At 42.5% G+C, this 576,716-nt stretch overlaps 28 protein-coding genes and 2 long non-coding RNA genes across 114 annotated transcripts; 16 read left to right on the forward strand and 14 right to left on the reverse strand.

Moving 5' to 3' along the window:
* Positions 1 to 32,708: 32,708 nt before the first annotated feature.
* On the reverse strand, positions 32,709 to 176,330 carry LOC126867512 (dachshund homolog 2). Of its 4 annotated transcripts, none has more exons than XM_050622050.1 (12): positions 174,437 to 176,328; positions 120,479 to 120,627; positions 109,343 to 109,571; positions 107,269 to 107,331; positions 86,348 to 86,424; positions 85,080 to 85,250; positions 81,816 to 82,040; positions 67,299 to 67,382; positions 42,339 to 42,485; positions 41,320 to 41,574; positions 35,517 to 35,603; positions 32,709 to 34,226 (listed from the first exon to the last, which is right to left on the reverse strand). In XM_050622050.1, the coding sequence occupies exons 1-12, from the start codon at positions 175,216 to 175,218 to the stop codon at positions 34,174 to 34,176; spliced, it is 2,322 nt and encodes a 773-aa protein (XP_050478007.1). In that variant the 5' UTR covers positions 175,219 to 176,328; the 3' UTR covers positions 32,709 to 34,173. The 4 variants fall into 4 exon arrangements, with proteins under 4 accessions (XP_050478007.1, XP_050478010.1, XP_050478012.1 ...); XM_050622053.1 differs by having other exon boundaries at positions 120,479 to 120,621; positions 174,437 to 176,327; XM_050622055.1 differs by lacking the exon at positions 35,517 to 35,603 and having other exon boundaries at positions 174,437 to 176,330.
* A 7,821-nt stretch (positions 176,331 to 184,151) lies between these two features.
* Positions 184,152 to 186,440, forward strand: LOC126867529 (5'-AMP-activated protein kinase subunit beta-1). 4 transcript variants are annotated; one of them, XR_007690337.1, is made up of 6 exons: positions 184,152 to 184,308; positions 184,551 to 184,761; positions 184,853 to 185,131; positions 185,207 to 185,437; positions 185,517 to 185,730; positions 186,295 to 186,440. XR_007690337.1 is itself a non-coding variant. In XM_050622088.1 (6 exons), exons 3-6 carry the CDS (start codon positions 184,567 to 184,569, stop codon positions 185,661 to 185,663), a joined length of 852 nt encoding a protein of 283 aa, XP_050478045.1. In that variant the 5' UTR covers positions 184,183 to 184,308; positions 184,420 to 184,454; positions 184,551 to 184,566; the 3' UTR covers positions 185,664 to 185,851. The 4 variants fall into 4 exon arrangements, 3 of the variants coding, with proteins under 3 accessions (XP_050478044.1, XP_050478046.1, XP_050478045.1); XM_050622088.1 differs by lacking the exon at positions 186,295 to 186,440 and adding an exon at positions 184,420 to 184,454 and having other exon boundaries at positions 184,183 to 184,308; positions 185,517 to 185,851; XM_050622087.1 differs by lacking the exon at positions 186,295 to 186,440 and having other exon boundaries at positions 185,517 to 185,851.
* On the reverse strand, positions 185,731 to 187,754 carry LOC126867536 (pancreatic triacylglycerol lipase-like). The gene is made up of 5 exons (XM_050622103.1): positions 187,106 to 187,754; positions 186,877 to 187,025; positions 186,625 to 186,801; positions 186,272 to 186,547; positions 185,731 to 186,210 (listed from the first exon to the last, which is right to left on the reverse strand). The coding sequence occupies exons 1-5, from the start codon at positions 187,345 to 187,347 to the stop codon at positions 185,972 to 185,974; spliced, it is 1,083 nt and encodes a 360-aa protein (XP_050478060.1). The 5' UTR covers positions 187,348 to 187,754; the 3' UTR covers positions 185,731 to 185,971.
* A 135-nt stretch (positions 187,755 to 187,889) lies between these two features.
* Positions 187,890 to 190,475, reverse strand: LOC126867525 (F-box only protein 22-like). Of its 4 annotated transcripts, none has more exons than XM_050622081.1 (5): positions 190,334 to 190,475; positions 189,085 to 189,245; positions 188,674 to 188,980; positions 188,210 to 188,598; positions 187,890 to 188,132 (listed from the first exon to the last, which is right to left on the reverse strand). In XM_050622081.1, exons 2-5 carry the CDS (start codon positions 189,185 to 189,187, stop codon positions 188,047 to 188,049), a joined length of 885 nt encoding a protein of 294 aa, XP_050478038.1. In that variant the 5' UTR covers positions 189,188 to 189,245; positions 190,334 to 190,475; the 3' UTR covers positions 187,890 to 188,046. The 4 variants fall into 4 exon arrangements, with proteins under 4 accessions (XP_050478038.1, XP_050478037.1, XP_050478036.1 ...); XM_050622080.1 differs by lacking the exon at positions 190,334 to 190,475 and adding an exon at positions 189,407 to 189,763 and having other exon boundaries at positions 189,112 to 189,245; XM_050622079.1 differs by lacking the exon at positions 190,334 to 190,475 and adding an exon at positions 189,407 to 189,761 and having other exon boundaries at positions 188,210 to 188,595.
* Positions 189,964 to 192,889, forward strand: LOC126867511 (zinc finger protein 665-like). The gene is made up of 3 exons (XM_050622049.1): positions 189,964 to 190,232; positions 190,312 to 190,479; positions 190,554 to 192,889. The coding sequence occupies exons 1-3, from the start codon at positions 190,059 to 190,061 to the stop codon at positions 192,741 to 192,743; spliced, it is 2,532 nt and encodes an 843-aa protein (XP_050478006.1). The 5' UTR covers positions 189,964 to 190,058; the 3' UTR covers positions 192,744 to 192,889.
* On the forward strand, positions 192,854 to 195,631 carry LOC126867523 (sphingosine-1-phosphate phosphatase 1-like). Its single transcript, XM_050622076.1, has 4 exons — positions 192,854 to 194,151; positions 194,228 to 194,429; positions 194,514 to 194,738; positions 194,810 to 195,631. Exons 1-4 carry the CDS (start codon positions 193,689 to 193,691, stop codon positions 195,225 to 195,227), a joined length of 1,308 nt encoding a protein of 435 aa, XP_050478033.1. The 5' UTR covers positions 192,854 to 193,688; the 3' UTR covers positions 195,228 to 195,631.
* On the reverse strand, positions 195,542 to 197,079 carry LOC126867528 (PIH1 domain-containing protein 1-like). Its single transcript, XM_050622086.1, has 7 exons — positions 196,931 to 197,079; positions 196,788 to 196,851; positions 196,534 to 196,716; positions 196,297 to 196,469; positions 195,963 to 196,208; positions 195,758 to 195,901; positions 195,542 to 195,684 (listed from the first exon to the last, which is right to left on the reverse strand). The coding sequence occupies exons 1-7, from the start codon at positions 196,991 to 196,993 to the stop codon at positions 195,628 to 195,630; spliced, it is 930 nt and encodes a 309-aa protein (XP_050478043.1). The 5' UTR covers positions 196,994 to 197,079; the 3' UTR covers positions 195,542 to 195,627.
* Positions 197,080 to 197,242: 163 nt separating this feature from the next.
* LOC126867522 (inactive peptidyl-prolyl cis-trans isomerase FKBP6) lies at positions 197,243 to 199,208 on the forward strand. The gene is made up of 6 exons (XM_050622075.1): positions 197,243 to 197,391; positions 197,486 to 197,735; positions 197,813 to 198,273; positions 198,341 to 198,529; positions 198,611 to 198,722; positions 198,792 to 199,208. Exons 1-6 carry the CDS (start codon positions 197,351 to 197,353, stop codon positions 199,080 to 199,082), a joined length of 1,344 nt encoding a protein of 447 aa, XP_050478032.1. The 5' UTR covers positions 197,243 to 197,350; the 3' UTR covers positions 199,083 to 199,208.
* Positions 199,171 to 214,089, reverse strand: LOC126867508 (serine/threonine-protein phosphatase 6 regulatory ankyrin repeat subunit A). 8 transcript variants are annotated; one of them, XM_050622045.1, is made up of 15 exons: positions 212,671 to 213,849; positions 212,483 to 212,584; positions 211,406 to 211,507; positions 211,211 to 211,327; positions 210,414 to 210,614; positions 209,936 to 210,319; positions 209,520 to 209,840; positions 208,226 to 209,453; positions 207,830 to 208,005; positions 207,316 to 207,744; positions 206,016 to 207,039; positions 200,184 to 200,311; positions 199,957 to 200,105; positions 199,679 to 199,811; positions 199,171 to 199,617 (listed from the first exon to the last, which is right to left on the reverse strand). In XM_050622045.1, the coding sequence occupies exons 1-15, from the start codon at positions 212,998 to 213,000 to the stop codon at positions 199,405 to 199,407; spliced, it is 5,037 nt and encodes a 1,678-aa protein (XP_050478002.1). In that variant the 5' UTR covers positions 213,001 to 213,849; the 3' UTR covers positions 199,171 to 199,404. The 8 variants fall into 8 exon arrangements, with proteins under 8 accessions (XP_050478002.1, XP_050477996.1, XP_050477994.1 ...); XM_050622039.1 differs by lacking the exons at positions 199,171 to 199,617; positions 199,679 to 199,811; positions 199,957 to 200,105; positions 200,184 to 200,311 and adding exons at positions 201,107 to 201,748; positions 201,955 to 202,222; positions 205,462 to 205,578; positions 213,961 to 214,089 and having other exon boundaries at positions 212,671 to 213,872; XM_050622037.1 differs by lacking the exons at positions 199,171 to 199,617; positions 199,679 to 199,811; positions 199,957 to 200,105; positions 200,184 to 200,311 and adding exons at positions 201,107 to 201,748; positions 201,955 to 202,222; positions 205,462 to 205,578; positions 213,953 to 214,083 and having other exon boundaries at positions 212,671 to 213,872.
* Positions 210,217 to 211,217, forward strand: LOC126867537 (uncharacterized). The gene is made up of 3 exons (XR_007690338.1): positions 210,217 to 210,367; positions 210,431 to 210,601; positions 210,692 to 211,217. It is a non-coding gene; the product is annotated as an uncharacterized LOC126867537 (long non-coding RNA).
* A 208-nt stretch (positions 214,090 to 214,297) lies between the features above and the next one.
* LOC126867517 (medium-chain acyl-CoA ligase ACSF2, mitochondrial) lies at positions 214,298 to 218,273 on the forward strand. Of its 2 annotated transcripts, none has more exons than XM_050622062.1 (8): positions 214,298 to 214,446; positions 214,537 to 215,062; positions 216,091 to 216,274; positions 216,355 to 216,564; positions 216,664 to 216,798; positions 217,380 to 217,493; positions 217,578 to 217,814; positions 217,874 to 218,273. In XM_050622062.1, the coding sequence occupies exons 1-8, from the start codon at positions 214,347 to 214,349 to the stop codon at positions 218,201 to 218,203; spliced, it is 1,836 nt and encodes a 611-aa protein (XP_050478019.1). In that variant the 5' UTR covers positions 214,298 to 214,346; the 3' UTR covers positions 218,204 to 218,273. The 2 variants fall into 2 exon arrangements, with proteins under 2 accessions (XP_050478019.1, XP_050478020.1); XM_050622063.1 differs by having other exon boundaries at positions 214,540 to 215,062.
* A 304-nt stretch (positions 218,274 to 218,577) lies between these two features.
* LOC126867527 (uncharacterized) lies at positions 218,578 to 293,198 on the reverse strand. 7 transcript variants are annotated; one of them, XR_007690335.1, is made up of 3 exons: positions 293,051 to 293,191; positions 252,836 to 253,203; positions 218,578 to 219,259 (listed from the first exon to the last, which is right to left on the reverse strand). XR_007690335.1 is itself a non-coding variant. In XM_050622084.1 (3 exons), the coding sequence occupies exon 1, from the start codon at positions 273,385 to 273,387 to the stop codon at positions 272,413 to 272,415; it is 975 nt and encodes a 324-aa protein (XP_050478041.1). In that variant the 5' UTR covers positions 273,388 to 279,355; the 3' UTR covers positions 218,578 to 219,259; positions 252,836 to 253,203; positions 268,560 to 272,412. The 7 variants fall into 7 exon arrangements, 2 of the variants coding, with proteins under 2 accessions (XP_050478041.1, XP_050478042.1); XR_007690333.1 differs by lacking the exon at positions 293,051 to 293,191 and adding an exon at positions 292,802 to 292,928; XR_007690336.1 differs by lacking the exon at positions 293,051 to 293,191 and adding an exon at positions 279,223 to 279,361.
* LOC126867509 (hemicentin-1) lies at positions 253,258 to 290,534 on the forward strand. 2 transcript variants are annotated; one of them, XM_050622047.1, is made up of 7 exons: positions 253,258 to 257,114; positions 282,836 to 284,297; positions 285,041 to 286,281; positions 286,376 to 286,544; positions 286,633 to 286,811; positions 287,334 to 287,609; positions 288,415 to 290,534. In XM_050622047.1, the coding sequence occupies exons 1-7, from the start codon at positions 257,054 to 257,056 to the stop codon at positions 288,573 to 288,575; spliced, it is 3,549 nt and encodes a 1,182-aa protein (XP_050478004.1). In that variant the 5' UTR covers positions 253,258 to 257,053; the 3' UTR covers positions 288,576 to 290,534. The 2 variants fall into 2 exon arrangements, with proteins under 2 accessions (XP_050478004.1, XP_050478003.1); XM_050622046.1 differs by lacking the exon at positions 253,258 to 257,114 and adding an exon at positions 280,510 to 280,735.
* Positions 293,199 to 293,279: 81 nt separating the features above from the next.
* Positions 293,280 to 299,413, forward strand: LOC126867510 (formin-2-like). The gene is made up of 9 exons (XM_050622048.1): positions 293,280 to 293,778; positions 294,378 to 294,780; positions 295,829 to 295,998; positions 296,079 to 297,312; positions 297,389 to 297,519; positions 297,595 to 297,879; positions 297,963 to 298,500; positions 298,601 to 298,857; positions 298,921 to 299,413. Exons 1-9 carry the CDS (start codon positions 293,290 to 293,292, stop codon positions 299,065 to 299,067), a joined length of 3,654 nt encoding a protein of 1,217 aa, XP_050478005.1. The 5' UTR covers positions 293,280 to 293,289; the 3' UTR covers positions 299,068 to 299,413.
* A 1,040-nt stretch (positions 299,414 to 300,453) lies between these two features.
* LOC126867505 (microtubule-actin cross-linking factor 1, isoforms 1/2/3/4) lies at positions 300,454 to 351,634 on the reverse strand. 43 transcript variants are annotated; one of them, XM_050622013.1, is made up of 35 exons: positions 351,382 to 351,634; positions 348,996 to 349,952; positions 335,290 to 335,351; positions 332,284 to 332,301; positions 331,460 to 331,519; positions 330,647 to 330,736; positions 330,136 to 330,306; positions 329,203 to 329,217; positions 325,016 to 325,295; positions 324,229 to 324,679; positions 323,884 to 324,141; positions 323,235 to 323,808; positions 323,092 to 323,115; positions 322,473 to 322,943; positions 321,181 to 322,386; positions 321,006 to 321,089; positions 319,694 to 319,915; positions 315,360 to 318,130; positions 315,095 to 315,106; positions 312,174 to 314,301; positions 311,837 to 312,084; positions 310,971 to 311,045; positions 310,444 to 310,615; positions 310,248 to 310,365; positions 309,943 to 310,172; positions 309,752 to 309,869; positions 308,370 to 308,432; positions 306,720 to 306,871; positions 303,386 to 303,548; positions 303,152 to 303,289; positions 302,890 to 303,067; positions 302,349 to 302,411; positions 301,841 to 301,960; positions 301,342 to 301,401; positions 300,454 to 301,080 (listed from the first exon to the last, which is right to left on the reverse strand). In XM_050622013.1, exons 2-35 carry the CDS (start codon positions 349,096 to 349,098, stop codon positions 300,918 to 300,920), a joined length of 11,061 nt encoding a protein of 3,686 aa, XP_050477970.1. In that variant the 5' UTR covers positions 349,099 to 349,952; positions 351,382 to 351,634; the 3' UTR covers positions 300,454 to 300,917. The 43 variants fall into 43 exon arrangements, 42 of the variants coding, with proteins under 42 accessions (XP_050477970.1, XP_050477950.1, XP_050477949.1 ...); XM_050621993.1 differs by lacking the exons at positions 348,996 to 349,952; positions 351,382 to 351,634 and adding exons at positions 337,851 to 338,672; positions 344,259 to 344,392; XM_050621992.1 differs by lacking the exons at positions 348,996 to 349,952; positions 351,382 to 351,634 and adding exons at positions 337,851 to 338,672; positions 344,163 to 344,291.
* LOC126867538 (uncharacterized) lies at positions 344,611 to 351,282 on the forward strand. Of its 2 annotated transcripts, XR_007690340.1 has the most exons (3): positions 344,611 to 348,107; positions 350,275 to 350,452; positions 351,016 to 351,282. It is a non-coding gene; the product is annotated as an uncharacterized LOC126867538 (long non-coding RNA). The 2 variants fall into 2 exon arrangements; XR_007690339.1 differs by lacking the exon at positions 344,611 to 348,107 and having other exon boundaries at positions 349,964 to 350,452.
* Positions 351,635 to 352,070: 436 nt separating the features above from the next.
* On the reverse strand, positions 352,071 to 355,779 carry LOC126867515 (centrosomal protein of 89 kDa-like). Of its 3 annotated transcripts, XM_050622061.1 has the most exons (8): positions 355,261 to 355,779; positions 354,784 to 355,158; positions 354,397 to 354,676; positions 353,731 to 354,317; positions 353,142 to 353,629; positions 352,816 to 353,068; positions 352,452 to 352,750; positions 352,071 to 352,350 (listed from the first exon to the last, which is right to left on the reverse strand). In XM_050622061.1, the coding sequence occupies exons 2-7, from the start codon at positions 354,823 to 354,825 to the stop codon at positions 352,475 to 352,477; spliced, it is 1,926 nt and encodes a 641-aa protein (XP_050478018.1). In that variant the 5' UTR covers positions 354,826 to 355,158; positions 355,261 to 355,779; the 3' UTR covers positions 352,071 to 352,350; positions 352,452 to 352,474. The 3 variants fall into 3 exon arrangements, with proteins under 3 accessions (XP_050478018.1, XP_050478016.1, XP_050478017.1); XM_050622059.1 differs by having other exon boundaries at positions 352,071 to 352,750; XM_050622060.1 differs by having other exon boundaries at positions 352,071 to 352,750; positions 354,784 to 355,779.
* A 388-nt stretch (positions 355,780 to 356,167) lies between these two features.
* LOC126867524 (venom serine protease 34-like) lies at positions 356,168 to 358,634 on the forward strand. The gene is made up of 8 exons (XM_050622077.1): positions 356,168 to 356,355; positions 356,656 to 356,873; positions 356,951 to 357,172; positions 357,265 to 357,463; positions 357,532 to 357,732; positions 357,808 to 357,956; positions 358,056 to 358,209; positions 358,282 to 358,634. The coding sequence occupies exons 1-8, from the start codon at positions 356,310 to 356,312 to the stop codon at positions 358,305 to 358,307; spliced, it is 1,215 nt and encodes a 404-aa protein (XP_050478034.1). The 5' UTR covers positions 356,168 to 356,309; the 3' UTR covers positions 358,308 to 358,634.
* A 1,838-nt stretch (positions 358,635 to 360,472) lies between these two features.
* LOC126867514 (sodium- and chloride-dependent transporter XTRP3) lies at positions 360,473 to 370,658 on the forward strand. 3 transcript variants are annotated; one of them, XR_007690331.1, is made up of 13 exons: positions 360,473 to 363,115; positions 364,936 to 365,168; positions 365,382 to 365,402; positions 365,603 to 365,824; positions 365,993 to 366,103; positions 366,188 to 366,429; positions 366,534 to 366,678; positions 366,762 to 366,963; positions 367,034 to 367,193; positions 367,280 to 367,442; positions 367,539 to 367,739; positions 368,278 to 368,345; positions 368,794 to 368,940. XR_007690331.1 is itself a non-coding variant. In XM_050622057.1 (12 exons), exons 1-12 carry the CDS (start codon positions 362,866 to 362,868, stop codon positions 368,944 to 368,946), a joined length of 2,103 nt encoding a protein of 700 aa, XP_050478014.1. In that variant the 5' UTR covers positions 360,480 to 362,865; the 3' UTR covers positions 368,947 to 370,658. The 3 variants fall into 3 exon arrangements, 2 of the variants coding, with proteins under 2 accessions (XP_050478015.1, XP_050478014.1); XM_050622057.1 differs by lacking the exon at positions 368,278 to 368,345 and having other exon boundaries at positions 360,480 to 363,115; positions 368,794 to 370,658; XM_050622058.1 differs by lacking the exons at positions 365,382 to 365,402; positions 368,278 to 368,345 and having other exon boundaries at positions 360,475 to 363,115; positions 368,794 to 370,658.
* A 140-nt stretch (positions 370,659 to 370,798) lies between these two features.
* Positions 370,799 to 373,917, forward strand: LOC126867526 (fatty acid 2-hydroxylase). The gene is made up of 5 exons (XM_050622082.1): positions 370,799 to 372,171; positions 372,334 to 372,559; positions 373,099 to 373,259; positions 373,378 to 373,714; positions 373,775 to 373,917. The coding sequence occupies exons 1-5, from the start codon at positions 371,881 to 371,883 to the stop codon at positions 373,858 to 373,860; spliced, it is 1,101 nt and encodes a 366-aa protein (XP_050478039.1). The 5' UTR covers positions 370,799 to 371,880; the 3' UTR covers positions 373,861 to 373,917.
* LOC126867532 (NF-kappa-B inhibitor-interacting Ras-like protein) lies at positions 371,954 to 375,163 on the reverse strand. 4 transcript variants are annotated; one of them, XM_050622099.1, is made up of 3 exons: positions 374,958 to 375,160; positions 374,434 to 374,805; positions 371,954 to 372,123 (listed from the first exon to the last, which is right to left on the reverse strand). In XM_050622099.1, exons 1-3 carry the CDS (start codon positions 375,054 to 375,056, stop codon positions 372,076 to 372,078), a joined length of 519 nt encoding a protein of 172 aa, XP_050478056.1. In that variant the 5' UTR covers positions 375,057 to 375,160; the 3' UTR covers positions 371,954 to 372,075. The 4 variants fall into 4 exon arrangements, with proteins under 4 accessions (XP_050478056.1, XP_050478054.1, XP_050478055.1 ...); XM_050622097.1 differs by lacking the exon at positions 371,954 to 372,123 and adding an exon at positions 372,481 to 372,626 and having other exon boundaries at positions 374,958 to 375,163; XM_050622098.1 differs by lacking the exon at positions 371,954 to 372,123 and adding an exon at positions 373,757 to 373,894 and having other exon boundaries at positions 374,958 to 375,162.
* A 113-nt stretch (positions 375,164 to 375,276) lies between these two features.
* On the reverse strand, positions 375,277 to 377,032 carry LOC126867533 (CCAAT/enhancer-binding protein gamma). 2 transcript variants are annotated; one of them, XM_050622100.1, is made up of 4 exons: positions 376,871 to 377,032; positions 376,415 to 376,525; positions 376,176 to 376,332; positions 375,277 to 376,094 (listed from the first exon to the last, which is right to left on the reverse strand). In XM_050622100.1, exons 2-4 carry the CDS (start codon positions 376,523 to 376,525, stop codon positions 375,991 to 375,993), a joined length of 372 nt encoding a protein of 123 aa, XP_050478057.1. In that variant the 5' UTR covers positions 376,871 to 377,032; the 3' UTR covers positions 375,277 to 375,990. The 2 variants fall into 2 exon arrangements, with proteins under 2 accessions (XP_050478057.1, XP_050478058.1); XM_050622101.1 differs by lacking the exon at positions 376,871 to 377,032 and adding an exon at positions 376,646 to 376,845.
* Positions 377,033 to 377,112: 80 nt separating this feature from the next.
* Positions 377,113 to 379,708, reverse strand: LOC126867518 (RNA polymerase II-associated factor 1 homolog). Its single transcript, XM_050622064.1, has 8 exons — positions 379,467 to 379,708; positions 379,301 to 379,393; positions 378,912 to 379,236; positions 378,687 to 378,830; positions 378,509 to 378,612; positions 378,192 to 378,408; positions 377,855 to 378,098; positions 377,113 to 377,773 (listed from the first exon to the last, which is right to left on the reverse strand). The coding sequence occupies exons 1-8, from the start codon at positions 379,538 to 379,540 to the stop codon at positions 377,286 to 377,288; spliced, it is 1,689 nt and encodes a 562-aa protein (XP_050478021.1). The 5' UTR covers positions 379,541 to 379,708; the 3' UTR covers positions 377,113 to 377,285.
* Positions 379,709 to 382,827: 3,119 nt separating this feature from the next.
* LOC126867519 (uncharacterized) lies at positions 382,828 to 386,328 on the forward strand. Of its 5 annotated transcripts, none has more exons than XM_050622066.1 (10): positions 382,828 to 382,884; positions 383,370 to 383,549; positions 383,829 to 384,082; positions 384,167 to 384,290; positions 384,371 to 384,496; positions 384,573 to 385,018; positions 385,096 to 385,345; positions 385,418 to 385,590; positions 385,675 to 385,840; positions 385,924 to 386,328. In XM_050622066.1, exons 3-10 carry the CDS (start codon positions 383,901 to 383,903, stop codon positions 386,125 to 386,127), a joined length of 1,671 nt encoding a protein of 556 aa, XP_050478023.1. In that variant the 5' UTR covers positions 382,828 to 382,884; positions 383,370 to 383,549; positions 383,829 to 383,900; the 3' UTR covers positions 386,128 to 386,328. The 5 variants fall into 5 exon arrangements, with proteins under 5 accessions (XP_050478023.1, XP_050478024.1, XP_050478025.1 ...); XM_050622067.1 differs by having other exon boundaries at positions 382,871 to 382,975; XM_050622068.1 differs by lacking the exon at positions 382,828 to 382,884 and adding an exon at positions 383,033 to 383,195.
* A 394-nt stretch (positions 386,329 to 386,722) lies between these two features.
* LOC126867513 (engulfment and cell motility protein 1) lies at positions 386,723 to 390,011 on the reverse strand. The gene is made up of 7 exons (XM_050622056.1): positions 389,805 to 390,011; positions 389,348 to 389,641; positions 388,849 to 389,277; positions 387,983 to 388,399; positions 387,477 to 387,914; positions 387,090 to 387,396; positions 386,723 to 387,017 (listed from the first exon to the last, which is right to left on the reverse strand). Exons 1-7 carry the CDS (start codon positions 389,934 to 389,936, stop codon positions 386,854 to 386,856), a joined length of 2,181 nt encoding a protein of 726 aa, XP_050478013.1. The 5' UTR covers positions 389,937 to 390,011; the 3' UTR covers positions 386,723 to 386,853.
* Positions 390,012 to 390,224: 213 nt separating this feature from the next.
* On the reverse strand, positions 390,225 to 393,044 carry LOC126867520 (T-cell activation inhibitor, mitochondrial-like). Of its 2 annotated transcripts, none has more exons than XM_050622072.1 (8): positions 392,886 to 393,044; positions 392,679 to 392,793; positions 392,008 to 392,399; positions 391,624 to 391,936; positions 391,448 to 391,548; positions 391,244 to 391,387; positions 390,948 to 391,079; positions 390,225 to 390,883 (listed from the first exon to the last, which is right to left on the reverse strand). In XM_050622072.1, exons 1-8 carry the CDS (start codon positions 392,906 to 392,908, stop codon positions 390,649 to 390,651), a joined length of 1,455 nt encoding a protein of 484 aa, XP_050478029.1. In that variant the 5' UTR covers positions 392,909 to 393,044; the 3' UTR covers positions 390,225 to 390,648. The 2 variants fall into 2 exon arrangements, with proteins under 2 accessions (XP_050478029.1, XP_050478028.1); XM_050622071.1 differs by having other exon boundaries at positions 391,244 to 391,405; positions 392,886 to 392,962.
* Positions 393,045 to 393,253: 209 nt separating this feature from the next.
* Positions 393,254 to 396,792, forward strand: LOC126867521 (equilibrative nucleoside transporter 3). Its single transcript, XM_050622073.1, has 10 exons — positions 393,254 to 393,888; positions 394,072 to 394,224; positions 394,342 to 394,602; positions 394,732 to 394,826; positions 394,906 to 394,956; positions 395,036 to 395,268; positions 395,424 to 395,661; positions 395,727 to 395,812; positions 395,883 to 396,082; positions 396,148 to 396,792. Exons 2-10 carry the CDS (start codon positions 394,079 to 394,081, stop codon positions 396,257 to 396,259), a joined length of 1,422 nt encoding a protein of 473 aa, XP_050478030.1. The 5' UTR covers positions 393,254 to 393,888; positions 394,072 to 394,078; the 3' UTR covers positions 396,260 to 396,792.
* A 289-nt stretch (positions 396,793 to 397,081) lies between these two features.
* LOC126867531 (protein-L-isoaspartate(D-aspartate) O-methyltransferase-like) lies at positions 397,082 to 399,198 on the reverse strand. Of its 5 annotated transcripts, none has more exons than XM_050622091.1 (6): positions 399,053 to 399,198; positions 398,459 to 398,554; positions 398,237 to 398,376; positions 397,601 to 397,826; positions 397,413 to 397,498; positions 397,082 to 397,339 (listed from the first exon to the last, which is right to left on the reverse strand). In XM_050622091.1, exons 1-6 carry the CDS (start codon positions 399,069 to 399,071, stop codon positions 397,166 to 397,168), a joined length of 741 nt encoding a protein of 246 aa, XP_050478048.1. In that variant the 5' UTR covers positions 399,072 to 399,198; the 3' UTR covers positions 397,082 to 397,165. The 5 variants fall into 5 exon arrangements, with proteins under 5 accessions (XP_050478048.1, XP_050478050.1, XP_050478047.1 ...); XM_050622093.1 differs by having other exon boundaries at positions 399,017 to 399,172; XM_050622090.1 differs by having other exon boundaries at positions 398,919 to 399,062.
* Positions 399,199 to 406,785: 7,587 nt separating this feature from the next.
* On the forward strand, positions 406,786 to 413,250 carry LOC126868116 (venom protease-like). The gene is made up of 7 exons (XM_050623334.1): positions 406,786 to 406,944; positions 408,748 to 408,853; positions 410,983 to 411,072; positions 411,555 to 411,857; positions 412,018 to 412,119; positions 412,191 to 412,342; positions 412,671 to 413,250. The coding sequence occupies exons 1-7, from the start codon at positions 406,786 to 406,788 to the stop codon at positions 412,833 to 412,835; spliced, it is 1,077 nt and encodes a 358-aa protein (XP_050479291.1). The 3' UTR covers positions 412,836 to 413,250.
* Positions 413,251 to 414,025: 775 nt separating this feature from the next.
* Positions 414,026 to 418,904, forward strand: LOC126867535 (venom serine protease Bi-VSP-like). Its single transcript, XM_050622102.1, has 8 exons — positions 414,026 to 414,612; positions 414,807 to 414,954; positions 415,548 to 415,633; positions 416,398 to 416,688; positions 416,809 to 417,111; positions 417,277 to 417,378; positions 417,450 to 417,601; positions 418,456 to 418,904. The coding sequence occupies exons 2-8, from the start codon at positions 414,947 to 414,949 to the stop codon at positions 418,612 to 418,614; spliced, it is 1,101 nt and encodes a 366-aa protein (XP_050478059.1). The 5' UTR covers positions 414,026 to 414,612; positions 414,807 to 414,946; the 3' UTR covers positions 418,615 to 418,904.
* The last annotated feature ends 157,812 nt before the right edge of the window (positions 418,905 to 576,716 follow it).

Raw genomic sequence — 576,716 nt, forward strand, 5'->3', positions numbered from 1 at the left:
CCTTCCTCGTCGAATTTATGATCGTTTTATCCATTATTAGGGGCGGAGGCGAGCGAATCTCGTGAAAACCCATAACTTCGCCTTTACGGCTCCTCTTTCTCTCTCTCTCTCTCTCTCTTCCACCTTCCATTTTCTTCCCTCCGTTATCTCGCGCTTCTATACTTACCATTGATTTGCTCCTCTCTCGTGCTCGCGGTTCCTTCCACGGGAAATAGCCGATACGCTCGGAACGACGTCTACGCGACACGAAGGGATTCGTGAGACAGGATTTTCTCGAAATAACCGAACGAACGAGTTCGTCGTCAACTTGCAGAGGTTCGTGTGGATGAACGACGGAGCGTGCAGAGCGGTAGTTTCGGTTCGTAAATCGAGAGGGACGAGGTAGGTTCGAAGTTAGCCACGCGAGACAACTTTGGTCGTGTACGATCGAGTCCGTGGGCAAGAGTTACTCGCCGGGTTCGGCGAATGTTTCGAGTCGTCGACGAATCGCGCGCGGGTTTTATATTTCGATACGCCGTTAATACGTTATCCGATCGATAAACGATGTACAGGCAGAGCGTCATGGATGGCGGCAAGTCCGGTAGAAACTTATTACTATTACCAGTAAAACGTATCAGGTCCGCGCGATGTACCGCGGCTACGCTTTAAATTCATAAATATGCACATACGTAATTATGCAAATCAATTATTAAACCAGCGAAACTGGCGAGCATCTCGTTCGCAACCGGCATACGCAAGGTTTTGTTGCTCCTTGCGCCGTAACCAACGATCTCATCTCTCTCTCCCCTCCTGTCCACCCAATAAAACGTTCGCCCGAAGACTTTTCGGTGGGATCGCACGACGACGGGTCAAGCCGCGACGCGAGACGATACGCGAGACGAGGAGGAACGACGCGAGAACCGGGAGAACCGGAGACGATGCTGAAACCGCCTATCCTTCTCTCCGTATCCTTTCTCCGCTGCTCGGTCGGTTTCGAGTACGATGCTGATGCGTGGGACGTTAAGTCGAGCAAACGTGCCCCGGGGATATCGTGTGGTCAGAGATTCCTTCGTAGCTCCGTCATCGAGGATGGTTGAAACTTCACAGTCTGCAAGACGAGAATGTCTTTGAGTCCCGGAAGGCATTCTGTCCTCCCGGAGGGGTTCGCACGGAGTCCTCTAGCCCGCCGCGAGCAGCTACTACTCTCTTGTCCCTACCAACGACCCTTCAGCTCGAGTGCCGTGGGGTTATGCCCGAGAAAAATGCGTCTCTTACGAACTATGCCAGCTTGGGTATACCCTGGTATGCCAACACTCTCCCTCTTCTTCCCCCCTACGTCTTTCGTCGCATCGCCCACTACTCGACTCCCTGCTACTTCGCCATCAGAAGTTCGCATCTCCGAGATGCATCCTCTCTACCCGTTGTGCAATCCCATGATTTACAGAAACTAGAATCTCTACCGAGCATCGCCATCGCCAAAAATTCGAAGCTTACTCCCGTTTTTTTTTTAATTCTTCCCCGCGTCCGTCGTTTTGGCGCTTCACAGGAAACTGGAATGCCCACACCTCCCGTAGAACGAATCCCCTCCTCCTCCCCCCACCCTTTGTTCCTCAAGTCATTCCTTTGACAAGAGAAGAGCTGTGGAAGGGGGAGAGGGTCGAAATACGATCTGCTACCTTCGAGATATCGACTGGCAAGTTCGTTGCAAGGCTTTAGGGGTTGAGGGGGGGGCGGTAACGCGGGATGAGTTAGCAACAGCAGATTGACTAAGTTTCTCGGGTGGAGTTTCGACAGGTTGAAATCTGGTTGTAGATACCGTGGAGCTTCTTCCAACAGCTTCCGAACTATTTGTCCACGGCGAACGAAGGAAAAGCGGGTCTCCCCGGTAATCCCCCTCCCTCCTGCCACCCCATCAACTTGACTTTGGCAATTCGATCGGCCTTAAAACCCAACCCCTACTCGACGTCTTAATTTTAATCTCTCGGTTCTTCGATTTCTTCCTTCGTACTACCGGTATGATCGTTTAATCGAAACGGGTGGAAACGTTGGCAGCTGGCGAATTTAAGAGCGCGTAGACGCGCGACGAGAACGAAACGAACCGTTGACGCGTTTTGCGCGCGCGGATCCTTTCTGTTCTCGTGCTGGCGGAAGGGAACGATATTGTTGACAGGCGTCTCACGAAGTCATCCGGATTTTGGTACGGCCGATGACGCGCACTTTTTCCCCTGCGGTGATAAATGGCACGTACCTACCCTACCCCTTTCACGGCTCACACTGCCGCGTCCCTCGCTCAGCCTCTAGCAAGGCCGTATCCGAATCGGATGGGAGGGCGGTTGACAAGGAGCGTGAGAGTCCTGCTCGAGGGTTATCGGGGGATGTTTCCGGGGAGAAGAGCGTTGCGTGGGCAAGACACTGCTCTGATTGATACACATCCTCCCCTTCCTTCTCTTTCCTCGAGCCTCGTTCTCTCGTTTCTCTTTCGTCCGCTTACGTTGCTTTCTTTTCACTTTGTCGTTTTTTCTTTCACCGCACGAAGTAATTAAGAGCTCAAGGAGTCGAAGCTCGCAGAGTCTTGACGTCAAAATTGTTCGAGGAGGATAAGGCGGTCGAATCGCGAAAGGAGAATGGGAATAAGAAAGGCGAGGAATGCGGCGCGAAACGAAAGCGAGAGGCGAATTTATTCATTGGATGGAAGGCGGTGTATAAATGCGAAATTGCCAATACATACGAAATCTCCGGGGTTCGGGGTAAAAAGGGGTGAATACATTAGTCCTGGAATTAACCTCTTTGAACTCTGTCTGCATCGGAATAATTGCGATGCAGCGCGACGATTCGGCGCCGCGAGTGGGTGGACGGTCTCGACGATGCGTATATATATGTATATGTAACTATGGCCGAAGTTGGAATACGAGCGGAAATGGGAGCGACGGTTGGGTCGGGGAGAATGGAAAATTGTGACGAGTCGAAGGAAGAGGTCGAGGGTCGACGAAGGAAAGAGGAAGAGAAAGAGAGTACTACTCCGAGGCGAAGTACTCGTCCGTGTGCTCACTGCGGTCGACAAGTACCGTTGTACCGTTCGACAGAGTGCAATTTGCCGCGAAACTTATGCACCGGCATGCGGCAGACATCTCGAAACAAGAGATTTATTCTGGCACATGCGGTTGTCGCGAGAATCCAACATACTTTGTTTTAATCCAACGACCGCTTGGCATCCATGCACTCGCATATATGAACCGGAGCGAACAAAGAGAAACGAGATTTCAAAAACGAAAGTTAGAAGGAGACTATGATCGTTCTCGATCCCCAGGTAGCATCGGCGGTGCAGAGTACGAGAGGAAGTTTCGTGGCCCCGTTTTCGCGCTTTGCAATTTATACGTCAGCGTGCGAAACTCGATATCTCTGGATAATCGATATTAAGCGAAGAGGGCTGTGGGGTCACTCGGAAATTAGTGGTACCGAGGGTTCTTCGTCTTTGGCGATTGCGCGGATCCGAAAGGGTTCGCCAATCTGATACATCGTACGCGCCCGTATTCCGAGTGGCTCGACGATGATTAATGGCTCGTTCTATGGTTTTTTGTTAATTAGTTGATTGGGAACGCCTAGTATGATATGCAGATTCTTGGCGAGATACGTTGAACCATGGCTTTAATTTCGAACGTTGCCTCTCGATAGCGTTACCTTGATTTCACCGATTTCATTCCGTTCCCCTCGAATATCCCTCTAATTCTTTTATTACTTTCGATCTTATTGATTTTTCCTTTTTTCTTTCTTTGTCGACTTCTCTCCATTCTTTTTGGGAAAGAACTAATATATCAGGGAGAACAGATTGTTTCGTGTCACTGGTACAGGAAAGAGAGGAAACGATCGGCCGCGTCTCGAACGTAGCTTTCAACCTTCCTTCTTTTTACGTTGCACTCTCTGTTTTTTCGCTTAGGCTGGCCGTCATTCGTTGTGATTGATTTTTATACCGTGCTCGGACCCCAGGGAACGTAGCCGGCTGCACATGTTGTTCGGTTTGCACGAGGGTGCCCATCTTTCTCGTCGTATCCGTATCTGTCTTCGATTCCTTTTTTTTTTTCGTTCCTTTTTTTTTTAATATCTGTCCAATCCCTACGACTCCGAGTGGTCCATCGATCTATAATTGTTGCCTGTAACGCGTCAGGCCTTGGTATTTTTCCCTGCTCGGTATATACTTTGGACGATGAAAAAATAGGTCGATGGTCGGTCGTCGGCAAGGGTCGGTTCGTGCAGATTCTCGATTAATCGAGAGAACGAGTCGGCGATTCCGTAGAATCGCACAGCACATTTCCATTGTATTTTAATATCGTGAAACGGCCTCGATGGATTCTACTCCCGCTCTCGTTTAATTTTGAATATCTTTTTTCTAAGCAATCAAGAGCAGGGCCCGGTAAAATCGGCGCGCCTCGGGCTATTCTCTTCTCTTAACTCGGTATAGGTCGAGCCCGAGCTCTCCGGACCCTGTTACGACCATTCGGTTCTCGCGAATCCTTCACGACGACTGGCCAATTTTTGCCAATTACCGAAATTATCTAATACACCTCGCGGCTAATGATTTCTCATTACAAGGTATAAATCTTAACAGACGTTGTTCGCGTAGTTTGAACCAGACCTAGGGTCTGATTACTTTCGCGGACTTCACGGTATATAAATAAACGTTGTCGGAACGAATCCATCGCACGCCGTCCACGCGTAATCGTCACGCTACGCAATAATTGACACGCGTATCGATGGTACTACTTCCAGAAATGTCGTGATTCGCGTCGTGAGTTGCGCAAACCGCGTCAAAAATAAGCCGAGTACAAGAGAGTAAGACTCCTCGCGGTGCTTTTTAAACGAGTCTTCGTCTCTGATTCTCGCCCGTTTCCCTGCTCGGATAATTACATTTGCTTCAGTTATTACCAGGACAAAGGCGTGCACCGTGATAACGCCGCAGGGTTACTATCGATTATTCGCTACTTTGGCGATAATTAAAAACTGTCGCTACTGCGCCGAGAGCGAAGGGGTTTCCGTGTTTCTTAAATCCTAACGGGAGGGATACAAAGGATCTGTCCTTTTTTCTTCCTTCCTTTTTTTTTTTTTTGGTCCTCGTAGACCTCGCTGTTTTGTTTCGCGAAAAAACTCTCGTTCGCTGAGATTGAAAGAGCCGCTGACATCACATATACGATGAAGATTATTTTCCAAGCACGTCAAACATGGCTTGAAATTAAATACCGGGTATCTCTATGACTCTTCGCGTCTGTAACGCGAATATATGGACACGAGGCCGTGAGCTACACGGGCATTTTTGTCAATTACGCCGAGTATCGTATCCGCTCCCTGGAAGTTTTTTTTCATTATTTCATTAAAATCGGTAACAGTGAAAACAATGTCCGCGAATTTCGACAGATTTACAATCATCGTTACGCAAAACGCTTGAACGTCGCTTAATCCGGCGAAATTCCTAAACGTCGACGGGGTCGGTCGTGGCAGAAACATCGCGGTTATCCGTCGAGGTATCGTCGAGGTATATCGTCCGAGTATCGTCGAGGGTCTTGGAGGAGCGGCCGCGCGTCGAGGGTGAATTTCGCGTCTGGTTTTCAATTTAATTCGAGAATTTTTATGGTCACACGGACAAAAAGAGAGCAGAGTGGTGCTAGGCCCTGGACTGCGCCAACAAACTACCCATAATTACAAACTCCCATAGAAAATTGCGTCCATTCGAATCCCTTAAATGGACGCGCGTCCATTGTCTACAAGCCGGCCGGGACCGCGCAACTCTTAAAGGAACCAAAAGCACTGGCGAGAGAGAGCAGCGAGCTTTGATTTATGAGTTTTCGGTTTCGTAGTAAAAAATACGAATTAGTTTTCGGGATGATGATCGCACGGAGATAATGGTCCCGATTAAGAATCCGTGCTGGCTCGAACGAAACGAAGAGAAAGGGCGGGTGGAGGAAAAAAGAAGAGAAAAGAGAACGAATCGTGGCCGATCTCTTGAAGGACAAAGAGAGGAGACGCGACGAGCAAAAGGTAAAAAGCGAGAGAGAGAGAGAGAGAGAGAGGGAGAGAGGGGAGAGAGAGAAGGAGAGAATGGTTTGATAGTGGGTCCCCCCTGCCGGTGGGAGATCGAGAGAAGGTAAAAGAATCTGCCTCGAGGGCGAAGAGGGTTGACTCCCTTTCGTCTTTGTTTTACAAAACTCGCTTTCTGCTCGAGCTGCACCCTTTCGCATCGCGGATTCGAGCGTGTCGAGACTCTCGAGCATCTCCTTGCACGTTCGTCAGTTCGGCCGATTCGATCTAGCCGCGATGAATTTCGAGCCGATTGCTCGGTATCCGTGTACCGAGTAGCCATATCAACAGAGAGGAACTTTGCTCGTAAAATACGAGCAGCTAATTACGAGCAGTTGTTGCTGTACTTTAGCCCGAGGATGATTTATCGATACCAGCTACCGAGGGATTCGATCCACTTTCCGTGGATCGGTGGAGCACAGCGCTGGCTAGCCGTGGAAGTGCCGCGTACGAATACTACAAATAGATACGTCAAATTTCCGCGCAATAGCTGGCTATTAAAGTTGCGACGCCATTTTACCAGGGTTCGAGGCTCGGCCATTTTGAATTCATTTCCACCAATCAAGCTCGCTACTTTTTCCACTTATTTTTTTCCTTCTCTTCTTCCTCCTGTTCCTCCTCCTCCTCCTCCTCCTCCTCCTCCTCCTCCTTCTCATCCTCCTTCTTCAGCACCACCTCCTCGTATTCGTGTTGTGCCGCAGCTATTGCTCTTCCTCTGCTTCTCCACATCCTCCTCTTCTTTCTGCCGGCATTCTCGCGTCTCTTTCTCCTTCCTTTCGCGGTTTTGCTTTTTTTCCGCGCCCTTCCTCTCCTTGTCCGGTGGCGAACGACGTCGTTGCCGATATATAGATACCAATGGCCGGACGCGTATACGTGCAAATCCGTGAACCAAACTGTACGCGCACGCTGCCGTGTGTACACGCCGCGTGGCTACCGAGTGTAGAAAATCGAAAGAGCGAAGATAGACGACAACCACTACGACGACGACGATGACAACGACGACGATCACGACAACGACGACGAATGCGCGAGAACGAAGAAGAACGTAGGAAAGAGAGTGATGAATCGGGGCAAGGGATAAAAAAGAGAGAGAAAAGGCGAGCGTAAAGGGTGGAGAGGGGGGCAACAGGGATCGGGGGCAAGGTGGTATCGCTACGAGGTGGTAGCGGCGTTGGTTGTGTGGTGGTAGTCTTCTTAAGGGGCCGAGAGGTATAGGTGAGCGAGTGCACGTTGTCCATCGTAATGCCGTAACATTTATTTTGCCCTTTCCCGCGCCATCCGACGCTGGAATATTTTAAACGTGCCCCCGCGCGCAAGCACAAACGTGTAATTTGGCCGCGTTTAAAACTGTAACCTAACACGACTACCTGCAACGATCCGCGTGTATAACGCGTAACGTTGTACGACTACTATCGATCCAAGATGGCAGCCATATAAATTGGACGACGCGGCTGGTAATGCCTGCGAGACGTTGCGCCTTCGATGAAAGAGCATCGCCGATCTTGCTGCGCGAACGTTGAACGCGCGATCGGTCCACCTCCCCCAATTCGATCCTCTCACTTATTTGCCTGCCCTTTTCATATTTCATCCGACTAATCGACCATCGTCTCCTTCTTCGTCTTCTTCGTCCTTTCGTTTGAATTCTGTACGTAATTTCGAAATAATCGTTCTTTGATCATTGTTCGATCACGTTATCCGATCGGTACAAGTTGCTGACCAACGGCTCTCGAATCGTTGAGCTGGAGATTCTTAGCAAGTGTAGCCAGATATAGCTTAGGTTCGTCTAAAAGGCACGTAAGACGCTCGGAACCGTGAATCCAGGGATGAAGGAGGGTGGGTAGGTGGCGAGTGACGGTACGAGCCGACAGTACGGAACGGAGCGTAGAGAACGTTGCAGAGCAAGTGCATGGAGGAGGCAATAATCTGGTTATAACTTGAGAGATTAGGTCCGGATTCGATTACCGGCGAGGTATCAAACCGTTAAACAGTCTCCGTGCTAATCAAAACCGAACCTTATTATCAACGAGCTCGAGCTCAGAATTTGTCTAATCCTCAACCGTCCCTGTTCTCGTTCTCCATTCGCGTTTTGTGGCAACACCGGCAAAAATCTACGATTCATCCCCATTGTCTTTTTCAACGAGAGACACGAGAAAAAGAAGCGAGGAAAAGAAGATCGTATTTGACATAGAATCGATCATAGTGCATCGACACGTCAGAAATTCGTTTTTACTCTCACAGACACGCGGTTAGTTAGCTTCGCCATGAAACGAGGGAGCGATTAATCGGGCCAGAGTATTTTCGTGGATTAACAAGCCTGCAAAAATATGCCTCTTCTCGTCACGGGCGTGCGCGTAGATGCGCGCATCGTGTCGCTCGTGTAGCTCGACAAGGGGCAGGGTCCGGTTATTCGGTGGCGGGACGATTTTCTAATTATTGCCCCGTCGTCCAAGCCCGGAAGGCTCGTTGGCGACGAGCGAAACCCGTTGCCTCTGCGTACACACTGAAATCCGTGATCCACGGCTGGATTCGATCCGACGGTTCGATCCCATAGATCACTAGGAAACTGGCGTTGTGGTCGATCTATCTATCCTGTGCTATCTGATGCTTTCACAAAGATCGACAACGAGCCAACAGGATGAATCGTTCGTTATTGCGACGAGCAGGGCTGCGGAAACCCGAGAGGTGTCGCCAGCGGAAATTTGCGAAACCGGTTACGAGAAAACCTTCCTCGACGTTCGACGAACACGGATTTCCGTTTGCTCCGATTCGCAAGAACTCATCGTCACGCTATCGTCGCTGGTTAATTCGATATTCGTCCAGGTATCGATTGGAATTAGCACGAGACCGAAGGATTAGCAGCGCGCTTGCTTGCACATCGTCTGCGCCTGCCTATCTTTCCTCCCTTTCTCTCTTCGCCGACAAGCCCGCCGCGTTATCTCGCCCGGCGATAAGTGCATTAACAACTCGTATCTTCTCTAATAGTTTTCAGACACGCCGGGAAAGTCTTGTCGCGGTCGAATCTCGCCGTGCGCACGAGCAACGATGCCCGATGCTATCGAGGGCTCACGGACTCACTCCTACGTCAGCTACGCGCGATAAAGGGGGTGAGACGCGTTTGTCTTCGCATGCACGTCTGCACGGAGAGAATCGTGGCGACTCTCACGATTTCGATCTATTCGTCCGTTGAATTTCGTTTCGCGCGGTCGTCCGCTATCTCGTCGTTTCATTCCTTTCCTGTTCTTTTTTCCGGGCGAACGAATTACCTGATCGGTCGGTTCGAACGTTCTTGCCGGTTGTCGCCGAGCTACGACAATTTCTTTTAATTACGGGCTCCGTGTAGTATAACGCGTCTTTCCCTTCGTAAAGATTGCAATCTATGAAAATGCGGGTAGTTGAACGAAAGGTTGCGCGCGCGTGCTACGGGAGGGAGGGTGTAAGGCGAGAGGTGCGAGAAATTGGTTGGCGAACGCGGTGGCAGAGCGCGGGGAAATTAAGTGCGAGAACTCGCACGGCAAAACGATCCGATGGCATGTCGGGGGCAAATGCGATTACATCCGAAATCAGATCCTGTAGTTAGCCAATTAGGAAGAAGCGGCTGGTGTCGATTCGTTGCGTTCGGTGGTGTGTGCCGTTTCCGTGTTCCGACGAAAAGTCGCCTTCCCTTCCAGTAATCCCCTGTGTGATTCTCGAAGGAACCCGATACCTCTGATTTATTATAGTATGGGGTTAGCTTATGACGTTAGTTTCTCGGTGAGAAAGTGACGTTCGTTGGTCGATTTTTCATTTTGGCAGCCTATCTTATGCGAAATGCTAGGAATCGATTTACGAGCTACTAATCGATTTTATCGATTTATATTCTCCATCTATCGATGTTCGTACGTAACAGAAAGTATGTAAGAGGACGTGTTACCCCTTGTGGCACGCGGCAGAGTACCTCCTAAAAGATGGAGGCGCGTAGAAAACGTAGGCTGGTCGATAAACTCTTTCTCTTTGGCTCGCTTTCGTCGCGGTCTTTTTCTTGTTTCGCGTCTCCCTGCCCATAGACGGTCGAGTTAAGGCAGTCGTTTGGCGGACGATCGTTGCGAAGCGATAATAAACTATCCGAGGGTATGGATTTCAACGCAAATTTGGCGGCTCTTGAAATTTCCTGAGGTGGAGAGGTTCGCAGAGAATAGCGCTGAAAACCTATAAATTCGAGCGAAGTCGCCCGAGGTATATACGCGTACGCGCTCTCTCTTTGTCCCTTCTACTCTCTCTTACACCGGGAGAGCCGATCGACACCGTAAAAATTAGGCGGAGGGCATATGGCAACCGTGGAGGTAGCGAAACCCCATTACACGTAACTCTCCTCCTCCGATCAAAGCCGGAATAATCGAAAGCCTTTGGCACCTGCCACTTTGCCCGGACACAAGCGATCAGCTCTTTCGCTGGCCTATCTCCGTCGCGGATCGAACCGAAATTACGATTATTTTATGAAGAGTTCATTCGCAGGCGCGAACAAGCATATCCATTAAATTACAGAATTATCGTTATTTCTTGAAAACTGGGATTTGATTCGCCCGAATAGCCGAACACGAATTGAAGTCAAGACAAAACAGCTTATTACGCGCTTCGATTCGGTCGTACCCCCTGAATTGCCGATTTGGCACGATTTCGGTGATAACGTTGCAGTTTTGGTGCGCGACCTATGTAAAAATTAAGTCGAAGGAACCGTTTCCTTTTCTTTTTTCATCCCTTTCCTGCTCGCTCGTTTTCTCGCTCCCTCTTACGATCAGCGAGGCCTAATGAGCCGCATCGACGATACCACCTCGGTTACCGGTTTTTCAACGACCTCTTCGTGATTATCGCCACACGGTAATTGCCACGTGTCCGCAGTATATGACGCGGTATAATACGTGCTGAAAACTCGCTTTCAAAACGGAAACGATACCGCGCCGGAAGGTGTCCGGCTACAAGGAAAGCCTTTCCTTCGAGCCCGGCCGGCAGGGGGTTGCACGAGTCTCAAGCACCTCGCCAGAACTCGAACCGGTGGGCTCTACTTTGCAAACACCTACGAGCAGAAAATAACTGAGTCTACCGTTACGTGACCAGTCTGGGCCGGCTACGTTCCTCTCGTTCCTTGGTTTTTCTGCGTTTCGGAAACTACGATTAATCGATTCCCCTCTAAACGATCGATATTTCGAAGGGTGTTATTGCGAATTAATTTCATCTGCATACTTAGAACGAATATTTACAAGCCCGTGCAGTACTTTTCTGATCGCAAAGATACGACCAGCAGACCCGAGATTCTGATTCGATCACCGGTCGATCGGACGAATCTTTGGCGGAAAACACCACCTCGGAATAACGGAAACCCTCGAGGTTCCTAACGGTGGCAGAGCGTGGCAGAAATAACGTTGTAGCACGCACCGCGAGCTGATGAGCGGTGGACACGCGAAACCGATCCCTTCTGGGAAGTAATTTCCACCCGCGTCGCTCGTTCAACCGGTAGCCGGTGTACGCAAAAAGCGATCGTCGTCGTTGCGTCGTGCCTGCCACTTTCGTACTCCTCGCAACGCACCGACCCGAACTACGGAAGGCATCGAATGTTCGAGTTCCGAACAACCCTCCGGTTAATTAATTAATGCCTGATAATTAACGATTATCCCGTTTGCACCCGCGTTATCGTGACTTTCCTCGATTCTCGCGAACCTCCCGGTAATCGTGCTCCGTTATCGCGCCAATCACGTAATAGATTCGTTCGCACGGCGACCTATCTTTCTGCTTTTTTCTTCCATCGTACTTGGCGATCGAGAGACGACTTTGCGTTCTTTCTGCTCCACAGCGGGAGAAAACACGGTGATTTTTCTGCTCGATTATCGGTAGAATAGACGGTTGTCCGGTGCGAGGGTGCGCGCCAGGAATACGATACGCGGTCGCCTATATAATATCTAATTTCTAGCGACAACGCATCGCGGTAATGACGAGGCTGTAGTCGGAAGGTAGGCTCGCGTAACGGGAAGATAAGTGTTGGTGTGCGTTGGCGGTTGGCCGTCGAGTTTGGATCGGTAGAGCGGCGCAGCAGAGGAGGATGGTTCGCATCGGATGGCATTGTCGTTGGCGTTGTCAGCGTGCTCGTTGTTGTCGTTTCTCGAGCGTCCATTGCCCGAGCGTGGTGGGCTAGAGAGAGCGAAAGAGAACGAATGAGGGAGGAGGGAGGGAAGGGTAGAGAGAAAGGGAAAGGGTAAAAGGCGGAGGAGAAAGTGGGATAGAGTCGTGGTCGAGGGTGTCCCCGGCTAGGAGAAGAGGGACACGGGGTGGTAGAGCTGTTGGATGGCGGTGAAGCCATCGAGGCAGAGCGGTAACAGAGGCAGAGAGCGACGCGAAGGCTGCTGTTGCGGAGGTAGGCTAGCAGCGGCGGCGGGTTGCGCGTGCACAACGCATAACGTCAACAACAATAGATTATGCTGCAACATAGAGCAGGCTCGCTCTCGAGAATCACGTACGTATTGCGCGCTCACACTCGCGGTAAGCGCGCGTTACATTACCGCCCTCCGTTAGAGCCAAACATAACCTGGACACCCTCCCGCCCGCCGTCTCCTCCCTATCGTCGCTTCCCCGCAGCCATCTCGTTGCGAACCCGCTTGAACGATCGAGTCCAATGAGATTCCATTGTCTGGAGTAATTAATATTGATTACAATAGGTTATACCTGCTCGGCCGCGTCCCGCTCCCCATACCCCCACTATCCCCCGGCCCCCTTGACTCACCCGGTCCTCCGCCCCCCCAGTCGCCTCTTCCTCTCGACCCGTCACCCCGCGACCGCTTCGCCGTCACCCCTGCCTCGCTGATTTGCTCTCCCTTCTCCGTCGTTCTCCGTCAGAACTAGTGGCTTACGGCTTACCTAGCCGCGCTTATATTCGATGCATTTCCGTGCCGTTATATTAGGATTTCACCGATCGGCTCCGATCGCAATTATCGTTGCCTCGTCATCCTCGCCGTTCCCTCTGTCCCCGCTCTTCGACGTCGTCGCCATCGCCACCGTGCCATACCACCCACCCTCTATCCCTCTGTTCTTCGCTCGATACCCTCTCTTTCTCTCTCGCTCCCACTCTCGCTCTGTTGTCTCTTTTGTTGCTCCGATTACATCGTGGACCGCGTTGATTAAGTTAGTAACGAGAATATCGTTTTTTTCGTTGCTCGTGGTTCGTTACCCCTCGTCGTTGTCAGCCTCTCGCGCCACCGACCAACTAGTTCTCCCGTTTCTTCGATTCTCTCTCGGTCGCGCGCTCGGTCCTGGCTGCGGGCAAAGGTAAGCGCGCTCCGCTTCATCGTTCACCACACGGAGACCTCGCCTCGGTATTTTTTGCGGCTGTTGCGTTGCTCTCGGTCCGGCGGCGGGGTCGAGCCGATTACTTTGGTGCGATGTTTAACGTAAACCGATCTAAAAGCGGTTAATTCGAGCGGCTCCCATACGGTGCACGCACGTGCGCTATTGGGTTACGTTGGTGCGTGCCACCGCGATTTCGCGTTTACCAATCTCCATCGTTCTCAGCGTTCGTGGCTTTAGTCCGCTAAAGAGGATCTCCGACTCGGCCGATATCGCGTTACACGCGATACTGTGCCACCAGCACGCGTTTACGTTTCCGCTTAAACTCTCGCATACGATCCCTCGCGAACGCGTTCCTCGTCTCTCGGAACCAGCTAAGGAACGGGAATTGCTCGCCTGTATGGGAGAATAAAGGAAAAAAAAAAACTAGAAGAAAGGGTCGGGGATGCGTATCAGAGGATATAAAAAGATCGGATTCTCGGCGCAGGTGCGATGCCTTCGAAGATTCTCCGTTGAATTATTCGCAACGAAGACGACGCGACGTTTGGCTCGCGAACTCGCCGGTGCTTTAATCGCGATTCGTTCGATCGTACTTCCCTATCGAAATAAGAAATTATTGGTTGCCGCAACCGTGTAATCACGTTTAACGGAGGAGTACTCTCTCGTTTCTTTCCTTCGCGACGAGCCCGACTCGTCAGGGACAAACGTTCTGCCGAAGAAATCCGTTCTAGAAAGGAAAGAAGGGGGCATAAGAAAATCTCGATTTCGTCGCAGGATGATTTATCGATCGAACAATGCGATACACGATACTACCCTTATGGGGAGTAACGATCGCGGGGGACCGTCCCCGAACGTTATTGCTCCCGTGGTGGATCTCTTTGTTGCGTAAGCATCTACCTCCCGGGTTGTGCTGGCAGTGCCACCTGTGCTGCCCGCATCGTGAAACAAAAGACCGTGGTGGTGTGTCGTAGCGTGGCGTGGCTCTTCGTTTCGACGGAATATTGAGTGACGCCAAATGGAATTTAGTTTCCTTGCCTGCTGACACTCGAGGCAACCTTCGCGTTCTCGCATGCACACCGCCGCACGAACCACTCGGCATAGATATCCATTCCGATCAGACGAGTTTCCCGTGTTGCGTTTTATTTGAATTAATGTTATTTTCTAGATCGTTGCATTGAGCTGACGAGTTGCAAAGAAACGAGTCCGAGGATCGAGCTATAGGTCCGATGAAAATCGTTCGAGGGATACGTCAATGCGTGTCTTGTACGAGAGATGGTAAACATGTACACAAAATACAAGAGTTTATCACAACGGTTACAAGCATCTGTCCGCCAAAACGATCATCGCGTCGATTCAGTTTTTTAATAAAAATGGATCGACCGCTTGATCTACGAGTATATCCCAATCGTGAGTCGCATATTATATCAAGACGGGATAATCGAAAACACGGTGCGATACAATGCGAATCACGTGGCTCGAGTATCGCGTCACTTCGTAGCTAGAGGGTAGTTCGCGATCTTAATTTCGTGCGGGGCGTGCTCGATGTCCAGACAGACGGAAGCAGCAGTCGTTGCGAGAGAAGAGGTGCCCATTCTCGACGAAACGAAATTCGAGGGATTAATTAATTCGGCGAGTAGCCAGTTGCCGGTTCGGTGGAACGATGGCCGATGCCCGGTGGCCGGTGCTCGGGAGAGCAGATAAGCGATTCGATGTTTCGCATGACGGAGGCGGCGACCGTGCCATAACTCGCTCGAGACTCGCTCGCGATATCGCACACGCGGCCACCGCGTTTAGCATATAGAGTGCAACAATTAACTGGAGAGTTCCCGCGGCGATATGCAGAGGCGCGAGCGAGCAAACGACCGGCCGACCGCGCGGTCCTCGCGTTTAATTCGGCTTTACTCTTATTGTCGTCGCCTTAATAATCAGCACACAGGGTAGATTAATGCTCGCGGTAATTGCGGGCCACCGTTCCTTCTTCTTGTGACTAATGGCGACTCGGTTTGTCGTCGGTGCCCTCCAGATGTCGGCCAGGGAACGCTTCCACGCGAGACACAACCGGCCCTCGGGCGCAATCTTATGCGATGTGGAAACTTCTCCGTCCTGTCCGTCCATCCGTACGTCTGTGCGTGTAACGCGCGATGTTATGCACGCTCTACGACGAATAAATCGAACCGGTTATACGCACCGAGGGGATTTTCACCTACGAATCGATATCCCCGATAAAAAAAGACGGGTTCGAGGTGGAACACGCCTTGGTATTTCCGTCTGTGCCGACACTCGACGTTCCATTACCACCTTTCCAGGCTGGGTGAAATTATCGTGGGAAAACATGGTGGAACAGTCGAGTGTCGCCGGCTAAAAATATTGTTCCCGACGGAGAGTGCCGGTTTCGGTGCAATTTTTTACGCTGCAACCGTGGACGGTAAATACCGAGTTCGCTAACCATAACCTAAGGTTATGATTTACCGTACTCCGCCAGATAGGGTTATCGGCTATATCGCTGCTTAACCTCTCGCAACTGGCTCGCGTTATCGCGAATCCCGCGTATTTACTTAGGCGCTAATCACCACCGGCCTATCCGAACTCCGTGCGCGTACCCTTTTCTCGTCTTCCTGATTTTCCAGGGGCCACGAGTTTTACAGCACCGTGATCTCATCGTCGCCGTAACGTTCCTTCGTCAGAAAACACGCTGGTGGAATTTCCATGGAACTTATCGCCGCGTGCAAACGTTCTGTTTTCGAATATCGCTCCGATTGTTGGGCTAGGTTAGGAAAGTCCATCTGCCGTGCGGTCTGCATCTCGACGGTTCTCTTTTGTTTCTTTGATCGACTAGTTCGCGGTAATCACCGACGTGGCCGGTGCTCTCTTTGGAGCAGGTATATCTTTCGGTAATGACTCGACAAATAAGATCGCCGACCATACGGATGGGGAGTGTCTGCGAAAATGACGTTTCGTATCGGCGGAGCACAAAGGTGTCGATAATGGAAACGAAGGAAACAATGGGCCTCACCACCGACGAAATATCAATTAAAACTGAGACGAAGAGGAGTCGAAGGAGGAGGTCGATCGTTCTTATTGTTTGTCCCGTATAACTGGAAGATGAATACGAGGAGCAGAGGCAGCAGGGCAAGAGGAAAGGGAGAAAAGGCGAGATGGAACAAACGGAAGAAAGAACGAAACGGGGCTATCACCTTACGCCTTAATAGCGTGTGGCGCCACCGAAGTGAATTCCGCCGGTTCGTTTTCGAAAACGGTAGCCGACCGAGGAGAGATCATCTCCCTCGTGCGTCTGTGATTCAAACGGAGCCTGAACGATCCGTATCACGGTGAAACATCACCGTGGCTGATACCCAATTTCGTGGCCTGAATAGAAGTCGTAGGACGCGTACGAGACGAAAGCTACGACGGAAGCGACTCGTTTCGCGCAGTAGAGCCGGAAAAGCGAGCTCGAAGACGGGTAACGATATTAGTTGCGACTAACTGGATAAAGCGTAAAGTAGATACCTTCTAGAGCGAAGTGGAGAGCCCTAAGCCGAGTATTGTCGAGAAGGAAATGCCGTTAACGGGGAACCGCGTGGTTCTTGGCGAGACGTCGACGCCACGGTAGCGACACGACGATGCCATCGTTCGCGCCGTCATCGTCGGTGCCGCGGAAGGGAAAAAAGATACGTACAAGGGTTGCCCTTTCCTCCCGCGATCCTCTAATGGCCCGGCGGGTCTTAAGGGCGATTTAAAAGGCTCTTAATGACATCCACTGGGCTGGCTGGGTTGGCTGGCTGTCTGTTCGCCTGGCTGGTCTGTCTTGCCTCCTTGCCGCGGCTCTAATTTCATCCGAGTGGAAACTGAAGAAACAAGTGAATTAAGCAACCCGCTAATGACAGATCGGGTTCGCGCCGAGCTGCCTCCGCCGAGCTCTCCTCCTACCTAACGACATTCTCCCAATTTGCGTTTTTCCGTGTCCCGCTAATCCACTTTGCGGACTACTCGACTCGACTCGCGTTATCAATTAAAAGAAGCAAACGTTCACCACCCGACTCGTCCAACCAACCAGTCGTCACTATCCTCCTTCGTCGCGCATATCGTGTCAGATCAATTTCCACGTTGGAAACGTAGGTACGTACCGACCTCGTAACTCGCGATTACCTACTTACCGGTACCTCGTACAGCTTTTGAAGAAAGAGGGAACTTACGAGCTGGAGGAGCGCTCGAAATCGGTCGGTGAAGAGAGGAAGGAGAAGGAGGTCGAGGCGGATCCAGAACGAAGAGTTTGAGAAGCAGAAGGAGAAGGAGGAGAAGAAGAAGAAGAAGAAGAAGGAGGAGGAGGAGGAGACGAAGGGTAATCTACATAGGCCGAGTCACCGGTCGAACCTTGCGCCCGACAAAGGCCAGTTCCCCCTCATTTTTGTCTCATTTGAATATCTTCATTAATATCCGCACAGCCCCACCCGCTGCACCGCCGCGGACGCCAGACCGCATGCATTACTCGACTTCTTGCCACCATTTAATCGATCTCTCCCCGTAAATTACGGAGCCACGGACGATTTGTCGCCTCGCGGCTTGTCATTCGGTCATGGATGGAATCGGGCGGGTCATCGAATCGCGTCGTTCACCCCTCGGCGACTCGATCAGACCGAGAGGGAAAAGCGTTGGACGCATCGCGCCGGAACAGCTCGTCGCGTCCCTAGGCCATACGTTCAGAGTCCTACCCTAGGCTCGATGCTTTGCATCTCTCCTCCTCTCGTCAACCGCGGTTCGTGTGTACGCCTAGCGATCCGGCGATTTCTCTGTCGACTTGATCGATGCCAGTCGAGCGGACGCGTAAACCCGCAGGACGCTTTTGCTCGCGAGCAATTACGATCCTACGCGTGTACGCCATTAGAGGCGGTTCGCACGATCGCGCTCTCCGGAATCTCCTTCGCGGAGAGCGTTTCTCGCCTTACGCTTCGCCCGTGGGTCATCCCGGCCACGATCGAACGATCTATCAAGTCAGGAACGATACGAGTAATTATTCGACTCTTAATGACTCTTACGCGGTATAACGAGTTTGAAACGCGGTCTCATAAGCGCGCCGGCACGTTCCATCGAGCGAGTGCCGCTCTCGAAACCCTTATTAAATTCGCCGTCTTTCGATTCGTGGTGCTTGGTCGGTTGTTCGCTTCGGAATCGTTTGGAAAGCGTCTCGCGAACCATCGCATCGACGACCCGATCGTCGTAAGCTGCACGAAGAAAGAAACTCGGCAAAGAAGAGGGCCGCTTTCGGAAAGTATATCGATCTCTCGGTGCAAGAATGCAAGCCGCGGTATTTGGACCACCCATCCTCCAGACTAATCATAATGGCGTTTTGTTTTGGGGCTTTTTGTCCGAAGGATCACTCCGAGCCCCCGTCAGGGCGGCGGCGTACCTATGCAGGAGCGTCTGTGTCCTGTGTATGTACACGCACACTGACACTCGGAATGCCGCGAAAGCGAAGAAGACTCGAAGCCGGAGCGGGAGAGCAAGAAAAAGAACGATGGAGGGAGAGACCGAGTACCCGGGGCCGAAGAAGCAGTTGGTCGGACTCTGGCCGCGTAATAATCGCCCAGCACCATTAAACTAAACCGGGAATAATATTATATTAAGCTGTAGTCGGGAGGGAACCCGAGAGGGTGGAATAGTGGATCGAGAGCCGCGGGAGAGAAAGAGCGAGAAACCGATCGAAAGACGGAGAGGGGAGAAGAGATCGAACCTGGAGGATGGCCGAGGTACCATGGCTTCTCAGAACTAAGTAGATTCGAATTTCGATACGGATGATCGGGCTGAATACAAATTACTCATATATGCCCCTCGTCCTGGGTAATCACACGGTGGCTGCTCCACGGTCCAAAGAAAAATGCTTCGCCGACGCTCCTTTATTTCCTTTTGCTCTCTCTCGCCCGCGCTCCCTCTCTTCCCGGACTCTTTCTTCCTGTCCTTTCTTTTTTCCTTCGTAGAGTTCCCGCGAGCTCGAACGTGTCGCGAATTTTCGAAAACTTTCCTACGAGGATTCGGCGACGAGCACGGCAACTTGCGTTTCTCCTTATGTCTTGGCAAAGATCGCGCTACCAGAGGTTGCTTCAAAGGTCCGCTCGAGACTTTCCATCTGTACTCTGCCATCGATTCTCCTGCCAGTGAAAACGGAACTATCCTGGAACTTTCGATGGAATCGTGTGCCTCGATCGTTCGGTATTAGACGGGGAAAGGACGCAAAGATGGCCAGAACGAGCAAAGACTCGAAGGTTCGATTGAGCGAAGGGCAAGCGGAGTTCTGCGAGGAAAGGGAGGCAGTAGAGAAGGGAAGAAAGAGGGAAAAAAGCAACGAGTCCTGCCCCCAGAACCACGGGGAATCCAATCATAATTATTATTCCCGGCGAATCGATTGTGGCTCTCGATAGGATTGGCTCGGTTTGGTCGGTCCCGGATCGGTACCAGGTATATAACGATATATAGGCGATGGTAGCAGAGCGGCATGGTGCACCGGGTCCCTTGGACGGTGCAACGTGCAGGTTCGTCGTACCGGGGTTGGTAGCGGCGCAACACTCGCAGCATAAATAATTAATAGTAGCCAGAGAGCCGCGAAGTGAGTCGACGGCTGTTTTGTGGTTCGCAGGCTCCGCCCAGCTCGACTCCGGAGCTCCTCCCTGTGCCCGTGCAACTTGCCAAAGAGACCCGACTTACCGTCAAACCAAACCGAGAAGACGACTCCGCGAACGAGAATTCATTCTGCGTTCGTCGGTGTCGCGCTGCCAAGATTTACGATTATCACGACCGTAGAGATACACCTCGTTAAGCCCACCTTTCCTTTCCTTTCCTTTCCTTTCCTTTCCTTTCCATTCCTTTCCTCTTCGTTCCTTTTCCTTTCTCTTCTCGCGTGTACGTACACCGCCTTTTCACAGACAACCGCTCGCTTACTCGCGCGCGAGACCCGCTTACCACCGCGCGGTTTATTTGGCTGTGTAATTTACGCGGAATTACCACGTTCTTGTAATTAACTATTATCGTGATTATCGGCCGACGACGCGCCGCGACCGATGCACCGATGCGTCGTTCGGCCTCGCGAAATTTCAATTTCCACCGGCCGATCTCTCGGCCGCTTATTACCCTCGATAATGACTGTGTTACCGGTATAAATTACGGCCGCTCGCTCCTTGACTTTTCTGCGCACCGCACCGTGCCCGCGCTCGGTCCACCGAAACGCCAAAGAATCTTTCGTACTTAATATCGCCAACACCTCGATCCGTACCTTTCTTCTACTTCTTAACGCATCGTCTCACGCGTTCGCACACGAGTTTTTCTCTGCTCCTTCCTTTTTTCCTTCTTCTTCTTTTTCTCCTTCCACTACTACTCTACCGCTTCTTCTTCCTCTTCTTTGATTGGCTTAAAATAAATTCCATATTCGGTCGCGATTTCGTCTTATCCCCCTGGCATCTTTAGGAGGCCAGCCGATCCGTGGAGACGTTTATGTAGAGCACGGTCCCGATAATCGCACCACGTGGAATAAGCCTCGAACCAAAGGAAAATCCTACGACGACCGTCCTCTGGTCGTCCCTCGAGAAAGAACCGCCTACGCTTCACGGACGAGGGCTGATCCGGCGATAAGAAGTCGTAAAAAATAATGACCGGAAAATTAATCGAATTCGACGTCAACCTGTCGCCTCGGATTTCATCGCCTCGTGAACTGTGCCCCACTGCACCGATTTCATTGTGGAATATATCGTAGCGGCGAGCCGGAATAAAATTCGCCTGCTTGTCCTCGTAAAAGTTTGATCGAACGTCGAGTCACCGGTACACAAAGTACAGAGCTTGATTGATATGGAGCGTCGAACGAAATAAATCGGCGACAAGAAAATATTCTTGGCGTGAAAGCTCGTGTTTTCGACGAGTAACGATATTGCTCGGACAGAATCGCGAAGTTGAGGAGCTTTTGCTCGACGCGGAGGGTCGATCGGACGCGAAACGGTGAAGCTTTATTCACCCCGGTAGTCGAAGCGGACGGGTATTATCATTATCGGACGAAGGGACTGTGAAACGGTGGTGCAAGAAAGGGTTGAGTTTACACAAGAGTTACCAACGATTCGACGCTAGGCGAGTGCTTACCGAATCACTTAAATGATTAAGGAAAAGGGTTGTTTGGACAGCGCCTCGAATCCCGGGCCATTTCATTCTTCGACGCCCGTTCTCCTTCTTCTTTACGAGTTGTTCCTCGACGTCGTCGTCTTAGGGTAATCCGTTTTGTCAACGGCTCCCGGACTGCTTCTTACCTCATTAGCCTCTCTCTTTCTTTTATTTCACTCTCATCGTTTATTAAAAATTCGCGAATGTTATTGGGGCACGCGAGCGTTTCAACCACAAGAACGTTTACCACAGCAAGTTGTTGATCGCGCGAAATTTGTCGAGAATCCACTTGCGTTTGCGGACGACTAACGGGGCAAAAGGATGTCAGGAGTATGAAGCTGAAAGTGCGCGTACGCGTGAGTGGTTAGAGGGATCGAGAGTCAGGCCCTGGGCCTACAACGACGGGCATTAAACCTATTAAGACGGCATAGCTCCGGCGTCAAGAGATGACAGTGATAAACTCGACCCTCTGACACGGCGGTCCCTCTTTCTCTCTTGTTCCCGCACGCGGCCTACCTCTAGGAAGAATTAGCGTCTCTTCTCTCCGTGCCTCCTTCCTTCTGGCCTCTTGCTTTCGCGCCAGTGTCCATGCCTCGTCCCCTCTTTCTCCCTTTCCCCTCGTCTTTGCCTCTCTTCTTTCTTTCTCCTTTTCCTTTTTTTCCCGTTCTTTTTCCTTCATCGACCTTTCCTGCGCGCAACGTTCGTCTTCCCTGGCGACGGGGTTCGCATCAAGAGAGCAGAGAAGAAGCACACCGGAGAACGTCCAGGCGGAGTCAAGGGGATCGAACGAGCAGCCAGAAGGGCAACAAGGCAACCATCGTATCGTTACAGTTTATTATAATATAATTATGTATCCTGGAAGGGATGTATCGATGGTGGAACGGATAGAGCTCGGGCTGGAAATGGCTGAGCAAATACGAAGTCACGAAGTCGTCCGGGATCATCTGATCGAGTGGGGATCACGGGTTCACCAATTCCTTCGTCTCAGAGTCACGTTCCTTCCATGAGCTCGACCGTCCTCGCCAAGCTGCCCGTATATGCCCCCCATAGACCACGACGACAACGACGTCGTTCCAGGAGAGGAGGAAGGTGCCTCGTGACAAAAACCTTCGGCGTATTCTCGATGCATCGTTCGATGCGATCTCACCCAATTAACGATCGCTCTTACAACGCCGCTAGTTCAAAACGTTCGCAAACCTCTTTTCGAACCTTAGCTTTCCACGCGAGAAATCGTTTCCGCCAGTTTCGCCGGTGGAATCGTGCAGACCGGTCGCGTCGCTGATGCAGCAGAATCGAACTCTTGGTATTAGCATACTGGATCGAGGGCAGAACGCGTCGCGTTTTCGGGGTTGCCCGCGGAGACTTTCTAACGCGAGGACGCGGACAGCTCGCTCTACCCTTAATGCTAACTATTTCGCGCAGCCCTGAAATGTATGCAGCAGTGAGAATATGGCTTCGCTACTATGAAATATATGGTATAATAATTCTCGATATCAGATGCCTTTAATCACCTTAAATCCACAGTCCAGACACACCCCGTGTTCACTTAACTTCAGGGTTATCTTAATCTGTCGACAGCTGCCCAGCGCCTCGTTGATCGTTCCTCTTCTCCTTCACCCTCGGATTCGATCGATTTCTACTCCTCCTTTCCTCCTTCATTTCCTTTCTGCGCTCGATTTCTCCAGTCTCCAGCTTTCTCCCTTTGCCTCGTAGTTCATCGTGTACCGCGGAACGTACTTGGCCATGAATACCGAACGACGAAATCGAGTCGGTAGCCTGGTGAATCCAAAAGAGGAATCGCTGGGTCCATTCGCGCAGCATGGTACGACGCGAGTCGTCGTAAGGCTGTTGTTTCACCTCGAAACTGCAGCAACTGCTGCTTCCTCGGGTGCGCCTCTCTCTCTCTCTTTCTCTTTCTATCGTTTTCTCTCGTATATACACCGCGAAGGTTGTAAATTTTTCCGTGTCCGCGGGTTACGACCGGCTCGCCGGGTCTTCGATGCCAAGCAGACAGAGAGAAGGCGCTAACGACGCCAGTGGGAAAGATGCCAGATAAAAGTTTTTCTCGTCAGGTAACTAGCTGGCAGTCGAGAGTCGAGATCGCTCCTATCCACCGAACATTCCAATTGCCACGACGACCTCCGATTTATTCGAATTGTCGTCCGGTAGCGTTGAACCACGATCGAAGAGGCTGCCGGTGCGTATCGACGATCGATCGGTGTGTTTCCTGTTGTTCGTGGATCGTTGATCGTTGGCTGTGGCGACGGCGATCTTTCGCGGCACGAAGAAATCGGCCTTGAAAACGTGCTGCTCAAAGGAGGAGACCTAATTGTCGGTCATACAGTACACGCATTACACCGCCTAAGTATGCACTTAAGATACGCAATGGCGGACGTTGAATGTATCGCGTACCTTATTACGCGACGGTGGATCCTTTCTGCGGGTAGATGCAGAGGAAACGATAGTGATTCCAGCTTGTTAGCTCCTCCTTTAATTGCCTTCGGGTTTTCATCGTTCGTGCATATACACGCCGCGATATATCGTCTTGACGCGCGTGTAGACTCGCTGATGTTGCTGACGTATCGCTCGTCATCGGGTTAGCGTCGCGAAGGGGACAATTTTTCATCGAGTCGCTTCCCTTCTTTCGTCTCCTTTTCCTACTACATTTTTCTCCTTTCGTATCTTTTCGATGTCAGAAATTCGACGGAAATCGATAGGTTCGTGTTTTCGTGGACGTTGGAACGTTGGGCGACCGGCACGAACCACTAGTTCGCGTATACACGTAGGTGTTTGTCGAGCAGAGCGTTTCCAAATGGAAACGAACGACGTTGGATAAACTACGAGTCACGCGCTCGGCTCTGGAGTTTTCTTAAGCCGTGGCTGACCCGCACGCCATATACACCGGTGCATTATTTTCCAATATTACGTGAACTACAGGCAAGACGGAAGGGAGAGACGGGAGGTTGAGAGAAAGGGAGAAAGGGAGAAAGGCAGAAAGGTACTCCATCGGATCACGCACGGTTGAATTTCCGAGTTGGGGGAAATGGGTCCGGGAGGTGGAGTCTAAACGGTCCCGAGGGACACGTCGTCTCGGGCTTCGAAATTCCCTAATCGATCGTGCACTCTCGACTCGAATCGAGATTGAAAGGTTCGCGTGCATTGCTGCAGAAATAAAGAAGCAATTTAAAACGTTTGTCCGCGACCGAAGGATAATCTTTTAATTCGCTTCGAGGAACTATTGGTCGAAAGCCGGGCCGATGTTCGTGCCGATGAATTCTTCGTGGCTGGCGAGATGGAAAGTAATTTTCGCGTTAGTTCGGACCGAAATCCGGTCCTGGCCTGAATCCGATTCCCCTGCACGGTGAATAAAAAAGGGTAGAGGCAAGAAAAAATATGGAAAAAGGAAGAGAAAAAGGGGAAAAATATGCGCGGAAAGAAGCAAAGGAAAAGAGAACGGGAAACGATAAAACGCGATCGCCGATGGAAAATTGCGTTTATATAGCGCGAGTACGCGCGCGTGTACATCCGCTCCGCAATAAGTTGGACCGTGTTCTCGATTCTCGTTAAAGTTTCATCGTGCTCGCGAGCGCGCGAATCTGTCGATAGGAACGCGGGGAAACGCGCGTAATATTCGTTGCGTGTGATGCACACGCGAGAACCGGAGGCGTTGAAGTAGAGGGAAAAGTAGTAAAATCGCAGAAGCGAACGCCATGGAACGGCACGCCGATGGAAAACAACGATTCAGCCCAAATAACAATCGGGCTGGAAAAGCGGGCGGTTGGAAAAACGCGTTTATATTTCACCGGCTGCGAGAGTGAATTCCCTTTGTGACTGTAGGATGACAATTTCACGGCATTTAGCCGCGACAGGGCTCGTGTACGCGCGAAACAATGCCGTGCTCGCGGACCAACGGGTTACCGCTCGTTTTTCTCTCTCTTTCCTTCTCGCCAGCCACCCCACGAACCTCACGCCACTCGCCACCCATTCTCTCTCTCTGAATTTCACTCGTGCGTCTCTATACGCGATAGTCCGCATTCTCATCGGCTCGTAGCTCGCGCCGTTTTTTAATCGGAAACAAAAGCGTTATTGCGGAAATTAAATGACACATGGTGCGCACCCCGCCAAGAAGGGGTTTGAATTGTCGGCTTAAAAATGTAACGGTAGGAAACACTGGTCGACAGGAGAACGTCATTTTTACCGGTTATACGTCACGTCGCGCGACGCACGATCGTTTCATGGGTAGATCGATGCAATCGATACCGTCTGCTTTGGCCATTTCCGATACTCCTCCTCGTGTCCTCTCTCGCGTTTCTATTCTCGTCCGTGAAAGTAACGCGAAAAGAAGGAAAAAGAAGGAAGAGAAGAAGACACGGTTCGACGATTTCGCGAAAATTATTAATTCCCGGGAAGTCTTCTACGAGTCTACCTCGTATCGTCGTGCTTTGAGATTTTAATTGCGCATGCAAATCTCGGCGGACGGCCGAGATCGACGTGGTCTACGGACGACGTAGAAAATCCGGACGGCAGGGCCAATTCTATTGTCCGATCTAGGATCCACTTAGGCCAAGTAATTGATAGATCCCTCGATGGCGGAGGAGGGATCGAGGAATGACAGGTTACGGGCCAGGATACGGGCTGTTCGCACGACCCTACTTCGCTGCCGTGTTATTAGTTAATTCTTACAATTACTCGTCGTCCCTGTGGTTATTCCATTACCGTATAACTCTCGTAGATCACCTGGACTTCCCTCCTCCCCCCCGTAGCTCGGCCATCCGTTCAGAAGACTGACCAAGCGGTCAACAAACGACATCCTTCATCGATTTGACCTGTATGTACTTTTCCCTTTATCAATGTTCTCTCGCGGTTCGTCCTATAGAGTCGGCCGTACGGCCTGATCGACCCGACCCATTGGTCGCGCGTCGTCGTATCTTTACTCGCCGGTCGATCGACGAACTTCGCGGGTCTGGCACGCGTGCTCCTCGCAAAGTTCAGGATGAGAGAGAAGTTTTCTTCTCGTATCGAGGCGTGTTCGCGATCCTTGCGACGGTTTTGCTCTTTGAAAGCGGTTAACGAAGACGGGAAAGAAGGCCCCGCGAATAGTTAATTAGACTCAACTGCCAGCAACACGGTAATAAATGTAACATTAATGAGTCGTAGTAACCTTGATGCTTCGGCGAAAGAAGCCAGCGTGATTTCCAGTTTTATTGAAAAACAGGAAAAGATCAAGCGCACCGAGCCGTGTCGCAATTGCGGCCGCACAGCCCGCGGCCGTATATACCCGTCTATTATTATTTCAACGCTTTTTTGAATATTCCTCGCTAAATGGAATTAATTCCTGAAAAAAAAATAATTAAGTACAGAGAGAAACGTAACCGGGTGCGCACGTAAATGTACCGTGGCGATCTAATCTAGCCTACAAAGTCAGTGCCGGATCGTGAGACTCGTCTGACGTCTTAATTGTAGTGTAATGCTCGTTGCGTTAATGGTGTGAATGAACTGTGTTTTCAATTACGGAGAGATCAAAGGAAGCAACGAACTACCTACCGTCGTGTTCCGATCTTCCGCAGCGCGACGCCATTTGTCTTCATTCGTTCGATCTCTCGATCTATTTTCCCTCCTGTTCGCCGGATCGCGACTTCTTCCACCTTTTCTTTTTCCCGCGTTTCGACACGCGGTTTTCTCATTCAGAACCCATTTCGTCGAAATTCGCAAGTATGGATTTCCCAAAAGATAAAGCGGCGCGCCACGATCGTGGAAAGCACGAGGTAACTAACGATTATAGTTTCCTCGTTTACCAATAACGCGTGTACTCTCATGGATAAGAGCGTCCGGTACGCTCTGTCTCGTCTTCTTTTCCTCCTCTTCTTTCTCCTGTAGCCGCGATCGAGGACTTAAACGTCGGCCAACTATTCGCCGAGGTGTCGATCGTTTTTTCCAGTTGTGGCGCCCTGAAGGCCTTGACAAGGCGCGCGTACTTTCTTGTGCTTCTTCTTCTACTTGCTCGGCTCGTGTTTCGAGAGAGTTACACGCAAGAATACCGCGTGATCAGCAACGAGAGCCAGACCGGCGCGTTACATCTCGCTTCGTAACGATCGCCGGATGTGGTCAGCCAGTGTTTAATCGGTACAGACGGAAAAATCTCTTCCGTGAGAATCTACCTTCTCCTAGCTCCTCCTCGAACGTACATACGATTCGGCTTTCTTCGTCTTTCCACTTGGTCGACTCGAAACGAATTCTTCCCTCGTGCGATGCAGCTATATCTTTCGATTCGGTCGTTGTCTGGCGCCAAACGGTCAATTTCCCTGAAAGCAGGAACCTCAAACGTGGAAACGAAGTGGAGTTTCCAACTGTTGCATCGGAGGTATTGGTCCCCGGTATGCTGCGCATCCTTTATTCGGTCACGATCTTCTCCCTCCGGTGATGGTCTCTCTCGTCTTTTTTCCATCCCTTCGTACTACTCGGATTACCGACGATAAGTATCGGCGCGCACTGCCGTCCGCCGAAATTACGCTCGGCGCAGCTCCCGGCCAAGCGTTTTGATATTCCGCGGCGATAACGCGACCGCGCGCTCCAAGCGAGTCGAGTCGTCGCTTCGTTATTAAATTTTCCCTTACGGAACCGCGGGGTCCGGCCCGGCCCTGCTTCTGTTCACCCAAGAAGAAATTCATTCGGCGCAACGAAATCTTGATGCGCAGTCGGAACGAATTTTCGAAGTTTCGAGTACCTCGCGGTCATCCACCGGATCCTTCTTTTCTTCGCCGTTCTGGACCGCGTTTACGAGTCACGTAATGACCCGCGTGAAAGAGCATCGAGAGCGAGAGTAACGACTGGGCGAGTTAGTCGCGACATTTTGCTCGCTCGTCGCGAGAGGGGAAATAGAAGGAATCAACCATTCGGCGATTAGCGAAAATTAATTCCCAGCTAACCGAGTCGCTGGGTGAAAAGTAGCCGAAGAGCGCGAGGGAAATTTGAAGAGCCTCACTGGACGAAGACTCGCGTTCGACAGCTGAAAACGGAGAGAGAACTCCCCCTGGAGCGTAGGATGGAACGACGACGCTTGAGACTCGGAGGAAGCTTCGTCGTTCTGTACATTTCATTAAGTAGACGAAGGGACGTTGTTCGTTCGGTGTCGGATGCATTGATTTTCGTTTACCCACCCCTTCGGCAGCGCAGCTTCCCACTTTCAGCGGCCTCCTTTCGTCCCCCGTCCACCCTCGAGGGATGTTTCGTTATTTAAACAGATTAGCGATACGGCAGCCCCGGGGGAACCGTCTTATGTGTTTCCAATGCGTAGAACGCCGAGAAAATTAATCCTTCTTGCAGGCTCGCCTTTCAGAGCACCACGCGTCTCCTAATCGCGTTCTCCTTGCGAGTATCGCCTCGATTTTCGAACAAACGGATCGCGATTAAAGGCGCCCTTTCGAAAACGGGGCAGCGATCTCGGAATTCTTTGGCCAAGGTCTCTCTGGCCAATTGGCCGTGCAGAGCCCCGATCGAAAACGACGGTGGAACGGGGAAACTCTCTTTCTGGAGTGAAACGAGAGGAGGAGGAGATCGTTTTTGGCGAACGACGAGTCGACTCGACTCCTGGAACCGATTCTCTAATACAAATTCATGAACGGGCCAGCCGTTTACCCTCTATTAGAGGGAAGCGCAATCAAAACGGTGCCGTGGACCCGATAGACGAACACTCGGGATCCGAGCAGCTGTAAATCAAACTACGAAATTCCTCGTGTCTGGTCCTCGCGGTGTCTGCGGACCACGACGACGGGGCGCTCTGGAAAGTGTTGAGCTTCGCCTCTCTCCTCCGACTTCTCTTCGCCGACTCTCCATGCGCAAGGGTGTAATTATGCGTCCCCGGGGCCCCGAACCGACCGCGGGCCTCCTTCTCTCGTTTTCCGTTCCTCTCCCTCTTTCGTTCCATTCTCCAAACCCTCTCTCTCTCTCTCTCTCTCACTCTCTCTCTCCCTCCCGTTTCCTTCCTCGGTGGTTTCTTCCTTCCTCGTCCGTCCTTCTCTCTCGCCGTGCGTATCGAGTCGAACCGTGACCGAAATAGGGAAAAACGAACGATTCCCTTCCGCTCGTTTGCACTCGAATTCAGAGATAACGAGGTAGTTGCTAAACGACCTTCCATCGCGACTTTTCATTTTGAAAACGATTCGAATACTCCACTTTCCTCGCCGTTAAGCTTCCGAGAATCTTTCATGTATTTGTAATTATTTCTCTTTAGCACGCGAGTTTGAAGATCTAAGAACGTAGAGAAAACGGGCCGCGGAATAGCGGCGTTGATTTTCTAACCACGCCGCCTTTCCCTCGGCGAGTTTGTTAGATTTTTTGTCGGCGTTTCTAGTCCGCGCGGAGAATTCGGTCGTTAAATCGCGCGGAATTTGCGCGAGCAAAAGTGGCGTCGGCGGTCGTTCGAACTGGCGCGTGTTGGAAAAAGGCGCAGGCGCGGTTACCGAGGCCGCGCGTCAATTATAATTGCAAATTTTTCGCGGCTGTTACTCGACGTGGCGTTTCTTCGTTGCGACGAAAGTTTCCATTGCGGGATTCTGTGGCCGCTTTTGTGGCGTGTCTCCGTTGGCTCGCGGGAACAGTCCCGTCTGTGCCGCAGTTCGGAGTAAAATCGTTTAGCATAATTCGAGAGGCGATGGGGACCCTTTCTTCCCGTTAAAAATCGCTTGTTTTGCTCGGCTCGACTGTTCTCGTTAACCGCGGTGACATGTCGACGAAAGGGCAGGTCCTCGAGCAAACGCCCTTAGGGATCCTTCCATTCTCCTTGTTTTGGAAAATCTCTGCCGATGTACGAAGACGAAGCTACGAAGTTCGTTAGACTTCATCGATCGTTACGTAACAGCGACAGACAATTTAGCATCGGTAAGAATATGTTTGGTCCGAATGAGGAGAGAAGCTAGGGGATTAATACGAAGCGAGGAAAAGGGAATTTTCTTGGCTAATTTCGAGAGAAGTCGTTTCTTTCGTGAGAAGGAGATCGAAGGACGGAACGCGGATCGTAAAGAGAGCGGCATGAACGGCGGTCGTTGCGATTCTAATTAGGAGGAATTTGGTCGTTCCGGGGCCGAATTAAGCTAATCGGCCGCGACGAACGAGGGTCTCGTCTCGGCTGGGAACGCGCGTGCGGCGAGACGCGGAAACGGAGATCGAGCGGAGAGGAAGCGTTCTGACGAACGTCAACGAGAAAAGAAAAGAGAAAAATCGAGACGAAGACGGAGGAGCGGCAGGGGTGTGGGGCGAGTGGCAAACGACCCTCGCAGCCGAGGAAAAAGTCGAGAGCATGAAATTAGTCGTACTCGCGGCCCAGAGTATTAGAAGTGCCTCGAGGGCTCCGCGTTCGTGCTTCTTCTCTCTCGTTTTATTCGATAATTATGCAAATGCCGGAATGATTGTCGGGCAATATGTCCTTGGAATAAAAGTCGAGTCAGAGCAATTCGGTTATCTTTATGATTCTGAAACGCGAAACGGACCGAGCGTGGGGTGAAAAGCCGGAGGGGGATGACAGGAAAAAGAAAGGGCACCCGAAACGCGGCACGCAGCAGGTCCTCGCCTTCCGAACGCAACGCTCACAAAAAGAGAGACGCTTAATTTGCATGGAAACGCGTGATTCCTTCTTTTCCTGCTTAATAGTGGAGTCTTTGTTTCTCGTTTCGTCGCTGCATCGATGAAACAGCGTCTGTCGCTGAAATTTTTGATCGCGATCCAGAAGAAAAGAGCCGTCCGACTGGAGGCGCGTGATCGAGCTTCGATCGAGCTACGGGTTACGTGACTACGCGTTAGGCCAGGCGCGTGCATAGATCGAGCCGAATCGTGGCCACTGCCTATTAAGACGTTCGCGCGGCGATTTAATTAAGTGACTACGACTCGACCCTGGCAGACCACGGAATCGCAAGCAGGATCGTCGTTATTTATTATTAAAATATATTCCCTGTCGAAAGGGTGGAGCATGGTTCGACCAATGGGCACCCGTCGCGTGCCTCGAGTCGTTAGGGTGCTTGAAAATTGATAAGAATACATCGTCGCACGCTGCGACCTCCAGGTGCAGCCTTTAATCTGAAGGCGGCGAGACCACGCGTTCCTTCGCCGACACCCAACGAATCTATCGCCTGGAATCCGGTAATTGTAGCGCGAACGCCTTGCCTCCTTCCCTCCGTCCACTACCCTTCTCCACTTTTCCATCGCGCGAACGATCACTTACCGTGGGCTCGTTCGGTGCTGCTTCGCTCTTCCTTCTTTTCTGCCTCCTTTTCGTCCTTTTTCCTCTCACCGTGTTTCTCAGCGCGGTCAAGGGGATCAGGACGGCGACAGGAATTGGTTAACGAGATATACACACAAAGACTTTACAATAACAACTATTTATTTATAGGTAATAATGCTGAATTACAATGAATACACTTTTTTGCCTCGATACTAGATTGTATAAGTCCGATCGCGAAATCGTCACCGCTCGTCGTCATCGTTAATCAGTAGTGTGGCGATACTGGTTTTCCCCACCCGACCCCCCCGACCCACGAGTTTCTTTCCCCTGTACGCAACCCGCCCCGTTTACCCACCCCGTTTCCTGCGGAATTTTTTTTCTTCAATCGCGTTAACGCGAATTTACCCGACTCGCCGATCGAGAATCGCCGGTACCCGTTTCCTTTTCCCACCATAATCGATTATTCGCCTCTGTCAGTAGAATCCAAGTTCGATTCGTTCTTCATAGTCGCGAACCGATCGATCGGAGCTCGTCCTCGCGAATCGTACGCCGAATTCGCGATTGCACTCGAGTCGAGTCAGTCGACTGCTCTCTGTCTCGTGCCGGCGATTCTCGATCGCGAGATTGACCCCGTTCGATTGGTAGTGGCGATGGCAAATACAGATGAGCTATCGGTGGTTAAATTCTCGTTTCACTACGTGTAGCATCGTCTTAACGGGCTTTAGCCGGTACGTACGATCTAGACACTATGATTATGTGAACTTTACAACACAAGAACCTTACGGGCAAAAGACTTTGTACATGGATCTTAAATACGGGGATCGGCCTCGGGGAAATATTCGTCGCGGTTCGGCTCGGGCGCCCTCTATCTCCCTCTTGGTCGCGTCCAACGTGTTTCACCGGAAATATTTCGCCGAGCTGCGGCCGATCAACGCAAACGAAGGACACACGCAATATGCATTAGCCTTACTTGTCGACGGTAGTAACTAAGTTTATTTATATAAATAAGGTGTTACGATTTAAAACGCATGGGAGAATTTATCCGTTGTTTCTCCCCTTTCTTTTTATTTCGCTCTCTCTCTCTCTCTCTCTCTCTCTCTCTCTCGCACTTAGTACTCTCCTCACTCTGCTAATCTCGATCGAAGCGTATTCTATCGTTCTAGCGCTAATTCAGTTTCGTTCTCGTCACCATCTTAAATTCTCGTCGATCTGTGTATCACGTTCTCTCACAGTCTCCGTCCACTTAACTGTCTATCGATATCACACTCACATTCGCACAGCTTCTCACGCTCTATATGATACAGAGTAATCGAGTCGCGGCTCGTCGCGAAGCTTCTCGGCTTTTGTGTCCGGTATTACGGTACCACGCGCGAACTGTGCTTTGTTGCACGATATTATGCTGTTCGAAAGAAGATCGGAAATGCAGTTGGCCGTACAAGAATTTCCGATCGATGGCTAAGCGACGAGCCGACGAATCTCGAGACGCGCGTGCTTTTCTTTTTCTTCCCACGCCCGTCAACGATCGGGCTTCTCATGGTACACCGTCGTCGGGGAAATAATATTAATAATAATGATAATAATACTCGAAACCGAGGCGGTGCGCCCGATCGTTCGTACAGCTTAACACGATTAACTAATTGAAGTTGATCTGTAATTAGGAGATAGGTACCTCTAGGAACGCATGCACGCGCGCACGCACTCTCAAGCAGTCTTTAGAAATATCTTCCGTCTCTTTATTTTTCTCTCGATAAATTTCCTTGCAAGTTCGTGCTTGTCTCATCATCATTTCGCTTACTTTCGGCCGTGTTCTCCGCGAAATACGAAAGTCACGCGCGGTTTCGATTGTCCCTGGGTAAATCGGTATATCCTTGGACGTGGTATACATTCGCGTGTCGTTTCTCGCCGGAAACCACCGCGTGATTCGATTAAAATGGCTGCGTTTTCGCGTTCCAGAAACGTTGGAAAACGAATAACCATTACTGTCGTTTCATTGATATGTGTTTCCATCCTTGCTCGTCGTCGATTGCGACTGTCGCTACATCCGAAAGCAGTCCCTGCCCCGAGGGGGCGACCGACAACAAGCATTCATCGTGGATTCGATCGACGTTTCGGGTTTAACGTTCTTTGTCATCTGTGCCACGCTCGATCGACGAGCGAGTAAGCTTGGTTCGCACGAGCGTTAAACTCGCGCAGTTGGACGCGCACTCTCTTCTCCGTGTGTTCGAAGCTACGTGATCTCGTCCATTGGCGATCGATATCACTTTGCATGGTCGGCCGATTCAGTCGCCTCAGCCGCGCGAATCACACGAAACTACGACGAAGAGTCTGTGCACGAGTTCGATGGCTCGGTACGCGCCACTTTCGACGCCGTTTCCCTCGTTTCTCTTGCTCCTTGTCTCGATCGATCGCGATCACTCGTTTTGGCTGCTCGCTGGTACACGCTCCGCCCCTCTTCTGCTTTCCTCCAGCCTCTTCTAGGTCGCACTCGTGAACAAAACCGAGTTCTTGTAGTAACCCGTTCGGGATTCTGAAACAGAAGCGGCGGTCAAGAGTTCGGTGTCCTGGTGTGTGTCGCTTGAGAGAAGAATCGCGTAGCCTGATAACGCAAACGTGCTTCTTGTCCCCCGTGCTCCTATCGTCGATCGAGTACACGCGGTTCGGCGGATGAAGCGATCGACCGATTTGAGAATAAGAGAGAAGACCGAGCGAATGATTCGATGATCGTTCAGTTGGAAGCGGCGCCGCTCACTAATTATCCTTGCCTCTTGAGACGTAGATGAACGCGAAAGGGACGAGACGCGGATATTCGGGAGAAAGAGAGACCGAGGATGGGTCCTATCGGGCGCGTTCGTAAATACGAGACGGGTCGACTCATCGGCCCTTAGGGCGCCTTTGTGATCGAGCCGCCGCTCGACTTTTTATCGAACTGTCGCTTATGATTGAAAATCACCACGCGCTTTAATAGTCCACCGGACTCGATTTACTTCGTTTCTCCACCCGTGTGTTATCTTCCTCCTACGCTATCCCTAACATCGCTGCGTTACACTCGAGAAAGAGGATACGCAAATTGCACGGACGGACCTTGTCACGGTTTCGGCGCTCCACGATCCCCGAAAACATTCGGCGGTGCGGTTAATTTCGAAAAGAGAGAAAAGCGTAAACGGAGAACGATCATTCCGCCGATGAAGAGTTGACTTTACGAAGCCGCGGCCAATTAAGCGGACCACTCGTTAAGCGGCTGCCAAGCCGTGGTGGACTTTGGTTCGCGGGCAGAAAAACGATTATTTACGTGCAGCGTCACGTTGGGGGTCTTCGAAACCGAGAGAAACAGAGACGAAAAGAGAGAGAAAGAGAGAGAGAGAGAGAGAGAGAGAGAGAAAGGCACGAAGAAAGAGCGTCGAAATCGCGCGCCATCGGTTAGACGGTTTTTGTCGCGGAGCCTGGAACTTTCGACAAGTTTCCGCGAAGCAAGAGGCGACGGCAAGTTTCGAATCCGGCAGTGGCGTGTGCCGGTGACGCCGCAGCAAGAAACAACCCCGTCGAAACGCGACTGCCATCCCCGAGACTTTCTAATTAAAGATCCGGAACTTTGTTTCTTGTCGCAAGAAATTCCTGCTCGCTGATCCGGCCACGAATCAAGTTACGTTCCGGTCGAACGTCGAATTTTCTTCGCCTCCCTCCGTATCCGAAGGCGGCTAGTCGCGATGGCTCCGCGTAACTTTTACCGGTCGATCTTGACGCCGACGTCTCTTGTACTAAGTCACCGGTGCCCGTGTTTGCTCGAGATTCAATGGCGTGGAAGCGTCGTTGAACCCACCTTGAAGAGGAGACTTCACTTGGTCTCTCTCGGCCGCCTGATGCTGCCGCGATTTTCTCTCCAGCTCGAGTTCCTGCACCAGAGACTCTGCGACAGGGAAGAAAACACAAAAAATTCGTTGGTTATCTCTGTCATGTCGCGGATCTTGGGAACAATTCGGTTGAGCGATTACATATTTGATAAAGCGTCGAGGAAGGGCCAGAGGGACGACACGGTTGCGACCAAATGCATGTCTTGGCGTCGATTTCGTCGAGGCGTAAACCGAAACGCGGCGCGAAGGATGAAACGGAGCGGTAATTAGTGGAAAACCAGCGAGCGCGAACTGCGAGAAAGGGGAAAGGAAAAGGGACGGGACAGGGATAACGGACGAAGGCAGGCGTGAAAGGGCCGCAGGTTTGCTCACTGAATTCCGCAAGGATTAGGGTGAAAACTGGAAAATGTCCCTTTAATGATATCGCGCCGAATTAACCGCCGGCGGACTCTTCGTTTCGGTCTACTTCGTTAAGCGTCCACGGGACGACGCAACGTCCCTTCGACCAGCCTCACGATCGTATCCCTGCCCGTGGATCGGAAGAAGGAGAGCGTGCTACGACTCGTGTCCCTCTCTTGCTGAAAATTGAAAATCCTGCGTGCCGGTGAAATCGTGAATTCGAAAGAAAGCTCGACGACAAATGCAAACAAAAGTAGAGCATTCCGATGAGATTTCTAACGTAGGTCGACAAACAGCCCCGAGCGAGAGATTTATCCGTCGATAGAAAGGATTAATCGCGAGAGAAGGAAGGGGACGCGAATATAATCGGCAAGCGTGAAATGGTGCCTCCTTGGGCAATGGTAAAATCGAATTGGGAGGCTATTAAATCCGAGTTAACAGGCGCGGCCTGGCACACGGACGAAGAGTGGAGAGAAGTCGGAGCCGTGGCGATGTACCGCGTAGCACGAGTCGCGCGACCGCGCGGGCTAGAGACGTCGGGGCCGAGATTCCATTATGCTTTGTGCAACAATAGCTGAGGGCTGTTTCGTGGTAGGTGGGTGTGAATTCGTGCGTTCGTCAGAGCCGTTATATTCGACGGGACTGCGGAGCCGAGCGCGAGTGTTTGCGTTCCACTGAGCCAAATTACCTCTGGCGCCCTTATCCGCGCGCGGGGTGTTTCTCGTCCCTTTGATATCCAAATGACAATTTAACTGCTCAAGATACGGCCGGGTTGGCTGTGATTGCGAAGGGTGTCGCGTTTTGTCGTTTGCGCGCCTCTCTCGTCCTGAACGTCGCAGGACGATACCGTAGGCCGGGGATAAGTTCGTTGTTCGACAGAGTTTTTCTTGCCCCGAGGAGAAGAGAGACGGTCGTCGAGGAACGGGTCGATTCGATCGAGACAGATCGTAGCCGCGAAACGCATCGGTGCACTTGGAGCCTCACGTACATCCGTGGATATCAGGCGACTAATAGTTTTGCTACCGTATTACACACCCTGACAAATCGCGGGAACAATGAAAACAATTTCAAGCCGTACCGAACGAGTCTGCTACCCCTCTTTCTCACCTCTAAACGGTTGGTATTGTACCCTCGTCCCGGCCGCCGATTTTTTCGGCTGTCGACTGCGGCGGAGAGGGCCTCCGAGCGAGATCGGTGAAAGAAGAACCTCTCGAACTGTATCCGGTATGACTCTGCGTTTATCCGCACGTAATTAACTGGCGCACAATGCATCGCAGGAGAAGGCCAACTCGTCTCTGGAGAGAGGAGACGAAGAAAAGAAGTGGAAGGCGGCGGTAGCGATGCGGTGGCTCGGGAAGGGAGGAAAAAAGGAATACACGGTATATATATATGCTCGACCGTTCCTCGAAAAATCGAGGTATCGTGCCGGACGACGTGGCAACGTCATTGGAAACGCCGGTGCTTGGATCGATCAGTCTTTTAGTCGGCGAACGCTCGAATTCCACGTCCACGCGTCTTTCGTTTCGAGGTTCCTTCTTTTGATCGTGGTTCGCCCCTCGGAATCGACCAACCGTCAAACTCCTCTCTCGCTCTCTCTCTCTCTCTCTCTCTTTCTGGATAATTTTGGTTTTACATGGGGCGAACGTTACGGGCCCGCATGAAGAAAAGTTTAATCGCGCAACATACAGATGGAATGTCTCGATCGGGAGCGGGCAAACGTATCCGTAGAGGCATCGAAGAATCCCAGGTTATTACACCGGCGTGTAATAAGTAATTTCCGAGGCGGCGAACGCTTCGTGACCTCGTGCGCTGAAAAACAAACGTCGTAGCGGGTTCGACGATCTTCTCGCGCGAGCATCCAACGGAGCGACTCCGCCGGAGGATCGTGTCCCGGCCGCGGTAATTGCTCGAATGCTGTCGATCTCTCTTTCTCTCTCTCTCTTTCTCTCTCTCTCTCTCTCTCTCTTCCTCTCTTTTTCTCTTTCTCTTTCTCGTGCAGAAGACTCGAGTCGAGAGTTAGCAAAGTCGAGGAGAAAAAGACCGCCGATATACGAGAAGAGGAGTAGGAGTAGGAAGAGAAGGAGGAGGTGGGAAAAGGGGAGGCACGATGCAAGAAGGACTCGAAGGAAAGAACGAAAAGGCGAAGGCGGCGGCGGGACGGCCACGGGGTTGATTTCGTGTAGCGCCGCGTTTTTAATGCTCTGATCTTTATGTAAAACAGAAGACGGACGGTGAACGAGGGAGGAACAGGGGCGCTGGCACGGGGGCCGAGGGAAGGCGGTGGGTGAGGGCGAGGAGAGCTCGGAGACGGAGGATGCGTGGAGATAGGCGCTCGAGTACCAAGCCGACCGTGAAATTGTATGAATCAAGGAGGTGCATGGAGAAGCGCGGAGACACAAAAAGCGGCGATACGAGCGGAACAAAAAGCGAAGATGGCGAGAACGAAGAGGAATGCTCGAGCCACGATGCTCGCGTCCGCCTCGATTTCCAATAGAAACACCACCACTATCCTGACGCTTTTCCGAACGAACTGCGACCTCCTGTTCACCTCCTGTCTCCACGAATCTCTCGCTCGGCTGCGCGACAGAAGCGAATTTAATCCACCGTTCGCGATTTCCGACGAGAGTCGCGCTCCTTCCGTCCTTTCGAGAGGGTGTGCGACCGTTTCTCGGCGATAAATTCAAGCGTATAGTTGAACGAGGTCGAGAAGGAGCGAGCAAGATGGGAAAAAAGTCGCTCGAACTGAATCGCGTCTCGTAATCGTCACGTGGAAAGGAAGAGGAGAGACCGACGATATTCTCGACAGCATCCGCTAACATCTAGTTACCCTCGCGCAAACTAGCGCCAAGCATACACAGGAGCGATGCTTCGTTCCCCTTCCAGTTTACCCTCCCGATTTCTCTAGTCCTGGCTTGTTCGCCGGAAAACCACGTCGTGTCTTGTGGATATATTCGCGGCGAGGGACGCTTTCAAGCCCCCTACCATTTTCAGGCTTCCCGTGTCGACGCGTTAGCTTCCTTTCGCTTCTATATTGCTCGTATACACGCGTCACGGTTTATCACTCTCGCGGGGTTATTGTCTTTCGTCTAATGGTACACGCACGTGTGCGCCGCGTACAGGTGTGTACATAGGATCGTCGACCAGCACCCGGATCGAGCGAGGAACACCATGGCAGAATATCTCATCACGGCGTTTTCCGGCTGGAACCAGGCCGCGTGTCGTGTACTATTTTCTCGCCTCCCGCACATGCGACGTCAAGAAACAAGATTTCCCGTCCAGATGCGTCGACCAACTTACAACCTACGACCAATCGCGGTATATTGTATCGTTGCTTGGTTCGTTCCGGCTTTACGGTTCGGAGTTTCCGCGCTGTAACAGATTCACCGCGGATACTCGTGCACGCATATTTCTCGGTGGACCGGCGCGACGCGAACGGGCACGCTTCCAACTCGAGCGTTTAACCAGGACATCTATTTCCCAATCTGTCGATTACGAACGATTACGACGTACGGTTGATCATAGGACGACGCAGCATTGTCGCGGTTGAGTAGGTGGATTCGGAGATCGGAAAAAGGACGGACGGACGGTGTAGACAGGAGAGGAAATAAACGACAGAGGAGGAAGGTGGAGAGGAACGCGAAGACGAGGTGCGGCATGTACGGTCTGTCGCCAGACAGCGGCCGACACGCGGAGTAGGGGAGACGTTATGGTTGCTGCGAAATTATTGCATATAGTCTGAATATTAAAGCGTGGCAGAGTGCTCGGTCGTACTCGTCGGGTGGTGGATGCTGGATGATGGACGCGAAGGAATCGTCGTGTGCGCTTGTGCGCGTACACGTATATACGTACTCGAGGGGGGAAACGGGACGCGAGAGAGGAGAAAGGAGCGGGAGTACAAGGGACAAAGCGAGCGAAAGGGAGAAGTAGACACACAGAACGGAAGGGGATGAGAGAGAAAGGTAGAGGGTTTAAGGGAAACGAAGGGAGAGCGAGCGAAGGAAGAAAGGAGAGGGAAGACAGGTAACGCCACCGAGAGCCACGGTGGCCGCCGGGGAAATTACGGCTCCTTCCTTACTTGCCAGAGATGTGCATAAACTCTGCATTACACTCAGTGGCACTCATACGTGTATTCCGCTACCGTGAGCGCGACCATCGTCCACGGATGCTTACCGCACAGGCAAAAGTGGGTCGTTGCGAGCTTATTAAACGCTACTGCGATTCGCTTCAACTGCGACCGGCTTTTCTCTGCTTCTCGTTCGATCCGCGCCTCCATACTTTCAAGCTCGTTCTCGCACTATCTGTCCTTTTGAAAGTATTGGCAAGGAAGGAGTAGCATCGACAGTTTAAAACGATCGATGCACCGATATTGCTAATTACCATTCCTTTCTACTTGTTCGAAACTCGATATGTCTATAGCCGTTTGTCGTTCGTCGGGCGATTCCTCGACGCGTTTCCCGCGCTCCGAGGAGAATGAGAGGCGCTGTTCGTATAGAATGCATGACTCGAAGACAAGGCGGCCCCGAAGTCCCCTCAGTGGCGTAAGTATCCACCTCAGACGACAACGTTACGTCGACCTATGTTCCTCCTTGTTGCTCGACCCGGCGGTCCCTCTCCCCCGCCGCCCCATCTAAATCTCCGTTGTTTATTGCAAATGGATTCCGCATCATGATGCCCGGGTGGCTGTGGGACCCTATTCAAATACCTCGTGTTTCCTCGTCGGAACCGACTCTGGCCCCCCGTCGCCCGCCCCCGACTCGTCTACCCTCATCCCGTGTACGGGGTTGTTATTGCCCCCGGCGTGATTGTTCTCTATCTCTGTCGTTCTCTCTTTCTCTCTCTCTCTCTCTCTCCCTCCCTCTCCCCAGATCTTTCGAATAATTTACTTTGCGCGATACCGGCGCGACGCGCGTCTCTTTGCCCTCCGTTGTTTCCTTCTTCTCTCCTTTCTTTCCATTCGCTACGATATCCGCAGCCTCTTCCCCCTCCCACCGAAAAACCGAGGCTTCCTCTTTTTTGTTTGGGTAATCGAGAATCGAAGTCACCCGGCCGGAAGATCAGAAAAATTGAGTGGATCCTAATACGGGAATGCGATTATCCGAATTAGCGGCTTGCCACGGGTCCTCGCCCTCTTTTCATCGCAGTCGCGCCGCTCCCTCTTCTCGTAGCTATGAAACGGATGCCCGCGAGGCTCGCCGCTTTTCTTAAATTTCGCTCGATCGCCATTGTTAGTCCGCCAGCTTATTTTCTGTCGTCCGTGTGCGCAGATTGACTCGGTACAAAGAGGCAGAAAGTTATCGTATCACTCAGCGTCTCGACGTTGTTGTACTTCTCGAGAGTTAGATGGTTAGTCACAGGATGGTGCAGCAAACTGACCTTGGTAGTTTTGCCAGAAGGCGGAGGCTTGGCTGCCGATCAGGTCCAAACCGTATCCCCATGCCGGTTTCTCGGGGGTAGAGGGTTGTTGGGAGGGACGCGGTACCTGGGCCTCCCTGTACTGTTGGGCCTGTTGCTGTTGCTGAAGGGGTTGCTGGGATGACTGTTGCTGCGAAGGTTGCTGCTGTGACTGCGAGTGCACCGGACTAGCTTCCGGCGGCTCTGAACTCGTACGAGCCTCCACCGTCACGTTTTCTAAACCACACAAAAAAAAGGAACAAAATCAAATTGGTCGAACGTTTTGCTCCGTCACGGTGTTCGTAATAGTTTGTCCTGCTACGGGAGCAGGTAACGATCCCTCCAACAGCCGTCTCGAAGCGGCGAATTCGCGTGCTCTGTTTCATTCGAAATTAGTATCGCTACTCTCTGCTTTTGACAGGGTTAATCAGTGGCGGCAGCGGGAGTAGCAACGTTGTTGCGACGCGAACGGGATTCCTGACCCGCGTTGTATATCGGAATAAGAGATTTCACTTAAAGGGTTTCAAGCTCGTGCTCGAGTTTTGCTAGTGACAGGAAGAAGGGTGCCGCCGCGGTGTGCCTCTCGCTGCCTCCGAACCCCTACCACCGAAGAATCGTGCCGTTTATCGTTTAACAGTTTAACCGGAGAATCGAGAAAGAGGCGAGCATCGGGACTGCCGTGTTTGAAACGGGAAGGGGGCAAGGATCTTCCCGCCGGCAGGGGATAAGTAAGGAATCGTATTCTGTCGGGTGTCAGGCTGTTTGCTTTGCCTCGGCGAATTAATTAATTTATTCCGAGATCACCGGTAGCCCGAAGGCTCTGCGAGAGAAATCGTCCGGGAAACAGTTAACAGAACTCGATGGAAACTCTCCCGTTTCTACTACGTCTTCGTGCTCTTCTCTTTCTTTCTTTCTTTCTCTGGTATCACGATAATCCTTGAGCAAGCGCGCGCGAACTCGCCTCTTTTCCCGCTCCATTTTCACTCGAAACTGATACTTACCGGTAATCGCTCTGACTTGCTCGGAAGAAGCCCCCGTTGCTTTCAACGCCTCCTCGAGCTGCGTGCGCCTCTTGATCTCCAGTTCCAGTTGTTCCTGTAGGCGTTTCCTTGCCCTTCGTTCTTTCTTTAGCCGCTTCTGGTACATCACTGAAAGCAGAAACAGCGAAGGCCTTTAGCATAATTTCTACCGGGGATGTCGCGTGCGACTCTTCCGAACGACTTCGACGGACACCTGTCAAAACGACTTAACGGTAGGCGGTGTTCACGGTTCCCCAGGTGGTGGAACCCCGGCGCGGTCAAAGTCCAACGAAATTATCTCGGCGTATCATTGTACCGCGGGGGGTTTCACGGCCAGCACAGGGGGCTTCGGACCTCGAACACGCGTCTAAGCGGGGGTCTGATCGTCCCGTCGGCTACCGTGCGCGCCTGTCAACGATGTCTAACCGAGGATCGACGTCGATCGATCGTTCGATCTAGTTATCGATCGATCTACGAATTGGGTGCCCGGTTAAACCGGTTCCCCTTCTCGACGCCTCTCACCATTTGCAAACGGGAACAATTTTTTTTCGCGACTGCCTCGCAGCTGTCAGCTCGGCCGTGTTTCTTGATTACTTTATCTCGATAGAACGTGGCCCTCCGGTTGCTCGACTGTATCGCGTACTACGCTTTGCAGCGACTCGCTACACCGATTAGGCTGGCGATCGCTTTCTCTCGTGTATTTTCGCTATCTTCGAAACTATCCCGAGCCGATAAGAAATTCGTTCGATTCTCGGATTGTAGAATTCTGGCGAAAGCGGAGGCGCGCAGGAAGAACATTCGACATGGTCAGACGCGTTCTTGCAGACAAGCCGATCGAGCGATCGGCCGAGGCTCTCGGGTCGGCGCGTTTGAACCGTCCCTCCTCCTCTTGTCCGCTTTAATTATTTTCCATTATTGCGAACCGCCGCGTCCGGCCATTGTGTCTTGCTCGGGATCACCCGCTCCCGGCACTTTCGGGCCCCGATCTCTCGCGAACCTGGGCTTTGTTGTCGACGCCTCGATCGCGCGATCATCGTTCAGATCGACATCGACGGCGTTGCCGCTTCTACGGTGGCCGGATTTCGCGGAACGCAGGGAAACAACGCGAGAGCTCCCTTTCCTGGGACTACCCTGTGTTTAACGTGGAAGTCGGCAGTTAGCGTCCAATTAATCTCGTCACCGAGGAAACGAGTGCGAATCGGCCACGGACGCGCAAGTGCATCGTCATTTTTGTCCGACCCACGCCGAAGGGTGCTATTAAACGAGGAGGCGTCGTGGAAATTGTAAAAGATAGTTTACACACCGTCGGAGTATCGTTTCGTTCGCTCGCCGCTTCCTGTATAACCAGGATGACGCGCGTAAAATTAGAAAGCTCCGAACTAAGGTTAACGGAGCAGCCGAAACGGGAAGACGGTCTCGACAATTACGATCGGACCCGATTCACCGATATTTTCCACGCGATCGGCAGGTGGACACCGGTTGAGCGTCACTGATACATGATTGATTCCCAGCAGACAAGGCGCAGACAACCCCTTTGCCCCCTCTACCTGATCACGATGCCGGTATACCTGTGTCCCCTTTCCCCGCGCGCACACCTTTGTCTTTCTCCGTTACGATCTTGCTCTCGCCGACTTTCGAGGAACGACGCGGTTTCGAGACGTTGCGGCGTTCCTCTCTCTTTTTTCCTTTCTCGTCCCTCCTCGATACTCTCTCTCGCGTGCTCCGTTTCTTCGTCTCGCCAAGTTCCCGTCCAGATGCTGTCTTCTCCTCGCTGTCGAATAGGTGTGCAACGATAGCAGGGTAAGGAGAAAGCTCGCGTGAGGGTGCGGAGAGGAGGAGGAGGAGGAGGAGGAGGAGGAGGAGGAGGTGGAGAAGGAAAAGGAGGAGGCCGAGAAGGGAGGCGGAGGAGAGGGTTGGCGAGGGCGAGGAGGGACACGAAGCAAAGTACGCCGGTGGCGGGTGGGTGGGGTGGGACAAGGTGGGAAGGGGACAGACTTCTCTCCGGTGGTAGGAGCGGCCTGTGGGGTACGAGGGAGAAGCGGGGGGCGCAGCATTATGATGCAAAGATGGCGCGGCTGCGGCACCCTAGAATTAGCTCGAGCACTCGCCATTGGCCGCTCGGCAAACCACTCCTTCGGTAACAACCGACTGCATACGTTGCATACTAAGGATACACGCGAGCCCGGCAAAGAATTGCCCCGAACCAGGGCTGCCCTGGCCCGACTTCCACCTACGATTCCGAAAGCCGCCCGAGTTTCTCGCGTCGCGACTTTTCCTCCGCGCGCGTCCCACTCCGCGATCGAGAACCGCTTCGACGATCGTGAGCGAGGCACAAGCAGGAAGGTGTTCGTTGGTTCTGGTCTTGCGAGAAGTGGTTCGTCCACGATCGTCCAGCAATTTTGACGTCCACGCTGTACGTTGCACACGGTACCGATCGTTGCGAGTCAATAGTTGTTCGGTGACGGCGGTGGATGGCCTTCCCGCGAACTGTCTCTCCTACGGTCTTCGTTGCGACTTTGTTCCGCCTCGGTTCCAGCGCAACAGCCGTGTAACAGCTTAGCGCGAAGCGAAGAATCGCTACGCGAGCATTCCTTCTTCGTTGTTCCTGTTCGCGGCATTTTGCGTTTTGGAAGGGTAGGAGAGACTGACTATCGTCTCTACGACCCTTATTTCTCCTTCGATCGATATCGATAGGTCACGCTGCGTTTCTACGCGACACAGCTGCAAATTGCGCGAAGGTCGATCTCTCCGGTATTGCCTGTTACAGCGATTGGCAAGCGACGCCGTCGATCGCGCGTCCGAGAAAAAGAAATCCGCGGTCATGGTTATGAAATCAGAGCCGGGAGTAGAGCACGGCTATTCGACCGAACGGATATCGCCTGGATACGCCGAACACCGATGAGTCGCCCGTCGATCGGGAAGCCCGCGCAGGGAATTATCTCCAGATTCGTTCACAGGGCACAGGGGTTGCGCGATCGAGGTATCGGGTCGAGGGATACCGCGAGTGGGGGGAGAATGCTCCATTAGATAATGCACCGGAGAAGAAAAGTAGGGAGAGAAAAAAGGAACGAGAAACGGGAAGAGGGAGAAGGGAAAGCGGGCTTTCTCTCTCTCTCTCTCTCTCTCTTTAGATACGTCAAAATGCATCAGCTACCGCTGTGCGTTCGATCAGAAATTTTCTGGCCGCTGTCCGCGCGGACTACCCACGTCGAAGACTCGCGAACTCTCTCGTCGCGTCCGCCTACGTTTAACGCTGGACCGAGATCTCGTGGGCCGATATCGATCTGGCTGCTGTCACGACCGGAATCGTGCAGATCTCGATGAGAGAGAACGCGGGTGAAACGTACGCGCGAGAAACTGGACGGAAAACGACAAAGAACGGCCACGTTGTGTCGGCAACGTCGAGAGATTTTGAGCTAGGTATCGCTTCGGGCTGTTTCGAAGTCGTCGCCTATCTCCGGGAATTAGCGGCCGGCCGCGTAAACAATCAGGGGAAACGCGACGGGGCAAATCCAATAGGGAAACCCGCAGAAACTAATATACAGGCCCGGTCGTCTTACCCGGCTCGCGTTTAATACACGTTTTCCTGCCGGAACGAGAGAACAGTCCCTCCGGGAATAGCAATATGATTTACATTTTGAGGTTATATTGACCATTCCCGGCACCTGCAGCGCTCGCTCCTTCCTAGCCCGCGGCCTTCTTCGTCGATGACCGGGATCTGCTTAGGAAAAATTAATAATACCCTGCCCAAACGATCTCTGCTTTCCCTCTGTATCGCTCTTTGGTCGATTCGCGATTCCGCTGTATCTTTCCCTATACATTTTGATTCGCCTCGTGCCAGTCTCTCCGCGAAATCCAATCGTCTGGTATTCGAGAAGCTGCAACGACTCCTAAGGTGGAACGTTGAACGAGATCTATCCTCGGAAAGGGATAACGAGGAGCCAAGATTAGGGTCGTGGAAGCTGGCCGCGTACACTTAATGCGTAATTACGATTCATGAAGGCGGATGAACTGCGGCGTGTGGATGAGCGCGCGTAATCTTGCCCGAATACGTCCTCGAGGGCCGAGGAGCGGTCGAAACAGCCGTTACCCGGTGTTTAAAGGGGTTCTTACGCACCTACTCGAGACGCAGCAGCAGTTCGATCTCCTCCGACGGACAGCATCTGTGCTCTACGGCTCTCTCGATATCCATACAAAAGCCGTCCGTTGAATAACATTACGCTCGAGCCACGCCGCTCGCCGCGGACGATTATAGTCCAACGAACGTCGATAGTAGTTAGACCGTGTATCCTGTGCGAATGCTAATTTCGGACGGCTGGAACCGATGCTCGACCGAGTCCGTCCTTCGGGCTAATCGACGAAACCGCGAACCGATGTCTTCCGGTTCTCTGCTCCTCTCTCAACGCTCGTTTCTTTTCTCCACGCATGCACGTACGCTCACGTTTCACGAGGGGAGAGGCCGTTTTTTGTCGCCTCACGAAGCGCGGAGGATCGATTCTTCGGGACGACTGCCAGAGATTCACCGTGACAATCGTGCCTTCTCACCCTTCTCTCTTACGCGCCAGCTAGGGTCGCTTCTCGTTCAAATATCAATTTTGCGGCGACAACTTTTCGCCACCCTCCTCTCTACTCCATGACCCATATGGAAATGGAGATCGGTCATCGGAATCCAGTTTGCCAGTGGTAACATCCCCGAGAGGGTCAAACGCGTTCGGCTCCCTTGCCTGCGAAGGGTAGCTACCCTTGGACTGGTTTCCATGCCACGGAACGTCGTAAAGTCGAAAGCTTTTCGCTTTTACGTATTATTCTTTTATCCGATATCGGGATAGCCGGTATCCGGCGGCGAGGTATACCAGGGAAAATCCTCTTTCGTGCTCGTCCCTTCGGTTTTCCGGGCCACGAAATATTCTCGCGACCATTCGCTCGAGTAGCGTCTGTTTCGTCTCGCCGCTTGTTTTCATAGGACAAACTAATTTATCCTATTAACATCCGTTGTATACGTTATCGTCGGGCTCGGCGATTCTGTTTATCGGACAGACGAGCTTTAGATTCGCGTTGAAGGAAAGAAATCGAGAGGCTAGACTAGCGTAACGCGAACGAAAACGAAACACGCCTCGCGAAACTGCCTGCCGGGGCAACGATCGTGTTTCGAACGAGATTCAGGCCAACAGGCGGAAGAAACTCCAACGACCGCAGAAACAAATACGGAACTTCCTCCTAGCTTCGCTTCTTCAACGTTTTCGTCCACGTTTCGTCTAAGCGTTCAGGTGTGGTCGGACATGGTGGAAGCGTACCGGAAGAGACGAAACTTGCGACCAGTGCGGCGCTTGAATTACGCTACCAATATGAAAATGTTTACTTCGCGGGTGAGCGTGGGTCATTCGAAACCGACCGATCTGGTTACTCGGTCCAGCGCGCGGAAACGTAATAGCCGTAGTAGCGTTTTGCTCGACTTCTTTACCTTCGACTCGAACCCTTTGGCGAGATCGAAGAGAGAGATCGAAAAAACCGAGCGTACGCTCGATGTGTTCGTCCCTGACGAATCGATCGACGCGAAAACGAAGAAAAAGACGCGAATCTGGAGAAGAAGGAGGAGTCGATCCAGTTCGGTGGATTCGAAAGGGGAGGATCGCGTCGCGTCGTTGGTAACACGTCTATTCCCGGATAATTGTTTTAAAGGTAGCAATCGCTGTCGGGTTACGACCGGCATACATTAATTTAGCCCGATTTATATTATATTATCGGTAAGTATGATCGTCGATGGAGCGGGATGATAGGGCTGCGCCGTGATAACGCATTTCGCGCGCACGTTCGTCGGTTAACGGGAGCCGATTGACCTCGAAGCTCGTTACGTCCAAGGACTGGCAATTACGCGCCAATCAGGCTGCTATAGTGCAAGAAAGACAGAAAGGAATCCACCAAAGAAAGGCAAAAAAATAATACGATCGACAGAAGTTTCTCGAGTCGAATGGGACGCCGGGGGATCCGTATCTGCGAGTCGTTGCTTTATCGGTAGCGAGCAGCGGCAGTTTTCGGGGGCTTCGGCGCTATGGGACGCGTGTTTTATTGCCCGAAAACCGACAGATATCAGGATTATGTGTTCCATCGACGTCGACGCTCGTGTGCGCCACCCATTCGACGCGATACGCCGTCTACGGATCTCTAACGACGAATCGAGGGAACGAAAGAAGCGCAGACATTCTCTTCTGCTCGAACGGACGTTGACGCGAATTCGCGGCGTCCGTTTTCGCGTGGAAACTCGAACTCGGGGAAACTGTCTCGGCTTCGTTGGTCGGAAAATAAAAGTCGAATAAGAAGAGAAAGAGAAAAGGTAGGATAGAGGATCTACGAAACGGAACGAATCGCGTTAAATATAATGCGAACGAGTGCCGATGGCAAAGGCGGTGGTGGCGATGCAGAGTCCGAAAAACGTTAGCTAGATGGTTATCGTGGTAATCGCGGGCCGAACCGATAAAATAAGATCAGAGCCTTTCTAATGCCGGGTTATTTTTTTAAATGGTTCGCTCGATCGGCCGGTATTCTTCATCCGTGTGCGCCTGCTCGCTCTTTGCCGGACGGCTCTCTCGGGGTGAAACTATTTTGACCTTTTTCGCGCGTAGACCTCGCATCGAACCGGATAATTTGGATTTGCAGTCGCGTAAGCGCCACCCTTGCCCTGCCCGATATTATTACCCCCTATAAACCTCGTATCTCGCAGAGAAGAAACCGGTGTTTCAAACTCGGTACCATCTGGACCTCGATGTAGAAGAATTTCGTTAAATATTCATACGGCGAAGAAAGCGCGCGATGTTTTCTCTACTAAAAGCAGAGCATTGTTCCGCTTTTTTCTGCCGGCAGCTCATAGCGTCCCCCGCGAACGAACCCCCGCTGTTTTTTCGCCTCCCCTATCGATACGCGATCCACGCGTCCACAGATTGCTCGATGACGTTTCATTTTTCCCCGAATATCCAAAACACCGATCAGGGGACTGGCATCGAGTTCCCGCAGCGTACTACAGCGAGAAATGTTTTAGCTTATCGCGTTTAATGCCATCCCTTTGCGTCACGAAGAGTCGAGGAAGCATCCCCTGGGAAACATACGGCAGCTTAATGGTGATTTTTTGTCGTTATACGACCGTTTTCACCTCGTTTTCGTTTGCCACGCGGACCATGCCGGACGTGTCAGCACGTCTTACCCAGGTTGCTCCGTAACGACACGGATTTTCTGATAGATTTCTCCTCGATGGCGACATCGTCGTCACGAAGGCGACAATGCGTATATCTTCCCTTCTCGGTGGAACGTACCGAGGATAAAGAAACGGAGAAACTTTTCTAACTCCCACGAAAGCGGAACAAGTAAAAAAAAAAAAAAAAAAAGCGACCATCTCCACGCGGCAGTGTACGAATTAAATTCTTAAAGTTCCCTCCCGTACATGTCGCATTCCGCGAGTCCCCGAGACATCTAGAATCGAGTTACCTCTAGGCTGCTTCCGTCTCCGTACCGCTCGGGGGAACCGATATTAATTCCCATAAATTTCCTTTCAAACGTGCATGAATCCTCCCGCCGCCACCCCCAGTCTCGCCCCTTCAAACGCAAAGGACTGTTTGCCTTTTAATCCCAGTATGCAAAGAACGTTATTCTTCTTTTCCGTCGACAAAACGGCATACAGAAGAAAGGGACGGTGGATGGGTGCGGCGGAGTCGAGGCACCAGCAGCTTACGACGAGCTCTTGCAATATTTAACGACGCGATGAAAGCTGGCGAAATCCGAAAGGAACGCACCGTTACGCCTGGCGTCTTTAAAAACGAACTCGTTTGGCCTATCGGAACGGCTGCTTTACTCGCGAAGTGGCGCCTTAAACTGCTCCGGCGAAAGAGCCGAGGAATTGACGGTAATAGTCGGATTGCGAATGCACAAAACGGAGTAGGTTATATTACGATGGTATCTCGAAGCTGCATAACAGACTCCTAAGGATTCGACTGGAAGTTCCCGCGCAATTTGATCGTAATTACGATCTAGTCGAGAGTAGAGTTTGTTTCAGTGGTGCGACCAGAATAAGAGCTGCAGGTCGAGAGACGCCTTAGACAGAGTGGCAGGGATAACCCGTTGGTAACTGGAGGCAAGTGAAACGTCGCGGCGCAGCACGGCGGAGCGGTCACCGCGATCCTCCTCCGATCGAAGACGTTGTTTTTCCGCGCGACAGCGGCTAACCGCGGGGGAGGCTGATTCCGAGCCGTATCGTAGAATGTCGGGACGCACGGCACGCGGAAAACGAGATCCATTCGAGTTGTTCTTTGAGGCGGCACCCGCAAAGGGAATGTTTGCGGCGTTCTCGCCGGCTGGAATGGAAAAAGGAGAAAAGCAGGGAACAGATTGAGTGGCGCGCGCAGAGAAAAGAGAGGGCAAGGAACGACACAGAAGTACCGGAAGGGTGGATGCGTTTCAATCGGAGACCACAGCCGCGGTCGCTTTTCTTTTCCTTTCGTTTCAGTTCCGTTCAAGTGGCTCTTCTCTCCGCCGCAAAACTCTACCGACCGACTCTCGGCCGTGTTTATACAATGTAATGGCTTGTGCCAGCATTGTGCTGGGCGGTCCAGCCACTCACCGTGCACGCCGCCGTTTCGCGATTCCCTTTCGGCATTCGTTTGGCACTTTATCACGCCCCTAGATTGCCGCATTAAACATCCAGCAAAGGGAATTTCGACCCTAGCCGTGTCCCCCGCCGCTCTTCACTAGCGTCACGCGTCCCCTGCGCGACCGTTTTCATCGAGATTGCCGTCCGAGTTCGCCGCGATTACCTTTTTCTCCGATTCGCTACTTCGTTTCTTTCTCCAAACGAAGAAATTTCCGTCTCTCTCTTTCTCTCTCGACACCTTTGACGTACCCCTTTTCTCTTTCGCTTTAATCAGCCGTCTCTTTTTGAACCAGGTACCTTCATCGCGCTCACGTCACTCCGTCTCTGGCGTCTTTGTCGATCGATGACGCGTTTAGTAATTCAAGAGGGCAAAAGGGAAAAGGGACGAGAAGTAGGAGACTCTATGGAATTATGGCAGGTGGAAGACAGCCGACCTCCCTGGACGGCGATCGTCGTCTCCAATCTACCAGCAGATATACGGTGTCGCGTTACACGCGTGGCTAACGCTATCGACCGAGAGAAGGCCCGGCTTCGCGTGTACACGCCCGTACTCGCGTTGGAACGGTCGCGTTCCATCGTCCTGGATATAAGATTGCTACATTCAACAGCCGGGCACATTGTTTACGCGTACAGGTTCTACCACTGAAGGACTAATCCGTCTTTCGCGGAGGCCTGCGAGAGGTTTCTCAGATTCCTAGATCCGCGACGTCTTCTCGACTCAACCAAGTCGACCAATCCGATCCTCTGGAAGGGAGCGTAGCTACGGTTCGGAGCAGCGTATTCGTAGAAAGCCGGAGAAAACGTTGACGAAACGATCGGTCACGTAATACGTGCGAAGCACCGCGAACACTCCGAGCCGGATATGACTAGGACCGAACGATTATGCGCGGACTAACGTAATCGTGAACGGTATGGGAACGATCGTCGATGAATAAGTCCGGGCCGCGTTTCTCGAAGGATATCGAGAACAAGGGCTTCTTATGGCGCGCACCTTCGGGGCTTCCTTTCGCAACGAATTCCCTGAAACTTTTTCGAGAAACTTGACCGTCCGCAACCCCCTTTCACCTTCAGTCAGGTATCCGGACTGATTTTTCTGCGATCCATTTTCGATCGAGACTACCTCGCTAGACTTCTCTATATATAAGTTCGTGTAAAATCACCCAAGAGTTATCTTACGTTCCTTAAGTCGTTCTGATTACGTAGGTGCAAGGAAGTTTGGCCTTTTACCGCGAAATTACGAGGAACAAGCTCGCGACGCGTTGCCGTGACGGCGCGGATAGAAGAACGGAGATGCGGTAATTGCGTCAAAGCCAGTCGACGAATTTCAATCACGCCCGGCTCCTCCCTCGTCGTCGGAAAATCATCCAGGCATTATGTATTTGCTCTCGAGTATAACCGGTTCGGTGGGTTCACCCTCGCGAAGTCGCCGCCCGAAGCTTGGCTCGGCTTTCTCTCCGTCTGCCTCTTGTTCTGCCTCGCTCGCTCTCTCGTTGAATTCGCGCGAGCTGTCGCCCCCGTCGCGGTTATTAATATTTGCCGACAATTACCGAACCGGCGACCCCTTTAATTCCGCTTCTCCACGACCAAGACACGTTCGAGAGATCGATTCGAAACGACCTTGTTCCTTCCTCGTTCTTCCACCTCGATGAACCTGCCTTTTTTCTCAACTCTTTCTCATTACGGACACCGTTTCGACACGAGATCGCTGTATTTGCGGCCGCGTCAAGAATGGTAAGAAGGCGCTGGCCATTACTTTATTACGTTCGACAGCCGAGGGGTTGCTCGATCGCGACCGAACGATCCATGGCATCGGGCCACGTATCAATACCGAAAATGCCTACGAGAAACACGCACAGAGGGCAGGGACTCCAGGCGGTTCGACGAAAACCGGTCGCTTTATTCCGTGATATATGTGTGCATTAGTTGGCAGAGCTTCGAGGAAGCGGCAGTTGCTCTTCTAAATCCTTGTTAGACTAACTGCCTGCCGTTTCCTATTCGCGTCCACCAATATCGTTGCACATAGTCTTCTAACGATTATATCGTTCGGCGAATTTCCCAAGCGCTTTGATCGGTCGGAGCAGTTCTTGCCCAACGCGATTCCTCGTATTCGCGAATCTTAGTAAAGCGAGTCGGAGTTTGTGTTTGCAAGGCATCCGTTCGTCTCCCTCTTGTCCGGTTTCTCGAAGAGCTGCTTTGCCCTCGTGGAAACTAGATCCATAGTTTCGAGTCGAAGCTGGCCGTCGGAACGTGCCAGCTTCTACTTTGGGGATTGGAAAACCCATCAACGCCCGCGCAGTGGAGAGGAAAGGGAGAGAAAGATAGTTTGGCGTCAGGCTCGTCCCAACCCTCTCCGACTACCTTTCTCGCTGGACGGTCCAGAGAACCCCTTGGTTCTCTCGCAAAGCTCTGTTAGGATCCCGGAGCCGTGCAGGAGCCCCGGAAGAGACCGTCCGTGAGAGGGGGAGACCGAGTAAGCTCCGCTTACTAAGTACGTTTTGCATCTAAGACGCTCACCGAGTTTAATTACGGGGCTTTGCGGTACCGGCGACACAGACGCGCCGGGACAACGAGGTGTTCTCGCCCGTATGGTCAGCTCCACCTCCAGTTGGATTCTTTGATCGGGAAGACACGAGGAAGCTATCGAGGGAATTTCCATCGAGACGTCTTGTTTCGCGATAAACGCCGTTCGTTGGTCCGGCCAGTAGCTTCTTACCGGGTAAGGGACTGGTAGTCGAAGGAAAATTGAATAATAGAATTCGATGGGTAAGGAGAGGAATTTGTTGAAAGGAAAAGCACGAAGGAATGGCGAAAACGAGGATCCATGGAGCGTGGTCAGGCTTGGCTAGGAGCGAGCGCATAAAAGCCCGTAGAATGACGTTTTACAAAGGGTCTATCAAGCGTGGAGCAATGTTGATGGGCAACAGATAAGCGGAGGGCCGGTGCAATTTCGCTCGGCGTGCAGCGGCGCAGTCAGCGTCGCCGGCGTTACGATTTTTACGACGCTCCCTTTACAACCGACAAAATGTAATTTTCTGCGATATGTGTGCGGACACCGTGGGGGTCGAAGCCACGACGGAAAGCCGGAGGAGACGGAACGACGCGACGCGAGCGGCAGAGTCGAGAATGGCAGGGGGAAGAATCGCGGAAGATGTAGGAGAGAGAAAGAGAGAGAGAGTGAGTGAGAGAGAGAGAGAGAGAGAAGAGACGATGGTCGCGGAAATAGCCGGTCGCTTTGGTCGAAAGGTTCTGCGGCGACCCTCGGTCAAGAGAGCGCGCTCCTCCGCTCGCGAGTATCCCTCGGGAAGGAATCGAAGGTTATTATAACGAAGGAGGATCGTATCGTTCGATTTACCGTAGCTATAAAATTTGAGGAATTTTCAAATACGTTTTCAAATACGACGTTTATAATAGCGGGGCGGAGGCATTCTCGGTCGCGTTCACCTTGGTTGGCAAATAATTTTAAGCGGCTACGCGGGACGTCGTGGCGTCGCGGCGATCGAATTATTGCGAAGGATCCGCGACTCGGTGTCGACCGTAAATTTCGCCGGACAATAAAGAACCGCGCCGGATGGGAATTCTTCGTCCAAAAGGGAGGACCGCCGAAAAAAAAGCAGAGCCAGCGACGAGCGCTTTCTCCTCTTGGTCGACTCGGTGCCGCGACCACCGAACGGGAGACCATCCACGCCATTCATTTTTTCCACATTCGAACACCGTATGACGCCAGTGGAGAGCCGTGTTTCTGCGCGACAACGACCTCGTCTTCGGTGGCGCAAGCCGAAAAAGCCTCGGTTCGTTCGGCAACGGAATTGATTTTTGGAATTTATCGTGGCGAGCTTCCGTTCGCCGCGGCTCGCTTCGCAATCGGCGCGTAAACAAGTCGAGTTTACGACAGGGTTGCACCCGAAAGCACCTTCGACCGGTTAATTGGAAGGCCGGTCTAATCGCGCCGCGGGCCACCGCCACGAAAGAGGCTTTGTTCTTTGTTCCGGGCGAACGCCTTCGCTCTTTCTCTCTCCTTTCCCATCCCTTACCACACTCATTCCATCCTTTCGCGTCAACCTTTCCTCTTTTATACTCTTTGTAGTTTAACTTCCGGTACAAAAGAGTCATCCGCTCGCTTGGCTCTTCGTCGTTCCCGGACCACTGCCTTCTCTTCTCCAAACTCTAGCTGGCCTTCGTGGCTCGAGTGAACGGGAGAAAATATTAACGAAACATTTCCCTTCGGTGTAATCTGATTTTGGAACAGGAAGAAGAACGAGAAAACGCGGGGATTTCGTCGGACTGGTTGAACGAACGATATGTGTATCGGCGAGCCATGTGGCGCACGATTTCGCCGGCAACGCAATGCGGCAGTCGCAGTTGGGCCGAGATAATTAGGTTTGAGTGCACTCTGGCCGCCGCAGTCGGTAACTCAGTTATCAGTGGACACCCCGCGTACAATGGCTATCACAACGGCATCAAACATAACGCATCAATTAACGTGAACAATAACCGAGCCGCGCCAGGGGTGACGGGAAGGGTAGATGGCGCGAGTTCCAACGTTCAGGGCCCTTTCTGCACCTCCGCAGCGACTACGCTCGCAACCGATGGCCGCTCTACTCGCTACCGATCGCCAACCACGTTCGACCCGTGTTCTACACGATCTGTAGAAACTTCTCCGCGCACGGTCTAATCGTTAGCTTTTTTTCCCTAGAAGCCTCCGAGCCTTTCAGCGTTCGACCCGAGGCGTCTGCGAGTCGACCGAAGAACACAGACATTCCGTGCGTTCGTTAGCCGCGCGGGCTGATAACGAATTCGGCGAAGCGACGAAAAAGCAATATCCAGAAGACCGAATGTACGCGTGAATCTGCTCGCGTATGCGTGCCGGTACGCCTCTTCATCCATACATGCATATCCATAAGTGCGTGCTATCGCGAGGGAAAGGGAAACAAAGAGGTAGGGTGAATGTATAGAGGGATCGAGAGAGATAGAGAGGCGGCAAGGGATGAACGTTCGTATGCATCGTGCACGATCAGGGCCCTCTGGCGTATTCAAAGCGCGCAGCGTCGCTCCATCTCGAGGAATGCGGCAATCGATTATCACGGTCCTGCATATCGATACTACCGTCGGACACAGAGCCGCGCGGCGCAGAACCGCGCGCGTCGAGCCGGAGACAGCAGCGAAGAGAGAGAGAGAGAGAGAGAGAGAGAGAGGAGGAGGAGGAGGAGGAGGAGGAGGAGAAAGAGAAAGCATTGGGGGACGCCACACGCTAGACAGGGTGCAAGGGTGTCCGCTTAGCGCCGCTCTCCGCTACCCTGGCCACACACGCACACGCGGCCGACTAATGACATCGGCTCCTCTATAATACTCGTGCCTCGAATATCATCGGCCCGATATTGCCACCGCGAGAGATTAATGTTTCGTCCTAACCCATCCCCTCCTCCCTCCCGCTCTGCATCGCTCTTTGCTGCTCCGTTCTTTTCTGCGTGTATCCCTTTCTCCTGATGGCTGTCGACAGTTCTTTAACGACACTTGCCTATGTTGGGCGCGTGTCCTACTCAGACTTCTCGTAATCGTCGCGAACCCTATCGTCAAATCGTTCGCTACGATCGTGATGTTCGTGCAAACTAGTCGAGGGTAATCGAAATCGTAGAGTCGCTCTTTCCTTTTCCATAAAGCAATTCGTTTCGTGCCAAAAGGAAAATGTTGGCATCGACGCGTCTGTCGTCGTCTGATCCGATAAACGTCAAAGCTAGACCCTGCCACTCTGGAAACTTGGAGACGAGTGGAGTTTCGGGGCACGGTGAGATGGTAGTTCGTCCGCGACAAGCGGCTAGAACGATAATGGCGGCTATTAACGAGCCGTATCGGGCGTGAAGACACCTGAGCCCAAAATATCACCGCGATTAATGCAATTACAGCTTACAAGTCCCTTCGGCTCTAAGACCTCCAGTATTACTAATTCATCGAGCGCGTAGATGTGTTTCCGGCGAGGCTTCGGCCTTCGTCCCGCCGCTCGATCGCCTTCCAACCTTCTCTCCCGTATTAGTACTCTCTTCCTTCCCTTCCTGCTTTCCCTCGACCTTCGTCGAGACCGATTTGTGCCGTAGAATGAGAGAACCACGAGATCTCGAGGTTGCGCCGCTCATCGCCGAATAGGTAACGCGCGTATCCAGCAGCCGGAAGCTGGTCGTTCCTTCACAAGGGTGGATGAAGAGGTAGGTTGGCAACGGATTACGGCATTTTCCGAGTCCCTGGCAGAGCGGTATCGGCTTTTGGCGGTTGCGGTTAACGTAATTACGCCGAAGGACCTATGCGGCCCCTCGCGCGAAACCGCGAACGTCTTAGCTCCGCGTCTCGGCCTCCGTCCTCGGCCGCTTTCACCCATCGTCTTCAGCCCCTCGTCGACCTTCCAACGTTCCGCAGAAAACGAGATGCCGGAGCGCCAGTGTCTGCTAATCGGCGGATCTGCACCGCAACGCGTTCCAAATCAACAACGTTTCCCTCGCTCCCATCGTCTTGCATCAAACGCTGATCGAATTTTCCGGATTAAACGCTTCGCCCCTGAGACCTTTTCGAATTGTTCGTTCCAACGCTACGTTCGTACGTAACGCTTTAACTCGCATTCACCGGTCGTTTCACCGAGTAGGAGTCATCGGATACTAAAACGTGTTTTTGCGTTAAACGAATGATCGTCGCGCAATTTGGAGTAATCGCGCGTAGCGCCATTCGATGACTGGAAAAGTTACAGGGCACGGCGATCGAGCAATTACGGGCGAGCGCCATCGCTAACGTGATCGTCATCGTCATCGATGTCCGGACGGTACACCGGACCAGGCCATCACGCTTTATTAGCGCGACGATCGGAACAATCGGTCCAATGATTACAGCCGAAACATAATCGTTAACGCGTACGACCCATTAATGACTATGGACCATTCTCGATGCCAAATTGGTGGCGGCGAATGGGCTCGCGAGAGAGCAGATCGCGCGCACTCCATATACGCCTGCATACGCGCGGTATGCGTGTAACCGCGTAAACGCGGACGCTTCACGCGGTCGATGATGAACGTATTTGCGCCGCCCGTTAATCCCCGTTACGACGAATCAAAATGTAAACGCCAACATGCCCCGCGTTACCGCCTGACGACTCAACCCCGCACTTCCATTTTCTCTCTCTTTCTCCTCCACCGATCTTTCCGCTGGCGTTACGCGCGGGAACTTTTGCGTACTCCGCTGTGGAGGAAACGCGTGTCTTGCCGGGAGCTACTGGCTTTCTCTGTCTCTACCCTCCTCTGCGTTTCTCCCTGTCCCGCCAAATCGCTTCGTTCCTCCATAATTTATGAGATTCTCCGTCTGTCCGTGAGGCCTTTCCTCGCGACGTTATAATTAGAAATATGCTTACGGCCGTAATTCCGGACGAAGCGGAACAGAACGGGTGCAGTGGGTTGGGGTGGTTCGAAAGGAGGGTGAGCACGTTTACTGCCAATAAGGGACGCATGCATAATAGAAAGCCGTAGATGGTAGCCGACCGGCCGACAGAAGGACTTACACGGGAATGCTACTTTACGACGACTCGTATTACGAGGGTTGCGGATTCGTCGTCTTTCATACGAGCGGCCCGCACCGCTACGATATCGAATCCGCATCCTCCGGACCAACCAGAGCTAACAGCCAGCCGTCCTCTTTCCGTTCTCTCCTTCTTTCATATAACAGGAAACGGGGAATTATTGCGTCGCTCGAATCCCAAATTTGCCGCACCACACGCGAAATACCTAGCGATATACGAATTTCTTGCGTACACCGAGGAGGATGGCGCTAACCGGCGACTGTAGCCGGTTGAATATTTTCATCGGAGAGACGAAGGAGATTCGCGAATGCCGCAACATCGACCGCACCGTCGTGCACAAAAATGGTCACGCCGCGGAATTCGGTTTAGCGAACCTCCGCATTGACGTCACGCTGGTTTACCATACACCGCGATACGAATGAGAGAAGCTTGGCAGAGTTAGGGGGAGACGAGCCGTGACCAACGGGGAGGGGAAAGAGACAGAGGTGCTCGGGGTGTCGGGTTTGCCCGGAGTAGGGTGACACCGGCCCTAATAACGGGTTACCAGTTACGTATGGACATTTATTTATTTACGCCTTCCGCGAGGAATTTCGCGTGATTCGAGGTTTAAATACAGAGCGGTTAACCGAGGAAAACTCGTTTCTGTTCCAGATTATGTTACGTTTCAGCGAGGGCAGTCGCATCGATCCTGAATCGACTGCAAATACAAATTACGCGCAAAGAGATATAAGAAAATTTGGAATTTTCGAATGGAAAGAATCAGGGATTCTTTTCGCTCTTATCGAACGATCCAGCACGATGGTTTACCTTAAAGGATCGGCAGCTCACGAGGTACAAAGCTGCACGCGTTCCACGACGGTCTGCTCGCGAGGATGGCTATGCTTCGGTACGCGCAGAATTTTCGCAAGCGCTTCTCCGCGCGTAACGGAAACGATCCGAGTTTGCGTTCGCGCGGACTGGCGAAGGAAGAAGAGGGAGAGGAAGAGGAACAGGAAGAGAAAGACGAGGAAGCCGACCACGTATGCACACACGCGCGCGCCGAGCGCTCAAGTAATTCGCGCAATTTCATCTAAATTCCGCAGCAACAAAATTTCTCGCGTCGTCGTCTCTGTGCCTGCACGACTCGTACACAAACCAGCCGAAGGGTTAAGCATGTACGCGTGCTCTCCTAGGTAGAGCGGAACACCAGCCTCCCTAATGGTATTTCTTACGCTCCTTATTTATCACGGGGTAGGCCGACGCGCGAGCGAGCGTACGCGAACATACCCGCTCTCGGCGTTATTACGAAATACGATTAGGTCGGTACACCACGGTACTCTCTTTCGTTTCTCGTCTCCACCCTCCTTCCGGTTGCCGAGCCTTCGGCTATTTCGAATATTCGCGCGTTCGAACGATGCCGATGCTCGAAATACCGTTTCGTGCATCGAACGACTCTGTTTCGCGCCTTTCGTTCACCGCGATAATGGCCGGTCTTTTTACGTTACGGCCTCTCCAACTGGCATCTCAACGAAACCGTCTTTTTAGAACACTCAGCAGATACAAAGTTTCGCGCGATTGCTTAAACGTTACACGCGAACTCTCTACTCGAGAATTCGCTCTCCTCCTCTTTTTTTTTTTCACGCGGTTTTTAGAATACACGATCGCGTCAGCGTGTTCTTTGAGCAAGCAACGTTTACGATAATCGTGCGAATTTCTCCGGTAATAAATCGTGGAAAGACGTGCTTACGCTCCGCCCTGACAGCAAGATGTAACTAGACAGCGGAGCAGAACCACCGCCTATTTCCCGGTGGAATCGCTCGTGCCTGCTCGGCTGCGTAAATAAGCTGTCGCGTTTTATTTCTTTCCTCTCCCTTTCTCTCGCCGTCTCGTGGAATATTCCACCCGCTTGCCGAGAATATTGCGAGCAACCGGTTGCACGCTTGGCCAGGTAGCCGAGAAATTCACCCCTCTGGCTATGCCGGGCTTTCATCGACGCTAACTTTTCTTCGAGCCGCGTGTCCGTATTTAATCCTCCGCTATTGTCCTCGACTCTCGTTCCTTCTCTTTTCGCGACTCACCCGCCGCCAAAGTGCTATCGCATAATGGCGATTACGCAATTTCCTCTTGTCCGCTGATTCGTGGATCAATCTCCTCGTACCGATTATTCTTACCCCGTACTTCTCCGAGATTTCGAATTTAATACTTGGGAGGAATCGATCTTTTCGCGGCCGTATCTCGCGAATCTCTGCTGGTTCCTCGGCTGAAAGCGGCCACTTGCGTTAAGGTAACAGCCGATCTATTTTTACGTAAGGGGTTGGCCGGCATGGACGCGGCGCGTATCGGCGCGTACGACGCGTAAACGCCGCAGCCCGAGGCGTTTATCAGCGCATTAACAATTATATTACGGAAGCTCACTGTTACGCGCGAGCGAATTCATACGCGTGCCTTCGGGGCTCCGTGGGGTGAAAGCAACCGTCGAGGGAAAAAATACTCCGGTAAAGGAGATCCGGAGAGCAGTGGCCAGCAAGTTGAGCTGGTCCATTGGGATCTACGATCTGTAGAAGCTCTGGGCGATTCTATTTACTTGGAATCTACGAACGATTCTCGTGACAAAGTTGCCGCGTTTGTGTCGAGGGACTCCGTGGCATCGATCGTTCGCGGAAAATGTCGCCGCCGAAAGGAAACGAGTCTGGGACCTATTTGAAGAGGAGAAGGGGCTGGTGGTTTTCTCTGGCCCTTCGGTCAGCTTTGTTCTCGCGCTTGGTAGAAAGGGTTGAAGGAGCGAGCGTAGACCCTCGACAGCTTCGGTTACCCTTTGGTCGCGTCGTAACAGTGGCTGTGATTTAATTTTTTCTCGCTGTCCGACAGAGAAAGCGACCGGGAGGGGAGGGGTAGGCAGAGTGTCATATTCACGACACGGGCCGATGGATGGCGCAAAAGCAAGAGAGACAGCTGGCCCTCGGCCATTGAAGGGCCACACCGGCAGAGCGAAATCAAGCGGGGGTTCGTGCCGGTGCCAGCCGGAGAGCCAGAGAAACGGACAGGGACGAAGCGAGAAGGACAAAGGGTGCAACGAAGACGGAGAGGAAGAGAGAGAGAGAGAGAGAGAGAGAGAGAGTGAGAACGGGGGCGAGGACGAGTAGTCTCGGCGAGACTTAATTAAACAGCGGGCAAAGCCAGGTTAGTTCACAAAGTGACCGCGGCACCTACCCCCTTGTAGCCACCAGCATCGGCTCTTCGCCGATATAGCTACCTTCTGGGGATATACTAGCCCACGTATCGGCTTCCAACGGCGAACGACCGCCGCCGCCAACGTCCACGTCGCTTTACCTCCGATCGACCCATCGAACCAGGTTTTATCGCGCGTACCCCGACTTTTCCAAGATTTTTAATCCCCTTTCTATCGACTCTTTCCCTTCCGAGCACACGATATTCTTGGCACTACCCAGCTCCGCTCCAAAGAACGTTCGAATCTCAGCCCCGCGACGGCGACTTTGCTCTGCTCTACTCTCGGCTCTTTTCCCCGAAGCACAAAGCAGAGACCGGCAAAAAATTCGCGGAAAAATCGAAGCCGTGCACGATGCCCTGGTACGGGGACGGTCCAGAGGCCAAAAAGGGCTGCTGTTCGGTGGCGACACCTTTGTCGTGGCGCTCTCGCATCCCCGCCACGAAGGGGAAAGAAGAGTTTATTTTCGCGGGGCGGTGGCGAAAGCGTGACAGAGTAGTCGCCGGTGTCAGCGTCGCCAACCGACGTTCTTTTTATCTCAAAGCCGTATCCCTTTTGCGCCTCTTCTGTATTCCTCAATTTCCAATGAGTCGGAATACGACATGAAACGCTAAACTGCCACAAAGGGGGTAAGCCGCTCTCACCGGTCGAACCCTTTGCCCGATCTGCTCTCTCCTCGCAGCGCTGATCGAGGTGGAACCTCGTCCCCCTCGCTCTACCTCTCTTCCCGCCCTTTCTCCCGTTCGATTCTTTGTCACACCGCATTAGATTCGCTTCTGTTCCTGTCATTATTCGGAACGAATTCGCCAGCCATTACTGGGCGAAGACTCGCGGAGATCGTTAAGTCGATGACGGTCTCCTTCCTTCGCGTCGATCGTTCTAGTCGACGATTTTCCTCGGCCGTGATGAGTCATCGACAAAGTTGGTACCAGAGAAGAAGGAGGAATCCGGACTCGATCTCGACGGTTCGTTCGGACGAACTAGTTCGTCTCGAGTAAAAACTTCCAAATTCGTGTGCTCGTGTAAACCGTTTGCATAGCCGATCTTCTTTTTACTTATGTTTAAATTAGACCGAGTTGTTGTATATACGTTCTCTAAACCGACATGGTGACGTAACCCTATATTAACACATGTCTTTCGTTTACTTCCAACACGCATCCGATTTCCATCATAAACCGTAGAAACGCTAACTACGCGACTACGAATATTTCCGGGCAGAAGATATTCGCCCCATCGTCTCTGTCATAGCGAGTCTCCTAATGTTTGTCCACCGCGGTGACTTTGTTCTGGCGCAACGATCACGCCGGGTTTCCGGTTGCGGGATTCAATGAATCAGAATGGTCGAGCAAAGGATTCGTAGGCCAGGCGAAGCCAGAGGAAGGGTGGTAATCGACACGTTTCCACGCAGTAGCATCGTCGTCGAGGAGCAGAAGGACGTCGACTGCGTGGATGGTCAGACGGAGACACAAGGGAGGACAACGTTGTTGCACGCATTCCCCCGTCCACCGGTTGCCTCGAGAGCAGTAACAATGCCGGGGAGGGTTCCGGCGTTCGGTGTGTGTAAACGTTCACTTCAAAGCAAATCAGCTATCGTTACGCACGGGAGCACCGACGTCATCGATGTCCATACCCGTTGCCGGTGTTGTTGTTGTTGTTGTTATTGTCCTCCTCGTCGTCATCGACGTCGTTGTCGTGGTTGCAAGCTCTTTTGAGAATTAGCTCTTCGAAGCTCGTTCGAAGATGACACAGCAGCGGGTTGCTTTGCGTCGCGACAGATACTTGGGTGGATATGTTAGTCACGGACTATTGATCCAGGAGATGAATCTAATACGAGTAATTATAGGATGCCGGTGTATCGTTGACGAGCATCGCGTCAGAAATCTTTGAGGGGATCGTCAACCGTGAACGTGCAACTAATGAACGGTTATCATTCCTCCGTCGATCCGAGCTATTCGATTTAGGCTTATTTCAGCTTCAACTTTGACATATACCAACGGGACTTGTTCGAGTTTGAATCGCCGCGGCGTCGTTCGAGTTTTAAAATCCGTATTACCCGCGATGGTAAATATATAGCTGCGTAAACTCGAGGATAGCGTGACGCTGGTCGAACTGGGGTTGAAACGCGGCAAAGTCCCTTGGGTCCCAATTACACCGACACCCGATCCAGGCATTACAGGCCGGCTAATTCAAGGGACGAGGAGTGTCGCGCGTATAAATCTCGTCCGGTTGATTGTACAGTTTCAATTCTGTTTGTCGCCACCGTGCCGTGTCGAAACGAGGCGTCGTTGCATCGGGGTAGCTGCGAAACGATTATTCTCTTTCACCCGGTTGTCATTCCTCTTCCCGTCGATCATCTTTTTTTTTTTTTTTTTGGTTCTTTTCCTTTCGCTGTCTCGGGGAAGAACGACGATGGTGTACGAACGATGCGAGAGACTCGCGCTAAACGAACGAAACCGAAAGGACGCGGAAGAGGAAGAAGAGCGCAGGCCGCGCGAAAGGGCTGTTTCTCTTCGGCGACAAAAGGTTCGGTTAATTACAGGAAGGCCGCAAGTTCTCGTAAAGCCGTGGCAAAGGCAGCTGTCGGCTCCCAAGGCGACCCACGGGTTTACGGAGGTTTACGCGCGTCGAGGGCTTTTTGCTCCGGAGAAAACGCGCGTAGGTCGTCGTTCTGTTGGTTGACGCGTGACGTCGGCCAGAATTTCCGGCCGCGGATCCAATCCAGAACAGCGTCGCTCTTGTTCCGCGTTCTATTTGTTATCCTAGCCGCCGTCCACCAATCGCAGCCTTTGGCTCGATCTTGCTCTTCTATTCCCTCGATGACGGCGTAGCATCGTCGTCGTGGTCGTCGAAAAACCGCGAGCGCGATTAACGACTTTTGAAATCCGGTTCACGTAAATTCTGAAGACAACGTGGGAAACGTTGTTCGCGTTCCTTCCGCGGGAAAAAACCTCCTTTTCCTCGTGCACACGCGGCGTGGACAAACAAACGTCGCTTTTTCAACCTTTTCCAAACAAAGCGTGCGTTTCGAAGAGAACTCGAACGAGGAAGTAACCACGTAAAGATTCTTTCTCGTTTGTAGGGAAGACGTGGCAGCGGCGGATTGTTCGGTGTATCGGCCCGTGCAAAGGTCATCTCATTGTTCGACGAGAGCAACGCGTGTCCCATTACAAATCCCTCGACCGGCGCGGAAGAACAACGAGAAGGTACCGTCTCCTTGCAACCCCTGCTAAGATAATACGGCCTGTCGGTCCGCGGGGGGTCGGAGATTTCAACCTTTACCGAAATGCCAAGCGGGGCTTTAAACGGGCTAATAACGCCGCGCCCCCTTCCATCCCCTGTCTACCCTCCGATTCCCTCCTTATTGCGCAAATTGCCTTTGCAGGCACGAATAACACGATACGCCATCAAATTGATAAAGACATCAGGCTTGCCACCGACTTCCGGGTAACGTGACGAACCAACCTATCCGTGACGTGGAGAAACGTGAGTATCTTTCCTTCGGAGAAGCAAGCCAATGTCAATGTTTCTTCTGTTTCGTTGGTCGTCGATACGGGATCGTTTGTATGATTATACTCCCTATGAAGGGTAATAGGCTGGGGTATTATAGGAAGAAAGCAGTTCGCGATGCTTTTCATTTGCGCGCCGGTCATTAGCCGAATGAAAGACGATGGTCTTAGCGAACGGTTGCGTCAATATTCTCCGATGATCGATCATCCGACCGGAACCACAGGAGGCCTCGCGCAAATTAAGTATCGTCTTACGCTGGCCGCCGCCTTTAAGAATTCTCGAAAATACGAGAGAGGCGAACGAAAGCGGCGAACGAACGAGAAACACGGAATTCGTAACAGCATCGATCATCGCGTCGATGGGTGAGAGGAACCAAAGGAGGGAGACGAGAGAGGGGCGGAGAGGCGAAAGCAAAAGTTTTGCACAGAAAGATAAAGGTTTCTATACTGGTTTGGGGAGGGGGGGGGGACGGTGGACTATTTCCTATATTTGCGATATCATAGAACTTGCTTGACATTATGGGTGGCGTCGGGGTTGAGCCAAGGGATAGATGGGCTATTCCGTGAGACCGGCTGTCATATTCATGTATTGACACTGAGCTGGTTGACTAATGGACTGCTGTTGTCAGAGGCTCGTGTTACCGCGAGGGCCCGGCCCCTGCAACTCGTTTTTCCTGCGAATCGACCGAAACGCGTCCACGGCTATACCACGACGACGACGTCGACGTCGGCGTCGACGGCCGCCTCTGATGCCAGCCGAATCGACGTACCAAAAGAAACGAAAGGGAAAAAATAAAATATCGGCTCGATCGAGCGAGTGGATGATCGACGCGAACGAAAACGCGCGCGCCGCTTCTCCCTGCCCCCGGAGAGCCACTCTTTTTGGTACGAAGCGCAATATAGCGATCGTGCGCGCGTCCGCCCCGAAGCACGCGGATATTCCTGTCGGTCTTCTCGACTTTTACATATTTATCGCGTCTCGCATTGTGCTCGCGTCAGCCGGGACGCCGACATCTTTTGCCAGGAAAATCCGCGATATTGAATTTACCTGCCACCCTTCTGCCGCTAACGTTCCACCATCTCCCTCTTTCCTTCGTCCAGCAGCGAATCGATTCGCTGGCATCGAAACGCTTTCACTCGTGAACGATGCTTTCCTGCAGTCTCGTTACGTGTGTCTTACTTCTCAAATAGACGATCGAGTCACGCGGCCGACGTTTGCAAGCAAAAAGAATTTGTCGAGTGATTCATCGACCACGCGGCGACTCGCGACTCAGTCGCTCCGCGTAACAGAAGTCTCGAATCTCTCGGGCGAGATCTCGATCCGGCAGGCGCGACACAATGCACAGATCGCTCCTGGTGCTCGCTTTTTCCACGCGAGTCGAAGAAAGGAGAGAGGAAGAAGGCACGGACGGACAAAGGGGAGAGTGGGTGTCGGTGCAGGATCGAGTAGGTGGTCAAAGAGAAGCGGAGCCCGTAAACGCGAGACGACTATTCTATTACCGACTGACATTCGATACAAACTTGGTCGAGCTATCACGGCCTTTGCCGCGGTCCTTCCACGTTTCCTTCCTTCCTACCTCCGACCCTGTTTCCACCCTTCGTTCCATTAAAGTCGCGAAACAGCCGGGACGAAGGCTGGTCCGAAGGAGGAGAAGCACGGCCAAGAGTAGTCGTGAGTCTGCAGCAGGCTGGAGCGAGAGTCCTTCGAGACTGGAATAATAGGATACGCTGGGACCTACGAGCGTAGCGAACACTTTATAGCGGCGTGTCTCTGCGTGGCTGCTTTGATTTATCGCGGAGTTAAACGACTCGACGCGGGAACGCCCTCTGAAACCTCCTCTTCTCGCGGATGATCGTACGTCGCGGGCGTACTATGCACGAAAAGCTCGTTTACGTGGCCGCTAGATTCGTCGTAAAGAGTATCCGTTTAGTCGGGGACAGGCATCCGTAGACGCGGTCGATGGAATTTTGCGTGACGATATGGCCAGTAAACTGACACGATGTCTAGTCATCGTTCGAAGCAAACGTTAGGAGATTGGATACTCACCTCGAACCTTTTGCTCGTCCTGGAGCTGTCGCTCGAGACTGTCTTTAACCTCCCTTTCTCGAAGAACGTCCATCTTCAGTTCGGCTGTAATCAGAAAAAGAGAAAATATTTCATTTCGGTCGTCGTTCGACTTTCGGGATCGAAATGATTTTGTATTTGGAATTATTCTGGAAGTTAAAGATCGAGTCGAGTTATTCGCCGACGACCTTCTTCGTCGTTGCTTTAGCCAAAAGATAGCGCGACAGAATATCGTACGGTCTGGCGGGTTCGTGATTAAATCCAACAGACGACGACCGGACCAGAGCTCGCGTAGTTACCTTTAATAGAATTACATCGAGACGATACCGACCGCGTTCATCCTAGCTTGTCTCTAAGACGCTCGCCCTTTCTCCGTCTTTGCGAACAACCCCCGTCACCCTTGGGACTCGCCACGCTAAATTAGCCATTTCGAATCTCGGCAAGAGGGTGGTAGGATCGTCGTCGTACGGAAATTCGCATTTCTGACTGCGAGTCCCCTTGATTCTTGATTCGGTTTACGAAACGCTGCGAAGTGGTTGAAGAAACGTGCCTGACGTTGGATTATCGACATTCTGGAAGCGAGTAGATCGGGCTCGAAGCCCCTGGGAGAGCGAGTCAGGTATCGATGAAAAGGAAAGAAGTCGGTTTTTAGCCGGTGAAACGTTCCCAGGGTCTAAATCAAGCGGGCTAATTCGGTTTAACGGAAGAAAAGAAAGCAGGAGAGGGGAAAAAACGAGCCACCCTCTTTCTGGTTGTCTGCTTCTCGAATTACGTTGGTAGCCAATGAGCCGCGCAGTTCGTAACGCGTCTCGCGGCTCATCGACCGATAAGCCGCTCGTTAGATCGCTACCAATTTGCGGACATTTCGCAGGGTCGTTTTTCTCGCGATTCTTCGAACGCAATAAAACCTGCTCGATATGGTAACGACTGGGTGAAACGACCTAATCCGCTCGGGGGAAGCTAATCTACGTTCCATCCCTCGTGAAATATACCCGATTATTCCAACTTCAATATCGTTGTAATTCCTCTTCTCCTTTGTACCGTCCTATACGAAGCGAAGCGAATACCGGAAAAGATATCGCGTTGGAATATGTAACATATAAATACTGTAAGGAGGATTTTGTTGGAAACATAACTTGCGAAAAGCGAATCGGTTCGGCAACGGCATCGAAAAGGGCAGAATCGCGCGATATCCGCGGAGATGCACGGGGGCAGGGTGACGAGCCACGCGGAGAATCAAGCCGGTAGATTAGGTAGGGGCGCGCGTCTCAGCAGTCTGCCGGCAATTTGAGAGCGTTTGCGAGGTCCATTAACGGCGGTAACTCTTCACGACCGGCCGCCACGAAGATTCAATTTGAATGCTAACCAGAATAGGAAGTTCGCGCCGGAGCCCCGCCGCTATGTGTATACGTTACGCGGCTGCCCCTTCCTGCCGTGCTCCCGCCTGTCCACCACCCCTCGCCTCACCCCTTTCCACCCTGTTATTGCCAATTTCGGCGCGTTTCTGCAGCCCACTTTGCGATCGTTTAGATTATCATCTCTCCCGGTTTCTCTTTCTCTCGTCCCGACGTTAGGGTCTCGTTCGACTCTCTTCTCTTTCCTCCCCCCCCCCCTTACACCCCCGAACCTCTATGCTCCTCTCTGCCTCGTCTACCTTTTCCTCAGTACCTAACGTTTCCGGAGATAATTGAACTTTATTAGAGATCGTAGCTGATGCGAACGTCAACCCTGCCGCCTAGGCCCGATTCGAATCGACTCGGTTTAACGATCACCCTGTTTCTACTCTCGTTGCCTCTCTGCCCCTTTCACCATCCCTTTTTAAGTATAATTTTTCGATCCTATGTATATGTCGGGTTATCATTAGGATTTAAGGCGCGTAATGATTCTTCGTTTGAATTAGCCATTGTTTTACGAAACAGAGAATATATTTACGCGAATAAACAAGATTTTACAAAATATTATGAATAATGAGTTTAATAAATGATAAGATTAACAAACGATAAGTTTAACTAATAATTAGATTAAAGAATAATAAGTTTAACGAACAATAAGAGGAACGAATAATATGTCTTACGAATAATAAATTTAACGAATAATGAGATTAACGATTGATAGGTTTTACGAATAATGAATTTAATTAACGCTATTAACAATGTTCCGGGGTTCAAACGAATCCACGGTCAACGGGATAACTCTTTACTATGCGTAGAATAATTTTAAACACAAAAATACGATTGCTGACACACTCGGTAAATTGCTCGATGTATCACTTTCCAAGGCGATCACACGAATGAATATCTGATGAAAATCTTTTTCGCTATACGACTGCATTTGTTTGTCATATGCTCGCTGGAGGCATCGAGAAGGTTCCAATCGTTGTTGCTAGGCAATTTCTGTCAAAAGTTTGTTGTATACTCTTTGGAAACATCGAGAAAGATCCAAACGCCGTTGCTAGGCAGTTTCTGTCTGGAGATTGATTCCTAATACAACGTGTGTCCCATTATATCGACATCTCTAAAGTACAATTCTATGTGATTTCTAGGGAGAATAATACAACCGATCCACACCTTCGTCAGGCAAAACGTTTATCCCGTGACCGCGGCTACGTTCGGCGACCAGTTGTCACCTCGAACCCACTTTCGCTTTCACAAATATCAAACAATTACAAATGACAATTGCTTAATTACAGTTATGATAAAATCTAGGCTAAAGCATTAGAAGGCTTCCTCAAAATTGCAAAGGGAAGGCTCCGGTTTTCCTTTCATCTCCGACATATCTATATGTATACATTTTAGAGAGAATCGCGATCAAGTCGGAAGTCAGGAAAATCAATTCCTCGAAGGCGGCGCGGAGGGTACGCGGCATGGGGTTCGAGCTTATTGAAATTCGACCGCGAACTCGTGGCCATTAAAATTTCAGGGATTAACGTTGGCCGCGATGAACAACTGCCACGTAAGAAAAGTCGCCCTTTGCAAGAGGGGTGCGCTTCTCAGTCGTCGTTCCCGCGTCAATTAGACGTTCCCTAATCGCGAGTCGCTCCATAAACTGTGAATTACGCGCTGCTTGTTACTCGGACGGACGAATCTATCGAATGCGGTCTTGCTTGCCTTCGTCGTACCTCGCCGATCGAAACTCTGCCTTCGCCAAACCGTTCACCTTCTCTCCTTCCATATCGGTTTTCCTTCTCGCTATCTGCGATCGTTCAGGGTGTCTCGAAGAGGCTCGAATGAGTTTCGTTATCGCGGATCGTTTCAGATTCGAGTCGGCGATGTTTCGAGCCGCGAGTCGGCGCAGCTGTCGCGCGACTCGCCTCGTTAAGACTCGGACGAATCGTCGGAGGGGCGAGTATCACCGCGGACTATCGCTTCGCGAAAGCGAGTTTAGACGAAGGATCATCGGCGATAATAATATTCACGGTAGCTCGAGCACTCTGGCTCGGCAACAATAACGGTGCAACGGAACGTGCATGCCACTGTTCCCGGAGCGATTCATGGTTATTGATTAGTATATGGTTGGCGGGAAGACGGGAGGCGGCGGTGGCGGTGGCGGTGGCGGTGGTGGTGTAGCGTTCACATCCCCCGAGGGCTTGTACGACGACGTGTACGCACGGTATAGCTTCTGCACGACGCTAAGATATTCGCAGGGCCTCAGGCCACCCTCAGAAACAACAATGTCAACTTAGCCGTGCGCCGTGCCCTGCAATCGTTTGAATAGTATAATGTAGCTTTCGTGTTACGCCCTGCCGCCCTCCGACACGCGTCCATCGATATATCGCGGCCTTCGACCTACGCCTACGCCCACGCAACGTACTTGATCGTCTCGCGGATTCGCCTAACCACCGCTCATCTTCGTCTTCTTCTGCTATCGCCAGTGCGAGATTGACAGGCGTTTACGAATTTCATTTCGACGGATCACGGGCCTGGTGATAATAAGCCGCCATTGGGAATCGTAGATTAGACCTGTAGATTGTTTTGCTAATTTGCAAATCCGAGGATCGGAAGCTCGACTCTGGTATTCTCTTATTCCCTTTCTGCCCAATTTTCCGAAAATTTCGCGAACGCGGCTTGTTCTTTCTTCGGAGAAGATAGCTTTCTCGATTATTACACGGAGAAATCGGATTTTCGTCGTTTCCGAATTTCACAAATTTCTTAACTCGAATGTCGATTAATCCCGCGATTTGCTTTATTTGCACGCGCAATGGTCTCCCCTCCTGGAAAGAAGGCCCTGCCGAAACACCGATATTATTGTTTCCACCCTTGCATATTATAAACGCGTAACGATCGTTCTGCCGTATATATTCGCAAGTTTGTCCTTTCCCGCGGGCATAACGTCTCCGCGCGGCACTTCAATTGTCTGTGACGTTCACGAGCGGAAACACGTTCTTCTCCGAGACTCCCACCGCGACGATGAAGTTAAAAAGTTACCCGTTATTATCGAATCGCGGAACCACGATCCTTGGATCGATCAAGATAGAATAGGAGGGTAACGCGAGGCGTTTCGCGACTTTGCTAGATCGTAAGACGACGAGAGGCCAATAGTTATCCTGCACGGATTACGATCCTCGGCTAAGGGCTACAAGGGTTTCCCTCCTACAGGATTTAAGACGGACTTAGGCCTTGTTCCGGCCGCTGACCACTTTGCCTCCCATTAACCATTAACGGATCTAACGAAAATAGGATTAAATCGCAGCTAGTCGTGCTCGCGCACTAAAACTACTGCCGTTTGCGCCGGGAGTCGGGTTTCTTCGCCGAAAAGCCGTGTTCAACGGATTATCCAACTTCTTCTCCATCGTTGATCGGCGCTCTCGACATTCTCAAATTCCGACAATCTTTTCTTTTTTACGTTTGTAATCTATTCGAACTTCGAAAGTGTTCTACAAAGATTCGCCAAATATGCAACTTGTAACTGCTGCTACGTAGTAGCAGGATCATCTAGTTACAGTGGAAGCGTGTTTCGACAAACTCGATACGTCAAGGCAATCAAATACGTATCTCTAGATTCTTATATGCATTTCGATCTTCGGATGTTCCGTTAAAACGCCACTTCGTGCGAATACGTATCCATTCTAGCCGTAACTTAAGTGAAGAAATAACAACGGGAGTAACGCGTAATTGTATCGGCGAGTTTACAGATGTGACAGTATTCGTGGCGCCATAGGTACAGTTTGCGCGATCGATCGAAATGACTTATCTTCCAGTCATAGCAAATATTGTTGCATGTGTTCTTCCCGATGCTTTCCCATTCCAAGGCAACTCCCCTTTCTGTTGGTATAATTATGGTATCAAACATTCGCGAGCATCGTCGTTTTAGAGTACACAATGACCCACGTAAACATACGATCGTGTTCCTATTATCGATCCGAAGCAAAAGCGAACTCTCCTCGTTTCCTTAACTAATACTTTTCGCGCCAACAACGAGCCAGTCAATTCCGAAGGAATCTCTAATCTAGCCACGTTCCCTGTCCTTTTCTCAGCCTGATAACCACCGAGACAATCGAACGAGGATACCAGGGCAGAAGGAACGCGGTCCTAAGTCGCGGTCGATCGTAGGTGAATAGTTTCGATATCTTGGTCGGCAATCGAGGACGCGGGACTACGGTGGCCGTGTTCGTCGCACGAACTCGGCCGGAGATACGGCGAAGAGCGTTTTCGCGTTTCAAGATAATCCTTCCTTCCTTCGGGAACAGACTCTCCGGTATATCTTGCCGAGTTATTGCACAGCCGTCGCTTAGAAACCGCCGCTGCTACGATATCGCGGCCTTCGACTTTTTCCATCTTCGTCGGTCTTTACTTTTCCCCCGTGAACGGATTTCAATTTCGAAGAACACAGGAAATCAAATCGCACGTATGTTTCAAAAGTGTCACGAATCGAAGTAATTCGGTTCTTCGTTGGAAGATAAAAATGAAATGGAAATTTCATCGACTAAGAACGAATAATTACAAAAATCATATGCGATCGCTGTCTCTTCGGTTCCATTCTGTTCGCCAAGATTATGTGTTTGGTACATAACTGCCTTGAACAGCTTGTTTCACTCGTGTCATTGTTGAAATAGATGTGCGAAATCAATCTCTTCGTAATCGAAAGAGGCGAAAAGGTCTTTCAAACAAAATCGTCAACGAATCTAAGGATGAATCATGTAACATCGCGAAAGGTTTTTGCTTCGATATCCAACGGTCGCCAAATTTTGCCGGTCACGAGCGCGAATCGATCTCGCTCAGTCGTTGAACCGAACTGCATACGTAATCCACCGCGGACCCCCCTTTCTCCCCTCGTTCTAGCGAGACTGACGCGACGTGCCGCTGGATCTTTATCGTTATTACGAGTGTCTGTCCGACTGTACGTGCGTGCATGCTAGACCGCCCGTGCACAGCACGAGACATTAATGGTTGCCGATCGTAAAACGTTCACCGGCCGAGAATCCCGCGGCATTTATCGAATAACCTCTGCCGACCTGTGGCTAGCTTCTTAACGGTCGATCCTTCTTCTTCCGTTTCTTATCCCTCTGCTCGGTACCATCGTTCTCTGTGTCGATCCCACAGGTAGAAGAATTGGTATCCGCTGTCTCGCGATTCCTAGAGGCTTGTCGACTCGCGACACTGTACCCGGTGCTCCATAGCCGGCAATTTATGCGAAGGCAAAGCGTATCGCGTGCACCGGAAACAGCACGAGTTGTAAAATCGCGCTACCGAGCCAGCTGCCTCTCTTTCTCCGTCCTGTATGTCACTCGAGACAACCGTAATTAAGAATCGCTCTAACGAATGCGACGTAACTCGGTATCTTCATCTTGTCGTACGTTCACCATCCCGTCGTTATCGCGTTGCGCTAATAACCGCCTGCCGATTTTATGTCTTCAACTACCGCCGTCGCATCGCGCAGACAAATCCCGATATCGATAAATGTTCATCGTTTTCTTTGAAACTTTTACTCGCTATATATGTAGCCGTAAATAAAACGCGAATAAGCAAGTACTGGACATCATCGATTACGTATTATCGACGTTATCTTCTCGATCGTGACAATCGCTGAACACGACGTACGTATATATATGCAAGTGGAATTGCGTTGTCGCCTCAGGGTTTAGGAGTACGGTGGAAGACACCTGGAACACCTGCCCACCGCGATGTTCGCGTCTCGCGGCGATTCTTGGAGAACGAAAGAAACGACAACTCTTGTCGTCACGCTTTCCTTATTTACCCAACGCGCAGGTTCGCGCCTCCTCTACGGTCTAATCGGGCGGTTACGTCACGCGAGAAAATTAGCCAGACTCGTCTCGCGGGTCGAGAGGATGGAGTCGCAGGCGCATAATGCGCGCGATTATATGCATTAAGCCGCGAGGGGCGTGCTTTAAGGGCCAATTATCGCGGTGCTTTTACGCCGTTGGCGAGAATCTCTCGCCGGGGCACGATGACACTTTCGGAACGGGATTCTGTCGCGTACCGACTCGTTCGTTCCTCCTTTTCCTCTTTATCGCGGATGGGCCCGGTCATGAGTCAAGGGGAGTCGCGAGGAGAGGGAAAAGGAGAGAAGGCTCCGCGAGAGAGCCACGAAGCCGCGTGCCGTCGTCGATTCCACGTTGGCGGACCAGAGAGACGCAACAAAATATTCGTTGCTCGCGGCAGTAAACGGCGTCGTTAACGACGCGACTTCTCCCTCTTTCGTTCATGCGCGTCGCGACCAACTCTCTCGCGTGGCCGTTACCACTGCTCTTTTATTGCCGGTAAATTACACGCTTTATTCGACCCGTGCGACGACCCAACCGAAAGCAAACTGTATAATTGAACGGTAGTTAAAACTGCGGTAGGTCAAGTTTCTTTCCACCTTTCTTTCGAGTGAGGCCGTTTCTCTCCTTTGTCTCTGTCGCTTCGTTCGCCTCGCTCTGACGCGTTCGATGAGAAATCCGATCAAAATTGAATTCGACTTTCAATTCCAATCATCAACCGTCAAATTAACAGTTATTTATAAGGTTTCATTTTCAAACATCTTCTAATTCAAAATTACCGCTTGGGTCTTCCTCTAACCGTAAAAATATCGTGTTTAACATCGAGTGAAGCGTACAATCCGGTACTGCAGGTACGCGTAAAGAAGACGGACGAACGATCGAGCCGGCGATCGGTAATCGGCCGAAGGTCGCGAGAGGAAAGACCTCGGCAACAAAGTCTCACGGGAGACACTTAAAACGGCGGCGACGATAAAATCTGCGACGCAACAAAGTCCCGGACAGAGTCTGTGAGAAGAGATAGGGACGGAAAAGAATCCGCGAGATCTCCTCCCGTGGGCTTCGAGAGGCTCGTAAATTTCCGCTTTTATAATCGTGCTGGATGCGAGTGTCTCACCTCCTCTCCAGCCGGGAAATCGCGCGCGGGATCGTTAGTCGCCAATGTCCGTTTTGTCGCTTAATTCCAAAGCGACAACGATCGGTGACGATCGAGCGGCAGGATCGATGCCCAGGGATCGTTAAATCCAAGATTTAAGCGACGTGCGCACCACGGTTTATCGTCGCGTACCGTAGTTTTCCTCCTACTCTTGTCGAGGCTTTTTCTAGGAAATGATACATACGCCTTCGGATATCTCTCTGTCGATTCATCCTCGTTCGTTTGCGTTTGAACAACGTCGTCCATTACAATCGGTATAGCGTATGTTCTTTAGAAAGTTCTAGATTTTGTAATTTGTGAAAGTCCTCCAGATCGATACCAAATATCGAATCAGTCCGAATCAACGTTCGACGTATTCCACGAGGCCAGCGAGCTGGACTCTATCTCAAGTTCGTGACTCCTTTTATTGTTAAATATATAATCAACCAGTTGTCGCCGCGTTAAGGATAATTTATTAGCTTCCTTAACACCAGCGGACCCTCTCTCTTAAATTCTTTCCCCCTTGTTTCGCTCGCACGCTGCCTGCCTACTCTCCACCGTTCACCAGCATCCTTTTTTCTTCCGATTCTCCGTATCTTATTGTCTCTTTTTATCGATGCACCGATGCCTTGCCCCCGAAAGGAGAAGAAAGTCGAGGAAAGAAACGCGCTCACGATGCGTGCGTCTATAGCCCACCTTATCCTAGCCCCTTTTGGCCGGTGGCTTATGCTAAAACCGAGCCCTTGTGGTTTCTCTAATTGACAATCGGCCGCGTTCTCCAGACCAGGCGAACCTCCGGAGCTCGAGGTGGGAACCGACAACGACCACGCTGCTGCGACATCGTATTGTTTCGCGTTTTTATTCCTACTTTTCTGCCCGGTTTGGTAGGGAACCACGGTGAAGGGAGAAGGACAAAAGGGTGGAGCTCTTCGTCGGTTCCTCGGCACGAAGCGCATACCTCGGGATCACGCTCGTTTGCGCTTTCCACGGATTCGCGCGAGAATAGCCGGACCTGGCCACCGGATCGCTGGTGTGCGTGCTCTCTCGGTCGCGGCTCGAATTAACGAGTAACAACGGGGCCACCCTGACCCGGGCGCCAACGTGTCCCATTAAAGGCGCCCTTTTTCTTCCAGCCGGCTTGCTGCTGTTGCTGCTGCTGCTGCTCGTTATGAAAATTCCTCGAGTTCGATACCGGGACACATTATCGAGACCGCTGCTGCGATTTGGTACTTCCACGACAAAGAGGCATGTACGCTATTTCGCCTTTGTTTCTCAGAGGCGAGCGAAGAAAAATTATTACGATATGCATATCCTGAAGTTTATCCAACCATTTTTTGTGGCAACTACAGTACTTTTAGTCGTTTGTTTCTATACGACGCGAAATATGCATTCAATTTACCTTGTACATTTTCCTTCACAGTCACATTGATTTCGCGATAAATCAGCATGGCACACGCAAGCAACGTGCAGTCGTACCTTTCGTTGCAAACATTCGAGACCTTCGACCAGTTGCTTCTCGTTTGAACGCAGTCTGATTGATTTACGTTTAGCCCTGGCAGCGAACGACCCTCCGCCCCCTTGGGTCGCGCGCGCGAGCCAAAGCAACGCTATCTCTCTATCGGCTGGCGGAGCGGCCATTATCGCGCAAACTATGTACGCACACGTGTATCGATGGCACGCTCGTTTTTTTCCCACTCGTTTCTGTGTATACGTCGTTCGCGAAGCAATCGGCTGCCCACCCCTCGCTTTTCTGCCCCCAAGAGCACGGATATTTCCGTGGCCGTGTAGGCATCGCCGCAGATCGATACCAGCAACGGTTTTCTGCCTTTTCCCATCTCGTTCGCCTGCCAGGCTTCAAATTAGACACCGATACTAGCAGGAAAAGCGTATTGGAAACCTACGTGAAACAAGAGTGGTTAAACTTGTCAACTAGCTCTTTTTACGATTCGTTGATTCTCCCTATTCCAGGATGTCGTTCGAGACCTCGGGCCAACGTTCGAACTTTATCGCGTCGGATGTTTGCTTTAATTAGCTCGTTCGCGTGGTCTCGGATTTAATTAAGAATGGAACAGCTTTATTGCCTTGGAAACGTCCTCCCCCGGCGACTGGTCGCGCGGTCCAGACACCGACCAACAGACAACGGCCGATCGGTTTTATTTTCAGTGGCCGAAGAAGTTCCTCGACGAATCGATCTGAACGGTACACGGGGATCGAGAAGCTTCTTCGACCGTTTCCTCCCCCCATCTCCCGTCGCTTCTCACGATACCCGCTATTAGCCAGCTGTAATTTATTACTTTCCACCTTAATAAGCATAATAATCGACGCGGCCGGTTGTTCGCGCGCTCGCAGTCCCGCGACCTTCGACCCTGAAACGATCTTTAAGGTAGCCTGCAAGTGGTTGCGGACGTTTAATGATCCTCGGGACTGCGCCGATTCGGCTCTCGCGAATGGGAGCAACGAATCGAACGGGGAACGGGACGATAGAACAAGAGCTAAGGAAACCAACGGAATCGTAATTCCTTCCAGCTCTTCTTCGTTTTGCTGTTCCCTGTTCGCGTTCCCTTCTCTCTTTCCCTATTTATAGTAGGTAAAGGAACGGGACCAGTGGTACCGGACTCGATAGCTCGCAGTCCTACACGTTTTTCGGGTATCCCGTGCTCGGGTCCAGTTCACCCTCCTGCGGCATTACATCTGTGTTTAGATCGTGACCACGCTGGAAGATATAGTACAAATTGTCGATCTCGATCTCGACCAGCGTATTCGAATTTAGGGTAGCAGCGAACTAACCTGACCACTTCTAAGTGTACGATCTATCGTAACGTACGTATTATTATTCGTAACGTCAACGTAACGCCAGAAGCAGCATTAAAACACATCCTTTATTACAAGAATGTAGCTCGGTACACAGATTCTTTGCATCCTGGTCCGCTTGCACCAGGCTCGTGCACAGAGGTCATGAGAGGGAAGAGAAGCAAAAGCAAAATAAGAAGACGATAGACAGAGAGAGAGTCGTTGCGCTGTCGCGCGGCGTGGCTCGCGGTAATAGGATTTCACGTAAGCAGCCTCCCAGGCGGCGGCCAAAAATCGAAGGAGCTTACGGTAGGTAGGATGCGCCGCCGGCCGGTGCAGCCAGCGTGCTGGCTCGAACGAAACGGCCAAGGAAAAAGGAAGATGAAAAGGCGGCCGGGGGCGAGGGGAGGCGACGCGACACTGGAGAACAGGGAGGCAGTGAGCAGAGAAGACGGTGGCACGGGGAGAGACACAAAGGAGGAGAGAACAGGGGAGAGAGGATGGAAAGGCCGCGAACGCGAGGCAGAAAGGAGAGGCAGCGAGAAAGAAAGACGTCCGGCCCGTACAATTTTAATTAACCCGGTACCGGGTAGCCGATCGCGATCGAATCGGGTGCACGATCTACAAGGAATCTACATAAGATCCTCCACTCGCGGCTACAACTCAATCCCCTCTTTCTATTCCGCTCTCTCGGCGGGCCTTAAGCAACCGGCCCGCCACGGACTCTCTCTCCTTTCTTTATCCACGTGCACGTCCACGTATACCTTTGTGTGTGCGGACCCGTGCGGTGGACACGAAGAAGAGGCGCGCACAATCTTTGCGCTCCCGCCGTGGCTTCCCCTCGTACCCTTATCTCGGTGAGCATCGAAGATAGCGAGCACCTACGTTGCTCGCCAGCATCCGGCGAGCTCATATTGTTCTCCCGTGCATCGTGTAACTTACCGACCGAACGAGACCGTGAGTTCTCTCTTTCTATCTTTCAGCCACTTTTACATTAATCTTTCCTTTTTCATCGAGGGAACCTACTCGTGCGTTCGTGGTGGACTTAACGAAGTTTAGGATACCACCCCGCGTTCCTTCTCGAAAATCCGCTCGGTTTCCCTGGTCGTTCCGTGCTCGTTCTCCAAAGAAACGCAAGATCGAGTCCGGTTCTCCAAAGGAGAGCGTCGATCACTGCGCCGCTCCGAGGATTTCGCTCGTGTTTGCGCGTCCGCGCGTATTAGGGGACCCGGTCGAAGCGGCCAATGCAGCCATACGGAGAAGCTCGGTAACACGATAGCGGCCGTATGTAAAACCATCTGGTGTAAAACGAGCTGCTGGTTCGTTCGAGTATTAAATCGGCCCTCTTACACCCTCTTCTCGGCCCTCGTCCTCCAGGCTACGCATTTTCGTCGATCTGCTCTCAATTCATGCCCTCCTCTCTTCCTCCTACGATCTCGTCTTCATTCTCTTGACGCGTATCCGCGTCTCGAGTCGGTCCTTTTATCCAGCGATCTTCTTCTTTCTCTCCTCGATTCTTTATCGACTTGATCGACTCGCAAACGAAAGCTCCTCTACGTTCGCCCCTTCGTTTGGTGCTCGTCTCTCGGCGAACATTCGTGGACACGAGGAATCCGCGCTAAGCCGACTTGGACGTCGCGCGGCATGGAAGATGAACTCGTCGCTGGACACGCGTCGGCTTCGAGACGCGGAACGTCCTCTCGCGTTAAACTCCCGGCTTAATCGGCCGCTGGACCGGTCGCGAAACAAAGGACGGTCTCCTCGTGGCGATCGCCGCTGAGAGATACCGCGCTCAGGGAACCTACCGTGCCCGAAAGAATGCCACTTTTCTTCTTCGCTGCGAGGAAAAACGTAGGGTACGAGAGCGCGGTCCGGGACTCGCCGCGTCCGGCTTCGACGTCGTTAAGCGCTGTGAACACGCGTTACTCGACGACCGTGGAAACGACACTTTATACCGCCGTTAATGGGCAATTAAAGGCCGGCTTTACGTTTCGGCTGGAATATATTAAGAGTCGCGTGTCCTTGCTTCGGCGAGGAAGAGGTCGACGCAGAGTGAATGCGAGCGAACACGTGGTCCTCGAGAACTGGGCCAAGAAAGGATTATACTACGCGTTCGACATCACCGTGTATTTCTATTAGAATTTTCTTACGCTACGTACTCGTAGTATATAAAATACTCGCGTACAAAGAACTCGTTCGACAGGATGTTCCACTTTCCTTCTTATTCTATGGCGATCGTACAACGATTACGCGTCTTTGATTGCGATTAGCAAATGGCGAGCATCGACGCCGGGACGTCGAAACACGAATCCTCTTAGGCACGCGATTATGCCGCCTGGAGAAGAAAGTCCGATCGATCGATCGATCGATCTTTAACAAAGTGCCGGACGATCTTCACAGAAACGCTAGGGTCGTCGTCGACGAGTGACTTAAACACTTCGTCGTCTTCATCCGATCGTGTGATCTCTCTCTTCTCTTTACACCTCTTCCTCGGATGTTTCCAGGTCTCAAGACGCTGCATGTCGGACGCTAATAATAATAACACGAGTCGATCTATCACGCGCTTAATGAGAACGAAGGCGAGGTACACGACGCGAGTCCACGGTTCGCAGGGCCTTGTTAATCGCGTTACCTCGGTTCGGCCGTTATCTACTTAAGACACGCGTCGCTTATCCGCCATGGATACAACGACGATATCTCAACGAGTAAACGTTTCTTTACGCGGACTGATTTTTGCGAGTCAGCCTTATTTCGCGTTCGAGATAGATCGTCTCTGCGAAGATTGGAGATTTTTTCCACGAGATATACAAACGCTAAACGGCGACTAAATTCTCGGCGAGGTTTTCAATAAAAATTGCGATAAGCAGGTATTCGGATTACCTTAAAATAACACGTTCCATCGGAAATGGTACGAGAACCAAACGGTAACGACATACTCGAGACAGAGCTAGGCGAAATTACAGCACTCGAACGGCGCCTAAATTGCTACTCTTTCCGTGGATCCTTAAACCTTAATGGCTGGCGAGAGTAACGCGTTATTACCCTGAAATTAGTCGTCGACACCGCGAAGCTGGTGTTCGGATCCATCTCGTGGAGTTTCAGCGCCGGATGTCACGGGCGATGCTGTGCCGTGACAGTCGAACGCCGAACAAATTACAGAAGTAGAGGAGTCAACAGAAGTAGAAGGAGTGAGCGATGGGCAAAGAAGGGAAGAAAGGAGGGGAGGAAGAAAGAAAGGAAAATGGGCTGGAAGGGTCGGTGAAGAGACTAATGTCTCTTAATGCGGCTTCGCGAGAGCTGGCAGATAATGAAATTGCGGCCTCGGCTAGAGACGCGTTAAGAAAGCCATGCCACTGACCTTTCTCGTAGTTGATTTGCCTCTCCTGCTGCCTCGCGTTGTCGGCCGCGACCTTGAGCAGGCCCTGGATATTCCTGAGCAGGGTCTCCGTACTCGAGACCGAGGGATCCTGGCCTCCCTGTGAAACGGCCACCGCCGCGGAGGCGATCTGGGAATAATTCAGAGCCTGAGGACTCTCGGATCCCGGCGCGGGAAGCGGCAGGTTCTCCGGCACGTCCGACAGATCTGAAAAAATTACCCACATACGTGTAAGATTCTTCGATTCGATCAACATTGTGCCGATTCGCATAGGATTTTCTTACCAAGCACTTGCATCGCGCTTTCAAAGCAATTAAATCGCCCTCGATCGTTTACGAGCCGATCCGCTGCGAAGAACGTAGAAAACGCGATCAGTGTAGAGGAAATGCGCATATAATAATCGGACACGCGAACGAGCGGCAACGAGAACTCGCCTATTAGGCCGTCTCTTCGCGACTTTTTGTTCGGCGTGAGCGCGCGTATACGAGACGCGTCGCCGATAAATTTCGCCGAAGGATCGTGGAACAACGTTCGAGGGAGGTCTCGCGCCGGCCGCTCTCTCGAGGAGACTTACAACGCGTGCGTGTTCCAAAGCCGTAATCCCGCGACGACTACTTGTTACCCTTCGCCACGTCTCTGATTTAACGTCATCGCGGACGAATTAAATTCGCGAATTAAAACGGCACTTGGCCGACCGATTAGCCGATCCGATGTGTACGGCACCGTGGGGGAACCAGGACGAACACACCGAATTGTCGTTCGTTTCCAGCCGCGCGATTTATCCTCCGGTATCGCGCCGCGGGTAAGGGAATTTCGATGGAAAACTCTCGAGATTCCACGAAGGACGCGCGGTCCCTGGAATAAAGTTCCTGCTCGAACGCACTTCTTTCTTTCTGCTACTCTTTTTCTGCTTTCTACTCGAGATCGCGACTCGTCGTTCTCCGGCTAAGAGGCGGGAGTAGCCTCGTTATTCTCTCTCTATCGACGATTAGCCTGGAAGCATGGTTTTCGTCGTTGGAACGAAAGGAACCGTGGCTCTGGACACCGTGGAAGGATCCGGGGCTCGGGGATCGCCGGAATAAAGGATGCCTTATGGTTATTGCCGAAGAGGTCCGGAGAGTGGCGAGACAAGACGTCTGCGTGGGTTCTTCCGAGCTTAAGTGACCGGTCCGCGCGCTCCAACGGCCCACACCGTGGGCTTTAGCCCCGGCTGCTTTATGGCCAATGATACGTGCTTTATTGTATCGTCTTTTAATTATCAGCGCGCACCTACAACGCCACGGCATTCGGTTACTTATTGCCATTGGCCGATTTAATGCTCGCGCGGCTGCCTTCGGTGCCGATCCGCCGGCACCTTTTGATAGCACAAACCTTCCACTCCTTCGTCGCACTCCTCCACCCCCTCCTTCTTTCTTCCTTCACCCTTTTTCCTCTCGATTTCTTCTCGATGGTCGCTCCATCGCCGCGCTCCGGTCTCCTTCTCTCGAAACCCATTACAATTATCTGCGTCGAAGGCCAAGGGCCAACGTCTTCCCCATCGAATTGCCCGACGCGACGCGAGGAGGACGAGAAATTTCGCGAGACTCGCGGCACTCGCGAGCTCTTCTCGCTTAGCGAGAATCTCGCCGGGAAGAAGGGGTTAAAAGGAATCGGACGAAATCTCCAGGAAGTCGGCCAAGAAACGAACGAATCGCGGTAGATCGGATTCCAGGAACGAGAGCGAGATAGCGGCGCGTCTCATTAAATCAGAACTGCATTCCACGGGCGTGTACACTCCCACGGACGTTCGATGGGGTTCTACTTCGATCACCGCGAGCACCATAGGTAGGATGTAGCCGATGTATACGACACGCTGCGAGACACGGATTCCTGCCCCCTCCGGTACACGACCACCAGAATTTATACGTCTAACTCGTGTCTTTCCTGAAATTTAGGGGCCCGCTAATTCCACCCTGTAGCCTTTCCCCTCTAATCCACCCGCCTAACCGAACATTTACTGTTTCTCGTCTCTGGGTCCGGGTCCTTGGCCTCGCTTTTAATCGCGTCCCGCTAGTTTTATATTCTTTTGGAATTTGACATATGTATATCCTGTCGGAGTGGATGGGGGCGGAAGATTCCACGATTCCCTTTTTTATTACCAGTTTTTCTCAGTAGTATTTTTATTGGTGGTACGACGAGAGATTGGAAGGAAGAAAGACGTTCTTTGCCGTTTGTGTCAACCGAGGTGAAGACTCGCGAGCTCTAATTGGAATATCCAATTAACGCGTGGCGTGCAGACAATCGGCAAATCGATTAGAAATCATCGCGATTATGACGCTTCGGTGCATCGAAGCGCCGGGACAGTCGAGATAGCACCGCGAGCTACGGACCGAGATTTTTATCTGGACCCATCTTTCATTATTAAAATGAAACTAAATACCGAAGATGCGAGTCTAACGACCAACGGGCCCCTCCACCAGTGGTGCTTCTTTCATGCTGTTCCAGTGTGAATCTCGTTTATATCAGTTTTTCGGAGAGCTTCGAATCGTAAAGGAACCGTACAATTTTTTCTTAAAACTTTTTCAAATTTCTTTCCCGTAATATCGAGATCCGATGAGTTTTCAAACCATAGAACGAAGATAATATTCAATCCAGAAGGCTTAATTATTCGCCATTGATCACGCTCGTAAATGACTTGCGAGAAATATAACTATCGACTAAAAGAAAAATTGCGCGAGATGCATCTCTCTAGTGCGATCTGATTCGACGTGAACGCATGACAAGCAGAAAGGGCAAAGGAAACAGACGGAGGAAAAAAGGTGGCAGTCGAGACACGTGCAGCGCGTAAAATTCCAAACGCCTCTCGGTGAAAATTTCATCGTGCACGGCTGACAAGTTTTGACAACCGCTGAGGAGAGACCTCGGTTCGTTCGGAACGCCGGATGAAAGACGAATCCCAGAGAACGTCGTTCCGCGGCGGGCCCGAGATGATCGATGAGAGGGTCTGACCTACCAGTCGTCCCAGGGAACTCATCTTTAAACGCGGTCTGTCCGGTCCATTCGATATAATTATTTTACGTATGCGTGCCGCGCGGAACGGGCAACATCGTTTCGACTTTCGGCACACGTCAAATTCACCGTCACGCTCTACCTGGCTTTAATTGATCGACCGATCGGCTTGGTCGACGTATCGATCGACGCTTAGGAGATCGGTTGGTCGCGCGGCATTTTCCACGAGACGAATCCGACCACGCCACGCTCTCTCACCTTCGTCCTTCTCGTTGTCGTCGTCCAGGTCCTCGGACAGATTGTCGTCCTCCTCCTCGTCGTCTTGCGAACGGTGCGACGCCTCTGCCTCGCTTCCGGAGTGCTCGCCCACGCTTCCGCTTCCCGCCGTCTTCGACAGGTTCAGCACGGGACTGTGACCATTCGAGGAACCTGTTAACACGATCGTTCCGTGAATCTATCGTCTGTCTACGCGTTGGATAACGATCTCGTACGCGCTTATACGATTCTTCGAAGAATAGAATGCTTCGATCGACAATGATTGATGGATATTATTTGCCTCCGCTTATACGAGAAGAAACAGACCGTCCAATTTCCACGGTTGACCCGCTCCCCTTGTATTTGATATCCCGGCATTTTAATCCTGACGTGGATAGATACTGTTTGGCCAGCGACGCCAAGCTGAATGACGCATCGCTCGGGGCCAGCTCGTGGTTCGACCGTGGCCGCATCGTGGAACAACCGTGTGGTTCGTCGACGAGCGAATAAGTCTCGATTCGAGGCGAGGATCGCGGCCAGCGGTAGGCCGCGCTCGATTAAGCACGATCGACGTCCGCGTCGAAATCCCCGAAGAAACGAGGCCCGCAGGTTCCGTGGGGTCCGCGGGTTGAACACGATCGGATTCGAACTCGAAACGTCCAGTTTGTCGCTGGCCGGGCCTAGGGCCGCGCACACTCGCCATCAGGATAAAAGGTCCGATCGAACGGATTAAAATATTACGGAGAATCAGAAGAAAGGCGGAGCCGAGAGGTGCCCCGTAACCCGATATCGGACTTAATCTCTCCAGGCCGCCTAAACGCTCGACCGGGCCAGCGATGAGAAATAAAGAAATCGAAAAAGGGACTGGTCCTCCGCGATCCGGACACGCTCGGTTAACTCGTGTCCTGGCCTCGAGCGATGGCCAGTACCCCCGTTGCGGAGGGATGTTCCGTTTCGAGGCTCTCTGCCATTAGAAGAATCTCGTACGCGTCATAGTCAAAGTGGAAATCGCGCGAACGTTTCGTTCCACGAGAGAAACGTTCGATTCGAAGCTGTTTATCGAAGAGGAAAGTACAAAAGCATCCTCCTCCACTGGACGGAACGGCGAAGGAACGACGGCCTCGAATCACGAGGATCGCCGGTCGCCAGGAGAAGGAGGATTCATCGTCCGCGTAATGGTGCTCGGCCCATAATACGACTCGGCGTTATTCGCCGTATTATCGGCCGATTACTATAATTACGGTAAACGAGCGTGCGCGTATTTATCTTACCATTGTGCGAGCTCAGATCCCTGGGTTTTTGGTCCAACGCGAGTGCTCTCTCGGCGTCTCCTCTTTCCTCGCGGAGCCTGCAAACAACAAAACAGACAGGGAAAAGTTTTAGTATCGATTCCGGCGGATGACGACGAATCGGCTAAAGCGGAGGTGGACTCTCGGCCTGTGCGCTGGCCATTAATTAAATAATTATTCTAGTCTTGGTTCGAGTCGACCGCGTAGGAAGATAAGTGCCGGTCTCTCTGTCGGCCGCGCGTTCCATCCGATTATCGCTGTTAATCGATTCGCTTCTTTTTTTTCTATGCGGAGCTGTCGCACATCGCCTCGAGGGATCGCACGCTCTCGCGTAAAACCGGCTTCCCTCCGACCTTTTATTTCCATCAGAGCCCGAGTGGCAGGTAGTAACGGAGAACGAACCGCGCGTATCCTCTTTCCACGTTTCGTTTGGACGCCGTGACCGATGAGTCGAGAGTTTCTCGTATTACGTCGTCGATTCAAAAGCGAATCGTCTTGTCGAATCTATGGCGAAACGATCGCGTCACTAACGCGGGCGATGATGTTACTTCTGCCTCGCGAAACTTCCGTGCCAAGTGTCCCTCGTTTATTTTCTTTTTTTCAGTTTCCTCGAATGTTTTTTTCGTCTTTACGAGCGCCAGGCTCGTTAAGCTACATCAGCCGGTCTTTACGCCTCGGTACCGCGAATCTTTTAATCTTGGTTCTATATTGTTCGACCCTCTTGGATCGAGCCGCGCGGTATGTAGGGAGAGAATCGTTAAGATTCGCGGCCGGATGCCGTGACTGACATTAACCGGCCATACGCTCTTTAACACTCCGCGCGCACATTTTCAAACGAAATTTTCTTTCGTCCCCGAACCTCGAGACGGAGGCGAGTCCTCGGAGACAGCGACGACAGAAGGGAGAGGAGTAACGGGTCGCCGAAAGAAATTATTTCCAAGGGTGTAGATCGAGGGTGTATTTACGAATTTATTTTCCAAGAGCCACGCGAAGTAGTCGAAAATTGGTGTTTTCCGGACGATTAGATCCTCCTGCCGCACCTCTTCGTTACCCCTCCTCCGAATCCCGACGTTCCTTTCCTCGTCTTGCAAATTATTCTCCCGGGTATAGTTCTTTTTATGGGTCGGGGTAGGCCGCGCGGTCCGAGGGCGTCTCTTCGCACCTCGAATCGAACCGCGGACCATTAAGTAAGAAGTTAATATCATTAAACATAATATTGGGCGCATCTGGGAGCCGCAGAGCACTTACCGACCCACCACCGACCGTCCCCCGCCGCAAACCGCCCTCTTCACTGGCGGCTGCCGCTCCGCGCGCGAACCCGCGAGACCTCCATCCACCCCCGACATCCTCCCGCTCAGTTCCCCGACCGCCGCCTCCCTCCTCGACCCCTCGAACCTTAATTTTTTAATGAGAAAATGCTTTCAAAGAGCCGGAGAGAAATACCGTGCGTCTACGAGCGATAAGTTACGGCCGCGTTAAGCGGAATGGAGGAGAGGATCCCCACCTTCTCTCCTCGTTCTCCCTCCATATCCTTCTTTTTTCTCCCTTCTCTTTTCTTCTTCTTCCGTCGACGAGCCATCGTTTCCCTTTCCACGGGAGATGCTTTCGAGAAGACGACTACGAAATACGCGGCGGTACCTCGTCGCTCGACGGCGCGCTCGCCGCGGTTCGTTCGACGACCAATTTTGCGAGACTTCGAAATTTTGCGGAGAAGTCGATTTCCCGACGAGATACGAGTTGCGAAGCACGCAAGAACCAGCCATCATCCCTTCGCTATCATCGCCGACAGTAACGTCAGAATTATAGACGGACCGCGCTCGCGCGCCTTCGATATCGTAACGACTTAATTTCGGGGATAATTAAATTTTAATTGGTAATACGAGTCGATTAAGACGACCGATGGATATCTCGGTCCGCCTCCGTTTGGACCTGGCCCCCGTTTACTCGTCGGTCCGGCAAATTCAGATGGGAACAAGAATAGCGGAGCCTCGTTCGAGCGACTACGGTCGAGAGAAAAGGGTCGAGGGAAAGGAACGAGTTGGCGAAGAAAAGAAAAAACATTGAAATTAAGGGTGGGAGGGGAGAGAGAGAGAGAGAGAGAGAGTGGGAGAGAGGGTGAAGTTGATTTGCCGGGACGTCGTCGTAAGCTGCAACAGCCGAGCAGCGGGGTTATTAAATTTCTAATTAGTCGAATATTGCAGGTACATCGTCAGTCGCCTCGGCGTCTTCACGGTTCCGGCCATGGAGCGTTTGTATGCGCGTTTACGCACGCAAATGTGCGTTTAGCCGCGCGTTTATCTAGCTTCGCATGAGTAGACACCTAGACGCTCTCACAGCCACCTTAATAGATCATGGATTTCATTAGGCGTGCCTACGGCTTTCGGAGTGCGGCCAATCTCTGCTTCTAGTCGCGAATAATTAGCGAACGCTGTCTTCCTTTCCTCGGGACCAGTAGCTTCAGCCCTATTGAATTTCGTGTTCCGCGAACTTCGCAGAAAGCGAAGAGTTGCGCCGCGTCTTTGTACCTCGCGAGATGATCCGAGATGTTTTTGTTGGCGTTGCAACCGTGTCAGTTAGAACGAGTACGAGTGTGAATTTTAACGAGATCCCACGAGATTCACAGACAATGAGACTTTGTGGCAGAAGATTGTAAATCTTATTGAAACACGGAACGGATAAATCGATCGAAACCTCTTCGGTCTATAATAGAGAAGACGAGCTACAAAGGCGATACGAGCTCTCCCCTCGCTTCGGAAGCAGCTATTTTAGACGCATCCATATCCTCTACCGATGATTGAACCGTATCAATCCCCGTCGTATCCATTAGCGTGGTACAGTACGTATGCGACTAATAAGCTGAACGAACGATACCCTTCTCCAGATCTTTGCCTTTAATTTTGATTCGGTAATGACGAACTCCGCGGGGATTCCTGCCCCGATGCCGAGGAACGGGCTGCCTGCCCAGCTGGAGTTCATTAAGAGGCGTATTTCGAACGCGAAGAAAGCGACCTGCGATTCGGGATCGTTATGTTGGAATCGAGCTGGTTCGCGATTTCGACGTACCATTTTCGCGACACCGGTGCTCGTACACATTGCCGCGATTGAAAACGGTGTTCCATGCATTCCGGTGGCGTTTTTAATCAACGCTTTTTCGGCTCGTTCGGCGGGAATCGTTGAACGCGCGGTCGGGCTGTTTGTCCGCGTTTTGTTACTTTGGCGAAAAATCAAAAGCATCGTGTACGCGTGACGCGCGTTCCGATAATGACAGGGAACAGTTGTAATTTTAAGAGGACAAAGAGCCAGGCTAATTGGCGAAAGTATGCTGGCGACCCTGCCGCCACGGCTTTTTCGATAAACGATGCACGCGAACGTCGATATTCGCCCGTCCTCTCGTTCCTTTCCGTCAGCGGCTCGCTTTTCGTCGTTGCGAGTGGAACGCGCGACGATTGACCCATGCCGTCGTAATTTTAATTACGTCTCTGGAATCCGAGGCGCGATTGTGTTACAGCCTCGTCGATCGTAGCCCGAAAGGGGATGAGCCATGCTGGCGGTTGCCTCGGGCTCCTCTACTTCAACGTTCGTCGTTTGTCGCGAAACTCGTCTCTGAAAATTCCACGAGTCGAAATAATAAACAAGGAAGAAGAGAGGATTTTGGTAACGAGATCCAAAGTACGCGATCTCGAAAACGCCACCCTCGCTGGCGTGACATCCGAGGCGAAAGGGGTTCGTTCTCGTAACGAGTGTTGCGAAGGCGAGCCTTCATCCTTCGAGGATATTCCTTATTTCATCTCGGTTCTCTACGTCCTTTCCTCCTTCCTCGTGTTAGCTCGGTAATTACCAAGGAACCAGGTCGCTGGCCGATCGTGTTACCGAAAAGATATCGCGAATTTCGCCTCACAATCAATGGCACTTCCTTTGGCGAAGGAAGAAAGAATCGTTCCAGGAACGCGTTTTTTCTTGTATTTTCACGTGGCTACAGGCCCCGGAGATAGTGGAAGGAGAAAATATGAGAAATATAATTCAAGATAGAGGTCGGTGACGAGGGACGAAGGCAGAGATTGGCTCGAAGATGGAGAGAAGGCATCGGTCGAGTTGTGGGACGAGTGTCAGAACGTTGCTTCTCCGGACGAACGGTATAAAGGGCCGGGAAGGAATCGAATTACACTCGATCCAGTCGCCCCTGCCTTTCGATTTCTACCGGATCTGCTCGCAAATATTATCCGACGTATCGGCAGACGGACAGCATTTATCAAACCGCGCGCGACCACTCGGATTCGGGGGGCCTTCAGACTGATTCAATCATCGAATTCCTAAGATTCCAGCTTTTCTTCTGCTCGTCGATCAAATCGCTGGCGGCGAATAAGGCGTCCGGCTCGCGGCGAGTCACAAAATCGCGCCCTTGCGACACTCGTTAACGTTTGAAAATTGAAATTCTCGTTTGTTTCGAATTGAAGTGAAAGATTGTATCGTGCTAAAGATAAACCTCCGAAACATGAAAGTCTTTTTTTTCCGCTCATCCGATATCTCTATCTGTATTCGTCGACTCGAGCGAATTAACATGTTCGACACAGCTACGATTAAAAACGAGCCTGGATCCGCTCCTTGGAAACTCGTTAAACGGCAAGTCTCATACTTATGCAGATTTGATCTGCGCCCTTCGAAAGTGAATGAAGTCGGGCGGGACACGTTGCGTCGACAAAAAGGGAGCTTTCCCAGTCGGTAGCGCGTTAATTGCGACGTTTACGCGAGTTCATTGTCATCGGGACAAGATCTTTCCGGGTACATACTTATGACAACGATACCGTGCGCGAATCCTCGCCGCGACAAAGCCCACCCATGGCGCCCCCACTAAATCGACCTTACGCTCCAGCCTCTTTTATCTCCGTTTCCAATTCCCCTTCGCCTCCCTTCCCTTTCTATTTCGCTCTTCCTTCTCTCTACACGTTTCTCTCGCTTTCTCTCCGTGTCTGTTCGAGTCGGATGCTCAGGGGGGCGCACGCTGCTCCGCTTCCAGCCAGCAGGTTTCTTCTTCCATTTTCCGTTTCGCCACTCGGCCCCGCTTGACTAATAGATCTCAGCGGCAGTCACGACACAATCGGGCGCAGACTACCGTTGCTAACTTCATATCAATCCGTGGATTCCGGCCGCTCGTTCCCGGTAACGAGTCGTGATAAATGACGGGGCCGAGGCCCAGCGACGATTGAGATTAATTTCTCGTTGTACGTCTTCTTGTAGCTGGCTTTAATACTCTCGCGGTCGAGTTCATCCTAAGCCAAACTGGCCTAACTGACGAAGCAAAGGGAGAGCAAGAGAGAGAGAGAGGTGCTGTCAGCCCGGGGAATTACGGGAGGGAAGAAAACGAACCGAACCGTGTCGACGCCTGGATTTACGCGCGCTCTCCTTGAAAAATAATTTCAATTTCGAGGGACGTCCGGTGAAAATTCGATAAACAATGCGCGAGACGCTCGACGATCGCCAACCATCCCCTCCTTCGCCTTTGCCGCCCTCTGGTTTTTGCTTCCGTTTTACGATAATTTCCGAGAGCAATCGATAAGCGACACGAGCAACGGCGTGTTCGGGCAGGAGGAAAAGGCGAGCGCTCTTCGACGAAAGGTCTTCTTACATTTCCCCGTCTTGTCGGCGTTCCGACGAACGGGCGAACCAGCTAATTATGTATCCCCTGCGGGACCCCCGCAGACAGGAAATGAGACTACCCGAGTTTCTATTCGTTTCATATACTCACCCGTGTCCGCGTAAATACGTACACGCGAGTCCATGGCTGCGTGTGTATTGGACGGCCGCTTAAAACGCTCCGGCTGGAAATACAGTCGGATTAAGCCGGGGCCGGGGATCAGATACCGCGCGCCGGTGATAACCTCCGACTTTATATCCGCGCAGGACAGCGGTTTAATTAGACGACGACGCCTGAGATTCCGGCTAGAAACGTTGATCGAGCTAAATTGTTTCCTCAGCCTCTCGCTTCTGCTCGATCGTGCTCTGGTCCGCACCGCGCAGCGATCACTCGCTTCGAAACCCCGTCTTTCTCTCTCTCTCTCCCTCTCTCTCTCTCTCTCTCCTACTCTATTTCGCTTCCGAATGGCTTCCGGGGCTGCCGAGGGAAGACAATGCCGATCGACCGGCTAGATAACCGACCGTTTAGACGAACGACTGCCCCGACTCGATCCTTGGAGCGCCTCGCAAACGCGAGCCTGACGAGCGATTCACTACCACGTTACGAAAAAGGAACCACGTGGTTTAGTGTGAAAATCGAAAAGCGAGAAGAAAGTAAACCGCATGATGGACAGAGAAGCTGTCAGTCGCCTGGAGGAACTCACAATCTCGATGACTTCACGCTCGATGCCTGTTGGAGTTTGTCCGACAGACTCGTGAGTCGGGGAACGAGGTGCGAACGACTGGCTGCGACGAATAATTGTTTGTTTATACGGCTCTAAGCGCTTTTTATTCTCGTTCCACGCCACTTGGACCGACTGGTCGGGCTGGTCGGATGGCTGACTGCGAATGGGAATGATCTCCTTCTTGCGACTCTTTTTCTACCACCACTCGCCTCGGCCCCTCCGCTCGTTAGCTCAAGGTTAGACGCGTAGCGTGTGGCGTAACATGTGGCCACGATTTTAGAAGGGACTCGAATAGAAATAGCGCGAGTGGTCCGCTTTTGATGCTTGTTTAACCCTTAATCCTTGCTCGCTCTTCTAAAACACGTTTCTCTCGGTGTTTCTTAATCTACGTTTCAATTTCGATCGAGCTACAGTAAAATATGATACGGAATTTAATTGTACCAGAGGTCTGCTTTCCGAAAGTTACAAACGAGGTCAATGTCGCGAAATCCCGAGATAAATCCGTCGCAGTTGGGGGAGCGTGGAGAAACAGACGAGTGTTAGCGAGAGGAATCATTTATTCCGGAAAGATAGGCGGCTGTGTGGTTCGCGTTCGTGGACGATACGTCATCCCCGTCGTCGGCTGACATTCGCCCCTTCGGCTGTGTACTCGGAGGCGAGAAAGCCTCGAAAGCATTTTTCAATTCCGCGAAACTTTACGATAGATATCTTCCCCACGAGAAAGAGAGAGAGAGAGAGGAAGAAGGAAGCGACCGCTCGGCCGCTTCGCCAGAAACATTTGTACATAAATCTGAAAATTATGAGCCGGTCCCCCGGTCGCTTGCCGCCTCTGCGCCCCCTGCAGCCGACCAGCCATATGCCTGCCAACGCGTAACGGAGAGATAACGCGTAGGGTAACCCCTCGTGAAGGCAACCGCACGGCGGCGTATGCGCGTGAAACTGCAGTCTTCGATCTCTCTTTCTCTCCCTTTTCAGCCAGCCCACTCTTCCGTTGTGTCGCACAGGGTCGAGGCGAAAAGCCTTCCCGTATAAATCAAGATTCGTGGAAAATAAAAATCACTTTGGCGGCGGATCGCTCGATTAAGGGCCATCGATGGTCGCTCTGGGAGCTCAGCCCACGAATCTCCGCCCCTACAACGAGAAAGGAGGAAGTGGAGAAAGAACGCGACATGGCTTATCGCGGTTTCGAATGGACCGATTTCCACCGGGGGTAGCGGCACCGAATCGTTCGCGTGTTTTTATCCCAAATCCATCCCCTCGTCTATTTTATATACTCTCGTTTTCTTTCTCTTTTTATTTTCTAAAGCGAAATTATATTAACTTGGACGGTGTTTCCGAACGTAATGTCGCAAATTCTAAGTGTTAGAGTTACGCTCTACCGTCTCTCGTTTGATATCTGATAGCGTGTGATATCTAATGAACGTTTCACTCGAACGGAGAAACTCTGGTCGATCTTCGCAGAGAAGAGAAGGTTCGAGGGATGGAGATTTAACGCAAGGTTCAGTGGCGATAAGCGTAGCGTTCGAGTTCTTCGCTCCGTGAACGGCTCGATGCTCAGCCGCCAGGCAATACGCAAATAAACTGACGAATCCCCTTTCGTACACCCTCGACCCATCGTCCCCTTTGCCGCCCTGAGCCAGCCTGCGGAGTAGATCGAAGAAAAATATGCCGAACGAGAAAAATAAAGAACGATCGGGGGTGTACACACGGAAGGATACGTAGGATCGCTTCGAAGCCTTAAGCCAAAGAGCACAGATATGCCAGAATATTCTGGCGAATGGGAGTTACTTCGGGAGAGAAGGATGAAAAACGATGGAAGAAGAAGAAAATAACGGGGCACGCGGGGCGATCGTTTATCGACAAAAAGAGACCGATATCTGTCGCGTGGAAATCTGCTTGTCCGCGATAGAACGAAACGCGCACCCCTATTTCTGGCCGCGCGACGCGTGTGCGAAAATACACGCGTAAAAGGCCGCTTATCTGGTTTGCGCAAGAATTGGATTCGACGACGCTTCCGAAAACCATAACCGAAACGGTAACTGCCACCCTCTGACTGATCGAACTTATTCCTTTCTTTCGTTCAGCCAGCCATCGCCTCCTTCTGTCGCTACCTCGCGTCGATAATGCCTGGATCGGGGGATGAGGCTGAAGAAGAACACGCGAGGGAAACGACGCACTATTTTTCTGGAAAATTGAATAGACAAAATCGAATATTTGCCTACTCAGCCACCGCATCCCTCTATGCCCCCTATCTCTGCTTACTGCTTCGTTCTTTCCATCGCGATTAGATAAATCTTCGTGGTTACGATCGGTCGGTTCGAGATGTACATGAGATCGATCACTGTAATAAATCGGCCAACGTAAATACTACTTACGTCTAAATCGCCTGTCGAGACGGTAATGAGAAAAGTGAAGCACGATACCGGAACGAATCGGACCGGAACCGAAGCAAATAGCTGCTCGAGACGCTACGGGAAACAATTACGCGTTGGCGTAAAAATAAAGGTTGTCGCGCTTAATTACGCGGCAGATTCGTGGCGACGAGAAGTGCGTCGCGGCAAAAGGTGGTGAGACGCGTATTCACCTTTACGCTTTCTCATCAAGCTCCGCTTAATTTCTAACCCCTTCGTCCCAGTGTGTCTGAAAGGGTGGCCAGGAACGCGGGAGAGTATATTAAACGACACTCGGAATTACAAATAACAAATTGCAATTTGATTCCCGCACGGTCGGTCGGCACTCGTGCGGACGGGCTGTTTCGTCGGGGCCGGGGGCGCAATTTATCATTACCGACGACAATTTCGCTGACGGCCCTCCGATTCCGATTCCGCTCGGGGCTGCTGATCCTTCGCTCGCGGGAACCAGAGGCGAGAAGTCAGAGGCTACACGTATCAACCCACGTGTCTCCCGACGATGGTTCGTTTCGAATCGAAACCGGAGTTCGTTTGACGATTCGAAACAAACGTGATACAGGGGCTGTGGAGGGGGGGGGCGAGAGTCGCGAGAACAGGATGGAAGGGACCGCAAGGGGCGAACGTACCGCGGAGAAAAGAGGGCTGGGCTAGGGTTGTGGGGGCGAGCGGAGCGGTTTATATGGCTAAAGGCGCATCCCCCGAGCCGTATCGATCGTTGACTTTAAAATTCAAAGAGACCGACAATAGCTTCCCTTTCCGCCGAGCCTCTGTACTACAATATCATATTCCGTTCCTTTCGTTTCATTGTCTGGTAAAGCCTGCGCTAATAATAAAAGATTGCTACCCTGGAAGCTACGCCTAGAGAGGGAAAGCGACCGCTGGGAAAGGGGAAAAAAGATGGAACGAGAGACAACGGGCGGAGGAAGAGAAAAACGGATGGAGAAGAAGGGAGGAAAGACGCGCGTGCGAGCGAAGAAACGACGAAAACGAGCATGGGGAAGGTGGAACGGCAGAAGAGTCGGGGTTTCACTCGGTCGAGTCTTCCCAAGTTCGGTGCTACATCATCCAGATAGCCGACCCATAATGCTTCGTTGAAAAGTTGCTCGAATTCTGCGCGAATTTAATATTCCGCGCGCGTCGTCCTTTGTCCTCTCTCTCTCTCTCTCTCTCCCTCCCTCTCTCGGCCCCTCTCTCTCTCTCCCTCCCTCTCCCTCTCTCTCTATCTATCTTTCTACCTATCTATCGTTTCGTCTCGCGTTTGCGTTTCCGTGTCGCCGATATTCCAGGTGAACCTGCACGTTTGTTCCCCCGCGGGTAGGAGAAGCTCGGCTCTCGGAAGCGTCGCCGAAGCCGCGATTCCAGAAAATTGGGATTCTTTTCTCCCCCGCGTGTCGTTCGGTTCTTTGCCGCCATCCAGACTCTCGATTTCCCGAGATAGGGTGCTTGTTGCGGATCCCAATAGCACGAAGGAAACGACAAAAGAGAAAAGCGGGTAAAGAGGTCGGCGTTCGAATTACACACGTAACGGGAACCGAGAGAAAGAGATATTTGTCGAGGGCGAGGGGAAACGAGCGGGCGGAATCAAAGGGGACCCAACAATGGACGATCATATTAAATCATAAATGTAAACGAAGATGGGTAACGGGGAGGGTGAAAGCTGGCGAACAGTCCGATAATGAAAGTTTCCGATCCTCGAGCTGAGGCACAAAGCTATACCTAAGCGATATAACCGATGGCACGGTTTTACGCCTGCGATTTATCGAACATCTCTCGGTTATGGAATGATTTTCCAGCTGACTGCCGGCGCCCACATTTTTCCGCGCGCGAACCTTTCCGGAAAAACAGAAAGAACAAAAGTTCCAAGAAATCAAACGAGAGATTTGAACGCTGCACGAAGGGGACGAGGATCGATCCGATCGCTCGAAGCATCGCTAGAGAAGATAGTAGAGAGAAGAGAGAGAGAGAGAGAGAGAGAGAGAAAGCTCGCGCATCCGCCGGATGGTTGTCATCGACGGCGCACAAACGCGCGTGCAACGCGATCGCGAACGTGCGCGCACCTGACCCGAGATTAAACGTTTCGAGGGATACGAAATGAAATATTTAGCGATCCTGGGGGTTCAAACGGGGCCCACCACCCCCTCGAAACGCCTGTTTCCCTTTGTCGGCGACCTGTTAGCCATCGAATCGAGTTGGAATGCGCTAACCCCTTGTCGCCGCGCGACACGCGTCTCCTCGTGCCTTTCCTCGTCCTTCCTCTTCCTCTCGACGACGACGATCGTGTATACACACGCATCACCTGGTCGATCGAGTTTTCCCTGGTTACAATTTCGATCGATAGCATGTGGCAAGACGACGGCAGGAAGCGGAGACGGAGCGTGAGAGGAAGGAAAAGAAACAGCGAGCAGAAAAGTACGAGTCACCGAGGGGGGGTGAAAGCATGCGGATTAAGTCGTGTGAAAATTCACGATAGACGGCGGTAGTTAGATCGATCGGGTGAGTGTTTCAGCCGGGAAACGGCTGGAGGACGTTGAATGGACCGGATTGAAACGTCGACGCGGTGAATAGCGGTTTCAAAGAAATACATTAGCGCAATGTGAAGGGTTACTTGAAAAATAAACTGGAGGAACGAAGCAACCGGGACCGCTTATCCCGAGCACCGGGTGCTCGATCATTCTTTCAGTGCGCGAACGTCGTTCCTATCGAGAAAACGAAATTTCTCGTTTCAAACTCGTCGAAAAGGCATAGAAAATCACTCGTTTGCCTGGGAACCTGATAATTCGATGGTAGAAACGATGATGATCGAACGATCAACTTTTTCCAATTAAATTCATGGACGAGTTGGAAATACGGTTCGTACGAACTGTAAATCACAGGAGAAAATCGCGGGAAAAGGTTGCACCGAAACAGGCGGAGAGCTGGCTCGGTCAAGTAATGGTCAAAGCAGGTGTATTATTCGAGCGAATGGTTTACGAGAATTTTATTGTAGGCCCCCGGTGTTCAGCGGTCGTATTTAAGGTTTTATCCCGCCGCCTCCGTTTCGTCTCTCGCGCGCCCCCTATTTCTCGCTCGGTGAACGCCGGGAAAGGGTTAGGATTTTATTTTTCAACCGCGTAAAAGGGCTGAAGGAGAAGGGGCCCACGTTTCATAAAAGTCGTCTGGCACATTCGTTGCCGTAGATTATTGCCGAGACCGCGAGCCGACATCGACGCCCCGGACGTATTATTTTATTTATTATTTCACTTTAAGACGCGTCTTCCTTCGTCCAAGGATTAAAGCGGGCTCGCATAAAGAACCGGGAAGCCTCGTTTCGCGTCACCTCCGTGCGCCACCATACAACCGGTCAGTATAGTATCGGTTTATTTCCCTTCGAGCCGCGCCGCTCCCACACGCTCGCTTTTAATTAAACTTTCAGCGGAACGCGGCTTGTCTAACCGTCTAGCAGCACAGCCGACTGTTTGCATCCTCTCAAAGTTCAACCGATGTTCCAAATTGAAAAGAAATATTTTTCAATCTACGCTGAACATCGTTGCATCTTAACTCGCGCGAGATCGGTGACGCAGCCTGGAATATTCCACAATCGTCGGGACCATCGACTTCTCGAAATAGAAATTACGATCGCAGAAATTACTCGGTCACTGAGAATTGTTTTCTCAAAGTATATACGCGTGTCGAATATATTAAGGTCAAACATGAAACAAGTGGAAGAAGATTGGAATTTACAGATTGGCCGCGTAGAGTTTGGAATAAATCGCGCTCTCGGGGAAAAGAAGCGGCCGTGTGACGGGTGTCAGGAAAATTAAGGTCGGGAATCGCGTAACATCTCCGGGGTGGAAAAAGCAAGGGATACAAGGGTGGGGGTAGCAGCTGCGACATCGCGAAATTACGAGGTGGCGTTGGAAGTAGTCGCTCCTTAGAGGAACCGTTGACAAATGACGGAGGCAACTTTTATTATTTTAGATGTCGGCCCATCAGAGACGCCCGCGCTTCGTGTTACGACTCCGCAAGCCGACCGAGATGTGTTTTACATACATTTCGCAACAGCCTCCGGGAACCGACTACAACACCCCTTGACAAATGGGCCGGGGTTTTATTAGACCAACTTTTTAAGCTACTCCCCTGGCGAAGACGCGGAGCTCGCCGAAATAAAGATAAACTTTGCCCGCGTAGCCGTAGCTCGTTACTTGCCATTCCGGCGTCGATCTCCTACGTGCTTGCTTATTTACTCGGTTTCGCGTTAAACGATACTAGAGATTCTGGTACAATGCCAGCGAACTATCGCGCGGGTTCATTTGGTTGCGGAAGCTTGCGAAAATATACACGCCATTGGAACATTCTACTTCAGCCAATGAAGCAAAGATCGGAATAGTCGGATAGTTGTTGCGACACGAGTCTATAAATCCTTGCACGATCAAAGAAACGTATGGAAACGCGAGCGATTCCGGTCGCCTTTCGATGGAAAAAGGTAGGAGGCGTTCAGGAAATGGATGGTCGCGTCGCGATCGACCATCATCGTTTGGCGTGGACTCGAATTTCCGTGAGCGGAGCGTAACACCGTGGGCGAGAGAAAAAAGTCGAACGCACGTTTCGCTCGAGAACATATTTACGCGGCCGATGACAAATGGTTTTTAGCGGCGCGGTGGGTGGATAGGAGAAGTTCGGGACACCCGCTGCACTCCCGGAGGGGTCGTCGGAGCGCGAGGGAAAACGAGCGGGCGGAGGAGTCAGTGGCGGCGGCGGTGGAGGTGGCGGCGGGGGGAGGGAAGGAAAGTGGTTCGCAGATGCGCCGTGACTGATGGTCCCTACTTCCAGATGTACTATATACCGCGGTACTTTTATCGGCGCTTGTTTGTTCAGCGAGTTTCGAAATACCAGTGGCAGCGGCGTGCCGTCGCCCTGGATCACGGATAGCGGCGAGAGAACGCGCCACCAGAGAAACCTATATAGAAACCGGCTGGAGAAAAAGAGAAAGAGAACCGTAGACGGTATGGAAAGAGGCGAAGGTGGAAGGAAAACGAAGCGAGCGACTGCGATTATCGTCGACGGCCAGAAGAAAAAAATGATCGTTGTATCAACGGCGATACACACGTGTATTTACGTGTCGCGTCCGCGACGTTAAGGCTTTCGTCGTGCGCGATGATGGACGTCTATCACGTGAGACAACGTTTCCCCGCCGCCGCATCGTTCGTCACGGTTCCCCTTTTAGTCTTGCTGCTGTTTTTGTCCACCCATGAAATTCCTCGTGGCCGTACGACCAAATAGCAGTCGTGTTTCTCTTCCTCTTTGTCTAGCCGGGAGAAAATCGGAAAACCACGAAACTGGTCGGTGGAAGAAGGGTGAACGGAAGGGTTTTTCACGGAGGGGTAGAAAGTGGATCGGCGGATTTCGGGCGATCAATTAATAAGAGGAGGATCGGCCACTTTTCATCCGGGGGAACAGCGCGCCCACGCGTTCCTATGTAAATTGAAGAGGTTACACGGTTTTACATATTTCAACAGATTCGCGGCGGCGCGGAGGCAGGCGGCCGACGCGGCAGGGAAGACGCGGGAAAAGTGGAGAGGGAGGTGATGGAGAAGGGGCCCGGTAGCCACTCGAAAACCGCGGGCGAAGCGTTTTGTCGAGTGTTTTATGGAAAGCTTTAGAATTGTAGATTTTCTCTCTCTCCGCTGGCAGCGCAACCGCTGGATTTATGATAGCCGCCGCGAAAACCTACGACCCTGCTCGCTGCTACTTTCAGCGCATCCTCGATAATATAAAAGGATATTATTTAAATTCTTGAAAATTCCACGAGTGTTCGCGCCACCGACGATCACGGACCGAGCGGCTGACTCGCGATTGTTTTCGCCAGCCCACACTTTTTCCACCTACTTCCGCATAATTCGCGTCAGAAACAGTTTAGACCGATGATCAATGGACGCACACAGCAATGGACGTTCGGTCCTTCTCGAGGGACGAGGGCCACCGCCTGTATGTCGTTTGCTATTGGATTTCAATTGGGAAACGATTACCCTCCTCGAGTGACCGTTTTCGGCTCGTTTGTCACCGACGTTTCCGCGCCTCTTTTCCTCGTCGTTCCTCGTCCGAGTATTATCGAATTTGGTAGCCGATTCGTCGATGCGTCCAACGACCGTTACGAATAATCGTCCGCAGCGTAGAAGCTTCCTTGCCGCGACATGATTGAATTTTCGATCGTTCCCTAACCTTTAAAACCCCGCTGGTACATGGCTATCACCGCGAGGGTCGCGTATTTGTCCAAGGCTAACCTTGCCAGGGCAAGCGCACCCTTCGACGCGCGCACCGCGCGCTACTGCGCGTCTGGACAAGGCAAAAGGTAAGCCACTAGCCGCGTATACGCGTGGAAACCGCCGTCCGAACGCACACTGCAAATATTAGTTCATTACCAAAAGTGGCGGCGAAACCGTGCCTGCGAACGGTAGTGCCGCGGAACCGCAGGAACGTTCGTCCGCGGTTTATTTAATGACACCCTTCCACTGCTTTTCAATTAACCTCCCCACCGCCTCTTCTCCTCGCTTCCCCCACCCATCGAGCAACTCTTTCCCTGTGGTTCGCTTACTTCTTCCCAACTTCCAACTTTCAAGGGCCACTAGCCCTTTCGCCTCGGGGTTTTCGATTTTCCGATCTCTCTCTCTCTCTCTCTCTCTCTCTCTCTCTCTCCCTCTCTCTGTCTCTCTCTCGCGACGAATTTTGAGCGGAAGTTGGTGGCAAACTCGCATGCCAGTCGACCGTAAATAAGAGAGCAGTTCCACACGCGGAAGGCTAAGCACTGCGTGCGGGCTGTCTGTTGTGCGTGCGTGTGTGAAGGCAACGGAGAAGCCCCGCGACGTAATATACTAGCGTGCGCGCACAGCCGAAGGGAGACCATTTAATAACAATATATCTTGGTCGTCGCGAAGGTACACGAGAATCGCGCGGAAATAAGGACAAAGAAGGGAGCGAACATGGGAGGAAAGATATTTTATCATTAGAATCGGTATTCCCCCGAATCAGCGCTGCCTTTCGCTCTGCGCTTTCGGCCTGCTCTTTGTCTACGACGAGCCATGTCGTGTTCATCGTAATGCGCGAAAAAATATACGAAAAAAGGACGTCGAAGCGGACGTAACGAGGCGACTCGGTCTCCGATCGATGAGACAAATTAGACGAAGAGACTCGCGAGCAGCTCGTTAGTCACGACGTTCGATACTTCCACGAAGATCGCGCGCGTTCCCGAACGAAGACCCGAGAAAATGAGCGAACGGGCCCGCCTTTAACGAGATCGCCGGGGCCAGAAAAAGATCGGACGACGACGACCGAACGAAGCGAAAAGCAGGAAAGGGAAACAAGATGGTTGACAATTTCACGGTACATTGGCGGGCTGTGGGTGGATCCCGGTCGTCGCGACTAATTATGTTTTTAATTAATCATCGCGTTTCGTCGCAGCCAAAGTTTACTCGGCTACGCTCGTTACCGCACGGCGGCCTAATATGTAACGCGTCGCTTCTAGGAGTCATCGCGACGAAGTTCACGCCCCCTGCAAGTCGATATGGTCGACCGCCTTCTTCCTCGTTATCTTCCGTCGACTCGACGACGGCTATCGAAATAATCCTGGCAAAGGGGGTGGTTCGCGGAGTAAATGACCCGGAAACGGTCGGGGAGCGACGTCGTTCCTAAAAATACGGCAGCGAAAATTTCGAGGCGAGCATAAAGAGCGCGACGTCGTTAATGGCGCGGCATTAATTATCGTTCAAACGATAATTATCGCGGCTTCTGATGAAATTGCGCCCGGTGGAGCCGCGCCGCCGGCCGTAAGTAATTCGTTGTCGAGTTAATAAAATGAATGTCTCAAAGACGCTCGTTCACGAGGTGACGACTCTTTTCTGCGATCTGCAGACGGCACCCTGTCGCGAGTCGACGAGTCGCGTTCTCGCCCGTGCGAGCTTTATGAGTCGAGAGACTTTACGAGGTCTCCTCGCCCGTTGTCGTCCTTCTTTCGATCCACCTCGACGTCCCCTTCCGTCGCGGGAGACAGAGGAGAACAGATATACCCGAGAGAATGATTCATCCGGATCGGCGCGCGACAGGCAAGGACCAATTTATTCGGTGGTCGGACACCGGACCAGAGCCAAGAGCCGACCGCCGAGATCGTGGCCGTATCGTTTCGTAAGAGGGTCGTTAGAAGGGTCCATTTTCGGGTCAGGATGTTTGGCACGAGCGGCCGATTCGAGGAACGAATCGACGCGCTTGTCGAGCCGGCTGTCGCGTTCCACATACGATTATCCGCCTAGACTGTAGACGATCGTCCTCTTTTACCTCGCGGGACTATCACGCGAACGTGAAAGAGATCCGACATTCCTCGAACACGCGAACGAGTAACCGATTCGATTTGTTGGATCCCCACCCACGCTAAACTGGATCTGTAAATCACGTGGGTGCTATTATTGGACTGCCTGCGGAGACGAGCCGTGGAAACATTCGCGAACACGGAGAAGATAGGTTTAACGATCGCGTTGATACCAGTGGAGATGAAAGACAAAAGAAACGCCGTAACTAATACTCGGAGCGATCGACGGCTAACCCGTTATTATTAATTTCGTCGTAGCATTCGGTCGAATCGAAAGCTACGTAGCCAAAAAAGGAGGATCTCGAGAGGGAACGAAGGAAGGTGAACGTTCGGACGAGAGAGAGAGAGCGTAATTAGCCTATCCCCTGATTGCAAGCCGCTGACAAGCCGACGCCTAGAGCCGCTTGTGACGGTATTAATCATAATGCGCGTATTTGCACGCGGGACGCCGCTCAGATGCGCGCGCGTGCGTGTCGACGCGCTGACAGTTCGTTTGAACGCAATTAACGCGCCGCTTGATAGTTGTCGGCTCCGAGCTCGCTATCGCGGCGAACGATCGTCGAATCGAATTAACCGTTTCGTCGCGCCGCTCCGCTCTCGCGAAACGGTCCACTGCGCCACGGTTCGGGAGGGAAGCCTGGCACTCGAGAGTTCTTCACGCTTCTTTTTAATCCTCTCTTGCCCCCTTTGCGTCGTCGCAATTCGCGAACGAGGGGTGCATCACGGGAAGGACGGCAAAGGGAACGCGATCCTCTTCGACTTAAAGCGGAGATGTCGACGCGTTTTCGCGCAAAGTTTCTCTTTACCCTGAGATTAGACATATTAGGTCGTCCGAAACGTTTCTCTCGTTTTATAAGAAAATAATGGATGCACAACATATTCCGTTTTATATTATTTTATAGAATTACGTATGATCCACTTTGTTCTATCAAAATAAAGATCACAACGTTCGACAGATTAGGTTTCATGTTTGTATAAAGATGCGTCGTTGTAAAAGACGTGCCTGTAAAAGATAGACACTTTTCGGACAATCTAATATTACAATGGAAAGAAATTGCTACCTTATTCGTTATTAGACTGCGGATACTTATGCAAATTCAGATTCCTACGAATACAACTAAAGGAATTTGTTTCATGCTCCAAATACTTTGAATATTTGTACGTTCTTGCGTATTATGTGCGTTCTATACATTCTTGCATAATTAAAGATCTCACAAGTGCACAAACATCCGCAGTCTAGTCATTAATAACGTCTCTCAGTATGTAGAACATTCGTGTTTTCCTCTCGAATCGTTCTTCGCTACATTTTTTCTCAATCATGGAGAGGTAGGAATAATCGAATAGGATTCCAAGTTTCTCGTGATAGGAGGTAGGAGTGAAATACGCGCGAAGATGGATCGAAAACGACGCTCGTAACGACGGGGCTCAACTTTATGAATATTATTTTCCAGCAGATGTCCCCGACGATAGAAGCTCGTCGACGTTGTCGTCGTTGTCGTCGTCGTAATTAATGACATCTCCGAGGGTGTCGTTGGCGAATTCGCCGAAAGAGGAGAAAGACCGAAGGAGGCAGAGAATATCAGAGGTAAGTTTGGCCGGGCGGGTCGACGATAAGGAAGCGGGCAAAACCGGCGTAGCTGGATGGCGAACGACAATACGCGAGAATTATCCCGGAATGACGAGGTAGTTTTAAAGGCAGGAAGCCGACATTAGCGCATTGATACCGCGCCTTCTGCCATCGGCCGGACCATTAATATTACTTAGTTTACGGACAGAGTTCGCAGCGGGGTGAATGGATCCGTCGTTTCGCTCGTTTCCGCGATTCCATTTGGTTCCGTTCTCACCCTCTCCAAGTTTTAACGTTTCGAAGGCACGAAACATCGTCCGTAACGGAGACTGGAAAAACCAGCGGATCTGCGAGAGCTATCCGACTTTTCCGAGGGCTGCGATTTCTGGCTTATGAGATTTAATTGCTCGAACTGGCGGAAAGACAAACGAGCCGGCCAACTTCAGTGGCGGAATTCGGGTTTCCGATGTCACGGGCCTCGGCCGGATTAGCGACAACAAATCATCGAGATTAAAATGGAAACAGGGTGCGGTGGAAAAGAAGACGGAAAGAGAGAAACTACGGTAACTTGGAAACAAAGGCAAAAGAGAGATGGAGAAGACGAGAGGGAATCCGACAGGGAGAACCAGATTTCGGTAGGCGTGAGCTCCGTGTGCTTGTAAAATCAAAAGGACAAACAATTAATAACCCCGGTACCGACGATTAATCAGAATTTAACTCTCAGTTAAATACTCGGTTGGCATCGGGGGTGGAGGCGAGACGAGGCGATCGGAGTGCGTAGCCAGCCATGCTCGGAAGGGATACGGCCGAGGGTATGGTGCACGCAGGATAAACAAAGGTTTACATCAGTGTCAGTCGCAACAAGTCCGAATTCGTCTAGGGTTCTCGGCATGAATATTCACGGTGCTCGCTCGTCCGTCCCTTCCAGTCTCCGTACCCGCCAATTCGACCCCCTATTTCCCGTCCTCTGCGCCACCCTCTTCTACCTCATCCTCCTTCTCCTCCTCCTCCTCCCTCCGTACCGTTCTGTATCGCTCCGCACGGGTCCGCGACCATTTGCCACCCCCTACGATATCCATCGAACGGCTAGCAGTCAAAGGCTGAAATCACAATACGCGTTTGTCCGGTTGACGAAGTCGACTGGACCGGGAGCCGCTAAAGCAAATAGAACGAGACGGCTGGCTGGATAGAGAAACAGCAAAAGAGGGAAAAGCGAGAGGGGTTTGATCGCGGAGGTGACGCGTGCGAGGGGCCGAGGGGTGCAAAGGGAGCCGCGGAGAGAAGCGAGCCAATGGTCATTGCCTTTGAATTGGAAATTACGTTTTGGCCGGTCAAGTGTCGATTTTCACCCCCGTATTAACAGTTCGACCCTGGAGTTCGCACCTTCCTTCTCCTGCCTTCCTTTCTCTCCGCCTGGATCAGCCGACGACATAGTAGACCAGCAAACAGACAAAGGAACTTGAGTGTCTCGCGAAGGCAGCCAACCACCACACGCAGGGGATGAAAGTTTCAGTTTGTAACCCGCGGAACGGGAGAGAGCCGCTTTCACGCGGCTAAAGCTCCCTCGGTGGTGTAAAAGGAACGAGGCTGTTGGGCGACGCGGGACGCGCAAGTATTTCGCACAGCCAGTCGAATGATTTAATCCCCGAATGATGGACGGGCACGTCGCGACGATGATCTGCGTGCCGTGAAGTGACAAGTGGTTAGGATCACGGGGAAACCTCGGTGGCGGATGACGGTGGCTGATGGCGCGCGATGGTCGATGCGCGCGGTGCGGTGTGGCGGATACCGAGGGTGGTCGCCGGTGGTCGACGTTGGTGTCGTATCGGTGACGGGACCGGGCTGCCGGCGGATGGATTTGAGGACGGTGGGAAGGAGGGTGCGGACGCTCGCACCGTACAAATCATGCGGGCATTACAGCGTCACGCCTGGACTCAACCTGTCGCGCGACCGGAAACTCGATGCCGACGGTAATGCTGATTTATCGGACGCGAAACGGTCGCGTGTTGCACCGGCCTACGTTTCCCGCGTCTCGCGGCTCATTTTTCTCGACTCGTTGCGAAACCGACGCAGGGTATCGAGACACGGATGACTGGCCGAATTACCCATGGCGCGAAACGTAATCGAGTCTTCCATACATTGTCCACGTTTTTTATCCTCTTTCTTTCATTCTTTACTTTTCTGTTTCTTTTTTTCTCTCTTTTTTTTTAGGTGCGGATTCAAAATTCTCCTACCTTTCGAGATGTTTGACAATATCTTCGTAGGCAGCTCGGCAGTTTTCCCAAACCGTTCCGGACCTGTGGATCACAAAAAAAAGCGACACTTGAGATACGACGGTGGAACGCAAAACAGGAGAAAGACCGAAGCGTCGCGAGAAAGAAAAATAACGTGGAAACGCGCGTCACCGGCGTTTCACGAACGATGGGGAAACGAAGGGGCGCGAGTTGATAAACGAATCGGTTAATTATAAGCCTGCCACGGGATATCCTCGAGGAAAGTGGATCCGCGGAGTTGATTAAGAGTCCTCCTTGTGCCGTCTCGTCTTTCGTTTGTCCTTTGATTCGATCGTGCCTGTCCTACGCTCGAAACGAAGACGCTTTGAAGTCGTTGATTAAAAAAGACGTCGCATCGTCCCTAGAACTCGGTCCCGAGATTCTCCTAATTTACCCCGTGTATCGACCACTGAAAATACTTTCAAGGATCGTCGAGAATCCCGGCGGAACTGAGCGAAGAAAAAGAGAAGGAAATCGAAGAACGAACCGGTGGCAAAGTAAGATCGAACTGTTGAAGGAAAGACGTGGAAACCGTGGCGCGGTCGTCTGGGTCGGAAGTAAGTTGCCGTCGCAGAAGGCGGCCTAGGGCTCGCGTAAACCGGTCGAGTAGGTCGTCGTGGCGAGCAGGAAGGGCTCGGGGCTGAATTAGAGGGTGGCGATAGAGGGCAACGGTGCGCTGACGGCGCGGTACGCCAGGATGGGGTTGCGTTGAATTAATCATATTCCGGTGTTTGTCGTGCCGCCCCCAGACGTAATCCGTCTTACCTCCCGATCTCTCTCGCTCCTCTGCCACGATAGATTTGCATTTTAATTAAAAGCAAAGCGCTGAAATCATAATGCGAAACGTGCGGCGCCGCCTTCGTCGCGTCATTATACACGTAGGCGCGTAGCGTCGGAAGGACACGCTTTACTCTAGCCGACACTGGCCGCCCCTCCACTCAAGACGAATCCACGCGATTCCTTTCCTTCCACGCTTCGAACCTTTTCGTTCTATCGGGCCGAAAGTACATCTCGAATCACCGTGAATCTAACCAAGGAACCCGGATGAAAGACGAAGAAGCAGACTGAACCGACCGACTAATGGCGAATAGGACGAAGCTAATTACGGCTGGCGGGTGTAATCGAAAATTAAGGCGAGTCTCCGTATCCTCAAAACTGGCTGGGACGGGGTTTCGTGAGAAGACCAGAGAACAGGGAACACCACCAGCCGCATCTATTAGAAACACGTTAACAAATGCTTAGATTAGCTCAGAGACTACGCTCCCTCTGCAAGGAAGATCTTCCTTCGATAGACTGCGTCTCAACGCGCCTTCGTTTCTCCCTATTCGTGGCTCCCGCGCGAGAACGACTAAACGGGCACGCGTAATCCGTGATATACGTCTCGAGACTGCAACGCCTCGAGGATTTACCGGTTCCCTCTCCTCGATCAGGGCAACCGGTCGACCTCGTGCTCCTGAACGAAATACGACGCAACGAACGAGTTTATGGAATTCCACATGAACTGGCGAAATTTTGGCCACAACCGTTGGTCATCGACGGGTACGACGAGGTCGAGTTAGGTCAGGCGGGAATGATAGAAGGGTGACTCGGTTGAGGTCGCGAGCGTAACGCGAGCCGAGTAAACGACCTAGAAGGAACGCGACGCACCCAAGGAAACGGACTTCGCCACCGAGAGACGGAGGAGGTGAAAGAGGGAAGGAAAGATCAAGCAGTGTCGAGACCCCTCGGATTTCCACGGCTTCGCCGTCTCTTCAAATCCTCTTAAAGTTGTATTCTTTTGGCCTCGCTGGCCCTTCGTTACAACTACACCGAGACAAGATGAACGCGCCGATCCGTACGAACGCTTGTCGAACCTCCGAAAAAGTAGCCTATCGCTTCGTACGAGATCCCAGCTATGTACTTCGTTTTCGATCATTTTTCTAACTTGGTACCATCGTCTCTGTATCTTCGTTCCCAGACGCGTTGAACCGTTCGACCGTATGGTTCCACAATTTGGACCCCACGGATTTTAAGGATACGTCTTGTAAAGGCTTACCTCGCGAGCGCCTCCATGTTCGACATGTTGGGGTTGACTTTGAGGCCCTGCTCGGCGCGCGCTTGAGCCTGTGCCTGCAGGTGATGCGGCAGACTAGCCGGCGACAGAATGGCGGTGTGTCCTGCACCTGGATGTCCACCCAGTTGCATGAATTGCATGTGACTGAGATGCGTGGGTGGGTGATTGTAGCCGTTCGCTAGCAGCGGCGACTTTTCCATCCTCGGCACGTCTGGAAGAAGAAGCGAGCAAACCCCGTTAGTCAGAGGACTATAGGTGGCAGGAGAGGAGCATACGAAACAAGGGACGGGTGATGTTCGCCGATATTCCCGCAAATACCGTGTGTATATTTGCCAAAGGATCTAGGGGATGCGTTTCAGGATTTCCAAACGGACCGTATATCTTCGTCAACCGGCACGCGTCACGATCTCGCTTAGGGGACGATCGCGTCAACCACATCGTAACGTATCGTGAGCAAATTTCTGCCGTTGATAGAGCCGGTCGATTCACGGGGCGTGAAGCAACGGCGACTTTGTACGAACATTCGAGACCCGACGATTATCGAGAGGCCCACTTTTGGGATTCCAGTCGTGCAAAGATGACGTCGAAGATGATGCTATTGCGAGACCGAGATCGTGATGGCCGGTGGAGAAGGGGGAGGCGGAAGGAGGGCACAACAGCGAGGTATACGGTGCAACGGAAGGCGAAACCGAGAGGGAAAGAAGGAGACGGAGCGGCGGCCAGGCAGAAAGGGGAGAAGGAGGTGACCTCGGTGGAAGGGGTAGAAAATGAGCGGTGCCTATTCATTACAAATTATCTAAATGGCAGTGATTTCGGCGGACCGGCTGGCCGTTTGACGAGTAAGTGGCGGATTCGCTAGACAGTGACTGTCGATCCCGCGAACGGCCGGCCGGTTCGCGACTGCCAGCGAAACAACGCCACGGATCGTTTGACAACCACTGTGGGACCCGGCCCATGACCGGCCCTAAAATTGGACTTATTACAACTTATAGAGCGCGATTTGAACGCTCCGCTCAATAACATACATTATCCCCAATCCATATGATTTAATGAAATCCCTCTAAACTCTCCACTTAGCCTCAGTACCTTCTCGCGCAGTACCCTTCTTTTTATTTTCCCTCCTCCGTGTGTACGCGCTCTCTCGTAGATTGCTACGTGTGTACCAATAGAGAGCGAAAGAAACCGAGCGACGTCACGGGATAAGAAAGACGGAGAGGTAGCTGCGTGGATATGAGCGGGCAGAAAGCGAGAGAACGATCGAAAGGGAGAACGAGAGGGAGGAGAGAGAAAAAGGGTCGGGGGCTGGCTGGCGAGGGGATGCGCGCGGCAGAGAGGGGCTGAAGGGTCGTGAACGAAAGGAACGGTTGGAGGGAGTAAGAACGCCGTGGCACGTTCCGATCACCGAAGATACTTAAAACGCACGTTCCCCGATTTTATAACCCCGACAACGGCTATTTGTCGGTCGCGGTACGTTCGGCGTTGTAACGCGACGACCGATGAAGACGTTTCGTCCGACCTTACCGAAACCTGGCGTATCCTTTCGACGAAGGATACTCAGGATACCAGCGTTCCTCCGCGTGGTCGAAGAGCAAACGAATTTCCGAAAATCTTCCCTTTCCTTGGCAGCGAAGAAGAAAAAAGGAATCGGCCAACTTGATCGCGATCGTCGCGACGACCGGCCGAAGCGAAACGCGAGGGACGATAAAACACAATTTGAGCTAAAGACCGCGCTCCTCTAACTTCCCACCCCTGGGTCCGCGCGCGGACGTATACCGGCACCTCTTTGCCCCTCTCGTGGCTGATGAGGTGACAACCCATAATTATACAGACCGCTTTCTGTCTGGCCTGACTGCAGTGGCATGCGGAGGAGAGGCCTCCATCATCCTCCACCTTTTCGTCTCCCTTTCTTCGCCGTCCTCCCTGTGTCTTCCTCTTCGTTCAACTTCTCCCTGGTACTCCCTTGGCCTTTCTGACCGTGCGCATTCTCTCCCTCTTGTCCTTCCTTCGCTTTCTTCCTTTCTTTCTCCTTCGGCCGTATTCTCCTCCGTATCTGCGGATCTCGCTTTTTCTCTCATTACCCTTTATCCTCCCTCTTTGCTCCTTTCATCCACACACGGCGTTTCTCATCCACGAGCCGAGAGATCCACCGAGAGAGCGGACTTTGACTTCCACGCCGCTTAATAACGATACGCGTGTTTTCTTTGCATGTGTAACGCTCTCGGCGCGGAGGCGGAGGCGAAGATGCGAAATCAGCAGTCGGACTCGGCGTGGCGGCCAGAGAAAGAAGGAGGCGAAGGCAAAGGGAGGACTGCGGGAGGTGGTAGTCACCACCACCCTCGTGCCGCGCGTCTCGTGCCCGTAAGAGAAGGACGACTGCGCTACTTCTTTTCTGGTGTTAATTACAAAACGCGAGAATAAATTGCCGAGCTAAACGAGTGCCTGGTATCCCTCTCCACCGCGACCTCGTCACGTCTGTTCCTTCTTCCAGCGCGGCCCTCCGCGATGGACAGATGAATGGAAGGCGAGCCGTCTGCACAGGTGGAATTTGTTATGCGTCGCGATCACGGCCAGTCTTTCCTCCCATCGCTATCGTCTCGATCTTCTGCTAGACTTAACGAAAATTTACCGAGTACGCCGATGTTTTCGACCGCGAACCTACTACAATCAAAGAAACGTTCGACGCCATCGATACACCCTATGACCATCTCTGTCTTCCAGTGCATAGTTTCAACTTTCATTTTCCTTTGTAATTTTCCTTTCTTCGGCCAACAGTAGTCGTACGGGCCAAAAAACCGTCCGCTCTCCCTCTGCTCGAATGACCACCGAGACGAGGCATCGTGAAATTATTCGGAAAATTTGCCCTTTGTCCGCGGATCCTCTGCTTACCGCCATTGTTCCTACCAAACGGCGAAGAAATCCACCGACTCCCTTTCTCCCTGTCTTCATATCTCGATGCTCGGCCACGAACTCCGACAACGCGCGTTATTTGCGCTTAGGTATGTATATGTTTACCCTCGACACCGACTCCCTCAAAACCCTTGGATTTAACCCTCGAACACCGACCCTCCGGCTACGGCCGATGACATCGTGGCCCTTTAAGTACTTTCCACACCATCCCTCCTTCGCTTCTTCCTCGCATCTTCTCCGCGTCTTCTTCGCCTCTTCTTCGCTGTGCCGCGCATCTTTTGTTCCTTGAACAGCGTGCCACGAGACCGTCACCCATTCCTCGGGCATTCTCCGACAGTGTCATCGATTCGTGATCCCGATCGGGAGCTGGATTCTCGCGTACGCGCTTACCCCGTTAGCCGGCTGCATGCACGTGCATCCCATCCAACATTGTTCCATCGACGTGTATTGCTACATAAACACGAGACGGGAAACACAGTTTCGCGCAGGAGGAATCCGGTTTTTCAAGTAATCGAGAGACTCGAAGCCGGGCTAGCAGGCAAGCGGGCAGGCAAGCAGCCAGCCAGCCAGGCGAACAGGCGAGCAGGCGAGCACAGGCAGGCAGACAGGCAGGCAGGCGGGCAGCCATCGAGGTAGCTCCCTGCGTCCAGTCTGGAAACAACCGAGGAGAGAGTGGATGCCATGACTATGTATACCTCCTCCTCGCTCCTCCTTCCTTCCCTGCTCTTCTTTCCTCGCTTTCCTCTTTCACCACACCCATTCTTCTTAATCGCTTGCCCGTATTGAGACGTAGCTCGCTGCCTCGCACGAGACAGCCGCGAACACCGTTCCGCTGATATTTCGTTCCTTCGCGGGACGTTTTCACGATGTCATCGGGACGCATCGATCGCCTTTCCGTTGATCGGTAGCAAAGTAGAGGGGTTGATATTGAAACGAAAACACTGGACGACCGGGAAGATAGGACGGAAGGTATTTTGCGATATTGAGACGTAAGCTACCTTACGAGTAACGAAAGAAGAATGAAGAGGCATAAGATACGGTTGATCATTCTCGCGAAGCGTCCTAACGACGATAAGATCCGGCTAGTCGGACGTCCAGCTTCCTTCCCGACCCTAACCCTATCTCTCGTCCCTTTCGTTCCTGGGCCTTTTTCGACTGGCTGCCTACCACGCGTCTCCTCGCGAAAGAGCAGTCCAGTATTTGTTCTTCCAGGGTCTCCTCGGATACGAGCATCATCCGAGGGCAGTAAACCTTTTGATATATAGTCGAAGGTTTTTAGAGTTCTGTCAGCCACGCCCACAATCAGCCTTAGTATTATTTACACTCCTCGTGGTTTGTAGTCGGTTGTCTCGCATCTTCGTTCCCGCTGCTCCTCCACCACCTCCACCACCCGCCTTTTTTACTCCTTTCGCGCGCTCTTCTTGCTTCGTCGCCCGTCGTTGCCTCTTCGGCAACGTCATCGTGATCCGCTTCGACGCTGTCGCAAACGCCATCTCCGTTTTTCATTTCCTGCCAGCTATTCTTCGACAGGTTCGGTTCAGCGCTAGATTCTCTATATTCCGCGTTGTCTTCACCAACCAGTCGAGGTACCGCGAATTTATAAAATTAGATACGATCGCGCGGGCTGCATCGTTCGCGAAATTATCTATTCCGAGCAGGCATACGCGATCGTATAGCCGCCGGCGCGGATTTTGGATTTCTCCGCGCGACCACGGCTTCGGCACGCAACTCCACCCGAAGAAAGAGGGACGCATATTTTATTTCGGAAATGATGATGATACGCACGAAACCTTTGGTTTTATCGCGCCCGATTCGCCGCCGGTGGACTCCTTTTTCAGACCTTTTTGGGAATCCCTTTCGTCCCGGTCACGAACAGTGGCGCCGATATTCTCTAAAATCTTCCACGTTGCGACTTTGTTGCGAAACGCTGTTCCATATCCATATGATTCCCGTAACGTTTACATCTTTTGCCGCAGTTGCTCAAAGTTCTTGCGAAATCGATCAACTTCATTTACCAGTCGCTGAACTCTGCGATAAACTGTAATTCCAACGAACGCATTCGAATCGATCAACGCAGTTGTTATTTCTGAAGCGAACGAAATGGATCGTGGACGCGTCAAAAAGGAGAGCGAGAAGCGAACCGTTTACGTTTGGCAATCGGGTCTTCGAAAAATCGATGCCGGAGCTAATCTGGAAGGTAAATCTTTCCCGCGGGGTAATCAAAACCAAGGATCGAGCCCGGGACCCGTGCGTTCTCGGAGGCACATCTGCCCGTTGGCTCGGCCCGTGAACTTGGACAGCGTTGCAATAGTCCGCTCGGACCAACGGCCCCGTATCTCTCTCGCTGCTCGCCGGTCGATACTTTTTCACGTGCTCGTAACATCGGTTAATCCTCTGCATAAACATTGTATTGTATTTCGCCGGGGATGCTCCCATTATATCATATTTTGTTATTAATATCTTCCGACTGGCTGGGCCCAGAAGCTGGATCGGGGCACTTTTGTGCACTCGCTGAAGGTAAACCTGCCCAGTTGCCTGTAGTGCCGGGGATCCAGCGAATCGAGAGTTGTAGAGCGACGAAGAGAGGCGTTGAGGCAGAGAGAGAAAGAGAGGTTCGTGGAAAAAAGAGTGGGAAGAGAGCGAAAGAGACGGAGGCGGCGCTCGATACCGGTTTCCTTTATCGCGCAATGCCTACCGGGATTTGTATTATCCACGATCCCGAACTAGAAGCGCAACGTCGATTTCGTACGACCCTAAGCGTTTCCGCTTGAATCCAGATCGTTCTACTCCGAGTTTTGCCACAGTTCGGCATTACAAACCCTCTCTCTCTCTCTCTCTTTCTCCCTCTCTTTCTCTCTCTCTCTCTCTCTCTCTCTCTCTGTCTCTGTCTCTGTCGGTCCTCCTTCCTCGTACGCTTCGATTTCTCCACGCGGTTAAGCGTTTCGAAGTTCGTATCGTAAGCAGAGTTAGGTTTGTGCGTGTTGCATGAGCCTCACGAATATCGAGTGTTGAGCGATTTAAAGGCAGCCGTGTCCCGGTTGTAGTCGAACGAGTGGCGCTAACGCTCGTTACCAGCGCTTTCAGCCCGAACGAGAACGGAAATGAAAAGAAAATAAATAGCGCGGCAAAAAACCGCGGCTCGTTTGCGTGGGTACACGCGTAACCAGGACCTTTGACATGTGCCCGTGTAAACGAGCAACCGGCCCGGTCGACCGCCCTCGAAAGTAGACATTTACCCCGTGTCGAGGGGGAGGTTCCGCCGGCAGAAAACAAGCCACGATCCGTGGTGTCGGTTTTCATTTCCCCCGCGCTTTTTTTCGCGTTGTTCTCCCTCCGCTCGTTTGTAGATGCGCGCGCGTGTATATGCTCGCGCATACGTGTGCGTGGCTGTTTTTTTTTCTCCACCCCCCACAGTTGGCCTAGCCCGTTGTTTCACGCATTTCCGCTGGTTTGTTGGTCACGAGGGCCGCGCAAATTATAAAAATACACGAACGTGCGAGCTAGAGCGCGCGCTATGCTCGTTCGCTCGAGGACAAAGCGGCCCGCTCGTTGATTCGCGAGTTAATTGAGCGGCGCGGCACTCGCCGGCCGCTAACGAGTAAATTGTTGACTACCACCATCACCCCGGTGCCGGGCGAACACCGACGGCCAACCAGCCAACCTGCTGCCCCCCCTCCCCCGAATCGCCGTGCCGGAATGGCCGGCAAATTAGTACAGATTTTTGAAGCAATTAGCCTCGGTTTTAACCGCAGGAAATTGCCATCACTCTCCTAAAAAGCCCGCGTACGCTCGTAGGACAGTCGCAACCCGCGTGAATCCACCTTCTCCGGACTTTGTTCGTCCGTTGACTACCGTGGCACGCGAACTTATATACATACGTACCGAAACTCGTTCGATTCACGCTGAATCGGGCGACGCGCGGTCTCCGCGAGATGAAACGGCCGATTAAACGACGCGTGGAGCACGGTAATTAAGTCGTACTAAAACCGGCCACGTTGTCTCGCGAGCGATTTATGGCGCGACAGTGTAGGATGCGCGTCAGCTTGTTCGCAGCGAGGGTCGAATGCGACGATCTTTTACGCACGAACAACTGGCGGGTTATCGCAATTGCACGACCCATAACACAGTCGAATATAAAAGGGGGAGAGAATGGTACCGCTCGGTCGCACGACAATTTCGAGTTTTTCAAGTCGCAAAGACAGAACATGACCGGGTTCGTTCCACATTCCGAGCGTTAAAGCAAACACGGTTCATCCGGCGAACTCCCTGCAGCGAGGCCGTGCCTACTTTTTCTCCTGCGTCGCCGCTTAACGTCTTCATTTGGCTGGAGCATGCAAGTGTTTCGTTACGAGGCAAAAACCAGCGAAACGCGAAAATTCCTGGCCCGACTGATTTACGGCGTCGTGCCACGCAGAACGATGTTGCAGCAACGAACGGGTTTAATTCACCGGCGTTTTGTTACTCTGTCTCGCGCGGAACTCGCTTCTCCCACCATTTCGTCCTTGTCTCCGTCCCGAATCTCACCTCCGCTTCGCGCGAGAATAATCGTCCTCGATGGACGAGAAAATACACGGCATAAAATATCGCGGGGGCAGAAAATCATAACGGCCTGTGAAACGAAAATATCGTATCGCGTCTCCCCTCGTATCGTTGAAACTCGGACCGTGTAATAATCTCGCGGAGCGTTATTATCGCTTTAATCGCGAGGATTATTTCACTTTCGTGTCGAATCTCCGGACCGCTCGGTTTTGGCTTCGGTTTCGCGTCCCTCGTAGCCACGACCCTCTGCCCCGCGCGTAATTTCTAACCGCAGCCTGAAAATTCCACCTAAGCCAGTGGTTCTCGTCGCTGGTACGGCAACATCCACCCCCGACCATTTGTATCTTTAAAGCCGAATCGTTGCCCGGCGAGAACCTCTGATCAGGCGACGCTAGCCATCGTCCGCCTTTCCGCCAGAGATTCCCTTGCTCTGACTCGTTAATTACTTTGCGCCGATACGCGATCCGACTCGGTATTTCGACCGCAAATTCGTGGCTTTCCGAGACTAACCTTCGACTGGGCTCGATTTTCGGAGTGTGAAAATCGTCGCTGCGAAAGGAGACCTGCGAACGGAATGGAACGGAATAGAACGGTCGATGGCGCGATATCGAAGCGACGTCGACCCCCTATTAACCGGGTTTTATTGGTACACGAGCCAGCCGCGTTGGCTGACCTACGACCGGCAACAGTTAATCAATGCTTTTATGAGCATTCGCTCGCCAGTACAGCGTCGTTGCAGCCGCGACCGGCCGAACCAACCCCGCCACCCACTCGGCGTCGCCCCTCTCTTGTATCCGCCCGGACACCCACCGCTCTTCCTCTCTGTTCGCCCTTGCCTCCACCGATTCGCACCCATTCGCGACTCGTCTGCTCGCGGTGTTTCGCCACCGACTATCGACGATTCGCCGTTTCCAAGTGCCACCGATATATTCCCGCTCTGAAATCGGTCGATCCGCGCAACGCCGATCCGTGCCGGTCGTTCGCATACACGCGACCAGAATCACTCAGGGTCTCACGAGGTGGAAGAAGGGAAATTCACGTTCCCCGCGTAAACGCGGATGCTTGGATAATTTACTTAGTTTGCGCATTAATATACGATTCGCCGTGCATTAGGTCATATAATATAAATAGCGGCCGGCCAATTTGATTAATGCTATTTCGGTAATCGATGCATTAAATAATTACCGAGGGCAGAAACGCACACGAACGGCTCGACGTTAGCCGATAGTCATTAGTTTATTACGCAGCCTAGCCTAATAGTTCCAGCTCCGGGAATAGTTTCATCGAAAAACGATCGTGGCAAATGGAGAGAGCGAGCTACCGTAAGCCGCGAATCCGGCCAGAAGGCGCGAGCTACGCGGCTTCCCATCCATCCGAAGGGAGAAAGAGAGGCTCTCTCCTGCACACGCGGCGCGCACACGTCGTTAACCTAAGCCAAGCAACCCCCGCTCGCTTTACCGCTTTGCTCTCTTTCTCTTCCCATCTCTCTCTCTCTCCCTCCCTCTCTCTCTCTCTGCATCTCGAACTCCTCGCTTCCTACCCTGCTCTTCCCTTCCGGCTATTTATTTTTCTCATGGGTTTTAATTTTGTAGAGACAACATAGATGCGTATCGGCCGTCCTGGCTGTACCGAGCGTTGGGTGCACGTATACACGGCCATTGTGCCGGCCATTGTGCCCGCTACGTCCCGAATGGATGTTACGCCGCCGCTATCGGGATCGGATCTCGCTCGTTGAGTTTATTAATTGCGTTATGGCAAGTGGCGCTCGCCTACCGGTCCAAATTGAAAAAAATCCGCTGTACGCGAGCCACGCCGCTCTCCCGGTACGTGTTGCTTTCGCCTCGCACTCTCTCTTCCTGCGTTCTTCTCCATACTCTTTGCTTCCACCTTTTTTTACGCTCTCTCCTCTTCTCGTCTCTTTGTTTTTTCAGCTTTACTCGCGGCCTTCGTTCTTCCCGATGAGCCGAAGGAGCGCCGATACCGTAGAGCCCGTCACGCTGGATCCTCGCTCCTCTCGCGGTAAATTGATATCATAAGGGATGGTTCGCGGAAGATAATCCTCGGCTCAAAAGTCGCACGAACGCGTGCTTCTGGGTGTGCGATCGCGTCTCCGATAACTTTCCATTTGTTCGACGATTAAACGCGTACACTTTTGTAACTTTTACTATATCATGTAACTGTATCTACGTTCCTGGCGCTTTTTACCCGCGTTTCTACAAGGAAAAAAAACGAACCGTGGTTGATTGGAACATTCAGGAATGAAAGGATCGAAGTTCCTTGAACGGCAGAAAAACTACGTAACTTTTTACAACACGCGGAGATTAAAGACTCGCGACGAATACGCGGCACACGGATGTTTACGATTCCCATTTTACGAGGCTGCTGTGTAACAAGCGAATCGTCCGACGTTGTGTCGGTCCGAAGCGGGGGCCGCATCCTTGGTACGAGCGCGGCGACAAAGTTAAAAGGAAACGGGTCGCGGCAGCTGCGGCGATCAATCGTACCCAGAAAGGGGATCCAATCGTAAAACAATTATACAATTACCGCGGGCTCGTAATTAATTGCTCGCCGTTTCAACGTTTACCCCGGCTGCGATCGTACAGTTCTGCAACTGCGTTCGTGCTTGCGCTCGTCCGCGTGGCATTAATTCATTAACGTTGCACCGTCAAACGTATTTGCCCGTAAAATTGAACGGCCGGCGTATTCGCGATTATTTGCTTAACCAATTTCCGAACGGCGATCGTCGACGCGGCTCGACGCGATTTTACGATCCGACTTTGCCTAGAGTTTACCGCTTTCGAAGACCGAATAACCGCTCTTGCGAAACGTTACGATAATTTAAGAACGTTAATTAGCGTCATGCGCTACAACCTTTTGCCATTATCGTGGAAAAGGCTGAAGACAAGGATCGAGCGGAGAGGTGATGCATCTAAACAATAAGAAGATTTAGGAACGGCGAGGAGAAGCTGTTGGAGGTACGAGTCCATCGATGCAATATCGACATCGGCAACCGCCACCACAGGCCGCAACACGACGGTACAGTTGCAGTTAATTTGCTCACTCCAAGTGTGTTTGATTCCCCTAATTAATTGATCGGTAGGGTCACCGTGGCCCGGCGCGTATACGGATGGCAGTAATCAAGTGCGTGCCCCTGGTACCAGGGCTACGTATCTACGCGATTGTATCGCTTTACCTATTCCACGATTTCGTCCCTTTTCTCCGCGCTTTCGACGTTGATCGTTGCGACGATGTCATCTTCGATATGACTGTCGCACACTAATGTACTCGATTAATCCAAAAAATGCGCATTTTGCACGTTGTAAAAGTTTCCTCTTCAATCATTCGCGGCCTTTCAACGCGTCTCGTTGTTCACGGTCGTTGAACAACGTTCGAATGGACGACTAGCCAGCCGACAACATCGTGGCACAATGTTGTCGCTAAATCCGCGGCGTCTCCATAAAACGTGGCGTTATCGAGAGAAAGGACACGACACGCGGCGTGAAATACGAACGTCTCGAAGACCCGAGACACGGGACAGGCCTCGAATGGCTAAAAAGTCGTTCGCACGGTCGTAACCAGAATCGTAAGCAGCCGTCGAGCGGGCCTATCGATCGAGCGTCGGTGACGCTTACGAGCGGCTGTTTGAACAAAAGGAAGTGTAACGAGACTTACCCAAATGCCCGTTCTCGTAGTAATCGCCGTTGTCCATTCGGTGCTTCTTGAGAGAATGCTGGGGGTGGTGACCGGTCGCGGCGGCCAGGTGGCTGGCTGCGAGACTCAGACCGACGGAAGCTCTCTTCGGTGGTCTTCCTGGCCTGGAGCTGTACAGTGGTAGAGAGTTACTGTGGTTAGAGACACCTGTCATCGAGGTAATGTCTTACCCCGATCGTCGAGCTTACGACTCTCGTCGTAAGTTGTTCGATTACGTCACGAGAAAAGACGTTTCCAGTATAATATATCCGATACTGGATCATGGATATGACGAATATTAGTACGAAGAAATAACGCGAACGCTTTTCATGCGAACAAAATGAGCGTCTTTTCTCGCGAAACGATGACTCTTCGGCCGGTCCCCCGGCTCCGATCTCGAGATTCATCGATCTCGAAGGAAGAGAGGAAACGCTCGAATGAAACTCGATGACCAAGCTCTGGTCGCTACAAGTGTCGATTAGACTGTATCTAGAATGCTGCCACGTTTCGAGAACTGGTTCTCGGCCGACTGCAGCCGAATGAAGTTCACCTTCTCGCGATCTGTGCGGAGCCGCGCGTGGTCGCGAGCGAGCGTGGCTACGAGTCACGAGATACCAGCGGCTAATACGTAGTGACGTTGCCGCGATAAATCTAGCAGAGGGGAAGATAAAGGTGCGCGAGAGGCGATGGAACGGGCCAAACAGCCTGCATTTGCGTAACTTATCGTGTCTCGAAGACTCGATTATTCTCCTTGGACGCGGTTTCAAAGAGGGGTCGCGGGAATATTCCGCACCTATATACACCGATTCTCGCCAATGATCGGAAAATCGGCGACGGTCGGGAAGAATAGAAGCGACTAGCCGCAAGCAGCGTGTCGCGAATTGCGCGCAAAAGTATCTGACGCGGAACGATCTCACAGGATGGTTCGGAGTAGATACCGCGGCTGGCAGAAACGTTCATTTTTCATAGGCGGCAGGCGCCGGAGAGGCGCTTCCATATACACACCAGCCACGGACACATGCCGCGCAAAGTGTACATACGCGTACACGCGTGATTCGAGCTTTTGCTTTCGCCGGGTCTGAGACTGAGACTGCGACTCGTTGTTACCGTGGCAGGATCCTTTCCTCCGTTCCCGATATAGCGGCTATATTCTTCCAGTGGTACTCAACCGCGACTCCGACCGACTTTGTTCCTACGGACGACTCGCGTCAGTTTCATTTCGGAATCCGTTTCAAATTTAACCGATAAACTTGCTGGGCCGACGGCACCCTTTGTAGGATGCAGCCATTGGCAGCGGAGCGTAAACGATTTCGTTCGACGAGAGCGTCGCGTCGTTGACAAGTGGAGGGCGGGTAGCAACGTGGCGACGAAAATGAAGCAAAGAGAAGGAACGAAAATTGAAGCACGGCGGAGGAGGAAGAGGACCAGTCCTCTCGATATTTATACCCGGTGACAGAGACGCTACGAAAAGCCCGGCCGGGTTGAGAATCTCTGCTTGGTAAGCGAGCAATCTCATAGTAGTCAGGACAGATTTGTAAATCTAATTTTTCATCCCGTCTTTCTGCCTGCCCTCTCGCTTTACCTCTTCGCGTTGCCCACGGTCTTCCTCGTCCTCGTTCTGCGTTCGACTCTGCACCCCCTCCTCTATCGCTCCTACGGGGTGCTTTTTCCGCTCTCTTCCTCCAGAGGCACTCGATCTCTCGATCTTCGTTCTTCGCCTCCCTGGCGCCCTCCCACTCTCCGACTCGTCCTCTTTCGTTCTCCATTCTTCGTAGTTCGTTCTCGTTTATCGTGCTCTCTTCTTCTCGCCGTTTGGCCCCTCTCTGTCTCTCTGCCAGCTCTCACGCACGAGATCTCCAGACGATTCTCAGACGGCCGGTTTATACGGCGTTGATCTCTTAAACCGCTTAGCTTCGGGTTACACCGAAAACAAGAACGCACTCTCGAACGCTTAGACCCGTATAATGCGTACTTGTTTGCGTACGAATCTACCGGCGAAATAAGAAAAATGTCGCGTCGCAATGAACGGGCAATCGTGTTCCGTCCTTTCTTCGCGTAACGACTCTGATTTATCTGTAAAAGATTCGATATACGTGGCCCAAATTCGGCTGATTTAATAAACACGCAATTAATTAAATACGCCTTGATAAGAAGCCAGGTGTGATCGTACGATGAAAGTAGAGGACATCGAAGAAACGGTTCGTCTGAAACAATCGACCGGATATCGAGGAAAGGTGTTTGCGAAACCGATGTTGCATGATTTCGCGGGGATAAGGTGATCGTGACCTATCGTTGGCCAAGAGATCGAGGAAGAAAAGGGGATCGATAGTAATCGGCCTTATTGCGACAACCACGGAGCCCCGTAGCTACTAGATTTCGTTTCGGCTCGGCGGAATTAATTCCCCTATCGGGATACGAAGCGCAGGATACCTTAACGCATTGATCACGCCTCTTGGCGCCAACTTTTTCCTGCGTGCGGTTGAAAAATCTAGATAGAGATCGCTGACAGACTGCAAGCAAGCATTCAACTGCCTCACACGCGATAAAAACTACTGGAAACGTAGAAATTCCTCGAGATGCATAATCGTCGTAGCGATTGCGTCAAGAACCACTCTCCGGTTAATTTGAATTCGTGGAAATTCTAATCAACGGCCAGCAGAGTGGAACGGCTACTGTAAGATTATCGGTACTTGTCGGTAGATGAAATTGACGGAATCTATCTTTATCGTTGGGCGATTCGGCAGCTGAATAGGCACGTAAGCATCCTGAACAAGTAACGTGTCTGATTCTTAAGAGTTCTTATGCGTATACTTGCAATGCACTATATCGGTTACTGATCGAAATAAATACACCTACGACTTACTTCGGGATCCTCCTCGATCCTCCTCTGGAACCTGCCAGATAATCGATCCAGATCGATCGATTAGATAGAAGTTACGTTCGCGTTGCGCTCGATTCGCGTCCGGTCGTGTATCGCGTGTGGGATTCGCGATGATCGCGCCAGGTGCTATGCTTTGATCCGATCATTCCCCGCCTTAATGATCGCTGCACCGCAAAAGCGGCTCCTCGTCCGACCGTTCGGTGAGACGAGAAACGAGAACGCACAGAAAAGAATCCGACGAGGCTGAAAAAGCACGGAGATATACAAAGAAAGCCAATCCCAATCCGCGAGGAACAGTTGCAACCCATTCTTACGTGATGGGCCGTTTAAGGATCGAACGACCTGGTCCCTTGGATCACAGAGGCAAAGCTAGACTCTCGCCTTTCGTGTTTCTCGATCTCGCCGATAAACGTGTGTTCGAAATTCGTTTCGCATTCGTTACAAACTTATCCATCTGGCGTCTCGCAAGAGGAAAAGGAAAAAACGAGAGTAAATTGCCGCGACTCGTCGAATCATCGACACGACTCTCGATCACTCGTAATGGTTGAAATTCGAGAGTACGTCATCCCTGGCGGCTATCACGATCGATCTTCGCGAGAAAGGAAAATAAGATGTGCTAGAAACGAGAGAGAATTACAAACAAGGAAGGAGGAGGAGCAGCAGCAGCAGGAGCAGGAGGAGAGGCGAGGCCGGAATCGAGCGACTATAAATTGTCAATTTCGAAGTCAATTTGCTCGGGCTTACCAATCGGCTGCCGGTTAATTTCAAGGTGAATTGTGTCCAATATGGGTATATTATTAATGGCCCGGCGAGGGATAGGGTGCACTCTCGAGCGGAGGGTTGCAACCCCGTTTTCGCATACTGGCCAAATCTATCGCTCGGGGCCGACGATCTGCTCTCTCGTATTCGGCATTCCGGGATTAAACGGTCTCTGATGTTGCGCTGCAGCCAGCAGTTGTTGACGCGTGTATACACGCGGTCGCATGTGGGTTAAGCTCGCGAGGATCGAGCCTCGACCGCGACCGGAACACGATTCCAGGCCAAACGGCCACCGGCTCTCGCTCCCTCCTCCTCCCTTCCACCCTTTTCCCCTCTGTCCCTCCTACTCCCCCTCTACCCCCTTCCATTCCCGCCCCGGCTATTTCACTTCCGGATTTTCCTCGCGTTCGCTGTATCGTAGCGTGGAATTCGTAGGCCAGGTCGTTTCACCGATCTCAGCACCGCTCGACTCGACAAAGGAGCCACTGTTGCTTGTTAAACAACGCGCTATCTTTGAATTACGATGCTCGAGCGTTATCGCATCCTGCTACCGTTCTGCGCCGTTCAAACACTCTCCCCGAAAACGCGGGAACCTGAGGCCACAGCCGAGGAGAAACGAGAACGAACCGTGCTAGCGGCTCGTACCATACTTTAAACGCTGCATTCTTTGCCGTGAGATCTTTTTACATGGTTTCTGTGTTCCACAGTCAGCGCAGAGCGTGCGCGTTGTGTACAGCGTTACTCACGTTTCTCCTATTGTCTTTCTGCGAACCACTAAAGGATGTCCCTAGATGAGCTCTCGTTGCGCGGACGTGCGTTTAACTGATACCCGCAACATCTGCATCAATCGCCCCGCACGCTGCTTCGATATCAAGTACTTCCCCTACCGGACAATGCCTACTCGAAGAATTTTAAGCAACGCCGTTATAACGGGCTTAGGCCTGACACCGGATCGTGTGGGAAAGATTTCATGGTCGAAACAAAATATATTACGTCTACGACTGTAACGAGGCTTTTACGATTGCTCGCACGAGTAGCATCAACGGCGTCGTTACACGCGCTAATTTGATCCATGTGTCCGACTCGTCCGTAGCCGATTTATATATGTGAACGTCGCCAAGCCAGCGGAATAATCCAGATTTCTTGTATGGTCGCGAGAGATTCTACATACTTGTAACACGGAACACCCTTCGGCAATTAAAAAAACTATAAACCGCTTAACGCGGCGCGGCTTGCAGCGAACGCGAAGTCGTAAAACGATATAACGAATAATACGAGCGTTCGTGGCTCGGCTTCTAATTGTCAGTTTCGCCTTTACGCGTTTCCCTGGTTTTCTGGCCATTGGCGACCGTAATCGTCCGACCGTTCCTCCTCTTTCTCCTGCGTCTCTCTCCCTCACGACGCATGTACGCACACATACGCGGGTATACAAGCGCGGGCACACAAAGCGTGATTCTCATCCCCCGAATCTTTTTCGAAAAGTTGCGAGCGTCGACGGGTGCGTCCCTCTCGTAAAGCGTCGTCGCGGGCAATTCCCGTCATAACAACGACTTCAATTTTCGTCAAAAGTCTTTCGACGTTATCGTCGACGTCGTCGACGCCCCTTCCCTCGATTTTCTCTTTTTTTTTTTTTCTTTCTTCGTCTCTGCTTCGAGATCGACCGGGTTCCTTCGATTTCTCGCTTTATAAACTCGATTGCCTGGCTGAAATCCGAGAACGGCGAATGGTATTTTCCAAATTATAAATTTTTACGAGGGCTCGTACGGGCGTCGAGTCGACACAACCAGAGCCCGACGCGAGAGTTTCTCTCTTTCTCTCTATTATTTCCTTTCCGCCGGGCCGAACCCCGCGCTTCATTCTCCCTTCCTCCATAGATCGCGGCAATCCCGTCAGTCAGATTGGATTTGTCCGATTTCGCGCCCGGAGTGGAAAAGAACGTGCGAGGGTCTGGATGCGCGCGGCCGTTTCCCTCTCTCTTCACCGCACGTCCCCTCGCTCTCACACTCGCTCTCTGTATCTCACAACCACCCTAGATATTATTCCTTTTCACGCTCGTTCTCGTTCCTCGAGCGAGAAACAAAGCATCAGCCGGTTTAGTGCTTCCTTCCTCGGGCCGGGTCGAACGGGAGTAATACAGTCCATCGAGAAAGTTGCGTGAAATAGAGTAATAAGAATGTCAAAGCGCCGCCATGGATCATAACTTTGCACTGACGTTCGTTCCCCGGTATTCGTCGCGTTTTCCCGAGAAGGAAATAGTAGGAGGAAATCGTAGGAACGCGGTGGCATCGAACACCGGTCGAGAAAGCGTACGAACCCGTTTGAAAAATGTTAGCAATTTGTAGGAAAGTAAGGGAAGAGAAAGGTGCCGTAGACAAACACGCATCGCGGTTGTTTCCTCCGAATCGACTTTCATCGAACGAACAACGCGAAAAAATTTCAAAAAGTTTTTCTCGCTGTGGCGCCCGAGCAAATTTCCCGAGTAACAGCGCGTATCCCGCGATCTTTACGAGCGGCTATTAAGAGGAGGAGAGAGAGATAGGAGAAAGAAAAACTCCCCTCACGCGATGAGCCAGCATCGAGAGAGAGCATTTTCTAATAACCACGATGTAAAGTTGGGGTGCGTTACACACAAAAGAAATCTTTCTCTTCCGACCTGAGGGTGGGCTTCGGTAGACTTATCTTAGTAATATTGGATTAAAACTTATGCTTCTCTCGGTCGCAATACGTTATTTTTATTGCTCGCGGCTTTGCATAATATTCGTCTCGGGGGCGGACCTCTCTGTTTCTCCCCCTTGTTCGCGATCATTCTCCTCGTTCCTCCTTCCGGTTCCTCCTTCACGCCCTGCCGACCCATCTTCCAGGCTAATTTTAATTTCGATGCCACGCCGCGTTGGGGAACATTACGATTTCAGCTTGGCTCGTTTATTTATGTTGCGAGGCTAGGTAGGCCGCTTATTAGCTTGCTAGTTCGTCGGAGGCGTCGCACCGGGGGTGCTAAGAAAATTACCGAAATCGTCACGACACCTGACTCGCGCCAAGAGACTCAGACTTCCGGCAACCTTGTCCGACTGCTCGATGATTATCGTCTCATCGGATCGACGAACGGAAAGACAAAGGCGAGGAGAACTCGACCGTGCAGATGCGCGATTAATCCGAATACGAAGCGTGTAAGCGCGTGAGGCAGATGTCTCGAGGGCTTGTCCAAGATGGGCAATATTTTTTCCGAAGCTGTTCGCGCTTGGCTCGTGCGCCAGTTTCAATTTCGGGACCCTCGTAAAGGTACCGAGCGAGTTTATTACCGGTGGCGTTCTGCTCTAGCTCGAGCACGCGATACCAATCAAATACCAACTCGCGATCTTCTCGTTTTAGGAGTTAGATAAATACGAATGAACGGCAGGCACGAGCTTTAACGGGTTTCACCTGGGACGGATCTCGGTGGCGCCGAACGAAAGACGGTTCTCAGATGGCGTGACAAAGATCCTGCCGAGACGGCGCGACATTCCTTCACGCACGCGATACGTACTCGCTGTAATACCCGATAATACCTGTATTTGCGCGTGGCAGGCGAAACGCAGAGCACGCTCGACGTGCGTTACAGCCGCGTAATCCCGGCAATCTCGAGGACGTGGCCCAGTCTTCGCAACGAGTAATCCTGCCAATTTGGACCGCGGATTATCCAACAAGAAGAGGGAGAGAGGATTGTAACATTCTGAACGCGCTCGATCGCGAAACTTCAAGTCGACGACGTTCTCGCGAATTTCTTCCAACCAAAGACGGACGTTTCGGCGTTGACGCGTTCGTCACTATCTCCTGTCTATCGTTTCTATCTCCTTTGGCAAAAGCTAGCAAAAGACAAGGAATCTTAACCGCCGCTTGGTTCGAATAAAATACGTCAACTCGTAAAGCGTCGGCGGTGGTCAATTTTTTGTCGATGAAGGCGAACAACAGGGCTCCGACTGTGTCCGAGAAAACGCCGAAAGCAGTGTCTCTCATTTTAATATTTCTACGATAAATCCGCACCCGGGCCCGTTTACGACTTACGACGGAATAAATAACAAAGCAGCCGTGCGTATCTCTCGCGAACGGTTTCTTTTACTCTCGGCTGTTCGGAGCGGCTAGTGCGGCTTTTACGAGCGCGCTGCAGTCCTAACGCGTCCGAACGAAACCATGTCCAGATCGAAATAATAAGCAGGACAGCAGCTCGCTCGGGATATCCCCGCGCGCGATACATAAACTCACGCCGACATACGACTCGGGGCTTCTCCCGTGAGAGTTTTGTCACGGACACTCGTCTCGGGAATCACTTTGTTCGCGATCGTCTTGTCGGGCGGTTAAAAAAAGGAAAGGAAAAAGGAGTTTGCCGCATGCGCCGGATGTCCTCATGAACGATCGACAAAGTCGATTGTCGTGTCTTCTTATTTCTTCGTATCGAAATCGGGTCGAGAGACAAGCCTCGACGAAGAACGAGGAAACTTTGGACACACCGTTGTCGTTCCGCGACAAGGACTAATTAATAACGTAATTAAGCCGAGGCCGTAACTCAACGCGAACGCTGCGCGGTGGCCCAGCCGCGGCAAGAATAATTAGGGAATTATTTTGTTTCCAAGAGGATCTGGAGATCCCATCGAACCGACGCTGCGACGAGGGTTATTCGCCGAGGACAGACCCCGTCGCACCGCGCCGCACGGTTAAATTATAATTAAATATCAAACGTTTGCAATTACTGGGTTGCACCTGCCGCGCCCGTTTCCGCCCTGAACGCCGTGCTGGTCAACGAATTTCGGCCTACGTAAACCGGTTCAGCCCCGTTCCTATAGATCCGTGTTCACAACTCGCCACCGAAACCGAATTACCAAGCTATGCACGTGCCTCGTCTTACTCGGGTATCCTTTGATTCGCGAGATTCCCTAATTATCGAGTAGTACAGTAGGGTACTCGGGTCAGACAGCCGCGAGCAGCGGCAAGTAAGTACGCGCGTGCATCGGGCGCATCGTGTCGAGGGCATCGTGTGCGTGAGGGTGTGCGGCCTCGGGCCTCTATCGAAGGAGCCGCAGAACGCGGACGACCAAGAGAGAGGACTGAGAGAGCGCGTGGACGTTGTCGGTTTGCGGTTGACCCGTGCCATGCCGCACTCCGATACCTCTGCGGTCGCGGCCACGCCGGCACACCCGGGCTACCACATCGCCAATAACGATGTCGACGCGACCTCTAAGAATCCGGCGTTTTCTTATTCCCTTCCTCCTCCAATCCTCTACGAACTGATCGGACAAGGATCCCTAGAATTCACGGTAAAGTCGGACGGTTTCTGAAAAGATCGCAACGATCGAGCAGTCTCGCCGCGATGCGGCAACGAAACACAGGTCGAGATCGGGTTCAGTCGCGAGGACGCAGAGGCGTTCGATCAACGAAAGAATCGGACAGGTCGTTGCGCGCGAGATTCGTTCGCGGTTGATCGCGCGAGGAGCAGCGTTGCGTCCGGCGCAGACCAAGCGGAAGGGATGGTCGTTCAAAACGCGATCGCACGGAGGATTTTCGCGCCCTCTTATGGCACGCGATCGAACAGGATTAGCCGAACACTTCGTCATCGTTCGAGACGAGTCGTCGACACGATCGCCGTTCCACACGACGAAACACCGACTTGTACGCTTGTTCTTTTTCTTCGATCGCTCGGCAAGATTTCGCGCTATCTTCCATGTTCTCCCTTTGTTGATACCCTCGATCCATCTTTATTCCCTCGTCGTCGACGAAACCCCGCCTGACGGTCCTTGGAGCGTTTGTTTGTTTCCTTTCGTCGAGTGCTAGAGCAACGAGTCGGGTCGCGTTTATCTTTGGCTCGTATCGAAACGCGCGTGTATCGCGAAACGGCACTCTCTCTAGTCCCGATGGGGTTAAGCGGTAACGTGGTTATTGCAGCCATCGATATCGCGTTTCAAGTTTCGGATTCATCCCTCGTATTATTTCGAGTTCCGAAAGTGATCGTCGGTATAGAAACGGAGAGTAAATCGGGGGAGCCGGAATGAATCGGCGGAGGCAGAGGGACAGCGATGGGGCGGCAGTGAGCAAAAGAGACTCGCTTTATCTTAATACCAAAATCAAATCGGCTCTTGCATGGAATTAGAGATGGCATTACGAGCTATCAGCGCATATGCACCCTGCATCACTGCAACCCCGACTCGGTCTGTTCCACGAACTACGCTACCGTCGTGGCACAATACCGGGTCGAGGGGCGAGAACAATGTACGTCGGGGGAAACAGGAGAACCCCGTGTACACCCGATGATATTACCAGGACCCTCTTTCCTGCCAAGAATCTCGTGGAATGCGTCGACGAGCTACCGATAGCATTGCGCCTTGTTTTCTTCCGATACACACCCTATCTCGTCCTGTAAACCCTGTTGTTTTAACCGTCGTTCCTCAATTAGCACGGGGACTGTGTACAGATACGACGGCGAATGAATAGAAATATCCATCGCTCTCCATCCAGTTTTTTCCCGACGCGACGAAACAGACGCCGATGGACATTACTCTCCTACCACCGTTCCGACCAACTAGCGCGATGAACGATTATACTCGGTCGCGTTATAAACGCTGGAAAAAACGGAAATTCGAATAGCCGAGAGGACCGGAGTGGCGCCCGGGGGAATCCTCTCGCGAGGACCTCGACGACGGCATCCCCGTCGACCTCCCGTCCGTTCCCTCTGTCTGCCCGCCTTCCTCTTTCCCTCCGCTCTGCCCCCACCCCTCTCTACCTCTCTATCCCTCTTTCTCTTTGACCGTATATTTTTTACCCCCGTCTCGCCGCTCGCTTCCTTATAAACTAATTTCGTGTCGAGCGCCTCCCTGCTGTCGGCGCGTTCAGTGTCGAACAATTGAATTCTCTCTTTCCATTTACCTATCCGTTTGTATCAACATTTACATTTATATTTGAATAATGGAGAAAATAAAGAGGCTCGGCGTCGTCGTTTTCGCGTCCGACGATTCTGGGGCTCCTCGCTATTACATTTTTAAGCGTTCGTTTTCGAGCCCGCGGCACCAACCATCCCCTGGCCAACGACAAACGAACAACCATGGGGTGAAGAGGGCTGAGAGAGAGAGAAAGCGAGGAACAGTCAACGACGCGGCCCTATTCTCTCGCGACACTCTGGGAATTCCGTGCGTGACGCTCGACGTTACGAACGCCTCGTATTAACATTTAGATAAAGCTTATGTTAATATTATTTCCCGCTTCCTCCTCCGGGTATCGGTCGAACTTGGTACCCCTTCCCACGTTCGTCGAGTAGCTCGCGACACACCCTTTTCCTGCTTCTTTCCACATTTTACGAGCCCCCGCGTTCCACCTCCGGCCACGTATCAGCTATCTAGACGCGAGCAAACTCGAACGCTGCAGGCCGTTCCTCCGGCACAGCGTCTCCAGCGTGCAATTTCGCTTAACGTCGTCGCGCGAGAGGACTTTCTTGACTTTCTCGAGAGAGAACCAAAGTTTCTTTCGCGATACGATATACAAATATGTCACGTTACGAGCCTACTCTCGTTTCGCTCCTTGACTTCTTAACCCTTAGCGATCGAATTCTTTGAAAGATCCTTTTAAAAACACACCCTTTGAGAACGTATTTCTTTAACCGCTTCCATCGATCAGAGGAAGCGAAATGAACGTCTGAATCGTTGTAAAAATGGATTCTCGCGAAGCTGGTCATCGCGAGGCGTTAGCAGGCTGTTGGTCCAGGTCGTGGGTCGCCCTTTATGGACGAGGCGTGTCACTGGTTCTCGCGGCGGCATTACGCGCGAGCGTTAACCGATGATTTAACGGCGCGTGGTGTACGCGCGGATCCCAGCGTCGCGTCGTTGCCCCGCCGCTACGACTTAACGCGCTTAAACGCGCACACGTTACGTTGGAAAATTGACAAGCGAGGTTGAAGCTCCGTGTTGACCAGCAGTTCGTCCATTTCGGATTGGCGTCGCGTGGGTCGACGATAAAGGGCGTCTCACATAGTTACGAGAATTATAGTCTCGATATTCTTGATGCAAAATGTTTCCCCCATCCGTTAAATCGACTTAAGCAATGTTCGCGGAAAATTAAAACAAAGTTACCCTAACACGATCCATGCACGTTGATTGCATTTAATTTTAAGAAACTATAGGAATATCAACGGTCAGTTAACGAAGCAAAATCGGCGTTCGCTTAGCATAGCACTCTTGTATCGAGCAGAAGGTATTCGCTAGTTAAGGGACCGGCATTCTTTCGTGGCACGAGCTTCTTCGTCCATCGGTCTGATTGCTGTCGAGACAAAAGGCAACCCTGTCCAGTGTCCGGTGACAACGACATTCGCCGCACGAAAGATCGATAGCTATTACGCAACGATTTCGAGACTGCTTCGAACAAATTTATTACGGAGCCGGAGGGAGAAAAGTGTGGTATTCTCCGGGGAACGTGTCCATCGATCGACGTAGCGCACAGGCTACGAAACTAATCGAGACAACGCTCTGTGTATACATGTATACGGACGACGATTTTTCCTGGAGGAAGCACTCGTGCCACGATAGGACAACCATAGGATCCATTTCGTCGAAATCGCGTGGAACGTTGGCACGCAGGGACACGGGGAAACACCGAAGAGAAGAAAGACACCGCGTGCTAGCAACGCGGCCACGACGCAGGGTCGTTCGTTTACGAGGTAGCATATTTCTGGTAGTGTTCTGTTGTCGGTGGGCCACCCACCACGATCGGAGCAGTCAAAATAGCAACCGAAATCACAACGGACGATTGTCCGTGCTCGGCTCGAGTTATGAAGCAGTAAACTCCGTCTCCTTCCGTTCCACTCTACTTGTCTTCGATTCTCTACCGTTTGTCCCTCGTACACGAGCAATCTGAGACCCGGCTTTCATCTTATGAAATAATTTCGATGATTGGATGCGAGGGACGCGCTTTACTTTCGCGTCCAATCGATCGTTCCTAGCCAATCTATCTATTTCTCCCGCCGGACGTTCTCCCGTTTCTCTGTTCGTTGTGTATCGTTTCAACTTTTCGAACTCGCGATGCACTCAACGATATCGAGTCTGCCCTCTTGTTCGATTCGATGTTCGTTACAAAATCAAACGATCGTGCGGAAGCATCGAAACGTGGAATTCGAGAAAACCACTTGCCGTGCAATCGCGTGACTGACAAACGTTTGCCGGTCTCCGTGTGGTGGAGGAGGACGAGAACCATGCGTTCTCGAAACGTCGCCTTCCGACTGAGAACACCGTCGAATCCAATCCGATACATACCTGCAACAGAAAAACGAGAACGATGGTTAAACGTGTGACGTAAGATAGTTTATGAAGCGATATTATAGTTATCAGTCGTCCGTAAGACTTACGATCGGAAATGGAATGGAAAAGAAGGCCCGACCGGTCGTCGTCGTCGTCGTCGTGGTCGAGCGCAAAAGGGAGCAGCACGCGCGAGGATAGCTCGGAAGAAAAGAAACAATGGGACGAGGGAAGAAGAAAGGGCGTTGATTTGTGGAACAGGTTCTTCTAATTCCAACTCTTCCTCGCCTCTCAGCTCGAGAAGCGCGCGATGGTAGCGTGGTTGGATCGATAAATCAGGATAGCATTAGGCGCCACTTCGTATTGGACCCGCGATCTCTTTTCTGCCGCCTCCCCCTGGGCCCTTCTTCTTCACCAAGGTGAAGCGAGTACGTGTGTGTATGTGTGTACGTCCTGCGAGTCTCGGGGATTTATACGGGCAATATCGAGTCGGGATTAGCACGATCGGACGGACTCAAGTCATGCTCGCGGTCGATACCACGTGGCTATTAGTGTCAAAATAAAAATGTGGCCGCAATATATGGCGAGAACCGTAAGCCCTCTCTTATTGCCACGGCTGCGATGATAGAGAGACTCAGCCGCGTATTCCGTGCTCGCACACGAACCAGCATGTAGGAAAAAACGTGGAAAAACGAAGCGAGGGGAAGAGGCGAAAAACTGGTCCCCCCGCTTCTTTCGTTTCGCTCTGTCGTTTTTCATCGAACGAAAGATCGATCGTTCGCGTATATCTTTCTAAAACTTTTATGCATCTGGTAATCGAGATTTCTTGCGGATCGCCATCGTGACGTCGATTTCGTCGATCGTTGAATCGTGATAGCCAGAGAGCAACGGACACGCGTGTGAAGAAAAACGACAAAAAAAAAGGGGGGGGGAAAAGCCTAGCCAAGTCACCCCATCGTTTTCCTCCTAAATAAAGTGACCATGGATCAGGGGTGGCCGGTGCCTGGACCGAAAGACCCCTAGCGGCAATAAAACGCCCTTCGTCTCGTCGAGCTGTCGGAGAGGCCGCGAGAACCAGGGTCATAAAACTTAGAAACAATTGTCTTTTATCGTTTTGTTGTTATTTAATTTTCTCCCGGATTGGGCAGCGTGGACCAATCGAGGCGACGAGCGTCGACACCTTGGCCCGAGCTACTAAATAATTTACGATCCTATCTCGCCTTCTCTTTTCCTCCCCCATGTCCAGCTTCGTCTACGCCGCGTCATCGTTTCGTGCCATTTCCACGAATTCGAAGAAATCCACTCGCGCGTCTACTGCCTTTCCACGATTAACCGTGATCGTAACACGGTTGATCAACGTTAGCGCGATGAATTCCTCGAGATCGACGCTGATCTCGAAGACAAAAGCGTACCAGCGCTCGGCAAAACAAATCGTTTGAAGTGTCTGCCCTGTTACAGAATGTCCGAGCGGTACGAGCTCTATTTTTATATCCGTTCGTACAGGAAGTTGGCCCCGTAGGATGGGGGAGTCCCGTGTACACGAGGCCCCCAATGAAAATAATTATTAGCGTTAAGTGGACGTCGTTAACAGAGAGGAGACGGTTAGCCGTCGGTGACAGACGTTAGAGTGGTTAGGTCGAATCACGCTAGCAACCAGCTTCGATGCGTGAATCTGCGCTCTGCTCCGGCAGAGGATGCGGATCCATTGGCTGGACAACTAGATTTCATTGCGTAATGCTACCTAGCGAACCCGCGCGCGCCTCGTTCCCAATCACCTCGACGTCCTCGTTCGAGTTGCTCGTCCCGAGGACAATGCTTAGTCCGATCGATCAGTTCCTCTCCTGTCCATCGCGCAAATTGTCGTTCCTCGTGATGTACCTGACCGTCTTTCGCCTTTCGTGCGTACTGTAAAATTTCTAATTTTAGCGGACATAGAAGGCCAACAGCAAAGTATTTCGGCGACGTTGAACGACCCGTACCGTGTTGATCACATTTGAGATCGCTCGAGCCCATCGCTACCGAACAGCCGTAATAAATAAATTCCGTAGGGTGGCGAACGAACGAACGAACATTATGTAGAACATATAAATAAACGGTTTATACTCGGGGTCTGGGCGATCCTTCCTCTCCTCGATTCCGCTCTTCGCTCGCCTAGCTATATTTGAGTTATGAATCGTAAAAGCTAGATCGGCAATCGAGCCGGACTCACTTCAGGGAAGGTTAAAAGCCACGGTGTTAACTCGCTCTCCGGAGGATAGTATTGACACTGTGCTCTCTGCCTGCTACTCGTATGTATATACCTCGGATCCGACCACTCGAGTCGAGCAGGGGAATCGTGGCTTCTCGAGAACTACCGCTTCCTCGAGGAACAGCGGTCGCAAGGACGAGCATAGAAGAGGATGTTCTTCTTCCATTTTTTTCCCGTGCGTTTCCAGAATCCAGGTCCTTCACTCAATTTCCAGAATTACGCGAGCTCCTCTTCACGTGAACACCCCACCGTCGGTTATCTATATTTTTTCTTTTTCTTTTTTTTTCGATGGCGTTCCTGGTGGTCCATTATGGTCCTCTTACGCTCCGCGGTTACTTCCACAATTACCTACGATTTAATCAACGAACAAGTTTCATAACACGCGAATATCTCGATCGTCGGAATCGAACGATTCCCTTATCGTGTCTTTCTGGAGAACCAGCCTTTTATCTGTTTCGCGAAGAAGTTTCGAGGAAACGGACGCACCTGCCCCACCTACCTGTGCTAGCTGACATTCGTTCTCGAAAAGAATGGCACAAATCTGGTCCGGAAACACGGCAGGGTTGACACCTGCGCCTTGAGAACCAACTCGAGCCACGCGGAGGTCTATTTGAACGGAAACACAGTCGGGATATCGCACGGTGCTCCCACCATTGTGAGATGGCTTTGTAGTCTGGCACACTCACACGCGGTTAAATCGCACGCATACACTCAACAAGGATCCTCTCTTTCCCTCCGCTTTTGCCTCTGCCTGCCTTTATTTCTCTCTTTATTTTTATCCTGCTTCGCTTGTTATTTATTATTCGAGGCGATGGCTATGCAAACGAGTAGCAAGCAGAGACGCGCGGCGGGCCCCGTTGCTCCGTCTACCGGAAAAGCCATCGTGCCGCTTTTAAAAATGGAATATCGCTCGCCTTCTCACAGGCTCCCGATTCCAAATCGCGTTTCAGCTCGTACCGATCGATCTCGAGTGGCGGCCACGCCGTTTCAAAATAAGACGGCGTCTAGACTTTCGATGAATTAGAAAGAAAAGAAGGGAGAAGTAAAAGTTATTTTCTATCTATGCCGCCTCGCAGTCGTAGAACCATTCCGAAACCGACCGCCGGTTCCCTTGGTATCTGCTTTTCGTCCTCGAAAGACAGCGCAACGAGAGGACTTCTGGTCGAAAGAGGTCGGCGCCACTCGAGCCTCCAGTCTGGAGATTCGAGGCTGTCACTCGTTCGAAAATGATGCAGGCCCTTCGCGATAAGAATATCCTTTATAGAGGGGCCAGACTTTTCGGGGCCAGGGACGTGTTCACGCAGAACTTGCGTTTGAATAACCTAGCTAGCGAGAGACAGAAGCTTCAAAGCGGAAAGCTATCAAGCCCCGCTCTCTTTGTTCCTCTCTCCGGCTACCGCGTATGAGAACGATTTCACGCGATACAGAAGCGCGAACTCTTTGTACGAAAAAAAAACAAGATGCCATGGCTCAGCATTTTTCCACGGTAACAAATTCATCGCGGTGGTTATCTGGCCGGTGGGATCGGGGCGCCGCGCAATTCCGTATCATTCTTTCGACCGATGTAATTATCCTCGACACGCGGTACCGTACGTTGCATTCGTTATGCGCGTGCGTTCGCATATACGCGTCTACGAGGCTCGGCCAGCGGAACGCGTCGTTGCGCTCGGCCGCAGTGTATCGTAGCTCGAGCTGCGGCCTAACTCGACGAACCTACAACACACACACACTATCAACGAAGAAAGAGACAGCTCCCTGTCGCAAATATTTCCAAGTTTGTCCATCGTCCCCGTCCTATCTATCTCGTCACGGTCGGCAAAGCCGCCGCGACATGAGAACCGAATACGGAAAAGCCTGGACGAGAGTCCTCTTGGCAGCGCGTCGTTGTTACGCACAGGCCGGTACACGCGACAATGTACTCCGTTGTTTCCGCGTTGTAGCCTACCTACTCCGAAGAGTCTCCCTCTCGACAGAAGCTCGAGTGTTTCTGGCGTGTAGCCTGGCCCCGGGAGACTCGTACACCATCGTCACTCGCTCGCCGAGAGAATCGTCGAGGGACTTGCGGCCGGACTAAGCAAGATTTCGAAAGCACGCTCTCTCATCGCTAGCTTGTTCACGGATCGATACCGACTAGACGGCTATACGCCTGACTCGACTCGTCGCTCGTCCACCGGCAACAAGCGTAGGAAATGGTGTGCGGGCGCGAGATACAGGAGATAAGAGAAAGAAGAGTAGGTGTATTAACGCGATCGAGCTCGTAACGCTGGAATTACAGACAGGCAATCGAAGCGACGTAAAGCCGCGATGGACGTTCGCACGGCGATACGCGCGAGACTCGACAACCGTTCCTATATACCCATGCCACTCGTGTCCCGGGAGTATTACGCGAAATGAAGCCGGGAAGATGGTCCGCCGCTAGCCTCGCTACGATACGATCCTCATCTCGACGGAGGAAAGAGCTTCGAAGATCCTCGCGGAAGGACTTAATCAACGGTCCGAGTGTTTATGATTTTTGTTATTGGTGTCGTATCTCGGGGTAGCTTTGCCGGATTTCGCGCACCCTTCGTCTTCACTCACCCTACCATGGGTGTCTGCTCGTTTCTCCCTTTCTCAATCTCCTCGCATCCTTTTTCCACCGTCACGCTATACCTATGTTCGTACCGTTTCCGCCATCGAATCACCGACCACTTGGCGTAACTGCCCGACTTGGATAAAGCTTGAAATTTAGGGCGAGCCGGAATTTACTCCGAGAAACGAAACTGTGTACGCGAAGCTTCGATCGTTCGAAGGACGGCCGAGGACCGCGTAAAACCATTCGCTCGTGTACACTAGAGCGATTCCGAGGTTTTGACCGCAAAACCGCTGTCGTTGATCGAGTCTCTTCTTCGTTGAACTGCACGAATTCCATTCGCGAGAAGCTTCCTCGAACGTTGCACCGCGGCCAGGTCGGATAGGAACAAGAGACGAGGAAGGGAAATCGAGAGGAAAGAATGGAACGAATCGAGCCAGCGCGAGGAGAAGGCAGAGAGTCGATCGAAGCTCGTCGAGCGTGCAATCACGCGGATGGCTCGGCAAACATCTCCACGTCCCTTCTCGGCCGCGTTTTATTTTCTCTCCATCGAGAGAAAGGGGGAGGGCGAGAGAGGGTGAGAGAGGGAGAGAGAAGCCCCTGTGGCGATCGGTCAGCCGCGCACACGGCTGTTACATATGTTGTCCATTTCGTGTTCAAACAGTGTGGAAACCGGCGGGAACGAGGAAACGTTTACCGCAGAAACGGCCTCGACGATTCCGGTTCGCAACGCCGGACTTTCTTCCTTCGTCGTCCTCGCTCTTAGTCGCGCGCTCCGTGTATCAATCAAACGTTAAGTATACGTGACTAAGATTCTGATTGGAACGATGTCTAAAATAGACGAAAAGCAGAAACTGCAACTATTCCCGATCGACTCGTTCTTTTCCACTAAACCACGGAAACCTTGGAACCAAGTTTAACCTGCGAGCAACCGCGTGACTGGAGCATAGCTACGGCTGGACGTCGGCGAGGTGAGAGAGTAAAGGAGAACGCGGTACGGCGCGAAGTCAGATAGCCGCGAGGCGAGTAGAATCGCGCGGGCTCAGGTGCGTGCATGCGTGCGTGCCTGCCGTCAGCGGTGCCTCTTGAACTCGTGTCAAGCCACTCCAATCGGAGAATATCGTAATCTCCGGACTGTACACGTTCGCGGGCCCCCTTACGTAATTCACATGTCTGGCGAGAGCGTGTTCGCGTGTACGAGAACCAAGGCTCGACTATAAGAGTTACACGGGGGCAAGCTGAGGATCGGCCGACTCACACGGAGGGGAAAGGGAACCGAAACTGCCCTTCGACCTCGCGGACGTCGCCGCATATACAAGGGTAATTCCTACGAAAGTATGATTAATCGACCGTGCTTGCCTCTCGTTTTCACGGACTTCTCTACCCCTCTTCTCTTCTAGTACACCAGACTCGTCACTCTCTTCGTTCAGACGAATAAATTGGCCCTTCGATATCTGTCCGATGTATTTCGAGATAATTTGTCGGAATTGACGCGTTCGATATATCAATGAAATTATATCTTCGCGATGAGTAACGAGCTGTTTTGGAAATCTTCTGGCGCATGTTCCTCCGATTGTAACGTTGTTTATTCACCGAGATTTCGATTAGCCTTACAGGCGAGCAGAAAGCGAATAAATTCGAGGGATTCGTTGGAAAGCACAACGGAGCGTGTTCGAGCGGTTTCCTGTCCACGCGGAGCGCGGCTGGCGCACGGGGTTGTTTCGGGGGCAAGAGAGGGCAAGAGGGTCGTGCAGTTGCCACGCAGTCTGACTGACAAGCTGACTTATGCAAATACAGCCTCGCTTCGCTCGGTAATCTGATCGTACGTACATACGTACCTACGTACGTGGCGAGCCTTTATTTCTCGATGGGATTTAAATTACCTGTAAGCCGAGTCGTTTTACGCTAATAATAATATAACGCCGACGACTTTATTGCCACGCTGTACCGCGGCGTCGATCGATCGAATCGTCAGTGTCAAGTACCATAACGCGAAACTATCTTCGAGATTTCGTTGAAAGGACAAAGAAAATGTGGCTGATCGCGGAAAATCGCGCGCGCAATTAGTCCTATAAACGACGACACCGGGCGTCCGCGATAAAGTCCCGGGTCCTTGCAAAGTTTCCTCGGCGTGGAATAGCCAGCAGCGTTGGCTGCTTCGTTTACGACGAGCGATATACCCCTTGGAATTGCGGACTGCGAATACTCCGGCTACTTGGTAATAAAAGCGAAAGTGTGCGCGCAGTCTCGCGTCCAACGGGAAGGACGAGAGCGAGGGGGAAAAAGACGTAAAAGCGTGGAGCGAAAAAGAGAGATAAAGGGTGCGGAAGGTGGGGTAGAATGGGGTTGGGAGGAGGACGGGCAGGAGGAACGCTGTATCTATCCGATCTGCGGTCGTGTTCGCGCTCGTGCCGAACGCCGGGCCACGATAATAATTACGCCTGGGTACTTGAGGGAACGCGCGACGCGGAAAGCCGCAACAAAAAGCCAGCGCATCCATTAGTTTCATTTTTTATGATTTCCGACGGGACTCGTTCCGAACGAAGCCGGCTGCTGGGTGTCGGCGGAACGCCGGTAATTGCGAAAATTCGCGGTTGCCACGATCGAAATTGGCGTAATTAACGCATCGTCCCGTTCTATCTTTTCCCGCCACTTTCCTTCGTCGCTTATTTTAGTAATATCGTTTGTACAACGCAACGTTATTGTATTTTCTTATATAAACTAAGACGCTATGTAGACCCGGAACAAGCGGTAGATGTACGTTGCTCGTCTACGTTGAAATTCTGAGAAACGTGCACGAAGAAGCTCCGTGATTCTCGACTCGGCGGCAGTTTCGCGTTGCCGCTTTCGTTGAGAGCGTGAATCGTTATCGATCGACCCGAGTATCGGTCGGGACATGGCCGCAAGCCTTGGTAACAACGTTACAGCGTAACGCTATGTAATCGCGTCCCTTCTCCGAATTCCGCTTAACTATCGGGTTCTTCGCGCGGGGCTCTCGATGAATCTCGAGTTAACTAACGCGACGACAGGTAATTAATCGAAAGAGCCCTCCTCTTGGATAGTGTCCGCGTTACCGTACAACAGAGAACGGACGCGGCGCTGCTCGTTTCCGTTGGTCACCTCTGGCTAATCATAGACCACGAATCCCGGTTCCCTTGGCACTCGACTCCTCTTTCCTCTCGCGCGTTGCTATCCACCCGCGCCAAGCCCGCGCGCTGCTTCGACCCCGTACAAGGGTGTCTGATTGTAATTACTTTACTCAAGTGCGGTAATTAAACTTCTCCGGTAGCTCGTGTGTCTGACGACCCCCCGTCCCTGTGTCTCCTCTGACCGTTAGCCCGATAATCCTAGGCTCGATTGCTTTTCTTTCTCCACCATGGGAAAAGTGGAAGCTCGTTACATGGGTAGCTACGTTAGACCGGCTCCGTCCTATTTACAGGATATTCGAGAACCGTGGCGTCGCTTCGAGATCACGTACATATTAGGTGGCGCGGCGCGGCGCGGCGCGGCGCGGCGTCGCATTCACGTGTATTCGCACCGAAGATCTTGGAGTTTGAGGGCTCGATGAAAAATTGCCTTGCCGCGTGTCGCACCTGACAGCCGTGTTCTCGTCGAACTCGCGCTTATTATTCCCTCTACCGCTGACGTGTCACCCAATAAAAGTGCGTCAAAACGAATCCAGATGAAAATAAAACAAAAAAAAGCGACGAACAAGCAATGAGCAGCGTGGTGGGGACGAACGAAGAGGAAAGGAGAAAGCACGAGTCCCGAGACAGCGAATGCGAGGGAGAAAGAGTCGAGGGTAGAATCGAGAGAGGGAATCGGCGGAGCGTTTTCTCGCTGGCAGAGAGTTTTCATCGGGTGTGCAACACTCTGACAGCTTATTCCACCGGTCTGCCCACCTCCTGAACTGCCAACTGCCAAATGCCACTGCGCATTGAATCCGAACAATCAGTGTGTCGGGATTGGAAAAGGCTCCGCGTCCGCGGCCGCGCGAGTCCTGTCAGAATACCGGATTAACGCGCCCTCGTAATACTCTGGCGGCGCGCGATGAAAATAGACCGATCGAATGTATTTCCTGGGTTGTTAAGTGACGAAATTACTCGCGGTTCGATCGTTCCTATGGCGCCCTCGTCAAATGCCGAAGGTGTTCCTTAAATAAAATCTACACGCTCGAATGTCGACTTAACTTATACCAAACCAGTGATGCATTGCAAAATGAAATGTCTATTCGAGTTAACCAGTCGACGAAACAAGCTTGCGTAGAACGAGACCGTTGCTCTCGAGACAAAGAAAGAAATAAGTAGTCCTCGTTCCGCAGGACCGCAGGGAGTTCGAAATATCAATCTCTGTATAATGTATTTTAATTGAAACGCGTGTCTCTTATAAATTAACAAGTTCCGCCGAGTATCGAAGTTAGCGAGTTATCGATTTCCCGACCTCGCTCTCCTCGTGAACGTCTCGTCCTCCGAGCGTCCTTCCGGCCCTGCTTTGTAGCAGCGTTGACCTTGCACGGTGAGGCCGAGCGAGGAGGAGGAACGCCGCGTGGCATCGAGCACGCTTGAAACCGAAGAAAAGCGGGTAAGGCAGGTGCGATTACGCGAAAGCGTGCGCATGCAACGAGCGGCGAAATGTCATTCCCGGTGCGCGCGAGTTCGGTGCGAACGGAGAAGCAGGAGTCAACCAGCCTTAACGGCCAGACACGCACGTACGCACTCGCGCGCATAGTCGGGACGCGTGCACGACGAACGAGCGCATGTAGACACTTTTAAATAGACGACTACTAGAACCCGCGCGTCCTTAAGTCCCATTCTCGTCTTTGATTCACATCGTTTCGCTCCGCAAGGACTTCGAATCGAGTTCGCTCCTTCTTTCTATGACTAAACGATCAAAATGATCGATCGATGATGCTAGGAAAGAACAGATGACGAAAACGATGAATTCACACACACACAATACGAAATAACATTGGTGTTGAGGCGAGAATAATACTAAGCCTCGTTACGAACATCGACATATAGGTATAATTTAAGAGCATATACCTACATAAGTTTATACTATATTCGATGAGTTTTTCTTATTACAGCAGAGAATCCAAGAATAAGTTTACTTGATCCGTTACTTATTCGCGTGCTAGATATTCTGGCAAACGTATCAGTGTGACCGCATCTTGACTTAAAACCAGGCAAATAAAGTAAGGGCACGTGTCTGATAGAGTCGGATGTTAAAGTTGACCAGCCTAATGAACGTCGGCTATTGATTTTGTTATTTATAATATTGTGATAATAGTCCATCGCTGCTCTAAAGGTTTTGTACTAAAAGTAGTCATAATTGAGAGATAAGACATGATCTATGACGATCATTTGCAACAGGACAGCCAGTATCGTAGGCAAGGGTTCTCAAGGAACGATGTTGGACTCTCTCTAAAAGATTACAAAATTTGTTAACTACCTTACTACTACCAGATAATCGTGACATATTCCAGGCAGGGCAACACCAATGAGACGCGTAAAGCTTTAGGAGAGCGTAAGGATTCTTCGACAGTTTACTAAATCTAAGGACAAAGCCTAAAACCTTATTCGCTGTTGCAACAACATGCAAATAGCGATCGTTAAAGGAAAAGTGGACGGTAATTGTGCTACGCATCAAGGTCACAGGTAGTCCCGAAAGAGCACAAAAGCGTGTTATTTGTTCGATGCCAAACATGTATATGGATTATGAAATGATGCAGGAGATGGAAAACAGGAGATAGAGAGTTCCATTTATTAGGAAGAATTTTTTTAGAAGAGCCAAATATCAAAACTCTAGCAACTATCAACGAACAGCGACGATAAATTATCTGAAAGTGTTTTGAAAGACATACGTGTACCTCGAAGTAATGCAGAAAATAGGAGAGAAAAACTTGAATGGAATTCATCAAGTATTTTCTACTCCTCTGTTCATTTGCAAAGTTTTTTAAAGAATTATTAAGTACTAGCTCACGCGATTCTCCCATTACACGATAGAACTTTGAAATTCTATAGATTACCTCATTCACTCGGATACAGTTTTTAGATAGATTCGACCAAACAAATTTCCTACCCTCCTCCATTTCCAACTCATTCGCCCAAGCGACGTACCATTTTCAATAAATAATAGGGGCATTACAACGGGCAATTTTGCCGGCAATCGCGAGCCTGTGGCGTTCAGCGAAATTAATAATGAGCTAGATATAAGCGGCAAACGCAATATTGTCACTGTTGCAAGAACGCTGTTTCGAGCAATCGGCGAAAAAAGTCAATGCGAACGTCCAGGTGTGAACAACGGACCTGGTAGAACGGGTAACGAGGGGGCTCCTTATCGTCGGTTATTATTCGACTGAAATCAATCGACGTGGCTCGACCAGGACGAATGCAAACACTTGAAAGCGTGTTTTATCGGTCGCTAATCGACCGAGTTTGAAACCGGCGAACACGAGAAACGAGTCAGAATATATTTACGACAAGATATATAGCTTTTGCTCGCAGTTGCATCGCAATACAGCCCCTATCACCTGTTGTCGATCTTCCGCGACACCTGTAACCAGCCACAACTATGCACGGGATATATCGCGTTAACAAATCTGCAGATAAGTCGAATTATCGCCGATGTAATGACCATCGGTAATGCAATGTGCCACTGGCCGAATCGCTCGATCGATAAAGCGTTCACTTTACCGCGCTTCTATTTCCGCACGCGACCATTTCATCTTTGTGAATCGAAGCGTTCAAATCCGTCGAGCCCGTAGGATCTCTGGGTACAAACCGATCGTGAATCGTCAGCGACACGGTAGGCGGATCGATCGATCGGAAATAGCCACGAGGATCGTATCCTAGCCGAAGGTCGCGAGTTGGGTAAAGCCCTAAATCCAGGAAGGGTCGGAGACATAGATCGCACGGCGCAACGCTGCACCGGTTCGATAGTTCCCGAAGGCTATCGGTACGTTTCACCGACGCCTGCTGCCGGCACATTTATTATTTTACGCGGGAACCACGAGTAGAATAGGCAGTCGGTAGGTGTTAAATGAATACCGAGTGTTAAACGCGTCGTGTGAATCGGTCAGGTGGTCGGAAACCGTGTCGTTCCGAATTACGAACAGCCAATCGGCAACCTCGCCTTTCCTAACCGGCTCCCGATCGTCTCGAGCCCTTAATGAATTTCGTGATTAGGCGGTTTCATTGGGAACGACACGGACGCGCACTGATGGGACTGGTAGATCGATCGATTCCAAAGTCGTGGCGTTCGTCGTCGTATTTCTTTTCCACGTGTTTGTCGCGTAAACGTTTCTATGATATGTTCGCGGCAAGTTTAGAATCGATCGGCAGAAGGAACGACGGTTTCAGCGACAAAGAGCTCCAGGAGAAGAAATCGATCTTTCGCACGAGCAAGCCACGCGGTGTGGTATACATTATTAATCGCTGTTACGAAGCTGTTCGGCGCATCGAGCAGCGTTGATTAATCGGCGGCACGCTCGAGATTTTAATTAATCCTCGAGAGAAAAAGAGAGGGAAAGAGAGGGAAAGAGGCGGAGGGGGAAGGCAAGTATCCCGCTCAGCAATCCGGACTTTCTCGTCGAAGAAATTACTTTGCCCTCGATATGGAGAAGCCGCGAAGCAGCGAGGCAATCGGCAAACGAATCGGGAACCCCCTCGATTCCCGAAGGAACTCGAGACATCCTGGCTGCCGCTGCTGCTTTCGCTCCTCGTGCACGCTTCAGCGAGTACCCGGCATTCCTCGACTTCTACGTGGATCTCTCGCGATCCGAAAACCAAGGGTTGCCTCCGTGATTAAGTTCCATCGCGGAACCGCGATCGAACGCGAGACGAATCTGCAGCAGCAGTAGACCATCTTCGACGATCGGGTGATGGAAGTTCGTTTCCCGGTCGTCGAAGGGAAATATTCCTGGAAACGAAGGATCGATTTTCGAAGCGGCGTGGCGCGCGGCAGTTTCTCGGAAGCATCGCGAACCCTCGAGGCTCGCCGATGGCTAAAATAAGCGGCAAGAAGTGGAGGAGGCGGAAAAGTATTCCCGGCAAATATTTCCGTTTTTTCGCTGGTAGCGCGGCAGCTATGGCGGCCAACGAGGGGGCGAGAATAGACTCGGAGATGGGGTGGGAGTTCTGATTTCATTAGGCCCGGTGTTATGCGATTAATTAAGTCGCGAGCTCCGGGAAAAATAAGAGTAAAAGCGAATCGATCCTTCTCTCTCTCTCTCTCTCTCTCGACCTGTGTCTCACCCTCCCGCCGTTACCACGCTCTCTCCTACGTCTCCCTGCCTGCTCGTTCTTCGCTCGCTCTCTCTATCCTCTATAACTTGGATATGAACGAAAAAAAAAGGAAGCCGTATTCCAGCGAGCCAAGAAAAAAATCACCTCGAGACGTATCTGCTCGAGGGATGCCGGAGACCGGAGCAACTTGTTCTCAGCGTGCGATTTCCACGGAGCCTCCGCGACGTTCCATCTACGCTACCGCCCTGGCGGTCGGAAGGAACCGAATGCGTTGGCACGCGATGTTTCTCTTAATGACTTTTCCGCTCCCTGTCCCGGTCGTCGATGACGGAAATTCCGTCGTAACGATATCACACTGGTTCAGAACGGCGCGATATTAACGACGCGACCGTATTCGCTTTGTGAAGCGAACTATAACTGAATTTGGCCCCGTCATTTTATGCATCAGACTCGCCATGCCGGTATAACTGAATTCGATGGGTAACGCAATTACGCATCTTTGCCCGTGCAGATATACGTCGCGTTCTCTCTCTCGATGCCGGCATATGCCGCTCCCACACCTACGCGAGAGCACCATTAATTATTATATACGTTCGTATAGCGTGTGTCAATGATACTCTCCCCCTCCATGAATTTCGCCACTACGATTGCCCCCCCTTCCACGCTGGCGGATTTCACGACCAAAAAATATCGCAAAACCACGATTTCCGCGCCGTCGAGAAAAATTCGGCTATCCCCAAGCCGAACGGTTTCCCTTTCCGTGGTGAATCCAGCCGCAAAAGCTCGGCCACCTACGCTTCCGCTTTATTTCATTTACGATCGATCGCAGTACGCCAGACTAGCCACGAAAAGCGCTCACGGAATCGTATCGCGCGACGATTCCTGTCAAAAGAGAGAACGAATGCTTTCTCGTTGCAGAGAGTACACAGTCCGTTTCGACGGTGGCGCGCAAATGGTATCGCTCGTACGCCCCCATGGACGAGATGGAGCATGTGCGAGCCCATACCGACGCGCGTAACGCTGTGGCGGCACTCAATCAGAAGTCATAATACATTTACCACGGCCTAACGAAGACCCGATGAAAGGCTACCGCCGAGACCACGCCAGTGTCTCTCAACTGCCACTGATCTATCTATTCGTCGAAAGGTCTATTAGTTAAACACGATGGTTTTGGTTCTCAGCGAAACGCATACCCTTGTCCGTTCTTGTCAAACGTGATGCACGGACTGTTCCGAAAGAAAGAAATTTGGCGGAGAGATGAGAAGTCAGTGGGAAGGGAGCGTAGGAGTATTGAGAGGCAGAAAAGTCGAGTCGCAAATAGACTAGGAAGAAAGGACGAGAACCATCCAGTGGACACACGGCTGGAATCGCCGCTGCTTCTCTATCCTCCACGGTAATCCTCGGAAATTAAAAATGCCCGCGGTTTTGAAAGGTTCCGTGGCGTTTCAAAGTCGACGAGGGGAAGAAGGGTCGGAGAGGGTGAGTCGGGACTTCAGCTCACCCTTGGGTTTCGCGAACCGATCTCGTCGCCGCTCCATTTACAGAAACTCCATCAAAGGGATCTCGCGTGGCGTTGCGCTCTTCAAAGTTCACCAGCTGGAACTCCGCTGGAGGCGCCGCGACTCTGCCGCGGCCAAGGGTGAAGTGGCGACGAAAGCTAATGACGCTGTGGCGACGACGGGCAAGAGGGTGGCCGTCTCTCTTTCCGGGTTGTACGCACCAGTCGCACGAGGAACATAGCCGGAAAGCTGGAAAAAGGGGACGACCGCGCCACTGTGCTTCGCTCTCGCGGACATTTACCCGTGCCGCTACGGTAAATGAGTATTTGCCTTTGTGAATAAATAAAATGCATTACAAAGTTGCCGAGCCTCGAAGAGAGAGACGCTCGACCGGGAAGGAGCATCCAGACGGTGGCTACGCTTGCAAGCGCATCAGCCCCGAGAGCACTCGAAACAGAGGAGAAAAAGAGCCGGGAAAGGCAAAGTTTCCGCGATCTCATGCAAGGGTGGAATTCTATTCTGCTAAGAGAGGAGACCGAGCGCGTGTCCCGCGAATACGATCGTCGTAATCGAATCGTCGACAATGGTCGGAGGATGTTTGAATAGCGGCGATTTCGTTACGATTCGTTGGAATAAAATCTCGCCCTAGTAGTATAATATGTCGCTTGTAAAATAGGCAATCGAGCTGGAAGCAAGCACAGGGAAGGAATTAATACCGCTGACGTGGTAATGTTTCGAAGCTTCGTTTCCGAGATCGAAACTAAACTCGTCCAACTATGACGATGGACGAGAAACGTGGCTGTAACGGGACGTAAAGCGAAGCTGGAACAGCGATATGGAAGGGGAGTTCCCGGGGGTGGAGATAGTAGAGCGAAGGTTAGAGAGCAGGGAGCAACATCTAAGACAATGAGATACGGGCCTTTGGAGTAATCCTCCGGTCTTCCTTGGCGTATCGACATTAATTCCCTTGCCCCCTGCTTTTAACCGGAACAGACGCACCCTATAATAGGCAAGTTGGAATCCAATCTGCAAGTTTGCAAATTCGATTCAGCCGTCTTGCGAGAAGAGCGCCGCTACCTTCCGCTGTTCACGAGCGTCGACCGAAGTACGCGAATCTTTGCTAGTTTTCGCGATACTGAATTCCCTCTGACGTTTCCTTGTACGCAGAATATTCGATTCTCGATTGGAAATCGCGGTGCTTCAAAGTGTGTGCATAGCTTGGAATACGCGATATTCGATGAAAATCAATTGTAAAATATTTTCTATTTAACCCATACGAAATTGGTATTAGAAAGATTATCGAAGAAATAAGATCGCATATTGCAGAGAACATGGTACGATTCACAAAGCCAAAATGGTATTGTTCGCGGTATTAAACGCAATTCACAAACACCCCCGTCCATTCCCTTAATCAAGTTTCGTGAAAACGATGTCTTCGACCGAAATACCTCGCACGACATTCGAGATACAAGCATGCACATCCCGAAAGAGGAGGAGAAAGGTGGGATACGAGGGAGAGAAAGAGCTTAGGAAGGTGCGTTAGGTTCGTATCGCGCTGGTATAGTCGTACATCGCTCAAATTAGATTCCTTAGCTCGAGGGACGTCGTAAGGCTTGACGTAAAGCCCGAATAATTCTCGACGAAAGGATGGTATGCCGTGGGTGCGCGAGACGCAGCCGAGGGCAGGCTGATTCCACGAACGAGGAACGCACGTACGCGTACGTATATATCAACGGTGAGCCACAGTTTGTCAAGTGGAAAGTTTATTCGAGCAAATATACGTGACGCGGTAAAGGTAACGTTGTTTAACGTTCATCCGCTCCGCGAGACAGCGTACACACGGCGTTCGCCTTGTACCGGTAACCACCGCTCGGTGTTCGAGCGTTAAAACGCGACCACGCTTTGAGAGAACAGCGCCAGCGGGGAACGCGTTTTTCCTTTGCTATTTGCCCGTATGTGAACGAACCCGTTCGATATACGATTCGACGAGAAACCACGAGTAAGACGATAAGCGGAGTCGAAAAAGAGAACGTCGAGGAAATGCAGAAAGTTCGTCAGAGTTATTCTCGACGGGCTTCTTCGATGAGTTCTTTACAAGGGGAAGGGGAAACGAGTTGAGAATACGAGGGCGGGCCTCCCTATCCCGTTCGCATAAACGTAATAATTCGCAGTGCTCGAAAGGGTTGCGCGAGCGTGGCATGCGCGTAAATGTAGTTATAAATAAATCTAGGAGCTCTTAATGCTTGCTGGTGGCTCGCGGAAGCGAGGTTGGGCGAACAGCGAGACGAGTCAGAGCGAAGAAGAAGGAGAGAGAGCGCGCGCGAGCGACCGAGAGAGGGAGGGAGAGAGAAAGAGAGAGAAAGAGAGAAAGGGGTAAAAGCGGAGCGAAGAAAGCCACGGAAGTGTGGAGGAGCAACGGGAGAAACCCGACAGAAGGAGAGTAGGGTTCCCGAAGGGGCCGAGGGCAGAACGCGTGGCAGGCTTTCCTTCGTTTGCCTGGCAATTTGGACCAGTTTCGCAAAGACGTTCCCACGCCGCCGAGAAAACGGTCGCTCATTGAAAGAAACGCCCCGAAACTTTTCTACGAATGCAGACGATTTACTACGGTGTTAACGAGACTAGTTTTAAGGAGTGGCGTTCTCCGTCGTATTCCGCGAGAAAAGAGATACGAATGCGTGCACACTCGCAAACGAGGACGATTGTGCGTCGGATGTTTCTTTTAATTCCCATTTCCCCCGCTCTCGTGGCCGACGATCTCGTTTGGATAAGAGTCTGCTGCATTACGGTGCATTCGCACGGTAGGCAAAGAACTCGTTACTTCGCACGCTCTCGGAAACGGTATTACAATTAATCGCCGTGAATCCCGCGGGTGCGAACCTGCGAATCTTCACCGGTGGATACATATACATTCTTCGTAGACGAGTGGAGGAAACGAGGCACGGTTTTTTCAGGCTGCTCCCATCGATTATCGAGAAACTCGCGAATTTGCTACCGAATGCTTCGCCGTGATACTCGTCGAGCCGTGTAAATCGCGATACCGCGATAAAGAAACTTTCTCGCTGGGTGGAACAAAGACCTTTGTTTCCCGACTCGTATGCAACCAGAAGAGTACAATCGTACTTGTAATTAAGAGGAATCTGACGCTTTTATTCAAAGGATCGACGAAAATATGACGGGAGAATGCGTTTCCTTCTCTTACCTTGAATCTTCGACGGCTGCACGAATAGAATATCGTCGACAGCCGTCTACGCCTATCGAGAACGCGGTCGTGCGTCGCAGATACTAGCACCGATGTCCGTGGTAACATGGATTTGAAAGAATACACGGTCGCAATACTGGTGGAAAGGAACTGGCCAACGAAACGAAACAAAACAAAGCGAAGCGTCGACGCGACGCGACGTAGCCTCGAAACGCGGCGTGTCAAGCGTGGAACACGACTGACTTCTGTCTGGCGAGCAACAAATTAAAGCCTTTCCTCTCGCCACTCCAGACCCAGGCCAGATCGTAAATCAAATTAATAGTCGCATCGTTTCTTATTAATCACCCGAACGTTCGACGCGTTCTGCGTCGCGTGGTTCCCGAGAATTCAGATTTCGTGTACGTAAATACGAAAACACAGGATAGAACACAACTTCTTCCTACTCGAGATCGACCTTCGTTCGGCGCAGCTGGCTCGACGAAGAGAAGTTTTCGCGCGAGTAACTTCGACGATACGGAGGATATCCGTGGAACGTCGAAGGGTGCACCGGGTGAAATGAGTCGAGAAATTGTTCCGAAGGAATTTATCAATTTTCTTTGAGGGATTCTAATTGTACTAATTTGTCGAGAGCCACCAGCGATCTCGCGAAAACGTCGCTGGAAGGGAGCCACGGAATTCTATCGTTTAATCTCTGACGGAGCTGTTCCTTTTCGATCCAAAGGGAGTGGAACGTACGTAGAGAGACGGGCAGAGAAGGAGAAAGAGAGTCGATCGCGAAGTCGCAAGGTAACCGCGATAGGAAGCAGCCTACCGTGAGAAACGAACCTTTCTTCGGTCGTTTGATCTCTTCCAACTCCCCTAATTTTCTTGAAAATTTGGTCGCTCCAGGGCAAATCAAATTCGCCGCCGAATCGATCGATCGATCGTCCGATGAAATATGAAAAATGGAGTGCGCGATATCGATCACCGATCCTTGTCTCGCACAAATGGGTTCGATAAACTCGTTCTGGCGAGTATCGAGTGTCTCGAGAGATTGACCTTCATCGACTCGCTTCCCGTCGGTGGAAGAAAAACGAAAGTATACGCGAATCGAAGGTAAATGCGACTAAGACTATTTACGATAGACAGTCTTTTTAAATCGAACCACGGTCCGTACTCCTTCCGCGGCAGTCCCGAAGCCGGCCCGCCCACATCGCGGATACTTGCACGGTTACGTTACGAATTTATCATGGTTTATTATCTATACGAACTCGGCGAGAACTCGAGTTAACTAACTGCTTCTCCCTTTCCATTTCGTTGCGCTTCTTTCTTGCGAATTTCCGCCGCGACACCTCTGTTCCGTTATTATCGCTATCTGCTCGCTGCTCGCTGTTCGTTTCTCCCGCCTTCTCGGTCGTGTGATCGAATCGGAGGAAAAAAAATCGCTGACAAACCGAGGGCGCGAACAAGGCCAGGGTGAAATTTCGAAAACGTCCCAACGTCGCGTCGATTGAAAGAGTATCGCGGGGACTAGAGTAGGTGAGAACGCGAAAGAGGAACGGGAACGAAGTCTAGCTGTCGGATATCGGCTCTCTTAGCTGTCGGCTGTCGACAATCGAACGAAGGAAGGAGGGAGAGGCGTCGGGGAGAAAGAAGGAGAGCACGAGCGTCGGGAAAGGAATCGAGAGCTCCGGGCTGATATCAAAGCAAGGCAAACAATACGGCTAGATGCTGATGCGATTGTATTATGGCTAGTGGACCGGTGATCCATTGTCTCGTCACGTTCTACCCACTCGGTTCTTTTATCTCGATCCCCGCAATACTCGTATCTCGTCGTATCGAGTGAGCATCCATCGAAAGTAGCACGCTCGCGCGATCCCAGAGGGGTTCGACGAACGTAACTCGGAATCTTGCGAATCCAACGAAATGCTCTCTGGCCCTCCTCCCTCTTTCCTACCTTTGAGACGTCAGCCTCGGTCCGCGCACACGTCTGGCGTACGCGGCCAGCACATGGAGATGACTCGCGCTGCAGAGAAAGACAGAAAAGGGGAAAGAAGAAGAAAAAGAAGAGAGGAAGAATCGCGTTAACGACCTCCGCCGCGAGGATCGGAACGTCGTTTCGTTTCCGGCTCGTGGCCGCTATCGAAGTCCGCTAGCTCAGCTCGCGGAGATATGGGTTAGCGCGCTTGTACGCGGCAATTAAGACGGAGGAAATCTTGGTGGAAAAAGAAGACGCGTGACGGCCGGGATAAAATAAATGAAACCAGCGCGAAAGCGAAATTGGATACACGGACGGGCAGAGAACGAGTCGCTGGCGAAATTTATTTGGTTTTCATTCAAATCGCCTCATCTCGCATTTATGTATTCCGTGATATTGCACTTTTTAAACTCGCCTGCTTTCATCGTACGCCCGTTGGATATTAAGACCCCCGAGTCCCGTGTATTAGTCGTATAAATTTACCCGGCAACGACGTTAGATTCGTTCTCGCCACGCCACGCCACGGACACAACACCGTTTCCGAACCCTCTTTCCTTCGTCGCGTCGTTGCTCTTCTTCGTCGCTGGTGCGTTTTCTTCGCGGTTCCACGGACACGCAGACGGTATGCCAATGATTAGTATTAATTACGCTCACCTCCAGAACTATCCTATAGCCTGAAATTAATGGGCAACGTTCCATCGAAATCGTGTTCTGTCGTATATATTACAAACGTGTCCTTCCAGTCTACGTATACTAGTAAACTTCGACTATTGGGCTGGAAAATCGCGGCAGCAGCACCGTGTCGATCGCAACGACCCGACACGATCGCAATGAAACGAAGGCAAAGCGCGGAGAAACGAGGGAAACGTTAGGCAGGATTTTGGTCGATCGACCACTCGACTACAAACCGGGATTGAAAATATTTTCCAACCGGGGATCCAGCATCGGGGAACGCGCATCGTTGCGGAACCATTTGAACGAAAGGTGGAAACGCGAAAAAAATGAAGAAGCCGAGGAAAGAGTGGGGCGCACGGAGGAAGTACACGTGGCGGCACGAGCGAGAAAGAACTTCCCTCCCGTTTCATTGTAGGCGTTGCTCGCGTTTTTAATCGACCCCCCGGCGTATACCCTGGAATTCCTTCGGTTAATTACGCGGATTTCCAATGCGTCCAGACCTCGTGGAATTTTTACGATTGCCTGACTGCCAGCCCTTCCGCCGTTGCCAGCCCAGGGATTTGTACGACTGAAATATTCGAGGGATTTAATTTTATAAATGACCAAGCTGTCCCTGCCACGAGCCCTCGGACCCGCCACTCCATCGATCTTGCCCCTTGTACTTTCGCGCGGCTCTCGCTTTCGCAGATGGATCGAAACGAATACACGCCGAATCCCGGATGTACGATCAACCTCGAGATCCTTCCCGAAAGTCGGCCGGAACCCGGTCGTTTCGCAGTTGCGAAGCGTCTCACCGCGAACACCGCCGCATCACCGGACAAATTAGTCGACGTACCTGCAGCGAATAAAGCGAAGGAAACTGCGACGATAAATCGAAGTCGCGGACAGAACCACGAGGAAAAGCGACGAAAGAATTTCATTTCCATAAATAATTCAAGTCCCGTCCGACGGCGAACCTGGCGCGATCTCCTTCCATCGCGTTCTCCTCCTTGCTCCTTTTGGTTAGTCGACCTTCTTCTTTCCTTCTTTTTCTTGCCCACCATTCTCCGACTCTCCTCCCAACCCTCTCCGACGGTTCGTTTCTTCGTCAAGCGGTCAAAGGGAAGGTCTAAGAACCTAATCTTTTCGTAAAAGGGTTTCCGGGAGCACCTGAGAACCCAGCGGAAAAGTCTTCTCCGACACCCCCTAAATACTTAATTCCATTTTCGCCTAATTGGACAGTTTTATTAAGGGATGCATATTTCAGATGGCGTTTTTATTATGTCTATTGGGAGCGAAGCTACTCCCTCCTTCGTCGACTCATCTTCCCTGCTGGTGCGGAACGGGGTAAGACGAGACGGCGCATCAAGCAGGAGGAAAACGAACGTGAACCGCGGCCGAGAATTTTGTCGGGGGTTGAAAAAAATTAGATTTCAACCCTTCGAAAAATATTAGCACGCCCGGGAAGAGTGGCGGGAGAGAAAGAAGAGAACGACGGATGAGGCGGACCTCGGGGGTCGAAGCGAACTTGCAACCCTTTGCCAAGGGAAAAGCTTGCTCTCTCTCTTTCTTGTCGCCCGTCTGGCTATTGTCTCAAGGATTAAAGGGCGAACGCCTCTCGTTTCGAGAACAAACCGCGGTCTTGTACTTCCCCCTCGCAATCTTTTTTCTCTTGCCGTGTAATATCCACGGAGACAGTGGATTAACAATCAAAATGTTTCTTGAAGGTAAAGCTCGGATTCTCCGATGTTACGGTTGATTTCGTACGCTCGTACAGCCTAACAAGCGAAATGAAAACGTTTAACGGTGCTATCGTAAAAGGAAAAAAAAATCTCGCGTTGTTCCGTACCGGCGAGAAAGGGTAGAAAAGGACGAAGAGAAAGGGGAATGAGATAAGGTGGCAGAAAGAGGCTGAGGGCTCGTATAAATTTTAATAAGCCTCATTCGCCGACCCTTTGAGCCCGGCGAAATGAACAAATTAAAAGTTTCTCTCGTTTTAGTGGTCTCGCGGTTGACATTTCGGCTCGCGCGACGATCTCGCGAAATTACGCAACTTTCGTCGTTCCGAAAAACGCGCAGCGGGCCGGAGCAACCCCAAGCAGAATAATATTAGCCGGGAGCATCGTGAATTACGTATGTACGCGCCTGCGTACACCTATCCGAGATTCATCGTACGTCGATTCTTAGCGCCGCCCGAGGGATTCCTCTCGACACCGCGACAATAAGATTTGTCCCCTTTCTTTGATTTCCATTAACGGACGAAATGGGATGTTTCGTAAGTTCACGGATATTTCAGCTAAAGAAGTACCGCGAAGAACCCCGAGACACGTGTAACGTTCCCTCGTTAACCCCTTGGTGTACCGCGAATACGAGCAACATGCGTCCTTCCCTTCTTATCCCCGACGCGAATCGTCGAGGCGAGTCGAGGTAGCGAGTAAGATTTCAATTAAAACAACCCCCCGGCACGACGGGGGATTAGCGATACCAATCCGTTCCGTGGCGAGCGGCGAAGCCCCAGTTATGACACGGCATAAATATCAATGTAAATTACCTCCACGCGCTAGATGCCAGCAGCGAAGGAGACCGAGAAAACGTTCGCCTCTGCCTACGCGCCCCGACCTTTATGAATGCAATCATCGCGCGATTTTGCATTTATGAGGTTTAAATTGCTACCACCTACCGTCTTATTGGTATCACCTCGCGTCGGGCAGACTTTGTGCCTCGCGTTCCACCCTTCGGAGTACGAGAATCGGTTCTTTCGACGAGAATGACGGAAGGGGCGGTTCATTTCGTTACGAAGAACGTAGACGATGGAACGTTCGACCATAGAAGGTCCATAGACGCGATCACGTTCGAGATCGGCCGTCCCTGATCTCCATGGCAGCGTGAAACGAGAATTTCGCGGAACAGACGTGAAACTCGTAGGAACGCGAGTTCGAGCTGCGAGGGAAAATCGTCCTACGAAATCATAATTAACGGAATTATGTTGGGAGTAACTCGATACCTTTCCGAGTAGGCGGGTAGAAAGGGTGACGCAGAACGAGTACGGCGGTGAAGAGAAAGGGGAGACGATGGGGATTTCGAGGGGGCTTACGTCTAACGTAAGACCGAAGGGTTGTGAGAAACGTATCCCCAACTCACGGCTACGTACATATACGCAGCCTCGTCCATCTTTAATGAACGTAACATTACACGATATGCGCGAACGCGTGCTTTTTTGCTATCTCGAAAAGGATCGCTCGAACGTTGCGCCAATTGCGTTAGTGGCTGCGCTTCGAAGTGTCGAAAAACTTGTAGCGGGATCGATCGAAACGACCAAAATGAAAAAGAGAGGAAAAGAATAGCGTCCGGAGGTTAGTCGGTGTTAAAACGGTCCATCGCCCGCGGAAAATGAGGCTCTTCGTTGCGTGAAACGCGACGAAACAGTCGAGAAACTTGGAACCGCGATCCGTTGATCTTTGACCGAAGTAACGGAAGCGCAAAGATAATTGACACTTCTCCTCCAAAGGTCTGGTCTCGGAGGCTCCGGACAAATCCGAAAAGCCGAAAAAGAAAGGGGAGATCCGTTTCAGTGTCGGATTCGGATCGCTGACTGAAGACGGTGCGAGAGGTTTCTCCAATGCCGCGGAAGCAGATCGGCCGAGTGGTCGCGCGCGAGAGAAAAAAAGCAACGGGAGCAGGAGAAGAAAGGAAAGAAAAGGCGAAAGAAGAGAAGCAAGAGGGCGTTAACTGAACTTTAATGGAGATCGTAGATAAATCGCTCCGACGGACGTTGAAAGAACTCTTTGACGGATTACGCCCAAATCGTATCTATCCGCTCCTTACGTCTCTTTAGAGCAGCGTCTACCTGAAGCTAGCCTGAAATATCTCTGGTTACTGTTACAAAGTACTTGTATGTCCGGAGCCAGCGACGAGGAGGATATTTTCCCTGCCATGACACTGAGTCGGAGCTGTGACTTTCGTGGAATTAGCAGGCGAACCGAGGGACGCGAATAAAACGGAGACAGAACGGGGAAAAGCAGGAAATGAAGCGAGATAAAGGGAAAAAGAGAGCAGGAAGGCGTTCAACAAGTCGAATAAAAAAGCTCATAAATAAAGAGGAGGAATTCTCTCGCCCTGCTCTCGAACCACCCTTTGGCCTTCACCCTCTACGCCGTTCCACCGTCTCTCGCACCCTCTGCGTTTCTGCGAATGTCCCCGCGGACACCTGTTGCTGCGTTGCGCCCTCTGCAACCACGTCAAAGAGAGAAACAGAGAAACGAATGGGGACAAAAGAACGGAGAGGAAATTGGAGGCATTCGCTCGATTGCTTTCGCTGACGATCGTCGCGCGCCCGACTAGCGTCGTCCGAATTCGTCGGACGATTTACTCCCGTTTGATTTCAGCCAGCGTCGAGCAGAGAGGTCTGGGCGACATATTTTCCACGACCTCAAAACCGAAAAGTTGACGCGAAACTATCTTAGAGGAACGAGGGGAATATTAAAACGGGTATGAAAACGGAACGCGTCATCCTGTCCCGTGGTCTCCAACTTGGAAGCGTAAATACCAACGGGAGATGCGGAGCAGAGGTTACCACGCAGAGGCCGAACCACGAGTTTGCAGAGGCAGCTGCTGATTTGTGATAAATGGAATCCAGAGAACGCGACCAGAGTGGGGATATTACGCTCTGGGGCTACCCGCTAATTACAGGGTGGCCTCGAATAAATTACAACCCGACGAAAACGCCAGCTCGTTGGTGTAACGTCGCATTATAACGTAACGACGTCCTTACTAGGCCGAGGAACGTGTCGATCCGGGGAGCGAACCGGGCCACGTTCGATCACGCGTTCCCCACGTATTTCGAACCTATCGTTCCAATTGTCGACACGATGAAACGCGGCAAACGTTTCGAGTATTTCACGCCTGTCTCTCCTATATAGCCTCTAATTCGAGCGCGTTAAATAATCGGCGGACCCGATTCGACTCGACCAGTTTCATGTGCGAGCGTATACTGGAATTCGAAACGTGTTACGTAACGCGGAAGAAATCGGGAAACTAGGAAACGAAACGAGCGTCGCTCCACGGTGCTTAACTCGCTTTAAATTCCATCTTTTTTAAGCGAGCGAAGCGTTTCTCGGGTTCGAGTAATGAGAATTCGCGATGGAAAGCGACGACGACTTAGTACGTTCCCCGTTTCACCGTGAAACGGATATCGTTTCGTCGGCCTGCGACCCGGCTCGATTACAACTTTTTATTGCATTTCCATTTCGTTTCCCGAAGCGAACAAAGAAAAGAACGGTATGCGGACTCTCGCGAGAAAGCTCGAGAGCCTGAAAATTGTGAGCACCGTGATTATTAGAATCGGTAGAGAGACGGGGCGAGGCATGGCGGGGTGACGCGTAAAAGGGGGTTCGTATCGTTTTCGCGACGAGCTCTCCTCGGGAAACAGGGAAACAAGGGGAGAAGGCCAACGACGCTCGACGCGTCTCTTTTAGTCGTGCAAACGTGTCTGAAATAATTCGGGGATGCGTGAAATCCAGGCTGGCTCTATTTGCCACGATAATCGGGGCGTAAGCGATTTCACAGGGCGAGAGACCTTAGGGGTGGAGAGCGAGGAAAAGAAGAGCGGGGAGAGAATGAGAGACGCTCATGGGACATTTAGGGTGCATTTTGTCCACCATTTGCCGGTGGCGGTAACGTTTGTTGCGAAGCAAAGAATCTACCACCCGTCGCGCGATCGACGGGGGCGAGAAATTGGGCACCTCTCGTTCAAGAGGGATGCGGAACGGCACCCGCGGCGCGATTATGCGACGCGATCTTTCAGGTACGCTGGAGCGTGGTATGAGCCGTAAAAAAAAAAAAAAGAGAAGTTCCGTGTGCCGGGGACACAAGAGCGGAACAACTATCGGATTAAAGCGGGCGTACGCGAGCCGCTTCGGGAATATCGAACACAGGCGTCCGCACGGAAAGACGATGGAAAATTGGTCGACGCGTAAGCTGGCAGACGAGCTGGCGATATAGACAACGACCGGTAAAAGGCGGGGCAGAAATAAAGAGAGAGAGAGAGAGAGAGAGAGAGAGAGGAGAAGGAAGAGGAGAAGGCAGAGGACGCTCATACATAATGTATGCGAAGCGTGGTGTATCCGTGACACGCGGTTCCGGCCTTCTCCGCGGACGCATCCTTCTACGACACGGTGACAAACAGGTTTCCAGCATGCGATTCGTTACGCATGACTCCTTGCGCGTTCCGTCTTGCGGCTTGAGCGGAAAATCTTCGACCGTGCCGTACTCGGCCTAACCGAGACAAAGTGTACGGGAGCGGGACAGCGTAATCGCTAATTACCGGGTAACGATTATCTCGCGGGCTGAAAAACACGCGGAACGAATTGTACGTGTACGAAGGCGCGAGGGAAACAGAGAAATAACAGGATCGGAGTCTCGATCGGGAGCACACCATGCGTAACGGTCCTCAGCGACACTATTCTGCCGTGAGATCCGAACACGACGTCCATTGTTTAATTTGTTTGCCGTTCCTTCTCCGTTTTACGATCGTTTCAGTTTGTTCTCGTGCCATGACAATCGAAGCAATCGAGATAGATATCGAGGAAAAACGGCGCCTTACCAATTCCAACATCGATCACATCGGGGAAATACAAGACAGGTTAACGCGGGGGAAAAGGTCGTTCTGTACTTATTTGCCGAATTACGGTGAGTCGAGGAGGAACGCGGACAAAACGCGAGTCACCATGACCTGGTTTAATTAAATAGTCGACGAAGCAATAGGCAATCTCCACTGATTGCCGACTATTTTAGCTGAAATGGCTAGGTATACCCACGCCGGAGTGACGTGTCCGTTAATTATGTGGCGCTTCAATTTCCTTCAACATTTCATTCGGCTCGTTACAAATCAGGAAATAAAAAGCCTAACAACGTGCAATCATAGTTCTGACGAGCGATCAACGATTACCCGGCATGCAAATTGCAAAAAAGTTCCAAGTATAAGAAAGAGGCTCGATTTTTCGGTAGACGGGAACAGACTCGAGTGTGTAACCGCGTACGCGTTAACGCGGTGTTAACGTATTCCCGGCTGGCGTTCTCGTATATTAATGAGCGCACGAGGCAACACGAAGCGAGACGCGCTACTACGTTCCCCTTTAGCCGAGGAAGCTAATTAAGAACACCGCGAGATTTCTCTGTTCGACCATCCAGCTGATAGCGCGTGATTTTTCTCGTCCGGTATCGTCCCCACTCATCCCATTCGATCCCTTTCGACGCTGCCTTCTCGTGTCGCATTTTTCTGACGCGCACGTGCCAGACTGCCCTCCTGATCTTTCGCAACGTTCCTGATCTTCTAAACGTTACGAAAGGAATTTTCGAAAAGACACGACCGACCCTACTTGCCAACGTAATAAATAGCCTGGAAAATTTCTAATGTACGAATATTAACGTTTCACCAAGTTCTCTGTGCCATCGAAGAAAGAAACTAGGCAAACAACAAAAGGTAAAAAGAAAGAAAGAAAAAAGGAGCAAGTGGTAATTGCAGGAATCGCACGATTCAGAGAGGTAGAGGTAAGACGAGAGGCAAAGCGAAGCAAGAAGGTAGAGCGCGAAAAATAGGAGTAGATGTTAGATAGATCCGAGTTGCTCGACATGGAGCCAACAACCCGAGGAATCGTAGTCGCGTAGTTATCTGGTGTCTGCCGCCTGCTACTGTTACTACCGCACTGATGGTTAGTATCATTAAAACGTAATCACTGCCGTTCGCTAACCCCGGCAATGCTAATTTCCTCGTTAATTAATGCCGAGTCTCATTGTGCTCGCGTATACCTGCAAAAGCGATTATTCGCCGACTACCGCCAACGTGTTAGACGCTAACGCGCTTCGATCCTCCATCTGGCTTCCTGTTTTCCTTTCCGTCACGGGAGGAACCATCCTCTACCGAGTACAAGAGAGGATCAAAGGGAAAAGAAAGAGCCGTAGAGGCCGTGAGAGAAGAAACGAAAAGAAGTACGCGATCTCTCTCTCTCTCTCTCTCTCTCTCTCTCTCTCGAGTGCCGATAAATTCTTCGCTTTTGATCCGTGCTCGCGACCACGTAATTGCGACGCGTTACAATGATCAAACGCATTGTCCATGGATAGAAGGGGACCGGTGCGTTTCTTCTCGACTGGTCCTCGGTTCGATTCTCCGACTCGAGTGCCCTCGAACCTGCACTCGAGAAGAGTGCTCGGTGTGCACAGCGCGGACGTGCTCGATCTTCCTGTCCGAGCCGAGATACGCTTCATTATCGAGCGCTAAACGGCCGTTTCTCCGGACCCACAATACCTCCCTTTGGCAAAGACCTCTTTGGCGAAATTAGTTTTGTTGCCCGTTACGGCGACAATGAGGCCCGTCTTTGGTCATCGGCTGCTCGTCGAAGGAAAAACGCAGCCACGATTCCTCGCTCATTGTCGATCAAGAGCGAAGGAACGCGCGGCGCAGAACGAAGCAGCCAGAAGAATCTGCTTTTCGTTGGGGAGATCCATGGGGAGAGGCAGATGTTTAAGATGGAACAGAAACAAAAAAGCTGTTGCCACGACGCAATGTTGAATGGAAGAACGAAATCGGCAGAGGCCTATACGCGCCCATACGCCGTCCAAGAAGTCCAGCGTATCGAGGCGACGCGACCGGCAGAGAATCGCACGGAATCGATTCTAGGAACGCAGAGATCCTCCCGTGATCGGGACCCTTCGATCGACGATGTCGATCAGCTGGCCCCGCCTATTGTATACTCGCCTGACGATGCAACTTCGACCCCAACGCCGACCAGTTTTTTAGCGAATTTAATATTTATACCGAATGACTGATGACCGTAATAGAGAAACGGGGTTGCATTGTTCGAAACGCTCGTGTCATTGATCGATACGATGCCGCTTTCCCGCTTTAGCCTTCCAGTGGGAAAACCCCGCCGTATCTAAAACCGACCACGTTCGTTCGATGTCACGCGTTAAATATCGACCTTCTTCCCTTTCCACGTTCCTTTTTTTCTGACTGATTGTGTTCAGAGATTCGAACGGAGCCACGATCGAGCAAACGTGGAAATCACCGCACGATGAATCGGCTACCTGTCGATTTCCTTTCTAAATCGCTCCCGCTGTTCCACTGTTTCAACGAATCGTTTACCAGTCTCGCGTGAAATCTCGTTCGTTCCATCGAAACGCGTTACACCGATATGGGCTGAACGAATAAAAAGAACGTTCCCATACCAAGGAGAAACCGAACTTCCATCCGAGACCAGCAAACCCGAGGAATCATTAACGAATCATTATCGTGCTCTTCTCGGAGAGCCTAGGCCCATGAAACAAAACCATTAATGATTTCTATTTGTATTCGTTTGTTGGTTCGTTTAACGCGAAGACGGAGGGTATACCAGGCCCCAGAGCCAAGTCCCCAGTGAGTTATGTGAGAAGTTCGCTTATTTTCGTTAAGTCGAACTCCCGCGGCGCGAACAAATCGTCCGTCGCTGCCGCCGAGAGACCGAGCTTTGTTTCTTCTTTCTCTTCTCCGCTTTCCGATTCCCCTCGCTCTCCGCTGTTTGTTTCAACCACCGACCATGGACGCGGCCTTTTCTCGAAGAATCATCGAAGCGCCAGGTTTTCCAATTCGATTCCCCGTTTCAATTTCGATTTAAAAGAAAAGAAGCACGACCGGGAAATTCGAGAAACTAGGATTCCATCGGTGCGTTCTATGTTTTCTCAAGCAACTACAAGAGAATAGCCAGCCCGTCAGACTGACCTCCCTCCATGTCACTCCCTCCTTTGCCATCTATTCTTCGCTCGTTTCACGTTAAGTTGCCAAAGCTACCGAGTTCCTCACCGTCTGGACGATGCGAACGGAATGAACGCGTATCTAGAACACGGCGTTATTTATCGGTTATGATCCGAGGAACGAAACGGTTAAGCCAATATCGTTAGTGGCGCCTGGGATGTTGGTGCAAGTCGATCGGGCACTGGTCGGTTCCCGTCATGGCGAAAGTATGGCCGCGATTACGAGTGGTCCGGGAGAAGCTGTGGGTCCCCGTCACGCGACGCGCCGCTTCATCTGTCAAAACATCGTTTTCGATCGTCCTGCCTGATATTTATCGCGATTTCAAACACGTGGGAGAGCCGCGCATCGAGGTTTGCCGGCGCCGTGAACGACGGAGACGCTCGACGGCGTACCGCCGCTGCTTGTCGCCAGACGTTTGCGTTTCGTGTTCCAATTTAAACGGGCGGAACGTCCGAGAAGAACGAAAGAGGGAACGTGTGCGCTCCGGGTCCCTGAACGAGTCACGGGAGCAGAAGGTATGCACGGCCGAGTGGAACGTACGAGAAGAGTTTCTATACCTGAATATACCCTCGGAGGCACTGACAGAAAGCGTCCCGCCCACAAAAGTAATCTCGACCCCGCGCTCCACGTTGAAGGTAAAAGAGAGACGGAGAAGGCGAGCGCCACACCTGATTCATCAGCGTGGAATAAATCGAAAGACGGACCAAAAACAAAACGAGCCACCGCGCCGCGCGTACATTTCGTTTCTTCTTCGCGTCTCACCCTCTCGCGTCTCTGTTCTCAATCCCTTCCATCCTCGGGTCTTTCCTCCGTGGAAAGGTTCATCGTTCGTTTCGTCCCTTCCGTCGTCCACACGGTGGTAATCCCGTGCACGATGTTCCGATGCATCCTGGGACCCGTTTCCACACGTTCTTCGTGTCCAATTCCTCGGTAGAAAACAAGTCAGCGCGTGTAGGTGTACGCAGCCGTCTCTCTGTCTCTCGTCTCGCCACATTCTCTCTCGCGCTCTCAGTCCTCGGACTCGGCCAGGTACGCCCCGACCCTCGCCGTATATAAATTACCTTTTTAATTTCCCGCCAAGACAAATGATTTAATTTATTCTATCAATTATTAGCGAGAAACGAATAGACGCGAGCCAAGGGAGGAGGGGACTTGTTTGGTTTTCATTTCGATTCGTCGATGTATTCGATCCTCTTGTTGTATCTCTTCCCCATCCCCAGCTCTCCGTTTCTACTCCTCCTCTTATGCCCACAATTCTCCCATCTTTCATCGCTGGATCGCGACTTTCATCCCCGGTCCATCGATTCCAATTCCGATGACACAACGAAGCAACTAATTGAGAGATAGACGTCGACACGTTGATCGAGAACGTGAAATATTCGAACACGACGACGATGGAAACGGAAACGAGGGTGTAGGAGCCGTAAATGGTTCTCTCTTGGCCGATAAAATTGGGAAGAAGCGGCGCAAAATGAATGGGTAAAAGAGGAAAGAAGGTTGCCGGGACATATGTTTCTACTGGTAGACAGAGCTGAGACTCTTGTTGAAACCGGTTCGACGTGTGTCTGGTCCAGGCTAGGTCAGTTATTCAAAAACTGAAATATCGCCTCATTAACGGCAGCTCGTTTGCGAACTCTCTAAGGAAGCAAGAATACGCGTGCCCCCGTCGTCGTCTTAGCCCTCGACGTGGTTTCCGTCGTTTCGTTGCCGCCGCTTGTTTTCATGTTCCGTTGTTCGGTTTCTCCTAGTATAGCCGACGATTAACCGAAACGAGGGTTTTTCGACGCGACAGTGGACGAAAATGCGAAAGAACGTCGAGAAACGAGAGAGCGAGTATCTCGAGACGAAGGAAGGCGTCGTTCTCGTTCGGTCTGGTTACGAGCTTTTTTCCACGAGGTAGTTTCACAACGGACGACCGGAGAAGAATCGTCGGCGCGAATACGAATAAAGCCAAGGACGCCGATGAAACCGCTCGAGGACTGCTTTTTCCTTCTCGCGTAACATCGTAAGTATCGAAGGTTCGGTTTGCCGGCCGCGTCTAAAGGTAGAAATTTTCAGGAATTATCGTGGTAGAAAACGATCGACCGAGACGGCACTGCCTTGCCCCTTTGTCCACAGCCTGGTGGAAATCGTTCGAGCAAACGGAGAACAGAGAATGGACCGAGACTCGGAGACTGTATAGAGAGCATACGAGTCGCGCGCCTTGGTATTTTACTTGATCGCTCTCTCCTGCGGATAGTTCACGGCGATTTAATGCACGATTACGAACAGGCGTTCGCGCTCGTTTCCAACGACTCGCATCGACCCGGTTATCTCGCGAAGATTCGGCCAAGTCGTCGCGAGAATCGGATAAGGAGAGTTCGTGCCTAGAGTCTCGTGGCCGGTTCCGCGCCAATTAATCATCGTCCCGCGCGGTTAAGAGGCCAATTAAGTTCCGCTTTTGCAAGTCTGATTGTCCGTACGTGCGATCCGTGGGCTTACATACGCGGTTCACCTAGCCCGTTCGTGCTTTATCTATCGCACTGCGCTCGAATTAAAATGTACTTTATGGCTCGTGTCAGCCGATAGCGATCGCCGTAAGGATCTCTCTCATTCCATCGCTCTCTTTCTTCTTCTCACCTGTCCCCGAGTTGTTATATACTTGCGGTCGAAACAACGATATTCTTTACGTACCAAACGCCGTTCATCCATAATTCAAGGATCGCGGTACGCACCTACGTGTACGCGTACATCACCGAGATTTCGCTCGAAACGTCGATCGTACGAAACTTTTATGAAGACGAATTCCAGGCTCGGGAACGGAGCACCGTGAAATTTCGAATTGGACGTGATATTTCGCGATGCGAAATTCGGCCGGCCTCGAACGTAGATCGGCCGCAATTTCTTTCGGTTAAACGGAAGAGAGCTCGGGGACGCGGTAATGAGCGACGTTGATAAATAGCGGACCGCATCGAGAACTCGAACCCTTCGTAATTACACGTCTATGCCCACTGCCGATCGCACCTCTCGTAACAGACGCCTGGCGATCGGTAAATAATCCAATAACTGCAACCATCGAACTTTTATTTTTTATTAAATGCGCTATTCTTTAGCTTGAATGCCGAACGAATATTTTGTACAAGGTTTTTGTCATTACAGATCGATGTTATACTGTTTTACTGAAGTTTCGCATAGTCGGACGATTCTCTCAGACTCATTTTCCTCTCGGCTCGAGTAAGAAAAGAAGGACGTTGCCGTCGATACGAGACGTATCCCGTGCCGTTGCGAACCGGCACTAGATGTATCAACGTCGGCACTTAATAACACCTCGTAGTCTCGTTCTTCGGGGGTCCGCAACCGTAACGACGACCGTGAACGCCGCCGGGTAATTTGGCACAATGATATAATTACACATCACTGGCGATTATCTCGATTGCTCGTATCATAGAATAGCCGTGTCGGGATCTCCGTTCCGCGCGAGCTTCGTAACCTCTTGCGAAAAAGTAGATTGCTCGAAATTCGTGCGATTCGCAGTGATTCAACGTCGATCGATATCTTACGCGTTCGAATATCGAAATCGTGATCGACTTGTGCGACGATAAACCGAGCAGACATAGATGGAACGAAGTTAGATTTGCGCGAAGAAAGCATCGAGAATAGAGAAGAAGAGGAGGCGGAACGAGAAACGAAGGCGTGCGTGCAACACGCGAGCTGACCGCACGCGTGTAAAGATGGTTCCTCCAGACGGTGTCTGACGAGCCGGCAAACGCCGACTTCGACTCTAACTACGACTCCGACTTCGAGTTCGACTTGCACTCGCAGACTGTGTGTCGACTCGAAACGAGGCTTCCCTTCAAAAGCTGTACGTATGTCGGGGCCTATCACGACGGGCGTCCATGTACGGAAGATCGGGCCGACGTCGAGTACAGGGATCGTTACTCGTGGGAGTCCGTGAGAGGGCTAGCGTTGATTGACGCGCGACGTTACGCCAAACTCGACGGCACGCGAGCCAAGCAAACGGCCTCGATTGGTAGCGATTTCGCCTCGGTAACTGGCAAACAAACCCGCCGACTACGAGTGGAGATAGAGACCCGAAGGGGCAGGGACTGATCCGCACGGACATGATCCTTCCATCCGCGAGTCGCGAATCCCAGCGTGCGGTACGTACTACGCGAAACCGTGCCGATTATAGGGCCGACTATCCTCTGCCTGCTACCAGATTACTAGATTACAGTTGTCCGTCGAGATGTTACCGGCTCGAACGTTGCTCCGAATGAGTAGCTTCGAGCTAGACGGCCGAGAAACCGCCGTGCGCTATGGAAATTCCGATTGCTTCTCGACAATTTCTCGACCCTTCGATTCCAGTCTCGAAGGCATCTCTGCTCGTATACGCGGATTCACTCCTGTTTTTCGATTGGAAATGGAATTTCTGTCTCACGATGAACGAGGATCCTGGTTCGTTGGTTGATCGGATATCGGTCGTAGTATCGCGCGAATCCCTCTATACGAGAATATATTTCATGGTCGACGATAACGGGGAATTCTTGTATGGTTCGTTGTAACAGTAGCTTAAAATACCGAACGAACGTCTACCAGGGAGGTCTCGTGCGTCGTTTAATTACCGTGTGTAACAAGTTCGAGTGGCCTGCCGTGCGCACGAAACCCCTCTCGAGAAAGGGGTGCGATATGCTCGCTGACGTCGTCCACGAATCACTCGAAATTACCGAGTACCGTTGCGACTCACACCCATTCCCTCTTTCTATACCACCCCTTGGCAGCCTTCCTCCTGTCTCGGCCAGCAACGCCACCCCTCGCTCCGCCTTATCCAACCGGCCACCTTTTCTACTCGTACGCAGCACCGTTTCAATCCGCCAGATAATCGGTGCAATTACAAAACCGAGCAAAGGGGAGGTATCCCCCGTACAAATGTACGCAGTAGCAGTCGCAGGCCACGTTGTTGCCTGGATTATTTTTTCTCCGCTCCGAAGAGTCGTAGCGTACGAAGGTAGAAGGTTTCAAGCTAGATAAATCTTGGCACTGAAGAAGCAGAGGGTCGAGTGTTAAGTACGACAAAAATGTCGAGAGGAACGTCGCGACAGTGGAAGGTTGTCTTTTAGGAAAGGGTCGACTAGAAGGGTAGGCCTCGTTGATACGACGAGGGTGGAGGACCAGGGGAAACAGCGAGATACCCAAGGGTCTGCCTGTAGTCAGCTGTTTTAATGTGGGTCACCAGTTCCTACAAAACGATCGATTTCCGTCTAACTGCGAATTCTACGTTCTTCGTCTCTTCTTCCACTCGCCGAAACTTCGAGACATTACCGACAAGCTGCCGTAACGTTCCAGGCCAGCTGGTTCGGCGAACATCGTCCTTTGCGATCGAGGCGTCCGCAGGATCGCACCCTCGATCGATCACCCGTACGTTCGTCCACTTTTCGTCGAGCTACCACCGATACGATCTACGTAATCGCGATAACATCGGGAAACGTTGATAGAAGCCGGCGATCTGGCGCTAAATATTCCATCGGCCCGTGTTGCGCTATGATTTATGCTGGCGCGAACAATGTGGAAAAGTAACGGGTCGCGCGAAACAGATGGTCGGTGTCGATGTTGCGATTTGGACGATACTCGAACCCCCTTTATGCCCCGGTTGGAGAGAAGATGGTGGAGCGAAAAGTCGCGGGGCCAAAGGTTTGCCTAGTTTCACCGAGAAAAAGACGCCTCGTGGTTGTTTACTCGAACTGAACAACCCTACTGTGCACACACTGCTGCAAGATATAAGCTCGGCTACGCGCACATGGCAAATACATATTTATGTAGGAGGCGTAACTCGCATCGCTCTAAGAACACCAAGTTCCAACAAACTCACTGACCCGATAAAAAAGTCGAGAGTAGAACAGGAGTTATACCTTCCATTTATGGAATTCTCGTGTCCACGGTTTAAAGCGAACGATTTAATCCAACGGAAGGGAGACGAAATGGCTCTTTCAGTCGTTTTATGCAATTAATTTGCTACGTCTTTCCGGCATCCGTGTAATTATAAACATCGCTTTCACAAACGTATAGACGCATACTCGTGTCGCTCCTGAAATTCCTCTATATTTACCACTAGAGTCCGTTGAAGACAATTTAATTCTCATCGTATTACCAAACATCGAACTTACTGCTATCGCCTCGATTCGACACCAGCCGATACGCGATTCCTCGTTCGCTTCCTTCGAACTAGTTCCACTGATTCTTTCGCTCTCGCCCTCCCGCCATTCATTTTTCTTTTCTCTTCCCATTAAACCTATTTTTAATTAAGCTATTTTAAGTTAAATGAAACATTTCTTTCGTTACTTGCCTTCGTAACAGCAATTAATACCGCGTCACGCCCATTTACCATCTCTTTGATTTCTCTTCTATGGTCGCTATTTTATTGTATGTATAAACGACTCCGTTCTATATATAGTGCCACAAAGTCGATACGTAATAATATTTCACATGACGCGTATATTGCATTTAGATGCGACGAAAGAATTCGTATTGTTTCGCTTGAAGCGATGTTACACGCGCATTTGTAACGAGCGGAATTTCCAGATCGTACGCGCATATTTCAGATAAGGAATCGTTCAGCGTCATCAATGGCGTTCCAAAAAGCAAGTCGGCCAAGATCCCGTGATCTTACAACTGGATGGATAAAAGTGTAGGAACCGATAAATGGAAATATCGTGGATAATCGGTGGCACGAACAGAAGAAAGACAAGGAGTCAGGGAACGGGAGCCTGGCGCCGTTACGATACAATGCCGACCCCGAGATGACTTGCATCCATATCGAGCTGCACGAGGAGAGGAATCGGCGATCCTAGCCACAGGCGCTTTCGTTCGACTTCCTCCTTACTTTTCCCTTCCCTCCCCTCTTGCCTGTCTTCTATGAATTCACGTAGTTCGCGAGCAACGATTTCATCGTCTACCGCGTTTATTATTAGATTCCGTACTCGGCGCTACCGAGTTCGCAGCTTGCGAGAATTTTTCCACGGGGAGAGGCGAAATCGAATACTTTTCACGGAGGATCGCTTTCTTGAGAAAAAATTAAGTAATTATTGGAAGATCAAGCAACTCTCGTAACAAGTGCAAACCAAGGGAGAAAACGAAGAAAGCAGAGAGAAAGAGAGAGAGAGAGAGAGAGAGAAACAGAAGAAGAAAAGTTGGATTAAAAGCGAGGGAAATTGTCGGAAAGACGGAAGAAGAAGACGATAATGAGGAATGGTAGAAAAATAAAGAAAGACGCAGAAGGTTCGGTTAATCCTTCTTGTTTGTCTTTACGTTAATTATCTAGAATTAAGAACGCTGCTTGTCGCGGCGCACCGGCCGGCGGATTACTGGCTCGATTATTACTTATTGCAGATTATTAATTACCGAGAATTACCGTCTCGGTGCTCGGCTGGGGTTCGACTTCGTGGAGGGTAGCGGAAGCGTTCGAAGGAAAGCTCGGTATGAGATTTATAGCAAAGGCATCGGATCGATTTCATTTCGAAGGAATGACGTGTTTTCGGTCCGACGTAAACCGATAGAGGAGGAGAATCGTGCGTCTTCGTTAACGGGAAACGCGAACGCGTGCACGAAATTCTAGTCGACAACAATGGAGTGATGCATGTGATAAAAACGTGCTGTAACCGGGTGCAGGATGCAACGTGAAAACAGAAAAACATCGGTAGAGAACGCTGATAGACGAAAGCCGTGATGAGCGCGGCCACGTCGTTGCAACAAAATGTACGCGTATCTGTGTCAAAAGCGGCCCCTGGACAATAATAGAAGCCCTTAAAAACGTAAAGCTGCCTAGCGGGCTGGTTGGGCGCGCGTGGGTTATGAAACCGAAAAAGAAAAAAGGAAAAAAACGCACAGCGGCCGAGCCAGCTGCCGTATTCGATACAATCGCCGAGCGGATAAGTTCTCTGCGGAAGATAAATGGAAGCATCGGGGTTCGATCGTCGCGAACAACCACGAGAACTTGGTACTCGAGCCAGGGAATAATTGCTCGCTGGGAAAACACGATTTCACGAACGATCTTTTCTCTGCTTCTGCTTGTTGTTCGCCTATCGTTGGTACTGCTGTGTCTACCTCCTTTCCATTCTGCTTCGATTTGGAAATCGTACTACTTTCCATACGAGGCGTTCCGCGAGCATAGCTCACGCATGTACGCGCGCTTAACTCGAAAGCGCGTACTCTTTTAATCGCGCAGCTAGACTCGAGACGCGATTGTGCATAAGCACACGGCAACAACGAAAGAGGAGTTGAGAGGAACGAGCCAAGGAAATAAATATTAATAACGATGCTTCCTCTCCCCGTGACCCTCCCCCTGTCCTCTCTTTCTCCTTCGCGCGCATATTCTTTCGATCTCTCCTCCTCTCAACCTCCCACTCGCGCATTTCTTCCCCCGGTGCAACCAGACTCTCGTTCCTTTCCCTCCCAACCCCCGGCCGCCCTCCTGCCATGCCGCCTTCCGTCTTTCTTTCTCTCTCTCCGTTAGTCTCCGAGTGCGCGTCTGTGCATTGTTAGGGCCATTACGGGAGCCAATTAATCTATGCACAATTTTATAATTAAACGGCTAATAGCGCATAGAATTATAGTCCAGGGCCGCGCGCACTCCCACGTATCCTGCTGCGTTCGTGGGTTACGTATACGCGCCGAGAAAGACATTTAAGGGAAGGAAGAAGGAAAGGAAGAAGATAGAAACGAGGAAATCTCGTTCGTGTGCGCGGTTTCTTATCGCGATCTACCGCTTATTCGTTCACTCGCTCGCGCGCTTCTTCATTCTCTTTTCGTCTTCTGGCGTCTTTCGATGAAACGCTATCGGGACACGCGGACGTTTCGCGGCGATCCACACCGCTCGGTCAGAATCCAGCAAATTGACGAGGATAATTGCCTCGTCTCGTTAGCGAGCGTATATGGCATCAATTAGGCATATTCGAGAAGAAAAGAGTACTGAACTAGCCTCGATGCACGGAATCGAGGACACTGCGCGGCGACGATTCTCGCGTAGGCGATAGTCAAACCGTACTTTCGATCCCTGATCCAAGGGACGATGAGCGCGGATTGGGTCCAGGGGAGAACGTGGTGGTTGGACACGAGGAAGCGAGCGTTGCAGCGCAGCCGGTGCCACGCTATAAACCGCAAGAAAAATCCCCCTGAATTATCGGTGCGGTTCTCGGTGCATGCTGTTGCATCGATGGCGATAGAAGCGCGCTGGCCACGGTCGGATGACCGTGTAACTGTGTGCGCGGACCAACGGTCCATGGATGGAACATCGGTGTGTAGTCGTTGCCGCTGTTACCACTGCCGTGCATTATCAGAATGTAACGACGTCAGCGGTACACGCGACGAGGCCGGACCGCACACACGAGAACCATACCGCGGTCTCTTAATCATCCGATTTTTCCTGGCGATACTCCCTCGCCGCTCCTGCCGCCCCTTTCACCCCCGCTCGATCCTGCCCCTCTCATTTTTCCAATCGATTTTTGGCTAGCACACTCTCGTATTCACCGAGATAACGAACCACGTTAATTCCGCGTTGTTCCATACATCGTAGATCAATTACACGCGATACCTTCGACATTCCATTCGAAGCACGAGGAGCAGGTTAAGCGTTCTCCGATAGAACAATCTACGAAACGTTTAGTCGCTATTTCGACGAGATCGTTGGTCCCTAGAGAGAAGAAGGAGCGCGTGAAGAAGAGCCCGCGCACGAGCCGACGGCTCGGCCAACTCTGTTCTGTGACTACGACTCGGATTATTTGGATCCCTATCCCTATAGCTTTCTCTTTCCTCCCGTTTTCTCTTTCTCTCCCTGGTCTCTTTTCCGTCTCTGTTCCCTCCGTTCGCTATCCCTCGGCCCTCTTTCTCCTTCGCCCTCTCTGTGTCGCGCTGAATCCGTTTCCGTTGCGACTGCCACTGCGCGCTGCTCGCCGCGATACTATTGTCCACCGACGCCACTGCCTCGCCACCGAATCCACTCTACTTGCGCTTAGCCCTTTCGGCGATTCTCGATTACGCAGCACGACGATTTGGCGAGATGAAGAAGCAACGACAGACCGAGTTAAAGGAGGAAATAGTTGGAACGTAGGACGCGTAGGGAGACTCTAAAGTCTGGGACAATATTTCCCCGATAACACCGGATCCCCTCGTTCCGTTTACCATTCCGTTTCGTCTGCCGTCTGACTCGTGGGTGGGGTAAGCTTGTACTACAGCCACTTCTCTCTGTCTCGTCGGTGGGGACGATTCATTCAGAGAAACTGCCGTGAAAGGGACACCTGTTGGCACGGAGGCCCGTTGACAATTCCAGATACAAGGGCACGTGCCTTTACCACAGCCTCCTTTTCCGTAGATACGGCTGGTGATGGAGAATATATCGAAACGAAATGTCAGAGTCGATCGTAAAAGTAGTGTAGTCGAAGAGTAGTCGGTCGAAGAGATGAAATTTGTTCCTCGTTTCGATTCGATGGATAGAGAATAGTCGGACTATGGACGATAAGAATTGGAGTCCTCTGTAAACACGGTTAGGAGGAAACGAAACGCGTGTCGAGAAGAAGGGAACGCGCGATTAAAATATTTTTTGGTCGACCGGTAGCTCGGTAAGGAACGTAGCTGGCCGAAGATAAAGTGCTGCCCAGAGGCGACACCGGGCGTTATTAATACACACGAGGATGGTAGCTTCCGTTCTCGGCAACAGAAGCTACAAAAAGCGCACAAACAACCGTAGGTGGCTCTATACCTACGATCGTTGTTATCGTCGCGAATCATCGGCAGATCAGGATAATTTCATACGAAGCCGTGTGCCAGCTTTAGAAAGGTTCGTTCGATCGTTAGCCCTTCTGTTTCACCCTTTTAACCTAGCCGAGGAGATAGTTGCTAGTCTAAATAGCACCGCGATCTATTTCCGTTTACCTGGCCGTGGTGCAGTCCCTGTAGAGTATGTCGAAGTCCTTGCAGCTAAGCAGCTTGCATCGATTGACGCCTGGCTGGATGGCTCCGAGTCCACGCAGAATCCTAACTTGTTCGACATTGCACACCAACGGCACTATATCGAGCCTCTTGAGTTTTGTGTAGACGGTGTGCAAGCCACCGACTAGGTGCTTAAGGAAGAGCTCGAACGCTTGCGGTAGGCAGAGCATCGTGTCCCCGGCTATGATGAACGCGGCCACCTTCTGGCCACGGTAATCGACCAGTTTGCACTCGTTCGCTGTGGGATCGCTGGTACTGATCGGTGGCGGGCTGTTGTACGATCTCGGAGGCAGAACAGCGTGATGGGCGGCCATCAGCTCGAGCGGCGAGCCATGATGACCGCTGAGCATGCCGCCGAGTTGTCCCAACAGGCCCAATCCCGGTGGCGGTAGGCCTGGCATACGGGGCACCATGCCTGGCGGTGCACCAGGTGCTCCTCCGGCGGAAAGAGGCGGCGGACTCAACGGAAGTCCCTGAGGTGGCGAACCTCTGGTTGGCGATCCCGGCGTGGGAACGCCGCGATGCTGTTGCTGTTGCGATTGTTGCTCGCGAATCTGGTCCCGCGGATGAGGTTGTTGATGCGACGGTGGCGGTTGATGCTGCGACCCGTGAAGCTGTTGCTGATTTTGTTGAGCCGACGGGCTGTGTGGATGTTTGGGACTGCCGGTTACGGGACTGGCGCGGCTGCTGTGATCCGAAGCGCTATCCATCGCTCCGTGATCCATCGACTCTCTAAAGGACACGTGTCTTTCTCTTGTTGACCACGTTCCTTAAGATTTATTCTTTTGCCTTCTCAATGGGAACTCCTTCTCGCCCGTTCCTCGGAGATGTCGTTTCTTCGCTCTCCCTCTCTCCTCGCCGCAGTTCTCGCCACGTGGACACCACGAGATACGAGGAACTCGGGATACCGGCACGAGTCAACGCATACTAGACCGATCTCTTCTTCTTTTCGTACCGATTCTAGCTCGTTCGGCTGCCAACACCAGCCGACGAGGAAGCTGCCGTCGATCCAGGGTCAGCCACGGGTATCTCAGCTCTTCGCAAGCGTCACTGTCACTCGGGTAAACTGTCGCGTCTCACGGAGTACGTTGGACCGTGTACGTAAGTAACAATTTCACTGTGCACAACCACTGGAACAATCGTGTCCATGACAATCAACCGTTGTCACTCGATACGGGCCTCGACGTCGACTTCGTTCTCGTTGCGGACAGGTCCGTGTTCCGCGTGACGCTGGTCGGCTTCGCTCGAGGAGCAGCCAAGCTGCCCCCCGTTCAACGATTCACCAACCACGAGTTTTCCTTCGCGACGCGTAGGTGCTTTTCTTCTCACTGAGGAAACTGGTTCACACGAGAGTAGACGACTAGATGACGCGATGTCGCGCGACAATATTTCTTGCCCTTGAAAAACGCGTGGACAACGAACCGTCGTTGTTGGGTCGAGGACGATCGGTAGGACAGGATTGACGCATAGACGAGGGACGCGCGACGCAAACGACAGCGACGTACACCGCGAACGCAAACGAGAACGACGAAGATACTGTCGCGCGTGATAGCAACCGCGAGAACGGCGATGATGACACGAACACAACGACGACGACGACGGCGACGATGACGATGACGACGACGACGATGACGATGATGACGACGACGACGACGACGACGACGACGACGGCGACAGCAGCGGCGGCGGCGGCGGCGGCGGCGGCGGCGACGGCGACGACGACGACGACGACGACGACGACGACGACGACGAAAGCGGCTGCGGCTGCGGCGGTAACTCGCAGGGACGCGCGTCGCTCGTTCTCAAAGTGGCAAACGCTCTCTCGGTCGAGTCGGGAGTATTTCCCTACCCAGTCACAGATGTAATAAATAAAAACATCAGTGGAAGCCCGAGGAACGGGGAGGATGGGCGTTCTGTGCGCGCAACCGACTATCCGGTTGGCGGAGCCACCGGGGTGGCAGTTCTCCCTATTGGACGGTAACCTCGTACCGTCGACGCCTTTCGAACCTTCCCTCGGCTGGTGGCGGGACGAGCGAGTATTCCCCACTACGAGGCAACCTCTGCCACCGACGACGCGCACCGACGATGCCGACCGGGACGATTCCGGGGGCGACTAACACACGGAGACATCCAGACGCAGACGCGAGTCTCGACAAGACAGTACGATTCGAACCTACCGCCGATCTACGCGCTACGAGTGGGGATTTCTTCTTTTTCCTCGCGACCTCTCCCTCCACACCACCCTTTGCTCTCTCGGCTCGCCTCTCCTCGCTGCCCCTCGTAGCCCACGTTACTCTTTACCTCGCCTCACCTAAACCTAACCTCCCCCTAACACCGACCCACCCCACCGCGCTTCTGTCGCGTTTCGGGTCTTCCCTCCTCCTCCTCCTCCACCTCCTTCTCCTCCTCCTTCTTTCTCCTTTCTTCTCTTCCCTTTTTTGCTTTCTTCCGCGCGGTACCCCTCGCCAGTTTCCTTTTCTCTTTCGTTCACGACTTTTCCGTTTACCAACCCCTTCGTCGCTTTTCTTCCACTCTTTTCGTTTGCTATCTGTGTCTCTCGCTCGCCTTCTTTCCCTCTGTTCCTTTCTCTTTTCTTCGCCACCCCGTGCGCCCAAACTCTCCTATTCGCTACCTTTCTTCTTTTGCTCTCTTCTTCACCTGTCTACCACCTCCCTCTTCCTCCCTACCTCTTGCTCGCTCGCTTTCCCTTTTTCTCTCTTCGCACGCACTCGCGCCCTCTTTATCTCGAACGAATGCACGACCTCTCTCCTACTCGCTCTGTCTGCCTCTTCGTAGATGCCTCCCACTTCTTCTTCCAGCTTCTCCTCCTACCTTGGCCTATGGCTTATACGTTATACGCTCTCTCGAACTCGCGCTCTCTCGCGCGACCAGCGGTAGCCTCCACCTCGTTTCTCCCTCTGTTCCGTCATACCCAACCGTCTCTGTCGGTTTCTCCCTGTTCCTCGGTTCTCTGTCCGTACGACGAAGAATGTCGCCGGCGTTCGAATCGATCGGTCGGTCTCCGCGCGCGCGGGGGGTCCCCCTTCCGTTACTTGCATCCTCTCCTGCCCCGCAGAAAGAGCCTATCCTCCCTGCCACCTTCTTCTTCGACGTTCCCTCGGATCTCCTCTACCATATTCGCCATCAGCATTACACGAGCGCACTTATTTCTTCTGTAGGTAACTTCGCTTCCTCGCGATCTCTCTCTGCTCCTCGACCACCCTCTTTCGCCCCTTCCTGCCCTTCCTTCGCCCGCCTGTCCGTCCCCTCCCCTCCCCTCCCCCGCCAAGCCAAGTATTGCTACCACCTTTTCTCTGCTCCTCCTCCCGCGGCATACGCGATATACCATACCCGACACTCTCCGCGGCTCTCTGTAAGCTCCGAGTATGAGTGCTTAATATCTTTGTACCATACCTAAAGCGTCCGTATTCGCCGATGCTTCTTACGTCCGAACTTTCCCTGGAGGCTCTCCGCGCGTAACATCTCTCGTCTGTCGCTAATTTCCGCCGCCGCCGCCGCCGCCGCCGCTCATTCTACTTCGTCGTACAAAAAACCTCTGGTTTCACTATCCGCGATTAGCGGTTGCTCCCGCTTCCATTCCTTTTTTCATCCTGCGTGTTTCTTCTGAAACGATGGAAACCAATTGGCTCGATGATCGATCTTAGTATCCAGCGAAGCGAAATAAAAAATTAAGATCGGAGCGAAGACGCACTGCGCTCGATTAACTTGTCATAGGCGAGAGTTCAAAGGCTGTGGAGACGGGTGAGAAAGAAGCAAGTGGGAAAAACCATCGTTTAGCCTTTTTCCAACGGTGAACCCCCGATCAGTTCTCATCAGTCCGGTGACCCAGATCCACGAGGAAAGACCCTCTGCGTTTGTTACGAGTATATAGTATATACACGTATATAGGTAATAGGCTTCGCACACGTATTCCTCCACCGCAGCTGATCCCTTGACCTCGTGCAACCCCAAATGAAACGAGACCCCCTGGGCCTAACGTTCATTGACCATCGCTAGTCGTTCGAGTGGGGTTCGATCATCCTGAATCTTTCTCCACGAAAGCTTCTCCAAATGTCTTTGCTTCGAGATCTCGTCTCTTAGATACCAAACATCCTTTGAAATCGCAGTAGTTCGTCGTCAGGTTTCTCACTCGGCCTACATTCAGTCAAATGGCATATTGTTAATATCGCTTATAAGAAAGAGACATGCGGTTCATCGCGAATAAAGGTAACATCCTCTAGATAGGGTATTCGTTTTCATCGACGATAAAGACATTGTTTGCAGCGAAAAGGCGATCGATCGCGAGATCCAAGTCCCTCGTCCGAGGAAGGTCGAGGATCGGTAGGGGACCGATGTTTGCCACGAACCAAACCACGTCCAATTAGTGGAATTAATACCGGTTGGCTTTGGGGGAGCTAATGCCTCTGTGTGCATACCTACGGGTATGCACGTCGATGACTGCACTTTCCTTCGTGCGTAATGAAGGACAATCCCGTCGGTTGGACCGAGCAGCCCGATGCATTCGCTCGTCCAAGCAACCGCTGCCTCCTCTTGTTTTGCGGTCACGAGAAAATATCTGGAACCCACGAGATTACGACTTTGAACGTGCCCTGGCTAACGGTGTTCGTGTCTTTCTGTCCGGCCACCAGAAAACAATTTCGTTCACGACGTTGTTTGCTCTCTGTAGACCAAGTTTCGTTGTGAAAAAGAGACAAAAGGTACTATTTACAGAAAATTGCTGCTTCAAGCACCCTATAAATTCCTCTATATCGTGTTAGTTTCCCTTTGAAGTTGGATTCAGACTTGTCTGATATTTCGTAGGCGGTAAAATCCGTTGGACAAGAGAAGGTGAACCGATCGACGACAGACGGATTTTCAGGCAAGTCGGCCGAGTATGATACGCATTGTTTGAGCGTTCACGGGACTGCGGTTCGCTAGCGGCGTTCCTGTTACTGCTCATTGGCCACCCTGCACGGGAGAATTGCGCGAAGCGCAAGCAGAGAACGCTGCCTCTCTCGTGCATAGCTGTTACGTAACCCTCGTCATTGTTTGCGCGTCGTCGTCACAGAACTGTAACAGAGCGTACGGCAAAAAGGAGGGTAACGTGTAACGTTGGATAAGAGAGGGAAAAAAGCGCGAATTTTTGTCGAAAGAGCATGCATAGAAGGAAGGTATTCCGCACCAACCAACCGGACACGCGTCAGAAGGACTCCACTGCACCGGAAGCGTCGCTCTTCTCCGTTTCTTTGTCCGACGTTCCGTTTACCGTACCCGCGACACGAATTTTTGTCCAGGTTTTTTGCCTCCGTTATCCTATCGCCATTAGTCGCGTTAACCTGTGCAAAAGAAAAAGAGGGAAAAGGGAAAGAAAGAAGAGAATACAGGGGGAAGAGTTAATAGAGTAGAGCGTTTATCAGACTGGCTGCTACTGCCGATCGTCTCCTTTGCAATTGCCACCTTGTCGTCTGTCGCTTCGATTCCCTTTGCTCGACGTGTTTCCGGTTCGATGCTCGCGATCGTCTTTCCATTCTCTTCAAATTTACCAGCAGGCTTTCTATGGCCGTCGATTCGTCGCCTGTATATCAAAGGCAAAAGAAAACATCGATCGAATTAACGTAATTACTTGTTCGTGCGAGATACGTGCGCGTCGCGGCAAAACAGGCGTCAAAGTCGATCGAGAGTCACGAAAGAGCGGGATTTTACAAAACGTTAATTGCGCGCGGTTTATATACAGCGCGGCTTGGTATAGAGGCCGGCACGAGAGAAAAATCAAGAGCTAAAATAATGGATTTTGAGGAGGGATGAAAAACGACGGTAATTTTTCTGGACACGTACGCCACCGTTCGGTTTTTCAGCGCGGCTTACGCGCAACTAATTACCCATATGCCACGTGTTATTATAAATAGCCAATCGTTACCGACACAGCCGCATCCGCGATTCGCCCATAATGGCGTGTTATCGGATAAATAAAACGGATAGCCACGGGAGGGTGCGCTCCGATTATGCATCGACGCCTCCCGTGAGCGTATGTACCTACTCTCTGACCACCCGTACTGTTTTCCCAACGAACGACCAGCTTTTATTTCTCGTCGACTTTAATCCGCACGCTGACGACAACGCCGATCACGTTTATTCGTTACGACGCTCTCGATTCCACTCCCTTTGAATCTGCTCGACGAAACGAGCATGTGTCTCACAGGGGAAAACTACTAAGAAAAGCAACAACGACGAAAATGCTGATATCTTTTAAATTATAATTTCGAATAACAGTTTTCTAATTTTCAAATAAACATCTTTCACTTTTGAATTTGAATTTGTAATTGAAAATCCCTCGAATTTCCTCTCACCCTATAAAATTAAACAGCCACTGTATATAATTAAAATCGATACCTAGATTCAACAAAATGACTAATACCTTTCCGAGGACAGGATGACGCGTTGGCCCGCCATGATATTCAAACTAAACGCATTAGAAAGCTCATTTAAATACGACACAATGCCGAGCACGAGCGGACCGCGGTTGCGCGATATCATTCGTCGGTTGAAATAATGCTGTCCAAAAATGCCGATCGAATGTTACGAAAATTCTTTGCGTTCTTCTACTCGCCAACAAACTGATTAGCAGATCACGAGATGACTAGCAATATTGCTAGTTTCGCTAACGCTAAATGGGAAACGTCATTCGATTCGCAAGCGGTATGGGTTGGTAATCGCGCGGCTTGGTTACTCTCTCCGTGTCAATACTTTTCCACGGTGAACGCGACACAAGACAATCACGTTGACACCCGGTGATGGATGTCCCGGCTGCTCAAAATACCCCCCTCAGTTTTCCCGCCAATAAAGCCCATTGTAAATGCGAACTATTCGAAATATTAGAGCGGCAACGGCGATTACCGGCCGTTCAGTCATCGCTTCTGACGCACCGTAATCCTTTCCATCTTCCTCCGCGTCCTTTTTTGTTCTCCCGTTGCCGCACCGCCTCTCCGGACTTTCGCCGACACGGCCTAAGTCCGCGTCATCCCCGAATATGCCTCTTCCCTCGGCGACAGGAACTCTCCATTCGATCGTCAACTTCCTTAGTCAGGTAAGAGGCAAGAGTTTGCGATCGAATGTCGAAACATCCTGCTGACAACATATCTATTATTATCCGGCAACGGGTGTCCCTCTATCTGCTGCTGATAATCTAACGTGCCTCGTGCTCAATGAACAGCGTAACAATACTATTTCAGCAACCGCGCGCAAGAAGACAACCGAAGAATAGATCGACTGCTCTGTTACCGACGTGCAACGGTAACGAACCACCTTCCTGTCACTTCTCGTTGCTCGTTATCAGCTCACGTTGCGAGCCCCTTTGCATCTAAAAAGAAAAAAAAGGACAACCAAAAAGGACAAGTATGTCGTAGGCGGTAGCCGTCCTTTTTCTTCTAGACGTACAACGAAAGATTCGTTATGGCGAATAACTCGTTGAAATAGTTCGTACTCTTTGCCTCTCTTTAACGTGGAATTATTCTGAACGAGTTCTACGAAAGAAGAAGTACAGGATCGGTCGCGTTCCTCCGGGGCTTTCGACTCCGCGAACGCCGCAAAGCTTAAAGAGATAGGATTACTTGCGATTCGAAATTTATTTACACCAGCCTTAATCCCTATTATAGCCGCACGCGTAGCCCGAGGAAATGGCCGAGCAATTTCGGATTTGGACTGCCGAGAGATGATGGATCGCCGTTTCGTAGGCCGCCACTGATGATACCTCGCAGATGTAACCTCCACACCCTTTTCGGACGAAACCACTTGCCAGTGATTATCGATTAAACGCATGCACGTTACCTCGATTCTCTGCTCGTCACGATTTTCCTCCTATTTTCTTTTCCTTCCTTTGTTTTCTCGGTTTCGTTACGGATCCGCTCGACATCTGGCTCGTGCCAAAACTCTCCTCCGCTTTGTTACCCCTCACCCGTCTCACGCGCCTAAAACAACCAACGGTTTCGGATTTAAAGGATAAAAGACGATTCGATTGATACGAGAGATCGAGTGACAAATTCTCGATCGTACGCAAGAAGCAAACGTTTTGCGACGACAGAGAGTTGAGATGCTTTGTACTCGGGCGATGATTGCTGGCTGAAACTTGGATATTGTCTCGCGCCCTGTAACGAGCAATCTCGATAGGATTAAAACGTTGTTTACCGGAACAGAAAGCCGGGACTTTGGGTTTACTTGGCGTAGTCGACACAGGCGCATCCTAGCGGCCTCGACTTCCTGGTGAATGCATACGTTTACAAGAACGCGTTGTTGTACTCCCGTTTAACTTCTCTCGTTACGCGAGTTACTCGAGCCGGCCGGTCTATCGAAGTTGCCGATAAAAATTAACATCCATATAGCAGGCCGCGTGCAAGCCACTTGAACTCCCGGAAATGTCCGACATATGTTGCCACTTCAGATAATCCAAAGCTTTTACAATAATCTAATCAGCATCACGGAACGAGAAATACATTTAACATGATCGATCAAATCTGCGGTTCCGTTAAATGAATTTCGACCCAAGCTTTCAAAGATAAAACGACTCTTCACTGGGATACATCTGTCCATTACGATATGTTGCGCATTCGAAGCGCGCAAATACGATTTCCAAACCTCTCAGAGTGACATCTAGCTTAAGACATTGCATGCACTCGTGAAATTGAAAACAGGATAAGAAAGACACGAGAGAGTAGACATTTTTTGGCGAAAAAACGATCAAGAATCATGAAACGAGTCGACTAAGGCTTCGTAAGAGTTTTGTTGCAAAGCTGAAAGTCAGACGGGCAAGTTAGAATACGCCCGAGGAGATACATGCTCCTTTAGCTTTATAAATAATAAATTCGCGTGAGAACACAGCAAGGGAGACAAAGATAGAGACAGGACGGAGAAAAGGAAGAAACATATACAAGAGAATAGTGTATGAAAGCGAGGGAGGGTGGAAAGAGATAGAGACAAGTGGTAATAAAGAGCAAGCAGTAAGAGCGTCGAAGTGACGTCCTGTGTCGCGGAGTCATAAACTGGGCCCCAAGATCTCAGGCTTACACTCTTATTAAAACGTCGTCCTGCATATTGACGGTTATTGATCACCTTTCGCACACCTCGGTGCTTTTACTATACAAGGTTCGTCTCACCTTGAAAACCGCGAATGCTTCAACGTTCGAAAAGGCTTGGACGATATCAATATAGAAATACACATTTGATCATGTTCGATAACGCCTGATCTATGAAAATGATGATTTCAAACGACAAGTACATATTTTATATTCATGTTAGATCAAAACAAAATATGCGCACACACATCTAGTTTTTATTTATTACCAATGTTATAAATATATAATGTTACCTTAATAGATATGTGTAATATTATAGATTTATAATGCGACAATAATAAATAAATAATAAATAAATAATAAAATAATAATGTGAAAAAGGACCACTCGAATCGAACATATAAAAATAATAAATTTCACTTCACTTGCTTAAAACAATTTTCGAAACCGTAACGTATGCAAACGCTCTTTTTACGAGCGCTCTTGTTAGCGCTGTAATATTGATAAATTGTACAATTTCTCTGTTATATTCGCTGTCGATATAATTTACAAATACAATTTGTAAGTCAGAATTTCCGGCAGTTGATAATATAGGTGCTTATTATAATCGTCAACTTATCGATAAGTAGATCTTCAATAAGTGAAGTAGCCATTTTTAGTCAAATCTAATGGAATCATTACTTTTATTGCACTTACTGTTCTTTGACGTTATGATTGTTTATCGTGTTTGATTTATAGATTAAAAGTAAGGTATGTACAAATTAATAGCTACCAGTGAAAATGAAATAATCTGTAACGCTATCAATCTAAAGTTTGGTTGTCATTTTATTTAAATGAAATAAAATTTCGTTGAATTCTTAGATTCTTGTAAACAAAACAAGTGATTTAAAAGAATGGTGAAGATATAACTATACTTTCCTTTATATCTTTTTACTGATTCATATCAAATTAATAAATACTTTGATCGTTACATTTAGTCTGTTTTGCAATAGAAATTGCAGCCTAATAATGGGTAACGCTGGCAGTAATCAACCAGTTGGCCATCATCACACTAGCAGCACAAATAGAGAACACCGCCATACTAAAGAATATCCTCCACCTTCACCAGGGAAGGAAGGCCAAGCTTTTGTTTTTGATAAGAAACCAAGTCAAAAATTAGTTTTCCAATCATCTCATGAGGAGGAAGAACCTTATTTTGCTAAGGTATTTTTCGTAATTCATTATGTTAAATACATTAATTGCAAATTCACAGAAAGATCTATTTAAAAAGTTTTGTCATCCTTTTTACCAACAGACTAATACACATCAAGATGGAGAAGACTTTAGTTCTCAACGTCCACGCTCTAATACAGTATCTGAAGGAACCAAAGTAGCAGATAGCAAAGTTTTACCAACGGTGTTTAAATGGGAAGGAGGTGGTAAACAGGTTTATATCAGTGGAACTTTTACTGGATGGAAAACATTACCAATGGTTAAGAGTCATGGTGATTTTGTAACAATTATTGATTTGCCTGAGGGAGAACATCAATATAAATTTTTTGTTGATGGTGAATGGAGACACGATCCAGATATAGTAAGAAATAATTTTAAACGATATTAAAATATCCATTCATTTGTACATGCTTTAATAAAAATATTTTATTGATAGAAAATTGTTGATAATGGAATGGGTTCCAAGAATAATTTGGTATCTGTAAGAAAATCTGATTTTGAAGTTTTTCAAGCACTTGCAAAAGATAGCGAGGGTGTTACTAGTAGTGCTCAGACTGAGTACGGGCAAGAAATTCCTCCTAATAAGCCCTGGGAGAAAGTAGCTGGTCCACCAATATTGCCACCTCATTTGCTTCAAGTTATTCTCAATAAAGATACTCCCTTATCTGTAAGTTTACAAAAATGTATTAACAAGCATTTTAATTTGTTACAAAATGTATTATTAGTTTTACCAATACTAATTTCAGTGTGAACCAACACTTCTGCCAGAACCAAATCATGTTATGTTAAATCATCTATATGCTTTAAGCATTAAGGATAGCGTAATGGTTCTATCGGCGACGCATCGTTATCGTAAAAAATATGTTACAACCTTATTATACAAACCAATTTAAGATCCTTCGGTCATTCCCTAAGATATTGGCAATTGTTAGTTACATCGAATCATGGTATATTTTGTAGGTAAGATGAAATATCGGTGTATAAAACAAATATTTGGAAATTGACAAACATAGAGTTTCTTGTATTTGAAATGTTAAATAATGTAATTATTATTTATTAAAATGAAATATTTTCCATTAGATATCTTGCATATAATAAGCCATTTTTACTAAATATACATTTTATTCTATGATTGATTCTGCTCGCTATCTATATAGATATATAGTATATACCTTCTTTTCTTAAATACCAAATATTTTATTTAAATCGTATTATCAGTTATTTCCATCTGATTAGAATAAGGAGGTTCAGATCTTGTTGTGAGAAAATAGGTTCCAGTCGCCATTTTATCAACATGTTCTCCTAGTAGTGTAGTTCTGGAATAATTACAACTTCCTTGCATAAATTGATCCCATGTATCACACTTACTCGCCACAAACCCGGTTTTAGAACCAATACTTTCGGTAAAATATACACGTGCTCGACCATGACTACATGCCTCTATAGAAAAAGAAACATAGATATATGTACCTATTGCTAAAGCATACAAATGATATATTACCCATTATTTCTGGAATACAACAGCAACCAGGCTGAACAGCTGTTCCTCCATTTGGGTAGAAATCTACGCTTCCTAAAGGTTGCAAATAGCCTAAGACTCCACCACAAGAATGAATAATATCGACAAACATCGCGTCTGTAGGATCTAATCGAGTTTTATCCGATGTAAGCAAATGAAATCCAGGCAAAGCGGGATCTAAGCCGGTTATTCTTCCTAAGCGTCCGGAAGTTATTAAACTTCCGGTGTTACCAGCTACATGCGCTCCAAGAGAATGCCCTTCGTAAAGTAATAATGAAAATATAGAAAACGTGGAATAATTACTACATCTTAAGTTCATTATATTAATAATATACCAATAAAATGAATATTTTCGGTTTTAAGTTCTGTTTCTGCCACTAAGAAGTCGATAAATTCAGCAGATGTTCTTCCCACCCTTTCTGTATTACGCATTGGTCCAAGGTAGAATGTACTTGCAGCCAGAGGTTGCCAATCAACCATAATGACGTTATAATTGTTATACTTTAAATACGCTACGTAATTATAATAAACGGTAAAATATACCGACTTTCTAGAATTACGTTCTCAAATCTTTAAAATGACAATACCTTCTTTCATATCAACGAGACCAGTATTCATTGCACTTGATTTCCATCCATGTGTTATAAATTTAGTTTGGCGAGACGGATCAAAATTAGAGTTGTGAAGTCCTTCAGTATCGTTCGTATATAATTGAGTACCATTTTCTGGACCAGATCTTGAAATATATTTATGTTTCAAAAGGATTATAAAACATGTTTTCGTAAATATTTAAATTTTATAAACTTCTGAATATACCGAGTATAAAGGACGTAAGAAACTTGTGAGTCAAAAATGCCTCGTTCATCATTTTCAGTGTGTCTCAGTACCGCAACTTGAGGCTGATCATTTCCATCAGGCATAAAAATCCAATCTACCCCATATCCATCGTACCTTTGTTGCAAACCACTGTTCCATGTTTGGCAAACCGTAAAATTAAATAAAATAACAGGCGCAACTAGAATATAGAATATAGTACTAGAGTATAGTAATACAGTCATCGTTTCGCTTTAAAGAAACACCGTATTTAATATGTTAAATAAATTATAAATAATCCTAAAATAATTATACGAGACTCCCACGCGGTGAAGAGTTCAATGTTCTAGTATTTATATATCCTTACTTGACTTAATTTGATGGAAAAAGTTTCAAAGTACAACCTTATAAACCCTGGCAATATCATACTAAACATAAATAAATTCTTTCACGGCCCAGTTTCCTTTATTTTATCTTTACCGTGGTATCGTACGAGCGGAAATACTGTCAAGTAGTTGTCTGGCATCTGGCAATGTTTTAAACATTATAATTATATTCAAAGAGGTGCAGGTTTTTGTCCAATTAACTGTCGGATATGCTAAGTGTTTCCATATCGCGTTGAAACAGTTACGCGTACATGATATTAAACAAAGTTGTTTTCCATACTGGTAATCATTTTTAAATTGCTTTGTTCCGGAAGCTAACCATTTTTTAATAAAAAAAAGTAAAAATTTTCGTGCTATAGACATTTTTATAAGGAAATAAATTAGGAAATAACATAAAAAAATCTGTATGAACATAAAATATATTAAGATACATTATTATGTAACATATATTTTTAAACCACCATTATTGATTTTTTATGTTACAATTAGTCACTTAACATTTACCAAATATAGTCTGATATTAATTTAATTGATAGTTCAGATTTCTTCATTATAGATTCAAGTCAACTTTTGGCCATATGTAATTATTAAAAATACAGTAGACCTTTCATGGTACCAGTAGTCTTCTCCCAAGCTAAAATTATCTGAAAAAATTTATAATAAAAGTGCATTGTTTTCCATTGTTGTAATAACGTCTGCGGTCATAATGAAAGATATTTACAATTTGGTACCGTATTTTCTCCAAATTCTCCGTCACCGAAACAGCCTACCAATGGTACCTCTGGAAACAGCTTTTTGAATATAGTAGATTCTACATCCGTTTCATCAAACATATTTGTTCCACGTTCACAACACGCAAACATGTAACCTATGGAATGTTTTCTTAATGAAACATGATTCTTAAATGATTCCAACTTCTGTTCAACTAGTTCTTTAGTGTTGCAATCTTCATCTATAACTATAGACCATGAATCTATTGCTCCAACTATAACAATTCCAACACAAAATGCATATGAAAAGCATCTCTCGTCATGATCAATATTTTTTGAATTACACACATATAAATCCTTGACTACTCCTCCCCATACAGAAGGTGTAACTCCTCCACTACTAAATGTAAAAACAGCATTATGTTATTATCATATAATATAATAAGATACCAGATTATGAAATTTAGAATTTTACCATATTCGTAATACCCTTGCAGTTCTCTGTGCTAGGGTACGACCTGCTTGATTACAAAATAGTAGAAGGCATTTAGATCTATCAGTTTTATCTTTGAAAAAAGCTAGTTTCATTTGTTGATAATACTGTGTATAATCATTTCGTGAAACAACTGTAATTACTTTCATTGTTACATCAGGTATTTCAGGTAGAAATGCATATACTCTTTTCTGAAGAGCTCTTTCCATTTCTGCATTTTCCATAAGTATACCAAATGTGGACAGTGTTACAATTTCACAACTTCGTGGAAGAACTCGACAAAGGCAATCTTGATAAAATGAAACATAATGATTAAAAGCAAAGTGATATATGTACTTTATGGAAACATTTAACTTAAAATTAAAAAAGCTGCAATATAATTCAAATAAATACCTTGCCTAATGCTTGATTTATGTATACCTTTAAAAACTAATCCTACTGCTGGTTTGTCCCGTAATTTTTCTATAGATGACATATATCTTCTACCAATGTTCATAAAAGTGGTAGGACCTCCCCTAGTTCGTTTCTCATCGTTTGCCACTTCTAACCATGACCTTGAATATAAAGCTCCACATGTTAATACATTTTACAAAAATTTAACACACAAATGTCTACTTTTGAAGTTTATTCAATTTTGATTAAATAAATTTTTGGCAATGCATTTTTTCTTCATTTAGGATACAAAAATTTAATGAAATGTCGAACATATTCACACCTGCAAACCATTGACGCATTCAAAAGATCTGCCCAATTCAAATATTTAAATACAAGTCGTAAATCATCATAGGTTAAGTACAAATCAGTATGATGTTTTTTTCTCTCTTTGACATTGGGTGTACTATCATCGTCTTCGTAACTTCTTTTTGCTGATAAACTTGCCATCACTTAATTGTATAATATAGTAAAATTACTCCGTCCTTTCGTATAATTTAACAAAACGCTACCTTATAATGCGTCAATATTTCAAATCACTATTTACGTATTTACTTTCTTATAATGTTTGCTTATGTCATGAACAAGTGAAATAAACAGATTATCGTTCGATTTGTATCCCCTCTCTTTTATTAATATTTTATTTATTTTTAAAGATGGATTTAGATAAATTATATATTATAATAAGTAATAATAACAACAATATTAAGAGATCATTGTTTTGAAAAGGTAATGTCTTAAGAAACCTTGAGTTTTCACAACTGTCATAGAAACTCTACCAGAAGCATTGATGAACTTTCGCAGAAAAAAGAAATAACGTACATGTGATAGCAAATGCACCACATCACATCTAAATTATGATCTTTTGTTGAATATTCTAAAGAATTTGAATGTGAATATATTTCTAGTTAAACATTTAGTTTAGCTACGGTCCAATGGAAATCGAAAATAAAACAACAATTTCATCAAATGATTGTGGTAATGTTTGCCGTGTTTGTCTTGCAACAAATCAAAATAATCAATGCATTTTCGATAGTAAACGAAGTGATTCAATTAATGAAAGTACAATTGATTTGTCTGAAAAACTTCGTTTGTGCAGTGGTGTGGAGGTTAGTTTAATTCTAATGGTTTCTTTTTTCTTCAATGTTTGTTCGCTATATTTTTTATAATGCGACTTTTACTGGATAGGTACTGGAAAATGATGGTTTACCTTCCACTATTTGCGCGAAATGTATATTAAAGATCAATGATGCCCATGAATTAAGAAGGCAATGCCAGCAATCCGATATCCAATTAAGAGAATTGTATGGTAAAGTGGAAAAAATATATAATATCAATTTATGTAAAACTACAAAAGTAAGTACTCTACATTTGTAAAAAAAGAATATAATTACAAAATTGTTATTATTTCGTCCTTTATTGCTCACCAGGATAAATATTCCCAGACTGATTATTCATTTACTTCTGATTTAATCAAAATTGAAGCTGATTCATTTTCTGCAATGGGTTATAATCCTTATCCAATGGTAATGCTTAATTCTAGTACTAAAGACATAAAAGATCATGAAGTAATTAATGAATCAAAGTATGCAGAAGATAAAGAATCCACTAGTAACTTAAATAAACAAAATACCTACATTAAATGTAAACAAACAGAATATGAGAGAAGTGTTACAGGAAGAGAAGTTTATCGAACAAGAAGAATGACCATGTTTAAAAGAGTAACATCTATAGAAAATTTAAAAAATCATAAAGAAAGACAGAGACAATATATAAAAAAGAATACAGCTGTTAAGTGGGATGATGATGCAGCAGATATTAAAAAGACAGATTCTCAATGTTCTTATAGTTGCCCAAAATGTACCAGGTGCTATTCCAGCAAAAGATCTTTGGATAGACATATATTAACTCATGATGAAAAGAAATTCACATGTGATAAATGTAACAAACATTTTTTTCAACTTGATAAATTGATACAACATAATAAACTACATATTGTTAAAGAAAAACCTAAACCAGTATTGTGTAAAATATGTAATAGGAATTTTAGGAAAACTGATACTATGGTAAGACATTTAAATGTTCATAAAAGAACTAATCCAAAGGAGGTCCTTTCTATTCTGAAAGAAATTAGAGATAAAAGAAAATTGGAAACCATAACTGAACCAGGAAAAAAAGAAGTTGAAAATAATAAAGATAAAAAAGAAACAGAGGAAGAATTTGCAACAAATGAAAATAATACTTTAAGTGTCCTAAAAAATAGGACTTTAGAATCTAAAGATAAAAAGTGTAATTCTGACTCATTATCTACTGAACTACTGATATCTACTGAAAATTTTGATTCTTTCGATCATGAGACACTTTATCGATGTAACTACTGTACCAAGCGTTATGCGAACGAAAAATCTCTTCAAAAACATTTACAGATTCATATTGAAAAAAGATTTGTTTGCAATGTATGTAATATGAAATTCTTTCGCCAAGATAGATTAAATAGTCATAAAAATCGATATGGACATAATGAAAATTCAGCATTAGAAGTGCAAAAACCAAGTGACGATAAGTCAGCCATTAAATTAATAAACAGTTGGATTCGAGAGGAGCTTGATTCAGATAACGAGGAAAAGGGTTTTCCTTGTAAAATTTGTGGAAAATCATACGATACAAAAAAATCCTTACTAAAGCATCAATTAAGTACGCATAATACAGAAGGAGAAAACTGCACAACGTGCGGTAAGATGTGTGCCTGTGACGAGAAGGAGAAGAATCAACATAAATCAAACGAAAGATTAAAACCATATCGATGCGGAGAATGTAATAAATCCTTTGAAAAGGAAGTTAAATTACAAAAACATATAAGAATCCACGAGCGCGCTAAGGAACAGCAAGATGTAAATTTTAAACGATTTTTATGTCACATATGTAGCAAAACCTTTAGACAAAATACAGGTCTCATGTTCCATATGAGGACGCATACGGGATATAAACCTCATGTTTGTAAATATTGTGGAAGAGGATTCACTTCAAATTCTAATTGCATCAATCATGAAAGAACTCATACTGGTGATAGACCATTCGTTTGTCATTTTTGTAGTGCTGCTTTTGCTAAATCATGTACGCTTAAAGCACACATTACAACACATACTGGAGAAGCAAATTATCATTGTAAAACTTGCGGTAAATCGTTTAGGCGACTAAAGTACTTAAAAGAACACAAATTTACGCATACGGGGGAAAAACCATATGCTTGTAAGATTTGTGGCACTGCATATAGCCATTCTGGTAGTTTATTCGTACATGAGAAAAAGTGTAAAGCGCAATATAACAGTTATCAATCCAATTCGACACAAAATATGCAAAGCTATTGCGAATCGGAAACGTCTTCACCAACCTCTATCATTACCGTTTTACCGCAAGTTTATTTGAATAATACTAATGCGATAAATACACAAAGTAGCAAAACCTACATGGACAATATTCAAAAAATAAATTCTCAGAATATTGCTAACATAAATGCTGTTAATACATCAGATTTACATATTCACTCGAATTCCGAAATTTCTGATGTTTCTCTAGCTGTTAAAAGCTTCGCTCTTATCGGACAAATGTTTCAATCGTAGATTAATGCAATGAATGACTGATGAAATTCAAATTGAAATGTTTCTGTGATAAATTTTTATTTTGCAAATATGTTTCAATTATTACTTGAAATATATTTTGCATGGATAAAAAGGAGTAATAAATGTACGAAATGTTTTTTATTGCATTTTTAAGTGGTATCACTCGTTGCATATTTCATACATTATAAAATATGGGAATGGGATTAATTTTATTTTATAAGTTTTCTTATCGTATATAGAGTTTTGCAATTAGGGTGAAGGATAGTTTATCAAATAAAAAGGCTAAAGTCAATCCCTTTTTCATTAGATCTTTTCTTATTGAAGTATATGTAACTCATATCTTCGTTTAAACAGTTAAAAATATTAATATACATATCTTTATATCGAAATTGATACATTTCTTAATCGAGATATAACTATCCATTTTATTGTAAAACAACCACAAAATATTAGGCGACTACGGTCATTGGTTTAATCCAGAGCTTGAAGTTGGCGAATCTAAGTTCACATAGTTGCAGCATCTCTTCCATAACTGTATATACTTTATGGAATATGTACTTATATATACGCACAATAATGTACTACAAGAGTGGTAAAAAATGTGTTTAAAGATGATACATACGAATATCATCGATTTTGCGGTTATCTAAACACGTTTGAACTATTCAATATCTTTCCTTTAATTTTTTACTTGTTGTAAATAAAAATTTAAAAGGAATTACACTTCTTGTAAATAGTTCGATGAATATTCGATAAATTAACATTTATGTGATAGATTTATATTGAATCACCTCCATTTTAACAATTTTTTTTATGTATTTAGTCTTGATTTATGCAATTTAATGAATTCATTATTGTCAGATTCATATATTCAATAGTAATTTACTAAATTGCTAAGTAAAATGTTATTCTTATGATGAAACTTGTACATTACACGTAAGAACTATGTGGTCAGAAATTTTAGAATATTTAAAAGATGCGTCTTTAGTGGCAAAAATACAAAATTGTTTTGGTGTCAAAATACATTATAATGAAACTTTGAAAGAACATTATAAAGAAAATCTCTGTCCTGAAATCCATGGTACTAATTGTCGAAATATTAAACGCAATGTGAATAGTTACCAATTAAAATTTGGAGAAGCGAAAGAAAATGGTTATATTACAACGGAAAAAAGATCTATTTGTGGTGTAAAAACAAATATATGTACGAGTGAGAAATACGAACCATCGATCGCCCTCAATTGGAATTATACTATAACAAACTATTTTTGGTATTATTTATTTTTTTTTGGAACAGAATTAGGGGATGAAATATTTTATTCTACATTTATACCTTTCTGGTTTTGGAATATCGATGGTGCAGTGGGTAGAAGGGTTGTTTTAGTATGGGCTATTATCATGACAACGGGTATGTTATTACTTAATAATATCTAATACATTTTATTTTTAAACAGTATCGTTGCATTATGAAAATTTACATGTAGGTCAAATATTAAAAGATGTTATATGTTGGGCAAGACCTGCATGTCCTCCAGCAGTTCGATTGCAAATAAAATGGTCAGAAGAATATGGAATGCCATCTACTCATGCTATGATTGGTATATCGATTCCATTCAGTGTAGTATTATTTACAATAAATAGGTATCTCTACCCCGTTTCTATTGGTTGGACAATTGCAACATTGTGGTAAGTGACATATTATTCTCTAACAATAGATTGATTAAAATTCACAAAAGAATTTAAATATAATTGTTATTATTTATTTAAAAGGTGTACACTTGTGTGTATGAGTAGATTATATCTGGGTATGCACACAGTATTAGACATTCTAGCAGGCTTAATGTTGGCCGTTGCATTAATGATTCCATTAGTACCTTTAGTGGACTACACAGATTATTATATTCTCTCAAACATTTGGGCTTTGGCAATTTTAATTGTTACTAGTATAGCTGTTATAGTTTACTACCCATGCAGCAAGAAATGGACACCAACCAGGTAATTTATATAATGATCTTATAGTTTATAAAGATACCAATTTGATTATGACGAACAGTCTTCTATTTTAGAGGTGATACAACTATGGTGGTATCTGTTACCACCGGGGTTCATTTAGGAGCATGGCTTAACTACAATACTGGAGCTATGATAGCTCCTACAAAATCACCACCATATGATATTATATGGCCAACTTACCCAATGTTTGGTTGCATGATACTTAGAACAATACTTGGATTTTCCGGTATTCTTGTAACAAGGGCTGTTTGCAAATCCTTTTGTTATAAAATAATGTGTGCCATATTAAGAATTAATTCTGAGGACCTCATGAAAAGTCAAAATTATTCAGAAGATAACAATAAGGTTCTTGTTGATCTAGTCCACAAATATGTGACTTGTTTTATGATAGGTGTAAATACAGTGTATCTCTTGCCAAATGTGTTTTCTATAATTGGAATCGAACGACCGACATTTTACACGGAAATATAAAACGCTTCCCTCAGTTATAAAAACGATGCATTTATCGGTTTTATCGGTATAAAGTAAACATAATATGAAATTATAATCATTGTACAAATCATTCCAATACTAATGTTTGTGATATTGTTTTTGTATACATATACTCATTGCTCGTATCCATTGTTGCTACAGGTCACAAATATGTGAGTCAGATGTCCTGTACTATTTTATATACCAAAAGCGCAATTTCAGGTTTCAAACTTGTTAACCTAGTTCCAATTATATTGTTCATATACATGCATTAAAATTATAGTTTCGTTGGTAAGAGAAATAGATTAAAACAGTTAGTAAGAAAGTTTATATTTTACCTTCCTAAGGTATAAATAAATGTTACAATGTTTTTCGTTACAATAAACTAATTGATTAAAAATTAACTTGTTTGAATATTTTCTAAAACTCTTTCCACAGGCATATCTAACCTTAATACCTGTGAAGGAGATAAATTATATGTCATTATAATATTATAAGGAAATGTAATTACAATAAACTGACATTCTTACCCTGAGATTATTATCTAAAATACATTTCACATATGGTATATTTATGATGTATGGAACTGATAAATCATATACGAGACCAGTTTTATCAATAGTAATTACAATACGATCTTGGTCAAGAAGTACATCTACCTCTTTTCTAGTAATCTGTATTAAAATACCAATATTTATACACTATCTACTGGAAATAAAATTTTGATTATCTTACCCCTTTAGGTATTTGGAATACGCCAATCAAATGTATAGATGTTCCTTTTAAATGTTTCAGTAATACATAATTTTGATTTAAACCAACTACAGTATCTGAAGAAATATTTTCTAATTTACTTTTATTTTCTTTTTCATGAATGTCTTTAGTAGGAATTTTAATTTCCTCAATTAATTGTTTCTGGATTTGTGTGTGAGTTCGTGGCTTACGATCTTCAATCCTGTGCTGTTGTAATTTTCCCATTACCTAAAAGATATACAATTTAAATCTGAGGTCTCTTCTATTTATGTAACATAATCTCATTGACATATGTTCAATTAGAAAATAAATATACTTTTCTATTTTTAAGAATCACATAATCTTCTGTATTTAATGTTCTGTTAAATTTGTTCGATACACCATCTATTATAACTGATATTGTGAATAATAAAAAGTTTTTGCTTTTTTGACATTTTTCAAAATATGTTGTATTAATAACGATATCATATGTCAAACAAGGAGATCCACCTATAATGTTACATGTAATATATTAATTTTAATGTTATATTATCTTGCTATACAATACAGTTACCTTTATCAGTTTCAAATCTTTCACATCCAATACTCATAAGTACTACAAATTCTGGACTTTCTTGTGACAATATTTCAAAAAGTTTTGCGTCCGATATATCATCAGGTGGTGGTATTTTATCAGATGTACATATGTTTAAGAATACTTTTTCTCCACCATCAGTTCTTGTTTTTATACATATACCTAGAATATATATACAGGGATTATATTTGATCAATGTTATTAATTTTGTTAATATTAATAACTGGAATTACCTGGTGTAGGTTGGATAATAAAGAAAGGTTTAGAATCAGATTGTTTTATCAGTGTATCATTATCCTACAGAAATAAAAGATTTATTTGTTTATATATATACTAATTCTAACATGAAAGTTACCTAATTACTATCGTTACTTACAGGTAATATTAGGTTTTTTGTTAATATTGTATCATCTATATCCAAGAATGTTGTGTTATTCATGATGAAAAAATATTTTTATTCATTTACAATATAATATTCGTTTAACAATTAGCAGTATCAGAATTAAAATATTTTCGTATAATAGTTATTTTATTTTTTTGAATACGACCGTTTGTTATGGATGTAATTTGGATATACGTATACGATAAGCAGTGGTGGGGAGTGAGGAGTGGGGAGAGATATCTTTCTTTTCATGTTTTAAAACCATAACAAAAGGTAGAAAGAATTTAACCTTTCCTCTTTGAATAATCTTGATAAAATTTTGTAATCATTACTCATCTCCACTGGGATTACACTGACAGGGAATAGTAAAAATTAAAGTTTTATCAGTTAGATAAATTGATATAAGTTACTAAAATGGAAAAGTGTATAAATGCTTCAGATGGATTTACCCTCAAGTATACAAATCCAAATTTTACAATACAAACCTATATTTTTAATCGAAACGTCGAATAATTTAGAACAAAATCTTTGATAAAACATATATTTCAGAGATTTGACATTAAAAGATGGAATGGTATTTGAAGTTTCTAATAACTGTGAGAACTTTGACGACGAAGATTTTGGTTATTCCACGGATATACCATTAACTAATGATGAAGTATTAGATCTTTTAAATATGGATGATTTTCAAGATGAAGATACTTGTGATGATGATAATATAAATAACCGAATTACAGTTTGTGGTATCAGTTTTAAAAAATTAAAAACTAAAATGACTAATCTTTTTGGAGATGGAAAAGTAAATTATATTTCTTGATGTTGTTAGTATATTGATGGTCTTTCATAGAATAATGTTTTTTTAAATACTATTTGTAGGTCATGAAATTAATAAAACAGGAAGGTGTTGGTACTGTTATACCATGTGATGCACAAGTTAGTATCAAATATATAGCACATTTTGAATTCAGTGATGAGCCATTCGATTCTAGTTTTGCTCACGGAGATACAGAAACCTTACATTTAGGTGAGGATTCATTATTACCTGGTTTAGAGATTGGTATTACATCAATGAAAAAGCATGAAATAGCAATGTTCCTTATACATCCGGATTTGGCATATGGAAAATATGGTTGTGCTCCTCGTATTCCACCAAATGAAGAAGTATTATTCATTGTACATTTAACTGATTATGTGGATAATGGATCTGCTAAGAAATTTCAAAGCTTGTCTTTAGAAGAAAGAAGACAATTTGCAACTGCTGTTAAGGGTGTTCAGGGTAAATTTAATACTGCCAAAGATTACTTTAGTAAAAAGAAAATTAAGCAGGCAACAAAAGAGTAAGTATTTTTTAAATGAAATATATATATATATCAACACATTATTATTATCGTTGTGTGTTTTCAGATATGGGAAAGCACTTCAATGGTTAGAAGAAACAGAACTAAAAAATCAGCAAGAGGAAGATGAAGTAAATAAATTACTTTCAAGAGGTTATAACAATCTTGCAATTTGCTACAATATGCAAAATATGCCACGTAATGCTTGTAATGCATGCAATAGAGTTCCTATACCTACATCTAAAACTCATTTCAAGTATGTTGGATTAAAATAAATTCTAAGAAATACCTACATGAACATGATTGTACATTTATACATTTTGTATTTATTTTGTAGTTATGGACGGGCGTTATTGAAAATGGGAGAGTTTTCTAGAGCAATGGAAAAGTTGCAGCTTGCTCTGAAGATGGAACCTAAAAATATGGAGATTGTCAAGGAAATTAAACTTGTGAGTTAATAAAATCAAAAAATATATATGTTGTTTCTGGAAACATTGTATCATACTCATTACTTCTAGGCAAATGAAAAACAAAGGAAGTACTTGGACATGGAGAAAAAGCTTTGGGAAAATTGCTTAAAAGTTAAAGAAAATAAAAAGAAAGAGCCTTCTGCTTTTGAAAAAGTTGCATACGAGATCTGTAAAAGCTTTTCTGAAGATAATCAGGCCTTGAGACAACCACTTCCTGAATGTTTGACCCCTGAGGAAGACAAATGTATACGTGAACAAGCCGCAGTTTTTGGCTTGATTGTTACTACGCACCAAAGATACGGTAGAGAAATAACATATCTTAGCAAAGCTAATTATTAAAATCTAAGCGCTACTTTAATTAAGATGATATAATATGAACATATAAATATATATATATATATATATATAAATAAATATTTTTGTACTCTTATATTATGAAAAAGAAATTATATTTCATAAAAATGCTTTACTTAACACTCATTTAAAACCTTTAGATAATTTTTACATTTTTTTACTAGTGATACAGAAATATTTTTCTTTATATTTAATGGTCAAGATAAAAGGGATATCAAATATGTAGAAGATACAAAGATCGTGTGTGAAAAAATGGCGAATCTACGGTGTATATGTGTAAGTATCAGGAAACTACACATAAAATCATTCAACGGTTCGTATTAGTCGTAGACGGCTTTTCTGGAAGAGGTTTTCCGATTTCGTTGCCAAATCGTATTCTATATTTTTGTCTTACGAAATCCCATTTGACGGCATTTTCAATTCTTATGGAATCTTTCAAAGATAATTGATTTTCCAATGGACTTGATTGAAGTAATGGAAAGTTAATGACGTCACGCTGCTGAGATAATACTCCATTGTCCTAAGCGAAAAGAGAAATTTGTTGCTATTTATTACTTATTTACTATCGACCTTTGACTTACCTGAATAAATGTATGTCCCGTAAATAGGTGCATTACACCAGTTTTACGTTCGCCGCTTCGATTTTTACACGCTCTTCCAATATATGAAATCCAGGAAGTAACGAGATTCAACGGCGAAGGTGCAGTACGTGTTCTTAAAAAGGATAGGTATTTCGATTTTCGTTACATTTACAGTAAAACATTTTGACGTATTAGTTGTAAATGTGCTTTTCGCTTTTCTTTACAATATGGAAGTTTGTTTTTGACATGTATAGGTATATTTTTTGCGAGTTACTTACTTTTGCATTTTACGAATAAGTTTGCTCAATCCATATTTCCATTCGATATCGCTTTGCGACTGAATACTTTGATATGTGTCGGACATCATCGCGATTAATAGATTGATTAGTACAATAACACTAACCAACATATATAGAGAGAAAGATATCTGTCAGAATATGAGAGCATTGAAGGTCAATCCTGGAGGTACGAATCGTGCAGGAGTAGTTGTGAATATTAGTCTGACCTTAAAGAAATATATTGTCCAATTTGGTTGCATTTTTCGTTTTAATGATATCGTGAAGTCATCCGTATCCTTTTGGCCAAAAATAGCGAAGAAAAGATTTTCCGTAATATCGATGGGATTCACTTTCACTGAAAGAATGTATTCAAGCATCTAAAATTGTCAAAGGTATTCCTAGAGGAACGCAAAGATCATTCTTACATTGCGTCTTCAATTACGTGATTCATTTTGCGTGAATTTGCACTTTAATCGTTGCGCCCCAATTGCTAAATTTAATGACATTGATTGAAAGAAAGGGATATATACAGCATGAAATGCGAAACATGCGATGGAGATGAAAAGATAATATAGGTAGGATAAGAGTAGTTATCACATTGGAAAAGGAGCATAATTTAAATGATCATTAATGAAATTGGAATATTTTAGACAACGTATGAATGAATATTCGCTCGTTAGATCGATTTCAAGACATCGTGATATCTCGTGCGAGTGATCCTAATCGATGAAGATCGATAATCGGTGTGTCATGATCATGTTATGATTTGATTGAGAACTAATCGAACGGCAGACGGTCGATGCACCAATTTCGCGATACGATCGAATTTTGGAAATACGCATTCGATTGTATTAGTCTGTAAGCATGGTGATATTCGGCTAATGAGCATGCACGCATGCACTCAGTAACATTTCATTAACGCAGTGGAATTAGTTTATCGATTTGTTAGTGTGACAATTAAAGAGCAAGGCAATACGAGTGACCATACATGTAGATGGACTAACCATTAAAGATACGTTAAGTTCCTATGCATTGTTGCTATACAGCATCATTCCTTTGGTAGTCTTCTCTAAAACATGATCGAGGCGGTAATCGTTGCATCGATGCGAGGGAGGGTAAAAGGTCCGCGAATAATAGTAGAATCACAGAATGATCCGATTAATTTGGATGTTTATTTTAATGAGAAAGTACGTATGAGACGAAACTGTACACATCTATTAAACGAAACGATATAACGTCGTTTTACTATAGTAATCCAAAACCAGGAGGACAAGTTCAATTAGGTTCAACTTTAACCAATATATCGATTGCAAATAATCAATCGATTCAAGGAATAGAAGTAAGTGTAGTTTGGCTTCCTGCCACGGGAACACCGGCCAACGAACTTTCCAGAACAGTCGGTAGGGATTCATGATCGGTAGATTCTTTCGATTCTTCGACATGTTTTTCAATATTTTCACCATAAAGATCACGATACTTGTGTCGGACCGCTTCCCAATCAACAACGTTATCGATTCTGACAACGTTACTGAATGATAATTGGCTACCAAGAGGACTCAGGTGAACAACCGATAAAGCAACGCTATCCTTGTGAGCCACCTGTGCTTTTTTCACTTTGGACAACCACTTGGCGCCCATTCTGGACCGCGCTGAAAGCGCATCGGTTCTTTGCAATCCCATCAAGCGGACAAGAGAAGGTCGTTGCTTTTTTGCAGCCCGCTTTTTGCAGAGTTTGTACAAATATGCCATCCAGGTGGTAAGGAGATTCAGTGGCGATGGCGCTGTGCTTGTCCTGCACATCGATAAACGTATCTAATCAATTAGAATTTCCGCGACCGTTCGAACGAACGTGTCTCGTTCAAATTGCGCGAGCATACAACGGCGTTTCTTATCGCATCGGAAATCGATATCGGTTCTATCTCGATTTCGATTGTCAAAGGGTACGCTACAGGAGAGCTCGACATTTCTTATCAATGAGCAACGATTATAATTCCTTACCTGTGCATATTTCTAACAAGCTTACTCAATCCGTATTTCCATTCGATGTCGGACTGAGCTTGTATCCGTTGGTAAGTGTCACTCATCATGGCAATTAGCAGATTAATCAGCACAACCACCGAAACCAGCATATAAATACCAAAGGTGAGCTTGAAGAGAACTTTGGTCCACTCGGGCTGCGTTTTTTCGACCTTGAATTGTTCGTGGGTCGTCTGACCGAAGATGGCGAAGAACAATAACTCAACGGCCAATACGGGACTCATCCTGACTGGAAATACGTGGGAACGATACGTCTCGTGAAAACTCTGTGTACCGCGATAGATTTTATGTTCTTCAATCTGTTTGTGAAGTACGTACGTATGTACATGTTGCGTATATCTGTATGCGTGTAAGTACGTGCATGTTTTTTTTTTTTTTTTTTTTTGTTGACCTCGACGTTTTTAGGATAGTGTCACTATAGCTAAACGCTAAGTCGTAGTAGAACGCGTTATTCTACTAACTTCTTAAACTAAGGGATGCGTTTATAAGGATGAATTCAGATCGCTCTAGACGAGCAATCATCTACAAATCCTACCATAGGAAGGAACCAAAGGTAGTTCTAGTGCACTCCAGAAGTAGGATAGCCATGCTGGGTTAAATGTTTACAGACGCACGATATCATAATCGTACTTCTCTATTTCGTGTTCGCGGGACTACTTACGTAAATTCCGAAACGATAGCATGTTGATTATATCTCGCGAATAGCCGGTCGACCTTCAAAAGGTGTTTTGAATCCAACTACGAGTTGTTACCTAGAATATTTTGATGTCGTAGCTATTTTCAATGCGGTATTAGCGCGACGAGAACTCGTATACGGCATTGCGTCCGGTAAAATCAAATTCGCAATCATCGAATCGAACTTGTGTATTTTTCCGAGGCGAAGAATCAGCTTCCTCTAGATAGGTGGCGTCATTGTTGTTGGTACCATGGAGGAGTTAGAAGCCGTCGGTACGTTTTCATCCTCTTTCTCGTCATCCTCGTTTTTGGTATCCTTGTCTGCTTCTTTTTCAGGCTCGTTCCCGGACAGAGCTAAATATTTCTTACGGATCGAATCCCAATCGACTACGCTTTCGAGTCTTGTAGCACTATTGAAAGACAATTGACTTCCAAGAGGACTCAAGTGCACCACGGACAAGGTTACACTGTCTTTTGGTCTGACTTGACCTTTCTTCACTTTGGCCAGCCACTTCGCGCCCATCTTCGATCTAGGTGAGAGACGAGCAGCTCGCTGAAGTCCCATCATGTGGACTAAAGAGGGACGTTTTCGTTTTGCAGCGTGTTGCCTGCACACTTTGATGAAATACACGATCCAAGTAGTGAGCAAGTTAAGAGGCGATGGGGCGGTGGTCGTTCTGCAACACGGAATCGTGTGTCCAGCCTATCCCACAGATTCGTTTCACGAAAAAGAACTACACGGTGACGGAACATGCGGCGCGGAGGCGGTTCAATGCGGGAAACTGACAGCGAAAACTAGCAGTGGAGTAGCAGACTTTTTTCGGGGAATACGTATTGCTTCCTTAGCACAAGAAACGGAAATAGGCGGGTATTTATGTTCTGAACGCGGGTCTGAGAAATCCAATTGGTCTTGTATACGAAACACGTTTGCCGGCTTACCTGTGCATATTTCGGATCAGTTTACTGAGTCCGTATTTCCACTCAATGTCCGATTGCGCCTGTATCCGCTGGTAGGTGTCGCTCATCATGGCGATCAGTAGATTAATTAATACAACTACTGAGACCAACATGTATACGCCAAAGGTCAACTTGAACAGGACCGAGGTCCACTGCGGCTGATTAGTCTCGACCTTCAGTTCACCGTGGGTCGTTTGGCCAAAGACGGCGAAGAACAGATACTCGAAGGCGAGTACAGGATTCATCTTTACTGGAATTCGAGGCACATACGTTTCTTGATTTGTCTTTTTTTTTTTTGTGTTTTCTCTCGTGACTGTTGCTTCGTGCCTTTAGGCGGCTACTGGTGGACTCGCTATGTATGGATGCGGGTGTGGTATATCATACGTACATTAGAACGAACGAACGATCGAACGAACAATGAATGTACGAACATGCTCATGCTAATACAGATTGGCCATGCTTGCGAATAACGTTGAATGCATGCCGGACGTTCCGTGAGCTTCGATCGATCCACGCTATGTAATTATTCGGTGTCGTTTAACTTTCAAGGTGGTATACCTGTTATTATTATTTCTATTCCGTTCGCATTTTTGTTTTCTTTTGTGTTAAGACGCAAGAATTTGCGATAGCAAATTCGTGGGATGTATCGAGGATCTACAAAGGCAAGTGTATTTTATCGATCATCAGAATGTGCGGGCTTTCCGCATGTTCTTCTTTCTACCGGGTTCTCGGAATTCACGAGGTTCACAACTGATTCGTTTGTTTTGGACGATGAGATGCAGCATGCAGACGGCGCGGCGAGCATTCTTTTTCTCTTTTTGTCTTGATCTTGCGGCGACGTAGCCGCACGAGCGAACACGTACGTAGAAAGAGAACTATTTACCGTGCGCATGCAAGGAAAAATCGGACGCTTCGTTGCTCCCCAAGATCGTGAGGAAGTACACGTAAAGCGGCCGCGACTTTAAACGAAGAGAGGGATTCGAAGGAGAAAAGGAGGACGTCTCGAGGACGAGAGGAGGGATAGGGAAGTCTAAAACGGATATTGAGTCGAGGCGGTTTCCGGCAGTTAGAGACAGTCACAGAAAAAAATGGAGAAGTGCGCGCATCGGGTGGCACATCGGGATCGAACGTCTGGATGTGGACCAACCCGACGCTTTTCGAGGTCGTAATTCGACTTGGTCGATTAGTGACATACAAAACACGCATTGCGCAAGACTCGAATAGCACGAAAAAGATAACATTACTTTTGTATGTTTAGAGAAATGCGTACGATGCACAATAGAGGCTGTGGAGAAACACGCGCTCGATTGGCGCCTCCGTGAAATAAGGAAGAAACCGGCGGTGGTCGCCAATCCACTCGGTGGGACGCTAAGATCTCGAGATCGGAACCGAGATCGAGCTGTAGACACCGAGTAGCTGCGATTCGGACTCGCGACCAGGCAATTAGGATTTGGGAAAAGCATCAACATCCTTTTGTCTTTCGTGTTGTACGTGAGTATGAACATGTTTCAGGAATTTATGGCATTGATCGTCATAGAGAAAAATAAAGGAAACTGGACATAGTGCGGAGTTGTCCCGGATATTCGTCACAAGCCCGAATCACAGCACAGGTTACAGCGGAGTGAGAAACATTTCTCGCAATGTTACAAATATTTATGTTAATTGGAATCAGGCAGCAGTCCCAGCAGGCAACACACATCGGGCAAACGCACAATGCAGACGGTACGACACCAAGAAGAATCGTGTCCTGCATTCCGTTGTGCACGTGTCATTGCCATTCAATTCACGTTCCGTTCTGGTTCTCGTTAACGTTCTCAATCGGCTTTTAAAACTTACTATTTCGGGAGCTATCGTCACAACACTCAGGTGGTTTTGTCTTGTAACGGAGGTGTCGACGAGGAGGCGCCGTCGATGGCGTCTCCATCATCCATTCCGTAACATTGGCCAACAAATCTATCATTGCAATTTATCCGATTATGCGTTTGTCTCGAGGCAACTAGGCTGTTCTATGGTATAGTCGGGACAACGATAGGTTTTAGTCTTCGTCTTCGAAATTATTAAATCATCGGAGGCCTGCGAGGCATCGCGATGGACAAGGAATGATTCGTCATTCACTGCCATTGATTAATTCGAACGATTTCGAATATCGAATACTACCTTTTCAGGGGATGAGAAGCATCGAGTACGCGTGTTTTTATTCGTGTATCCGCGTATCGCATGTTCGCGGTCCCATCGACCGCGCCGCCTAGCTTTTTTTTCATAGAGTGGCTGCGATCGTATATCCGAGGAATAAGACGGGGGTAAAAATTAGGAGGTAATTTCTCTCTCCCTTTCTCTCTCTCTGCTACATTCTAAAAAAGATCACGGCTAATCATGTGCGTCGAACTTACCGTCGTAGAAGGCGCCCTTTTTCTTTTTGTCCTCGCGCATGTCTTGAGTCGATTGATTCTTGAAGGCTTGGTTCAGCGCAACGAAGTGCATCGAGAAACCAAACACAAAGATGGCTAACACAGCAAGAAATCTGGCGAGATCCTTCATCAGGTTTCCGATGATGATCGCCCATGGTCCAAAGAGATGGTGAAACGAGAGGAAGTCGAGGATTTGCACACAAGCCAGCAAGAAGCTCAGAGCGAATAGTTGATTCCTGAGGTAGAGCAGGGTTGGCCAGTACTGTCGTTGAACTAGCACGAAGCCCATAAGATGGAACGCTACTCCACAGATGCCGAACAATAGCACCGCCAATTTGATCCAGCCTAGTCCGCTCTTGTCGCTAGGATTAGTCAGCTCGAAGAGCAAAAGTCCAGACAGCATCACGAGAAGACACCATTCGTACCAGTACGGTAATAGACTCGGTCTTACCACCGGATATATAGGAATTATACCGACCAGTAAAAGGAAGACCATCAGATATATGTGAGACGTGAGGTACGACATGAATTTTATGATGGGAACGTTATTGTACTTGTGACCGAGCGGAAGAGCGAACACCACCCATACTGGCGGACAGATGAGGAATGCGACGAATAGAAGAATCGTCCTGAAGGCGTTCCAATTCAAGCTGCCCTGCCACAGTTCTTGAAGATATCGTTGTACCACCGTATGCGCAATCACCTCCTTCTGCTCGTTCTCGATCAGAACGTCCAAGAATTCCACGTTTCTGCGATCCATCGAGGTAAGAATTCTTCCAGCCGAGTCGGCGCCTGCGGCTAGAGCTAACAATTCTGTGGCCATCGCTTCGCATTGTTTGCCGGCGGCTATCAAGTCTTTAGCTCTCTCCTTCTCTTTCTCCGACAATTTCATGTAGATATTGGAGAGCTTTGCTGCCGTGTCTACTGGTGCCGGCGATACCAGCACGAATTCCTCGATCGGTTTATTGTTGTGGCTCTTACTGCAGACCATCATATTATAGACGAACTGAAAAATCAACGAGTTCGAATCGATCAAGTGCATCACGAACGAAATCAACCATCAGGGGAGTAAAGTGAAAAGTTGGGAATCGCGTGCTTGTTATTTGACGTCGACACTCGCCAAAATTTATTGGTTCGACCGAGCAATGATCATTGTTCGCGTTAAAAGTTTCGAAACTCCGTGCTGTGCCAATTGCGTTGTCGAAGCTCGAGTTTCAAGAGAAAAGAAATTACACGAAAAAGAAAAAAGTCACGGAGAGAAGCAGTGGCGATTATAGCTTACCCTCTTATCCTCCATCAGAGCGTATGTATCGTGCTCCTTCTCCATGAGATACTTGAGCACGTCGTTGTGACCCTCTGAAGCGGCGAACCAAATCGGCGCGCTTCCGAGATTAGTTTCACTCTTCGGTGAGGCTCCGCTTTCGACTAGCAATTTAACAACATCAAGATAACCGGCGCGAGCGGCGCAATGCAACGGCGTCCAGCCATTTTTATCAGTCGCGTTTATTTCTGCTCCCTGACCGAGCAGAACTTCCACCATTTGGTAGTGACCGTGAGTCGCGGCGATGTGCAGACCAGTTTTACCGTATCGGTCTGAGCTATGTAACAATTCTGCCGATCTGCTCAACAGAAGGCCCACCACCGTAATGTGACCTCCGAAACAGGCCAAATGGAGGGGATTAAAGCCGTTTTCCGTGGTCGCTGCCTCCACCTTAGGCAATGATTTGGCATCAGCTCATCGCCATTAAAAAGTCCGTATACTGTTTCTTTTTTTTTTTTTTTTTTCGTTTGGATACCTGTACGCCAGCCGAGTTTAACAGCAGTCGTACGACGTTTTCGTTTCCGGAGTAAGCAGCCAAGTGTAAAGGTGTCATTCCGGATTCGCTTCCTAATTCTCCTACCAGAGAGCCACCAGTTGGGGGATCGGATTTCACCGTTCCAGGTACGTTGGTTAAGAGTTCCCGCACGGTATCTGAACGAAAAATACATTGTTTTACTGTCTTACAGGGTAAAGTCTAACACGGGAAAGCCTCCAAGCGACATCTCCGCTTTGTAATAAGCGTGGTTACTATCTCTGAAGCTCGACAAGCCTAGTGTTAGAATACATTGTTTATATTAATATCGTTGTTAAGAAACGAAGATTATGCTTGGGATGCTTCTCTCCTAAGATACAATCGGTGGAATAAGCTTACCGGCTTGACCGAAGTACGCGGCAACATGAAGGGCAGTAACCCCAAGCTTCTTACTGGATATACGAAGAGATTGAGAAGATCTCATCACTTCCAATACCTGACCATGTCCGTGTTGTGCGGCCAAATGGACCGCGGTGAATCCCGCTCGATTCTCATCGGCACAAGAAGCACCTGCTCTGACTAACGCTTTAACAACCTCGGCATGTCCTCCTTCGGCCGCCAGCTGAAGCGGAGTCGCTTCGGTTAACTTGTTTCTTGCAGAGATGACACCTTGCCGATCGAATTTCATCAGCTCTTCGATCACGCGCACGCTGCCCTGCATCGCCGCTATGTGGGCGCATGTGTTCCCATCTTTGGTACATGCCATCACTAAGCTGGGATGTCTTTGAAGGAATAGCTGGGCCACCTCCGCATAGTTGTTCATCGCTGCAGCATGAATCGGTTTCTGGCCTTGATCGTCGGTCGCGTCTATACTTGCCCCGAGTTCGAGTAGAAGCTTGCACACTTCCAATTGGCCAGCACCAGCTGCCAAATGAAGGGGTGTCTGTTTTCTCAGCGTAAGAACGTCTATCGCAGCCCCGTGGTCCTGCACAAGGAACTTGACGAGATGCGAGTAGCCGTTCATCGCTGCTAAGTGCAATGCTGTTCTACCGACTCTGGACTTGGAGTTTATGAATGCTTTGTTCGCCAACAACGCATCGCAGACTTGTAAGTAGCCATGCTCGGCAGCCAGGTGAAGCGCGGACCTACCCTCCAGGTCAAATACGTCTACTCTCGCGTGATTCGCCAGTAACGTGGTCACTAGCTCCATGTGACCGCGATGGGCAGCGATTAGCAACGGGGTCCAACCGACAGCGCTTTGACGATTTAACGCTTTCTGTACTTCCGTGGCTGACATACCGCTTATCATCTCTGTTAGAACTTCGTTGTTTCCAGCTAACGCGCAGTGATGGAACGCTGATTCTTGAGCTTGCTTTGTTTGGAGTGAAACGTCTGCTCCACCTTCCAGAAGAGCTCGAATAACTGCGCGGTCGTCACCAGGTATTTCAACTTCCGACGGTTCGATCTGAGCGGCGTAATGTAATGCACTCGCTCCTTCGTTTGTTAAACTGTTGACGTAGGCCGTCGCTGTTTCCGGACCCTTTCTTTCCTTCACAAACTCGATCAAGTGACGCACGACGTCGGCTTTGCATCCTCTACATGCCAAGTGAAGTGGCGTTTCTCCGTTCTATCGAAATGCGTTCCATCGTAACATAGAGAAAGGAAGTGACAGATAGAAGAGGAAAAATCATACCTTCGACTTGTACATAGGATCCCCGCCATCCTCCAGAAGAAGCAATAACGTCGTCAAATTGCCATGGCTCGCCGCTACGTGCACAGGTGTTTGACCGTCGTCGGTAGTCAAATTTGGCCCTGCACCAGATTTCAGTAACATCAGCGCACATCTGTCGCCGTCAGGCACTCTGGCTGCTATGTGAAGAGGCGTTTCCCGAAGCTTTCCTCCTCGAACGTGAACTTCGGCCCCGTAACCTAACAGAGTCTCTACTACCGCAGGTTTTGCATTTTCCACGGCTATATGCAGCGCAGTGTAATTGTCGTTCGTAGTTGCGTCCACCTATGCGACAAAGAATGTTCAAACAACTAATTTAAACGAGTTCTCTTCCGAGATTAATCGAACAAAACTATATTTGTGAGTTTCCATTCTAATACCTTTTCACCTCGTTGTAGGAGAGTGCTTATGATGCCAACATGACCGTACTTGGCTGCCGTGTGAATTGATCTGGCGCCACGTTTATTTGGCATGTGCAAGTAGACGCCCTTCTTGAAGAGCATCGTCGCGCATTCCGAGTGACCGTTCAATGACGCTATATGCATCAGTGTTGATCCGTCCTTTGTCCTCTCAAATATGCTGGCTTTGAATTTATCAGCCAGCAACTCAATAATAGAAGCATGCCCGTTTTCTGCTGCTAGATGCATCGGAGTACGATCCTGATGATCAGTGATGGAGGCTGACGCTCTGACACCGTAAAAGTACTTGACGAGGGTTTCGTCGCCCTCAGCGCTCGCTATATGTAATGCAGTTTGTCCATCACCCTGGAAGAATATTCGCATTCAAAGATATCCCAGGACGTTTCTTTAAAGGTATGCAACATTTCCGCAATTCCGAGATCCTAAGATTTTCTCATACGTTTTGCATATCCACAGTCGCCCCGTAGTCCACCAATATTCGCACCATATCGATGTCCCGTCTCCTAGCCGCCAGATGAAGGGCTGAGTCACCTGTAGTGGTAGTGGCACGGAGCTGATCCGGTGCCTGTTGAGCCAACAATTCTCTGCACATCGATTGATTTCCAGCTTCCACCGCCAAGAGCAAAGGTATCTTTCCTCTCTACAATACATTATGGTGATGCAAGGGCAGTGTTTTCGAAACAATTTCTTATAGACTACGGTCCATTTTTGCTTTAGTATCGGGAGACATTAGACGGCTGGTCAGATCGATTTTCGCGAGGAAAGAAAAACGAATCCGCTATACGATTTCCATAAATAGTCACATTCGTATGTAGACGTAAATATCGACGTTGGGGAGCAGTTTCTCTTAGAATCGCATAATCTCGCTCGTTTACGAGACAAAGAACGAAGGAACATTAAGAGGCTGGTAAGTGTGCGTGCGACAAAGAAGGGGAAATAGATGGAAATGTGCCGAAGGGTGGTAGAAGAAGAAAAAGTAGAAGAAACGAGCTAGAGGAGAATTATGACAGCTGTTCGGTACCAGGCCGCGATAGTCCTGGGCCATCATTCGTGTCACGCGAGAAACGTGAACGAGAATTGGGAGCGATGCGCGATAGAAATCGCGCAAAAACTGTTAATTCGATCAAGGAACGCCTGACACAAAGCTGCCACGTTTGATGCTTACAAGAGGTAGTTAAATTACTTAAGCGGTAAAAGAATCGAATTCTAATGATTTCTTCGACGCATACTACTTACCCCATCAACTTTCAATCTAATGTCCCGGCCGGCGGCGGCCAATAACGCTCGTAAAATTGAAGTCGCAGTACCTGTTTGTCTGGACGCGACCAAATGTACAGCTGTTTGTTGCCTCGGCTATACTCGAATAATAAAAGAGATATCACATATTTTGAACAGTTAATGAGCTGAAAAAGAGAAAAGAAAAGTTCATACTCCTCCAGTGGCATAAGGATCGACGCCCCGCTTTGACAGTAATAATTTGACGACATCCTCTCTCGAATACATAGCCGCGATGTGAAGAGCATTGTAATTGTCCTACGAAAGACGAAGACGAATTTTGTTAACGCAATTTTTAGGTTATGTATGATCGACGTGAAGATTTCATCTTCCTGCCATAGTTACTTCCGCTCGATTGAATCGAATAGCTCCAACTAGCTATGGTAGATGGAAATAAATCGTAAGACCCGGCGAGATTCGCCGGGTCAAGTGGCTAGTATGGAAACCGGGTTATAAATCGCATTTTGCCGCACCCAGAATAAAACGAATGGTTTATCGCCGATCGATTTGAAAATGACGTCGAACTGACGCGTTGGGTGGGGCTAGAAAACCCGATCTCTGCGATTAGCTATTACTTAAAGTTAATGAAGGGGCGCACCTAAGTTTTTTCGCAAAATTCTTGGAGATTCTAGGAACTTGCGTAATCGCGGAAATACCCACGGAAAGGGTCACGATTGAATAGTAGGTTTTTAATTTGCTAGGAGCTTTAGGATTGGTCAACCGTGGACGTAGCCGCATAAGCATGACTACCGCGAAGAAACGCGCCGATAAAATCTGGAAGGTGCCTAATCATCTCCTAGAATCGAGCTAGTTTTTCGCCCTACTCACTCGTCGGCCTACTTGCTTGCTTACTTTCTAGCCTCCGTAAACCCCTTGGCCTTGGCCCTCCTTCACGCGATCTTACCCTCCTTCACTCGACTTAACAGGGATTACAAGGAGATCGTTAATTATACACGTTCCATGGTCTCCACTGGCTATGATCATGCAGTCATTCAAATAGTACGTGTCGCAGCCACGCAACGCGACCGGGAACTTGTTCAAAAACCAGTATCGCCACAATTAAGACGATTAGATTTTAACGCGAAAACGCTTATCACCGTCCGTGAAATGTGGAGCGGTCTCAAAAGCAACTAAAAAATTCTGCAAATCTACCAGTTGTATTTTACTCGTTAAAGCACGCCAGGGAGAGCTATCAAATTTCTTGAAATACTTCGAATTTCTTGGAATACTTGCGCTGTTCCTGGCACCTACGTCCGCCCCCAATTCAATCATTCGGTCGAGCAGTCCCGTGCGATTGTCTTTTACTGCGTACATCAATGGTGTCATGCCCGTTGCCTGAAAATTAAAAATATATATCGAGCAGTGATTGAGATAGAGGCAACGAGCTATTTTGTTAGCGAGAATTTTCTTTTTTGACTAACCGGGTCCATGATACTAGCGAGAGGAAGGAGGGGACCATCCTCTCCGACGCTCTGTACCGCCTTCTCCAGAGATTTGAGCAGCTGGTCCACCGGTGCCCATTCTCCACGCGCGGCAAGCCCGAGGAGCTTTTGTGCGGCTTCCCTGCTGGTTGCTCCTGCCGATCCAGGTTTGCTTCCAGGTTGTGTCCCATCCGCGCTTGTTCCTCCACCGGTACTTCCCGTCGAGGCTGATCCTCCGGTCTCATCTTTGCTTACTGGGCTTTCCTCTTTGCTGGAGGGATTCTTTTTTTCGTCCTTCCCACCCGATGTCTTTTTACTGTTACTGCTCATGGTACTCCGTACGATCTCTCATCGTAGTCAACCGACATGTTTCACGCTTGAAGGACGACTTCGTTTGTCACTTAAAAATCTATATCTCCACTGTTTTTAGTTTTGTTGTATTTAACTCTTAACGTTTATAAACCATTATACTGATAAATTGTTACGTTGTTTCCGATATTTTCTAAGAGTCGATAGTGAAATAAAAAAAGAACCGATGGTAGAGTTGGATGTTGGACGAGCGATTTAGTTGGTCGGACGCGTGCTAACGCCGCGTTTATCCTGGCGGTTCTGAAGACATTACGTGGCTCGCGAAGGGTAGCCTTCCCTCGACCCTCTCGCTGCTCGGGCAGGATCGACCAATCACTGTCACGGTAGTGCGGGAATCCACAGGGTAACGGTACACACCAGCAAAGAACAACTCGATTCAACCGGGTTGCACGGACGCGTATAACGTTGCCTAACTGGCTCACCCGCTAGCTACCGTAGCCCTCGCCCCGTTGGATGCTTAGAAAATGCGGTAAACCGGTGGTGAACTCGGTGGTGGTAGCAGCGGCAGCAGTGGTGGTTCGGAGAGCCGAGAAACCTATCACGAGAGTGGGGAGCAGAAGGTGGAACGGTGGTGCCATGGTCGACGTCGACACGCGACTTCCGGCGCGGAGCCAGCAGGCACGCCATCCGTCTATGTGGAGTCCTTCGATCTTAGATTTTAACCACTGCTATCCTCCTTACTGCAACCGATTTACTTTTCTTACATACCTTTCATTTTTTCACTTGAACATATATTTTTTCTTTTGCGTTCATATCTCAACATTCCAACGGAGGAGCTTGATCGACGTTTCAAATAAACCATGTGTGTCCTTGTCGTATCTTTCATCATGTTCCTTACAAACATAAATTAAATTTAATATGACTTACAAAACATGCTATAGACCTTTAAATGAAGATACAGATATATGTATACATGTATACCGCATTATTGTAGAGTGAGGTAACTGCACTTGGTAATTCAATCGGGACTCGTTTATACATATGTATGTAGTATGTAACACAGTATGTACACAATTGTGTAATTGAATCATGCAAGATATCTTCGTCGCCGTATAGAAAAAAAGGTGATTAGTACAGTATCATAAGTCAAGTGCACAAAAGCGTCAAGATTAACGTTAATGGACTTTGGTATTTTGAATAGTTAACAGCGTGTATGCGGTTGAGGATAAAGCGATAAACATATAGAGATAAATATTACCTATACGTAGTTAAAATGTTCCAACGTAGTTTGTCTTGAAGGAAGGCTCTCAGTGTTATCTCAGCAGCCGTAAAGTGCGTATCGATTTGGAAAGCTATAAATTGAAGAAATGTTTCGTTTTTGTATTACAAGGAATTCGTTTTTCTTCCCAGCTACTAGTTATCGCGTATATTACAAAAATGTTGCTAATGTGAAACATTCATTGCTTGGTGAGTAACAAGATATTTATCAAAATTATATATAATTGACACGAAAGAAAAGCAAGTCATCTAAGCGTATTTATCAAACGTTTTATGTAGTAGATCCTCGAAGTTCTTGGAAATTACGTAACATGTCGAGTCAACGGTTATTTCAAGATAAACCGGCACACATGCTACAGCATGGGAGTGTACCATTGATCGACGAACCCATAGGAAAATTAATCGGAACGGCTGCAGAAAGGTGGCCTGATCGAGAGTGTGTGGTGTCTCTACATCAGAATATACGATTGACGTTTTCCGATGTCATTCAGCGTGCCGATCGTTTGGCTGCCGGTTTAATGAAATTGGGTATGAAGCGCGGCGATCGTCTCGGACTATGGGGTCCCAACGATGTCGAATGGTTAATTGCCTACATGTGTGCCAGCAGAGCGGGTTTCATTCTTGTTGCTATCAATCCTAACTATCAAATGGATGAGCTCACCCACTGTATACAAAAGGTCGGCGTAAAGGCTGTGATATCACCTGACAATTTTAAAACACAGGATTATCCACGCATGCTACTTCAAGCCCAGCAAATGTGTCCTACTTTGGAACACATAATTATCTATTCGAAGGATCACGTGACGTAAGGAAATGTTCGGTCAACGTCTAACATGGTTGTCTACACTTCCTAAGTTCTAATCTGAGATGAATATTCTTCTGAGGCGACGCGTGTGACTCTATCTCTTGCGAATGATATATTCGAGTTTCCTTTGAATTTCGTCTAATTTAAGCGAGGGAATGGACAATGTGCAATAACTCTTGATATCCGGCAACGACGGGTCGATAAAGAGACAAGTTGGACGCGACGAAGTATACGTAAATCCTTTGTTCTTAGGAAACGCGATCGGATCGAGTCGTTAGCGGCGGTCGACAAGCATCCCTCCGAGGTAAATTCGTCGCGGTTGGTCATTCCTGGTGATAAGTAGACGCGGGCGAGGTCGAACAGGGGTGCAATTTTAACGTATTCTCGCACTCGCTCTCGTGCGATCTGTTAATTCATGAATATCGCGTGTAGTAAAACGCGGCAACAATCGACGTACAGTCCCTATTCGATTTAGTTGTTGGAATAATCGCTAGGTCAAACTACGTATACCGTGGCGGTCGTATAAACAATTCGTATGTGCCACGCGACACGGTTATCCCTTTTGTTTTCATTTCGTTGATTCGAATCGCATCTCATGGGCGAGATATTCGATCAAACGTCTAACGAACCGCAAACCGATAATCATTCGGCCGAACGAGCGGAAACGAATTAACCCAAACGCTTGGTAATTTCCTAAATGCGCGACCTCGAGTCCCTCCTTCCGTGATTTCAAGCCACAATCAGGCCAGTCGTACCGATTGACAATCCGATTGATAGTTTTGCGTCGCCCTTGCACGGTCGATCTATTTTCAATTGTGTCTCGTAACTTTCAAAGTTTTGTCTGATCATCCAGTGGATTTGATTAATAATCTCTTTCCGTGAAAAGGAATCACTGACGAGCAATTAGGTTAATGGTCAGTCGCTGCTTTGTAGTCTATTACGCACACTTCGATTCCGTTTCTAACATGCATTACCACCTTGTCGCGATCGATCGATGGATCGGTTAACGCGTTTCTAAATTGTTGTAGTGGAACTCGCCGCTTTATCGATGTGGAGGAGCTCGCAACCAGAATCGAGACGCGATGGATCGCGGCAGAGCAGGACCAGATATCTTGTCATGATGGTAGTAATATACAATTTACTTCAGGAACCACTGGCAGACCAAAAGCCACCTTGATATCACATAGGTCTGTGATGAACAACTCGAAACAGGTATAATACTATCGCCAGCAATTATCTCAATGATGTCTGATCGAATCTTTATCGCAGTATCTTTCTTGGACTTCGTTTAGGCTGCCATAAAAACAGAGTTAACCGTCGACCACAAGGTTTGCCTAAACGTTCCATTCTTTCATGTGTTTGGCATTATTAAAGGATTGATGTGTATGCTTCACGCGGGTATCACGCTCGTGTTACCAGCTCGTTCATTTAATCCTGTGAAATCATTGGAGGCGATAGTACGTGAGAAGTGCAATGTCGTTTACGGAACTCCAACAATGTGGGTAAGGAAATGATTCGAAAGTTTCATATGATAAATGAATAAAATTTTCATTTGTTCGTTGTAAATAAATATTAGTGTTGTATATTGTTATTTGCGACAGATCAATCTATTGGACGTTCAACAACGACTTCAACCGCCACCAATAACTTTAGCCTGTGGCGTCACCGGTGGTGCTCCTGCGTCGCCGGAGCTTTTCAAAAAAATAAGAAAATGCTTCCATTTTGACAACATGAAGGTAGGGATCAGATGTGATGGGAAAAATATAGAGTCACGAGTGTAGAATCATGTTATCATAATATTAACATTTTGATCGTTACTTTTTTAACCGTTTGAACGAGCACTTGCGAGCGCGCTTTTATGTCAAAGTAATCATGTTTGCGACCGTATAGTTGAACAGTTCACTATGTCCGTCGTAAAAATCGAGCATGTACGTATAACGTACATGATCTTAATTGTAAAAAATAATCGTCAGTTGGATTTCCTTCGATAGATACAATTTTCAAAATTCATACGAACGTTGGTAGGATATAGGAATGGACGAAGGTCGTCGACACGACGACAGGGTTGTACTTAATTCGGCCCGACATAACGCGTCGCGTTTCCCGCGTTATCTATGCACATATCTTGCACGGGCAACTCCTCGGTTCGTATGCATAAATACGATTCTGCGAGGAGAAATATCGTTTCTTGGCCTCGATCAATAACGTTCTCTTTCGTGAAATCGGGTTCCGAGGTTCTTCGTACGTCGTGAATCGCTGATATTCGCCATATTCTCTCTTTCAAACTTACGAATTACTGATTCGCCATGTTTGACAGACGATATACGGGCTGACGGAGACAACGGCGGTCATCTTTCAGACGCTGCCCAACGAAAATAACGAATTGACAGAGAATACAGTAGGCCATTTGGCCGATCACGTTGAAGCTATGGTAACCAAAAAATCATACGAAATTCGGTATTTGTTATTTACGAAGTAAATCTTTTTTTAATTAAATTTTGTCTCTATTGAAAAGGTCGTCGATGAGAATGGGAACGCAGTGCCATTCGGTACTTCCGGAGAACTTTGGATTCGGGGTTACTGCACCATGATGAAATATTGGAACGACAAAGAGGCAACCGAGAAGACTCTTACCAAAGATGGATGGTTAATGACTGGCGATCGATTCGTCTTAAGATCGGATGGTTATGGACAGATAGTCGGGAGACTGAAAGACATGATAATTCGCGGAGGAGAGAACATTTTCCCAAAAGTATGTGTACATACCAGTCATTATGTTTAATTTTGTTTATTTGCCAAATCGTGTTCTAGGAGGTCGAGGATGTATTGATGACACACCCCCTGGTGGCTGAGGCACAAGTTATAGGCGCCTACGATAAAGTGTACGGAGAGGAGGTATGCGCCTGCGTGCGTCTTCAAGAGGGCGCGAGTCTTGGAAGAGAAGAATTGAGAGAATATTGTAAGGGTCGCATGGCGCCTTTTAAGATACCACGTTACATAGAATTCGTAATGGAATATTCGAAAACAGCTAGTGGGAAGATACAGAAATATAAACTGAAACAACAAATGGAAAGCAAAGGAGTAATTCCCACTAATTCGGACGAGAATATTACCGTCTCTATTGGTAAAAATGAAAAATAATTTATTAATTCCGTTTAATTTAAGTAATGTTTAATTTAATAATTTTTAATAAAATTTTTGTTTAATGATATTATTATCTTTTAAGAAAATGAAAAAGTAAACGCGATATAATTCGGTGAGATAGGTTCGTCGTGGTAGAGGACGCCACACGTTCATTTGCCAAGTTCGTTTGCCTACGAACTCGGTAATGTAGAAAACTATTCCAAGTGCGGTCATATAATATTTACCATCAATCCAGCGAAATACATATGTTAGTACATCAGTATACGTATTTTGTTCGAGTGAAGTTAGTATTGTTAGTATTCTTTTCTATGCAATGACTTTTATAGAAGCAATTTCAGGAAAGATGAGCGAGAAAAGAATACAAATGCGCATTGATCTTAGAAAATTAGCAACTTTATTTCGAAAGGTTAGCTTGCGGACCAGATAATCATCAAGCGGTAACATGATATCCAGGATCTCTTATTCGGATTCACATTTTCAACGACAGCACGTGTCAGGGCTGTTTTTACGCTTACGCAAAGCCTGGTGCTTGCCAACTGTCGCCGCGAAAAACGGGGATCGGTGATCGATGACATCGGCACTATACCAGGAAGCGAAGGATAATGACGCGTGGCGTCGAAAAAAGAAAGGAAGCCTTGGAACGTGGAGATACGAAGCAGAGAACCGGTAAAGAGGAGCGAAGTCGAGCAAGAAGAGGAATGAGAAAAAGAAGGAGATAAGGGTGGAGAAGAAAGAAGCCATCGAAATCCATGGATTCGAGAAGGGCACGTGTTTCAGGTGGCGTCTAATTGAGGATGGATGCCTCAGGCAACGAGTCTCGCTTCTCCAAGACTGGAAGACTTGGAAGAGGCGTGCATTACTGCGGCAGATGGTGGTCGTGATTGCAGCTGCTCCGCAACGAACACCTGCCGTTTTCTCCGTCTATCGAGATGGACGAAATCACTGTCCAGCCTCCTCCTACCCTCCTTTTTCTCCAACTTCGAGTTTGTCTTTCTCCAGTTTCCTCCGTTTTCTTCTTCTTCTATTGCTATCAGGTAAGAGAGTACATTTTGTCTGAAAAGAAACAAATGAAAATAGATATTAGATATCGATCGTTGTTTACTGGAACCTCTCGCGGCAATACGAATGTTTCCTCTTTCTCAGTGTAAAGTGTCTTATCTAGCTGGAGAGAAAGTGATTTTTGTCACGTAGAATTATTAAAGAGAAACGTTTTTTAAATATCACTGTCGTAAACGGGGCAGCAAAAACCGGTCGCAGATGGGTTGTAGTTGGATCGTCTAAGGAGTAGGAATTAATTCTGGCGAGTGGCCAGAATGTACGGACACAGGACACGAAACACGGTTGGCGAAAGGATAGAGGCGAAAGGATGATACTGGCATCGAAGTAAATTCAGCCGAGACAGATTCACGCGGAAAATTGTGCGCGAAAATTGGTGCACCGTGTACCGGCTCGACAGCCGGAATAGACGAGCGTGACCACGATTTCTCCTGTCGGGGAAAGGAGCTAACGAGCTGTCAAGTGTCACCCGAATCGAGTCCGTTCCGAGTCACCGATAAACGTCGATGCAGCGTCGCCATGGTGGTTCCTCTCCTTTGGCAGATGGTCCGCCTTTCCTTTATCGCCCGAGCTGTACTTCGTGAGACAGGTCGAAATTTCTTTCGAACTGGGGATATAATCGATTCGTCTTTCGTCGTGGCTCGATTTCCGCCAGAGGTTGACGACGCGTAGTGAACAATGAAAGACCGGTGACGGGATATGAAAATGAGGGGAATAGGGTGGAGAGACAAAGATCGAGAGATAAGGGTAAAGGACAGGTGGTGCGATCGGATGGAGAGGAATAAGAATGGAAGAAATTCCAGAGTAGTAGGCGGAGAATGGCGGTAAATTAAATACGGCAGCACCCCGGAGGGGGTTCGTTTAATCGCTTAATCGAGACTCCAGAAATGCTCGCAGTGAACGGAGGCTCGCGCGCTTTTCGTTTCGTCTCGATGAAAGCTCTCGAAAGGGTCGGCAATTACTTAAAAACGAAGTTGTGCACCATCATCGCCGCCGTTTTCTTTCTCGCTCATCGAGCTGCGTCTTCCACGTTCCCGCCTCCTTTTATCTCGTCCACTTCTACGGTTGCTTTTACACGGTTTTTCACCAAGCTATATCCACGAGAAAGCCGCCTGGAAAAAGGTGGTCGCGACGCAACTGCCAACCGGATGGACCGTCCTCTATTCGGATAACGACAGCAATATCCAAATAGTAAAACGAATGGTAGCCGACTCGAGGGCACGGCAAACACTCGAATAGTGGCTGGATCGATGAAAGGTACGCGAATCGCGGCAACCGGCGTAATAAAAGAGTCCGACCGCGTAAACGTAATCCACCTCCTTCCCCTCGAGCCCCCACCGGCTACTAACCAGTCTCGTTCGCTTCCCTGAATTCTTTGCGTTTCGAAAGCCACGCGAACACGAACGTTGTAGTTATTCAAAATTTCAAACTCTTCTGTGAATGACGTGGCGAAATACCGCTACGGACCGAAAATCGGTGGGTTTTTTTCACGTGTGACGTAACAGGCGACTCGGCATGGCACCTCGTAAGATGACACGTCACATGGAAGGAAACGCAGTTGCTCAGTGAACGAGCTAAGAGAATCAGTTGCGACGCTCGCGGTTGTCGTTGTTCATCCTTTCAGGTCGTCCTCGACTTCCGCCTGGAGAACGAGAGAATGGACCGGAGTGTCAGCAAGAACGGAGAAAGCTATGAGTAATAAGGAGGTCCCCGGCGAGACGGAAGAATATTTCGTCTCAGTCGCGACACGTAGACCATGGTAGACGCGTAGACACGTAGCGTTTGCGGGAATCGAGGTTACGCGGCTTCGAGCGAGTCGCCGATCGATATTCTTATTCCGACTACGATCTCGATGTTTGAACGCTACTCGACCGCGTCTACCCGTTTCGGCTGGTCCTCGGAAGATGATCGTACGGGTCGAAGAAGAACGAAGGAGGAGACGCGATGAGGCGAATTGCACGTCCAGAAAATAGGCAACAATGATTCCTTAGCCGACGTAAGAGCACGTTTTTGCGAAACGATCGTCGAGAAGGGGACGAAGAGATGATCGTGGAAAAGAGAATGAACGAAACATAGGCGGCCAGATGGAATCGCTGCCGCGCAGCGAATCTCGGTTCCGTGTCTTTTTACCTAGCAAAAAGTCCTGGAAGAAGCTTAATGGAGCGTCTCTCGAGCAGCGGGACGATCCGTAGACGAGAAGAGCTCACGAGTTTTTCTCGCCTTCCGAATCGCAAGGCTATACGCTGCTACGGAAATCCCGCGAGAAGGGTCCAAGATTATCGCATTCCCATAGAATGAACGAGAATTCCCTCAGCGAAGAGAAAGAAACGCACCGGAAACGGAGACAAAAGGAAAACGCTCGGCTTGTTTCAACGTGAACGAGGGAAACGTCCTTGAGGAATTCGTCAGATGGGAGAGACACGACTGGTGACGAATCCTTACTTCCGCTCCTTCACCTACGTCCAGAAACAGGTTTACGAAACGCGACGAAACCACGCGCTTAGGCACTTTTATCGCAACGAAAAATAAAATATCGATGAAAATATATCGATCAAATGGAATCAAAAGCATCTTTCGAACAGAGAGAGAGAGAGAGAGAGAGAGAGAGAGAGTAAGCGACATTCGGAAAGCATGAATACGATATCATCGTGGGTTTTTCTCCACCTTGATTCCAACGAAATCGAAATAATCCGACGATAGAATAACGATAACGATAAAACCGGGTTTTCACAGTGAACGAGAGGGAACGTCAATGAAAGGGGAAGAGGGGTATTCGAGACCGAAAACCATGGCGTTTTCCGTCCACGTAATCGATTTACTAGGAGTCATTCGTCCCCGGCGTTTTTCTCTGGCGAGGCAAACGTCGTCGAGGCACGAAAGCGAGGTGGAAGCGTGCCGCTCGAGTTTGGACCGAGGGACTGTGTCCCCCTACCTTAATCTCGCTCACCCTACTGCCACTCTTTCCATCTCCATTTCCCTTTGTCGCTGCGTTTTCTCGTGGTCGCTCCTCACCCTCCATCTCGCTTTCTCTCTCTTATTTCTGTCATCCACCCTATGAACGGTCGCCAGAGAATTCTCTTGTATCGATCGACCAAAGATGGGGAGGCCCGCGTCCCACGATTTAAGTCTATTTAATGGCGATACATTGTTTAGTATCGCGCGAGCGCGCCCGCCTAATATAATTCCACCGAATCGCCCCCCCCCTTGCCTACTGTTTGCCCTTTCTATGTAAAATCACTTCGCCTTTGCATCTCGTTTTCCGACAACCTTAAAACTTAGGTCAGCCACCTCTGCAATCGCGAAACAGTAGCGTGTGCTCGCGCGCGCTCGTTTGGACACACGTATTTTTTTCAACGCGGACTATTTCGCTACGTATTTGCAGAGACGTTGGCAGGAATTAATAAAGCCTTTGGTAGAGCCATACGGATTTTTTCTATCAATTTCTCGGCTACGTTCCATATTTGAGCGTATTGTGCTCCGCGAACAATAACTCATCTCGATATTGCTGGTCTGGCTCTCGTATCCGGCAAGGCCGGTCTCTCTATCTAACCTTCCTTTCTCTCCGTCTCGTTCCCGTGCCCGCTTCCAATTCGCTGTCTTCGTTCGCTTTTTCGCTTCTGTCTCCGTTCCCGCCTCTGCATCGATAAAGTCACCAGCAGTCGCGATTTTACGACTCGAAACGGAACTTTGCCTATTAAAGCGTGGCTCGTTAGCTTCGCGACGCGACGCTAGCGATCGAACACGCTCGCAGACGCGACTCGCTCGATTCGTTTCAACCTCGACGCTCCTGCCAATTCGCGTCGCGATCCGCTTCTATGGTCGTCTATATACCAAAAATTCATCGAATGCTATTTTTATGAAGTTACAAGGAGTTTGACTACTCGTCATCGACTATGTCCTATACGTAATCCTGCCACACTGCCAAGTACGAAGATCGCGATATCGAGAATTTTTGAGATGCGAGAGTTGGCTGCGGTCACGATCAGTCACGACTGACAATCGACGATTACGAAGCAGCAGCGAGGATAAACGAGTTCCGATTCGACGCGGTCAAATTCGCAGAGATTCGATACAGGTGCAAGCGTAATCGCCGCTGGGAGACACGTACGCAGCGACAGGTCGGCTTTAAAGGAGCCACGGATTCGTTGGTGCGTTTACGTTTGCGTGGCACGTGGGTGTACTCGAGGAAAACTCTCGGCGGAACAGTAAGCTGGAACGAGAAGCCAGGTAATGAAGGATAGAAGGGCCGGCTGGCCTGTGTTTGAGAAGCACTAGTCCGGTCTCCCGAGAGTGGTCGGTCTTCTCCTGGATATCTGACGGGAGGTACGACTCGAGAAACATGGACGGGGTACGGCTGGTCACTTCCCAAGGGAACTCGTTTCAGCTTCGTCTCTCCTACACATCGGCTTGTGTGTCCGCGTAAAAGCTTGCGTTCGCGAGAGTGAGAAACCAGGTTATATGCAGATACATACTCGTTCTTCTCGGCCTTTCTTCGACGATAGTCCGCCGCTGCTCTCTCTCTCTCTCTCTCTTTCTTTCTCTCTCTCTTTGTCTTTCTTCGTTCCCACTTAGCCAACCCCTTCGCACCCCCGTCACCCTCGTTTCTTTCCTCGCCTCTGAAACGCTCAACGATACCCTGAGGTACGAAATGGCAATCGCTCAGAGCTCTCGTTCTCTGTCTCTACCACTGTTCCGACACTTCGCCGTACTCCGCTTCTTCGTCCCTTTGTTCGTCAACGTCCTCCGCGTCTCGCAAATCAACGCAGCTTCTTACTTTCGCGCTTACTACCTTCGGCACAGACGGAGAGGAGTAGACGGCTCTTTCGCATTACATATTTGCATCAGCTATGCTCGTGTTCCCGTTTTCTTCGATGAAAGTTGGTTGAACATAGAGCGCGGAATGTTTCTCCTCGCCTAATCCGACGTTATTCCCGATCGAGCGTAAGTATCTTCATGACGGTGGATTCTACGTCCGAATTACGAGGCGCGGCAAAGGCGGATGTTAAGGGAAGATCAGAAGAGTCTCGTCGTATTTTTCCTCGGCTAAATCCTCCTCCGTTGGCCGTTCACCGTTCGCGAGAACTGGATTACCAGGGATCCGGTGAAACGTGCGTCCATGCGATGGGTTGGCTGGCTGGACGGTCGTTCTGCTTTAGCCGTTCTCCGGATCCACCTCTTTTCCTACCATTTTTTCCCCGCGAGGCTCATCGATCGATCGATGCGTTTCCAATGTGGTTTCCGGAAAATCGGACATGCTACGTCGTCGTTTTACCGAATGTTGCATAGTCGGTATCAGTAGTGGCCTGTAACCTCCCTCATTCTCTATCACTCTCGCGCGCTCGCGCGTGCATCCTCGCTCTGGCGAGGTAGATTTAATTAATGAACGTGCGGGAAACAGGAGGAGAGAAAGGAACAGGGAAATAGGAGGGGAGAAGGGAAAAAACAGGGACAGAAAGCCGGGAAAACGCGGTGGTTTCCCACAGAGTAAACGAACGAAATTCGACGTCCGACAGAGGCACGTTTCTTCCGACGCGTTACGCTTCCACGGCGTTACCACAAGAGAAAGATGTTTCCCTGTGGAGTGGTAGCGCTCTCTGGGGCGTCTCTTGTTCCTCGTTTTTCGTGGCCCAGTTGCGGCCAGGGAAAAACAAAAGATTCCGAATCCCGATTTGCGCGTGGTAAAATATAGTCGACGGTTCACGCCCATGCAACCGATAGCCCGCTCTTTCTCCCCGATTAAATACCTAAATACCGTCAGCCGCCGCTGCGCCGATACGTGGGCACGACGCGTTAAACGATTAATCGCACTGATTGGATTCCAATTAGCCTGCTAACGACACCGCGCGGCCAAAGCGGATTTTCCGCGCTCGTTTCGCGTCCTCTCTCAACAGCTCGCGCGAAAGCTTTTTTTCTGATCTCCTTTTTTTTCCTCAACCCATACACACACCCCTCTCTTTCGCTTTGTCCTTTTTTCCCTAGCCATGATAGCTCTCCCCAGGCCAGGCGTGATTCCGTTACGACATTGAAAATACGAGCAGCGTGAAAGCGCGTTTTCCTTTATTACCACCGTGAAACGATTTTATTGGTCGCGTCGCGAACCATTCCTTCTTTGGAGACGAAAGACGGTAGAAGGTATACGACGGCGCAAAGGAATCAGCAACCAAACATTTCCCGCGCTCGATTCCCGCCCTTGCTTCGTCTCGATTCAACGGTTCCGACGAAAATTCGCCCTTGCTCCCACGTTGAATTAGTAAAGAGTCAACCGTGTGTTAACGGCACCGAAGAAACCTCGACTCTCGGCCACTCCATCGAAAAGATTCTATGCAGCTTCCTTTCCTTGCCTCCGTCGCCCTCTGATTCGACCCATTTTACAATCTATCTGCCTCCTTTCTTTTCGTCTCGCGTGCACGCGGCCAGTGTAAGCACACCGTTCGAATAACCGACAAACAGCCGAGTCGTCGAAAGCTTCCCTAACCGAAGAAACGTATTGCAGCCGTATTTGCATTCAATTTCTTCGGGAGGGCTCTCCCTTCCCCCCCCCCCCCCCTCCGCGTTTCGTCCTTTCAACCTCGTTTCTCCCCTTTTCTCGCTCCCTTATCGCTTTCTTCTTCTCGCCCGCATATCCACCCTCGTCTTTCCCATTGCTTATTCGCTCTCCTTCTCGCTCGCCCTTTTCTTCGTTGCGAAATAGGGTCTCGAGGATGAAAGGAATGCACTTGCCAAACATTAGCATGCCCGTATGTCGTAGTCGATACAGAGACGCACGAAAGCCTCTCCTTGCGAAAGGGCTGACACATCGTTGCTCGCTACTTTTCTCGAGTCGCCGCTTTCGTAATCGTTCTCCTTCCATTTCTTCGTCATAGCGTCGATGCACGGACTTTTAAACAGCGATTCTTCGAAGCTTAACGTTTGGTCTATTCGAGACGCCTTTGTGTCTCTGGATCTGGTTCTCTCCGCCAGTTTTCTCGTAGTCCGGGAAGGGCGGTAGCTAGGATTAGGCGAAAACCTCCTGGACGAAGCCTGGCCACTGTCTGAAGTTTTGGAATAGTTGACGGGAAAGCACGGAACGGGCGAAGTTTTCTGAGAAACTTGAGCTCGAAGGGGCAAATTATGTGGCTTCGAGCTCTCACTTCTGTTCTCTGGCACTTTTCTTACGCGACTTCCTCTTCCTTTCTTTCGAGTTGTTCGTCACGCTGTCAGGACTCCGCAAGATGAGAGGACCACCGTCGAACGTTTCCTCGAAAAATGTCTTTCGCTTCGTAACTCGAGGACTATCGACGAACAACCTTTCTCTCTCTTTTTAAGGCCTTTACTGCCTTTTCCATCCGGCGCGGCACTGGGGAGGAGCTGCAATTCCATTTAGATCACGATCCGGAGAGATTCGAGTTCTTAGAGAGACAATTTGGTCACGATCATTGCGTTCGGTTCGTTCTCTTGATTAGAGTTCAATGAGCCTCCATTTGGGTCACGGCACTGTTGTGTTGAATTTATGTTATCGGTCGCGCAGGATTATGATGAACCGAGGACAAAACGCATCCTGGCACACCCGTGCACACCTGAATACCCATTCACGCGGGTACGTTGTGTTTCGTTCCGAATTTCTCACGTCTGTCACGTACCATCGTCGCTATATTAGGTTAGTTCATTCAGGATTATTCACCTTACGTACAAGTTTTATGTGACTTATTATTTTCGAGACAGGGAGTGTCTCGAACGAACTTATTATTTACATCGGCAGTTCAGAACGCGTTCTCTCGTCAAATAATTTTATCGACAGAATTAATAGGAGTTGAATTTTTTAGCTCGGTCTCGGAATATTTCGTGGGGTTTGGAGACTGCGGCGTTATCGCGCTGATCCCGATTGTCCCGCTAAATTTATTGTTCCTTCCCTTGGCGGTATCGCGTTTCTGGCGATATTTTTTGCTGATCGCGTACCCAGAGGTATTACATAAATTATGTATCAGTTTATGCACTGACTTCGATGCGTCCTCTGTCGTTCCCTCGACCGATTCCTCAGGGAACGATGTCACGCTCTTGAATTAATTCGCTTTGGCGAAACGTATCTCTCGTTGTGACTCTCGCGATTGTTCCATCGCGGCGGCGCCGTGTAGTTTCTTTCCTTTCTTTCCGTGATATTTATCTCGTCGAATACGAGCGAGTCGAGTCCGAAACGACGAACACAGTTCTTTCTTACAGTTTTCCATCGGAGAGAACGAACCAATTTTCGGCCACTCTAAACTCTCTCATCCACTGCGTAACGATTTCCTTTCGGACGTTCGATACGGTACGATTACGCGACGATCGGTGACCAGAGCTTTTCAAGGGTCTTTCATCCAATGATGCAAGGTAGCGAATTCACCACGACATTCACCGCGGCGAAGAAGCTGGTTTATTAAAATCACGAGGGTCGTTGCTTATTAGAAATCGAGCCCGCAGGCCATTAATATTCATCGGCTTGTTTCGTCGATAAAAGATTCCTTCTTCCGCGAGACAGCCAGGCACAAGTGGTGGAAAGGCGGCCTCTATCTTTCTATTAGGTCTCCGACGGATTATCTCGTTATTGAAATGATAAAAAGAATCCTTCGTCGGAGTCAAGTGATCGTCAGGGGGAGGACGAATGCTCGAAATTACGCGTCTCGAAGCTCGACTTGCAATCTCACGGTCTTTATACCGTCTCTGCATAGTTGGCCGTGTAGGTATACAATAGTTTGCGCATGTAGTGTCACGTTCTCACAACGATAACTTCGCAGCTCAACTCCATCTCATCTCGACCTGCTATTCTCAGATTTCTGGCACATGCCTCTTAGAATCCTAGGATATCCTATGAATTTAAAGATCGCTTTAGTTTGAGAATATCTTGAAATTTGTTCGCCGTGCTTCTGCGAAAACTTTGCTTTCTTTTGTACCTTGATGTTATTTTCTCTCCTTTTCATGATAATGTTTATACCTACTGCCTGGTATCGCGCTGCTCCTTTCTTGCTGAACCTTCATTTTCGATCTTTTTGTATTACTGAAATCCCTTTTTTGGTCTCCTTACGTTGTTTCTTTATCGTTGGTATTTGTATTTTATATCCTTACAACCTCTTTTTGTTGGTACAACTCTTTTTTGATGTCCTTGCACTGCTGGTTTTATCGTTGTCTATTTTTCATTCCTTAGAAGGTTGGATTCTCTCTCGTTGCTAGAATTTCGTTCCTGGAAACGCTCCACGTGGCAGAATTGCTTCGCCGAATGTAGAAATTTTTCAATGTCCAAATTTCATCACGGTAAGATGTATTCCGGAAATGTATCGTCAAAGGGAAATCCGGTGATAAATTACTTCCCATCACTAATCTTCATTTCGAACACTTAGCGACGCTCATGGTAGTCACATAGTCGCCAACCACGATTTTGGTGAAAGTGTCCGCTCGTGATAAATTAATAGATAAATCGTAGTAATTAATAAATCGTTACCAAAGTTTAGATGTTTCAGCGCTTCGACTAGCGAGATAAGAGTCCAAATGCTGAATTTCTGCCGCGTGAAATATATGTATCTTAGCCTAGGTTTGATCTCAATTGGTAAAGACAAAACATCGGCTACGATCCTCGATGTCGCAGCTTCGATTTGTGTCGCTACTTGGTGCTTTAATTTAGGACTTTGCTATATATCGTTGAAGCCACTATACCTGGCGCCGATTCGATCTCTCATAATCGATTGTCCTCGACGATGAAACGGTTATTACAGCGACAGAACAGGCAGCCTGGCGATTCAAGTTGTTCCGCGAGCGTTTATCGTTGTTCGCTGGTAGCGAATGATTCGCGGCTGGGAACAAATGCTCGAACAGGTCGCGATGACGTTTAATCGAATTCCACCGGATAAAATATTCGAATCCGGAGGGTTACGCACCGTCGAGTCGCCACCCGCTAACGGGCATCAATTAATTTGGATTTATTAGAACGAAGTCTCGTCGAACGCCGTGAAATCTCTCCTGTCCCTTTCCCACTCGTCGTCTCCTCCCTGTCGCCTCGCGTACCTCTCTACCAAGCGTTTCAACGAGTGTACCCGTTCATTCCAGGACGCGCAAACGCCGCACCGCTAGAAATTCACGTGTTTATCGATTATCCATCGTGTGACGCGTGCCGATCGTTTCCGTTTCGCGATTAATCAGTCCGGTCTGACCGTTCGTATTTCGTCCGTAACCACTTCGATTTCCTCACTATCTTCGCGGCTATCGTACATGTACACAATACAATTCTGCCGTTCTCGACGAGAAGCTGCAGAAGACGCGGTCCGGTTCTACCATACGTATCGTCTTTGACGTGTTCCATATTATTCGACATCGTTCGCGACGTTCGCGCATAACACAATCCACGCGTTGCCTCTTTTTAAATATTAACGAGACTCGACGCGACACCCTTCGGCGATAAATAATTTAGACTCAAAACTGTCCTACCTGTCGCTCGGCCTGTACGCTTCTATCTACTATCTTCTCAAAGGATATCCGACGAAGGTCTAGGGAAAACGTGGAACAATCGAGAAATAAGAGACGAGAGAAGCAACGAAACGGAAGGTACATAGACGTTGGCGAAGCGGAGCCGAGAGAAAGCGTATTAATTCGATTTTCCGGCGTCGATGCGGCACATCAAAGCGAACGGCCGAGAGAACGATCGAATCATATCTATTTATTCGTTCACGCTAAAACGCCAGCAAGAATTCCACTCTCCGGCCCAGAGGGGAAATTTATTTTTCCGCCATTAAAACGGGGTTAGCGCCGATACAGTCGGCGTAATCAGCAAATGAATTTGCCTCTCGACGCATCCTATCGATCGAATCGCTGTTTTCGTTGTACCGTCCGGCCCTAAGTGCTCTCTAGGGATCGTCCGAGTTAATTAATTCTAAAATTTGTGGACATTTCACCGACCCGTTAATTACTTTGAAACTAACCGAAGAATAGTAGGTAACTTTCGATTCGATTCGACGGTATTTCGTGGAGAAACGTATTAAGTTTGGAAGTATGGATTCATAAGCATCATCGTCTCATCTGCGAGAGGAGTTGCTCGTCTTCGTAGTTATGAATCTTGAGACTGCCGTTGAACTCTCTCTCTGCCTCTCTCTCTTTCTCTCTCAAGGAGTAACTGATATTTAGATTGATGGAGAAGACCAAATTACCGAAGAATACTCAAGGAGAAGAGAGAATAGCCTGATAAAATCTGAGAGTTCCATCCGGCAGCACTTTCCCGATTATATCGTGACGTGTTGAAAAGTTGGACAAATCGTTCAATAATTATTCACGAACGATCTCGTGATATTCATCTACGGAAGTTTTAATTGCACAATCAATTTTGTAGTTTAAAACGCAATTGCTAAATGTACCGTCGCGCTTCGCTCACAAAAGGCCAAGATTTATTCGTAACTCAACACCTTGGAAAATTTCCTTTTTTCTCGCTGCCGTAGGCGCCGAGTGCTCCAGCTAAAGTCCCGGTTTATTGCGTGGCGAAGTGATAAGTTCTAAGATTGTATGGCAGTACGCAAACTTAAATACGTCTCACCCTAGAGTAACTTTGACTTTGTCGGTCGATCACCTTCCAACCGTATTTACGTTTCAGTATCTTAAGGATCTCACCCCGAGAGAGTCGTGCTTTCTTTTCGGAATAAATATACAGCCACTCTAACGCACGAGCCGCATTTTGTCTTTTAAGAGGATAAAAACACTCGAGAGAAAAATTGTGTAGCTTATCGTTGCGATCTTGCGGAAACGCGTTCGACCGCTCGACGAGGAACGTTCGAAACAGGGATGGGAGAAAGAGTCGCACAGAGATGATTAAGGGATGCTCGTAAATTTCGATGCCACGAATCTCGAGCACCATCCTTTGGATAACACTCGATACTCTCTCGCTCGTTCTCCCTTTTGACCGAGTGTTTCGCTTATGGTGGATATGACCGCGACGATACCCCGGTCCAACGCTTGGAGGGGCTCCACCCTCCTCCGTTTCGTTTTGAATCGACGAACCTGTCGCTCGAAAGAACCTGCTCTGGCACAGAAAAGTAGCCAGGAGGAGAATGGTGGGGGGGGGTAAGGACCGTAGGGGTTTACTCGTTGATGGGAAGTTTGGGCGAAAGGCGGCCTCGTGTCGTACAATGGCTCTTGTTGGGCTTACGAGGTAATCTTTTATCTCGACGTGGCACGCGTCCTCGACCCATCTGGCAAAGTTTACGGGGGGTCGATCGGTCTCTATCGTGACGATATTACGCCGCCGGAATAACTGCAGACTAACGTTGGTATAACGATGCCGTAAGCTCGGTGAACGGGGATATGTTTGGCGATTTACGCACTCGTTATTTTGTTTCTACGCTCCCTCCCCCCTCCCATCGATTTACGGGATTACATCGAACCAGGCAGGCTTTTATTACATCATCGTCGAGTTCGTTTTCCGCGAATTAAAATCCATCGAATGGCAATGAGTCGACGTTCTCTCGGAGATCGATCGACGAGTCGAAGTCACGAAGCTACGAAAGCGCGCTCACGTTCGGTTGTCAACATAGTCCAGTTTCGTTCGATGATTTTTCTCGTCTTCAGTCATCCCGTTGGCTTCGTCGTGCACTTTGACTTCTGCGAAGGTTTCGTGGGATTCACGGCGCACTCTTGCCGAAACTTGTTCTCTCCTTTCTATCGAATCTCTCGACTCGAGACGTCTGGCACTGGCGGTCCCTGATTAACTCGAAAGATCGTCCCAGTCGCCTTGCGGCAAAGTTAGCTCTCCCCTCGCGCCGTCTCACCCTGTTTCGTCACGACTTCTACCCTTGCTGCCGCTACCTCCCTCTTGTCGACGTCGAAAGAAGAAAAGAACGTCGTTGCGACAGATAGAGAGCCGGAAAGAACCGTCAGAGAGAAACCGCCTCTGTTAAATGCAAATAATGACGAGACCGAGACGAATCGGATAAGAAGCTACCTCGTATTTTATTTTTTTGTGTCGAAAAATCGACGCGGGATCTACGAGCAAGAGACGAGAAAAATCTCTTGCGGAGTTCGATAGAATTCGATCGCTGGCTGGACCAAACGCGATCTCTGTTTAATGTTTACGGGAACTTTTAACACGGTTTAAACCACTTCCATCGTTCCCTGGAAGGGTGCATTATTTAAACGCCGGCGGGATTTAAGAGAATAAAAAGTTGGTACGCATTCCTGGCGTTTGTAACTAGGTCGTTCTCTAACGAGTAGCAAATACGTCGCTGCATAATAGGTCGAATTCGACCCGCTTTATTCGCGGACGGTGCACGGTTCTCAGAGAGTTGTCTTTCTCAGAGCGTGTCGTCGCCATGGCGCGACTTGGTTCGTTCTCGAGGGGAGGGTTCGAACAGAAATCCCCCGGGAAAGCCGAGGGGAGGCGGCGTAGGATAACGCGCCCGTACTCGAATCCCTGGGATCGTGAGAAAAGCCGAGTATCCAGGCGCAATGTGCCGTGAGACTTTGTCCCGTGTCTTTATGAAAGCGTAGCGCGAGAGAGGGTAAATTAGCCGAATCAGCGAGACGAGAACCGATCCCTTGGAATCGCAGTAACGAGTTGCACGCGCGACTAGTCCAATCCCAGCTGGCTCGGCCGCGCTTAAACAACTAGTTTAAATAAACTGGCTGCTTAGTGACGAGAAACGGGCTAAACGAACCGTGAGAGAGCACGCGAAGCAAGGAACCTCCGAGCCGGAGACGAGTCTGGCCGGACCACGCGGAAATGTGACAGTGAAACGTTTCACGGAGATCGCTCTGGTTTCCGCGGAAAAGAAATTTTCCCCCTTTGCGCTTCGCATCTTTTTTCTTGCGGTCTTGCGGCGCAGAGTCGCGCGTACCGCGCTCGCTGTTTCGACGAATTTCCACGCCTAGAGAAGTACCGCAATATACTATACCAGAATCTCTCGTGTCATAGACGTAACCGCGGCTTTCTCGTTATCCGGCCGTATCACAGTCGTCCGTTGCTTGTTTCTCATCTTGCGTCGCGTCTTCTTTCAGGAATGCATGGATGAAAATCGAACTTGCGAGTTCCCACAGACCAACCAAAGACTCGAGAACGTTAACGCGTTTCTATCTGGCTGGCGAGTGTCTTGGAATTTCGAGCAATTCGATTACGCCTATGACGACTTGGATAACGAAGCAAGACGGCGAGAAAAATGAGTTGAAGTTTCAGTGAAGAAAAGCTGGAGGAGGAGAGAACTTGCGGTAAACGCGAAGGAAAAGGAAAAACCGGTGGCAAAAGGAGAAGCGAAGGGTAGAGGATTTACGCGCGAGGAGAAGCAAGGGGAGAAGGAACAGGAGCAGAAGGAGGAGAGAATACGGCCGACGGTGGCACTGCTGGAAAATCAGACTAATTACTTTGTACGCGTGGCTTTCACCGAAATGGGCTCGCGATTATTTTCCCCGAGTATAATCTCGACCAGACGCATAGTCCGTGGTTAAGGGACTTTATAATCGTGTCGGGCTGCAGCCATGTCCGGGCAAAAGGACGGACAGTCCTCCCTTCCCTGACACGGAAATTTCTTGATTTCTTCTTTCCTCTCGCGGACTGGCAGAACCGGCCGTGGAAAACTTGTCATTCCACGAGGTAATCGCGGGAACAACGACAAAGCGACGCGAACAGTGGCTTTTTATCGCTGGAGACGAGACTCTGATCCATTCCGCGTCTCCTCTCAGCCGCAATTACAGCTACTGCCACGCAGAAACAGACGACCGCATATATTTACATATTACCGGAATACGAAAGTGGCGAACAGGTCGAGGGCCAGAAATTGATCGCAACCCATCGACCGACCCAGGGATTTCTAACGACTGTGTGCTTGAAATTTTAACGACATCGCTATAATCGCGTGTCTTTATTGTCAACATAATCGTGAAAACTATGGAATTCGGTAGGCGGAACGGCACTCGAAAAAAATATACGCTCGTAGCGTAGCGTGCCGTGTAATGCAGAGTTGACTGCAGAATAGACCGGAGTAGGACGATGGAGGGGTATAATTAGTAGAAATAATAGAATTTCTAAATAACATTCCGCGTGATATTACTGAAATTTTTAATGCGCTCGAAACCGCCGCTGATTTACCGTATCGCGAATTCGTAATAGCTTCGTTTTGCGAGGAACGATTCGCGAGAAATGCGAACAATCGTCGAGTTTAGAAAGATCAGAGGGCGAACCTTCGCCATCCCCTCGGTATTTGTACTTTCGTTTCCGCGGAGAACGACCAGGCAAAGGCGAGCAAACTTAAGTTCGACCCGAGTGGTTGCATATCCCTGGCGATGGTAGCCGTATCGCGTTCGAGCGGTTCGCGCAATTCCAGTTTAGTCGAGCTCAATAAATTCGCGCTACGATACGCTTCAGGTTGCCTTCGTTTACGCGGATCCGATCGTTTATCCGTTCGGTAGGGTGAACGTTTACGCGAAAGTCCGTGATCGTTTTGCGTTGTTTTCGCAGCGAACAGGAAGAAGAAGAAGGAATAGCAAAGGAATGGACGGGTAATCCTGGGTCGTGGGATTCGATCCACATCGATTTCTGTCTTCCATCGTGAGAGCGCATTCATCCATTATCCGCTGTGCAATTGCTCGCCATAGAAAAAGGTAAAGAGGAATTTGACTTGGTAAGAGCAAAGAGAGAAGAAAGCGCAGTTTGTTTGGAATCGACGAAGCACGCGCTCGCGCGTGTTTCGCTTCCGGAACGATTAGGAACGATATTTGGTCGGTAGAGTTTGGCGATGGTACGAGGCAAATGGAACGCTCGGTTGCGATTACTCGAGGGTACGGAAGATCCAATTGGCCTTGGATCGGGGTGACCGGCTTGGAAGGTATATCGGTGATGGCATATCGAACGGACTAGCGGCGTGCATCGACGAGAGATCGATACGAGGAACCGTTGCAATCCACCTTCGCTGTGCTCAATGTATATAAACCTGAAGAGGCGGTTTCGTATGCCGTCGTTCCGCGCCGTTCTGTGTATCGGGTCGCACGTTCGCGAATTATTACGAGTCACGTAGGCAGTAGTCGCGGAACGTAGAGTGCTATTATTACGATGTAATATGGTTGAAGCGAATTCTACCGCCGGAAGCTCGCGCAATGCTAAGGAAAGGGAGGAAAAGAAGTAGGAACGAGTGGAAACGAGAGGTAAGAAGTGGGAAGGATAGCCGGGAGACGGGCCGCGACGTGGAAACGGCAGAAAAAGGGACGGACGAAAGCGAGGAGTCAGTGGTCGGGTCACGAGGAAAAGAAGGGGAAAACGTGGAGAAAAGTAGTGACGGCGTTGCTGCCGTGAGGATAAGACGGTGAAACGCGGCGGGAATCGAGGGCAGACCGAGCTTTCCGTGCAAGGTGCCAGCTAGTTGTCATCAGGCCGAGAGAATAATGGAAATTATCCACGCTAGACCGATCCGGCTTGAGATCCCGTTCCCGAACACGTTCGGAGAATAGCGAGCTCTAGCTTACTCGTCACAGAATTCGACGCGACACACGCGCACATAGCCAACGAAACGGAGCTTCTCACTCGATCTACCGTTCACCAACGGAGCCTCGTCTGTTTGCATAAGGAGGAAATTGCTGCTCTTATTGGAGAGAGCATCGATCGAGCCTCGCGAAAGATTATTTTCATCGCTAGAGTCAGCTTTCTTCTCGATTTTTCTTTCTTTTCTTCTAACGAAACGACCTTTCGATCAACCGTATCTTGCACGAGATCTTGGGTCTGCCGTCGCGTCGTTGCAATCGGTGTTGATCGCCAAATCCTTCAACCTTACTGCCACTACACCTTGTGTTGTCTTCTTCCGCAATCGAAGCTATTATAATCATATAGGTCATCCGAGAAACGAAAAGGGGAAGGGAATTTCAACCTGACCCTTTCGCGAATTTCACATCCGTTTTGGCATCGTGAACTCGTCGACTAAGCCGGCCAACGATCGATAATGTATGCGAGAGCCGCGCCGCCTGCTTCTCGCCATCCCTGCCTCCTGTCCCCGTGCCCTTGTGTGGTGCGCGCGAAAAAAGATAAATAAAATATTCGTTATGTAACAAAGATTCCTCGTCGATGTTCTCCGGAATTCTGAGAATGAGAAGAACAGAGAGAACCTAGTAGAAAATAGATGGGTTAAACTCGCTCGCACACGGTCCACTCAGATAGGGCAACAACGCGATGCTTTTCGAATCTCTCGTAGCGACGATTAGAACCCCGATAGTCTCTGTGTGTGGTAAAGAAAAAAAAAAAAAAAACGAAAGCCCGTTAAATGGGTTTCAATGTGACACGTTCTTGTCTCGCTTAGAACTTTATTTGCGGCGTCCACAACAACCGGCACGATTTCGAGAGAATCGATCACGTCGTGGTTTCGAACGAATAGCATCGATCGTTCGGCTCGTCGTACAAAAGAAAGGGTGAAGAACGATGATTCCAAGCGGAGTCGCGATCGAGACGGCGGCAAAGTTCCATCCTTTGCTTTTTAACTCTTTGATCGGGATATTTTTAATCAACGGGTATACCGGACGGCAACGCATCCCCGTGGCCTGTCCACTCGACAGATCAAAGGAAGAGAACGGGGATCCACCGGCAATCTACGGTTTTTGCGTTTTCGAACTCCACACGGCGCGGCGGTCGTGTTTCTGCTACGGGGATGTAAATCGGGGAAGCTCTTCGCGAAACGATCTCTTTCTTCCTCTTTTTCTCTGCCGGCTCCACTCGAGATCGTATACAATTACTCGGCTATGGAAATCCGATGACATATCGGAGAACGCGGAATCGCTGTGAATGACAGTCACTTGGACGCTCGATTCGAACCAGAAGTTTATCGGCGACTGCTCTAATTCGCACGCACCTATCCGAGAAATTCGAGTTTGGTTTGTTCGAGTTTTGCTCTTTAGATGCTTAATGTTCCGTATCGATTGAACGAACAGGTTAAACGACTGACTCGATGCTCTGACCAGAGCACTCCTCCACGACATCGTCGTACCGATAGACTCCTCGCGGCGCACCGCGTCTACTAGACGAGGATATTCGATACCATGTCATCGGTGATTAGCGGCCACGATTTTCAATCGGGTCTTTTCAATCGCGCCGTTCAACGATGGATAATAATTCTTTCGAACTATGGGAGTTACGGACTCGCAGATAAATAGGCGGAATTGGAGGACGAACACCTCGACACAGATAGACGGAGGGAGAACAAAAACAATCGCGTTAGGAGAATTTTGGCATCGGGGAATTTCCCCGGATGAGAATCGAGAGGCAATAGAAAGGGAGCGATTCGGCCGGCGATGATCGTCCGCTGGTGTTCCCTCGAGTGGGTGGGACGCGTTCTCTCCCTGGTTGCCGCGCGTGTTGGGTTTGATTTACGTTCGTCTATGTGCCTTTCGGATTAGCGGTGCAGGGAAGACAGTCGGGGTGGCAGCCGTGGCTCGCAGCCTCTTCCGACGATTATCCCGAGGCTGGGGTTGGTCCCGAGGCTCGTCGAAATAAGTACGTCGATAAATATCCCCCGTATCTCTAGTCGGGGTCCAGGATGCCGGCTATAAAAACCGAATCGCGCTTCGTCCCTTCTTTCAGGTCGGCAGAGGCAATTGCACGGCCTCCCTTTCAAAGGCCGAGAAAGTGGAAAACAGTTTTCTTTTGAGATTGCCATCCATAGTCGTACCTTTATCGCGGTTAAACCGCGACCAACAACTACTATCTCGATACGGCTGTCCTTTGTTCGCCGGTTCGGTACGCGGAAACGAGTTTTCACGTATTCTGCGAATGACCGCGGCAAAGAGAGACTAGACGAGAAGATACTGCCTCTGGTTTTCGTGGACGTTAATCGCGGAAGCCCCGAACGAAAACTCGACCTCGAACGACAAGCCTAATCCACGAGAGGAAAGCCCGTCCGATACACGCTGTAACGGAGTTGCAGAGTTCGTTCGCGTCCTCCGTTAATCTGTCGTCCCGTGAGTAACCGCGGAAACAATAACGCGCCCGTATCGGCAGCTAGAGAAGCGATTTCGAGGGGTTTGGAGTAAATCCTGGCGGAATTGCCCAGTTTCAAGCTTGGTCGTTGCATGCACGCGTTCTTCGACGTTAGCCGGCATAGGGTGTAAGCTTTTTGTGGGCGACCTCAGGTGGTCGAAAGCGTGCTAGAAAGCTACGGTTTTTTAAAACCCTCGCTGCGTCGTGATATACATAGCTGACGCCAGAGTCCGCCTCTTAACGAATCTCCTCTCCTCGCTGCTGCATTTTCGGGGGAAGGAATTTTATGGGATTTCGGAGCTCCGTCCACGGCGAAAGGAAGAAAGATAGGTAAGGGGAAGGGTCCAGGTTTGGTTAGTGCTTCGTGTTAAAGAGAAGCCGTGAAAGATCTTTTTGTTCGTATTTGGGACGTGAAACGCAAAATCGGGCGCAGATCTTGGTGCAGCGAGGTTCGTTCGTGGTAGAACGCGTCGCTATTCGAGTGTTCGCAGCTTGGCCATTGGTACTGAACTGAATCAGCATTCCGTAAGCACTAAATACCGCTAATATCGCGCATGTACCTCGTACACCCTGATGGATGAGAATTCGCCTCTCAAACCGCCTCTCTCCGTTTCTCGTTCTCGATCGTTCCTTGGTCCTCTCGCTCCGCGTTTATCCCTTCCAACGGAGCGTCGCTTAGTCACCAGTGAGCGAGACTGTGCGTGGAAATTGCGTAAGCTTTTGCCAACGTATGAGCGAGCGAGCAAGCGCGACCGAACAGGCAAACTTCTACTCGCGGATCGCAATTCGGTGCACAACGGCGTAGCGCGGCTGTTGCAACGTGGCTACGCGTATAATTGATTTGCGACAGTAACGGGTCTGGTTTTATAATCCATTCGATCGAGTCCGTTAGCATTTTGTTCGTAGCGTAAGAGCACGAGTGCGCTCGCGCTCACAGACTCGTTGGGTGAACACGGCCGTCGGTCCGGAAAACCTACTCTTCCCGCGGTTGCTAATTAAGAAGTAGCTACCTACTTTAATAACGATAATAAATGTATTACGGGCTCGCGCGGCCAAGCCAACAGTTTTATGAAAATACGAGCGTGGCTGGTTGCGCGACGTTATCGGCGGTCTCCTCGTTTTTCACGGGAAAACGATGCGAAGTTTCGGCACGGACGCCGCATAACCTTCGCAACTTCGCGGCGTGAGCCAAGCTAAAGCCTCTACCACGGATACGAAGCTCGGATCGAGCTGGAATTCGCGGAGAAGAAGCCAGACATCAGGACCGCGCATCTCTCGTCCACAACAAGAGGGGTAATACAAGCGGCGGAAACGAGGGTCGCGCTCAAAACTACAAGGGTGCCGCGTGTTCTTTCTTCTTTCAGCCACACTTCTTCCTTTCCATCCAGTATACAGTCGCGCTTTATGCTTGCAGTTGCAATTCGCAGTCGTCGTCGCCGCGGCTCGTCATCACCGCCCTGTAGCGTAACGCGCTGTATGCACCGCCTACGAGACACGACCGGCATCGTTCGCATCGGCATCGCGATCGTCCCGTATCACCCTCCGTCACTTCAGACCCTCTTTCAGCCAGCCTACTCGTGATTCTTCGACACGGGGAACGGCCACGAGTCTAAAAATCCCTCGCGGCTACCGAGTTCTTTGTGTCGTTGGTTACCCGGGCAACCTTCGCGAGTTTACCGAGGATTAAATATGTAACTTTGAATTAGACGAGCACAACGTCGATGCCGCGGTCTCAAACGCCAAACGGGTCTTAGACGTGGCTAGTAACGTGGCTGCGGCGTTGGTGTTCCGCGTCAAAGGGACAAAGCTGTCCGGAAGTCAGGCTCGGTCCATCCTATCTACCAGCGGGTCGTGTTTGTCTCTACCGCCACGATATGACCGATGTTTCAGCGAATTTCCTTCCCTTTCTGTCGGCGAGATTGGAGAACTCGGTTGAAGATCGGTGAATCACAGCGCTCGATGTGGCGCCGCGTCGACGAGGAACTCGCGGAAGAAAGCATGGCTGGAAAGAAACGGAGTGCCCGAGAACAAAACGGTGGGCGTTTTGCTTGCTCGAACGGGAAGAAATATGACCGTCATTATCGCGGAGCCACGAAACTTTGGAGTCTCGGTTTTTTCTGCTACGAGGTAGCTCCACACAGCCTCGCTTTCTGCCCGCTACTCGATATTCCAAATTTCCGTGCTTATTACCGGTCCTTTTAGTATACTGATCGTGACACACGTTCCCGATCGTTGCGACGCGTTTTCGTTTCCACGTTCGGACCGAGGATAACGATCGGTAAAATTGAAATAAATCGCGGATTAACAGGGGCTATTATTAAACGTAGCAAGGATTAACGTGCGTGACCAGTGCCCGCTCTGTCGCGTCATCCGGTTCTCGTCTAACGCGCCCCAACGATCAACGACACCGCGTCCGACTTGTTGGAACTCGACGACACGTCGACATGTAGACGCGAAATCGCGCGCGTCACGCGCCTACTCGCACCGTGATTTTTTTTCGCCACCGTTTCCCGCCTACTCCTTACGTAGATTCTTATCGTTCCACCGGTGCTCTAGGCGATCGTTAAAGTTCATCATGGCCAGTCCGCCTTTCTGTATAGGGGTTGTTTTACGCGTTGACCGCGTTTTTCACGCGAGCGACGGCTGCACGTCGCACGGTAGAAACGAGAACTCGCGCGACGTTGGCGCCGACGACGTTCCGGTTGCCTCGCTTCGAGAAGATCTCGTTTCGCGGCTCACGGCCACTGCCAGGGACGCGTGGACTGTTGCAGGGTCTGAAAACAGGGAAAATAGAGAAGCCAAGGGGCGGAGCGGCAACCGGGAGCGGGTGGAACAGGAAAGACCGTCTAATCCGACGGTATCACCAACCAGCTATTCTGAGTCAGCTTCCGTGGCAAGTAATAACGTCGGTGTAACGGCATCGCTATCGTTGTTCCCGGTCTGAGTTATGGGACTATGGTGCGGTGTACCCCGTACGTGTCATCGAGCCATCCCCCTAATTATGTGAAACGAACCACGCCGTTGCGTCACACAGCACGCTAATGGGAAATGGTAATTTATGATGGGCTGTGAAGTTATATTTTCTTCTTCCGAGATTTGTAGCATGGAACGCTCGTCTTTCGCTCGGCCTTGTCGTTTGTTTTGGCGCGTTGAATCGAAGCGGAAGGAAGCGACGACGATGCTCGGTGTCAGTGCGTCGAAAAGCGGATTCGAGATGTCGCTCGTACGCCACTGCCTTTGGGATCTGTTTTCAATTACACGTTAACTTGCCAATAGAGCATTTCGCTCAGTGAACTAGAAACCTAGTTCATCGTTCCACACCGAAGGGATACATACACCTTAAAACGGAACAACGAAGTTCACGTGGTTGTTCATCGTCTTGGAAGGGGACGGTGTTTAACTGGTTCTTGGTCCGTTATAGCGTCGGTGTTGTAGCGGTTAACAAATTTTAATGATGAATCAAGCAGGATCCCGTAGCTCCGTTACACGGACCGCGCCATTATGAATCTTGTACGAAAAGACTATAGATGAGCTACTGCGGGAATATCTCACGCCTTGACACTTGCTAATATTCAGGGATATCCTGTTATTATGGCCAGATTACATGCTCTGAAATACTCAGTAATATCCCAATAAACGTGTCAGCGAGATTAATACGGAAGTTGGTTCCCTTTGGGCCGGGCTTGTTTGTCACCGGTATGTTTCGATCCGACGATCCTCCGACCAGAACATGCAACCCTAGGGAGACGAATTTTTGACGCGGACATCCTTATCAAGCTGTTCACGTCGCTTACACGCCCTACCTGCGCCGCGTCTCGTCCGAATCGTAATCATCGGATTCGGTTAGTAACACGACCGGCTTGAATCGACGCGTAATTGATAAGAGAGAATCTCGTGGTAGCGGAGATATGGTTTGTAGGAAATCGAGCAAATCGGAGTCTATCCTTGGGAATCGGACAGAACGGCGCGGCGGTAGTTGGTTTATTCGGGAGTACGATAGCGCTCTAGCATCGAGGTCTGCGCGTTCTAATTCCTTGGCGACCCGTTTCCATATCGATGAGCCCTGCGCGCGGGAGGGGGAACGGGGAGGAACCGTCGAAATTGCTTTCGGCCCGACGTATTCGAAACCGTCCTGCGATAGGTAAACGGCAACTCGACGGTTTCAACCCCGACCACGTATCATCTTTGTTCTCTGCATTTTTTTCCCTATATTTTTTTCCCACCATACTATCCCTTTGCTGTTTTTCAACTCTTTTTACTTTTACCCCCGTCGTCACTGTAACCGCCTAGCCCGTAACGAAAATTCGATCCGAACAATTGATCGCGATTCGGCCTTTCGCGGTGTCCACGGTTGCGTGATTCTCGACGATATACCGTCGGCCTTTCCGCGTCATTGGCGTCGTTGAAGCGACGATATTTTACGAGGATAAATTATAACGGCCGCATCGTGCCACCCTCACCGAATATCAGGGCAAACATCACGCTACCGAACTCTTCCTTTCGACGCGTGAACCCCCCTTTTCCGGAGAAGGTAGGTGTATATTCGTCCGCGAATTTCTTCCTCTTGCAGTCTGTAATTATCTTAGAGCTTGCGAAAATCGTCCTTACTTCGCTTCGTTTGTTCGTTGGTTCGTAGGAAGGTTCGAGTCAGAGGCAGCGGAGGACAATTAGGATCTCGACACGAGGAATTCGAGGAAAACGCGGTCCCGTGAAGAGAATCCGCGCCCCGATAAAGGTGCCCAACGGAGAACATAAATTCGACGATCGTGCCTTTGTGGGTAGTGGAGGAACTTTAGGGCCAATCTCGGTGGGTGGTGCTCGGGCATCGAGGACGAACGATCTCCAGGAGCTCTTTTCACGAGCCAGAGAACGCGCTATTCTCTTCTAAAGACTTCCCAGAGACTCCTTTCGCGGCACGTAACTTTTCTGTCGAGCACCGCCCACCGTTAGCGGACATCGGTATCGAGAGGACCGCGAATAAATCTGGTTACCTGTGACCGGCGACGTTCTCGAGGAAAGCGGGATGATTCGTGGTGGTGTCGCGACCCCGTCGAATCCACGTCTTTTTCTTCTTTCCTTCGTATTCCATGCATTAGACCGATGAACGGACCTGCGAACAAGGAGGACGCCCGACCATTATAGCGAGAGTAAAGGTGGGGAGAAGGGGTGGAAAAAGAGGAAGGTGAAAAGTGTGAAGCGAAGGGGAAATGGGACTGCGAGAATGGCCGGCATTTCGAGGCGTTCGTCGCGAGGGATGGATCGAAAGGTTGCTCCCCTGTAGTGACCGGCGGCGACGCGTTTCCAGAGCAAAGCTATCGATCGGTTCTATTTTCTGATCGCAAAAGTGTCACGGACAGAAACCGCGGTTTTTACCGTCCTTGGTCGTTACGACGCGAAAGAATCGCGACTTTGTTCTCGCCTGGGTTCTGCCTAACAAGCCAAGTCGTCGCGAAAACGGAAGAACGGCGGATAGATGAAAGCATCTGAACGGTGGAAGGCAATAGGAAGCGACGCGAACGGACCTCGTTTCGTTCAACGATTGATACCGGCACGGTCGGAACGTGAACGTCGACCAATTAATCTTATCGTTAATTAATTTGGACGTGGCCAGTGGACGGGGAAAGGGGTGAGGGATTGGGCAAGGAGCGTAGGAACGAAGGGGAATAGAGGAGGCAGAGAAGGGAAGGAAGGGATATCGGTGGGAATCGATTGAAATCGGCTGCGTTTTCGAGCAATCCGCTCGATCGAGCATGCGCCGTCGTTATCGGTTGCAAAGGTCGTCGTTGTTGTTCGTAAAATCAGTGGCGCAACGGGAGACACGGAATTACGGTGTAAGCCGTATAGGGTCGTCACGCGATAATACTCGGCACCGCATTAATGTCGGGGCTGCCGGTAATTCCCATTTAATAATCACAGGTCGTATGTTAACCCATCGTATCCGGTAGTCGGACCTAATTACGGCGCCGTCCGAGCGTGTCTCTGCCAATAAACGTTCACGACTCTCGCGGGATTCGCTCAAATATGCTCGCGGATAATATTTTCATTAACCATCTCGTCATCGAATTAATCGAGAGTATCGAGACAAGCGCCATGTTCGCCAAGTGGCTCGACGAATCTCATAGTCAGTCTCGCTTTTCTCCGGTTCTGTGCGGCTCCATCTTGAACAGAGGAATAAGATAGCCTTCCTTCGACTGCTTTTGTTTCGCGACTTTATGCGTCGTACGTATACACACACACACACACATAAACACACACGTATACACTAAGCAAAAAGAAATCGCAGAGCTCGACGTAGTCCAAGACGCCTTCAACGTCGCACGCTAGTTTCTCTATTCCGTCTTCTCTTTGCCGTTTCCTTCGTCTCTTCTGGTCGCGTCTCTCTATTTATATTTGTATCGCGTTTCTATTTGTTCCACGCTTTCCTTTTCCTTATTTCCCTTGCGGATCGTGGTCGCGAGCGAGCGAACGGGCGAACGAACGTGCGAGCGCGATCAGCGTACACCGCCACCGTTGCCTCGTTTTATGCCGTTCGTATCTTCGCGTCGAGTTCTTTGCGAAGGTTAAAGACCTCAGTGGTAGAGCGAGCAAGCATCTCGACGACAGGAAAGATGACTCTGCGACGGTGAGGCGGAACTTTTACACAGAGACTGTGGAGGACTGCCGAGCCAAAGAAAAAGGGCGAACGGTGAAATTGTAATTGTCGATTCGGTGATTCTTCTTTTCCACTGTTCCTAGCGCGATCGAGGAAACCAGGTCGAATTTTTATCGTTCGAACGGGAGAAACGGGCATTTTCGATGATCGTTTTTAGAAATAGACGAGATTAACTCGTTACTTTCGTCCCAGTGACACCTGCGGTCGATTAAATAGTAATTATAAATGATTTAGTAATCAGAACTTGAGTAAATCTGATCAAAAAGCATAATATGGGTGGTAAAATTTAGGTAGAGGCAATAATTGTCAAATTATGTATTCGGACGAACGGGGTCAAAATGTACAAACATAGACGTGAATGATTCCGATAGAAGAAAAGAGATAGATTTAGATTTTACCGATGCGTCACATTTATACGTACGATAAGTAAATAGTTTATACCACGCGATTCACGTAATTTCATCATCTTAAATTGCTTGCAAAACGTACGCTGCGCGAAAAATTATTTTAAACAACGGAATACTATTAATCGCGAACATTTTCGGCATTGCTATCACTTTTTGTAACGTTCGACAAAATGTTCGCTCCGAATATTGTTTCGTGTGGTGCAAACATTTTACTCTCTCAGAATTTTCGTCGCATGCGCCATAAACGAGGATCGATCTCACTTTTCATCATTACTAAATTTCATTGTTACGGATACTTGTCACGTTCACTGAGGATTGCAATCATACACAGCTATGTAAATAACTCCGATGGATTTTAGTTCGTGTCCCAATAAATTTTAGTATATCAAGTCGTGTTTATAAATATTTCGAGCGAGGAATTCAAAATTGATCCCACAAACGTTGCATGGATACCTCATTATTCTCTCTATTGTTCCTTTGATCCATTTACATTAGAAATAATCCAAAGAATATTTCAGCTTACGGGTCACATAATGCAAACCGGGCCGGGTAGATAGACCACGCTATATATGTCAATAAGTTGCAAATTTATCATTTTATCAGAGTCAGCAGATGCAGCAGATATCCAGATAAATATTGTTACTGATACATATTTTTAAATTTAAGTCAGTCGATAGTTTTAAAGATTGAAACGTCAATGATCATCGCCGCATATTTCCCAGTGACCCAAGATATGACTGCAATTTATAGCGACGAAACGGTAAAGATATTGGCTGGAGTTAAACGCGAGAAATTCGGTATCGCCAAGAGAGCGAGAGCGAGAGAGCAACAGAGAAAAGGAAAGAGAAAGAGAGATAGAGAGAGAGAGAGAGAGAGAGAGCAGAGCAGAGCAGAGCAGAGAAAACAGAGGGCCCATGCGAGAATATCGAGAAACGCCGGAAGCAGAGGCGCCTGCACAATCGCAATTGCCTTTGAATACAAATAGACGAACCCCTGGCGTTCCGTCCGCGATCAACGAAGTTATAATCCGCCGTAACGGCAGATCGGAACGCACGATTGTATTTTATTCGGTGCTGGGGGCGCGTGGTCGTCCGATTCTCTATAGCAAATGACACGGGGGTGACGTTAAACGGCCGCGGGAGGTGGGAGTGAAAATAGCGTCGGGGGCTGTGGAAGGGAACGAACGCGAGGGGAGACCGAGAAAGGCAATCTCGTTAGTAATTGTCCGTAAGCGGCGCAAAGATTGCGGCCAATTTCTGATCGTCCGTGCATGCGAAACGCCGCTCCTCTTCTGCTTTTCCTTTCTCCTTCCCCGTCGTCTTCGAGGGTGGTATTCCTGCCGCGTCTTGACCCTGTGCTTGCTTACCGATTGTCTCCGTTTCGACCGTCGTTGCTTTCAGGCCAAAAAGGGTCCCTCGCGATTTGAAACGTACCAAAGAGATCGCGGACACGTATACGAAGCCTGTTTCGCTCGAATGGATCCGTTTCCGTGCGTTTCAGGTAAGCACGTCGAAGAAAGAGCCTGGAGCGGGGCCAAGCCCGACAGAAAACCTGTCCGCGTACGAACTTGAAGGAGTAAAGTCGATCGAGAGGAAGGGAGAGTCGGGATCTCGATGTTGGAAAATTTCGAGCCCGAGGAAATAGGAAGGACCAGAAATAGAAGGGCGAAGCGTTGTGGTCAAAGTTTTTCGAGCGATAACCAACGACCCGTGTTCGATCGATCATCTCGCGGTTATTACGCGACGATTCGCAGTGAAGAAGTCGACGCGGCGTCAAGAATTCTTGGAAGCAAAGAAGATCTCATCCGATCGAAACGGATTTCGGAACATTCGCTCGCGACGGATCCCGTCTCTTTCAGCCGGCTTTACCGAAACTTTCGTGATTTTCCGGCTTTCTCATCTACCGACTTTTCGTTCCATCGGTCCTTCGTGGACAGAGCAGGTAACCAGGTGGGTGCAGGTAGCGTGAAGGTAGACGGACAAGAACGCAGGCGCGCGGTCGCGCCTACGAGACGCGGTTCACGGATCCAGCTATCGATTTGGCTGTCTTACAGGTCCTCTCGAGGCTCGATGAATAAAAATGACATGCTAACGAGTGTAGTTCAGCCGGCTGAAACTAACTCCGGTAACGCGCGCGAGAAACGCTAAGCGACGTTCTCCCCGACGCTCTCGCGTCCCTGCTCCGGACGGAGCGGCTTTGGAAACCAGTCGCGGAACAGAAGGGAATTTAGGAGAGAGTCCGCAAGGAGACGGGGCCGAGGGGAAACGGAGAAAAGGCCGAGACGACCGAAACAGGGAGTCTCCTTCGAGTCACCGATGCGATTAATATTCGAGCGATCGTTCGAGCGGAAACGGATTCGCCGCCGCTTCCACCGCCGTAGGAAACACCAGAGACACTTTGCACGCCAGAACGAATAGTTTGTCCTTTCTTCGCGGCGATGATATCTACGCGGTACACGGGTACCATGGAAATTCGAAAGCAGCTGCTCGACGCGATCCTACACATTGTCGTACACGTAGATATCGTGTGCGTTTCAACAGCAAATTAGAGCGCCACCGGAATATTAAGGCGAGTAGGAAGTAACACCTATCGTTATCGAATATTGATATACGAGTTGATTAGCTGCCTAGGTTCTAGTTAGTGTCGTACAGCAGTTAGAAAAACTCGAGGCGCGCGTTACGTGCAGTTGCGCAGTAAGCCGCGTGTGTAACTTGTACCTTTCTAGGTACTCATTACGCCTTTCTCGATAAATTGATGGAAATGACCGGGGAATTAAGGGGGCGAATGTGCCACGAGGCCATAAAAAATTGAAAACAAATTTATGGTTACGACCTTTGGCATTAAGGTAAAGGGAGCCTCTTTGCCAACCGACACTCGTGACTAACATTCGTTCTAGCATTTCTATTTCTTCTAACAATAAGCGTCGAATATACTTTTCTGTCCTTCATTCGTTAAGGACGAATTTTACGTTTACTTTTGTCTCCTTCGAAGATAAATGACCATGGAACCGACAGCACTCGAATGTCTTCTAAATGTTACCGCGTTGGCTAAAGTGGAAACTAGCAAAATCTGTCGAACATCTTGCTCGTGAACGACCACATTTGTGTCGAACGCATTTGTTCGTGGTGCAGGTCCGTGACGGCGCGGAAAGTCACGCGATGCGGGAACCTCTGACGAAAGATTAGAAACCCCGCGGTCTTCCGGTCGACTCGTCCATTCGCCTTACACGCAGAGAATACTGAATTTTTTATTTTCTCCGGTACTTTTCCAATTACCTCGGACAGAGCGGCGTTCGCGTCTCTCGTTTTCCTGTTCTCATTTCACCGGACGTCCTTTCGCGTTCCCGTCGTACGCGTCGCGAAATGAAAAAAGACCGTTGAAGAGTGCCGGCGGCGGATCGCGACGTCCGCCTCGGGTTTTGATTAAAACTAAACGGCGAATAAAAATTCCGCGGCTGGCTCGCGAACAAAGTCGTGCCGAGTACGAGGAAGAGGCTGGAACAGCCTCGTGATGCCGCGTTAGCTGCGAGCGACCGTACGCAAATGAATTCCTCGTAATCGATCTTTCGCAGCTCACGAAAAAATTATTCCTCGTCGCCCGAAAAAAAGCATCGGGTCTCCAACGATCTTCGGGCAAAATCTTTCGAAACGAGGTGTCAGGGAGAGGGAGAGAGAGAGGGAGAGAAAGAGAGAGAGAGAGAGAGAATAGTCGACGAGATCCGGAAAAAATAGCACGATCCTGTTAGTTCGAGACCGAAGAAAGTATAAAGTTCGTTTCGAATCGAAAATCGATGTATTGAGGACGCTTTCGTTAAGTGCTATTCTGGGTATCTTCGGGCTTCTTCCTTCGAGCATCGTCGAAGAATACCGGCGAGCAAAAAGTCCGCCAGCAAATTTTTACGCGGAGATAATTTCTAACAAGCGTCTCGCTTACCCACTCAGCTTTACGAACGGAACTCGGGTCATTTTTCTATCGAAGAAACGAGAGGTAAGGAAATGTAGGTTATCGTTTTGATCGGAATACTCCGTTTGTGCGAATTACATTCGAAACCCTTCGTTTTTCTCAGCGAAGGACACCTCTCTTGCGCGACAAATATCAAGGATGAAATAAGAAAGCGTATGACTTTGGAACGCGCGGTCGGCCAAGTTGCGGAAAAACCGTAAAGGAGCAGGAAGTCGCGCGAGAGGCGGTCAAAAAGTACAAGGTGATCCTCGCGAAGTCCAGTTTAAACAGTGGAAAGATCGTATTAATTTCGAAAAGCTAGCAGCGATAGAATAACGATTATCGTGGCGATATGTCCTGTAAAACGCCACGAAAAACGGTTCGAGTCGCCAAGTAGCGAAGGATCCTGACTGGGCATTAAGAAGACGGAATCGATTTATTCAAAGGGGAAGCCGATGTTTCTGCGCTATTTTCTACGATCCATGGATCCGATTCCACAGCCTTTGCCTTTGTCAGGATGATGGAAAGAGACGGAGGAAGTGGAAGAAGAAGGAAAACACAGGTCGGCCTCGTGCGGTAGAAGTTCAACGGACTCCGCGCGTCGGATCTAACGACGAGGTGGCTCGAAGCGGAGGAGATCGCGGCCCGCTACTCGACGAGAAGTTACTCGTTTTGCCGCCATCTTTTTCCGCCGCGACCCGTCTTTTTCTTTGCCCTTTCGAGCAGGGGAACGCGAACCGGTCGAGTATACTTACCACGCAGTGTCGCGGAACGACTACCGGACTCTCGACCAACGATTGCTGACCTCTTCTGGCCTCGCGTCTCTCCGCCCGCAAGACGAATTTTCTCTTCTCCGCGCGGCGGATCTCCGGAAAGACGAAGAGGAGAGGCAGAAAAAGCGCAGAAGTGGTGCGTGAGGCCATGGTCACGCTCGTTAATCGCCGCTAGTGGCAGCGGTGCTTGTTGAAGCCGTGCAGGGTTGCACGTGCGATTCATGGTGTTCGCAAGAAGAAGAGAAGCACGAGTGGCAGGCCTCGTAAATAACGTACCGGCTGGCTGTGCGCGTTTTCGATCCGACTGCTTTGGGAAGTTCTTGCAAGGGTTCCGCAGAGGAAGAGAGAGAGAATCGACTGCGTCGCGGGTCACGAAGATCGGGCAAGAAGCTTAGCCGCGTTTTGCTAGCCAGGTTTCTTCACTGTGAGCGAAACGAACGGAAGGACGGGCGTCCTCATTTCGCGAGCACCGCCGCCGCCGTCGCCGACTGTTTCCGGTCCCGCAGACGGTACACCTTCGCCGTGATCGTCGACTGGGGAACCGAGAACGGTTTTTATTCGGTCGGCTAACCGCGGCAAGTACCTCGACGACAAGCGGAAGCGTTTAGCGAGCCATTAAAGTCAGCTGGCCGTTACGATAATCGAGCAAATCGATTTATATCCGACCCCTGATGCGGAGAGCTCGGAACTTCGGCGATCCAATAAATCGATCAACCTCCCTCTTCTTTTTGCGAGAACCAGGCGAAAAGAACGAATCCGAGGAAGAAGAACGATTCACCCGCTAAAACCTATCGGCGTTAGGAAGCGCTGCAGAAACGATAAAGATCCGACGCCTCTGATCCCTTTCGCCGATGCATTTCAATAAACCGTGAAACTCACGGTCAAGTTTTCGCGCGTTATTCCATCGACGACTCCAACAACTTGGAGAAATCGAGTCGCTCGAAAGACGCGATAAAGCTCACCCATTTTCGGAGGTTTCGAACGATATCACCGTCGGTAGGGTCGAGATTCGGAAGCGACCCGGACCTCGAACGAACGAACGACTACTGGGAGCGTCGGTCGAGCTGATAAGCCGGTAGATAAACGATAGCGTGTCGCGATCGGACACGGCCTAGTCGCGCAAACACACCTGTCATCTGGCACGTGTTCGTCGACGACCGTTACTGTCGTAGAAAACGCGGCTACGAGTGCAACTCTGGAAAACCGTTGGCTCGATTAAATGCCCGGACAGAGAGTGGTTTCCTCCTTTCTGGCTACCGAGCGAAACGAAACGGAACGAACGGAAAGAGAAAGGACGTCGTCTTTATGCCGCGCCCTGCTCTTCCACGGAGATTTTAGCTGGACGTATGGCAATTTAAAGCAAGTATCTTAGGGAAGGGGGAGAGGAAGGGGTTACTTAGCAGGTGTAACCCATTACGTAGAACAAAAACAATACACGTACACCCGTTTTAGTTTCGAGGAACGGCGATGAAGCTGAAAATGGATTGCAAGAATCGTTAAGGAGTACGTTAAAAGTAATCAGTAGCCATGACTCTGAAAGTCTCCGGGCGCCAATTAAGAGGAACAGAAACTCTACGGGACTCTAAACCTGACCTCCGTAATTAGAACTCGCAATTCGACGAATAATTATCCCCGGCGCGTACACTCGGTCGCTTCATAGTTACCTTACTCGATCGTGTTTACCGAGAACGGTACCGTCGAAACGAGGTTTACCTCTTTGATACCCGATTCCGTCTTGTTTCGTCTCCGTACTTCGGAGCTCTCTCTGGATACTCTAGGGAGAGTAGAGACGTGCGTTCTTGTCGGTGTTCGTTGTACGGCGGGACGAAGACGCGACACTTGAAACGAGTCACTGGCAGCTGCGCCTCTTCCGTCGTTCAACCGATACTCGACTTCTCCCCGCGGCGTCCCCTAGGTTCGCGTACCTCGTCAACTCTGCCGTGGCAATCACCGTTTTGTCAAGATTTTCCTTGCCATTCCCAGAGGCGTCCCCCAACGTACTACGTACGGTTTCGATTCACCGCCTCCGGCGCTGCTACCGTCACCGCCACCGCCACAGATCGGTCCGAGATCGCTATCGGGCCCTGGCAATCGAGGCGTCCGGTAGCCTCCCACGCGACCCCGTCCCTTTCCCGATCCGACTGAAACGCGAGAGAAACGCTTTTATTGCGAGGTGCTCGTACAGGCCGTGCGAACGGAAGTCTTGGTCACGGCTCGTCGAGTCACCGTCGCTTCGCCTCTCGACCGTTGGGTCGATTCCTCGGCTCGCGTGCGGCCACCTGCGAGCGCAGACCTTAACCGAGCCCAAAGACCTAACCGTCTCGGGGCGATCGTTCTCCTTCGAAGCTCGTCTTCCGTTCCATCGATATCCTCGCGTGTATCCCCTCTATCGCGTATTACCGCAGTATTTTCGACAGAGATCCTCCGTCGGGATCGAGAGCAACGGTACGGTTCGTCGTTGATGGAACCGCAACGACGCAGTCTCGCGTGGGAATTCCGCGGCATCGATGGTAGGAAGGTGGCTGCGGTGGATCCGGATTAGTCGGTGTCTGAGCAGAGGGTCGTATACCGCGTCGGAGGGCAACAAATTTCCACGGCGTTTCGGGAGCTTATTAAGCCGACGAGCCGAATCTTGGTGCCGTAGCGAGCACTTAACCTGCGCGCGTAGTATCGGCCGCGACTTCAAAGAGCTTTCACGACTCGCCTCCTTCTTGCTTCTCGCTACCGTTAACGATACCCCTCCCAAACTTTGCACGCTTTAACGACTGCACGTCTACCTTCCGAGACAGGAATCCGAGCTTTATTTATTGCGATAAACGTTAACCACCGTTCTCTCGGCCATCTTACAAAAGGATTACGAGATCCCCTTACCACTCTGTCGGTCCCCTATCTCGCTTTCCTTCGTCGCCATCACCTCACCCAGTAGCTGGCCTTCGACTGATTTGTGTCTCTGCAGGCCGGGGGAAGGGAGATACCCAGAGTGGAGCCGTTGGCCGGCTCGCGACAAATTCGACACCCGATTTTATCAGCGACGATAAGCGACGCGGATGTCTCCCACGGGGGAATCTCCCTAGACGTGATCTCCTTTGCACGAGGATAGAAGTTCGATTCGCAGCGCAGCTGTTTTAACGTTGGACTGCGAAAAGAGAAGATAGGCTTCGCTCCAAAGCAATATCGTCGATCGGTCCGCCAGCGTCAGCTCTTTCTCAGTAATTTCCTTTGGCGGAAGAATTATCCACCTGTATTCAGGTCGAGTCGAAGATTTATTTATTTATTCAATTCAGTCGTGCGATGGAAAGAAAACGGAACAAGCGCGAGAGAACAGCGTTGGAAATTGGATCATAGGAAAGTGCGGCTAGCCGACAGCAGGCTTTAATGAGTTTTGCCGCGTAAAAAATCTATGAACCCAAGCTTTGCGAATAAAACGACTATGCTTCGAGAAAGCTTATCTCGCTTTCGCGTGGCATCGTCGAATAATCTTCGATTCACTTGGTGATTTTAGAGGAGAGATCACTGTCTGTTTACCCGACAAGCAATATCGAATATTGCGTGTCGCATACCGCTATAATATCTATCAGCCCCATTAAATGACAGAAAATCGAGGAAGATCGATGGAGAATAGGTTCCTTGGGGAAGAGAAATGTAGGAGGGTTCTCTAATTGCATCGAACGCAAGATCCAGCGTCGGATCAGCGACGGTTCGCTGTCTTTGATCAACCCCCTGAAGATTCTCGCTCCCGTATTTCTATAGAAATTCTCCGGAGGAAATCAAGCTCAAACTTTGGATACTTGGGATGCCCCGTTCGAGAGAGTCGGTTCATCGCTGGGAATTTTTACGTGACGTTGTCTGCGCTGGTAAAGAAAGCTTCCGCTTTTCCCGAACGGTTGGCCTCAGGGGCGGGTTTGCAGCGCAGCAGTAGCGCCGATCCAACGCGATCGAGTATGCAGGCGCCGTGAAAACTTTTCCAATCGAGCGGAAACTTTGTTCTCGTAATTAAAGCCGCGCGAATACTTAATGAATTCGCGCCGGCACATCGATCGTTTCGTGCCGCTCTCGTGACACACGTGCTGATTTCGACCTTAACCCGTTGGAAAGAGCGGCTTCCGCTTCACGAAGTCCGAATCACGAGTCATCTAGGAAAAGCTGAACCGAGATGAAAGTCGCAAAATTGTGGGCATCCCGCGGAAAGAGGCAAGTTTAGTTCTCGTATCACGCGAAAGGATAACGGTCTGGAGAAGTCTAACGAAGAGACGTCTAGGGAGCTATTTCACCTAATTTAACTGCGAGACCTACACGAGCGCCTGAGGAGAACCGAGTCTCTGGAGTCTTGAAATCGCGAGCGCGCGAGTCTACTTCGCGACCGCGACTTTGCTCCGGTACGAGCTTCTCATGAAATAATCTACCGCGTAGAGTGGCACCATATGAGGAAGGGCAAACTGTGATCAACGAACTTGATTGTAAAGTTATTAAAGCGATACTGAGATTTCAGACACCACGTTTGGTTCGGATTTTATTTCTTTCTTTAGCATGCGTCGATTTCACGCTGCCTTTCATTCAGTATGTCTTATAATAATTTTATTTGTTTATCTACATATATCGCGGGTTCATCGTTTAAATAAAATTTCATGAAAAACACCTCTCGATTTCTTAATTTCTTCAACGATTCGCCAAACTTGATCAGGCGCCATTATTCCATTACAGTGATACCCGGTACACTCGCGAAAATCACAAAACACTCAGGTTCAAACGTAACGGTGTCAAATATCAAAGTAGTACTGCTCTTTTCGCGTTGTTCAGAGTTGAAAGGCGGATGTTCCAGGCTCTCGGGTGATTTATCCAACAGGATATCGGCGCTCGTTCGATCGAGAGTGAGTTTCGCGATCCGGGTACTCGGAACTCGAGCTTTCGCGGCGGTCAAGGGTCGACTCTTTAATTAATGGATGGAAGTAATTAAGAAACGGGAATCTCCCGCGGGAAGTCTCGGGTGTAACGCGGCCGGCGTATTCTCTGGAGCGTGTACGTGCCTCTGGTTCGCAGCGTATTTGCCTTCTGCGAAACTTCTCCCTTCGGAGGAGCTTCCTTGAATTTCGCAAAATATTCAAAGTCGATTGGCGGGAAAACGAATCCAGTTAAGAAGGGGGGAATAGGGAAAGGAGAGAAGGACAGAGATATAAAATACGAACCGAAGTGGAATTTATTAAAGGCGTGTTCGTCGGAGGTTTTTGTCGCGGTCAGGGCACGATCGTCTAGGTGAGCGTTCGCGCGAGGCTGGACGAGGTACGAGGCGGAATCGTGAACGTTACACGAAGGAGGACGCGGCAGCCAGGGCTGCGGCAAACGGAATGCCGTAAATCTCATGTAAATTCGGCCCGCCGCTTGATTTGCAAGCACAATGCCAGACAATTGTACGGTCTACCATCGAGCGGCCGGATGCGGAGTCTGCGAGTTTCTCCGGTCTCCCTGGTTAACTTCTCTCGTAGACCCGTTCGTTCCACCCTCGTCCCTTCCTCGTCCCCTATTCGTCCCACGGTTTACCGATACTCCTCTTGCTCCACATCTTCGACTGCATCTCTTTGCCCCGGAACCGCGTCTCTAAACGTTTTAACGATCGTTTTCTCGTTCGTTCGCGCGTTTCATTTCAGCTCGTTTCATTTCGCGTTCGTTCCTCGTCTCTCGTCCTCTCGCGTATTTCTCTCTCTTTTTGCTTCGCCTCTCTCGTTTTTCGTCTCGTTTCGTCCTCACCGCCGGCAGAAATATGTTTCGCAGATAAAAGAGAATCCCGTGTACGGGGCGCGATTTACTGGTAGAATCGGCGCTCGTAAAACCGCGTCGCGTTAACGCAATGGGAAGCGGCTTCCACCGTGGGTATATCTGTCCGTGGTCAGTGACGTACTCGCGGCGAAAGCGGCCGCCGCGAACCACCCACCATTGGAATTCACACCAGTAATTCACGTTGTCCCGCAGCTGCACGGGATACCTGCTGCTTCGCGCCGATCCGTCCCCGTTAACGACCATTTGAAACCCAGAGACCATTCCCAGTCCACCGATTCACCTGGTACTCTTATTCGCCAACTTCGATCGTGTTTCTGTGACTCTTCGTGTGTCTACGTATCGATGACCAGTCACAGAGAAACCGAACGATTGTCTCCGCGGACAGTTTCCAATGGATCAATCGTCCGCCATTCGAAGGGAGGAAACAACGTTCGTCGTATTTACAGACGAAGAAAAGACGCGACCCGTTGCATTTCCTGTGAGACGACGACGATCAGACGATAAAGCCAGAGCGAAAAGAGGCGCGTACTTGTCGGGTGGAAGAGTGGCGCGAGAAATAAACGAACCAGCCCCGCGACTCGACTCGGCTTGACTCGACTCGAGGAAACTTTGGCCGGAGGCATGCGCGCATCGCGAGATCAGTCTCTCTTTGTCGCTCGGCCGTGTAACGGCGAGCGAGACACGAGAGTCGAGCGGACCGCGGTCGCACTTAACCGCCGACTATCAAGGTGCCAACGTAGCCTCCGCCGCGTTCTTCCGTTCCGTTCCATTCTGTTCCGCTTCGCTCCGCTCGTTCTCTCGCCGCGCGAGTTGGCCACCGGGCGAGCGCGCACGTCCTTCCGCCGTCGATACATAGCCCGCCAGTCGGGAAGCTCGATCCTTGCGAGTTACCACGGCCTCGCGCACCTCACGCCGATCGTGTCGCGATTCCCGCGCTTCTCTCATCTTTGTTCGACATGACGAGCAGAGGATCGAGGACGATCCAGGCCTCGACTGCAAGGTCCTCGGCCATTGAGCACGCGTACACCTGAATAACCTTGGAACTCTTCGACGAAGAAGCTTTGTCGTGTCTTTTGAAGAAGGTATAGTAGTGCGTGGTGTCGGAGGCGTTCTGTTTCGTCACGGGACGATTACCACAGTTACTCCACTATATGCAGAGTGATTTCCTTTTATTAAGGAATTTACGCAAAGCGGCTTGTGCCAGCTGTAATAATAACGGAGAAAGTGTCGATATCGAATATTGTGTCTCGTGTGTTTTGGTGGGCGTAGACCAGGGAAAGAACTAGGCGCCCTCGAGTGCTCGTAATTCCAGAGAGGATGAGATTCGTGGAGAGATCCGGACACCGTTGGACCTTTCTGGTGCTGCTGGCAACCGTAGGTGAGTGCATCGACGAGATTCTTTGATCTTTCGTGTCACTCGACGCGTTCGCTTTTCGGTTCGCTGACCTCGGGCCGATTCTTGCCGCGAGTTCGCCTAAACCACTCCTACACCTCGCCTACTCTTGCTTGTACGCCCGCGAAACTTACCCCGTCCTCGCGACTGATCACCGCGAATCCGCGCGAGCCTATCCGGCTCAACAGGTTTCCTCGTTTGACTCTCTTTTCCCGCGAGTTTCGTGCGACTCGCCGTAAAAAGGGAGCAGCTTGCAAATTGAATACGCGATGCTTCGACCGACCAACGCATACGCGCAGACTATCTACATAGAAAAAGCAAATAGATAGAATAGCGTAGCGAAGTCGCTCGGTAGAAATTCGATAACTCGGACGGAGCTTCGTTGCAAATGTTACGACATGGATGAAGGAGAAGAGACTTGGAAGGAGGAAAGAGACAGAAAAATAAGGACAGAAAAACGATATTCAGGGAGAAAGCGAAAAGCTGGCTGTTGGGACACGGCCAAACCACGAGGATATAGTCCGAGTTTACGAGTGAAAAGACGTCGCGGCGTATTATGGGAAAACCGTGCAGCTGGTCAGGAAGGGAAGCTGCGTCTTCTTCCGCGAACTCGTTTGCAGGAAGAGCGAGCTGATCCCAGGCTGTACGAAGAACACCGCGGCATGTCGCGGCAAATGCTGTCGCGTCAGGAATTCGCGTTCCAGGCAAAGCGGATTTACTCGCGAATCGTCTGCACGGCCCTCTCTGACCTCGTCGGGTTTCCTCGTAACCCAAATAACGCGATTTCTATGGCTACTTCGTTTCGTTTAAAGGTCGTCGATGAGTAGCAAAAGCTTTACCCCTCCGGTATCGAACGAGGATAGAATTTAAAAAAAGGTGAATCACGAATTTCATCAACGATTGCGCTATTTTCGTCGCTCCGATTTTGAGCGATTAAACTAAAAGACTAAAAAATTCGGTCGACTTTATATTCCTAATAGACAGATGTGAGAAACGAGCGCATCGTATTATTAAAAATGTAATCCTTCTGAAGCGCATAGCGTCACTGCTGCGAAATTGCAACGACGTCGCTTCCCCCTGTACTGGTCTTTAATGCGACGCTTGGTTTCACGACGATTTATATTTGTCACGATCCTCCGTGAATAAATTTTCGTTTTCGACGTTCGTTGTTCGTCGACCGACCGATATCGTCCTGAATTGTGGCCTCCCCGATCGAGAGAGCCACAACCTCCCTTTTCGTTATGCATATCATAACGAGGCTCAGCTCGCGAATTTCGATTCCCTTCTCCTTGTTGACGGTGATACGTTCTGTTCGTTTCGCGATCCTCGTTTGGCGCAGAAACGACGTTGACGGACGCGGCCGCATTTGATTTTCGCCGTGCACGGGCTACTCGATATCCGCGTGGGACGGGACGCGAAAGGGAAACGAGCCGCGGAATAACTCGACGCTACGCATTAGCCTGATTAAAAGCCAGCCAGGCTGGGATCGCTTGCGTTTAATGGCGCTTTCGGGGAGGGAGAGGCAGATTGGTGATAGTTGCAGCGGCGCGTTTGCGTCTCTCTTCCTTCCGCTGATTTTCCTCGATAAACAAGCTCAGGTTTCATGACTTCTTACGCGTCTCGAGCACAGGAGCTCTGGTAATTTGGTTTTCAGGTTACGTCAGGCACAAAACGTCGCGTCGTGAACACGGGGAAAAAGGTGCGAGGAAAATATGCGGGATAAACCGGCCGGAAACGTGACCTAGAACGGCTTGCAGGTTGATCGTGATTACGGCGAGCGCGTTTTCTTGAAATTAACGCTTTAATCGATGGAAAGTTGGTGTGAGCGATTCCCCGAGAAGCTACGAGATTCATAATGGAGGCTATTTCCATATCGCTTTCTCCTTTTTTCGGACTCGATACGCGGAATAGTTGCAACCGATGAGCCGGAACCAATCACCGTGCGAGGTCCGTTCATTCGCAATAATCTCGCGGACGACGAAAAAGCAGACTAGCCCATCGAGCCTCTCCATCGACGAAACGAATACTGAACAAACAGACCTGCGAGTTTAGAGGGTTTCGTTTTGCGAGCACGGTTAACCGTTAATCCAAGCCTCGGTGAAATCGACGCGGCCGGTCAGAAAGCGATATCGTCGAATGGAAAACAAAAAAAAAAAAAAAGGAATGAAAAAGCAAATGGAAAAAAGAAAAGGGAAAAGCGATTGCCTGGAAAAATCGGGCCGCCTCGCACATCGAGCGACGATTTCGTCGAGCGGAACGGGTCGAGAGGAACGCGTTCGAGGGTCACTGTATTTCAACGCGACAACCACGAGAATCGAGGCCGCCACGCTGCATGGAAAACGGCCCGCGTCCACGAAAATTCGCAGGCCGTTACTCCCTCCAAGTTGGCAAAGGCGTTAGGCGGTTAAACGGTTAGCTGTGCCCCGCGCAATACGGTAAGTGCTAAATTAAATTCAGCGGAACGAGCGAGCGACCGCGCGTATTACGGCGCGCTGAATCGGGACCGGGACGCCGCCGGTCGACGTAACTGAAAGGGGAGAAAAAATTATATATATATATATATATGTATATATATATATCAGATAAAGGATAGAGGCAAGCGGGGATCTCGGTCCTCGGCGGCTTTTCCGAGGACAAAAGGAGGAAAAAATACGCGGGAGCTCGGTGAGCGCGGATTTCGCCGCCGCGCAGAAATTAGTTTTCCCGTTAATTGGACCGAGGGTACGCGAAGTCTTCATCCCGCGTAATTGGATTCGTATACGCGTATCTCTCGTGTTCCTTTCGCGACTAAAGCCGGTCTCGTTGTCCGATTGCAGCCTCGTTTGCGCTCTCACGTGATTCGCCACCGCCTTTGTGCGAGTCATTGGCTTCAATCGAAGTAGCTTCGAACGTTTCGTGGTATAGTTTATACCCAGCCGAGCTATACGCCACGTGTAGAGACTATAGACATAATCGGAGGAGGCCGCGAAGGCGAGCACGACGGCAGATTCATTCTCCATCCACCGGTTATCCGTCAGGCTTCCGTTCTACGCCGTCGTACCGTTAGGGCTGCTCGAATCTACCGTGCCCAATCGAACCACGTACATTACCAGTGATTTAAGTAGACCGATCGGGAAGCGACGGGGTTACTCTGGACGCATACAGCTAGCAGCGGGGCCAGGACTACGAAAATATCTGCTGGCCCGCAGCCAACTCACAGCCTCCGCCACCCTTTCGCGAGACAGTCTCACCTAGAGCCGGCGTGTATCGCGATATAGCAGCCAGACTACACGTATCGACTATTTATGGGTGCCCGCTCGTAGATTTATCGATACGAGGCGTATTTACGCGACCTCCTGGCGGAACAATCCTTGCCATTCGCTCCGAGTTCGCCTTCGATCGTCCTAGGAAAACCAGCCAGGGCATCGTCATCGTCTTCTTGGACGATCGTACGAAACGATTCGCCAGCGGTGCACAAAAACTTCGACGTACATTTCGTTATTATCGCTAGCGGGAGATCGGCCATGCCGTGAAGCGCGATGCGATCGAAAACTGGAGAAGGTTGCTCGATGAATGGGAAGGTTTTGCCTGGCGTTAGTCGATGGTTTGGCTTGCGAGGCATCCGGCTCGTCCACGACCTCCGAGCACCGTCGATGATCGCGAACTGCTTGCTCGGCTACGACCCTCTCTGTACTCATTCCTCCTCCCATCGGGGGTTGCTTTCAGCGGCTGCGAAAGGGCCGAGCTTACGCGTTCTAGAGTTACGCCGCATCGCACCATGGTACGCTACCGCGACTCGAGCATCACGCGATTCCGCAATCATATGACGTGGGTAGGGTAACATGCACCCGTGGGCTTATCGGCGGCCGCAAAGTGAAATTATTCCTGGTCAACCCTTGTCGCCGATACGCGCTCGTGTCGCGAAGGGAGGTCAGCCCGCACGACACCCTGCGCCTTTTCGTCCGCCCGTTACTTTTCTTCCGTCGTGCTTTCGAATATTCGAATTTTACCCCGCCGAACCTCGAGAATCGAGCCACTCTCGACATTCTCGTACCTTTCACCCCCATTCTCCCTCTCCGTTCCCTATTTTCCTTCGTGACCGTATTCGCGGCAACTTGGAAGCTCTTTTCGACGAACTAGCGTACACAACCGCCGTCGCGCCGGTCACCGTGGAGGCAGGAGCGTGCAAACGCCAGCCGGAAGAAAGTTTTTCGCTGCTCGTTAGCGCGTATCGATTTTCCCCCGATGCTCCGTTAGAATTTTACCGGACACGCGTCCCGTGCATTAAACTAATGTGTGGTCACAGAGTTAAAGCGAGAAAGTAGGAGCGAAGCTGCTTGTGGATCCCTTTTGGTCGCGTGTTACGGAGCGAGCACTTCCATGATCGAGTTCGAGAAGGTAACGAAGGGATGGAACGGTGATCCGCGAGATAACACCAGCTGCCTGTAGACGGTAATTAAGTGTCTTTCGCGACGGGGCAGTTTTACGGATCTATTCGTCGAGTGGACGTAAATTACAGGGCTGAACGAGCGTGAGGAGAAAAGAATGAGACGTCGAAACGGATCGTATATCCGATATCGTGCAAAACCAAACTCGTGGAAGGTGGTGAGTCGGACACTGGAAGTCGGGAGACAGGGAGAGCGGTCCGACGTTTCAGATGAACGAAAACAGACGGCGAACTGCGTTATCTCGTCAGCTCGTTTCGTCGAAACTGTCTCACGCGAGCGACCAGCAGCTCGCTAATAATATCGTCGTAAAGAAGAAGTTGGCCGCAGGAGATGGATGCACTGATCTCGCGAAATTTGCTGATCTCCCCGGAGGAGAACAATCGAAGGCAAAAGAAATTACATAGCTCGCTCGAACGATCCTTTTTTGCGAGAGAATCACCGGAGTATCAGACGTGTGCACGAGATTCGAAAGGATCGGGATAATCTGGGACTGGAAAAACGTTCTTGGCTCGTTGTAGCGCGTTCTACGCCTTGTTCTCTCGGTGAAACGCGTTCGAGGGGAAGCGTATTCGCGATTGCGCGGCGCCCGGCAAATACCGTGGAACGATATTATTCGCGGCGGCGCTATTTTTTCAACGAACCACGTGAAAAAACGTTCGCGTAGCTCCGGGCTAATGCGATTACGAGGCGGGCTAGAAACGAGCGAATGGCCGAGTTAAATTTACCCGCGAAATTCCGGCGAAAGCCGAATAGATATCCGTCTACTCAACCGTCCTTGGATATTCCGCCGCGTTTCGTTACTACCTAACTCTCGTCTCGCGTCTCTCATTCGTTTGGCGAAGCGACTAGGTGAAACGACCGCAACGAACAAAAAAGAGAGGAAACGATCGACGCGTGGTCGTCGTCGTCGTCGTCGTCGGTTAAGAAGCGATAAGTTTCACGGCACCCCGGAGAATCGGTGTTTCTCGAAGGCTGCGTGGCGCAGCTCGCCATTAAGGATATTCCGATATTATGCAAATGCGCGTATAAGCGCAGCCAAGAGGTCGTCCGCCGCTCTTTCCCTACGGTCTTTCCGTTTCGAATATTTCGAAAGCTACGTGCGCCCTATCGTGGTTACGTCGCGAGTAGACGGCGTGCGTCTACTACGCGACAGCCGGCCGCGACGTTTCCAATCGGATTTCGATTTCGAGTCAGCTTCTTTCATGTCCACCGTTCGTTTCCTCGAACATGTTCCAGTCGCGTGGACACCGTCTGAAAGAAGATCGCACGTTCTTCGCTCGAGCTTCGTCCGTCGTTCGGCGCCTCTCAAAATTTTTAAATCGAGTCGGATCGTGTTAGAATCTACGGACGGAGTTCTTTCTGAGCCGCTAACGAACGGTAAAGGGACCCGCGCTCCAGTAGGGTAGTTGAATGTTCATTTTCAATTAAGACACAGAAACGGGGTCACAGGATGAAAAACGAAGGAGAGGAGCAGGTCACGGGTGATTCGATGGAACGGTTTTTCAAGGAAAACGGTCGGTTTCTCTGCCGTCAGTGACGAGGTGGGGTGGATCCGTGGCACGGTAGGAGCCCCTGTGCACTCGGGAAGAACGATTGGCGTTTGCACGCGGTTCAGTGACCCTGGTTCAATCTCCAGGCAAATTGAATTCTTTTTAAAGATCAAAGACTACGATATACCTATAAGCGACGCGGCTAAGCTCCGCCACAGGACGTAGCCTCCCTTCGCGTTATCGACTTATACACAGCCAGGAATTCGTTTTTCTTGCGAAACGGCCGCTCCATCCTCCCTCGGACGAGAATCCGACTCGCGCCGCTTCCAAGGAGCTTACTATTAAAAAATGCCAGAAAGGATCGTTTCCGCTTTTTTTTCTATTCGACTCGCTGAAAAATTCCATCGCTCGATCGCTTTTCACTCTTTTTCGAAATCTATTCAACGGCGTAAACAGTCTCTCGTCTTCGACGTTTGACTCGGTGACGCGTTAAAACACCGACGACAGGACGCGAAATACAGAGAGAAAAAAGAGGAAAGAGAAAAAAACGAACGACCCTCGACTTCGCGCGTTTCCTCCAGTGCCATTAACCCAAACGGGCCGTTCTCACGAGCTGCTCGTCGAGCGCGTCGATTACGTTGCATCGCGACGCGTGTACTCGATCCTCCTATCCGTCGAAACGGATGTAATCGTGGACAAGCCAGACGAACTAGCCTGGTGTTTCCACCGATCGCGCACACACGAGCTCCGCCGAGATTTACGAGATCCGAGGGATAACCGGCAGCTTCTTGGCTCGGTTCCCGGATATAAATTACACGGCCGTCGCTTTGCATTCGTGTTTTTTCGTCGCAGGGGCAGCTTCGGAAAAATCGGCGAGTACCGCGAGTTCGCGTTTGCCATTCCGATTTGCGTTCGCGGCTGATCGAGAGAAGCGTCGTGCGTGGCGAGCCAACGTTGGCGCGTTCGAAGCGTTTCGTGAGTTCGTTCAGCTTCGGTTGACCCGAATCCGTGCGGCGGTGCTCGCGGCCGGTCTTGCGATCCACGGTAGCAGTCTCGGTACCGTAACTTCCATCGAGGTCATCGTTCGTGTATCGTACATAGGGATGGCTTGGTGTCGCGACGCGATTCGCGAACATGTCGAGTGCGAAATAGTCGAGGAAACATCGAGGGGAGGGGGGGATGAAAGAGAAAGAGGGACAGAAAGAGCGAGAGTAGGGGAACGGAAGTAAGAGGACGAGGAGGAGGCGCGACGGAAGAAAGAGAGGGAGAGAAACGGTAGAGTTTTGTTTTTAGGAATTACGAGGTAGCGCGTTTGTAACGGCGCGGACCGGCTGACGGAGAATGGCCGGCACGTTTTCAATTAAGCCCATAATTACGAATTCGATGGGAATATGCCCGGTATATGTGCGGCGCGTGCACGCTCGTCGACGTAATTAGAGCCTCGATATTTATGCCCGAGCATTAACCGTTCCGTCCTTTCGCGATGCTTTCCGGTCCGCTTCGATGCACTCGCGGTATCGGGATAAGCGGCGCTTCGTATCATAGACGCGAGGGCTCGTTCGATTTAATACCAAATTGTACCCGTATGTCGGCCTTTTCTCTTCTTTTTTATCCGTTTCTTTCTATTTTCTCGTTTTATCGGGTTTCACGGTGACGTAAACGGCACGGGTCGAACGCAAATAGTCGTCCCTTGACGACGATGACTAGGACGACGAGCGAACGTGCGACGGCAAAACGCGCGGCTTGTACGCGCAACATCTGTCGAGCACGTGAAACGCGTTACCCAATGATATATGTTAGGAACCGAAAGCTAAAACGTTTTCGGGCCTCTTTCGGAGCGTAGAAACGCCGCGATACACAGAGAGCATCGGTAAAGACGTGTATACGCCAGGGATCGATCGTACTTTCAACTAGTGCGGATGTCTCCGAAAACTTGTTAAACCGACTCGAATTACGTAGACGGAGAACTTAGAATGCTACTGCCTGTATAAACCCATTAAGGATCGGAAACGCGTAACCGAGCGCTCGCGTCTTGTGCGCCCGTTTTCCTATCAGCCAAAACCTCCATTTCCCATTCCAGCCCGAAGGAACAAGCTTTCCTCTCCCTTCTCTTCCATCCGTCCTTCTTGACTCTCTCTCTCTCTCTCTCTCTCCCCTCCCTCTCTCTCTTTTTCCCTTTGCCTTGCAGCTCATCCGTGATCCGCGACGCGTACGCGCGCTGTCCTCGACGAGAAAAGCTGATGCTCATGACAGAACCTCGGGATTTCCAGAGGAGAGGTTCTCCGCTGTATCGTCGTCGTCGACAACGATCGCGATACACCGAGGAAATTCCATCCGCGTTGCGGCGCATAGTTCTCGGAAACCGCGTAAGGCGAAACCATCAGCCTTGGCTACGCTCGAAGGAGATCGCGTCGTGGTGTAACTTTAATTCCTCTATTATCCCGCATTGCCCCGTTAGACGATATTACCTATGCAGCGGCGCTCGCAGGTGCCCTCTGTACGCCATTCACCGATTCCTCGTTTCTGCAATCCGCGTGCGTCGTTTTCGTTTTCCACAAGAGGCACCGACTAATGGGCGAACGCGCGCCTTTGTTTCGTCTTAGAATCAAGCGGCAACAAATAGAATCGGTGTTGGTGGCTTATCTGGTATCGCGCACGAGGGACAAACGATTTCTGTCGCTTCTCCCGTCTACGCTCGGGCAACACGCGGAAGCAAGCCGTTCCCTGCGAATCTCCAGCGGAGAACGCGAATAGATAAACCGCGCGTAAACGTTGCAAGAAAATTTCTTAACAGAGGGAAACGAGATAGCGTCCCTCGGTCTCGCAGACGGTGGGGGCTTTACGAGGTGGCTTCGCGTAGCCGGCTAACTAGCCGTGCAATTATCCGTGACAATAGCCGTGCGTCGTGGCAAACCGTGGCATTGCAACCACTCTCCGGCTACCACTGTCGCCGCTGCCTCCGCTGCCACCGTCGAGCTCCCTGTTCCTTTTTCTCTTCCCGTAAACCGGTAATGGAACGGACGCGCAGCCGCAACGGTTAGCCTCTATCTTGCCGATTCCAGATTGAATTGCTTTTCTGGTTGCCATTTGCCCCTGCTTCCTGCCTCATGCCTCCTGCTCCCCTACGGGATCGTCTGTGCACGGTCTGTGACGCCCGAAACGAGCCGACCACCATCGAGCGAACTCTCTTTTATCTATTCTATTTCGCTCGTTTACCATCTCCACCACGATATCAGCCATGTACCACACGAACGTCTGTCATGCGTTCCTCTCGCGAGCGAAGGCCGCGATTCGTTAACTAGAAACAGCCTCCCGCTGATCCGCGATGCGATACACGCGAGCTGAAGGGACGCGGGAAACGGTTCCACAAGCTCGTCCGTAACGATACGAAATGCATATTAATGCCACGAGCAGCACCCGCGAATGCCGCCAGAAACAAGCTTTTACTCCGACCTCTCTCTCCCGTGCTGCTCGCTTTTTTCAAACTTTTTCCACCGGACCCACCGCTGGCTTCCTTTTTACGCTCCACCCTTTTCCCGTTCCACATCGGACAGGCCTTCCCACTTCTCCCGGGCGCTTCACCTCTAATTTCGTGCAACTTCCGCGGTGTTTCTCGTCGAGACCACGGCACGGCTCGCCGTTTTTCGGTGGTTTAGCCTCTGGACATCGTTAGCAGCGCGGAGAGTTGGGTGATCGCGGAAGATACGTCTCGTTTCGGGGCTTAGTCGAAAGTTCGACGAACAGTTTACGCGGGTCTGACAACAGCGCGCGAGCTTGCGAAAACGGATATACGATATACGGAGCTTAGAAAAAAGTCCAGGGAGAGGCCGTACGGTAAACACGGAAGACCCGCAGAAGACGGTGCGGGAAAATAAATGTCGAGGCAGCGAGAACGGTGACAGAGGATAGGTGGGTCGAGAATGGCGGGGTCGGAAAGTAGCTCGGTTCTTTTTGCCTTTATTCGCCAGTTCGTTTACGTTGCCACGATTAGAATTAACCTTTCTTTTTCTTTCTCTGCCAGGGAAAAAAGTTTCCGGGAACGCTCTCAAAGGACGTCGGCTGACGTCGACTCGAAGCGACCGGTTGCCTGAGAGATTTGGAGCGCGTACCTTATCGATCGGCCACCGATCGTTTAAATCCAGTTACCGCTATCTTTGTAACGGCTGCGAACTCTTTTTCGAGTCGGACTGAAAGACCGAATTGAGACGTGGGAAACGAGGTCGCCCTTTAAACGCCCGGCTAAACGTCTCCCAGGGATTTTTGCGAGGAAGCGTGGTTCCCTCCGATTATCCGGTAACGCGTGTCCTCGACGATCTCGGCTAAAAGGATCGACGTCTCTCTTTGAACGGGCAAGCCACCCTTTATGGAAACGATCGGTAATTTCCATAATTGTTTGCGTCCGACTGTTTTCGTAACGAGGGTTCGGTTTCTTTGAACAAAGTCGCGGGGGAGGAATCGTTAAATTAAGAGCATCGCTCGTAGAGGGAGAACACGAAAGGGGAGACTAGGATGCAAGGCGAAATAACAAAGTTTAGCTTAATCCCCGGTATAATCTGCCGACAAGTACGTTTACCGGAGCTGGTAATCTAACGAAGAGTCCATTGTCAGTTAGTTGACATAAACGTCTCTGCCGAGATATCGAATTATGCCTTCCCTCGATCCCGCGTCGCGCTAAATCTCCGCTGTGCGATGTTTGGACGTCAATCCGCGCGTGCACGTACGCCGAACCGGAAGTGGGTTTAAAGCTCGTTGGAAAACCCATACTTCCGACCCGCGGACTACGTGCGCGATAACGATATTATGTCGCGTGTTTCGTTGGACGACGTTTTAAAAAGATTACCGATTTTAACAGTAACGATTAGTTTCTGCATTAACGGAGGCGAATATCGTATTAATACACCCGATGGAACATTGAATTTCGGATCTTCAATCTGATTATTAATTTTGGAAGTTGCATATTACTAACATTACCATTATCTTCGTACACGCCGGGTCTGGTTATCGATTATTCGAAAAACATCGGATGATTGTTTTCGTGGAAGTATTGCTTCATCGTTCGTGTGTTAACCCACACAGTTGCAGCCAGACGGTGATTATTCGTTGATGCGAAAGTGGAATCCTGTCCCTTCGTTGGAACCGGATAATAACTCGTAATTTTATGCATATAATATCGGTGGTTCGCCTTATTGATTCGCGGCGAATACGTCTGGAGACCGAGGAAGGCTAGTACGTGTTCCATTTGTTCGTCTAACGTCGATCGTATGACCGAACACGACAGACGAAGACGGAATACCGTTCCGCTGTGGTAAGACGTTGGAATCGGGACGAGCAACGTCAAGTAAATGTCGGCCGTAGTCGATCGTGACGGGTGGATGGGTCGCCCGGAACGAGTCGATTAGGGTGAAACCGTGTTTCTTAAGCAGCACGGAAGACCGGTTCAACGGGGTAGAAGATCATGTTGGAATGGGACAAAAAGCGGCCCGGATAAGTTTGTTCTTGCTAGAGAAGTTTACCTTTCGTTAAGTCGGAGTGGCCGCCACAGTTTTAGGAGAGGGAGACACCGGAGTATCTAGTTAGCCGGCGATGAAGTCGTTCGCTCGAGTGACCCTCCTTCTTCACAGAAGCACGCGGAAGCTTCATCTCGGGACGATTAACGCGTTTTCCTCCGATATCCACGGCTGACTCCTCAATTTCCGTTTCCGTCTCTCTGTCCTCCGCGAATTACAGTTTCTACCTCGTTTCTACACCATATGGAGAACGAAAGAGCAAGAGAGAAAGAAAGAGAGAGAGAGAGAGAGAGAGAGAGAGAAATGGAAAACGTGCTCGAAGGGGAACATTCGAGGAAAGACAGGAAGGACGTCGGAGCTGACGGGCGAAAAAACGAGTGAAAAATATCGAGTCGGGCACAATGGCCCCGAATCTCGGATAAAATAGGATAAGATATCCCTGGCCTCATAGTCAAGGTGCGTCTTGGCGAATCGGTGGACGGTGAGATCGAGAGTAGCGGGGGCGAAGTTATACGGCAGGATTACGAGATTGCCACCAGGGGATTACGAGGATAGCTCCCGGAACGTCCAATCTCAAGGATAAACACTTTCCTACGTTCTTGCTCTCGCTCGTCGCCTCTGGAGGCCTTGGAGACACGAGCATTCGCGGAGGCTCCGCCCGATTCTCCGCTTCCTCTCTCCCTTTTCCTCGTCGAGTTTACGGAAGACGTAGGGAAGCGCCATGTCCTTCGCCTTATTGAGAGAACGACACGCACTCGGAACTTTTCTCGTGCTTCACCCGCCACTATCAACCTCCCTCTGCCTCACACTCGAACTCACACCCTCCGGCATAGGGACGCGCAAAGGCGTGAACCGTCTCTTGTTCGTATTCTTCTCGTCTATCGGAAAAGTTGACGGAACAAAGGTGAAGAAGCGAAGGAAGAAGTGAAAGTAGTAGAAGTAAAAGTAGAAGAAGAAGAAGTAAAAGAAGAAGAAGAAGTCTTAACGACTCAACCGGAGGAAGTCGAGAATGACGCGATCGGGCGGATTGGAGCTCAACGGAAAGTCGCGACCGCGAGACCGGCCGCGAATAGCTCGATAAACGAGAACAAAGGGTCCGAACGGCAGCTATATCCTCGAGCTATTCGACAGAACTAGTTTTATCGAGCTTACTCGGCTCGTTCGTATGTCGCGGTGTGCCGCTCCGAACGGTTCGCCGCGTCGATATTGCCCGCCCGGTTCGGGACGGTTGCCTCGTCGTCTTCCTACGCTGGCTGCGCTGGCTCCTCGCGTCCACGTTTTCTTTTTCCTCTCTTTTTCTCGTCGTATCCACGTCCCCGCGCGCTCCACCCTTCCACGCCCACGCCACTCTTTTAATCCGCGCTCGCGATCGTTTTTTCCTCCCGCTCGCAAGGAAAAGCCGGGATAAACTTCTTTGGCGGGTGGATGTGCTCGAGCATAACGATCCTTCGCTCGCCTCGGACGCGAAGCAACATTGCAGCTCATTTTTTCCCAGAGTTCGCGCGCAACAACACCCCGATGAGAAAAGCTCGTCGGAAAGTTTCCTAGCGCCCCACGATGGAGTAACGTGAGCTCCCGTTGAAATTTACGCGAAACCACCGTCCGCGGTACGTTGCTTTATAAAAACGAGCTGCCTCGACCGATGATATCGCGCGAGGCTACCCGCCAGACGCACGACTAGGAAAAGTTCAGGACCAGTGCCTGGACTTAGGAGACGGAGTTGTGGTGGTGTTAGACGGGTTTACAACGGAGCCGAGTAGTGACTGGCCTAGTAAGTTGTGCCGTTACTCGACCATAAACACCCGGATTGCGTAACTATGCGAATGCAATGCCCATAAATAAGGAGCTCACGGTGAAAGAACAAGCGTGAACGAACCAGGCGCGTCGAACACGATCTCTCTTACGTATCGAGCAAGCTCGCGATCCACTATATGTACTTTCGTTTCCTTCTTGGAAGCCGAAAACCGACGCAGGCCCACTTGGCGGCGAGCGATCGTGCTCGAACACAGTGGCTCGTGTTGTTCGTTCGATTCCTGGAATAGAATCGCGGTTGAAAAGAGAAGTTCCTCGCTCGCAGCCTCTAGAATTCTTCTCAAACCGCATTGGCAGAGATCACGGGGTGGCTCGATGATCGGGAAGCTTAGCGTTATTGGCCGCGACCCTATCGATCGAGCGGGTCAACGCTCGTAATAGCCGAGTGTCGATGGTGGTGCGCGGGGAACAATTAGTCGAGGTAGACTTTTCACGAGGACTCTGTTCGATAGTATTCCATAAGGCTGCAATTGGGGAGCTAAGAACCGGCCGTTTAACCGCTATTAGTGCTCCCGGTGTGCTGGCAAGCAAATACCGGTGTTCTCACTACCGTTGGATCGAAAAACTTTCGTTCGTCGAGGAAGACCGATATTCGTCGACGAGATATTTGCGTTCTCGTCCAACCTCGACGGACATCGATCTCACAGTTTTTCCGGTAGACCTCAAAGTTCTTCATCACCCATTCGCGATCCTCGCCCAAGTGCTGGCGATCGGATAGGAAATTACGGAACAGGAAAAGGTGGGATGAGGAATTCAGCGAAAGTAACGCGCATCGATTAGCCCGTTTAAAAGCCAAAACGAAAAGATCGGACGGAATTGAGTCACGCGTACCACCAACAACGAGAGGCACTGCTAGTGCGGGACCCGAGAGTAGTCGAGAGTGCTAAAGGTATATTTCGTCGGCTGGAAGGTCTCCGGAGGAACGGAGGTACAAGAGGGAAACGGCAAAAAGAGCGTAGAGGAGAAACAGAAGCGAAGAGGAAGAGGCATAGGTTAGGAACAAAACGGAGAGAAAGAGAAAGGCTAGAGACAGGAAGGGGGCGGATAAACGGAGAGGAAAGGAGAGGGAGGGAGACAGTAGATAACGGCGGGTAGGAGCGGCAACCGGCTCGACTGGAATCCAATGGCGCAAAGCCAAGAATTTTCAGTTTTCATCAGGAATTTTCCGTCTCGAGCCAGGCTTTGCCCTGTACGCTCGCAAAAACATCGGGGAACTGGTCTGGTGGAGGACCGGAGCCAGAGAAACGAACAACGGAGACGCGGACAAAAACTGCAACCTCGGAGAAGCCGGGGAAAAGTTGTCGTCCAAAGAGGAAGAAGAAGCAACAACGGGCCACGGACTTGCACTATATAGCGCGCATTTTCCTGCATGCGAAAAAGTGGTCCGTCAAAAAAATACGTCAGCGAGAAATCCATCCTCGTTCGTTTAAAAGCATGATGGAACGAGAGTGCTTGTATTTGGAGCAGGAATACACTGCTTCTCCACGCTTTTCCTCTGCCTTCTTAGTCGACCGAACCTGCGTTCTTTTCCGTTCGACGTGAGAAGCGATTCACTCGGAAAATTCAGGGCAACTCGTGACGCATTGTGCCCGGTGATCGTGCGATTCCTACCATGCTACCATGCAACGAGGGAACTCGAGGTGAACGACGCGCCGATTTCGAAGGTCGCTGGATTTAAGCATGATTCGAGATTTCTTGCCACGCTGGATGGAAAGATCTATGCAGGCAGAATCAAGATCGATCGCTTATAAGTTTGAAGGTATCGTTTCCTTTAATATCGTCGTGTGGAATCTTCGTCGTTTAGCAAACGTTTCCTTAAGCATTGTAAATAGAGGAGGACGATCGTCCCGGGCGACAAAGTTAAGCATAGTGATCTCGTATAATCTGGCAATTACCTCGTACGATTAAATTTACCTCCAACCTGGACGATTAATTACTCGTAGACGTTGCATTACTCCGACAGTTAACCAACAGTTGGCTTAATCCCGTTCGATTCCACGTAAACGGGCAAACAAAAAAGGGGCTTTCTCGGACTAATGATACGATACTATGACCTCGATCGGTGGATCGGTGTGCCTCTCGCCCGAAGCCCTTTAAATCGCTCCGTTTGCGAATCGCGTTCAGCGCTACTCGCTAGCAGGCAATTTAGTTCGGAAAACTCCGCTGCTACGCCAATGAGAGAGAAGTGGGACCGGTGTGACTGGTTCGCAGATGCGAGACCCTCGGTTCTCCACGCACCTCGTCGCACGTATACACGCACGCAACAGCCTGCGATCGTTCCACTCGCTCCTCGCCGCGTTTCCTCCACGTCAAGGAAATCCCGGATAACGGTCGATCTTGAGTGCCATCGATTTCGCGCGTACTTGCTTACGTCGTCCCAATATCGCGAATCCCCCCCTCCCTCCCCCTTTGCCTCTCCTTCGGTTCTTATTTCGCCACTCAATCGAGAGCCGATCTTAATATCCACTGAATTTCTATCTCGTGCCACGAGGCACGACCGAATAACGTTAGAAATCGCGTTAGCTCGAATCGATGGCGGCTGATTCGTAGCAGAACACGCGTCAAAAAGTGTGACGTAACGTAGTAAAAAATAGCTGGTTAATCGCGCGACGACGCATCCGCTATCCGCTCTCCTCCTCGTTCCTCCTCGCCACTGTTTTTCTCTCTTGCATTCGTGCACGAGGGCGCGCGCACAAACGCACGCGGAAAACGTGCCGGAAATCCGTGCAACAGGTGCCGCCGGCGAACTGCGAACTTCTCGCACAGTTTCGCAGAGTACCGGTACAGTTTCGGGAGCGGAGGAACAGTCGCGATAAGGAATAGTTGAACACGGTGCGTCGTGTTTTCCAATCGGGAAATCGATCGTTGGACGTGGCTCGCGTGCGGTCAGAGATGTTTCAGCGATAACGTGGCTCCGCGAGGAAGAGAAAGACGAAAAATCGGAGACTATGTAGGCAGGCGTGCATCTCCGCGTTCCTCGATGATAAATCGTCGCGCGAGGTGCCATGTATTCTCGTGTCATCGCGTCGAGACAGGCTACCGAACTCGCGAACTACTTCTTTTTCCTCCCGAAACTATGTTTTTTCCTTTTTCCTCTTTCCACCACTCGATCACAGCGTGTCTCTAAACAGATTTACGAGCGACACATCGGCCACGGTTCGTTTTAAAAATGCACTTTGTTGTTTGGAGTTTGTTGTACAAAGTTCGCTGTGGTACGCTTGGCTTCGAACGAAACAGTTAAGTTAGGTAATATGCTCTAGAATAGAGTCAGCGTTTCGTTTCGTTATCGAAAGCCTCGTTGCGAGTCGTTCGAGCCGTAGCACGAGTTTCTTCGTTCGATCGCGTGGCGTTTGGTTAATGCGAGTCTCGTGTCACGATTAGCTGGCTCCGATGGCTTTTTCACGGCTAACGAGCAACGAGAGAAACAGAATAGCTCTGATCACTGTTTCGCCTGTACGCTGCGTCGAAGATACTCGCCTTGTATGCTATCTATCGTTAATTGCGATACCTTCCCTGTTTTCCAATGATAATAATAATAATAATAATAACAATAGCAACGACGATAAAACAATCGAGCGACGTGAATCGAAAGGTTTCGACCGTGTAAGTATCCGTACGCGGAAACGATCTGGATTTTTCCCAGCCCCGATTGTCCTAGCCTGTTCGTTGTTTCTCCCGTTCGTCGGTGGGGAAACGCGAGTTCGTTACGCTCGTAAACCCTGCTGGTGCTCGTTACTTTTCCGGCAATCCGTCAAAACAGCGGCGTGCCAACAACAACCACCGGTCCTGACGTCGAGACCGTTTAGATCGCTCGGTCACGTTCGACCACTCTCCACCGAGGAAAAAATGCTGTGAAGGGGACACAAAGGAAACCTTCGGAGCAGTGGGCTCTCTAAGCACGCAGCCACACAGGCACGTAGGCACGCAGCAGTGCGGAGATACGCGCGCTACGTACATTACGCATACACACGGCTCGTACGCGATGCGTGTTGCGCGTAGTAACGCGCACAGAGGACACGTGATACGCTCTCCAATGTATCCCACGCTCCTTCGCTGTTGGGAGTTGGAAGACGACGTCAAGTCCCTCGATGTACGCGCACATACCATGGACGTGTGTACAAAAGTACGTTGTTTTACGGAAGGATGAGCTGCGAATCCCGTGCCGCGCGTCACGACGTCGCGTTTCACGTTCGACGGAAGTTTCGATGAGACCGAGAGGCGATCGAGAGGCGACGGTGTTATAGAAAAAAGCAATCATGGAAAGATAAACGAGGCGGGAAATGTGGTAAGCAATACCACCAGGCGTAAGAAACCTAGCATGGTGCGACACCTTATCGCAGGTCGAATGAAAGCCGCTGTTATCGCTCTGGCTCAACATGCCCAGACTTTGACTCCTGCTTAAGAACACTAGAGCAGAGATTTTCTCTTTCAAGTGGATCGCTCAACACTGTTTAATTGTCCTGACTTTCTTATCGAAATATCTCCATCTATATTTCCCTTCGTTTAGATCGCGCATCCTGTTGACTGTTTCTTTCCAAGACCTCTCTCTCTCTCTCTCTCGTCTTTCTCTCTTGCTCTCTCGTTCTCCATATGTGTAGAAACGAAATAGAAACTATAATTCGCGGAGGACAGAGAGGTGGAAACGGGAATTGATAGTAGATAGTAGAGTAGGTCGTCTTTTCGCGGAAACGTGACCTTCTTTCCCCCGTCTTGTCGCGTCGTGAGCTCGCCGCGGTAAGACGCATTTCGAGCCAGTTACGTATACTACCGTGTCTCGTTTTTGTCGCGCCTACGGCTACCGAGTTTACGTAGAAAGAGCATCGATCGAACAACGCCAATCAAAGAGAATTTTGACGGTGTTCTGTGTGGAAGCTGTTCTGGTATCTGGCGTACCGTGACGCGAACAGGGTTAAATTTAGCTTCGATCTTCTCTTAGGAAACGTTGAACCCAAGACCTTTCCGTCCTCTTCTCTCGTTCTGGTCCGTTCGGCGTTCCTGCCGTCTGTTGGTTCGGTTGGCCGGTCGCTTTCGCTCCGCGGCCCTCCGTGGCCCTCCGGTCGCCCTAGGGGTCCGTCGCGGTTCGTCTACAAATATAGGCTGTAACCAGGGTCCGTGATTTGCGCGGTTTTCGTTCCAAAACAGCAGCCACTGTTATTTCTACCGAGTAACAGAACGTCCTGACCACTGCGATATCCGGTCTCTAGACGAGTTTTAACGAGGTGGCACGTGTTCTTTCTTATCGGCCTCGCGTCCCCCCGTTCCACCTTCCCTTCGGTTCTCCGGCCATAGTTTACATTTCTTTCTCATTTCGTAAACGACAGTTTCGACTACGGTCGGCGCGCGTGTAGACGATTCGCCGCCCCCCACTGCATCTCATTTCTGACACGTTCGCCGCGCGCCCCATTTTTTCCGCCCTCGTCTTGGTTCGTCGTTTAACGCCACGTCGAACTGCACACAGTATGTGGCGCTCGTTCGCCAAGACAGTATCCAGGAATGCTCTTGACGTCGTACGTGCGATAAGCGCTCTCTCAGCCTCTCCGAACTCGACGAGAGAAAAAAAAAGTTTTTGTCGCCGATCCGGCCGCCATATCTGCGGCCACGAAATGAAAGAGCCTCTTGTTACACGCTGCCATTCTCGGGGCCATGCGGTTTTACTCAGCCTCTCCTCTCTCGCGCCACCCGTCGTGCATGACCTCTTCCAGTGCCTTCGACCACGTCGTCGTTTTTCTTTTTCCACGCTAACGCCCGAACCGGGACACCGACCGTTTCTTCCACAATACTTACATATGTCCGCGTACATACATTCGCGGCCGTGAACGGGTCCACCCGATATCGGTATCGGCCTAGCGGTATACGCGTCTTGTACGCACAACCTCGCGTGTCCATTGCATCGTGTAAACTCCGGCGACGCTGCAACCTCGTATTTGTTCGAGCAGAAAGCGGCTACCCGTGTCGGCGGTGAACGAGCGACGCTCGAGAATCAGGAATTCCAAGGTCGGCGAAAGGCGGGGACGGTAGTGTTCAGGGAAAGCGACTACGCGACAGTCGTATTCACGGGCGTGGGTGGACGCGTTCTATATACCTCACGGTATTTCTCCAAAGATACTTACTTCGGAGCTGCACGTAAGTAGCTTCCATGCCGTTGCGATGCGCGAACCGAGGGAGAAGTCAGGTACGACCAAGCTGGCCAGTTTAGCGCCTGGACCGAGTTCTATCCTATTGCGGAGACGAGACAAAGGAATGGTACCGGCTTAGGAAATATCGAGTCCCTGCTAATGGAGGCTTATCCTCTATGAGATTTGCGACAGGTTTTCGACTTTGCTTTGGTTATTCTTTTGAACCGTGGGACTAATAGAGCCTGTAATCTAGACTCCAATTAGACCTTGAAAGAGTTCAATAGGCACTCGAAGCGTCATTTGAAGCGAAGAATAATACCTAAGCGGTAGAGCGATGTAAAGGGCTAAGCTGTTCGAAGGAGGAAGGAGTTCCGGGAACGGAAACGTCCCGCGAGAGTTTGTCGAGAGCCACGATTTATGGAACGGATAAACAAGAACGGTCCGTTTCTAGAATTACGTTCGAGTGTCATCGATCAACACGTCGCGAGATACTCCTTATCGAGACGTCAAGGAGACCTCTGGAACCAATTCGACGTATACATATATACCGTGTCGTCAGTGTCGCTCGTCTGTCGAACGAAACGACCCGCGCGTCATCGTGAATTCGGACGACGTGCTCGTCGTAGCTAGTCGAGTCGATCGAGTTTAATCGTGGAACAAAGGCTGGCGCCGATAATGCACGTGCTAGAATGGTAACGGTAAGAAAGTCGAGCAGAGAGCGGAGAGGCATTGCTGAGCCTGAGGCACGGTATCGGGGCCCGATGTAGCGACGTTGCCAACTCTGGCAATGGTAGAGGCCCCGACGGTGTTGCGAGATCGCGGAGGCGACGTTGTCGGGCGGTTTGGGAGGTTGGTGGAAGGTAGAGGAGGCGGGCGAGCGCTGTGCCGGGAGAGCGTCAGGTAAGACGCGGCAGGGAGGGAGAATGGTTCTGAAAGGCAAAAAAGGAGAGAAGAGGGAGGAGGTGGAGGAAGAAAAAGAAGATGCAGAGGACTTAACAGAGGGTGAACGAGAGGGGGGAGAGAGAGGTTCTCGTCGTCGAACGTAAGCGTAGAAAAGAAGCTGGCGGTGTTCGAGGGAAGCGTTTGGCGCGGAGGGCACGAGAGGTGGAGAAGGGGTCGGAGCTCTCGGTCACCGGCACGACCGTAGGACGTAACCGCGGCCCGGCGGTGTTGCCGCTTCCTAGTAATTCCTGGGCTGCCGCTTTCGGGTCCGAGTCCGAGTCCGGGCTGTTGCTTCTTGGCAGAGATCTCTTCACGATTCTCGTTTCTCGGTTCGGGGACCATCTGCTCGGCCTCCGGGCTTTGAATCTTTAATGGTTCGCGTGACTGGACGTGGCGGCCACGGGATGCTGTGCGAGGCCCGGCTGCCCTCTTTGCCACCATACTTCGTCGTTGTTGCTTGCCTTTTCCTCTCTCTCTCTCTTTTTCTCTCTCTGGGCTAACTCTCCGTTAACCTTGCTTGAAACTCCAGGCCGGACGGATCTCGCGTACACGAAGACTCACGATTCGGTCGTTTCGATCTACTAGATTTAGTACGATCGAGCGTCGGTTTTACGAGCGCGAATGGAAAGAAGCAACGCCATCGATCGAATCCAATCGCGCAGACGAGGGCACTCGAGACGTTTACAACGTGTTGAGAATGACACAGGGTTTAATCGCGCGCTTTTAATCAATGGGTGAAAAGTTGGAGAAGCCGCGGGGCTGACGCGAGCCACCCGGAATCGTTCGAATCGAGGCGCAATTATCGCGGCCGCAATTATTTCGACGATTCCGCCGGGCTTATTCCGCTGACCGTTCCTACGAAGGTTCGTTAACGGCTCGCGAACGGCAATCGTTACCATTTAATTAAGCGCATTTTTGACGCGTCTCGCGTGCAAACTTCGACCTGATCGTCTACCATTTACCGCCCGCCCGATTTTTCAACCCGAGCCGAAAACCGATCGCCGTCGAACAACGAACGTTTCCCCTTGGTTGAGTCCTCCGCCTTTCATCCGAATCGAGACCCGCTCCTTTGCGGCCTCTCTCGTCCTCGAGACCCGTCTTCGATTTCATTTCGTACCCCTTCTCATCCTTCGCATCTTCCCTTCGATCGCGTTCAGCGCTCCTCTTACGGTTTGTGAACGTGAACGCGCGCGGGTGTGGGAAACGTCGATTTTCACGCGAGCCATATGTCCGCGCACCTTTCGTCCAACGCATCCTTCGACCATCAGAACGATGGGAATATTTATTCCTAGGAAAATAGAGAATTCCGCAGGATGGAGGAGCAGCTGGCCGAAAGTAAGAGGCAGGTAGCGTGGTAAATCGGGTGGAGAGGAGCGATCGTCGAGAAACGGACACCTGCTGCACCGAGGTGTCCTTCGACCGTCGAAAAACCACCGGTCGCGATTCTTCTCTTTTCGCGACCAATGTACCCTCTCGCTAAGATTCCTCGCGATTCCAGTTGAGGAGTAGTAGCCGCGAAGTTGACCCTTAAACAGGACGTTCGTCCTCGTTAAATTCCTCGGTCGTCGTTCGTCGTTCCTAGCGGTTATTTCGAGAGAGAAAAAATTGCGCGGGGGTCGAGAGCAGGCTCGCCGATGAAAAAGCTCAACGACAGACGGCCGCGCGAAGGTTTGGCAATCCCTTGGGCCTAGCCCACGGCGGTAAGAACCACCTGCCGCATAGGTCGGTGGGGGCAAGCTGTTCTCGCGCTTCCAACCTTTTCTAACCATCGTTTTCTCTCTTCTCCTCAATGGCTTTACCTTATTCTGCCTCGTCTTCATCATGCCCTATGCGTTTCCCTCCGATCCTTTTTTCTCTGTCCTCTTCGAACACGTTCGTTCGCCGTTCGTCTTCCGTCCAGCCGCTGCCACCTTGGCTACCATCGCCAGCATCATCGTCACCACTAGCATCGCCACTACCATCACCACCTCCGACACCATCGTCCTATACATATATATCCATACGAACGAACGACGACCGGTTGTACGTTGCGCGCTGCGCTACGCGCGCACCAAACCGTAGTGGGGGACGCGGCGATCGGGGAGAAGCCGACCGGTGGGGGGTAGCGCCGATGCTACGCGACCCCAAGCTCAGTCGTCGCGCGACCCTTGTCGAGTGTGTTTGCGTGAATGTTAGTTGATATTGGAATTTTTTAACGCTCCTACGGATACGTTACCCTTATAGTGTTCTTACTGAAAACGGACTTGTACGATATCCGAGGACAGAACAGTGTCTTTATTCGCATGTTGCAAGTTTTACATTCGTTTCGCCGTACACTTTCTCCATCTTGACACATTTTTCGATTTATTTTCGTCCCGTTGCCCTCGCTTCCTCGCTCGTCCCTCGCTATTTTTGCATCGACTGACCGTCTCGCGAAAACCACAGGGGAAAGTAAAGTTTCACGAACAGAAGGACAGAGCACGTAGGTGGCTATCGAGTATCGCAGGTTGGAGCGGTTGAACGAAGATCCGCGTACCGAAGGTGGTACGCGAGAACGCGCATAATACCTGCGAGTCTCACCAGCGGAACAAAGGAGTGCCTTAGGCCGGACGGTTGCAACGTGGCGTTTTGAAATCGCGCGCAAACCTTCCTTTTTTGTCTGTCCCGCGGACGGACGGATGCTCGCGATGGAAATCACCGTGCGAGCCTCGTCGTTCTCGGCGAACCTGCTGCAACGAGCATGCCGCTGTTGAGAAATCGCCTCGAGTGAGAAACCATCAAGCACCCAAGCGTCGGGCACCCGAGACGATGGGAGGATACTTTTTTGAGCCAGTGGATCGTGAAACAATTCGCGTGGGTCTACCATCCAGGTAGTCGTGACTCGTTCGAAAACGTCGATCGCATACGAATTCGAGAAGAATCGCGACCGATGAAGCTTGTTGTTGTCTTTGTTTTACCGATTTCGACGAAGGGAGAGAGATACAGTGCGAAGAGAAGGTGCGAGAGTGAAACAACGAGTGATAGAATAGAACGAATATCGAGTTATGCGTGCAGTGGTTTGTTTGGTGATTTGACGAGCGTGATCGAGAAGATCGATACGATCATCGATGCCGCGTGCTGGCAAAACTCGCGCACCGCCGTCGTTTCTCGGTGAAAGTCGCTGCAACGCGGAACTCTGTCCTCCAGTGCGAATGGAGTCGCGCAATTTGCGCCTCTCGTTGTTCCGTTCCACTCGAACCGTTTGTGGAATTCGTTTTGCCGATAGAATGGATAGGATTCGACTGCCGAGCATCGCGGTAATTATCGTCGTTACCTCGCTGCTGCTGCATCCCGGTAAGTACATTCCCCAGAAACGAAAAAACTCGTTCCCCGTTTATAGCCTGCGTCGAGACTCGTCGACCCTACTTTTCTCTCGATGAAAAAAGGAAAAAGATGGTAGATTTTTTCCTACGGAGAATCGTGTCATCGTGAATGACGAAACGGTTTTACGGCCGGCGAAGAAAACGATTGGAAAGAGAGCCCTTGCATGGCGTCGCGACTCTCGCGACGTGCCGTGTCGGTATGTCGCAGTTTGCAGCGAGTTTTGTTACGCGTCCTTTTAACAAACCCGTTCTGGGCCGCGCTCGAGGCCGAGAAGGCCTCCTTTCGCCTCCTCGACCAATGAAAACTCTGCGCGCGATTTCAATCCTATCGACAAACGTTCGAACGTTCACGTATAGATCGAAGTACGCAAATATTCTTCTAGCTGATTACAAGTTACGACCTTGTGCGGAGGTATTTTCCGAAAATCCCATATATTGACCCAGCCGCGTTTGTGCATTTACATACGCAATACTAGAAGCTACACAAAACAAGTTCCAAGAATTAATTTTGTAAGCGAGAACCAGTTAGCGAAGAAAAATTGTAATTGGCTAACATGGCATCGTTGTATAGATCGTACTGTAGAGCCGGCTGTAATGCCGCATCCACATTAACTAGAATTGTTGGCAAATAATTCCGCTATGTATGTACTCATTGCGAATAGAAGTAGCACCGTGTCCACCATTACAGTTCACGAACGAAATGTAAACAGATCCTTTGATGTACTTTTTCGTTCGCTGTTCGTTGACGACTTCGTCATTTTTTCGTTGCACGTTGTGAACGTGGCATTACGAGCCGTGTTTCTTCGTATTTCACGCTGTAAGGACACAAATTCGACGAAGCTGTGTCGATAGCGTAGTCATGGTAAATTCGTTAGGTATGCAGAACGCGGCTCGCTTAGGCAGCTTCCCGTTGGAGAAATACCGAACGACGCCGCGACGACGGTATTAGGCTTCGTGACGTAGCCGAGCTGCCACAGGTGTCTCCGTGTATACGAGCGACGGGTTAACGCTACGGCTCGCCTTGCAGCTGCTTCTTCGTCGAATATAATATACGTTAGGTAACCGACGACACACCGATGGCAGCTCGTTACGATTCGTTCGACAACGCTCTTTCGATCGATTTTTCGACGATGCACCTCTACACGATGCATATATACACTCGCTCACATTCCACGCGTGCTAGTAAAGATAGGAAAATACGTACACGTACAGTCGGTATCTCGATAAAAGAAATCGAACGTCGCGTCGGTCTGATGGCACGTGAGCAAGAAAACGGTGCTATCGAAAAGTAAACAAGCCACGGCGAGAAACGCGGGGAGAGTTCGAAGGGAAAACGTAAACTGCGATGGGTCGATGAATAGCTAAGATAGGGGATAGAGGCAACGAAGAGGGATAGAACGGCGCGGATGGATTTATAGAGAGACAAGCAGACGTAAATATAGACTGGTGCATAGGTAGAGAAAAGATGGGTTGAGCGGCGAGTGGGAGCCGGACGGACCAGGTAAAGGTGAGAGAGGAAGGTTGAAAAGAGACGCACGCTGACATAACGCAGGCTAAGGTGGTTAGAAGGAAAGGGGGAACGATCCCTTGGAAGGAACGAACGAACGAACGAACGAACGAAGAAACGAACGCCCAGTAGTGGTGGGGTTACAGTCGCGAAAGAGGAGAATAAGAGGAAGAAGAAAGAGAGGTCTCGCGATATCAGCGAGAAGTCAAACCGGTGACTTTACCGTTACGCGACCCAATGACGAGACAGCGACGGATCGTTTGGCCGTCGCGACGCCTATCGTTTTGCATATACGTGGACGTTATATATCGGCGACGGTTAAAATTTCAAAACGATTCCCGCGTATAGGTTGGCTCGGTGATGACGAACGGTATAAATCGTGCAAGCTCTGGCGCATAGAATATTAGACCGTTGGAGCGCGAGACGGAATTAGACGATGGGAAACGGTCGCGAGAAAATGCACACGGCGCGATGAAAAGAAAACGAGCGTCTGTCGACGAGAAATATACAACGGTGTATAGGAGCGCGAGTTCTAACGAGATGGTTGGTTTCGATGTGTTTCAGCAGCGGCACAGGGTCGCGTCGAGGAAACGCAGATGGACACGCACGAGGGGTCCACCGTACAGCTGCAGTGTCGCTTCTCCCCACCGAGGGAAAACGTAACTTGTTTCTGGTTGACGCACACCAATGACAATCACGATAACGCAGCGATAGACAGTCTCGCGTTATCGCCTCAGTACAAGGTGTTCATGAACTTAGAGGACGGTCGATACGATCTTCAGATACGAAACGTATCGTATGAAAGGGACAACGGCAAGTACGAGTGCCGTGTGAAGGCGAGCGGCACCGGGCACGACCTGCACCGCAAGTTCATCACTCTGACCGTACTTAGAGCGCCTGGGCCACCGACGATCTCGCCGAACGCGGCGTCCGCCACCGAGGGCCAAAAGCTCGAGTTGCAGTGCAACACGAACGGCGGCAGCCCCGAGCCGGAAGTCAGATGGTACCGCGGCAACGAGACCGCCGTTCTTCACTCCGGCAGAACGTTGTCGATCGAGCCGAAAAAAGAGGACGACAGAGCGATATTTCGTTGCGTGATCAGGAACCGGGCTATGCGCGACGGTGAAACGTTGAATGCCACGGTAACCCTCGATGTCAACTACTTTCCGCGGGTTACCGTGGGTCCGGAAAATCCTCTGAAAGTCGAGGTAAATGGAACCGCGAACCTCGAGTGTCGTGTCGACTCGAAACCAATCGTTGGTATGGTACGATGGTGGCGGGATGGAAGTTTCGTGGCCACCAGCTTTCAGCACACCATACGAAGAGTCACCGTCCAAGATGCCGGCAAATACACCTGCCAGGCGGACAACGGACTTGGGAAGAGGGGCGAGAGTTCCCTATCGTTGGACGTTCTTTATCCACCGACCGTCTCGATAGAGGGCGATCCTCTGAGGATCGCCGAGGTCGAGGACACGGTGACCGTGCACTGTAATGTGACTGCAAATCCCCCGCCGACGGTGATCGAGTGGTTGCGTGACAGCCGACCGGATTTTCGACAACTCGGCTCAATTCTTCGGCTGAGCCGCGTCACGGCCGATCACGCCGGAAATTATACCTGTCGGGCGGTGAACACGATCTATCCCTCTGGCGGCGAGAGGCGAAACTACTCAGCCACCGCTCGGTTAACAGTTCGAGTCAGGCACAAACCGGGTCCAGCCAGGGTCACTCCGGACTCTCCGGTTGCCGTCGAGGGGTCCAGAGTTATTCTCACTTGTATGGCCAGTCCAGCTGGCTATCCAGAACCCAGGTACAAATGGTGGAAGGAGGGTGAGTCTGGAACGATATCGATGCCCTCGGAGAACACCGGCCCGAGATACGAGATCGACTCGGTTCACTTGGGCAGCGAGGGAACGTACAAGTGCCATGCCACCAACGAGATCGGCAACGGAGAAGCCGCGTCCGTTAACCTGACCGTACACCAACCGCCCAAGATACTGACCAAGTTGCAACCACACGTTACCAGGAAGTGAGTATCCAGTTTCCCTGGAATTTTCTCGTTCTCGTTTCTAGAGCGTTTTGTATTCGAGGTTATCAAGAAGACGGAAAAGTTCAGATGCTATCGGGGGCCATTCGCTACGTTATATGCTGGCTGGAAATTGGGTCGGTCTACTTTAAGCCGGGATTAAGAGTTTACGGTTTAAAAGTCGCGGAAAAGTTAGGAACACCTTAGAATACTGGCGGCTATGTTAATTCACAAATAATCCAGAGACCGTTACGCGGGCGCGGGCAAGAGAATTTCGTAGATTGGGGGAAGAAACGCGAAATCGGCCAAACCCCTTTTCTCTTGGCAAAAGATTCATCTTCCATCTCGTGACGGAATCGCAATTATACGGTATACGACGAATAATAAAGAGTGGACGATCAGAAACAGAATACTTAATTACCTTCTTTGCTTCTAAAAATACACAGGAATTATCTTCCCTCGGCCATCACGCGAGATCGTTCAACCCTTCTCTCGAACATTTCCCTGTATTTTTAACGACAAAGAGGACGATTAAATGTGCGCTACGATCGCATCCAAGTACCTACAATACTTTGGTGTAACGACGGGGATGCGTACTTATTCTCAAAGTATAGAAAGACGTCGAACAAATTTTTCTGTCGTATCGCTTCGAATCTTCGCTCGTGAAATTCTCTCATTCGATTAACGTTACTCGGAAACCCAACATTTTTTAACGAAATGTGCAAACAGGGAAATGTCGTTCACAGGGTCGGCGAGTCATCGTTTCAAGTGTCCTGCGTGGCGCAGGGCAAACCCCGGCCAAGTGTTCGATGGTTGAAGGACGATCAAGAGCTCACCGCGGATGAGAGGCTCTACAAGGTGACTACAACAGCCTCGGAGGGTCACGGGAACGTGATCACCGTGAATTCAACGCTGAGCTTCCTGGGCCATGCCCGACCGCAAACGGACGAGATCGTGGCCAGCGATCGAGGCAAATACACCTGCGTGTTCGTGAACGAGGTCAAGAAGGTCGAGTCGACGATGATGTTGAAGGTGGAACACGAGCCTATCGCTTTGCATCAACACGGCAAAGTCGCGTATAATTTGAGGGAGACGGCCGAGGTGGCGTGCAAAGTGCAAGCTTGGCCGAAACCCGAGTTCCAATGGAGTTTTGGCACCAACGCGGCCAGTTTGCAAGGGTCATCGAGCGACGGTCACTACGAGATTTCCACGAGCAGCGACAACTACGACGTGTACACATCCGTGCTCAGGATAACCAACATCCGAGAGTTGGATTACGGAGATTACAGTTGCAGAGCGGCAAACGCTCAAGGTAGCATCACTTCGACCATTCGGCTGCAACCGAAAGGCGCACCGGAGAGACCCATCAACATCACGGCGATGGACGTCGGCCCTACTCACGTAGCTTTGCTCTGGGAGCTCGGTTTCGACGGCGGATTGCCCATCACTAAATACTTCGTCTCTTACAGAAGAGTACCCGGTGGTGACGAAATCGTAGCGCCGGACTGCGCCGTTCCTAGACCACCGGCTGGTCAGTGGCTCGAACTGGACTGTCGTCGATCTAATCCGTGTAACGTGACCAGTCTAGAACAACATCAGACGTACACGTTCAAGGTTAAAGTGTACAACACGAAGAACCACTCGGACTATTCCGACGAGGTAACAGCAACGACCGCGGTTGCCAAAATTCCGGCGCCGTTGAGAGTTAGCTACGATCCGGAGAGCGGGATGCTAGCCATCAGTGTCGGCGCCACTTGCCTATCGCTGGTGTCGTCGATTGAGAAGTTCGATGGGCCGTCTTCCTCCACGGATGAGTCGCAGTGGAGGATTCTCGACGAGTGGCCTCTCGAGGTACTCGGAAGCGCTCCTACTCAAAGGGAGGGTGTCCTGGATGACCTAGAATCTCTCAATACCGAACCTAGACTCAGAGTTAGATTGTGTCTGAAGGCGGATCGGCAAAAATGTGGCGAATACGCGGAGGCTGAAAGTGAGTAACCGCGTTTCCTTTTTTGCTGATTGTAATCGTATTGCATCATAACCCAAGGACCATACGGTACTGAACGGTTTTTCGTTTGTCACAGTTGGCCCTTCGTATATCGCACAATCTGGAACTCTTACAACACCGACGGTGATCGCCATTGTAATCAGCGGTATCGTGTTTCTGTTGTTCATTACGCTATCATTCTTCTTTTGTCGGTGTCGACGAAAACACGCCGCCAAGGCGAAAGACTACGAAATGGACTCGAACGCGTAAGTATCTGAATCTGTTTGGACGATTCGAGGAGAGTTCCAGCTACACGGTGCTCGAATGGGATTTCGATGTTGTTTGCTCGTACAGGGTTCGACCGAGCCTCGTCGCCGGAAACGGACAGCAGAGCCAGGCGCCGCCGCCCTACTACGCGGAGAACAAAGCCCTCGAACACAGTTTGGATCACGCGCTGGCCATGGAGGACTCCAAGACCCCGGCGTACTCGCAACCTGGCTACGGTTACCATCAACCGAACCACAACATCAATGGTAAGAATTTGCCGAAAACATAAGCGTTAGTGGCGTAACAATTTTAAAAAACTGGAAGAAGTTTGTCGGGGTGGAGAGGACGTATCTCGGTTCAGACGCGAATGGGAAAGATACGGTATAAAGTAGAGCGGTTTAACGATGTCTACCTTCCTATGACCGTACTTCTTCCAAAACTCCAACGATTACTTGCGTAGCGACGTGCAATTGCAATTTAGCTTTTCTTTCTTGCGCGATACTTACTCGCCCTGTACGGAGTAAATAAGTCACGCGACTAAAAATTGTCACAGTGCAAAAGTAACGTCCGCCTCTTTTCTTCGAAATTCTCCGTTTCTTCTTCTTACGCTCGTATTCGAGACATAGGAACGTCTCGGCCATTAACGTCTCGGCGTTTCTCGTCGCTTCGAAAATAACCGTTACTTCAACACCGAGCCAACAATTATATGCCTCGGACATGGTAAACAAGAACTTTTTACTCTTAGTTCGCCTAATAAATGGTAATTGATGCATTCGCGTTGACGGCAGGCGTCAACATGGGCTACATGGACAACAGCTACTCGAACTCGAATAACGGGGGCTCGGTGAACTCGCAAGACTCCATCTGGCAGATGAAGTCGGCGGCCGCGAACGGCGTTGGCCAGCCGTACGACCTGGCGGGCTACGCAACCACCGAGTCGGATTATCCGACCCACCCTCATTACCTCCCACAGAGGGAGGATTACCGGGAGAGCCATAATCTAAGTCGACAGCAGTTTTGCTCGGAACCATTCGCCACCGTCGTAAAGTCTCAAAAACACGTCGGTGAGTAGTATTCTTTAGTCGAACTCTCTCTCCCGTTTCCGCCGCGATCCTTCTACCCCGTTTCACCTCCCCTATCACCGTTTCCTCGACCCTTTCCCCACCTCACGCCCCGTTTCATTCCCTTTTATCCAGCCTTAGCCGACGCTCCACGATCGACCCACCACGTCCAGCGATGAGCATTCAATTCTATCTGTCGCAAGTTCTCGAACAATTTAGTTATACGGAAAGTTCGAATCGCCTTCCGAGCGTTATTCGAATCGAAAAATGTTTCAAGGTGTTTTCGACAGTCGTGACAGGCTTAATAGTCGATCGTACAAACTTGGCGGAGTTGCCGAAGCGGTTCGCCAGTCTCGCTAGTTTTCGGATATTAGAATTCCCGCCTGTTACCGATCGCCGATTTTATTTCTCTTTCGTTACGGAATTGTCTTATACGACATGTTTATACAGTGCCACGTACCGAATATAGGTGAGCGGTTTTAAACGGTAAAACGGGTACGAAGTTTCGAAGACGCGTGCCGCGAATTCTAACACCACCGGAATCACAATTTTTTCAATGAAGATGTTCTCGAATTACCCTTAAGTAATACAACTGTTCCAACTTGGCGATTGCGAATTCGAGACCTTTGCAATTGCCGAGAGCTTTTATCGTCGTACCACGTTCGATACGAGGTTCCTAGCCATTGCTATCCACCGCATCCTCTCTTCGCATTCCTCTCTCGTTCTCCGTGCACGTACATCGCCGCCACCGCTGCGTTCTTTTGTTTTCCTACTCTCAACGGCCGTTTGCCGATTGTTTGTCTGACAGATTCACCGTACGACGTGTCCGGTCTGCCTTATCAGGAGAACTACGACGAGGACGCGAAGCCACCTCAGCAGGTCAGCCTATCGTACGACGAGAGTCTCGAGTCGGGCTACTCGACCCCGAACAGCCGAGGACGCCGGATTATTCGTGAGATAATCGTTTGAGATCTGCCTACCGGCTCGCGAGCCGGAAGCACCCGCACCACATGGCTATAGCAGGAGGCCACTCCCACCGGAGCCACGTATCACCCGGTGGACCATACGCGCGATCCTCTCCGCCATAGGATGGAGATAGTGATCGAGAACCCCGTGGAATCGCCACCACCGCCGCCTCCTCCGCCGCCCCCGTTACAGCCGCTGACCATGTCTTCGTGGAACGCCATCGTCACGGCTCCATCCACCACTACGTTTTCGTCGTCTAACGCCGTGGCGTGCACCTCGATGCCAGCTGCTACGACCGTGATGACGATAACCATCGCCGAAAATCCCACCGCAACTCCCAGCTACCCACCCCCTGTACGATTTTCTTATCGAGAAACGTACGCGGCCAATTCGCTTCCGTTCGCCGGCGATCCGTACTCCGTGCGCCGCGGTCAACCTCGAGGAAGGTCGTACGACGATCCAGACGGAGCTTCACCGACGGTTCGACGCATCGACAAGTCTGGACTGTTAGGTATCACCGAACCGGAGGCGTCGTCCACCTTAAGAACCGGCTTGAGATCGCCAAGATTTCTTTCAGGAATGAACAGCGTCGTTTCCGGGATGCTGTCGCCTCGAAGATTCGAGTGTATCGGACAACTGGATCCGGTACCAGAGATCCCGGGACAAATTAGCCGGGCAAATGTGGCGCCTGGCGCCTCTAACGCGTTCCCCGTCGCGTCCACGACCAACGTTCCTCTGATCGGTATGGCGTCGATGATCGGACACGAAAGAAGAGACGGATGTCGATTAGATTCCTGCGAAACGTTGTCCGTCGTTGATCTGGCCAGGCCAACGAAGTCAGTTTCCTTCGATTCTCTCGAATCTCGTCACAGAATCGACCACACGGACGCGGGAACCACGTTACAGACTTTCGACCGTAATCTCGATGGAATCGAGTCTGCGAATCTGGACGTATCCGGCTACGCTTCGTCGTTCCAATTGCAAGAAAATTGCGAAGCTAGAGGGCGAACTCTGGGACGTTTGTCGAAGTTTGCTGTAGTCAGGAACGATCACGACAACACAGCGGACAGTATCGGCAGATATTCCGAGACATGCTGCAATTTTCCTTTCATCGCTCGCACGACGACAGCGTTCTCGGGTTTCGAGGGAACCTCGAGTCTGCCGACGACTAGAGTCACCACGACCACCGTGACCACGTCGACGGCGACGGTAGCGGTCTCCGCAATGCGGGAAACGGATGCGAATGAGAAACAGGAAGATGTCGAGGGGTCCAACAATCGCGCGCCGGAAGAGGTAAGAGCGGAAGCGGAGGGCTGCGAGCACGGGTCGACGAGGAACCTAATGAAAAACGAGGAATCTTTGGAGAGAACCGACGAATTCGCGGACAACGACGGGATCCAAACGCTACGAGTGATCATTTTGTCGGAACAATTGTGAAACCTAGAAAGCAGCTGATAATTTAGGTGGAAGAAGGAGGTCAAACTCGTTTCTCGCCGACCGATATATTGTTCGATGTGTATTATATTTAAGTAGCATGTAAGTACAAACCGCGACGAAGATGGACGATCGAGTCTTGAGAGAGAAAAGAATCTCACACGAAGGCTGACGCGATGCCATAAGAGGCCATAAACCTTTTCGAGAAGCAAAAACGAAGAAAAAATCTCGTGGAGCGTCGAGGCTCGAACGTGTCTCGCCGTTCTTAATAGAACTCGACACGTTTGAGTCGCGACGCTTTTACGCATTTTGTACTTTTATATCGTGGACGATGCCGCCGACTCGAGCGATGATCCCCGCGGTTCCCGCGATCGGGGACGATTTTTTCTGTAAATGTACCATAACTCGACTGCGCCGTGACGCGCTTATTAACATAAGCAATAAGTCTGACGTTCGACAGCGACGCGTAGGTGATACGCGTATTTTTTCAAGTCGAGAATCGTCGCGTTTTCGATGAAAAAAATAAAACGCACGCACGATCGTTTTCGCCTGGCTGGAATTTTCGAGCGTTCGTCTGTTGTAAATAACGGTAAACGTATCAGTACTTAACGAAGTGGGACACGGCCGCGGACAGGGCCCGAGGGATTCCAAAGAAATCTGAGAGCGCCTCGTTCTCCTTTCGTTCCGTGTATTCAATACGAACGAGAACGAGGGGAGAAGGACGATTAACCAACCGAAGAGAAAGTGGAATGCTCGGATGGCCCGTTACGTTCTCGTGTCTCGCGTTAGAACACCGCGGAGGGAGTACGCGGTTTCAGCCCGAACTAACGATAGCTACGCTTTTAACGTTGAAAGGATATTTCTTGGCTCGTGCATCTACCGTGCGTCCCCTTAGTTTTGTAGTATTAACGCGGCGTGTTTAGAAATCTCGCGTACGTAGCGACCTTCGTTGAAGTCCTTATTTTTGTACCGCTCTTGCGAACGCCGTCGACGTTCGCCGAAAAATCGTGTTTCAATTCGTGTTCTAGTACTCGTGTCAAATATACGCGCGCTATTAGGGAGACCGCAGAGATATAGAGATAAGGAAAGAGAGGAAAAGAGCGAGCAAAGGAAAAGGAGAGATATAAACAGGACCAGCCGGATCGTACGCGTTCGTTCCTTTCGACTTGTGATCTCATTTCTTCGCCGAGATACGAACATGATTTCTTTTTTAACGTTCGGGAGAACGGGCGAGCATTTTTATCGACCGCGGGACGGTGTCTCCTTTATTTGCTGCTAATAGAATTTCTTTTTAATTCTTGTTCTGATATTCCATATGTGTATATACATATAGACCGTTTCGTTTCCGAGATTATATATCTTGGACTTTCATTTACCTTTTTAAACGCAACAATTCGCGAATGAAGGAAAAAATGCAAAATTTTTCGCCGTTCCTCGAATCTTGAACCGTCTCCGGAAGCGATGGGAAATGACCGTTCTTCCGCTTCTCAACGACAAACCGATCGATTGACCGACCGACCAAATATTGTATCGCTTCCGAAACAGAAAGCGTATCGCGATAAGACACGCGCCTGTCGCGAGGTTTTCGCGTTGTCAGATAGGTCTCTACCGTACCATAAGTCGGTTCAAGTGATTGTTGCGCGTGCGATCGCGTGGTTACGCGCACTGACAAGGCGCTCGAAGCGTTGCGATGCGCGCGCACCACGGACGCACGCGTGTCGCGTGCAAATTTGAAATTGATATATATTGATCGACACATATGCATATATATCAATTATCGTCCATTATAGTTACGATATTATTACGAATTATTATTTGTACAAATTTTATGTTGCGATATAAAATAAACGACAAAACAACAAACTTTCTGATGTCTCTTAAATATCCACGAGTTCCAATCAAATTATTAAACTTGCCTCGAGGCGTATAATTAGGCTAATAGAGAACAAACGCTCTGTATGTACTCAGCTGACATCGAATATATAAACGAACATATCGATAATCCTTCGACAACACCTCGCGTCTCGCGTCTCTCATCCTAACTGCACGGACCTGCGCGTTTCGTACAGGTATGCAAAACAGTCTCGGTGTTTATGCCGGATTAGCCTGTTGTTCCTCGTTATGCGTGTAGGCTTTACAGTTATTTCTTTGCATGTATTAAGTTCCTACGAGTATGGAGACGATAATGTCATGGTGAACGACCTCCGGTCGCTCGTATCTCTCTGTATTTCCGTGGAACGTGAATTCATTCGTCTCAGGCGTAATTTTTGCGCACGGGTGGTATAGAAACGCACGAAACAAGGGGCAGATACAATCTTAACTCGTTCGATGGAAGTGTATCTTATTTGTAAAAAGAGTTCTCGCGAAAGCGACACCAGAAACGACGAAATTTTACGTGAAAAGCTCTCATCTCGTATCGAGAAGGTATCCGCTAGAGTTTCTCTTCCTAGAGAATCGATAGTTCGACGAGAGGAAGCACCGAGGCAAGTGGCATCGTCGCACGTGCTGCTCGAACGTAAAACGATCCGAAAGGAAATGCGTCTATCGAAGAAATTGTGACGAGCGTCGTTCATCTTTCCAAAACGAATGGGATTCGCAGATACAACGATCGTGGTTCGACAAAGACAGCGTGGCGCCGCTCGAACCATTGAATACGTAAATACTACGCGTTTTCCTCGCGATATTCATTTACGGGGCGCTGTCTGCATTTGCACCGTCCCGACCTTGATCCTGGATCGATCGGATAGTTTTTTCCGGTCAGGTAAAAGGAAACTCAAACATTCGACGTGACATACCTCCCCTCGTAATTAAAACGCTCTTCCATATTCATAACTCCGATATTCATTTCCTTGAAGCGACTTATCTATTTGTGTCAGCAGCAACAGCAACAACAACAGGGAACGATCGAAGGTTACTTTCGAAGTCAGATCGGTGACTTATTTCGCAACCATACATATCATACCATCGTTCACACGCATTAAACGACAGGCCGACCATCGAATCGTCGAATTCACTCGCCGGGAATAAAACCGCGAATCCCTTACCTCTTTCCCGGGTCCCTGTCAATCGAACACTACGACATTACGACAATGTTTCCCGTAGGCGAGCCTGAACTTGGCGTCTTTCCCAAAAACCACTGACCGAAAGAATCTTCTCGGCAGTTGCAACGCCACAGTCGCAAGGAACAGAGTGTAACGGCACGCGTAAACGCGTGTCCGCGCTAGAAGGCACCGGCGACTGTTGCGGAAGAAGCAAAGGACTGGTGGTATCGACCGAAGTTGGGATGAAGGAGAGGATGTACGAGAGCGCAGCCGCGTCACAGAACGTCAGCCAAAATCTGCGCGACGTCGTCCGTTTCTGTATTAACACGTTCCGAGCATTCTATGCCGGGGACGTCGGGGCTGCATTCACCACCGTTGCAGCCGCAACCGCTGCATCAGACGTCAAACGAGCCACCGCCTCCTCCTGCCGTGGGCCGAACAGTCTCGCGGCAAGGGAAGCGTCGCCGCGCGATCCTGCCATGGGCAATCTGCAAAGCGAGGCTAGAAAGAAAGGAAAGAAGGGCAAAGGGGCTGCGGATGGAACTGCGAGCACGCCAGGATCCGTAGCGGATGGTCTTGACGACGCGACCGACACCGGGGATGATGGAGAAACGGGTGACTCAGAGGAAACACCTGCTAGAAAGATGGAAGTATGTCAGAGACGTGGTGTGGACAAGCGACCGTTTCACAAGAGGCAGGCTCCGAAACCACCTGGATCTACCGAGAGGAAGGTCAGTTATAGGGAACGATTTGAATGGAGTTCCAGGTTCTATCGTGTTTTATTACGAAATGGTATGTCGGCTTTCTGTGTTCTTCGATGAGAAAAGGGGATGATGGTATACAAAACTCCGCCCCTGCTAAACGGTCGAATAATTGATTCCTGAAGTTTGGACTGATTGGAATTGCTACGGGTCGATTGGAAGTTTATGGTAATCTACCGGGTGTGTGTACGTGTGAAGTTAGTTGAAAGTCACACACTGGTACGTTCAGATGTTTTCGGAAGTCGAGGCTAACTGAAACGCTAGCACCGCGTTTCAAGCAATTTAAGTACGATATACATGATTCTACGATGTACGAAAGAATGTGATTTCTTGTGTAAAAGTTAATCGAACAAATTTGCCCATTTTTCTATACGATTCCAACCACCTGCTTCCACCATTTCGAAAAAATTCACTATTTCTTTGCAGATATCCTCCTAATGAAAGGAAAGATATATATATATATATATATCTAATCGGACAAAATCAAACGGCACAGGATTCAAAATCGATTCTTCAAGTACCTTAATATCGAAATAACTTGGAATTTCTTGATTCTTTATTTCAAATAGGTCAGCCCAGTTGTAGCAGAGCTTTCGGGGAAGAAGTCACAGGTACGAGAAAAACACGATAAAGAAGATGGATTTCAAAGAGCGATAGAACGAGTCGGGCTAACAGAAACGAAGACCAAAGAAAATTCATCGGAAACGCCATTGTTGCCAGCAACAAATCAGATTCAAAAGCAAGACCCTACGCTTCTGGTCACAGACTCATGGCGGTTGGCCAATCAGTGCATGGTTGTGACTGAGATTTCGATGCCACCTAGCCAAGAATCTTCGAGCGACAGTGTGTTTACCGATCCCGAAGAATTAGCCGGCGCCACGAATGGCGCCAAAGAGGAAGCAGCCTCGACGTCATTAGCGCTTGTTTTGAAGAGTCACGAGGTCGGACCGTCTTCCATGTCCCCGCTATTCGGTGAGCGGAACTCGTATCTTCTCTTATTGGTAACCTCAATACGAGATTTAAAAATGAGTTACAGGACGTTTCAAAGTATATGGCCCGATGGTTAAAAATGGCATTTCGATGTCGGTTTAACAAATTTTTTTTGTATCAGCTTGTCGTAAACGATAAAATGTAGTTTTAATTACGTAATTACGATAGCTTACTTGCTCGGAGAAATGATACCGCGTACTCTCAAACGATCCGTAACTTCATTTTAATTTCTCAATCAGGAAACGAGGCAAACGAGAAACTTGTTTACTCGCGAAGCGCCGGTAACGATGTACAACCGAGAGTAATAGGTATTCCGCTTCGATAAAGCTTCGATAAGAAACGAGATAAAGTTTATCAGGGAGGCGTGATTTCGCCACGTGTCGCACTCGTGTTTCGCGATGTAGCCCGTTTCAACATCGAGCGATGATCACGTTCCCATTTTGAAAGTGAAATTCGTCGGGACGTCGTAAAAAATTTCATCGTTAGCCATTCAATATGACGTGGGCAGCTATCGAGGTGGCGTTTCTTCCGAATAGTTGCTGGCCTCGAGATCGTTTTTACGGAAAGGAGCATGTTTCGAGTAAAGGCGAACTGTATAGATATATGATTGGCAATTATCTCGACGCTGTCAGAGGTTAACAAGGCGGCCAACATTTACTTATCGCGCGACATTTTCCAAATTACGGAAAACGAGCACAGACGACGACGGCAAGGCGAACGCTGTGGATCGCTGTTGAGTTTTCGTGGAAATCCAGTTACGATGTGAGCCTAAAGTCGGAAAAGTTCAGAGTCACGTGCAGATAAGAGCAGCCGCCAATGCCGGACGAAGGCTGGAACGTCGTCGAGGCCAAAAACGAAGTTGTCATTAAACCGTACTCGATCAGTGAAAGTTGCACAGGTTCGATGTTTGTCTCGTTTCCTCGAGTTTTGCTTGATTTTGAAACGAATGATCGGGTGAGACTGCATGGTAGAAAACGTGCAATCGACGAGAAGAAGTAGGGAAGAATTTAAAAATATTTTAATCTTTCAGAACGACGAATCGTTGGAACGTTAATCTCGGCGCTGCCGGATCAATTGAAGTCGATACTTACGGAAGCCGAAGTCAAACAATTTGCGGCTGGAATATATTCCAGACTTGTATCGGATGGTATTATCGGATCAATTACGCTTGATGATGTGACGCGGAATAAGGAGCTTACAGTAAGACGTCTGTTCGTTCTAGTGGATGTCAAAGATCATGTACTTAAAAACAAAATAAACAAACGTGCCACTTGTTTCAGGAAGATCAGTCCCAATGCAAAGATACGCAATCTATATCTGCCAGTTTAACTTCCCAAGGAGCTTCCGCGAAAGACCAACAAGATTCCGAGAAGGAGTCGCTGAAACGGGAACTCGAAAAACTTCGAGAACTAGCGAAACATGCAAACAAAACTACTCAAGGTAAATCCACGCAGACATCTCCTACGACAACTTTCCCGGAAGCAATTTCCGAAGATTTATCCAAAGGGAAATCTTCTGGAACGCTCGGTTCATCGTTGGAGAAGACTATCGTTCAGGATGCGACTTCTCAAGAGCAATCTTCGAGTGCCGCTTGCTCGACATCAGTCGCAAGTGGTTCGAAGGACGCGAAGGCTTCCGGAAACGACACGACACCGGGCCATGTTACTCGATTATCGTTGACCCTAACTTCCCCACTGCCACAAGCTTCTTCCCCGCCTGCATACTCGAGTGCACCTCCTCCTCCGCCCCCACCACCTCCTCCACCCCCATCGCCCTTCTTAGACTATCGTTCTCAGAACAGTTCAGCCTCCGTTTCTCAACCATCTTTCTCCATCCCACCCCCACCTCCGCTACCTGCCTCCACCACTCCGACGCAATCGTTTACGTCTCAACGAAGCATTACTTCATTACCAACAGTTCCACCGCCTCCACCGCCTCCACCGCCTCCTCCCTTACCGCAGCCGACCTTACAACCGATGACAGGTGAGATACAAGCAGCACCACCTGCACCTCCTCCGCCTCCACCACCTCCATCCCCTACACCCTCGATCTTAAGACAGACGTGTTCCATACCAGCTCCACCGCCTCCGCCACCGCCTCAGACACCTCTATTTAACTCGATACCTCCGCCGCCTCCACCGCCTCCACCGCCTCCACCTCCGCCACAACCTTTATCCTCTGCGTCAACTATCAGTCGATTAGACTCAGGACCACCGATTCCTCCTCCTCCGCCCCCACCGTTTCCCCCAGCGCCCTCGATCGGTACGGTGTCCGGAGGACCGCCGCCACCGCCTCCTCCTCCCACGCCTATGATGGGCGTGCCGCCACCTCCGCCACCACCTTCGATCGGAGGCATTCCCGGTGGACCACCGTCTATGCTACGACCGCCGCCTATGGGTATACCCGGAGGTCCTCCTCCGCCTCCGCCTCCGCCAGGAATTCAAGGACCATCGCAAGGACCTTGCCCTTTACCCGCACCTCCGGTTGGAGGTTGGTACCCAGTCAGCAGAGCGTGTGAGTAACAGGACAGGACTTGTCTACGAGACACGCTGCCGATTTCGCGATTATCAGAACGATCTTCCTCGTTTAGACATGAGAAAAGAGCCGCTCTGTCCCGAGGTTCCTATGAAACCGCTCTACTGGACCAGGATTTTGGTACCAACGGAGGTTGTAATACCAACGGGGCGTGGTTCCGTCGACGCTTCAGAATCGGCCTTTCAGGTACTTGGTTATAACACGAGCAGAAGAGGAAGAAGAGTTGTTAAGTCAAGGTTATTAATTGTATTCACTCGATAGATTCCTCTGTGGGCGGAACTAGAGGAAGAGAAAAATCTGGATATGAAAGAGTTCGCCGGCCTGTTCTCTCGTCAGGTGACCGCCAGAAAACCGGTCAAAAAAGCGGACGAGGCTTCGAAACCATCTAAGATACAACCAGCAAAGATTCTCGACTCGAAACGATCCAAGACCGTGGGCATTTTGGAGAAGAGCTTGCACGTAGACTTCTGCGAGGTTGAGAACGCGGTTTACAACTTGGATACTAGTGTGGTTAACCTTGAGGCGTTGCAGCAGATATACGAAATCGTAGGTATTCGAAAATTATAAAACGTATAGTTTAAGATTTTTCTTTATATAATATAAACGTTGCGTGATTTAATCGCTCTTAGAGGCCAACGCAGAAGGAATTGGACGAGATAAAAGCTTTCGAGGAGAATAATACGGACATTCCTCTGGATCGACCAGAGGTTTTTCTCAAAAAATTGTCCAGTATAAATCACTTCTCCGAGAGAATTGCGTGTCTAATGTTTCAAGCGGAATTTCAAGACGCGATCTCGTTCGTTGCATCGAAGTTAACAAATTTACGAAGCACGTGCGATTTTTTACGGAATTCTACTTCTCTGAAAAAAGTGATGGCGTTAATTCTCACGCTCGGCAATTACATGAATGGCGGAAACAGGACGCGAGGGCAAGCCGACGGTTTTGGTCTGGAAATTCTAGGGAAGTTGAGGGACGTGAAGTCAAATGTACCTGGTATTACGTTACTTCACTATGTTGTTAGAGCGAGACTAGCTCAAGAGAAGGATCACAACTTCGAAGAACCTTTGCCGTTACCGGTTCCGGAACCGGCAGACATGGAGGCGGCATCGAACATTAATTTTGAGAATGTCTCGGCCGAGTTAGAAAGATTAAAGAAGGAACTTCAAGGTGAAAATCTATAAGCGTTCATCTTTTTTTTTTTTTAAATTCTACGCTGAAATTGTAATTTTTCTATCTTTGTACTCTTTTTTTCTTTTTTGTATTGCAGTATGTACCGAAAAATGTGAAATCGTCGTTGAAGCGGATCCCGAATCGTCAGGACCGTTCAAAGAAAAGATGGATGCGTTTTTCCGCGTGGCAAGAGCAGAATTGGCAAACGAGCAGGAAGCTTTGCTCGACGCGAAGAGCAAATTCAAGGCTGTGATGCAATTCTACCAGTACACTCCTAAAGGCGCGAAGAACCTAGACGCGGCCGATCCGAGCGCGTTCTTCGTCCTCTGGCTCGGTTTCTGTCAGGACTTCAAGGTACATCATCCGTCATATTTTATTCCCTCGAATTTCTTTATACTTGTATAACGGATTTCGTAGGATATCTGGAAAAAGGAGCAACAACGAATAAGAAAGGAACGAATGGAAGAGATGAGAAAGAAATACGGAAGTAAAGCAAAGGTGGAAAAATTGAAACTAAGCGCCACGGGATTGAAAGCACGGATTCAAAAGCTCTCACGAAAATAAATAAATAAATTCGATATCACGAATACATCGATAGATGCGTTATAACGAGTCGAACGAATACGACTATTCTCGTCTTCGAGCGAGGATAGCGTCTGGTTGTCACGAATAAAGATAGTTTATGGGATCGATCGATCGATCGTCCGTTCCGTTCGGTCCGTCCCACTCTTTACGGCACTAATTTCGTCGAAACTAAAACGAAATAATAATTATTGTTGTAGATATATTTGTTGGCATGAATTTGTTATATTGTATATAGACTGGTTAAGTTTGCGTCTAATTTATAAATACGATTGTTCCGCGAATGAAGAAATCGAAGTAATTCTAATAAACGATACTTTTTACACGAGTCTTCGATTTTTTTCTTCTGTTTAACTCGATTCTCGACGAAAGGATATGGGGGAAATTTTTCATGTTGATTTTCTCAGTTTCATCAGTTTTTTTTTTCTTTTTTTGGTGTCAAATGCGTGTGCGTTTGCGTATATTTTTTCCACTGTAATTAGTAGCGACGATACAGAACCTTCAAGTAAAGCGAAAACAGAGATTAACATTTAAGAATAGTTAATAGATTAATCGCATCATCGTACGAATCGTGCTATCTCGCGCGTTAATTATCGCATTCTAAAACGTAAAAAAATGGGGAAGAAAAAGAGGGGAAAAACGCTCGGAAATGCCTTTCGCAAAATAGATACATCGTTTGTAAAGCCCGATAGGTATAAAACGGGCATTTGCCGTTTATCTTTTCTTTTTTCCTCTTTCATCTTGGACGAAGCGGCTACGATTTCGATATTAAACGCGTTCTCTGTTCGCCTGGCCGACATTTCTAAGGGCCCGTCCGGTTCATCCGTGCGTCGGTTCACTTCGGTAGGCAGGTACGATTCGCGCAGAAGCGGTTTACGGCGATAGACCTAAGGCAATCGTTGCGTGTAGCGTAATTTGTGTCTTTTATTTTTTAGGAAATTGTCTTATTCGCGGAGTGGTTCCCGGTGCGACACCGACCCGGAGAATCGAGCAATATGTACATATACAGCGCGCCTACTATTTTCCTGTTGATATCCTTTCGGTTTCGTGTTGCTCTTTCCGTAGGGCCCTTTCTCCATCAGTAAACGAGAGACAGAGAGAAAACGATTGTAAAAGAAATAAAAACACGACGATCGAAAGAAAACGAAACAACGAAAAAGATCGACCGAATCGATCAAGTCAGCGACGCGGGACCTGGCGTACATCGCATCGTCGAATTCTGTGATTCTTGAATACGCATACATTGCGGCAACGGTTTTTACTTTTCGAAACATGAAACGTTAATCATCAGTGTTACTCGACCGGTAAAAACCTAGTCCTATGGATAACGTAAAATTACATTTACATTAATAATGATCGTTATCGCTATTCGCAGTAAAGAAAATTTATTACGAAAGAGTTAATTGGTACGCTCGGTCGCGGAACTTATGTCTAACTCGTACGTATCGTCCTCCTTACGTACAACCGACGTCCACTTCCGCAATAATTTTGTTTCTTTTTGGATCGCTTTGTAACCGCGTCCATTCTATCATCTCCTCATGTTTCTATGCATTTCGTTTCTCTTTCTTCTTTTTTACAAAATATTTCAATAATATTAAGCTCTTTCACTCGATTCGGACGTCCCCAAGAAGAATATTGGCGTTAATTATCCGAAGCAGCGAAAGCTAGCAACGACACGAGCAACTCTCTCGGGTAACGGCCTTGCGCATTCGAATCTATTCTTACTATATATTAGAATATCCTAAGCGTCGACGTGTTCTCGTTTCGATCGCCGACGATCGCAGCTTTTCAGAAATGTTTGGCCTTTCAGTGACTACGATGATATCTGCTGACTATAATCGGAATGGCGCCCGTTGGTCGATCGGCGTTGGTTTGCCTTTTCGTTTAGTGGCCGGTGTGGTCGATACGGACGTATCCGATGCTCCAGAAGGTTTCCTGGATAGCTTCAAAGAAGGCGGCAGTGGCGTGCTCGATCCACTGGACGGTGTCCTTGTTCTATAGAAAAATCAGTAGTTTGTGTTATACTAGATTCTCACAGTTTACGGATTGAACACGATCGATTCGTTGATCGAAATCGATCGGTCACGCGAACAAAAAATACGCAGATTGGTCGATCGGCTGCGTATTAAATATAAATGCGTGTAAATATTGCCGCTATGTCCGTCTGGGTTCTTTAAGGACGGTCCGCGTGATCATAATGATATAAGCGACAAACTAGATTACGTGTAAACCGAATCAGACCGAAACGATGATTACCTAGCTCGCTTAACGGCCGACGAGGTGTTAGTTGCTGAATTTGTACACATCGAGCTGCTCCTATAGTGTTAGAAAACAAACACGATACCATATTATTAAGTAGATCTTAAGCGGTGCTGCAGGATGAAATACAGCCGTTAATAGGGCGAAGCTGCAAATCAAACGTTGTGATAATTGTGCGAACACCGAAGGCAAACGTATAAAACATACACGTTTGCGATCGGTGTTAAGTAATTTTCACCTGAGCAGCGCGATCGTTCATCGTCAAATACAGATCTTTTCGTTGAACGATTGCGTTCGTCGAGAAGCATTTACTTACTTTGCTATCGTAAACTCGCTTCCTATGGAAACGATACTACAATATGTGAAAGCATTAAAAAAAGTACCAAATCAAAAAGGATATTCCAATGCGCATGCAAATGACATCCAGTGCAGAAAGAAAAAAAAATCAGAAAAGACGTGACGGTGTTAATAAGAGCAGGAAAGAGTTCAGCCATACCCGGTAGAATCGGTAGAAACCGTCGAGTAGTTGCTTTGCGTAGAATGAGTGGAAATATTGCTGGTCGTCGATTGTGGGGATTTTATATCCGTGCCCACATATACGGGGATCCTCGAACGGCTAAACCATCACCATTCAATTAATCAGTTAATCAACTATCGTACGCGGTATACCTATCGCGCTCCCCTTTTAGCTTTTTCGACTGATTTAATCGTTTCCTTCTTCCCTTTGACATGCCGCGAAAAAAAGCACGAGTAATTAAACCGAGATAACAGATAATCCAACAGAAAATAAAAATGAATGGAAAGAAAACACCTCCATCACCACTGCGAGCATTGCCTACGCGATAGAGATATGAACTTAGAAGAGTGGTTACATGATACGAGGCACCGTGATTTAGACAGTCCACCTTAATAGCGCTATGTATGTAGTATATAACATGTGACAAATGAAGCTAAAGCCAATCGCCAATTTTGACCTCGATTCCATAATTGTTAATTTAGTTTACCTGATCGGTGTGCCGACACCAGTCAGGGTTGGAATGCTCGAAGCTCTATGGATCGTGCCAAACCTAAAAAAATGTTATTAACTAAACTTACGTTAATCGTCGTTAACTGACACGTGAGTACCGAATGGTTAATAGGCATGGCTCTAAAACCGTGGTCTCTGCTTTCTCTAATTCTAAATTATTCGCAGATTTCGTTCGTCGGAAAACGAATAATAAAAAAAGAAAAGGAGAAACAGATGAAAAAAGGGAAACGAAACAAAAAAGGAAAAACAAAACGGTAAAAAATGAACAAAATGCCGGGAGAACGAACACCGTATCTTGCACACGACACGTCGATCAATATCATTCCAAGATTATAGGAATACGAGATGCGAAATAGGTCACGATACATACGACCGTCGTTAATGTCTCTACCACGAGAATTGACGATGCGACAAAATCATCTAGATTCGACAAGATGCGAGGTTAGTTGATCGCAGATAAATTTCTGTATCTTTTTTTCAGATAAACACACGGGAAAACGGAAGATGTCGGTACAAACCTCGCTGGAACACCACTGGCAGGACTAACCAGGCCGGTGGGCGTTCGAGGTCGTGAACTCGAACCGTTCACCGATAAGCGCTTTCCTGACACACTATTGTGTCTGCTAGAAGTAGGAGTATTCCCTGTCGTGCTGACTGCCGTTCTGCGTGGAATGCGGCTCACATTTGTCGAATCATCTGAAATTAATAGAAACACAAAGAAAGTACATATTCCAAATATTAAAACGAATAAAAGCTTGTTGATCTTTCATAAGTACCTACCAGTACTATCTAACGATTGTGTGGAACCATAGCGACTCGGTGGTTTGCTTCCTTGCCTGGATGCGGGCCTACTTCCGGGTCTACTGGTTGGTCTGGACGTTGGTCTCGAAGCTGGCCTACTGGATGGTCGACTACCGCCTGCAGTTATCGAACGATGAATATAAAATTACCCCAAAAAATTGACTAAAAAATGATTTAAAATCTAGGATAAAAACATTTGATAGAATTGTTTACCCGGTGTCATAGAGCTTCTGTAGGGTGTACTTGTTTTCCTGGCGGAGCCAAGCTTGAAGGAGCTCTCGTTGTCGCTTAGGCTGTCCGGCGTTCCGGCGCTCAACGAAGAGCGCGATGCTCGCGACTGTCCCATGGGAACGCTGCGAGCGCTGCGTTCCCTCACCTACGCGATAGAAAGCTCATCTTGATTAAGCGAACACGGACGGGAAACCAAACGGAAAAATGCGTTCTACCAGAGGAGGCGAGTACACGGTAGAAATAGAGAGGCAAACAAACAGATAGACAAATAGCGAGAATTGTTTGAACCGGTCGACGCGCGAGTGGGACGCGCCGATACTGTTAGTTGAAGCGATACACGTCGAATCGCAAGGCGGAAGGAAGCGAATTCAAACGATAAAAAATAAATATTTTAATTGGAAAAATTACTTTTTCTTTTTCTTCCTTTTTTTCTCTTTTTTTTTTGTACTTAGAGAATTACAAATTTCCTTCCGCCACGTGACGTTTGCATCAGCGATATCGCGAAGAAATCTGATTCTTTCTTTCCGCGGTGCTCCTCGGTCGTTCGTATATAACCATTCAACGCCACCGATGCGAACTAGAAACCGATCGATCGATTGAAGGAAGAAGTATAGAAAAAAACAAAACAAAAAGACCAGTGAAAAAGATAGAGACCACCGTGGTAGCTCGAGAGAGATAGACAGCGACTTTTTACGTCTAAGGAAAAAAAAAGATCCATGCAAACTTACCAGAGGAAGTTGGGACAGATAGAGTAGCTTATGATGGTTCGAAGTATCTCCGATCAACGCCACTATGCACGCACCAATACAGCAATACAGGAGATCGTTATGCACATATTCGATACAGTAGTTCACCGTATCCGCGAATCGCGTCTCGCGAAAAACGTTACACGTCCTACAACGTTCGGCACCCTCGATATTCGATCCAGAAGAAAATAGTAACAAATTCTAAGCGGGCGAATATAAAAGAGATCGAGGATACCGATCGTTTTGAAGACGAGCTGGAAGAATTCTCGGTTCGTCCTACGAGGAAGGGGAGATCGTTCAGAGGCATCCAATTTAAGAAATTAGACACGGCAAATTAGGCTAACGAACGTGGAAACGAAAGACAGTATAAAAAACCCCGAGAGCTACTGCGAACTCGAAACGAAATTTCGTTTTACGCGTTCAGTGTGATACATGCGCCGGCTCTTTTAAAAATATCGTCCCGCGAATCGGCCTAAAAACCATGAAAAGTACGATCGTCGAGCTAAACTACCATTTCTACCGCATGCATAGATGATTCTCGTTAAAGCGATGATGCCATGAGACGTGGGGGATGTTTCGTCGTGTTCATGTACGCGCGCATCGCCATGAGAATCGAACGACAATACTTGCGGGAATGCTGAGAGCAGCGGTAGCGGTAGCAGTAGCGCAAATTACAAAATATACGTATATATATATATATATATAAATGAAAAACACAAGAAACAGAGATCAAGAATCGGGACAGCGAGATCGGTACGATATAGTCGGGCGTTGAAATCGTGAACAACGAGTCGTTCCCATCGGTCGTCACACGATGCTGAGGAACGTGATAAGCGCACTCGAGGAAGACAAATCACTATCACCCCAAAAAAAATAAAAAAGGAAACAAAGAGAAAGAAACAGAAAATAAAGATGAACTCGATAGAAAATATAAAATAAAACGGTTAATCAATTGTATTGGATAATACAATGTGTGTCACACCATCGACAGCAGAAATTAAAAGAGTAGACAGAGTTTTCTTATTTACCCAATGATAAGAGGGGGCGTGCATGTGGAGGGGATACGAGCACGGGAGGTCCTCCTTTTGCCTCAAACTCTCAAAAATCGGCGTCAGCTGGTTCATAAACTCCTCCGCTACACCATAAACGAAAATTTTAGGAATACACCGGTCGTAAATGTGGCGAAAGCACCGGTTTTCTCACGTTTGTCCGTCGATCGAACGAATATTGGATCTTTCGACCGATCTCTTACGAATTCCTCCAAGCTTTTTTCGCATATATATAAAACACTATTTTATAACAGCCTTGATATATTCATCGATCAAAAGCTCCATATTCGCTCTGTCAAGTGGACAGATCACTGGAATATCGAGGAGATTACGGCGATGTCGAGCACGTTGCTGGAACCGACGTCGAACGTTGGATTCTAACGATTCAATGTACAGATTCTGACAGAGATAGAGATAGAGAAGAAAAGAATCGTCAGGAAAAAAAAAAGAAAAAAAAATAGTGATAGATTCTCGTGAAATCGCATCTCCTGAGGTGAGGTACTCTCTGTATTCCCTCGGCGGAATGAAGCGCCAAGGATCGTCCCGATTCACTGCACGACCCGTTCGATCCCGATTTCGAGGGCGTATCAGCGTGGCTAGGGCCGGGAGATATTTTCGGGGACTTGATAGGCTGAAAACCAAAAAGGACCTCGGAGTTGAGCCGAATGAGGGACAGGAATGGCTGAAAGCAATTACCTCGAGGTGCAATTGGCTGAGCTAAGGTAGCTGTAGGTGCGACGATTGCTACCACTTCGAAAGCTGACATGCTCACATGCGAGGATAAAAAAGAATGAGTCCAGAAGATTGGAAAGAAAAACATAGTCCCTGATTTCCTCGGGTCAGTGGTATAATACTTACCTAAATCACAGCGAGGTCGTCGATCGAGCTTAGGCGTATATAGACCAGAGAGAAAGATGACCGGAGTAAAGCCGAGATAAGTCAAGAGATATAGAAACGACATGAGGGAGAGGGATCTACGATGCGTGCGATCGTTGCGATCGATATCGAACTAAGGAAACTCCGACAACATCATTCACCGTGGAGCATCGATCGGCTTTTGGGCGGCTGAACGGATCAACGAACGATCCAGCGGTCCAGGTTGCATACATTTTCTCAAACCACCCTCAAACGGGCAGACTCGAGCACGCGACTCGATGACATGAAAAAGATATACAAATGTTTAGGCCTCGTTCACGCAGTTACTGCGAATTTGAATGCACGAGTGGCGATAAACAAGTAGCAAGGTAGCAACCTACGTTGAGAGTAGGAGTTATACGTTCACATAAACAGATTGTTAACACGAAAAGATTAGTTGCCTCGACACGTGTGTGCCGGGTCTCGCATATCTACGCAAAGGAGGCCATAAGGTTCCCCGGATCGATCCCGGACCATGATATCGAAATTCGTCAAATTGCGAAATTCAAACGAAATGAATGACTTTCGAATGAGTTTGGAAACTCGACGATCGCGACCTAAAGGATCGATCGAGGATACGAGAGAATGATGATACACACACGTTACCTTGGTGATGGGTCCGGCATTCGCGGATGAGATTGGCGTACGCTGCAGCGTCGAGGTTGGGCTCGGTTTCGATCTGAACGCCGTCATTGTCTGGCTGACGCCATCCGCCAATATGAATTGTTCTCGCAGCTCGATATTCGTTCTTCCCTTGGCTACAGTGTGTTGCGTGCACGCAAGTTAGAAGGAAGGCGTTACGGGATATGTATCGCAGGGTGTCGAGAAAGGGAGCGCGGGGCCAGAGTACAGAAAATAGTATTTTTTTACAAAGAGACAGAGAGAGAGAGAGAGAGAGAGAGAGAGAGAGAGAGAGGAGATAAAACGAGCGTAGAAAGAGGTAACAATATATAGAGCAGATAATTAACGGGTAGCCGAGAAATAATAGAGGAAACATAGTATAAATCAGAGCGATCAAAGATATACAGAATACGTAAAGCGATCAGATATACGTAGGTAGGGGCGTAGTTACAGCGGCGTTATCGAGTAATCATGCGCGTTATCAATAGCGACAGATTAAAGAGCCGATTTGGTCGAGTTTTATCGTTGCGAGGTGTTTGAGGTGTCGTGCACAGAGAAAGTTGGAGTTGAGAGTAACAGAGTAGAGAATGTATAGGTTATTGTAGCGGTAATAGCGAGAGTAGATAGTAGTAGCGATAGTAGCGGCGGTAGTATCAGTTAAAAGGCAATGATAGCGGCGCACGCGGTATGTTCATGTGCGAGTGTACGGTAGAACAAAAAAGAAACAAAATACAGTGTATTATAGAATATTCGTCCGACGATAATTGTGAAAGGTTCGAGTGATAATTAAGGATAAAAATCAGACGGATATCGTGTTGACACGATAAGATTCGAGGAATATTTTTGAAACGTTAACCGCTTTGATTTCATATGAATTCAATTATGATTCCCCATTATTTATGTATAATTCCCAGTTAATTATGCTATTAGAAAAGTGATCGTATGCCATGCGAATCGTGTCGACGTCGAAAGTCAACTAGTTAATTAATTTCAGAGCGTACGCAGATAGTCAAATTCAATCTGTCTTCGACTAAAATCTAATTAGAGACCGGGTAAATAAGATTAGCTGACTTTTGACGACGACGGTAGTAAATGATAAATGAGATATCTCGATATACACGGAACCCTTGTCGAGTAAAAGAAAAAAGAAACGTGAATACGGCTTTGAAGAAACGGATTTTATTATTTCGGTATGTAATGGAAGAGGAAGATGACTGAGAAAGGTAAGACGGTTCTATCTTGACAAAGTAAACGCGAGATCTACGCGAACACGGTTTAAGATTCTCCGTTAGAACGATTCAAAATCAGAATTCCGCGTTGCATGCCACTTTACTTACACACAAACACACACACACGAAGTCTTCTGCTCGACAAACAAACATGAAAAGAAACTAAAGTACACAACAAAACTTGAACTCGTTGCGAAAAAGCAAACTTATGTACACGTACAAAACACGTACCATGCAGGATGTTCATTTCGTGGCCAGTACGATCGCAAAATACATTTTTGAAGATGCTCTTCTTTCTGTTTCATAGAGCGTAAAAAGAAATGTGAGAAAAGAATATTTTTTCTTTGGAAAAAATGTAACGTATGGACCACGAATTGAAATTATTCCCATATAAAAAGATCCTCACCGAGCGGACACCAACCCTCATGTTGTTCCGGTTTGTTAGGGTCCGGTATCGGCATTAGAAAAACTTAACGAGTTAATTACGATTTGAGGACTTTAGTTGGTCCGTTTCTTTGTCTTTTTTAATGTAAAGTAGACGAAGGCATGCAATACTGAATGAACTGAATGCGTAATTAAAAAATGTACACGTAATGAAATCGGGGAAGTACGTCGATAAAATTGTGCGCAATAAAAGATGAAATGATTCGACGGAACAAGGTAGAATGTTGTTATTTTGTTCGTTAAGGTTGGAGATCAGAGGGACTGGCAGAGGATGACGTTAGTTACGTACAAGTGACAAGCAATATGAATCTCCTAAGTATCAAGATACATTATAATCGCTTTAGTCAACTTGCTAGTCAACTGAACGATCGAGTTCCACGAACTTGTTTTGCAAAACCTAATGCAACAGAATCGGCCAGAACTTGTAACGATAAAAAGAAGATAAAACTGAATATTGAAGTAATTCGTGGAACGGAGAGTCGTTCGTTGTGATCAGTGATTAAGGTGAAATGAAAATCTAGCGAGTACGCAGGTAGATATTACGCGAAGCGGAGGTCGTACATAACGAGCACACGCTTTCTTCTTCTGCTCATATACACGGTGTTAAAAAACTCGCGTAGAGTCGATTAATGATTAGTCACGCTCACACTTTGTACCTCAGGAGCTGAGATCGTACACGTATACCAAATGTAGGTGAATACATAGCATCAACAAAAATGCGACACAATGGAGAGAAATGAGAATGATCGCGCGGGAAGAATCGATGAGGGGGTTCGTTAGTGAGACAATTTGATGAATGAAATATTTTTTTAGGATACAAATGTTACACGATCTGTTTTTTTGTCAATGAACGCGTATACAAGTAAATATTTATTCCCGAGGCAGCGGAAAGTAATTGAGTTCGATTTTTCTTTCTTTCAATTTTACAATTTCGGTACCCTTATCAAAAAGACAGAAACAATAAAACTCAAGGTAAGAAGCATATAACGTTAATAAACGTATCTCAAACAAAAGGACAAACAATTAAATCCCACACGTCTGTTTAGTTGGTAAAAAAAATATAAACGCGTTTAGCTGCCTCTTTTGGATGAGGATAAAGGATAAGGAAATAGTGAAGTTTTACTTTTGATTAAGACCCGATCTATTTGTGTTACGTCCAAAGGTTGGTAGGGGCGAAACGGAACGGTCGAAGGAAAGTTTGTAAAGACTCGTTGTTATAGTAAAGAAAACCATTCAAAATTAGACCAGGAAAAAGTCCGTACTCATCGATTCCGACGGCATAATTCGGCGATAACGAAGTAGAGAAAAAGAAAAACAGACAAATTAAATGAAAGAAACACTTACCGCGGCAAGGATCATTTTTTAATAGAAATTCGTCCAATGCTACCCATCCACCACCGACTCGTACCATCACGGTCGATCGTAGAATCCGTACCAACCGCAACTTTTGACTGTCTCCAAACTGAAAATCAGATATATTTTCGAATTACAAAATCTCCCCAATCGTAAAGTAGAAATTAATTTCGAATATATACCCTATATTTTCCTTCGCCAACTTGGAATACACGGAATTTCTGGCGACAAGTACAAAGCATCACCAATCGTTTTACTTCATCGTGAATCTTGTCAGTGTCGTTATACGTTCTGCGTTCCTCCCAGTCTGGTCTTAGAGCCGCGATGAATTCCTTCCAATCTATCAATCCTTCACCGTGGCGATCGAACAAATCTGCGACCGCTCCCATTTCTAACCGTGAAGTCTCGAATTCTTTGCGAATAAATCATACTCATGATGTTATATTTTGTTATCAAAAAAATTTAACAAGTTAAAAAAGGAACTCACTGGTGTTCATGATTCCTTGAATGAAGTCCTCGCGTGGAATCAGTCCGTCGTTATTCTTATCCATTTTCCTGAAGAGATCTGTTAATCTGGACTTTTTGTGGTTCATGAATTTCAGGAACTGTAATGGGACAATTTTAGTGGTCGGATTACAAACGAAAGACGAGTCAATATTAATGATTCTTTCTTGTATACTCACTCTCTTGCGCCAATCTTCCCAGCTGAAGTTTGCGACACGGTCCAGTTCTTGGATATAATTATACTTATCCTGTAAACGACGTTGACGTTCCCACGCCAACATCCAAACGTGTCTCCACCTGTCCCACAGCAGTTTTACTCTCGGACTACGGAATTCCGGTTCGGCACCTTTGCTATATGGACCAAAAAATTACGTCAATACCTCCGTTCCTCGTCGCGAATTAAATAAACAAAGCATGTAAGGCAAAGGAAGCCGATGAACGATAAAATATGTAAATCACCAGAAACGACCTCCACAATGATTATTCAAAACTTAACAGATAAAAAAAGCACGAATAAGAGAAGATGGAGAAGGAAAGAAAAGAAATGAAATAATCTATGAAGGAGAATTGTTCATCCATAACACGACCGACGCGATCGATTAAACTGCAAAAGATAAATAGAAAGATAAATGGAAAAGTGTGTTAGGGGTTTAAAGCAAAGCACGGATGATTAGGAAGAATCGAAGTAACGGTAGGTGTGACGAACCTTCCTTTGGGTGGGAACCGTGGGCCGATGTGCGGCAACGAATCGGGCGTTCTCTCACGGCCTGGGCTGGCTCGGCTAAACAGGAACATGCGTCACATCACTTGACATTTCTCTACCCAATACTGGCAGAACTCGCATTTTCGTGCACCGATCGCTCAAACCCATGTCAACGATCGATCGTCGAGTTTCCTTGTGAGACGAGCAAACGAAGGAAAAAGGAAGGGAGGAAGGAGGATAGGCCACGTAGAATGCTATTCAAGCATTACTTGTGCATAAAAGAAAAAATATTTAATATTCATTTGACAATAATGTTTCTAGATAAAGCGGCCTATTCTCCGTACGTGTAAAGTGAACGCCTTGGATGCGCTTCGAGTGTCCGTACTCGTTTTTTCAGACTCAGAAGTACTCTATCACATACCATGCTGCTACTTCGAAATGAACCGATCAGAGACCTCGACAACCCGTTTTATTCGTGAACGCACCTTTCTGTCGAAACCACCAGCTGTCCTCGTAGACGTCCGTACTTAATCATTATCAAAAATCGTTTACGTAGACAAAGAAAAAAGTAAAAAAAAAACAAAACAAAAAATAAATAAATATAACTAGAAGAGTAGAGTATCAAACGCAACACATGCACGGGCAAGTGTAATTTCCAAAGGACAAAGCGCAAACGAAAACGAACAAAAAACGTTTCAGTTACTTAAATCAATATCGAGAAGCACATAGGCGAATCTCGTTTACTTTCTCTACCTCAAACAAACGACGAATTTTGACGAGCGCGATCTTCGGCGATCTTGACATTTGAACTCACTAAAAAAAAATTGGGTCCGAAGACAAAAGATAAATAAAAAGGAGCATGAACGTACGTTGGGGCAGGTGACTTAGCCTTCGTTATCTTCATCGTATCTTTCGCAGATTTGATCTGTCTGGCTTTGCAGACGCGGTCAACTTCATTCTGTCTTCGACTGGTGTTCTCCATAAATTCTCTGTGATCCACAATCAACATTTCTAAAGTAGCTTTATCGTCTGGTAGAGGCTCAGCTTCAAGAGCGTTGAGAGTGTTCTCCAAACCTTCTAACCACGACAGTAGTTCTTCCAGAAGATTGTCGAGGTCCTGAAGAATGAATAAAACAATAAATAAAGTTCACAAATTTATAAAAGAAATCAATACGTATTTCTAAGCGTCAATAAAAAGATTAATACCTGAAGTCCTCGCATATGATTCTCCAATCTTTGATTCCTTTGTTGGGCCCAGGTGGAAACCTCCTCCCATCTGGACTGAATGATCGTGATCCAGTGTTTGATAACCAAAGCTCCATCAGGGTGTGCCTTTGCAAGAATCACGTGAGCCAGCTCCAAAGTTTGATCTTTTTCAATTTCCTTGGTGCTTAATTCACGCAAGAACTTTTCGTGTTCCATCAACTGATTTCTGCTCTCCTGTTCGTCTTCCGGTAACTGTCCAGCGAATCTCAGCTTCATCTCAGCATCACTCAGCCACTCCAGAAGTACGTGAACTGCTTTGTGAAGGCGTTCAGCCTCTCTGAGGGCTTCTTGGAGTCGTTCAGTCTTATCAGAGGACAACTTGGTTACCGTGTCCCAAAGATTATTTATTTCAGCAAGCTGTGATCCTATAGCAGATGCATCATCAGGTGTCGCCTTAGCAAGAAGCTCGCGACCCGTTTTGATTACAGATTCCATCTGAGAGACTCTGGATTCGAGATCCTTCTCGAAGGTCTTATGTTGTTCAACCAAATTCATTACAGTGTCAAGGTCGCCATAAAGTGGACCGGTGTCCGCCAGCTGCTTCTCAGACTTACTAAGCCATTCCAGCAACGCCTGAATAGCGTCCTTGAATTGTCCCGAGAACAACAATGCTTCTTCGAGCTTCCTCTGTCTATCCACGCACTTACCACAAACCGTGGTCCACTTGTTCTTCAACTCATTCAAAAGTTCTTTCAGAGCAAATTCGTCGCTCTTAGGCGCTTTGTCTTTTAATGATTTTCCATTCTTCATAGTTGCGTCATAGGTACCCTGTTTGGCGCTGAGAGCTTTCTGCAATTCACGGTGCTTATTCAATCTAGCTTTGATTTTCTCTGGATCATTTCCTCCAAGGGCGCCATCACTGGCAACCTCGTCCAAAGTCTTCTCCGTTTCGTCGAGCCAGTTCATTATATTGGACCAAGCATCGTGGAATTCTCTGGCCTCTTTGTATCCGTGATCAAGAGCCCTGGTTCTCTCTGCAGATTTCGAAACTACTCTTTCCCATCTGTGTTGCACACTTATCAACAAGTTTTTGATTAGAATCACGTCCTGTTTCTGTGAAAAGTATTTCAAATGCGTGCCCTTCTTATCGAGGTTCAGCATAGTCTCACGATGAACTCCAACGTCCTTCTGGAACGCTTTGTGTTCCTCTATCTGTCCGAGGATAGTTTCCATTACCCTCGACACAGGTTTCAGATTCGTCAGAATCTTCTCTGCGTTGGTTAACCAATCAACAAACGATTGGAGTGCATCGTGGAACTCTGTAGCCTCTTTCAGAGCGATCTCAAGCTTGATCTTTTTATCACTTGCGCGAGCAGTCACATTATCCCATCGTTGTTTCAAAGTCCTCAAGTTGTGATTCAGACCACCGGCACTAGTAGAATCGGCACGCTTCAGGTATGCTTGTCCTTGTTGAAGAACCGATTCGACTTTCAAACGATTTTGTTCCAATTCGTTGTACACTTCCATAAAGCGTTCTAACTGTTCTGAAGCCGTTTCCGGCAATCCTCCAACAGGTTTCGAAGCTACTATGGTATTGTCCACATCACCCAGCCAAGACAGAAGGTCCTGTATTTCCGCCGTGAAGGTTTGTGCTTCTCTGAGCGCATCTTCCAGTTCTCGTTGACGATCAGCAGCACGTTGCAACAAATCGCGCCAACGACGATTCAAAGTACCTAATTTCTCAGCAGTCGTCGAAGCTTCGGCTGTTCCCTTTCCATCCTCTATTAACTGTCTTCCAGCGTCGTTCAGAGTGTCCACGCTGGTCTGATGGGCTTGAATATCATTCACAAGTACTTTCAGTTTAGCTAATTCCACTTCGATCACTTGAGGATCGCCGGCCACGGCCTTCAAGTTATCCAAAGTGTCGTCCGTCTTCTCGATCCATACCAGCAACTCGTCTAGAGCGTGCTGGAATTGCCCTAGACGTAGTAACGCGTTCTCCAAGAGCCTTTGCCTCTCCACGAGGCCTCGAAGCAGTCCGTCCCACCGTCTGTTAACGGCACCAAGCGGTTCTTTGATGGCTGCAGCTTGTTCCGAGGACGTTCTCTCTGTCAGTTCGGCAGCTTGTCTGAAATTGCACGAGAAAAACTTGCGTGATTTACGTAGATCGTTGATCGAAAACTGTACGCGTCAATGTGAGAAAGCATACACCATAGGAATGCTTATCAAGGATGCCGACCTTTGTTTAAACTCGTACGTTTAGAATCGATGTTTAGTCATAATGAACACAGGGTCGACGAATTCTACGGGAAAGGAGCGATACAAAATTATTGTAAGGAATTACTCTTTTGACGTCGACAAGTTCTTTTGCCCTTCATATTATTCGATTACCATAAATATGTTACACATTGCCTTGAATGCCTTTAATATCGTATGACATCATTAGAATCACATAATAAACGTATTACACAAATTGTCTTGTCTAGAATATTTATTTAACCCGGAAGTCGTCAATAGAGTTACTCCGTGGCATCATCTGAAAGGAAATCCGCGACTCATTCCTCCGTCGAGTCCACGGGCAAATACCTACGATATGGTATGTGTAAGTAGAACAGGCACGTCACGAGCCAGGCAACAGCCAAGGCAGACATGCAGGCAAGATACGTTCGTCGACCAAATACTGTTCGAACTCCAACCAACAGAGACAGTTAAGGATTCCAATCATCCGACTTCAGCTGGGGTATTACGATAATGTTACGGAATTATGAGATTAAAAGGGCTAAGGGGCGGAGCCATTTGGGTAACCTGGATCTATTACATACTCGAAGGTGTAATCGAGGTATAATATTTATATATATATATATAAAAGATTGTAAGCCATGCTCTAACTACTGCTACAACACAGAGAGAGGTTGACTTGCCTTATCAGACTCCTATGCGTTCAGGAACCGGCGCGGAAAAACAAAAGTTGGATTAGAATCTCACTGCTTACACGTAGAGAGGCTTTCTTGCGTTATCGTACAAATGGAATATCGCACGGCGGGGTATCATAAATAGATTACTAGAGTAAATCTATGCGGAAAAAATGTTCGTGGGGGAACTCGCGAAATAGATTTTTCCTTGAGATCACGCATAAATTCAACAAATCGCAAAGGGGAAATCAAAAAGAAAAGAATCGTTTGTTACCTGTTTAGAGCTTCGACCTTGACCATGTGAGGATCTACTTCGGCTTTGAAATTGGCCAATTGTTTAATCTGTTTTTTAACTTCGTCGATGTCGCTTCCTAGCAGTCCCATACTGGAGAACTTGTCCTCGGCTTCTTGTAGGAACTCCAAAAGATTTTGCAAGGTCTCGTGGAACTCCATGGCCTTCTCCATAGCATCGATCAGATTTTCCTCTCTTCTGGCATATAGGGCAGTTACGTTATCCCAGGCTTGATCCAAATCTTCGATATGCTTTCTAACATCTGGTTTGTCTGGCTCACCGCAAAGACCCATCAACTCGTGACCAGATGCTCGTACTTGCTCGACATCCGGTTTCGTTTGGTCGATTTCGTGCCTAATCTCCTGCAAGGCAACCTGTTGCTGTTGAATGGCAGCAGGTTGAGCTGCTGGTGGCGCCTGACCAGCAAGAGCATCCTGAAGCTCTCGCAGAGTCGACATCACGCCATTCAACTCAGACCAGAATTTTTCGGCGATCGCCAAAGCTTCGTCTAACGTTTGACCTCTGTCGGTCGTCGACTTTTGCACGTCGCTCCATAGTTTGTTCAATTTGTCCAGCTTCCGTTTGATGTCCTTTACGGCTGGATCAGCTCTGTTACCTGCCTTGCTGATCACGTCATCAGCGGCCCTCCTCACAGCCGCATAGGCCTCGGATCTTTGAGCCAATTCGTCGACCAAAGCGGAATTCTCTTCCATCTGATCTCTTAACCGACCAGGATGAGCGCTGATCGGTTCGGCGCCATTTACTTGATCAGCAGTTGATGAGAGAGCACGCAGCATTCCTTCCAGCTTGTCGGAGAACTGAGAAGATTCCTGAAGTGCCTGTTCGAGAGTCTGCTGTCGACCACGAAGTTCTGCTCTGAGGGCTGCATATCGAGTGGTGTCTGCTTCCAATATGTCCTGTATCTTGATACCTTCTTCTTCGTTGCACAGCTTCAACAATGCTTCACCAGTTTTGTTCAGCTTCTCGACCAAAGGTTTGTGTTCGTTGATGCTCTGCACGAGGAACTCGTTCTTGTCCTGTTGGGCGGCTATTAGATCGGGTCTTAAAGCAGGCATAGGAAGCATTGCGACTTGTTGTTCAGCCTCCTCTAACCAGCTGACTAAATCAATGTGAGTGTCGCGTAAATGTTCAGCCAATGGCAAAGCTTGTTCCAGCGCACCGAGTCTATCCATTGAAAGACCGGAGACGATTTCCATGGTTTCTCGTAAGTCCTCCATATTTTCTCTGATCGTAGATTTGTCCTCGTATTGACCATTTTCACGGATCACCTTCTTTGCCGTGGATATCACATCCCTAACACGTCCTTTCTGACTGGATATGTCATCGTTCAAGGCTTTATGCTCCTTCAATTGTACCCTGATGATCTCCGGTTCGCTGCTCGGTGGTTCTGCTTCCCTTAATTGATTATCCACTTCATGGAACCATTCTAGTAAATCGTCGATATCACCGATCACTTCAAGCGAACGTTGCTTACTCAGCTGAAGCCTCTCAGCCTTTCGTTGAATCTGCTCGGCAATGGCTGCGAATCTCCTGTTGTCTCTGGTGACTAGAGCTTCGATAGTGGCCGCCCCTTCACCCGGAGATAACTGAGACAACTGCGGTCCAACGGCGTTGATCTTGTCTAGAACTGGTCTATATTCCGATATCTCCATTTCTAATCTAATAATTTCATCTTCGCGAGGTTCGGCTGATTGCAGTGCCGATTCCGCAGCCTGCATCCAATCCATTAAACGATTATGATTATCATGGAATTGTTGCACCAATGGAAGAGACTCTTGCGCGTGCTTCAGCAAGTCGGAACCTCGACTAACCAAATCATTAAATCGCCGTTGCAAAGAATCGAGTTTATCTTTCAATTGAAGCGCCTCGTCGCTCGAGATGTGTTTCATTAATTCCAATCCAGTATCGGTGGTACTGTCTACTTCCGTCTGTCGAGTCGAAACCTCTTCGGTCAAGTCAGCTAGGTCTTCCATTTGTTGAAGAAGCTTCTCCGTATGCACTGCCAGCACTCTGTATTTCGACAATCTGATTTCCATACCCTCCATCCAAGCCTGAAGTTCTTGATAGCTGAGTACCAGATGACGTAAACCCTGTCTCGAACGTTGAAGTAAGTTACCAAGAGATTCTGATCGTTCGACCAATGCAGCGTATCTATCAGCCGCATCCTGAAGTTTGTCAGCCAAAGCAGCGGCTTCATCTTCGCCTACCAGAGACATTAGTTGACTAGCAACCTCTGTAAGTTCACTGAATTCAGGTTTCTTTGACAGAATATCCTCGTGGAGGCCATCGTGTTCGGTAACGCGTTGCTGGATTTTTTCCTCGTCCGTTGGAACCAACTCCATATCTCTCACGCGTTTTTCGGTCTTGTCCAGCCAAGTTTGAAGTGGTATCAGTTTATCCTGGAACTGTTTCGCTACTCCCATCGCTTGTTCAAGTGCTTCCATTCTCTTAGCAGCGCTTTCTGTAAGATTATCAAATCTTGCCATCAAATCTTTCAGTTGTTTCTCGATCTTCTTCCGTTCCTTAGGCTCCGCCTCAGCCGCCACTTCTTGGCCCATGTTGTACGAGGAGGACATTGAGTTTTGCTGATCCATTAGCATCTTCTTCAGGAATTTTTGTTCTTGTAATTGAGCCTTGACTACGTTGTAATCCGACGATGGTGATTTCTGGTTGGATACCATTTCCTCTGTGTCCGTCAGCCATTTCTGGAGACCCTCCAGAGCCTCCTGGAACTTTTCAGAAAAAATGAAGATCACGTTTCGTCCGAGGCCTGCTAGGTAGCCTTACTGACGAATCCACTAGCCGATCCCGGACGAAATGCATCCTCTCTTCCTATTATATCTTTCTCTCTTTAATTACGGCGCCACACTTCTATCAAACGACATTACCACGATCGTCCTCATCGAGTAGATCTATCGTCGTAGCAGATTTAAAAATTTGAGCCGCGTACCGCTCGTTTAGAAGCTGTGTCGTGTGTCAAGGGCTGTAGATCGCTCTCGAAGGAGGACTTTCGCAGAATATGCTCATACAAAATGACAACGGAACGATTCAAAACGAAGGTTTAATTAGCGCGATTACCTCTGAGCGTCTGAGTCAACTGTCTAGAGTTGGCAAAACGCCGATCGTCTCGTAAACTCGCAAAACGAGACACCCGCACGTGAAAAAGTCAAATTCTTTTTTTAGAAACGCGACCGATTGCTCTTTACAAGTGGAGAAGCATACATTTGCGGTTAATGACACACGTCTTTTGACCCTTGTCTCATGCTAATTTGTCCTAAATACGCCATGCACACAACTCTATGCTAACTTGATGTCAACCTTCATAAAATCGGAGTAAGGTTAAAGCATCGTGTAATCGTCGAATATCGTGCATATAATTCGGTCGATTTCATACACATGATGTGGAGAAAAAACTTTTTATTCCTTTCTCTGTTTCCATCGCAACTCCAATCATCATAATTGTCGAGCGTCCCAGTTTTCCTTAACGGTTAGCGATTAGCATAGTGGATTAAGTACGATGGTGTATTAAAATGAAAAATGACAGACCCGGTTGAAAACATACAACCATCAACAATTTGAAACGTGTCATCATCACGATAGCGTAATAAACGAATGTTGATTAGCACCAGTTGTGCAAGGAAAATTATCGTGCCTCGCGGTAATATACGCTCGTGTATCGATCCCACGCGGAAGCGGCGGGAAGGATGAATCTTTGTCGCTGGTTGCGTATTATTCCATTTAAGAACCAGTTTGTTATGCGTGAGTGCCGCTCGTAGGCGGACTTGAGAATATTGGAGAAGGACGAAGACTCGGTCACAGCCAATTTTGTGCATGTTGACAATTAAGACGGTCGAGCAATTAGCATTTTGCGGGTCGTGTATGCCCCCTGGCAAGGACTTTACCATGATCTAACTACAGCCGCGAGGCGCGTGTAATTCGTTCCAGATTGAATATTTGTTCATCATGACACGCAAGAATAAAGACCATAAATATCATACATAATCGAATTGTTATTCTATTTCTTATCTTAACCTTTTGCATTTCAGTTGCTTGACGAAGCGTGATAAACATTAAAATGTTATCTACAGATTGCATTATCCTATGTAATTGGAGCGTTTAATGACGCGTTGAAGGCTAAACGATTATAAATGGCGCCATTTCCGTAAATACATTCCTGGGAAAATCGCGTAATTTGCAAGGCGTATAAGACAAGATATAGAATGTGGAATGTTAATCAATCTTCCGATGACATGAACGCGCAGGAAGCAAGGACAGAAAGAGAGGAAATATCTTACCTGTTGAGATGTCTCCTCGGTTTGTTGCGCTGCCAGCTGTGTAACCCGTTCCTGAAGGAGATCCACGAGCGTGGTGTACCTCTTGTTCAGAGTATCTAGATCACGAGCGACGTCGTCAACCGTTGAGACGAACTCTCGTCGCGGTTTTTTCACCGAAGCATCCAAAGACGGGCAGATATCTTCCAGCTGTTCCGTGAACGCTCGAAGCCTTTGTCCGTAGATCTAAGGGTTTTGGTTAGCCCGTTACGGTTAGTGCATAGAATTAGATTATCGCATGTGCGTCTCTCTATTCCCTTTCTATTCCCTTAGCTACCCCTACTACCATCATATCTTACGGGACCTTAAAGCAAGCTGACCGCATGCAAGAAATGTATATAAGAATTTGAAAAAGCTACGTACTATGAAGATAGGCATACCTCAAGGATCGTGAATTAAGAACAACGAAATTACCTTCTTCTACTTTTCATACTGTAGAAAATTTACGAGATGTCATGTAACATGAACAACTGATAATGAAGGAAAGGTGCACAAAGTGAGGAACGACACGGAACAGGAAACATTTGAATCTGAGCGTAGAATGTTCGAACTTGAGTGCAAATATACTCAAAGCGGAGACTAAAATAAAGAAATACATTTCTGATTCGATCGAAGGAACAATCGCTTCCTATTCGCATTCGCAAAGCCACCAAAAGCAAAGTATATTTTGTCATTAGCACGTTATCATCAGCTAAGCCTGTAATAGTATTTACGGCGTCTATAGCGGAAAGGAAATTAAAGCAATTTTTTGTGCGACAAAAGCAAGAGAAATATAGGCTCGCGACTTTATTAATCCCTGAAAATAACTGAGATCTCGAAATGTCTGTTCGTCGTCATGAACAGATTGTAATTAACACTGGGCTGCGATTTACAGTTTATCCAGTAGGCATACAGTCGACAATGACGACAATAGCGGTCGCTTCTCCTAATGATTTGCAGTTTGATGACAGCTCGTGACAGATGTCCCGATGATCGAGGCTCCACGACGGTAAACACATTTTTATGTAGAGCTTCATGTAGCTTCATGTAGCAGTCGTCGGGACGGACAAAGAAGGTAATCGAAAGGAGAGCGCAACGTGGGATCGCGACGCAAGACAATCGCGCAACGTGTTCTTCTAGAGAAGACTAACACGTACAAAGGACTCACGCAATATCCCATTCACGCAAGCGTTCATACCGTAAGCTAACAGGCTACCTAAAGGCTACCTAATACTAGCAAAGCCTACCTAGGGGTTGCGAATATATCCATTCGCAATCATGTCGCTTGTCATCTTACCTTTCCTTCACGAATCAATCGACTGCCCGTCACATTTACTGCTTCGATCGCCGGCGCTCGTTCTACCACCTTGTTCAATAGATTCTAAAGGGAAACAGAATGTGAAAGAAAGCGTGTATAAAATATACAGGCCGGGAATAATCGAGTACGATTCATCAGAATCCCTATACGTTACCTTCGCATTCTCCACCTCGAGTTTTTCGTACGATTCGTCAATGAAGTCCACCTCGTTACGGTAGGCATGTTCTAACTGTTGAGCTAGGCCATAGGCTGCTTCCGCGCTGCGAACTCTTTCAACCAACTGAGCACAGAGATTGGTCCATCTGGAGTTTAGTTTGTTCACTTCATCGTCTAAGCGATCCATATCAGAATGAGAGCCACGATGACTTGGCCTCGACTTTTCAACAACATGTCTTGCGTTCTGCGTATCTTCGTTCAGTTTATCCATTGCAGTTTGCTGTTGAGAGATGGCATTTTGAAGCACCATCAGATCTTCTAGTACATTCTGTAATCCCTTCAGATCCGGTGGCAGCTCGTCGAACGATGCCAATTTCACTTCCAATTCGGATACCGAGGTTGTATTCTCCTCAAGACTAGAAAGCACGATCTCAACACACTTTAGCCGCTCAATGTACAGATTACTGGAGTTCCAAATATTTGTCCATTTGGTGGTAACAGCGTCGAGCTTGTTTCTCATGGCTGGAGTCTTCAAAGTAATACCACGGAAAGTTTGCTGAACTTTATCTAGATCTGGCGTTTGACGTTTGAGAGTTTGCTCAAAATCTTTGTGTTGCAGAACCAAATGTTCTAAGCTGTCGATGTCTCTCGGCAATGGTGCAGCTATGCGAGTGTTCAGAACTCTCTCTGCTTCGTCTAATGCTTCTTGAATGGCAGAAATCTGTTCGTTGAAAATACGTCCTGCGTTCTTTGACTCTTCCTCCGCTCTGGCACGTTTCTCCAGTTCATCGAACAATTTGTTCACTTCGGCCGTTTCTCGCTTCAGTCGCCTCAACTGTGGATCAGCAGGGTCGCCTTCGGACAGGAGTTTCTCAGCATCCTCGTTCAAGGCTTTTCTGATAGCAGTTCTCTGATCCTGACCCATAGCCAAGAACTGCGGTAGATCCCAGCCTTTGACCACTTTGATGGTCGCGAAAATCATATTTTGTCGTAATCGAAGCTGTTTCCGTTGCCATAATCCAACACTTCGGTCATATTGTCGTCGCAATCTTTCGGCAGCATCGAGAGCATCCTTGTCAGGTGGCTGAAGAGCAAAGCAGACGCCTGGAACAGGGGACTCGACGCCTTCTTGATTCTTTACGCGCCATTTTATCCTACCAGAGTTGTCGTATAACGTACACTGTTCACCCTTCTCAATCGACATCTGAAACCAAGCAATTTACACGTTAAAGTAATATGACATAATGACATTGATAATGTAATGAACGACATAATGGTCATTCTACTTACATTGACTTGTTTGTAGCTGCAGACGCACGTAACTTGCATAGGCCGTGCCACAGGCTGTCGACGTTGCTTCATAGGAACCACGTCCTTCGCTTGATCAACCAGTTTCTGCACATGATCGCCGTAACTATTCAATTCTTCGCGTAGTTCTTGCATACCCTTCAATAAACGTTCACCCTCGTCCAAGGAGAATTCTGATTGGGAATAAATGGTGTTGAGCGACTCATCTCTCTTCGAGATCCACTGTTCAGCCTGTTGAACATCCCGGAAAAATTGTTGACTCTGTGCTGCGTGTTTCAGATGAACTTCTAGACAAAGAGTTAATTGGAGAAGCCAAGTCCATTGACTCTGCATAGCGGACATGTAAGCTTCGATGGTTTTCGCGGCGGGATGATGTTGAAGGACCAGAGCTTCGCCTCGATCTTGCACCGCGGAGAATTGAATCTCCCGCTTCTCTAGGTCGCTCATAAGGGACTGTAAGAAATAGACATTTTATACATTATGAATTCATAGATGGATTACAATAATCTACGCGTCTTTGGATGCGTGTAAATATTTATAAATTCGTCCATCATGCAGATTATCGTACACCATGATCACTTTAAATTATATTCTTCGTTACCTCTATACCAGATCCAAACGTACGCTTGCAGGACAAAAACAAGTATCAACGACTTTTACATTAGATTTGATGACCAATTAATTCAGGATGCTAGTATATAATTGTCATATAACCGCAAAAAAAAACATTAAAACATAAATTACCTCGTAATACTGCTCAATACTTTGCACATTCAAATTCTTATCACTCCAATCGCGTGTCACCTCCGTCTCCTCCTTAGAACTCAGCCAAACCAGTTCATTAGTCGCCGATTGTATAAAGTCATGTAGAGTGTCCAAATCGGAAAGTCTCTTATTCGAGGCCGCCAATAATTCAGTGTGAAGTTTTTGAAGAACAGTTAGATGTTGGCTGTACAATGTCAATTCCTCAGCGTGAAAGTGGCTCTTAGCCTGCACACATCTCTCCACTTTAGGATGGAACTGCTCGATATTCTTGTGTTCTCTTTGGTGAACCTCCAATTCGTTCTGCACGCTAGGTAAATCGGAGCCATAGTCTGCATCCTGGAGCTGTTTGATCTTCGCCTTACACCAGTCGATGCAGTCGTGTAACGCACGGAAATGTGGATTGGTGTCGACCAATCGGGTCTCATGGACGGTAGTACGGTGTTTCGTAACGACGCGTTCTTCTACCGGGAAAGATACGGCCGACAGCGGCTGTACCAAACGTTTATGAAGAAGAGATCGCAGGGCGACCCACCGTTGATGTAGCTTCTGAACTCTGTAACATGGATAATTCTGTGACTTTTCCGCAAACAAATATGGAGGAAACAGAAAATGATACCGAGAGAGCTACCTTTTGCGAAGTTCGGCCGCCTGACTGTATCGCCCCTCGGTAAGTGTATGCACGTCCGGAAAAATATTTTGGATCTGGACCTCGGTGTTACGAATATCCTGTTCCAAAAGATCCACCGCATGTTTCGCTTCCAGAGGATGAAGTCGATCGAGACGCCTGGCTTCGTCCTCCACTCGTCTCTCGAGCTCCTCCAATCGATTGTCGGTCGCCTTCATCTCTCTGTGCACTTTCTCTGCTAGTCGTTGCAGTCGTTCGAGTCTGAGAAACAGATACAAGCTCGAGCTTGGAACGAAACGAATCGTTGATGCGAATAATCTCGCTACTTAAGGAAGGGATAGATCTTACCGTTTAATTTCGTCGATTATCGCCTGTTCTCTTTCCTGATGCAGCATCATCAATCTATTCCAATTTTCTTCAATAACCTCGATACGCAAGTGAGGTTCGATGTCTACCTCACCGACCGCTTCGAAGTACTTTTGCAAATCCCTGAAGATGTAAGAAAGTCGTTGCTTGTCTCTGTATCTGGGCGGTACTTCCTCATTCTTGAATTTCGTGCTGCCGGCCGCCAAATTTTTCATTTCTATCAAGGTCGGCGGGAAGACACGTTCCTGCATCAGGCACATCTTTTCACGGATCCACATGTGGAGGGAACTAGCTAGCTCTCTATATTCCTCTGAGCGCCTCTGGTCCTCGGCATCGTACAACGGGTGAATCGTTGGCGGCTCCGGGAACACGTCGTAGAGCGAAGAGATGTACGTTATCAAGGACTTCTCATCCGGTTCAGGAGTGTCCACATCTGTAACACGAAATACAAAACCTAAAGCACTTGCATATCACGTAAATCTTTACGCTTCTCTTGCTCTCCTTTCCAAAAAGAATCGCTCGGCCGTTTTATCGTGCAAAAGGGAAAAAGCAGAGGGTAAAAGAGAACGTCACGGTTCGAGCGTCGACCGGAAGCGGTGGTAGACATCGGTGACGGCCTCGAGCATTCCCGACCATAGGAGAAAACATAGGAAAAAAGAGAACGTTGAGGAGAAAACGCGTGTATAAAGTGGCAAGAGAGGAAACTCGCCAAAAAGGAAAAATCTGCTTATCGAGCATCTAAAATAGGATTTAAAATGTGGATCTTTACCTTCAGGATCGAGAAGCCTCGTAACGCCATACTCGCGCTCCGCGACGTAGAAGACCCGATCGAGCCGCTCTCGTGGTTGACTAGCACGAGCACCTTTCCAATCGACCAGATCTGGTCTGTTTCGATGGATTAATGCGCTGAAAGCTAGCCCGTCCCTCCACGATCCGGTAAAGTCCGTGACGCGCACTCCAGGATAACGCGCCGTCGATCGTCTGGCCCATCTCAGAAGAGCTTCACGGGCAGTCACGTTCGATTCCTGACCCACTACAATATCGGATATCTAGAGAAAAAGAAAAGGTCATAGTTCGTCAACAAACGGTGCTTGTATATTCACGAGAGTATATCAGGTTTATTTTCGTTTAGATCTAATTCTGGTGTCGTGCATCGACCTCGATGTCGCTTCCGCTTGGTTCGCCCTTCGACGTTCAATCGCACTATTCGAGCCCCGAAATGTTCGTCCTGCCCTTCTACTACACCCTGTTGCCACTAAACGTGAAAAGAAGCGCGAACCTAGGGACGAACGACGACGACGAACCTGTCCTTGCAATGCGTTACGCGAAAACGCGAAATTAAAATGAAGAGTCTCGCGTCGCGAACGCGAAACAAAATTGCCAAGATTACGCTTACCCGGACGGTTTTCGGCTTTGGCGAAGCCTGTCGACTCAAAGAGAAGGAGGAGGAGGAAGCAGCGGTCTCCTGCAAGTAGCCGGAGCTGGCACGTTTCGTCAGATCCTCGGCCACGCATCTTTCCTCGCCCCGTGTCAACGTGGTCGTTTTACGTACGATCCGGGTCACGATACGTTTCGTGCCGTTTTCGCCGCGTCTCGAAGTTTTCGTTGACTCGATCGACGATCCTAAATCGTAGCGTTATCAGTTTCGCTACGTAAACACACTGAAGCCCGCACGAAAATATTCCAACGAAGCTCCGACTAACCGGCGATGTTCAAACGAGTTTCAGAGGCCTCCTCGTGCTCGTGATCAACCGGTTGATTCAAAATCGCGTCACGATCGACTCCGAGCTTGGCTACGTTCCAACTTAGCACCATCTAAGCTGATCGTGCCGTGACTTCTAGACCCTTAAACGAGTCGATCACGATCAACTAACGAGGAAATATCTTATCAAAGCATTCGAGCCTCGAAACTCGTAGCCAGGTTACTCGTCGAACTTGCCGTTTTGTCGGAGTTCCTACCTAGAACCTCGGTCGAGAGTCTTCTCTTGGTGTAAATCGCTTTTAAGTCATCAGTGACGGGTGTCGCAGTAGACGGAGCAGGCGAGGCGACGTTCTCGCGAGCGTCATCCTCTCTGGTGCCTTGCACGAACAGTCTGCCACCTTTGCTAAACCGATATATCGACATTGTGAATCGGTACAAAATTGTATCCACGGGGATCTCTCGTCTCTCTTCTGGCGGCCGTCGAAAGGACCGAGTTGCTCCAAGAAACTAACATCGACCTCCAGGAATAGAGGCAAGGCACGTACGGCTATTCATTCGTAGCCTTATCCGGCGTCTCGGTCTCTCCAAGCTTATACCGCGCGCCGCCGCTCGTGAAAGCCGATTATCGAAAGTCGGCAGTCCGTCTATCACCGTTAGCCCGAGTTAGATACTCGACACGACTCGAAAAACAGTTATCGATTCGCGAATACGCGACCGATACGTATCTTCCCGATGGTCAGTTCAAAAAAGACCGAAGCGACTGATACGTGTGCGATTCGAACCGAACGAACGACTAGCGATCGTCTGAGAGCGCATCGAGTAGCTGCACCGAATTGCGATTCGTTTTTAGCACCAACGCTTCTTGAAAGTGGGGGAGCGATCGCGCCTACTCTTGGAGAAACCGCCTCGAGCGGGGAACTGTGTTCACTGGACCAGAAGACAATGTCAACGTAGATCAGGACAAATAAAATACGATACCCTGTTGGCGGGGAGAATGATAGAGGAATCCGCCAAGTGGCGGAAGGGGAAAGTGCGAACAGAAGAGGGAATGATAACGCTGGAAGAATTAGTTAGTTATCGGAGGAGACACTCGACGGCAGGTACGGCCATCACCGCGCGTATCGCGAACAGACTGCCGCGCACTACAGGTAGCTCATCGAGACCGATCCCCACTTCGAGTTCTTTTCGTGCTTCTTTGCGCGCTCGTTCGTTCGTTCGCCCGTCCGCTCGCACGTTTCACCGGTAAGGTTTCGCGATGCGAATCGTCGCGCGTCCCTAGCCGCGACACGTGTCTACCGTTCGAGGCTTCGACGAACGTGTACCCTGGTCCGTTGTCGCGCGACCACGTTCCAACGATTTCGAGATTTTACGCCGAACGGTATTTACAACGAAAAGAACAGGATACACCGCGATTTACCGAACGAACGAACGACCGACAGCGTGCCGTGCTGTATCCGGCTGCCGTCGCGAGAGTAGGCCAACGAAATGCGCGCAGGTGAGAGACGCCTCCGACATTCCCCCTCTTGATTCCCCACTCTCTTTTTCTTTCTCATCCTCTCTCCCTTTGTCGATGACTGCTCGTACTTGTTATACCATAGCCTACTCTTCATCCTGTTGCTCACCCCTACAATTCGAACGACGTCATCTATCTCGCTGTGTTCCCGCGACGCCCCCCTAAAATCCATGCTTGTCCTCGTGCACGTCGTCGTTGCGGTCATATGGTTGTTATTTGTGCATAACCGGTGCAAGATCGCGCATGCGCCCGCGTTATATCGGCCGAGTCATCAGGGAACATGCTGTTGCAACGAGGCGAAACGCGTCGGGAACACACCGGACGCCCCACTTCGCCGCGACGCGACGCTTCGTTTGCCGTTCGTCGTGCATCGTGTCCTTCCTCCTTTTCCTTTTCCAGAGATTTTTACGATTCACCGTGGCACAGTAACACTCCGTAAGCGCCGCCTTCGGAACCTCGTCGATGTTCCGAGCTGACGTTCGCTCGCATTATGTCGCAGACTTACCTAATTCGTTGCGCGGCTCCCTCAGTTTCAATTAATAATACGCGTCAACTCCGTTTGAAGGACATGGGGAGGTACGCGAGGAAACGAAAACAATGCCTAAATAAGCAACGTCGAGTTGAGACAAGCGAAAAATAGGACGCGGCGTCGCGTCCCTGAACGTTGTGAACGCGAACGAGAGAAAAAAAAAAAGGAACGGAAAACAGTCAAGAGAGACTCGAGGCGCGCGGTTTGCTCGAGACCGGACGTGACGTCATCGCGCCCGCAACCGCCCGGCCCGAGCATTGACTTCCGTTACAATGCCAGCCGCGTGAACCAATCGTTGCAAGATCCTCCGGGATCCTTGTAATTCTTCGCAATTTCCGCGATTACCGGTACTTCGCCTTCCGTAATACAATGGTAACGCGACTTGCTTCCTAGAAGCAACACAAACTAAATGGACACGATCCTTCCAAAATAAAAAATTGTATACAAACTACTTTTAAACCAGCTGTGTTATTAGTCAACGAAGTTATTCCTAACTTAAATTCTCTTTAAGAAAATCTTTGTACAATGTCAAGGAAGGAATGCAAAGGGACGTGTATTTTACGAGGGCGCGAAAGTCGTCAAGATGCATGAAACGCGCTAAAAGGGAACGATCGCTCACAGCCTGACCTTGGCCGGTGGCGTCATTCGCGTTTTTGTATTCGGTACTCGATCGAGCGATTCCGATTATCATAATTACAAGGTGGGCGGCTCGCGACCAGAGGAGACCACGAGAAACGCGCCAGGGCGCCGCGATACGACTGTTCGCAATCTGGTCACCTCCCACGTCCCGGAATACCACGCGATGCTTTTGACTGACAATCAACCTTCCGGCTTGCTGACTCGACGTACGCGTGGAACTACCATAAACGGACAGGTCTGTCGCGAGCGGAAGAATAGTCGTCACAGGCGGTTAGGATACATGACGCGGTTGTCGAGGAAAATGAATCTCGAAACGATTCGGCGGATCAGTGAGAGCTTCCGTGCGTAGGACGACGGCTGTTACAAGACTATCTGCGAGCGCCATCTGGCTTTTCGATCGGTTCACGCGGTCGATAAGAGATCGAGCCAACACTGGCTACTAAATATGTATTTAAATCTTTGATCCGGGTGTAATTATCGGAATATTTTTTTCGAACGAATCGATAAATGCTTTTCAGTTCCTTTTTTTTCGCAAAGGGAACCAAGTACGACATAAAAATGTAGGGAACTTACCTTGCGACGCCAGCTCTGCGGCGCGAAACAGAACAAAAAATACACCATTAGATACAGATGCTGATCGGGAGGAGCCGATAGTTAGTAAGAATATATAAAGGGAATAGGCTTAAATTTCTCTTTCTTCCTCTCTCTCTCTCTCTCTCTCTCTCTCTCTGCGGCTACTTCTCCTTTCTCGAAGTACCGATTCGAGAGCGCGCGAGATAACGAGAAGTCGCGTATTCGTTGCATCGTTACGAAAACGAACACTATCTGTCTTTGTGCGGTCGCGTAATACGGTTACTCGAGCCGCGATCGATGTCTCGCCTTCGAGATTTTTTGCGCCCGTCCGCAGACGATCCGACGCGACGTCCAGTATCGGCCAACTCTTTTGGCGCCGACTCTCCTCACCGAATGACCCGACCATCGCGCGTAATCGCGTTCCCGTTCTGTGGTGTGCAACGACGTGGCATGGCGTGGCGTGCCGTCCTCGACGGCGCCAAACGTCGCCTGGAACGGCTCTCACTCTTTCTTTGCGCTTCCTCCGTCCGACTCGCTTTCGATCGGAACGAGAATCGCGAGAAAAACGAGAGTGGTCGGACATTCCTGCGCGATGATTCTCCTAACCGACCGTTTTCCCCTCGCGAGCATCGGTTTCTCGGAAGCGAAACTTTCGATCGGTATCGCTCCGCGACTCTTACGAAAAAACGTTTTCGTTGTTTGAAAGCGGGAACGGCTTGAACTTCGGCCAGAGCACGATCGAACAATGGGTATCATTATTCCTTCGATAATCGCGATTCGAAAGGGCGAACCAGGTGTCGAGACGTTCCTATTGAAACGTCCCGTTTTCTTAGGTGCTATCTCCAAACCCACTAGAGTATACTTGGCGGTGGTATATAATTTGTGATAAGCGTAATCGGTGATAATTTCAGGAAGATCCGAGCGTCCACTCACCTGGAAGTGAAGTATGATGGTCCATATCAAACCTAGAGTCAACTTTGGGTTTCCATCGACAATGTCTTCAGCACGAATATTAACGAGCTTGATCTTCTTGTAGCGCAAAAAGTCAAGAGCCATTTGTACGTTCTGCAGCATGTGGAAACGCATCCGACCTCTCTCTCGCGGCTAAAAAACGATAAATCGAATTAATCGTACATCAAATCCTATTATATGGCACATAATCACCGTAATTACGATTAACCCTCGATTGACAAGGTTCAAACGATGTTACCTAACTGCTGGCGTTTCAAGATATTATTTATTGCTTATAAACATGGTGACCTGTTTAAACGGATAGAGGATACAGATCATCTACCCCTGTAATCCAGGTCAAGTTAGTCCCAGCCCGACAGTTACGTAACGAGCATTTCACCCTGGAAACCTACGGGTTAAGCGGACCAGCGCCAATTGCGTCTGTGCCGCATAAAAGAGTATCACGGAAGGAAACAAAATTTGGAATACTTACAAGATGCTCGCCCGAGAGTACCTCCAGCAAGGAAATGAGGTTGTGCCCGTCCCGCAGGTCTTCGAACAGATCTCCGACATGTCTGCTGGCCTGCAACAACGATTTCACGCATCAGAGCACTGATAAATGACTTCCTTGTTCAAGTGTCTCTCGACAATTCTATATAACTGAAAATAAAAACAAGCCATCGAACGAATCGAAATGTATGAAACAAGAAAATGGAGCGACTGCAACCAAAAATTAAACGTAAAAAAAGAAAAGATATGGTGCACACGGACGGGAGGACATTGAACAACGAACGGTGAACGATTACAAAACACGAAATACTAGGAACGTGTACGTGCAAACACACATAACGGATGTAGTGAGAAAGGGGATAAGGAAAGAACGGATTTCGATGAAGCAGGTATTCTGAAAAGATAGTCGCGTGTCTCGCGAAAATAAAGGTACATTACACGGCCGCGGTGCGTCACGTGCAAACGCAGTAATCGTGGCCCTCAAACTCACAGTTAAACTTTAAATGTCGGCCGCGATAAGCACGAATCTCAGGTATCGTAGAAATCACACGCAGATCGTTTAATTCGCGATAATTGCATTGCTTTTGCACGTCGACTTTTGCCACGGTTTCTCAACGGGCCTGTTCATTGATGGTTTCTTTAAGTGATAAATGGAAGCAGAGGGAAATATGAAAGGACGTTACTTGGAAAAACAATTAATTCACTCGACAAAACAAGACATTGCGTTTCTTGGAGCATGCGTAAAGTTCCTTCTAACATTGGCAACGTTCGTTAATATCACCTGCCCTGAACTTACAGTGGGGGAACAGCATGGTTGGTTGTTCACAAGAACGCACACGTGTAGGCACGTGTAAGTCTGAAAAAAACATCGATTGAAAAAGAAGCACGGCCCGAGTTATGTGTTTAGTTTCGAGTGGCTTGGACGCGACCGAAAGTAGCGGCAGGTTGCCAGTCACCGTCACACGGTACATCGTTCGTCTTCGTGTTAATTTGCTTGCAATTAACGTGTTCGAATCTACCACTACTCGTCGGTCGCATGGACGAGTGGTCCTTGACCGGAAAGCTCGGTGGCATGCAAGAATACAAAAACATCAGAGGTAACTTCCCCTTTGAGAATTGAGGACTTACAGTGGGTAATCCTTAATTGCATGTCAACGCTTCAAAGAACGAACCTAGAATGCAAAGCCTGGTTCCCGTGAACTATGACGAGTGAAAAGCAAGTGCTCGAGACGTCAGCGTTTGTTCTGCTAAGCGCGGTAAATTTGAAATTCATCGTCCGGCACCGTCACTCTTTTCTCAACATTCTACGTCGTGAATATAAAACAGTTTCTTTGTGATCTTGCACTTTATACATTATGAAAACGCGCAAGAAATAAAAATCTTCGAGCATCTGCTTTTAACTCGTACGAAGCTGAAAAATCATAATTAACGTCTACCGAATGATAACTATTTTCAAATATTAAACTAGCGAGGGGGATAGCCTATCAACTTGAGCGAACCTAGGTTTACACATTAGTGCTATTGACATGCATTTTAATGATCATCCCATAATCTAAAAGAAACCCGAACCACTCGTCCCAATCGATCGTTCGCTGGAAAGAATATACGATGGATTCGTACCTTCACGTACTTCCAATGCTGTGGATAAGCGTAAAAGGATGAAAAGTAGAGAATTATTATTATGAATTTTCATTGGACAATGGGCCCTTATGTAATTGCAGGAATCTGCATGGAACAATCGATGCGTTGTCACGGGCACAACGAGCGGATCCGAGGTGGACGTTATGCTGCGCATAAGCGACGCGCTTTCAACTATTCTCGGGCGAGAGTAAAACGAAAGTAAAAACGGGTGAGCAGAAGCAGAGATCGAGTCGTCGTAGCTTTTTGCACTACCGCCCGGGACAACGACCGATCTTCGCGAATCGAAATCGAGTAAGCGATAAAAACGCGTACAGTTGATGGGCGTACGATCGATCCAGTATCTATGAATGAACGTTTGAAAAGAATTCATGATATTATCGCAAAGAGGATGTGTCTCATCCGAATGTTTCTTTGTAACATTGTTAACGCTCACTTCTTGGAACGATGATCTTCTCCAATTTCGTCCCAAGAATCATTGACGGCACATAAGGGAGAGTCACAGGATATCTTTATTATTCAACAGATCGGAATTCATGGACGCAGAAGTTACTTCAGCGGACCATTTCCTGGCACAAATGTTACGCAATGGCAACGGTGCGTCATAGCCAAGCATGCACTCACTCTTGAGCGATCGCAGCTAGGTTTTTTTCCTCTGCCCCTCAGCTACTGTGCAACACATCTTCGACAACAGGCTGGCTGTTTAACTGACTGATTGACTGACTGACTGACTGACTGACTGACTGACTGACTGACTGACTGACTGAACCGTGCTTGCCTACCTGCGTACCTAACTACCTACTTATCCACCTACTTACCGGGCAAGAGGTGGTAAATCGGGAACGTCGTCCGCAGGAGAACGTTTCCGAATAAGGTCAGAGTTACGAGAGGAAAGGTGGGCGCGCGGAATCGAGCAGGTAGGTAGCCAAGAAAACCAGTACCGAGCAACGCGCAAATACGCAGTACCGTTCGCCGTAATATCCTGGAATTCATTACCGAAGTCAAAATAGGTTGATTGAAACTAATTAACCATCAATATAATCGATAATGGGACCGTATTCGTATGTATTTACTGTTTCTTTTATTCTTCCCTTCTAAAGGGGAAAATATCAAAGGGAATCAGTATCAAATCAGTATCGAAAGAAATTTCTCTTACACTGCGAAACTGTGGCCAATTGATCGTTTTTGAATCAATGCGAAAATCTTTCATCTATTTGTGGGGCTGCGTGGTTCGTTCGGAAATGTATATACGAACCAGAGAGCGAAAGCTTTGAAGAAGGAGAAACAAGTAGGTAATGGAACAGGGGTCAGTTAAAGAGAGGGGTGAGTAATGCCGCACCTCGGTAGGCGCCGTTCTTCGTCGTCGCTCGATTTCGAAACGAACCGGGGTCGAAGAGCTAACTAACATAGGAAGAAAATAAGGCTCGATAACCCTCGAAATACCAATCGAGTTATACTCGCCGCTTACGAACACAGACCGCTTCAACCTTGCCTCTCTTCTCCTTTCTCCTTGACTTCTGACTTTGCATACGTGACCAACGTAACGAGAAAGCAATGCAGGGAATGTATCACTGCTCGATTTATCATTGAACGTGCACTCTTCTCTTTCTATCTCGAACGGGACAATCATCGTTTACGAACGATCATGTCCGTTCTTTTTTTTTCTTTTTTATTCTTTCCGAAAACAGAAGAAGAACCTGCGTCATCGTCGATTCGCGACGGTGCCACCGAGAGAGAGAGAGAGAGAGAGAGAGAGAGAGAGAGAGAAGAGAGAGAGAGAGAAGAAACGAAGACGAGAGTCACGTGAGATCAAGGCTAACGTGTCTCGAGTTACGAGAATTGTTCGCGGTCGCGTGGCATGTCGACGGCGTCGGCGTCGTGGTCATCGTCGTCGACGTCGGTTGCGGTCACCGTGGTCGTCAGGACCATTAACGCGTCTACACCCATGGTTTCGTCACCGTCAGAATCGGCACTGGCATGTTGATGGTATCGTCGGCATCAGCGACCAGCGATCGGCATTGGAATAGATGCTGGCACCGCCGACGGCATCGTTTTTTCCGTCACGTGTTGACTCGAGAATGCGTACGACGCAGAACAGTGGCGGTGTTTGTTCAATTCAACGCATCGACGGTAGCACGATCATTCGAATCTCATTAATCAATCTACGTTACAAAAAAACAAGACAGAGAGCGAGAACATTCCTATATCGAAAAACCAAGTTTCCGCTGAAGAACATAGGCAACTACGCTGACTGGCAGCTGACTAATCGAAATAGCATTGACGAGGGTGAAGCTAAAAGAGGTGCGAGAAAAATGGAAGCAAAACGTTAAAACAAGGGGAAACTCGTCGAGAAACGAATCGAAACTATAGATTCGAATAATTTTCTCGATTTCACCCACTCGGTTTCCTCGATACGTTACCTTCTATAGCAGCGCGTGAAATACCCTCCTGGAAGGGATTACGGTCGACCCACGCGCACGTCCTACATGGAAAAGGAGACGGGTGCAGGAACAAGCACAACATATACGTATTGTATACTGGTGGATAAGAAGGTCCCCTATCGTTTACATATGTGGTTACGAAACAGCTGGTTGTCCCGGCGTTGCGCGCCGCTGCTCTCGTATGCTCACCTATCAGGTGTTTCGATATATTCCCTCGCGCCTCGACTCTGCCAGCCGTGGCCTCCTGCTAAGGTCGCTCTAAAATTAGGTATCGTTCGATATTTTGAAGGAAGGGCCACGGCTGCCGTACGAGGAACAGTCTCCTCCCCTTATAATTCGCGGAATGCACCTAATCATTTCTTGTAAAAGAATTAGATCATAATTGGTAGATTGCACGCGCTCATACGCGCGCGTGTATGTATTATAGATCAATCCGAACTTACTGCTCGAACGTTTGTCGTGGAGCAGCAGGCCGATTTAAGTGAACGCCCATCGACTGTCACATCGCTTAAAACGCGAAATGTTTTCTACGATTCGAGAGGCTTACCTTTTTCAGATGCTTGTTCACCCATTTGGTAAATGTTTTCTTTTGGATCGCGTCTCGTTCGTCTGCAATCAAAAAGAGGATCAATTTGTTAGAGACGTTGATTGCAAGGGTGAAAAGCGAACGTTGTCTTTCTACGCCTTCTCCGCTTCCTTTTCTCTAATGTATGCGATTGTACCGATTTCCTACGTTGAAGTTTAATTAAATCGTCAATTTCGATTTTATCACCGACACACGAGTTACGAGCGATCGTCTACGCGGGCAAACAGGCATCGGGCATCAGGCATCAAGGCAATAAGCAGCCAAAGCAACAGTAGATAGACGGACAGGCAGACAGACAGGTAGGTGGTCGGGATGGATAGGAAAGTAGGTAGGCAGATAGATAGATAGGTAGATGGGTGTTTGTACGTAGGTAGTCACAAAGGAAAAGAACAGCCGATCGTGCACGCAAACAAGCGAAAGTGTGTTAAAACTTTGCCGAATTATTAGGAGGCTCTGTAAATGCCAAGTGCAGTCTGCCCATGTCCTCCCAACCTGTGCCCTAAACACCTGATCTCTAATAATAAATCAATGGGATGTCTATCCCCTTGTGTTCTGTACTTGTGCTATCTTGCTATGCTGTACGTTTCGAATAATCTGTCTTAGCAACCTTACAACGTCCATCGATGAAATATCCGCCAGTATTCGAACCGACATCGTTACACTAGATAGATACAAGTTCGACGACACTACTCGATCGCGAGATTAATCGAGTAGGAGGCTCCTGCTCGGACTTCGCAGTAGCAATTAATTACGGCCGATTATCCGATTCCGTGTAGCTGTAGGCTTTCATTAAGAAACACTTATTTAACCTCTCCGTGAACCAGGCGGAGACTGAAGACGATCGTAGCTAATACGAATAATGAACTCTCAGACCCTCGAACTATTGCTCAACTTCGAAAGGAGTCGCGAACAACGGTTTCGATGAATTTTCCCATTTTTGTGGCAACAACGTTACGAAATAGGTAAGGCAAACCTATTTACACCGTCTTACAACGATGCTTTTATGGAAGGTCCGCGTAATAGCAATTAAGTGTACGTTCGAGTCATACTTCGTCCGTAATGCGTTCATGAATTACCGAAACTCGTTATCCAATATACGATAAAGTAGATAAAAAAAAAGAAAGATCCGATCGATTAGGCTTATACGTGTACGTAATGGTTAAAAATAAATAAACACGTTTATTCTAATTGACGTGACAAGGTATTAACTCGTAATCGGTTCGATCGAAGTTCGTCGAAAAGCCGCATGTGCCTTGAAAGGAAAAAATATTCCAACGTAATCGAAAACAACGCTTCGGAAGAGTGGCATACCGAAGCACAATTGGAGATAAATTGGGACAATGAGAACATTCGTTCCCCGACTACACACATGGGATTTCGGAGCGTGTGATAACGGGGAACGATTGCTGGACGATCGTCCCTGGACATGAATTTGTTATGGAACGATGGAAAGGAAATCGCGATAAATGTTTTCCTGACGACAGCCCAAACAGGGAATTACGTGCTCACGTTTCTACGAACGTGGCACGTACTGAATTACGTACGCAAACCACGCGTACACGCCCCAAAAGAATTCTTTCGATAAAAGAGAACCGTTTGGCGAAAACGCTTGGTTATCACGCGCGATACATTCGTGAAATCGTTTCGTAAGTGAGACACTATCTACGTATGTGCATGTGCGTGGACAAAAGGAACAGCGCGTAACCCGTTTGTAAAAGCGGATTCTAATGTAAATGATTCTACATGGTCGAAACGCTAAGGAGGCGGGAAGCCTTGACTATCCACCACGATTCAATCCGGTAACAAAAGATCGGCGCGATATTAGACACACAAAGACACTTCAAGAAAGTTAGTCAATGTTAAATGAACAAAAAAGAAAAAAAAGAAAGAGAAATCAAAAACACTTTCAAAGTTCACAGACACGTGTTTGCGTCTATACATGGTTGCACTATACGCGCGAGAAAATTACAAGAATCGCGTAGGATTAAGAACTTTCTCGTATCGGACATTCGAGACTTTGGATCGGAGCTCGTCACGAGGCGCGAATTATTTTGCCCCGGCTATTTCCGAGGCTACTTCCGCGAAACATTCGGGTCAAACGGCAAAAGGTAAACGACCTCAAAAAAGATACTTCCGTTCACGGTATACTCTCAAACCGATACGAACTCTAGTTTACGCGATGCGTGTAATTCTCCGGTCTCCCTTTTCTCTCGATTTCTCCGCTTCTAACAAGCGGAATCTCGTTCTGACCGAGGAATATTCAAGGGAAGAGAACTCGGAGAATCGCACGTAGGGCTAGCTATTTCGTGCCGATTTGTCTCGATTCTCGGACGACAAAGACCAAGGGAGAAGCCAAAGCGAAGTCGATATAAAAAAAAAAAAGAAAAAATATGAAAACGAGAGAAAATAAAAAAACGTGTGTTCGGGACAATTGAAAAAGAAGTTTCTATTGGCAGGACGAGGAGGGTCAGGGGCAAGGTATTGGACGGGATCCAGCATCGGCATGCCAACTCTTCACCTACCGTGCGCCTCGATGAACATCGCCCAGCAACCCCAGAAAGCCTGAGTGCTGCCGGAACGGTGTTCTGTGGCCCCTTCCACCCGCCAATTTTCCCGTCCTTCCATCATCCACGAAAATCCATTTTCGTTCTGACCTTTGAACTTGGAAAGAGACTCCTCGTATCCGTGCTGCGATCTCTGCTCACGATGATGTTCCGCCACGGTATCGGCCGGATCGAAACCAAGCCTCTCCTTGTAATAAGCTTGAGTGGACATCTCGTTTAGCCAGTTAAGCTCGCTACAAGTCTTCTTAGGTTCTTTCGAAACCAGCCAACAACGAAACGATGTTTTCCCTGTTCATCGGGCCTTTGCTCTTTCTTTCTTTCTTCCTATATGTATAACAACCTTTATCTCCAACGAAACGCACACGTTCTCCCTTTTTACTAGGTTATCTTCTTTTCGTTCGCCAAGATACGCCACATGCACACGCGTACCAAGCACACTGTCCCGTTCCGTTTTTCTTTCTTGACACCGTGTCGACGTAAGAATAACTCCTTTCCTATGATCGGCAGTTTCCTTTCGCGGAAGCCTCTTGCTCGTATTTACATTAGTGGCTTGGAAACTACCACGGAACACTTTAAAAACGTTTCGTACAGAAACACTTACTAACGTAGGCTTATCTTAATGGAAGGTTTAATTATATGTATGGCACTTCGAGTCGACGGAAGACCTAGTTTCGTCCTTAATTATATTCACTTTCCACCCCTGTCGTTGCTACCGCGCGCACCCTTCGGTTTTCGTTTGTTTTCGGATCGAATAATTTTGACACTGGCTGTGGTGTTGCACTGTTGGAAGAAGAGAGATGGTGTAAAGGTCGGACGACGATCGCGTAGCCAGACGGCCAGGGATGAACGAACGTAGGCACGACGCAATCGGATAGGAAGGAACTGGAGGGCGCGTCTGCGACACCGACGACACGGACAATGCGGACAACGAGAAGAACAGCTAATTTCGTTCCCCGTTTGTCCGTTCGGCCGTTCGCCCGCTCTCTAGACGCGAACGAAGCTTAACGAATCAACGACCGAATTTATCACGGCACGTCGCAGACGTAACCACTCAACGTTTCTCGGCCAAAGTGGCTCGGTGGTGCACCACGAGACGCCGGTAATCGGTCTTTCGCGGACCCCTAGTTCATCGTTCTCCTCGAGAGAGCGAAAGAGACTCCGACTATATCCGAGCAGACACGATAAATAGAAGAGCACGAGGTAATTTTCGTTACTCTCCCGCTCGACTTTCGCGCGACCAATTAAACCGAACGATTCTATTAGCGAGTATACGCGTCACTAACCCAACCAAGTATAGAATGTTAAAAAATACTTTGTAGAGTAGACTGTGGCCGATAAGCAAATGAAACTAAAGGAAACAAGACGAAATGAAAGGTATCGGAATTGGCAGGGATAGAGAAGCGAACGCGGTGGCAACGATCGAGCACGCGAGCGAATCAGCGATTGCACTAACGAACGAACAACCGGCTGTGGGTTGCGAGCGAGCGTACCAACGAACCAGCGAGCGATCTACCAAACTGACGGTCCACGAGACGATTGGTGACTGAGAGACACGGGTGCCACCCGGGGAAACCCAAGACCATCGGGATCTTCGTATATGGTAATAGAAGCAACAGCACGTGGGTGTCGTCTTCTGGATCGAAGCGAAAACCAACAACGCCAATTGCAACACATCGACATCGGGCCCTTGCTAATCCTACCGGCCTTCGAATTTAGATTACTCGAATCGAGTTTGCGTGTTGTTTGCCCTCTTTCATCCATTCAGTCACCTGTTCCGCGTTCAGTTATGCGTATCGCTACCAACCACGGTCACGCCCTGTTTGAACTTTGAACACCGATATCAAAAGCCGTGAATGGATCTCGTTGTTCCTTGGTATTCCGTTAATATTTTCGACAAAATTAGACGGCTGGCGCACCGCGTCCAATACGAAACGTCAAACGTGATCGTACGAAATCCAAGATCGCGGGGCTCGGATCGGACTCGACTCGACTCTGGCCGGTTCTCTCTAGGACAGACGGAATTAGATGCGAATAGAAAATAGAGTAACGCGTGTCACGCGCCACGCGATGTTAGGCGAACTCCTTCTAACCGTGTCCGTCGCATTGGTTAAACGACGCGACGTATAGAAAGTTCGAGAGAAAGTACCCCGCGCGCACGTAACGCGCGAACAGAGCAGTCACATCTCTCGTCGATGAAATTTTGTTAGAAGAACTAGTGAAAGGGGGAACGCGACGTGCCAGTTGCTCCTCAACCGGATTCTTCCACGGAAACTCCGACATCTGTCTCAACAACGGGTTCCTTTTAAGAAGAAGCAGAACACGTAAGAATACGAGATAACGAAACTCGTGAAACGATCGATGACATCACGACAGATCGAAACGCAAAGCATGCTCTTTCTGCTCCCCACCCAACGTATCTTACACCACCTACGATCTCTTGGTTCTCCGGTGAACGATATCGCTTCCTAACGCGAAACCAGCCACGCAGAAAAATAGCAAAGGAACGATAGCCGGAACGATAAACGAGTAAGTAAGAAGCTGCGGAGAAAAGCGGACGAAGAATGAAGAAGGAGGAAGCGCGTGTACACGCATCGGATCGGCATAATGCGAGCTGCTAGAGGGGGCTGGCTTGGCGGCATTCTTGTGGCAACGGCGTAGCAATATAACGGGTCCATAGTCGGCTCACGGAGGACTTCTCGAGGGCTCTTGGAAGCCGAGAAGACTCTCTCCACCGGTCGTATAGTTCGGTTCAACCTTGAGCTGCACGCGGCAAAGCGTGGCTCACGCCGCTGTAAAGAGTCGCGCGTGCGAGACTTCTTTTCCTCTCCTTCGGTGTGTTTTCACAAGCCACCTCCGCGTCCCTTCGTTTTACCACGACGACACCATCCTTCTTTCCCTTGCTACTTCGCCGCCGGAAACCCCACCTATCTTCGCATCTATCGTAACCACCGCCTCGAGTCAAATGACAAAACAGCCATCGATTCTCCGACAGCTAGAAGCATCTTTCTCGCTTTGCTCATCCGCTGTCCCAGTTACGTCCTACTTATGAACGCACACAGTCGATGTGCTACCCGATAACTCTTTTGCATCGTATCCATTCCGATCGCTATCCATTCCACGATACGTAATTCTAGTATATCGATTACGAATCGACCCTTGTGTGAACGCAGTTTGACCCTCGCGCGAACCGATCGACCGTCTCGCGAGTCTTCTTAGCCTCGAACTTGATACATCGAATCGCTAGCAAAAATACGAATGAAGAAACGAGGAACGCCTTGCAGACGACCTTCGCGGAATTCTACGAAGTCCTGGATCCTAAATTCCGACTGGTAGATAAATTTTCGGCTGACCTTTCTCGGCGCAAAACGGAGAATCCTCGAGACCGCCCGTTAAAGTCGAGCGTTTCAGCTAATAGAGCCTCCGGTTCACTCTAAACTCTGTTCCTGTTTCACGAGGCAACACAAACTGGTTTTCGAGATTGCGAACATGATCTCGGAGCCGTATATGAAATGGAACATTCGATATTCAACGTGATTCCGTAAAATAGAACGAGATATCGATTCACGCGTTTTCGCTGTTTCTCGACGTGAATTCGCGTAATCTGAGTTTATGTGGTTCCTCGTTTATCGAATAATAATAAATGATAAATCTTCCGACGTTCGCGCAATCATTGCAACTGCGTCATCAAGAATCAACCGGAAAGAGGAAAAAGGCAAAAATCGGTGCGTGTATCGAGAAAAGGTGGGTCAGTCGATAACCGTGTGTCTCGATACGATTTCGCACCCTCAAAGACTTTTAGTCGCGACTCGATAAACTCGACGTGCTTCACAACGATAAAACTTACTTGCACTTTCGTGGATTTGTTAACGCAACAACCAAATACGGCTTTCGGTGCGAACACGCTGGAGGTCGCAGATACGAAGGTGGGGCGATGTACTAACCGAACGGGTAGACGGAGAGAGCGAGAGAGAGAAAGAGAGAGAGAGAAAGAGTGACGACAACGATAACGAGAACGAATCGGCTCGAGAATAGATGGATCCGTGTGTGATGACGATGGACGAAAACAAAGAAAGCAGAAGGGGAAGACAGTCCAGGTGGTGAACGGGAAGTTGGAGGGGAAAGATAGAAAATCTGAATGAAAATCAGCCAAGGACCGATCAAACGAGAAACGAAGTGTTTGTTGAAGCAGATATAAGTATGTGTAAGCAGATATAAGTATGTATAAGTATATAAGTATGTGTAAGTGTGCCAGAGGACGGGGAGATAACGAGGGATAAGCAGGGAGGGTATCACGAGTGTGAGACAAAATAATTGACATTCCGTTTGAACACGAGGGACGTGGCAGTGCTCAATTACGCCGGGCGCAGTAATTTGGCAAGAAAACACGTGACTTGTTCCGCTTTCGAGTATCGCGCGCTTTCCATGGTTTCAGTGTACACTTTTCTTGGAAGGAACGATGGGAATTCAGAAGCAGAGGTCACTCACGCGACTTCTCGCGTCTAGTTAGGCACAATAATAATAGTCGCACTTACACGAGATAACGTTTCTTCGTGTTTCAATTATGCTCGAAACGGCGAAACCAGGGTACAAAGACGGATCAACTGGCTACGACCGATTCGGGCCAGAGAATAGGCCGATCGGACCAAATTAAGAAATTCCACGTACACGCGGGGACACATAAGCGCGGACTCATACGTGATTGTGCGCGGTGTTTCTCGCGAAGCCGGTTTGTCATAGAGTTCCAACAGCCTGCAATTATTACGCAATCCCCGTATTCGATGAAAACGACTTTCTTCTGATTTACTCGCTGCTGAAACCGCCACGTCTATCTATATACATTCCCGTTCAAAAGTACGAGGGCTCGTATCGTTTTCGAACGTGTTTCGATTTGTAATTAAAATTTCCAATATTAAAGCACACTTTGAACGTTTATAGACATAAACCGCAAATTCCGCACTCAGTCTGTTGGTTTAAAAGTTTTGGACACGAGAAGAAGACCACAGAGAAGTTTTGGAGCAATTTAAATTGTCATGCTCGAAATACATAAAAAAAAAATTAATAAGATCATACCTAACGCAATAAACAAATAGCCAGAATGTCGAAAATGCTAACTACAAATGTGGTAATGAAAGTACGAGACAGATATTTAATTCAATTCATTAATTATATCCACAAGTTTAAGCATATATTTGTTGTGATGATCCAAGTATCATATTTTTGAACGGGAGTGTATGTATACATATACACTGGTCGCGCGGCGTGGTATTCCTCGCTGATCGTACAGACACCTCTCGACATTCTTGTCCCATTGATAGCTCTATTCTTACGTCAACCCACCCCGTGACATGTCTTATGTTTCGGCGATCGGATTTCAGGCTATTATGAAGCTTGCTTGACACGCTACCGACTTAAAGGGAACGAAACGAATGATACGAACCAACTGTGACTAGTTCGTCTTTCAAACAGGGGGAATTCTAGGAACTGAAGCTTGGAACGACGAAGGAAAACAAAAAGGGAGAAACACGAACGATTGTAATCTTGAATGAACCCTTGCGATAATATCGATATACGCATTTGTCGTTTGCTGAATCAGACGCTTAATCGTTCAGACTCAATATGCCGTTTCGTGATTACCAACAACGCGGTTACTAATGGAAGGGGTAACAGAGAGACCCGAGTGGGAACGATCGAGCGAGTAAGTATACGAGCCTATATCGGAGGAAGAAAGAAAAAGCGAGACAGAGAGAGGGAGACAGCCGGAGTCAGAGACAGAGGTAGTAGAGCTGGGAGGTGCCACAAAACGAAGCGTGACTCACGGAACGCCTCGTGTTTTGCTCACAGTCCGAGTTTGCCGAAATTTTTCACTGAATATCTATATATTCCACGTCAAAGCGGGCCAATATTCTCAACCATACACCGAACTGACCGAACAATTTCCTGTCACGTGTCAAATGCAACAAGGAACACCCACGAGATCGCGAGAGTAGTTCCTTCTTCGATATCAAACGTCCTTTCGATCGTCGCACTGGATATCAATCGCCGCGTTATCGATCTAGTTATCAGCTGATACGTTATCAACCCTTGACAAGCTAACATCACGTCACGATAACGGTGTTCGTTCCTTCGTTCATCACACTATTCGATCGTCGTGAACGCTTTGTTGCGACAACATTCGCGCGCGAGCTTTGACATCGGAAAACATATACATATATAGACGTCGACGACAGTGTCGACGTAATTCCCAAACAACTGACAGAGTAATAAACAAACCAAACCGATCGTTCGTCCTGCAGTCCGACCCAAACCAACCAACCGACCGACCGCCGCTACTCGAGACGTGGCACTGGAATTCTTGGTAGAACGTACCGCACGACAACGTTGACGAAGTCGACGCGCGTATCCGGAACCCCGCCGTAACACGGCCAGGTAGCTGTAGGCCGTACGACGAGGACGGAGAGACTCGTGGCGAGAGGAACGCGCGCACACGCTCGCGCCGGAGAAACGGTTGAACGGAGAAAGACGGAAAGGTGGACCGAGAAGGATGAATGGGCCGAGGAAAGAGGAGCAACGGACGGATAAGGAACAGCGAGACGAACGCAGAGGAGGACCGAACCGAGCAAAAGGAGGAATGGCAACGAGACGCATGAAGGGAGAGAACGAGAGAGAATAGGAAGGGAGGGAGAATAAAGAGGAAAGAGGAGGGGAGGGGACAGAAAGGGGAGAGAAGGAGAGCGAGCGAGCGGCTTGCGAGTTGGAGAAGACGCGATTTGCCGCTCCGTCGTGTAGAGCACGTCGCCTCGACACAGACTGCGGCGGCCTGGACAACTGCCGCCCACCCAAGCTGCCTCTACCTCAAGCCTCGAGGTTCCAGAACCTACTCCTCGCATGCCCCGCCATTGCAGCTCGTTCATCCTTCACTTTCTCCGTTCGTTGAACAGAGAAATCGACACGTCGAGGGTCGGGGTGAAACCGCCTGAGAGCCGAACAGAGACGGGACCAAGAGACAGATGCGATAGACAAAGACCAGACAAGACCTCTGTCTTTTTGACAGCGATGTACTCCGCCGCCGTGGAATAGCTGCCGTTACAAACAGGTTCGTAGGGCAGGTCACGTAACGACAGGGGCGCGCCGTGCAAAATACCGCGAATCACGAATTCAATGCACCGAACACTGTGTGCCAAACAGGACAAGGATTGTTCGCGTTTCACGCGTGAATACGATCGCGTTCTGATATTCATTCAATGCGGTAATCCTCTACCGTTTACCGTTTCGAAGAGAATTTTTCGACCTCCCTGGCTAAAGAGAAGATCGCGAGTAAGAAAACGACGCCGTATCCTAGCCGCGGGAGAACCCGACGCTAGCGTGAGAATTCTTGCGATCTGGCGCCAGGCCAAATGTACCTCATTTTTTCTTCGTCGATCATTCCTAACGTCGCCGATATTCTACCTCTTGTTTATGCTCGCGGTGAAACTCGACGGCAAACGCGGCGTCGCCGCTAACAGATGTGCACACTAAATATGTGACTCTGGCCCTGATCGCTAATCCTGCTCGCAATCACAAATGCACAAATTTATCGATATATCTTCGAAAGTTTATCTTATCAAGATACATGATAACATTTGCGTCGTGTAAAATTATCCAACTATGTTGCGACTAACTCGTTGACAGAAACTAGGTATCGGCTATTGTCTCAGTACAAAGGTGGATGAGTAAGTACTCAAGTCAGTGATTAAGGAATCGATTACCCTGAATAACTGTTCATTGCGATTTAACGGCCGATGTACCGTTTAATTTCCGTTTTTTTTTATGATAATCCCTACAATAAGTTAAATGCCAAGTGTAATCAACGATGTTCACGGCTATAATTTTAAAGAGACTCAACTCCAAATAATCTTCTTACAAACTACCAAAAATTCTCGGCGTATCCTCGATATACTGATACTTGATGGCCATTTGTATATAAATTTAAATGACAGCTTCTCGCTGGACAAGGAGTGACCCAGCTGAAAACTGGAAAGAAAATAATTCGGTCGAACCGTTAGACCTCGAAAGCGTGAACAGATATACAAACACACCAAGGGTCGAAATGATCTGAATTTCAATATGAGAGGCCTAAGCCTCTTGTAAGCCGATACATGTATTGGGCACACAGCTATTTACAGCTTCTAATCTCATCGGTTTTCCGGACGATGATCCAAGTCCTCACAAACGAATTTTCGCGACTTTACCAAATAGAACCGTTGGTACGAGTTGAATGCACGCCTGCAGGTACCAATTCGTCTCAAATGAAATAATTTCCACTCTTCTAACGTTATATCGTAATGTCTACTACATATTCGATGAGTTCGAAGAGCGGTTCATCGTTCCCGACTCATGGCCTGGATCCCACCGGGCAACTTTTTACCTGTTACCTTAATTTTTTTTTATCTTCCCTGCCTTGTTGGCATGTACACACGGATTCCTAACTGTACCGCCGATCGCCATGAAGATTACTCCACGAAATATATATTAAATCCCAGTTTGCGCCAAAGAAATTTAGTCTGATCTTGAACGCCGAATTGGTAGATTGGAACGTATTCGTCCGGGTTAACGCTACAGATGTTGGTCCGTGTAACGTTCTACTGGTTCCTCAAAGACAAGAATCCTCGAGGAACAAGGGAGTGCGCGATGAAGAAGTCTTACAAAGCAGGTAAGCAAGGAAACGGAGAGAGTATCTCTCAATTGTCAGACGAATTAGTTTCATGAAGTTAATTAGACCGCCGTCTGTCCTTTCGGTTCGAGAGATACTCGCGTGTTACACGCAGGTCTTTACTCGTTCTGAAAAGTTCTCCCGCGAAAAATACAATACGAAACACGGATGCATCGACCTCTTCAGATACTTCGGGTACCCCGGGACATCTAGCGAGCGGCTTGTGAAGCCTTGTACGTAGGCAAAGAAAACCAGACATCGTAACAAATGTATGACTAACAGGTGCAAAAACAATGCACCGGTTAAACTTCTGTTTCCACCTTCGACTTTCGAAACTCGTCGTATATCTGTATTTTCCTTTTCAACTATTGGCATTAAAATACTCGACAATTTCGTGGAAAAGCAAGCGAACTGTGCTATTCTATTCTATTCTATTCTATTCTATTAGGATCGGGATTCAATATTAGAAAAGAAATATCTCGAACGATCGATGTAAATGACACCACAGCGGAGCGTATCTAAACGAAACGAGTTTGCCGCGAGGAAGGAAGTAACGAAGAGGAAGGAAAAAAAGTTGTAAGAGCAAAAAGAAGGAAGGGGGAAGAAGACGTTCTCGAGGCTGGGGCATCGAACCATGACCCGAGCACCTGTTGCCGCCTCCACGCTCCTAGATTAATGCGGACCGACCTAACCTGCCGCCTCCGCTCACTACTTGCCATCGCGTAGGCATAGTGAACTAGTACTAACCTCTCTGACGAACATCTTATGGACCGTGACCGGTGAAAAGCATGGTCGTGAGTTCATCGACGCGACGACGTGGTTGGATCGTTAGCCGCATATTGCTCGGTTGTCTGCTCTCTTTGATCGCGACACAAGTGTCTTCATTCATCGTTCTCGACCGGAACGCGTTCAATGTGGTTAAAAGTCGTTTCGCCAGCCGAGATTCGCTCGCGTTCTCGGAAAACCATAAATTAATACAGCGGGGGGAGAAACGGCGTGAGTCTTGAGAGCAGAGAGGCAATTGAGAGAATCGGCCGCCGGTACTTGATAGAACAACGGTTACTAGAGCATTCACGATAGCGTACCAATAGGTCGTTATAATTAGAAACAATTATGCTCGCGTGCCCGAGATGCGATACTTCAATACTGGCTCCCACCTACGGTATATTTACGAGATAACGAGAGTTACGTTACGTCGATCGAACACCATTTTAACGACGCTACGCGAAAATGGTGCGGAACCAAGCAGACCGCGCGCGCCGTTGCTTTTGTGAGCGTGAATCAGAGCCTGTAATTTCACGAATCGGATATGTCCTACATGCATACGTTCATATGCATACACACGATTGTCCTATGCTCGTCGAGGAAGGAAAAAAAAAGACTAGCGGACTCGATAATCGTGGAAGAGGTCCGTTTTACCGAGGTTTCGTTGCATGTACGGAGGGATAAAATTGATTCGAAGACTTAAGCGTCGCGAAGAACGACTTGCGACAGAGGCACGCAAACTGAATGAAAAATCTCTCACGGTAAGATGATCAGCAAACTGCAATCCGATATTTATCGAATGGTGTCGAGTATCTATTCCTGGTCAACATCCCGCGTCGAAGGTCGACGCAAGATAGTACCGCAAACGATTCTTGTTTCCTACATCAGAAGAATTTATAACGCAGCTAATTTCTTATGACTTCTTCTATCTATGTACATATATACGTGACTGTACGTGTATCAGTTTTCCAATCGGTCAATTCACGGAGAGTAACAGACGATACGATGCGATCATATAAGTCCAAATATACCATACTTTCCTCCTTTAACGAAACTCTTATGCGCTAATCGATACGATCGATAAGGGGTACTCGGGGAAGAATCGGCAGGAAAGTAATAGAAGGGGTCAGAAAAGCTTCATCAATTATTAGCGTCATTATTGATTCGAACGCACGTCCCGACGATTTATTAGTATGCTCGATTAATATCATCCGATTTGAAAAATAAGAGTAGATGATTTACCATCGATATAGTCGTTAATTCACTCATTATATGCTAACATTCTGGTCGATTACGTACATGTTGTCGATCAGTAGTACGACGGTCGGTGTTGTCGTGGCAAACGTCATCACCGTTTAACGTAATTCACCACACTCGTATATATAATGAGGTCCATTTTATAACTGATCGAATAGCTCGTATAGTTCGTGAACGCATGGTGTTTAAACTCATTTTATACATCGAAAACGAAAGATAAAATACATTTACTTTTTCTTCCTCGGCAAAACAGCAAACCTCGTGTAACATATACTCGCGAATCGAACTTGGAACGAAAACGAAAGGCGGAAGGCGAAACACCGCGCCATAGAGAATTTAAGTACGTAACCGGCTTATGAAAACGGAAACTGGAAACACTGATTGACACTTACCGGCAATCCGTAAGACGGCTCTGTCAGCAGGATCGAGCTGCAGGATACTCAGCGGTTTATCCTTTACCCATTCCTTTAGACTTCCGTCCAGCTCGAACTCCATTCTCTAAAACTGTGTAATTGAAACTTCTTTTGTTTTTTACACCATATTCGTGCAACTCCTCTTTTGCTCGGCACTGTTTCACAACCACTTGGCAATTTCACAACCGCAACACACAAGAGAGCTGCAAAGTATTACGTCGTCTACGTTCAATAATGTTGCCGAGGGCAGCGGCGAATAGTGCACCAAACTAAGTCGCCGTGTTATCGACAGCGGGCAGCTGGCAACTTTGCACGCGATATTAGATACGACATTCTTTTTTATTACTCTCTTCCTCTGCGATATAGATCACGCTAGCAGCGTTTTTCCCTTTTTTCTTTCTCTCTGTTTCGAGATGAATGGCTTTGTTGTTGAAAATAGTTTCAACCGAACGAAAAGCACGTGGAACTCGTATCCAGCATGCTGCGCGTTTATTTACTGTACACGACGCCGCTGTAGGGTAGAGTAGTGTATCGCTGCGTAGAAGTGCACGAACTGCACCGGCGGAACGGAAGGAAGAGAGGTGGCAAGGAGACGAACGAACAGGGAAAGCGTACGCGATGTCTGGCGTCCTTTTGATACTCGCTGATACGTATAGCAGTTACTTTAGCCAGCAACGTAACATGCTTCCAGCACGCCGATCATCAGCAATGCTTCGTATCTTCGTCGTCAGCGGCGCTTAGGTCAGGTTAGATTTGGTCGAAAACAGTTAAGTCAGGCTCGAGTTCGTAGACACGGCCATAAATTCCCGTCGTTGTTCCTATGTTTCACAACCTTTGCCACCAACTCAAGATTCTTTCGTATTTCACACGTCAAAATATCGTAGTCTAGTTCCACCGCCCTCGCTGTCTTCGATATTATCCCCCTTCCGAAACATTCTATAAATATGAAAAAGAATATTTTTAGTTCTTCCTATTCCTTCTTCCTTTTTTTCGTTCATAACATTAATAGCAAATAGTACAAAAGTATGTATGTATTTAGTTTTCAAAATACCCACGACATATGCGTGTCCAGAGGAGACGGGGCAAACAATATTGCATTAATATTTTAGTACTCGAATTATGACTCATGTGGGGAAAGTAATGCTTCCTGTCGTATAGCGCTTTCTAAGGATGTCCGAAATATCATGAAACTTCATTTAACAAACGAGTGCTGATTGTGCTAATAACGATATTTAACGCGTTTCCTATTTAATTTCAGTACATGCTAAATACATGCATCAACGGTGCAAAAGATAGATCGAGAGAGATCCGATACAAAGAACCGGAAGCGGATGTGGTAACGTATCAAGTCGAACTAATTCTCAGGCGACGTTAAAAAAAATTGAAACATGCGTAAATTCTTCGATGTACAGCTCACCATTCTATTTTCAAACGGGGTTAGTTGCTTATACGCATATGTGTATATTTGTGCTAGAAACAAGCGAAACCCTCAAGACATTTTATTATCTATTTAATAATGATTCTATTGCAGTCAGAGGTAAAATAATCCGATTTCATTTGAAATGCTTGTTCTGATGGTTATTGATTGGAACACTTATATACGACGAAATATTTTTACAAATGAAGCTTTTCATGGTTTTAGTTAATTTCCTTTTCACTTCAAATGAAAAAAATATCCGTTTTTTGTATATTCACAACTCAAAAGACTTCAGTTTATGGTGCACGAAACCATGCGAAATAATTTTCCTCTCTTCTTTCCTCCGTCTCTTCTGTACTTCAAATTTAAGAATGTCGGATGCAAAATCACAACAAATACTTTTATACGTCTTTCTGATAAATAATCAAACACTTGAAAACACTTTTGCTTCAAAACATCCTTGTTGATTGAAACAAAGATGTAATTTGGTTATTCTCGAGTTAAACTTAACCTAACAGTTCAGAAAACGTAATGAGAACACAGTCAGTAATATTGCAACAAAGTGACACTAAATTCTTTCAGTTTGCGCATCACGAAGATGTACACGATACTCTAGAAGAAACGTTATCATAAAATTCAGAAGTTTTCTACTCAAACGAGAAAGATGTACAAGCAATGTACATAATATCAAGAATCAGCGACATCTGCGGAAAACATTCTGCAAGTAACTAATCAAGATAACCGTTTCACCAAAAATAATGAAATGTAACTGTGATTCAGTCGAACATATCTGTTGAAAACTTGAAACAAATAATCAACTTTATGTAATACAATGTGGATGAACTGATATATTATCTCTTTTTAATCTATTTCCTCTAACAAAAGTACGAAGTCATTGAAATCCTTACAATATTAACGATTCGACAGAATACGAAAGGTATGCATTACCGTTTGATCATCTGTCGAGTAAGATGCGAAAGCAGGAAAAATCAATGTTCACCGGTATTCCCCTCGAGTTTCTTTGACGGCAACGAAAGAGCCCGATTCGAAGAATATCCTTTTGCGATTTTTGACACACTTTCCAACAAAAAACACTACATACTTGTATGCAAAGACATCGCATTATCACTTATCATAGCAATTTTCGCGTTAGAAATACGGCCCGGTTCCTGACGACGACGACGCGCCTAGCAGACGACATTTTGCTTTTGACGAATGGTCCCGAAGTATGTCGAGAATCTCCGAACTTTAGCGACACAACTGAATAATTTTCTCGATTCGCAACGCCTCCCGGTGGTTACTTAACCACACTATTTTATTACGCGGTTAATTCCAAAAATCATTTTTTTCGTTATTTCAATACAAGTTATTTCTATTTACTTTTTATTCCGATTTCCTCGGCATATCTTTTTCATTTTTACAATATTTCTTTTCTTCGAAATATACAATTATGATAATAATCAGAATATATATGCAAACTTCCTAAATAAAGACTAAAGCGAAATAAAGAAGGAAACGCAGAGAGATCGGAAGGAATATGAATTTAAAAATTTATCTTTTATATCCTTGCAACTGAAAAAGTACTTAATTTTTTGGATATATATCGTATGGACAGGTTATTAAAATATCGATATAGATACGTTATCGATGCTCAAGGTTATTATTAAATTCTATTTAAAAAAATTTAAAGCTAAAACAGGTGTATTTTACATATGAATGAATGGATCGCATCTGACATCATACCTATAACGAATGACATCAACTTTTCACCATATGATTATTAGAGCCTCCACTGCCATCGACAGTTCATAGAGTGGAGTACAGTAGCCTTCGCAACCACTTGCTTCATTTGATGTCACCGCTAAATAAAGCGACTGACACGGTTTGTAAATATGAGGACGGTATTTCGAGTAGCACCTATTCCATAATTAGATGCTTATTATGATATTCGTTGAAAATAAGTTTCAAAGTCCAATCTATTATGGACGATCTTATCACGAGTTTTATAGTATGCAGACCTTTTATGAACTAGATTCAAAGATCATGAATTTTTCGTTCCAGTATTACAGTTGTCTGGGTTATCATCATTCGTTGTCTGAAGTATCCGTCTTGTTGAATTATCTAGACTTGAACTATCTAGACTAGAATGCTTCTCTTTCTGTAACTTTTCAATCATTTCTTCCTGTTGCTTAATTATATCGTTTAAATATTGTATTTTACGTTGATAGTCATGTTTCATCAGGCGTACATGAACTTCTTGTAATTTTATACGTTTCTCCACAGAATCTACCTGCTGTTTCGTACCTTTTCGAACAATCTGAAATTATAAATTATTTAAGATTTTTGTTATTCTATTAAATACTACATATATTTTAAACGTACTTCTAGTTGACTTTTTAAACCTTCCACTCGACTGTTAATATTTTTACCAAGACGATCCATATCTGCATTTTCTTTTTCCGTTTCGCGTAAGAAAGCGAGTAATTTTTCTCTCTCTATAACAATTCTTTCATATTCGGAAAACAGTTCTTCGCAATAAGCAGTCACTTTACTTAATTTCTCCTTCAGGGAATTACGAGAAACTCGAGTAGAGTAAACAATAGTTTGCATATGTTCAATTCTATGTTGCGTTCGTCTGAAAATGATCTAAGTATTCATTCTGTATGAATAGAACATTTGCATAAAAAATATACAAATAAATAACTTACTTTAAGGTTGTTTCAAGGTTTTCTACAAGACCCTTTAAATGATTTCTTTCAGCTGTAACCATTATAAGTTGTTTTTCGTTTTCGGGTTGATTCTCCTCTATACGTTTTATATGATTGCAGAGATTACGTTTTTCACTTTCATATTGATATTTTAATTCATCTAACAATGTTTTACATTCTTCGATAGCGGTAGTATGAACAACAATAGGTACTGTTTGATCTCCTTTACTCTTCATTTTTTCAAATTCTTTGCTTAAAATTTCGTATTTTCCTCGTAAATTGCTCAGTTCGGATGCTGTGGTTGTATATTCCTTTTTTAATGCTTCATTACATTTTAAAATTACTTCCATTTTTAACTCATATGATGAACGAATATCATCAGTTTCCCTCTTTACATTTGCAGCTTCCTTTTTTAAAATATCATTTTGATTTTTTAGTAACATAGTATTTTCAAACAACTTTTTAGTTTCCTTTGTATACCTATCACACTGTACAGTTTTTATTGTAGTTATTTATATGTATGATGTAAAGCAACTTTTTTTATATACACTTATTTATCCATATCGTCTATATATTTATAATTATTTACCTCTGACTTCAATCCTTCTACTTCTCTGTGCATAATCTCATTTTCCGTAAGAATTTCCTTACATCTACTACTAAACTCAGCCATTTCCTGTTCATACATGTGTACAAGTTCCTGCTTTTCTGATAAATTTTCTTGGTAAGCATTTAAAAGTGGTCCCAATGCATGAAAATTAATACTTCCCCAAATCCTTGAATCATATTTGTTTTCATTTTCTGCATGTACAGAAACATTTTCATGCTTTTGACCTCCCAATTTGTCTTGATATCTCTCTAATTCGGTATTTAACTGGTAAACAATATTCTTTAAAAGTATTATATCTTCATTCGACTGAACTCTCTCTATTTCAAGTTTTTGATTGTGTTGAACCAGAGAAACTTTGGCTTCTTCTAATTCCTGAATCATTTGTATTAACGTCTCATAATGTAAACATACTTTCTTATACTCTAATTCTCTTTGCTCCAATATATCACTTAATTTCTGACATTCTTCTTGTACACTTTTATAACGTTTTTCCAATTTCTGATACTCATCAGCTATTTTCATTGCATCCCGTGAGACATGTTTTCTTGTTCGTGATAAAATAATACCTAAAATAATACAGTATGTGATTTTGATTGTAATTCGTCCAAGTCAATAATCGTCTTATAACCTATGAGTGTTTAATACCTGAATCTGCATCAACTTCATCAAATGCTTGCTTTTGAAGACTACCATCCTCGTTTACCTTTTTACTTCTTTCATGTTCATATGTTTCAGTTCTATTTCTCAAAAGCAATTCATTTTCAGGTTCAATGATATCATTATCAGTTATCCAATCTGATGGATATTTGTAAACATTGTGAGCTTTGAGTGTATGTTTGGTTCTTGCAACGCGTCTGCGACGGTGAATTGGTATGGAAGTTGTATCCTGATTACTTTTAACACCTGTTGTTCTTCTGTAGTTATGCTGTGTACAATAAAGAAAATGAGGTTAAGGTCATATGAAGTATTTGCTCACTGCTTTTTATTTTCTTACGAACATAATATACTAATTCTACTATTAATAATAATTACCTTCTTTTTTTCTTGGGTAATAATACTATCACAATTAGCCATTTTCGTTATTTTATAGTTTAAACCTGATATAAGTTAATAAGATCATTTGATCAAAACTGTTTAAAATATTTGAAATCACAGGTAAACTGATCAACTTTACGCGATAAAAACATCACAAATTTAGTCAAACAAAATACGCACGTATACATTTGTACGGCAGTGCATATTTTTATTAATTTTCGAGTTTGTATAACGTCTATTGCCATAGCAACTACTTTTGTACTAAACATTCACACCAGATGGTGTTTGCTTAGATTTTCCTGTCCCTATTTTAAATCGATATATTATTGGCTTATGTCAAGATGATTCAAAAGCAATTACATAAAGAGTAATCTAAAAAAATTCAAATAGATTAGAATCTTGCCACACAAAATCTTTGAATTCTTGGTAATTTTGATTCTTCACATCGTTATATAATAATATTTATTTACTTACTTGCTGGAGTAAAATGCTTGTACGTTCTCCAATATAAATTCCCTAATATAAAAATATTTGTTTTAAAATCGCACTTCCAAGATGGAAAAACAAGTCATTTTTACGTGTGCAAAATTTTCGACAATCAGTACAGAAATGACTACTACTATCAATATTTTACATTCTAATTGCAGCAATATCTAAAATGTCCTCGACTGCTTGACGTTGTATCTATATCTGCGTCAATTAAATAGGAAATGTTGAAAGGAAAATGCATTTTACGAGTACATAATTATGAATTGAGGTATATTATGATTATATATTTTATCTTTAATCTTAATACGAATGTAATATATGAGAAACAAGAAAAAGTATGCGATACGGCTGACCCTATTTTATTCAATAAAGTCTACAACATATAAAAAAAAGGAAAATAGTTACGTATAATCATAAATTAAGAAAAATTCTCATACTACATTTACAAGCAAATTATTATTTTACACGATTAAAATTATCTAAGTAAATACTTATCTAACAAATATAAAGTAGATGAAAAAACTTTTTTAGAATGCTAAAAATATTAAGAATTAATTGATTATCTTATCAAGTGATAAATGAATTAATTACCGAAAGATATCTCGCATTTATAATCTCGCGAAATATCTACACATTTCTAATTAAAAGTAATATATCAATATCTTGGATATCTTCAATGAAAAATCATAACATAAGCTATCACGTCAGTCCCAATCGAAACGATTATATCGACTAATTAAAAAATGAAGCATGTACGTTTTGAAAATGGGTAAATATGAACATTAAGAAATTTTGTATGAATTTTGTTACGAAAATATTAAGTAGTTGTCGTAAATCTACTTTTATTCTCGAGGTTGCAACTACCTCTGATAAGAGCCCGTGATAATACCCGCGAAATTATTAGTTGCTGCCTTAACTCGCCTTCGCGACGTGGATAAAAACACCGGAATGCACGCAAATACAAATAGACAGATAGCGACCGTGTCTCCGAAATCTTCGTACTTGTCGCGTAACAAATTTTTGATCAAAGCATCATGCTTTCTATACGCACCGCTGCGTTCCACGGTTTTATGATACAAGGTACACATAATGAATCTTTCATTTGGCAAAAGAAATTTGGGGCAAAGAATTTGCAACCATTCATAAAGTGCTTCTTATCGTATACAATCGGTGTTATATCAAAGTATTTCTGATTATCTTGCCATATCTGCAAAAAGTAAATTATATCACAGATATATCTGATTTCAAGCATCCAATTCAGACGCTATCACGTTTCGAGCACTTTATCGAATTTACGTTTAATTTTTCGCTGAAAATAAAAAACCTTTTTACATTTATTTTTCTGATTATTTTCCAAGAAAAAATTTGTTTTCATTGCAGCGGCGGTTTTGTTATTTTGTTGGTCTATATTTTCGATTGAATTAAGTAATGCTGCGAATAGCAATTGCACCTACTATCACGAACTAACTCCTGGTAGTATATATTTCATTCAGAACCGCGAATACCCGAATTTCTATAGCAGGTCACAATCATGTTCATGGACCATCGTAAGCGAGTATAAAGTTGATTTAACCTGTAGCACGTTTGAATTACCATGGGTAAGGCTATAGTTTTCATTGTAGAATTAATTACTAATCGTAAGAGAAATCAAAAATAACGAATAATTTTCGCGCAGAGTTCCAATTGCTTCCAAGACAAAGTAGCTGTGCAAGTCAATTCTTCTACTACGCATCGGTATTGTGGTAATGGAAAGTTTAACATACAATCTGAATCAAACACGATGGTTGTAACGCTGCAATCACCAGTGTGGTCAAGGGGTGGTCGTTTTGCTTGTGAAGTGAGATCAGTGAAGCGACCCCAAGATTTCGAAGATTGTGAATGTGGATGGAGAAACCCTGTATGTATATATTTACGCAAATTCATCGACGCTTCATTTAGATTGAGTGACGTTATTCTAAGCAAGTGAAAGCTTCTGTTAACCGTTCTTAGAGCCGCATCGTCGGTGGAAATGATACAGGGGTGAACGAGTTCCCTATGATGGTTGGTATTGTGGACTTCAAAAGACGAGTCGTATTCTGTGGAGGCACTATAATTTCCAAAAGATACGTACTAACAGCGGGACATTGCGTCTTCGAGAGAGACTACCAGGACTTGGGTGCCCTGGTTGGCGATCATGATTTGCGAACAGGTAAGTGTCTACTGTAAATGCAAGTACTTGGTATCTCGCATCGTGGCTAATTTGATTTCGATCTTTAGGGTCGGATACAAACGCCACGGTATTACATCGAATAATCAAAATTGTGATTCATCCTAATTACGCTCAAAGAGATGATCAAAATGACGTGGCTGTCGTAAAAACAGAGAACGAAATTAAGTTCACTAACGAGGTTGGTCCGGCCTGTCTACCTTTTCAACATTCGTCGGATACTTTTGGTGGCAATTATGTTGAATTGTTGGGTTAGTGATATAGTGGTTACATACTGTGTTACGATTAGCTTTGTTATTATATCTCAACATTTTTGATAAAATTAGGTTGGGGAACAACGGATTATGGTGGCCCAACTTCTGATATTTTGCAAAAAGTTACCTTAAGCGTGCTTACATACCTACAGTGTTCTAGAAATTATAATGTAACAACAGATCAAATCTGCACCTATGCCGAAAACAAGGATTCGTGTCAAGTAAATTTCGCTTTGAATTGCAACAGAATCGACGCGATCGATCGATTAAATAAATTTTCCACGAATGCAGTAATACTGAAGCATTTGTTTAAAAAATAGATGGATAGTGGTGGGCCAGTTCTATGGCAAAACCCGACGACTAGACGACTTGTCCTCATAGGAATCATTGCAAAGGGTAGATCTTGTGCCGTCGTTGGTGGTGTAAATACCAGAGTTGGAGCTTACATCGACTGGATTATTTCAGCAACTTCAGGTAAGACGTAGAATATGCGATGCAAATAGTTAAAGCTATATCCGCGTAACCTTCGCAATTTTGTTATTTCAGACGCTTCGTACTGCATCATAGAATAAGACAATGCAGCTTATCGTTCGACTCGATTTGACACAATCCGGATAGCAGGCCTAGTCGTTTCATTAATATCGCTGATAACGCAACTGACATACTTATGAGGTAAATTTCCTCGTTTTACAGGTTTAAAATGTTCCCAAGAAAACGATAAGAATACAAATATACTATTCGCACGAAAATTGTATTAGATCGGCAATTACATATCATGCGGGTATCAAACGATTAGGATGTGTCGATTTATTGTTTCAAGTCTGGAGACGACGAAAGCGTTACTTATTTAATTTAACGTTCAGATATGTTATTGAATATATGTTGTTAAATCATGCTAATTGAATCTTTTATTTCACCCCCAACCTGCCTCCTCCTTTTTTCAACTCTTCTTCACCCGCCGTTGCCTACGCTAATGTTATTTGATGTTTACGTAAGAACGCTCAAACATCGACGCCGGAGCGTCTGTATCTTGTAACACTCAAATCGATTGTAAAACTATCCTATTCGTACAAAAACCTATTTTTATCGACATAGACGGAATAGTCAGATTCATCGAGCGAGATCTCTAGCAATCGTTTGTTACGCGCAACACGAAAAGACGAGCAATATTACGACGCACGCGAAATATAAACTAAGTAAAGCCTTCGGTCACGAAAGCCGCGTGTCTATGGCAAACATTCCGATCGCATGCAGATATGAAATCGTAAGCAAAACTAATCTATGAATTTGCTCGAGACGAGTTAAATTTTTATGCACGGATCGGTAACTATGAAACGCTTACGCAATGCGATTTCTGATATATAACGTATATACATCGTATATACGTTATATATAACGATTATATACGTGGCTGGTATGTAACGGTACGAGAGAAAATCATCGAGGTATCATCGCCACGCGACGCGATCCTTCTGTATATATCAGCGCGTCGTTCTTTAGAAGCCGCGCGTAGCCTGCACGTAGATAACTAGAAATTAACTGCGTGTAAACAATGTCTCATTATTAATAAGTTCGTGAATGAGGATGTGACGTGAGACACTTTACGAGAGGGAATATTCAACAGCTCCACGGTTACGTTCAAACCAGAGCAAATACATATAATCATCTCTGTTTACCTGTGAAATACAAAAGGAAGTAAACATCGACGAGAAAAGGAAAAGAAATTGATTTATAAGCACAATCAACGATGAATCGTTTTAGACATTGTCTGCTCGCCGAGGTTTCTCGGTTCACTATAAATAGATGACAAGAAAGGGGGAATTAATCGGACAAGCCGAACGGGTAATTCGTGGCGCAATTGCGTACGATCGCACAAAATCAGTCATATCGTCGTACACGAGAGATATTTATTAAACAAATTGATTTCTTCGACGTGATCTGCCCTTGACACAGTTATTTAGTCGATGATGGTTCTCACAAATGGGTACTCTCGTCGTCTTCACACGAGTACCAGATGTGGTTTATGAAAATTTCGTGCCAGTCCCCGTAACATGCGTAACAAATTTGTACTTTATTAGCAATCGGTTTAAAAAATAGATGCTAGTCTTTTCGTAAGTAGAATCGTCCGATATCGATCAAACAATATTGGAATCCTTTTTGTAAACGACAATGTATACGCTATAATCGACCGGAACGAATTGAAATGAAACAGAAACAAAGGAGTTAGAGTGCCTTGTATGTAAACACCGTTGTTGTTTTTAAGCAAACCAATTGCTATTTGCTTCCTTAATGTACACCGCACTCAGTTTCTATTCACCTTCAATGTGATTTCACTCATGGTGCAACCACCTGACCTTAGCTAACGATCAGTAAGAACCTCGAGGAAGCTAGGTCTCGAGGGTCGAAGGTCAGTAAAAGCGTAAACTTTGTTGGTGGCCGATCGATTAGAGTCGAAAGCACGTCTGTCGAAAGTAGAAAAAAATAAGGCGAATTCTATTTGTAAAGACTCGAGGGAAGTCGAGATCGTGAGCCAATCGAGGCAAACGAAAATGGCGGGGATTGGCTGCGACGAAGATCGATGTGCAACGAGGCGCGCGCGCGCGCGCGCGTCAACCTTCCTACTCTTCTTGCAGGGTATAACGTAACGTTGACCAAAAACACGGAGGACAAGGAAAAGATAGCCTCGTCCTCTTTGGGTAGAATATATCGGTACAGAGGGATAGATCAGTTCGAACGAGTTTCTCCCCTCTGCTCACGGCCTTCTCCCGATTTTCTCCCCGAGGAAGTCGGCCAGTGGCAACTCGGCCGTTCCTGATACACGTTGAGCGGTCTAGTTCGTGGGGAAGAGCAGAGAGTCGACAGTTGGGAGTCGGAAGAGCGTGACCGTAGAGCGTATGCGCCATATGTACATAATTACTACGGCCAATCGGGAATTGAAAGCGTTGTGCAAAGCTTTGTCGAAGCGTCGAAGCTCCAGGGTCTGCTTCGTCCCGTTGGTTCCCTCGCGTGCGTGCATAAGCGCGCGCGCACACAGCCGCGCAACGGTGGTTCAGTTGGTTATTGACGTTCATGTGCACGGGGCGCGTTGCTAGAGTCTCTTCAGGCACAGCAACTTGAGAAGAGCGGAGAGAATTCGCGCGGGCTGTTTGTCAGCCGACCAATCAGAGATAAAGAGAACGAGAAATACCAAAGGCCTACCGAGGCCGGAGGAACGAAAAAACGAAAGGTGGGACTGATCGTAGCAGCCAGAAAAAATAGCCCGGTTTGAGCGAGGAGGGAGGTTACAGAATCGAACTACATGGCTCCAAAAATTATTCCTTCTTTCCCCCGACCACGCGTCTACTATCTACGTTCGAGCGAGCACCACCGGTTCAATCAGTGGACCGTCACTTCGAAATAATTGAATACGATTCGAGTTCGGCCAGTTTCGTGAGTTTTGTTAGGAGAAGAAGAGCGATTCAGCGGCAGCCAACTCTGCTCTGTGTACGTCCCCTATATCGCATTTTGAATAACATATACACTCGAGAGTGTAGGTACCACGACTGTGACAGCGAGCTTAAAGAGAAAGAGAAAGAGTGTGCGCGAGAAAAGAGAACCATGACCGCGATGCAAATGACGTTGCCGATTTAGTAAATCGTCGTTAATATTTTCTACAGTACGAGAATTGTCCCTCGCTTGTAAAGCTTATGTCACAGGCAATCGAAAGAAACGTCAGCATCCACGGAAGACGAAAGAGGAGAAAATTGAAAGAAGAACGGTGTCACGGTATAAGGAAAGAGAGGACGGAAGATCGGGGGCATGTTCCAGGACAATAATCCTGTTAGCAACGTGAAACGTGAGCTTCCTCCGATTGCTTCGACTCGTTAAAGTGATTCTCCTTGTGCCTGGACCGCTGTGGCGATCTTTCATGATTTAGATGCATCGTTTTCGCATGGCGGACAAACTGATGTTCTCGCTCGTACAAATAGAAACCCTTTCAACGATCGTTGTACACGCACCTTTCTTCGATCACCCCCTTGTCCTTTTTTTTTCTTCTGATTCGTCTCGTAATTCACGTATGTCGTGTTCCTTTTGGTTATTCCGTTAACCGATCCGATATCGTTAAGAAAACGACGAATCTCTCGATTCGCAACGTGCAAATTAAAAAAAAAATTGCGTCCGATATACGAACGATTCTTTCCCTCGTATACAACCCACGCCGTATCGATTATACTTGCTGCTCCGAGACAGATATCTGAATCGTTGATTTTCAGCCTTGCCAATGTGAATCACATAATTCTCACGTAATTCTGTTGATCTCTTTGTATCATCGCCACATTCTTCCTTCGTATATTGTAACGAACACATTTCGAACCACGAGTTTTAACTTCCGTGAACGTCCACACGACACTTTAACCGATCGATAATAAAGAATAATACGATTTCTTACGACGAAAAGCACGGTAAGGTGAACAGGGAGAAGAAGAATAGCCCACTGTGTGTTTTTCCCTTCTGTTGTTCACAGAAAGGAGCCTGCGTCCACGTAGGAGCTGCTCCGACGAACAGCCGCGTTCTTCGTACCAGGCATGCCTTCCGCGTTACTCTAAGGAATTTTTTCTACACAGAGATCTAACTTATTCAGGATAACGGTATTATATTAACAGAGAGAAGAAAAAACAAACACAGCAGATAATAAAAAATATTCTTATAGTTAAACGTAACGATTAAGATCCTTGTTGGGCCTTTTGTTGAACTGCCGTTGTCATTCTCGTCCTCGTCTTTGTCGTCGGCGTCGTTGACACACTCGTTAACGTCGTCGTCGTTATTGTTATTGTTAAACTGTTGTTGCTCTCGATAGCAGTCACTCGTTGCTGCCACTATTTATCGTTTTCCTAGTCTCTCGTGCCAGTAATTGGTCGCCGTGGCGATTTTTCAAAATATACCTGTACACTCTTTAAACATCGGCTCGGTTATCCCGATCTGTACTGGTCCATTGACTTGTTTCTCAACGAACGCGAAAAGCATCTAAAGACAGGAAAAAAGGAAAGGAGGAGAATATAAGCAATAAAAACAGAGCATTGAAAACGGAAAGGAAAGAATAGGCGGAAATTGAACAATTTGTCTTTGAAACAAGGAACTTCGAGGTGAAGCATGGTAGTCAAGAACGAGAGTACGAGAAATGGGCATGAGCTGGCTCCGTTGAACGAGGAACGTCAGGCAGGTCAGAACGTGACGATCGTGATAACCGGAAATCAAAATGCTGCTGGCAGTCAAGAAACCAAGGAAGAAAACAGAGCAGCATGGAGCGGCAAGATGCAATTTTTCCTCAGTATTATCGGTTACAGCGTGGGTCTCGGGAATATCTGGAGATTCCCTTACCTGTGCCAACAAAACGGAGGAGGTAAGTAATATTTGTCGATGAGCGATTTCTTAATTCTTTCTATTTCATCTCTATCGCCTCTTTCGTCGAAAAGAAAAAAAAGACGCATAAACGATAAATCATTAAACTTGAACTTTGAATCGTTACCCGTTCTCCTTGAAAACTTTCTCTAATACGGAGATGGATATAAAGCCGCTATAATCGAATGGCCACGTAAAACGCAACGTTATACGCTATTTTCAGTCACATAGTTCGACCAACCCCCCTTTCCTGCCCTCGCCGTATGCCTATCCGCTTAAAAATATATATCTTCGAAGCGTTTCACGGATCTTCGAAATACCAGCGAGAACGTCGCGAACAGTCCTTGGTTTTCGGCTATCGTATTCCATACTTCCTCCCGAATATCCAAATACGGAGGGAAACCTGGGGAAACTAATAAAATCCTATAAAATTCGCCCTTGAACCCTCTGCTTTCCCTATCCATGATCTTTCTTCTATCCACGACCTATACCGCGGTTGGCGTAACTCGATTACATTCCAATGAAAACGAAACGGAAACACACGTATCGCGAAAATAGACATTGCTGGTTTACGTGGGTGGATGCGCGAACAAGGGTGGCGGGTGAAGCACGAATGAAATCACGACGGTAGGGCGTTACGTCACAGGGACATGGCTTACGCGACCGTTAAATCGGACGCCCCCGCGAATTTCGACGTGGAAATTTCCATCAGTGTTACGAACGTCGACGAGCCAAGACCCGACGAATAGAGAGAGAAAGAGACTACTATTGCGCAGAACGCAAGGACCGAACCGCGCGTTTCCTCTAGCTAAGTTCTGGCTAGGTCAGCGTTCGTGTTAACGATTCGCCAGAACGTATATGCCACTGCACCAAAAACGAGCCCGGTTCTACTCGATTTTCAATGGAAATTTCCTTATGCTACAATACGACACCGATGTCGAGGCCATCGTTCAGCCTGATGCCGACGTTCGACGCGCGTCGATCGATTTTTAACGTTCTTATCGGCAGACACGTAACAATTTCACATCCGCATCGAGTTTATGAATCGTCTGTTCTGTCTTTTACGAAACCTTTGCCAATTTTTTAGATAAGAAGTATTCTTTATTTTTTTTTTTTTTCGTTTTTCCGGAAGAACAGTTTAGAGATTGGTATTTCAAAATGTTTGAAATACAATAATAACGGAGACGAGTAGCGAACGACCCATGGGAACACGGCATAAGTAGAATCGGGAATTTTAGTCAGACGATTTATCGAGAAGTCTTACAGGAGAATCGCGTGCCGCATACTTGAACGATCCAGCCTTTTACGCTGGGGACGTGTGTAATCGCGGTAATATCACATCGTACGTGACACGATTGATCAATAGTATGCCGCCTATCGACACTCCCGAAATTCTTTCGATCGGAATGACGAGAAGGATGAAAAAAATTGGTAAAGAATGTTCGAATAAGATGGAACGTGTACCTACGTATGTACGTATACGTAGATACGCGTCACTCGATCAATACCGTACCAGACACTCCGGCTGCGGCTGTCTCAAACTAGACTACTGCGAAAAAAGGGGAACGAAGAATATTCTCTAAGCAGGGTCACAGCCGAGCCCTGGCAAATGGGAGAGATTAAAAGAGAACGGTTACGGCATTCACTTTGTAATAAGGGGTCAGAGGAACAAGAGATGGGGTGAGGAAGGGGAAGGGATAAGGAACGATATTATTTTACCGAGAGAAAGAATAGGAAGAATACAGATCTCGCTTTTTAGACAGCAAAAGAAAAAAGAAAATTGCCAGGGGTAAAACATGTTATGCACGGGACGCTTTTCAGGTGCCTTTCTCATCCCCTTTTTCGTGATGCTAATCCTAGAGGGTGTACCCCTCTTTTTAATCGAGCTGGGTCTCGGTCAACGAATGCGACAGGGTGCCCTTGGTGTATGGAACACGATACATCCATGGCTAGGCGGTATAGGAATAGCATCGTGCATCGTCACCTTCTTCGTGGCGCTTTATTACAACGTCATCATTACCTGGTGCTTCTATTATCTTTTTAATTCGCTCGAGGTGAGTCCCTTCGTTTTCCGATGATCGATCGATTCAATCAATAAAACCGTAGGCCGTTGTTATTCCGACGATCGAAAACGAGCTTAATACCAACTCGATTATGGCGTTTAATTGATCGATGGAATACGCGGGTGCTATAATCACCGGGTACCAGAACAGTTTCGCGATCGTTCGATTAACGAATACGATTTATGTTTCATGCTGCTCGATTAGGCTGTCACGATTAAGTTCAACGTAAGTACTTGTCAATTTCAATTTTCGTTTGCATTCACTAGTCTGCCTGGAAAGGAAATGGATAAAATGGAACGCGTCGCGCATGATGTAGTTCTTATTATAGGAAATTGCAAATTAGACGCTTTTATATTTTCTGATTAACGCGAATCTGATTAACGATGTCGAGGGTAAATTTTTGACGAACGAACGATTCAACGCAGGAGCCGTTACCATGGGCGAAATGTCCAGAGATTGATAATAAGCCAGTCGAAGAATGCGCGAAGAGTTCGGAAACTGCATATTTTTGGTACAGAACCACATTGGACGCGGCACCGTCGATCGAAGAAGGACAGAGTCTCAAGTGGTGGATCGTCCTTTGTCTGCTGTTGAGTTGGATCGTCGTCTTCTTTATTGTGATGAAGGGAATACAATCATCGGGAAAGGTAGGAAAACGTCGAGTGTTTTAATTGGTTTTTCTTTTCCTCGCGGGTGGTCGTTTACTTTCCCTTCGAATTACTTCCTGTTCCATTTTCCCGTCCGCCTTTTCCTCCGTGTAAATGCGAGAGTCAGATATACTGTGTCAACGACTTATGTTTCTGCTTGATTTAAAGGTGGTATATTTTACATCCATGTTCCCGTATTTGGTGCTTACTATCTTTTTTATTCGTGGAATAACGTTAAAAGGTGCCAGCGCTGGATTAGCCCACATGTACACGCCAAAGGTAATTGATTTCCACTTTTTCGATGAGACTCTCGTGTTTCATTGTTTTCCACGTGACTTTCACGGTTGCCTTTTTCATCTGCAGATCGAGAAACTGTTAGAGCCGACGGTCTGGCTCGACGCAGCGACGCAGGTTTTTTACAGTTTCGGGCTAGCATTCGGTTCCTTGATCGCGTTCGGTTCTTACAACACTCCGGACAACAACTGCGTTCGGGACGTGCTCCTGGTTAGCGGTTGTAACGCCTTCACCGCTATTTACGCGAGTGTCGTGATATTCGCCATTCTAGGCTTTAAGGCAATGACAAACGTCGATAAGTGCTTGGCGAGGTAAACTGATTTTTATTTAATTTCCATGAAATAATTTCTAGGGATGAAACAAGGAAGATCATCCAGATTATTAACGATCGGGCAATTCCATTTCTTTGTTCCAGTAATATAGACTTACTTTTTCAAAATGGATATATAATGTACAAGAACATTACCATGGAAGAATACGAGGAAACTGTAAATACGTTAAACGCATCTGCGATGAACTTCACACTTGAAACCTGTAGTCTCAACGAGCAATTGGATAATGTAATCGGCAAACATATTTCTTATATTTGTGTTTTAAAAAGACGGTCTTTAAATTATTTTTTTTTTTTTAATTAATCGATTAGGCTGCCGAAGGAACAGGATTGGCTTTCATAGTTTTCACCCAGGCGATAGTCGAGCTGCCTGGCGCTCCGTTTTGGTCTTGTATCTTCTTCCTAATGCTTCTAGCACTCGGTCTGGGTTCCCAGATCGGTATTCTAGAAGGAATGCTATGTGTCATCTTCGACATAGATCTGTTCAAGAGAATAAAGAAGCAATACATAACAGGTAGGTAAGATCATTGTCGTCTTCTATTCACGATAGAACAAACGCGATAAACGATAATTTTTTTTCTTAGGGGTGGTTTGTACGGTCTGCTTCTTCGTTGGTTTAATATTCTGTACTGGTGCTGGGGAATATTGGCTAAAAATGTTCGACAGTTTCGCCGGTACCATTGGCCTCGTAATGGTGGCGCTCATGGAAATGATTTCAGTCATTTTCGTTTATGGTCACGAAAAGTACGCTAAAACTTTTATACTTGATGGTCCTTCCTGGTTTAAGGGAACATTTCACGTTTAATTAACAGGAAACAATTCTTTTCCAGATTCACGAAAGATATCGAGGAAATGACAGGATACAGACCGGGGATATATTGGCAATTTACCTGGCGATTTCTTGCCCCCATAATTATGGTCTGCATTCTCCTTTCCAGTATAGCATCCATGTTCATCAAAAAGCCCACATATTCTGCATGGGACGCGTCACGGGTGAGAAAAACTTTTTGAGTTTTCGAATTTTCGCTTCTTTCGTTGTCAAATTTTCTAATACGTCTCGACCTCGATATTTCCTTTTGTACGTTTCAGGGTATAGCCGTACCCACCGCGTATCCCGGTTGGGTGTTGGCCATAGCGGTCGTCATCATTTTCGCGGGCATCGCGCCAATACCGATCGTATTTCTTTTGAGACGGTTCCAATGCGTCAAGCTGGACGTTGACATTCATCAAGGCAGTATACGACGCATAGATACCACTGTTTCTACCAAAGAGATGATGGGCGATGTTGATGTGAGTAGATCCAGAAAATCTTTGACCGCGATGAGCTCGTTTCAACAACATCCGCCCGACGTTCCTTTCATCCTCCATTATTCTCTCTATTCAATCGTATACATCACGACACACGCATTTGCATTTGTGTATTTCTTTTATTTACACTCTGTAGCTTCTCGAACGTTCACCAAGGACTATTTCGTGCGTTTGAAAAGTATGCTCGATAAATCGAGCAACACGATTATCTTAAACCAAGAAAATCGCGCCACCTTCACTACTTATATGAATTATATCATTTCGCTTCACTGACTCGGCGATTCGTCTTTTATCACCAGTCTTGATTAACTATGGATAAAACACGCGAGGCACGATCATATGCTTGTCTAGACAACGTAGAGACTTAGTCATCGTAATAGAGAGTGACTTAATTGGCGCACCGAGAGACATGCTTACACTATTAGCGTCACGAGTGCGAGTCAGAAAGAAGAATTACATACTCAAGGTGCGTCGATTAAGCCTGAACGAGCATTAAGATTTACGTTGGACGTACCTGCAGTTATAGGAAAGCGTCCGTTCTGTGTGCGGTAACGTCGATTAATCGCTTCTTCCATAGCTACTTTACACGTGAGTCCGTAGTATACGTACTATCGTTTATGGAATGCTCTTAGCTTAATTTTACGCGCTTTGCACCGTTGTTTCTACTGAAACGATGATCTTCGAGTACGAAGAGGGAAACGGAGGAAACGCGAACAAGGTGTTTTTTCTGCGGCTTGTAAATCTTACGACTTAGAGAACGTTGCCGATCGCCAGATTTTAGACATCGCGCGAAGTCGGCATGTTGTCTGCGAAAAAGAAAAACCAACGAACCCGGTACTTGAGTTCACCGGACAAGAGCTTTCTCGCTTTGATATCTCACTGGCACCGCACTTTTCTTTCATTAATAAGGAACACGCCCTGGCTGGCCTGCGTTTCGAACAAATCACGCATAGCCTTAGCTGCGATTGTTCGTTCACGATTCGATCACGGAAGAACGTGGCCACTTGTAATTAACGGTAGTAATCTCAATTTTCAGTTGGACGAGTACCACGACCGTCTCGAAGATTTTCCCGAAGAGGATGAAGATGTGAATAGCGACGATGACAACAACAGTGCACCGCCCATAACGAAGATCGTCCCCAACAAGCTTCAGGGTAAACCCTTCAAAATGGAAGTGATGGACTTTTAAAAGCAAGTGTCGGGTCCGCGATCTTTCGTCGCGCAGTTTCTTCTTACAAACAAATCAGGGAAAGAAGGGTAAATCGAACATTTGTCCCTTTGGAATTTCAGTTCTTAGGAGACGCGTAAAATGATACGAATTGCAAATCCGAATCGAGGAATGAAATAATTGAACGATCGGTGCTTTTTAAAAGCAATACTTACTTTCCGTCGAACTTATGACACGGTATTAACGTGTACAAAGCAAATAAGAAACGGAAAAGCGAAGAAAACTCAAAAAAATACTCGGCGTCACAGAATGCATGGTAAAGAGTGAGAGAGAGGCCGATTCTAATCGCACTCGAAATCGATTCGTCGCGCCTTGCTAGCTTTGTTCGATTGACTCGGTTTCATTGAGATCTAAATTATCTTTGACTTGACCTGATCGATACCTTCAGGCGATTGGTTTTTGTCCAGTCCATCTAGTTCGTTCGTTTGATCGTATGATCGGTATTATACAGCAAGTTGAAAAAATAAAAAATGCAGAATTACGCACGAACCCCTTACGGCAGCATTATTAAGTCTAGACTTCTTCCGCGAAGAAACGAATCGCGTTGATATTAGCCTCCCTCCTTCGTATCTTTAGAAAGAGTACCGTCTACTTATGTTACGGATCAAACAATGAAATATTCTGACAAAAGCTCGTCCAATTAAAAACGAAACCTTCAAAACGTACGGAGATTCATAGTACGTAGAATCGATCATTCGTCTTGAAATTTTCGAGCGATTTCTAGACGGTGCCTACGTTCCTATTGCTTCCAAACCTCAGGGGTGAGAAGAGAAGAAATGGTCAAAAGAGAAAAGTTGCAAATATCGAAACCTAATTAGAAGTTATAAACCTACTCGCCTAAATAGAACTGTACGAGTAGGAAATAGTGTACAGACGGTATCTCTTCACTGAGTTTCGTAATACTTCCGAATTGCTAGAAACCCGATTACTTAAAGCAGAGATAGATCGCGAAATACTGTGAAATTTGAATGTCTCCGAGGCAGATATGTCGAGATCGGGTCGAAGAATTTTCAGGATCGTACTTAACAAGAGAGAGAAAAATGGAGAAAAGAGAAGAACCACGAAGCGGAAATCTCTTCGGGATGATTCGAATCTTTGTCGAAGTTCAATTTGAGCTCAATGTGGTCGGTATCGGTCGCGCAATCGTTCCTTAGAAAATCGTGAATGAGAGATTGAGAAAACTGTGTACACGCGCGGTTCGTGTCTTCGTTGATTTTTCTCGTTTCCTCTAATTTCTAGGATCGATTACGTTCGATCAGTAATGACCAATTACGGAGGAACAGATACTTTGCAAACGCAAGGGCGGATATCTTTCCGTCAAGCGATGTAATATACTCGTTTGACAAGGTCAGTACCTGGCTCGAAAACATCAATAGCAATTCTAACAGAAAAGAGAATATCGAGATACACTGTTCATCGCGTTGCATTGTCATCGCGATGCTTGAAATATTATATTTTTGGCAGCGCGTGTGCTCACAATCAGATTAACTTCGTGATAGGGTATTACCCCGTTCCTTTTCTCTCCTCTTTCAGTTCTTCTGTTTTTTCCACTTGACATACCGGAGCATGATCGTTGCTGCGTTCGTAGACATTTAAATATAGATCGTACATAGGGTATATTGTATACACAAATATCCAAAACGTTTAAATAAAAGCTTATTTATTGCCGAGTACACGAGTCTATGAATACCTATGTATCTATCGATCTTTTCCTTGCTTGTTCCTCTTTGATTCTGTTTTAACGGAATTTGAGCAAGAAAATGCCGATTTTTAGCAAATGTACGATTTTTTAGATGTAAGAAATAAGATATACGTAATATAATTATTGCCGCACATGCAGCATCGAGCGATTTTATAAATTTTGTTAGCCTGTGGTTACGTTAGACGCGAATTTGGACAAACTGACGTTTTGACAAATGAAGCATACGATCGTGTGCCGAGAGACAGATATTTATTTTCCGATAACTATTCTTTATCTGTACACAGACTAAAACTTTCGAAAATACAATTCAGCAATGTACGAGAGACACTAACTTATCAAAATCGCGAGTCAGAGAGTCGTCTGGAAAATGTCAAAACCTGATGCGCCCTGCAGATTCTTAGTCGATATCATGCATATGCCGTAGGAAAAGGCAAGAACCATTGATGACTTACACAAAGTGCTCTATTTGGAAAATCTCACAAAAGCAGACTTATATAGACTTAGCGTACAAGTTGAGATGGGCATAAGTTGATAAAAGTGGTTGGTCGTTCCACAATACATATTTGATTGCTTTGGCATACTGAGCTGATCAGACCGTCAGTTCGCGCGAATTCGCGTCCAATGCAACTACAAAATTGTCATCCGCTTAAGCAAATTCCTGAGACATCTCAGGATTAATAATTTATTTATAATTTATTAATAATTTTCATTAGTATTACTGTGTGATAAATATAATCACCACCAGAAGGAAGGAAACTCTCGAGCTATAGGTACTGTATAAGTCCGTAAATGACAGAGATTTAGCCTATTGAAATGATAATTTCTAACGATTTCAAATACTATTACAAAAAAGACGAGAAGAGCAGCAAGAGTTAAAAATACATTAAAAGGTCAAACGGTGACGTCATCGTATAGATAGAAACTTATCAAGGTAGGAAACACATCAAAGATAATGTAATTTGTCTGTTTGTACGATAACCGTACACACGTAGTTCTATCAGATATCAAGTGTGCCACGATAAACATTCGACAGGTAAAAGTAGATATTTCGCGGATTTCTGCTCATTACTCATCCATCGGTCTATCGACGAATTACAACGTTTCATATATACATATATATACACAACTTTTTCTAACTTTTTTCCAATAATATATTCCGGTGATTGCGAATAGCAATCAGCTTGATCGGTTCAATGGCGAAGACCACGGACTCTATTCGCGATGTACGCAAGCGTACCACAGAATCCAAATCTGAATTACAATCAATGGAAAACAAGCAAAACAATGACTTTTTAGTTAACTATCAAAATCAATCTTACAATATACAAAAGTTTCTTCGGTATCACCCCGGTGGAACGAAGATATTGGGATACTTTAAAAATCGAAGCTTAGAGAAGGCGTTCGAAGAATTTCCCCACTCGCAAGCGGCATTCCACCTGTTGCAGGAGTTCACGTTGAATCAAGAAAAATATCAAAAATACGAAGTAAGTACAACAGGGAAATTTATTGCAATATGTACTTGTATGTATTATCTTCGAATTTTGTACTAGGCATTTCACGCTTTAAAAAATAACGTTCGGCAAATATAAATGGAACAATTTATCGAGAGTTACGAACTGACAACGTTTTCATTTAAACGTTTATAGAATCTGATCGATTGGGACAAAGCTATACTTGGACAAGTAGGTTCACTGGGTCATCATTATTGGGAATGGGTCAATTTACCAGTGTATAGGGATATTAAACTTTTCAAGTCAAACATTTTAGAAAGTTTAACAATTACTCCTTGGTATCTGATACCGATAGTATGGATTCCGATGTCTCTTTACTTCTTTTATAACGGATTGGCACGCATCGCTGCCATCAATACCGGTATTTTTACCATTTTTAATTCGTTTTTTTTTCTATCAGTCACAGTAATTTCTATTCCACACATTACCTAATTAAGAATTATAGTAACTTTATTAATCCCTTTATATCAATGTATAAAATATCTCGCCATGTAATGTTGTTCCAATATTGTTCATGTGATGTTTTGAATGAAATATTTCACGTTCTCGTTTTTCAATGTTTACGACTGAAAGTCGCACATCGGTCTGTGTAACATAACATTACATACATGTAATACCATGCTTTCAACTATTTCATACAACATTTCCTTCATTTAACATTCCTAATCCCCTTTACGTTCACAAACGCAGTGTCTTACGAATTGATTTTTATGCGAATCGTTGGACGACACGTATCGCATGTTTTCCAACGACAGGACACGCGAGATATCTCTTCCGAAGCTTTATGCAGATGAACAAATATTTTTATATGAACGAATTACGTGGCGAGATATTTCGTCCTCCGATGCGAAAGGATTAATTTATTTTGTTCTATTTGTTGAAACTGTTGTCTATTTTCAGAAAGCACCGTGTTTGAACCTTTAACTTCGTTTATATTCGGTATATTCATATGGACTATGTTAGAATACGTAGTTCATCGTGAAGTTTTTCACTTTAAACCACCCGATAACTCGAAACTATTTATTACTTTGCACTTTTTACTACACGGTGTTCATCACAAGGTAAAAAGTAATTTTCAGTCTTTAAATTTATTTGGTTACAAGGAAAATGAAAAAAAAATGACGATAGAATCGATATATGAAAATAATTTTAAATCACATAATGATTTTATTTTTATAGGCGCCATTTGATAAAAGAAGATTAGTATTTCCTATTCTACCAGCTTTATTGGTAGCAAAACTGTTACTAATGATTTATAATATGGTGTTTCCACAAACGATTTTTTATTTTATACTCTCTGGTACAATGACAGGTATTGGCATTAAAATATTTATATTTATTGATTTTATCATAAATATCAATGATGTATCAAATGTAAAAAAAATTTGTCTCATAGGCTACATGATTTACGACTTAACACATTATTATCTACATCATGGCGCGCCGAAATTTGGAACATACATGTACTTAATGAAAAGGAATCATAACTATCATCATTTTTTACATCATGATCTAGGTAAAATTTACTTGCTTTCTAAAAACTAGATGAATCATAAATAAAAACTTTGTTCTTCAGGTTTTGGTATCACCAGTAAACTATGGGATTATATATTCAGAACGAATATTTGTTTGCGGCAATTGTTGAAGCCCATTGAATGGTAAATCGATCCATCCGTAATGGTAAATTATATACGAACTATGTACATATAACAAGCAAACAGTACAAAAAGAAGTCAATTACAATATACTATCGTTCGTTTGATGATATATATATATATATATATATCATCAAAATATAAATATATATATATATATTTTAAGTACAAACAAGAAACAAAATGCACAAGATATATGTACAATAACGTACATAGAATCGAACCAAATCTTTCAGAGAAGAGAGTATCATTATTCATTGCTATAAGAACCTCAGCAAATTGATGTTTTAAGTACATGATCCTTTAAATATACGCTTATTTTATATAAAAATATTTTGAGCATACTAAACAAGTAAATCAGTATCAATGATTAAAAGAATACCATCGTCATCAGTGATATAAACAAATGTGATTAATTGTAGATTAAGATTATAAATAAATGTGATTAAAGTCCATCAACTTTTATGTTTTTTCTACCCATACTTAACTGTGGGAATGTGCTCTTATTTGTAGGAGGATTCAACCTAGACGATAAATTAACGAATGCTTCAAACAAACTTGCTCTATCCATAACATTTACCTCATAATGTTTCAGTTTCTCTCTAGTACACCAATTTGCAGCTTTGCTTGCTATATTCTCCAAACTATGAGATTCTTCCTCAGCTTTAGTTCGATTTCCAATAACGATCATGGTTATTTCTTTTTTGTCTTTATTCCTGTCAATATCCTTTTTCAATGGGAACAACACATCCAAAGATTCAGGTTTTGCGGTATCGTAAACTAAAACGTATCCATCAGCGAAACCAAGGTAATGTCGAGGTAGTTGCTGATTATTTGCATTATTCTGAGGAGATTCCAGTCCCGCAGTGTCATAAAATCGCACTTTTTCTTTCGTACCGCGATCAGTTTCTATATTTGCGACATAAATATCTTCGATCGTAGGGTGAATTTCCTTTTAAATTATAAAATATAATTTGACATAAATAAATATAGCACGTTAATTGTTGTAGTTAAAATACAAATTTAAAATTGAGAATCAGTATGTAACGTAGAAATATATTGTACCGCAATTGATTTTTATACAAACATAACCTATATTCTTACTGTTTTGGCATTGACATTTCCATATATGAGTTGTTCCAATAATGCAGTCTTTCCTACTCCTTTCATTCCACAAACAACTACTTTTGTCGTTTTCCCCATATCCAATCTTTCGTTTAAATTGCGCTATATTTACTTCCGATATTAAAACTCATGCCATTATTAAAAAAATAACTTAAGTCACTGAAGTCAACATTAACTCTAGTAACAGAATGAAGACAGCTGTCTTCCTAGGGGAAACGTATACTATCTGTTCTCATCAAAGATATGTCCCATTTCGGAAAATATAAATTTATTTACAAATTGAATAAATACTAGTAACTGGCTGGTATTTCAGTTTATTTAATTCTAAATTCTTGACATTTCACAAACATTATAACAATAAATGTCTTCTATAGTAATATAGTTTCTTAAAATAAATTTTTGTCATATTATAATTTATAAAACTTCGTCCGTTTAATATTTCAATTGCATAAAATATTTAACGGTAAATACCGAAAACTCAATTACAATGGAATGCTTAAAATAATGCTATTAAAGCAACTATAACTCATAGAATTTTATCTTTATCATTATAGTAAATAAGAGTTTACTATATACATGTAAATTTATTATCAAAATATATTCTTTTTGTGGAATCATTAAATTTTTACCGCTGTAAACATACTTAAATGTATTATACGCATTCTTGTTATTCACCTATCTTTTTTTGCAAATACAGTATGTTTCTTCATGTAACATATCATTTCCTCCATTGACAGTAATTTTGATCTCTACATGCCTTGTCAATTTTTTAGTCTTTGAATTTTGTTGCTTGTCTTATTTGGTGTTTGAGATTTCAATAATAATGAATTTCACATGCAAAGGCCTGCATACACTAAGATATCATGCATTTCAAATTCATTAAAAGTCGATTATAAGCAGACATCTTTCCAAGAAGTCTGACATTTTATTAGAAATAGACGAACCAAAGTGCATCTTCATCTCAGATCTGATCAATACCACGTTACTTGTTTCACGTGGAATTTATTCTGACCTATGGCTTAGATGTCTCTTTCACCTGTTCCACGGGTTTTGTGTCTTCAGCCAAAAGAGCATTTAAGTCTACATCTTGAAAACTTACAGAATGTTGGCTAGAACCTAAAATTATAAGCATAACACATACATTAAAAACTATAAAAAGATATTACGATTACATGATCATAATGTAAATCTGTATACCTGCATGTGCAAGGAAAAGGTCTTTCAAAAATCCTAATTCTTTTGTAAGCATCTTAATTTTTTCCTCAAGTAATTCATTCTCTGTTTTTAACTGATTTACACGTTCTAACGTTTGTTGTGTACGTAATTTACTTTTAACTCTAGAACGCTTTACAGCCTAAAAAAGTATTAGAATATTAAATAAATATATAAATGTTTTCAATATAGTTTCTAGAAAATAATTAATTGCTTTCATTTACTTGATTATTTCTGTCTCTGCGCCGTCGATAATCTTCATCATCTTCTTCTTCAGAAATTTGTCTTTTTTTCTTATTTCCAGATGTGTTATTTTCTTTATTTTTGGGTGCCATCTACAATTCATTTTAAAAGATATATTCAATTTAAAAACTTTCATGAATGCTACTTTTAAGTGCTTTAAATATATTGTTAAATTTGTAAATAAAATATCGCGTTGTTACTTATTCAATTACTTTTTGTTAAATATTTAAGTAGTAAGCTCAAATAATATATGTATATAATGTATTTATGTACAATCATAAATCCATAACAGACAATACGTCACATCATGTAAGTTAGGGTCAGTGTTTTCAGAACATATAGTCTATTTTAAACGATTAGAGTACGTAAGTACTTACTCTAAGGCAAACTCATATGACGAAAGATGTCGCGTTACGTACATGTGAAATTTTACTTACTTTTTATATTCCATACAAATACTCTAAATTCTTGATTTCGTATCACCATAAAAGCTGCACAATTGAGACTTTTGTTGCTAATAATTTATCATGCGTGTCACGGTAAAACACAGTTTCGATACGTCATGTTGATGATGCAATGCTACTTAAAAGAAGCTTACAGGCACGTAAAGGAACACAGACTGCCCTCTATCGGTACATTTCTATGCTAAATATAATAGTTTTGAAAAAATGTAACCTCCTTCATCGATTATCTTTTATTATTAAAAATTTTGCATATGTCGTGGCTGCATTTTACTTTACTTTTATAACAATTAATATATACATAGGTTTTCATCTTCCTTATTATTATTATATTTTTTCTTACTATTATTATTTTTTTCTTATTATTATTATTTTCTCTTATTATTATTATTCATTCACTCTCAGAACCACTTTCACCACTGCCACTACCGGATTCGCTATCACTGCCACTAGCTGATCGAGATCGAGATGGAGATCTCGACTTCGATCTAGATTTTGAACTTGATGGTGAACCAGACCGAGATTTAGCTGGAGATCCAGATCGAGATTTAGTTGGAGATCCAGAACGAGATTTAGCCGGTGATCCGGATCGTGACCTTGAAGGTGACTTTGATTGGGATCTTGATTTAGAAGAGTTTCTGGATTGAGGAGTACCAGATCTTGACCTGGACTTACTATGCGACCTAGGAGACTGGGATTCAGAAGGTGAACGCGAAGCAGATCTAGACTTTGATGGTGATGCCGAACGAGATTTTGATCTAGAACGAGATTTCGAACGAGAGCGGGATTTTTTACTAGATGCTCGGGATGATGCTTTTGATGATGCTCGGGAAGATGCTCTTGACGATGCTCTAGATTCGGCTTCATTATCAGAACCTTCTAAAATAACAATAGATCATAAAATTATTTTAAAAATATGCATAATACATAGCTAATAGAATTTTATGTAATATTAACGACCTCTATCTTCTACTTTCTCAGCTTCTTGTTGAGGTTCTTCCTCTTCCTCTTCCTCCTCCTCTTCTTCATCTTCATCTTCTTCTCCTGGTGGTTCCAACTGTTTCTCCCTATACCTTTGCATTTTGAATTCATTAGCATTAAGTGGTCGGTGTCTTACTATTAATCTTGTGTTATTTGGTTGTTGTCCAACTTTTTGACGACGTTTACTAAGTCGTACTCTCGTTTCCAATTCATTATAATACACCTACATAACACAGATAGATAATGATAAAATACATACATCTCACATAATTAATGTAAAACATACATTTTAATGTAATTTTAATATAAAACATACCCCATCTTGTCTTATGACAAGGAAATAATTTTCCTCGTATCCTTTTGAAGCTTTACTCTTGACATTCCAATTATATTCTCTAGCCATCTTATACTCGTACTCATCATCATCTGCATAGTCAATACCAGCTGCAAAATCTCTTCTACGTTTTTCTAATGTCTCTTCTAAAGGTAAGAAGTATGCCACAAATTGTTCACCGCTTTCATCCATTACACCCCTAAAATAATAACTCTGTTATAATATTTTGTAAAATGTTATAACTCAAGTATTGGCTACAGTTTACTGTACTAATGAACTAAAAAAAAGTATGAATTTACCGAATCATAGCTTGCGACATTTCTTCAATTTGAGCTGGCACAGAACGTCCAGTTGGTGCTGGATCTGAATCAAATATAACTTGTGCGCAAGGATATTTCCATAGCTGAAAAAGATTCATTGAAAAATAATAAAAGAATTAAAATACATACTTATATCCTATAAAAGTATTTAAAATACCTTGAAATCTGGAAATACTGGCAAAATTTCAACAGGTACTACATTTGGCTTACTGTAGTGTCTTTCAATGGACTTTTTATTGTCTTCAAATGTTTTTTCTATTGCTTTTATTTGACTTTCACGATCCATATATAATGTTTCTTCCTATAAATGCAAATATAACACAATTTTATGCATGTGAGGAAAATTTTAGTACAAATAAAATATATAAATATCAAGACTCACTTTGAAATTTTTCTTAATACTATAACCAACTTTAGCTTCAACTTTATCCACAGTTTGTGGTTGAAATCTAGTTTGTTCTGTAGAAATGTATTCAGTACGTCGAAGCCAAGACACACTTCTAGCATGATGTCTAGATCTTTTAGAATCTTGTGGAGTAAGAACATCTTCTTCCAAAAGTTTTTCGTCAGCAGGATCTAATTGAGCATTCACATCTCCAGCATATGTATCTTTATTTATAAGATCAATCTCTACACCTAAATCATGTTCTGTCAATACTTCATATTTATAATTACGTTCCAGTGAAGTTGGATTATATTGAATAAACCTACGAATATTAATTAATTATACATTATTTAAACTACTAGTGACATTTAAATATCTGATCTTACCGAGTGGATGCAAAAGGATATGTAATAAATTTAGGATCAAATGGTATATCAGGCAATGTATTGCAATATTTAACTCTACATATTAACTCAGATCTGAAATAAAAATAACAAAAGAGTATAAAATATCACTGTTATAAAAACCACAGGTTATAATCAAATCTCTTACCTTTTCTCTGCTGGTCTAGTCGTACGTTTGTCTCGTTCAGTTGTATTACCATTAGTTTGAATTGTAGGAGCCATATTATATTAGCAAACGACATTTAACAGATTTTAGACATTACAAAACTCCTAATTCCGAAACGAGAACTACACTTTGTGTACTAAAAACAGTTTATCCGACGCCACGTAGTTATACCTCATACTAGATAGGAAATGAGTACTTATGCCTGTATTTCTAGTTTCACAATACACGTGCTGCACCATGCGGCTAAGTGCTGAGTTTAATCGAGATCAGCACATATAAACACCTATAAAACTAGGGCTGTTTGACTGGAATTTAGTGTACATAAGAACCTATGTATTTAACACATTGTTGACGGGCAATTTTACTGAGAATTTATCTCATGTCACCGGCTATTATTTCGTAATTGGATGTGGAAGTAAAACAATATAGATAAACTTTAATAAATTTTATTTATTATTCAACTTTTACTATTTCTTTTTCGTATGATAAGCAGTGTAACAATTACCTACGTGTAATGGTACACACAACAGCTTTTGCAAATATATCTAGTTTCGTTGCATTTTCCTTTTGAAGAGCACACCTCTACACGCTCTAGTCAGATTTGTTTTTCTGCCAGTGACTATTTTTTCTATGATGTGGTCTCTTAGTTGTCCGGAACGCTAGGGGTAATGCCCCCCCCCCCACCGCCAAAGTCAGGGAATTGTTAAAATTGGCTGGAACAAGAGGGCGCAGGAAGGGGATGCAACGGAAGATAATTCATAAGAGGTTCCTGGAGCGCTCCTGTCATACGAGTAGGATGGTCATCGTGGAGTTTTAGTCGGTAAGAGTCCGACACTACTCTGCTGTTACCGATTATTAGCAGCAGCGGAGTGTCCATGAGGATTTCTCCACGTGCAAAAAAAAGAGCTACTTCCAGTAGAAATTTTTTGTATCTTGTTTTATTTTCTGGCAGATGGGTACAGTACATTTTATATGCATTGAACAAGGTACAGTTTATCAGAAAAAATGCTAATATTTTGGACCACTTTAAAGATTTTCGTAAAATACTATTGTTCGCCAAATACTGATCTGCACGATCTACCCCTTTCATGTGCTTATTGTATTGTAATATGCACGTAGGGTTAATGATATTTTGACGGCTTAATATCAGATTCACTATTTTCTCGTACAGTATCATTTTCCAAGTCACCACAATTTGATTCACAATCACTCGGACAATCAGATAAAACATCCGCATATAATTCATTGAAAGATTCTTCATTGATACGTTCCGTCATCGCTGAAATTTCTTTTACAACGAAGGACACAACTTGACGAGTCTTATAAGCGAGAGACACAACTTGAGATATTGTTACGACACTCAACTAACTAGCAACCAGTCAGGCACAACTAATCGGTTGATATCGTGAGCCTTGAACGTTATTAGCGTCCAAGGTGGAGGATTATAATAAATGTACAGAGCGAGGTTTAGGTCACCTTATTTATTCCACTCAATACTCTGAATACAACTGTCTTTAAGTTCACTGGGTTCCACTTAATACTCTGAATACAACTGTCACTAGTTCACTGGCTATCCTGTTAAATATAATGGTCACTGACTGAATACGGTTATATGTTGATTCTTAGAATACTGGTGCAAGAGTGACTCTTGGTGATGTTGCTGTCGTAGAGGAAAGTTCGTGGTGGATGTGCCTCAAGTCTGTTCCTAACTGATCATTGGGTAAAGACGTATGTTTGAGGATGGGCTGGCCGCCTTCATGAAGGTTCGCGCGCAGGTGACCTTACACTTGGCGGGAAAACCCGCGTTTCCGGTCTTTCTGAGATGTACCATAAAATAAGGAAGTTACGTGCCTTATGGGTTTTTCTGTGGGATCCTAAAGTACCTTGACTGTACAATAGGCTCACTGTTTATGATGGGTCCGCACTAGGGTAGCGTAGACCCTTAACGGTCGTCCTCTCCGAGGATCGCATCTGGTTCACATAAAGCGTCGCAGTAATTACCAGGCGGCCACTCAAAATCCCGAACAGGTATGCTGACCAACAATTGCACTGTATGACTGCACTCCAACAGCGCACTGAGAAAACGACGTTGATGCGAAAACAAAGCGCATCACGAGTTTACTCGTGGCCGGTCGGCAACGTTTGAGCATGAAAACACAAGTTAACTCGTGACCGGTCAACAATGTGTTAAGCTTAAAGTTAGGGATCTGCACTGTTTGATTGCTTACTAACATAGATAAGAACGTATTTAATTTCATGCTAGAAAAACCTATTTAATTGCACAGTTTTACGGAAAAGTTCATATCTACTATTCTATCTAAGATAAACAAGTATAAGAATGACAGTCGAGCGATGATGAAACTAATTGTAAGTTAGCTAAAAAAGAGAAATGTACTATCTACTATATTTTTGAACGATGACACATATAAAGCAGGGTTGGAAATAGTACAAAGGCATGAAGGACCGGAGGGCGGTCACCTGTTCCTGCGAGCAGGTAGTGCTCCGGAAAAAGACAGCCGATCTAGAAAGGGAGCGCAGCTCTCATGGAGAGGTGGAGGACACGGGCGCCGTGGCCGATAGGTCCTAGGCGCTGGGGATAAGGGCTAGCGCCGCGGAGCTGCCACCTGTCTGATTGGGAACCCCTTTCCCAAAGTCCGGGATGGCCATCGTAGAGATTTTAACCGGTAAAAATTAAGCACTACCCTGCGTTCTTTGAGGAAAGAACCTACCTATAAAGATTCCTTCCAAGTAAAAAAAAAGGCTAAAAGTATCAAACTTTAAGAACGCAAGACTTTTGAACCAATGGTTTTCTAGATTAGAAACCTATATATGTCGTCTCTATTTATCTCTATTTATATGAGTACTATCAAAAAGACATGTATAACATTTTACAACAATAAATGACCTTATATGCAAACACCATCGTACTAAGGAAAAAGAATATGTGATTTTATACTACGATGACAAAATATTCATGTCAATACAATTAACGTACCAAGTGCCATGGATTAATGTTAAATCTAAATGGTGTATCGAGAAATATTAAAATTATTGCATCATTCCAGTAATCCATAATCGTTTGAAAGGGAATATTCTCTTTTCTTCGCCAAAAAAATATAGTAAACGATTAATTTCTCTTGCTTAGGTAACTTACAATTGCTTTCATTATTACGCGATTTTATCATTCTCATGCTTGTCCATCTTGGATAGAAAAATAATCTTGGATAACCGTACAATTAAATAGGTTCTTGTAGCATGGTATTCAATAAGTTCTTGTGTATGCCAAGGTACAACCAAACAGGGCAGATCCCTAATTTTATAGGTTCTTGTATATACTAGCGTCAGTTAAACTCAGCACTTGACCGCATGGTGCAGCACTAGTTCGGGAACAACCAAAAGCGTGAGCGCTCTCATTTTCTCTCTGCTCATAATCATAATACATATTCAAATTCGGAAAGCGATTCTTTTTTGATTTCAGAAATATTTAAAAAGTAGACTATTTAAATATTTATATATACGTAATATCTAACAACTATATTTATCATGTAACATAATTATGTATATTATCATTATACATGTATTATATATATGTATTTCATTTATCATACCAGATTATTAGTTTCATTCACCAAATTTTTGAAATACCATTTTGATTTTGGTGATTCTGTAAAACATAATAAAATGCATATTTTTATGTCGAAATTATAAAAGGTACCAAAGATAGTATAAATTTCAGGATTTTGCTAATTTTAGTACGCAGGCGTTTATTCAACCGAAGTATTGATTTAAATGCGCAATATCATATAACGATAGTCCCATTTAGAAATGCGAACACTGCTGTTTGTAACTTGACATAGTGCTATTACGAAGAACGTATTGTTCTAGAATCTGTCACGCTGAGAGAAAAGGTGTATAACAAAAAGGAGATTAGAAAACATGGTTGGACCAAATATTTCTTTGTGACTAACCGTTCCAGAAGGTGGAACATCCTCTGTACAGGGTACATCTTTTAGGACACCTTCAGAACACGAACGTGTAAATCCGGAACTCGCAACGTTTTGCAAAGTAAGCTTTGATTAAAGTTTTTTCATATAAACCATATCGTACATGCAATAATGGAAGAATTGGAACTTTGTGGAATATAAAAAAATAATGTGATACATATTAAAGGCTTAAAAAAAAAATTAAAACTTTAAATTATATTTTTAAATTGTAATTTTTAAAATTCCAAATTTAAATTTAAGTGTTTTGATTGGAATTATACATTTTTTCATTTTATATAATAAATTGAACATTTTTAAATTTCAAATTCTATTTAATAATAAAAATTAATGTTAATTTTAGGTATATCCTGTGAGCCCTGTAACAGGGCCAGGTGCAGCGAGATCCGTATGGGAATTAAGTCCAGATCCCGACATGGTCGGGCATCTACCAAATACTCCAATTTCTAACACTACTCATCACAGTCATGAATCACCTAAAGGCACTGAATTAAGATCTAGAAATGGCCCTGATGATAATATTTATGCCGATGAAACTGCACCAGGTCAAACTCCATCTGATGAAACAAAACAAATATTTGAACTTCTTAGAGCTGGGTATCTGCAGTACACACTATTAGTTTTATATATATAATGTTATTTGTGCGAATAAATGCAAGGATGATCAAAATAAATAAAAAGTTCTTTTAGTGAGATTGGGGCAGTCGATGAATTGGTAGAAAAAAATGGTTTAAGTGTATTAAGTGCAAGAGACGAATGGGGATATACTCCTGCCCACTGGGCTGCTCTGGATGGAAATATTGAAGTAAGCTTTTGTAAATTAATTTTATTCAAAAAGAATAAATTTCTTTTTCTTTAACTACTATATTTATTGTCATATTACAGGTAATGAGATATTTAATAGAACGAAATGGACCAGTTGATCTTTCTTGTCTTGGAACTCAAGGACCAAGACCGATACATTGGGCTTGTCGTAAAGGTCATAGTGCAATAGTTCAGCTATTGTTAAAGGTATTAAAATGAAATAAACAGTTTCATAGCTTATTATTTATTTATCTACATTTAAATTGTTTTCATTTGATTTCAGGCTGGAGTTGCTGTTAATGCAGCGGATTTTAAAGGTTTAACACCACTCATGACTGCTTGTATGTTTGGAAAATTTGCAACAGCAGCATTTTTGTTAGGATCTGGTGCACTAGGACATTTAACAGATATAAATGGAGATACTGCACTTCATTGGGCTGCATATAAAGGTCATGCAGAATTAATAAGATTACTTATGTATAGTGGAGTAGATTTGCAAAAACCAGATTACTTTGGATCCACTCCACTACACTTAGCGTGTCTTTCTAGAAATGTCAGTTGTGTAAAAATATTATGTGAAAAAAGCAAGATTGAACTAGAACCTCGTGATAAAAATGGTAAAACACCATTACAATTGGCAAAAAGTCACAGACATTCAGAAATTGTAAGAATACTACAAGCTGAACAGAAACGGCGAGCTAGATGGATTCCGCCGATTAACGAACTGTGGTTTGTAATTTCCTTTTGTAAAGTGTTTTGCAGAAAATGTTATCAATTGAGATATTTATTCTTGCTTCTCCTTTAAGGGCATTATTATTTGGTGGAGCTGGAAACAGTAAAGGTCCTATATTATTATTTATGATATCCGTCCTTTTATGGGGATATCCAATGTATTTATTAAAATGTATTCCATTAACATGGAATCTTTTACGTGGCAGTCACTATTGTTTTATTTATTGGAACATTGTTATGTGGATCTCATGGATTGTAGCAAACAGAAGAGATCCTGGTTATGTACCCCAGAATAGTGAAACCTATTATAGAGCAATTAAACAAGTATTCTATAATTCTATGATATATTATAAAATATTATATAGCCACTTTACATAAAACGATTTTTATTTTCAGATTCCATATTTTGATAAATGGAAAAAAAGAAATGTTGTATTGTCACGTTTGTGTCATAGCTGTAGGTGTTTTAGGCCTTTAAGAGCTAAGCATTGCAGAATCTGCAACAGATGTGTTACATATTTTGATCATCACTGCCCGTTTATATATAACTGTGTAGGTTTGAGAAACAGGTAATGTCTAATACAATTTATATTTAATCATAGAAAATTATAATTCAATATTTTCTATAATTAACCCATTAATTATTATTACAGAATGTGGTTCTTTCTTTTTGTTATGTGTGTAGCAATAAATTGTTCATTCACTATTTATTTTGCTTGCTATTGTATGGCAATTGAAGGAATCCAATTATTATATGTATTGGGTGTACTAGAAGCATTAGTATTCTGTGGGCTTGGATGGATTTTGACATGTACTTCAGTAAATATCAAAATTTATTCTGTTTTAACATCGAATGTCATACATAGTATCTATATTTGTAACGATTTCTTTTCTTTATACAGGTCTTACATGCGTGTATGAATTTAACAACAAATGAAATGTTTAATTATAAACGGTACTCGTATTTACGAGACAAAAAAGGAAGATATTTGAATCCCTTTAGTAGAGGTCCTGTTCTCAACTTTATAGAATTCTTTTTATGTCCTCCAAATCATCAAACAAATGACCCACAAAACTACCAGATACTTTCAGAAGATATTATGTAAATAATGATAAATTGCAATTACTATATTTCAGTAATACCACACCTCTAAGAAATTGAAAATGTTATTAACTAAGCAATTAACATTATGTCAACTGTCACATATGTACCTGCACATAATCTCGATGATTATTGCTTTTAATATTATAGCTTTTTACTCATGATATTAAATAAGAAATGATTCAATAAATAATTTATTAATTTATATTTATGATTTTTTTATACCTTAAACACTACATTTTCTCTCTAAATAAAGTTTCGTCATGATTGGAATAATTTAACTAAAAATTTATTAGAGGAATCATATATAATATTATATTTTTATCCTCTTATGATCATTAGATAAAAAAGATGGGATATATTATCATGTAAATATAAATTTGATATATACAAATAATTTTGAAAATGTTATATGTATATAATTTGTACATGTGAAATGTATCTTTGGTAAAATATACTGCATTTTTGTACCTAATTAAAGTATCAGTTTTGGTTTACATAATTAAAAATTTATGTATATAATTAAAAGTATTGTGTTGAAACAGCATTAATAAGAAATGTTAAGAATTAATTGTATGTATAAAAATTATAGTTTAGGATAGCTTATTATAGTTTGTTATAGCTTATAATTAGTTTTCTCTTTGACATATAAATATTTAAGCATTACCTTGCCAATATATCTTATGTTAAATTATTATAACAATTATTGAACATATATAAGACAAAATTCTTATTTTAATTCATAACAAAAATCATAATTTGATGGAGGATCGGGAATAGCAGGCGGATCTTGGGGAATATCAATTCCTTCCGTATCTAAAAGTCTTAGTTTAATGTCCATGGATAATAATGTCTCCAAATCATTTTCCGCCTCTTTACTGGTCATTCTACTACCTATAAATAAAACATGCTCTTTTTGGATTTGAAGAAATGTCAGTTAAAGGCGAGAATAACATTACAACATACCAAGTAAAGCATTAATGCCATCTGTCCAATAATCAAAAACTTGTTCATCAGGAGCAACGAAATCTAGGCTTGAGACTTCTACAGAATCTAAAATTAAAGAAAAAGCCAACTGATGCGTAGTTTTCCGTCGCTGCAAATCCTTCATATGGGGACAATCTCTACCAGTCAGTAAAGCACGAATTTCAACAACAGCTAATTTTGTAGGAAGTTCATCTATTGTTGGTACTGATTTTTCATCACAGTCACCATAATGGAATACTTTGTGATTTGGTGAAAGTCGAACGTACCAGAACTTATCCTTTATTCTCTATATACATTATAATGTTCGTTAAAGCAACAAAAATATCGTTTCATTTAATATTTTATGAAATATATGACGACCAATACCTGTCCTCTAGCGCTATATTTCATAAATCTGGTGCCTTCTACTAAGAATCCTAAGCGTTGTTGTTGAATAAGTTCTAAGATTTCAGGTGTAATTTGTTCTCTGAGCTCAACTATGGGTCTTGCATGACTTTCCCACTCTTCCCTGCTAGTCCTTTCTTGTTGCCATAAATTAGTAATTGTCGAATATGTTAATTGTTGTAATTTATTTTTGAATTTATCCAATGCTGTAGGTTTACACTGAAGTGCTCTAGTAATTTGTTCTCTGACAACAGAAAATACTTTTACAAAATCTTCAGTGGTGGCTCTCATTTCTTTCCAAGTCTTATTTAAAAGGACTATGCATACACAATAGAACTCTTCAAATGGATGATCATGTGTAAAAAACATAGGATGATATGATTGTCCCTGTTCACTAGGTGCTTCTCCAATACGTAAAACCTAATCAAATCCAATGGAGAATTTAATTTATTTTAAGGGCTTATGTTAAGTTTTATGTAAGTACTTACTTCACAAAGTAATTTGACAAGCTCCACACTTGTTCTACCAAAAGGACATTCATGTTCATCTGCCCTGCAAGAGTTTTCTAAAACAACTTTAGTATAAGCTTCAGTATGATTACGTGCAAAATAAACCATACAGTCTAAAGCAAGCATGCCGGGTGGAGTTTCAGTAAAATCAAGAGCAGGATTAATATCATATTTGAAACCCAATTTTTTATAATCCTTAGCAAAAAGACCCTGTTTTCTAGCAGTAATATCTCCACCTACAGCTCCTTCAGTATCAAAAGCAATTCTTCGAAGTTCTTTAATCTTATCATGTGCATCTTGATCTTGTGGATCCATTTTTGTCATCATACGCTGTTCCCACAAACTTAACATAAGTGTTTGAAGTACATATAATTGGTGTGCCATTTCTGCACCAACCTATAATTAAATTTGATTGTATCATAAATTTATATGCATATACGGAGTACATGTAAAAAGGTCTTAATAAACGTGGATCCAAAAGCCACTAGTTTTGGAGTTACAAGATGTTAAGTGTATAAACCAATTGCTTTGTCAAATGAGTTAATACAACAAATTGAAAACTACTGTCAAGAAATAAGAGAAATGCTAGGAATCTTTTAACATATGCATGTTCCTATGAGAAGATGTGGCAAAGTGAATGTTGAAATGAATGGGAGACATATGAAACATATGCTGTAAATGTCTTACTGACAAAAACACCTTCTAACTTTATAAACTAATGATTTTTGAACTGTTGTTTATTAAGATTTCTTTTTACTTGTTTTGATGAGTACTATATGTTCCTAAAGTATTTCCCTAACTTTTTGTACATCCTGTATAGTATGAAAAAAAGAAAGATTTTATACCTGACCAGTAGATTGTATGATATTCGTCAAAAATACATTTCTAACTTGTTTAGATTGAAGAGTTGCAGCAACAGCTCTACGTTTAGATAAATCAGCCTTAAGAAATAAGGCATTTATTAGAGCTATTGCATTTTGTTGTATTTGTGGACGAGCACTTTGTAAATGCATCACTAGATTAGGAAATGTAACTTCTTTTTCAACTTGTCCATATTTTCCTGATGAATTTAATACTATATTTTCAAGAATGCTAAGTGAAGCTTCAATAATACTAGTATCTTGAATTACAGCTTGATTGTTCACATAGCTTGCTACTTTATTAATAAAAGGTGTCTCTAGTATATCCCATGAAACAATTCCATGATCCATTAGCTCCACAAATGATTGAAGTGAATATGCAAGTGCATTTCCCTTATACTTTTCGCCTTCCACCTATGTATGTTATAAATTATAATAAAGTATAAAATAATATAACTAAACTAAAGAAACAAATTTGTAATACCTGTGATATAATTAAAGCTAATCCTTGCTTGTTAATAAATTCTAATGCAAATGTCATATCTGTGCTAAGAGTGCTCAATTTTTGCAAAGCAGTAATTTTTTCTTCCATAGTCCCATTATTGAGCTTGGTTAGAATATCACAGGCTGTTTTAGAGGGGGAAAATTCCAATCTCAAAATACTACCATTTTTTACTTCATTACGATTTTTTTCTGTGATATAATTTTGATTGTTACTCTCCGAAAATTGTAATGAATATGATTCAGGATCAGAAAGACCCCACCCATTACACAATTCCTAATAAAAATAAAATATATAATTCTCATTTTACATAAGCCTTTATCTTATATACACTTAATTTTAGGCAAATTTTCTTAAAAAATATCAATAAAAACGTATACTAACAAAATTTCTATGTATGTTATATATAATAAATTATTAATTTTTAATTTGTAAGTACCTGAATAATAGCAGTAAGTGGATGTTTTTGATTAAATTCAATAAGTTGTGGTACTTGTTCCGTCATCTGAACAGCGATTTTTACGATATTTGTATCTTTCTGGACCGGCATTTTTATTGTTTGTGTATACATGAAGGACCAACGAAATCAGGAACACGTTTGACGTATCTCTTGTCATAATAACGTAACGGCCATCATGATAGTTTTATACTAAATCGCAAGGCGTCTGTCGGTCTCTCTCGTTCGCCCCACCATAAATCAAACGTATGTATATTCTATTTCTTAATGATTGGTGTCAGATTTTCTGCGCAAGTCTGGATATAATAAAGAAAGGTTTATGACGGAGAACAGAGAGGAGAGATTTTGTATTTCTAACAATAGTGAGATATTGAATTGAAGGAATTTTAATAAAGTTTAGCATTAATGTAAAAATTTTCTAATCTTTATTTTTCTACATGCATTATTCGCATTGCATGATTTTACAAAATATCCTCTTTTTTATATTTACTCAAATTCAAAAATTCATGTACAATGTATTAAGATTAGTTACATAATAATTACATTTAACATGCAAATATAGCTTATAAGGTACAATGAATTATTTGCATTGCTAATTGTATTTTACAAAGCATAATGCAAAAGTTATTTGCTTTGTGCAATTCCCTAAGTTAGTTTTTTAACCTATGTAAATCTAACTAATCTATGTAATCTATGTAAATCTTTTATCACACGTATAACCTACATAATAATTATTAACAATTAATCAGTTTTTTGTCATTGTTCTATTAATTGGTACGAAGTTAAAAACAGCAAGAAGACATTAGAAAATATTTTACACTGAAACTCAAAGTTTCCAGTCCCATGGAATACATAATACACCATCACTCATAACAGAGTAATAATGTGTCACCCAAAGCATAACACCTTTCAATAAAGGAGCTAGAATGCTTTTATGCAATAATAGGCGTTCACAGCATTGTATCATCAAATCAGGAGTTATACTGTCATCCTTATTTAAAACAGTCAACCCCAATTCCTGGACTGTTTTGTCATGTAGTTCACGTTCTACATATTTTATGCTGCAAAAAGCAATATTTAGAATAATGAACTAATTTTTTATGCTAGATTACCACACGATCTTACTTATTGTAATGATGTAATCTTTTAGTGGCTTCTTCTAAATTATCAGTAATAAAGTTTACTAAAAGGAAACTTGGACATGAAGATGGAACTATAAACTGTCCAGTAGGAGAGAGCATTAAAGGACCTGCTTCACTGAAAATAAAATTTAATTTACTCACACTTCTTACGTATACCCTAAATTTACATTATATTGTACTTACAAATAAATTAAGTCACTATTAAATATATATACTTATAAATGAACTGAAAGAAAATATATATTAGACGTTAAATAGGTAGACGTAAGTAATACTAACGCTTCAATTACGATTTCATAAGTAGATAAATCGGCTGGCCACATTTTCGGATAATTTCGTCGTCCTCGATAATCCGAGAGGGTTGTTGTAAGTTGTCGAAGTTGACGTTCATACTGGCTAACCATTACTTTTGGCATGAATTTCCTGCACATATAGAGTACCCTGAGCCTTACCGTCACTCAATTAATGTGTTGTATTACGCACCGTCGACCAACTTTAATGTCAAGAAGCACTTGTGAAACTGCCTTTTCGAAAGCTGGTAATCTAAATAATACCACATCATACTTCTGAATGTTCTTGATTAACTGTTAAAATAAATATTGATTTAGCAAAGTGAAATATATTATAAATGTTATATAAATTTAATAATTTATTCTTACATCAAGCCAATTGTGTCTAACTTCACCTGAATTTAACATAACATTTCCCTCTACACTTATGCCAGTATCATTAGCAAAGACAAGTGTCCTATTTTTGAGTACTTCCATTGGTTCAGGATGATGTTCAGCTAATGCCTTAAAAGCTAATAAACATCCCCTGTAATGAGCTATATTCCATCCACAGTCCCATATAATATTTTTCAAACCTAATTCAGAACATAATATCTTTTCTAACTTTTGTACTTCTTCTCTCATTGGTCTACATGCTTCTAACTTCACATGTACTTCATTAATGTGTTTATCTAAATATGCCCTATAAAATCATAATTAGCTTTAAGTTTTTATTATTTTAGTTACATAAATAAAAGATTAAAATAGACTTACTTAAGAGTATCAGGTTCTGAATTAATTTTTCTTTTCATTAAAATAGATGCATAAATAGGATCATCTTCTAGTTCTGAGAAATCTATATCTTCCCCAGCTCCTTTTCTTTGCCAATATCTTGACTTGTACTTTGTACTATCTGGTGGCTTTTGTTCTTCAATTTGATCTACAAACGTTGTTGGCAAATCACATGTCTTCAAGATAGAAAGTATAGTTTGTCTTAAATCCTTTTCTTTCAACTGTATCTGTACCAAAGTAAATTTTCCAGACTTGAGTTCCTTTTCATTTTTTGAGCGTAAATAAAATGGTAAAGTGGTAGGTCTTATTGGTCTTTGTTGTTGTAAACTTTCTATAATAGAACTTAGTTGTTTTAAAGAATTTTCATTTACTGTCTGAAACATTTAAAAAAGCAAAAATATTATATATTTAATACATTACCATTTTTAGTAGAAATTGAAAATTTTCATATAGTGTAAAGAATTTATTTATACATAAGTATTTATACATGCATACACGTGTATGCAGTAATTATTGCACTTCCTTTGTTCTATAAATAATTCTAACTATAATCAAATGAACTGTGTTGCCGACGTATAAACGATTTTAAATCGCTTACCTTCAAAATTTACTTTTTATAAGTTGTTCAACTTATTATATTAAAATATACTCACTCTTTGCGTGGGATATTGTCCAAAAAGATCGGGGTGAACGGTAAAATAAAAAGGTCGCAGTGCAGTGGATATTTCACCCGTACTTAAAGCTCTTACTGCATTTTTCCTACAAAAACTATAAGATGATTGTTAAATCGACTAAAATACTAAAAAAAATGATACCATTTAATTATATTTTGATGAATTTAATCAAGTAAACTTGTTTACCATCTTCCTAATGCACAATACATTTTTGCAGTTTCCTATACTGTCATTACCCGTCCATATCATGTAAACGTTACGAGCTGAAATACGATAAATATCGCATTTACTATCCATCAAATTTACTAAACGTTCTACATTTGATAGATACAAATAATGAAGCTGACGCACATTAGCCGTGGAATATAATTTTTCAGATGTATAATCTACATAAAACCTACTGACCTACACTTCTTTACACTTTACATAACTGTCTTTACATCGCATCAGTATGCAAACTCGATCAACATTGGACTTGAACCTCTTCTTTTTGTCTAACCAATGGTGGGATCTATATATGTATGTACAGATATGTATATACGAGCTGTACGCGATCAGTAAAAATAAAAATAAAATGTTATATTTGATTGGTTAAATTATCATATACAATGCGCAATATAAACACCAGTTTTAATCAGTAAAATAAGTACTACCAGCTTAGAATGTCCTAGTTTACTTATATTTTGTTTCCATATGATGCATCGCATAGTTTTAACCAAAGAGTATCCCTACTCTTTGGTTTTAATAATACATCATTAACACTGATACCTTATGCCTTATGTCATATTTGTATTATGTACCAGCTGTTTTATGTCTATACACAAATAAGTAATGGTGAAAGGAGAACATTGGGATTAATGTAATACTATAATGCCACAGTATTCGGTTTTTATATCTGTGCTTAATCACAGGTGGTCAAGCAAATAACTTATATATGTATATATATATTTACGGTATTAAGTCTTTTGAGACTGTAAAACAATAATGTACTGAGGACATTGTCAATCGTTTCATAGACGTGGTTTATTAAACATGGTCACTGAAAGAATTTACATCTGTTAAATTCGATAACGTTTAAAGAAATTTACTTTGATTATTTATCAACATGTAAATAATTAGTGCTTTAAATGTATATAAATTATCAAGAGAAAATTTGTTGAAACATTGTTGCTGCTTTGTATATAGTACTGTAAGTACAAAATATAAATATAATTATGTCTAATTAATGTTATATTCATTGCACATGATTATATTCATTCCAACTTTATGATAAAATTTATTTATTTATGTTATCATATTATATATAGTATATCACAATGTTTATAATTTTGTAAATGTTGTAACAATGTAATAATTTTTTAAATATTTTTAGTTTCACCATGTCATATTCTATAAACAGAAGACCTTTGCTAGAAGGTGTATCAGACAGTGAATTTGAAGATGATTTAGAAACTGAAGCTGATGATCCAAACATTTCTGTTCCAGATGAAAAACCATTCCTAAATCAATATGAACCGAGTGATAAGTAAAAACTGTTTAAAATAATTTAATTCATTATTATGAATACATAATTTATTACTGTATGAATATGTACATATATATATTTAAAAATTTACGTAATGTTGGAAATTATACTTTGCAGATATAATCTCGCATATATTGTTTTTTATGTACTTGGTATAAATACATTAATTCCTTGGAGCTTTTTTATCACAGCTGATGATTATTGGTTGTATAAATTTCGAGAGATACAGAAAAATTCTACAAAAGGTATTAATTACACTCATATGGAAAATTTAGAAAAAAAAACTGATCTCCAAGTTAGTTTTACATCATATATAAGCGTAGCAAGTGCACTACCAAATACATTTTTTTTAATTGTAAATGCATTCATTAGTAAAAGGTAAGTAAAATAAAACTGTAACTATATAATAAGAAAGAATTAGTGCAATATATAAATTAAAAGAAATTTTAAACTATATAACTAACAACTAAACTATATAAACTATATAACAAAATATTAAAATAACAGAATTCCCTTAAGAGTAAGAATGGTGGGCTCTCAATGCACAATATTATTATTTTTTATTCTAACAACAATGCTTGTTAAAATAAATACGGACAAATGTAAGTTTAATAAAAAAATAATATTCAGAATAAAAATATATATTTTACATTTAAAGTAATATACTAACTTTGGTTTTAGGGCAGGGAACATTTTTAATAATTACTTTGATCACAGTGGCATGTGTCAATGGTATATCACCAGAATTTGAAGTATTATTGAATATTACAACATTTAAATTAGATAAAATAGTAACATTGTGTTCTTCTAGCTGCAAGTGCAATTTTTGGAGGGAGTTTAATGGGTATTGCTGGACGCTTTTCTCCAAAATATATAACAGCTATGTCAAGTGGGCAAGCTCTTGGAGGAATTATTACTGCTACAGCAGAAATATGTTCTCTTTGGATTGGTGCTAGTCCTGTACTTTCAGGTCTAGTTTATTTTATAATTGGAGATGTTATATTGTTCTTATCTTTGATTGCATATATAATTTTAGAAAAAGCAGTAAGTAATTTAGCATTCCATAATGATATTTATCATACAGGTGTTTTATAAGTGGCTTATGATAATAACAGACATATAACAAAATAATCTATTGCGAACTGAAGAGAAGACTTAAATTATAATGTCATATGGATATCATTTATTTTTTACCATAGGTATTCTTCAGACATCATATGGTAGAAAAATTGTCTGAAAATGTAGAAGCAGATTATTCAATAACCAGAGAAGTAACATTTTCGCAAGGCACTACAATATCTTATATGCGTATTATTAAAAGAATTTGGCATTATGGTATTAATGTATTTCTAGTATTTTTGATATCCTTTTCTGTATACCCAGCACTTACTGTGTTAGTGGAGAGTCAGTATAAAGGCAAAGGTTATGTATGGAATGGTAAGTCTTGCAATTGAATTTTATATAATTATAAAATTTTTATAGCTTTTTTATATGTTTTATAGATATCTATTTTGTACCTGTGGTGACCTACCTCATTTTTAGTTGTGGTGATTATACTGGAAGAATATTATCAGGTATTTTTCAATGGGTATGTATAAACACTATTTGAAAATATATACTTTTTTGTTACTATAATAATATTTAAATTAATATTTTAGCCAAAAAATAAACCACGGCAAGTCGTATTTTTAAGTCTGATGAGAGTCATCTTTGTACCAGCTTTTATATTTTGTAATGCTCAGCCCCGACATCATCTTTCTGTTTATATTCATAATGATCTTTATTATATTTTAATGACTGTTGCATTTGCCATCAGTAATGGCTATCTATGTAATTTATCGTTTATTTTAACTCCTATGTAAGTTATTATATATACTAACTTAATAAATTTTTATTAGTTTGATACTAAGGATTTTTACACAGGGTTGTAGATTCTCAAGAGAAGGAAATTGCATGTATTATGATGGGAGCTTTCCTTGGTATAGGATTGATATCAGGTTCTGCACTCAGTTTGCTTATAGTTAAAGCTCTTTAATTGTACAATTTGTGTCTGAACCAAAGGAATATATAAATACTGCCCTCTATATTAAAATAAAACAGGACCACGAAACACAATATTGGATCAAATTAAATAATTTTATTTTATACTTTATGACAAAATTTATGAATGTAATGTTTGATATATCATAGTAAATTATTTTTGAAACTTCCCTTAAATATTTATATAGTAAAATTTGATCAGTTCATGAATATATAAAATGTTTTGTGTATAGTATGGAAATAATTGTGTGTGCCAAATTACATCTAATAGATCTCAAATGCTGATACATAAAGACTTAATTGATTGCATATATGGAAAGGTACAATTTTATTATACATTTAAATAATGTATTTTTAAGAAATCGTAGAATGCAATAAATTATGATATATCTTTCAACCTTTGTTGACTAACTAATTTGTCAAAAACTAATTTGTCAAAACTAGTTTGTCAAAACTAAAACTGTAACATAATATGATAATTTGTATTTAGCTATAAGTATTAATAATAAAAGAATATAGTTCAATTCATTGCTAATGTGTTATTAAACCTTTTAAACTAGATAGAATATTTAATTTAACAGAAAAAATTCCGTTATAAGAGGCGTTTCGTGCCCTGTGAATTATCGTTGATATATTATTGAATATATTACATAATATCTACTTTTTATGGATGTTTGTAACTACATTTATATTACATACAATTTGAAATATATTGATACTTATAATGCCTACATCTAAGATTTTCTTTTCTTTTTTACTTCTTTTGCAAGTACTTTATTTATTTGCAAGTATTTGGGTATATATATTAGTGCATATATAACTAAAACCTATAAGCTTTATTTATCATTTGCATTTAATTCACAGAAAAAAGCCTGCTCACTTATTGGAGCATGCATGTATCTCATGAAGGATGTTGTTTATCTTTACTTGTTAATGGAACAAAAACTACACCTGTAAGAGACTTTTTCTTAATCTTCCCATCCTTTGTTTTATCAACCTGTACTAAGACTTGATCTGAGTTCCTTGGACCCACTGGTAACACCAAACGTCCTCCAGGAGCTAGTTGATCAATTAACTGTGTAATAAATATTTTAATGATTATATAATATATTTCTGTATAATATTAAGTAATTAAGTTTTTTTCTTACAGCTTGAGGCATTTCTTTAGCAGCAGCTCCCACATGAATAGCATCATATGGTGCTTTTTCTGGATATCCTAATCTTCCATCTCCAACTAGAATATTATACATAAATATTAGAAAAATGTTGAATATTACATATCTTTATATGAAATATACAAATCCACATATTTATATAAAATTTAAAAAATAATTACCAACTAATTGAACACGACCGCTTTCAAGAAGTTCTGGGTTATCTCTCTGAATATTTTGCATAGCAAATGCTTTAAGTTCAGAAATATGTTCAATACCTATAGCTAATCCATTTGTTCCTAACATCATTGCCATACATGCTGTTAAATATCCAGAACCAGAACCAACATCTAATGCTCTAGCACCATCACACAGCTTATCTTCAAGTATTTCCAAAGCATATGCATGCTAAATAATTTTAATTTATCAATTTCATTGACATATTTTCTATATTATGCTTCTGTGTCTTGGTGCAAAAAGTGCCAATGTCATATTTTTTCAAAAATGACTTGAACTCAATATTGAATTTATAAGCAATTGTATATTCTATATAAAAACGACAATTTCAAGTTCTATCTGAAAATTCTACCTGGAAATAATTATAATGGCATTTGTATGTGCTGATGACAACATTTTTTATACAATAAACACTGTAAAAAAATACCAAAGTCACTATAAAAAACACAAATATCATAAGCTTTAATTCATTCTTTTTGTTGTTGCTGCGAAAGAAATTTGAAACAGCGGGAAGTATTATAAATAATGACATCGGCACTTGCACCAAATTACAGATTTAAATTCAATGGATATCTGTATACCATATGAGGAGCACTTATAGTTGCACCATAGCCAATATCCTGTGGAGAATCTATATATGCATAGCCAGAACAGGTATAATTTCCTCTATCTACAGAAGACATTGCTTCATAAACTCTGTCTGATTTGATTATTCTTGATGCTAAATCAAAAAGACATATGGTTTACATCTAACTTTTTTTTGGTAGTAAATGTAATTGCAAAGTTATATTTATATCACTTACATCTCAGATGTTGTATAAGATCATGATTGTTTTTTGCGTGAAATCTCCCAGACCAGGCCATTTCATATGCAAATTCAGAAAATAATAAACTTATCGCTATGAAAATAAAACACAATATATAAACGTTGAGATCGTAAATTATGATTTAATAAAATAACCGGCAAGTTATTGTTGCAGTTATTACAAAATTTATCAGAATTATCAATGCAATTAAATGTATATAGTAAATAAATAAATAAAAAAAATAAATTTTTACTGTTACACAATTATATATGTAATAACGTTAAATGACAAGTAAATTGAAACCGATTAATTCAATGTACATAGTTTGTTGTTGAAAATTGATACCAAATTTGAATTTAAGTTTCGCGTAATGTAACCTTTATGTTGATTTTAGTAAACCTGTCTTGTAAAAATCTAGCCAAATAAAATTGCATCATTATTGCACATGGGCACATACCAAATACGAGAAACATATAGGATGAACGTAACATAAAGAATGAAGTGACATTAAATTATGCAATACAACAGAGATTAGAGTTTTACCAGCCTTCTTACCACTATTATGTCACTTCCAGTTTTACCGATTCATATCTGTTTTTACCACTTTCATGTCACATGCAATGTTATCGATTCTGTAGTATTGGCACAAAAAGTGAAACGAGGTACATTCGTCTGTGGCATTTTGTGACACGCCTATAAGAATTTAGAAACATGCACATTATTATACATACTACGATTGTACATTAAAAATTCAATATACATACGTATATATATCACTCTGTATATAATCAAGATGGATTCGAATTACTAACATAATTTTTCACAATAAGAAAGGAGCTTTAAACTGAGGTTTTAAAAACAGATTTTCAGCTGAATTATATTAAAAGTGATTCTAATAATAAAATAATTATAAATCAATATGCTTTTCATAAATTATTTGATGAGGATAAAGAATTGATACTAATAAAAGCAATTTATTTTAATAGAAATGGTTAAAACCATTTGATACAAAGAATACGAAGGATTGAATATTTCATCCAAAAAAGCCTTGTACCGCTTTGTACATAGACTTATACAGATATACTGCGCCCTGCAAGAAAAATAATAATATAAACAATTATATTATACTGAAACAGCCTACATATAAGAACATTTCACAATTGAAAGATTGTATCTCAAACTCAATATCTGCGACAATAATTCTATTTTTATATAAGTATAACCAAAAAGACAGTTATTTTTATTTATATTCATAATGTTTCCTTTTTTACATATTTGCTTAGTGTATATTGTTTGTTAACGGAGTAGTTGTTATGCCGGGCGACTCTCTGCCTGGCTCAGGTCACACACCGCGGGCCAGACGGACACCAGATGTCCGCTCTTTCGTACGGCGTACCCTCAATAACCTTAAGCACCCGTCATAAACCCGAGTCACTTGCCTGCTAAGGTCCTTCAGACCCAACAAATGTCTTTTCTAAATCAGTTTCCAAAGACTATTGTTTACTACGGCTTGACACGGGAAAGTTAGTTTTTCTCACGTACGATGCTTCTTACTAGCAACTTTCTATCGAGGGCGGTTAAGACCCTTCCTAGTCCACCAACCTTCGTTTGTCCAATCCGAGGCAATGTATACTGCCCCCACTTCCTGACCTAAAATGGCATGAACAAATCCGATGATCCCGTGCGCTAGACACACCCATCACTAGCTTTCCTCCGACACAGCATCGTCACTCAACTTCACTTCTTCTACATCGTTGGAAAAGTCAACTACTAAGTCTAACGCTAATGCCTATCGGGGCAGTCTAAGCATAACGCGAGAGTCGGTCTCGGTATTGTCGAGCATACATTTCGTCTCCTAAATATCTTATAGTGCCACGTCCACTAATACATTAAATCCAATTATAAGAGCCCTGCTCTAACGTACATATCTATCTTATCTTCGTGCGATAAGTGATTATCTCTCTATCTATGCTCATCAGTGTAATCTAAGTGTTGGAAATATATAATTTATAATTCTGTGAATCACAGTGTTATACAAACACAATCACCCCTATTATCTCAACGGAAATCAGGGGATCGATCAAGTCGTGGTGTCGATTGTTATAATCGTAACGGGAATTTACGACTCCCGTTGACGTCTCTCCTAGCGACTACGTCTCCCCGCGATTGATCGAACAAACACTAGTATTTCGATCCCTATATTAATTACTTGTCTCAGTTACTTGCGTTAGTTTGGGTAGTTTTGTGGTAGATAGTCTGTATAATAAGCTGCGAATATATCGTATCACGTTATAATATATTACGTTATACTATACCGCGTAATAAAATACCACGCTATATTTCATTACGTTATAATGTATTACGATATAATGTATTACGCTACATATTATTACAATATACAGTATTACGTTACAACGTATATCGTATTATAGTACTACATTATATAGTATTACGAATTATAGTACTACATTATATAGTATAACGTTAGAACGTATTACGTTATATAGCATTACGTTATATAGTATAACGTTATAACGTATTACCCAATATAGTATTACGTTCAAAGTATTACGTTATATAGTATTACGCTATATAGTTTTACGTTATATAGTATTACGTCATAAGATAAGTGTTACGTTATGTGTTACGCTATGTAGTATTACGTTATCTAGTTTTACGTTATATAGCATTACGTTATACAGTATTTCGTTATAACGAATTACGTTATATAGTATTATGTTATATAGTATTCCGTTATATAGTTTTACGTTATATAGAATTATGCTCTATAATATAACAATATATAGTATAGTTTGTCACGTCATCGAGGGGTGAAAATGGAAACACGAGCAATCTACAGCAGCCTCGTGCAGAAAGACACCGCCCTTAGCGACGATATGGAGTCGCTATCATCAAAATCAGACACGGAGTCTTCGATTCAGTCATTGTCTGCATGATCAACGGAATCTCCTTTACCGGAAGCATGTGTGCTCAATTAGTAACATTTCTACTTCGACTAGATTTTTCAAGTGTTAACCATTATCACTCGCACCTATATTTAAGCGTATACAACAATTAACAAATTTTTAATACAACGCTATGTTATCGATACATATCGTATCATCATCGTAATATATATTATTCTTATATTTAAGGTACAAATGCCATATAACTTATTTGAAATTGCATTTCTTGAAATCAATCGCGCTATGTAATTCACTAAATCAGATAACATATACAACATAAGATATTTTATTTTTTTAATCCTATATCTCAAGAAATTAAGGAATTTTGCAAACATATTAATTTCAATATAAAAATATCTCTTCGAACATGATGCATTTTATCATCATGCAAGGATTATATGATTTGTAAGTCTGTGGACTCAGTGGACAAGTGTTGAGAACTGATGGGGTGTTCTGACAACTATCGATCTCATTTGAGGAATTCGTCACGGTGGTGATAACGTGAAGATTATTCCGCTTCGGGTAACTCGCAGGTGTGGCCCCTTTCGGCAATGGCGAAAGTGGCGTCATCGCATTATGTCCAGAAAAATGACTCTCCGATATGATACTCCTGCTCTCAGGTGATCCAGGCGGCGTGGTATAAGACAGATTGAACGTTGAAATGCTGATTGAGGAGGAAATGCTCCTAGATAATCCGATCATCGTGGATTTCGAAACCTCTGCTGTAGGTTTTGATTCGAAATCGACTCTGTTGTTCTGGACGGGATTCAGTTTCTTCCGGCCCAGAAGATCGTGAGAGGTTGTCCTCAAGTCGCGTATAGGCGATAAGCAGAGGATGTGAGAGGTTGTCTGATTCACGACATTTGGTGGCGCTGAATCAGATTGTTCAGATACTGACGATGCGAACGTGGTTTTCGTCAAGTCGCATGTAGGTGACACGTTACGAGCGTGAAAAGTTTTTTGATTCAAGGCGTTTGGTAGCGTTGAATCCGATTGTTCAGATACTGATGATGCTAATGTGGTGTCGTCAGGCCGCGTTTAGGTGACACGTTGTGAGTGTGATACGATGAGTTGCGAATGGGAAGAGTTTTCTGATTCAAGGCGTTTGGCAGCGTTGTATCAGATTGTTCAGGTAGCAACGATGCTATTGTCACGTAAAATACAAAGAAATTTAAGAAAAAGAAGAAATTTTATTTTTTTTCTGGTTTACAATACACTTCCGAGCTCTAGGCGTGACTGTTCAAGACTGACTTGGATGATTTTAGGGGGAATATTTAAATTCTTTTATTCGTGGGAGTGGGAAAAGGCTTCGATCATATATTTCTGAGAACGGATAGAGTGACCGGATGTTATCCCGATGGTCACTCATGCTAAGGCGCTTGGAATTTCGCTGTCTTATCGCTTTGTTCAGTCGGATTTCATCTGTGACAAGGTCCTCCTTTATCGCGGTTCTCATACCTAATAAGACGATCGACAGAATTCCGACCCAGTTGCTCGTGTCGTGGCATTTAATCGCCGCTTTAAGTTGTCGATGTAGGCGCTCTACCATCTCATTGGACGCGGGATAATAGGCCGTCGTGCGCAGATGTTTGACGCCGAGCAACCGGCATAATTCCTCGAATAAGCGCGATTTGAATTAACGTCCTTGATCGGTCGTAATTTTCAAAGGTACGCCAAAACGAGATATCCAGGTCGAAAGGAGGGCCGAAGCAACGGTTGGCGCTTTCATGTCGGCGATAGGAATGGCTTCGGGCTAACGCGAAAAACGGTCGATACACGTTAAACAATACTGGTATCCTTGCGAATATTGCATGGCGATGATGCTCGAACCGGCCTGCTAACGTTCCGAACGTTCCGACGGGTGAGGATACGTGCCTGGTGACTTTATTGCGCTGACACGGTATGCATTGTCGCGTCCACGTTCGGCAATCTTTATTTACGGACGGCCAGACGAAGCGCGTCGTCACCAATTTTTGCGTAGCGCGCATCCCTGGATGGGAAAGTCCATGTAGCGATTGGAATACGTTGCGCCGTAACGATTCCGGTACGTACGGTCGCACGGTCTCGGCTGTAATATCGCAATATAACTCGGCGCCTTGATCGGGAAATCGTACCTTTTTCAAATGCAGCGCGCTCGAGTCAGCGTTGATAATTTCGCGCAACACGCTATCCTTCTCTTGCGCTGCAGCTAGCGTATAGTGGTTTACTGATTTCCCGATCGCTTCGATGCGAGATAGAGTATCGACTACGCTGTTCTCTACCCCTTTTATATGTCGGATATCCGTCGTAAACTGTCCGACGTAGTCCAGATGTTGAAACTGTCTTGGCGAACACTTATCGAGATTCTGGTTGAACGCGTAAATTAGGGGAAACTTTTAAATTATATGAACTTGCTCGAATATTGTGCCAGGTGTATCGGACCCTTCCCTTCGTTGCCCATCAATATCCCCACTAGCGTGCGTTCATTAGATGTGCCGCAGCGGTTGGCGCGTGTATGCTCTTCCGAGAATTCGGCGGAAGAAGCGTGAAGATATCGATGGCACATTGGGCACGTCGGTGTTGCGCTTTGACGATGTCACGTAAAGTTGGTACTTGGGTGGTAGTATGCTATGATGATAAGGTGGTGATGTGACCAAAAGTGTCCGGAGGTCGGCGGTCGATGTCTTATCACTGATGTAGGTTGAGATGTGATTGATGTCACAACGGCGTAGCGCTTTGTATCACGAAGCCGTTGGAAAGTTCCGTGGCACGTGCCGCCACAAGTATTAAGGTATGATTAACTTGATTAATGGCCTATACAGCAATTGCATTTTTTATTCAAAGTGTGTGATAAGTGATTTGGAAAATAAATAAATACGTAAAAATAACGATTTTAGAATAAAGTACTATTTCCAGAATAGAACTGAGAAGAATAATAGACACTGTAGACTGAGATTTAAAGATTTTTTTTTTATTTAAAGTTGTTTATTGAGCCCAAGAATACAGTTTTAGGTACATATTCACAATAAACGGTGAATTTTTGTAATGATATGTTAGGCAAAGGTACCGATACGCGGCGGTACGACGTAGCCATGCTGTATTATGTATCGGCGCTTTACATTTTTCGTTGTATAATACAATTTTTGGATTTAAGCCGCTTTTTTATGTATTTTTTGTTTTATTTTTTTCTGTCCTGAAAACTTGGTCGCAAAACAGGACGCTTCGATAGTCTGCTTTTTGGGTGCTGTGTAACTTTGGGGAGGGGTGGGATGAGAGGGAGGGGGCGGGGGAGGGGGATGTCAAATAGATTTATTTACAAATATTTACAGTATTTACAGTTTACACCTGTGTTATGCGGTGTCAGAATTGAGTTCTGTCGGTTTATTAATGTTCTCTCTTATTTTATTATGGATTCTGTATCCACCAGTATTTTTTTGTATTTTTTCTGTGTTTGTCTTTGGTGTCTTTCCGGGGGAGGGCCATGTTGTATCTCCATCTGGTGTCTGCGGTCTGCCATTTATGTTTTCTTCGTAGAGTATGGTTTTGATCCCTATTTTTCTTTTTATGTGATAAATTATTGGGATGTTGTTTTGGTCCTGAAGGTAGTTTTTTTCGTCTAGGTATAGGAAAGCTTCTGGGGGGATGTGGCCTGTTGTCAGAGTGTTTTTGTAATATGCGTTGTTAGGAAATAGGCAACTGAAGATTAAGCTGTTTTCTTTTATTTTTGCTGCTTGCGCGAAGTGGTTTCTTATTAGCTTTAGGATGTGACAGTCTATGCGGTGAATGTTGGCTAGGTCGTATATTGTTTTGTTTTTTACATATTTTTTGAATCCGCTGTGTTCGGATCTGTAAGTACTCAAGCAAGCCCTGATGCATTTTCTTTCGAATATGCGGAATTTTCTTTCGAATATGCCGCTGTGTGGAAATCGGATAGGTTTCGGAGGTAGAGAGCATGTTTACCTGAGTGTATCCTTTTGATATGGAATTGATTGATGTTGGATACTTTCTCTATGAGCGTTACTGTGTCCTTTGGGTCTTGTAACGTTATGTTGATAGGCGGCGGTTTGTATTCCCTTGTAGTGGATGGGGCCTTCGTACGCTCCTCTGCGGTGTATCTGGTGGGGTGTCCGTCGGGTGCCCGGCCCCCCCCGTGGTGATGCTGGTGGCACTGGGCCTCCTGGGTTGTACAATGAGGCCTGTCGCCCCTGCGTGTTGATTGCTTTGGCGGTGTGGTGGGACTGTGTTTTCCCATTTTGCCACGTAATAGTTGGCTTTTTTGTCTTATTTGCTCTAGCGTTGAGTTTGATGTTGGGTAGTTTGCTGGTCCCGGCTGTGATTGTGGATGTGGTTCTGATTCTAGCAAGCTAAATCTGTTTTGTGTTGTGATCGCTGGGGGCGAGGCAGCTTTTATGGGTCTCATGTTTCTGGCGAATCATGTTCAGGACGAATCCTGGGCGGAGAGATACTCTTGTTTTGTGTTTTTTAGGATTTCTTCTAATCCTTTGGTTCTGGCAACTAGGTTTGGTTGGGGGTTGAGTTTCCGCGTCTTTTGCGCGGAAAGTCTTAAGCTATTGATTTCCTTTGCCGCTTTTTGCGGATTTATTTTTCTTTTGGTGAGTTTTCTTGTTAATTCTAAGGTGGGTTCCGCTGCCTTGCTTTTTGCATCATTCTCAGTAACTTCTATTTTTTTACATACTTTTATTTTCTTATCTTTTCCTAAATTTTAATTTAATTTTATTTTTATTTATTTTATTATTTATTTATATTATTTATATATATTTAATATATTTATATTTAATATATTTATTATTTATATTATTTATTTATATTATTTATTCCTTGCTAGGAATTATTGTGTTGTTAATGGTGACCTGGGGGCAGGTTTGTTTACGGAGCGTGAAGGTTACATGTGAGCATTTTTTTTCGTTAATTTTGAAGCCCCATTTATGAAACCACTTTTGCATGGAGTCGAGACATCGCTGGAGAGTGGATGAGGCAATTACCGGGTCTGCGTGGGTAGCTAATAGCGCTGTGTCGTCAGCAAATGTTGCTATTGTTATCTCGTTTGATATAGGTAAGTCGGCAGTGTAGATGGAGAACAGTAGGGGTGCGAGAACACTACCTTGGGGTATGCCGGATTCTATTGGGAATGTTGCAGAAGTGGCGTCTAGGCATTTAACCATGAATTGTCTATTGGTTAGGTAGGATTTTAAAATGGAGTAGTAGGGGTGAGGTAGGATCTTTTTAAGCTTGTATAGTAGACTTTCATGCCATACTTTGTCGAATGCCTGTTGAACGACATCTACATGAGAAGAAGAAAATACAGCAGTACCCCGGCAAGCGAGATCTACAGCCAGCAGCTACAATTATCACGGATATATGAAAGAAGATGGAGAAAAAGAAAAAAAAAGTGTGTTTCGTCCAGAGCCTGCTAGTGGACTCATCAGTAAGGTTACCCAGCAGGCTCATGCCTTAGACACAACAAGAGAAAATATAGCGTGCGTGTTTCGTCCTAGGCTGCTAGTGGCGGACTCCTCAGTAAGGCTCTCACCTAGCAGACCTATACCTTAGACACTCGGATAAGAAAAGTTGTGTTGGAAGTTATATTTATTGAAACAAACAGTGTCAATGTGACCACTAGTGAGAAAGCATTAACATCGCTAGCCCTGTGTTGATATCGATGGCCCTCTGGTGACAAGCGTAAGACGTATTCTACAAACGTGTAATTTAAACTAAATCATTGTGATGAGTTATAAATAGATTGTACATTTATAGTGAATTTGAAAGTGTAGAAATGCACAGATTGCATAGAATAATGTGCAAAGATATCGAAAATATTGAAAGTAAAGTTTCTGCTATAATGTTAAAGATTAACATAATAAATGAGTTGTGATACTTAATTGTATTGAACGAAAGAAATTTCTATTTAAGTTCAATTTCCATAATTGTATTTCTGTAATAGTGTTAAATAAAGCTACGAATTTATATAAACATCCACGCTCTAATCATAATAGAGTATCTAATATAAACAAAATTAGAAGAGTATGAAACAGAATATCGGACGTTAGTGAATTCCTGTTTACATATCGTTAACACGATATGTTTCAAAGGAAAAAAACTAAAGAAAGAAATGCACGCTGTAATGTTTCTAGCCTGATGTTTTCTTTCTTTTTCCATATTGTTCACGTACGCAGCATCGTGATGAATCGAACTGTTGAATCTCGGTGACAAATAACAGGAATTACGTGCTGGGTGCGAGAGGACCTCTATTTGCGCGTTCAATTGCTCGCGTTAGAATATCATGGTTCGTACATCCTATACATCTAAACAATTTTCAAACATGAAATTACACAGAAACATATGTCGATGATATTTGTCATTCCTACGATCTATTTCGCATGATCGTGCTTTTCTAATGCAAATTCAATTTATAATACGAACTAAGTTTCCTTTATTGTTATCAGTTCCGCGTCTTTCTAAATCGCCAGAGTTTTTCGCTCTTTGTTGCAAAACATTGAATCATAGTGTGAACCAAGTTTCTTTTATTAGATTCATTCATCGTTATCAGTCCTGCGTCTTTTCAATTCGTCACTTTTTTATTTCAGTACGATGACTGGCTTCAATATACTGTTCGCATGTTTGGCGTTAACCTTTTGAATTCTGGATACTCCCGGCGAAAGCAATCCGCGTAGACGGCACGCGCTTAGCGGTTGCGATGATTGAAGACGGAATTCTTTTTCTGCTAGTGTGAATTATGTTAATTAAATACGCATGGCGGAACTAAGTTATAATTGTAATTCCTGTACACCAAATGAAATAATACTAGAAAGTTATTTTCGAACATTAATTATTCTACTAAAAACATTAAAATGTAAAACATATTTAAACTTGAAATTGTGTTAATGAATCTAAATATTTGAGTCCAATGAATATAACAAAAATTATGGAAAGTTCTTTGCGTATATTTTAAACAAAGAAATATTTAGTTTTAAATCACATGCGCATTACATTTACACTAGATTCATTTCACAAAATAAAAACTTTTATGTATATTGATAAAATTAAAATTGTTTAATTATTTTTGTTGAGACATGTATAATTTTCTGTGCTGGGCTGGGTTAAATGCGTAGTAGAGATACTTGTATGCGGGTATCGGTGTGTGGAGGTATGTGTGTGCGCGACGTCTCGAAAACAGATGAATGTAAACTATTCAGTCGGTTATAGGTCGGGTATAGGAGAAAGTGCCGAGACGCGCGCAAGTGTGTATCCATGAATATATAAGAAATCGTCCATGAAATAAGTATATAACTATTCTAATATTAATTCCAAGTGAAAATTTAGTGTTCCTGTAACATTATTTCGGCTTCAAAGATCCACAATTCTCAACAATTTTCTAAAAACTTTGAGCAATTCAAATCGACTAAAATTAGAAGTTCATTTGGGTGTGGTAAGTCTCAAAACAATCATCGATACATAAACCGACATCGCATTTTCTGCATTCATATCGCGTATCACTTCGTTTTTTATGTTTCGCGCAAACAACGCATTTTCTTCGTGATAATTGTGCCTTGTCCGTTTAATTTGAACATTTTGATAGAAAATGTCTCTCTGTTAAACGAAACGGTATATCTTTCGAATCTTTTTTACCACCACCCACAACGTTTCTTCCTTGTGGATATTTCCGTAAAGTATCTTTTACCATTGCCAAATGAAATTCATTAAATTTTTGTTTCGTACCAGTAGAATTTTTGTATAGGATATATGCATTGTATATTGCTAAATTTAGCAAACGGAAAAAAGTTTCTTATACCATTTTATGGTTTTCCTTGTAGAATTAAGTGTACTTAAAACCATATCAACTTTGTCTACAGCACCCATGTAAGAGTTATAATCTGTAATACACGATGGTTTGGTTTTCTTTAACCCTGTTCGATAGTTTCGTTTTTCCGTTTCAATCAACCTAGCTGCGTGTACAGTGGATAGCATCCAGACATCCTTCTTGTCACGCCATTTCATCGTCAATAAATTATTCGTAGATCGGTAACAAATTTCACCTTTCTTCAAGCTTTCTTCCATACGGGGCATTTCGCTCCTATTTTTACGAACAGTTCCGAATGCATTGGTTTTGTGGGCTTGTATACCAATTGTCCGTAATTAACGTATGACCCTTCTCAAAGTACGGTTGAAGGAGTGTCATAACAACGTTTCCAGAAATCCCAAAGGTTGAAGTATTTTGATTTATCTCTGTCTTTTTTCCAGTATAAAAATAACATCTTAAAATAACATCTGCCTTTATATAGTACGAGGCTTTCGTTGATGCACAGATTTTCATATGACTGTGAAAAGGATTTCTTCAGTTCGTCGACTACTGGTCGTATTTTTATTATCGGGTCATCGTTTATTACGTTATGATCATTGAAGTTTAACATTTGTAATAATAACATGTACCTGTCTGGTGCTATTATTTTCCGGAATATACTGGTTTTCAGCATTTCATCGGTGGACCAATACTCCCTCAAAGAGAGTTTCCTTACCCGCGACATTAGCATTATAGTACAGAAAAATCCGTACATTTCGCAGACTGAGTCATTCTGCCAATTGTTCAAACGCGAATTCGTTTTACATGCTTCATGATCTTTTACATTCTTGAAGTAGTTGTTCGTCTGTTCGGTAATTTGAGAGACCAATTCCTCCGAGAAGAAAATTTGGAAAGCATCAAAAGGTGTTGACTGTGCGGTCAAATGCACTTTTACTCCGGAATTTCCATCGTCAAAGATATGTAATATGGGCGTCAAATTCTTCTTCGTCCACAAGAACATTTCCGTCCGTTTACAGTTTTCGATATTTTGAGTTAAATGCGGATCTTCCTCCTCCGAAGACGTACTCAATGTTCTACACCGTTTTCTATTTTTATTTCTACGTGTACCTAATCCATTATTTATATAGTTTTCCACATCTTCTTCGGAGTTCGATGAATTGTAATTTTCATTTATTTCACTATCTCTTGTAGTATATTCTTCAAGATTATTCGACATTTTTTAATATATTAAAAATAAAAAGTAATACAATGATTTATATAAACGTCAAGGAGGTTGAAAATATTGATAAACACATATATGGGTCCTTAGTCCACACAGATAGACTCTCGCTGGACTCGTATATGCGTCCATAGCATTCAAAGGGTTAATTGTCCTCCTGCATCCATCAGTTCAAGCGGGGCGCACTAAAGGTTTGCACTTTAAGTTGTCTGCAGTTTCGAAATTTTACGCGTTTGGTAATTATGAGTGAAAAAAGCGGTCACGCGTGACCACATAAAATTGAAAGGAACACGTTTGATTTTTTATTTTCGAGATGGTCACGAAGTTAATGGGAAAATTCCACCTAAGTATTCACTTCTTCACCGGTTTTGTTTCTGAAAAATGCTTCATTAACTTCGCGAATATTCCAACGACTCGCTTCACGTACAAATGTGATAACCAGGATAATCGTGAAACAACCAGCGAAGACGAATTAATTCATCACTCTACTGTCAATTCTCTAAATATAATAACTTCTTTCACTATAAATGTTTTATAGCAACCTCGGATGTGCCCTTGCGTCCACCACATTGTGGTTTCAGCAACGTTACGCATACCAGGGTGGTTGGTGGTAGACCAGCTAAACTTGGTACGTTTTATCTATTCCTTTCCGATTAATAATAAGCGATATACTATGAAGGATGAAATTGAAAGGCACTAATCAGCACATCAAAGTACGTTTCAATTAAATTATATAATAATACAACGGTTTCATTGGTAGTAACTTTGTTTATTAACTTGAATTATTTCCTCCTTTTAGTTCATGTTAGAAAGAATATGTTTTTACTTGAAATTAAAAATCGACATACGAGTAATGATACGGATGGCGTTCAAAAAGTGTTCGGGAAGAAATTACATATTCGAACTTTAGAGTTCAGTATACTTCAAGTGGAAACTGTATAGAATTAACTAATAAGTGTTGTTCCATTGAAGTCAAAATTCAATTTCTCTCTTAATCAAATTTCTATCTGAGAGTCTGCATCGTCGAATGTCCAATGGATAACAATAATTTCTAACTCATCACGCGAGAAAAAATTATGTATGTTCACAACTATGTCTATTGCATTTTAGGTGCTTGGTCATGGATCGCTGCAGTAGGATTCCGTAATTACTCAAACCCGCATTGGGTAACACAATGGCTGTGTGCAGGTACCCTAATATCGGCTAGGCATGTTTTGACCGCAGCACATTGTGCAGATAACGATGATTTGTACGTGGTTCGTATCGGGGACTTAAATCTAAAACGAGATGACGACGGAGCGCATCCTATTCAAATAGAAGTCGAATCTAAACTAATACATCCCGATTATTCTGCCGAGTCGAACAATAATGATATTGCTATTCTTAAACTGAAGGACAATGTTCTATTTTCGGGTAAGTCTTTAAATATTGTTGTGTTTCTAATATTTATGCTACTGGGTATTGCTGAAACTTCTTACTGTACACATATATTGTATCATAAAGCATGTTCAATTCTTTCTCATACTTTTCGTCATTCGTTTCCTTCACTTTCATTTATTTTCTTATTTTTCAGAGTACATACATCCCATTTGTCTCCCCATAGAGAAATCCCTTCGAAATAAAAACTTCGTGGGCTATAACCCCTTCATTGCTGGATGGGGAGCATTAAACTTTAGTAAGTGATATCAATTCTATGATAAAATGAAATAGTTTCATTCTTAAATATCCTTCTCATTTTCTTTGTAGGTGAATCATATACTAACGCATTAATGGAACTACAACTGCTAGTGGTTACCAACGCCGTATACGAGAAAGCTTATGAGGATTTTGACGTAACTATCACCAATAAAGAAATATGCGCCGGCGGAGACTCTCGAGGTGGAAAGGATGCTTGTGGAGTAATTACATTACAGATTTACTATAAATTATACGGTGTCTGAGGGTACATCAATTCGAATCAACATCAAATCAACGTCTTGAATATAAAAAATAATAGATAAACACAATTTAATAGTTTTGCCCATTTCTCACACATCATTATGGTCCTTAATCTAATTTCCTTCTAATCTTAATTTTTTTCAAAATACATATAATATATACATTCTAAATTGGAATATTTCAATACATAAATCAATGATAGATTATTACTGTATATAAGTATAATTTCAATACAATTCGATTGAAATATTTCAGTAACTATGATTAAAAATTTAACCATCATTTCAGGCTGACAGCGGAGGACCACTGATGATACCACAGCAATTCACCTACTATCAAATAGATGTTGTGTCATCTGGTCATGAATGCGGCGTACCTGATTATCCGGGTATTTACACGAGAGTCACGTCGTACCTTAATGACTTCATTATCCCAGTGTTACAAAATTATTAGTGTCCCATAAATATCATTTTTCGTGCACGAAAAATAAAGTTGGAATGTATTATTGTGGAGATAAGAGGCAGCTCAGATTTATATCGTCTTTTACATCAAGAATTATAGTCTTAAAATGCATGAAATGTAACTTTGAAACAACACTAACTTTTTACGTACGCTATACTTGCACGACTTAGATACATAGAGATGATAAACGAGCATTTATTAAATTTTTACAAATTATATCTAAACTAATAATAAACCAACTTTTTGAGAAGTTCTGTAAATTTTGTTTCTCATATATCAAGAGAATAATTAAATATTTCACTTAGATCGTATACTTCTTGTATGTACATACAAAATTTTGGACTACTCTGGAACATTTCATAAGATAGAGAGCTTCTAGAGGTTCGGACACAGAAAGTTCATAAAATACAAGTCTCGCATGTTCCAAAACTATTTTTTATTCGTTAAAAACTTACTGTCTATTCATGCAATCACGTGCATCCCCGGAACATTACTTATTCTTTTATCACTTCCCAATTAAATGCATTATTTCTGCATGTTTAGCTATATGTAATAGAAATTTCCATTCAGCCAAAGGTATACTTACACATTACAGATACTTACGGGACATAAATTCCCAATCTATCATGATGAATAAAAAAATGTATACTGTTAAATCAGTTCATTTTTTATTGTATGTAAGTACACATGTACGTGACGAACATTATCTTTATATGCCTTGAAGGCTTCAACATAGGCTATGTTTACCATGTTCCATACATATTTTATAAAACTACTTTGTACGTTTCTTTAAAGTGTTAATCAAAAGGCTGATTTGACAAAGAAGAAGTGGCGCAATGACACATCAAGGCCACAGCCTGGTGACATTTTGATTATGAAGAAATCATCCCTATATTTGCTGAGGTATATATCTTTGACTATGCTCTATTGAAAATATGTAATTACTAGAATATAAACAATTAATTTTTAATGAGACTGTACCTTGGGAAGAAAGAATGGATACCTTGATATCATGGTTTCTACATCCTATACATCCAATAAATTTTGGAATATTATACATTGAAGAGCCAGATTATCATGGTCATGTGATTGGAATAAAAGGACCTCAATGTGATCATGGAATAGCAAGTTAGACAGAATAAAAGATTTTACAAACTATGTTAACAGCTCTGATTATATATTTTTGGGTACCCCCCAAGATTACACATTTTCTCTAATTCTGGTATGTTGCTTCATCGTATGAACCATTAAGTCTATTTGAATTATTAGTAACGGATTAAGGAAAGAAACAAGTAATTGTGTTAGGCAAGGAAGAAATAATTTATCAAGCACTGAATTGCTGCCTTCTTTTACTGCAACACAAAACAAAAATTCTGAATGATATTGATAATTATGGATGAACGATGTTAATAATTTATGTCTCTTTTCAGATTAAACAATTTTCCGGATTTATTCATAATTTCGAAGAATATGCTGGTATTCAAAGAATAAGGAAAAGAATGGACCAGTATAGGAAATCTCTTTTTCATTGTAGGTAACATATACTTCATTCATTGCATGGTTCAACGTATTTTTGAACACATGTAACTGGGAAAATTCTTGTGTGATTTAAAAAAAGGAGGAGAATTGACACCTTCGAATGACATTAGAAATATTTCAATATAAGCACCATTGTCGAAGAATTAGAAGATTTTCGTAAAAGTGAGCATAAAAAAGTTTAAAAACATCTCTCATCGTGACAGGCATCTCTCAATTAGCCGTCAAGTGTGTAAGTAAAAGGGTCGTAAGATTGATCGAATTTGGTTTTTGATAATTCTGTGACTACAGATCAATCATTTTTAAGATCAATTAAAGTTGCACTTGTCACACAAGTAAACAGTTTTTATCGTAGAAGTAACTTTTATGTGGTGTGTTACGTGCAAAAGTGTTTATTTCTGTTACCATGTTATTGGTATTTTACAGATTTTAGTACTAGAACTATCAACAAGTAATGTACGACTGAATGTGCTATATAATACATAATTGTAAGAGAAGCGACAAAATGATGGTATAAATAAGTACTTAGAGGGAAGTTGGTGCAACTGTATCTTATTTTTCGAAGAATGGTGAGGTAAGTAGAAATAGAAACAATAAGATTTGAAGTTATGTAGCAAAGAGCATTCTGTTATAAATCTTCCTATGTGCGTATAGAAACGTGCTCTAATAATTACAAATATCCAGATTTTTCTCTAACTAGTTATCTGAATTAATGACTTTCCTATTTGTATTTTCCTTCTAAGTTGTCTGTAGTCATCTTATTAACTCAACAAAGATCAACGTTAATTTTTGCAAAAGGTAATATGACGCTTTTTAGGGAATTGCACAAATGAAAGTTTCAAAACTCATTATTGCGACGAGTTTAATCGTTGTAGTGTTAAACTAAACAATTTTCAAAAATGAAATTACACTGAAACGTATGTCGATGATATCTGTCATTCCTATCATCTATTTCACATGATCGTGCTTCTTTTCTAATGCAAATTCAATTTATAATACGAACTAGGTTTCCTTTATTGTTGTCAGTTCCGCGTCCTTCTAAATCGCCACAGTTTTTTGCTCTTTGTTTCAAAACATTGAATTATAGTGTGAACCAAGTTTCTTTTATTAGATTAATTCATCGTTATCAGTCCTGCGTCTTTTCAATTCGTCACTTCTTTATTTCAGAAAAATGACGGATCGCAAAGTGTTGTTTGCATGTTTGGTGTTAATTACTCTCCTGCATCCATTAGTTCACATGGTGTCTGGCGAAGGTTTGCACTTTAAGTTGTCTTTTTCCATGCACTTCAGATTATAATACGACCTCGTCACGGAACCTTCGAGCTATTTCGAAATTTTACGCGTTTGTTAATTATCAATGAAAAGAAAGGAGCTACGCAATACCACATAAAATACAAACGATTTTTATAATTTTTTATTTTCGAGATGGCGACGAAGTTAGTGGCAAAACTGAACTTGATTATTCACGTCTACTTCCTCGGTTTAGTTTCCAGAAAAAGATTCGTTAACTTCGCGAATATTCCAACGACTCGTTTTATGTATAAAATGAACGTGATAAACATTGCATCACGTCCATGAAAACTATTGGCGTAATGCCTAAGATAAAGATGCAAAGATATTCTCGGAATTTCCAATGACAACTTTATAGATTTTTAGTTTAATGTCAGTACTGCATTTGAATCACTTTTACCTAACTGTGTTACATACTGTCGCTGAGAATTTTCCTAATTCCATAAAATGATTCACTAAAAATTATCCTGAATTCCTATATTATATTTACCGCAGAACAGAGAAAGTGTTTATTTAAAAAATGAGGTTGAAGGTAGTCCTTGTCTTTCAAGTATGGCTAACACAATATCTAATCAATTAAAACTTTATATTTTCACGTCAAAAGTTGTCTGTTGGGCAATCCGGTGGACTTGATCGGCTTTTTATTTCGAAAGTTGAGTAATCGGTGTCGCGTTCTTACGCATATTCGAACTGTATAAATGTTTTATTTTAAAATTGTTTGATCCAGAATGTACAACACCGAACAATCAAACAGGCAACTGTCTCAACATTAAAACATGTAACCCTCTGCAAGAAATACTGCAGACACAGGGTCATACAGCTACCGATTTTTTGAGGCAATCACTATGCAGATATGAGGGTCATGCTCCGATCGTTTGTTGTCCAAACGATCCAAACAAGGAGAAGAGAGGGATTTTAATAGAAACTGTGTATAAGTACGTGCCCTTGCGTCCACCATATTGTGGTTTCAGCAACGGCGAGCATACCAGGGTGGTTGATGGTAAACCAGCTAAGTTTGGTACGTTTTATCTGTTCCTTTCCGATTAATAATAAGCGATTTACTACAAAGAATGAACTTTAAAGGTACTTACGCGAGAGAAAATGATGTATGTTCGCAACTATAACTATTGCGTTTTAGCTGCTTGGCCGTGGATCGCTGCATTAGGTTTTCATAATCCCCAAAACCCAGATACTGAACCAGAATGGAAGTGCGGAGGTTCCCTGATATCGGCTAGGCATGTTTTGACCGCAGCACATTGTGCAATACGCAGTGATTTGTACGTGGTTCGTATCGGAGACTTAAATCTAAAACGAGATGACGACGGAGCGCATCCTATTCAAATGGGATTCGAATCTAAACTAATACATCCTGATTATACTCCCAATATACACAATCATGATATTGCCATTCTTAGATTGGTGGAGGAGGTGCCATTTTCGAGTAAGTCCTCAAATATTGTTGTGTATATGCTACGAGTATTAATGGAGAATCGTTTCCTAAAATTTCTTATCATACACACATATTGTATCATAAAACATGTACTATTCTTTCTTATACTTTTCGTTATTCGTTTTCTTCACTTTCATTTGTTTTCTTATTTTTCAGAGTACATACATCCCATTTGTCTCCCCATAGAGGAGTCCCTACGAAATAACGACTTCGTGGGCTATAACCCCCTTGTTGCTGGATGGGGAGCATTAAGATATAGTAAGTGATACCAATTTTATAATAAAATTAAACAGTTCCAGTCTTAAATGTCTTTCTCATTTTCTTCGTAGGAGGACCACGAAGTGATGTATTAATGGAAGTACAAGTACCAGTGGTTAGCAACGCCGAATGCAAGACAGCTTATTCCAAATTTCCTAATGCACCTATCACTGATGGTGTAATATGCGCCGGGTATGCTCAGGGTGGAAAGGATGCTTGTACGGTAATTAAGTTACAGATTAACTACAAATTATACGGTGTCTGAAGACGCATTAATTCGAATCAACATCAAATCGACGTCTTAAACTTTAAAAATAATGGATAAACACAATTTAATAGTTTAGTTTAATATTTAATAGTTATTTAATAGTTTCTCACACATAATTATGGTATTGTAATATCGTAGAATAGCTTTGATTGGAGATCGGCTGAAATTAGAAAACACCGTGTACGTCGTCTTTTTGTGGTTTGTTTACATCCAAGAGCGTCTAGTAACAGTGACGCGAGAAAAGATAAGCAGCGTCAAAACAGAAGTACGGTTTCATATTTCAAGGAGTGGCAATCGAGAAGCCAGAGTGTGTGAGCCGAAAAGTGTGTGTGTGTGTGTGAGAGAGAGAGAGAGAGGACGAGAGCAAGAGCGAGCACGACCGAGCAGGAATGCATTGGCGAGGGTCAGAGTTGATCGAGACGTCGAAGCATAGAGTCGTTAGAATTGAGTTGCGAATGTTGTCGAGTGTTAGAGTTGCTAGTGAGTGAGAGAGAGAGAGAGAGAGAGAGAGAGAGAGAGAGAGAGAGAGAGAGTTACCAAATAGTTGTCAAGTTATTTGATGTAAATACGAGCGTTGCATTTAGTTTTTCTGTTAATCAAACATCATTTCTCTGTCTAACTAATATCTGTATTTTCAATCCATTATTAATAAATTATAATTAATCGGACAAAATTACACCTTTAATATATTCCGATATTACAGTATTTAATCTAATTTCCTTCTAATATTAGTTATAGTATAATTATTTCAATATAATTCGATTGATATATTTCAGTATCTTTGATTAAAAATTTAACGATCGTTTAAGGGTGATAGCGGCGGACCACTGATGATACGACAGCAATTAACCTTCTACCTAATAGGTGCTGTGTCTTATGGTCATGCGTGTGCTGTAGCTGGATATCCTGGTGTTTACACTAGGATCACGTCGTACCTCGACAACTTCATTCTCCCAGCCTTGCAATAATACGATTATTATTGTTCCATAAATATCATTTTTCGTGTACGAAAGGTAAAGTTGGCTTTTCTTATTGTGAAGATAAGAGGCAGCTCAAATTTATATTGTTTTTTACGTCAAGAATTATAGTCTTAAAATGCATGAAATGTAACTTTGAAACTACACTAATTTTTTACCTACGTTATACTTGCACCACTTAGATACGTAAAGATGATAAACGATCATTAACTAAATTTCCATTAATCATATTTATACTAATTTTGATAATAATAAACCAACTCTCTGAAGGTTTCTATAAATTTTCTTTCTGATGTATCAAGAGCCTGATTAAATATTCCACTTAGAACGTATACTTCTTGTATGTACATACAAAATTTTCCGGCTGATCTAAAACGCTTCATAAGATAGAGAGCTTCTGGAAGTTCGGACACAGAGAGTGCATAAAATACAAGATAAGTCTCGTGTCTTCCAAAACTATTTTTTATTCGCTAAAAATGTTCTGTGTGCTCATACAATCACGTACAACATCGAAACTTTACTTATTTTTTTATCACTTTCCAATTCAACACAATGATTCCACATTTTTGACTATATGTGTAATATCAAAAAAAGGGGAGGGTATGCGCTTGGTCTATCATATATTTAAGTTTGAGTATTCTGGGGATAGTATAAGTCGTAAATTTAACATATAAACTAAGAATCGTAAGAGTGCTGGGGAAGAGAGAAAGAGAGAGAGAGAGAGAGAGAGAGAGAGAGAGAGAGAGAGAGAGAGAGAGAGAGAGAGAGAGAGAGAGAGAGAGAGAGAGAGAGAGAGAGAGAGAGAGAGAGAGAGAGAGAGAGAGAGAGAGAGAGAGAGAGAGAGAGTGTGTGTGTGTGTGTGTGTGTGTGTGTGTGTGTGTGTGTGTGTGTGTGTGTGTGTGTGTGTGTGTGTGTGTGTGTGTGTGTGTGTGTGTGTGTGTGTGTGTGTGTGTGTGTGTGTGTGTGTGTGTGTGTGTGTGTGTGTGTGTGTGTGTGTGTGTGTGTGTAAGAGGGTATGCCTTGGTGACGTCAAAGCCAAATGAGTAATGGAGTGAGAGAAGGGTGCGAGTGTGGAGGCTCAGCATTTTTTGACCTGTGAAGACAGACGTTGTAAGCCGAGTGTTAGAATAAGACGTACGAAGATATTGTAGTCAGTTTTTGCATTGGGTATTGCTTGTTAAAATAAAACTAAACTTCACTTCAAATAGAACATCCTTTCTTGTCCTTACTCTAGACTATTTAGATACTACATATGTAAGAGAAATTTCCATTCAGCCAAAGGTATACTTACACATTACAGATACTTACGAGACATAAACTCGCAAACTATTGTGACGAATAAAAAATTTAATACTATTAAATCTGTTTGTATTTTGTTGCATGAGAATGCATATGTACATTACCTTTGTATCCCCTTGAAAGATTCAATATTGCGCATGTAAACTATATTTTATACAGATTTTATAAAACTACTTTGTATGTTTGTTTAGATTGTTAATCTAAAGGCTGGTATACAAGGAAGAAACTTTTTTTTTTTATTTAGTTGTTTACATTCACAATTTGTCCAATTTGGACATTTGGTAGAAACAAGGAAGAAATGGCACAATGATGTAGTCTGGTGACGTTCATGAATATCAAGGAATCACTCTACATTCGCTCAGATATATACGTCGGAGCTAAAAGGTATAACAAAGGTGCCTAACAAAGGTATGGGGTAATAGCATAGCTCTCCTTTAAAAGAAATAGTTGTAGCGGCACTCTACAGTAAACATTCCAACGGTTTCTGTCGCATGACTCGTGTAACGTCAATTCACATCAGAAACCAGGCCACTGCAACATTAGAGGCCAGATGTGTGCGGGCCCTCACGCTCGACATTACAAATTAATTTAAATTTTATACATTTTATATTGTGATTGAAATTTTATTTAATGAAATTGTGATATTTTCATTGAAATCAAAATTTTTAACATTTATTTAGTATTTCAGTTAGAATTTTAATTCAGGAAAAGAATGAATTTCTGTATGAAAATTAAAAAGACTTAGAATTTCAATTTAGTTCGAAAGCTTCAGTGTTAAATACTTCTATGTTTCGTCCTTGGCTTAATTTGACTTTAACTAAGACCTAATAATTACATTAATGTGCGTAAATGCTTGAAAATGCCACATAATAGTATCAGCTTCTTTTAAAAAAATTTTATAGTAAAATCTTTATAAATTTGTAATATTTTTTAGACAATTTGAATTTATTATATTATACATCATACATTGTAGTCATTTCTAATTAAGTTACTTTTGCGATGTTTAATTTTATTTTATGTATATTCTTATAACTCTCTATGTTACGGCGCGTACGATGGTCCGTGCGCTGTCTGAAACTTTATACTATATACTGATCTACTATATACTTGTCGGATCATCACTGGAAATGGGGTTGTGGGCGTCAAATGAATCTTCTCGAGGATTAGCCATTGATACGGTACACACAGGCGTAGTTTATTACAATGATAGAATTATTACAGTCTTAACAATTGATCACGGCGGTTCGGCACTCGCGACACTAGTGACGATGCTCTCGGGCTCAATTAACGAATCCGCGGCCAACGGGATGACAACAGAACGTACTCACAAAGTCTAAGTCTGAGAATAATCACTGATCGCGAAGGCGTTACTCTTTGATTGATGAGATCGCGAGCGAGAATGCCTTTCCCGTCCCGATGATGCCACACAGGAAAACTATAACGGGGTGTGTCTAAGGATACGAGATCATCGGATTCGTCGAGAAAAGCCTTCGTTCAGAAAGTAAGGGAAATTGACGTTGCTGCTAATTGGTCAATCTCCATATCGGTGGTTAGAAAAGGATGCTAGCCGCCCTCGAGGGAAAGTTGCTAGTGGGAGACGCCGCTCGTTGAAAAATATGTCTCCCCTATCTTCCCGTAGTTGGGACAAAGACTGTTTGTCTGTTTGAAGGACTTTAGTTAACTAAATCTTAAGATTTATAACGGGCCCTCGGACTAGCCGAACATGTACTGCGGAGACGCATCGACATCTGGCAATCATCTTACTCGAAGAATAGGGTCTGCGCGTGGCGAGCCACGGGACAGAAACCGTTGGAATGTTTACTGTCGCGTGTCGCCACGAATATTTCTTTTAAGGAGAGCTATAGAATTACTCCATACCTTTGTTAGACAAAGCGTTCATCCCGTGACCGCGGCTACGTTCGGAGACTGACTGTCGCCTCGAGCCCAAGCTCATTATCACAATTCTCGAATAATTACAATCGGGTTGAATAACTACAATTGTTCAATTACAGCTATAGTAGACTCTAGGTTACAATGTTGCGGGATTATCCAAAATTCCAAAGGCTCCGGTGTTCTTTCATCTCCGACATACTATATACTATAAACTGAATCCTTTGACGTAATCTTAATAGCTTGAAGGAATCTCTAACCCTGTAAGTGTTTTCGGCTTATGGATGGTCCTTAGAACAATCCTTAGGTTTATTGTGCACTCTTACAAATTACGGAGAAAGCGGGTAGTTATTTTTCCAATAAACAATGCCATCCACGAGCCACGTTGGTAGGAGGCTTCCTCCTCCTATCTCCATTCATTAACGTTGGCTATAACTAATGGGCACCCTCACTCTCCTAACGAAAAGTGTGAACAACGAATCCGCGTTCTTCGTTCAGAAAGCACGCCCACACCGAGATTTCCTCTCGTGGCGGCACACGAGAACGCAAATGTCACCACTTGATACCAACTAGTGTCGGACGACGGCAGCGCAATGGTTAGCGCCTTAGAGTACAATCGTTCGGATCCCGGGTTCAAATTCCGGCGCCTCGTACTTTTCCGAAGTTCGATTTTTCTTCCACGACATCTAAATAAGAAGAAAATACAGTAGTATACACCCCGGCAAGCGATATCTACAGCCAGCAGCTACAATTATCACGGATATATGAAAGAAGATGGAGAAAAAGAAAAAAAAAGTGTGTTTCGTCCAGAGCCTGCTAGTGGACTCATCAGTAAGGTTACCCAGCAGGCTCATGCCTTAGACACAATGGAAGGAGGGAAGAAGGTTGATATACATGGCAGGAACGGATTCCTCCCTCCCACACCATCGCCAACGGCGGGACACTGTATCCAAGGCCGGTCGAATCTCCTACCCTCTCTTGCGACGTTTCCCAGTGGAGCGGCCTCCCACTCCGGATCAGAAGGGGATATTTAATACTGACTTAGGTGTAAAGATGTACATGTCTCTTAACCTAAATCGACTAGTAAGGTTCCCGGACACCCAGTGTGTCGCCATACACACACTACGGTGAAGCGGCGAGTACCTTTCTAGTATCTTACCCTATACCCTGTAAACCATTAAAGCTTTTGTAATAGCGGACTTTCCGCTTTCCCTTACAAGGATGTTCAGAAGGGATTTTTATCAGTTGCATTGCTTGATCGTTGCATTGTTTGATCGTTGCTCTTGCGCCAAAGGTCGCCCATGGGTAGTCAGTCCTCCGTCGCGAAGCTCCTCCTTCTTCTTTGTCAGTCCATCTTGCCCATATGACTCAAGCATAGGGGGGATGAATGAAGTAGGGTGGATAAAGAAAGGAAATGGAGAAGAGAGAAGTAGTGTTTCGTCCGAGATCTGCTAGTTGGGACTCTTCAGTAAGGCTTACCTAGCAGACCTTTACCTTAGACACTGGGATAGAAAAACTTGTGTTAGAAGTTATATTTATTGAAACAAACAGTGTCAATGTGACCACTAGTGAGAAAGCATTAACATCGCTAGCCCTGTGTTGATATCGATGGTCCTCTGGTAACAAGTGTAAGACCTATTCTACAAACGTGTAATTTAAACTAAACCATTGTGATGAGTTATAAATAGATTGTACATTTATAGTGAATTTGAAAGTGTAGAAATGCACAGATTGCATAGAATAATGTGCAAAGATATCGAAAATATTGAAAGTAAAGTTTCTGCTATAATGTTAAAGATTAACATAATAAATGAGTTGTGATACTTAATTGTATTGAACGAAAGAAATTTCTATTTAAGTTCAATTTCCATAATTGTATTTCTGTAATAGTGTTAAATAAAGCTACGAATTTATATAAACATCCACGCTCTAATCATAATAGAGTATCTAATATAAACAAAATTAGAAGAGTATGAAACAGAATATCGGACGTTAGTGAATTCCTGTTTACATATCGTTAACACGATATGTTTCAAAGGAAAAAACTAAAGAAAGAAATGCACGCTGTAATGTTTCTAGCCTGATGTTTTCTTTCTTTTTCCATATTGTTCACGTACGCAGCATCGTGATGAATCGAACTGTTGAATCTCGGTGACAAATAACAGGAATTACGTGCTGGGTGCGAGAGGACCTCTATTTGCGCGTTCAATTGCTCGCGTTAGAATATCATGGTTCGTACATCCTATACATCCAATAAATTTTGGAATATTATACATTGAGGAGCTACATTGAAGGAGCGAACGTGCGAAAATACAGAAAATTTAAAATAATTAGATTTGCTACTGTTTATTTTCGTTTTGAAGTTGTGTAAAATATAGTAATAGCCAAAGGTTGAATAATTTTTTAAGACTACTATTTTCGTGTATATTAGTCGTTTTGATTATCTCCACTGATTACATCCGAGCAACTAGTTCTCCCATTCCTAATGTATGTGTATTTTTGTCTCAGTCTAATTGGAAACAGACCATGCTTGCATAACACTTCCATTAATGTTATGCCCCTCTTGTCTGTGTTATTTCCTCCACAAGCCATCGTTTTTGCATTAAAATCTCCCGCCATAATGATTTTATGATGTTTTCTACTGTCTTTCTTCAGATTATTTATTAACGTATTTATTAAACTCATTTTTGTTGATGTTGAGCGAACAATTCCCACTTATGGGGAAGCAATCGTTAATTACCAGGACCACTATTCCATTCTTATTAATTAATGTATCTTCTTTAAGAAACCTGCCATTGAACAGTGTAATCCAAATGGAGGCGTCATTTTTCGCATCGTTAAAGCAGTACGCTTACTGCCTATACGATTCTGAGATGACAACCGCATCTACTTGCTACTTGCAAGCGTACTGGTACATTAAGTCTTGTGCTAGTTTGCACCTATTCAGGTTAGTCTGCAAGATCTTAATTTTAACCCTGTTTCAAAGTCAATCTGTACGTAGGGCACGCCAATGAGCCTGTGACATGCCTTGTGTTGCTTAGTTTACGGGTGCTACACATCGCGCAACATGCCTCGTTGTTGCAGTTTGACATATTGTTGTCTTTACTTCCACATCTTCTGCATATTTCCTTGCCAGGTCTGATCGCTTTACACTGACTCGTTGAATGCTCTATTAGATGACATCTATAGCATTTCTCAATCCTAGGAAGAATTCTTGCCGTGGCTATGGTCAGACCCGTTCTTATATTTAAATTAGGATTATCTTTGGGAAAATATGCAGCTGGCACCACTACTATCACCTGCTGCGTGCCCACCGGAGTTACGTCCGGTGACTGCGTGTAACCCGGAATCCATCCCTCGGTGGAGGCGACCACTAGCTGTGCAAATATAATTAGTCGGACCGCAATAATCCTAAGGAACTGTAATAAAACTAAGCATTTGTATTTTACCGTTAGGGCCCTTAATAGTATTAAAATATATTCAAGTCGAAACGTTCCTTATGGTTATTGCTCCATCAGTGAAGAAACGTGGGTTTTCGGGCACCAGGCGGTATTGTTACATTGCGCTTTTCCGTGCTATGGTGTTCAATGTTATCGTTAAATAGAAATGCGGGTTTCAATCTGTCTATGGACACTATTACGTTTTTATTATTTATTTTAATAGTGAAGGTCTTTTTTCCTCGCTCTATAACCTGATACGGCCCGTCGTAGGGTGGTTGTAAGGGGTCTCCGATGGCGTCGCGACGCTGAAATACATAAGGCGATGTTTCGAGGTCGCGGAACACGAAGGTTCTCTTTTCGCCGTGTCGCGTAATTGGATGAGGCCTGATTTTTCCTATTCGGTCTTTTAGGCGACTTGCGAATTCCGAATTGGCCTGTTGTTTAGTCGGTATAAAAAATTCTGCCGGCAATCGTATGCTGGTGCCATAAACCATTTCGGCTGCCGTCGCGTTAAGGTCCTCTTTAATAGCTGTTCGTATGCCTAATAGAACTATCGGCAAGATATCCACCCAGTTGCTCGTATCGTGGCATTTGATTGCTGCTTTTAGTTGTCGGTGCAGGCGCTCTACCATCCCGTTGGACGCGGGGTGATAGGCTGTCGTGCGCAAATGTCTGATGCCGAGCAACCGGCATAGTTCGTTAAATAGGTTCGACTCGAACTGGCGTCCTTGATCGGTCGTTATTTTTAAAGGCACGCCGAAACGAGATATCCACGTGGAAAGGAGAGCCGAAGCGACGGTTGCCGCCTCCATGTCGGCGATGGGAATGGCTTCGGGCCAACGCGAAAAACGGTCGATACACGTTAGACAATATCGGTAGCCTTTTGAATATGGCATCACGATAATGTCTATGTGTAAGTGTTCGAAACGGCCCGCTAATTCTCCGAATGTTCCGACGGGTGAGGATACGTGCCTGGTGACTTTACATTGTTGACACGGGATACATTGTCGTGTCCAATTTCGGGAGTCCTTATTTATGGACGGCCAGACGAAACGCGTCGTCACCAGGTTTTGAGTGGCATGTATCCCTGGATGGGAAAGTCCATGGAGCGAATTAAATACGTCGCGCCGCAAGGATTTCGGTACGTACGGTCGTACAAAGTCACCCGATACGTCGCAATATATTTCTACGTCGTGATCGGGGAAACGTATTTTCTTTAACCGTAGCGCGGATGTACCGGAGTTAACGATGTTGCTTAGTTCTTTGTCGGCTTCTTGCGCGGCGGCGAGAGCTCGATGGTCCACAGACTTTCCTATCGCTTCGATGCGTGACAGAGCGTCGGCAACATTATTGTCTAACCCCTTGATATATCTTATGTCGGTAGTGAATTGTCCGATGTAATCTAGTTGCCGGAATTGTCGCGGCGAACACTTATCAGGATCTTGGTTGAACGCATATGTAAGGGGTTTATGATCGGTGTAAATTGTAAAATTTCTCCCTTCAATGGCGTGTCGAAATCGCTTTACCGCAGTGTACATAGCGAGTAATTCGCGGTCGTACGCGCTGTACTTTCGCTGCGCGGAGTTCAACGGTTTGGTAAGGAAACCTAACGGCTGCCAAGAGTCGTTGACGCGTTGCTGAAGGACCGCTCCTATTGCATAGTCGGATGCGTCTACCGCGAGGCTAACAGGTGCGCCAGGTATCGGATGCGCTAACATCGTGGCGTTAGCGAGGGCGCGTTTCGACTCGCGGAAGCTGGCTTCGGATTGCTCTGTCCATTTGATGGGCGCGTTGCCCTTTTTTCCTCCTTTTAATAGGTCGTTTAGGGGTTGAAAAATTTTTGCGGCCCCCGGTATGAAACGTCGGTAGAAATTAATCATACCGAGGTACCTGCGTAGTGATTTAACGGTCCCGGGGAGCGGTACTTCTACAATAGCGTCAACGCGTTCGGCTAGCGGCTTTATCCCGTCGGCGTTTACGGTGTGTCCCAAGAATGTGATTTCGTTCACACCGAATTCGCACTTTACTGGGTTGATGACTACGCCATACTCGTTTAAGCGTTCAAACAAAATCCGAAGGTGTTCGCGATGTTGTTCTTCGGTTTCGGATGCGATTAAGAAATCGTCTATGTAAGCGAACACGAAGTCCAGACCACGGGTAATTTCGTCAACGAATCTTTGACACGGTTGCGCGGCGTTTCGAAGCCCAAACATCATGTTGGTTGCTTCGAAAAGTCCGAAAGGTGTCGTGATCGCGGTTTTTTTAACGTCTTCTGGCGCGATCGGGATTTGGTGGTAAGCGCGGACAAGGTCGATTTTTGAGTAGACACGCTTACCGTACAGATGTTGCGCGAAATCTTCGATATGTGGTGGGGAGTACCTGTCGGGTATGGTGCGAGCGTTCAACGCACGATAGTCGCCGCATGGTCGTAGACTTCTGTCCTTCTTTGGGACGACATGCAGGGATGATGCCCATGGACTCTTCGATGGCCGCATCACTCCTTGCTCGATCATTGTTGCGAAATCCGCCTTGACTTGCTTGAGACGATCCGGTGCGAGACGTCGAGGTTTACTGTAGACGGGTGGCCCGGGTGTGGTTTCAATATGGTGTACCACACTGTGTCGGATTTTCTCTCGTCCGAAGGCCGGTGGACGAGTTAGATCCGGAAACTCCGCCAAAAGTCGATGGTAGACCGATTCGCCGATTACGGTTTTGATGGATATTTCTTCCGTCGTGGCAGCATATTCCCTTGATGATAATTGGGTTGTCGTGTCGAGGAGTCGTTTGTTTCGCGGGTCCACGAGCAACCCATAATGGCTTAAAAAATCTACGCCTATGATAGGCGTTTGAACGTCAGCAATTACGAAGTTCCACTTGAAGGCTCGTCTTAGGGACAGGTTAAGGCCAATCGCAGTGGTACCATACGTTGCGATGCGCGTCCCGTTGACCGCGAATAGTTCGTACGCGTTTTTCTTGACGTGCCTATGGATTTTACTACGGGGGTATACGCTGATGTCGGCGCCGGTGTCTACGAGGAAAGAGATCTTCGTTCCCTTGTCCGTAACGAAGATGCGGCGGGATCTCAGGCCGTCGTCGTCTGTCGCGTCTACGGACGGCTGGTCTCGTTTCCCGACTTCCACGTGCATGGGAAACGACAGCTCCTCGCGCGTTCTCCGAACTTTGCATGATAGAAACACAGACCGTCTTGCCGTGGCCGATCTCGTGAGCGCGAACGTCGGTGGTATCGCGAACGCGAGCGTGATCGTGATCGTGGTCGACGATGATTAATGATGCTCAACGCGTTCATCTGTGCCTGCAACTGTGATATTCGCTCGCTCAACACGTTGATTGCGGCGGCCATTGGTTCGTATACTCCCGCGTTTTGCGCTGGTGGATCCATTACTGCCGTTATTCGGGCGGTGCGCTGAAAATCCTCCGTGAATTCTTCAGCGATCAGGTCCGCCTGCCGCAATAACCTTTCTGGGTCCGAATCGTCGACTGCCGCGAGGATACGCCTGATGCGGGCGGATAATCGGTTCCTCCACAGCGTGAGGGTAAAATCATCGGGCGTGGAGGGGCTGGAGAGTTTTTTTAAATGTTGATAAAACTGGGATGGCTTTCTATCTCCCATCTCCTCGCTTTCCACTAACTTCTTTATCCGGGTCGCGTCCGTATCGGATAATTTGCGAATGAGCGCATGTTTTAATTTCTCGTAGCGTCCGATGTCTGGAGGGTTCGTCATCAGGTCTTCGACGTCCTGGAGCTGTTGATCGTTGAGGCATTTTGCCAGCGTCACGTACTTAATGGTGTCTTCCGTAATTCGCGCTGCCTCGAATTGTCTCTCCAGAAGGGCAAACCATGCCGCCGTGTTCGTGGGCAGCAGTGGAGACATGCTGATCACCTGGCTGGCTATGGTTCCCTGTGTATTATTTTCCATCGTCGCGGTGCACTCAAAATCGGTGGTTAAAAACGATAGCACTATCACGGTCACCTCTTTCACTAAATATCACGTTAAATCACGTCGGTAGTCACCAATTTGAGGTGGTATGGTGATAGGTGCGTAAGGAACTACTCTTGGTGTTTTTAACGAACAATAGTTTAATTAGAACTAATCAACAATCAGAGTTAACAATTAACAATTAACAATTACACTTAACAGACAACTGGTAACAACTAACAAATAACGATAGACACCGAGAGATCATTCGACGCGTTGCTATGCAAATAGTAACGAGGAGTTACACATTTAATGGCGCAAGACAGACTGACTCTGCTTTTGTTTCGGATCGCGCAGATTCTTCCCTTCGTAGCCCATCGATATCCCCCACTAGCGTGCATTCATTAGATGTGCCGCCAGTGCTGGCACGTGTATGCTCTTCCGAGAATTCGGCGGAAAGAGTGTGAAGATATCGATGGTACATTGGGCACGTCGGTGTTGCGCTTTGGCGGCGTCGCACTTTGCATCCGGAGCCGTTGAAAAGTTCCGTGGCCCGTGCCGCCACATATCTATACACACCGAGCGTAACTGTCTATGTCCACAAACTTGTTAAATATAGTGTATATTGTGATCTGTTATTTCAGTGTTATAATCAGTTCAACCACCTCTATTATCCTAAACGAAATAGCGGATCGATCATTTCGTGGCGCCGATTATCTCATCGTAACGGGAATTTACGATTCCCGGTGGCGCGCTTCCTCGCGATTACGTCTCTCGGCGAACGGTCGAACATTGTTAGAAAGGAAAAAAAAACAAACTAAAAGTAAATACGGAAAATATATTGTATGCATGTTTTAGGTAAATTCTGAAATTATGAAGCGATATGATAACGTTTAAATATGGTTAAATTTGTGCAAAAGCTTGAAATCAGTCAATCTAACCAACACTGGTAGGTTTAGTGTTAAATGTAACAAAGAGTTTTTCTTTCACAATTTCTAACAATGAATGATTATGATGATTATACAGATTATTTATATATGATAACATTGAGCATGAAGCTGTATATATTAAATATTTATCATTTAATATGTATTATTCTGATGTAATAATCTGATAAAGGAGTTTGAGTACGTATAACTAAATTTCTGCAAATATGGACCTGGTTCTCAAATACAGATTTATCAACCAATATTTCGCGATTAATACATTTACAAATTTAGAAATGTAAATAGAATTGTTACCTTCTTGGTATTTATTGCACATAATTGTAAATACTTTTAACTGACACGGTTAACTTGAACGAATAATTTTGGCCTGGAACACTGAAGAAGAAAATTGTGTTCAAAAACATATAAGGCAGATCTAGAGTGATATAGTACGATGTAGGCAGAATATAGACAGATATAGGTGTTGAGATACGAAGAAGGTTATATACATTTTTCAAAATAAAATTATATTTTTCGATGCATTGATTGATGTAGTTCCTTATGAAGAAATATTAGCCCTACTACTTTCTTTTAAGCAGCTATAAATATTTTAGAGACATATGTTAAGGAGTAACTGTATCAACATTTACGTTTAATGATGTAGTCCAACGATACTGCTTATTTAATAGCGTATATTCAGTAAATCGTAAATCTTCGGAATAATAGTTATTAGTTTCTTTTGACTTTTACTTTCCTTAACGTACTTCAAAGTCATATACATCGTCGAGGTCGCCATTCTTAATAATTACATTTAGTTAATTACTTACAATTATAAGTTCCTTTTCGTTTAATAAGACAAATTACAAAGAATGCGAGAAAGAAGGAAGAAAAAAAGAAGCCCATTTGTGTGAATGTATATGTTTCTATATCATATAATTTTATCAATATAAATTTAGTTCCAATTCAAGTTTTGCATTGATTAGTCGCGTATCTACCGGCTTTGGTAGGTACTCGCACTGATAAATATCCGCTGATATACAGAATGGGATACATAAATCGGGGCATCTAAATAACTTCGTTATTAATATTATGAAAATAACTACGCAGGGCAAGGTTATACTATTTGGTAGATAATGTTTTTCTAGAAGACATTTTTTAAATATGATTTTAAGGTCATCATCATTTATTTGTGCGACAATATACTTGTTTAATACATTCATCGATCCATCTCTATATTCCCAGTAAACATTTAATTTAACAATTACTTTAACTCTAATTTGCCAAATTCAAAGTATAAAGTTCAAAGAGAACGTAAATACAAGAATAACATTGCGCGCCTTTCCTTGTCTTCCATACATAGTAGAATCTTGATTATTGGAACTAATAATGATAAATGTGTTTGAATTATAGAACAACAGCTTTTTCTGTACTTCAAACCAAATGGTACAAGCAAACAAGTAACCATCGCACATTTTTATGCTTCCTGTCGATTCCGCATGGTTCAAAATACAAGTTTCTTCTGATACTGCTTTCCACATTACTATTGTGTAAGCGACATTGTAAACGTTCTTCAATGTGAACCCACCTTCTTCCAGTAATCTGTTAAAATCAGCTTTAAAGTCTTTCCCTACAATGAATGGAATTGTGGGTTGAAAATTTTCCCTTATATCCTTAGTAGTAATACGGTAACGTTCTTTAAAGTTTCGCAACCAAGTGCAACTGGCTTTAAAACTAGGATGTCCGTTTAATTTATGATTAATTTCTAGAGCTTCATTCTGTATGTCTACTCTTGTCATTTTTACCTTTCTTTCCTTACATCGTAAGTACCAGTGGTAAATAGCTCTCTCTATATCCGAACGTTTCCGTGTGAAACCCATGAGGATCCCGCATTGATTTGAAATCACTTCGCTTTTTATACATATATTGATCAATGTGAATTTCGCAATACCGTACTTTTCCATTATGGTTTGTCGAATTTTGCCTTTATTTCTCATCGCAGTGATTCTGTATTTATCGACAATTGTCAAATGTACCGGTGTTCGTCTTGACGTCATTATTGTTTGAAACGTTTCGAATGTAAATACAGTACTGAAATGTTGAGACGAGATTTTATTTCGACAATTGTTGTTGTCGACAATTTTGATAGGGGGAAATAAATACTACGTGTATTAAACATGTATATAGGTATATACGTATATACGTATATGAAATACACTATAGAGAATTATACAATATTCTGATGACAGAACGTTCGGATGATGTATGTACGCAATGTATAATCGAGATTACGCTGTATATCAAAATAACAAATAATATTCGACCGAGAGGTGACATTAAGCCGGCAGCACGAAAATAAGAATTTAGTACGAGATTATTATGAGAATAAGAACAACTGTAATGCAAACGGTTTATAAATCAGCGGTTTTCTGTAACTGAATTTATACTTCTGTCCATCCTATAAACGGTAAACTTTTTAAGAAGACTAAAAATTCATGAATTCTACGAATATTCTAAATGTCCCTTTCATGGATTTATTCTTCGAATATTTTTACGTAATTTTGAAAAGGAAAAAATAATAATTTTAACTACGAAGATAAACGACTTAAAAATGAATTGTAATTTTGTCATCGCGCTTTATTGTTAATATCGAGTAATTTGAAAACAGAGTCTTTCTCCGTAGAAACTTCAACGTAGGTTCTATCTATGAAGCAGATGAAATACCTGGGTGTCGTCATCGACAGCCAGTGGACGTTCGAGTCGCACTTCGACTCCCTGATTCCCAAGGTGTCGGCGGCTGCCAATGCCTTGTGCGGCCTGCTGCCGAACATCGGCGGGGCGGGAGTTGTGGTGCGTCGATTATACGAGGGCGTCGTTCGGTCCCGAGTGATGTACGGGGCCCCGGTATGGGCGGACGATCTGATGGTGAGTCGTCGCAGCATCCTGCTCCTCAGGAGGGTGCACAGGGTAACCGCCACCAGAATCATTAGGGGATACCGGACGGTGTCCTACGCGTCGGCGACCGCTCTAGCCGCGTCCTCCCCGTGGGAGCTTCGGGCAATAGCGCTCAAAAGGAGATACGCCCGCTGGAGAGTATGGGATCCGGGAGAAGATTTGATCGAGCAGGCGGGTCCAAACGACCTAGGACCTGCCGAGGAAGACACGTGGGACCCGTGGTGCTCCCAGCTGATCAACGAGGGAGGTAAACATCGAGGCGCGGAGGTGGTCCTCCCAAACCGCGAGACATGGAGAAGCCGCCGCGGCCTCCCGCTCACCTGAGAAAAATCGGACGGGAGACGACAGACATTTGTCACCACTGCGGAGAGGGCAGGGACACAGTGCAGCACACGCTGGAGCTCTGTCCGGCGTGAAAGCTGCCCCGCTACACTCTGCGACACGCCATAGGAAGAGGATTGATCCCCTCAGCGATTGTAGAAGCGATGTTGAGAGGGTCACAGGAATACGAGGCCCTCCGCCTCTTCTGCGAGCGAGTTATGTTCGCGAAAGAGCGAACAGAAAAGGAGAGAAAGAAAAGCTCTCACCTTTGTAGGATAAGACGATGGAGGAGGATGGCGGTCAGGCGACCGAGAGCCGCTCCATCGCCGTCCCAACGGATCACGACTAGAAGGAGCGATAGCGCTAGGGACAATGCTCCTCCCTAAGGTCAAATTCAATACTCAGGAATTATTAGGACTGGCTCCAACAAGAGGACGCGGGAAGGGGGTGCAACAGAAGTTAATTCATAAGAGCACTCCTGTCATACGCGTAGGATGGTCATCGTGGAGTTTTAGTCGGTAGGAGTCCGACACTAGTCTGCTGTTACGCGATTATTAGAACAGCGGAGTGTCCATGAGGATTTCTCCACAAAAAAAAGGTTCTATCTGTGAAATTTGAATTACTGTTTTGGCTTTCAAAGTATTTGGAAAGATTCTGAGATACTTATCGGAGCCTCTACTTCAATATATCATAGTTTTTTCAGCCGAATATTTAGAAAATAATTAGCGAAAATAAAAATTCGGGGGAAAATTAAAGAAGATGGGAATTTGTTTAAAGATCAACATTTTCGCAATATATATGTCGGAGATGAAAGGACACCGGGGCCTTTCTTTGGAATTCTTCGGAAAACCCCCAATATTTTAGCCTCTATAATTTAACTCAATTATAATTGTTCGAGATTTGTGATAATGAGCTTGGCCTCGAGGCGACAACCAGTCGCCGAACGTAGCCGCGGCCAAGGGATGAACGTTTTGCCTAAAAAGGGTATGGAGTAATAGTATAGCTCTTCTTAAAAAGAAATAGTTGTAGCGGCACTCGACAATAAACACTCCAACGGTTTCTGTCCCGTGGCTCGCCATACGCAGATCCTATTCTCCGAGTAAGATGATTACCAGATGTCGATGCATCTCCACAGTACATGTGCAGTTAGCCTGACGTCCCGTTATAAATCTTAAGATTTAGTTAACTACCGTACAGTAACCGTGGTAATTAGATACTCGTGAAGCTAATGACAATGATCCTAGGTCCAATAACAACAGAATGCGCTTTCTTCCAAAGTCCAAGTCGTACTCGACCCGCTTGGCTACGGTACAAGTATTACTAAACTAATTCTTTGTTAAAACGTGGAATAGCCACCGAGCGTAGAGACGCTAAGTAACTCGCTAATACGACCTCATCAGAGAATGACTCTCCGTCACGATGATGCTGCAGAGGATAACTATGATGGGGTGTGTCTAAGGACACGAGATCACCGGATTCGTGGAGAGATGCCTTCGTTCGGAAAGCGAGGGAAATTGGCGTTGCTGCTAATTGGTCAATTTCCATATCGGTGGTTAGAAAAAGATGCTAGCCGCCCTCGAGGGAAAGTTGCTAGTGGGAGACGCCGCTCGTTGAAAAATAGGTCTCCCCTATTTTCCCGTAGTTGGGACAAAGACTGTTTGTCTGTTTGAAGGACTTTAGTTGACTAAATCTTAAGATTTATAACGGGCCCTCGAGCTAGCTGAACATGTACTGCGGAGACGCATCGACATCTGGCAATCATCTTACTCGAAGAATAAGGTCTGCGTGTGGCGAGCCACGGGACAGAAACCGTTGGAATGTTTACTGTCAACGGTAACTGTCAACAAAGTGTGTGATAAGTGATTTGGAAAATAAATAAATACGTAAAAATAATGATTTTAGAATAAAGTACTATTTCCAGAATAGAACTGAGAAGAATAATAGTACATCAACTGGCAACGAACTTTTTTTAAGGATTTTCGAGTCTTTTCGGTAAGATTTATTCCTGTTTCTCTTTTCGATTTCATGTTTCTTTTCTAATTTGTTATTTCAATAAATTTCAAGGAATTTTAAATTACAAATTTTACAAATTACAAATTACAAATTACAAATTTTAAATTACAGTTATGTATAGTCTTCTTTTTAAAACAATGAAATGTTAAAACCTACTGTTTGTAATAAACTAGGAAGGTAATGTTACAAAAGAATTATTTTTGACCTAAATAAGGTTATCTAAGGTTCTCTAAGCTGTGTCTAATTATTTATAAACCTTTACAAAGCTAAATAAATATCATAGATATTACAAATAAAAAAATTCTCATGTATTCAAATTTAGATGAATGAGTCAGAATTATTTCTATTTTTAAATCAATAAAATTTTAAATAATCTGCAATTCTGTAGTCCATTATTATTTTCAAGTAATGTTGCCACTACTACATAGTTTAAATGTCGATCCAATATAATGTTACAAAAATGAAAGCAGAAACAATTATTGAAACGTTCCATTCATTTTAATTAATTATTTCTATCCAATAAATTAAACAGAATCTATTCAAGCTACGCTCTCTGATGTTAAATACTTTATAATACGATAACGGAAGGGTACAATAATACAATACAAAGATATAGATTCCGTCATAATTAACTAACTGCAGCATAATTATTACTTATCAATTTGTGACCTAGAATAAAAATTTATCAATAATTTATTGATATATTAAATCTCGTTTCGTCTTGAATAAAATGCTTATGAAACGCGATAGAATTAAATAATTAACAGAATAATCAACCATAGCTGCTTCAACTTGTGATTTTTAATAAAAAATCGATCAAAATATGAAGACTCTTTTCTGTTTAGATTAAACATGTTCTTAGACTAAGCACGAAAAACAGAAAAATCTGTGACGGATTAAGGAATAGAAGAAACACATAGGCTATGGCACGGCTGGACATCGTGACCCTCCACTAAATATTCAAGAGAGGAGCCGGAATACGGTAGATCCTCAAAAGCAAAACGAAACTCTTTCGATCGCGGCATATCCGCAGTCAAAGTGTCTGAGAGACGGCGAAAATCGTATTTTACTAGATGTTATGTCGCTACTAAAGGAAGGATTACATTGGATTGGCAATGGTTTGCGTGTGCGTTAAGAGGAGAATGGAACTTTCGAGCTTACTTCACGGTTCTAGCTAATGCTGGATATGTGTAAGCTGTGGAAAGCTTATTACATAATTTACGGTATTCCCAATATGATAACAAAACTGCCGTTTTAATAACGCAATCATGCGTTTATGTACTTTAATCCGTTCTGTGTTGCATTATTAGACAGCAGATATTTATTCAGTTATGGGAAATACAACACAAAAATTTGCAGAATGTACATAATACTGAAGACTGTCAAGTTGGAGCATACGAGATGTTGCTTTTTTCCAAAAAATCTTTAGATCTTAATTGGCAGCTTTTTCAAGTCATCATACATAGACATATTTAACCAAAGTAATAATTTCTATTTTTTATCGAATCAATGCACGTTCGTAATGACTAAATATGTACATGGTTTTATTCTTTCAAGTTGAGGAAAATGATCAATCTTGCGATTAAACAAACCTTCAAATGGGTCTGTGAGTGTCTCTGTTTACGGTGTTGTAACCGTATACATTAAGAAGGTTGTTTATAATAGAATAGCGCGGATCTCTTTGACCTTCTTCAAATATCTTAGGCACATGGGTATAGAAGAGACATAATCAATATTTACTAACAGTAGATAATCAACTGTTTACATATTTTCTTGAAATGTATACTTGTACTAAACATTTGCCAGTACGTTTGAAATTTGACCAATGTTGTCGGATTACATTGTATTATGTTTGAGTGTTTTCTATGACACACATGAGCTACTGTATTATAGAAATCCATCGAATATTATGATTATTTATAATGTTCAACAACGTGATCGTAATATTTCTATGATAAATTTTAGCAACGTCAAGTAGACGTGATTTATAGAAAATTTCTCCTTTTCTCTTCTGTTTCTTTCTTTAATACGGTTGATATATAATGATGCAATGACAAAATTATTTTTTATCAGTACTTTTTCATCGATAATTTCACAATTTCGGGATAGAAATATACAATTTCCAGACTAGATTAATTATAGAAAATTTAGTTTATGTATTCTGAAACACTTTATCCATAAAATATATATCTTTTTTAACAGAAAAACACAGATATATAAAAATTGAAAGAAATATCGAATTTGTATGCTTTAGAGGAATTATTATAATACCGTCATTGTTTGTTCGACCAATCGCGGGGAGACGTAGTCGCTAGGAGAGACGTCAACGGGAGTCGTAAATTCCCGTTACGATTATAACAATCGACACCACGAATTGATCGATCCCCTGATTTCCGTTGAGATAATAGGGGTGATTGAGTTTGTATAACACTGTGATTCACAGAATTATAAATTATATATTTCCAACACTTAGATTACACTGATGAGCATAGATAGATAGATAATCACTTATCGCACGAAGATAAGATATATATGTACGTTGGAGCAGGGCTCTTATAATTGGATTTAATGTATTAGTGGACGTAGCACTGTAAGATATTTAGGAGAGGAAATGTATGCTGGACAATACCGAGACCGACTTTCGCGTTATGCTTAGACTGCCCCGATGGGCATTAGCGGTAGACTTAGTAGTTGACTTTTCCAACGATGTAGAAGAAGTGAAGTTGAGTGACGATGCTGTGTCGGAGGAAAGCTAAGGATGGGTGTGTCTAGCGCACGGGACCATCGGATTTGTTGGTGACGATTTTAGTTAGGAGAGTGAGGGAATAGGCTTCGTTGTTAATTGGTTAAACGAAGGGTCTTAACCGCCCTCGAGAGAAAATGGTTAGTGAGAGGAAAGTTGCAGCATACGTGAGAAAAACTAACTTTCCCTTGTCAAGCCGTGGTAGACAATAGTCTTTAGAAATTCTTCGGAAATAGACGTTTGTTTGGTTTGAAGGACCTCTACTAGGAAATTCCTGAGATTTATGGAAGATACTTGAGACTAGTGAGGGTACGCAGTGAGTATCCGAAGACATCTGGTTGCCATATTGCCCGCGGTGTGTGGCCTGGACTAGGGTAGAGGGTTACGCGACGTAACAGTCATAACATTGAGAAGGTTGCTCTGAGAATGTAATATTTGAATAGAAGGGCATGCTCGTCAACGTTGCTTTCATTGCCTTGATAAAGCGGTCGTTTGAAATATTGTGTATAGCTAGAATAATTTACGAAACTGGAATGGTTTGTCCGTTAGTGCTTAAAATATCTTTTAATTGAGAAATTTGATGAATTATTCAAGATCCTGGCATTGTGTTTGATATTTTTATTAATACTGTTATGCAGTACCATTCGATCAACGCGTTAATATATGGAAAATTTCTTGCAAAACCGGCATTAGTGGAATAGCGTGATACGAATTCTGTGGCTTTGCTATATTTGGCAGAATTCTACCAAAGCAAGAGAAACTTCTGTGTAGCCTGACTCTGCAGAAATAATTTTCCAAACGTGGTCGTCCTTTTTCGTTGTGGAGTGCCGAAGCGTGCAGACGTGTCTCTAGTGCCCAGCGTAGTCCGAAAACAACACGTGTCGCCCAACCGTCGAAAGAGAACACAGCCAAGTGTCCCTTACCCTTTAGGGAGAAGAAAATCCCACGCACCTAACCCCAACCCGAATACTAGCCTAATAGCCTCACGACTAGTTGTTCATTCCGAATTATCTAGCTCGATGATGGCCCAGCAATCGCGACCAGGCTCTCCGGAGCAGACTCGCAGCTACCCCGCGCTACCTCCCCCGTGGCAGAAGTGTAGCAGAACTCTCCGCACTAACGACGCTAATACTACAAAGAAAAGGAAAATAGAAACAACAACGCAAATAAACACTCACAACAGGTTCGCCGTATTGGAATCCTCAAACGACGCCATGGAAATCGTAGAACCGCCACCAAACCAACACTCACAGAGAATCTCCCCCCCCCCCCACCAATATTTGTGGACGACGTCATCGACATACAGACAATGATCAAGTCCCTAGAGAGAGATATCTGCAAGGAGGAATATAACCTTAAGATAAGTAACAATAAAGTAAAAATACTGCCGACGAACCCAGAAGCTTACAGAAAACTCACCAAGACACTCAGGACCCTGAACGCCAACTTCCACACCTACCAACTCAAACAGGAAAGGCCTTTCCGGGTGGTCCTACGAAACATACACCACTCTGCAGACATAGACGAACTCAAATACGAACTCTCAAAACTCGGCCACGAAGTCATCAACGTAAGTAATATAAGGCATAGAGTCTCGAAAGACCCGTTATCCTTATTCTTCCTAGACATTAAACAAAAGCCGAACAATAAAGAAATCTACAACATCAGTCGCCTAATGAACGCGATAGTAAAGATCGAACCACCGCTCGTGAAAAAAGAAATAGTGCAATGCAAAAGGTGCCAAAGGTACGGTCATACGCAGAAATACTGCAACCATACTTTCCGCTGCGTTAAATGCGCAGGCACTCACTCCACTGACCAGTGCGCCAAATCACCGGAAACCCCAGCGAAATGCATCCACTGCCAAGGGGACCATCCTGCCAACTACAAAGGCTGCCCAGCATATAAAACACTATACACGAACAGGTACCCTAAGCTCAGAGCAAAAGAGGTATCCAACCAAACACCCAGCCCGCCGAAATTCACGACTACCCCAACCCCCTCAACCAACCAAACACCCAGTCCTACCAAATTCATCTCCACCTCAACCTCCTATGCCCAAGCAGTACAAGGCATCCAAAATAACCCGAACAGCCAAAGGAATCTTCCCCAAAACAGTGTCCCCAATCCACCTAACACAGACAACTCCTCAAGGCTTGAAAAGCTAATAGAGAAACAATCAGAGCAAATAAATCATTTGCTATCGCTACTAACACTCATCGTGGAAAAATTAGCACGCCCCGACTCAAAATAAAACCAAGGCGCATAGCACTCTGGAACGCCAACGGTCTAGCGCAACACAAACTTGAACTAGAACTCTTCTTAAAACACCAGCAAATCGACGTAATGCTCGTATCGGAAACCCACTTCACCGACAAGAGCTACCTGAAAATAAATGGTTACAAATTCTACCATACTCAACACCCCAGCGGAAAGGCCCACGGTGGCACCGGAATAATAATCAAAGCAAGTATTAAGCACTACGAACTTCCATCATTCCAGAAAGACTACCTCCAAGCAACAAACGTAGCAATAGAAGACTGTCATGGCTCAATCACCACCTCAGCAGTATACTGCCCTCCCAGACACTCCATCGCCAAAGAAGACTTTGATAACTTCCTGGACACCCTGGGCAATAGATTCATAGTTGGAGGAGACTATAACGCCAAGCACATCCAATGGGGCAGCAGACTGGTTACAGCAAGAGGCAAAAACCTCTTAAACAGCATAATAAACAACAACCTCAACTACCTCACCACATACGAACCCACATACTGGCCCACTGACACCAACAAAATACCCGACCTTCTCGACTTCTTCATAACTAAAAATATCCCATCAAGACACGTCCAGATCAACTCCTCGGCTGATCTCTCCTCTGATCATTCTCCCGTGATAGCAACAGTCAGTTCAACAATCATCGAGAATACACCTAATGGCTCCATTCACAACCAACACACCAACTGGCAGCTCTTCAGAGAAGTCTTTACACACTCAACCTCAGCCTTCACCCCACTAAAAACAAAGGAAGAAATCGAAGCAGCCACAGAATACTTAAACACGAGCATAATAAACGCAATCCGCCTCTCCACACCGACAAAGCCATCTAACAACAAACAAGAATATCCCCAATACATACTAAAAAAAATAGCAGAAAAACGTAGACTAAGAAGAGTATGGCAGACCCATAGAACACCGGATGACAAACGCAAACTAAACAACGCAACTAGAAAGCTATCCAGAACCTTAAAAAACTATAAAAACGACTGTTTCCATAAATACCTCGCCAGCTTATCCCCCACAGCCGACTCCAACTACTCACTATGGAAGGCCTCCAGGAAACTCACACGCCCCCCCACAAATAATCCCACCTATCCGCCGTCCGCAAAGTGGATGGGCGCGAAGCCCTATAGAAAAAGCCGACCTGTTTGCTAAACACTTGTCAAAAGTATTCAAATACCATTCCCCCAAAGCCGCCGCGGACGTTACTGAATACCTGCACACCCCCTTCCAAATGTCCCCTCCTATCGAACCCTTCTCCTCTGCAGAGACTATAGAAACAATCAGTCGCCTAAACCCCAAGAAAGCAGCAGGACACGACCTAATAGGCAATAAAGCAATCAAGGAACTTTCCACAAAAGGGATAGCACTCATCACATCGATTTTTAATGCTATCCTTCGCCTGGAACACTATCCTAAGGCCTGGAAAATCTCATTGATTACCCTCATCCCTAAACCCGGTAAACCGATATACGAAACCAGCTCCTATCGCCCAATCAGTCTTTTACCTACCCTGTCCAAACTATTCGAGAAGATGCTCACGAACCGACTCCTTCCAATCCTAGAGAACTTGAAAACACTCCCAGATCACCAATTCGGCTTCCGAAAACATCATTCTACAGTAGAGCAAATCCACCGCTTAACTCATACGATCAGCCAAACACTCGAAAAGAAAAAATATTGCTCAGCGGTTTTCCTAGACATCCAACAGGCATTCGACAAAGTATGGCATGAAGGGCTACTATACAAGCTTAAAAAGATCCTACTCACCCCTACTACTCCATCCTAAAATCTTACTTAACCAATAGACAATTCATGGTTAAATGCCTAGACGCCACTTCCGCAACATTCCCAATAGAATCCGGCATACCCCAAGGTAGTGTTCTCGCACCCCTACTGTTCTCCATCTACACTGCCGACTTACCTATATCAAACGATATAACAATAGCGACATTTGCAGACGACACAGCGCTATTAGCTACCCACGCAGACCCGGTAATAGCCTCATCCACTCTCCAGCGAAGTCTCGACTCCATGGAAAAGTGGTTTCACAAATGGGGCTTCAAAGTCAACGAAAAGAAATCCTCACATGTAACCTTCACGCTCCGAAAACAAACCTGCCCCCAGGTCACCATCAACAATGCAACAGTTCCTAGCAGGGACACAGTCCGATACCTGGGCATGACCCTGGACAGGAGACTAACGTGGAAGACACACATCTCAGATAAAACGAAGCAACTAAAGGACAAACTAAAAAAACTCTATTGGCTCACGGGCCGACGCTTCAAACTAAACATACAGAATAAAATTACCCTCTACAAGACCGTAATAAAACCTGTCTGGACCTACGGAATCCAACTATGGGGAACAGCAAGTAACTCCAACATCGAAATACTACAACGATTCCAATCGAAAACGCTAAGAGCCTTAATAGACGCACCTTGGTATGTTACCAACGAAACCATCCATCGCGACCTCAAGATACCTACAGTCAAAGAGGAAATAACAAAATATAGCGACAGATATAGCAAAAGAGTCAAGAAACACCAAAACCCCCTAATCACTGGACTACTCGATACGACGGACCAGATTCGCAGGCTGAAGAGGCACTACCCGCTAGACCTAAACGTTAGATTCATTTAATTATCCAAATTAAGCATATGCACTTACTTATAATACTTATAAATTATGCCTATCTATAATAAGTATTAACTTATTGTAAATAAACAGCCATGTCACTGCGCCACGCCAGAAAAATTACTGAAAATTCTCAACGCGAGAATTGATTGTAATTTCAACAAATAAATAAAAAAAAAAAAACGTGGTCGTATATTGCTAATTACTGGCGAAATCACTGTCTTTAAGATATTAATTTTGCTAAACTGTAGATAATTATAATTTCAAGTCTTCAGACTCGCTAGAAAATATTCTACGTTTCTTCGATTCTTTGTTCTATTTATTTTTTTCATTATTCGTATTACATTCCTATATGTAATATCGTGATATAATGTGTTTAAAAAGAGTGGACAATAGAGATGTTAATCAGACAGAAAAAGACGATTGTTGTTCAACCTGAACTATTCACGCCAAACGCACAGAAAACAGCGCAATCCACACTCTCTCGGCAACGCCACTCGCAACCTCTGTCTCCGCTCAGCTCGCACTCGGCTCCTCGACTCGCACGCTGCTTTTCGACTCGCACGCTGCTTTTCGACTCGCACGCTGGTCGTTGCCGCATTCTGTTGTCTTTTTCCTAGGCCCAACGCACACGTGTTTTGCAGACGCTCGTGGCCAGGGTCACGTAGGTCTTTTCCACGAAACTATGCACTTGAAAAGACCGATGACACATTGATGGGCCCGACGGCGCCTCGGCTCTCGCGACATTGTTCATAGTTCGCCCGATATTTCTTAGGCCTTTCGTCCACGATACTACATTCGGCCATCCTGCAATAACATCTGCCCTCAGATGTTGCCTTCTATCTCGCTGTCATCAGATGCGTCACTTTCGGCGTTTAGGACCCAAGGTTTCATAAAATCGAGGTGTGTGCGGGTCCTTCCTTCGGTACTGCTTCGCACGCTTTCTTCTTTTCTTGTAATTTCGCAGGTTCCCTTCTTGAGTTGCGGCGATCTTCTTCTTCGCGTCCTCACGTAGCTCGCGACGTTGTTCTTCAAACCTCGCGGCCCCCTCTTCGTCGATCAGCTTTCTAATCTTCGCCTCTTCCCTGACTTGCATTTCGACCCCGACCAGTAGCTGGAAAGGAGTCTTCCCTGTGCTTCTGTTTACGGTGGAATTCAGGTATTTCTGAACCTGGTCGACATGCTGCCCGTTCCCCCTCGGCGCCAGTCTTCGCGGTCTTCGCGCTGCCGGCTTGTCGCTTTCCAAAACTACTTTTGCGGTTATTCCGACGTCTCGCTTCTTCTCCGGCCTATACCCCCTAACGATATCTCGAATCGCTTCACGATAATGCGGTTCCTGTACGTGTGTTAGGTCTGTTTCGTCAGTCTGTTCTACTACGTTAATTCTAAACACATCCGACACGTCTTTGTTAGTCTGTTCGTCAAGCCGCAAGAAAGTCACTTCGCCCCGTTTAACCCGTAACTCTACCTGATCCAGAAAATCAGTGCCTAACAACAGGCCGTGCTTCGTCAATATTTTGTTTGAAACAACGTGCAAAGTGATTGGCAGTTTACACCCATCAACCGTCATTACCTTAGTGAATTCACCCCAGGTCTCATTGCCAGCGGAACCAAAACCGTCGAACTTAAACTTGCATTTACCTAGCGGTGGTGACCCTAACCTCGCATACTCGTCTGATCGAATGAACGTGAGATCACTACCCGTATCCACTAATGCCACAAACCTACAGTCATCTATCGCCACTTCTTTCACATACTTCCCTTTTTCGGATCTTGACACTACGCAAGTCTCTTTCGGTCGTGCCGTACACCTCGCTGCAATATGTCCAAATCCGCTGCACTCGAAACACCTAACACCTTCTCCCCTCTCCGGACACTTAACACTTAGATGATCCTCACTATCGCAAATGAAGCATCTTCTTTTCTTCATTGCATCTACAGATTGACTGGGCTTCCCGTTCTTCTGGGCTTTATCCGGCTTCACAATCGACTTTGCTCTGCGACTCTTCTGTTCTTCGTACATCACTAACCTCTTCCTCAACTCTTTGATTGACGTAGCGCCGTACAATATAGCCTTATTGTTCTCGTCGTCTATTATTCCGTCCACTATGTATTCCACCTTTGCTTCCTCCTCCATGTCCACATGGCTGGCTATTTCGAGCATGCGGTACATGTAAGCCAAACATGCTTCATCACTCTCCTTTTTTGTTTCTTCAAGTTTCTGATGTACTTGCCTACTGTTGACTTTCCTCGAAAATTCTTTCACTAGCCCCCTCTTCAACTCATGCCAAGTCCTGGCATGACACTCGAAGCTCGCGAATATTTTCGCTGATCCCTTCAGCAGCTTCCTGGCGTAGACTGCCTTCTGCCCATCCGACCACATGCACGTATCAGCGACTTCCTCGAACGACTCGAACCATCGTTCGACATTTTCACCTTTGTCGCCACTAAACGACTCTAATGCATCTTCGACGTCTCTAAAACTCAGTGTCGAACCAACGCATGCCCTTCGACAACATTCGTCACGGTCCTGATACACCCTTCGCGTATCTCTCTTGTATCCTCTTGCGTTTTTCTTGTCATCTTCATCCTCACTTTCGTCGTCGCTTTCTTCTTCCGACGATATGTCGTTACCATCCATGGCCGCTTGTAGCCGTGCGCGTAATTCTACTTTTCTTCCCGTCGTTTTTAAACCCAAACTAGCGAGGCGCTCCTTCAACTCCTTCGTATTCATTTTCTCAACATCTTCATCTTCGTTACAATCACGCTCAGCTCTCTGTACGTTTCCTAGATCTCGTTGACCGGTTAGCTCTTCACCGCCCGTCGATCCCTTACGATACGATTGTCCAGCCCTACACGCCCGATTCAGCCTTGCAATCAGCACTGACCTCGCACCCGATATAGGGAGGTTCATTCGCGCGAGCTTACTCCTCAGCTCCTCCAGCGTCGAACCCTCTTCACCCGACAATCGCTCGTCCCCGACGTTTGTCATTTTTCACACTACACAAACTTAAACCGTCAACGATATCGTCTTTTACCGCACCGCGTACCGGTAAATTCACAACTAGCTCGAATAGCTCTGTTAAACCGTTTCGTTTTCTGTCTTGTCCAATCCCGGACGAGCCCCCAAAAATATGTAATATCGTGATATAATGTGTTTAAAAAGAGTGGACAATAGAGATGTTAATCAGACAGAAAAAGACGATTGTTGTTCAACCTGAACTATTCACGCCAAACGCACAGAAAACAGCGCAATCCACACTCTCTCGGCAACGCCACTCGCAACCTCTGTCTCCGCTCAGCTCGCACTCGGCTCCTCGACTCGCACGCTGCTTTTCGACTCGCACGCTGCTTTTCGACTCGCACGCTGGTCGTTGCCGCATTCTGTTGTCTTTTTCCTAGGCCCAACGCACACGTGTTTTGCAGACGCTCGTGGCCAGGGTCACGTAGGTCTTTTCCACGAAACTATGCACTTGAAAAGACCGATGACACATTGATGGGCCCGACGGCGCCTCGGCTCTCGCGACATTGTTCATAGTTCGCCCGATATTTCTTAGGCCTTTCGTCCACGATACTACATATATACTTTTCCTATATAAATATTTCGTGTATACACTTGTATATGTATCTGTATTCCATATACCAAACATGTATAAAAGGACAGCAATTAATTTTACGTATAATGCTAAATCCTTGAAATCCCATATCCAAAGAAACGCTACGTATTATTTTAAAAAATGTTGAAGAATTTGAATTCGTTAAATTCAAATACGAGTTCTTAAAAAATACATGATAAATTCCTGGAGGTTTATAAAATGTCAACCAAATAACTAATATCACGATAATCAATACTTTTTTAATATTCAACAAAGTGGTAGAAACGCGTATTTAGTTTCAAAACCGAATTAATGCGAATCTCAGGGTACAGAGTTTAAAATTGTTCCCATATAAAAAAATAGGAAAATATGACCTACTTCTTCTGTACTTTTCTTGTATTTCGCTGTTATTATACGTTTATGTTCAGTAAGAGAACAGAAATTTATGTACATTTCATACCTTAACTTGAATGTCATCATTGACATCATACGTAACGTGTTTGTTAATATCAAGAGAGAAGAGAAACACGATAATTTGCAATTCATATTTTTTCAGTAGGAAAGCATTAAATAATATGAAAAATCAGGAGAAATATAAATTCATCTCGCTGTTTCCGTGTAGCCTTTATGTTTATTTTCAATAAAATGTTGCAAAATGTATATTTTTTGTATCTGATAGCAGAAATCCTGAGATCTTTAGAATAAAGAGATAATTAGTTTCTGAATCATTCATTTTGAATTCTTAATGATTTTATTCAAATTGTTCAAATCCTCGATACGCATCAGTTTCTCTTATTTTATCGAACCCACGAAGTATCTGATCATAATCGTTTGCAGTTTATGTCTGTTCTATCGGTTCCAGAAGCGTCTTGTACGAATCAAACGAAATGTTCGAGCGTGAAATGGATATTATAACATAACAATTCAGCCAGCTCGTATTCAAAACGCATTTCGCATATCGTTCTGGCGACGCTGCTTGCGTTTTTGTTGGAACTGTTGGCATTATCTCTAAAGGGTTTAGCAGTTCTTGTCGCGTAACTATTCGCTTGATCTCGACGTTAGCGTACGGACGTTTGCATGTAAACGGAAACATCAACTTGTTGCTAGACGCGCGGGTTTTTTTTAATTTTTATTTTTTATTTATTTATTTACATTTTATAATTTGTTCAGTAGGACATTTGGTAAAATATTATAGCTTAGTGGTATAATAATATAACATGTGGATGGCTACCCCCAGTGGGATACCATCTTCGAAGACGCGCGGGGTGATACAGCATTTGACGTTGGCAAAGGAACAATTGGTGAGCGTCATTCCTTCTTCTATAAATCGCGTTTCGTTTAAACATTCTCGGGATATTTATAAATTGATAATTATTAATTATTAATTGATAATTGATATATAAATTGAAATCTTGTATTTCGGTTTTGAACGAATAGCTAAAGCTTTTTCCCAAAGCAAATGATCTATGAATGCATTAATAATTCACTAATAATAATAATTCATTACGAAATTAACTATATTAGTGAAGTATGGTTAGTAATATTAGTAAATCGACAAACTAGAAATTATAGCTTTTGAATTTCTATAATTTTACAATTTTAAGGTACGTAGTACAATCAAATGGCAATTTGTTAAATTGTTTTGCATAATTCAATTTCTTTCGTTATGAAATTTACTGCTGTTACGGAAAAATTTGTATTACTACTGATAATTTATCAAATTTCAGTAATAATATTTATTCACTGGCACAAGACATATGGAAAGATTAAATCGGTTTGATAAGAAGTAAATACGAAAAATGCAATCAAGAATTTAATTTCTTATGTAATAGAAAAAAATGAAGAGATGTTACTGGGGAAAGAATATTTAGCAATCTATTTGTCAATATTTGTTAAATATTATAGTTTAAATTTTCCATATACTGCATTTACGTATATATTTACATATATGTATACACATATTTATATCATAGCATTTTACATCTCAAGAAGTTCAGTATTTTTAGTTAGTTCAACATTATTAAGTTTGCTTGGAAACTTTTTGCCAAGCATAGTAGAATTTTGGGATTCACGATGATTTTTATTTTCACGAAGTTTTTTAAATTAGCAGAAGACTTTACTATCGTGAAATAATAGTTTACTATCGTGACACGAAACATAGCTACGCAGGGTCAACTTCAAGAATTATAAAAATAAAATGCGCAGACCTATGACAATCGCTCTCTACCTTTTACGATCTTCCTTTCTGGACGAATTTTCTCTTATTTAGTTTCCCTTAGTTTCATAAGTCGAATGAGATTTTAAAGAGTCGTGACCTAAAATGTGTTTTGCTTCTTTACCTTTTCCCGAAGTCGGTGTAATTTTAAAATTACACTTTGTAAGAAATTTTTTTTTTATTATTTGTTTATTTGAATTTTACAATTTGTCCAGTAGGACATTTGGTAAAATATTATAGCTGTATACTAATATAACATGTGGATGGCTACCCCCAGCGGGGTACCATCATCGTGTTTGTTATGTCCTTGTGAGATCTGTTGGGTGTTTCCTTTTTAGTCTTCTTTTTATGCTTGATGTGTCGACCGTTTCCGCTGTCAGCCGGTTTGGGTGCGTTGCTATTCTTTCTCTGTACCTTCTTGCACTTCTGTTAATCTCCTCCTTGACCGTTGGTATTCCCAGGTCTTTCCGAATGTCCTCGTTTCTAACGTACCATGGCGCGTTTACTATTGTTCTGAGTATTTTAGATTGCGTTGCCTCTATTTTGGTTATATGGCTCACTGCTGCTGTTCCCCATAGTGCTATTCCGTACGTCCGGATTGGTTTTATGACCATTTTATATATTTTTAATTTGTTTTCTATGCTTAGTTTGGATTTTCGACTTGTTAGCCAGTACATTTGTCTCCTTGCCATCTGTATTTTGTCTATTGTTGCTTTAATATGCTGTTTCCATGTGAGTCGTGTATCTAAGTGGAGTCCTAGGTATTTGACTTGCCTTGTTTGTATTATGTGTGTGCTGTTTAGTACAATGTTTGGTGGTTTCTGTTTTCGCAGTGTGAATGTAATGTGTTTGCATTTATCGGGATTTGCTTTAATTTGTTTTGCTTGAAGTCACTTTTCTATTTTTGTGATATGTTCTTGTAGTAATGTAACTGCTGTTGTAGGGTTAGTGTGCCTGACTAGTACAGCTGTGTCATCCGCGAATGTTAGTATTTTGCTATTGTTAGTTGTTGGTGTGTTAGCCGTGTATAATGTGTATAAAATTGGTCCTAGGACGCTTCCTTGCGGAATTCCTGCCTTGATTTCTTTAGCTTCGGAGTATGTGTCTTTCATTTTTACTATGAAGCTTCTGCTGCTTAAGTATGATTTGATCAATTGGTATATCTGCTCCGGGAACTGTTTCCTGATTGATTGAAGTAGGCTAGTGTGGTTTATTTTATCGAATGCTTTTTCGATGTCCATAAAGAGTGCCGTGCAGTATTGTTTTGTTTCCAGCGCCTGTAAGATTTCATTGACGAGTCTGTGCGTTTGTTCTATTGTGTCTATTGAATCCGAATTAGTGATTCGGTATTAGTTGATTCTTCTTTATTATGGGTTTTATCCGGTCGTAAATTATTTTCTCTAATATCTTAGAGAACACCGGAAGTAGTGAGATTGGTCGGTAGGATTTGGTTTCGTGTGGGTCATTGCCTGGTTTGGGTATCATTATGATTTGTGCCAGTTTCCAAGTTTTTGGAAAGTATTGTATTCTTAGTATTGCGTTAACTATTATTGTGATCTGTCTTATCGCTTTTGGCGGAAGGTTTTTCAAGATTTTGCCGTTAATTAGGTCGATTCCTGGTGCTTTATTATTTTTTGTTTTCTCAATTATGTTTCTGATTTCTTGTGCTGTTGCTTTGGGTATGGTGTAGTGATTGTCAGTTGGTGTACTAATAGTTAGCGGATCCTCGTCCGTATGACTATTGTAGTTGCTGTTGTTGATGTTATGTGGGGTGAATGTGTTGCATAGGTGGTTGGAAAATTCTTCAGCTTGCTCTTCGTTGCTTCTTGCCCATGTGTTGTCTGCTCTTCTGATTGCTGGTACCATTTTTATTGTCTTCTTTATTTTTTTTGTGGCTTTCCATAGGGAGTAGTTGTAGTTCTCGTGAGCAGATAGTGACTCGATGAACTTTGTGAACTCGTTGTTGTTGTGCTCTTTTATTTTGTTTTTTATTTCTTTTGTGAGTTTGTTTAGGTGTTTTTTGTTTTCTTTTGTTCTGTGTTTTTGCCATTTTGCTTTCGCTTTTCTTTTTTCTCTTTCGAGGATGTCTAGTGGAACTGTTTTTGTTTGTCTGTTGGTTGTTTCAGGTATAGTGGTTGCCCTTGCTGCTTCTTGGATAGTTTCTGTGAATGTTGTTACTGCTTGATCGATGTGTTGAGGTGTTTTGAGTGGGATGTTGCAGCTGATTTTGCTCTCTATTATTTCTTTGAATATTTGCCATTTGGTGGTTTTATTGCATAGCTTCTCTGTGCTGCTGTAAAGTATTGGTTTGTTTCTGTATGTAATTATTATGGGCGTATGGTCGGAGGTAAGCTCAAGGCTGGGTGCTGTTTAGTTTATTTGCGTTTAGTCCCTTTGTAACTGCAAAGTCTAGCAGGTCAGGTATTTTGATTAGGTCTGTCGGCCAGTATGTCGGTCTTCCTGTGGATAATATATTGAGGTTATTGTTTCTAATGTATTTTTCCAAGGTTCTGCCTCGAGGTGTGGTGATTCTTGATCCCCATAGTGTCTGCTTTGAGTTATAGTCTCCCGCTGTAATATACTTGTCACCTAAGTGTCGGAAGTACTCCTCCCACATTTGCGTTGTAATTTTGTGTCGCGGCGGTACGTATACTGCTGACAACTGCAATTGGTTGCTGTTAGTCTGTATGGTAACGGTGGTTGCTTGTATATGTTCCTTACTGACCTGGCTGTGTAGGTGATGTTTAATGTCGTTTTTTATTACTACTGCCGTCCCTCCGTGTGCTTTCCCTGAGGGATGCTTGGTGTCGTATATGGTGTAGTGCGGTATTTTTATATAGCTTTTTATTGTGAGGTGTGTTTCTGAGACGAGTAATATATCGATGTTGTTGCTATACAGGAATGTTTTAGTTTCTAGGGCCCTTTGTTGTAGGCCGTTAGAGTTCCAGGCTGCTATTTTAAGCGTGTCTATTTTTATTTTTTGCTCATCATGTTAGTAAGTAATTGTAACATGACTGTTATCTGCTGTGTTTGCTGTCTGAGGAGTTCGTTTTGTTCGCTTATCATTTTTGTGAGTATTTCAGTGTTTTTTTATGGAATGTTTTATTAACTCTTTGATTTCTGTAGCGTCGTTGCTGTGGTTGTTCTGTTCTTGATTATCTAAGGGTGACGACCGGTTTATAGTTCTTGTTTGGTGGCCAATATTTGCTAATTCGTCACTTAGTTTTTTTGTGTTAATTTTTGGATGCAGTCCTCTTATAACTACTTTGTAGCTCCTTTCCGTTTTGAGCTGGTACGTGTGGTATATAGCATTTTTTCCCCTTAATTCTTTTATAACTTTCCTATAATTTTCTGGCGTGTTTGTTTGGATTTTTACCTGTCCTAATTTTGTTTGTTTTATTGTGTGATTATCCTTTCCAACAATATTGTTAAGTTGATCAATAAGCGGGTCTATTATTTGCGCCTCAACAAATATTGGTGGAGATTTTGTAATGTGTGTTGATTGAGTTGTAGTATTGCTTGTTGGGTCGTCGTCTAATTCTTCTGTTAGCGAGCTGAAGGAGTTTCTTAGCGGTAATTCTTGCAGCCATCTCTGCTTTTCCGTATCTGGATTACCTATTATTTTTCTTTTTTTTTTTTTTTTTTTGTTATAGCTGGCTACCTTCCAGCTTTCGTCCTGTTAAGTTGTTACTTTGTTGATTTCCATGTCAACTTCATTTGTGGCTGAGCGTCCTATCCTTGGTTTGTTTGTTGACTTGTTTTTGATGTATCCGTTGTTTTGTATATGTAGTATTGATCTTGTTTGTTTATAATTTTTATTGGTGCAATATTTTCCATGGTAGGTTTGCTAGTCTTTTTAATAGAAGACACGGGTTTCCACCGTTTGGCTATAGGCGTAACCGTTCCTAGATTTCTCTTCCCCACTTATCGCACTTTCTCTGAAGCACTGTTCTATACGTCCGTTTAGTTCGGCTGCTCGGGCAGAACTGTTTTGTAAGAAATGTGAGAGAAGAAATATCATGGAAAAATATGCGCAGCTTTTCAAGTGCATTGGTCCTTTATCGCCGTATGTTTATAAATCGACACATGAAATGTATACACAAAAGTCGGCACGAACTTATGGGATGACCTAATATAAATAAGCGTAGCGACATAGAAGATAGAGAGATAATTCCTTATTTCAGAGTAGTTAATTCCTCAGTTCTGTGTGACTAGTTCCTCAGTTCTTGGTGATTAATTCCTTGGTTCTTGGCAAAAATTTCCCCTTTTCTTGGCAAGTAATTTCTTTGTTCATAGCGATTAGTTCTCAATATCTTTAGCTCTTAATTTCTCAGTTCCTTTGCCTTTCAATTCCTTAGTTCCTTAGCTTTTCAGCTCTTAGTTTTTTGCTCTTAGCTCTTAAGTTCCGTAGTCCTTTAGTTCTTTAGCTTTTATTTCTTTGTTTCATTAGCTCCCAGTTCTTGTCAGTTATGACCTCGCCGTCAGCGTACCGGCCGATATGCCTACTGGACGAGGTCGGCAAACTACTCGAGAGGGTAGTCGCCGCCCGCTTGGAACGACACATAGCGGGCCAAGTGCCAGGTTTGCACGAAAGCCAGTACGGCTTCCGGAAGGGGCGCTCGACGATTGACGCGGTCAGACGCGTACGAGCGATTGCGGAGGATATGGTCTCTCGGAAAGGCGTGGCGCTGGCGGTTTCCCTGGATATCGTCAACGCGTTCAACACCATGCCATGGGACAGGATAGTGACGGCCCTGGAGCACTTCGAGGTTCCCAGCTACCTCGTCCGATTGATCCGAGTCTACCTCGACGACAGGTGGGTGTGTTACACCAGTAAGGAAGGAGAGGAAAAGCGATCCGTCGAGCGTGGCGACCCGCAGGGCTCGGTGCTGGGCCCCATACTATGGAACGTTGCGTACGACGAGGTACTGCGATGCCCGCTACCCCCAGGCGCGGCCATGATATGCTATGCGGACGACACCCTAATCCTGGTCGAGGGTCGTGGCTGGCACGAGACGCTGCGCATTGGCGAAATCGCAACGGCCTGTGCGACCCGTGCCGTGAACGAACTGGGCCTGAGAGTCTCCCCTGCGAAGTCGGAGACCACCTGGTTCTTTGACAGGAAGAGGCGAGGGACACCACTGCCCGGCCTATGCATAAACATGGCGGGTGAAACCGCCCGGGTGGGATCACAGATGAAGTATCTGGGACTCACCATTGACAGCCAGTGGACGTTCGAGCCGCACTTCGACTCACTGATCCCGAAGGTGTCAGCGGCTGCCAATGCCCTGTGCGGCCTACTACCGAACATCGGCGGGGCCGGAGATGCGGTGCGCCGACTTTACGAGGGCGTCGTTCGGTCACGAGTGATGTACGGGGCCCCAGTATGGGCGGACGACCTGATGGCAAGCCGTTGCAGCATTCTGCTCCTGAGAAGGCTGCACAGAGTGACCGCCATCAGAATCATTAGGGGATACCGGACGGTGTCTCACGCGTCGGCGTCCACCCTGGCCGCGTCCCCCCCCGCGGGAGCTGCGGGCGCTGGCGCTCAAAAAGAGATACACCCATCGGAGAGAATGGCATCCGGGAGAAGACCCTACCGAGCAGGCGGCTCCAAACGACACAGGAACCGCCGAGGAGGTCAAATGGGACCTGTGGCGATCCCAACTGATCAACGGGAGAAGCGAACATCGAGGCGCGGAAGCGGTCCTACCAAACTATGGGGCATGTAGGAGCCGCCACGGCCTCCCACTCACATTCAGGATGACATAAGTGCTCACAGGACACGGCGTGTTCGGCGAGTTCCTGAAGAAGATCGGACGGGAGACAACGGACATCTGTCACCACTGCGGGGAGGGCAGGGACACAGCCCAACACACCCTGGAGCTCCGCCCGGCGTGGGAGCTGCCCCGCTACACCCTGCGACACGCCATAGGCGAAATACTGACCCTCTCAGCTATCGTGGAAGCGATAATGAGAGGGGCACAGGAATACGAGGCCGCCCGCCTCTTCTGCGAGCGAGTTATGCTCGCGAAGGAGCGAGCGGAAAGGGAGAGAAAGAAAAACTCCCACCCCTGCAGGATAAGACGATGGAGAAGGATGGCGGTCAGACGACCCAGAGCCGCCCCGCCTCCACCCCAACGGACTACGACCAGAAGAAGTGACAGAGCTAGAGGCAACGACCTCCCTCTAAGGCCTACTCAATAGCCGGCTCGAACAAGAGAACGCGAGAAGGGGGTGCAACTGAAATTAATTCATAAGAGGTTCCTGGAGCACCCCTGTCACACGCATAAGATGGTCATCGTGGAGTTTTAGTCGGTAGCAGTCCGACACTACACAGCTGTTACGCGATTATTGCAGCAGCGGAGTGTCCATGAAGATTTCTCCACCTACAAAAAAAAAAAAAGAAAAAAAAAAGTTCTTGTCAATTTTGTCAATCAACGTGTATACATTTGTCAATTTGTAAATTATTAAAAAAATCAATTAAATTAAAATCGTGTAATAAATAAGAGAGAAAACGTATCGCGAACGATTGTAACTTCGAGTATTCGAAATCTCAACGACAATTCTGACAATACCCAATCAGAATTAGAACAAACATTTGTTATGAAGTTATAACGTTATACCATATAACGTAATACATTATAACGTTATACTAAATAACGTAATACGTTATAACGTTTTAAATTATAACGTAAAACGTTATAACGTTATATCATATAACGTAATACGTTATAACGTTATACCATATAACGTAATACGTTATAACGTTATACCGTATAACGTAATACGTTATAACGTTATACCGTATAACGTAATAATTTATAACGTTATACCAAATAACGTAATACGTTATAACGTTATACCATATAACATAAAACGACATTTCGTTATACGATATATCGTAATTCGTTATAACGTCATACCATATAACGCAATAAGTTATAACGTTATTCCATATAACGTAATACGTTATAAAGTAATACCATATAACGTGATACGTGATAACGTTATACCATATAACGTAAAACGTCATTTCGATATTCCATATAACGTAATACGTTATAACGTTATACCATTTAAGGTAAAACGACATTTCGTTATACCATATTTCGTAATTCGTTACAACGTCATTCCATATAACGCAATAAGTTATAACGTTATTCCATATAATGTAAAACGTCATTTCGATATTCCATATAACGTACAACGTCATTTCGTTATACCATATATCGTAATACGTCATTTCGTTATACCATATAACGTAATACGTTATAACGTTATACCACATAACGTAATACGTTATAACGTCATTCCATATAACGTAATTCGTTATAACGTTATACCATATGACGTTATACCATATAACGTAATACGTTATAACGTTATACCATATAACGTAATACGTTATAACGTTATACCGTATAACGTAATACGTTATAACGTTATACCGTATAACGTAATACGTTATAACGTTATACCATTTAAGGTAAAACGACATTTCGTTATACCATATTTCGTAATTCGTTACAACGTCATTCCATATAACGCAATAAGTTATAACGTTATTCCATATAATGTAAAACGTCATTTCGATATTCCATATAACGTACAACGTCATTTCGTTATACCATATATCGTAATACGTCATTTCGTTATACCATATAACGTAATACGTTATAACGTTATACCACATAACGTAATACGTTATAACGTCATTCCATATAACGTAATTCGTTATAACGTTATACCATATGACGTTATACCATATAACGTAATACGTTATAACGTTATAGCATATAACGTAATACGTTATAACGTTATACCATACAACGTAATACGTTATAACGTTATACCATATAACGTAAAACGTTATAACGTTATATCATATAACGTAATACGTTATAACGATATACCGTATAACGTAATACGTTATAACGTTATACCGTATAACGTAATACGTTATAACGTTATACCGTATAACGTAATACGTTATCGTTATACTAAATAACGTAATACGTTATAACGTTATACCATATAACATAAAACGACATTTCGTTATACCATATATCGTAATTCGTTATAACGTCATACCATATAACGCAATAAGTTATAACGTTATTCCATATAACGTAATACGTTATAAAGTAATACCATATAACGTAATACGTGATAACGTTATACCATATAACGTAAAACGTCATTTCGATATTCCATATAACGTAATACGTTATAACGTTATACCATATAACGTAACACGTTATAACGTTATACCACATAACGTAATACGTTATAACGTTATACCATATAACGTGATACGTTATAACGTTATACCATTTAACGTAAAACGACATTTCGTTATACCATATTTCGTAATTCGTTACAACGTCATTCCATATAATGCAACAAGTTATAACGTTATTCCATATAACGTAAAACGTCATTTCGATATTCCATATAACGTACAACGTCATTTCGTTATACCATATATCGTAATACGTCATTTCGTTATACCATATAACGTAATACGTTATAACGTTATACCACATAACGTAATACGTTATAACGTTATACCATATAACGTGATACGTTATAACGTTATACCATATAACGTAAAACGTTATAACGTTATATCATATAACGTAATACGTTATAACGTTATACCGTATAACGTAATACTTTATAACGTTATACCGTATAACGTAATACGTTATAACGTTATACCGTATAACGTAATACGTTATAACGTTATACTAAACAACGTAATACGTTATAACGTTATACCATATAACATAAAACGACATTTCGTTATACCATATATCGTAATTCGTTATAACGTCATACCATATAACGCAATAAGTTATAACGTTATTCCATATAACGTAATACGTTATAAAGTAATACCATATAACGTAATACGTGATAACGTTATACCATATAACGTAAAACGTCATTTCGATATTCCATATAACGTAATACGTTATAACGTTATACCATATAACGTAACACGTTATAACGTTATACCACATAACGTAATACGTTATAACGTTATACCATATAACGTGATACGTTATAACGTTATACCATATAACGTAAAACGTTATAACGTTATATCATATAACGTAATACGTTATAACGTTATACCGTATAACGTAATACTTTATAACGTTATACCGTATAACGTAATACGTTATAACGTTATACCGTATAACGTAATACGTTATAACGTTATACTAAACAACGTAATACGTTATAACGTTATACCATATAACATAAAACGACATTTCGTTATACCATATATCGTAATTCGTTATAACGTCATACCATATAACGCAATAAGTTATAACGTTATTCCATATAACGTAATACGTTATAAAGTAATACCATATAACGTAATACGTGATAACGTTATACCATATAACGTAAAACGTCATTTCGATATTCCATATAACGTAATACGTTATAACGTTATACCATATAACGTAACACGTTATAACGTTATACCACATAACGTAATACGTTATAACGTTATACCATATAACGTGAACGTTATAACGTTATACCATTTAAGGTAAAACGACATTTCGTTATACCATATTTCGTAATTCGTTACAACGTCATTCCATATAACGCAATAAGTTATAACGTTATTCCATATAATGTAAAACGTCATTTCGATATTCCATATAACGTACAACGTCATTTCGTTATACCATATATCGTAATACGTCATTTCGTTATACCATATAACGTAATACGTTATAACGTTATACCACATAACGTAATACGTTATAACGTTATACCATATAACGTAATACGTTATAACGTTAAACCATATAACGTGATACGTTATAACGTTATACCATTTAACGTAAAACGACATTTCGTTATACCATATTTCGTAATTCGTTACAACGTCATTCCATATAATGCAATAAGTTATAACGTTATTCCATATAACGTAAAACGTCATTTCGATATTCCATATAACGTACAACGTCATTTCGTTATACCATATATCGTAATACGTCATTTCGTTATACCATATAACGTAATACGTTATAACGTTATACCACATAACGTAATACGTTATAACGTTATACCATATAACGTGATACGTTATAACGTTATACCATATAACGTAAAACGTTATAACGTTATATCATATAACGTAATACGTTATAACGTTATACCGTATAACGTAATACTTTATAACGTTATACCGTATAACGTAATACGTTATAACGTTATACCGTATAACGTAATACGTTATAACGTTATACTAAACAACGTAATACGTTATAACGTTATACTAAACAACGTAATACGTTATAACGTTATACCATATAACATAAAACGACATTTCGTTATACCATATATCGTAATTCGTTATAACGTCATACCATATAACGCAATAAGTTATAACGTTATTCCATATAACGTAATACGTTATAAAGTAATACCATATAACGTAATACGTGATAACGTTATACCATATAACGTAAAACGTCATTTCGATACTCCATATAACGTAACACGTTATAACGTTATACCACATAACGTAATACGTTATAACGTTAAACCATATAACGTGATACGTTATAACGTTATACCATTTAACGTAAAACGACATTTCGTTATACCATATTTCGTAATTCGTTACAACGTCATTCCATATAACGCAATAAGTTATAACGTTATTCCATATAATGTAAAACGTCATTTCGATATTCCATATAACGTACAACGTCATTTCGTTATACCATATATCGTAATACGTCATTTCTTTATACCATATAACGTAATACGTTATAACGTTATACCACATAAGGTAATACGTTATAACGTCATTCCATATAACGTAATTCGTTATAACGTTATACCATATGACGTTATACCATATAACGTAATACGTTATAACGTTATACCAAATAACGTAATACGTTATAACGTTATACCATATGACGATATATCATATCACGTAATACTTTGTAACGTTATACTATATAACGTTATACCATATTACGTAATACGTTATAACGTTATACCATATAACGTAATACGTTATAACGTCATACCATATAACGTAATACGTTATAACGTTATACCATATAACGTAATACGTTATAACGTTATACCATATGATGTTATACCATATAACGTAATACGTTATAACGTTATACCATATAACGCATGACGTTATAACGTTATACCTTATTACGTAATACGTTATAACGTTATACCATATGACGTAATACGTTATAACGTAATACCATATAACGTAATACGTTATAACGTTATACCATACAACCTAACACGTTATAACGTTATAACGTTATACCATATGACGTTATACCATATAACGTAATAGGATATAACGTTATACCATATAACGTATTACGTTATAACGTTATACCATATGTCGTTATACCATATAACATAATACGTTATCACGTTATACCTTATGACGTAACACGTAATAAAGTTATACCATATGACGTTAGACCATATAACGTTATGCCATATAACGTAATGCGTTATAACGTTATACCATATGACGTTATACCATATAACGTAATATTTTGTAACATTATACCATATAACGTTATACCATATAACGTAATACGTTATAACGTTATACCATATAACGTAATACGTAATAACGTCATACCATATAACGTAATACGTTATAACGTTATACCATATAACGTAATACGTTATAACGTTATACCATATAACGTAATTCGTTATAACGTTATACCATATGACGTTATGCCATATAACGTAATACGTTATAACGTTATACCAAATAACGTAATACGTTATAACGTTATACCATATAACGTAATACGTTATAAAATAATACCATATAACGTAATACGTGATAACGTTATACCATATAACGTAAAACGTCATTTCGATATTCCATATAACGTAATACGTTATAACGTTATACCATATAACGTAATACGTTATAACGTCATACCATATAACGTAATACGTTATAACGTTATACCATATAACGTAACACGTTATAACGTTATGCCATATGACGTTATACCATATAACGTAATACGTTATAACGTTATACCATATAACGTAATACGTTATAACGTTATACCAAATAACGTAATACGTTGTAACGTTATACCATATGACGATATACCATATAACGCAATACTTTATAACGTTATACCATATAACGTAATACGTTATAACGTTATACCATATAACGTAATACGTTATAAAATAATACCATATAACGTAATACGTGATAACGTTATACCATATAACGTAAAACGTCATTTCGATATTCCATATAACGTAATACGTTATAACGATATACCATATCACGTAATACGTTCTAACGTTATACCACATAACGTAATACGTTATAACGTTATACCATATAACGTAATACGTTATAAAATAATACCATATAACGTAATACGTGATAACGTTATACCATATAACGTAAAACGTCATTTCGATATTCCATATAACGTAATACGTTATAACGTTATACCATATAACGTAATACCTTATAACGTCATACCATATAACGTAATACGTTATAACGTTATATCATATAACGTATTACGTTATAACGTTATACCGTATAACGTAATACGTTATAACGTTATACCATATAACGTAATACGTTATAACGTTATACCATATCACGTAATACGTTATAACGTTATACCATATAACGTAATACGTTATAACGTAATACGTTATAACGTTATACCATATAACGTAATACGTTATAACGTTATACCATATGACGTTATACCATATAACGTAATACGTTATAACGTTATACCATATAACGTAATACGTTATAACGTTGTACCATATGACGTTTTACCATATAACGTAATACGTTATAACGTTATACCATATGACGTTATACCATATAACGTAATACGTTATAACGTCATACCATATAACGTAACACGTTGTAACGTTATACCATATAACGTAATACTTTATAACGTTATACCATATGACGATATACCATATCACGTAATACGTTATAACGTTATACCATATAACGTAATACGTTATAACGTTATACCATATGACGTAATACGTTATAACGTTATACCATATAACGTAATACGTTATAACGTTATACCATATGACGATATACCATATCACGTAATACGTTATAACGTTATACCATATAACGTAATACGTTATAACGTTATACCATATGACGTAATACGTTATAACGTTATACCATATAACGTAATACGTTATAACGTTATACCATATAACGTAATACGTTATAACGTAATACGTTATAACGTTATACCATATAACGTAATACGTTATAACGTTATACCATATGACGTTATACCATATAACGTAATACGTTATAACGTTATACCATATAACGTAATGCGTTATAACGTTGTACCATATGACGTTTTACCATATAACGTAATACGTTATAACGTTATACCATATGACGTTATACCATATAACGTAATACGTTATAACGTCATACCATATAACGTAACACGTTGTAACGTTATACCATATAACGTAATACTTTATAACGTTATACCATATAACGTAATACGTTATAACGTTATACCATATAACGTAATACTTTATAACGTTACACCATATAACGTAATACGTTATAACGTTATGCCATATAACGTAATACTTCATAACGTTACACCATATGACGTTATACCATATAACGTAATACGTTATTACGTTATACCATATGACGATATACCACATAACGTAATACGTTATAACGTTATACCATATAACGTAATACGTTATAACGTTATACCATATGACGTTACACCATATAACGTAATACGTTGTAACGTTATACCATATAACGTTATACCATATAACGTTATACCATATAACGTTATGCGTTACAACGTTATACCTTATAACGTAATACGTTATAACGTTATACCATATGACGATATACCATATCACGTAATACTTTGTAACGTTATACCATATAACGTTATACAATATAACGTAATACGTTATAACGTTACACCATATAACGTAATTCGTTATAACGTTATACCATATGACGTTATGCCATATAACGTAATACGTTATAACGTTATACCAAATAACGTAATACGTTATAACGTTATACCATATAACGTAATTCGTTATAACGTTATACCATATGACGTTATGCCATATAACGTAATACGTTATAACGTTATACCATATAACGTAATTCGTTATAACGTTATACCATATGACGTTATGCCATATAACGTAATACGTTATAACGTTATACCAAATAACGTAATACGTTATAACGTTATACCATATAACGTAACACGTTATAACGTTATGCCATATGACGTTATACCATATAACGTAATACGTTATAACGTTATACCATATAACGTAATACGTTATAACGTTATACCAAATAACGTAATACGTTATAACGTTATACCATATGACGATATACCATATAACGTAATACTTTATAACGTTATACCATATAACGTAATACGTTATAACGTTATACCATATAACGTAATTCGTTATAACGTTATACCATATGACGTTATGCCATATAACGTAATACGTTATAACGTTATACCAAATAACGTAATACGTTATAACGTTATACCATATAACGTAACACGTTATAACGTTATGCCATATGACGTTATACCATATAACGTAATACGTTATAACGTTATACCATATAACGTAATACGTTATAACGTTATACCAAATAACGTAATACGTTATAACGTTATACCATATGACGATATACCATATAACGTAATACTTTATAACGTTATACCATATAACGTAATACGTTATAACTTTATACCATATAACGTAATACGTTATAACGTCATACCATATAACGTAATACGTTATAACGTTATACCATATAACGTATTACGTTATAACGTTATACCGTATAACGTAATACGTTATAACATTATACCATATAACGTAATACGTTATAAAATATTACCATATAACGTAATACGTGATAACGTTATACCATATAACGTAAAACGTCATTTCGATATTCCATATAACGTAATACGTTATAACGATATACCATATCACGTAATACGTTATAACGTCATACCATATAACGTAATACTTTATAGCGTTATACCATATAACGTAATACGTTATAAAATAATACCATATAACGTAATACGTGATAACGTTATACCATATAACGTAAAACGACATTTCGTTATACCATATTTCGTAATTCGTTACAACGTCATTCCATATAACGCAATAAGTTATAACGTTATTCCATATAATGTAAACCGTCATTTCGATATTCCATATAACGTACAACGTCATTTCGTTATACCATATATCGTAATACGTCATTTCGTTATACCATATAACGTAATACGTTATAACGTTATACCATATAACGTAATACGTTATAACGTCATACCATATAACGTAATACGTTATAACGTTATACCATATAACGTATTACGTTATAACGTTATACCATATAACGTATTACGTTATAACGTTATACCGTATAACGTAATACGTTATAACGTTATACCATATAACGTAATACGTTATAAAATATTACCATATAACGTAATACGTGATAACGTTATACCATATAACGTAAAACGTCATATCGATATTCCATATAACGTAATACGTTATAACGATATACCATATCACGTAATACGTTATAACGTCATACCATATAACGTAATACGTTATAGCGTTATACCATATAACGTAATACGTTATAAAATAATACCATATAACGTAATACGTGATAACGTTATACCATATAACGTAAAACGACATTTCGTTATACCATATTTCGTAATTCGTTACAACGTCATTCCATATAACGCAATAAGTTATAACGTTATTCCATATAATGTAAACCGTCATTTCGATATTCCATATAACGTACAACGTCATTTCGTTATACCATATAACTTAATACGTTATAACGTTATACCATATGACGTAATACGTTATAACGTTATACCATATAACGTAATACGTTATAACATTATACCATATAACGTAATACGTTATAACGTAATACGTTATAACGTTATACCATATAACGTAATACATTATAACGTTATACCATATGACGTTATACCATATAACGTAATACGTTATAACGTTATACCATATAACCTAATACGTTATAACGTTGTACCATATGACGTTTTACCATATAACGTAATACGTTATAACGTTATACCATATGACGTTATACCATATAACGTAATACGTTATAACGTCATACCATATAACGTAACACGTTGTAACGTTATACCATATAACGTAATAATTTATAACGTTATACCATATAACGTAATACGTTATAACGTTATACCATATAACGTAATACTTTATAACGTTACACCATATAACGTAATACGTTATAACGTTATGCCATATAACGTTATACCATATAACGTTATACCATATAACGTTATACCATATAACGTTATGCGTTACAACGTTATACCTTATAACGTAATACGTTATAACGTTATACCATATGACGATATACCATATCACGTAATACTTTGTAACGTTATACCATATAACGTTATACAATATAACGTAATACGTTATAACGTTATACCATATAACGTAATACGTTATAACGTTATACCTTATTACGTAATACGTTATAACGTTATACCATATGACGTAATACGTTATAACGTAATACCATATAACGTAATACGTTATAACGTTATACCATACAACCTAACACGTTATAACGTTATAACGTTATACCATATAACGTTATACCATATAACGTAATAGGATATAACGTTATACCATATAACGTATTACGTTATAACGTTATACCATATGTCGTTATACCATATAACATAATACGTTGTCACGTTATACCTTATGACGTAACACGTAATAAAGTTATACCATATGACGTTAGACCATATAACGTTATGCCATATAACGTAATGCGTTATAACGTTATACCATATGACGTTATACCATATAACGTAATATTTTGTAACGTTATACCATATAACGTTATACCATATAACGTAATACGTTATAACGTTATACCATATAACGTAATACGTTATAACGTCATACCATATAACGTAATACGTTATAACGTTATACCATATAACGTAATACGTTATAACGTTATACCATATAACGTAATACGTTATAAAATAATACCATATAACGTAATACGTTATAAAATAATACCATATAACGTAATACGTGATAACGTTATACCATATAACGTAAAACGACATTTCGTTATACCATATTTCGTAATTCGTTACAACGTCATTCCATATAACGCAATAAGTTATAACGTTATTCCATATAATGTAAACCGTCATTTCGATATTCCATATAACGTACAACGTCATTTCGTTATACCATATATCGTAATACGTCATTTCGTTATACCATATAACGTAATACGTTATAACGTTATACCAAATAACGTAATACGTTATAACGTTATACCATATGACGATATACCATATCACGTAATACGTTATAACGTTATACCATATAACGTAATACGTTATAACGTTATACCATATGACGTAATACGTTATAACGTTATACCATATAACGTAATACGTTATAACGTTGTACCATATGACGTTTTACCATATAACGTAATACGTTATAACGTTATACCATATGACGATATACCATATCACGTAATACGTTATAACGTTATACCATATAACGTAATACGTTATAACTTTATACCATATGACGTAATACGTTATAACGTTATACCATATAACGTAATACGTTATAACGTTATACCATATAACGTAATACGTTATAACGTAATACGTTATAACGTTATACCATATAACGTAATACGTTATAACGTTATACCATATGACGTTATACCATATAACGTAATACGTTATAACGTTATACCATATAACGTAATACGTTATAACGTTGTACCATATGACGTTTTACCATATAACGTAATACGTTATAACGTTATACCATATGACGTTATACCATATAACGTAATACGTTATAACGTCATACCATATAACGTAACACGTTGTAACGTTATACCATATAACGTAATACTTTATAACGTTATACCATATAACGTAATACGTTATAACGTTATACCATATAACGTAATACTTTATAACGTTACACCATATAACGTAATACGTTATAACGTTATGCCATATAACGTAATACTTTATAACGTTACACCATATGACGTTATACCATATAACGTAATACGTTATTACGTTATACCATATGACGATATACCACATAACGTAATACGTTATAACGTTATACCATATAACGTAATACGTTATAACGTTATACCATATGACGTTACACCATATAACGTAATACTTTGTAACGTTATACCATATAACGTTATACAATATAACGTAATACGTTATAACGTTACACCATATAACGTAACACGTTATAACGTCAGACCATATAACGTAATACGTTATAACGTTATACCATATAACGTAATACGTTATAACATTATACCATATAACGTAATACGTTATAACGTTATACCATATGATGTTATACCATATAACGCATGACGTTATAACGTTATACCATATTGCGTAATACGTTATAACGTTATACCATATAACGTATTACGTTATAACGTTATACCATATAACGTAATACGTTATAACGTTATACCATATAACGTAATACGTTATAAAATAATACCATATAACGTAATACGTGATAACGTTATACCATATAACGTAAAACGTCATTTCGATATTCCATATAACGTAATACGTTATAACGATATACCATATCACGTAATACGTTATAACGTCATTCCATATAACGTAATACGTTATAACGTTATACCATATAACGTAATATGTTATTACGTTATACCATATGACGATATACCACATAACGTAATACGTTATAACGTTATACCATATAACGTAATACGTTATAACGTTATACCATATAACGTAATACGTTATAACGTTATACCATATAACTTAATACGTTATAACGTTATACCATATAACGTAATACGTTATAACGTTATACCATATAACGTAATACGTTATAACGTTATACCATATGATGTTATACCATATAACGCATGACGTTATAACGTTATACCATATTGCGTAATACGTTATAACGTTATACCATATAACGTATTACGTTATAACGTTATACCATATAACGTAATACGTTATAACGTTATACCATATGACGATATACCATATCACGTAATACGTTATAACGTTATACCAAATAACGTAATACGTTATAACGTTATACCATATGACGATATACCATATCACGTAATACGTTATAACGTTATACCATATAACGTAATACGTTATAACGTTATACCATATAACGTAATACGTTATAAAATAATACCATATAACGTAATACGTGATAACGTTATACCATATAACGTAAAACGTCATTTCGATATTCCATATTTCGTAATTCGTTACAACGTCATTCCATATAACGCAATAAGTTATAACGTTATTCCATATAATGTAAAACGTCATTTCGATATTCCATATAACGTACAACGTCATTTCGTTATACCATATATCGTAATACGTCATTTCGTTATACCATATAACGTAATACGTTATAACGTTATACCATATGTCGTTATACCATATAACATAATACGTTGTCACGTTATACCTTATGACGTAACACGTAATAAAGTTATACCATATGACGTTAGACCATATAACGTTATGCCATATAACGTAATGCGTTATAACGTTATACCATATGACGTTATACCATATAACGTAATATTTTGTAACGTTATACCATATAACGTTATACCATATAACGTTATACCATATAACGTAATACGTTATAACGTTATACCATATAACGTAATACGTTATAACGTTATACCATATAACGTAATACGTTATAACGTAATACGTTATAACGTTATGCCATATAACGTAATACGTTATAACGTTATACCATATGACGTTATACCATATAACGTAATACGTTATAACGTTATACCATATAACGTAATACGTTATAACGTTGTACCATATGACGTTTTACCATATAACGTAATACGTTATAACGTTATACCATATGACGTTATACCATATAACGTAATACGTTATAACGTTATACCATATAACGTAATACGTTATAACGTTGTACCATATGACGTTTTACCATATAACGTAATACGTTATAACGTTATACCATATGACGTTATACCATATAACGTAATACGTGATAACGTTATACCATATAACGTAAAACGACATTTCGTTATACCATATTTCGTAATTCGTTACAACGTCATTCCATATAACGCAATAAGTTATAACGTTATTCCATATAATGTAAACCGTCATTTCGATATTCCATATAACGTACAACGTCATTTCGTTATACCATATAACTTAATACGTTATAACGTTATACCATATGACGTAATACGTTATAACGTTATACCATATAACGTAATACGTTATAACATTATACCATATAACGTAATACGTTATAACGTAATACGTTATAACGTTATACCATATAACGTAATACGTTATAACGTTATACCATATGACGTTATACCATATAACGTAATACGTTATAACGTTATACCATATAACGTAATACGTTATAACGTTGTACCATATGACGTTTTACCATATAACGTAATACGTTATAACGTTATACCATATGACGTTATACCATATAACGTAATACGTTATAACGTCATACCATATAACGTAACACGTTGTAACGTTATACCATATAACGTAATAATTTATAACGTTATACCATATAACGTAATACGTTATAACGTTATACCATATAACGTAATACTTTATAACGTTACACCATATAACGTAATACGTTATAACGTTATGCCATATAACGTTATACCATATAACGTTATACCATATAACGTTATACCATATAACGTTATGCGTTACAACGTTATACCTTATAACGTAATACGTTATAACGTTATACCATATGACGATATACCATATCACGTAATACTTTGTAACGTTATACCATATAACGTTATACAATATAACGTAATACGTTATAACGTTATACCATATAACGTAATACGTTATAACGTTATACCTTATTACGTAATACGTTATAACGTTATACCATATGACGTAATACGTTATAACGTAATACCATATAACGTAATACGTTATAACGTTATACCATACAACCTAACACGTTATAACGTTATAACGTTATACCATATAACGTTATACCATATAACGTAATAGGATATAACGTTATACCATATAACGTATTACGTTATAACGTTATACCATATGTCGTTATACCATATAACATAATACGTTGTCACGTTATACCTTATGACGTAACACGTAATAAAGTTATACCATATGACGTTAGACCATATAACGTTATGCCATATAACGTAATGCGTTATAACGTTATACCATATGACGTTATACCATATAACGTAATATTTTGTAACGTTATACCATATAACGTTATACCATATAACGTAATACGTTATAACGTTATACCATATAACGTAATACGTTATAACGTCATACCATATAACGTAATACGTTATAACGTTATACCATATAACGTAATACGTTATAACGTTATACCATATAACGTAATACGTTATAAAATAATACCATATAACGTAATACGTTATAAAATAATACCATATAACGTAATACGTGATATCGTTATACCATATAACGTAAAACGACATTTCGTTATACCATATTTCGTAATTCGTTACAACGTCATTCCATATAACGCAATAAGTTATAACGTTATTCCATATAATGTAAACCGTCATTTCGATATTCCATATAACGTACAACGTCATTTCGTTATACCATATATCGTAATACGTCATTTCGTTATACCATATAACGTAATACGTTATAACGTTATACCAAATAACGTAATACATTATAACGTTATACCATATGACGATATACCATATCACGTAATACGTTATAACGTTATACCATATAACGTAATACGTTATAACGTTATACCATATGACGTAATACGTTATAACGTTATACCATATAACGTAATACGTTATAACGTTGTACCATATGACGTTTTACCATATAACGTAATACGTTATAACGTTATACCATATGACGATATACCATATCACGTAATACGTTATAACGTTATACCATATAACGTAATACGTTATAACTTTATACCATATGACGTAATACGTTATAACGTTATACCATATAACGTAATACGTTATAACGTTATACCATATAACGTAATACGTTATAACGTAATACGTTATAACGTTATACCATATAACGTAATACGTTATAACGTTATACCATATGACGTTATACCATATAACGTAATACGTTATAACGTTATACCATATAACGTAATACGTTATAACGTTGTACCATATGACGTTTTACCATATAACGTAATACGTTATAACGTTATACCATATGACGTTATACCATATAACGTAATACGTTATAACGTCATACCATATAACGTAACACGTTGTAACGTTATACCATATAACGTAATACTTTATAACGTTATACCATATAACGTAATACGTTATAACGTTATACCATATAACGTAATACTTTATAACGTTACACCATATAACGTAATACGTTATAACGTTATGCCATATAACGTAATACTTTATAACGTTACACCATATGACGTTATACCATATAACGTAATACGTTATTACGTTATACCATATGACGATATACCACATAACGTAATACGTTATAACGTTATACCATATAACGTAATACGTTATAACGTTATACCATATGACGTTACACCATATAACGTAATACGTTGTAACGTTATACCATATAACGTTATACCATATAACGTTATACCATATAACGTTATACCATATAACGATATGCGTTACAACGTTATACCTTATAACGTAATACGTTATAACGTTATACCATATGACGATATACCATATCACGTAATACTTTGTAACGTTATACCATATAACGTTATACAATATAACGTAATACGTTATAACGTTACACCATATAACGTAACACGTTATAACGTCAGACCATATAACGTAATACGTTATAACGTTATACCATATAACGTAATACGTTATAACATTATACCATATAACGTAATACGTTATAACGTTATACCATATGATGTTATACCATATAACGCATGACGTTATAACGTTATACCATATTGCGTAATACGTTATAACGTTATACCATATAACGTATTACGTTATAACGTTATACCATATAACGTAATACGTTATAACGTTATACCATATAACGTAATACGTTATAAAATAATACCATATAACGTAATACGTGATAACGTTATACCATATAACGTAAAACGTCATTTCGATATTCCATATAACGTAATACGTTATAACGATATACCATATCACGTAATACGTTATAACGTCATTCCATATAACGTAATACGTTATAACGTTATACCATATAACGTAATATGTTATTACGTTATACCATATGACGATATACCACATAACGTAATACGTTATAACGTTATACCATATAACGTAATACGTTATAACGTTATACCATATAACGTAATACGTTATAACGTTATACCATATAACTTAATACGTTATAACGTTATACCATATAACGTAATACGTTATAACGTTATACCATATAACGTAATACGTTATAACATTATACCATATAACGTAATACGTTATAACGTTATACCATATGATGTTATACCATATAACGCATGACGTTATAACGTTATACCATATTGCGTAATACGTTATAACGTTATACCATATAACGTATTACGTTATAACGTTATACCATATAACGTAATACGTTATAATGTTATACCATATGACGATATACCATATCACGTAATACGTTATAACGTTATACCAAATAACGTAATACGTTATAACGTTATACCATATGACGATATACCATATCACGTAATACGTTATAACGTTATACCATATAACGTAATACGTTATAACGTTATACCATATAACGTAATACGTCATAAAATAATACCATATAACGTAATACGTGATAACGTTATACCATATAACGTAAAACGTCATTTCGATATTCCATATTTCGTAATTCGTTACAACGTCATTCCATATAACGCAATAAGTTATAACGTTATTCCATATAATGTAAAACGTCATTTCGATATTCCATATATCGTACAACGTCATTTCGTTATACCATATATCGTAATACGTCATTTCGTTATACCATATAACGTAATACGTTATAACGTTATACCATATGTCGTTATACCATATAACATAATACGTTGTCACGTTATACCTTATGACGTAACACGTAATAAAGTTATACCATATGACGTTAGACCATATAACGTTATGCCATATAACGTAATGCGTTATAACGTTATACCATATGACGTTATACCATATAACGTAATATTTTGTAACGTTATACCATATAACGTTATACCATATAACGTTATACCATATAACGTAATACGTTATAACGTTATACCATATAACGTAATACGTTATAACGTTATACCATATAACGTAATACGTTATAACGTAATACGTTATAACGTTATGCCATATAACGTAATACGTTATAACGTTATACCATATGACGTTATACCATATAACGTAATACGTTATAACGTTATACCATATAACGTAATACGTTATAACGTTGTACCATATGACGTTTTACCATATAACGTAATACGTTATAACGTTATACCATATGACGTTATACCATATAACGTAATACGTTATAACGTCATACCATATAACGTAACACGTTGTAACGTTATACCATATAACGTAATACTTTATAACGTTATACCATATAACGTAATACGTTATAACGTTATACCATCTAACGTAATACTTTATAACGTTACACCATATAACGTAATACGTTATAACGTTATGCCATATAACGTAATACTTTATAACGTTACACCATATGACGTTATACCATATAACGTAATACGTTATTACGTTATACCATAAGACGATATACCACATAACGTAATACGTTATAACGTTATACCATATAACGTAATACGTTATAACGTTATACCATATGACGTTACACCATATAACGTAATACGTTGTAACGTTATACCATATAACGTTATACCATATAACGTTATACCATATAACGTTATACCATATAACGTTATGCGTTACAACGTTATACCTTATAACGTAATACGTTATAACGTTATACCATATGACGATATACCATATCACGTAATACTTTGTAACGTTATACCATATAACGTTATACAATATAACGTAATACGTTATAACGTCACACCATATAACGTAACACGTTATAACGTCAGACCATATAACGTAATACGTTATAACGTTATACCATATAACGTATTACGCTATAACGTTATACCGTATAACGTAATACGTTATAACGTTATACCATATAACGTAATACGTTATAAAATATTACCATATAACGTAATACGTGATAACGTTATACCATATAACGTAAAACGTCATTTCGATATTCCATATAACGTAATACGTTATAACGATATACCATATCACGTAATACGTTATAACGTCATTCCATATAACGTAATACGTTATAACGTTATACCATATGACGTAATACGTTATAACATTATACCATATAACGTAATACGTTATAACGTTATACCATATGATGTTATACCATATAACGCATGACGTTATAACGTTATACCATATTGCGTAATACGTTATAACGTTATACCATATAACGTATTACGTTATAACGTTATACCATATAACGTAATACGTTATAACGTTATACCATATGACGATATACCATATCACGTAATACGTTATAACGTTATACCAAATAACGTAATACGTTATAACGTTATACCATATGACGATATACCATATCACGTAGTACGTTATAACGTTATACCATATAACGTAATACGTTATAACGTTATACCATATAACGTAATACGTTATAAAATAATACCATATAACGTAATACGTGATAACGTTATACCATATAACGTAAAACGTCATTTCGATATTCCATATTTCGTAATTCGTTACAACGTCATTCCATATAACGCAATAAGTTATAACGTTATTCCATATAATGTAAAACGTCATTTCGATATTCCATATAACGTACAACGTCATTTCGTTATACCATATATCGTAATACGTCATTTCGTTATACCATATAACGTAATACGTTATAACGTTATACCATATGTCGTTATACCATATAACATAATACGTTGTCACGTTATACCTTATGACGTAACACGTAATAAAGTTATACCATATGACGTTAGACCATATAACGTTATGCCATATAACGTAATGCGTTATAACGTTATACCATATGACGTTATACCATATAACGTAATATTTTGTAACGTTATACCATATAACGTTATACCATATAACGTTATACCATATAACGTAATACGTTATTACGTTATACCATACGACGATATACCACATAACGTAATACGTTATAACGTTATACCATATAACGTAATACGTTATAACGTTATACCATATGACGTTACACCATATAACGTAATACGTTGTAACGTTATACCATATAACGTTATACCATATAACGTTATACCATATAACGTTATACCATATAACGTTATGCGTTACAACGTTATACCTTATAACGTAATACGTTATAACGTTATACCATATGACGATATACCATATCACGTAATACTTTGTAACGTTATACCATATAACGTTATACAATATAACGTAATACGTTATAACGTCACACCATATAACGTAACACGTTATAACGTCAGACCATATAACGTAATACGTTATAACGTTATACCATATAACGTATTACGCTATAACGTTATACCGTATAACGTAATACGTTATAACGTTATACCATATAACGTAATACGTTATAAAATATTACCATATAACGTAATACGTGATAACGTTATACCATATAACGTAAAACGTCATTTCGATATTCCATATAACGTAATACGTTATAACGATATACCATATCACGTAATACGTTATAACGTCATTCCATATAACGTAATACGTTATAACGTTATACCATATGACGTAATACGTTATAACATTATACCATATAACGTAATACGTTATAACGTTATACCATATGATGTTATACCATATAACGCATGACGTTATAACGTTATACCATATTGCGTAATACGTTATAACGTTATACCATATAACGTATTACGTTATAACGTTATACCATATAACGTAATACGTTATAACGTTATACCATATGACGATATACCATATCACGTAATACGTTATAACGTTATACCAAATAACGTAATACGTTATAACGTTATACCATATGACGATATACCATATCACGTAATACGTTATAACGTTATACCATATAACGTAATACGTTATAACGTTATACCATATAACGTAATACGTTATAAAATAATACCATATAACGTAATACGTGATAACGTTATACCATATAACGTAAAACGTCATTTCGATATTCCATATTTCGTAATTCGTTACAACGTCATTCCATATAACGCAATAAGTTATAACGTTATTCCATATAATGTAAAACGTCATTTCGATATTCCATATAACGTACAACGTCATTTCGTTATACCATATATCGTAATACGTCATTTCGTTATACCATATAACGTAATACGTTATAACGTTATACCATATGTCGTTATACCATATAACATAATACGTTGTCACGTTATACCTTATGACGTAACACGTAATAAAGTTATACCATATGACGTTAGACCATATAACGTTATGCCATATAACGTAATGCGTTATAACGTTATACCATATGACGTTATACCATATAACGTAATATTTTGTAACGTTATACCATATAACGTTATACCATATAACGTTATACCATATAACGTAATACGTTATAACGTTATACCATATAACGTAATACGTTATAACGTTATACCATATAACGTAATACGTTATAACGTAATACGTTATAACGTTATGCCATATAACGTAATACGTTATAACGTTATACCATATGACGTTATACCATATAACGTAATACGTTATAACGTTATACCATATAACGTAATACGTTATAACGTTGTACCATATGACGTTTTACCATATAACGTAATACGTTATAACGTTATACCATATGACGTTATACCATATAACGTAATACGTTATAACGTCATACCATATAACGTAACACGTTGTAACGTTATACCATATAACGTAATACTTTATAACGTTATACCATATAACGTAATACGTTATAACGTTATACCATATAACGTAATACTTTATAACGTTACACCATATAACGTAATACGTTATAACGTTATGCCATATAACGTAATACTTTATAACGTTACACCATATGACGTTATACCATATAACGTAATACGTTATTACGTTATACCATATGACGATATACCACATAACGTAATACGTTATAACGTTATACCATATAACGTAATACGTTATAACGTTATACCATATGACTTTACACCATATAACGTAATACGTTGTAACGTTATACCATATAACGTTATACCATATAACGTTATACCATATAACGTTATACCATATAACGTTATACCATATAACGTTATGCGTTACAACGTTATACCTTATAACGTAATACGTTATAACGTTATACCATATGACGATATACCATATCACGTAATACTTTGTAACGTTATACCATATAACGTTATACAATATAACGTAATACGTTATAACGTTACACCATATAACGTAACACGTTATAACGTCAGACCATATAACGTAATACGTTATAACGTTATACCATATAACGTATTACGTTATAACGTTATACCGTATAACGTAATACGTTATAACGTTATACCATATAACGTAATACGTTATAAAATATTACCATATAACGTAATACGTGATAACGTTATACCATATAACGTAAAACGTCATTTCGATATTCCATATAACGTAATACGTTATAACGATATACCATATCACGTAATACGTTATAACGTCATTCCATATAACGTAATACGTTATAACGTTATACCATATGACGATATACCATATCACGTAATACGTTATAACGTTATACCATATAACGTAATACGTTATAGCGTTATACCATATAACGTAATACGTTATAAAATAATACCATATAACGTAATACGTGATAACGTTATACCATATAACGTAAAACGACATTTCGTTATACCATATTTCGTAATTCGTTACAACGTCATTCCATATAACGCAATAAGTTATAACGTTATTCCATATAATGTAAACCGTCATTTCGATATTCCATATAACGTACAACGTCATTTCGTTATACCATATATCGTAATACGTCATTTCGTTATACCATATAACGTAATACGTTATAACGTTATACCAAATAACGTAATACGTTATAACGTTATACCATATGACGATATACCATATCACGTAATACGTTATAACGTTATACCATATAACGTAATACGTTATAACGTTATACCATATGACGTAATACGTTATAACGTTATACCATATAACGTAATACGTTATAACGTTATACCATATAACGTAATACGTTATAACGTAATACGTTATAACGTTATACCATATAACGTAATACGTTATAACGTTATACCATATGACGTTATACCATATAACGTAATACGTTATAACGTTATACCATATAACGTAATACGTTATAACGTTGTACCATATGACGTTTTACCATATAACGTAATACGTTATAACGTTATACCATATGACGTTATACCATATAACGTAATACGTTATAACGTCATACCATATAACGTAACACGTTGTAACGTTATACCATATAACGTAATACTTTATAACGTTATACCATATAACGTAATACGTTATAACGTTATACCATATAACGTAATACTTTATAACGTTACACCATATAACGTAATACGTTATAACGTTATGCCATATAACGTAATACTTTATAACGTTACACCATATGACGTTATACCATATAACGTAATACGTTATTACGTTATACCATATGACGATATACCACATAACGTAATACGTTATAACGTTATACCATATAACGTAATACGTTATAACGTTATACCATATGACGTTACACCATATAACGTAATACGTTGTAACGTTATACCATATAACGTTATACCATATAACGTTATACCATATAACGTTATACCATATAACGATATGCGTTACAACGTTATACCTTATAACGTAATACGTTATAACGTTATACCATATGACGATATACCATATCACGTAATACTTTGTAACGTTATACCATATAACGTTATACAATATAACGTAATACGTTATAACGTTACACCATATAACGTAACACGTTATAACGTCAGACCATATAACGTAATACGTTATAACGTTATACCATATAACGTAATACGTTATAACATTATACCATATAACGTAATACGTTATAACGTTATACCATATGATGTTATACCATATAACGCATGACGTTATAACGTTATACCATATTGCGTAATACGTTATAACGTTATACCATATAACGTATTACGTTATAACGTTATACCATATAACGTAATACGTTATAACGTTATACCATATAACGTAATACGTTATAAAATAATACCATATAACGTAATACGTGATAACGTTATACCATATAACGTAAAACGTCATTTCGATATTCTATATAACGTAATACGTTATATCGATATACCATATCACGTAATACGTTATAACGTCATTCCATATAACGTAATACGTTATAACGTTATACCATATAACGTAATATGTTATTACGTTATACCATATGACGATATACCACATAACGTAATACGTTATAACGTTATACCATATAACGTAATACGTTATAACGTTATACCATATAACGTAATACGTTATAACGTTATACCATACAACTTAATACGTTATAACGTTATACCATATAACGTAATACGTTATAACGTTATACCATATAACGTAATACGTTATAACATTATACCATATAACGTAATACGTTATAACGTTATACCATATGATGTTATACCATATAACGCATGACGTTATAACGTTATACCATATTGCGTAATACGTTATAACGTTATACCATATAACGTATTACGTTATAACGTTATACCATATAACGTAATACGTTATAACGTTATACCATATGACGATATACCATATCACGTAATACGTTATAACGTTATACCAAATAACGTAATACGTTATAACGTTATACCATATGACGATATACCATATCACGTAATACGTTATAACGTTGTACCATATGACGTAATATGTTATTACGTTATACCATATGACGATATACCACATAACGTAATACGTTATAACGTTATACCATATAACGTAATACGTTATAACGTTATACCATATAACGTAATACGTTATAACGTTATACCATATAACTTAATACGTTATAACGTTATACCATATAACGTAATACGTTATAACGTTACACCATATAACGTAATACGTTATAACATTATACCATATAACGTAATACGTTATAACGTTATACCATATGATGTTATACCATATAACGCATGACGTTATAACGTTATACCATATTGCGTAATACGTTATAACGTTATACCATATAACGTATTACGTTATAACGTTATACCATATAACGTAATACGTTATAACGTTATACCATATGACGATATACCATATCACGTAATACGTTATAACGTTATACCAAATAACGTAATACGTTATAACGTTATACCATATGACGATATACCATATCACGTAATACGTTATAACGTTATACCATATAACGTAATACGTTATAACGTTATACCATATAACGTAATACGTTATAAAATAATACCATATAACGTAATACGTGATAACGTTATACCATATAACGTAAAACGTCATTTCGATATTCCATATTTCGTAATTCGTTACAACGTCATTCCATATAACGCAATAAGTTATAACGTTATTCCATATAATGTAAAACGTCATTTCGATATTCCATATAACGTACAACGTCATTTCGTTATACCATATATCGTAATACGTCATTTCGTTATACCATATAACGTAATACGTTATAACGTTATACCATATGTCGTTATACCATATAACATAATACGTTGTCACGTTATACCTTATGACGTAACACGTAATAAAGTTATACCATATGACGTTAGACCATATAACGTTATGCCATATAACGTAATGCGTTATAACGTTATACCATATGACGTTATACCATATAACGTAATATTTTGTAACGTTATACCATATAACGTTATACCATATAACGTTATACCATATAACGTAATACGTTATAACGTTATACCATATAACGTAATACGTTATAACGTCATACCATATAACGTAATACGTTATAACGTTATACCATATAACGTAATACGTTATAACGTTATACCATATAACGTAATACGTTATAAAATAATACCATATAACGTAATACGTGATAACGTTATACCATATAACGTAAAACGTCATTTCGATATTCCATATAACGTAATACGTTATAACGATATACCATATCACGTAATACGTTCTAACGTTATACCACATAACGTAATACGTTATAACGTTATACCATATAACGTAATACGTTATAAAATAATACCATATAACGTAATACGTGATAACGTTATACCATATAACGTAAAACGTCATTTCGATATTCCATATAACGTAATACGTTATAACGTTATACCGTATAACGTAATACGTTATAACGTTATACCATATAACGTAATACGTTATAAAATATTACCATATAACGTAATAAGTGATAACGTTATACCATATAACGTAAAACGTCATTTCGATATTCCATATAACGTAATACGTTATAACGATATACCACATCACGTAATACGTTATAACGTCATTCCATATAACGTAATACGTTATAACGTTATACCATATGACGATATACCATATCACGTAATACGTTATAACGTTATACCATATAACGTAATACGTTATAGCGTTATACCATATAACGTAATACGTTATAAAATAATACCATATAACGTAATACGTGATAACGTTATACCATATAACGTAAAACGACATTTCGTTATACCATATTTCGTAATTCGTTACAACGTCATTCCATATAACGCAATAAGTTATAACGTTATTCCATATAATGTAAACCGTCATTTCGATATTCCATATAACGTACAACGTCATTTCGTTATACCATATATCGTAATACGTCATTTCGTTATACCATATAACGTAATACGTTATAACGTTATACCAAATAACGTAATACGTTATAACGTTATACCATATGACGTTATACCATATAACGTAATACGTTATTACATTATACCATATGACGATATACCACATAACGTAATACGTTATAACGTCATACCATATAACGTAACACGTTGTAGCGTTATACCATATAACGTAATACATTATAACGTTATACCATATAACGTAATACGTTATAACGTTATACCATATAACGTAATACTTTATAACGTTACACCATATAACGTAATACGTTATAACGTTATGCCATATAACGTAATACTTTATAACGTTACACCGTATGACGTTATACCATATAACGTAATACGTTGTAACGTTATACCATATAACGTTATACCATATAACGTTATGCGTTACAACGTTATACCTTATAACGTAATACGTTATAACGTTATACCATATGACGATATACCATATCACGTAATACTTTGTAACGTTATACCATATAACGTTATACAATATAACGTAATACGTTATAACGTTACACCATATAACGTAACACGTTATAACGTCAGACCATATAACGTAATACGTTATAACGTTATACCATATAACGTAATACGTTATTACATTATACCATATAACGTAATACGTTATAACGTTGTACCATATGATGTTATACCATATAACGCATGACGTTATAACGTTATACCATATTGCGTAATACGTTATAACGTTATACCATATAACGTATTACGTTATAACGTTATACCATATAACGTAATACGTTATAACGTTATACCATATAACGTAATACGTTATAAAATAATACCATATAACGTAATACGTGATAACGTTATACCATATAACGTAAAACGTCATTTCGATATTCCATATTTCGTAATTCGTTACAACGTCATTCCATATAACGCAATAAGTTATAACGTTATTCCATATAATGTAAAACGTCATTTCGATATTCCATATAACGTACAACGTCATTTCGTTATACCATATATCGTAATACGTCATTTCGTTATACCATATAACGTAATACGTTATAACGTTATAACATATAACGTAATACGTTATAACGTTATACCATACGACGTTATACCATATAACGTAATACGTTGTTACGTTATACCATATAACGTAATACGTTATAACGTTATACCATATAACGTAATATGTTATTACGTTATACCATATGACGATATACCACATAACGTAATACGTTATAACGTTATACTATATAACGTAATACGTTATAACGTTATACCATATAACGTAATACGTTATAACGTTATACCATATAACTTAATACGTTATAACGTTATACCATATAACGTAATACGTTATAACGTTATACCATATAACGTAATACGTTATAACATTATACCATATAACGTAATACGTTATAACGTTATACCATATGATGTTATACCATATAACGCATGACGTTATAACGTTATACCATATTGCGTAATACGTTATAACGTTATACCATATAACGTAATACGTTATAAAATAATACCATATAACGTAATACGTGATAACGTTATACCATATAACGTAAAACGTCATTTCGATATTCCATATTTCGTAATTCGTTACAACGTCATTCCATATAACGCAATAAGTTATAACGTTATTCCATATAATGTAAAACGTCATTTCGATATTCCATATAACGTACAACGTCATTTCGTTATACCATATATCGTAATACGTCATTTCGTTATACCATATAACGTAATACGTTATAACGTTATAACATATAACGTAATACGTTATAACGTTATACCATACGACGTTATACCATATAACGTAATATGTTGTTACGTTATACCATATAACGTAATACGTTATAACGTTATACCATATAACGTAATACGTTATTACGTTATACCATATGACGATATACCACATAACGTAATACGTTATAACGTTATACCATATAACGTAATACGTTATAACGTTATACCATATAACGTAATACGTTATAACGTTATACCATATAACGTAATACGTTATAACGTTATACCATATAACGTAATACGTTATAACGTTATACCATATAACGTAATACGTTATAACGTTATACCATATAACGTAATACGTTATAACGTTATACCATATAACGTAATACGTTATAACGTTATACCATATAACGTAATACGTTATAACGTTATACCATATGACGTTATACCATATAACGTAATACGTTATAACGTTATACCATATAACGTAATACGTTATAACGTAATACGATATAACGTTATACCATATAACGTAATACGTTATAACGTTATACCATATAACGTAATACGTTATAACGTTATACCACATAACGTAATACGTTATAACGTTATACCATATGACGTTATACCATATAACGTAATACGTTATAACGTTATACCATATAACGTAATACGTTATAACGTTATACCACATGACGTTATACCATATAACGCAATACGTTATAACGTTATACCATATGACGTTATACCATATAACGTATACGTTATAACGTTATACCATATGGCATTATACCATATAACGTAATACGTTATAACGTTATAACATATGACGTTATACCATATAACACAATACGTTATCACGTTATACCTTATAACGTAATACGTAATAACGTTATACCATATGACGTTATATCATATAACGTAATACCATATAACGTAATACGTTATAACGTTATACCATATGACGTTACACCATATAACGTAATACGTTGTAACGTTATACCATATAACGTTATACCATATAACGTTATACCATATAACGTTATACCATATAACGTTATGCGTTACAACGTTATACCTTATAACGTAATACGTTATAACGTTATACCATATGACGATATACCATATCACGTAATACTTTGTAACGTTATACCATATAACGTTATACAATATAACGTAATACGTTATAACGTTACACCATATAACGTAATACGTTATAACGTTATACCATATAACGTAATACGTTATAACGTTATACCATATAACGTAATACGTTATAACGTTATACCATATAACGTAATACGTTATAACGTTATACCATAAGACGTTATACCATATAACTTAATACGTTATAACGTTATACCATATGACGTTATACCATATAACGTAATACGTTATAACGTTATACCATATAACGTAACACGTTGTAACGTTATACCATATAACGTAATACTTTATAAGGTTACACCATATAACGTAATACGTTATAACGTTATACCATATAACGTAATACTTTATAACGTTACACCATATAACGTAATACGTTATAACGTTATACCATATAACGTAATACGTTATAACGTTATACCATAAGACGTTATACCATATAACTTAATACGTTATTACGTTATACCATATAACGTAATACGTTATAACGTTATACCATATGACGTTATACCATATAACGTAATACGTTATTACGTTATACCATATGACGATATACCACATAACGTAATACGTTACAACGTTATACCATATAACGTAATACGTTATTACGTTATACCATATGACGATATACCACATAACGTAATACGTTATAACGTTATAACTTATGACGTTATACCATATAAAACAATACGTTATCACGTTATACCTTATAACGTAATACGTAATAACGTTATACCATATGACGTTATATCATATAACTTAATACCATATAACGTAATACGTTATAACGTTATACCATATAACGTAATACGTTATAACGTTATACCATATGACGTAATACGTTATAACGTTATAACATATAACGTAATACGTTATAACGTTATACCATATAACGTAATACGTTATAACGTAATACGTTATAACGTTATACCATATAACGTAATACGTTATAACGTTATACCATATAACGTGATACGTTATAACGTTATACCATATGACGTTATACCATATAACGTAATACGTTATAACGTTATACCATATAACGTAATACGTTATAACGTTATACCACATGACGTTATACCATATAACGCAATACGTTATAACGTTATACCATATGACGTTATACCATATAACGTAATACGTTACAACGTTATACCATATGACATTATACCATATAACGTAATACGTTATAACGTTATAACATATGACGTTATACCATATAATGCAATACGTTATCACGTTATACCTTATAACGTAATACGTAATAACGTTATACCATATGACGTTATATCATATAACGTAATACCATATAACGTAATACGTTATAACGTTATACCATATGACGTTACACCATATAACGTAATACGTTGTAACGTTATACCATATAACGTTATACCATATAACGTTATACCATATAACGTTATACCATATAACGTTATGCGTTACAACGTTATACCTTATAACGTAATACGTTATAACGTTATACCATATGACGATATACCATATCACGTAATACTTTGTAACGTTATACCATATAACGTTATACAATATAACGTAATACGTTATAAAATTACACCATATAACGTAATACGTTATAACGTCAGACCATATAACGTAATACGTTATAACGTTATACCATATAACGTAATACGTTATAACATTATACCATATAACGTAATACGTTATAACGTTATACCATATGATGTTATACCATATAACGCATGACGTTATAACGTTATACCATATTGCGTAATACGTTATAACGTTATACCAAAAAACGTAATACGTTATAACGTTATACCAAATAACGTAATACGTTATAACGTTATACCATATGACGATATACCATATCACGTAATACGTTATAACGTTATACCATATAACGTAATACGTTATAACGTTATACCATATATCGTAATACGTTATAAAATAATGCCATATAACGTAATACGTGATAACGTTATACCATATAACGTAAAACGTCATTTCGATATTCCATATTTCGTAATTCGTTACAACGTCATTCCATATAACGCAATAAGTTATAACGTTATTCCATATAATGTAAAACGTCATTTCGATATTCCATATAACGTACAACGTCATTTCGTTATACCATATATCGTAATACGTCATTTCGTTATACCATATAACGTAATACGTTATAACGTTATAACATATAACGTAATACGTTATAACGTTATACCATACGACGTTATACCATATAACGTAATACGTTGTTACGTTATACCATATAACGTAATACGTTATAACGTTATACCATATGACGTTATACCATATAACGTAATACGTTATTACGTTATACCATATGACGATATACCACATAACGTAATACGTTATAACGTTATACCATATAACGTAATACGTTATAACGTTATACCATATAACGTAATACGTTATAACGTTATACCAAATAACGTAATACGTTATAACGTTATACCATATAACGTAATACGTTATAACGTTATACCATATAACGTAATACGTTATAACGTTATACCATATGACGTTATACCATATAACACAATACGTTATCACGTTATACCTTATAACGTAATACGTAATAACGTTATACCATATGACGTTATATCATATAACGTAATACCACATAACGTAATACGTTATAACGTTATACCATATGACGTTACACCATATAACGTAATACGTTGTAACGTTATACCATATAACGTTATACCATATAACGTTATACCATATAACGTTATGCGTTACAACGTTATACCTTATAACGTAATACGTTATAACGTTATACCATATGACGATATACCATATCACGTAATACTTTGTAACGTTATACCATATAACGTTATACAGTATAACGTAATACGTTATAACGTTACACCATATAACGTAATACGTTATAACGTTATATCATATAACGTAATACGTTATAACGTTATACCATATAACGTAATACGTTATAACGTTATACCATATAACGTAATACGTTATAACGTTATACCATAAGACGTTATACCATATAACTTAATACGTTATAACGTTATACCATATGACGTTATACCATTTAACGTAATACGTTATAACGTTATACCATATAACGTAACACGTTGTAACGTTATACCATATAACGTAATACTTTATAACGTTATACCATATAACGTAATACGTTATAACGTTGTACCATATGACGTTATACCATATAACGTAATACGTTATAACGTTATACCATATGACGTTATACCATATAACGTAATACGTTATAACGTCATACCATATAACGTAACACGTTGTAACGTTATACCATATAACGTAATACTTTATAACGTTATACCATATAACGTAATACGTTATAACGTTATACCATATAACGTAATACTTTATAACGTTACACCATATAACGTAATACGTTATAACGTTATGCCATATAACGTATTACTTTATAACGTTACACCATATGACGTTATACCATATAACGTAATACGTTATTACGTTATACCATATGACGATATACCACATAACGTAATACGTTATAACGTTATACCATATAACTTAATACGTTAGAACGTTATACCATATTGCGTAATACGTTATAACGTTATACCATATAACGTATTACGTTATATCGTTATACCATATAACGTAATACGTTATAACGTTATACCATATAACGTAATACGTTATAAAATAATACCATATAACGTAATACGTGATAACGTTATACCATATAACGTAAAATGTCATTTCGATATTCCATATAACGTAATGCGTTATAACGATATACCATATCACGTAATACGTTATAACGTTATACCATATAACGTAATACGTTATAGCGTTATACCATATAACGTAATACGTTATAAAATAATACCATATAACGTAATACGTGATAACGTTATACCATATAACTTAAAACGACATTTCGTTATACCATATTTCGTAATTCGTTCCAACGTCATTCCATATAACGCAATATGTTATAACGTTATTCCATATAATGTAAAACGTCATTTCGATATTCCATATAACGAACAACGTCATTTCGTTATACCATATATCGTAATACGTCATTTCGTTATACCATATAACGTAATACGTTATAACGTTATACCAAATAACGTAATACGTTATAACGTTATACCATATGACGATATACCATATCACGTAATACGTTATAACGTTATACCATATGACGATATACCATATCACGTAATACGTTATAACGTTATACCATATAACGTAATACGTTATAACGTTATACCATATAACGTAATACGTTATAAAATAATACCATGTAACGTAATACGTTATAACGTTATACCATATAACGTAATACGTTATAACGTTATACCATATAACGTAATACGTTATAACGTTATACCATATAACGTAATACGTTATAACGTTATACCATATGACGATATACCATATCACGTAATACGTTATAACGTTATACCATATAACGTAATACGTTATAGCGTTATACCATATAACGTAATACTTTATAAAATAATACCATATAACGTAATGCGTGATAACGTTATACCATATAACGTAAAACGTCATTTCGATATTCCATATTTCGTAATTCGTTACAACGTCATTCCATATAACGCAATAAGTTATAACGTTACTCCATATAATGTAAAACGTCATTTCGATATTCCATATAACGTACAACGTCATTTCGTTATACCATATATCGTAATACGTCATTTCGTTATACCATATAACGTAATACGTTATAACATTATACCATGTAACGTAATACGTTATAACGTTATACCATATTGCGTAATACGTTATAACGTTATACCATATAACGTATTACGTTATAACGTTATACCATATAACGAAATACGTTATAACGTTATACCATATAACGTAATACGTTATAAAATAATACCATATAACGTAATACGTGATAACGTTATACCATATAACGTAAAACGTCACTTCGATATTCCATATAACGTAATACGTTATAACGATATACCATATCACGTAATACGTTATAACGATATACCATATAACGTAATACGTTATAACGTTATACCATATAACGTAATACGTTATGAAATAATACCATATAACGTAATACGTGATAACGTTATACCATATAACGTAATACGTGATAACGTTATACCATATAACGTAAAACGTCATTTCGATATTCCATATAACGTAATACGTTATAACGTTATACCATATAACGTAATACGTTATAACGTCATTCCATATAACGTAATACGTTATAACGTTATACCATATAACGTTATACCATATAACGTAATACGTTGTTACGTTATACCATATAACGTAATACGTTATAACGTTATACCATATAACGTAATACGTTATAGCGTTATACCATATAACGTAATACTTTATAAAATAATACCATATAACGTAATACGTGATAACGTTATACCATATAACGTAAAACGTCATTTCGATATTCCATATTTCGTAATTCGTTACAACGTCATTCCATATAACGCAATAAGTTATAACGTTATTCCATATAATGTAAAACGTCATTTCGATATTCCATATAACGTACAACGTCATTTTGTTATACCATATATCGTAATACGTCATTTCGTTATACCATATAACGTAATACGTTATAACATTATACCATGTAACGTAATACGTTATAACGTTATACCATATTGCGTAATACGTTATAACGTTATACCATATAACGTATTACGTTATAACGTTATACCATATAACGAAATACGTTATAACGTTATACCATATAACGTAATACGTTATAAAATAATACCATATAACGTAATACGTGATAACGTTATACCATATAACGTAAAACGTCACTTCGATATTCCATATAACGTAATACGTTATAACGATATACCATATCACGTAATACGTTATAACGATATACCATATAACGTAATACGTTATAACGTTATACCATATAACGTAATACGTTATGAAATAATACCATATAACGTAATACGTGATAACGTTATACCATATAATGTAATACGTGATAACGTTATACCATATAACGTAAAACGTCATTTCGATATTCCATATAACGTAATACGTTATAACGTTATACCATATAACGTAATACGTTATAACGTCATTCCATATAACGTAATACGTTATAACGTTATACCATATAACGTTATACCATATAACGTAATACGTTGTTACGTTATACCATATAACGTAATACGTTATAACGTTATACCATATGACGTTATACCATATAACGTAATACGTTATTACGTTATACCATATGACGATATACCACATAACGTAATACGTAATAACGTTATACCATATAACGTAATACGTTATAACGTTATACCATATAACGTAATACGTTATAACGTAATACGTTATAACGTTATACCATATAACGTAATACGTTATAACGTTTTACCATATAACGTAATACGTTATAACGTTATACCATATAACGTAATACGTTATAACGTAATACGTTATAACGTTATACCATATAACGTAATACGTTATAACGTTATACCATATAACGTAATACGTTATAACGTTATACCATATAACGTAATACGTTATAACGTTATACCACATGACGTTATACCATATAACGCAATACGTTATAACGTTATACCATATGACGTTATACTATATAACGTAATACGTTATAACGTTATACCATATGACATTATACCATATAACGTAATACGTTATAACGTTATAACATATGACGTTATACCATATAACACAATACGTTATCACGTTATACCTTATAACGTAATACGTAATAACGTTATACCATATGACGTTATATCATATAACGTAATACCATATAACGTAATACGTTATAACGTTATACCATATAACGTAATACGTTATTACGTTATACCATATGACGTTATACCACATAACGTAATACGTTATAACGTTATACCATATGACGTTATGCCATATAACGTAATACGTTATAACGTTATGCCATATGACGTTATACCATATAACGTAATACGATATTACGTTATACCATATGACGATATACCACATAACGTAATACGTTATAACGTTATACCATACGACGTTATACCATATAACGTAATACGTTATAGCGTTATACCATATGACGTTATACCATATAACGTAATATGTTATAACGTTATACCATATAACGTAATACGTTATTACGTTATACCATATGACGTTATACCACATAACGTAATACGTTATAACGTTATACCATATGACGTTATGCCATATAACGTAATACGTTATAACGTTATGCCATATGACGTTATACCATATAACGTAATACGATACAACGTTATACCATATAACGTAATACGTTATTACGTTATACCATATGACGATATACCATATAACGTAATACGTTATAACGTTATACCATATAACGTAATACGTTATTACGTTATACCATATGACGTTATACCACATAACGTAATACGTTATAACGTTATACCATATGACGTTATGCCATATAACGTAATACGTTATAACGTTATACCATATAACGTAATACGTTATAACGTTATACCATATAACGTAATACGTTATTACGTTATACCATATGACGATATACCACATAACGTAATACGTTACAACGTTATACCATATAACGTAATACGTTATTACGTTATACCATATGACGATATACCATATAACGTAATACGTTATAACGTTATACCATATAACGTAATACGTTATTACGTTATACCATATGACGTTATACCACATAACGTAATACGTTATAACGTTATACCATATGACGTTATGCCATATAACGTAATACGTTATAACGTTATGCCATATGACGTTATACCATATAACGTAATACGATATTACGTTATACCATATGACGATATACCACATAACGTAATACGTTATAACGATATACCATATGACGTTATACCATATAACGTAATACGTTATAACGTTATACCATATAACGTTATACCATATAACGTAATACGTTATAACGTTATACCATATAACGTAATACGTTATTACGTTATACCATATAACGTAATACGTTATAACGTTATACCATATAACGTAATACGTTATAACGTTATACCACATGACGTTATACCATATAACGCAATACGTTATAACGTTATACCATATGACGTTATACTATATAACGTAATACGTTATAACGTTATACCATATGACATTATACCATATAACGTAATACGTTATAACGTTATAACATATGACGTTATACCATATAACACAATACGTTATCACGTTATACCTTATAACGTAATACGTAATAACGTTATACCATATGACGTTATATCATATAACGTAATACCATATAACGTAATACGTTATAACGTTATACCATATAACGTAATACGTTATTACGTTATACCATATGACGTTATACCACATAACGTAATACGTTATAACGTTATACCATATGACGTTATGCCATATAACGTAATACGTTATAACGTTATGCCATATGACGTTATACCATATAACGTAATACGATATTACGTTATACCATATGACGATATACCACATAACGTAATACGTTATAACGTTATACCATACGACGTTATACCATATAACGTAATACGTTATAGCGTTATACCATATGACGTTATACCATATAACGTAATATGTTATAACGTTATACCATATAACGTAATACGTTATTACGTTATACCATATGACGTTATACCACATAACGTAATACGTTATAACGTTATACCATATGACGTTATGCCATATAACGTAATACGTTATAACGTTATGCCATATGACGTTATACCATATAACGTAATACGATACAACGTTATACCATATAACGTAATACGTTATTACGTTATACCATATGACGATATACCATATAACGTAATACGTTATAACGTTATACCATATAACGTAATACGTTATTACGTTATACCATATGACGTTATACCACATAACGTAATACGTTATAACGTTATACCATATGACGTTATGCCATATAACGTAATACGTTATAACGTTATACCATATAACGTAATACGTTATAACGTTATACCATATAACGTAATACGTTATTACGTTATACCATATGACGATATACCACATAACGTAATACGTTACAACGTTATACCATATAACGTAATACGTTATTACGTTATACCATATGACGATATACCATATAACGTAATACGTTATAACGTTATACCATATAACGTAATACGTTATTACGTTATACCATATGACGTTATACCACATAACGTAATACGTTATAACGTTATACCATATGACGTTATGCCATATAACGTAATACGTTATAACGTTATGCCATATGACGTTATACCATATAACGTAATACGATATTACGTTATACCATATGACGATATACCACATAACGTAATACGTTATAACGATATACCATATGACGTTATACCATATAACGTAATACGTTATAACGTTATACCATATAACGTTATACCATATAACGTAATACGTTATAACGTTATACCATATAACGTAATACGTTATTACGTTATACCATATGACGTTATACCACATAACGTAATACGTTATAACGTTATACCATATGACGTTATGCCATATAACGTAATACGATATTACGTTATACCATATGACGATATACCACATAACGTAATACGTTATAACGTTATACCATATAACGTAATACGTTATAACGTTATACCATGTAACGTAATACTTTATAACGTTACACCATATAACGTAATTCGTTATAACGTTATACCACATAACGTAATACGTTATAACGTTATACCATATAACGTAATACGTTATAACGTTATACCATATAATGTAATACGTTATAACGTTATAGCATATAACGTAATACGCTATAACGTTATACCATATAACGTAGTACGTTATAACGATATACCATATGACGTTATACCATATAACGTAATACGCTATAACATTATACCATATAACGTAGTACGTTATAACGATATACCATATGACGTTATACCATATAACGTAATACGTTATAACGTTATAGCATATAACGTAATACGCTATAACGTTATACCATATAACGTAGTACGTTATAACGATATACCATATGACGTTATACCATATAACGTAATACGTTATAACGTTATACCATATAACGTAATACGTTATAACGTTATACCATATAATGTAATACTTTATAACGTTACACCATATAACGTAATTCGTTATAACGTTATACCACATAACGTAATACGTTATAACGTTATACCATATAACGTAATACGTTATAACGTTATACCATGTAACGTAATACTTTATAACGTTACACCATATAACGTAATTCGTTATAACGTTATACCACATAACGTAATGCGTTATTACGTTATACCATATGACGTTATACCACATAACGTAATACGTTATAACGTTATACCATATGACGTTATGCCATATAACGTAATACGTTATAACGTTATGCCATATGACGTTATACCATATAACGTAATACGATATTACGTTATACCATATGACGATATACCACATAACGTAATACGTTATAACGTTATACCATATAACGTAATACGTTATAACGTTATACCATGTAAAGTAATACTTTATAACGTTACACCATATAACGTAATTCGTTATAACGTTATACCACATAACGTAATACGTTATAACGTTATACCATATAACGTAATACGTTATAACGTTATACCATATAATGTAATACGTTATAACGTTATAGCATATAACGTAATACGCTATAACGTTATACCATATAACGTAATACGTTATAACGTTATACCATATAACGTTATACCATATAACGTAATACGTTGTTACGTTATACCATATAACGTAATACGTTATAACGTTATACCATATAACGTAATACGTTATAGCGTTATACCATATAACGTAATACTTTATAAAATAATACCATATAACGTAATACGTGATAACGTTATTCCATATAATGTAAAACGTCATTTCGATATTCCATATAACGTACAACGTCATTTTGTTATACCATATATCGTAATACGTCATTTCGTTATACCATATAACGTAATACGTTATAACATTATACCATGTAACGTAATACGTTATAACGTTATACCATATTGCGTAATACGTTATAACGTTATACCATATAACGTATTACGTTATAACGTTATACCATATAACGAAATACGTTATAACGTTATACCATATAACGTAATACGTTATAAAATAATACCATATAACGTAATACGTGATAACGTTATACCATATAACGTAAAACGTCACTTCGATATTCCATATAACGTAATACGTTATAACGATATACCATATCACGTAATACGTTATAACGATATACCATATAACGTAATACGTTATAACGTTATACCATATAACGTAATACGTTATGAAATAATACCATATAACGTAATACGTGATAACGTTATACCATATAACGTAATACGTGATAACGTTATACCATATAACGTAAAACGTCATTTCGATATTCCATATAACGTAATACGTTATAACGTTATACCATATAACGTAATACGTTATAACGTCATTCCATATAACGTAATACGTTATAACGTTATACCATATAACGTTATACCATATAACGTAATACGTTGTTACGTTATACCATATAACGTAATACGTTATAACGTTATACCATATGACGTTATACCATATAACGTAATACGTTATTACGTTATACCATATGACGATATACCACATAACGTAATACGTAATAACGTTATACCATATAACGTAATACGTTATAACGTTATACCATATAACGTAATACGTTATAACGTAATACGTTATAACGTTATACCATATAACGTAATACGTTATAACGTTTTACCATATAACGTAATACGTTATAACGTTATACCATATAACGTAATACGTTATAACGTAATACGTTATAACGTTATACCATATAACGTAATACGTTATAACGTTATACCATATAACGTAATACGTTATAACGTTATACCATATAACGTAATACGTTATAACGTTATACCACATGACGTTATACCATATAACGCAATACGTTATAACGTTATACCATATGACGTTATACTATATAACGTAATACGTTATAACGTTATACCATATGACATTATACCATATAACGTAATACGTTATAACGTTATAACATATGACGTTATACCATATAACACAATACGTTATCACGTTATACCTTATAACGTAATACGTAATAACGTTATACCATATGACGTTATATCATATAACGTAATACCATATAACGTAATACGTTATAACGTTATACCATATAACGTAATACGTTATTACGTTATACCATATGACGTTATACCACATAACGTAATACGTTATAACGTTATACCATATGACGTTATGCCATATAACGTAATACGTTATAACGTTATGCCATATGACGTTATACCATATAACGTAATACGATATTACGTTATACCATATGACGATATACCACATAACGTAATACGTTATAACGTTATACCATATAACGTAATACGTTATAACGTTATACCATATAACGTAATACGTTATAACGTTATACCATATAACGTAATACGTTATAACGTTATACCATATAACGTAATACGTTATAACGTTATACCATATAACGTAATACGTTATAACGTTATACCATATGACGATATACCATATCACGTAATACGTTATAACGTTATACCATATAACGTAATACGTTATAGCGTTATACCATATAACGTAATACTTTATAAAATAATACCATATAACGTAATGCGTGATAACGTTATACCATATAACGTAAAACGTCATTTCGATATTCCATATTTCGTAATTCGTTACAACGTCATTCCATATAACGCAATAAGTTATAACGTTACTCCATATAATGTAAAACGTCATTTCGATATTCCATATAACGTACAACGTCATTTCGTTATACCATATATCGTAATACGTCATTTCGTTATACCATATAACGTAATACGTTATAACATTATACCATATAACGTAATACGTTATGAAATAATACCATATAACGTAATACGTGATAACGTTATACCATATAACGTAATACGTGATAACGTTATACCATATAACGTAAAACGTCATTTCGATATTCCATATAACGTAATACGTTATAACGTTATACCATATAACGTAATACGTTATAACGTCATTCCATATAACGTAATACGTTATAACGTTATACCATATAACGTTATACCATATAACGTAATACGTTGTTACGTTATACCATATAACGTAATACGTTATAACGTTATACCATATAACGTAATACGTTATAACGTTATACCATATAACGTTATACCATATAACGTAATACGTTGTTACGTTATACCATATAACGTAATACGTTATAACGTTATACCATATAACGTAATACGTTATAGCGTTATACCATATAACGTAATACTTTATAAAATAATACCATATAACGTAATACGTGATAACGTTATTCCATATAATGTAAAACGTCATTTCGATATTCCATATAACGTACAACGTCATTTTGTTATACCATATATCGTAATACGTCATTTCGTTATACCATATAACGTAATACGTTATAACATTATACCATGTAACGTAATACGTTATAACGTTATACCATATTGCGTAATACGTTATAACGTTATACCATATAACGTATTACGTTATAACGTTATACCATATAACGAAATACGTTATAACGTTATACCATATAACGTAATACGTTATAAAATAATACCATATAACGTAATACGTGATAACGTTATACCATATAACGTAAAACGTCACTTCGATATTCCATATAACGTAATACGTTATAACGATATACCATATCACGTAATACGTTATAACGATATACCATATAACGTAATACGTTATAACGTTATACCATATAACGTAATACGTTATGAAATAATACCATATAACGTAATACGTGATAACGTTATACCATATAACGTAATACGTGATAACGTTATACCATATAACGTAAAACGTCATTTCGATATTCCATATAACGTAATACGTTATAACGTTATACCATATAACGTAATACGTTATAACGTCATTCCATATAACGTAATACGTTATAACGTTATACCATATAACGTTATACCATATAACGTAATACGTTGTTACGTTATACCATATAACGTAATACGTTATAACGTTATACCATATGACGTTATACCATATAACGTAATACGTTATTACGTTATACCATATGACGATATACCACATAACGTAATACGTAATAACGTTATACCATATAACGTAATACGTTATAACGTTATACCATATAACGTAATACGTTATAACGTAATACGTTATAACGTTATACCATATAACGTAATACGTTATAACGTTTTACCATATAACGTAATACGTTATAACGTTATACCATATAACGTAATACGTTATAACGTAATACGTTATAACGTTATACCATATAACGTAATACGTTATAACGTTATACCATATAACGTAATACGTTATAACGTTATACCATATAACGTAATACGTTATAACGTTATACCACATGACGTTATACCATATAACGCAATACGTTATAACGTTATACCATATGACGTTATACTATATAACGTAATACGTTATAACGTTATACCATATGACATTATACCATATAACGTAATACGTTATAACGTTATAACATATGACGTTATACCATATAACACAATACGTTATCACGTTATACCTTATAACGTAATACGTAATAACGTTATACCATATGACGTTATATCATATAACGTAATACCATATAACGTAATACGTTATAACGTTATACCATATAACGTAATACGTTATTACGTTATACCATATGACGTTATACCACATAACGTAATACGTTATAACGTTATACCATATGACGTTATGCCATATAACGTAATACGTTATAACGTTATGCCATATGACGTTATACCATATAACGTAATACGATATTACGTTATACCATATGACGATATACCACATAACGTAATACGTTATAACGTTATACCATACGACGTTATACCATATAACGTAATACGTTATAGCGTTATACCATATGACGTTATACCATATAACGTAATACCATATAACGTAATACGTTATAACGTTATACCATATAACGTAATACGTTATAACGTTATACCATATAACGTTATACCATATAACGTAATACGTTGTTACGTTATACCATATAACGTAATACGTTATAACGTTATACCATATAACGTAATACGTTATAGCGTTATACCATATAACGTAATACTTTATAAAATAATACCATATAACGTAATACGTGATAACGTTATTCCATATAATGTAAAACGTCATTTCGATATTCCATATAACGTACAACGTCATTTTGTTATACCATATATCGTAATACGTCATTTCGTTATACCATATAACGTAATACGTTATAACATTATACCATGTAACGTAATACGTTATAACGTTATACCATATTGCGTAATACGTTATAACGTTATACCATATAACGTATTACGTTATAACGTTATACCATATAACGAAATACGTTATAACGTTATACCATATAACGTAATACGTTATAAAATAATACCATATAACGTAATACGTGATAACGTTATACCATATAACGTAAAACGTCACTTCGATATTCCATATAACGTAATACGTTATAACGATATACCATATCACGTAATACGTTATAACGATATACCATATAACGTAATACGTTATAACGTTATACCATATAACGTAATACGTTATGAAATAATACCATATAACGTAATACGTGATAACGTTATACCATATAACGTAATACGTGATAACGTTATACCATATAACGTAAAACGTCATTTCGATATTCCATATAACGTAATACGTTATAACGTTATACCATATAACGTAATACGTTATAACGTCATTCCATATAACGTAATACGTTATAACGTTATACCATATAACGTTATACCATATAACGTAATACGTTGTTACGTTATACCATATAACGTAATACGTTATAACGTTATACCATATGACGTTATACCATATAACGTAATACGTTATTACGTTATACCATATGACGATATACCACATAACGTAATACGTAATAACGTTATACCATATAACGTAATACGTTATAACGTTATACCATATAACGTAATACGTTATAACGTAATACGTTATAACGTTATACCATATAACGTAATACGTTATAACGTTTTACCATATAACGTAATACGTTATAACGTTATACCATATAACGTAATACGTTATAACGTAATACGTTATAACGTTATACCATATAACGTAATACGTTATAACGTTATACCATATAACGTAATACGTTATAACGTTATACCATATAACGTAATACGTTATAACGTTATACCACATGACGTTATACCATATAACGCAATACGTTATAACGTTATACCATATGACGTTATACTATATAACGTAATACGTTATAACGTTATACCATATGACATTATACCATATAACGTAATACGTTATAACGTTATAACATATGACGTTATACCATATAACACAATACGTTATCACGTTATACCTTATAACGTAATACGTAATAACGTTATACCATATGACGTTATATCATATAACGTAATACCATATAACGTAATACGTTATAACGTTATACCATATAACGTAATACGTTATTACGTTATACCATATGACGTTATACCACATAACGTAATACGTTATAACGTTATACCATATGACGTTATGCCATATAACGTAATACGTTATAACGTTATGCCATATGACGTTATACCATATAACGTAATACGATATTACGTTATACCATATGACGATATACCACATAACGTAATACGTTATAACGTTATACCATACGACGTTATACCATATAACGTAATACGTTATAGCGTTATACCATATGACGTTATACCATATAACGTAATATGTTATAACGTTATACCATATAACGTAATACGTTATTACGTTATACCATATGACGTTATACCACATAACGTAATACGTTATAACGTTATACCATATGACGTTATGCCATATAACGTAATACGTTATAACGTTATGCCATATGACGTTATACCATATAACGTAATACGATACAACGTTATACCATATAACGTAATACGTTATTACGTTATACCATATGACGATATACCATATAACGTAATACGTTATAACGTTATACCATATAACGTAATACGTTATTACGTTATACCATATGACGTTATACCACATAACGTAATACGTTATAACGTTATACCATATGACGTTATGCCATATAACGTAATACGTTATAACGTTATACCATATAACGTAATACGTTATAACGTTATACCATATAACGTAATACGTTATTACGTTATACCATATGACGATATACCACATAACGTAATACGTTACAACGTTATACCATATAACGTAATACGTTATTACGTTATACCATATGACGATATACCATATAACGTAATACGTTATAACGTTATACCATATAACGTAATACGTTATTACGTTATACCATATGACGTTATACCACATAACGTAATACGTTATAACGTTATACCATATGACGTTATGCCATATAACGTAATACGTTATAACGTTATGCCATATGACGTTATACCATATAACGTAATACGATATTACGTTATACCATATGACGATATACCACATAACGTAATACGTTATAACGATATACCATATGACGTTATACCATATAACGTAATACGTTATAACGTTATACCATATAACGTAATACGTTATTACGTTATACCATATGACGTTATACCACATAACGTAATACGTTATAACGTTATACCATATGACGTTATGCCATATAACGTAATACGTTATAACGTTATGCCATATGACGTTATACCATATAACGTAATACGATATTACGTTATACCATATGACGATATACCACATAACGTAATACGTTATAACGTTATCCCATATAACGTAATACGTTATAACGTTATACCATGTAACGTAATACTTTATAACGTTACACCATATAACGTAATTCGTTATAACGTTATACCACATAACGTAATACGTTATAACGTTATACCATATAACGTAATACGTTATAACGTTATACCATATAATGTAATACGTTATAACGTTATAGCATATAACGTAATACGCTATAACGTTATACCATATAACGTAGTACGTTATAACGATATACCATATGACGTTATACCATATAACGTAATACGCTATAACGTTATACCATATAACGTAGTACGTTATAACGATATACCATATGACGTTATACCATATAACGTAATACGTTATAACGTTATAGCATATAACGTAATACGCTATAACGTTGTACCATATAACGTAGTACGTTATAACGATATACCATATGACGTTATACCATATAACGTAATACGTTATAACGTTATACCATATAACGTAATACGTTATAACGTTATACCATATAATGTAATACTTTATAACGTTACACCATATAACGTAATTCGTTATAACGTTATACCACATAACGTAATACGTTATAACGTTATACCATATAACGTAATACGTTATAACGTTATACCATGTAACGTAATACTTTATAACGTTACACCATATAACGTAATTCGTTATAACGTTATACCACATAACGTAATGCGTTATTACGTTATACCATATGACGTTATACCACATAACGTAATACGTTATAACGTTATACCATATGACGTTATGCCATATAACGTAATACGTTATAACGTTATGCCATATGACGTTATACCATATAACGTAATACGATATTACGTTATACCATATGACGATATACCACATAACGTAATACGTTATAACGTTATACCATATAACGTAATACGTTATAACGTTATACCATGTAAAGTAATACTTTATAACGTTACACCATATAACGTAATTCGTTATAACGTTATACCACATAACGTAATACGTTATAACGTTATACCATATAACGTAATACGTTATAACGTTATACCATATAATGTAATACGTTATAACGTTATAGCATATAACGTAATACGCTATAACGTTATACCATATAACGTAGTACGTTATAACGATATACCATATGACGTTATACCATATAACGTAATACGCTATAACGTTATACCATATGACGTTATACCATATAACGTAATACGCTATAGCGTTATACCATATGACGTTATACCATATAACGTAATATGTTATAACGTTATACCATATAACGTAACACGTTGTAACGTTATACCATATAACGTAATACTTTATAACGTTATACCATATAACGTAATACGTTATAACGTTATACCATATAACGTAATACGTTATTACGTTATACCATATGACGATATACCACATAACGTAATACGTTACAACGTTATACCATATAACGTAATACGTTATTACGTTATACCATATGACGATATACCATATAACGTAATACGTTATAACGTTATACCATATAAAGTAATACGTTATAACGTTATACCATATAACGTAATACGTTATAACGTTATACCATATAACGTAATACGTTATAACGTTATACCATATAACGTAATACGTTATAACGTTATACCATATAACGTAATACGTTATAACGTTATACCATATAACGTAATACTTTATAACGTTACACCATATAACGTAATACGTTATAACGTTATACCATATGACGTTATACCATATAACGTAATACGTTATTACGTTATACCATATAACGTAATAAGTTATAACGTTATACCATATGACGTTATACCATATAACGTAATACGTTATTACGTTATACCATATAACGTAATACGTTATAACGTTATACCATATGTCGTTATACCATATAACGTAATACGTTATTACGTTATACCATATGACGATATACCACATAACGTAATAAGTTATAACGCTATACCATATAACGTAATACGTTATAACGTTATACCATATAACGTAATACGTTATGACGTTATACCATATAACGTAATACGTTATAACGTTATACCATATAATGTAATACGTTATAACGTTATAGCATATAACGTAATACGCTATAACGTTATACCATATAACGTAGTACGTTATAACGATATACCATATGACGTTATACCATATAACGTAATACGCTATAACGTTATACCATATAACGTAGTACGTTATAACGATATACCATATGACGTTATACCATATAATGTAATACGTTATAACGTTATAGCATATAACGTAATACGCTATAACGTTATACCATATAACGTAATACGTTATAACGTTATACCATATAACGTAATACGTTATAACGTTATACCATATAATGTAATACTTTATAACGTTACACCATATAACGTAATTCGTTATAACGTTATACCACATAACGTAATACGTTATAACGTTATACCATATAACGTAATACGTTATAACGTTATACCATGTAACGTAATACTTTATAACGTTACACCATATAACGTAATTCGTTATAACGTTATACCACATAACGTAATGCGTTATTACGTTATACCATATGACGTTATACCACATAACGTAATACGTTATAACGTTATACCATATGACGTTATGCCATATAACGTAATACGTTATAACGTTATGCCATATGACGTTATACCATATAACGTAATACGATATTACGTTATACCATATGACGATATACCACATAACGTAATACGTTATAACGTTATACCATATAACGTAATACGTTATAACGTTATACCATGTAAAGTAATACTTTATAACGTTACACCATATAACGTAATTCGTTATAACGTTATACCACATAACGTAATACGTTATAACGTTATACCATATAACGTAATACGTTATAACGTTATACCATATAATGTAATACGTTATAACGTTATAGCATATAACGTAATACGCTATAACGTTATACCATATAACGTAGTACGTTATAACGATATACCATATGACGTTATACCATATAACGTAATACGCTATAACGTTATACCATATGACGTTATACCATATAACGTAATACGCTATAGCGTTATACCATATGACGTTATACCATATAACGTAATATGTTATAACGTTATACCATATAACGTAACACGTTGTAACGTTATACCATATAACGTAATACTTTATAACGTTATACCATATAACGTAATACGTTATAACGTTATACCATATAACGTAATACGTTATTACGTTATACCATATGACGATATACCACATAACGTAATACGTTACAACGTTATACCATATAACGTAATACGTTATTACGTTATACCATATGACGATATACCATATAACGTAATACGTTATAACGTTATACCATATAACGTAATACGTTATAACGTTATACCATATAACGTAATACGTTATAACGTTATACCATATAACGTAATACGTTATAACGTTATACCATATAACGTAATACGTTATAACGTTATACCATATAACGTAATACTTTATAACGTTACACCATATAACGTAATACGTTATAACGTTATACCATATGACGTTATACCATATAACGTAATACGTTATTACGTTATACCATATAACGTAATAAGTTATAACGTTATACCATATGACGTTATACCATATAACGTAATACGTTATAACGTTATACCATATGACGTTATACCATATAACGTAATACGTTATTACGTTATACCATATGACGATATACCACATAACGTAATAAGTTATAACGCTATACCATATAACGTAATACGTTATAACGTTATACCATATAACGTAATACTTTATAACGTTATACCATATAACGTAATACGTTATAACGTTATACCATATAACGTAATACGTTATTACGTTATACCATATGACGATATACCACATAACGTAATACGTTACAACGTTATACCATATAACGTAATACGTTATTACGTTATACCATATGACGATATACCATATAACGTAATACGTTATAACGTTATACCATATAACGTAATACGTTATAACCTTATACCATATAACGTAGTACGTTATAACGATATACCATATGACGTTATACCATATAACGTAATACGTTATAACGTTATACCATATAACGTAATACGTTATAACGTTATACCATATAACGTAATACGTTATAACGTTATACCATATGACATTATACCATATAACGTAATACGTTATAGCGTTATACCATATGACGTTATACCATATAACGTAATATGTTATAACGTTATACCATATAACGTAACACGTTGCAACGTTATACCATATAACGTAATACTTTATAACGTTATACCATATAACGTAATACGTTATAACGTTATACCACATAACGTAATACGTTATAACGTTATGCCATATGACGTTATACCATATAACGTAATACGATATTACGTTATACCATATGACGATATACCACATAACGTAATACGTTATAACGTTATACCATATAACGTAATACTTTATAACGTTACACCATATAACGTAATACGTTATAACCTTATACCATATGACGTTATACCATATAACGTAATACGTTATTACGTTATACCATATAACGTAATAAGTTATAACGTTATACCATATGACGTTATACCATATAACGTAATACGTTATTACGTTATACCATATAACGTAATACGTTATAACGTTATACCATATGACGTTATACCATATAACGTAATACGTTATTACGTTATACCATATGACGATATACCACATAACGTAATAAGTTATAACGCTATACCATATAACGTAATACGTTATAACGTTATACCATATAACGTATTACGTTATGACGTTATACCATATAACGTAATACGTTATAACGTTATACCATATGACGTTATACCATATAACGTAATACGCTATAACGTTATACCATATAACGTAATACGTTATAACGTTATACCATATGACGTTATACCATATAACGTAATACGCTATAGCGTTATACCATATGACGTTATACCATATAACGTAATATGTTATAACGTTATACCATATAACGTAACACGTTGTAACGTTATACCATATAACGTAATACTTTATAACGTTATACCATATAACGTAATACGTTATAAAGTTATACCATATAACGTAATACGTTATTACGTTATACCATATGACGATATACCACATAACGTAATACGTTACAACGTTATACCATATAACGTAATACGTTATTACGTTATACCATATGACGATATACCATATAACGTAATACGTTATAACGTTATACCATATAACGTAATACGTTATAACGTTATACCATATAACGTAGTACGTTATAACGATATACCATATGACGTTATACCATATAACGTAATACGTTATAACGTTATACCATATAACGTAATACGTTATAACGTTATACCATATAACGTAATACGTTATAACGTTATACCATATGACATTATACCATATAACGTAATACGTTATAGCGTTATACCATATGACGTTATACCATATAACGTAATATGTTATAACGTTATACCATATAACGTAACACGTTGCAACGTTATACCATATAACGTAATACTTTATAACGTTATACCATATAACGTAATACGTTATAACGTTGTACCACATAACGTAATACGTTATAACGTTATGCCATATGACGTTATACCATATAACGTAATACGATATTACGTTATACCATATGACGATATACCACATAACGTAATACGTTATAACGTTATACCATATAACGTAATACGTTATAACGTTATACCATGTAACGTAATACTTTATAACGTTACACCATATAACGTAATTCGTTATAACGTTATACCACATAACGTAATACGTTATAACGTTATACCATATAACGTAATACGTTATAACGTTATACCATATAATGTAATACGTTATAACGTTATACCATATAACGTAATACTTTATAACGTTACACCATATAACGTAATACGTTATAACGTTATACCATATGACGTTATACCATATAACGTAATACGTTATTACGTTATACCATATAACGTAATAAGTTATAACGTTATACCATATGACGTTATACCATATAACGTAATACGTTATTACGTTATACCATATGACGTTATACCATATAACGTAATACGCTATAGCGTTATACCATATGACGTTATACCATATAACGTAATATGTTATAACGTTATACCATATAACGTAACACGTTGTAACGTTATACCATATAACGTAATACTTTATAACGTTATACCATATAACGTAATACGTTATAACGTTATACCATATAACGTAATACGTTATTACGTTATACCATATGACGATATACCACATAACGTAATACGTTACAACGTTATACCATATAACGTAATACGTTATTACGTTATACCATATGACGATATACCATATAACGTAATACGTTATAACGTTATACCATATAACGTAATACGTTATAACGTTATACCATATAACGTAATACGTTATAACGTTATACCATATAACGTAATACGTTATAACGTTATACCATATAACGTAATACGTTATAACGTTATACCATATAACGTAATACTTTATAACGTTACACCATATAACGTAATACGTTATAACGTTATACCATATGACGTTATACCATACAACGTAATACGTTATTACGTTATACCATATAACGTAATAAGTTATAACGTTATACCATATGACGTTATACCATATAACGTAATACGTTATTACGTTATACCATATAACGTAATACGTTATAACGTTATACCATATGACGTTATACCATATAACGTAATACGTTATTACGTTATACCATATGACGATATACCACATAACGTAATAAGTTATAACGCTATACCATATAACGTAATACGTTATAACGTTATACCATATAACGTAATACGTTATGACGTTATACCATATAACGTAATACGTTATAACGTTATACCATATGACGTTATACCATATAACATAATACGCTATAACGTTATACCATATAACGTAATACGTTATAACGTTATACCATATGACGTTATACCATATAACGTAATACGCTATAGCGTTATACCATATGACGTTATACCATATAACGTAATATGTTATAACGTTATACCATATAACGTAACACGTTGTAACGTTATACCATATAACGTAATACTTTATAACGTTATACCATATAACGTAATACGTTATAACGTTATACCATATAACGTAATACGTTATTACGTTATACCATATGACGATATACCACATAACGTAATACGTTACAACGTTATACCATATAACGTAATACGTTATTACGTTATACCATATGACGATATACCATATAACGTAATACGTTATAACGTTATACCATATAACGTAATACGTTATAACGTTATACCATATAACGTAGTACGTTATAACGATATACCATATGACGTTATACCATATAACGTAATACGTTATAACGTTATACCATATAACGTAATACGTTATAACGTTATACCATATAACGTAATACGTTATAACGTTATACCATATGACATTATACCATATAACGTAATACGTTATAGCGTTATACCATATGACGTTATACCTATATAACGTAATATGTTATAACGTTATACCATATAACGTAACACGTTGCAACGTTATACCATATAACGTAATACTTTATAACGTTATACCATATAACGTAATACGTTATAACGTTATACCACATAACGTAATACGTTATAACGTTATGCCATATGACGTTATACCATATAACGTAATACGATATTACGTTATACCATATGACGATATACCACATAACGTAATACGTTATAACGTTATACCATATAACGTAATACGTTATAACGTTATACCATGTAACGTAATACTTTATAACGTTACACCATATAACGTAATTCGTTATAACGTTATACCACATAACGTAATACGTTATAACGTTATACCATATAACGTAATACGTTATAACGTTATACCATATAATGTAATACGTTATAACGTTATAGCATATAACGTAATACGCTATAACGTTATACCATATAACGTAGTACGTTATAACGATATACCATATGACGTTATACCATATAACGTAATACGTTATAACGTTATACCATATAACGTAATACGTTATAACGTTATACCATATGACGTTATACCATATAACGTAATACGTTATTACGTTATACCATATGACGATATACTACATAACGTAATACGTTACAACGTTATACCATATAACGTAATACGTTATTACGTTATACCATATGACGATATACCATATAACGTAATACGTTATAACGTTATACCATATAACGTAATACGTTATAACGTTATACCATAAGACGTTATACCATATAACTTAATACGTTATTACGTTATACCATATAACGTAATAAGTTATAACGTTATACCATATGACGTTATACCATATAACGTAATACGTTCTTACGTTATACCATATAACGTAATACGTTATAACGTTATACCATATGACGTTATACCATATAACGTAATACGTTATTACGTTATACCATATGACGATATACCACATAACGTAATAAGTTATAACGCTATACCATATAACGTAATACGTTATAACGTTATACCATATAACGTAATACGTTATGACGTTATACCATATAACGTAATACGTTATAACGTTATACCATATGACGTTATACCATATAACGTAATACGCTATAACGTTATACCATATAACGTAATACGTTATAACGTTATACCATATGACGTTATGCCATATAACGTAATACGCTATAGCGTTATACCATATGACGTTATACCATATAACGTAATATGTTATAACGTTATACCATATAACGTAACACGTTGTAACGTTATACAATATAACGTAATACTTTATAACGTTATACCATATAACGTAATACGTTATAACGTTATACCATATAACGTAATACGTTATTACGTTATACCATATGACGATATACCACATAACGTAATACGTTACAACGTTATACCATATAACGTAATACGTTATTACGTTATACCATATGACGATATACCATATAACGTAATACGTTATAACGTTATACCATATAACGTAATACGTTATAACGTTATACCATATAACGTAGTACGTTATAACGATATACCATATGACGTTATACCATATAACGTAATACTTTATAACGTTATACCATATAACGTAATACGTTATAACGTTATACCACATAACGTAATACGTTATAACGTTATGCCATATGACGTTATACCATATAACGTAATACGATATTACGTTATACCATATGACGATATACCACATAACGTAATACGTTATAACGTTATACCATATAACGTAATACGTTATAACGTTATACCATGTAACGTAATACATTATAACGTTACACCATATAACGTAATTCGTTATAACGTTATACCACATAACGTAATACGTTATAACGTTATACCATATAACGTAATACGTTATAACGTTATACCATATAACGTAATACGTTATAACGTTATACCATGTAACGTAATACTTTATAACGTTACACCATATAACGTAATTCGTTATAACGTTATACCACATAACGTAATACGTTATAACGTTATACCATGTAACGTAATACTTTATAACGTTACACCATATAACGTAATTCGTTATAACGTTATACCACATAACGTAATACGTTATAACGTTATACCATATAACGTAATACGTTATAACGCTATACCATATAATGTAATACGTTATAACGTTATACCATATAACGTAATACGTTATAACGTTATACCATATAACGTAATACGTTATAACGTTATACCATAAGACGTTATACCATATAACTTAATACGTTATTACGTTATACCATATAACGTAATACGTTATAACGTTATACCATATGACGTTATACCATATAACGTAATACGTTATTACGTTATACCATATGACGATATACTACATAACGTAATACGTTACAACGTTATACCATATAACGTAATACGTTATTACGTTATACCATATGACGATATACCATATAACGTAATACGTTATAACGTTATACCATATAACGTAATACGTTATAACGTTATACCATATAACGTAATACGTTATAACGTTATACCATATAACGTAATACGTTATAACGTTATACCATATAATGTAATACGTTATAACGTTATACCATATAACGTAATACTTTATAACGTTACACCATATAACGTAATACGTTATAACGTTATACCATATGACGTTATACCATATAACGTAATACGTTATTACGTTATACCATATAACGTAATAAGTTATAACGTTATACCATATGACGTTATACCATATAACGTAATACGTTATTACGTTATACCATATAACGTAATACGTTATAACGTTATACCATATGACGTTATACCATATAACGTAATACGTTATTACGTTATACCATATGACGATATACCACATAACGTAATAAGTTATAACGCTATACCATATAACGTAATACGTTATAACGTTATACCATATAACGTAATACGTTATGACGTTATACCATATAACGTAATACGTTATAACGTTATACCATATGACGTTATACCATATAACGTAATACGCTATAACGTTATACCATATAACGTAATACGTTATAACGTTATACCATATGACGTTATGCCATATAACGTAATACGCTATAGCGTTATACCATATGACGTTATACCATATAACGTAATACGTTACAGCGTTATACCATATAACGTAATACGTTATTACGTTATACCATATGACGATATACCATATAACGTAATACGTTATAACGTTATACCATATAACGTAATACGTTATAACGTTATACCATATAACGTAGTACGTTATAACGATATACCATATGACGTTATACAATATAACGTAATACTTTATAACGTTATACCATATAACGTAATACGTTATAACGTTATACCATATAACGTAATACGTTATTACGTTATACCATACGACGATATACCACATAACGTAATACGTTACAGCGTTATACCATATAACGTAATACGTTATTACGTTATACCATATGACGATATACCATATAACGTAATACGTTATAACGTTATACCATATAACGTAATACGTTATAACGTTATACCATATAACGTAGTACGTTATAACGATATACCATATGACGTTATACCATATAACGTAATACGTTATAACGTTATACCATATAACGTAATACGTTATAACGTTATACCATATAACGTAATACGTTATAACGTTATACCATATGACATTATACCATATAACGTAATACGTTATAGCGTTATACCATATGACGTTATACCATATAACGTAATATGTTATAACGTTATACCATATAACGTAACACGTTGTAACGTTATACCATATAACGTAATACTTTATAACGTTATACCATATAACGTAATACGTTATAACGTTATACCATATAACGTAATACTTTATAACGTTACACCATATAACGTAATACGTTATAACGTTATACCATATGACGTTATACCATATAACGTAATACGTTATTACGTTATACCATATAACGTAATAAGTTATAACGTTATACCATATGACGTTATACCATATAACGTAATACGTTATTACGTTATACCATATAACGTAATACGTTATAACGTTATACCATATGACGTTATACCATATAACGTAATACGTTATTACGTTATACCATATGACGATATACCACATAACGTAATAAGTTATAACGCTATACCATATAACGTAATACGTTTTAACGTTATACCATATAACGTAATACGTTATGACGTTATACCATATAACGTAATACGTTATAACGTTATACCATATGACGTTATACCATATAACGTAATACGCTATAACGTTATACCATATAACGTAATACGTTATAACGTTATACCATATGACGTTATGCCATATAACGTAATACGCTATAGCGTTATACCATATGACGTTATACCATATAACGTAATATGTTATAACGTTATACCATATAACGTAACACGTTGTAACGTTATACAATATAACGTAATACTTTATAACGTTATACCATATAACGTAATACGTTATAACGTTATACCATATAACGTAATACGTTATTACGTTATACCATATGACGATATACCACATAACGTAATACGTTACAACGTTATACCATATAACGTAATACGTTATTACGTTATACCATATGACGATATACCATATAACGTAATACGTTATAACGTTATACCATATAACGTAATACGTTATAACGTTATACCATATAACGTAGTACGTTATAACGATATACCATATGACGTTATACCATATAACGTAATACGTTATAACGTTATACCATATAACGTAATACGTTATAACGTTATACCATATAACGTAATACGTTATAACGTTATACCATATGACATTATACCATATAACGTAATACGTTATAGCGTTATACCATATGACGTTATACCATATAACGTAATATGTTATAACGTTATACCATATAACGTAACACGTTGTAACGTTATACCATATAACGTAATACTTTATAACGTTATACCATATAACGTAATACGTTATAACGTTATACCATATAACGTAATACGTTATTACGTTATACCATATGACGATATACCACATAACGTAATACGTTACAACGTTATACCATATAACGTAATACGTTATTACGTTATACCATATGACGATATACCATATAACGTAATACGTTATAACGTTATACCATATAACGTAATACGTTATAACGTTATACCATATAACGTAATACTTTATAACCTTACACCATATAACGTAATACGTTATAACGTTATACCATATAACGTAATACGTTATAACGTTATAGCATATAACGTAATACGCTATAACGTTATACCATATAACGTAGTACGTTATAACGATATACCATATGACGTTATACCATATAACGTAATACGTTATAACGTTATACCATATAACGTAATACGTTATTACGTTATACCATATGACGTTATACCACATAACGTAATACGTTATAACGTTATACCATATGACGTTATGCCATATAACGTAATACGTTATAACGTTATGCCATATGACGTTATACCATATAACGTAATACGATATTACGTTATACCATATGACGATATACCACATAACGTAATACATTATAACGTTATACCATATAACGTAATACGTTATAACGTTATACCATGTAACGTAATACTTTATAACGTTACACCATATAACGTAATTCGTTATAACGTTATACCACATAACGTAATACGTTATAACGTTATACCATATAACGTAATACGTTATAACGTTATACCATATAACGTAATACGTTATAACGTTATACCATAAGACGTTATACCATATAACTTAATATGTTATAACGTTATACCATATAACGTAATACGTTATAACGTTATACCATATGACGTAATACGTTATAACGTTATACCATATAACGTAATACGTTATAACGTTATACCATATAACGTAATACGTTATAACGTTATACCATATAACGTAATACTTTATAACGTTACACCATATAACGTAATACGTTATAACGTTATACCATATGACGTTATACCATATAACGTAATACGTTATTACGTTATACCATATAACGTAATAAGTTATAACGTTATACCATATGACGTTATACCATATAACGTAATACGTTATTACGTTATACCATATAACGTAATACGTTATAACGTTATACCATATGACGTTATACCATATAACGTAATACGTTATTACGTTATACCATATGACGATATACCACATAACGTAATAAGTTATAACGCTATACCATATAACGTAATACGTTATAACGTTATACCATATAACGTAATACGTTATGACGTTATACCATATAACGTAATACGTTATAACGTTATACCATATGACGTTATACCATATAACGTAATACGCTATAACGTTATACCATATAACGTAATACGTTATAACGTTATACCATATGACGTTATACCATATAACGTAATACGCTATAGCGTTATACCATATAACGTAATACGTTATAACGTTATACCATATAACGTAGTACGTTATAACGATATACCATATGACGTTATACCATATAACGTAATACGTTATAACGTTATACCATATAACGTAATACGTTATTACGTTATACCATATGACGATATACCATATAATGTAATACGTTATAACGTTATACCATATAACGTAATACGTTATAACGTTATACCATATAACGTAATACGTTATAACGTTATACCATATAACGTAATACGTTATGACGTTATACCATATAACGTAATACGTTATAACGTTATACCATATGACGTTACACCATATAACGTAATACGTTATAACGTTATACCATATGACGTTATACCATATAACGTAATATGTTATAACGTTATACCATATAACGTAACACGTTGTAACGTTATACCATATAACGTAATACTTTATAACGTTATACCATATAACGTAATACGTTATAACGTTATACCATATAACGTAATACGTTATTACGTTATACCATATGACGATATACCACATAACGTAATACGTTATAACGTTATACCATATAACGTAATACTTTATAACCTTACACCATATAACGTAATACGTTATAACGTTATACCATATAACGTAATACGTTATAACGTTATAGCATATAACGTAATACGCTATAACGTTATACCGTATAACGTAGTACGTTATAACGATATACCATATGACGTTATACCATATAACGTAATACGTTATAACGTTATACCATATAACGTAATACGTTATTACGTTATACCATATGACGTTATACCACATAACGTAATACGTTATAACGTTATACCATATGACGTTATGCCATATAACGTAATACGTTATAACGTTATGCCATATGACGTTATACCATATAACGTAATACGATATTACGTTATACCATATGACGATATACCACATAACGTAATACGTTATAACGTTATACCATATAACGTAATACGTTATAACGTTATACCATGTAACGTAATACTTTATAACGTTACACCATATAACGTAATTCGTTATAACGTTATACCACATAACGTAATACGTTATAACGTTATACCATATAACGTAATACGTTATAACGTTATACCATATAATGTAATACGTTATAACGTTATAGCATATAACGTAATACGCTATAACGTTATACCATATAACGTAGTACGTTATAACGATATACCATATGACGTTATACCATATAACGTAATACGTTATAACGTTATACCATATAACGTAATACGTTATTACGTTATACCATATGACGTTATACCACATAACGTAATACGTTATAACGTTATACCATATGACGTTATGCCATATAACGTAATACGTTATAACGTTATGCCATATGACGTTATACCATATAACGTAATACGATATTACGTTATACCATATGACGATATACCACATAACGTAATACGTTATAACGTTATACCATATAACGTAATACGTTATAACGTTATACCATGTAACGTAATACTTTATAACGTTACACCATATAACGTAATTCGTTATAACGTTATACCACATAACGTAATACGTTATAACGTTATACCATATAACGTAATACGTTATAACGTTATACCATATAACGTAATACGTTATAACGTTATACCATATAACGTAATACGTTATAACGTTATACCATAAGACGTTATACCATATAACTTAATACGTTATTACGTTATACCATATAACGTAATACGTTATAACGTTATACCATATGACGTTATACCATATAACGTAATACGTTATTACGTTATACCATATAACGTAATAAGTTATAACGTTATACCATATGACGTTATACCATATAACGTAATACGTTATTACGTTATACCATATAACGTAATACGTTATAACGTTATACCATATGACGTTATACCATATAACGTAATACGTTATTACGTTATACCATATGACGATATACCACATAACGTAATAAGTTATAACGCTATACCATATAACGTAATACGTTATAACGTTATACCATATAACGTAATACGTTATGACGTTATACCATATAACGTAATACGTTATAACGTTATACCATATGACGTTATACCATATAACGTAATACGCTATAACGTTATACCATATAACGTAATACGTTATAACGTTATACCATATGACGTTATACCATATAACGTAATACGCTATAGCGTTATACCATATGACGTTATACCATATAACGTAATATGTTATTACGTTATACCATATGACGTTATACCACATAACGTAATACGTTATAACGTTATACCATATGACGATATACCATATAACGTAGTACGTTATAACGATATACCATATGACGTTATACCATATAACTTAATACGTTATTACGTTATACCATATGACGATATACCATATAACGTAATACGTTATAACGTTATACCATATAACGTAATACGTTTTAACGTTATACCATATAACGTAATACTTTATAACCTTACACCATATAACGTAATACGTTATAACGTTATACCATATAACGTAATACGTTATAACGTTATAGCATATAACGTAATACGCTATAACGTTATACCATATAACGTAGTACGTTATAACGATATACCATATGACGTTATACCATATAACGTAATACGTTATAACGTTATACCATATAACGTAATACGTTATTACGTTATACCATATGACGTTATACCACATAACGTAATACGTTATAACGTTATACCATATGACGTTATGCCATATAACGTAATACGTTATAACGTTATGCCATATGACGTTATGCCATATAACGTAATACGATATTACGTTATACCATATGACGATATACCACATAACGTAATACGTTATAACGTTATACCATATAACGTAATACGTTATAACGTTATACCATGTAACGTAATACTTTATAACGTTACACCATATAACGTAATTCGTTATAACGTTATACCACATAACGTAATACGTTATAACGTTATACCATATAACGTAATACGTTATAACGTTATACCATATAATGTAATACGTTATAACGTTATAGCATATAACGTAATACGCTATAACGTTATACCATATAACGTAGTACGTTATAACGATATACCATATGACGTTATACCATATAACGTAATACGTTATAACGTTATACCATATAACGTAATACGTTATTACGTTATACCATATGACGTTATACCACATAACGTAATACGTTATAACGTTATACCATATGACGTTATGCCATATAACGTAATACGTTATAACGTTATGCCATATGACGTTATACCATATAACGTAATACGATATTACGTTATACCATATGACGATATACCACATAACGTAATACGTTATAACGTTATACCATATAACGTAATACGCTATAGCGTTATACCATATGACGTTATACCATATAACGTAATATGTTATAACGTTATACCATATAACGTAACACGTTGTAACGTTATACCATATAACGTAATACTTTATAACGTTATACCATATAACGTAATACGTTATAACGTTATACCATATAACGTAATACGTTATTACGTTATACCATATGACGATATACCACATAACGTAATACGTTACAACGTTATACCATATAACGTAATACGTTATTACGTTATACCATATGACGATATACCATATAACGTAATAAGTTATAACGTTATACCATATAACGTAATACGTTATAACGTTATACCATATAACGTAGTACGTTATAACGATATACCATATGACGTTATACCATATAACGTAATACGTTATAACGTTATACCATATAACGTAATACGTTATAACGTTATACCATATAACGTAATACGTTATAACGTTATACCATATGACATTATACCATATAACGTAATACGTTATAGCGTTATACCATATGACGTTATACCATATAACGTAATACGTTATAACGTTATACCATATAACGTAATACGTTATTACGTTGTACCATATGACGTTATACCACATAACGTAATACGTTATAACGTTATACCATATGACGTTATGCCATATAACGTAATACGTTATAACGTTATGCCATATGACGTTATACCATATAACGTAATACGATATTACGTTATACCATATGACGATATACCACATAACGTAATACGTTATAACGTTATACCATATGACGTTATACCATATAACGTAATATGTTATAACGTTATACCATATAACGTAACACGTTGTAACGTTATACCATATAACGTAATACTTTATAACGTTATACCATATAACGTAATACGTTATAACGTTATACCATATAACGTAATACGTTATTACGTTATACCATATGACGATATACCACATAACGTAATACGTTACAACGTTATACCATATAACGTAATACGTTATTACGTTATACCATATGACGATATACCATATAATGTAATACGTTATAACGTTATACCATATAACGTAATACGTTATAACGTTATACCATATAACGTAGTACGTTATAACGATATACCATATGATGTTATACCATATAACGTAATACGTTATAACGTTATACCATATAACGTAATACGTTATAACGTTATACCATATAACGTAATACGTTATAACGTTATACCATATGACATTATACCATATAACGTAATACGTTATAGCGTTATACCATATGACGTTATACCATATAACGTAATATGTTATAACGTTATACCATATAACGTAACACGTTGTAACGTTATACCATATAACGTAATACGTTATAACGTTATACCATAAGACGTTATACCATATAACTTAATACGTTATTACGTTATACCATATGACGATATACCATATAACGTAATTCGTTATAACGTTATACCATATAACGTAATACGTTATAACGTTATACCATATAACGTAATACTTTATAACCTTACACCATATAACGTAATACGTTATAACGTTATACCATATAACGTAATACGTTATAACGTTATAGCATATAACGTAATACGCTATAACGTTATACCATATAACGTAGTACGTTATAACGATATACCATATGACGTTATACCATATAACGTAATACGTTATAACGTTATACCATATAACGTAATACGTTATTACGTTATACCATATGACGTTATACCACATAACGTAATACGTTATAACGTTATACCATATGACGTTATGCCATATAACGTAATACGTTATAACGTTATGCCATATGACGTTATACCATATAACGTAATACGATATTACGTTATACCATATGACGATATACCACATAACGTAATACGTTATAACGTTATACCATATAACGTAATACGTTATAACGTTATACCATGTAACGTAATACTTTATAACGTTACACCATATAACGTAATTCGTTATAACGTTATACCACATAACGTAATACGTTATAACGTTATACCATATAACGTAATACGTTATAACGTTATACCATATAATGTAATACGTTATAACGTTATAGCATATAACGTAATACGCTATAACGTTATACCATATAACGTAGTACGTTATAACGATATACCATACGACGTTATACCATATAACGTAATACGTTATAACGTTATACCATATAACGTAATACGTTATTACGTTATACCATATGACGTTATACCACATAACGTAATACGTTATAACGTTATACCATATGACGTTATGCCATATAACGTAATACGTTATAACGTTATGCCATATGACGTTATACCATATAACGTAATACGATATTACGTTATACCATATGACGATATACCACATAACGTAATACGTTATAACGTTATACCATATAACGTAATACGTTATAACGTTATACCATGTAACGTAATACTTTATAACGTTACACCATATAACGTAATTCGTTATAACGTTATACCACATAACGTAATACGTTATAACGTTATACCATATAACGTAATACGTTATAACGTTATACCATATAATGTAATACGTTATAACGTTATACCATATAACGTAATACGTTATAACGTTATACCATATAACGTAATACGTTATAACGTTATACCATAAGACGTTATACCATATAACTTAATACGTTATTACGTTATACCATATAACGTAATACGTTATAACGTTATACCATATGACGTTATACCATATAACGTAATACGTTATTACGTTATACCATATAACGTAATAAGTTATAACGTTATACCATATGACGTTATACCATATAACGTAATACGTTATTACGTTATACCATATAACGTAACACGTTGTAACGTTATACCATATAACGTAATACTTTATAACGTTATACCATATAACGTAATACGTTATAACGTTATACCATATAACGTAATACGTTATTACGTTATACCATATGACGATATACCACATAACGTAATACGTTACAACGTTATACCATATAACGTAATACGTTATTACGTTATACCATATGACGATATACCATATAACGTAATACGTTATAACGTTATACCATATAACGTAATACGTTATAACGTTATACCATATAACGTAGTACGTTATAACGATATACCATATGACGTTATACCATATAACGTAATACGTTATTACGTTATACCATATGACGATATACCATATAACGTAATAAGATATAACGCTATACCATATAACGTAATACGTTATAACGTTATACCATATAACGTAATACGTTATGACGTTATACCATATAACGTAATACGTTATAACGTTATACCATATGACGTTATACCATATAACGTAATACGCTATAACGTTATACCATATAACGTAATACGTTATAACGTTATACCATATGACGTTATACCATATAACGTAATACGCTATAGCGTTATACCATATGACGTTATACCATATAACGTAATATGTTATAACGTTATACCATATAACGTAACACGTTGTAACGTTATACCATATAACGTAATACTTTATAACGTTATACCATATAACGTAATACGTTATAACGTTATACCATATAACGTAATACGTTATTACGTTATACCATATGACGATATACCACATAACGTAATACGTTACAACGTTATACCATATAACGTAATACGTTATTACGTTATACCATATGACGATATACCATATAACGTAATACGTTATAACGTTATACCATATAACGTAATACGTTATAACGTTATACCATATAACGTAGTACGTTATAACGATATACCATATGACGTTATACCATATAACGTAATACGTTATTACGTTATACCATATGACGATATACCATATAACGTAATACGTTATAACGTTATACCATATAACGTAATACGTTATAACGTTATACCATATAACGTAATACGTTATAACGTTATACCATATAACGTAATACGTTATAACGTTATACCATATAATGTAATACGTTATAACGTTATACCATATAACGTAATACTTTATAACGTTACACCATATAACGTAATACGTTATAACGTTATACCATATGACGTTATACCATATAACGTAATACGTTATTACGTTATACCATATAACGTAATAAGTTATAACGTTATACCATATGACGTTATACCATATAACGTAATACGTTATTACGTTATACCATATAACGTAATACGTTATAACGTTATACCATATGACGTTATACCATATAACGTAATACGTTATTACGTTATACCATATGACGATATACCACATAACGTAATAAGTTATAACGCTATACCATATAACGTAATACGTTATAACGTTATACCATATAACGTAATACGTTATGACGTTATACCATATAACGTAATACGTTATAACGTTATACCATATGACGTTATACCGTATAACGTAATACGCTATAACGTTATACCATATAACGTAATACGTTATAACGTTATACCATATGACGTTATACCATATAACGTAATACGCTATAGCGTTATACCATATGACGTTATACCATATAACGTAATATGTTATAACGTTATACCATATAACGTAACACGTTGTAACGTTATACCATATAACGTAATACTTTATAACGTTATACCATATAACGTAATACGTTATAACGTTATACCATATAACGTAATACGTTATTACGTTATACCATATGACGATATACCACATAACGTAATACGTTACAACGTTATACCATATAACGTAATACGTTATTACGTTATACCATATGACGATATACCATATAACGTAATACGTTATAACGTTATACCATATAACGTAATACGTTATAACGTTATACCATATAACGTAATACGTTATAACGATATACCATATGACGTTATACCATATAACGTAATACGTTATAACGTTATACCATATAACGTAATACGTTATAACGTTATACCATATAACGTAATACGTTATAACGTTATACCATATGACATTATACCATATAACGTAATACGTTATAGCGTTATACCATATGACGTTATACCATATAACGTAATAGGTTATAACGTTATACCATATAACGTAATACGTTATAACGTTATACCATATAACGTAATACGTTATAACGTTATACCATATAATGTAATACGTTATAACGTTATACCATATAACGTAATAGTTTATAACGTTACACCATATAACGTAATACGTTATAACGTTATACCATATGACGTTATACCATATAACGTAATACGTTATTACGTTATACCATATAACGTAATAAGTTATAACGTTATACCATATGACGTTATACCATATAACGTAATACGTTATTACGTTATACCATATAACGTAATACGTTATAACGTTATACCATATGACGTTATACCATATAACGTAATACGTTATTACGTTATACCATATGACGATATACCACATAACGTAATAAGTTATAACGCTATACCATATAACGTAATACGTTATAACGTTATACCATATAACGTAATACGTTATGACGTTATACCATATAACGTAATACGTTATAACGTTATACCATATGACGTTATACCGTATAACGTAATACGCTATAACGTTATACCATATAACGTAATACGTTATAACGTTATACCATATGACGTTATACCATATAACGTAATACGCTATAGCGTTATACCATATGACGTTATACCATATAACGTAATATGTTATAACGTTATACCATATAACGTAACACGTTGTAACGTTATACCATATAACGTAATACTTTATAACGTTATACCATATAACGTAATACGTTATAACGTTATACCATATAACGTAATACGTTATTACGTTATACCATATGACGATATACCACATAACGTAATACGTTACAACGTTATACCATATAACGTAATACGTTATTACGTTATACCATATGACGATATACCATATAACGTAATACGTTATAACGTTATACCATATAACGTAATACGTTATAACGTTATACCATATAACGTAGTACGTTATAACGATATACCATATGACGTTATACCATATAACGTAATACGTTATAACGTTATACCATATAACGTAATACGTTATAACGTTATACCATATAACGTAATACGTTATAACGTTATACCATATGACATTATACCATATAACGTAATACGTTATAGCGTTATACCATATGACGTTATACCATATAACGTAATAGGTTATAACGTTATACCATATAACGTAACACGTTGTAACGTTATACCATATAACGTAATACTTTATAACGTTATACCATATAACGTAATACGTTATAACGTTATACCACATAACGTAATACGTTATAACGTTATGCCATATGACGTTATACCATATAACGTAATACGATATTACGTTATACCATATGACGATATACCACATAACGTAATACGTTATAACGTTATACCATATAACGTAATACGTTATAACGTTATACCATAAGACGTTATACCATATAACTTAATACGTTATTACGTTATACCATATAACGTAATACGTTATAACGTTATACCATATGACGTTATACCATATAACGTAATACGTTATTACGTTATACCATATAACGTAATAAGTTATAACGTTATACCATATGACGTTATACCATATAACGTAATACGTTATTACGTTATACCATATAACGTAATACGTTATAACGTTATACCATATGACGTTATACCATATAACGTAATACGTTATTACGTTATACCATATGACGATATACCACATAACGTAATAAGTTATAACGCTATACCATATAACGTAATACGTTATAACGTTATACCATATAACGTAATACGTTATGACGTTATACCATATAACGTAATACGTTATAACGTTATACCATATGACGTTATACCATATAACGTAATACGCTATAACGTTATACCATATAACGTAATACGTTATAACGTTATACCATATGACGTTATACCATATAACGTAATATGTTATAACGTTATACCATATAACGTAACACGTTGTAACGTTATACCATATAACGTAATACTTTATAACGTTATACCATATAACGTAATACGTTATAACGTTATACCATATAACGTAATACGTTATTACGGTATACCATATGACGATATACCACATAACGTAATACGTTACAACGTTATACCATATAACGTAATACGTTATTACGTTATACCATATGACGATATACCATATAACGTAATACGTTATAACGTTATACCATATAACGTAATACGTTATAACGTTATACCATATAACGTAATACGTTATAACGTTATACCATATAACGTAATACGTTATAACGTTATACCATATAATGTAATACGTTATAACGTTATACCATATAACGTAATACTTTATAACGTTACACCATATAACGTAATACGTTATAACGTTATACCATATGACGTTATACCATATAACGTAATACGTTATTACGTTATACCATATAACGTAATAAGTTATAACGTTATACCATATGACGTTATACCATATAACGTAATACGTTATTACGTTATACCATATAACGTAATACGTTATAACGTTATACCATATGACGTTATACCATATAACGTAATACGTTATTACGTTATACCATATGACGATATACCACATAACGTAATAAGTTATAACGCTATACCATATAACGTAATACGTTATAACGTTATACCATATAACGTAATACGTTATGACGTTATACCATATAACGTAATACGTTATAACGTTATACCATATGACGTTATACCGTATAACGTAATACGCTATAACGTTATACCATATAACGTAATACGTTATAACGTTATACCATATGACGTTATACCATATAACGTAATACGCTATAGCGTTATACCATATGACGTTATACCATATAACGTAATATGTTATAACGTTATACCATATAACGTAACACGTTGTAACGTTATACCATATAACGTAATACTTTATAACGTTATACCATATAACGTAATACGTTATAACGTTATACCATATAACGTAATACGTTATTACGTTATACCATATGACGATATACCACATAACGTAATACGTTACAACGTTATACCATATAACGTAATACGTTATTACGTTATACCATATGACGATATACCATATAACGTAATACGTTATAACGTTATACCATATAACGTAATACGTTATAACGTTATACCATATAACGTAGTACGTTATAACGATATACCATATGACGTTATACCATATAACGTAATACGTTATAACGTTATACCATATAACGTAATACGTTATAACGTTATACCATATAACGTAATACGTTATAACGTTATACCATATGACATTATACCATATAACGTAATACGTTATAGCGTTATACCATATGACGTTATACCATATAACGTAATAGGTTATAACGTTATACCATATAACTTAACACGTTGTAACGTTATACCATATAACGTAATACTTTATAACGTTATACCATATAACGTAATACGTTATAACGTTATACCACATAACGTAATACGTTATAACGTTATGCCATATGACGTTATACCATATAACGTAATACGATATTACGTTATACCATATGACGATATACCACATAACGTAATACGTTATAACGTTATACCATATAACGTAATTCGTTATAACGTTATACCATATAACGTAATACGTTATAACGTTATACCATAAGACGTTATACCATATAACTTAATACGTTATTACGTTATACCATATAACGTAATACGTTATAACGTTATACCATATGACGTTATACCATATAACGTAATACGTTATTACGTTATACCATATAACGTAATAAGTTATAACGTTATACCATATGACGTTATACCATATAACGTAATACGTTATTACGTTATACCATATAACGTAATACGTTATAACGTTATACCATATGACGTTATACCATATAACGTAATACGTTATTACGTTATACCATATGACGATATACCACATAACGTAATAAGTTATAACGCTATACCATATAACGTAATACGTTATAACGTTATACCATATAACGTAATACGTTATGACGTTATACCATATAACGTAATACGTTATAACGTTATACCATATGACGTTATACCATATAACGTAATACGCTATAACGTTATACCATATAACGTAATACGTTATAACGTTATACCATATGACGTTATACCATATAACGTAATACGCTATAGCGTTATACCATATGACGTTATACCATATAACGTAATATGTTATTACGTTATACCATATGACGTTATACCACATAACGTAATACGTTATAACGTTATACCATATGACGATATACCATATAACGTAGTACGTTATAACGATATACCATATGACGTTATACCATATAACTTAATACGTTATTACGTTATACCATATGACGATATACCATATAACGTAATACGTTATAACGTTATACCATATAACGTAATACGTTATAACGTTATACCATATAACGTAATACGTTATAACGTTATAGCATATAACGTAATACGCTATAACGTTATACCATATAACGTAGTACGTTATAACGATATACCATATGACGTTATACCATATAACGTAATACGTTATAACGTTATACCATATAACGTAATACGTTATTACGTTATACCATATGACGTTATACCACATAACGTAATACGTTATAACGTTATACCATATGACGTTATGCCATATAACGTAATACGTTATAACGTTATGCCATATGACGTTATGCCATATAACGTAATACGATATTACGTTATACCATATGACGATATGCCACATAACGTAATACGTTATAACGTTATACCATATAACGTTATACGTTATAACGTTATACCATGTAACGTAATACTTTATAACGTTACACCATATAACGTAATTCGTTATAACGTTATACCACATAACGTAATACGTTATAACGTTATACCATATAACGTAATACGTTATAACGTTATACCATATAATGTAATACGTTATAACGTTATAGCATATAACGTAATACGCTATAACGTTATACCATATAACGTAGTACGTTATAACGATATACCATATGACGTTATACCATATAACGTAATACGTTATAACGTTATACCATATAACGTAATACGTTATTACGTTATACCATATGACGTTATACCACATAACGTAATACGTTATAACGTTATACCATATGACGTTATGCCATATAACGTAATACGTTATAACGTTATGCCATATGACGTTATACCATATAACGTAATACGATATTACGTTATACCATATGACGATATACCACATAACGTAATACGTTATAACGTTATACCATATAACGTAATACGCTATAGCGTTATACCATATGACGTTATACCATATAACGTAATATGTTATAACGTTATACCATATAACGTAACACGTTGTAACGTTATACCATATAACGTAATACTTTATAACGTTATACCATATAACGTAATACGTTATAACGTTATACCATATAACGTAATACGTTATTACGTTATACCATATGACGATATACCACATAACGTAATACGTTACAACGTTATACCATATAACGTAATACGTTATTACGTTATACCATATGACGATATACCATATAACGTAATACGTTATAACGTTATACCATATAACGTAATACGTTATAACGTTATACCATATAACGTAGTACGTTATAACGATATACCATATGACGTTATACCATATAACGTAATACGTTATAACGTTATACCATATAACGTAATACGTTATAACGTTATACCATATAACGTAATACGTTATAACGTTATACCATATGACATTATACCATATAACGTAATACGTTATAGCGTTATACCATATGACGTTATACCATATAACGTAATACGTTATAACGTTATACCATATAACGTAATACGTTATTACGTTGTACCATATGACGTTATACCACATAACGTAATACGTTATAACGTTATACCATATAACGTAATACGTTATAACGTTATACCATATAATGTAATACGTTATAACGTTATAGCATATAACGTAATACGCTATAACGTTATACCATATAACGTAGTACGTTATAACGATATACCATATGACGTTATACCATATAACGTAATACGTTATAACGTTATACCATATAACGTAATACGTTATTACGTTATACCATATGACGTTATACCACATAACGTAATACGTTATAACGTTATACCATATGACGTTATGCCATATAACGTAATACGTTATAACGTTATGCCATATGACGTTATACCATATAACGTAATACGATATTACGTTATACCATATGACGATATACCACATAACGTAATACGTTATAACGTTATACCATATAACGTAATACGCTATAGCGTTATACCATATGACGTTATACCATATAACGTAATATGTTATAACGTTATACCATATAACGTAACACGTTGTAACGTTATACCATATAACGTAATACTTTATAACGTTATACCATATAACGTAATACGTTATAACGTTATACCATATAACGTAATACGTTATTACGTTATACCATATGACGATATACCACATAACGTAATACGTTACAACGTTATACCATATAACGTAATACGTTATTACGTTATACCATATGACGATATACCATATAACGTAATACGTTATAACGTTATACCATATAACGTAATACGTTATAACGTTATACCATATAACGTAGTACGTTATAACGATATACCATATGACGTTATACCATATAACGTAATACGTTATAACGTTATACCATATAACGTAATACGTTATAACGTTATACCATATAACGTAATACGTTATAACGTTATACCATATGACATTATACCATATAACGTAATACGTTATAGCGTTATACCATATGACGTTATACCATATAACGTAATACGTTATAACGTTATACCATATAACGTAATACGTTATTACGTTGTACCATATGACGTTATACCACATAACGTAATACGTTATAACGTTATACCATATGACGTTATGCCATATAACGTAATACGTTATAACGTTATGCCATATGACGTTATACCATATAACGTAATACGATATTACGTTATACCATATGACGATATACCACATAACGTAATACGTTATAACGTTATACCATATGACGTTATACCATATAACGTAATATGTTATAACGTTATACCATATAACGTAACACGTTGTAACGTTATACCATATAACGTAATACTTTATAACGTTATACCATATAACGTAATACGTTATAACGTTATACCATATAACGTAATACGTTATTACGTTATACCATATGACGATATACCACATAACGTAATACGTTACAACGTTATACCATATAACGTAATACGTTATTACGTTATACCATATGACGATATACCATATAATGTAATACGTTATAACGTTATACCATATAACGTAATACGTTATAACGTTACACCATATAACGTAGTACGTTATAACGATATACCATATGATGTTATACCATATAACGTAATACGTTATAACGTTATACCATATAACGTAATACGTTATAACGTTATACCATATAACGTAATACGTTATAACGTTATACCATATGACATTATACCATATAACGTAATACGTTATAGCGTTATACCATATGACGTTATACCATATAACGTAATATGTTATAACGTTATACCATATAACGTAACACGTTGTAACGTTATACCATATAACGTAATACGTTATAACGTTATACCATAAGACGTTATACCATATAACTTAATACGTTATTACGTTATACCATATGACGATATACCATATAACGTAATTCGTTATAACGTTATACCATATAACGTAATACGTTATAACGTTATACCATATAACGTAATACTTTATAACCTTACACCATATAACGTAATACGTTATAACGTTATACCATATAACGTAATACGTTATAACGTTATAGCATATAACGTAATACGCTATAACGTTATACCATATAACGTAGTACGTTATAACGATATACCATATGACGTTATACCATATAACGTAATACGTTATAACGTTATACCATATAACGTAATACGTTATTACGTTATACCATATGACGTTATACCACATAACGTAATACGTTATAACGTTATACCATATGACGTTATGCCATATAACGTAATACGTTATAACGTTATGCCATATGACGTTATACCATATAACGTAATACGATATTACGTTATACCATATGACGATATACCACATAACGTAATACGTTATAACGTTATACCATATAACGTAATACGTTATAACGTTATACCATGTAACGTAATACTTTATAACGTTACACCATATAACGTAATTCGTTATAACGTTATACCACATAACGTAATACGTTATAACGTTATACCATATAACGTAATACGTTATAACGTTATACCATATAATGTAATACGTTATAACGTTATAGCATATAACGTAATACGCTATAACGTTATACCATATAACGTAGTACGTTATAACGATATACCATATGACGTTATACCATATAACGTAATACGTTATAACGTTATACCATATAACGTAATACGTTATTACGTTATACCATATGACGTTATACCACATAACGTAATACGTTATAACGTTATACCATATGACGTTATGCCATATAACGTAATACGTTATAACGTTATGCCATATGACGTTATACCATATAACGTAATACGATATTACGTTATACCATATGACGATATACCACATAACGTAATACGTTATAACGTTATACCATATAACGTAATACGTTATAACGTTATACCATGTAACGTAATACTTTATAACGTTACACCATATAACGTAATTCGTTATAACGTTATACCACATAACGTAATACGTTATAACGTTATACCATATAACGTAATACGTTATAACGTTATACCATATAATGTAATACGTTATAACGTTATACCATATAACGTAATACGTTATAACGTTATACCATATAACGTAATACGTTATAACGTTATACCATAAGACGTTATACCATATAACTTAATACGTTATTACGTTATACCATATAACGTAATACGTTATAACGTTATACCATATGACGTTATACCATATAACGTAATACGTTATTACGTTATACCATATAACGTAATAAGTTATAACGTTATACCATATGACGTTATACCATATAACGTAATACGTTATTACGTTATACCATATAACGTAATACGTTATAACGTTATACCATATGACGTTATACCATATAACGTAATACGTTATTACGTTATACCATATGACGATATACCACATAACGTAATAAGTTATAACGCTATACCATATAACGTAATACGTTATAACGTTATACCATATAACGTAATACGTTATGACGTTATACCATATAACGTAATACGTTATAACGTTATACCATATGACGTTATACCATATAACGTAATACGCTATAACGTTATACCATATAACGTAATACGTTATAACGTTATACCATATGACGTTATACCATATAACGTAATACGCTATAGCGTTATACCATATGACGTTATACCATATAACGTAATATGTTATAACGTTATACCATATAACGTAACACGTTGTAACGTTATACCATATAACGTAATACTTTATAACGTTATACCATATAACGTAATACGTTATAACGTTATACCATATAACGTAATACGTTATTACGTTATACCATATGACGATATACCACATAACGTAATACGTTACAACGTTATACCATATAACGTAATACGTTATTACGTTATACCATATGACGATATACCATATAACGTAATACGTTATAACGTTATACCATATAACGTAATACGTTATAACGTTATACCATATAACGTAGTACGTTATAACGATATACCATATGACGTTATACCATATAACGTAATACGTTATTACGTTATACCATATGACGATATACCATATAACGTAATACGTTATAACGTTATACCATATAACGTAATACGTTATAACGTTATACCATATAACGTAATACGTTATAACGTTATACCATATAACGTAATACGTTATAACGTTATACCATATAATGTAATACGTTATAACGTTATACCATATAACGTAATACTTTATAACGTTACACCATATAACGTAATACGTTATAACGTTATACCATATGACGTTATACCATATAACGTAATACGTTATTACGTTATACCATATAACGTAATAAGTTATAACGTTATACCATATGACGTTATACCATATAACGTAATACGTTATTACGTTATACCATATAACGTAATACGTTATAACGTTATACCATATGACGTTATACCATATAACGTAATACGTTATTACGTTATACCATATGACGATATACCACATAACGTAATAAGTTATAACGCTATACCATATAACGTAATACGTTATAACGTTATACCATATAACGTAATACGTTATGACGTTATACCATATAACGTAATACGTTATAACGTTATACCATATGACGTTATACCGTATAACGTAATACGCTATAACGTTATACCATATAACGTAATACGTTATAACGTTATACCATATGACGTTATACCATATAACGTAATACGCTATAGCGTTATACCATATGACGTTATACCATATAACGTAATATGTTATAACGTTATACCATATAACGTAACACGTTGTAACGTTATACCATATAACGTAATACTTTATAACGTTATACCATATAACGTAATACGTTATAACGTTATACCATATAACGTAATACGTTATTACGTTATACCATATGACGATATACCACATAACGTAATACGTTACAACGTTATACCATATAACGTAATACGTTATTACGTTATACCATATGACGATATACCATATAACGTAATACGTTATAACGTTATACCATATAACGTAATACGTTATAACGTTATACCATATAACGTAGTACGTTATAACGATATACCATATGACGTTATACCATATAACGTAATACGTTATAACGTTATACCATATAACGTAATACGTTATAACGTTATACCATATAACGTAATACGTTATAACGTTATACCATATGACATTATACCATATAACGTAATACGTTATAGCGTTATACCATATGACGTTATACCATATAACGTAATAGGTTATAACGTTATACCATATAACGTAACACGTTGTAACGTTATACCATATAACGTAATACTTTATAACGTTATACCATATAACGTAATACGTTATAACGTTATACCACATAACGTAATACGTTATAACGTTATGCCATATGACGTTATACCATATAACGTAATACGATATTACGTTATACCATATGACGATATACCACATAACGTAATACGTTATAACGTTATACCATATAACGTAATACGTTATAACGTTATACCATATAACGTAGTACGTTATAACGATATACCATATGACGTTATACCATATAACTTAATACGTTATAACGTTATACCATATAACGTAATACGTTATTACGTTGTACCATATGACGTTATACCACATAACGTAATACGTTATAACGTTATACCATATGACGTTATGCCATATAACGTAATACGTTATAACGTTATGCCATATGACGTTATACCATATAACGTAATACGATATTACGTTATACCATATGACGATATACCACATAACGTAATACGTTATAACGTTATACCATATGACGTTATACCATATAACGTAATATGTTATAACGTTATACCATATAACGTAACACGTTGTAACGTTATACCATATAACGTAATACTTTATAACGTTATACCATATAACGTAATACGTTATAACGTTATACCATATAACGTAATACGTTATTACGTTATACCATATGACGATATACCACATAACGTAATACGTTACAACGTTATACCATATAACGTAATGCGTTATTACGTTATACCATATGACGATATACCATATAATGTAATACGTTATAACGTTATACCATATAACGTAATACGTTATAACGTTATACCATATAACGTAGTACGTTATAACGATATACCATATAACGTAATACGTTATAACATTATACCATATAACGTAATACGTTATAACGTTATACCATATGATGTTATACCATATAACGTAATACGTTATAACGTTATACCATATAACGCATGACGTTATAACGTTATACCATTTAACGTAATACGTTATAACGTTATACCATATAACGTAATACGTTATTACGTTGTACCATATGACGATATACCACATAACGTAATACGTTACAACGTTATACCACATAACGTAATACGTTATTACGTTATACCATATGACGATATACCACATAACGTAATACGTTATAACGTTATACCATATAACGTAATAAGTTATAACGTTATACCATATAACGTAATACTTTATAACGTTACACCATATAACGTAATGCGTTATAACGTTATACCATAAGACGTAAACCCATATAACTTAATACGTTATTACGTTATACCATATAACGTAATACGTTATAACGTTATACCATCTGACGTTATACCATATAACGTAGTACGTTATAACGATATACCATATAACGTAATACGTTATAACGTTATACCATATGACGTTATACCATATAACGTAATACGTTATTACGTTACACCATATAACGTAATACGTTATTACGTTATACCATATGACGATATACCACATAACGTTATACGTTATAACGTTATACCATATAACGTAATACGTTATAACGTTATACCATATAACGTAATACGTTATAACGTTTTACCATATAACGTAATACGTTATAACGTTATACCATGTAACGTAATACGTTATAACGTTATACCATATGACGTTATACCATATAACGTAATACGTTATAACGTCATACCATATAACGTAATACGTTATTACGTTATACCATATGACGTTATACCACATAACGTAATACGTTATAACGTTATACCATATGACGTTATACCATATAACGTAATACGTTATAACGTTATAATATGACGTTATACCATATAACGTAATACTTTATTACGTTATACCATATGACGATATACCACATAACGTAATACGTTATAACCTTATACCATATAACGTAATACGTTATAACGTTATACCATATGACGTTATACCATATAACGTAATACGATATAACGTTATACCATATAACGTAATACGTTATTACGTTATACCATATGACGTTATACCACATAACGTAATACGTTATAACGTTATACCATATAACGTAATACGTTATAACGTTATACCATATAACGTAATACGTTATAACGTTATACCATATGACGTTATACCATATAACGTAATACGTTATAACGTTATATCATATAACGTAATACGTTATAACGTTATACCACATAACGTAATACGTTATAACGTTATACCATGTAACGTAATACGTTATAACGTTATACCATATGACGTTATACCATATAACGTAATACGTTATAACGTCATACCATATAACGTAATACGTTATTACGTTATACCATATGACGTTATACCACATAACGTAATACGTTATAACGTTATACCATATGACGTTATACCATATAACGTAATACGTTATAACATTATAATATGACGTTATACCATATAACGTAATACTTTATTACGTTATACCATATGACGATATACCACATAACGTAATACGTTATAACCTTATACCATATAACGTAATACGTTATAACGTTATACCATATGACGTTATACCATATAACGTAATACGATATAACGTTATACCATATAACGTAATACGTTATTACGTTATACTATATGACGTTATACCACATAACGTAATACGTTATAACGTTATACCATATAACGTAATACGTTATAACGTTATACCATATAACGTAATACGTTATAACGTTATACCATATGACGTTATACCATATAACGTAATACGTTATAACGTTATATCATATAACGTAATACGTTATAACGTTATTCCACATAACGTAATACGTTATAACGTTATACCATATAACGTAATACGTTATAACGTTATACCATATGACGTTATACCATATAACGTAATACGTTATAACGTTATACCATATAACGTAATACGTTATTACGTTATACCATATGACGTTATACCACATAACGTAATACGTTATAACGTTATACCATATAACGTAATACGTTATAACGTTATACCACATAACGTAATACGTTATAACGTTATACCATATGACGTTATACCATATAACGTAATACGTTATAACGTTATAATATGACGTTATACCATATAACGTAATACTTTATTACGTTATACCATATGACGATATACCACATAACGTAATACGTTATAACCTTATACCATATAACGTAATACGTTATAACGTTATACCATATGACGTTATACCATATAACGTAATACGATATAACGTTATACCATATAACGTAATACGTTATTACGTTATACTATATGACGTTATACCACATAACGTAATACGTTATAACGTTATACCATATAACGTAATACGTTATAACGTTATACCATATAACGTAATACGTTATAACGTTATACCATATGACGTTATACCATATAACGTAATACGTTATAACGTTATATCATATAACGTAATACGTTATAACGTTATACCACATAACGTAATACGTTATAACGTTATACCATATAACGTAATACGTTATAACGTTATACCATATGACGTTATACCATATAACGTAATACGTTATAACGTTATATCATATAACGTAATACGTTATAACGTTATTCCACATAACGTAATACGTTATAACGTTATACCATATAACGTAATACGTTATAACGTTATACCATATAACGTAATACGTTATAACGTTATACCATATGACGTTATACCATATAACGTAATACGTTATAACGTTATATCATATAACGTAATACGTTATAACGTTATACCATATAACGTAATACTTCATAACGTTATACCATATAACGTAATACGTTATAACGTTATACCATATAACGTAATACGTTATAACGTTATAGCATATAACGTAATACGTTATAACGTTATACCATATAACGTAATACTTTATAACGTTACACCATATAACGTAATACGTTATAACGTTATACCACATAACGTAATACGTTATAACGTTATACCATATGACGTTATACCATATAACGTAATACGTTATAACGTTATAATATGACGTTATACCATATAACGTAATACTTTATTACGTTATACCATATGACGATATACCACATAACGTAATACGTTATAACCTTATACCATATAACGTAATACGTTATAACGTTATACCATATGACGTTATACCATATAACGTAATACGATATAACGTTATACCATATAACGTAATACGTTATTACGTTATACTATATGACGTTATACCACATAACGTAATACGTTATAACGTTATACCATATAACGTAATACGTTATAACGTTATACCATATAACGTAATACGTTATAACGTTATACCATATGACGTTATACCATATAACGTAATACGTTATAACGTTATATCATATAACGTAATACGTTATAACGTTATACCACATAACGTAATACGTTATAACGTTATACCATATAACGTAATACGTTATAACGTTATACCATATGACGTTATACCATATAACGTAATACGTTATAACGTTATACCATATAACGTAATACGTTATTACGTTATACCATATGACGTTATACCACATAACGTAATACGTTATAACGTTATACCATATAACGTAATACGTTATAACGTTATACCATATAACGTAATACGTTATAACGTTATACCATATGACGTTATACCATATAACGTAATACGTTATAACGTTATATCATATAACGTAATACGTTATAACGTTATACCATATAACGTAATACTTCATAACGTTATACCATATAACGTAATACGTTATAACGTTATACCATATAACGTAATACGTTATAACGTTATAGCATATAACGTAATACGTTATAACGTTATACCATATAACGTAATACTTTATAACGTTACACCATATAACGTAATACGTTATAACGTTATACCACATAACGTAATACGTTATAACGTTATACCATATAACGTAATACGTTATAACGTTATACCATATAACGTAATACGTTATAACGTAATACCATAAGACGTTATACCATATAACTTAATACGTTATTACGTTATACCATATGACGATATACTACATAACGTAATACGTTACAACGTTATACCATATAACGTAATACGTTATTATGTTATACCATATGACGATATACCATATAACGTAATACGTTATAACGTTATACCAGATAACGTAATAGGTTATAACGTTATACCAGATAACGTAATACGTTATAACGTTATACCATATAACGTAATACGTTATAACGTTATACCATATAACGTAATACTTTATAACGTTACACCATATAACGTAATACGTTATAACGTTATACCATATGACGTTATACCATATAACGTAATACGTTATTACGTTATACCATATAACGTAATACGTTATAACGTTATACCATATGACGTTATACCATATAACGTAATACTTTATTACGTTATACCATATGACGATATACCACATAACGTAATACGTTATAACCTTATACCATATAACGTAATACGTTATAACGTTATACCATATGACGTTATACCATATAACGTAATACGATATAACGTTATACCATATAACGTAATACGTTATTACGTTATACCATATGACGTTATACCACATAACGTAATACGTTATAACGTTATACCATATAACGTAATACGTTATAACGTTATACCATATAACGTAATACGTTATAACGTTATACCATATGACGTTATACCATATAACGTAATACGTTATAACGTTATATCATATAACGTAATACGTTATAACGTTATACCACATAACGTAATACGTTATAACGTTATACCATGTAACGTAATACGTTATAACGTTATACCATATGACGTTATACCATATAACGTAATACGTTATAACGTCATACCATATAACGTAATACGTTATTACGTTATACCATATGACGTTATACCACATAACGTAATACGTTATAACGTTATACCATATGACGTTATACCATATAACGTAATACGTTATAACGTTATAATATGACGTTATACCATATAACGTAATACTTTATTACGTTATACCATATGACGTTATACCATATAACGTAATACGTTATAACGTTATACCATATAACGTAATACGTTATTACGTTATACCATATGACGTTATACCACATAACGTAATACGTTATAACGTTATACCATATAACGTAATACGTTATAACGTTATACCATATAACGTAATACGTTATAACGTTATACCATATGACGTTATACCATATAACGTAATACGTTATAACGTTATATCATATAACGTAATACGTTATAACGTTATACCATATAACGTAATACTTCATAACGTTATACCATATAACGTAATACGTTATAACGTTATACCATATAACGTAATACGTTATAACGTTATAGCATATAACGTAATACGTTATAACGTTATACCATATAACGTAATACTTTATAACGTTACACCATATAACGTAATACGTTATAACGTTATACCACATAACGTAATACGTTATAACGTTATACCATATAACGTAATACGTTATAACGTTATACCATATAACGTAATACGTTATAACGTAATACCATAAAACGTTATACCATATAACTTAATACGTTATTACGTTATACCATATGACGATATACTACATAACGTAATACGTTACAACGTTATACCATATAACGTAATACGTTATTATGTTATACCATATGACGATATACCATATAACGTAATACGTTATAACGTTATACCAGATAACGTAATAGGTTATAACGTTATACCAGATAACGTAATACGTTATAACGTTATACCATATAACGTAATACGTTATAACGTTATACCATATAACGTAATACTTTATAACGTTACACCATATAACGTAATACGTTATAACGTTATACCATATGACGTTATACCATATAACGTAATACGTTATTACGTTATACCATATAACGTAATACGTTACAACGATATACCATATGACGTTATACCATATAACGTAACACGTTATTACGTTATACCATATAACGTAATACGTTATAACGTTATACCATATGACGTTATACCATATAACGTAATACGTTATATCGTTATACCATATGACGTTATACCATATAACGTAATACGTTATTACGTTATACCATATGACGATATACTACATAACGTAATACGTTACAACGTTATACCATATAACGTAATACGTTATAACGTTATACCATATGACGTTATACCATATAACGTAATACGTTATAACGTTATATCATATAACGTAATACGTTATAACGTTATACCATATGACGTTATACCATATAACGTAATACGTTATAACGTTATACCATATGACGTGATACCATATAGCGTAATACGTTATAACGTTATACCATATAACGTAACACGTTATAACGTTATACCATATAACGTAATACTTTATAACGTTATACCATATAACGTAATACGTTATAACGTTATACCATATAACGTAATACTTTATAACGTTACACCATATAACGTAATACGTTATAACGTTATACCATATGACGTTATACCATATAACGTAATACGTTATAACGTTATACCAAATAACGTAATACGTTATAACGTTATACCATATAACGTAATACGTTATAACGTTATACCATATAACGTAATACGTTATAACGTTGTACCATATGACGTTATACCATATAACACAATACGTTATCACGTTATACCTTATAACGTAATACGTAATAACGTTATACCATATGACGTTATATCATATAACGTAATACCATATAACGTAATACGTTATAACGTTATACCATATGACGTTACACCATATAACGTAATACGTTGTAACGTTATACCATATAACGTTATACCATATAACGTTATACCATATAACACAATACGTTATCACGTTATACCTTATAACGTAATACGTAATAACGTTATACCATATGACGTTATATCATATAACGTAATACCATATAACGTAATACGTTATAACGTTATACCATATGACGTTACACCATATAACGTAATACGTTGTAACGTTATACCATATAACGTTATACCATATAACGTAATACGTTATAGCGTTATACCATATGACGTTATACCACATAACGTAATACGTTATAACGTTATACCATATGACGTTATGCCATATAACGTAATACGTTATAACGTTATACCATATAACGTAATACGTTATAGCGTTATACCATATAACGTAATACGTTATTACGTTATACCATATGACGTTATACCACATAACGTAATACGTTATAACGTTATACCATATGACGTTATGCCATATAACGTAATACGTTATAACGTTATGCCATATGACGTTATACCATATAACGTAATACGATATTACGTTATACCATATGACGATATACCACATAACGTAATACGTTATAACGTTATACCATATGACGTTATACCATATAACGTAATATGTTATAACGTTATACCATATAACGTAACACGTTGTAACGTTATACCATATAACGTAATACTTTATAACGTTATACCATATAACGTAATACGTTATAACGTTATACCATATGACATTATACCATATAACGTAATACGTTATAGCGTTATACCATATGACGTTATACCATATAACGTAATATGTTATAACGTTATACCATATAACGTAACACGTTGTAACGTTATACCATATAACGTAATACTTTATAACGTTATACCATATAACGTAATACGTTATAACGTTATACCATATAACGTAATACGTTATTACGTTATACCATATGACGATATACCACATAACGTAATACGTTACAACGTTATACCATATAACGTAATACGTTATTACGTTATACCATATGACGATATACCATATAACGTAATACGTTATAACGTTATACCATATAACGTAATACGTTATAACGTTATACCATATAACGTAATACTTTATAACCTTACACCATATAACGTAATACGTTATAACGTTATACCATATAACGTAATACGTTATAACGTTATAGCATATAACGTAATACGCTATAACGTTATACCATATAACGTAGTACGTTATAACGATATACCATATGACGTTATACCATATAACGTAATACGTTATAACGTTATACCATATAACGTAATACGTTATAACGTTATACCATGTAACGTAATACTTTATAACGTTACACCATATAACGTAATTCGTTATAACGTTATACCACATAACGTAATGCGTTATAACGTTATACCATATAACGTAATACGTTATAACGTTATACCATATAATGTAATACGTTATAACGTTATACCATATAACGTAATACGTTATAACGTTATACCATATAGCGTAATACGTTATAACGTTATACCATAAGACGTTATACCATATAACTTAATACGTTATTACGTTATGCCATATAACGTAATACGTTATAACGTTATACCATATAACGTAATACGTTATAACGTTATACCATATAACGTAATACGTTATAACGTTATACCATATAATGTAATACGTTATAACGTTATACCATATGACGTTATACCATATAACGTAATACGTTATTACGTTATACCATATAACGTAATAAGTTATAACGTTATACCATATGACGTTATACCATATAACGTAATACGTTATTACGTTATACCATATAACGTAATACGTTATAACGTTATACCATATGACGTTATACCATATAAGGTAATACGTTATTACGTTATACCATATGACGATATACCACATAACATAATAAGTTATATCGCTATACCATATAACGTAATACGTTATAACGTTATACCATATAACGTAATACGTTATGACGTTATACCATATAACGTAATACGTTATAACGTTATACCATATGACGTTATACCATATAACGTAATACGCTATAACGTTATACCATATAACGTAATACGTTATAACGTTATACCATATGACGTTATACCATATAACGTAATACGCTATAGCGTTATACCATATGACGTTATACCATATAACGTAATATGTTATAACGTTATACCATATAACGTAACACGTTGTAACGTTATACCATATAACGTAATACTTTATAACGTTATACCATATAACGTAATACGTTATAACGTTATACCATATAACGTAATACGTTATTACGTTATACCATATGACGATATACCACATAACGTAATACGTTACAACGTTATACCATATAACGTAATACGTTATTACGTTATACCATATGACGATATACCATATAACGTAATACGTTATAACGTTATACCATATAACGTAATACGTTATAACGTTATACCATATAACGTAATACGTTATAACGTTATACCATATAACGTAATACGTTATAACGTTATACCATATAACGTAATACGTTATAACGTTATACCATATAACGTAATACTTTATAACGTTACACCATATAACGTAATACGTTATAACGTTATACCATATGACGTTATACCATATAACGTAATACGTTATTACGTTATACCATATAACGTAATAAGTTATAACGTTATACCATATGACGTTATACCATATAACGTAATACGTTATTACGTTATACCATATAACGTAATACGTTATAACGTTATACCATATGACGTTATACCATATAACGTAATACGTTATTACGTTATACCATATGACGATATACCACATAACGTAATAAGTTATAACGCTATACCATATAACGTAATACGTTATAACGTTATACCATATAACGTAATACGTTATAACGTTATACCATATAACGTAATACTTTATAACGTTACACCATATAACGTAATACGTTATAACGTTATACCATATGACGTTATACCATATAACGTAATACGTTATTACGTTATACCATATAACGTAATAAGTTACAACGATATACCATATGACGTTATACCATATAACGTAACACGTTATTACGTTATACCATATAACGTAATACGTTATAACGTTATACCATATGACGTTATACCATATAACGTAATACGTTATATCGTTATACCATATGACGTTATACCATATAACGTAATACGTTATTACGTTATACCATATGACGATATACTACATAACGTAATACGTTACAACGTTATACCATATAACGTAATACGTTATAACGTTATACCATATGACGTTATACCATATAACGTAATACGTTATAACGTTATATCATATAACGTAATACGTTATAACGTTATACCATATGACGTTATACCATATAACGTAATACGTTATAACGTTATACCATATGACGTGATACCATATAGCGTAATACGTTATAACGTTATACCATATAACGTAACACGTTATAACGTTATACCATATAACGTAATACTTTATAACGTTATACCATATAACGTAATACGTTATAACGTTATACCATATAACGTAATACTTTATAACGTTACACCATATAACGTAATACGTTATAACGTTATACCATATGACGTTATACCATATAACGTAATACGTTATAACGTTATACCAAATAACGTAATACGTTATAACGTTATACCATATAACGTAATACGTTATAACGTTATACCATATAACGTAATACGTTATAACGTTGTACCATATGACGTTATACCATATAACACAATACGTTATCACGTTATACCTTATAACGTAATACGTAATAACGTTATACCATATGACGTTATATCATATAACGTAATACCATATAACGTAATACGTTATAACGTTATACCATATGACGTTACACCATATAACGTAATACGTTGTAACGTTATACCATATAACGTTATACCATATAACGTTATACCATATAACACAATACGTTATCACGTTATACCTTATAACGTAATACGTAATAACGTTATACCATATGACGTTATATCATATAACGTAATACCATATAACGTAATACGTTATAACGTTATACCATATGACGTTACACCATATAACGTAATACGTTGTAACGTTATACCATATAACGTTATACCATATAACGTAATACGTTATAGCGTTATACCATATGACGTTATACCACATAACGTAATACGTTATAACGTTATACCATATGACGTTATGCCATATAACGTAATACGTTATAACGTTATACCATATAACGTAATACGTTATAGCGTTATACCATATAACGTAATACGTTATTACGTTATACCATATGACGTTATACCACATAACGTAATACGTTATAACGTTATACCATATGACGTTATGCCATATAACGTAATACGTTATAACGTTATGCCATATGACGTTATACCATATAACGTAATACGATATTACGTTATACCATATGACGATATACCACATAACGTAATACGTTATAACGTTATACCATATGACGTTATACCATATAACGTAATATGTTATAACGTTATACCATATAACGTAACACGTTGTAACGTTATACCATATAACGTAATACTTTATAACGTTATACCATATAACGTAATACGTTATAACGTTATACCATATGACATTATACCATATAACGTAATACGTTATAGCGTTATACCATATGACGTTATACCATATAACGTAATATGTTATAACGTTATACCATATAACGTAACACGTTGTAACGTTATACCATATAACGTAATACTTTATAACGTTATACCATATAACGTAATACGTTATAACGTTATACCATATAACGTAATACGTTATTACGTTATACCATATGACGATATACCACATAACGTAATACGTTACAACGTTATACCATATAACGTAATACGTTATTACGTTATACCATATGACGATATACCATATAACGTAATACGTTATAACGTTATACCATATAACGTAATACGTTATAACGTTATACCATATAACGTAATACTTTATAACCTTACACCATATAACGTAATACGTTATAACGTTATACCATATAACGTAATACGTTATAACGTTATAGCATATAACGTAATACGCTATAACGTTATACCATATAACGTAGTACGTTATAACGATATACCATATGACGTTATACCATATAACGTAATACGTTATAACGTTATACCATATAACGTAATACGTTATAACGTTATACCATGTAACGTAATACTTTATAACGTTACACCATATAACGTAATTCGTTATAACGTTATACCACATAACGTAATGCGTTATAACGTTATACCATATAACGTAATACGTTATAACGTTATACCATATAATGTAATACGTTATAACGTTATACCATATAACGTAATACGTTATAACGTTATACCATATAGCGTAATACGTTATAACGTTATACCATAAGACGTTATACCATATAACTTAATACGTTATTACGTTATGCCATATAACGTAATACGTTATAACGTTATACCATATAACGTAATACGTTATAACGTTATACCATATAACGTAATACGTTATAACGTTATACCATATAATGTAATACGTTATAACGTTATACCATATGACGTTATACCATATAACGTAATACGTTATTACGTTATACCATATAACGTAATAAGTTATAACGTTATACCATATGACGTTATACCATATAACGTAATACGTTATTACGTTATACCATATAACGTAATACGTTATAACGTTATACCATATGACGTTATACCATATAAGGTAATACGTTATTACGTTATACCATATGACGATATACCACATAACATAATAAGTTATATCGCTATACCATATAACGTAATACGTTATAACGTTATACCATATAACGTAATACGTTATGACGTTATACCATATAACGTAATACGTTATAACGTTATACCATATGACGTTATACCATATAACGTAATACGCTATAACGTTATACCATATAACGTAATACGTTATAACGTTATACCATATGACGTTATACCATATAACGTAATACGCTATAGCGTTATACCATATGACGTTATACCATATAACGTAATATGTTATAACGTTATACCATATAACGTAACACGTTGTAACGTTATACCATATAACGTAATACTTTATAACGTTATACCATATAACGTAATACGTTATAACGTTATACCATATAACGTAATACGTTATTACGTTATACCATATGACGATATACCACATAACGTAATACGTTACAACGTTATACCATATAACGTAATACGTTATTACGTTATACCATATGACGATATACCATATAACGTAATACGTTATAACGTTATACCATATAACGTAATACGTTATAACGTTATACCATATAACGTAATACGTTATAACGTTATACCATATAACGTAATACGTTATAACGTTATACCATATAACGTAATACGTTATAACGTTATACCATATAACGTAATACTTTATAACGTTACACCATATAACGTAATACGTTATAACGTTATACCATATGACATTATACCATATAACGTAATACGTTATAGCGTTATACCATATGACGTTATACCATATAACGTAATATGTTATAACGTTATACCATATAACGTAACACGTTGTAACGTTATACCATATAACGTAATACTTTATAACGTTATACCATATAACGTAATACGTTATAACGTTATACCATATAACGTAATACGTTATTACGTTATACCATATGACGATATACCACATAACGTAATACGTTACAACGTTATACCATATAACGTAATACGTTATTACGTTATACCATATGACGATATACCATATAACGTAATACGTTATAACGTTATACCATATAACGTAATACGTTATAACGTTATACCATATAACGTAATACTTTATAACCTTACACCATATAACGTAATACGTTATAACGTTATACCATATAACGTAATACGTTATAACGTTATAGCATATAACGTAATACGCTATAACGTTATACCATATAACGTAGTACGTTATAACGATATACCATATGACGTTATACCATATAACGTAATACGTTATAACGTTATACCATATAACGTAATACGTTATAACGTTATACCATGTAACGTAATACTTTATAACGTTACACCATATAACGTAATTCGTTATAACGTTATACCACATAACGTAATGCGTTATAACGTTATACCATATAACGTAATACGTTATAACGTTATACCATATAATGTAATACGTTATAACGTTATACCATATAACGTAATACGTTATAACGTTATACCATATAGCGTAATACGTTATAACGTTATACCATAAGACGTTATACCATATAACTTAATACGTTATTACGTTATGCCATATAACGTAATACGTTATAACGTTATACCATATAACGTAATACGTTATAACGTTATACCATATAACGTAATACGTTATAACGTTATACCATATAATGTAATACGTTATAACGTTATACCATATGACGTTATACCATATAACGTAATACGTTATTACGTTATACCATATAACGTAATAAGTTATAACGTTATACCATATGACGTTATACCATATAACGTAATACGTTATTACGTTATACCATATAACGTAATACGTTATAACGTTATACCATATGACGTTATACCATATAAGGTAATACGTTATTACGTTATACCATATGACGATATACCACATAACATAATAAGTTATATCGCTATACCATATAACGTAATACGTTATAACGTTATACCATATAACGTAATACGTTATGACGTTATACCATATAACGTAATACGTTATAACGTTATACCATATGACGTTATACCATATAACGTAATACGCTATAACGTTATACCATATAACGTAATACGTTATAACGTTATACCATATGACGTTATACCATATAACGTAATACGCTATAGCGTTATACCATATGACGTTATACCATATAACGTAATATGTTATAACGTTATACCATATAACGTAACACGTTGTAACGTTATACCATATAACGTAATACTTTATAACGTTATACCATATAACGTAATACGTTATAACGTTATACCATATAACGTAATACGTTATTACGTTATACCATATGACGATATACCACATAACGTAATACGTTACAACGTTATACCATATAACGTAATACGTTATTACGTTATACCATATGACGATATACCATATAACGTAATACGTTATAACGTTATACCATATAACGTAATACGTTATAACGTTATACCATATAACGTAATACGTTATAACGTTATACCATATAACGTAATACGTTATAACGTTATACCATATAACGTAATACGTTATAACGTTATACCATATAACGTAATACTTTATAACGTTACACCATATAACGTAATACGTTATAACGTTATACCATATGACGTTATACCATATAACGTAATACGTTATTACGTTATACCATATAACGTAATAAGTTATAACGTTATACCATATGACGTTATACCATATAACGTAATACGTTATTACGTTATACCATATAACGTAATACGTTATAACGTTATACCATATGACGTTATACCATATAACGTAATACGTTATTACGTTATACCATATGACGATATACCACATAACGTAATAAGTTATAACGCTATACCATATAACGTAATACGTTATAACGTTATACCATATAACGTAATACGTTATGACGTTATACCATATAACGTAATACGTTATAACGTTATACCATATGACGTTATACCATATAACGTAATACGCTATAACGTTATACCATATAACGTAATACGTTATAACGTTATACCATATGACGTTATACCATATAACGTAATACGCTATAGCGTTATACCATATAACGTTATACCATATAACGTAATATGTTATAACGTTATACCATATAACGTAACACGTTGTAACGTTATACCATATAACGCAATACTTTATAACGTTATACCATATAACGTAATACGTTATAACGTTATACCATATAACGTAATACGTTATTACGTTATACCATATGACGATATACCACATAACGTAATACGTTACAACGTTATACCATATAACGTAATACGTTATTACGTTATTCCATATGACGATATACCATATAACGTAATACGTTATAACGTTATACCATATAACGTAATACGTTATAACGTTATACCATATAACGTAGTACGTTATAACGATATACCATATGACGTTATACCATATAACGTAATACGTTATAACGTTATACCATATAACGTAATACGTTATAACGTTATACCATATAACGTAATACGTTATAACGTTATACCATATGACATTATACCATATAACGTAATACGTTATAGCGTTATACCATATGACGTTATACCATATAACGTAATATGTTATAACGTTATACCATATAACGTAACACGTTGCAACGTTATACCATATAACGTAATACTTTATAACGTTATACCATATAACGTAATACGTTATAACGTTATACCACATAACGTAATACGTTATAACGTTATGCCATATGACGTTATACCATATAACGTAATACGATATTACGTTATACCATATGACGATATACCACATAACGTAATACGTTATAACGTTATACCATATAACGTAATACGTTATAACGTTATACCATGTAACGTAATACTTTATAACGTTACACCATATAACGTAATTCGTTATAACGTTATACCACATAACGTAATACGTTATAACGTTATACCATATAACGTAATACGTTATAACGTTATACCATATAATGTAATACGTTATAACGTTATAGCATATAACGTAATACGCTATAACGTTATACCATATAACGTAGTACGTTATAACGATATACCATATGACGTTATACCATATAACGTAATACGTTATAACGTTATACCATATAACGTAATACGTTATTACGTTATACCATATGACGTTATACCACATAACGTAATACGTTATAACGTTATATCATATAACGTAATACGTTATAACGTTATACCATGTAACGTAATACTTTATAACGTTACACCATATAACGTAATTCGTTATAACGTTATACCACATAACGTAATACGTTATAACGTTATACCATGTAACGTAATACTTTATAACGTTACACCATATAACGTAATTCGTTATAACGTTATACCACATAACGTCATACGTTATAACGTTATACCATATAACGTAATACGTTATAACGCTATACCATATAATGTAATACGTTATAACGTTATACCATATAACGTAATACGTTATAACGTTATACCATATAACGTAATACGTTATAACGTTATACCATAAGACGTTGTACCATATAACTTAATACGTTATTACGTTATACCATATAACGTAATACGTTATAACGTTATACCATATGACGTTATACCATATAACGTAATACGTTATTACGTTATACCATATGACGATATACTACATAACGTAATACGTTACAACGTTATACCATATAACGTAATACGTTATTACGTTATACCATATGACGATATACCATATAACGTAATACGTTATAACGTTATACCATATAACGTAATACGTTATAACGTTATACCATATAACGTAACACGTTATAACGTTATACCACATAACGTAATAAGTTATAACGCTATACCATATAACGTAATACGTTATAACGTTATACCATATAACGTAATACGTTATGACGTTATACCATATAACGTAATACGTTATAACGTTATACCATATGACGTTATACCATATAACGTAATACGCTATAACGTTATACCATATAACGTAATACGTTATAACGTTATACCATATGACGTTATGCCATATAACGTAATGCGCTATAGCGTTATACCATATGACGTTATACCATATAACGTAATATGTTATAACGTTATACCATATAACGTAACACGTTGTAACGTTATACAATATAACGTAATACTTTATAACGTTATACCATATAACGTAATACGTTATAACGTTATACCATATAACGTAATACGTTATAACGTTATACCATATAACGTAATACGTTATTACGTTATACCATATGACGATATACCACATAACGTAATACGTTACAACGTTATACCATATAACGTAATACGTTATTACGTTATACCATATGACGATATACCATATAACGTAATACGTTATAACGTTATACCATATAACGTAATACGTTATAACGTTATACCATATAACGTAGTACGTTATAACGATATACCATATGACGTTATACCATATAACGTAATACTTTATAACGTTATACCATATAACGTAATACGTTATAACGTTATACCACATAACGTAATACGTTATAACGTTATGCTATATGACGTTATACCATATAACGTAATACGATATTACGTTATACCATATGACGATATACCACATAACGTAATACGTTATAACGTTATACCATATAACGTAATACGTTATAACGTTATACCATGTAACGTAATACTTTATAACGTTACACCATATAACGTAATTCGTTATAACGTTATACCACATAACGTAATACGTTATAACGTTATACCATATAACGTAATACGTTATAACGCTATACCATATAATGTAATACGTTATAACGTTATACCATATAACGTAATACGTTATAACGTTATACCATATAACGTAATACGTTATAACGTTATACCATAAGACGTTATACCATTTAACTTAATACGTTATTACGTTATACCATATAACGTAATACGTTATAACGTTATACCATATGACGTTATACCATATAACGTAATACGTTATTACGTTATACCATATGACGATATACTACATAACGTAATACGTTACAACGTTATACCATATAACGTAATACGTTATTACGTTATACCATATGACGATATACCATATAACGTAATACGTTATAACGTTATACCATATAACGTAATACGTTATAACGTTATACCATATAACGTAATACGTTATAACGTTATACCATATAACGTAATACGTTATAACGTTATACCATATAATGTAATACGTTATAACGTTATACCATATAACGTAATACTTTATAACGTTACACCATATAACGTAATACGTTATAACGTTATACTATATGACGTTATACCATATAACGTAATACGTTATTACGTTATACCATATAACGTAATAAGTTATAACGTTATACCATATGACGTTATACCATATAACGTAATACGTTATTACGTTATACCATATAACGTAATACGTTATAACGTTATACCATATGACGTTATACCATATAACGTAATACGTTATTACGTTATACCATATGACGATATACCACATAACGTAATAAGTTATAACGCTATACCATATAACGTAATACGTTATAACGTTATACCATATAACGTAATACGTTATGACGTTATACCATATAACGTAATACGTTATAACGTTATACCATATGACGTTATACCATATAACGTAATACGCTATAACGTTATACCATATAACGTAATACGTTATAACGTTATACCATATGACGTTATGCCATATAACGTAATACACTATAGCGTTATACCATATGACGTTATACCATATAACGTAATATGTTATAACGTTATACCATATAACGTAACACGTTGTAACGTTATACAATATAACGTAATACTTTATAACGTTATACCATATAACGTAATACGTTATAACGTTATACCATATAACGTAATACGTTATTACGTTATACCATATGACGATATACCACATAACGTAATACGTTACAACGTTATACCATATAACGTAATACGTTATTACGTTATACCATATGACGATATACCATATAACGTAATACGTTATAACGTTATACCATATAACGTAATACGTTATAACGTTATACCATATAACGTAGTACGTTATAACGATATACCATATGACGTTATACCATATAACGTAATACGTTATAACGTTATACCATATAACGTAATACGTTACAACGTTATACCATATAACGTAATACGTTATAACGTTATACCATATAACGTAATACGTTATAACGTTATACCATATGACATTATACCATATAACGTAATACGTTATAGCGTTATACCATATGACGTTATACCATATAACGTAATATGTTATAACGTTATACCATATAACGTAACACGTTGTAACGTTATACCATATAACGTAATACTTTATAACGTTATACCATATAACGTAATACATTATAACGTTATACCATATAACGTAATACGTTATTACGTTATACCATATGACGATATACCACATAACGTAATACGTTACAACGTTATACCATATAACGTAATACGTTATTACGTTATACCATATGACGATATACCATATAACGTAATACGTTATAACGTTATACCATATAACGTAATACGTTATAACGTTATACCATATAACGTAATACGTTATAACGTTATACCATATAACGTAATACGTTATAACGTTATACCATATAATGTAATACTTTATAACGTTATACCATATAACGTAATACTTTATAACGTTACACCATATAACGTAATACGTTATAACGTTATACCATATGACGTTATACCATATAACGCAATACGTTATTACGTTATACCATATAACGTAATAAGTTATAACGTTGTACCATATGACGTTATACCATATAACGTAATACGTTATTACGTTATACCATATAACGTAATACGTTATAACGCTATACCATATGACGTTATACCATATAATGTAATACGTTATTACGTTATACCATATGACGATATACCACATAACGTAATAAGTTATAACGCTATACCATATAACGTAATACGTTATAACGTTATACCATATAACGTAATACGTTATGACGTTATACCATATAACGTAATACGTTATAACGTTATACCATATGACGTTATACCATATAACGTAATACGCTATAACGTTATACCATATAACGTAATAAGTTATAACGTTATACCATATGACGTTATGCCATATAACGTAATACGCTATAGCGTTATACCATATGACGTTATACCATATAACGTAATATGTTATAACGTTATACCATATAACGTAACACGTTGTAACGTTATACAATATAACGTAATACTTTATAACGTTATACCATATAACTTAATATGTTATAACGTTATACCATATAACGTAATACGTTATAACGTTATACCATATGACGTAATACGTTATAACGTTATACCATATAACGTAATACGTTATAACGTTATACCATATAACGTAATACGTTATAACGTTATACCATATAACGTAATACTTTATAACGTTACACCATATAACGTAATACGTTATAACGTTATACCATATGACGTTATACCATATAACGTAATACGTTATTACGTTATACCATATAACGTAATAAGTTATAACGTTATACCATATGACGTTATACCATATAACGTAATACGTTATTACGTTATACCATATAACGTAATAAGTTATAACGTTATACCATATGACGTTATACCATATAACGTAATACGTTATTACGTTATACCATATAACGTAATACGTTATAACGTTATACCATATGACGTTATACCATATAACGTAATACGTTATTACGTTATACCATATGACGATATACCACATAACGTAATAAGTTATAACGCTATACCATATAACGTAATACGTTATAACGTTATACCATATAACGTAATACGTTATGACGTTATACCATATAACGTAATACGTTATAACGTTATACCATATGACGTTATACCATATAACGTAATACGCTATAACGTTATACCATATAACGTAATACGTTATAACGTTATACCATATGACGTTATGCCATATAACGTAATACACTATAGCGTTATACCATATGACGTTATACCATATAACGTAATATGTTATAACGTTATACCATATAACGTAACACGTTGTAACGTTATACAATATAACGTAATACTTTATAACGTTATACCATATAACGTAATACGTTATAACGTTATACCATATAACGTAATACGTTATTACGTTATACCATATGACGATATACCACATAACGTAATACGTTACAACGTTATACCATATAACGTAATACGTTATTACGTTATACCATATGACGATATACCATATAACGTAATACGTTATAACGTTATACCATATAACGTAATACGTTATAACGTTATACCATATAACGTAGTACGTTATAACGATATACCATATGACGTTATACCATATAACGTAATACGTTATAACGTTATACCATATAACGTAATACGTTATAACGTTATACCATATAACGTAATACGTTATAACGTTATACCATATAACGTAATACGTTATAACGTTATACCATATGACATTATACCATATAACGTAATACGTTATAGCGTTATACCATATGACGTTATACCATATAACGTAATATGTTATAACGTTATACCATATAACGTAACACGTTGTAACGTTATACCATATAACGTAATACTTTATAACGTTATACCATATAACGTAATACATTATAACGTTATACCATATAACGTAATACGTTATTACGTTATACCATATGACGATATACCACATAACGTAATACGTTACAACGTTATACCATATAACGTAATACGTTATTACGTTATACCATATGACGATATACCATATAACGTAATACGTTATAACGTTATACCATATAACGTAATACGTTATAACGTTATACCATATAACGTAATACGTTATAACGTTATACCATATAACGTAATACGTTATAACGTTATACCATATAATGTAATACGTTATAACGTTATACCATATAACGTAATACTTTATAACGTTACACCATATAACGTAATACGTTATAACGTTATACCATATAACGTAATACGTTATAACGTTATACCATATAACGTAATACGTTATAACGTTATACCATATAACGTAATAAGTTATAACGTTGTACCATATGACGTTATACCATATAACGTAATACGTTATTACGTTATACCATATAACGTAATACGTTATAACGCTATACCATATGACGTTATACCATATAATGTAATACGTTATTACGTTATACCATATGACGATATACCACATAACGTAATAAGTTATAACGCTATACCATATAACGTAATACGTTATAACGTTATACCATATAACGTAATACGTTATGACGTTATACCATATAACGTAATACGTTATAACGTTATACCATATGACGTTATACCATATAACGTAATACGCTATAACGTTATACCATATAACGTAATAAGTTATAACGTTATACCATATGACGTTTTGCCATATAACGTAATACGCTATAGCGTTATACCATATGACGTTATACCATATAACGTAATATGTTATAACGTTATACCATATAACGTAACACGTTGTAACGTTATACAATATAACGTAATACTTTATAACGTTATACCATATAACTTAATATGTTATAACGTTATACCATATAACGTAATACGTTATAACGTTATACCATATGACGTAATACGTTATAACGTTATACCATATAACGTAATACGTTATAACGTTATACCATATAACGTAATACGTTATAACGTTATACCATATAACGTAATACGTTATAACGTTATACCATATAACGTAATACTTTATAACGTTACACCATATAACGTAATACGTTATAACGTTATACCATATGACGTTATACCATATAACGTAATACGTTATTACGTTATACCATATAACGTAATAAGTTATAACGTTATACCATATGACGTTATACCATATAACGTAATACGTTATTACGTTATACCATATAACGTAATACGTTATAACGTTATACCATATGACGTTATACCATATAACGTAATACGTTATTACGTTATACCATATGACGATATACCACATAACGTAATAAGTTATAACGCTATACCATATAACGTAATACGTTATAACGTTATACCATATAACGTAATACGTTATGACGTTATACCATATAACGTAATACGTTATAACGTTATACCATATGACGTTATACCATATAACGTAATACGCTATAACGATATACCATATAACGTAATACGTTATAACGTTATACCATATGACGTTATACCATATAACGTAATACGCTATAGCGTTATACCATATGACGTTATACCATATAACGTAATATGTTATAACGTTATACCATATAACGTAACACGTTGTAACGTTATACCATATAACGTAATACTTTATAACGTTATACCATATAACGTAATACGTTATAACGTTATACCATATAACGTAATACGTTATTACGTTATACCATATGACGATATACCACATAACGTAATACGTTACAACGTTATACCATATAACGTAATACGTTATTACGTTATACCATATGACGATATACCATATAACGTAATACGTTATAACGTTATACCATATAACGTAATACGTTATAACGTTATACCATATAACGTGGTACGTTATAACGATATACCATATGACGTTATACCATATAACGTAATACATTATAACGTTATACCATATAACGTAATACGTTATTACGTTATACCATATGACGATATACCACATAACGTAATACGTTACAACGTTATACCATATAACGTAATACGTTATTACGTTATACCATATGACGATATACCATATAACGTAATACGTTATAACGTTATACCATATAACGTAATACGTTATAACGTTATACCATATAACGTAATACGTTATAACGTTATACCATATAACGTAATACGTTATAACGTTATACCATATAATGTAATACGTTATAACGTTATACCATATAACGTAATACTTTATAACGTTACACCATATAACGTAATACGTTATAACGTTATACCATATAACGTAATACGTTATAACGTTATACCATATAACGTAATACGTTATAACGTTATACCATATAACGTAATAAGTTATAACGTTGTACCATATGACGTTATACCATATAACGTAATACGTTATTACGTTATACCATATAACGTAATACGTTATAACGCTATACCATATGACGTTATACCATATAATGTAATACGTTATTACGTTATACCATATGACGATATACCACATAACGTAATAAGTTATAACGCTATACCATATAACGTAATACGTTATAACGTTATACCATATAACGTAATACGTTATGACGTTATACCATATAACGTAATACGTTATAACGTTATACCATATGACGTTATACCATATAACGTAATACGCTATAACGTTATACCATATAACGTAATAAGTTATAACGTTATACCATATGACGTTTTGCCATATAACGTAATACGCTATAGCGTTATACCATATGACGTTATACCATATAACGTAATATGTTATAACGTTATACCATATAACGTAACACGTTGTAACGTTATACAATATAACGTAATACTTTATAACGTTATACCATATAACTTAATATGTTATAACGTTATACCATATAACGTAATACGTTATAACGTTATACCATATGACGTAATACGTTATAACGTTATACCATATAACGTAATACGTTATAACGTTATACCATATAACGTAATACGTTATAACGTTATACCATATAACGTAATACTTTATAACGTTACACCATATAACGTAATACGTTATAACGTTATACCATATGACGTTATACCATATAACGTAATACGTTATTACGTTATACCATATAACGTAATAAGTTATAACGTTATACCATATGACGTTATACCATATAACGTAATACGTTATTACGTTATACCATATAACGTAATACGTTATAACGTTATACCATATGACGTTATACCATATAACGTAATACGTTATTACGTTATACCATATGACGATATACCACATAACGTAATAAGTTATAACGCTATACCATATAACGTAATACGTTATAACGTTATACCATATAACGTAATACGTTATGACGTTATACCATATAACGTAATACGTTATAACGTTATACCATATGACGTTATACCATATAACGTAATACGTTATTACGTTATACCATATGACGATATACCACATAACGTAATACGTTACAACGTTATACCATATAACGTAATACGTTATTACGTTATACCATATGACGATATACCATATAACGTAATACGTTATAACGTTATACCATATAACGTAATACGTTATAACGTTATACCATATAACGTGGTACGTTATAACGATATACCATATGACGTTATACCATATAACGTAATACATTATAACGTTATACCATATAACGTAATACGTTATTACGTTATACCATATGACGATATACCACATAACGTAATACGTTACAACGTTATACCATATAACGTAATACGTTATTACGTTATACCATATGACGATATACCATATAACGTAATACGTTATAACGTTATACCATATAACGTAATACGTTATAACGTTATACCATATAACGTAATACGTTATAACGTTATACCATATAACGTAATACGTTATAACGTTATACCATATAATGTAATACGTTATAACGTTATACCACATAACGTAATAAGTTATAACGCTATACCATATAACGTAATACGTTATAACGTTATACCATATAACGTAATACGTTATGACGTTATACCATATAACGTAATACGTTATAACGTTATACCATATGACGTTATACCATATAACGTAATACGCTATAACGTTATACCATATAACGTAATAAGTTATAACGTTATACCATATGACGTTTTGCCATATAACGTAATACGCTATAGCGTTATACCATATGACGTTATACCATATAACGTAATATGTTATAACGTTATACCATATAACGTAACACGTTGTAACGTTATACAATATAACGTAATACTTTATAACGTTATACCATATAACTTAATATGTTATAACGTTATACCATATAACGTAATACGTTATAACGTTATACCATATGACGTAATACGTTATAACGTTATACCATATAACGTAATACGTTATAACGTTATACCATATAACGTAATACGTTATAACGTTATACCATATAACGTAATACTTTATAACGTTACACCATATAACGTAATACGTTATAACGTTATACCATATGACGTTATACCATATAACGTAATACGTTATTACGTTATACCATATAACGTAATAAGTTATAACGTTATACCATATGACGTTATACCATATAACGTAATACGTTATTACGTTATACCATATAACGTAATACGTTATAACGTTATACCATATGACGTTATACCATATAACGTAATACGTTATTACGTTATACCATATGACGATATACCACATAACGTAATAAGTTATAACGCTATACCATATAACGTAATACGTTATAACGTTATACCATATAACGTAATACGTTATGACGTTATACCATATAACGTAATACGTTATAACGTTATACCATATGACGTTATACCATATAACGTAATACGCTATAACGTTATACCATATAACGTAATACGTTATAACGTTATACCATATGACGTTATACCATATAACGTAATACGCTATAGCGTTATACCATATGACGTTATACCATATAACGTAATATGTTATAACGTTATACCATATAACGTAACACGTTGTAACGTTATACCATATAACGTAATACTTTATAACGTTATACCATATAACGTAATACGTTATAACGTTATACCATATAACGTAATACGTTATTACGTTATACCATATAACGATATACCACATAACGTAATACGTTACAACGTTATACCATATAACGTAATACGTTATTACGTTATACCATATGACGATATACCATATAACGTAATACGTTATAACGTTATACCATATAACGTAATACGTTATAACGTTATACCATATAACGTGGTACGTTATAACGATATACCATATGACGTTATACCATATAACGTAATACGTTATAACGTTATACCATATAACGTAATACGTTATAACGTTATACCATATAACGTAATACGATATTACGTTATACCATATGACGATATACCACATAACGTAATACGTTATAACGTTATACCATATAACGTTATACCATATAACGTAATATGTTATAACGTTATACCATATAACGTAACACGTTGTAACGTTATACCATATAACGTAATACTTTATAACGTTATACCATATAACGTAATACGTTATAACGTTATACCATATAACGTAATACGTTATTACGTTATACCATATGACGATATACCACATAACGTAATACGTTACAACGTTATACCATATAACGTAATACGTTATTACGTTATACCATATGACGATATACCATATAATGTAATACGTTATAACGTTATACCATATAACGTAATACGTTATAACGTTATACCATATAACGTAGTACGTTATAACGATATACCATATGATGTTATACCATATAACGTAATACGTTATAACGTTATACCATATAACGTAATACGTTATAACGTTATACCATATAACGTAATACGTTATAACGTTATACCATATGACATTATACCATATAACGTAATGCGTTATAGCGTTATACCATATGACGTTATACCATATAACGTAATATGTTATAACGTTATACCATATAACGTAACACGTTGTAACGTTATACCATATAACGTAATACGTTATAACGTTATACCATAAGACGTTATACCATATAACTTAATACGTTATTACGTTATACCATATGACGATATACCATATAACGTAATACGTTATAACGTTATACCATATAACGTAATACGTTATAACGTTATACCATATAACGTAATACTTTATAACCTTACACCATATAACGTAATACGTTATAACGTTATACCATATAACGTAATACGTTATAACGTTATAGCATATAACGTAATACGCTATAACGTTATACCATATAACGTAATATGTTATAACGTTATACCATATAACGTAACACGTTGTAACGTTATACAATATAACGTAATACTTTATAACGTTATACCATATAACTTAATATGTTATAACGTTATACCATATAACGTAATACGTTATAACGTTATACCATATGACGTAATACGTTATAACGTTATACCATATAACGTAATACGTTATAACGTTATACCATATAACGTAATACGTTATAACGTTATACCATATAACGTAATACTTTATAACGTTACACCATATAACGTAATACGTTATAACGTTATACCATATGACGTTATACCATATAACGTAATACGTTATTACGTTATACCATATAACGTAATAAGTTATAACGTTATACCATATGACGTTATACCATATAACGTAATACGTTATTACGTTATACCATATAACGTAAAACGTTATAACGTTATACCATATGACGTTATACCATATAACGTAATACGTTATTACGTTATACCATATGACGAAATACCACATAACGTAATAAGTTATAACGCTATACCATATAACGTAATACGTTATAACGTTATACCATATAACGTAATACGTTATGACGTTATACCATATAACGTAATACGTTATAACGTTATACAATATGACGTTATACCATATAACGTAATACGCTATAACGTTATACCATATAACGTAATACGTTATAACGTTATACCATATGACGTTATACCATATAACGTAATACGCTATAGCGTTATACCATATGACGTTATACCATATAACGTAATATGTTATAACGTTATACCATATAACGTAACACGTTGTAACGTTATACCATATAACGTAATACTTTATAACGTTATACCATATAACGTAATACGTTATAACGTTATACCATATAACGTAATACGTTATTACGTTATACCATATGACAATATACCACATAACGTAATACGTTACAACGTTATACCATATAACGTAATACGTTATTACGTTATACCATATGACGATATACCATATAACGTAATACGTTATAACGTTATACCATATAACGTAATACGTTATAACGTTATACCATATAACGTAGTACGTTATAACGATATACCATATGACGTTATACCATATAACGTAATACGTTATAACGTTATACCATATAACGTAATACGTTATAACGTTATACCATATAACGTAATACGTTATAACGTTATACCATATGACATTATACCATATAACGTAATACGTTATAGCGTTATACCATATGACGTTATACCATATAACGTAATACGTTATAACGTTATACCATATAACGTAATACGTTATTACGTTGTACCATATGACGTTATACCACATAACGTAATACGTTATAACGTTATACCATATGACGTTATGCCATATAACGTAATACGTTATAACGTTATGCCATATGACGTTATACCATATAACGTAATACGATATTACGTTATACCATATGACGATATACCACATAACGTAATACGTTATAACGTTATACCATATAACGTTATACCATATAACGTAATATGTTATAACGTTATACCATATAACGTAACACGTTGTATCGTTATACCATATAACGTAGTACTTTATAACGTTATACCATATAACGTAATACGTTATAACGTTATACCATATAACGTAATACGTTATTACGTTATACCATATGACGATATACCACATAACGTAATACGTTACAACGTTATACCATATAACGTAATACGTTATTACGTTATACCATATGACGATATACCATATAATGTAATACGTTATAACGTTATACCATATAACGTAATACGTTATAACGTTATAACATATAACGTAGTACGTTATAACGATATACCATATGATGTTATACCATATAACGTAATACGTTATAACGTTATACCATATAACGTAATACGTTATAACGTCATACCATATAACGTAATACGTTATAACGTTATACCATATGACATTATACCATATAACGTAATACGTTATAGCGTTATACCATATGACGTTATACCATATAACGTAATATGTTATAACGTTATACCATATAACGTAACACGTTGTAACGTTATACCATATAACGTAATACGTTATAACGTTATACCATAAGACGTTATACCATATAACTTAATACGTTATTACGTTATACCATATGACGATATACCATATAACGTAATACGTTATAACGTTATACCATATAACGTAATACGTTATAACGTTATACCGTATAACGTAATACTTTATAACCTTACACCATATAACGTAATACGTTATAACGTTATACCATATAACGTAATACGTTATAACGTTATAGCATATAACGTAATACGCTATAACGTTATACCATATAACGTAGTACGTTATAACGATATACCATATGACGTTATACCATATAACGTAATACGTTATAACGTTATACCATATAACGTAATACGTTATTACGTTATACCATATGACGTTATACCACATAACGTAATACGTTATAACGTTATACCATATGACGTTATGCCATATAACGTAATACGTTATAACGTTATGCCATATGACGTTATACCATATAACGTAATACGATATTACGTTATACCATATGACGATATACCACATAACGTAATACGTTATAACGTTATACCATATAACGTAATACGTTATAACGTTATACCATGTAACGTAATACTTTATAACGTTACACCATATAACGTAATTCGTTATAACGTTATACCACATAACGTAATACGTTATAACGTTATACCATATAACGTAATACGTTATAACGTTATACCATATAACGTAATACGTTATAACGTTATACCATATAACGTAATACGTTATAACGTTATACCATATAACGTAATACGTTATAACGTTATACCATATAATGTAATACGTTATAACGTTATACCATATAACGTAATACTTTATAACGTTACACCATATAACGTAATACGTTATAACGTTATACTATATGACGTTATACCATATAACGTAATACGTTATTACGTTATACCATATAACGTAATAAGTTATAACGTTATACCATATGACGTTATACCATATAACGTAATACGTTATTACGTTATACCATATAACGTAATACGTTATAACGTTATACCATATGACGTTATACCATATAACGTAATACGTTATTACGTTATACCATATGACGATATACCACATAACGTAATAAGTTATAACGCTATACCATATAACGTAATACGTTATAACGTTATACCATATAACGTAATACGTTATGACGTTATACCATATAACGTAATACGTTATAACGTTATACAATATAACGTAATACTTTATAACGTTATACCATATAACGTAATACGCTATAACGTTATACCATATAACGTAATAAGTTATAACGTTATACCATATGACGTTATGCCATATAACGTAATACGCTATAGCGTTATACCATATGACGTTATACCATATAACGTAATATGTTATAACGTTATACCATATAACGTAACACGTTGTAACGTTATACAATATAACGTAATACTTTATAACGTTATACCATATAACTTAATATGTTATAACGTTATACCATATAACGTAATACGTTATAACGTTATACCATATGACGTAATACGTTATAACGTTATACCATATAACGTAATACGTTATAACGTTATACCATATAACGTAATACGTTATAACGTTATACCATATAACGTAATACTTTATAACGTTACACCATATAACGTAATACGTTATAACGTTATACCATATGACGTTATACCATATAACGTAATACGTTATTACGTTATACCATATAACGTAATAAGTTATAACGTTATACCATATGACGTTATACCATATAACGTAATACGTTATTACGTTATACCATATAACGTAATAAGTTATAACGTTATACCATATGACGTTATACCATATAACGTAATACGTTATTACGTTATACCATATAACGTAATACGTTATAACGTTATACCATATGACGTTATACCATATAACGTAATACGTTATTACGTTATACCATATGACGATATACCACATAACGTAATAAGTTATAACGCTATACCATATAACGTAATACGTTATAACGTTATACCATATAACGTAATACGTTATGACGTTATACCATATAACGTAATACGTTATAACGTTATACCATATGACGTTATACCATATAACGTAATACGCTATAACGTTATACCATATAACGTAATACGTTATAACGTTATACCATATGACGTTATGCCATATAACGTAATACACTATAGCGTTATACCATATGACGTTATACCATATAACGTAATATGTTATAACGTTATACCATATAACGTAACACGTTGTAACGTTATACAATATAACGTAATACTTTATAACGTTATACCATATAACGTAATACGTTATAACGTTATACCATATAACGTAATACGTTATTACGTTATACCATATGACGATATACCACATAACGTAATACGTTACAACGTTATACCATATAACGTAATACGTTATTACGTTATACCATATGACGATATACCATATAACGTAATACGTTATAACGTTATACCATATAACGTAATACGTTATAACGTTATACCATATAACGTAGTACGTTATAACGATATACCATATGACGTTATACCATATAACGTAATACGTTATAACGTTATACCATATAACGTAATACGTTATAACGTTATACCATATAACGTAATACGTTATAACGTTATACCATATAACGTAATACGTTATAACGTTATACCATATGACATTATACCATATAACGTAATACGTTATAGCGTTATACCATATGACGTTATACCATATAACGTAATATGTTATAACGTTATACCATATAACGTAACACGTTGTAACGTTATACCATATAACGTAATACTTTATAACGTTATACCATATAACGTAATACATTATAACGTTATACCATATAACGTAATACGTTATTACGTTATACCATATGACGATATACCACATAACGTAATACGTTACAACGTTATACCATATAACGTAATACGTTATTACGTTATACCATATGACGATATACCATATAACGTAATACGTTATAACGTTATACCATATAACGTAATACGTTATAACGTTATACCATATAACGTAATACGTTATAACGTTATACCATATAACGTAATACGTTATAACGTTATACCATATAATGTAATACGTTATAACGTTATACCATATAACGTAATACTTTATAACGTTACACCATATAACGTAATACGTTATAACGTTATACCATATAACGTAATACGTTATAACGTTATACCATATAACGTAATACGTTATAACGTTATACCATATAACGTAATAAGTTATAACGTTGTACCATATGACGTTATACCATATAACGTAATACGTTATTACGTTATACCATATAACGTAATACGTTATAACGCTATACCATATGACGTTATACCATATAATGTAATACGTTATTACGTTATACCATATGACGATATACCACATAACGTAATAAGTTATAACGCTATACCATATAACTTAATACGTTATAACGTTATACCATATAACGTAATACGTTATGACGTTATACCATATAACGTAATACGTTATAACGTTATACCATATGACGTTATACCATATAACGTAATACGCTATAACGTTATACCATATAACGTAATAAGTTATAACGTTATACCATATGACGTTTTGCCATATAACGTAATACGCTATAGCGTTATACCATATGACGTTATACCATATAACGTAATATGTTATAACGTTATACCATATAACGTAACACGTTGTAACGTTATACAATATAACGTAATACTTTATAACGTTATACCATATAACTTAATATGTTATAACGTTATACCATATAACGTAATACGTTATAACGTTATACCATATGACGTAATACGTTATAACGTTATACCATATAACGTAATACGTTATAACGTTATACCATATAACGTAATACGTTATAACGTTATACCATATAACGTAATACTTTATAACGTTACACCATATAACGTAATACGTTATAACGTTATACCATATGACGTTATACCATATAACGTAATACGTTATTACGTTATACCATATAACGTAATAAGTTATAACGTTATACCATATGACGTTATACCATATAACGTAATACGTTATTACGTTATACCATATAACGTAATACGTTATAACGTTATACCATATGACGTTATACCATATAACGTAATACGTTATTACGTTATACCATATGACGATATACCACATAACGTAATAAGTTATAACGCTATACCATATAACGTAATACGTTATAACGTTATACCATATAACGTAATACGTTATGACGTTATACCATATAACGTAATACGTTATAACGTTATACCATATGACGTTATACCATATAACGTAATACGCTATAACGATATACCATATAACGTAATACGTTATAACGTTATACCATATGACGTTATACCATATAACGTAATACGCTATAGCGTTATACCATATGACGTTATACCATATAACGTAATATGTTATAACGTTATACCATATAACGTAACACGTTGTAACGTTATACCATATAACGTAATACTTTATAACGTTATACCATATAACGTAATACGTTATAACGTTATACCATATAACGTAATACGTTATTACGTTATACCATATGACGATATACCACATAACGTAATACGTTACAACGTTATACCATATAACGTAATACGTTATTACGTTATACCATATGACGATATACCATATAACGTAATACGTTATAACGTTATACCATATAACGTAATACGTTATAACGTTATACCATATAACGTGGTACGTTATAACGATATACCATATGACGTTATACCATATAACGTAATACATTATAACGTTATACCATATAACGTAATACGTTATTACGTTATACCATATGACGATATACCACATAACGTAATACGTTACAACGTTATACCATATAACGTAATACGTTATTACGTTATACCATATGACGATATACCATATAACGTAATACGTTATAACGTTATACCATATAACGTAATACGTTATAACGTTATACCATATAACGTAATACGTTATAACGTTATACCATATAACGTAATACGTTATAACGTTATACCATATAATGTAATACGTTATAACGTTATACCATATAACGTAATACTTTATAACGTTACACCATATAACGTAATACGTTATAACGTTATACCATATAACGTAATACGTTATAACGTTATACCATATAACGTAATACGTTATAACGTTATACCATATAACGTAATAAGTTATAACGTTGTACCATATGACGTTATACCATATAACGTAATACGTTATTACGTTATACCATATAACGTAATACGTTATAACGCTATACCATATGACGTTATACCATATAATGTAATACGTTATTACGTTATACCATATGACGATATACCACATAACGTAATAAGTTATAACGCTATACCATATAACGTAATACGTTATAACGTTATACCATATAACGTAATACGTTATGACGTTATACCATATAACGTAATACGTTATAACGTTATACCATATGACGTTATACCATATAACGTAATACGCTATAACGTTATACCATATAACGTAATAAGTTATAACGTTATACCATATGACGTTTTGCCATATAACGTAATACGCTATAGCGTTATACCATATGACGTTATACCATATAACGTAATATGTTATAACGTTATACCATATAACGTAACACGTTGTAACGTTATACAATATAACGTAATACTTTATAACGTTATACCATATAACTTAATATGTTATAACGTTATACCATATAACGTAATACGTTATAACGTTATACCATATGACGTAATACGTTATAACGTTATACCATATAACGTAATACGTTATAACGTTATACCATATAACGTAATACGTTATAACGTTATACCATATAACGTAATACTTTATAACGTTACACCATATAACGTAATACGTTATAACGTTATACCATATGACGTTATACCATATAACGTAATACGTTATTACGTTATACCATATAACGTAATAAGTTATAACGTTATACCATATGACGTTATACCATATAACGTAATACGTTATTACGTTATACCATATAACGTAATACGTTATAACGTTATACCATATGACGTTATACCATATAACGTAATACGTTATTACGTTATACCATATGACGATATACCACATAACGTAATAAGTTATAACGCTATACCATATAACGTAATACGTTATAACGTTATACCATATAACGTAATACGTTATGACGTTATACCATATAACGTAATACGTTATAACGTTATACCATATGACGTTATACCATATAACGTAATACGTTATTACGTTATACCATATGACGATATACCACATAACGTAATACGTTACAACGTTATACCATATAACGTAATACGTTATTACGTTATACCATATGACGATATACCATATAACGTAATACGTTATAACGTTATACCATATAACGTAATACGTTATAACGTTATACCATATAACGTGGTACGTTATAACGATATACCATATGACGTTATACCATATAACGTAATACATTATAACGTTATACCATATAACGTAATACGTTATTACGTTATACCATATGACGATATACCACATAACGTAATACGTTACAACGTTATACCATATAACGTAATACGTTATTACGTTATACCATATGACGATATACCATATAACGTAATACGTTATAACGTTATACCATATAACGTAATACGTTATAACGTTATACCATATAACGTAATACGTTATAACGTTATACCATATAACGTAATACGTTATAACGTTATACCATATAATGTAATACGTTATAACGTTATACCACATAATGTAATAAGTTATAACGCTATACCATATAACGTAATACGTTATAACGTTATACCATATAACGTAATACGTTATGACGTTATACCATATAACGTAATACGTTATGACGTTATACCATATAACGTAATACGTTATAACGTTATACCATATGACGTTATACCATATAACGTAATACGCTATAACGTTATACCATATAACGTAATAAGTTATAACGTTATACCATATGACGTTTTGCCATATAACGTAATACGCTATAGCGTTATACCATATGACGTTATACCATATAACGTAATATGTTATAACGTTATACCATATAACGTAACACGTTGTAACGTTATACAATATAACGTAATACTTTATAACGTTATACCATATAACTTAATATGTTATAACGTTATACCATATAACGTAATACGTTATAACGTTATACCATATGACGTAATACGTTATAACGTTATACCATATAACGTAATACGTTATAACGTTATACCATATAACGTAATACGTTATAACGTTATACCATATAACGTAATACTTTATAACGTTACACCATATAACGTAATACGTTATAACGTTATACCATATGACGTTATACCATATAACGTAATACGTTATTACGTTATACCATATAACGTAATAAGTTATAACGTTATACCATATGACGTTATACCATATAACGTAATACGTTATTACGTTATACCATATAACGTAATACGTTATAACGTTATACCATATGACGTTATACCATATAACGTAATACGTTATTACGTTATACCATATGACGATATACCACATAACGTAATAAGTTATAACGCTATACCATATAACGTAATACGTTATAACGTTATACCATATAACGTAATACGTTATGACGTTATACCATATAACGTAATACGTTATAACGTTATACCATATGACGTTATACCATATAACGTAATACGCTATAACGTTATACCATATAACGTAATACGTTATAACGTTATACCATATGACGTTATACCATATAACGTAATACGCTATAGCATTATACCATATGACGTTATACCATATAACGTAATATGTTATAACGTTATACCATATAACGTAACACGTTGTAACGTTATACCATATAACGTAATACTTTATAACGTTATACCATATAACGTAATACGTTATAAGGTTATACCATATAACGTAATACGTTATTACGTTATACCATATGACGATATACCACATAACGTAATACGTTACAACGTTATACCATATAACGTAATACGTTATTACGTTATACCATATGACGATATACCATATAACGTAATACGTTATAACGTTATACCATATAACGTAATACGTTATAACGTTATACCATATAACGTGGTACGTTATAACGATATACCATATGACGTTATACCATATAACGTAATACGTTATAACGTTATACCATATAACGTAATACGTTATAACGTTATACCATATAACGTAATACGATATTACGTTATACCATATGACGATATACCACATAACGTAATACGTTATAACGTTATACCATATAACGTTATACCATATAACGTAATATGTTATAACGTTATACCATATAACGTAACACGTTGTAACGTTATACCATATAACGTAATACTTTATAACGTTATACCATATAACGTAATACGTTATAACGTTATACCATATAACGTAATACGTTATTACGTTATACCATATGACGATATACCACATAACGTAATACGTTACAACGTTATACCATATAACGTAATACGTTATTACGTTATACCATATGACGATATACCATATAATGTAATACGTTATAACGTTATACCATATAACGTAATACGTTATAACGTTATACCATATAACGTAGTACGTTATAACGATATACCATATGATGTTATACCATATAACGTAATACGTTATAACGTTATACCATATAACGTAATACGTTATAACGTTATACCATATAA

This window comes from Bombus huntii, chromosome 7, assembly GCF_024542735.1.
Source record: "Bombus huntii isolate Logan2020A chromosome 7, iyBomHunt1.1, whole genome shotgun sequence".
Classification (NCBI taxonomy): Eukaryota; Metazoa; Arthropoda; class Insecta; order Hymenoptera; family Apidae; genus Bombus; species Bombus huntii.

Coding starts and splice junctions, on each gene's coding strand:
- LOC126867512 (XM_050622050.1), bottom strand. CDS start 175,218: ATGGATCACGGAGCGATGGATAGCGCTTCGGATCACAGCAGCCGCGCC. Junction 107,332..109,342: donor AACATGGAGGCGCTCGCGAG/GTAAGCCTTTAC, acceptor TGTGATCCACAG/GTCCGGAACGGTTTGGGAAA. Junction 35,604..41,319: donor CTTCTGGCAAAACTACCAAG/GTCAGTTTGCTG, acceptor TCCCTGTCGCAG/AGTCTCTGGTGCAGGAACTC.
- LOC126867529 (XM_050622087.1), top strand. CDS start 184,567: ATGGGTAACGCTGGCAGTAATCAACCAGTTGGCCATCATCACACTAGC. Junction 184,762..184,852: donor AAGAACCTTATTTTGCTAAG/GTATTTTTCGTA, acceptor TTTTACCAACAG/ACTAATACACATCAAGATGG. Junction 185,132..185,206: donor GGAGACACGATCCAGATATA/GTAAGAAATAAT, acceptor TTTTATTGATAG/AAAATTGTTGATAATGGAAT.
- LOC126867536 (XM_050622103.1), bottom strand. CDS start 187,347: ATGACTGTATTACTATACTCTAGTACTATATTCTATATTCTAGTTGCG. Junction 186,802..186,876: donor TCTCGTTGATATGAAAGAAG/GTATTGTCATTT, acceptor ATAATTACGTAG/CGTATTTAAAGTATAACAAT. Junction 186,548..186,624: donor CGAAAATATTCATTTTATTG/GTATATTATTAA, acceptor TACTTTACGAAG/GGCATTCTCTTGGAGCGCAT.
- LOC126867525 (XM_050622078.1), bottom strand. CDS start 189,573: ATGGCAAGTTTATCAGCAAAAAGAAGTTACGAAGACGATGATAGTACA. Junction 188,981..189,084: donor TAAATCAAGCATTAGGCAAG/GTATTTATTTGA, acceptor CATTTTATCAAG/ATTGCCTTTGTCGAGTTCTT. Junction 188,599..188,673: donor GCAAGGGTATTACGAATATG/GTAAAATTCTAA, acceptor TTTTACATTTAG/TAGTGGAGGAGTTACACCTT.
- LOC126867511 (XM_050622049.1), top strand. CDS start 190,059: ATGGAAATCGAAAATAAAACAACAATTTCATCAAATGATTGTGGTAAT. Junction 190,233..190,311: donor GTTTGTGCAGTGGTGTGGAG/GTTAGTTTAATT, acceptor TTTACTGGATAG/GTACTGGAAAATGATGGTTT. Junction 190,480..190,553: donor ATTTATGTAAAACTACAAAA/GTAAGTACTCTA, acceptor ATTGCTCACCAG/GATAAATATTCCCAGACTGA.
- LOC126867523 (XM_050622076.1), top strand. CDS start 193,689: ATGTGGTCAGAAATTTTAGAATATTTAAAAGATGCGTCTTTAGTGGCA. Junction 194,152..194,227: donor GGCTATTATCATGACAACGG/GTATGTTATTAC, acceptor ATTTACATGTAG/GTCAAATATTAAAAGATGTT. Junction 194,739..194,809: donor AAGAAATGGACACCAACCAG/GTAATTTATATA, acceptor CTTCTATTTTAG/AGGTGATACAACTATGGTGG.
- LOC126867528 (XM_050622086.1), bottom strand. CDS start 196,993: ATGAATAACACAACATTCTTGGATATAGATGATACAATATTAACAAAA. Junction 196,209..196,296: donor TGATTCTTAAAAATAGAAAA/GTATATTTATTT, acceptor TATATCTTTTAG/GTAATGGGAAAATTACAACA. Junction 195,685..195,757: donor TTTTAGATAATAATCTCAGG/GTAAGAATGTCA, acceptor TCTCCTTCACAG/GTATTAAGGTTAGATATGCC.
- LOC126867522 (XM_050622075.1), top strand. CDS start 197,351: ATGGAAAAGTGTATAAATGCTTCAGATGGATTTACCCTCAA. Junction 198,274..198,340: donor ATTAAGCAGGCAACAAAAGA/GTAAGTATTTTT, acceptor GTGTGTTTTCAG/ATATGGGAAAGCACTTCAAT. Junction 198,723..198,791: donor TTGTCAAGGAAATTAAACTT/GTGAGTTAATAA, acceptor CATTACTTCTAG/GCAAATGAAAAACAAAGGAA.
- LOC126867508 (XM_050622039.1), bottom strand. CDS start 213,000: ATGAGCAGTAACAGTAAAAAGACATCGGGTGGGAAGGACGAAAAAAAG. Junction 209,454..209,519: donor ATCCTATGTACAAGTCGAAG/GTATGATTTTTC, acceptor GCATTTCGATAG/AACGGAGAAACGCCACTTCA. Junction 201,749..201,954: donor CTTGTTAGAAATATGCACAG/GTAAGGAATTAT, acceptor ATCGATGTGCAG/GACAAGCACAGCGCCATCGC.
- LOC126867517 (XM_050622062.1), top strand. CDS start 214,347: ATGTTTCGTTTTTGTATTACAAGGAATTCGTTTTTCTTCCCAGCTACT. Junction 215,063..216,090: donor TATTCGAAGGATCACGTGAC/GTAAGGAAATGT, acceptor AAATTGTTGTAG/TGGAACTCGCCGCTTTATCG. Junction 217,815..217,873: donor GAGAGAACATTTTCCCAAAA/GTATGTGTACAT, acceptor ATCGTGTTCTAG/GAGGTCGAGGATGTATTGAT.
- LOC126867527 (XM_050622085.1), bottom strand. CDS start 273,387: ATGACACGAGAATACATGGCACCTCGCGCGACGATTTATCATCGAGGA.
- LOC126867509 (XM_050622046.1), top strand. CDS start 280,510: ATGCCGCGTGCTGGCAAAACTCGCGCACCGCCGTCGTTTCTCGGTGAA. Junction 280,736..282,835: donor CTCGCTGCTGCTGCATCCCG/GTAAGTACATTC, acceptor GATGTGTTTCAG/CAGCGGCACAGGGTCGCGTC. Junction 286,545..286,632: donor TACGAAATGGACTCGAACGC/GTAAGTATCTGA, acceptor TTGCTCGTACAG/GGTTCGACCGAGCCTCGTCG.
- LOC126867510 (XM_050622048.1), top strand. CDS start 293,290: ATGAAGGAGAGGATGTACGAGAGCGCAGCCGCGTCACAGAACGTCAGC. Junction 294,781..295,828: donor TTCCATGTCCCCGCTATTCG/GTGAGCGGAACT, acceptor TTAATCTTTCAG/AACGACGAATCGTTGGAACG. Junction 298,858..298,920: donor GTTTCTGTCAGGACTTCAAG/GTACATCATCCG, acceptor CGGATTTCGTAG/GATATCTGGAAAAAGGAGCA.
- LOC126867505 (XM_050621993.1), bottom strand. CDS start 338,103: ATGTCCACTCAAGCTTATTACAAGGAGAGGCTTGGTTTCGATCCGGCC. Junction 323,809..323,883: donor GCGGCCGAACTTCGCAAAAG/GTAGCTCTCTCG, acceptor TCCATGTTACAG/AGTTCAGAAGCTACATCAAC. Junction 303,068..303,151: donor ACAATCGTTAGATAGTACTG/GTAGGTACTTAT, acceptor TATTAATTTCAG/ATGATTCGACAAATGTGAGC.
- LOC126867515 (XM_050622061.1), bottom strand. CDS start 354,825: ATGGCTAATTGTGATAGTATTATTACCCAAGAAAAAAAGAAG. Junction 354,318..354,396: donor TGAAGTTGATGCAGATTCAG/GTATTAAACACT, acceptor GTATTATTTTAG/GTATTATTTTATCACGAACA. Junction 352,751..352,815: donor GTTTAAAAAGTCAACTAGAA/GTACGTTTAAAA, acceptor TTATAATTTCAG/ATTGTTCGAAAAGGTACGAA.
- LOC126867524 (XM_050622077.1), top strand. CDS start 356,310: ATGCTTTCTATACGCACCGCTGCGTTCCACGGTTTTATGATACAAG. Junction 356,356..356,655: donor CCACGGTTTTATGATACAAG/GTACACATAATG, acceptor TTTTCATTGCAG/CGGCGGTTTTGTTATTTTGT. Junction 356,874..356,950: donor GCACGTTTGAATTACCATGG/GTAAGGCTATAG, acceptor ATTTTCGCGCAG/AGTTCCAATTGCTTCCAAGA.
- LOC126867514 (XM_050622057.1), top strand. CDS start 362,866: ATGGTAGTCAAGAACGAGAGTACGAGAAATGGGCATGAGCTGGCTCCG. Junction 366,430..366,533: donor GTCGATAAGTGCTTGGCGAG/GTAAACTGATTT, acceptor TCTTTGTTCCAG/TAATATAGACTTACTTTTTC. Junction 367,443..367,538: donor CTGCATGGGACGCGTCACGG/GTGAGAAAAACT, acceptor TGTACGTTTCAG/GGTATAGCCGTACCCACCGC.
- LOC126867526 (XM_050622082.1), top strand. CDS start 371,881: ATGGCGAAGACCACGGACTCTATTCGCGATGTACGCAAGCGTACCACA. Junction 372,172..372,333: donor AAAAATATCAAAAATACGAA/GTAAGTACAACA, acceptor AAACGTTTATAG/AATCTGATCGATTGGGACAA. Junction 373,715..373,774: donor TTTTTTACATCATGATCTAG/GTAAAATTTACT, acceptor TTTGTTCTTCAG/GTTTTGGTATCACCAGTAAA.
- LOC126867532 (XM_050622096.1), bottom strand. CDS start 375,056: ATGGGGAAAACGACAAAAGTAGTTGTTTGTGGAATGAAAGGAGTAGGA. Junction 374,806..374,957: donor GAAATGTCAATGCCAAAACA/GTAAGAATATAG, acceptor ATAATTTAAAAG/GAAATTCACCCTACGATCGA.
- LOC126867533 (XM_050622100.1), bottom strand. CDS start 376,525: ATGGCACCCAAAAATAAAGAAAATAACACATCTGGAAATAAGAAAAAA. Junction 376,333..376,414: donor GCAGAGACAGAAATAATCAA/GTAAATGAAAGC, acceptor ATACTTTTTTAG/GCTGTAAAGCGTTCTAGAGT. Junction 376,095..376,175: donor CCTTTTCCTTGCACATGCAG/GTATACAGATTT, acceptor TTATAATTTTAG/GTTCTAGCCAACATTCTGTA.
- LOC126867518 (XM_050622064.1), bottom strand. CDS start 379,540: ATGGCTCCTACAATTCAAACTAATGGTAATACAACTGAACGAGACAAA. Junction 378,409..378,508: donor ATGTCGCAAGCTATGATTCG/GTAAATTCATAC, acceptor TTATTATTTTAG/GGGTGTAATGGATGAAAGCG. Junction 378,099..378,191: donor TTGTCATAAGACAAGATGGG/GTATGTTTTATA, acceptor TGTGTTATGTAG/GTGTATTATAATGAATTGGA.
- LOC126867519 (XM_050622066.1), top strand. CDS start 383,901: ATGGTCGGGCATCTACCAAATACTCCAATTTCTAACACTACTCATCAC. Junction 384,497..384,572: donor TAGTTCAGCTATTGTTAAAG/GTATTAAAATGA, acceptor ATTTGATTTCAG/GCTGGAGTTGCTGTTAATGC. Junction 385,841..385,923: donor GGATTTTGACATGTACTTCA/GTAAATATCAAA, acceptor TTCTTTATACAG/GTCTTACATGCGTGTATGAA.
- LOC126867513 (XM_050622056.1), bottom strand. CDS start 389,936: ATGTATACACAAACAATAAAAATGCCGGTCCAGAAAGATACAAATATC. Junction 389,278..389,347: donor TAGCTTTAATTATATCACAG/GTATTACAAATT, acceptor TAACATACATAG/GTGGAAGGCGAAAAGTATAA. Junction 387,915..387,982: donor TTGTCAAATTACTTTGTGAA/GTAAGTACTTAC, acceptor GGATTTGATTAG/GTTTTACGTATTGGAGAAGC.
- LOC126867520 (XM_050622071.1), bottom strand. CDS start 392,908: ATGTATTGTGCATTAGGAAGATG. Junction 392,794..392,885: donor TATTGTGCATTAGGAAGATG/GTAAACAAGTTT, acceptor ATCATCTTATAG/TTTTTGTAGGAAAAATGCAG. Junction 391,937..392,007: donor TCAGAACCTGATACTCTTAA/GTAAGTCTATTT, acceptor ATGATTTTATAG/GGCATATTTAGATAAACACA.
- LOC126867521 (XM_050622073.1), top strand. CDS start 394,079: ATGTCATATTCTATAAACAGAAGACCTTTGCTAGAAGGTGTATCAGAC. Junction 394,827..394,905: donor TAAAATAAATACGGACAAAT/GTAAGTTTAATA, acceptor CTTTGGTTTTAG/GGCAGGGAACATTTTTAATA. Junction 396,083..396,147: donor TCGTTTATTTTAACTCCTAT/GTAAGTTATTAT, acceptor ATTTTTACACAG/GGTTGTAGATTCTCAAGAGA.
- LOC126867531 (XM_050622090.1), bottom strand. CDS start 398,952: ATGTTACGTTCATCCTATATGTTTCTCGTATTTG. Junction 398,377..398,458: donor TCTTATACAACATCTGAGAT/GTAAGTGATATA, acceptor TTTTTGATTTAG/CATCAAGAATAATCAAATCA. Junction 397,827..398,236: donor CTATAAGTGCTCCTCATATG/GTATACAGATAT, acceptor AAAATTATTTAG/CATGCATATGCTTTGGAAAT.
- LOC126868116 (XM_050623334.1), top strand. CDS start 406,786: ATGAAAGAAGATGGAGAAAAAGAAAAAAAAAGTGTGTTTCGTCCAGAG. Junction 412,120..412,190: donor ATGGGGAGCATTAAACTTTA/GTAAGTGATATC, acceptor TTTTCTTTGTAG/GTGAATCATATACTAACGCA. Junction 412,343..412,670: donor GTGGAAAGGATGCTTGTGGA/GTAATTACATTA, acceptor CCATCATTTCAG/GCTGACAGCGGAGGACCACT.
- LOC126867535 (XM_050622102.1), top strand. Junction 417,379..417,449: donor ATGGGGAGCATTAAGATATA/GTAAGTGATACC, acceptor TTTTCTTCGTAG/GAGGACCACGAAGTGATGTA. Junction 417,602..418,455: donor GTGGAAAGGATGCTTGTACG/GTAATTAAGTTA, acceptor CGATCGTTTAAG/GGTGATAGCGGCGGACCACT.